At 38.8% G+C, this 576,716-nt stretch overlaps 14 protein-coding genes and 2 long non-coding RNA genes across 34 annotated transcripts; 9 read left to right on the top strand and 7 right to left on the bottom strand.

The window, feature by feature from the left end:
* The first annotated feature begins 19,722 nt into the window (after nucleotides 1-19,722).
* On the top strand, nucleotides 19,723-31,751 carry GPRC6A (G protein-coupled receptor class C group 6 member A). Its single transcript, XM_009681684.2, has 6 exons — nucleotides 19,723-19,916; nucleotides 21,524-21,827; nucleotides 23,695-24,522; nucleotides 27,340-27,552; nucleotides 29,351-29,474; nucleotides 30,631-31,751. The coding sequence occupies exons 1-6, from the start codon at nucleotides 19,723-19,725 to the stop codon at nucleotides 31,749-31,751; spliced, it is 2,784 nt and encodes a 927-aa protein (XP_009679979.2).
* Nucleotides 31,752-37,439: 5,688 nt separating this feature from the next.
* FAM162B (family with sequence similarity 162 member B) lies at nucleotides 37,440-47,448 on the top strand. Its single transcript, XM_068938121.1, has 5 exons — nucleotides 37,440-37,557; nucleotides 37,926-38,037; nucleotides 42,503-42,611; nucleotides 42,859-42,953; nucleotides 47,243-47,448. The coding sequence occupies exons 1-5, from the start codon at nucleotides 37,440-37,442 to the stop codon at nucleotides 47,244-47,246; spliced, it is 438 nt and encodes a 145-aa protein (XP_068794222.1). The 3' UTR covers nucleotides 47,247-47,448.
* On the bottom strand, nucleotides 43,807-66,143 carry KPNA5 (karyopherin subunit alpha 5). Of its 6 annotated transcripts, XM_068938116.1 has the most exons (17): nucleotides 65,837-65,988; nucleotides 65,338-65,565; nucleotides 63,624-63,757; nucleotides 62,349-62,459; nucleotides 61,382-61,409; nucleotides 61,164-61,265; nucleotides 60,982-61,081; nucleotides 59,995-60,089; nucleotides 59,028-59,159; nucleotides 58,057-58,145; nucleotides 56,697-56,796; nucleotides 54,959-55,122; nucleotides 53,701-53,779; nucleotides 52,588-52,713; nucleotides 51,269-51,396; nucleotides 49,468-49,646; nucleotides 43,807-47,424 (listed from the first exon to the last, which is right to left on the bottom strand). In XM_068938116.1, exons 4-17 carry the CDS (start codon nucleotides 62,441-62,443, stop codon nucleotides 47,237-47,239), a joined length of 1,605 nt encoding a protein of 534 aa, XP_068794217.1. In that variant the 5' UTR covers nucleotides 62,444-62,459; nucleotides 63,624-63,757; nucleotides 65,338-65,565; nucleotides 65,837-65,988; the 3' UTR covers nucleotides 43,807-47,236. The 6 variants fall into 6 exon arrangements, with proteins under 6 accessions (XP_068794217.1, XP_068794218.1, XP_068794216.1 ...); XM_068938117.1 differs by lacking the exon at nucleotides 65,338-65,565 and having other exon boundaries at nucleotides 65,837-65,971; XM_068938115.1 differs by lacking the exons at nucleotides 61,382-61,409; nucleotides 62,349-62,459 and having other exon boundaries at nucleotides 65,837-65,981.
* A 38-nt stretch (nucleotides 66,144-66,181) lies between these two features.
* ZUP1 (zinc finger containing ubiquitin peptidase 1) lies at nucleotides 66,182-75,550 on the top strand. The gene is made up of 9 exons (XM_068938120.1): nucleotides 66,182-66,576; nucleotides 68,051-68,161; nucleotides 69,111-69,220; nucleotides 69,992-70,160; nucleotides 71,587-71,775; nucleotides 72,090-72,258; nucleotides 73,005-73,156; nucleotides 73,457-73,677; nucleotides 75,038-75,550. Exons 1-9 carry the CDS (start codon nucleotides 66,270-66,272, stop codon nucleotides 75,083-75,085), a joined length of 1,476 nt encoding a protein of 491 aa, XP_068794221.1. The 5' UTR covers nucleotides 66,182-66,269; the 3' UTR covers nucleotides 75,086-75,550.
* A 4,975-nt stretch (nucleotides 75,551-80,525) lies between these two features.
* Nucleotides 80,526-84,751, top strand: LOC138066735 (uncharacterized). The gene is made up of 2 exons (XR_011140178.1): nucleotides 80,526-80,627; nucleotides 83,886-84,751. It is a non-coding gene; the product is annotated as an uncharacterized lncRNA (long non-coding RNA).
* Nucleotides 84,752-94,879: 10,128 nt separating this feature from the next.
* LOC104148485 (amine sulfotransferase) lies at nucleotides 94,880-108,345 on the top strand. 2 transcript variants are annotated; one of them, XM_009681688.2, is made up of 7 exons: nucleotides 94,880-95,284; nucleotides 98,485-98,658; nucleotides 101,157-101,365; nucleotides 103,460-103,586; nucleotides 104,357-104,451; nucleotides 105,310-105,490; nucleotides 106,517-108,345. In XM_009681688.2, exons 2-7 carry the CDS (start codon nucleotides 98,517-98,519, stop codon nucleotides 106,639-106,641), a joined length of 879 nt encoding a protein of 292 aa, XP_009679983.1. In that variant the 5' UTR covers nucleotides 94,880-95,284; nucleotides 98,485-98,516; the 3' UTR covers nucleotides 106,642-108,345. The 2 variants fall into 2 exon arrangements, with proteins under 2 accessions (XP_009679983.1, XP_068794213.1); XM_068938112.1 differs by lacking the exon at nucleotides 94,880-95,284 and adding an exon at nucleotides 96,324-96,362.
* Nucleotides 108,346-109,678: 1,333 nt separating this feature from the next.
* On the bottom strand, nucleotides 109,679-125,014 carry RWDD1 (RWD domain containing 1). The gene is made up of 7 exons (XM_068938113.1): nucleotides 124,681-125,014; nucleotides 122,545-122,610; nucleotides 120,057-120,187; nucleotides 117,431-117,574; nucleotides 116,246-116,378; nucleotides 114,366-114,428; nucleotides 109,679-112,039 (listed from the first exon to the last, which is right to left on the bottom strand). Exons 1-7 carry the CDS (start codon nucleotides 124,751-124,753, stop codon nucleotides 111,927-111,929), a joined length of 723 nt encoding a protein of 240 aa, XP_068794214.1. The 5' UTR covers nucleotides 124,754-125,014; the 3' UTR covers nucleotides 109,679-111,926.
* Nucleotides 125,015-128,018: 3,004 nt separating this feature from the next.
* CALHM4 (calcium homeostasis modulator family member 4) lies at nucleotides 128,019-129,833 on the bottom strand. Its single transcript, XM_009681716.2, has 2 exons — nucleotides 129,276-129,833; nucleotides 128,019-128,408 (listed from the first exon to the last, which is right to left on the bottom strand). The coding sequence occupies exons 1-2, from the start codon at nucleotides 129,831-129,833 to the stop codon at nucleotides 128,019-128,021; spliced, it is 948 nt and encodes a 315-aa protein (XP_009680011.1).
* A 6,129-nt stretch (nucleotides 129,834-135,962) lies between these two features.
* On the top strand, nucleotides 135,963-163,762 carry TRAPPC3L (trafficking protein particle complex subunit 3L). 3 transcript variants are annotated; one of them, XM_009681694.2, is made up of 7 exons: nucleotides 135,963-136,177; nucleotides 136,540-136,722; nucleotides 140,645-140,692; nucleotides 142,266-142,363; nucleotides 145,983-146,082; nucleotides 161,565-161,750; nucleotides 162,814-163,762. In XM_009681694.2, exons 3-7 carry the CDS (start codon nucleotides 140,690-140,692, stop codon nucleotides 162,931-162,933), a joined length of 507 nt encoding a protein of 168 aa, XP_009679989.1. In that variant the 5' UTR covers nucleotides 135,963-136,177; nucleotides 136,540-136,722; nucleotides 140,645-140,689; the 3' UTR covers nucleotides 162,934-163,762. The 3 variants fall into 3 exon arrangements, with proteins under 3 accessions (XP_009679989.1, XP_009679987.1, XP_009679988.1); XM_009681692.2 differs by lacking the exon at nucleotides 136,540-136,722; XM_009681693.2 differs by lacking the exons at nucleotides 136,540-136,722; nucleotides 140,645-140,692.
* Nucleotides 155,818-161,546, bottom strand: CALHM5 (calcium homeostasis modulator family member 5). 2 transcript variants are annotated; one of them, XM_068938111.1, is made up of 4 exons: nucleotides 161,096-161,546; nucleotides 160,937-160,963; nucleotides 160,543-160,661; nucleotides 155,818-157,699 (listed from the first exon to the last, which is right to left on the bottom strand). In XM_068938111.1, the coding sequence occupies exons 2-4, from the start codon at nucleotides 160,947-160,949 to the stop codon at nucleotides 157,310-157,312; spliced, it is 522 nt and encodes a 173-aa protein (XP_068794212.1). In that variant the 5' UTR covers nucleotides 160,950-160,963; nucleotides 161,096-161,546; the 3' UTR covers nucleotides 155,818-157,309. The 2 variants fall into 2 exon arrangements, with proteins under 2 accessions (XP_068794212.1, XP_009679985.2); XM_009681690.2 differs by having other exon boundaries at nucleotides 160,543-161,546.
* Nucleotides 163,763-170,437: 6,675 nt separating the features above from the next.
* CALHM6 (calcium homeostasis modulator family member 6) lies at nucleotides 170,438-173,596 on the bottom strand. The gene is made up of 2 exons (XM_009681717.2): nucleotides 172,736-173,596; nucleotides 170,438-170,935 (listed from the first exon to the last, which is right to left on the bottom strand). The coding sequence occupies exons 1-2, from the start codon at nucleotides 173,267-173,269 to the stop codon at nucleotides 170,690-170,692; spliced, it is 780 nt and encodes a 259-aa protein (XP_009680012.2). The 5' UTR covers nucleotides 173,270-173,596; the 3' UTR covers nucleotides 170,438-170,689.
* Nucleotides 173,597-192,463: 18,867 nt separating this feature from the next.
* DSE (dermatan sulfate epimerase) lies at nucleotides 192,464-229,145 on the bottom strand. Of its 4 annotated transcripts, none has more exons than XM_068938108.1 (7): nucleotides 229,128-229,145; nucleotides 228,321-228,377; nucleotides 214,412-214,880; nucleotides 203,486-203,739; nucleotides 199,248-199,487; nucleotides 197,488-197,695; nucleotides 192,464-195,529 (listed from the first exon to the last, which is right to left on the bottom strand). In XM_068938108.1, the coding sequence occupies exons 3-7, from the start codon at nucleotides 214,825-214,827 to the stop codon at nucleotides 193,765-193,767; spliced, it is 2,883 nt and encodes a 960-aa protein (XP_068794209.1). In that variant the 5' UTR covers nucleotides 214,828-214,880; nucleotides 228,321-228,377; nucleotides 229,128-229,145; the 3' UTR covers nucleotides 192,464-193,764. The 4 variants fall into 4 exon arrangements, with proteins under 4 accessions (XP_068794209.1, XP_068794211.1, XP_068794208.1 ...); XM_068938110.1 differs by having other exon boundaries at nucleotides 214,416-214,880; XM_068938107.1 differs by lacking the exon at nucleotides 229,128-229,145 and adding an exon at nucleotides 228,878-229,084.
* A 59-nt stretch (nucleotides 229,146-229,204) lies between these two features.
* LOC138066734 (uncharacterized) lies at nucleotides 229,205-257,129 on the top strand. Its single transcript, XR_011140177.1, has 4 exons — nucleotides 229,205-229,539; nucleotides 235,796-235,915; nucleotides 247,755-247,838; nucleotides 256,866-257,129. It is a non-coding gene; the product is annotated as an uncharacterized lncRNA (long non-coding RNA).
* On the bottom strand, nucleotides 240,360-398,421 carry NT5DC1 (5'-nucleotidase domain containing 1). Its single transcript, XM_068938106.1, has 12 exons — nucleotides 398,109-398,421; nucleotides 396,110-396,201; nucleotides 394,317-394,388; nucleotides 393,273-393,379; nucleotides 391,059-391,138; nucleotides 387,325-387,406; nucleotides 297,973-298,147; nucleotides 291,814-291,911; nucleotides 264,013-264,131; nucleotides 262,824-262,982; nucleotides 255,998-256,166; nucleotides 240,360-242,925 (listed from the first exon to the last, which is right to left on the bottom strand). Exons 1-12 carry the CDS (start codon nucleotides 398,199-398,201, stop codon nucleotides 242,807-242,809), a joined length of 1,365 nt encoding a protein of 454 aa, XP_068794207.1. The 5' UTR covers nucleotides 398,202-398,421; the 3' UTR covers nucleotides 240,360-242,806.
* On the top strand, nucleotides 337,607-380,765 carry COL10A1 (collagen type X alpha 1 chain). Of its 7 annotated transcripts, none has more exons than XM_068938103.1 (5): nucleotides 337,607-337,856; nucleotides 365,788-365,872; nucleotides 369,353-369,432; nucleotides 371,734-371,887; nucleotides 378,381-380,765. In XM_068938103.1, the coding sequence occupies exons 4-5, from the start codon at nucleotides 371,749-371,751 to the stop codon at nucleotides 380,273-380,275; spliced, it is 2,034 nt and encodes a 677-aa protein (XP_068794204.1). In that variant the 5' UTR covers nucleotides 337,607-337,856; nucleotides 365,788-365,872; nucleotides 369,353-369,432; nucleotides 371,734-371,748; the 3' UTR covers nucleotides 380,276-380,765. The 7 variants fall into 7 exon arrangements, with proteins under 7 accessions (XP_068794204.1, XP_068794203.1, XP_068794202.1 ...); XM_068938102.1 differs by having other exon boundaries at nucleotides 365,784-365,872; XM_068938101.1 differs by lacking the exon at nucleotides 365,788-365,872.
* Nucleotides 398,422-412,685: 14,264 nt separating the features above from the next.
* On the top strand, nucleotides 412,686-468,771 carry FRK (fyn related Src family tyrosine kinase). The gene is made up of 8 exons (XM_009681699.2): nucleotides 412,686-413,868; nucleotides 434,095-434,216; nucleotides 442,493-442,653; nucleotides 443,287-443,455; nucleotides 455,387-455,545; nucleotides 462,717-462,898; nucleotides 465,091-465,256; nucleotides 467,356-468,771. Exons 1-8 carry the CDS (start codon nucleotides 413,441-413,443, stop codon nucleotides 467,568-467,570), a joined length of 1,602 nt encoding a protein of 533 aa, XP_009679994.2. The 5' UTR covers nucleotides 412,686-413,440; the 3' UTR covers nucleotides 467,571-468,771.
* The last annotated feature ends 107,945 nt before the right edge of the window (nucleotides 468,772-576,716 follow it).

Genomic DNA, 576,716 nt, shown 5'->3' with positions numbered 1-576,716 from the left:
TCACCTCCCTCGACCCGCTGGCCACGCTTTGCCTAATGCACCCCAGGATAAGGGGTTCCCTTGGCCTTCTTGGCCACAAGAGTGCACTGCTGGCTCATGGTCAACCTGTTGTCCACCAGGACTCCCAGGTCTTTCTCCAAAGAGCTGCTTTGCAGCAGGTCAACCCCCAGCCTGTCCTGGTGCCTGGGGTTATTGCACCCCAGGTGCAAGACCCTGCACTTGCCTTTGTTGAACTTCAGGAGGTTCCTCTCCGCCCACCTCTCCAGCCTCTCCAGGTCCCTCTGAATGACAGCACAGCCTTCTGGTGTGTCAGCCACTCCTCCCAGTTTAGTATCATCAGCAAACTTGCTGAGGGTGCACTCTGTCCCTTCCTCCAGGTCATGGATGAATATATTGAACAAGACTGGACCCAGTGCTGACCCCTGGGGGACATCGCTAGCTACAGGCCTCCAAGTAGACTCTGTGCCACTCACCACAACCCTCTGACCTCTGCCATTCAGCCAGTCCTCATTCCACCTCACCATCCACTCATCTAGCCCACACTTCCTGAGTTTACCTATGAGGATGTGATGGGAGACAGTGTCAAAAGCCTTGCTGAAGTCTAGGTAGACAACATCCACTGCTTTGCCCTCATCTACCCAGCCAGTCATTCTGTCAGAGAAGGCTATCAGATTGGTCAAGAGTTAGAGATGAGAAAGAGAAATTAATATCCTAGTTCAACATCTGAGCACCTTCAGCACCCTAAGCCTCCCTGGCCTAGGAGCATCCTAGTTTTTGGTACTAGTGTCAGGAAATGTTCAAATAGTGAATGTTCAATAGCAAATCCCTATGTCTCAGACATTGTTTTGCAGAAACTATTATCCTGAGTAATACAGGGTGTGAGATCTTTGTGTTCCCAGCTACCTGGAAAACTTAAAACATAGCTCTTCTCAGCTATGTCAGTAAATGTTTGAAATGCAGATGAATAATCTGGTTTAGCCTTTGGGAAAATATTTTTTTTCTTTTTACATCACTTGTAATTGGGAGCCTAGGAAATCTTGCTTAGTTTAGATGAGTTTTATAATGATATAATCACAGCAACATTCATCAGATTCTTTTATACAACCTGAATAAAAAACTCAGATACATGTGCTCTGCTGCACAGTAGAATAATTGTCCATAATTTACATGTGAAGTATCTTTTATATCTGCAATCAGGTATTGCAACATTTCGTCTTGCTATAACATTCCTTTTGTTGTTTGCCCACACTGCACATCAAAACAAAAAGTTTTCTGTTTTTTTTATACCAGTGTGACTTGCCAATAGCATGACGGGTTCTGTATGCTGAACTGAAAAATATCTTGAAGATAAAGGAAGCAATAGAAATAGGATTTATTATTGATCTGTTCCTGTGTAACTTCACGGTGTTGACATAAGTGTTGGAAACTGTATCACCTCATATCCTCCCCAAACAAATCAGCTACACAGAGACTGTGATATGGTGTTGATGTCTCGATTATTTGGTATAATCTAACACCTATTTCTCTCCAAATACACTTACAGATCTTTCGATGTACATACCAGTGAGTGTTATGTTAATTACATATTTAAAGGAAAAGATCAGATCCTCAGTGACATAAATTGATGCGACTCATTGCTTTCAATAGGTGTTTGATTTTTTACACTTCTAGAAGTTCTAGCCAGTTATTTAGGTGCAGTTGATCAAGGAGAGTGAGTGCTTAAGGAAGAATTGATCTTTCCACTGGGCTACGTTTGGTTTTTGTTGTTGCTGTTTAGCTTGTAATTTGCAAAGTGAAGACATCTTCAGCATTCATCAGTGGGAGCAGGAGATAGAGTCTCATTATTCTGCTTTGAATCCTACTTTGGCAATATTCTATTGATTAAAATGAACTTGGGGTTAGACTTGAGGAAGCTGAAACTGGCCACATGGCATTCAGGGTATTAGAAAAGCAAATTAGGGAAAGCTGTCTTCATACCCAGGACTTTTTTTCATGATGCCATATCATCCTACTCAAAAAAGGAAATAAAGGAAAAAAGAAACAAAAAGAAGGAAGATAGCAGAAGAGAGTGAGGAAAGAAGGAAGAAAGGAGGGACTTCTGATATGGTGCAGCATGCTGGGAATGAAACCAAGCCATGAAAAGAAAAAAACAGCAATACATAGTAAAGCTGCTGTATTAACTAAGCAGTTGATCTGTGCCAGCAGCCACTGCTACCAGTTCTACAATAGCCACCTGTAGTCATTTTTCAGCTGTCACATAGAAATATGGTTGGGGAAAAGCCACCAGCACAGCATAATCTGTCTGGAAGAGGATATATTCTGGAACTGAATAAAAAAAGTCACAGGCTCCTGGTGGTCAGAGCAAATTAAGTACCTCTTCAACTCACTCTCTGCTGCTTTAAGACATGCCAAGAAGAAAGCAGCAGTTGTTGATACGGGCACAATTACTAGTATTTTGGTAGAGTTGCAACTTCATGAAGATCACAATGAAATAAAGTAGTTTCTCATTAAAAATACTAGTCTTTATCATTCTCTCTGCCTAAATACAGCATGAGTCTAGCTCTTTCCCAAGCTCCATTCCTTTCTGGTTTCCTAAGACACATTACAAGGAACAGCTTTAACTACTCACACTTCAACCCGGATAGGTTTCCCTTTTTTTTTCCATGCCACAGCTCAGTATTTACGTTCTGAGAGTATTTTCCTCACATAAGTTAGAGTGCTAAGCTAAGAACCAATGCACATTTAGCATTCTCACTGTAAATGCCTTTTGAATAGATATAGCCAGAAATTACTTTTTCAATCACACTAATTCCTTTAGAGTAATATCTGCCTATGAATTAAAGGGCAGATAAAGCATTAAAGCATCCTCCATCCAACTTAGATATATTGTTTCCATTCATTATTCAATCATTCCCTTCGTAATAAAGTAACTGTAGTGATGGCTTTAGATTATCACTTCCTATGAGGAAATTTTCCTCACCTTTGCATAGTTGTTATAGCTTTTTCTTGAACCTTTTCCAATATGCTTATACCTCAGCAACTTTTTCTAAATAATCTCTCTAAAGAATTTATTTATTTGTGGTGGCTTGAGTCACTGGCTGTGTGAATGCAGCTAAATGAAACCTTACAGAAAGGAGAAGGAAGGGAAAAGGAAGGTCACCAACATTTTAGCATGTCTCCATAATTACCACAGAGCTGGACACTCGTATCATCCCTTGCCACTTCACAATGTTTGTCTCTGCTCTGGCTCCTCTGAAGCCTGAAGAAAAAAGGAGGTGAGGAGATATGCAAAGTGTGGGCATCTAGCAAGGATAGGGATGACCTTCACTGAGGGGGCCAGGGACTTCTGACCTCTCTTGGGAAGGGAAGCAGCATCCTTCTCGGCCCAGCAGGGCCAGCCCAGCAGCTGCAAGATGGAAGTGCAACCTCTGGTGCCCTGTGCCATCAGCAAGCTCTACAAGCCCTGCTGCTAATAGAGTTGCTGTAGTATCACACACATATGCAAATGTGTAGCCAAAAAAGGAAGCAGATAGCATTCATAATCATGTAATGGCAGTTAGTATGTGCCACCCAAGAGGACAGTGGGGAAAGTCCATGTTGTGCGCTTGTGGGTCTACACATATGTACCACAAGTAGGCAAACTGATTAACAGAAAAGTGCTACCGCCCCATGCCTCACTACTACTGCCCCTACCCTCACTTTTTTTTTTCCAACCTGGTGCTGAAAAGGTCCATAAACCTTAGCCTGCTAGCAATTATGTGAGCAGTATCAGATCTGCAGAAGCAGAGGCTTGTGTAACAGGTTAGTTCACCATGGAAGCTTACGGATCCCTTTGCGAGGAATAAATGTTGGCATCCAGTAGATGGTGATATTTAATAATATATTTCCTGCTCTATCTCTAGCTGACAGAGCCAGATATGTCTGTCTACCTCTTTTTGTACTTGGGTAGTTTACTTATTTCCTCTTCTTACTATCTTTAAATGAAGAACCATTTCGTTTAGTATAGAAGTGGGAACTTCTGTTTTTCTCCCCATTCACGGAACAAACTGCAAAATAAATAACCTGTTATTATGTATTTGTATTGCAGTTACCCCTTCACAGTTCAGATTTCTCCATCCTCTACAAGCGTAGGGAGGTTCTACAGTCTGCAAGTAATCAAGGTAAACTGCAGATGGAGAACTAATAGTCTAATCTTATGTAGCTGTGTAGAAGTAAAAACTGCTTATAATTACCTCTCCAAAGATTTTCTGATAAGATAGTTATTTCAGGTTTACTTATCTTGATTTCTTTTTTCTTTTTTTTTTTTCTTTCTCAGGGGAAAGTATTATTTTTCCTTTGCAAAATTATGAGAAAATGTTTGTGTTCATAGCACAAGTACATGCTCCTACGAGCTTGAAAACTGAACAGCCACTTCACTATTCATATATTTGCACTGTGCTTTGGTGGAGAGCATCTGTGGAAAGAAAAGTGAGGAGGCAGCTGAGTTTTTCACTGGGCAGCTATACAAACATCTTCAGTTTCCCTGAGAATGATCCAAGAATAGAGCTGAGGTGGAGGATATGTTCACCCTTGAAAAAGTGTTTTTGAGAGTTTTTGCAGATACTCCAAACAGCTCTGTTATCAACACTTGTTCTTGTATATTTAGCCTATCTGCAAATAACTGCTAAACAGGTGTTTACAGAAGCAAACCACTGAAATGAGGTGGCTGTTCTTCTCTTTATGTAAAGCCAGGTCCTAAGGGCTCTACCACCAATTGGGTACAGTTCCCGGAGAGCACTGTGTTTGATAGACGAACTCACCACTGCTGAAAACAGAGGCTGTTTTCCCTTTCTATGTCTCTCTGTTCTCTCAGCTCCTAGCCACTTGCTCCTGCTGTTAACCTGGTGCCAGCTTCAGCCTGTGTCAGACACGTCTGTGAGCTTGTTTAACTTGCTAAAATTACAGAAAGCAAACCCAAGAAAATCACTGGACAGTTTTCTGACATTTCAATGAGTTAAATCAGTCAGTGAGTGTGACGAGCGCCAAAGAGAGGGTGGGACAATGCAACTAGAATGGAGGGAAAGGGAAGGAGGCCTGAGTAGGATAGAGGAGGGAGCCTGTGTGTGAGAATGGAGGGAAGCAAGACTTCCTCCCTTTTGCAGCAATAAACTGTCAGATCTGCTTAACTCCTGTGCAACTGTAGACCTTGTAATTGGTGATGTGCATTTGGCAAAAGATGCTTATAAGACTTATGCTGCCTTCTTTGAACAAATGACATCACACAGATACTGTGCAACATGTTACTGTTCTGCAATATGTAACTAACTTCTTTTATCCTAGGACTTGACTTTCTATCTTATCCAGAATATTGCTGATGTTATTCCTCCTAGGCACAAACAGAAACATTCTGGATCAGGAACCTGCTAAGTGGTGTGACTGGCTACATTTAAGTTTAGTGTCCTTTTGCTTTGGATAATTCTGTTAAACAATACATTTGTAACACGAAAAAATATTTTTTCTTTAAATTGGTTAACTAAAGTCTACCCAAAGCCTATTGAATTCAGGGACGGGCTGTGCCTTCTCTTTGAAGTTGGTCAGGCCTTAAATTAATCTAACAACAAGCACCAGTGTGTCTTGCTTGCCTTTTTGCATATTCCCATTGGTAGCATATGCTCAGCATTCCGGTGCAGGGCTTGAGCTTTGAACTTCAGTTTGCTGGAAGGAAGGAGATTCATGTAGTAGCTAGTCTCTGAGTTGTAATAACTCCATCAAGACTTTTCTTAGGTTACAGACCAACTGTTTACTATCGTTTGTCACTGACTGTCACTAACACAATGGTGCTTGCCAGAAGTGGATATACAGTAGCCAGTTATTGCTAAATTCTGGGACAGAAGAGAGAAAATTATCGTATCTTTCTGTATGATAACTTTGGATGATATTTTAAAAAGTGATTATTATATATGTTGTATTCAGCGACAGACAGATAATGTCAGAGCAGTTCAGTGCCTGATCCAAAGGCAATATTATTCGTCCCACTGACCTCAATGGGCCCTTGATGAGGCCCTTATTTGCTAAGTAAATAATAGATAAAAGTTCAGGTCATGTACACAGTCACAGAAGTATTGTGTTCTAAGTGAAATCACAGGTTCTCACTAGGAACAGATTCTGGAATCTGTTCAGGAAGAAAATGGAGTCTGATATCTATATCAAAAAAGAGACTTTGCTTTTTGTCAGAGATCTCTTATTTTCAAATGCACATTGCTTTCAGAGCTTCTAAACATAAATAGAGGGTAAATACAAGATCCTTGGGACACTGGGGAGGGGGAGGTTGACAGCAGGCCGGTCATACCTTAGGGGGAGAGCAGCTTGTAGTTCCTTCTGCATGAAGCCTCACCTGTGGCAGAAGACTGAACTGTCTGAGTTAGTATGGGTGGCTTGATAAAGGGACACTGTCTGTTCAGTAATGGTCAGGTTCCTGGTAGACAGGCCATTAGCCACCTCACTGATGACAGGCAGGTAATCTTGCTTATTTTCTTCATTGTTCAACACACCAGCCGGGAGGTTTAATATCTCCTCAGTCACAGCCAGCCTCAACTAGTCCTTTCCTTTACCTAGAACACCTTCAACACCACCTGTTCAACCTGGGAAATGTTTTGAAAACATAAGAGAGGTCTTTACTGTGTCTCTTATCAACAAAATGAGTGAACAGAACCTTTGTTTAGGATTTAACAGTGCATCCCAATGCAGTTTGAGCTTATGTATGCTTCAGTTAACAACTTTCAGAACTGATACTGTAATTTAAAGTTTTTTTCTATTTCCATTTCAGCATCTACCTCATAACAAAAAAGCACTTGCAGCGATTTGATTGCACCTCAGCTCTTGAATTATTGCAGTGATTTGTAAACTGTTTTAACTCAAGTCTTGAAAGTGCACAAAATTACAATGGATTTGCATATGAGCAATGATTCACCAACCCTTTTATCTATCCATACACTTGCTGACAGTGCTTTGATAGAGATATTTTTGTTGCTTGAGAAAAAAACGATGGGTTATGATGATGGTACTCAGCAAAGGGTGCTAGAACAGACAGGTTTTATTGCTTGCTTTCAGCTTGTCTGATTTGCCCTTGGGAAAGTCACCTGCCCTATCTGTAAAATAAAATTAAATAGTTCCTTGAGTTCAGTTACCTTGTAAATCTTTTGGGGAAAGAATTGCTTCTTATTATGTGTAGTGCCTAGTATGCTATAGCCTTATCTTCAAAATCTCGAACTATTGAAGTATTATCAGTAATAATATATGATGATATCTATGAAAAAGACCATTCCAATTCTTTTGTCCAGGACAAAGAAATCCTTACTTTTTTACAGGCACAGTTTTTCCTGGCTTTTCCATGCAACCCTCATCTTATTCTCCACAATATTCCACAGTAGATTATCCCATAATACTTTTATTCCAACCGTAAGTGGAATCCCATAATTAATTATATTGATCACATAATATTTTTTGATCTGAGGGGGCAAAGTCATAAGACATGGTAAAAAAGACCGGCTTGGTATCTTTGTCTAGCTACATTTTTAATATTTTCATATATATGCACGCAAACTTGGAGAAAGCAAGCATGAATTTATCTGCTCATTTATCTAAATTCTAGTCAAATGCTACTGCCACACTTCATTAAAAACAAGGCACTTGGACATGCACTGTTTACAAACTGGAAAGAACATAAATAAAACAAACTGAATAAAGGCTAGACCTGGTGAGAACAGGAAAACTCTTGTGGGAGTGAAATTCATGATGAGAAACTCTGGGGATGATGTTCCTTCTTCAAAACAGTTTGTGTTGGGCTGATGGGATGAAACAGCTCTGACCCTAAAATTGACCTATGTGTGTATTTAAGAAAGATTTTTTCTTTAGCATTTTATATTCCCCACAACAGGCACATTAGGAGCTACTGAAATAGCAATAACTTCCTCAAATCCTCTGTTAATGTAATCCTAGAAAGGTTATTCAAATAATTACTTTTAAAATTTCCATGGCATAAGTTAGTCTTCAAATAAGGATATTATTTGTAATGTGGGCATAGAGGAAGCTGTGTTTTTATGTGCAAAAGTGGATATCAGAAAGATAGCCAGAAACCACGCCCCTGCACTGATTCCTCTGAAACATAATTTTACAATTAGTGAATGTGAAACTGAGATGTTTTCGTTTTTTCTTTTTACTTATCTCACAGAATCAAATTTTTTTTTTTTAATGAGTACTTATTTAAATAGATCCCCTCGGCTTTAATTTTGAACTTCTCTTTAATTTGTATTTTCCGTTTAATCTGTGGTTACTATTCCAGAAAATATAGAAGAGTGACTCTGAGCCTAGAGAAGCACTAGAGCACTAGGGGCCCCCATGACAACCTCATGGGGCCAGAGTTTAGGATATCCTGTGCAAAAGTGCCATAGAAAAGTTCACTGGTTCTTAGCCTTTGTCATTGTCCAGAGGTGAGCAGGACCAAGATGAGCATTCTAGTGGTGCTATTTTTGTTATCATATTATAGTTGAGATTTTCCGCTGTTGAAAAGAGGAAAGATAGGTGACATAACAACCATTGTCTGGCTCAGAAATACCTAGCGTCATGTTGGCAACTATGAAAAAAGATCAAGGTCAATAATCGTCCACCTCTCCTGGAAAGTGTCACAAAGAAAAAAAATTCATTCTCCTCCTTTCATAGACTGCTGTATTTAAAAGAGTTCTATCAGGGCCAGAACTGTATGTTATTAATAAGTCCATTTCTTTTTTAATACTCTGAGCACTTCCTGTCAGTATTGGTGGGGAAGGAATTTGTTTTGCCTTTAGCGTTGACAGTGGATGAGTCATGTAGGTATCAAAATAAGGGCTGTATAATAATTCCTACTAACAAGTTTCACTTTTGATTAGATGAAGTTTTTTGTTTTGTGTTTCGTTTTTTTGTATGCAAAAGAAACCATAATAGTGCCAATGTAGTCTAGGAACATTTAAATACAAATGAGGTAGTCTTAAATTGGCATTTGAACGAGGCATCTCATTGACGACTGCTCTTAAATACAGTAAAATCTTGCTTGTATTTTAGATTTAAATCAGTCCATCAGTGAACATTGAACGTTGTGATCAAAATGCACGATCTATGGAACAATAGATGATAGGAAGGATAAGGAACTGCTTCATATATATATACCGATGATGTGTCAAGGGTGCTAGATTACAACAGAAAGTAGTACTCATGACAAAATAATTCTGTAATTTTTGTCCTCATTCTCGCTGCTGCTGTAATTGCTGCTTAGAAAAATATAGAAAGTTAGTATTTCTTGCAGACAAGCTATTTCCATTTACAGTTTTTCTTCCATTCTGCCATTAATATTTATATCTTGATAACATAGTGCTTATGCTACAGTGAAGTACATTAAAATGCTCTTTTCAAAGACCTTGATAGTTAAACAGAATGCATTGTATTTTGAATTTGAAGGGATGTCGGTACATTCCTAAATGTGATAGACTCACAGTTAATCTGGAGAAGGTCTCTCATGCTCAATCCTGAAAAGTACTGAGCGGTCTAATGAGGGTAAAATTCCCCTGCAGAATCAAATCCTGAATCACTTTGATGTAACTTGGAATAGAATTCAGTTTTCTGTTTCCTATTATTTCTCACTAATGACATAGGAGAAATAGTAGAGATGAAATCTCTACTAACTGTAGAGATTTGTCTTAAAGCCTCAGTTCTTGGAATGATGTAGTTAGGAATTGCCTTCCATTAACCAAAGATATATTCACAGACCCTAATGACTTAAGTGTCAATGGAAACACTACTCACCATCTTCATCCTCATTATGACTTTGTTATGTGTAGCTCATGATTTTTGAATGCTTGCATTTGGAAATAATTAAATTACTTTTTAAAACAAAACATTATCTCAAGAATCTGGTGCACACATACAGATAATTCAGTTTAGCCAACTTCTTGGACAAATATAAATCAAATTATTTTGCATCCCTATAAACAAGAACAGTTTTTTTATAGTCTTTAGAGAAGGTAATATCCTCATTTCAATGTACTTGAATTGAAGAATTTTAATGTACTTGATGAAGAATTTGGACATTAAAGTCGTTATTAGCCATTGGTTATGAAATCAAAGCTGGCCACACAATGGCCAGCGTTGCCATTGGTTATGAAATCACAGCTCTAGTTTCCTTTAAATCAACAAAATTTTTAAGTTTATATTTCGATTTCCTACGCTACCTCACAAATATGAGTTTTCTTATTACTAGCAACAAAGTTAAAACAGGACTTTCCCAGTGAGTGATGGAAATCTGTGTAAACAAACTGGAGTGTGAAAAGAAGAAAACCATACTGAGTTAAAAATAAGAACAAAACAGATGGAAAAATGCTACATGCAGCAGCCTCAATCTCATGAATTTCTGTTTTTCTCTGCCTATCTGGATTATAAAGTTGTTATAAAAGCCTTGCTGTAGAAGCATGGGAAGTCCTGAGAGTAACTTATAACATACAATTTTTTACTTTTTTTTTCAGACTTTAAAATGGTCCATCTAACAGAAAACACTGCTAAAGGAAGAACTATTTTAAAATGCATATATTTAAACATATCTCTAGGAAAATGCTAACTTTTAAATAAAAAGGTATTGACTTTCTGTAAAATCATGCAACTTCTGGCTTGCAGTGTGAAAATATTCATTTAATGAAAACAAGTCACTGTGGGAATACCTGAAAAATTACAGGAATTGAGTGGCAAAAGATCTGCTACGATAAAGCTATGAAATTCACATAGGTAATTCCTCAAATGCCTTTTTTTTCTTTTTATACTCGGTTGACCCTAGTCAATCCTTGCTGCCTTTTAGTTAGCTGCTGACATAAGTTAATTCATCTTCCAATTAGTGAAGACAATGACAGTTGTTCTACCACCCACGTCTGGAAGGGCTGGATGACTGCAAAGAGTTTTAATACCAAATTAAAGAGATTAATACATTAATCTGTTCTTGTGGTATGTTTTCAAAGATAATTTCTTGTCAGTGAGCCAATATGATCTAAAGCAAAGTCTTGCTTTCTATGTTCTGGTTAGTAATGCAGTATTATCGTGTGTGTGAGCTCTCCTTAAATGACAGTGCAAAATCTGCTGTAGGAAGTGTGTGGGGTGATATGTTATTCTACGAGGATTTAAGAATGGTATTTTTAGCAGAAAACATTCCCAGTGGTTTTAGTTGTGTAACAGTCTTTTTTTTCAGTCTTTAACGCTGACGACTGAAGTCACTCTCCAGAATGACTCCAGTAGATTCGTTGTTTGGGGTTCTTTGCCTTATCTGAAAGGAATTTTTATGAGTGTCACCTGTTCTGGCTGTACTTGCTTTGCAAATGTATGTTTACTTTTATAACATAAGCCGTTAAACCTTGTAAGGTGAGCTCAGATCTTTTAAGATCTGAAAAGAAAAAAAATATTTAAAACAAGTCCCAGAGTAAGGGTAACAACAGCCACCTCGATTCAACTCTCAAAAATCACCAAATAAGTTGAGAGCTGAAGTTCTAGGATCAACAAGTTTGAGACTTAGCTTTTAAAGGCATTTAAGTAACTTAAATGGAATTAACTAGGACATGAAAACCTATTTATCTTTAAGAATTTTGCCCTTTGTTACATAGGATGAAATTCAGCAAGGTCAGGTTTTCCAAAACCGGATGCTGTAGGACGTCATTCTTAGCCTCCCTAGAGCTTAATTTGGGAGCTCAGCCTCCTGTATAAACTGAAGACAATTTATGTTCCCAGAAATGGGATTCCCCGAGACCAGCTGTCTGAGCTAAGAAGTGCCTACAGTAGCTAATAGGAAATACTGAGAAGAGCCTCAAATCTCACTTAGCTCTTCTACAGTTTGGCACCTCTGGTTACCATCCTTGCCCCAAAACACCGCTGGAGGTAGTAATACCTTTCTCTGTGTTCAATAAGTCAGTGTTCAGGGAGAAGATAAACACTTCCATACTTGCTTAGACCTGTGGTTTCAAGACAGTGACTAGAAGAGGACTCTTATGAAATTAGGGCAAAGCAGAAATAATCCTTTCCCTGGTGTGCCATTCTAGATCCAGTCAGTCAGCACATTTAGGAGACTTGGACTCTTATTTTCTCTTCTGTCCAAAGAGATTCAACCACATATTTTCTGGAAGTGCTCTCAGTACTGTATGCTGAGGAAGGGCAGCAAGTAAGTTCTCGTTCTTTCTCATGCTGACGTTTGCACAGAATAATTAAAGGCTTGTTGGGTCAGAGAGAATGCAAGCACTTCCATGATATCTCCTAGTGATGAGGGCATTCCCTTAAAATTAGGGATCACCTGGCCTTTAATCCTTGCTTCCAAAAACTGTCTCTTTCTTCTTGTCTGTTAATCTAACTACTGCTTAATACTATAAATTCTGTTCCAGTTCCAAGGTGACTAAAGCATAATTTTAAAGGAAATTATGTGTTGTGACAAGTACTGTAAGAGTTAAGAAATGACTAAGTACTATTTGCAGAAGTGATTTAGTGAGACTAAGCATAAGGTCACCAAGAGAATTATTTCGATGTGGATAGCTAGCTGTCACTTTAAGAGCTTATTTGCAAAACTAAGACCCTCAAATTCCCTACAGTCAATTCCTCTGGAGAAGTCTAAAAGTTGTACCATATATCTTTTAAAAGTCAAAATCCCTTTGAACCTAATATTCTCTTTTAAGACATGGTTCAGTATTAGTAATGCTGAGAGGTTTAGCATCCGTTTCACACCTACTTGCCATCAATATTTAATTGAGATGATGCCCAGCCTGACTTTCTTACAGATAGGGATTTCCAGAGCGTGCCTAATATAGTAGATACCACAGGCAATACCTCCCTCTCTGAGGGGGGTACCTAACCATCAGGCTAGAAGGGCTCCCTCAGACAAATACTCAGTGACACCCCAATGAGTAAGGGGTACTGGGAATGCAAAGATCTGAGTTCCCAATCTTTATCTAGCAAAGGTTTCACTATACAACAGCAAAAAGTCATGGCCAGTTGGATCCTGGGCCTCCACCCCTGAGGAGAAGGCCCACGCTTCTAGACTAGAGGTTTTATTACCCTCTGAATGGTCTTTTAACTGCAAGCTGGACCAAAATCTTTGGCCTGTTACTAGATGAGTGACATCTTTGTTCACTTTTTTTCCACTTAAAAGCAGAGGAAATGGAACAAAGGAGAGAAATATAACAGTCATTAGAGAAATACATCTTCAGAGAGAAAACATCTTAGTCAGGAGAGAAATAAAGTATCTCAGTCAGTTGGGCCATGCCTGCTACCTTGTCTTTTAGGAAAAACTGGCCTGCATCCTACTCTGCTTTCCATATCCTTGGCAAGGAGCAGCTTGCTAGAATATTTTGAAAGAATAATTCATTTACACATAAACTAATTTTGGGATAACCAAAACTACTTATCCTCAACTTTAGAAAAGTCAAATCCATTTGATTTTTCATTTCAAAGTGATTTTTGTCTTAAGTTTACTCTAAATGTATTAAAGTATTAAAGAGAGAAGATAAAAGAAAACAGCTCTGCTGCTCTGAACTCAAAAAGCTGTAGAAATGAGGTGTATTCTCCCTCCTTGACGCTGATGAACCAGAGTGCTTTTATGTCTTATTGCTCTATGGTAGCATAAACAACAGGGGTGCACTGAATATGAATATCCCTGATTGTATTGACTACAATCCTTTCTGAAAGGAAAGTTACTCTGGAGCTTCCTAGGACTGTCCCAACTGCCAGGACAGGAGAATAAAGGTGCTATCACAGCACTCCTCTACGGAGATTTCTGGCATCTCAGGTTTCTACCAAAAGTGCTCCAATAAGGCACTGAGGGAAATTCAGCTTTCAGAGAACATCAGGCAACACCTTATAATGTTGTGACCTCACAGAGAAAAAAAGGACTTGTTCCCCCTGCAATCATGTGGCTCAGCTGACAGGCTCTAGAGGACAAGCTCAATGACCTTGAAAACAGAGTTAGTTTGTTTCTCAGGAATTAATGTAACTGCTTGATATCGGTCCAAACTCCATTTCACTGTTGATAGTTTTATTATTATTATTATTATTATTATTATTATTAAAGTTTTTTTATAGCAGGCCATGAATCAAAATAGTGGGGCATTTGTCTTTCTGTGTTTTAAATTTTAATATTTAATATTAAGATAAGTAGGGTGCTAGTAAGCAGAAGAATACTTTTTAATATAACTGAAGCATAACTAAAGTAATGCATTACCTGCTTCTTTTTTGCTTCACTGTTTAAATTCCCTAACAGAAACTGAATAATCTAAAATATTTGGCTTAAATTTAACAGTGATATTAGTCTAAAAAATGGCAATCCTAATCAATATTTCCTCCCCTGGGTTTAATTTACTTTGCATAGATGTAGTCAATGATATTGAAAGGAAACAGCCCCATAAACTAGTTACATATTAATCATAAGAGATAATTAAAGTATTGTTTCAAATTTACTGTTTGGTTTAATCTCTGTGGAAAAGCCACACACTGACCCAGGCTCCATATCATGTGTCCTCGCTCCTTGAGTAACTGCATTTCCTTGGCTGCCAAAGGTCTTGTAGCCTTCTGACTCATATGTTGCTAGTTACATATATAACATATGCATATATAGATATACATATGTACATGTTACATATACTGTACAATATGCAGCTACTATTTTAAGATACTAACACCGAGTCCATCCATTAATGTAGCATGTTCAATAAAGCTGTCTAAAATGGAAAAGAAAATGGTTTCACAGTGGGGAATTCTTCCTTGCTGACCTGGAAAGTGTTGGTATACTCACTTTTGATGGCTTCACTGCTGCAAACAAATGCTGCTTCCGATTGCACAGACATTTTGGTGATGATTTTGGAGAACAGTTTTAACTTTCATGTGTGTTTTCCTTGATATTTCTGGGTTTTGGAGTGTTCCCAGACTTTGCTCATAGTCACATAATGAGCTTCACATTTGACTCTCTGCCTTTCTCTTTGGTAAATTAGCCTTCAATCAGCCTTTCAGCCTTAGTTGTGAAGCCTGTGAGCTTCAGTAAGGCCTTGAGGGAACAGCCAGGGTACTTGGGAGCCGTTCAGGAATGCTGCTTACTACCCCAAAAAAAAGACAAACTGAGAGGTGGCTTGCTGGCCTAAGCAATGACATGGATACCATACCATCTTTTCAGGAAGGAGATAGCAGCATTCACAGGCGTTTGTACTAAAAAGCTCCCTAGTGCGTTGCTCAGGCAACCGCAGCGCTTACAGTATAGGTAGTATCAATTAGAGTGCTGTGAAAAGTGTTTTTTTTAATAAATAACTCACACACGGCAAAACATGAAGTCTGATGGGAACACATACTGCTTCTTGAGCTCTGGTGGTGCACTAGAACAGGAGTAAGGCATATTTCTCTTTTGCAGCAATGATTTATACTGGGATGTGGATTAGTTTAGCTGATTTTCTCTTCCCTTGTTTTTATGTTACTTATTACTTGTATCAAAATACCCTATTTAATCTGGGCACTTATCACAATTAAAGGATAGTAGCTATTCTAAAGATTTTATAAGGCAAATAGAAAGGAAGGATTGTCCTCTCTGTTTTGCAGATATAATATGAATCAAAAGAAGATTTAAGTCTAGAGTTTCAAGGCATTTTGGCTCTAATTCTTTTCAGAGAGAGTTGGAACCTTTCAGAAATTTGGCTGTAAATGACTAATTGGGGCTGGGAGGTCATGATAGAGGTCTGTGCAGAAGAAATGCAAGAAGTCAGTGGTAGAACGGGGAAAAAACCCACCCGCCTGGGGTTTTAAAATCATGGCTCTTCTTCCTGTCACTTGTGGCTTAGTTTTTCCACAAAAACAATCCAAGCAGACATGATTCCTCTTAAATTACACAAGCATGACCTTACTTACATATAGCAGGATTTTATTCAAATGTTGCTGGCTTCTCCAAACAGGGCAGGTCTTGCCTGTGTCTGGCAGGTCTTGTCCTGTGTGAAGTGTGGTTATGCAGCTCTTCTGAATAACATACAGAATAGCCAAATTTCTTCCTTCTTTTCCTTCCCTTTTGCATTCGCCTAGAAAAGGATCTAACTCTGTGCTGTATGTTATTTTGTAAACAGTATGATTAAAAGCAGTACAAAACAAAATGTGATGAAAAATGTTTTTCTCCTGTAACAGTTTTTCTCCTGGACAGGCTTCACAGAAGAGATATTTCTGTTAGAATCTAACTCCTTAACTTCCCCATAAAAGACCAAAGCTAGAACAAAAAGCTCAGCCAAATTCTTGATGCCTGTTTCCTGTACAATACAGTCCCCCTTTGTTTGACTGAGCTCCTGCCAGCTGCAAAACTTTCTTCTGCACAAAGGCCAGAAGCTACCCAATTTTAGATGCTGCAAAGACAGGAGAGGCAGATGGTCCATTTACATGTATCCACCATTCTGAGGATGCGCTCAATTAGTTTCATACTCAGGTCCGTCTCGCTTCTCTCACACGTTTTGGGCTGTGGAGCCTTAGAGTAGGTATGGCACTGCTACCAAAAACTGATGGGCTGTGAACTTACAAGAAAGGATCTGCAAGATTAGTGCTGCTTTTGGCAGGGCCATCTTCCAAAGCCCACCTATTCTAGTTATTCTCAAAGCGGAGCTGAAGCCCAGATGGGAGAAGTAATTAGCCATTTTGGTATGGAAGCAGGTAGCTTTGGGGCATACAGATATGCTAACAGAGTACCTCTGTCTCCATACAGATCTTCCAAAGCCTCTCAGAATTCAGCTATGCCTCTCAGAATATCTTTGGGTTTGGTAGGTTTGTTTTCTGCCTTTGCACAGTCCCTTAAACTCCGCTTTGTAGATACAACAATACTTTGAGAGTTTCCCTGAATCTTATGCTTGATTCTACCTCACCTGTGGTTTTAAAGTATGAAGGTATCATCTACTCTTGCCTTTCTCCCAGGAAATAACTCCTGTGCAGGGGACTGTGAATGTGTACTGATGTTACAATAATGCATCATTAAATTTTAAGAAAAGAACATTTCGTACTTTATGCTTATTTTTATTGGTACTTAAATATCAACGAAAAAGAATATTTTTGAACACTTCTAGTTAATTCTGCACTAGACTATGCGGATCTCAGTAATGTTTCTAAGTACTTACCACCACCAGCAATAATTAGTGAGATGTAGATCTTGACAGCAAACAATAATAACAAAAAAAAGCCTCCCTGTGAATATATTTTACACAATAACATAAACACAATGCAGCTGAATTTAAAGCACACCACGTTTCGTGGTGTTTTAATAAATAATGTGAAATTATGCACCAGTTATATGTGATACGTATTTGGTCAACTTCCGCTTTCCAAAGTGACCAAATTAGGATTTTGGTTTCTAGATAAAACCCTTTTCTGTAGACATTAATAGCTTTTCTAGATACTAGCCAGAATAGATTTTCTTACCAGCTTCTAATGACAAACTACAGCAAACTTCCAGCATGGAATTATCAGTACTGTATTTCAATTGATTCCTAATGTGATTAATGTGCACCTAATGTTACATCCTTAAAAGTTACTGCTTCTTGTGGCTTGCTTAAGGAAACAATCAGCTTATACTTTAACCTCATAAGGCATCATTTTGACAGGAGGTGTAGAGGAAGTTACATATAAAAGTGACGGAAAAGGAAACTCCAGAGTAGGTGGAGCCAGGCTTTAGGGCGCCTTGCTTGGACAGAAAGAAATGGGAGCCTGCTTGGAAAGGACTGGCTAAGTCTCAGGAGATATGTGAGAACTGTGATCAAGTTGGGAGTTCCCGACACAGATTCAAAGTTGGTTGTTCCCAATTTCTCCATCCTTCTTCAAGAGTTGATGACTGCACTTTAAGCCAGGAAAACCAGACACGATATGTCACAGGCTATATAAACAGAGAACAGTTTTGCTTTGCACCAGGCAAATGAAGGTGAACCATAATATCACCATATCAAATATTTATGATTAAACAGGATTAAAGGTTGCAATTGCCATGTAAGCATACCTATGCAAAATATTTTGCTAGTACAGCTCATAATTCAGGGTCAGAGTCTGATTACACTTATGCTGGTATAAATCAAGAGGAATATCTTTGAAATAAGTGGAATTTTTCCAAAGCAGTGTAAAAGCAGTATAAATTGGTACCACAATCTGCCAATAAATGCACGTCATTAGATACATTAAAGAAAACGTAGACACCTATTTACTATCTGCCCTTGACTGACAGCAAGGGTATCACATGGCAAGAAAGAAGGCAGATGAAAGACAAACAAGTTGTTATATTATAATAAAAAGGCTGAATGGTAACTTCACTGCGGATTAAAAAGCATATTTGCTATATTTCTGTTGCAAAAGAATACTCTAAGTGTCAAGAGCCTAGTGAGAAAAAAAGCAAAATATATTAATTCAAATCAGTTATATAGTATGTGTCATGTTTATCAGAAAGAATATGTAACATACTTACCATTTTTCTTGTACTGCTTGCAAGAAAATGATGCTTGAGTCAAAACTTTTGCAAGGTAAAACCCAGCCTTCTGGCAGTACAATCAGCTCTATGACTGGCCTCATTTATTTGGCACTTTACTAAGGAAGCAAATTATGAAGAAGCTATTACATGAAAATAGAGAAATAAGTTTGCCAATGTCAAGAAAAAACAGGGATTTTCTGTGTCTCTTATGTCAATTGGTATAGTTTAGTAGCATCAGTTACTTCTGTGTCCTAAAGAGGTGTACTCACTTTGGTGTATATGCTTGGAGTTTATGAAAGCCGAGAATCCAGACTCTGCTTCTCTGGTTTCCTCCGTTCCCTGCTACCATCAGATTTTTATAAATAAGATTCCTGTGAATTTGAGACAAATTATAGTACTGAAAATAGCTGCCCCTTGATTTTTCCAAAGCACAGAATCTGCCGCACATCTGGTGGTGTCCTTGGTCAAAGGGGTAAGAAAGTGTACTCGATCCTTTCAAAAATTAGGATCTGTATTATATTTTCCCACTGTTTTTTGTCTTTTGGATTAGCAGGCTGCAAACAAAGCCTGGCTTGTAGTACAGAACCTGATCCTAAACCCACTGAAATTAGTAAGAGTTGTGGATGCATCAAAACCATGAAGATTAGCTTATCCAAACCTTTTTTACATGAAGATTTAAAAAATTGTAAGAAAAGGATTGAGAGAAATGCAATCTTTTGACAGCTTCTTTTACATCAGAGTCTGATCAAAAGCCTACTGTAGTGAAAGGGTCTCTGATGTTCTTTGGACCATATCCTTACAATATGGTTGTAGTAATATTACTAGCATGTTACATGATCACTTCTCACACTGCACTCAGCTGGAAGGTATTCAAGACAAGCCCAGATTTATACCAAAATATTTGCTGTGTGTTTCGTATAAAGTATGATAATCTTCGAACTCAGCAGAATTGATTTTATGTATGTCCAAAGTTTAATTTTAAATACATTTATCTCTTTCCCACCCTCTTCTCTCTCACATACCCCTACACCCACACATTTTATGTGACAGCGTTGCTTTAGTAGCATCAATGAAATAGCCGAAGCCAGTTGAGCAAATACAAATACCTTATGAGGTGTGACTAACTTCAAGTGCAGCCTTTTTCCTTTGCTGCTGTTTATAGATGACATAACAACAATGTTGGCACTGCGGTGAGCTTAATTGACTTAAAGCTGGTAGAGAGCAAGTGAACTAGAACCATGGCATTAGTTGGCTTTTTGATTCTCTGCCTTGTGATCAGCACTGATATTGCTTACTCTTACCAGAGTAGTGATGACTTTGTGGGCGCCAGCTCTCCAGGAGACATCGTTATTGGAGGCTTATTTGCAGTTCATAGCGAAATGCTGCATCCAGAAGAACATCCTATCAAGCCAGTAATTCAGAATTGTGCTGGGTGAGTAGCACTGTAAACTGCGTATATACCAAAGAAGGGACCGCTGACGCTGGGCATGTACGTTTCATATTAATAGCCACAAAGTCTGTTTCGGTTGCGCCTCTTAGTCCTTAAAAAGATCTTGGACATCAAATAAACTGTGCATAAGATAGCACTCAATGCATGCAGTTGAAAACACTGTGCCTGCCTGAGGAAGGAAATGAGTTTTTGATCCCTATCTTAATCTTCATAAATAATCATATAACCTTGAAGATTTGGGCTGAACAACCCTTTTCATTTAATTTTTATGTAAAGGCTAATTTGTTGCTATTTGTCTGAAGTACTCTGCTGTGCAGTTGTTCATTATTTGTGATGAAGCTGCACCTATGATGATTTGGACACAGACAGAGCTCTACTGCTCTGTTTTACCTAGGCACTTATGACCCTCACTACACAGGGCAAAGCAGTGGAAATCTATGATAGTACCTTGCTGACTAGATTGTAATTGTTACCCGAATAGTAATAGTGGCATTACATTATAGGATAGATTGTACAAACACCTTTCATGTATGCGTTCAGATTTAGCCTATGCATCGGAATATTTATTTTGTTAACTCCAAATCCTACTGTACTTTAAACATTTGTTTTTTGGAAAGAATGCAAAGGAAATGTGGTAAAGAACACTACTTTAACTATTTCTAGTATTTAATTAACATACAAACTCTTTCCTAAACTAGAAATTCCAAATATAGATTGTCTTTACTTTTAACACAAGTATGAATCATAAAGTAGCATTTGAATTTTAGATCCAACTTAATCCTACCAGTGAATTTAACGATCAGTTGGATACGCAGGTGTCCATCTGGATTTATTGCAAAATGATGACAAAATTGGTCATTTTGTAAGCCTTCCAGTATTTTTGTACAAAGTCATAAATTGTCTCAGGTCTATTTAATTTGAAATTTAATTTGACTTGCAAGGCTTGAAAGCTTTAGGGAACCTTACCTGAGAGCTTTGTGGGTGGTATTGCAGATATTTTGTACTACAGTAGTTCTGATAAGGAATATATTATAATATCCACTGAAGATAAGGAGAATAACTCTATTAACTTCATCAGAGTTAGAGAGGATTTTAGGAACCTCCATGGAACCACTAGAAAATCTCAACCTCTGAAGTATTTGCTTCTGTTCAGAAATACTTTGTCCTTTCTTTTCTTTGCTCAATGCCTTTGGTGAAAGTAAATACATCAAATAAAAAATTATTACTGGACCAGGTGGAGTAAATTGGAATAGCCCTACTGATTTTAATAGATACTTCCTGAAGATACAGCTTGCAAATTTTCATTTACCTTGCAGATTTGGATTTTAGTGTCTTTTTTTCTCAGAACAGCAATTTCTATTTAGGTAAATTTAAAATTGTGTGTTAACTTGCTTAATCTCCCATTTGGATGAGAGCAAAATACATGATTTCTAATTTTTAGTACACAAAAACCCAAGTAAATCACACCAAATATATTATCCATCTTTTCTTTTCAGTAGCTGTCAAAATCTAAAGGATATGCTCAAAGCGGACTTTGCCTTGTTTCCAAATATGTTTGTCTAAAATAAAACTTCTGTGTTTCCTCACAGCTTTGAAATTCAAGTTTTTCTTCAGACACTTGCAATGATACATGCTATTGAAATGATCAACAATTCAACATTGTTATCTGGAGTTACTCTGGGCTATGAAATCTATGACACTTGTGCAGAAGTTACAAAAGCCATGGCATCTGCTCTGAGGTTCCTGTCTAAATTCAATTCTTCTGAGGATATCGTAGAATTCAAGTGTAACTATTCAGACTACATACCAAGAGTTAAGGCAGTCATTGGAGCCAGCTATTCTGAGGTGTCAATGGCAGTCTCAAGGCTATTGGCTTTGCAACTAATCCCACAGGTAGGTTTGAGGAAATGATTTCATTTTGAACAGAGGGTCAAATTTATCATGGTTAGAAGAAGATGTGACTCTGATCACAGGGATTGCAAGTCACATGTTTATTACAGGGCAGGATTTGACTCAACCTAGCGACATCAGGAGGGGTGAGATTCAACTCCAAATGGAGTGCTTGGTTCACTTGCCTAAACAAAGGCAGTGAGTGCTCTTTCATATGCCCTACGTACTGCCTCTCTGTGCTATACCAGGATAATGCTGGTCTCTTGTAGGTCCCGTAGCACATTTACTAATCCCGCATGGATGTGTCTGTTACTTTAGAGTGCCTCTGATGCTACACAATGTCTCTGTTCAGGCAGTCAAATTAAAGCCTCCATGTCTAATTTAGCCTGTGGTGATAACTAATTCGTTATATGATAATACTCTATCTCAAGCTGAAGGAAAATTAAAATCTAATTTGGCCAGAAATTTGACAGTTCTCTCCTGCCTGAGAGAGATTAGATTTGGGAGTCCAGGTCTGTTCTAACTATGCACAGTGAAGTGAGGAATATTGCTCTAAAAGACGTTTTTACTCCCGTTATTCTTCATGCAGCTGTAAAAGAGAACGAATACAGATCCGGATCCACACCGTTCCTTCCCGAATATTCTTCCCGGTTTCTGATCTATATCTTAACCCAGGAAATAATACTAATGAGTGCAGTCCCACACTTGGACTTAGGCTGGGGCTTGCCTTGCTGCTGTAGATTGGACAACTCTTGTGGAAGAGCTGGAGTTACAATGGGCCAGGAAGTGCTATTGAGAAGTAAAACTACTTCCACACTGTTTTGTGTTGCACAGCCTGGTGGCAATTTGGCATAAAATTAACTTTACTGTTAAGCAGCAGCATAATAACCAAATATATTCAAAAGACTTAAGATAACTGAATCTGTTATGGTGTCCATCCCCACCATAGGAGCTCTAATAGGTATTAAATTAAAATGATTAAATTAAAATGAACTAAATCAAAAGGCAAAAGATGAGTGAAATCTGCATTGTGACATGGGGATAGAAAAGGTGACCTAGCAGATATTTCTCTTCAATAGCATCTGTAATCTTTTGACAACATCAAGATTTGGTATCCCCTTGAGGTAGGTGCCTCTTGTTTTGGAAAGCTTAGATTTATTGTTCAAGAGCTGCAAAGCAAGAAATATAAATGTAAGGGAAAGAACATAGACACGGATTACAAGCTAACCAGATTTAAATAACACTTTTCCATTTATGTTTTCGTAGCTACATTCACAGAAGAAGATAGCAAATGTTTTATATAAAAGAATTGTTGTAGTATTCTCTAGTATTGGTTCCTGTTTTCTCTGGGAGGTTCTTCCAACAGACTATGATACTTCTGAAATATAGCAATTAAAGTTTGAAGAGAAAATGTATATGTGGATGAACCATACTAGCATACTCAGTGATAGAAAAATACTGCAAAAGTTACCAACGTTTTGAATAATAACTCAAACAATATTTGAATATTTCTAATGATTTGAATATGGTTTTGAATAGCGGGTTGATGGTATCTGAACAGGTTACAACAAAATCTTATACCTGCATAATTGTTATATCCCATTTGAAAGACTGCATACTCAGCCTTCACCAAAGTAACTAGGTGCATGAGGACAAAAATGGTGGTTACCAGGAAGAAGTATTGGCAATATATTTGCATTCTAATAGTTGGGCTGAGAAAACTCACCCATTTGGCTGCACCTGCTTCATGCCCAGTCATGGGAGAAGGTGCCCAGTGTCATGATGAGTGACAGCAAGAGTGACAGCTCGGGTGCTCTCGGTCTCCTTCAGAGCAGATGGCTTCTGTTACTGAATCGTTCTCTCTTCCTAGATCAGTTCTGCATCATCCGCTGAAATCCTCAGTGACAAAATCCGGTTTCCTTCCTTCTTAAGGACTATCCCCAGTGATTTCTATCAGACAAGAGCAATGGCCCACTTGATCTGTGAATGTGGGTGGAATTGGATTGGAGTGATAGCCACTGATGATGACAACGGGCGGTTTGCTCTGGAGAGCTTTGGGGTCCAGGCCATGGTAAACAACGTTTGCATAGCTTTTAAAGAAATGCTTCCTGCCTATCTCTCTGACAACACTTTCAACACCAAAGTTGATCAAGCAATTGAGAAGATTGTCAAGGAAACTAGAGTAAATGTTATTGTTGTCTTTATGAGACAATTCCATGTGCTCAAACTATTTAACAAGGCAATTGAGAGGAATGTAAATAAAATTTGGATCGCAAGTGATAACTGGTCAGCTGCAGTCAAAATTAGTACAATTCCTAATATCAAACAGCTGGGAACTGTTGTGGGGTTTGGATTTAAAAGTGGAAACATATCCACATTTCATGACTTTCTGAGAACCCTTCATGAAAAACCCACTGAAAACAATAAGTTTTTACACGAATATATTACGCTTTTGTCAGTTTGTTCACACCTGGAGTACCATGATTTTCAAATGTGCATTTCAAACCGTTTCCAAGAACAACTGCTGCAAAATGCTGAGAATAAGCATCAGATCTGGAGAGACGATTTTTTGATTGCCAACATTGAATCGGGATTTATTCATAGTACTACGCTTGCAGTCCATGCCATTGCTCATGCCATTAAGGGGCAATGCAAAGACAGAAACTGCAAGGATCCCTCTGCTTTCACTCCCTGGGAGGTATGAAGTTAGTTCTTTCAGGCCTCATTCTCTCTGCATAACTTTCATCTCTTTTTGCCTCTCACCTTGCTGGATTTACTGCCTTGGTCCTGTTATTGAATGACTTTTTTTATTCCTGTTCCTGCCCTTCTTCACCACTGCATAACCCAATTGAAACACCACAAACTATGTGCCAGAGCAGAAGCACCTGACTGCTGCAATATTCAGAACTGGGCTCAGATTTTGTCTCCCCTTTTTTGGCTCGTGTAGACGCAGAGGATCCTGGTGCTAAGACCCAGGTGGGTCTAGTCCTAGAAAGACAATGATTATTGCATTTTACATGCAGACAATTGTCTGATAATGAGTAACTTCACACCCACCATCTCATCCTGCATGGATACAATAGCAATGGCTGTAAACGCATGACGCAGAAGAGATATTTAGCTGCTGGGCTTCATTAGCTATGCTAACGCCTGCTCCCACCACCTTCACAGAGCACAGTAGAGTAGGCACCAGCTTGGACGAAGTCAGTGTACAGTGCTTGTTGGAATATCTTACTAGCTAATCATATGGGATAGAACAAAACTGTATGGTTAATGTATCTTAAGATACTAATCGACTACTGATAGTTGGTCCTGTTGCTACAAACCAGTGTAATAGATAGCAATAAGTGCTCTTGGTAGCTGGGAATGTTAGAGGAGAAGAGAGTTCACCAACATGTTTCAATTTCCTTCTCCTTCCCTAGCTATTGTCTCCATTTTGTCTGAAACCAGGTATCTTCCTCTATAAAGGACATTCACTTGAAAGTGAAATGCAACAGACCATTCTTCTGGAGTATATTTGTCTTGATTTAAACTGAAACTGGTAGGAAAATTAGATACACATCTTTAAGATGGATGAGGTACTTGCCTAAAACACACCTGTAATCAAGCGGTACTGGGTGGGAAAAGATCAAGAAAAATCAGATAAGTAAACCTGACCTGACCTTTTACCCAAGAACCTGCTCAGAAGTATTCACTTTTACACACTTTTACTCAGAGAATTAAACAAAAGTTCATTTAGAAGTCAAACAAACAATGAAGCACTCTGACTTACTCTGACCTTTTATCCTAGGTCAGAGCAGGTTAAACCAAGATAGAGGATTTTGGGAAAAAAAACAGTAACAATCAACCTTTTACATAAATTTGTAAATGCAGATAGGAAAAATTCAGGACTGCTCTACAGGGGGTGCAACTTTACGGAGCTGCATTTGCACCTTGGCTGAATTTAACCCCAAACTACTGAAATTAAGAGGCCTATTAAGAAGCTAAGAACTCATGAAGAAAACTGAAAGAGATAATTAAGCCTCCTTGTGCTATTTGCATTATGCATTTCCTATAAGCTAAACCTAAGCCCTCTAGAAGTAGGCATAAATAAAGTTTAGCTTGAAACTAATCCATATCACACATCTCCATATACTGAGAAATCAGTCGCTGGTGTTACAGCCTTTGCAAATGTATGCATTGACTAAACCATAATGTTGCTAATTATTTCTGTCTGAAGCTCAAGATGTATACTAAAAACTCTATTGCTCCCATATTTTTAGATAAATTGGAAAAGTAGGGTAGAGAAAGATTAAACAACTTGACTGGGGATATAGAATAAGAACTTTCCTGTTCAGTCCCACAAGACTACAGTACATCCATTTTGGATGAAATACCAAATAGAAGCACACTTTGGGTCTTCACAAGCTGGTAGAGACACAGCAAGTGTTATAGGAACTCTCAAAATAATGACACCTCTTCTCAATTATATACGCTAGATGCTTTTAGGGTGATATTCTTGGTAGCATATTTAAATGCTATAACTATCAAACTAGGATCCATGTAATAGTGAGTTTTTCAAATGGAGTAGTTAATTTCAGCCTTTCATCAAAACATTCATTTGTTTCTTGTTAATTAATCCCTATTGCCTAAAACTGTTATGCCTGCAAGGGGATAAAGCCTTTGTTTCAATTAAGAATCAGTGTGACTAATGGTCTTCATCTGATCTCCCCATGAGTTGGGGGTGGGTTATATGTGCCTTAACCTGTCCTCTTCTAGGTTCACATGGAACTTCTTGATCTGGCTGTTTGTGATGAGGGAGAGAGAAGTTTCACCCTATTAAAAAGAACAGAATTGGCTGTAATATTAAACTAGACAGCTGTCTTATTAAAGCATTTTTGGTTTTGATGTTTCTTATGATCTATTAAATACAACCCAGCTGTTTATTGCCATTGTGACATACATTGTTTCATCTGAGTGAATTTTTTCTTTTATTTTTTATTTAGCAATTCTGAGTCTCACCTTGCAATCCACAGTATCGGTTGCAGTAGAGTCATAGCTGAAAATAATGCTAAAGTAGATATTTCCAGATACCTCAGAGGAGCTTGCTCTGGAAGCAAATGTTGCTCAGATCTACTCTGGGCATAGTACAATAACAACAGTAACATCATTCATGGTAATTCTTTACAAGAAGGGGACTTCTGAAAGTCCTACTTAATTTCTGGTAAAAAAAATATTGTCTTTCCCATTATCGTAACAAAATTGCCCAGGCTAGAAAAAAATACTAACGTGAATATTTGTATACATTTCATAGAGTTAAGAAATGATCAACAGGATTGTCTGAATAAAATAATTCTATGTAGGAAGTCAGATTAAACAACTGTAAAGATCTCTTTTAATTTTAAGATTTTTGTACTCCTAAAAAGAACATTTCTCTCTTTCTTAACTTCGTATCATTGTACAGACGTTAGATTATTGATTTTATCACACTGAAATGACATTACTGTATTCCATTGTTTCTTATACCTGTGTTCAGCTTCTTGAAGAACTTAAAAAAGTCACAATCTTTGATGATGACAAAGAAATCAAGTTTGACTCCAAAGGAGATATGAACACTAATTATGATGTACTTCTTTGGAAGGAAATTGATGGCCGCATGGAAATCACCACAATGGCAGAATACGACCCAGAGAAAGGTTATTTTATTTTTGAGGACGAGGAGAAAGAAAAAGAATTTCTAGACTTAAAGGTAACCTTTAATTTGTTGGCATAAAGTATGAAATTTGCATCATATATTTTTTTCTCCGTCTGGGATTTGCAGCTGAAGTCAGCTAGAAATCTTTTATGTACTTTCATGTTCTCCTTTTAGTAACTAACCCTCTCTGGGTATATTCTACTGCCTTTATATATTCAGCAAATGCTTTAATCTCTAAGCAGCCTCAATACTTTCAAATTGAATTGTAGGTCCAGAATGCTCTAAGAGGTTTCCTAAGATGAATAAATCGGAAGCTATGTCTGTCCTAAGGATGCTATTCTAGTATCTTGAAAAGAATTTTTAAAATAGAAAGTGCGTATGTCTAAGCATTGTCTTTCTTATGCAACATGGCCATGTATTTTATACGTGCAGATTCATATCTGGTCACTTTACTGCAAAAAAAAAAAAAAAAAAAAGGGAAGGGGGAGGTATTTGCTACTTATTTACCCCTGTTAGCCTTGCAGTCAGCATAGCTACAAGCGTATGAGGCATGTAGTATCACCTGGAGCCCTAGCACTGGTGTAGACAGGATTCATGGGTCATCCCAGTCAGCTCCAGCAGGATAATCCATCATCTGTGCATGGGTGATGATGCAGGTTCATCCCACAGTTGTGACTGACTGTGGCCCTGTGCTGCCAAGTATTCATCACTAATGGGAAAAGGAAGACTAACTGTTTATTAGATCAGCTGAATGCTAGTCTCAGAGAGTAGACTCAGCTGGTAGAGAAGGCTGAGGACAGGAGCAGACCTGAAATCTTTTCCCTCTTTGTGACTCTGCCCAGCAGGGTGAGGAATTATATCCATCTACTTGTAAGCTACACCCTGGAGAGACCAGAACTAGCCCGTGTCTCTCAGGACTATTTCTACATGTAACAAAAAACATCTTTGGAACAAGGACCTGAACTCAGGTCTTGAGAAAGAGCTCCGATCATTATGTCTCATAACGGTGCTTCATTTTGGATGATGACTTCTGAAATCATATTGGTACAAATATATCCAAAGGAAAGCTGGAAAGTCTCTCATTTACAGAGGCCGGTAGCCTGTCAGTTAAGACAGTCCTCCAGGAGACGCAGCTCAGATTTCCTCTGAGACCTCCACACCTCTCTCCCTGACAAATGCTTTTGCCACTGCGTAAAAAATGGTGGGGAGCTCAGCCTTGCTAGCATGGCAGTTGTTTTGTGACATTACCAGGCAGAGATCCCTCAGGAGATCTGGGCAGAGCAACTGGTTTCCAGATCCTGGCAGGACTCTGATGTGTGCTGCTGCCTGTGAGGAGTTTCAGAACTACAGTGTGAAGCACCTGAAGATCTGAGGTGTCTCCCACAGGGTTAAGAGCAACCAAGCGGGATTTCAAGTTCCCAGCTGTGAAACTGGTCACTTAAATTCCACTCAAGTCCCATATCAGATGCTCTGTGCTTTCTTCGGATCTGATCCTCAGCAGTCTAAGGTCCAGTTTCAAAGCTGAACTGGACACTTAAATCTGGATTTTAAAAGTACAGATAATTCCACTGATCGCCATTCCAGGCCAAAAACTAAAACTGATGGCCGCAAAATTTACAGGTAGATAATTCCCTTTCCTTTCATTTGCTAACTGTGTGGAAAAAAATACAAGAAATGTAGAGCCGACAATGCCTTTTTTCAGCATCGTTTGCAGATTCCCTGAAAACATCTGTAAGTTGCAAAAAGAGAGTGCAAATCATAGAATTAACGGAGGCTTATTTTAAAAGGGATTTGTTCTTAGTAATGTGCTGTGCTTGAGTTGATTTTTTTTTTTGTTCTCTGCACGCTGCAGAAGATTCCATCAACATGTTCCCAGCACTGCAGGCCAGGACAGATGAAAAAGGTTACAGGAAGTCCACACACATGCTGCTATGAGTGTGTTTACTGCCCGGAAAACCATTACAGCAATCAAACAGGTAAAGAATTATGATCCAAATAAAGGTTTATTTAGAGATCAATAGAATTGTTTTGCTTGGGTATAATGTACCTTGGCAACCTTGGGTATAATTTCAGAGTGAGATTGAAATATTTATGTCCGGTTGTCCAAATATGAAGGGGAAGAACAGCATTCAACATATAAAACTTGGTTTAAACGCTTTTTAGAAGACCAAACTTAAAGCAATTAGATTTTCCAGTCGACTAGCGTTATCCTTTGTCTAGAAGAAGAGGCTGTCTGATTTATCCACGAGACTCTCTCTCACTAAAAGAGACACTTGTTTCGTGCCTTGCTGCAATGCACCCAGTTCAGTGGAAGTACAAGGGTTATTTATTTTGCCTGTCATCGTGTTTTTGGTCTTTACTGGGAGTACTATGACATTTGATACGACTATACAGTAATCCTTTTTAGAACCAAATCTGACGGGTATGTTACCACAGGTTCACTTATCATTTTGAATAAGGTTTCTGAAAGGGGAGAGTTAGCTGTGGAAGAGAGAGATATAATTAAGAAATTTGTGGTACAATGTATATCCTGACAGTGAGCAGAAAGAAATTAAATTTTATCTTTTTTATGCAAATACTTGCAAAATTTCTCCATATCAGGGAACAGGAATTTTACAGTAAAATTAGCCTTTGAAAGCATAATCTAGACCAATGTTTATTCTTGCAGTTGTATTTCAAAAGCTGTCTGCAAGGAGAAAGCTATGGTTTGCTATAGCCATAGATGAATGAAAGAAATATAGTTCCAACGATTTCATTTCCAGTCATTATTCAAATTTCAGTTAAGGTTCACCTGTGCAGAGCTTTGACCAAGTTATGTATCTTTTGTCAGAGATGATCAAGACAGTTTTGCGACTCTGGCCATTCTCCCTGGCTCCTCCCTGTCCCTGGAGATGCCCAGTGGCCCCTCGCAGCTGGCAGATTGGTCATCCCCACCACTGTCCACTGCCTCCCCCCATGGCCACTGCAGACCTGCAGCTCCTCCACCTGGACAGCAACAGCAACAGTCAGGAGTGATTAGACATACATATTCTCTTAGCATCCCACATTCTTGCTGTATCTGAAACCTTGATAATCCACTTTGTAGTTTAATTACTTCAATTTTCTAAGTTATCTTCACCTTTCCCTTTTCAGATATGGAATACTGCTTCCAATGTAATAATAAAACTTACTGGGCTCCCGTGAACAGTACTACGTGCTATAGAAAGACAATCCATTTCCTCAACTGGTCTAACTGGTTTGCTATTTTTCTACTCCTCCTCTCTGCTTTTGGGATTGCATTGATTTTGGCAATTAGTGTAATATTTACTAAAAACCTGAATACACCAGTTGTAAAGGCATCTGGTGGTTTAACTGTCTGCTATATTATTCTTCTCAGCCACTTCTTAATATTTTTAAGCACTGCCTTTTTCATAGATGAACCCACAGAATTCAAATGTAAAACTAGGCAAGCTCTGTTTGGCCTAAGTTTCGCACTCTGCATTTCATGTATTTTAACAAAGTCACTAAAAATTTTACTAGCCTTCAGCTTTGATCCCAAGCTACAGAATTTCCTGAAATGTGTATATAAACCTATTCCCATTGTGGTCACCTGCACTGGAATTCAAGTTATCATTTGCGCTTTCTGGCTAATATTTAGGACTCCTTTTGTGAAACAAAATTTCTCATTTCCCAGAGCTATAATTCTAGAATGTAATGAGGGTTCTATTGTGGCTTTTGGGGTTATGTTAGGCTACATAGCTGCTCTTGCTTTCATTTGCTTTATATTTGCCTTTAAAGGCAGGAAGTTACCAGAGAACTACAATGAAGCTAAATTCATAACCTTTGGCATGCTAATTTACTTTATAGCATGGATTGTATTTATCCCTGTCTATGCAACCACATTTGGCAAATACCTTCCAGCAGTTGAAATCATTGTTGTTTTAATATCCAATTACGGAATTCTCTGCTGTACTTTTCTTCCTAAGTGCTATATCATAATTTATAAGCAAGAAACCAATACAAAATCTGCCTTTCTCAAAATGATTTACACATACTCTTCCAAGACTGCAGGCAATGTTGCTGTTAGTCAGATTTCTTTGGATTCAAAGTCTTCCAGCTCCCGAACTGCTGTTTCAGACTCATGTAAATCTGAGAAAACCCCTGCAAATGGAAACTGCCATTTTCAAGCACCTGGGCAGAGACTAATAAAAGGGAAAGTTCTTCCTAAAAACACAGCAAGGACCCTGTCCAGGAAAAGACTGTCCAGCATATGACCGGGTAGCGTTAAAATGCCAGAAGATTAACGAGGCTCTTTAGTGAGCCATTTCTCTTTTTGGTCCCTTTCCTTTTGATTTCCTCAAAGAGAGCAGGCCACATGAAATGCCTTCTCCTGTGATACTTAAATAGTTATTCATTACTAGATTTGAAAGGATTCCCTTGGCCACAGAGTCCAACCGCTGCTCTTGCAGGCACCACGTAGTACAATCCCACTCAGCAGTCCCCTCCACTCTCCATCCCGACACAGGTTGTCTGCTCACATAAACCTACCGGAACCTCTCCCAAAATCTCATGTCTCTGAGTGAGGTTTAGAAGCATTAGAAGAGCTGGCAGCATTCTTCTTACTCTTCACTGATACGGAGGCATGAACTGTTTATACCCGCTTGTTCTTATGTCTCTGGTGTCTGGTTGTTTAAGGAGCTCATCTTGTTACCTGAATACATTTTATCAAGAAAACAGAAGCCTCTCTTAGCTTTCGTTTGCTAAGCTAAACAAGCCCAGTCTTTTAGTCTCCACTTTTAAGACAGGCTTCCCACTCTCCCGATCATCCAAAAGTAAACCTTTTCTGCACCGGGTGCAGGTAAATTCATTCTTTTTCTTTTTTTCAATACATGTGCCCAGAATTGCACACCCTATTCCAAATGAGTGCCACAGCAACATTTAAAGTTCCCTCTATTTACCAGGGTGATAAGGAAAGAAAGAGACAGGTCTATATAAAAATTCAAGGGTTTCTCTGGAGCTCTGTAGTTATACGTATTTTCATTTCTCTTTTTGCCATATTTGGGGGAAGTTGCACCTCACGCACCTCCTCTGATGTGTGAGAAGAGAGGACCCATGTTTGTCCTGAGGTGTCCATTTAGTTCAAGGAAAGAAGCAATCTCTGCCACACTGTGTAATGTAAAAAAACGTTAAACCCTAATGGATTCCTTTCACTAGTAAAAATAAGGTTATCACTGGGATCAGCATGAACACGTGCTGGGAATTTTAGTTTTTTCATACCTGTTTAAAAAAAAAAATCTAATTTTCAACAAGAAAATGACAATGCATCGTTCCAATATACAGCAATCGCACAAGCACTAGCAAATATTAGTTATACCATATGAGTGTGTGTTTGTAGCGCTGTGCATCCCTTATGCAGCACCTTCTGTACCAGAGGCAAAATGTATGTTCCGAGAAGGAGGGGTTCTTCCTTCAGGACAACTATACCACTTCTCATAGTCAATGGCAAAGGCTTTCTTCTATTGCAAAGGCCACAGCTACCCTGGGGGTTCGGTGCCCGCTAGTTGGGCTAGATGACAATATATATTTTTTTTCAAAACCCTAAACAGCAGCACTACACTGCTGGAGCTGTAATATGTAGACCCAGTCCAGCCCTGTGAAAATTACTTTTCTGTCTTCACAAAGCCAATAGCTGGGAACACAGAAACTGTGCTCTGCTGTTTTAATTTCTGTGCCACTTTAATGTGAAATAATACTGATTCCTTAAATTTTGCCTCTGCTTCTGTTTGAATCTGGAATAAATTGATGTCGTGGCAGATAAAAACAAATCAAGTTCAGTAATTGCAACAGTACACAGAAGTATTGTATTATCATTACGTGCAATATCTCTATTTTTCTATCATTTCTATTTATATGTTTCAACCCCTATCTATATGACTTTTCTACTCAAATTTTGGTAAAAATAGCTGTAGATCATATTTCAATGATGGACACAAACAATGAAACTACTTTGACATGTAGACATATATATATATAACATGTATCTGTGAAGGCATGTTGTTAAAGTTATTTAAATGGCAAGGGTACAATTCACATACAGATTTGTGTTTGTGCACCAGATGCTGTTCATGTATCAGTTATTCTCTGTACTGTTCTGAATATGAACTAGTATGTAATCTAAGGTTAAAATTCCTGCAGTTTAGCTACCAATGCAGCAAAAAAGTGTCTCCCAAAAAGAGGAAAACAATGCTTACATTGTACAATGACTTTCAGCACTAGGCTGGTTAGCAAAATTAATTTGACTAGAATGTTGTATCTTATTTGTTGTTTCCAAAATTGTAACCTAGACTGTGTCTTGAACATATAAGGAAGGGGAATGATTAGAGCAATGTTGTTATTTAAAAATGAGTATTTTTTACTTAATTTCCTTATCTCTCCCTATGAAATTTGGTCTGGCCTTGAGTAGCAGCAATACATGTACCTGTGCAGTGTTTCCACCCCGTCTATGTGCTTTTTACAAGGAAATGTCCTTCAGACTGAAAGCCAAGTATGATAGACGGTCATTGACCTATAGGTCAATGAGGAAAGTATCGTGAGGAACAGGAGTGACGACAGCGGTATGAAGGTATATATAAAAGGTGATCTTTGAGGAAAGAAATCACGTATGGCTGAATTTCAAGGGGAATGTGCGCTCTTGAAAGAAAAAACTAAGATGATAAGTTTTGTCCTGATTAATCTAGTTCTGAACGCATCCCATGTCTCATTCCTGCCAGGAACCTCTCCACTATGTGTAAACGTCTCATTCACTTTGGCAGTGCCACTGAGTCCCCTCTGTTAATGACTCCTGTATGCTACGTCTGCCTCTCTAGCTACTTGGGTCTTCTGTATAAAGCAAAGTCAATGGAGTAGCTGAGAGCACATAACACTTTTGGAGAAAGAGGACACTCTACCAAGCTCTAAATGCCTTGCCTGCAAGAAGTCAGTTATGCAGGACATAAGATGGTTGTGATATCCTTTGTAGAGGATATTGAAAGCTGGAAATAGGGGTTCGCAATTATAAAAGGAGTATTTGTATGCCTTCCACTGTCCAGAACAGTAACTATTTCAGAACTATAACTGTTTGTGTTACAAGACATGAAAGGGGCATGAAACAGATTTTCACGTTCAGACTGCAAATCAGGAAATGTCTTTCTGAGTCATATTGAAGTCTCAACATGGCCTTGCACTGGGAGCCACTGCCCTTAGGCCACGCTGTGGAGAGCTGAAGAAGTTACTTCTGCTTTCTAGCTCAGAGCACACTCTGCTTTCTTGCTGTGAAGAGAGCCTAACACTAGTTGTCACAATGTTCACAACGCTATCTCTATCCTCAAATAGAGTCCTATCCACAGAGAAGTCAAGCACGAAAATTCCATTTTTTGAGGTCAGTGGGAGGCTCTTCCAAGTGTAAAGCTATTTAATCTTTTGCAGTTGTGTTTCATTCATTGTAGTAATACCAAATAATTGCAACTGAAGGCAATATCAAACAGTATACAATTATCTCTAGAAAGAATGAAGACTGTGAAGGCCACCAGGGTTTTCAAGTCTTCTCCTCCATGGCATAGTGGTGGTTCCTCAAGATTCAGGCGCTCTAGCTGCTCAGACAATTTTCATCTGCCCATAAGCTTCAGAGCAGTTCTCTATTCTGCAGTTCTTTGGTAAGTGCTGCAGGCTATTTATCTGCAGTCTCAGCTTTTTCCCCACAGTTCTGCTGACAGCAGCTGGAACCTAGGGCAGTCGTGAGCGTTAGTATATCTCACAGATAGTAACATGCTATCAGAGCTATACAATGACTCTACATTTATGGGTTACCAAAATTACTAGCAAATAATGGTAGCATTTGGGATGTGCCACTCTGAGCAGCCCAGCCCGAGGTGTGCAGTCTCTACCTACCCCTTGCAGCTGCGTCTCCAGAGACAAGGAGCGCTGCTTGCATAGTCTCTCTGCTCAAGCAGGAAGAAAGCAAAGGCAGAAGGACTATAAGCAGATCATAACCCCTATTTTATCCTCTGTGTTATTTCTTCTGGTCTTTCTGCCTCTCCTCCAATCTGAAACAGGGCAGAACAGCTCTCTGTGTGTGCAAATAGATGCATGTTCTTTGTGTTTGTTATTTTTAAACAGTCATCAGAAAGCCAGTGTGTGGCTTTTATACAGATTTGAGAGAGAACTGGATTATTCTGTTTAGTCAATGTCTCATTTGCAAAGAGAACTTTTTTTCTGCAATAGAATGTGAGAGGATTTTTTTTTAGTGGCATATGTGAAATGGATTAGAATGGCTTTGATGCTCAATAATAAGGACATTTTGTTCTTTTAATGATTTCAGAATGGAAACTGTACGTATTCATATTGTTTATGAAAACATCAACATGGGGCTTTTTGTTTCTCAGAAAATACTTTATTGAATATCTTTCAAGAATGAAATGCTGTCCAAACAGCATTTAAAAAGACTTATAATATCAAGGAAGCTAACAATCAGTTTAGTGAAAAATTTCTGATTAGCTCCACTCAAGAATTTGCTTTCAGATAGAGTTGTCTACCTCAGGCTCTGCTGCTGAGAATAATGAACTGAACGGTTTGGCTACGAGCATTCAAGATTTCGCCTTCGAGGCTTCATGCTGAGCAATGGACATTAAGTGCTGCCACCTAGTGACCCACTCGTATGAAACAGGGTGTTCTGTTTTCCGCCCAAAGTTCTGATGCTGGTTAAGAGATGTAAATTCATCTGCCGTTTGGTGCCTCAGAAATGCTTCTGTTGAAAAACCGTGTTGCATTATCATTGCTATCATGCCGGCATGGGCTGTCATTTATTAAATATGTATTCTATACAGACTTTTCTATCTTTCTGCTTATGTATTTTTTTTCATTTTTTTGCAAGGATGTCACTTTGTACTGAGGACTTGTCTTTTTTGCTACTAAAGCTATACTCTGTCCAGCACATTAAAAAAAAGGCAAAAAAATATTTTTAATCTGAAATAAACAGAAAAGCATATCATGAGAATTTGTCTGAACCTTCTAGAAGGGGTAAAAGTGATATGCACGAGGTGACGAGAAGTCCACTTTATGCTGAAAAAGGAAATTGAACAACGCCATGTGTTTCTCTGACAAGTTTCGATTTTAATGCCAACGATGTAAGGCTAGAGGTTTAGTATGCGAACCTGTTAGGTAGAGGATGCCAAAAGGATGGCCTCATTCGGGGTCTGGTCTTAAACAGCAGAAATAGCCTCGAGAAAATTACCAAAGACTTATCATCTCGTATAGCGCTCAAAACCGCTAGAGGAGGTCTTTCAGGGAGAGCCAGGTCCCACCCTTGCCGCGCAGGCACCAGGGATCAGCGCCGCCGGGCCGCGGCTGGGGCCGAGCGGGGCCGCTGGCGGCGCTGCCGCTTTAGCAGCTGCCGGCAGGAGGGCCGGGCGGCTGCACCGCCTGGCGACGGCGGCTCGGAGGAGGAGAAGGCGATGTTCAGCTGGCATTGCTGCAGACCTAAGTAATACAAACCCCTCCGCGTCCCCGGGGCCTTTAGATCATCTCCTTCCCTCCACCCCCCCCCCCAAAAAAAAAAAAAAAGTATGTTTTCCTGCTTTGTGCTGAGGGTTTCTGTGAAATCAGACAGAAGCCACGCGTGACGCTAAAAATCTAAAGCAAGCCGCTCCTGCCACCCGTGATGCTGAGGAGGGCACGGGCTTCCCGAACAAACCGGCGAACAACTGCTGTTCCCTGGCTGGAAGTAAGGGCTGGCCGCTACACTTACTTTACCCAAGCACGCGTGCCGTTTGCAGGCGGCCGAAGCGGCTCACCACCCTGGCGGCCCCCACGAGCCCGCCCCAGACCCCCGGGGCCGGGGGGGGGGGGGGCGGGACGGCGGCGGGGGCGGGGCCGCCCGCGCCGAGGGAGCGGCGGCGGCGGCGGGACGGAGCGGTGCTGCCCTGGCCATGCTGCCCGCCCGCCTCCGCCCGGGCCGCCTCCTGGCCGCCGCCGCCCCGCGCCGGCTGCCGGGGCCGCGGGGAGCGGCGGCCGGCGCTGGCGGGGGCCGGGAGGGCGTGAGGCGCGGTAAGGGCGCGGGCAGCCGCTCCCGCCGGCAGCCGTGCCCCCCGGGCGTGCCGCAGCCCCTCGTGGGCTCCCGGCGCCGCGGCCGGCGCGGTTTCGCGTGGAGAGACAAGCGGGGCGGATTGCAGGGCTGGTGGCCGCGGAGGGGGGCGGAGGGGGGACACGGAACGCAGGGGCTGCCGAGATGCTGTGGAGGGACAACTGCATAGGGGAGAGAGAAGAGCTGGAAGCTCACCCCCTTAGCTCGTTGTTCTTCCCGTCACCAGGACGGGCAACAAGAAAGGATTTCCCTTTGCACTGTTACTACCGTCCCTGTGATTCAGTCTTAGTGCACGGTGTGATGGGGTGTTTTTTTTCCTCCGGTCTTTAAGCTGAGCAGGCTCACAAGGTGGCTGCAAGTTACAAGCCTTCAAAGTTCGACAAAAAAATCCTCCTCTGGACTGGACGTTTCAAGACGGAAGATGAGATTCCTCCGAGGATCCCGTAAGTGTGCTGTCATTGCCTAGGAGTAACGGAGCTGAAAAGAAAGAGGTGGCATGTTCCCGGTCTAAAACTTTTCTATCAGTAGTTACAGCACTGGAAACTTTGGGGGTGGCGGGGAAGGGCAGAAGGATTTTCTGCGAAAGACGGTGAGACGCAGTGAACCTTTTTTCTCAGGACAGAGTGCTCCGGGCTTCTTGGTGACTCTTTTTGGCTTTTTGGACAGGGGATCTCTATCGCCTTCATTTTACCTTCAGAGCTCACTTGCCAAGTGAAGCGTAGCTTCAGGAAAGACACACAGAGGTAGAACCAGTAAGAAACACTGCTTTAGTGGCTAAGTAACATGAGATCCAGTTTACCAGTACAATTCCAAAACTTTGATTCAGCTGCCATCTGACGGCAGATGTACTCTCTGTAATGCCTTACTGATTTTGCTCTGAAATTTTTCATTGGCCTGTAATGTCATCCCTGTTTATGCCTGGAACAGTTGCAGTCCTGTCGAGGCTGAGTAGCTCCTTTCCAAGCTCCTGCCAAAGCTGGTGGGAATTCAGCACCTCTGCATACATCCCCAGGAGGGGGCATGCGGGTAGTTGTATTCATATCACAGCTGATCAGAACCCTGTTCTGACAGGGTTGGAGTCCTCGTGAGGTGTAGGTGTGTCTCGTTTTATTTTAAAAGATTGTATGTTGTAATTCTTATAGTTGCGCTTAGTGCTCCCCTAGCTAGGACTCTCTCTGCTTTGTTTGCATTAAGCAGCCACTGAAAAAAAGACAGAAGCAATCCTAAAAGTTGTCTCCTGGACCTAGGACTTAGCTGAGTTTACCAGTAGGCTAGAATACAAAGCTTACTTGTACACGGTCTGTTTTCATCCTTATGAATCCATAGTTCTTTACTATACAGAGTGAACATAGAGTTTTGAAGATGTCCACCCCAAACTTACCTTTAAGCTTGATCGGGGCGTCTTCCTGGGAGATGAAAGCTGAGGCCCAGGAAAGGAAATGAATTGTTAAAAAGTGATTCTTAGACATGCTAGATGCTCTGCTTTTTGGCAGTTACAAGTTATCTGAATAGCTGTCCTGGATTTCCTTTTGAGGTGTATTGCTTAGGGGAGAGAGCCAACAGTATTGCATGTGTCTTTATTTTTCATTACTAGAGTAGAGTTTAAATGTGCTAGTGGAAAAGCTGGTGGATGATGCCATGTCTTATAGAAAAAGAGGTGCTGCTAATCAGCACAGTGGTAGAGCCGGGTCTTTGTGAGAGGCATCAGCTCTGGCTTCTCGTTTTGAAGGGTTCCTGCCTGGCATTACCGTCTCTTCCAAAACACCAGTGCACCCAGCTACTAGGTGCTCATTCATCCTGCTGTGTAACATTCAAAGTCTCCTTGTATTGTGGCTTTGACACCTGCTCTAGGAAACACGGGTACCTTCTGCGGTTTGGCCCCAGCTCTCCTATCGCTTACTCTAGAAGCTTGTTGGCTGAAGTCGTGCTGCCTTCTCCGCTGCTTATTTATCATCAGGTCACACTTTTCAAGATATTTAAGAAGAAGATAAAGTTACTATAAAAATGGAGGAACTTGACACATAATGTGAGTTGCCACTGACTTAAACACAGGCAAAAAGAACCCCCAAAGGAAGAGAGTTTCTAAAAATCTATGTTAATTTGGAAATTTAAATATGTCAGCCCAAAGCAGTTTTCTGGGCTGCGTTTTTTCATGTCTCTCTTTATGACTTGAGGCATCTTGTGCTGGTTGTAGATTAAGAAGAAAAAATGTTCCTTACTGAAGTTCCCAGGGCCCAGCAGTAAGAATTGGGTCCATCTTGGTAGTTAGCCTCAGTTACAGTTATATACCAGCTTAATTATTTTACTTATTGCTGATGTGTAATCAGAGAAGGATGTTATCAGTAAAATATTTTCTGTTTGTAGTGCACATAAACTGTTCTAAAGGAACTGACAGTCACTGAACGATCACAACAAACAAGTTACAAGTTACTATAGGCTAAAGAAGAGTTTGAGGAAAAATAGGAGGTCATGAGAGAAACACCACCCTGCAAAGGCAAATCCAAGGTAAACCAAATAGTTGGCATAGTCTCAGCCTCCCGTTTTTGTTGATCCATTAATTCCACTGCTCCCCTCAACTTGCTGCAAGTTACTCTTCCCCAAGGGAGTTGCCGAACACGTGAAGCCTGTGTATTGCTGCTTGCTGCCTTTTTCTTTGGATGATAGACACAGTGTTCTGTTCTCTCTCTAGGACACTGTACTTTTTATCACCAGAATATGTCCCTCTCTTAGGTGATAAGTTCGGTGCAAGTAGCATATTGAACTTTATCAAGCAACAACACATCCTGTATCTTCTCTGTTATTTTTTATCCCTGTTAGTTTCATAGTTGGGTTTTGAGCTGGGCAGCAGCTTTCTGAAAGCTCCCTTCTCTCTTATTGCATGCTAATCCCACTCTCTTCCCTTAGAGAAAGGTTTAGAGAGGGCTCAGAAGGCCTGAGAGCCTTGACTGAGAGAAAATTGGACTACTGAAATGAGTGAGAGGTGTTTATAAAAATGCAGACCCTTTGCCAGTACATACACACACATGCACACAAATCACTTGTTTCTGTGTGGTAGCTGGCCTGACAAGTGAATATCACCCCTTTTTGCTTTTTGTGTGAGCAAAGTCTTTTTAAAACTGAGGTTCATAAATTGTAATATACCAAAAGAAGCCAAATTTGAAACATTGTAGCTGAACCATGTCATTCCTTTAACTATTAAAATAAAATACTTAGTTGCAAGATCCTGTTATCTGTGACCAAAATCTAGCTGTGGAAGACATTTTGTCCCAAGACACCATTCTGCAGTCCTCATTCAAGCTGTTATTGACTTCAGCAGAGATTTAGCCAGAGTCTTAGCCAGAGTCTTAATTAAGGATCAAGTAACACAGTCTCTAATGTGTGATTAAAGAAGAACATAATAAGGTCTGTTTTTCTTAAAGCAGAAAAGTAAAGGAGAAAGTGAAAATCTGTTTCAGAAGAGTTTCAATTAGTGCATTACAAAATGTAAATTACATTAATAAGCTAGGCTAATAACATTTATATTTTTTCTTTTGTTGCTACAAATGGATTCTGGATAATGGTTTCATGTGCCAGTCTGTTGCATGGTTTGTTTTTGTAATAGATAATGCATTCACCATTGTACCCCACAGAAATGGTAACTTAAACTGTAAGCGCTATCAGTCACCTGCAAGAAGCTTGGTACTGACAACATTCAGTGTGTGCATGTATTTGTGTGTCGGGGTGTGGAAGAGTCTAATAGATGCTTGTAAGGCTTCCCATTTTCTGTAGTAGTAAGCCTTTGAGAAGCATTGCCATCTTCAGACTCTTATTACAGACTTCCTTTGTCAGAACTTTCATTAAAAAATTAAAACATGCTTGGTGTCTCCTACTCTAGTCTTGCTCTTCAAAGGCAAAGCTGCTCTGGGGGAAAGATATCAAATTACAGGTTCTTTGTTCACAAAATAAAAGTATAGGTTCTCTATGTAGTGATCCATTTTAAATATATATAAGCAAAGCATTCCAACATGCTTTACAATTAAAAAAAAAGTGATTGGAAAATAGAGCACAGCCAGCACTGTAGTTAATGCCAGAAATGCAATGAACATTTAAAACAGTATTCCCAGAAAATAATTGAGCTCAAAGTTTGATGGAAATTTTAATGAGCGTTTAAAGGAGAGTTGTACAAATTGAGCTTGCGGAACATAAAGTGCATCTCTTACAGGAACTATAGCCCAATGCAAGGCAAAGTATTCATTACTTTTGCATTTGATTAATATGAAAAATGATCACATAGACCACTCTTATTTAGGTACGGGTTCCTCTAATAGCAAGGAGAAGCCCTCTCTAAATGATCGGGTTGCTGCTTTTCTAAAGGAGAACTAACTAAAAAATCAAAACAAAACACTAGCTCATAGCAGTACAAATTCTTTTATTCACATATTCAAACAAGCAAAATCCCTAATCTGCTGTATAGAGGATACCATCCAAACAGGTTAGAGATGACAATGATTCATTTCAGAAGTTAGTTATGAATTAGTTATGAAAGGAACTTTTATTGCTTTTGGTTAACACCACATATATACCTCCATCTGCTAAAAAGTACAAAAATATTTAAATTTCACTACACCTATATAGAGGTTAAGGTATGATTTCTAGTATACTTACCCCAAAATATTTAAATGCAAGTATTTATTGCATGAGTAAAAAAAGAAAAAAACAGTTTAAATTCATTAAATGGTGCTTTTCCACTGAAAATGGATTTAAGATCAGAAAATGTGAAGTTCTTAGTGGTACAAAAGTAATCATTAGAGCAATCCAAAGATGCTTGTTTTAGGAGCTAATTCTATGTTTATTCTTCAATTGTGATGTTGTGTCTGTGAAAAGATACTTGGCACGGTTTTGTTAACGATTCAGTAACTTCAATTGCAGGCCAGAGATGCTGGACAGGGCAAGAAACAAAGCTCGAGTTAAAGCTTGTTACATAATGATTGGACTTTCAATTGTTGCCTGTTTCGCTGTCATCGCTTCAGCTAAAAAGGTGAGTATATCGCTAGCTAGCTAATATGTAGCATACTTTGTAACTAAAAGTCATGGAATTCTATGAAAAGTCCACTTAGGCAAATTCAAGCAGCAGCAACTTACTGTTGCCGTATGTTTAGGTAATGTATGTTCTTACTATCCCTGAAGTCTGAAGCAGGTATTGGCTGGTTTTGAGATTTGGTAGCTTTCCCTCAGGTGCACGGTTATTTGTACTACCTTCTGAAGCAGATGTTTTATTTTTGCAGGCTGCTGCACGCCATGAGTCCTTAACAAGCTGGAACTTGGCAAAGAAGGCCAAGTGGCGGAAAGAGGCCGCGCTAGCAGCAGAGTCAAAGACAAAGTAACTTTATAAAAAAATTCTGGATCTCTTGGTAGGAGCAAAATGAAAACTGTTACTCTGAACAACTGGTGAATTCCACTACTAAATGGACAGCTCTAATATCGCAGTCACACTGGTGCCAAACAGTGGCAGTAGTTATAAGATTATGCAAAGCGATGTTTAATCATGTAGCACGTGATTAAAATTAGTTAAATGTGTTGCACATGATTAAAACTAGTAATTAATTTCAAGGGAGATGAGATAGTTTCCTGAGAATGCAAGCCATGGGGAGCCATGTTTCTGCTATCTGCCCTAAAACCTTTCTTTCATGCTTGATTTTGAGCTTCGTTTTGCAGATAGAAGTTTCTTATATAAAAACTAGTAAAGTTTCTCAACGAAAGGTTAAATTCCACAAAGACCAAGGAGTACTGAAGCGAGATTACTAAAACTGCAACTATAAGAAAATTTACACATTTCACTTTTGCAGTTCTACACAAAGAATAAGCAGTAAAATGCCAAAATATCTCAAACGTTATCAGGAGAACATTAGGGGAAGTGAGGACAGGGAATTTGTACTGATAATCCTATAAATTTATAATGTCCTTATAAACTTCATGGGAATTTCCAAAGCAGTTGTCAGTCACGGATTTGGAGTTGGGTCTGTGATTATCAATAAAAGTACTTGTTTGGCTAGATATTTGCCAAACTTAAAACCGATTCAAGAAGTTTTCTGTCTGGTGACAGCACAAAGTCTTAAAGTGCACAAGTCAGCCAGTCTGAAATCATCTGTCTCAATGCTGCATTAAAAATGGTATTTTTGTTTTCTAGTTTAAGAAACCACACTTACCAGAACACTTAATAAATACAATAAACATCTGTAAAATAGGTTTTATTGGTTTCTGTATGGTATTTGGAGTTGTAACATTCCATAATATTGCATACTACTCATATGTGTTGTGTTACAGTAATGGGCCTTTGGCCTGGATTTAAAGATGCACTATTATTATCTGAAGTTAATATAGGTATTTCAATTTCACAACATTACATGAAGATATCGTGCTAGAAATAGTTGAAATTTCTCATTCCAGATTTCAGTGAACTCTTGAAGTCAAGAGTTAAAATTTCACATAACAATTGACAGATCTATTACAAAAGACATGAGTCTTGCAATTTAAGAAATTTAAACCAACCGAGAACAAACCATGGAGGAGAGACAATAGTGCATCTTTTCAGAGGAACAGAGAGACCCAACAATAAATATTTTCCAGTTGCAAACTTGTTCTATAGCTAACTTATTTCTGTAGCAATATTATTACTATTTTCTGATTGCTGCTAGCAACAGTGTTTAAAGCAAATACTAGAAAATTAAAAAGCTGTATGAACCAGTCCTCAGACAAAAGTGCAATGATGAAAAAAATTAGATATGATTCAGTGTATCAGAGTAGGGAACTAAAAAAACTTAAGCTTTGCATAGTTGCATAGATTAGCTAGTTAGTATTCACATTTAAGCAGAAAACAAATGGTACCCTTTTAATTAAAGGCAGCCCCGCAAACTGTATTTTAAACAGACTTTGTAACTGATGGGGCACTTCAGTATTCTGTGTTTAAATTAAATGCCAAACTTAAAATCTTTTCTCACCTTCCCCCATCCCCAACTGCTTTCATCCGTTTAGGACACAGCATTATGTTTACTCCACTACCTTCAAATGACTAGACCAGAGCTGATTGTACGTTGTCATCTCTGGTTTTAAACTCTTCATGAAGAGTTTTTAAACAAAAAAAAAAAAAATACTTTTAAACAAATTCTAGGGTAAACCAAGTGCTAAGACTAAATAATGTTTTTCATTAGCTAAAGTCAGTTAGTTTGAGTTCCCTTTTAAACTATTACTTCAAATGTATCAGAGGCATGAAATATAGTTTATCTAAACGCATAAAGTGCGGTCATTAACTGCTCAGACATACAGAGTAATATATCCACAAAACTGAAGACATTCTTTCAAAACAAATATAATACTTTAAATGCCTCCTCTTCTCACCACTTTCAAGTCTTTCAATCAAGATTTTTATAGTATTTTTTTATAGTTTATAAAAGACCATAGTTTATAGTCTTTTAAGCAAGATTTGGCTTAGAGAAGCTTATAAATGCAGTGTTTACAAGGTCCTCCAAATAAAAAGCAGGCACAGATGGTTATGTAATATTATCAAAACAAGTAATGGAATACCCTGTTACCTGAATAGTTTTATTATACTAGAACACTGAAGTTCAGTATTTACTAGCAATTCTGATAGCTTTCCATGATCATTACCCTGTACTTTGAACAGATGGGGGGAGGGGAAGAAGTTAGAATATAAAAACTAAAATTATAGGCGTAAAAAGGGCACAAATACAATCATCTAACATCATATGAAAATTTGGCAGCTGTATTTAGTATTATCCCACTATCTGAAACTGCTGTATGCTGTACAAATCTAGGCTTAAAGTGTCATTTGCTAAAATATCTCATTACTCAGAGTTCATAAAGTAACAGCACTCCTATATACACTTCTTGTAACATACTTCTAACTTCTAGTAAAAAGTTCAAAAGAGGCTTCTTCCCACCTAGTTACATCTTAGTCAAAACTGACCACTAATCTTAAAAAAAATCCACTTCAAGTCCCACATTCAATTACAATATAGTATATATTGCTGTAACAAAGTGAAACATCTTATGAATCTTAACTTGCACATAAAAAAAATTCTAAATATAAAATGGTACTATAAACGATATCACCTTTAACCTGTATTTCTCAGTGCATTAAAGTATTATTTAGTAACAAGCACAGTGCCATGGGAAAAGTAATTTTAAATTTCAATTGCAGCTTTTATAAAGCACAAAATGCTCTCATGTCAAAGACTTCACTTAACCTGGGAGTTTTATGTTAACACATTAAATACAGATAAAACTCATTTAAGTTAACCCAAAGTATTAATTTCTCCAAATGAGACAAACTACTAATATGCTAAAAACACTACTAACACGCAAGTCCAAGCAGAGCATACATTTTTCTGTATTTAAAATGGTTAATGTCAATATTAGAATCCTATTTCTCTTAGTGTTTAACAGCAAACACTGTATATTGTAGAACCTAAATACTCAGAAGACAATAACTTCTAGTTAGTTTGGTGTCCACATACCTAATGCTATTTACAGTACAACAAACTTTTCGTTCAGCTGGAAAGGAGCAATTCTCTACCCATTTTTCACTGCAGCATTTCTATTGTTTTATCAAAGGAAAACAAAGACAGCTAACTTAAAAAAATCAAGCCGTGGTAACGTATTTGGTCAAAAACATAACATCTACTGTCTAAACAGAGCTACTGTTACTAGAAAGGCAAACGCTCCAATTTTTCTCAAACTAAAACAGTGTTACCACATTTTGACAGGAGACAGCTGTAAACCATCTGCCTTGTATTTGCAACTGTGCAAATTGCCATCCCTCTCATTCAAAATCACAGCATTCTTGTGGTAACTACAGCAATTGCTTCCACAGCAAAGTATTATATTTGTGGCTGACTTTTAATGCCGTTTAGCAGCTTTAATTACAGAGCTAGCATCAAATGACCAGCAAGCTCTCTGCTGATTCCAATTTGAAAGCCTCTGAAACAGTCCTCTTCCCATGTACATCAGAAAAAGCTTTTTCATATATTTAATATTATATTAGGTAATTAGCATTATATATGCATGTCTATTATGTCTTTAAATACAATTTATAAATAAATTCCAAAAGTGTGTTAAGTAATGCATAAAAGTTTCACAATTTAAATAAATATTTTTCACATTCCAATTCAGCTTCTCATGCCTTAGTTCTGAAGCAATGTTTTTGCTTCATTTCTAGAGGTAGATTTGATAAGAGACTGGGCAAGTCAAGCCTACTGCCAAAAAGGCAACTGTCAATAACGGTATTGCTGATATGCAGTTTGAGACTACACGAGAAATTCAGAACCTCTACCTAGAGTCCTACTGAGCCTTAGCTTAACAGTTCTTCTTAAATCACATTTAATGCCTTACTGTAGACATGATTACTCACAGTTGTTTTCTGTACAGATGAGATAATGAAAAATGCAAATACAAAACAAAAATGAACAGTTGTATCTAACACAATGTATAAAAGTGCATGAGCTGCTTCTTCATCTATCTCTGAAAAACATATTCAACTTTTTCTCTAGCTTTGGCCATAAAGAAGAGACCTCAAAAAAAAAAAAAAACCACCTACAGGTGTTTACATTTTATGCTTGTCTCCACTTGATTTTTTTTTTTTTTTTTTTACAGCTGAAACCCTTCCATTGGAGCCTCCTGCTGTTGAAACACAAACTGCTGCTGACTTTCATCCACCTGAGGTGCAATACTGGAATCCTCTTCTTCGACACCAAAGTAATGTTCTATGAGTTCAAAAGCCTTTTGGTAAATCTCTTGGTTTTCATGTCTCTGAAGAAATTCAATTTTATCAAGTCCTAAATAAAAAACAAAACTTTTTCAAAATCTAGTTGCTTCTGAAGACTAACAGAATAATGAATTCAAAGAGAAACAGGCTGTAATATGAAAACTTAGTGGTAATTCTTAAATTAAAAAAACAAAACAAACCCCCAAACCATCTGATTTCATTCATTATCACTGATCCTCACAAAAAATGGATTATTCCCCCCATTCTTTCCAGTAATGAATATGTATTTTCTCCCGCACTACTGCTCCTGACTGAGACAACTGCTGCATTTCTTAGTCTATGTATTAGTTATTACTCGGCTACATTTTCTACAGCTTTGCGGTTACAAATGTAATTTTAAGAACTGTATTAAAAGGATATCAATTAAGATAAGAAAACAGCTGTGGTATGTACAAAGAAACACACCATGTCTACAGTGAAAACAAATCTGTTTCGAATCAGGACAGTATAAAACTGTTAGCTAGAGCAGCTTCTAGTATCCTCATTTCTTTTCTTTTGATATAAAAAGTTTAATTTCACTCTTTCAAGTAACATCTCTGAATTCTATCCCCTATTATGGAGTCATCACTGGCTGCAGCCTGGTATCTTTTTTTCAACTCTAGTTGTTTTCAAATTTGAATTCAAAGCTTTCAAATTTAGAGGGCATCATCTATATCTACAAAGGGTGCTCTACTGGCAGAATTGTAAGTGCTTCCTGTCTTCGTTTCCGATCCTAGTTTTGGTAAAGTCAGTTACGTTAACTCAGAACTCCTGTTTAACTATTTACGATAAACCAGCTTTCCCTTAAGTTGGATTAGGAAGAGCTCATATGAAACATTCTGGTCAGTACAGAATCTGAAGTAATGCAGGTGATGTCATCAGCTAGCACAGCTGTTTCCCCAAACTAATTTCTATCCACAGTTTCAGCAGCCCACTGCCAAATCAATCAAACAATCACAATATGAAATGGGAACCTTTGCTGTTTTGTGACAACCTTAATGTTTCTGTAGTGGTGTTAACATCTCTCAGAAGATGTACTTAACCTTCTCAAAAGGACCCTTAACGTTCAACAGTTCAAATTCTGTCCCAGATCTCAAGCCTGTTCACAGTAAGTTACATTAAACTATTAAGTACTTAGTCATCTTCCATGGTAGATTGGAAAGCAGGTTTGCCCATGCACAGAATCATACTTGATTTTAGAAATGTAACTCTTTAATAGGGATTCAGATTTAATGACCGTCTTACAGAAAACTCAGAAGCATTTAATCAGATATAATATAGACAGCCAGAACTGTTACCAGTTCCTGAAAACAAAAGACTTGCCTATTTTTTCTTGTCAGAAACTATGGAAAGATGAGCCTCCATAAACAATGAGAGATTGTTTTAATATTAATTTTTGTCAAATCAAAAACATCATTGGAGAGTTTCACAAATGTAATTTTAATCTTGATACTCTGCCTTTTAAAAGTGGCTTAATTTAAAATGTCTCAAAAGAAGGAGGAGAACAAAATATTTTCAAAAGTAACTACAACTGACGTAATTTCATGATCTGAAGTAGACTCTTGCTATTACCGATATTCACTCCGCTAAGAAATAATCAACTCTGGGAATAAAAAAAGTTCCTGTCCAGCTAGTATTTAAAATAAAGAAGAACTAAGACAGTAAGACAGACTCTGATCTTGCCTCCCTGTCAATAACAACCTGTATCTGATAGGAGTATATAGTAAAATAATAAACATATATTTAAAATTCAATGATAAAATTATGCAAAATATAGCTCCCATAGACTAGCATACCTGTGTATTAAACGTTTCTGAGAATGCTTCTCCAGATGAGTACTTCATAAACTGAACACAGGCAAAAACAAACAAAAAACCCCTCCTGCATTTAACTACTTTTCCCAACATGTTACATTACTCTATTTGCAATGATTAGCGTCCACTTATGTTTGAAGAAAAAATTCTTCTATTAAACTTACCTAAATATCTCATACAAACGGTTGAAAATGGTTTTGCTTTTACAGCTTGAAATAAGCAAGTTTAGGTATGCAGTTTTACAAGTAGTAATTTCTTACCATATGCTTCCTCTATAAGAGCACAATAAGGATTAATGCCCATTCCATTTTGCTTAGACTCTTGCTCTCCAAGACGCAGAATATTTTCAAGTCCATTTAAAGCCACCTGTACTATTTTTGAATCCATCACAGTCAGGAGGTCACAAAGAGGCTTGGTACAACCTAACGCTACCAAATACCTTTATAACAGCAGAAAAACAGAGCAGGGGAAAAAAGGATGATAATTCAGAATGGCACGTCAGAATAAATGGCTATCAGCATTGGTCCTTAATTTTGGTTAAAAAAAGTAGCTGAAATAAAACATTTATAAAACATGCAACGGCATAAAAATAATCTTAGTCTCAAATATAATAAATACTGTAGTTTATCCTAATGAGAAAATCTAATGTGTATATTCCACAAATGTGGAACTTACTAATTAAGAATCTTTTCAACTCCTTTTTACGTACAATTTTCAGATAAGTTTGACTGAGTATAGGAGAAAACGTTAATAATAAGTAGTAAGTTTTTTTTCAGGCACTAAGAATTTTTATAGCAGTAAAAGTATCAAGTAATGTTACAAAGAGATAAGATTGGTCCATACTAACACAGTCCCTATCAACAACCCATCAAGATATTACTTTTATCTACTGTCAAGAGAAGGACTTAAATGTGAACACAACAAAATATGGAGATTCTGAGCATCTTGTTCCTCTTCCCAATTTTGCATAAAATTCTGTGTGGACTTTGGGAACTCAGAACCTCTCTCCCTGTTCCTACCATGCAAGTAACATGGAGATAGTAACGTCTGCCTGCATCAAAGTGCTGTCTGAATGCAGTTAATTAGTGGATGTAAAGCATCCTGCATTTTGAAAGTCGTTTCTCGAGGATACTGAAAAAGCTAAAACTTCATGAAAGAGATAGTACCTATTTTGTGATGGGAAGCTAATGTTTATGGTATTATATGAATGTTCATGCAGGATCTTGGAATAGTAAACATTCATGTTAAATATGCTAAAGTTTTAAGATGTTAAGTTATGCAAGCAATTAAAATAAACTTTCCTTATGTCTCAAGCAATTAAAATAAACTTTCCTTACATCTGATAACATTTAGCAGTGGTAAGAAAACCAGAACGATTTAAGTTTTCAATAATAAAAAAAACATGTACTTGCTGTAACACATCTCACAAATATGCTGAAGGAGTTATTACATCACTTTCAGTTCTGGCTTCTAAATATTATCCCGTCATTTTAAAATCCATTTATCAACTACTGATACAAACTAATGGCATTCAAAGAAACTACAGAGTATTTGATTCTAGTCATTCAAGATGTCCAGTCTTTGCAGTACATAAATAGCTGCTGATAGTGATGTTTTATTAAACTATATTTTGAAATAGTTTGATATCCACTTTAAAACAATACAGCTAGTGCATACATGAAGAAACAGCTAATCTTTGTGAAGTTTCTCTATAAAGGGATACAGTCCCATTTCACAAGTTTTCCTTTTTCAAACACTGAAACTATTCATTAACTATTTAAACTGTGTTTGGCAACGAAACATCAACTCCTAAAGCTTTCACAGAATTAATACCTCTGAAACAAAGTAATTTCTGTCAATTTGTGGTTAATCCTACTGTATATCTTTTACTCATCTTTCTAAATTTCTACATGCTTATCCACTTATATATGAAGTTTCAAGAAATTAGAGTTGTGCTTATGATTTTGTTGCTCAGTTTGTTAGAATTCAATTGCAGGAAGAAAAAATTCCGAGAAAAAAATATTTGGGCAAAGAAAGCAGCAACATGCACAAACTAATTACCTAATCTGTTCAGGGGTTCCTCCTGAAGTTGCATTAGTTATGGCCCATGCTGCTTCTTTTCGGGTGCGAAATTCAGCTTTCTGAAGAATTTCGATCAATATTGGAAAAATATTTGCATCTATAACAGCCTAGAAGAAGAAATCAGGAGGTTCTGTGATAATTAAGAAAGTTAACATACATAGGAAAAGAGCACTGAAACCTTTCACTGTTAAGTTTCAGCTATGCCTGTTGATATCAAAGGATATGATATTTTGTTTCCTATCAAGAAGGCACCAGTAACTAGGAATGTTAAACTGATACTCAGAACTATTCCAACATTGCACCACAAAAGCCTTTTAAAAAGCCTTTTAAAAAAGAAATTTTTTTAAATTTCTTTCTGTGATGGACAGAATAACGCTTGCTGGATGGCTCTGTTTAAAAATCCTATTAGTATGTTAAGATGATGCTACTGGACCTAGAAAACGCACTGAAAAGTCTTGAGATTTCAAACTGGAGGTCAAGTTTCAGAACAAAACTTCACTCTGGCCTTTTTATTCAGGTCTGCAGTTTTTATAGAAAAGATATGTCTGTAATTAGAGACTATATAACAATATATAAAAAGAATTCAAACAAATAAAATTTTCATCTGTGACTCAAGAAGAAAAAAATTCAGGTTGATTAAGAATTCTCATTTTTGTGAAAGTCTGTCTTCTGACAGAACCTTTTCTCAGGTAATAATATTAGACTGCGCACTGGAAAAATAATTAGGATAAAATAATGTCAACAAGACAACTCAGTATTAATGACATCACTCAATTTTCTTAAATAAGTAAAATAGTCAACATTTTCAAATAGGTGGAATTGGTAGAACGGGCCTCTTTGCACTGGACTAGTTTGTACAAGATGCTTCTTTTCAACTTTTAAGACATAAAAATTGCTTATTAACAACACATATACTACAAAGTATAACAAAATTAAAGAGAATATATCATTAGATGATGTGCCACAGGAAAAAAATAGCAACTGTTGATATTAAATCCAGAAAATAATTTAAGTATCCTTTCATTCCTTCTATAAGAATTAACTTTTGAGAGAAACAAATCACCTTCTCTAGTACTAATGACAATAGCTACTTTTTTTTTTTTAAAGAGTAGTTATTTATAAACTTTGTTCAAAATTAAAAAACAATTTAACAGATAAAATTATAAACAGGATTAAAACAAATAATGCAGAGTTAGTACAACATCTACTTATTTCTCCTTGTGATGGAAAATCATGTGAGTTTATAAAAGGAAAATGAAAACAAAACAAGCCCAAATTAGTAATATACAGGCCGTTACCTGAATCTGAGCTCTGTTTCCTGCAGTAATATTAGAAACAGTCCAGCATGCTTCCTTTCGAATAGATTCCTTGGGACTACTAAGCAAGTGCAAGAGACAGGGCAATGCAGAGCAGTTTAGAATCACCTAAAATAATTTGAGAATTGAAAATTTGCTTGTGCAATTTAAAAAAAAAAAAAAAAAGCACTTTACAGATCACCACAAAAGCAGATTTTGCAAAAGCTTTATACTTTACAAAACGTCATAGATAACATCTTACAAATCTTGCAAAACGAAAGTTCTCAGTGCTCCAGTGTTTGAACAGACAATGCAATGATTGAGGGCAGATTCTTTCAAATTAACTTCAGACACGGAGACTAAAGACAGCAAGACTTAATGAGGCTGCTTAACACTACAATACGACATCTTAAATCACTGATTAGGTCCAAAGTTATCTGTTCACATTTTTTTTAAAGGTACAGATGTCTTCTATTTAATTCCTCAGTGAAAACCTCTTTTATGGAGCCCACAATAAAATAAGTAATTAACTGCATTCCTTATTTTCCGCACATATTAGTTCTGTAAGCCTTTTAAACACAATTTTCTTCAAAACAGAACCTGTCTTGGTAGTGCTTCCTGCATTGCTTCAAACTTAATTCCATTGCCCAAAAAAAAAAAAAACTTTGGGATAAATTGCATCAGCAAGACTATCACATACAAACTCATGCATAAACCTAGCACGGGTGTTGCTTACAGAAAGTGAAAACTTGACTGCATTTTCAAGACTTAACAAAAAAAAAAAAAAAGCAATAATAGATAATAGAACCTCCCCTAAGAAATAAAAGTTATTTTCACAATTCATGAAAAGCAACATTCAAAATACCATAGAGAAATGAAGTAATCCCCTAACTTCATACCTTGCTGTAAGAAAAAGTTAATTCTTGCAATAATTTAGTGTTTAAAATAACAGGCTAAACTGACTGTCAGACTGACAGTATAGAAAACAACATAGATTTATACAGAGCTCTTTCAGTAAGGTATATGGACATATATTTTGTTACAATTAATTTTCACAAAATTCTGTATCCCTCTTACCTCCTGCCCATTCATTTTTCTTAAACCAACTAGTCTTACCTGTGTCTGGATATCATCACCAGTAACAATGTTTCCAACCGCTCTTAATGCAGGGGATACCACCTTGTAATCATTATGCCTGGAGATATTACAAATATTAAATCGTTTGATGTTACACTACAGTTTTGCATTTTCAGTGAAGAACGGCTTACTTCAGGTGCTAAGTTTTTATTTACAGAAACCACTGCATTATTTCTTATAAATTCCCCTTATTTAGCCAAATTTGACAACTGTAAACCCATAACAGAATTGCTTATTCAAGGAAAGGGCACCTTTATGGAACAACAAAAATTGCATCGTACAGCAGAAGAGAAATCTGCATAGCAGATGCTATCTACATGTTGAAGACATGAACGCTTCACCCAGCCCAACTACTATTGGATACTAATCTGGAAACTGCATTATTCAATAGACAGAGACAAAAGGTGTGTCATTAGCTGTATACTAAAACTTAGAAGCCCCCTTTTGTAAGGGAACTTCCACACTTGGTAAGTGAATGACCATAGAAACCAACATATGAAGTCCACATTCAACTACTGAACTGGGGGATGAGGTGGTGGGAAAGCTATTCAGTTTTCCTAAAGCATCTAAGAAAGAAAAAGCAATCTCACTCTCTCCTGACAGGTACACAGATGAGCTTTTCACAGGGAGCTATATTCAGCTGTTGATGCTGGGAACTACTATCACTACTTTAGAGCCCCCATATGAACATAGGGATTTAGTCTCCTTTTCTAGGGAGATAACTATAAAGCAAATATTCTTGAATGGTTCCAAATTGGCAGAAGCCGACCTCTGCACTTTCGTTGTCCAACGTTTCCCTATATTTCAACTTCACCTCCTAGAAAATAGCGTTACTAGGAAAAGAATAAAATACAACAATGACATTAACAAATTTAAGCGGAGAAATTAATTTACAATTCAAGCTTGGTCTTCAGCCTTCACCATTTGACTTCTACATGTAGAGGAAATCCTACATCAAATTTTAAAGAATAAAAAGGAGTACTTTGGAGAAAGCTTTTTTCACTGCTAATCTCAGGAAAAATCCCAAAAGCAAAGCGACCTAGCAAGTAATTGAAAAGGTTTCAGACTGAGTTCATGTACATTACTCTCACCAAAGAAAGTTCGGACTTGTGGGGTCTTTTTTCCCCATCTCAGAACAACAAGGGGAGATCTTCTCCTTAAGGAGAACTCAACTCAGTTTGAATTCACTAATATTAACAATACTATAAGACATGTATTTGATGAAGAGAGTACTTACATCAGCAACTCTACCAGTCTTCGACATACTCCAGAATCAATAACAGCTTGGATTTTATCATTGGGTCCATCTGAAAGGTAAGAGAGGGCCCAGCAAGCATCTGCTAATACATCCGGGTCACTGCTAAACAACAGTCTTGATAAAACATTTAAGCAAGGAGCAACCTAGGTGAAAAACAAATATTGCATAAATACTTCCTAGATGTAGATATCTCCTATTGTTCATGTTTCAGACAACATTTTTCAAATGTATAAAGGTGTAAAACTATTTGCTACCAAAGCACATGTGCTCATTAATGAGCCAGAATCTGGGTGGAATCTTTCCTGATTAAACTACATATCCCGTTCAAACCTGTGAATTGCATAAATTTTGATTTACAGCCTATTTGCTTAGAAGTATTATATTAGGTATATAATTGCTCAACTTAAATAAAAAAAACCCTACTTTTACAGGTAACCAGTTGATCAGGAATTACTGACGCATTTTTGGAGTGCCCAGAAAGAAGGGAAATTCACAGTAATCATGCTTTTTGACACTGATGCCACTGTATGAGTATTGGAGATTATCTGTAATAATCAATTTACAAATTCTACAAATTTAATACAAAGACTCTCAGAGTAACTCACAAAAAGGAATTAGCATTTTAATTGAACTAAATCAAACAAGCTACAAGTGATCTCAATAATTCTTCCAGTTGTGGTCTCTAGCCCTCATCTTCTGCAACCTCCACACAAACAGATTGATAGAGCCCACTAAAACAGGTCATTTTAAAAGCACCTTAAAACTGTGCGGTTTCAGTTGGACAGATTAAGAATGTTACGTTCTTTGCAGAATTTGAATCTTTATCGTGTATCTGTTATGCAATTCAGCTTCATTACACGTCTGATTAGTGCAACTGCAAAGGGCAAAAAGTAAACGAGCTATTATCATTAGCTGCCTACACAGCATCCTTTCCAGTGAAGGGAAAATGGTTTAAGCAGCAAAGAGGCTTGTTGCTTTTTTACTGCCAGATTTAAATGCTACTGAAGGGTGTAACTTAGGAACAGAAATTGCAAACAAAATTAATTGATGTCAGAAATTCCCCGTTTGTTTACTTCTCCCAAAGAATTATAAAGTGGCAATGACAGCAGTCACTACTCTACAACTTAAGTTTCAAGATAAATGTACACTCTCTCCAAATTATCTTTATTGTCCTTTTTATCCCAGTCTCTTCTATCAGAACACCTAAGTTTCAGCTCCATCTTTTACTATCATTAGAGTTACCAGGAATTAATTTAATAACGAAAATAAGATGTTACTATTTCTACCAGCCTCTGCAAGTCTTACTGTCTTTATAACTGCGTACTGGAGAGAGAAGAAAGTGATGGGGACAGCATACAGGCAAACTATCGTAGGAATTTTAAGCCAATTTAATTGTATTTGACAGAGGGGAAAATGCAAAGAAAACGTTATTCCTGTAGTGCGAGCTTGCATCGTATTATACGATCACAAATTCACAGAAGAAAAGAAAAACTTCAATCATAACTCACATCTAAAACAAATCTGGAGAAAATACAGCCCCATTGGGTTTGGTGCTCAATATACTACTTGTCCACTATTTCACATCAGTGAAGTGAATAGTGAAGCACTATTTATTGGCAGCTAAGTAATTTAAATCTAAAGTTTGTAACTGTGTTAATTTTGTGTGCCAGTTTCCTTCAATTTTCTGATTTCTCAAGACAAGTATTTTTTATTATACCTTACTGAAGTCTGGAGGTGGATTCTTTCCTCTACAGAGATTTGAGAGAGCCCAGACTGCATTTCTAGTTGTTGTAAGACGATTTGAATTTGTTAACAGCCTGTCAAAGAGAGAGAAAAAACGTTATCAAAGGATAAACAGCCTTTTTCTTGTCTATTGTCATTGAAAAAAAATTCTATTATCGGGTACTAGTTTTAGTTTACTTCTCTTAATAGCACACATGCTGCAAATATTTTCTTAGAATGAAATGAATCTGCATAGGCTATTTTGCATGGACAACTCATTCCCAAATTAAGTATATGCATATAAAGTACATCATTGCTAATATGAAAAAAAAAACATTCAGTTAATCTCTTCTGAGGTTCGTCAGAAGGGGTAAGGAAACAGAACCCTCCTTTCAGTTCGCTTTCATGTTTTCATTAAGAAGATGCAATTTATCAAAATATATCAACCCCCCCCAACAGTATCCATAAAATATTAAATTTAAAAGATCTTAAAAAAACAAAAACAAAAACAAAACAACTTTACTATTTTTGCTTAATGAATGCAAAAGACGCAAAATTTGAAAAATATACATACAAAATACATACCAAAATGGCCAAAAATCTTTAAAGCTTTTAATTCTTAGGAAGGTCACAACATTGCTCTATATTAAATTATTTAAAAGGATTTGTAAAATAGCTTATTATTTTAAGCAACAATAAATTTGAGAAAATTTCTGTTGGATAAATTTTTGCTTGTGATGAAGCTAAATTACATCATACTGCGAGCATAAAGTTCGCATAGTTAAGTGCTATGCTTACTTTATGAATGACACTCCTAGTGAAGAGACATTTTCTGGTGGAAGACACTTAATGTAACAACTACTCCGCCAGCTCATTTCAACAGCCAAACTGACAGCAAGACTGAAACTTGGGGCTACTGGAAAAAGTTGGAGAAGCCAGGGAGGACAACCTGTTGTACAGCCAAGGGGAAATCAGACAAACAAAAGTATGACTTAAATCCTTTCTCTCACATCATATACCTAGAACTCTGACAACGCCCTCCTTGGCTGCGCACCTCAGATATTTCATTTCTGTGAAATAACACTAAAAATAAACTTTTGAAAACATATGAAAGTTTCCAGGGATGGTTTATTTAAAAGCATACCTAAAGCTCAGATAATCTGAAATGTAAGATTCATAGCAGAATAATATTTAAAAAGTTGTATCTGGAGAGCATTTTAAGGACTGATCAAGGAAAAAAAAATACTCTCAACTTAGCAAAAAGCTTGTGTTTATTTGTAAACGACTTCCAAGTTGAAGCTTATAGTTATCTATAGCTCTATACTAAAGTTACGACATTAACTTACAATACTTACTCCAAGAGGGGCGGTAATATTCCACAGTTTAAAACAAAGTCTCTGCATTCTGCATTATCACCAGCAATGTTACCAAGAGCCCACACTGCCTAAAAAAGGAAAGCATCTAAGTGAAATTATACATGCTTATCTATCAACTTCTACAGGTAATCTACATATATTTACAGCAGATATTATGAAGGAGTCAAAAAAAAGTTAGCAATATCATTCTGAACACAAAATTCCAAGACGACTGTGTTGATGTCTATAGTGCATTTGTTGTGCACTTATACAAAGTCAATTACATACATTTGAGGTCATACGTTTAACTAAAGAAAGTCTCCTGTTACGAAAATACGTTGATTCATATGCTTTTCAATAAAAGGTGTACATATTCTTTTCAAAAGCTATATTTGCTCAATAAATGCTGCAATAAAACTGGCTCAATGATGCAAACCATGCAGGAGGAATCAAAGGAATTAAATAAGAAGCTTTCACTACACAAATTCTTAAGCATTTCAAAACCACGGTAAAGCGTAAGCCAGCATACTACAGTATCTCTCCAAAATATTTAAAAGCAATATTCAGGGAAACATTAATGAAAACTGTAAAATAACACAAGGGAAGAACAAAAGGATAAGAGAAATAAAACTACCTACTAACTTTGGGGGGGGGAAAAAAAGTACAGTCATTTTCTGTCTGTTACGGTATTTTACATCCTGTTCACTTGTAAACACCACAATAGAAATGAGGTAGTTTCTCAAATGATTCAATGACATAAAATAAAAAATAGGTTCAAAGAAACCTGAAAGAAACAGATTAAAAAAAGTTATGATAGGGAAAAAACAGCAAAGGTAAAGCTTTAGCTTCCTGGAACCTGAACAATGGGCTAGTAAGCAAACGAGGCTCACAGCTTCTTTAACCAGACAAAGAAAAAAGACACTCACAAATACATTTTTAGTAGTTATAAAATGCCTTAAGAAAACAGTTACCTGCTCCTGTACATCTTCATGTTCTGAACTAAGCAACTTAATAAAGATCGGAACAGCTCCAGTTTCAATTACTACTTTGGTGTGTAAAAAAGTTCCAGATGCTATATTTGTCAAGGCCCAAGCTGCTTCAAACTGCCGAGAAGCAGAAAGAAAATCATTTTAAACTACTCAGTAATAAGGTATAAGCATTAAAAATAAACTATAGCATGAAAGTTGCAGAGGTTTACTTTACATTTTTTTCCTCTTTCCACTAAAAAGTAATCATCATTATTACGGTACTTTCCATATAAGAAAATAATTGTCATTGATAGAATATATCTGTATTTATTAATCACTGTTAGTATCTATATTGTTTTTAGGTTTTAGTTTGCACCACTTTAATTGTAAGCCAGATTTCAAATCTCTTATTAACTGATACAAACCCTTTCTGGTTATTCCATACTAAGCTTAAATTAATTCTTCTAATACGAGTGTAAACAAGGTCCATGTGCCGTTCCACAGGCTACCACAGGTAGTCAGAACTAATTATTCACTTGTTATTAACTTTTCAAAGATTTTTCTAGAAGTGTTTCATACAAAAGAAGGAAAAGATACTGAAAATTGAAAGGCTCATAAAAGATTACAACTGAAAAGAAGCACTACACTATACCCACACTCAAACAGAACAGTTGCTGCTCACACATCAGTGTTGATGCTCTTAATTTATCACTCCGGAAATGCTCCTGAACAAAGACTGCCACATCCAAGTATTTGACAGCTGAATATATATCCAAACAGACTATTATGAAATTCAGAAGAATCACGACAATTTTTGTAGCAATAACCGAAATTTTAGACAACTAAGACTTACAGCTTTGATGACTAAAAAATAATTAAATTTGATTATAAAAAAACATATGATTCCCAATGATGTTTTGAGGGTTTCTAATTCCATTCCAAATGCCAAACCAGTACCAGCCAAACTCACTTGCAGAGTGTAATTTTCATTCCTTTCTAGAAATTTCACAAATCTCTGCACTACTCCTGGTTTTTGGATGACTTCATCTATAGGCGGATTAGGTTCTAGGGGATAAAAAACAAAGATATTTGCATAAGTCTAACAGAAAAGACCAAATAAATTACTTTTTTTGGTATAACACAATATGAATGTATTTCTCATAATTTTTAGCTCTCAATCACTTCAATCTCAAATGAAGGAGTTAAACTTTGACTTTAGAATAGACTGCTGGATCATCTCCATAAACTGCTTTAACTTACTAAAAACTCTGTTGCGTATAATAATGGTTCTATACACCATTATCCACTGGCTTGTTAGTAACTCATTATAAAACACTGCTCCCTGAAATACTAATTCAGGTAAACGGAAGAACAACAATTATGGGATACTAATGTTAAATGACCAGGCATACCTTTGTCCAGTATGGTGCTTGATTAATTTTGGTTCTCTGATACATAATTTTTTTCAGTTCTGTAAACCCTGACATGTTATTGCTGAAGTCTGACTATAATACGTTGCATTGTACGAATATTGGCATTAACGTAAGATTGCATGTCGTACAGTCTCAACCAAAACCAGTTAGAACTGTTCTTTGGCAACTGTATCATTTTTCTCCCCTCAAATACAGAACCGCACTAGGATCAGAAATTCAAACACTGCAACAAGTACCCTAAGTAACGCTAGCGTGCAGTTAGATAGTGCCCTAGATCCTTTAATCAAAATGTCCTCGCTTTTGTTACTTTGTCTGAAAGACTTAACATTAGAATAATGAAGCTTTTTGTATTTCGCCATTATGTCGGAATGGATTTGGCACTGCTTCTACATAAACAAAACCAGAAGCTTCAGCAAACTCTATTTTAACGCAGAACAAAGTTAGACGCTAACTGACTCTATATGACTAAAATTTTTAATATCAACATAAAAGGAACCAAAAAAACCCAGAAAATGTTTATGTACCTTTAGATAGCAATTTTCTGAATTTCTGAGTTGCTGTGAGCTGCTGATCAGGATCATCTGAGAAAATCATCTGCACCATATCTACTGTAATAACTTCTTCCTAAAAATGAAAGAATGATTTCTTATGTCTAATACTAAGCATATGAATAAGTAACATTTTAAAAACACACTAAAATATTTACCTCTGGAATAGGCACAGTAGAGCTGACATCAGGATCCTGAATTGGACTTTCTATCATAGATTCTTCATTTCCCGGAAGAGAAACGTTTCGGCGTTTAAAAAGCTAAACAAAGAAGAAATTCGTGGGAGTTGTCAAAGCTTACCATAGAGCAGGTAGTAATGACGTGTATTTGAAGGAATGCTTTCGCCAACGCCAGCTGAAATGTTTCAGTTACTCACCTTCCTATTCATCCACGCAAATGGAATTCTACATTAAAGTTGAAAGGACATAAAAGAGAAAAACACTACTACATCTGTACCTTGGTAAACAGTACTGCACCACATCAGAGAAAGTACCTGAGCTCTTTAATTAGAAAAGAGCTATGCATTTTTCACATGTAAGAAAAACAAAATACAGATCTTTTTGCTTTTAGTGTTTAAAAATTCAGCAAGTCATAATTCAATGTTTACTTTTTTTTAAAAAAAAAGTAGGTTGTGGAATACTGTTTCTTCCTTACATAGTTCATAAGCTAAAGTCATCAACGCAGAGGCAGCACTCGTTTTTCTGCATACTGCACCTCCCTTTAACATTCAGCACAGGAAGTCTAAGATCTATGCACTTTCTTTACAAGATAATTAAATGGTAACCACATTTAATATACAGTTGCAGAAAAATTAAAACAGAAACATTATTTTAATATAGATGGAGAAAAAACAGCGTAGCTTCAAGGTGAATTTTCTAAAGACGTAACCTGAAACATTCACGATATCCAAAACCACTTTAACATTGGCTTTATGCACTGCCTATACTCTAAACACATACTGTACTGAAAAAATTAATACTACTGAACTGTAGTATTTAATGAGTATGCTTAATAAGTACCTCTTCATTTCCTGGCATACAAACAGAACATTCACATTAGCCTGTTTTGCTTCTAGAAACCAAACCTGTATTTGTATCTTCAATTCAGTACTACACTTACAACTATTATAATTAACCATTCTACGAATACTATGACAATATCTTTAAAAATAAATGTTAAAATCTCAATCTATTCACTGTCTAGGATTTCACCTCTTAAGTATAATAACGAAACAGCCTACTTAATCCTGAAGATTTTGTCTTCAAAGTTGTCTAGACACCTACATTTCTGCTATGGCACATGGCCAAAACTGCTTAAGCAACTCCATATTTACTTCTACCCACATGTCAAAGAGGATCTTAAAACAAAACGCATGCTCTCTCTTGTTCAACGCACAACTCCCAAATTCGGTATAATCCTGGACACAAAACAATTGCATTCAATTCCACTGAAACCTAGAAATGGAAGGAGAGACAATATTGTTCTTTTGTAAGATCAGCCATTCTTTCTAGCACTCAGCAAGAGCGTGGAAGCTCTTGGTTGAAACCTGTTAACTGCTCTGTTTACAAGCACAGTGCATCTACCAGTTCTAACTTTACCTGGCACAAAAGCAATCTTTTTCTTGTATAATTTGTTCCCTCAGTGTGAGAGGAGCTGAAAATACTATTCCAGAAATTAAGAAGAAAGACACCACAAGAATATTCTCAGTCGGACGACACTCAGCATGAGACAAGGACCACCTACTATTCTTATAATTTATCTGAGAATAATTTACTAGAAAAATACACAAACAAACCTTTCAGGAGATACTAACATTCAGGTGAACCCATTCACAAGTAAATGCTCCATTACCTTACTACTTCTTACTCTTACCTCTCTGGCCCAACTAATTTAAATTCATTTTCCAGCATCACTTTCCCAGGAGAAGGGTAAGCATTCCCACCTCAGAGGAGGCTGTAGATCAGTGCCTGGGACACTCTCTAGGTTGTGGGAGACAGGAGTCAGCCACTTGAAACCAAGGAGAATAACAAACCTTTCCTTGCTTTCCTGGAAAAGAATTCTGAAACATTTGGGGAACAGGGACTACTGCCAGCCATAAAATTACACAATACTCTATGTACTCTCATCACTAAAAATTCAATGACAACAACTGAAAATATTATTTAAAATAGTTTAGGGACTGTCATTTGGAAGCCACAGTACTAACCTACTTTATGAAAAGCTCTTGAGCAATTTGAGGCATGGGTTCCAAGACAAAATAACCCTCTCACTTTTAACAGTACAACTTCGGCCCAAACTCTAGAAGAGAATGTTGAAACCTTATCTGAATTAAGCTCCTCCTTTCACCCAGCTCTTATATGTCTGAACTTAGAGTAGAGATTAAACTTAAGATATGGATTTCTCATTGGTATTCCCCAATGACTTAAGAGGGCCTCTGTTCACTTCTTTGTTTTACGATCCTACGGAAAGGTGCCTGGCACTCACCAAGATCGCACAGAAAGCGGATATTTAGCCTGGTTCTCTGGATTCTACTCCACAGGAGCCTGCTCGAATCCCTTCACCGACCTGACTATAACTTCATAAACCCTTAACAGTTAATATCTCATTGAGAGGCTTACCTGCTCTTCCCTTTTTTGTTTCCGAAGCTGGATTCCTTCCTCTTCCCTTCGCCTACGCATTTCTTGGGGATTGAGCGCATTATTCTTGTAGCTTTTCATTCTGAAGTTATCTTTCCCTGGGCTTGCCATGTTGTCTATTAAAAAAAGAAAAATTACCTCAAAAGGCCAAGCCTTAAAGGACAAACCTGCCATCTCTTTTACTGCAAAAATACCCATAGCAGCAAAATGTATTCCTGCAGTTGTAAGCAATGCCTAGTTCATTCAAAAAAATCTTCAAAATAGAAATTAGAGAAAAATCATTGCCTAGATATGCATTTTTAATTGCAGATTAAACTACAGTTCCTCTCAGGGATCAGGCACTTAATTAAATGGCTTAAAGTACTCAAAATTAAGTTGCTTGTCTTACGAGACACAAACACCGAGAACACTACACTGCTAAATTTTGATCTAAAATTTAAGGGAATAATTGTCTGCCACTCTATCAGCAAGTACAGGAATTCACTTCCTCCTCTTCAAAAGGAAGAATTAGGTGTATCAAAATAAAATAAAATAAAATAAAAACAAATCCAAGAAGAAAACTTGCAATAATTATTCCTTCATTTAACATCATACGGTACTGTCTCTTCACTTTTTTAAGATGCCTACCTCAAAAACATAATAAAGGATCTAAAAGTTATCTTACATTTTCTTCTCTCATCTATATATAGAAAAACAAAAACACTGCAGAGAAACCAAATTAAGGGTCAATAGCACCCAGATAGGTCTATCCTTTTCCATTTTAAACTAACAAAGTGATTGACTCATTTTAATTATCAGTTCTTCTGATGTATAATGAAGATTAGTATCTGCCTGTCAACTTTGGCATATTGGTTCTGGAAAGATAAAAGTGACGCAGCACGATTCTGTCACTGAAATGATCAAATGTAACTGACTGACAAAATTTGTTTAACAGCAAGGTGCTTGTTTTTAAAGCTGAAACTGAAGCTTTCATCTGACAAATAATTAATTGTGAAAAATACGATTCAAGACTCTAAGCAAACTGATTTGTCTGGAATTCTTTCACAACAAAAGAACAGCTAAGGCATAAGAATATTTGAACTACAGTTCTTGAGCTGCAGGCCGTTCTCATGCTGAGGCTTTGTTATATCAGTATCGAGGGCTGCTCAGTAACAAACACCAGCCACGAGAGGATATCAGTCCACAGATTTAGGTTAGCACCAACAAGACACTCCGAGGACTGAGCAGCCTGTTCCACCCAAACGCATTAGGCTGGTGAGAGCCCTGGTAAACTACTGCCATCTCTGGACCACGGCTAACTGAGCCACCTTCCGAAGTAATTTTCCTGTAACTGTCTTGTGACTTTCGAGGTACAATTTCACAAGAGCATTTTTTGGACAAGACTGGCTTAACTAGTTCCAGAACACTTCACCTCTCTAGCCATTCATGTCCTGCCAATTCAGTTGTGCCAATAAAACTGTCAGGCCAAGCAATAAACAAACAGAAGTGCTAGGTTAAAAGTAATCCAACAAAATTATACCCTCGTGCCGACAAAGATTTTTCATGGGTGTTATACAGTCGGAAAAACTGGAAGTCCCTATCTGTTCATGCTTCACAACTTTTGCATCTACATTCAAGAAATTTTGAACTTCCCTGCTAAACCGTACTCACTTTAGCACTAAATCCCTCCACCAGCCACACTGTGTATCACACCCACCTGTTGTGCCTAGACTAAGACCTGCCTGAGAAACAGATCTTTTCTCCCTGTCACATCAGGCTCCCCAAGCACCGGGCCGTGCAGGATCGCCGCCGCTTCCCCGTCCCGCAGAGCTGAGGGAGGCTGCACGGGCCGCCAAACGACGAGAGCCGGTGCTCGGCTGTGCCACACCGCCAGTCCCCTCGCCGGCCAGAGAGACAGATCAACGACGCATTTCACCCACGTCCTCTGAAAGGGAGTGGAAAAGGCTCCCTCCCCACCGCCCGGGCAACGGGGCACGGAGACCGGAGGAAGCAGCCCACCGGCGGGGGAGGCGGCAGGGAACAGCACGGCAGGACTCCGCCCCGGCCCTGACCGCGCCGACCGGCGGGGACCGAGTCTCCCGCCCTGCCGCCGCCGCCGGCCGGGCCGGGCCGGCCAGGCAGAGCAGACCGCTCCCCGCCAGCGGCGAACAGCTCCTTCTTCTACCCATCGGCTTTCGGTGCTCCGTCTCTCTTACCCATTGAAGCGGAGACGGAAAGCGCCCACGTCGACCACTGGCGCCGTCCCCCCCGGCGAGATAACCCCTCTCCGCTCCGCTCCTCCTCGCAGCGCAGCACCCAGCGACGACTCGCAGTTCAAGATGGCGGACGCCGCCCCGCCGCGCTCCGCACCGGCTGGTGGGCGGCTCTCCGCTCCCAGCAGGCTCTGCGCGCCGGCGGCAGGCCGGGCCGGGCCGGGAGGGGTAGGGGTGGTGGGTGGAGGAAACGCCTGGGGCAGCCCCAGCGAGAAAATGACACTTCCCAGAATTCACTGGCTGTGGCACTGCGCAGGCGCGTGACGTGGTTCCGCCGGCGGCGGGTTCGGGCAGCCGTGGGGCGGAAGTCGAGAGTGTTTCGATTTCCGCGTTGGGGCGGTTGGCGGCCGTTGGCGGCGGCGGCGGCGCCGCCGCGATGCTGGTGTGCGATATCTGCGGGCAGGCGCTGCCCTCGGAGGCGGCGGTGCGGCGGCACCTGCGGCGCACGCACCTGGAGCGCCTGCCCCGCTGCCCGCTTTGCGGTGCCGCCGCTCCGGGCTACGACGAGCTCCACCGGCACATCGAGGCGGCGCACCCGGAGCCGGGGCCGCCGGGCGCCCGCTGCGCCGAGCCCGCCCCGGAGCCGCCTGAGTGCCCTTTCTGCGGGGAGGCGGCGGCGGGCCGGGAGCTGGAGGCGCACGTGAGGGCGCGGCACGGGCACCTGCTGGGCCTCCCGGGAACAGGTGAGCGGCGGCGGGCGGCCTGCCGCGGCCCCCGGCGGGCCGGGCCGGGCCGTGCGCCCAGCAGGGAGCCTCGGCGTCCTGCTTGGCTCCGTGCTGAGGTTAGCGCTGGTCGCGGCCGCCTCGGTGAGGTGCGGAGGGCAAACGCCGGGGGTGGTGCCGAGAGTCGCGCTTTGGGCGCTGTGGCGGTTTTATTCCCCGTCTAAGGCACTGAGCGCCCTGTTGCGGCTGCAGGGCCTTGGGGGCGCTCCCCAAGGGCCTCTTGCAGAGGAACTGGCTCGAGTACTCCAGGATCGCTCGTGGAGGCAAACAGTGAAGCTGATAGGGAGAGTCTCTTGAAGAGTCTGTTCAGCTCAGTACAGTTGAGGCTGCACCTGGAGTGCTCTGTCTAGTGCTGGGCTCCCTAGTGCAAGAGAGACATGGACCTGCTGGAGCGAGTCCAGTGAAGCGCTACGAAAAAGATTAAGGGACTTGGAGCATCTCTGGTAGGAGGAGAGGCTGAGGGAGCTGGGACTGTTCAGCCTGGAGAAGAGAAGGCTTAGCCGGGGGTAGAATCTCATCAGTGTGTATAAATATTTCATGGGAGCAGTAAAAGTGGAGCCATGCTCTTCTCAGTAGTGCCCAGTGGTAGGCCAACAGGCAATACGGACAAATTGAAATACAGGAAGTTTTATTTACACATAAGTGGGGTTCTTTTGTTGTTTTTGTTTGTGTGGTTGGTTGGGTTTTTTTACATTTTGAGAGTGGTCAAACACTGGAACAGGATGTCCAGAGAGGTTGATGAGGGGGTGTCCTTTGAGATATTCAAAACTTACCTGGACGTGGTCCTGGGCAACCTAACCTGTTCTGCTTGACCATACTATGAGCAGAGGGCTCGTCTAGATCATCTCCAGAGGTTCTGTCCAACCTAAACTATTCTAAGATTCTGTGATACTCTTTAGTAATACTAAAACTACAGACAGACTATTTATTTCAGGAGATGCAGATAAAACAACAAAATAAGAATGAGAAGACGTTTTAACTTTATTTTTGTTGTGTACCAGCTGCTGTATTATCACACAAACATTAAAGAATTATAAGCAAGCATTCCTCCATTAGCAGGACAGATGTTTTTATTAAACATCTAGTATTTCAGACTAAGTGCAAGTATTATCACAGCAAATAGTGATCTGTAGGTTAAAAGGGGAAAAACTTGTTCGGAAAAAGAAAGAAAATCTCTCTTACGATGAACTTGTCAGGTATTTAAATATGAATTCTTAAGTATGAATCCTTAATTATATTTTGCTCTAGGTTAAGAGAGCTGTAGGTGTTTTGTTGTCTCTCCGTGGGGAATTTAATAGTACCAAATTCGTTACTGTGTATTTATGTACATTGTGCATTATGGACTATGTACATCAATGAAGGGGATGATTCTTGCAAAAGAAGAAGAAAAAAGAATTATATCAAGCATGAAATGGCAATTCTTTTTCAAACACAGAAAATGGCGAACAGCTGTATGAATGTCCAATGTGCAGTCTTACCTGTACAGATGTTCAGATTCTCCAAGAACACGTGGATTTACACTTAGAGGAACATAGCTTTTCAGAAGGTATGTGAAAGGATGTAAGCTTGATAGTATTTGAGAGTGTTTTAAACTGTCTGTTGCTGTATAGAATCTTAGGCAAAGGCAAAATTTCAACTAAATATTTCCTTATTTTAAAAGAAAACTGTGCCTCCCTAATGTAATTAACATAGTGAATAGCAAGTCCTATCACATGCTTGAGTGCTCTGTTTAATTGCACATGCTAAAAGAAGTATCTGTCTGTGCAGGTTTATTAAATAAATGTGCTCTATCATGGGCAAAATAAAACTTAGAGGGAAAAATATTTTACAAATTACCATTTTTTTCCCCAGCTCTATAGAAGATTTACATATGTGGAACTTGGATTGGCACACTCTAGCGTAACATGAGTTTAAAAGCAACAGCTTATTAAAATTTCTAATTTTTTTTTCCAATTCTCTTCTCTAAATGGTTGTGCTGATTACCTAGTTATAGAGATAATGAAAAGAATCAAAATAAGTTTGCTTTTCTTAGCAGTTTCCCCCCTATGGGTTTTCTGTCCAGTTCTCCAACCCTAAGCTTGTTTGTGTCACCTCGTCATTATGAGATTGCGAGCTTCTAGGATCATTGCTATCTGTGATACTCAGCAAATTAGGATTTCTTGCTGACAAATCAAGTGAAACATAGTAAACAAAAGGTGTTTTCTTAGTAGTAGAGGTACATGTGTTATTGGCAAAATCACTGTCCTTATAACCCTGCATAATCTTTGTGTAAATCAGAAAGCTGAGTCCTGGTAGACTGAATGTCGTTGGTGTTACCTAGTATTCTTTGCTAATATCTCAATATCGCGTGGGATGCATCTCCTAAAATTAATACATAGGTGTTTTTATGTTTGTCTACTTACAGAAGAATTTTTAAAGATCAAACAAATGGTTATTCAAAGCATTGTTAACCTCCTGAGCAAGTCTTCTCTTTGTAAAATATTATTCCTGGGTAGGTGGAAACTTAAGAGATCTAGAACTTGCTCAGCGGCTCCAGACTGAAGAAGACAAACAGCAAAGGTCAGAAGAAGAGAGGCGAGAGAGAGAAGAATTTAAAAAGCTACAGGTGCAGTAATACTTCTAAATGATACAATTTGGAAGAGTTGTGCAATTAGAGGCTAGGTACCTTGAAACTGTAACGTTTCGTTTCTTGAAAATAACGATAGCTGTGCCGGGTCAGATCTGCACAGCCAGCCAGGCTGTACTGAGACAGTGATGCAGGAGTGCGCTGCAGGCAGATGCAAACCCTCAGCAACCCTGAGCCTGGCACTGGTGCTGAGCATGCGTGCCTTGAGCTGCTTGGCTCTACTGCTATGAGTGATGCTGGCCCAGGAGGAGGCCCGTGCACTGCAGGACTCCATGCATATGCTGTGCTGCCCTGGCGTGTCTCTTGCTCTGCCTTGAGTTGTGTTACTTGAGTCCTTGAGTATCCTGTCTATCCTCTTCCTGGACACCATTGCATATTTTGGTACGTACTTGGCCCCAGATCCTCGCTGCTAGCTCCTGATGTCCCTGTCCCTCCCCCCTAACAGCCCTAATAGCTTCACCACCCTCTCTTGCTACCTCTTGGCCATTGACTGCCTCTGTGCCGATGGCTGTCTGACCAAGAGAGAGCAGAGGGAGGTGTCTGCTCTCCTGGGGATGGCTCTCCTAGACTTATGATCCTGGTCTGCAGTGGAGTTTGGCCTTCAGCATTAAAATCGCATGAATCGGGAGATTTTTATCTCACTGCTTACTATTTTTCCGCACTACTGATTGTGTATGTCTTTTCTAAGTCATTAATGAATGTGTATTTAAAAAAACGTAATCTTAATGATTAACATTCCATCCCTAACAGAGACAATATGGCTTGGATAATTCTGGAGGCTATAAGCAGCAATTGCTAAAGAATATGGAAAGGGAAGTTGACAGAGGAAGGATGCAGCCTTTTGAATATCACAAGAGAAAAGCTGACATGATGGAATCTTTGGCTTTTGGTATAGATGATGGCAAAACAAAGACCTCAGGTAAACTGCTGAAGTTATACAACTAAGAGTGTACTTTTTAGGCCTATGCTGTAGTGACCAAAGCTGTTTTTAATAAAGCGTTTCACTACTTGGATAATTGGACGTTTAATATTGGTTGCATCTTACTTCAACATGTTATTTTCTAGATTGGTAAATGACCTGTCACATCGTAGTCCTAAACTAATAACTAAATATGAGCTTGGTATGTTTCTAATCTTTATTCTAAGCTGAAGACTTTTTTTTTTTCTTTCTTGGAATCAAGTTGCCTCTTTAAGGGATCAGATACGATATGGTTTGCATTTGGTATTACAAGGTTGTTTTACCCGAGGGTATGTTTGTTTACTTCTTAGTATTTTCTGCTTCCTAACCTAGCTAGCTGTTCCCAATTATGGTAACTGAAACAGAAGACAAAAAGTTGATGATAATATCAGTTGAAATTTGACTCAGATTAAGCGCCATGTTCATCCGAATTACTAAGTCCAAGAAAAGACTGCACTAGTCTGGATATCTACTTGTTATATATTCTCTGAAATGTTTTTCAATTTTTCAAAAATATAGTCTCAATGCCCGTTTAAGGCCCGACAGGCTTTTCTGTCTTTTCTTGCCAAGACCACAATTCGGAGGTGTTTCAACTTATGTTGCTAACTCGGGGTTACAAAATATCCATTTGTGTCTTGACAGGTAAACTGAAATTTCTTCTAGAAAATGTATTGTGTGGAGTTAATACATTCAATGTAGTCGTTCTTGATAGCCATTTGGACTTCAGAGAGGAATCTGTAATGGCTAAAAAAAAAAGTGTTTGCCTTGACAAGTAGCTCAGCAATAAAGGGCTGTTGAGCACTTATATGTCCAAATAGGAAAGAAAATTTCCAACCGTTCTTTTATGTAGTAAAGAAGGATTTGTAACATCCCTTCCAGTGTATTTTCTTAAAATATTTATGATAATTCTCAAGTGCTTGGCCACTCCTTTTCTTGCCTTAGTTTCTCCAGGAAAAAAAGATTTGGAGGGGAATATAAGGGTTACATAGTATCCATAAGTATTTCTGTGTGTGTAAGGGATATTGTGTTGGAGGTGAAGGTGAGGTAGGGGCTTTACTGGTGAATAGTACTTTTCTGTTTCATAATAACGTTTCTTGTGCAGATCACATTTTATACATAGTCCAAACTGTTTAATTTTAAATATCCTCTGTGTAGTAGCAGTGGAAAAAGTATTTTGAATTCTTGACACTTCATAGTACATAGATTCATTGAGATAAAGAGCATAAGAAGTGTATTGTCCAGTGTCTTTATGATCCATGTTCTAGATCTAATGTAGGATCACCTAGAAATTTTGACATGAATTGTTTCAAGCTGGGTAAGAATCTATTTCTGAAAAATTCTGTAATTCATTTAATGGGTGTAAACTTTGATTTTGGTCTCCTTTTAGGAGTCATTGAAGCATTGTGCAAGTACTATCAGAGTGAAAACAAAGATGTGAGGCGTGTATGGCTTTCTACAGCAGTAGATCATTTCCACTCGTCTTTGGGTGACAAAGGCTGGGGCTGCGGTTACAGGAACTTCCAAATGCTCCTTTCCTCACTATTGCAGAACAGCTCGTATGATGACTGCTTGAGAGGTATTAATCATAACAACCTATTTGTTATATGTACCTTAGATGACAAACCTTTTAATTGCTATATAAATGAAAAGGCAAAACATCAAGGCTTATTAGATCAATGACAACTATTAAATGCTTGCCAAGCCGTTAGGCCATATTGTGGAAAGAATCTGAGGAGCGAACACTGGCAAGGCATGATGTAGCTGAGGTTTTAGCTTAGGTTTTGGGGTGTATCTGTGATGTCGCTTGCCTCTCTTAAAAGAGGCTGAATAGTCAGAATTAATAGACTGTTTCAGTAACTGTGATCTCAATCCAAAAGTTTTCTGTTTCAGATACTGTGCTAATACCTAGTATACCGAAGATTCAGTCCATGATTGAAGATGCATGGAAAGAAGGCTTTGATCCTCATGGGGCATCTCACTTCAACAACAGATTGCATGGCACCAAGGCGTGGATAGGAGCATGTGAAATTTATTCTCTTCTAACTAATCTCAGGATAAAGTAAGTATCTTCTCTCTTTGTTTTGTTTTCTTTTTTGTTTTTTTTTTTTGCATCAAATATGCATGTACCTTTATAATGTCAGAACCGCATGATGAAAAGCCGACTTAGCCACCTTAGTGCTAAACTTAGCACTATAAACCTTAGTGGCTAAGTTTTATATCCACTTAACCAGCTTGTAAGTGGATATAAGGTCTAGTCAATGTAGCGTAAAGCTGTGTAACTACTTATGCAGATAGTAAATTGAATACTTACTTACAGCATTGAAACTTGCTGAGAAATTGTCTACATATGCATAAAGTTAAACAGTGATTAAAAGTTTGATTTTTCTGAAAGTTTAATTTTAAGAACAATCTGAATTTGAGCTATTTACTTGCATAACCTGAAAGCTGTTAATTGGATTCTGTGATATACGTATATGGCTTATGCAAAGATCAAAATTGCTTTCCTTTTCATGAATTTCATGAGTACTGTTTTGTCACAGAATAAATCTTCCAGTTTTGAACAATAAATATCATGCTGGTTCATAACTATGTTTGTCCTCTAATTCTGTGTTTTAAAAAAAAAGTGTCTACCATCACCTGATCACTGGGACTGCTGTGTTTATAAAACATTCTTGGTAGAGAAGCATGGGGATGGAGAGGAAGAAAAAGGTGGTTTTTTGGTTTGTGTGTGTTTGTGTGTTTGTTTTTAATAGTCTAGCCTGGTTGAAGTTTTACTCTTGAAATTTCATTTTAAATGTTCTGTAGGTGTCGAATCGTTGACTTCCACAAACCAACTGGTCCCATGGGTACACACCCTCGGTTATTAGAATGGATTTTGTGCTACTATTCTACAGATAATGAAGGCAGTGCAAAGGTAGTGCGTACTTCCAGACCACCTATCTACCTGCAACACCAAGGTCAGCATCATCTACACTAGTTTCCTACTGCTTGCTATCTTTCTTTATATGTGTTACAATACTGAGTAGATATAGTTTTTGTTAAATTTGTATTTAGTAAGTAGAGAGCAACATAAAAACAATTATTGGATGGAAAAGCTGGCTGTGATGGGTGTCTGAACTATTTGACATCTCTTTTTTTATGATTACTTGGTTAAATTGCAACTAATATTTTTCTTGATCTAAAAGTAAGTAGCGTATTAAAAGGAAGTGAATTCGATTTATACATTTTAAAATACTGAAAATCTGTTTTGAAATTAGGTCATAGTCGTACTGTTGTTGGAATAGAAGAGAGGAAGAACAAAACATTGTGTTTACTAGTATTTGATCCAGGATGTCCTTCACAAGAAATGCAAAAACTGTTAAAGCAAAGCAGTGATGGTACTAGCCTCAAACCACTACAGAAACCTGTGGGTAGCTTAAAAGAAAAGCAGTACCAAATAGTTGCTGTGGATGGTGTACTCACATTGGAAGAGAAAGCTGTAAGTGTTTAAAAAGACCTGTTTCTGTGTAACAAAATTTAAGAGAATCTGCCTCTCTGCTTTCATACCCAAATGTGTGTATGTGGTTGCCCATTTATTTATTTGGGTGTTCATTCCCCTCCCTCTGTCACCTTCTGTTTATTCTTCATTAATTGAGTGATTACAGGATATCCTTAAGATCAAAAAAGCTTTGCATCTAAATGCATGTCACCTTTAATATTGACAGCTCCAAATCTCTTACGAAGCTTGCAGTGTTTCATATGTGTAAATTAGGCATTTGTTTTCATTTTTCTCACAGTATCTTCTCCAAAATAACTTCTAGTGGCCATTTAAGATACTTACAAAGGATTCATACCATAGTGTAAAATTACTTTCAGAGGTTTTTTTTTTTTGATGCAACTTTGTGAAGCTGTGTGGTGCTTATCAGCATTTGATAGCTGAAGAGGAAAACACACAGATATTGAGGCAACCTGAGGAAAAACTTCTTCACTGTGAGGGTGACAGAGCACTGGCACAGGTTGCCCAGAGAGGTAGTGGAGTCTCCTTCGCTGGAGATATTCAAAACCCGTCTGGATGTGATCCTGGGCAATATGCTCTAGAGGACCCTGCTTGAGCAGGGAGGTGGGACTAGATGATCTCCAGAGGTCCCTTCCAACCTCAACCATTCTGTGAGGCTTCACCATCCAATGTCTCCTCAGCTTGGGCACCAGAACTAGTACCTTCTGGTTTCTAAGAGTACTTAGAACTTCACGTAGTCAAAGCTCCTATCAACTTAAATCTGTGTGTTTGAGCAGCTGGCATTTTTATGAATCCTATCCAGATGATTCACATCATATTTTTAAGGCCTTCGAAGTTCTTTCAGCTGAGTGTGTTAGATATAACTTTCTCTCTTAAGCTTCCTCTTTCCTCCACACACAAATTATGAAGAAACATGCTTTGATTTTGAGGTGTCTCATCACCAGTCTTCAGTATGTTTAAGCTTCCATACAGCTTGCTTTTTTTGTTTAAGTTATGAAGTAACAGGTGACTGTTACCTGCTTGAGTGTATTTTACAGCTCTATGTTGAAAGGATACATTGTCTAAGTGCTTCTTGGCCTCTGAACCTGTCAAAAATAGCAGAAAGACACTATCTCTTCCCTTTACTGGCAAAAGGTTTAAAATTCAGAGCACAGAGAAAGGAAGAGTGGTGATGTTCTTTTTTTTCCCGAATTTAATTGATACTTAAAAATATAATTTATGTGTTTAAAATTTTACTTTGAAAGCTAATAACCCCTCATATAGGTAAACTGATTGAAATGTTTCCCAAATTGATGGCTTAAAATGATACTTGCATGCCACTAAAGCAATTTTTTTGTTTTAGGCTCGCTGCCATGCTTCTCGGGTCTTCACATCAGAAAAGATTCCTTAAAGGATGCCTTTACTACCTCTATCTGGAATTTGCCAGATGCAAAACATTAAACTTCTGGACCATGATTGTAACATAAATATTTTTAGAATTAAACTGATGGGTTTTTTTTAATAAGCATTTGGGACTCGGGAGAAGAGTAAGACTAGAGTAAACCTGTAATTCTGGTATTCAACAAGAAGATAAAACACTTCCCTCCTGCAGAATCTGTAATTCTTCACTATGATCCTTGAACTTAGTTATTATCTTACTAGTACATCTGATAGTATTTTCTTAGTTGTTTAAAGGACAAAGCAACACCCACTTTCCTGTAGCAAACTATGCACTATGGGTAACTTTCAGTAGCAGTGGATAAAGATACTGTGGAACTGAGTTATTGCTATGTCTTCTCAATTTTACCTCTGTAAATATATTTATACCGCCTATGTGCATAATGCTGTATTTCATATAAAGTTTGATCTGAAAATATCTGCTGTGCCTCAGTAACTCATCCTACAACTGTTTTCAAAGTACAAAGACAAGTCAGTGATTTCATATGATACTGTCTGCTCCAGCGGGACTTATTCAATTCCAATTTATTACTGAACTTCTCTTCAATTAGCTGGCTCCTCTAGACACACTACTGGTGAACATGCATGTGTGTGTGCTTATGAGGTGGTTCAGTGTTAGCGTTGTGTGTGAGATGTAAATCATCACTAGAGGTAGGTAATGATTGTTTTAGGTCAGCTGAAACAATGCTTATACTAAAATACCTGTATTCACTAGCCTATCCTGTTATGAGAAGTTTTCTAGTGGACTACCCTTATTTTTCCTCCTATCTGCAAGCACATAGTGGTCTATTTTACAGAATGGTAATCAATTAAACTTTTCCCTTCCTGTTTCTAAAATGGCAAGAACAAGGTCTGTTGCAGCTTAGCTGCTGTAATATCATGCTTTTGTTGTGTCCCATACCTGCATAAATATAAAGACTAGATGGTAGAGACAGGGAGAAAGAGTAGAAAACTAGTAAGAGTAGGAGTCTCTAGCACATGACTGAAGTTACAGCCACCCCCTGTCCCCCCACTGATTTTTTTTTCCTCCTCCAGTCAAGGGTAAGATTGGCTTGAATTGAACCAAATGGGTACTTTGAGCTAGTTTGATTTCTGTTACCAGATCTTGATTGTGCCAGCTGCATGTGCTCACTGGGTGGCAGCACTGTAATACTGCTTATTTGGTCTCTAAACAAGACCCCTACAGCCTCATTCACTTTTGGGGAAGCTATGCCGGTAGGGCGCAGGTATCTTAGGGGCCCATCCTATGGGATGTCTTGAATGCTACAGGATGTCTCAAACGGCTCTAGGTGTGTAAGTTTAGATAACAGAATAGAGCCCCTAGTTAATACAGCCAGAGGGCTCTAAGGCATCTCAGAAGGCTCTCTGAACTGACTATGTTGACCAGAGCCTCTGTCGTATATGTTTAAAGCCATTTAAAAAACAAGTATCGTGTGCATTTGAGGCACCCTATGATGTCCAAGACATGCTGCTCTGACACTGTTTGTGAAAGTCATGCCTCTTGGGCCTGGTAGCTGGAGGCCGGGAGGGGTCTTCTACTATGCTGCAGGTGGCACTATATGCCTTTGTTCAAGCAACAGAATCATTCTGTAATGTCTGTTTACTTTAATGGGAGCTTAAATACCTACCTCTCCTTTAAGCTCCTACCTGTTAACACCTAGATGTAGATGCCTTAATCTCAGAGTTTTTGCCGTTATCCTCCATGTATCATGTTTTCTGTTCTCTGGCAGTAATGGAGCTAGTAATTTTTATAAGCACTGAAACATTTGAATTTGTAATGATATCACAAGCCATGCATAAATGCATGCACTCAAACATGCATAAAACAGTAAAACCTGTAATTACAAAGAAAATTGTTTTTCTTTTGTAGGTGTGTAGTGAACTACAAGCGGCCTGTAAACTGTGAAAGGGTTAAATATTTAGGACGCTGTCTGAAGTGGCTGAGTTTAAGTACAGAATTACTGGGAATTAAGGGACCGTCGGCTGCAATGTTAGCACCTGTCTCTGTGGCACATGCTGTTATACCATGTGAAGCTGAATAGTCCTTCAGTCTCTCACTTCAATCTTTTTTGCACTGTTCCCCCACCTCCCTTTGAACTGGAGCTGAGTCCACCCCTGGCTAAGACAGTGCTAATTCCAGACCAGACAGCATGTATGTGTACCAACATGACACTGTGCCTGGACTAGGAAGCCTTCTAAGAAGCAGGAATTAAAGCGCAGCCACAGTTTTTAACTAATATATTGAGATTGCCTTTGAGACTAAGCTGCTGTTTCAGCAAAATACTGTAATGTGCCAAATTTGAAATATCAATTTCTGTTTGTACTGGCTTGTCTCTGCACTGCATTGCACTGCAAGACACAAACATGCTGTTAGATTCCTCACATTTGCACGCATTGTACACCCCAAATCCAGCAAGTTCAGTTGCGAAGATAAGCACTGAGCCTTTCTGCCTATCTCACACCCTGGTTCCCATGGACCGCACAGAAAAAGAAAACTGCAATTAATAATCAATGGGTGTCACTGCATGGCATCTCTATGGCAGTTAAATGTAGACTCCTGCCTCCATAGGAAGAGGGCATCCTCTTCTGTCCTGTCATACCCTGCCTCACTTACTATCTGCCTTCAACTTTTGCAGCATATGAACCAAAGATGTTACAAGCTCAGTCTGTTTCTCCACATAACCCTCCAGAAAATCCTTTAGACTCTCTTGAGGCTCTTGGGCTTTCGCACACATGAAGGAAAGGTGGCAGCTAGCGGCTCAGGGTACTTTGCTCTCTTTCTGCAAAGATAGCTGGTCTTTGGGAAAACTGCAAAGTGAGGGCCAAATGTCCAGTGGACCTAGCATCCGGTCCCAAGGTCATATGCCACAGAGCCAAGGTGCTGCTGATTCCATGTCTCACCCGCTTTCAGGATGTGGAAAGGAACCCTGTCCCCAAGTATGCAGCAGGATTAAAACTGTTGTGCTAAGCCTGACTGGATTCTGATGCCTCATATCAAAGTTCATTAGTGTTCCCAAATGGCTTTTTTACCCTCTGTTCCAAAAAGTTTTGTGTCTTCAGAGCTTAACAAGAACTCTTTAAGTGTGGCAAGAGCTATGGGATTCAGGTTGTAATTATGGCGTAGCTGGATGTCAGGGCTGTGCCAGGGTCTGTGTTAGGGTGCTTAAATCATAAATTCCCTGGGTGGTCTGGGAGCTCTTTGGCTCGTGTCTGCACGGATGAGACAATGGACTAATAAGAGAGAATTCACTGAACTGAAAACAGTGAACCAGCCTGAGATGGGGCCCTGGGCCTGGGAGAAAGTGCTGGCTAAGCCCCTAGGCACTTGCACAGCAAAACTGCTGACTAATCCGTGCAGGAGCTTTCTAGCTGGGGGTCTTGGTCTGCCCTGACATTTCCCCCAGGCAGCTCCTGCTGTGCCTGCACCAGGGTGTGTGTTTCAGCATGTTGCTTAACGTCCTGGGTGCAGAATCCGGCGTTTCTAGAGACTCACTCATGCGGTTCCTGCTGCAGAACTGGCCAACTATGTCTAGATAAAATACTTTAAAATGGTCAGTAGAAACTGTTCCTGCAGGTGCAGAAATGGTCACTTAGGACAATCTTTTGTACATAGTTAAGGTAGTTAGATGTTTGTATATTGTTTGAGACAATTGACAGCAGTGGATCATGCGTATATGGCAGTGATTATGTAAGACCATGGGACAGCTGGATTATAAGAAGTGAGCAGAACAGTAGCTGGGGGAGGTCTCACCTGATCCAGGTGAAGATGCCTTTGCAATGCCCTTGAAATGGCAATTCCTTGAAAAACAATTCCAGTCATACCCAAAGGCAAGAAACCCCTACCCTGAACCTCAAGCCTCTCCTGTCAAAGGACTTGGGACACTAATGAGCTATCACAGCTTCCCCCCTCTCACACACACAGTTTTTGAGGAAGAGCCCAACACAGTCTTAGAACCCAGGAGGAGGTTGGAAGAGGGAACACAACACCACAGAAAAGCGGTAGCCATTAGGCAGTTATGTATGCAATTTAGTGGTACCTTGCCTGTAACCTCAGTCATTAGCCCTGATTTACCTCTAGCACCAGTGTGCTTTCCAACCTGGAAACAGAGTGCATCTTAGCATCAGTTTTGGCAACAGCTATATTTTTGCTGCATCTTTTAAACTTTCTGAACCTCTTTTCCTTTCGCTCATCTACCTGCTCCTAAACCTACCTTTGTGTCTGTCCTAGTCATATCTACAAGCACCAAATGTGACTTGCTTGGCAGCAGCTAAACTAGAGCAGGAAAGTGGAAAAAGACTGCAGAAAGCCAAGCACAAATCATGATAGCTTCATTTGCTACTGCACGTTTGTCCTGAGAGAGCATGAATGCATTTGTGCTCAAAACTGACTGAAACAACCCTTTAAGGGACCTTGCCTCTTGTTGGCAGATTCTAGTGGGCTCACAGAAACTGGACTTTGTATCTTCTTTGCAAATAATTGCTTCAGAGAAACAACTGGATCCTATCTGCATCAACTCACAAGACCCTGGATATTTGATTAACTACTTGGATGGAGAAATTAACAGTAGTTTGATAAAATTCCAAAAACAACTTTCATCCATTTTTTTTTCTTCACAGCTGACAGGGCAATAGAAGGAGTTTTATAATCAGAAACAAATCACAGAAACTTGTCATTTCTGGGGGATCCTAACTAGTCTTGTTCAGCTGCAAACTGCATTTTCCGAAGAAAGCAGTGAAGATGTGTCTGGAAACCTACCCTACCAGGGCACAAGCAGTGGTGCTGAAGCTGATGCTTCTTTATATGCTGTTAACTAACTGTCAAAAAAGCTTTAGGTGATTATCATGAAAATTACCACTCAGGGCCATTGGGAGCTGCAACTGTTTTACCATGATTTCAAAAATATGTTCATTTCTCCTTGGAAATGCTGTCAACATTTTATGTGAGCCAAAACACTGAGATTTTTAGCTAAAATGCTTCATTTTTATTTGCTCATTTTTATTCAGTTTATCTTACAGATGATTTTTAGATACTTCAAAAATATACTCTAACATTAAAAACTTAGAGAGATTTTAATGTGAAGATTATTCTGAAACAAAATCAAGGTGATTTAATTCTAGTATATGGTCATGCTGCTTAATAGATAGGCATTTTTAGATTAAGCTTTCATGAATGAAGAAGAATGAAAAATGTGGATTGCAGTGAGCTCTAAATTTTTCTCACAGAAGTGATTTTAGCAGACTGTAATTATTCTCCAGGCTTATATGTTAATGCCTTTCATTGCACCCTCCAGCCCTGAAACTAGTGATTTCCTATGTGCAGACAGGAGCTCAGCTGTAGAGGGTACTTTTCTAGCATGCCACTGTTTCTAGCACTGTTTCTCCCCTTCCTGCAGGCAGGGTAGGGGACATGCGGGCGGTGTGAAGTCACGCAGGAGATGTGCACACTGAAGAGAAGTAATAGGTTTTCATTCCATCCCATGGGTCCCTATTGAGAGGTGGGTAAAGAACTCGGTGACATTATTCTCCCGCATTCATTCTCTCTGTTAAAAGACCTATGTTCTTACATGTGGACTTTTGGAAAATGGCAGAAATTAGGATGAGCTGTGTTGGGGAGAGGGGCTTTTCATACTTTTTTTACTTTATCTGCAATAACACCTTTTCTTTGCTCCAGATCTGTAGCAGGTTAATTACCTTTAGTATCAAAGACTTGAAAATATTAGCACAACCTGTTTTCTTTGGCAAAGACTGGTTTGGCACCAAAATATTTTGGCCTTGATTTATAATAAAACTGACACTATTGCAACATACTGTGTTTTCTGGTTACATGTACAATACTAATCTACCTTGTTTTCTTACTTCACCTACTTTGGGCCCATCTACCTTATTTTTTGTTCCAAAGTTTGAAAACCAGGAGACTGAGAACTAGGAAATTGTTTTTATTCAAAGGATTAATAATTAGGCATAATAGACTACTCTACACTACTCTGCCAGAAATAGTATTTAATACATACCTAAAGAAATTAATAATCATGAAAGGTTGATATGAGAAACAAAGAGTTATAGGTTGAGAAGCCAAGAATTCCTGGGCTTTAATACCTTCTCTGACCCAGAGAACTCATTTGAAGATAATCTGTTAAATTAAGACAACCAGGCTATATCTTTCCATGTTGCTTCCTCACATAGATGGTCAGCCTAAAACAGTTTTTTATTGTACAGTCCTAAATCTAAGGCCAATACCTGATCCTCACTTGTCTCTCTTTATTGAAAAATGTCTAAATGATCAGTCTTGTCCTCCCTGATAGGCCTATCTTGTGTTACTCAAAGCGTATGAGCAAGTCTATGTCAGTACAGTGGCCAAGAGTCAGAGCCTTCTGATGTGCAATTGCATATCCATTTCCCTCACGTTTCTGCTTTTAAGCTAGTCTGAAAGTGTTTAAATGTTAACAAGAACTACTTGGAAACCTGCAATGACATACCATGAATAGAACAAAGCAGCTCGTAGTGCAATTGTTCTATCTCTGGAGAGTTTACTTGTACATGAAAATGCAGCTACTAAGAGGTTAGCATAAAGCAAAACAGCATTAATTCCACATACACATAGCTATTCTACAGTTCCCAACCTGTTCACTCTCAGTATAACCCATTTGCAAAGTGGATTAAGTTAACATGGAAACAGTCATTTTTATCAAAAAGGGAGCATGAAAACATGAAACTTATTATGAGTGGTAAATTCAGAGTAGTTAATAGTTATTTCAGAAGAGCTTTTATATGCAGACAACTTTCAGACCACGTTGCATAGCTCACACTGAGTTTTCTATTCAGCCATAGCAACTAATGATCTTTCTTAAAAATGGTAGTCAGATTCTGGAGATTGAAGAATTTTTGGGAAAGGTCTTACTGTGAGGAACCATTTGAGCCCTAATTATATACACATACACACACACAAACACACACACATATATAAAAAACCTAGTATTTGTAATACCACATGTATTCCTAAGTAGCAGCAAATTCTGAAAAGGCTTACATTCCAATTGGGAAGTATTTATACCCTAAAAGCTCTCAGGTTTCATATATCAGCATTTCACTATGCTGTAGTGTCAGCGCAGAATCAGCCTTTGTCTCTGCCTATTCTAGCATCTAAGGTGATAAATTCATCTTCATAAGGAATTTCTGTCTGTTTTAATCATATCCAAATAATGTTTTGAGGTAATATATCTTCCATGAGTGGAAAAAAAAGAGTTTGCAGATATCTGCATCTATAGAAAATTTAAGGATGGCTTAGTCTCCTTTATTCATTTCTCAAAAATCATAATTAGATTCTCAAAGTCATCACATCTAGAGAATTTCCTGAACAGAATTTAGCTAGCAAAAATAAGGTTTTATAGCAAAGATAAGGTCTTATCCACCATCAGTTAAGCAAAGCAGTTATTATTGTGGAAAAGAGTAGGTTTCTGCTAAATAAATGGGAGAGGAAACATACTAAAGCTCTTGCTTGAAGAAGCAACAAAGCATCACCATGTAATCACTTGCTCATCGTATTTCCTTCTTTTTCTTCAGCACATCCATTATTGACAATGAATGCCTGAAATGTGACATTTTGCATATCAAGTTACTAAAATAAATTGTTTTAGATAGAATAAATAACCTCTGTATATACCTGAATTAAAAATCCAAAAGTAAAAATAGGAAAAGATCGATTAAAAACCTCTTTTAACCATTTCTGAGTTCCTTTTCCTTATTTTTATCTCCAGAACACTCTTTGACTTTACCTTTCCTTTCTCTCGCCCCACCTTCTTCAGACAAACACTGTGTTGCAAAACTCAAAGCAGAGAGATGTCTAGAAAAGTTTGCAATGAGCCAGAAAGCTCTTGCCACTGTCTATACTTCCTTCAGCAGATGGAAACAAGGCTTCGTCAAAGAGTAAATTTGAGAATGGATCACTTTTAACCTCTGTAGCCCCTGGAGAATGAAAGCCAACAATTTACGTTAGGTCTTCTCTTACAGCCGCTGCTAATTCTCTTAAAGCCCCTACTAATTTTCATCAAATGCCTCCTTTCAGGAGGAGGAGAAGGAAAAAAAGCTATAAAAGAGCAAGGAAAGAAAAGCTGGGAGAGAATGAGAAAAGGAAAGGATATAAAAGAAAGAAGCAGTGAAAAGTAGATGGGAGGATATGTGTAAATACTTATGTTTTATAATTTTCATATTTATTTTATATGTCTTCTGTGATGAATTCAGCTTTGTGATCTTGCATGAGTGAGGTTTATGCTTCTGTAGAAGCTGAAAGTCCTTTTAGGCAGCACTTCACTGCTACTGTCTTACCTGATTTATTAAGACTTGCTTCCCACTAACAATGCACTAGTTTGTACATTAATACGTTATTTCTATTCCTTTTTTCCCCTGTACTTGTTATGGGAAACTCATAGTTTGATCAAGGTAAAGATTACTGTATACACAGGAATGACTATTTTTCTCTCTTATGGAGAAATTGTTGAGTTTACTGATATTTTTGCAATCAGATGTACCAAAACTACATGAGCAGCTGAGATGTGCTTAAAATTGTGTTGATAGTGGTGCAAGGCAATTTGTGGTCTCAGAGCAAAACAAGCTCATTAGAATGATGTAGGGAAATTAGTCAAACCTGAACAAAACCTCATAGCGGAAGCTGTAACCTACACATAGGTTTAATCATGAAACCTATGTAAGGCCGATCCTGCTTGTCTTGACTCCAATCTCTTTTTTTCTTTATGCAGCTTTCAGATATTGCCTGAGAACTTCAAGCAAAACTCTAAAGAAAGCTGAGTCAGTCTGAGAACATGCTATTGATTTTATTGAAAAACTTTCTTGATATACCTATACATCAGCATTCATTTGATTTCTTTCTTAACCTGATTTTGTTCTAATCCTATGAATAGAGTAACTGACACCACTGCATTCTCTATATTTTACATCTCCAGCTGAATCCTGTCTCCTGGAATCACAACAGCGTCTTGTGCACTGTTGCTTTCACCTTTGGTCAGTAGAGTTGGGTGTATGCATTTGTTTTGCCTGCAGGATTACGTAAGACAGAATGTCTTAAAGTTCACATGGTTTTATTAACGTTTGCTACTGACATTTCTAGATTTCTATGGATTAAGTATAAAAAAATATGAATTTGTACTGAAGAAATACTTAAAAGACCAAATACCTAGCGGAGCTCAATGTGCCAAGAACTGCAGACGCAGAGGATTAAAGGCATTTACAATCAAAGTGTAAGATGAAGAACAATAGATGGACATAGCTATGTCACAGAGAAAATGGAAACAAGGAGACGAGAGTAGTCAGCATTATGGACAATGATCACAACAATGATTGACCATCTATTGGCAAGAGGTTTATAGGTATCATGGCATAGGATTGTCTGAAGAAGGGATTTGAAGAAGATAAATTATTGTTCTTTGTAGATATTTAGAAGGAAGACATTTATATCAACTGATATTTATGTTAATTGATGGCCTCTACATCTAAGGACTCTTTGGAATTTGTTTCTCCCTGGTCTTTTGTAGTGATGACTATTACTTATAAGAACAAAAATTGGAAGGTTGTGGTCTCGGATAACTAAATAAATGATCAGTGATCACCTTGGGAGCTTCTTTTACAAGAACGGAAAGCACAGCGTCTATTCGTTGTGCCTTATTGTCAGTGTCAATTTATATGCATTCTTTTTCATCAGACAAGTATGAGCAGCTTCATTTGCTAATTTCTTGCATGATTTTTATCAAAGGCAAAATAAGGAAAAGTAAAAGTAAGTGTTTTCAGGTGAATCTGCCTTAACTAGGTAAGTTGTTTTTTAGTGTTTTATAAGATAGAATCTTTTCTTCTGACAGGTTATTTATGTCTACAGAAACCCATAGGATATTACAATCTCCTATTTCAATATCTCCAAAATCATAAGTACACCACAGAAATCACAAGACCTGGTTCATCTCATGGAGAAATTTTTAGTTTGGAAATATAGAGTTTCATCTACTACTTAACAAAGTAAAGAATAAAGCAGTAGTAAAGAGTAATTTTTAGTACCTACAGTCCAATATATTGCAAAATAAATTATAGTAAAAATGCAAGGAGAAGAGAGCTATTTCATATGGTTCAGCTACTGTAGACACTGGTTTGCTTTTCTTCATTTCTCTTGGTATACATAATTGCATAGAGTACACAAAAAGAAGTCTGTTGCTGCAGTACATATAAAGTTAAAAATAATCCAGGTAAACAATAAATGTATCTGCTTTACTCAGCAGCTCAAGAGAAGTGCATGGCTTGCTGATTGAAGATATATGGCTTTGAAGTTATGCTTCAAAGTTAGGCAAAAGCATGTTTCAGGAAGTTTCCACTTGTCTTCTGAGTTTGTACTGGGTAATCAGATGAAGCAAAATTGTTGGTATTAAGAATATTTATTTTTTAATCTTTTGTAGAGAAGCTGAGGAGGTGGAAACAAAATAAAATCAAAAACATGGAGCAAAGATGAAGAGGTATTGGAAGGTTAGAATGTGAGAGAAGTCAGGAAGAAGTAAGAAAAAAAAACTTGCAAAGTGACAGTGAGAAATAAATCCATCTTGCCCAAGGGTGTGAAAGAGGGACGGCACTGTGCCTGTTGTTAGAGGCAGGAGAGGGCTTTGTTTTAGATTATCTTTAGGTTAAGATATAATGCCTGATGTGTGATGTAATACATAGAAAAAAAGTCTTATTTTTTCCCGTTGATTTGCAGAATCACAGTGAGATAAGCTGCTAGCTGGCTTCCATCAAACCACTTACAACTTCACATTAGCCCAGTAAAAATATGGGAAACAATTGTACAAACTGCCAGGATAGCTTATCAACATATTTTGTCATCCTCATTCTGCTAACAGTGGTGGGAAGCTCTTGGTCTGATCATTTCAAAGGCTGGTACACACACAAGCATGAATTTGGCATTCTCTTTGTTTCCTAAGGTGAGAGGATTCAGGTGTGGACAGTCGAAATGTTTATAGCAAAGGTGAACATCAACAAACAGCTAAAAACCAGTAACTTTTTCCTTTAAGCTTCTCTGAGATACTTTCTCAGAGGTAAATCCCAGCGCTAAAAGTGAAGAAATCTGTTTCCTCAAATTAGAGAATCCTGTGATTAAAATGTAGAAATTTGTAGTAGAGGTATGAGGATCAGTATGAATGAAGTTATGAATGGCAATAAAGAGACAGTTCTCTTCTGTGCTTAGTGTTTGCCTCCAACCCTCAGCTGCTGAAGAAATGACTGCTCTGGGTGCCAGGGAGCTGTTTTGCTCAATGCCATTCCTGGAGGAGTAGTGTACCCCTCTGGGAGTATAATCCCAGTGATGTGAGACTCTGAACCCCTGAGGGACTGGGCAAATGTTGCTAGTCCCAATCAGGTTGTTATTTCAGCTAAAAGCACTGCGGAAATAGCTATAGCACTGTCAAAACCTGCCTACCGGCTTACTTTTAGGCTAACACAATCCTATACCTTAGCGTAGTCTTCTTGACTGCATGCCTCTTTTCAGTATAAACTTTTTAACTTTCATTTTGCTGGTAATGGCAGCTGTGGAAAATCTTTTGCTGATAGGTAGGACCTCTAAGTATATTACTGTCCTGTTGAAATGAAACTGTGGCTAATAGAAGTACTTTAGTATGAATCTGGGACAAAGTGACCTGAAACTAGGATGATTTCATCGTCTTGCCAAATATAAATATTCTGATAAGGCCTAATATACAGGAGCTAAAAGGAGTTACCGTCTAGGTGGAGGAGCATGCTGTAGAAGCCCTCCTCAAGAGCAGAGAGGGAGCCATCTATTGAGATCTTGTCTCTGCCACCACGGAGAAGAGCACCTGTGAGGTCTCAGACTGCTCATAGCTTATTTTATTTTCCTGTCCTTGTACACAGTATGTGCTCATTAGCAAAGACTTCCGGCATGCTTGCCTCTGTCCCCTTAGTCATCTTCATCCTATAAAACAACTCTTGTAAAAAAGGTTGCAAAATTCCAGCCTCTGACAATGTGATGACTGATTCCTCACCAACAACCAGCTGCGTTTCAGCTGGACAAGCTCTGAAAACAGAAGTCTATGAGACAGGCATTTAGGAATGTAAAAACTATCACCTCAAATCATGCAGACTCCTCTCGCAAATCCGCAGCACTGGGGAGCTGAACTTTTCATAAAAAGCAAAAAACATTTCATTTTTCTCTCCTCCTTAATGAAAATTTTATAAATAATACTGTTTCATTTTTATGTGTTCTCTTACCAATTCATCAGTTTCTATTAGGGAGGAGTCAGATGAGTTATGAAAAAATTAGTTGTCCCCCAATGGCTTTTGAATTCTACATATTCCTGAGGACTAGAATATTTTTTACTCTGTTACTGAGGCTCAACCTTTAGGGCAGTGCTAGGGGGACCATGGTGTAACAGCAGTGTCCTCTAGGTACTCTCCTTCATTCACTTTGACTGTCTCAAGGGCTGCACTGGGCTCTGGCCATCACACCAGCTGGTCCATGGTGGACCACAATATTTTCCAGGCTCTCTTAAATCAAACGGTATTTTCAAATGCCTTAAGCAGAAGATATAACATGTATCTGTGACCCATTCCATGAACACTATGTACAGACAGATATGCCTGCATACAGATAAATCAGGGGAAAGATTCTGTTCTTTGCAACTATTGCCAGACCAAGGAAGCTGGCAATATAATGCTTGTCAAGTAATAGGCAAGTTAATTACAGGTCATAGCTGATCCGAAGTACTATCACAGTTTATCAAAATACAGTGATTTCTTGCTGCACACATGAACTCCCAAGAACTCACCACCTTTAACCTTTAAACATGTACATGAAATTATATAAACAGAAACCACCTGTTAAGGGATGTGTTTATGACATCCTATTGCCCGTAAACCAAAAAAATCATTATAAAATAGTTTCCAGGTACCTTTGTTTTCTTCAAGAGACCATGCAGACTCAGAATGTTTTGAGTTTAACATTTTGTGAAGAGCAGAAGATACGGAAAAAAGAGATAGGAACCTATGGCAGGGCTATACTTTAAATAATATGGACTACATCTGTTGACCATCACCTCACTTGTTTGCTATAGAGCTGTTTTACCAGTTAGCTCCAAATGATCTAAGTAAGAAGAGACTAGAGGTAGGAGAGAATGTTATTTCTGCAGCTTGTTTAGAGATAACACATTACGAGCCCTTGTCCTTAAGTCATATCCCTGATGCAAACTTCTTCTAGCTCACACTCACAAGATTAGAGCTCTGTCTTTGGTGTTGTGTCAGATACAATATAGTTTGTGGCATCCTAGTTCAAATTCCACAGCGAAAGTCTGTGTCGTCTAGAACGGTTTAATGAACTGGAGATTCTATAGGATTTTTCGAAAAAGTTTGAAGATTTTAAAGACCAAAATCATCATGATCCCATCACTTCACTTGGAGAAGAGTAGTTTCAAAATGGACAGACTAAGCGAAGAATGATTTTTCCATTAATTCATTCTAATCCAGACACACTGAGAGTTTCTCTTTCCAAAATACCACCTTTGGCACTTTCCTTGATCAAAGTGACACAGAGAGATAAAATGCCAAAATGTTTTGATAAACCTGGTCTCAAATGGAGTATAATGGGATACTTTTCCCACCCCCATCTGCTGCAGGATCTGAGAGATGAAAAAATGGAAATCTGCAGCTCTGAAGAAAAAAAGCTGAACTGAAGATGAGCTGGAGACTGTGGTGGGAACAGTTTATATTTGAAAATATGAAAAATGATCCCAAAGCAAACTAAAAAGGCTTTGCTAAACAGATTCAAGGAGAATGGTTGTTATTCAACCAGCAGACAAAAGGTCAAACTGGTACGTCAGAAATTGAAATAGGCTAGAGGCAGAAAAACGAGGCTGTGAGAGGCCTTAGAGGCAAGAGCTTATAAATACCTTTAATGTGGAAAAGTGTAATAGGGTTGAGCAAACAATTTAAACAGTGTAAGCCAGCAACACTTTGAATAGTTCTTGAGAAGGTGTAGAATTAGGGATTAGACATAGAAATTTATGAGGACAAAAACAAGATAGAGGTAATGAGATGTTAGGCTGACAATTTTTGCTATGCCTACAGAAAAGCTGTGTTGATTGTATACATGTATAACAGTAATGCAATGTTTTTCATTTCCTGGCAGCCAGAGCTCAAGCAAAGAAATGAAGACAGCTAAGGAAAAGCACTTGAAAGGAACTGAAGACTTTATTCCAATTGGAAGGAAAAAAAAGACATGTTCTTTCTTCCCTGACCTTATCAAGGGTTCTTTGCTTCTGCTAAAAGATGCACAGAAACACAAAAAAGGAGATTAAACGCTTGAATAACTGTGACCCCAGCTGTATTCTATTGTAAGAAAAGGTAAGGAGGTGATTACACAGTGTGTTATGGAATGAGGGGGTCTATACTTAGTTCTGGGCAAATAACACCAAGTAGCTAGATTTTGTCACAAGAGAGAGCTTTAGGCCTAATTCAAAGGTGTTCAGGAGTAATGAACAAGAACTCTGAAGTAAGACCTTCAAATTCTGCTATTCTTTTCCCCACAAACTTAGTCCCGTTTTATACAAGCACTTCTGAAAATGGGTTTTTCTATGTTCCAAAATAGAAATCTATGTTTAGGTATACTGGCGTACCGAAATATCCTTCCTGGAAAGCTATCTAATTTTCATATCATTGGTTTTGTCATATTCCTTAGTCTGGAAATTTTTTTTTTTAATCTTTAATGCTTACAATTTTTAACTCTTGCTTTTCTCTTATCCTAGAGAATTTTAATAATTTAAATTATTGAAAAAAGGTCAATAGTTTTTAAAAAGCTGTTATTCCAGCTGACAGTTATTTTATGAGCATGATGTCCTCAGATCTCCTGCTCAAAATGTAACAAGTGCAGACCCTTACAAAATATTCTTCTCTCAGTTTAGTTGTGACTTTGTTCTCCCCGCAAAGGCAGAACCTGTGAAACATGAGGTGTGAGCACCTCATGTAGCACTAGTCAAATCTTCATGATCACAAAACATTAATTTTGGAACTAAAACAGAAGAAACCCCTGCTAGCCCCCCTTCGCTTACATAGCAGATATTATTCTTTGTTTTTTATATTTTAAGAACGCTGACTTTTACTGACCAGTGGAGTACTGAGGCAGGGGTTTGATCGCCTAGCAAAAAATGAAGCAAAAAATTTTACAAAAATGATCTATCCTAACCTATCTATCTCCTGCTCTGGTTCTCACCGTTCTCTTACCAGGCTGTTACTCAAGATTCCTCCTGTTCCCTGGGAGCCTAACTTTGTAAAATGACTTTCTATCTAAAGATTGAGCAATATGAAGGAGATAGATAGAGCCCAGTTTTCATCCGGACTAGCATGAGCCCAATTTTCAGCTAGACTGGCATGCTTTCCAGTTTTATTGACTCATTGGCCAACGGCATGGAAATTCATATTTACGGACTTGTACCCTCTAGAGGGCATGAGTCGAGTTGCAAGCACTTTCAGCGAGTCCGTGGCCTAGTCACTAAAGTGTACATTTTGTTATACTTTACTTTCCCAGAAGAAAAGTAACAAGCTAAATGCAAATTAAAATGTACAAGTCATACACATAATATTGGAGAATTTAGAATTTGGTTCACCGTTCTGTGTCTTTTGCTGAGGAAAATTAGCCACGTTCCTATACATTCTGCCCTGGCAACATGCCCCTTTCCCATATCACCCCACTGCCAGCATGTTATTTGCACTGTATAGCACATGCATTTTGATTTGTTTGGCTTTGACCCTGTCCCTGTAATTCTTTCCAGAACTTCTCAGGCCTCAGTTTCATGCTGTTTGTTTTTCTGCAGCATAAAATATCGCTTTGGCGTCAAACTCTTCTCTCTTTGCAGCTGCAAATCTTTGGGGAAAAAACATAAACTAATGGCTATCAGAAGGAAAGCTTTTTCTCAAAGGAAGAAAAATGTGAGATAATATCCCCAAATAAACAACTACTTGTTTAAGTGCGTCTGCTGGAATCCTGCTGATGCATTAGTGGGGCTGTACAAATAAAACTGTATGATCACTGCATCTTCCAAAGACAAATCCGTCTTGTAGCACTTTAGAATTGTTGTGGTCACTGTAGTAAACACAGAAAATATGAAAAAAAGAGAGGATTACAGTGGTGACAATCTAAAGCAAATAAATGTCAAATGTCAATATTCATACATTTGGGAGTGGAGCATATAACAAAGATCATCAAGGACTAAAGCCCACATACAACTTTTTCCTCAGAGAGTAATAGAAAACTATTCTATCTATTGTTTCTGCTTACTCTGTCCACATTTTATGGGAAGGTGGAATGAAAGTAAAATATCCTTTTTTAACCATTCAATGATTTGAGTCAGGGATAAGCAAAGAATAAATCTTCATTCTTTTCATTCAATCTTTCTGTACTCCTCTCACATATTTTTCAAAATTACTACTGACTTCAAATCTTTAATAAATCTTTAACCTTCAGAGCAAGGGTAGGAAAACCCTGAGGGAGGTAAATAGTCGTAAAAATCTACAGTTACAAGGTTTTTGACATGATCTGAAAGTACTGTGAGTAGTTACTGTGAGTCCTGGTTACAAGCCCCTGGTTACTCAGGGGAACATGTAGTGTGCACTGCATGTAGCATGTAGTGTATGGCTTGTCCAAGGCAAAAATAGAGCAAAATATATAATGTTGGCAATAATAATATTGGCAACACTTTTGTAAATTAAATCCGCTTACACTATAGCTCCTCAAAGAAGAACTGTAGGGTTGGTTATAGAGCACACTGTTATAATATTGCTAAGTTACTCTGAATAGCAAATGAGATAAAATACTTTGATTTAGTTTTACCCTTAATTCTGTGTAGTAAAATTACCCTTTATAATATAGTTCATACTGTTCAACATGGAAACCTTACTTTTATGTCCGTTTACTCGCAACAAAAACTTGCATGTTCTCTAGTAGTACTAACGAGGGCTGTATTTCAAATACTGCATCTAGGAAAGACAAATCTGGCTGTAAAGTTCTTTTAATTTGGTAAGATAAAGGTAAAGATATAGATAGATTATGAAAACTTGTTTTATTTCAAGGACTAGATAAGACATACAAAGGGTAATCTTCCCAAGTCTCCAAAGTATTCCTGCTCATTTCCAATAGGCAAACTCCTTCTCTCACTTTTTTCCCCTGACAGATGGACAACAGGCAGCCGAAGTGGTTTATCTTGTGGCAATGACATGAATGTAATGCAAGATAAGAACTTTGTAAAATAGAGTTGGATAAAAAACATATATACGTATGACATGCAATCTGCATGTAACCTAAAATCACCCTACCACTTGCTGAATATGGGAGCTCAGACACAAGATATAGATAAAACACATTAAATTGCGAATTACAGGCATGAAAGAAAGAGGGAGAGAGAGAATGCCAGTGACAGAAATAAAGTTAGAATGAGCAGACACAATATTCCTGAGAACATAGACTGATTGCATATAGCCTTTTGCACTGGCTGTGGCCCTTGGAAAGCACTGACTTCTGAGAAGCTTCTCTAGTAACTCAGACATTATATATTTTTGGCTATGCAGTTAGAGTAAATACTAGATGTTACTGGTGTATGATAGTACCTGAGACATGTATAAAAAATAGTGGACTTTGTTGCAAACCCTTTTTCTTTTTTTTTTTCTCAATAGGTGAGGGAACAGTCTGTTATTATGCAGACACCTAAAATGACTGTTGAAGTGGTCTAGCATAGATTGCCTTTTTTGCTATGCCTTGTTGAATGTATCTTGTAACAATATATGGAACTTAGTTTGGGATTCCATGTGCCTAATTTAGGCATATACTTTACACTCTAATGTTACAGTAGAGGTAGGCAGGACACCTGCCTTTGGCTAATATCTGCATAGGGAACTTCAGGGCCTTTTTTTAGCAGCACTAGTTCACTAGCACGGTAGAGGCCTGCAAAAGAAAAGTTAAGATTAGTATGAACAGAAATGTCTGGATGTGAAAGTTCCAGAGGAGACAACCAGAAGGGCTTAAGAACAGCAGATGTTAATGGCACCTAGGGTAGCACATCATCAAAATCACAGCACAACTACCAGAAACTTGTAAAGACACTGAGATTGGGAAAACAAGGCACAGGCAGACTACACTCAGAAAAAAAAAAGATAAAAGGACAGCGCAAAAGTTATGAATCTTGTATTGTAGTCACAGCTTGTTAAAAATTGTAGCAAAAGAAATTCTGACTAGATGTAAGGAAAACATTTTCAAAATGAGTATGATGAAGCCCTGGAACAGGTACTCAGAGAGGCTATGGGATCTCCATCCTTGGAGATTTAAAGAACTCAACTAGATAAGGCCCTGAGCAACCTGATTTAGCTTTGAATTTAGCACTGCTTTGAGCAGGAGATTGGACTAGAGACTTGCAGATGTCCCCTTTGACCTAAATGTTTCTGTTTTTCTAACGACTCACGGAGGTGGGACAGAATGAAGAGACGAACGATCACAATCACTTTCAAATCCTAAGGGCTACAAAAGGCACACACAAAAACCAGCACACGGCTGTCAGCAAAGAAATTCAGGAGATAGGATGAGGATTTAATAGCCAGTGTCTCTCATCCTCTGTGTCACTGCAGGGAATCCTGGCCAAACTATTTGGACACAAGTGCCTTGGCACTTGTGGGTGAGTGGGTTTGGAAGGAAGAAGTGTGAGTAAAATTAGTTTTACCTAAGTCAAGAAAATTTAATTCCTTTCCCCCTCCCATGCAGTCTCACACTGAACTTTGTCTAACAGCAGCTGGAAAGTTGCATTGTAGGTATTTGAATGCCACATTAATTATTAATGTTGTAATGGACTATTGTCCTGAAAAGATAATACAAATGGAAACTATGTTCAATTAACTGCAGATAGACTTTGATGCAGCTTAATACTGACAAGCAGGGGCAAATCCTAACTTTAGGATGCTGCCATTTTACAAGATGGATGTTTTCTCCACTATCTGTCCAAAGGCCAGATAGTGTTACAGGCTATTTCTTTCCACTGTAACATACTGCTTCCTGCTCTAACACCTTTTTGGCTCTCTAGCTAGCTAATGAAGCTGATGTGAGACCATACGTGTTGCTCTTTGGATTCCCCAGAGCAATGCACTCGAGGCTTGAAAATCAGCTTTTAGGATCAACTCTTTCCTTTCATTGTCATACAACATTGAAAATACATATTGAATTACAAAATACAAGAAAGATGAGTAACAGGAGCAAAGACAGAACATCCTTAGTCTTTCACCCTAAGGCTTCCCTCTGTGCTGAAAAAAAAAAAGGAAGAAAAGAAGAAAGGGAAAAAAACCCAGCTCTACTCCTCTTTCTGGCTCATTCACACTCTGTCCCACCTGACTGATCTGTTGTGCAAGTTGGGGGGCTACCTGGGGTATTGATCTAAGTTAAAAAGTAATCCTTCACAAAACATAACACAGAACTGGAGAACAAAATGTTCCTCTCTGTGATGTGATCAGCATGCAGGTATCAGTATGAAATGTCTCAGATATGATTTCATTTCAGTTATTAAAACATTGGACACCCAGAAAACACAGAAAACCTTTGACATGAACACATACACATGGTTAACTGAAATAGCTCCTTTCATACTCCTGACTGAGACTAGATTTGACCAGTCTGATCTACCACTTTGTACTGTGTTCAGGCTATTGTTTGGGACTAGTAAAACATAGATTGGAGGTCAAATCAGTTTGGGCAGAAGTGCAGTAAAAGTTCATCCGTAAAAAATTCTCAGCAAAAAGTAAAGGACTATTCATTTCTGCTCCTCTCCAATATTCCTTGATGATGCTGTTGATAAAAAAGGAGGAACAAAAATTAAAATGAGCATTTAAAAATTCCATAAATCTTTATTTCTGGACGGTTTTCAATTCTTCAAGAATTGTATTAGTTCTCTAATCTCTGCCTGAGTTAAAGATAAACAAGTGTTGAAAGAAAGCCAAACAGCATGGTGTCAGCTGGTACATTTCTTAGTTAAAAAGGAAACGACTGCTCAAACATCTCTGGACTCATTCATATCCACTGAACTGGGAAGTGGTAGTACATATCTCTGGAGGCAGCAAGAGCAGTGTAGAGAGGGTAAGTATGTCTGAAATTATTAGACCTGTAGACCTGTGCATTAAATGATGCTGTACTCTCCTTTTATTAACAAAAGAATAATTATATGTTGATCTCTTCCGTAAAACATTTTGAAATGTTCTACCAGAAAGAGCATCAGAGAACAAGGGGATACAACTGTCCTGGGCTTACAGGCAGACTGAACAGAACAGGGTCTCTCATTGCTGGTATGCAAGTCAGAGCATTAAATGGGCTTTTCTATATGGCTGAGGAATCATAGTTGTGAAACAACTAACTAAGCAGAGCAAAAGTATGTGGTCACTGTGGATTCACGTGGTTACTTGCAGACACAGGGCTTGGAGAAAAAGAGTTTTTGAGATGCACAGCTGGCAGGTAAGAGAATATCTGAACATTCCCCCCTCAATTTCATATACAGTAGTCATGAACAGGCTTTCCAGGCAACTCTGGTAGGCTACTTTTTCATGATTTAGTTTGGGTATATTTTTTCATGTTATGTTGATATGGCTGTAAAAAACAAGCAGTGGAATAACCTTTGTCCCAAAGTGATATAAAAGCTGAATTTTTGGCAGAACAGGCTGAGCTTCCATTAACAAGACGTGCACCGCTCTAGGTGCACTGTTGTTGCAGTTCAGTCCCCCGCCTTCCCCATTCTGCCCTACACACATATATGCGCACACACATACACACCCTCTGCAGCTTCTGGGAGTTCAACTGTTCAACAACTCTTTTATCACAGCTCTGTAAGAAAATGCAGGGATATAAAAAATAATATTTAAAAATAAGTTGTTTTAGCTGGCCATTCCAGTGATCCGCCTGAAGAGCAGGCAGGCAAACAACAGGGGGCTGTGGTGGCAGCGGTGGGCAACTGGAGGTGAGCTGGGAGCACTAGTCCCTTAACCCACACCAGCCACAGCTACCTCCGCTCAGCTAACTGCAGCCCATGCCACCTGCGCTGAGAAAGGCAAGGTAAAATGCAAGCACGGGAATCTCAGAGTCATTCCAGGTAGGAGATATGGCCAACGACATTTCTTTTCCCACAGGATTTTGGCAGTAGAACTGAACTTATGCATCACCTAAAGTAAGGATGTTTTTTGTTGTCTAATGATACTGAATAAGGGTGTTAACAGGAGAAATTAAATTGATCAAACTCATAAAATAGAGGTGTGCGTATGTGTTAAAACTTGGAGGTGCTGCATCTATGAGGAGCTCCTTAGATCAGGGCCTGCTGCAGCCTCAGCCACGGAGCGAGTCTGAGGGATGTCTGTGTGTCCTCCTATGGCCGCAACTCTGCCGGTGGCGGAGGCTCCCTGGTGGCCTGCCCTCAGCTCTGCTGGCTGAACTGCTTGCATGACCCTTTTTAACCTATTTTGGCTTCCGACTGAAGCTGGGCCACCCCTTTCCCCTCCCACATATCCATAGGCTCTGAGTCAGGAGTGCCAAGACGGAGGAAGCCCCAGCTAATGCCCATCAAATCCCACTTCAGTGATAGGAGCCCACAGGTACCCAGTGCAGCCCCAGCCCAGACCTCTGGCTGAGAGAAGGCTGTCACAGCCTGCAGAGGCAGATACAACGTGGTTTGGCTGCAAACTTGCCCCTTCCCCTTTCCTTGGGAAAGCGGGCAGTTGGTTGTGGGGGCTGCGCAGACGTTGCACTGCTTGGGGTAAACATGGGGCTTAAGTTTCATGCTTTTGGGGTGATTTCAGTACTGCCGCAAACCCTGTTAGCAGCTGCCCCCTCCCCACAGAGGGGCAGCTGCAGGATTTCCCCGGGCTGTGGGGCAATGGCCATCGCACCCCTCCTCTTGCCCCACCAACCAGAGCGCCGCATTCTTGCTTGCGTCCCACTGACAAGTCCCACGGCAGCACGCATCCCGCAGAGAGCCTCTGCCTGCACCTATTTCATTGTGCCAATGCTGTCGATGATCCCCAGCTGCATCCAAGCGGGAGGTTACCTGCCTCACACCTGCCAGTTCAAGGACAGCACTGCATTTTAAACAAGAGCATTGCTAGCTCAGCATATTTTGGCTGCACGGGGTAGAGAAACGAGCGTATGTACAAGGTGGGTTCACAGACTAGGAAGGCAAAGGGGAAGCAAAGCATAATCTGGAGAGAAAGAAATGATAACAAACAGATTGAATCAGTGACCTCGTTTCCAAGTACTGCTTGTTTTGGTTAATTCAGAGCACCTGGCTGATATGTCTTGCGTAAGCAGCTGTTTCAACAAATTTGAGCAATGGTGATATCCACACAATGAAGCAATGATCAACACTGCAGTCACAGAGAATATGGAAACCATCATCTGCACTCTGAAATAGGGGAAGGCAGGGGACAGAAACTTGAATAAAATTCCAGATTAAGAAAATCTCTTTTCAAATATACTTCAATCCAAATGAAAAAATACTTGTGATACTCAACTCTTAAAATGAACTTGCTTATGTCTTTCTGCTCAAAGACTGCAGAAGACATACAAACCCAAACCTCTTAAGGTATCATCTGCTCTATTTGTTCTTGCTAAGCTACAACAGCTTCAGTCTCCCTCTTACTTCAGCTGTATCTCCCTAGCAGTTTGCTCTTCCCTATTCATCACAATGATAATGATTAATGACTTTTTCTGGCAAATATGTGGTAACAATGTTAGTACAACACACCAGACAACAGCCTCATAAAACCAGAAGGCATGTTAAAAAAAACAAAAAACAAAACGACCCCCCTCCACATTCCTGCTTATCCATTACAACCTGTCAAAATTATTCTTGCTATGGGAGAAACATCGATAACGAGACAGAGAATAACTGGAGACTAACAATAATAAAATATTTTGAACACAATTTATTACAAAATTCAGAATGAGTGCAGGGTAGTAAGAAAATTTTACAGTCCGTCAGATCCTAAAGCAGTTTTGACAAAGATTTTGACATAGGCTGCTTTCAGTTACAGTAGTTTTTAAATGTACGTAGCATACACTTGTGTATGAGTAAAGGGTCATGCTATATACATCTTTTTTCTCATGAGAAATGTATCCTGAGTGATGTTCTTGTGATTATCTGAAAGCTACATTTCAGTGGATTGTTCTCCTGGAACTTTATTGAAATTCATTTTGCTGAAATTTGCTGGCACTGAATTTTTTACTTGAATTATTCTTTTTTTTTCCTGTGAGATGACAACAAAAGAAAAAGGTATAACTTTGTTTTCTTATTGCAGGTCATCCATTTGTAAGAGACAATAAATTAACAATGGAACCCTCAAAAGAACATGTATTCAACCACAAAGGATTTTATTTTGGTGCAAAAATAACTACACCTGAGTACGTGGATAGCCTGGAAAACTTTGAAATCAGAGACAGTGACATATTTATAGCTACTTATCCAAAATCAGGTAAGAAATAAATTATCTCCAAAGGAAAACAGCAAGCAAACAACCACAGAAGCGTCTAAGGTTGTTAGATACATCCTGCGTTGCCACGGTCTGATCAGCCACACACGGGGCTCCTGCTTGTGTCCAGCTGAACCTACCTTGTCCTTGGATCTCAGTCTTGTAGGTGCCCTCAGAGCAAGCTTACTACACACAAGGAGATCTGACCTCCCTTACCTCAAAAAACACATAGATAGTTCATAGGGCTGGGACACATGAGAGTTGGAGATGGTTGTAGGACATCTGGGGTGATTTGTGGGCTCAGATGGAAGGTGATTTGGGGAGTGTTGCATCCAAACTACAACCACGCAGGAGACCAGACCAAATGTGAGCAAATGATATATATTTCATTTCAACAATACTTACATATGTAGCAATACAGGAAACCTGAGCGATCAATTCTGCATTCCCATTTCCGAAGCAAACGCACCTGAGCAACTAACTGGCTTCACTGTGGTATTACACAAAATTGAAAGATTTTGTTCTGCCTTTACATGCCCGTACTTGTACATTTCAATATAGATTCACCTCATGCTCTAAAATTGGTCTACCCAATTCTCAAGACTCCATTTCTTTCATGATGAGTAACTGATTACTTGCGGTTTATGCTTATACTCTTGAAATCTCTGGTATCAATCTGTGCTTGTACTTTCAAGGCCTCTGCTATCCTCTTGTGTTTGTGCTCTTGGGAAGCTCTGCCAAAATCCTTTGTTTCTTTTCAATGGCCTTGAAGATGTGAGCTTTGGATAACGTAACCAGCGTTTTGCTAGCATACATTCTTGTCCTAGGGTCATTGAATAGCTTGCTGGATTTCAGTATTCACTCAGGTATTCAGTAAAATACTTGAGATGGAAAGGCATTTTGGAGAAAAAAAAGGGAAGAGGAGTCCAGAAAAAGTGGAAGGGAGCCCCAGATATGGTTGTGGTGAAGGTAGACAGGTACAAGAAGCCTGTGAAAGGGCTCGTGTGTGCCAGAGTGAGGGGACAGAGAGCCCAGGGATGCTAGCTCTACATCAGAAAGCGGGGGGGGGAGTGGGTGGGTGAGCTGGCTGAATAATGCACTGGGCGGAAGAGATTTGGAGTGAAGTAAGTGTGGGGAGCTGATGCAAGCATGGCAGGATAGGTTTTGTAAAAGGGTTTTGGATGGAGAAAAGGGAGAGGGAGGACGAGAGGGAATAATTTAAGGGATAAAGACACTAACATACTGGGATGAGCACATCTGTGGAATTTCCTGTTGCAAAGTGATGGGCTACCCCAAGACAAGGAGGAGGCAGAAGATGATTTTGAGGCAGGAATTGCACAGAATATCATCTCTATCCTATTCACACCTTTTCCTTCACCACAATCCTCTTTTTTTCCCCAACAGTTATAAACCGAAAGTACCCTCTAATGCTTCTGTTGAAGCTCTGCCACTGTGCAGAAAAATTCTCCAGGTTGGCTACACCAAGCAGAGCAAGACAGTCAGCATAGCTCTGAAATCACTGGGTAGGGTACTTGGCCATTTATTCCTCCTTTGAATTTTAGGATTATTACTTTATCTCGACTGGTGACTTTAAATCTGCAATGCATGTACAGTCTAATCTCTGAAACTAGTGGCTTCCATCCCACAAGAGGTCTTTAACAATTGGACTTATTTCCGATACCTTCCTTTTTTATGCTTGTTCAGGGTAACCTACCATAATGGTTTGAATTTGCATCGATTTGAATTCTCTCAGGTGTCCATCTTTATTAGCGTATAGTATACAATGGGAAAGGAATCAGCACTACCACACAGTGTGCTTTGGAGAAGGCTAAATGGTTCTTGTACTTATTGCCTAATGGGTCAACTATTCAGGATTTACCTCCCACTATCAACACCTAACACATGAACCCATACTGTCATGATGGTTAGGCACCTACAGTCTCCTGCCTTTTTAGATCATCCTTGTCAGCAGCCGTAGCCCGGGAATCACATTTTCTCTAAGAAATTTCAGGGATCTTCTTGCCCAAAGCATCTGCTTTGTGGGACCCATCTATGCTTTACAAATATGGAGTTACCAGCTGTCGGTTTCATGACAACTCACAACACTGCAGGACTTCTGGAAGCAAAAGTCTTTTCTAGAACCCTTCAGCAGGAGATATTTTTAGATATGTGGCCCACAGAGAGGCAGCAATTCACACTGCTACTAGGGTTGAGGATAGATGTAATTTATCTGGAAGCTGAATATACTGGATGAAGAAACTGAAAGTTTAGTTACTGAAAATCACTTTTCTGCAGTGATAAAATAAAAATATGCTTCACTTCTGCACTCAACAGTGACCAAGACTATGTTTGCTCTCTTTAGTCTGCTAAGTAGTGTTTGTATTCACAAAGTGAAATCAGCTATATCTGTGAAGAGGCTGTATTTATGACAGTATAATATCTTTAAATAAATGAATTAATTAAAAACAAACAAGGTTCAAATAAAAAGGTTTCCTTCTCAGGAACTGTGTGGACTCAGAATATTTTGAGCTTAATATTTCATGAAGGCCACCGTAATGGAACAGAAAATATAGCGCTAATGGACAGAATCCCATGGCTGGAATACAATATAAAAAACATGGATTACTCAGCTCTTCCTTTGCCTCGTCTTTTTGCCACCCACCTGCCTTACAACTTAACTCCAAGAGACCTGAGAAACAAAAGAGCACATGTAAGTGATGTTATTTTTACAACTTACTGAAAAACAGTAATGATAATTTGTCCCACTGAATTGGTCCAAAACCAACCTTTCCCTCTTTAAGTTTCCCTTAAATCTGTATAAATATCATCTGCTTTGCATATTTGGGGAAATTAGGGACCGTCAAGACCCCACTTCTTCTGTTTCTTCTTGTGTTATCTCCTAGCGCTAACACTGTTATGGAGATGGGCTCGTGCAGCAGCACATCTCGGAAGAATCTCCCATGATCAAAGACTTGTACTGATTTCATCCCTGTAAAAATGTTCGATGCCAGTGGAGTTATTAGTTTGAAAATAAAGTCTCTCACACTGATAACATGGGTAACACGGGACTACAGTAGGTAGGGGGTGAATGTGAGAACTGCCTCTGCATGTTCATCAGTGCCAGGGAGTATCTGAATAGGATTTTCCATTGTGAATCATATCATAGCTCAAATCCTGTCTCCCATGGGGGTGGGGGGGGTGGGAGGCGAGAAAGAAAGAAACTCAGAGCCAGATGAGACCAGGCTACTACACCAAGGCGCACTTGCAAAACATGGGCATAAGGGACGCATGAAGATGCATGGTATCTATATATAGATCTAATAACACATGAAGAATTATCTTCACAGCCTCATAGCAAATTCTTACTTTGCTGCCTGGCAAAGTATGCCATAATAAGATACTTCTGTTACTCTTTCTTAAGGCACTCCCAGTGACTTTTGCCCATTCTGTCATTATTTTTGCTGCAGAGCTTCCTGTGGCAGAGTTCTGAGCACAGGAGCTATGGAAACAAGCTCTTAGTGCAGCTGTGATGTTCTTCACACATAAAGGTGTTGTGGAAAACTACAATATTCTCACCATTTGCTTCACAACACAAGTGAAGTTTGGAAGAGAAAGCTCACACAGAAAATAAGGTTTGAAATCCAAAAGGATCTCCAATGAAGAATGAAAACATTGTTCAAACTGCATATACAGCACACATCAGAAAGTACAGAAATTGTTGTGTTTTCAGGAAAATCTTGTTTGTGTGATAGGTCTTTTCCCCTTCTGCTCAAATATGTTGTTCAGGTTGTTCTTATTTATACCAAATTACAGAATAATTGTTCCTGTGATTCAGCTCGTAGCTTTTCAGTTAGGAGTTTGCTGAGTTTCCTTGTAATAACTTTAGAAGTCCCTATTGATGCATATGGAAATAATACCTTGGAAGAAATGATTTTGGTTTTGCTAAAGATAATTAGATTGCTTTCAGTTAAGGAGGAATCTAAAGTAGTAAATTTACTCAGCTTGAAACCCAACCTGAGATCGTGATTTTCCTGTCTCTCCTTGCAAGCATCTGTAACATCATAAGGCACATCATAGTGTGCCAGGCTCTATTTTCTCTCCCTAAACAGACAGTGATAAGAAGCAGAAATGTAGCAGAAGCACGAGGCAGAGCACGAGCTCCTGTCACGAGGCAGGAGACTGCCCATCTAACTGGTGGTACCTCTTCTTTGCCTGAGGCAGCAGCTCTCATGTGGTGAGAAGTCAGTGGAAGCCAGAATAACCCCTGCTCATAACAGATCCTCCTTTTGTGAGGATGGGCCTTCCTCTTACCTGTTGTTCAAACTCCGCCTGCATGCTGCCTCTGGCACCTGCTTCACAGCCTAGTAGTTGAGATCACTGATGAGGCAGCACTGTACAAAAGCTGTAATTTCCAAGAAGTTCTTGTTCATTTTATAGTAACTGTAAGCAAAATTTGAAGATGAATCAACTTACAAGAAAGTCAAAATGATTTTCTAGTGTTGTTCTTGCACGGGTGACTGCCTTGCGCAGAAGAACAATAGCACTGACACCTGTAACACTGATCCCATGAAGATAGTTAGCCATAGGCATTGAAGGACTTCAAAGGGAAATACCACTAACTATAACTATAAACAAAATGATAACGTAACATTATCTGGAATTTACTTAACGTTTGTCTTCTTCAAATTATTTTCACACATTTTATAGTGGGAACTGTAAGGATAGCTACAGAAAACCACCCTGATGGTCAGGGTAATGGAGCCCTTTAATATGTTTGAGACTAGTGTTCTTTTTCTTTTTACAGGTTATTTATGTTACCAGGAACCCTAAAGATGTTTTGGTTTCTTATTTCCACTTTTCCAAAGTCGTGGCCACAATAGAGGAAGTATCAGATTTTAACCTTTTCATGGAGAGATTTTTAGCTGGCAAAGGTAAGATGTTTTTTCTGCTAAAAAACTGAAATCCCATTGCCTTATCTCAGTCTGAATAGAGATTAATTGTATCAATAAATATCAACTACCCAGAATCCTCAGCCATGCTTTAACTTCATTCCAAAGCTGCAGAGGCTGTTTGAGCTTGACACAATTTTCTGTTTGTAAAGCTGGTCTGAAGGGAGTAGTATAGTTAAGGCTTTGCTGCTCCCCAGCAAAGTGCAAGTTGCTTATTTTATCTGAATTAGATACTAACTCAGAATATAACCATTATGACTGAGGATCTCTTTAAAACTTTCCACATTTGGTTAGTTGGGGTGAACCTATGAGGATGGCCATCATACAGAGAAGATAGAGAAGTAGTCTTCTGCTGGAGTTAAGTCCAGATTACCAGAATCTACAAGGGTTTTGCATCATTAGCCTAGAGGATTGTCACCCCAAAACTGTCAGCAAGTATTCCTCAAAATATCAGAAAATATTATCTAAAAAATAACCTTTCCAAAGACCTAAAAGTATATAGCGGATTTTAAGTAACCTCTGCTAAGATTTACATTGTATGGTGTTGCCATTCCTTGTAAAGAGCCCAACTAATTGTGCCTGTGTGAGCACAGCTACCCTCTGAGCCTCAAGGGAAAAAAAGAAAATGGAAAACACTGAATCTTACAGTTCTGTCCTCAAAAGTACTAGAGGTGCCCCCCTCAATTGATAATTTTACTGTTTTTCTGCTGCTAATAGCACTTCTGTCTTTTTTTATTATTTCCCTTGGTAAGTACTTGCCAGTTCCTGGCTGGATCATGTTGCAGGCTGGCACAGCCATGCAGAGGATTTCAATATACTCTTCCTTACCTATGAAGAAATGAAAAAGGTAAGGTCAGTTAATATCTGTTGAGTGCATTTTCAGATTGGCCTCTATGACAACAGTTCATATTGAAAAGTGTTTACTCCCTTGTGGAGTAGATGCAAACGGATGAGATTTCTGAGGAAATAAAGTCATTTGTCTCATTGGTGTGAGGTCTTATCAATTGCTATGAAAGTATTATATAAATCATTTTCCAGTATGACGGAAGTCTACTTCACTGCCATGCCAAAAACCTTTTCTGAAACAATACAGAATAAGATTTTTCACAAGTACCTTCAATAGGAATTTTATGCTAATAAGGATAGAGATATCCTTTCTAGCCACTAAAGGATAGAAATGCTTAAGAGGCAGCTCTAAGGTTACTTCTGGAGCTCTCAAACTTCTTTCTCTTTCCTGCCAGTGACTGACCATGCCTTTCTGTGATTTATCACTTCTCCAAAGTGGCTGCTCTTCTCCCGTCCTGGGCAAAGCCTGGTGATGGCAGTGCAGCCCAGACAGTCTGCACTAGTTGTTCAGACTTTGCAGCCTGGGGTTGCTCACAGGAGAGTCAAGCCCTTTGTTAAGGCAACAGGTCTAACAAAACCCTACAGGTTAAGTCCCTTCCTTTCCAGTTATGGACTCTTCTAGGGGATGCTTCACCAGGGGATCTAACGTAAGATGCACATGGAGTATACGGTATGGAGAGCAGAATGCAAATTTCCCATCTCAGACAGCACTGCCCTTGATTGCTCAAATGATGCAGGACTACTTTCTCACAAAAGTGATTGTTAGTTTTGCACCCAAATTTATATCTTTTACTATTCTTTATTCTACTATTTGGTTCTTTGTACCATCAAGATAGTTTTAAAGTAATATTAATTGCAGGATCTCAGAAGTGCTGTGCTGAAGATCTGCAACTTCCTAGGCAAGACACTGAGTGAAAACGAATTGGAAAGCATTGTGCGACAGGCTACATTTGACAATATGAGAAAAGATCCCAGGGCAAACTATGACAACCTGCCAGAAGACCTCAAAGGGAAAAAGAAAGGTCATTTTCTACGCAAAGGTAAAGTCGAAGCAGTATGATGCAACAAGTATTTAATTCCATATCTTTTGGCTTGAGATTAGCCTAGGGTTTCTGGTCTCAGCTGGAAAGTCCTATTTTCAGAGGAAGAATTCAGGTTAGCGGCAATTAAGTTTATCAGACCAGTTTTCTTGCCAGAGCATCAGCAATTTTATTATATTTTTCTAAGCATAATAAAAGGGCAATGTTTTCCTGATTGCAACACAAATTGTCATAGTCCTGTTATGTAAAGTAAGTGGCCCTAGGGTTGTACAGGTGTAGGGTGTAGTCAGGGGTAATAGGATGCTTTCTTACTGGAGGATTGACATGGTTACGATCAATTGGCTAAATGGCAGATGGCTTTCAATGGAGAGGAGAGCCTCTCCCAAACAGAAAAAGATGCTTGTTTCAGGACCTCTAAGGGAGTTATTGTCCAGGGAGGACAGGAAATTTGATTTCTGCACTGTGAGTATACCAGGAGAAGCTGTTTAAGATTGAAAATAGTGCCAGCTTACAGATTTCCTTCACAGACATACTGGCTTTTACTTTTCAAGGCAAGAGTTGTCTTTACACTGTGAACACAGACCTTCTCAACCAACCGCTCTCAGGGTCCATAAACTTCATCCCCGATTTATGGACGTTGCCAAGATTTTCTGCTGCTCAGTGTAGCGTAAGACCTTCTAGGGATTAAAGAGTGTGCTGTACTGAGAGCAAAACAAAAGGCAATACTTTTAACACTTCCCCAGTTATTATTTGATCACAAAGGAATCAGTAAACACCAGGACAAATGAGTTGAATAACTTTGCAAGGAGGTAGAAGTATAGGTCTATGGTGCATTTTATTCACAACACCTATTTTTGCAAGCTTGCCATCAAAAGACCAGAGCCTCACTCAGTAGACCAGGCATAAGGCAGAGGCTGACTTAAGCAATGAATTGCTTCCCCAAAATAGCAATCACTGTTTGCAGGCAGGCTTTCTCGACAGGTATGCATTCTACTTCTTACCTCCCTTTACTGCATCTTTCCTCAGGCACTATTGGAGACTGGAAAAACATGATGACAGTAGCACAGAGTGAAAGGTTTGACAAAGTTCTGAAAGAGAAAATGAAGAACCTGCCCATCAAATTCATCTGGGATATTAACGATGAAATGTAGGCTGGTTTCCAGTTTTCATCATCCTTTGGTGCTTATAGTGGATGGACATATTTGAAGTTCTGGAAAAACAAAACACATCAGTTTCCAGCTGTGTTACAGAAACAAAAACTATGTCAGCTCATTCACAAAACACTACTTGTCCAAGGAAATAATGCAGTTACATCAGTTTCCTGTTTGCAGTTTTGCAAGCTATTTCTGTTAACTTTCATAGTATACTACAGCTTCTTTCATGCTTGCTTTTACTCTCACTGGCTTTTAATACCACCGGGGCTGTAGATAACCAAGTAAGGATAGATCTTGATATTGAATAGTGCTAAAAACTTTCTGAAACAATTCACTTTTGTGTTTCTTGAGGCTTTCTTTAGTAGAATCTTAAATGTCCAAACTGGAAATCACATGGACCAACTCTGGTATAGTTACGCTTTCATATGATTGCGTTCCTTTTCCCTTGGTGAACCACAAATACTTAACTCTTTGCTGGTAAAGTGGCCTTCACGTTACATTCTCTGATGTTGCCTATTGACAAAACTTCATTGCACTGTCTGTTATGGTTCTTAAGATCATGGCTGACAATCTGCTACTTGAAATTTTGAGGAAAAAAAGAAAAAAAACCATAGCAATAGCAATTTTCAAGTGAAAAAGTCCTCTCCTTTGTCCTCGATTATCTGCCAGACCTATTGATGTAAAAAGCTACCACTTATCCAGACTACTACCTTCCTCATATATGCATTGACTCACAACAATGGCTTGTCGATGATGCAACACTAAGGTAGCTTCTCCTACGGGCTTCCTCTGAGAAAATGAGAACAAAGATGCATGTCGAGATTTTTTCTATCAACAACTCAAAATATGTTTGCAAACAACTCCATTCTTCACATGTATTTGGTCTGTGATATATTCATGTTTCTAGACAGTAACGTTTTTTATGCTGCTTGCAGAGGGAGGTCTAAGTCCTGCATATATATATATAAAAAAAAAAAACAAAACAATGATACCTGTTGAAACTACTCACAAAACAGAACTTTATCCCTCCCCACATACACACTGATAAGTTTGTAAGTCCCTAGCATTTTTGTTCTTCTACTAATCGCCTATCCCTTTCAGCATAGCCTCAGTCCGGAGGGCACAGAAAAAGGCCGTTATTTGCAACAAAATGTTTATTTCCCAACTCTTTTCCCAGACACCAACTACACTCGTGAGGAAAGGCAAGTTTTGAACACTCATCCCTGCTTATAACTATGAGGTCTACACCACCATACTAGGGTGGAATGCTTTCAATTGCTATTGAATCAGTGTCCTAACAACCGAGCCAGAGCAGGACATAATTTCTAAATTCAAAAACATTCCAAACCATCGTTTTGACTTGACAAAAGCATCTAACCTTTGTTTTCCCATGAAATGTTTGAAAAATATAAAATTTCCTTAGAGCTCATACCCTGGCCTAGGATCAGCTATTTCCTCTCATTTTCAATCCAGCTATTTTAGCCTTCTGATACATTTTAGCTGCTTTTTGCTGGACAGAATTACTTCCTGCACAGCATAACGTGTCGTAATGATAGCTGCTTCTATTAGACAAAGCCGACTTTGTATAATTAACCTGTAAGAAGAATACTTTTATGTCACTCAGTAGTATAACCAGATCATCTTTCCTTCTGGAGACTTCACATCTCTGATAAAAACAAAATAAATTACAATACAAACTTGCATGCCCTATGTGATCACTGCGCCCTCAGACACGTGAGTTTGAACTTCCCAAAGGGTACTAGGGATCTTCTCCACATGTACATATTTACACTAGCCACAGAAAATGTAAAGCTAGTTCAAAGTCAGAAGCTTAACGTATACCTTTTGCTGAGCACAAATAGTAGAACCTTGGAGTAGAATAGGAGAACAAGTAGGACCTTGATCTTCATTCTTTTTCCAGTGGCAGACTATCTACAAGTCCCATCATAACAATAAAAAGCCCCAGTAAAACCTCAATATAACCACAATAAAGTAATAAAATTCTCATACTACACACTGTGTACATACTGTACACAGGTACTGTACACAGTACATACTGCGACTGCTACATGACCTCAGTTAACGCTATCAGTAGCAGAAAATTTTACTAGCATTCAGCGCAGAAAGTGAAACCGAGTTCAAGGCAGTAAGTGCAATTACTTCAGGGAACTATATCTGAAAAGAAGTAGTTCTGTCTCTCCTAATCAGAGCCCAGTTGCAAAGTACTGAAGGGAGAATTTTAAAAAGGTACTTCAGCACCTCTTAGATTTTGCAACACAAGGCTCAGAGCAGTCATTTGACAGTTCTTTCCCTCAGGATCTAGTATATCAGTATCTTGGATCCAAGCAGTCTCCCATTTGGTCCAATTTATTTCAGCAACTATGCAGTCTGAAGTACAGCTACCTAGGACACATTGTAGCCTGCTGGTTAAGAGTCTCCTAGGAAAAAGATTGAAGTTGAACATCCCAAAGTTGAATATCCCGAAGGAATTGTAAAGCTTTGGCTCTTGGCCAAAACACTCTAGGCACTGACTTGTTTAAAAAAAAAAAAAAAAAAAGGAGTAGCATTTCGCCAGCAGGTTTTGTTTGTTTCCAAGTAGGTGGGGATGATAATTGCTTTTTTGTACAAAGCCTAGTCCTTGCAACCTGTCAGTTGTGTCCTGAGATAGCATTCCTGCAGCATCCTGATCCGGCAGGCATCATCCTTTGGATCTGACCAACTATTCAAAATGCTCAGCATGATCAAGACTAACGCAGTTTTGGTCATAGGGTAGTGATACCACTCATAATAATCTCCCTAAACACATTACATTTTAAGCTTCCAGTTCACAAGGTTAAAAGAAGGACACAAACAAGGTCGTCAGCACCATGAATCTGAACTACTGAAATTCTGTCAAAGTTATTTCTTAAGTCTAATCCAAAGTGCCTAAGTAAATTTTAAATATTGCACCTAAATTTTTTCCACCAAAAAAATGAACTGCTCTTCTCTCAGTCCTTTTCAGTAAGCCAAAACATGCAATTGGAGCCAAGCCCACTCTCAGTCAAGTGCCCCTTTATTTCACAGCTGGCAATCACTAATGAAATCAAACAAGCCTAAAATTCATAGGGCCATTCAGAAGCTCACCCTCTACATGAAAAAAAAAAAAAAAATCAATAAATGTATTAATCTGACAACAGAATAGAAAACCCCACTAATCTAGAAATACAAAATCATTTTTTTCTATTCAGATGACTTTCTTATAAGTGGCCCACTTTCAAATTTTCCTCAGATTATCACATTTTTTGCAGATTATCACATTTTTTGCAATATTCCTGGATTCAATACATAACGAGAACTAATTCACTGCTTTTACAAAAAAAATGCCAGATTCAAACATACACGGCTGACGATGCTAAACAACCTTAGAAGTTAAAAGTATTTTTGTGCAACTGAATTAAGACTTAGCAGATGAAAATTACAATTCTGTGCCGTATAGCATTTTAAAGCGTACTAGCAATTACAGAGGAAGCTGGAGATAGGCACCCTAAAACTTTCAATCAAACCATATCTTTAGAAAAAGTCAGATTTCATATCACATTAGCTCACAAGCTTTTGAACATATGTAGGTAGCTCTGCTGGCACAGAGATCCTGCTCATTGCTCTGTAAATGTACAGCATTATCATTAAAACCTCAATTCTTGTCTATGGTTCTTAGTAGCCAAAATTAAAAAGATCAAATAGATGAGGGTAGGGACAAAGGGACATGATTAATTTATAAAACTACTTACAGGCTACTTTAACACTTACTTCTTCTGTCTGCTAGAAACTTACGTTTATTCTTCTTCAATACAAAAGAAAAGGTTACTGAAACATATCAGCTGTGATCATTCTAGGTTGACAATTTCCAGAGCCCTATCAGCAGAAAAATCTTACACATCATTAAATTATTTCTGGGATGAAAATCCTCATCTTGAATCCTAAGCAGTTAAGTCAATCATACTAAAGCATTTTAAAATTCAGCACACAGTTTTACTGATGTGTCTGCTGGTTCTCTGTTTGGAGAGCTGTCTTTTGAAACCTTCATCCATATTATCATCCTTCTAGCTGATGTATCACTGTGGTCACAAACACAGCCTGTGTAATCCCCAATGCAGTTCTTGCAAGGCTGTTTTTTTTTTTGGAGGTGGCAAGAGTGGGAGGAGTCCAATATCAAACTTAGCTCCACAAGCAACTCTGGCATGGTTAACAATCCCAAATTGATTTGCACCGTTACTGTATGCCACACTAAGACTTTCACAGGCTGCCAACAGCATGCTTTTAAAACAACTCCCATTACACTCAAGCCTACACGCACTCTATAAATCCTGATACTTTATTCTGAATTTTCACTTTCACTGGCTAATAATATGAATCATGCACTTGCACTGATAGTGTGTTCACATAGTCTGTTCTCAGACAAAGTCTTATTAAAACCAAAAGCAAATTAACTTTTTTAGGGTTTTTGCTTTTTTTCAACTAATTGATGCACAAGTTCAAAAGGAGAAAACAAACAAAAAACCCTTTCTACACAAATCAACCAATCTTTTTAAGAGGACTTCATCTCATTCAGATTTTTTTTTCCCCCTATAAAATTGAACTAGTAATTTTGAAACTATTATCCCTAACATGGCAGAGATTTTACTCTAGTAATAGGCAAATGGTTTCCATTTAATTTAAGAAGGCTCTGCCTTATTAAAAGGTGACTAGTGCTGCCTACTTATAGCTGTTCATGAATCTGACAGGTTGGGGCCTCCCAGAACTGAACATTTCTTGAAGTGTTACAGAATTGCACAGGGGGGGAAAAAAAAAAAACCTGCATATTTTGTGATCCCTTTTATTTACCAAAGCTGCTCATATATATCCTAGGTGAAAGATGCAGAACAGCTGTTTAGTCTTCATACACAGGTGTGTTTAGTGCTTGCTCTAACATCTTTTCATCTTGCTTGCTGTCATGTCTCTTCAAGGGATAGTTTGTGAAGTATGAAGGAAAAAAATAAAAGAGGAAATAGAAGTGCATACTTTCAGACAGATCAACATGTCTCAACTTTTTCATTTGAAATATTAAAGTCAATTTATTTATGATGAAAATCATCAGAAGACCATTCTCCTGGATTTAAAATATTTTGGTTTTTCTTTGCAAAAAAGAAAAAAATAAGAAAACAAACCAACGCACTCTAGGTACAACCCCAGATGCTGTGGCTTTCCTGCCTGCCTCTCTTCCTCATGTATGTCCATACTGATAACATATCTAGTTCAAAAAAAGTCTAATCACTATCTAAATTAACAGGGTTGTAGTCAGGGTCATCCTCTTCATCTTCCAACTCTAAATCATCCATTTCTTGGAATAAAGATTCATCAACCTCCACACTATTTCCAGCTGCAAGGAAAAGAAAATAATTTATTTTCCATACAAGAAGGAGAACAAAGAATCTGAACAAACAACACTGTTTTATATTCATTCTTCAATGCAGAAATCTGTTAACTTATTTGGCTTTTTATATACCCAACAGGCATGGAAGAAGAACAAACATCTCTTTACAGCTGAAGTCAAGCTTCTTCCTCATACCAAAAACCCAGTAAAGAGAAACATGACATAGGACCTCAGAGTCCACTGGAAAAATGAAGTTAACATTTGGAGTTCCCAGAAACAGAAATCCTTTCTCCTACCTATTTCCAAAGTGAGAGCTCAAGGCCTCAAAGCCAGCAGAATAGTTACAACTGCCAATCACAGAAACACTTGTATGGTTTATTAAAAACCTTACACACCATTTATACATATAGGTGTGTGCATATGTCTCTCTCTCCAGCTTTCTAAAGTTAACAGCTTAATGTTTGTTCAAATTTCAAATAACATTATGTAATCTAACATTAACATAAATATTTATATTGTAAGCATTAGATGGTAAGGAAAGCATTCATCATCAACATGATTAAGCATTCAAGGCTCTAACTGCTGGAGCAACAATACTCAAGAACATCTGGCTAGCTCAGAAGAGAACGGCATTAGGCATATGCTATGCTTTTCTTTGTCTTTCAAGCCTTCTCCCCTGCTGCACGCTCAGTCTAAGAGCATTCTAAGTTTCTCCGCTTAACCTCTAATTTCACTTTTTAACCTCTTGCATACATCAAATTCAGCTTGCATTGTTCAGTTCTTAGGAAATAGTTTTCCATACACTCCTCCCTATAATATTAATTTATTTTTGTACACATAATTAGTAAATGTATTCTTAAAGCAATTTTCCCAAAAAAGCTCTGGATACAAAGAGTTATATACATAAATGTATACAAGTGCATGCTAAGGAACACCAAAACAGATAGAATTATGCTTTAAAAAATATTTTCTTCGTAAGCAAATTTGAAGGGCAGACAACTATTGAAGATAGGCAGTAATATTTCAAAGTGTTTTCAGACTTCTATTGAGGCTGAAAGTTTTAGAAGTAAGCTGAAGCTTTGCATGCTTTCACATTTTCTTTGGAAAGAAATGACCATAAAGCAAGGGCAAAACTTCAGGTCTGTTGTTATTACAATTGTACGTGACAATAGCTTCGTCATCTGGCCACTGAAATAAGTGTTTTTGCACTGTTTTTCAAAGAGCCCTTAAAATCATTTCCATCTAAAACATAAAGCCATTATGCCATTTCAACTGTGAAGATTAGTATTACTTATTACACAAAATGGTAACACTAAATCACAGCTACTAATCTGTTACATTTATGCTAGAATGCAAACCAACAAAAAAACAAGAGTTTCATTAGACAGCAACAGGATTAAAGCTAACTCATTAAACCCAAGTCATTACACGAAAAATGCATGCACAAAACTGAAATACAGAGGTCTGTTCCTCCCTTGAAAAAAACTAAAGATTCTGTGAGCAGGCCACCTTCACTTTGAATATTCTGGAGAACGGCAAATTTAAATTATGTTTTGTATGTTTTAATTGTTACACTCAGAGATAATTCTGAGCCCTTCTCTGCACGTGTATTTTGCAGCAGCAGCCGCAGCAGATAAATTGCCTCAACACAAAATCAATCTTTTAAATTAGGATATTAAAGCAGTACAGAAAATGAATTAGGTATGTGATTATGTATAGATTTATTTTTATTCTTCTCTAACAAATTTTCCAAGTTTAACAGCTTTTGGAACAGGCTTGCAACATTTTTAACTGGAACCAGGGCAATTTTCTCACTACGATAACAGTCAGACAAACCTGCACAAAACCACAAAGAAAAGCTGAGTTGCACAGACGTAAACAACATCATAATTTGACCTGTAAGATGTTTATTACTGGTGTTGAAGCTCAGGAAAAAAAAAAAAAAAGTAGAATTTTAAGATCTATGATTGAAATGGGGGGCAAAAAGGATGGCTATTAGAAAAAAACACATATTTTTTTAAAAAATTTCCAATCCAAACACTTGAATAGAAGTAAGAGAAATAATATCAAATAACATATATATTAATATATAATAATACTATCAACTCAAAACTGAAAATAGATATGCTTTCGGATCTTTAAAACACATTTTTAGAGGAAATTTTAACCATTTTTGTTAACTTCCAATACAGTACTACTCCCCAGAAACTTCCAACTTAAAATTGATACTGAGGTAAGATTATAAATCAGAATTGTAATACAGATTTTGCTTGGGAATTTTGACCTATTTTAAACCACTGTCTTTCAACAGTGGAAACAAACATAAATTTACCTTCCTCCAAGAACTGGATGTCAGATGTGTCAAGATTGTGATCCATTTCAAATAGCTGTTTTCCTAGAGATCACAAAATGAAAAACATATTAGCAAGCAAGATTTTGAAATAACTAATATGCCAACATAAGGCAACAACAGTTAATACATGTATTTTAGTTTTTTCAAATCAGCCAAAGTAGTCTCTTTAAAAAAAAACAAAAAAAACCCTGCTCATTTCTCTAATTAAGTTCCTCATTCTCATTTTAGACTGTTTGCCCAGCATTTTTCCATGCCAATAAGCTTCCTTCTCTTATAAGTGAAATGAATCACTGTTTCTTGTGGAGAGTCACTTTAACATTATTAAGGTTTTAATAGCAGGGTGGGAAAGTTTACACTACACTGCCCCACAGCACCTGCTCAGGCCTAATACTCATCCTTTATTCCACAAGAAATGCTCTATGGGAACTGAAAGGGAAGCTAGTTCCCTCCTCCATCATTTCCCCTACATCCTTCTCATTCAAAAAACAAACCATATGTACACACAAGTCACAGGATCCTACATCTGTGTGAGAAAACATCACAAAATATAAAATAAAGCCTTTTTAATTGGGAGGCTGGGGAGGAAACGCTCACAACGTTTTCCAAATAAACTATCTATCCTCCAGAAAAGTAACAGTATGCATCTGCATTGCTTATGCAAGCTCCTGCCAACAAAACTGGTTGGTATTCATAGTAAAACTTACATGAAGTTTCTTATTTTACTGGGGTTGCACACATAACACTTGAGATTAAGCCTATTTTTAGGTTTCCAAAGGAGAGATTCTATAAACTAGACTCTTATAAAGAAAAATAGACACAGCACTCTAACAATAGTTTTAAGAGCATAAAAACTCGAGAAAGCCCGATTTCCATCGGCTCATCTTCGTAGATGCCTGAATGCATTTCCTTCAGAGAAGCATTAAATGTCTCTTCTGCACTGTACAGCTTTTTATGAAACTAGTGGCAACTTACTATCTTTAAGACTTCCATCTCTCTGTCAAATTTGATCCGGCCACAAAACCGGCCACAGATTTCAAAAAACTGTTGGGAGAAGGGAGGAGATAAGATAACAATGATAAAACATGATCATGGAAGTTTGGTTTTCTCCGGTAATCAGGCTAAAAAATGGATCCAAGGTCCCAAGAGCCATAGGTCAAAGCTAAGCTCTGGAGAGTCTTGGGGATACTGTCCAAGATTTATTCTTATACACAGGTTCTCAAAAGAAAAGTCATTTCCCCACATTTTACCCACTGGATAGAGTTTGCTTTCTGCTGGACAGACTCAAATCTGTAGAACATAGCATTCCTGAAACCACCGCAATGATGGCTCCTCTCCAAAAGATCAGAGCAGAGGCTACTGTCCTCACTAGATTTATCATAAGCTTGTCACATACACCAGACAGCCTCTGTGTTGCTTCAGTCCAACAACAATATCCCAAACTTCAACAGCCACTAGAATATTTTGAAGTCACTGTATGATGCAGTGCCCTACTGCCAAAGCAATAAAGGCCAAAGCCTGATGTAGACTCTTTCTGTTGCTTAACAATTACCAACTATTTCTGCCAGGAAAAAGGCAGCAGCAGCAGCAGCTCAAAGTGGTATGCTGTCTGACACAAATCCATAAAAAAAAAAAAAAACTTAACTGCAGTTTAGGAACCTTAATTATTTCAGCAGAAATCTTTAATGTAACTGCTTTGTGCTTAGCCTAACATCTGCACTCAAGACCAGTCTAAGACACGAGGACAACAATCTAATAAATTTATTTACTACTATACTCTTACCATTTGAAAATAAGTTTTAGACTTGTCATTATAGTCTGATAACATTGCAAAAGACTTCAGGAGAAGTTTTAAGTCTTACCACTTAATTTATTTTTGCCCGCTTGTTCTTCTTCTTTCATTTTTTTTCTTTTTATTTCTAGGAGTTCTGCATCAAACTTCGCTTTCCAGTTTAGGAAATTCTCAATTGTAACAGGAGTGCCATGAAAACGTTGCTAAAAAGAATAAAAATCAAGGCTGCACACACACATCAACTGGCAAAGCTACAAGTGAAGATAAGCATTCTCTTCATTAAGTTACAACACTGCAGAAGCACTGCTCGCTGTGAATTACTCTCATAAATTAATCCTAACCACGAGAGAATATACAAAAAGCACAGATGCTTGACTGTTTTTTGTCATGAGGCTAAGGTGGAAATTATTATAGAAAATCCCTGATTACTACCTTTAGACCTCCAGCGCAATTGTCAGTAGCATATTACTAATACAGGTTATCGATAGGTAGGCAGCACTTCTTAGCAGCTCACATGTGTAATCTAGACTGAAATATTTTCTATTAAAGTACTTCAACTTTTCTCTGTTGTTAGCAGAGAAAAGAAAGGTTTGGTTGGGTTGGGTTTTTTACCACTTATTTTTCCGCTTTTTTCAAAAAATCTGAGTATTCCAAGTCCCACCACCCTCTAGCTACTTTTGAGGAAGAAAAATTAAGACTCAGTAGTTATATTTACCACAGTGCATCCCATGGATGGAAAACCACAGTGGCTAGTAGGGAGAGAATACCAGGTCCTGAAGACTGTAGAGGATGGGGCAAGCAGTGAGACCTGCTTCCATCCTATCTAGTCAGCCAACCAAGGAAGAGAGGCTTCCACAGACCAAGAGCAGCCCAGCCCGTGCACAGCGTGGCATATTCTATCCGTTTTTGCTCCCCATGCCTTCTTGGCACTTAAAACAAGCGATAGGCTACAGAAACTCCATTTTCACTGGGGGAATATCTCTGAGCCAGGCTTTCTAAATAATGCTAGGAGTGACTGTGAACATGCAATATATTTCTGAAAAGAGTACTTTAGAAAGTTAAAAAAACACCAAAACAGAAAAAACACAAACAAAAAACACTGAAGTACACTAGAGAATCTTTGAGTTCTCAAGTTCTAATTATACCAACTTTGGGCTAGGTGTTCCTCTCTCAGTGCAACTGAGAAGTGCTTCTGCATCAAACCTGTGCAGTAAAAAAGTGGGAATTTTTTAGTTGAAAATATTATTTTACATACTTTTTCTTCTTCTTCTGCTTCTCTTTCTTTCTGTTTCTTTTCCTCTTCTCTTCGTGTTTTCATTTGATCCACTATTTCATTTAATTTCTCCTGTACTGCTGAGACTAGAGTGAAGATCATTACCATTCCCAAATTTTCTTCTGCCTGCAACATAAAGAAGGCAGCTTCACACAGAGGTAGAACCTCAAGCCTTCAGTAACTGAATGCATCTATCTGTTCGGAAAGCACGATGCTGTGCCAATGTAAATAACACAATTGAAGCACTCTGCACCAGTTTCAAAAGCTCACTCTCAAATCCAAGTCAAAACGAGCCTGAAATGGTTGGGCAGCAAAGCACTAACAATGATCTCTTTCAGATTATCAACATTTTCTAGACTTCAGGAAGGCTTTTTCCATGAAAAAAGTAAAGTCTACAGTAGGATCACAACTCCAAGATCTGAATACCATAGATCTTGGAGACAGTAGGCACTCAGAGCCTCTCTTCTCTTGAATGGCTTACTCCTTAATCCCATACACATGTTCCTTTGAAGTGAGACAGTTTCCCATGGGGGAGGGGGTGGAAATCAGTTGTTAGAAAGAAGGTTATAGGAAGTATTGTAAATTGAAAAGAAGAAACATCTCTGTAGAACAGAATATGTCAATTTTAAGGCAAGGAGGACTTGTACAGAATTCCTGAATTGAAACAGGTGTTTCCTGCTCGTTCCTTCACAGTGCACAGTCACCAGTCCCAATGGCTTAAAGGCCCTATAGTAACATAACTATTTAGGGAAAAAAATGAAGGCTGATGTAGCATTTTTAATTCTATCTGAATAAAATTGAAGTAGCTTATTTCCACAAATATCATAATGCAGTTGAATGAATTTACGTTAAGCTAGAAACGCGAAAGATGGGAAGCCCCAGAACTCTCCCATTTCATTTTTGCATTCACGCACCCTGACTTAGCTCTCTATTTTGCTTATTGCATTAATGTATGCTTCTAAAGAAAATTGGAAGAGCACAAATGTCACTCGGGCAAGAAGGAGAACTCGGGAAACTATAGGCCAGTCAGCCTTACCTTGATCCCCGGGACAGTGATGGAGCAACTAATCCTAGATGTAATTTCCAGACACGTGAAGGACAGGAAGGTGACTGGGAGCCATCATAGATTTACAGTGGGTAAATTATTCTTAACCAACCTGATATCTCATCACAGAAGGCTGACTGCCTTGGTGGAGGACAGTAAAGCAGTGGATGTTGTTTATCTTGACTTTAGTAAGGCTTTTGACACTGTCTCCCATAACATCCTCAAGACAAGCTGATGAAATATGGGCTAGATATGCTCTCAGCAAGGCAGACTGAAAACTGGCTGAACTGCCAGGCTTTTCAATGGTTGTCATCAGCTGCACAAAGTCCAGCTGGAGGCAAGTTGCTAATGGTGTGCCCCAGTGATTGATACTGAGGCCAACACTGTTTAACCTCTTCACTGATGACCTGGACGATCAGACTGAACATACCCTCAGCAAGTTTGTTGATGATACAAAACTGAGACGAGTGGCTGACACACCAGAGGGCTGTGCTGCCATTCAGAGGGACCTGGACAGGCTGGAGAGATGGGCAGAGAAGAACCTCATGAAATTCAGCAAAAGGAAGTGCAAAGTCCTGCACCTGGGGAAGAATAATGCCATGCACCAGTACAGGCTGGGGGGGGCTGACCAGCTGGAGGGCAGCTTTGCAGAGAAGGACCTGGGAGTCCTCGTGGACAAGAAGTTGAGCACGAGCTAGCAACGTGCCCTTATGACAAAAAAGGCCAATAGTACTGCATTAGGAAGAGTGTGGCCAGCAAGTTGAGGGAGGTGATCCTTCCCCTCTACTCAGCCCTGGTGAGGCCACATCTGGAGCACCATGTCCAGTGCTGGGCTCCCCAATAATTAAAAAAAAAAAAAAGAGAGAGAGACATGGATTTACTGGAGACAGTCCAGTGAAGGACTGCAAAGAGGTTTAAGGGACTGAAGCATCTCTCCTATGAGGAGAAGCTGAGAGAGCAGGGACTCTTCAGCCTGGAGAAGAGAAGACTGAGGGGGGATCTGATCAATTACCTGAAGGGAGGGAGGGTATAAAGAGCACGGGGCCAGACTCTTCTCAGTGGTGCTCAGTGACAAGATGAGAGGCAATGAAACACAGTAACACAAGAAAACACTTCTTTACTGTGAGGGTGGTTCAACACTGGTGCAAGTTGCCTAGAGAGGGTGTGGATGCTCCATCCTTGGAGATATTCAAAGCCTAGCTGGACACTGTCCTGGGCAACCTGCTCTAGCTGACCCTGACTGAGCAGGGGGGTTGGACCAGATGACCTCCAGAGGTGCGTTCCAGCCCAATCACCATTCAATTAATTCCATGAAATTATTTCATGATGAAGTATTCATACAGGATATTAACAAAAAAATCCCTGAAGATATAATAATGCACTACTTCTGATAACAACGCCAAAAGCAGATCTGCAATTTGAATGTCTTTTACCAAGCTCAAAAATCATACTAAGTCCCTACAGCAGGGAATATATTTCAAATCAGTAGGACATGTACTTGAGGGATAAATCCTGGACAATGAAGTGATATCAGGAAGAACTGAAATACTTCATTTTCCTTACCTGTTGTTCTAGTAGTTTTATTATGTCCATGACATCATTATCTTCAAGATTCTCCTGGGAGACTATTTCATAAAGTGGAGTTTCATCAGGATATTTTTCTCTATAGGTGAATTTAAGAGTTGTCTGGACAGCTACAGGACAAAAAAAGTCATATTCTTATGATAAACAAACATAGTTAATTATACAATTTTCTGTTGCATCAGTAGCCTAATAACAAACAAAAGATTTTAAAATAAAAAAAAAATCCTATCTTAGGAATAGTCATCTTACAGAGGTTAAAACTACATGAACCTATTTAAACATGATGCAACAGCAGTGAGAAATTAAGACAGTAAAGTTCAACCCTGCATAAACTATTACTAACTATTCGTGTCTGAAAGGACTTTAGAAAGTCTGGAAAACTTTATCTGGTATGGTGGATCTTTGAGCAGTAATCTCTTCTCATCCCTCACCCCAGTTAAAGCTGGAAAAAAAGGGGCAGACTCCTATTAACAAAGAAATCTAGAGAAAACCTCCACATATTAATATTTTAAACTCTGGACACCCAGCTGGAATATGAACCACTGTGTCAAGTACCAGGACTCCGTATACAGCATATGACAAGTACACAGCATCCAGTAAATATTATTAAGTAGAGAGGAGCACTGCCGAAGGACGATACACTCGACATGAAACCACCCAGTGGCTAGGAGAACAGGGAAACAACATCAAAAAGAATTATATTCCATCCCTTCATGTAGCTTGCCTAGAACACCAGGGAGAAAACCTCCTTTAGTTCAAGACTCACAGCTCTGGCTGTCCAGCAGTCTACTCCAAACAGATACCAGCTCTGAGCAGGGCCTGCTCCTTTAAAACTGAAGGAGACAGTAGCAGTTTCTTCCTTTTAACAGTAACTCAGAACAGCAGCTCTCAAACTTACCTGGAGTGAGGCTTGCTTACAACAAGCCCATACAATTACTTGAAACAGGTACAAAGACACCAAATGCTTACAAAGGGACTTGGAACCTATACCTCTTTGTTCAGGAACTGTTCCTTAGGAGCTACGTATTTGCCCGAGAAGTGCGATACACAGATTCAACTCCTCCATACAGCTGCTGTACGTAAGACTGCTAGAAAATCACCTAATGACACGGCTGCAAGCTACTATATGGATGGCGACTACAATTCTTTTTGAAGGTACACTGCAAAGAATTTGAGATTCAGCATATCAGAAAACAGAAGTAGCAAAAGAGAGCACAACCCCACAGACCAGAGCTTAGGTATTTGTGCTGAAGAAGGGACCCACTTCAACATTCTTGCAAAATGAACACAGATAATCAGAACTATCATTTCTGGTGAATGCCTGCTGGATCATGTCCCTCAAAGGGCTTAAGCAGAGATGTAGCTAATTCTTGGCTACTGAACTAGGCTTATGCAGAAACTAGGTACATAGTTATGCAGCTCTATCCCAACTGGGGTAATTCTGGATATATGCACCCACACACATCTCTGAGTGCACAGTGAACTACAAACTTCAGCTGGAAGACGCACATGGAGTTTGGCTACCAGCTGAACTCACTTGTGCAAAGGATTAAAATTCTGAACTCACATGTCTTTCGTCCTGAGAGCTAAAGCATATTTGGACATGCCAGATTGTCAAAAGTATTTCAGGGTACCATATAGCCTTTCTATACTAGAAGGGTACTAGGTGCTGACTGCCCCCATTAGGAACATTATAGGGACACAGTGAATCACAATCAGCCAGTCTGTAAGCAAAAGATATGGTGAACATATGTGACACTTGATAATAAAGTTTAGGAGCTTTCTGTGCATGCAGCACCTTATTTTAAACTAGTTCAGAATCTTTATTTTTATATATTACATAGACTGTCCCCCTTACTGATTATGAGCTTACGGCTACCTTTCTATAAGAGAATAACACCACTTTAGAAAGAATATCCCTATTCCCTTTTCCATACACATCTTTCTAGGGGTATGCCATGCTTTTAAACTTCATTGGAAGAAACTATTCTAGTGAATCAATCATGATGCACTGATAAGCATAGTCTAATGGCCCTAAATAGTTATTTTACCTTTCAGACACTGGTCCACAACACTAACTAAATCAACCACTTAGGGCAACAACTATAGGTTACCCTGAAAAGATCAAGGATAAAACAGAGGCCCACAGTTCTGCAGCCAGTTTGAGCACTGTAGGCAGGTTTCTAACACTACTCCTTGTACTTAAGTGGAAAACATTGAGCCCAAAATCCACACCTCTATAGACAAAAAAAAAAAAAAAGGACTTTATCCAGTCTTTGCAAGACAGCATCAAGATTTCCTACAGAAGCATCAAACATAATAAATGTAAGATATTTCAAGTGTAGGTATATTTCACTAAATAGTGCACAGGTATATGGAGATATATTTTTTAAAAGTGATTATAATTTTGGAAGTTACAACAGAATGGTCTTCCCACCTATATATTTTTAAGTCTTGATCAACTTACTTTCATCATTTTCTCCTGCTTCAGATGTCACAGTGATTGTGAAAGTCGTTGGCTTTTCTGACAATACTGTTAAGAGAAGAAAAAAAAAGGAAAAAGAAAAAAGAGGAGAGAGAGGGAGAGAGATATTCCTTAAATCAGAGAGCCACTTCTTCACTTCATTAAATCTGAATTTCTCTATGACTAATGAGGCAAGGTAGCTTTTTAATACAATGTTAAGGACCTTCCTCCCCCTATTTAATAAATATTTTTCTATTAACAACTATTTTCTGTGCTCTTTGTATAACACCATATAGCATCAACAATAAACAAAAGTTTCTCCATCAAAGGACAAATACAGTGCAAATTTACATACTATTAAATACCATAAATACCATTAAATGTTAGGACACAAAACGTGTGCAGCCCCCCTCTCCAAGATCATTCGCTTGCTTGTGCTAGATAAGATTGATGAATATCCAGCACATTCTTGATCCTAGACTATTTTTAGAGAATGTTTGCTCTATTTCTATATTTAGAACAGCTTAAAATAGAAAGTGCTTCTTAAAACAAAATGCTTTCTTTCAAGCATCTACAATTTAGGTCTGAAAGCAACCTAAAAGAAAAAGGGACTGTAAATAGTCAATATAAAAATTTAATCCATGAGCCACCAGGTTCACCCGGCAAAGCAAAAATCAGGGCTTTTTTTTTTTTTACTATCCAAGTACCACACTAGAATGAAATTGCATGAATGAGGCAGTCAGAAGGAGGACAGGTAAGAATTAATAATTCTGCAGGGCCACCCAAAGGGTAAACCCTATGATCTACAGTTTCACAGGCTAGATAACTGCATCTCACTGCACAATTCTGCACTACAGACCACATCTTTGTATAAGAACTAAAAATTGCGCTCAAAATGTTTATTTGGAATCTAGTATGTATGAATGAACAGTATTAGTAATTAGGGAAGATTTGATTAACATAATATAATAATCTTTTCTCCTCCTTCCCTCTTTGGGCACAAGAGCACTGCATAAATGAACAACAACTCTGAGTAAGCACTGGCATAGAGCTTGTATGAAAGTATATTTCAATCAGTGACTCAGCATCCTCAGCCATCAGCGATCAATTTATACACCTTTAACACAAAGCTGAAGAACCCAGGCAGATCTCTAGGTGATAGCACTGGACAGATGTAGTGGGTAAAGTCTGTGCGATAAAGTTACTGCTAAGTAAGAGATGGTGTGACTTAGTGCAGAGTAGGTACTGTGCAGGCAGAGACAGAAAATGCAAGACAATTTTCTTAATAAACACCCTGGATGCTGAGCACCATAAATCACATCGGAATAGCTAGCATGGCAGATATCCTTACTAGCTTGACGGTATCTAGGCAGAAGAATCTGAAGAGCAAGTACGTCCATCACATGAAAGTTTTAGCAATATAATATTCTACAAGTGGGAAGTAAACCTTGCCTCTGTTCCTCATAGGCCTGTACCAGAATAAGGTAGACACTGACAATACACTTACAGAGAAAACTGCATCTTTCAGTACTCTAAAACATCCCATTGCTTTGTGAGAAGCAGTTACAAGAAAAGAAAACCGATCGAAATGCACGCCAATTCCTGAATTCCAGCTTAAAGACTTTTTTTTTTTTTTGGGGGGGGGGGGGGGCCGTTCTCCAAAGGTTAGCCCCAGCCACCGCTCAAGCGCAGATACAGGAATCCGAGGCAGTGACGGGCTGCTGCGGGTGCACTACAGACTTCAGTGCCGTTTAAACAAGCACCGCCGACACAAGACCTACAAGAAGCTGGTGAAAGCCGCGATCAGTGACAAGCGGAAAGAAAGCGTGAAGCCTGGCCTGCGGAGAAACCACGAAGAACAAAAAAAAAAAGGGAAAAAAAGAAAATAAATGAAGAAGGAGCTCAGCCCGTGCCGCTAGAAGCGAGGCAATGCCCCAGGCAAACCCCAGCAGAGAGAGAGCGGGGGGTGGCCGAGCTCGCCGCGGCGGGGGAGCGCGCCGGCGGCGGGGCCCCGGCCGACCAGCGGTGCCGGCCCGCCGAGCGCGGCCCGCCGCGGGCCCGGGCCCGTGTGGCGGGGCGGGGCGGGGCGGAGCGGAGCCGGCAGCGCCGGGCTACGGGCGGCATCCCGGCGCGGCTCACCCGTGAAGGAGTCCGGGTAGATGGACTCCAGGGCCTCCAGCTCGTTGCGCTGCTCCTCGCTGTAGTCGGTCATCGCCGCCAACGGCCATGGGCCGCGCGCACCGCGCAGCGCCCCCCGCTCCGCCCCTCTCACAACCGGCTCGCCTCCTCCCCCGACTCCCGATCTGCTCGCTCATGCATCGGCTGGGCAGCCCTCGCGCCGTCCTCGCACGCGCGCGCGCCGCCGCCGGTGGACCGCTCCGCGGTGGATGCATTTGGGCTGAGGAGGGGGCGGTCGCGCGGCGATGGGCGGCTTGGCGCGGGCGGCTCCGCCTCGCGGTGGGAGCGCTGCGCCGGAGGCGGGGCGCAGAGAAGCCCCGCCCCCTCCCCTTTCCCCCGCGCAAGCGCTCTCTATGTGAGGGGAGGGCCCTTCCCCCAGCTACGGGGCGCCGCGTAGGTCAGTGCAAAACGCAGGGAAGGCGTGCGTGCCTCGCCTTCTTTCGCCTGCCTCCCTCCTTGGCAGTAGTTGTGCTTTGGATAGATGAAGTGTTCAGTCTCTAACGGCTAGATCCCTCAGGGTCCGTTGGCCCTACCTGTAAAGAGGTGGACCTCAGGGTTACTTTAAAAGAAGCATTTGGGCTGGGATTCAGTCTTCATCATTCTTCCCCTGGACATTTCTAGGGGGGCCAGGCAAACTGAAGGGTAACTGAAACTGTAGATGTAGGAAAAACGTGATAATGCCACGGACATCACTGAATTTCAGGCTGAGATAAGTTCATCTGATGTGGGTGGAGAGTTCAGTCGGAGGAGGCTAGAGTTAGAAAGCACCTGCAGACTTTTCAGGAAGCAGTCAGATTATGCAGACAGCAAAATTATGCTCCTACAGAGCAGGAGGAGTAAAAAATAGCGTTTGGGAGCCCCTGTACTTAGGAGTTACCTACAGGAGAGGATGTAAAACTCCTCTTAACAGGTCAAGCAGCAGCTCACCCCAAGAGATACTTAGTACATGGAGTAATTTTAAGATGCATCACTTTCCCGGGCTTGTGGCCAGCAGTCTTCCCTCAGGCGCACTTCACGAGCCCATATTTTCCAGCAGCCAGTTTTATGGTAGAAATAGAGACAGTCATTTTCACTTCCAGTGAGTGAACTAAAATTATAAATTGATTTTGGGTAAGATGACTCAGGTTTTAGCAAACACAGTTAGACCCTTCAGTACCAACCTCATTGATTTTCTGTATTCACAAGTTCTTTTAAAAGCTGTGGCTTACTTCATACCACTCCATGACATAGTTTGGGAATCAGAGAGGAGTGAAAGAAAAGACATCAAATCATCTATACTCCTATAGCTATATTTAGTAGTATTTTAGATAAACAAGGTAGCCTAACAGGATGACAGTCTATTTGAATATACTTCACAATGACAGATAAAGTTAATACTTCTAATCATAATTTGTGTTTAGAAATTTTTAAATAATCAAATGTAAAAATAAAAAAATACAGGACAAATAGTAATTATGGGAAACAATTGGAAAACATGAGGTTTTAAATGAAGTTAGTTTGACAGGAAGTAAAAGGAACTTGAAGGTTTTCCCCTAACTGCATCATTATGTAGTGGGACTGTAAAAAAAAAAAAAAAAAAAGAGGAAGTGGAAAAATCCCACACAATATAAAGAGAGGAGCTAGCTTTTTGTCATTTGTATCAAGAAGATAGTATAGGCTTTTTAATCAAAACTTTCAGATACAGAAATCAGTTGCATATTTCCCAGATTAAAAATAAGACAGAGCATTATGTGTAAAATGACACAAAGACTGTAAATAAAATTAGAGATTGTATTTACTGGCCTAGAAATATTTGCTTCCTAAGCAATTCACATGAATGTTACAGCTCTACTTAGTGGAAAGTTTAGGATTGAGATGAAATACATACATGGGAATTTAAGTATTTGTTTTATGATGAATCAGGTATCAGTCCAGTCATTCAGCATATGTATATTTTGAGTTTGAAAAGTGCTTGCTTTTGTTTATAAGGTTAAATTTTTTCAAAGCAAGATCAAATATGCTCAGCAAGACCTACATTTTTAACATGCTCCTGCATTCTGTAGTAGCATGTGCTAAATATTTTCCCCACCTGAAAACTCCAGAGTCATTTTTAACTGCAGATATCATACTATAATCTGCCCTACGGATTTGCAGTGTAGGCTGTACATGTAGCAAGTCAATACAGGAAGTGTTAGGGAAAAATGTGTAACATAGCTTTTCATTTTTCCCCCCTTAGAGCTAGAAGCACGTACTAGAGAGTTAATATAAGGGAATATGATGCCATAAGGTAACATTATAAATAGACTGAGTTAGCACAAGAAATTTCATTAAACCATCTTTCACCAAATTCATAGTTTTTAATTGCAGTGATGTTTATGGCACAGTGGTTATGAATAAATTGTAAGTTTTTCACATGCAAGCCAGAATTTACTGCACAGAGTTAAGATTTACTTCCCATTCTGATCTGCTGTTCGTAGAGTAAGCCAGTATATGGACAAGTGGGAGCTGTCAAATTTTGCAATATGTATAAAAGAATAGGAAACTGACCTTATTATTACTTTCAACTAGAAAATACTTAAATTCAGGCTTCTACCTGTTAAGTGTTTCTTCATGCAGCTGTTAAGTTTTGCACCCCTCTGTCCTGTGCATCTCAGTGGGCATTTCATCTCTGCCAAATTGAGATTTCTCTCATCACAATATCCAGACCTGGGCTTTGTTGCAGAAGCTTCCTTATATGTTTCTCCTGTACTTCTGTATCCAGAGATGCAGCTTTTGGTTAGCTCACTGTATTTTACTTACACAATGCAACAAAGTTGCAGAAGGGGGAAAAAATAAGGCTTTTCCACTAGGGGTCACTAAGAAAGTTGAGTGTCTGTTCCTAGCATGTACAGGATGGATCAGACTCACAGCATCTAATCATTCACTGCCTTTAGGAGGCGAGTCAAGATATAGCTAATAATTTTTAAATATTTTTAATGAGAGGAAGGAAGAAACCATTTAGGGAATAACCTTATCTCCTAGAAATAGGGCAACCACTCATCCTTTTTGAGGAGGTATCAGACTTCCTCAAAGCCTTCTGGTTTCTGACACAGCCCATCCCAATTTAGACATAAGACTATCACATCCCACAGGAGTCAGACACAATCAGGAAAGGGGTCTATAACCATGCTAAAACACTTCACTGAGAAGATGTAATTGTTCATGCACTTTAGGTATCAGTGTAATAACGCATCAAAAAGTTCCAGAGCGGCTCAGGGCCAACGTGACAGGAGACACGCTCCTGCTTATGCAAGGTGTTGGTGGGGACTCAGAGCTCTGAGTCAAGTTCTGGTCTCATCAATCTTCATGTATTTTCCATTTACAGAATCCTTGAGTGCCCAGTCGTGGAGGAGGCTGTAGTCATAATGCTCCTCATCCACTAGTTTTAAAAAAGCCAGTCCAGAAATGGCTTGCCACTCTCTAAGGGACGGGATACGGATTTCCTCCACATTTTCACTCCCTGGTGCAAAGCCAAAGAACTTCCTTACGTGCTGCGTGGCATAAAGCCTGGAGTGCTGGTCCATTGCTTCATCAAAGAGCTCCTGCTCATTGTGGACGTACTTGGTCCAGTATCTGAAATGAAGGAAGCTGAGTGGGGAGAAACAGCTTCCCAGACAGTAAGACAGGAAAACAGTGATGGCTACCACAGCAATCAGAAACCAGCCAGCCACCTTCAAAAAAGAGAAGCAAAAATTAAAACAAGACTTTGCTATTAGTGTTCCTTGATGTAGTCCTTTGTACCACAGCACATTTATTGCATCTGAAAATACCTGCTGTGACAACTTTTGGGCATAAGAAGTCCATATGAAAACCTCTGCTTGTCTTTCCTGAGTAAGAAGGTTAACAGGACAGAAGCCTGGAAAGGGTCTATTGTCATCAAATCCAGTCTCTGCCTGCTACTGGTAGCTGTATAAAAAGGTTTCTTTCTCTGAAATTTAAGGAAGTCCTGCCGTATAACTTGTTCAGAATTTTGCCTCCACAACTACTATTAGAAGCCTGTAACAGAGAAGCCATCTAATTTCTAACCCAAATTATCTTACAGCCTATTTATACCCATTTCTCTTTGAAGTGGCTGCTTAACGGTCCCCCTAATACTTAGCCACTAGACAAGCGTTTAAAAATGAGTATCATCCTAAACAGCAAAATTCTGATTTGGTTAATGTGGAGCCTTCAAAATCTGGGACCTTTAATCGCATTTCTTATTCTTGAATCAAGGAACCTCATTCGCCACCTCTCACTAGGTTCTTTACTGTCCATTTGGCTTACTTGCTGGTACTTCTCAAGATACTATGCAACAAAGAACATTTCCTCCAGCAGTAGATAACAAATAGGACAACTACATCTAATAACTTGCATACCTAAAAGCTCGGTTCCACTTGCAGGAACAAACCAGACTTCAAAGACATACAAAGATTTAGCATTCACAGCAGAAGAGACAGATCCCATTTTTTTCCTAATACTGGGTCCATTGAATTAACCCTGATTCTCATTAGATCCTCAGGCAACAGCTTCAAACAGACATAACGTAAGCTACTCACTTGCGACTGGTATCGGAGGAGGAGAATCACTTCATCTCTTGCCTTACTCAGCTCTGGAGGAACTAACTGACGGCAAGGAAACGCAGCCAGTATCTTTCCGTGTTCACTAGCAGTAATGTTAGGACTACCTCCATAATAATACATGGAAACATACTCACTCATAGCACATACATAAAATGAGCCATTTATCAGGGTGACTGCTAGCCACGTTACTGGAGCAACCAGTGCTCTCCCAGTGATGCTACACAAGACAAAGCAGGTCAGTTTGCATTGTAGTAAGTGATTACGCGTACTCTCTTGCTGAAGAGGAGATCTTTTGCCTGTAACTAGTCTCCAAGTCTGATTATTAAGAGCATAACCAACAATTAGAAGAATCAATGCAGGAACTCCTAAGAAAGCCAGCCCATAGATCAGGTTCTGCCCAACATGGCAGGGGCAGCTGAATGTAAAAAAAGAGAAGAGTTGCTGCCCACCAATTGTCAGTATTGCAATTATAGCATTAGCAATAATGACCTCTTTGCCTTTTAGAAAAGTTAGCCACTTTGGAAGGTAAGCCATTTTAGACCTTACTCTTTACCAGAGGCTTTTGCTTCAAGTCAATGCTGGCTTTCAGTTATCTGTAACTAGTATCAATTAATGACAGACCAGACTTGAACCAAACAAACATCAGTAGAATAAAAATAAGAACAAGAACAACAACACCCCTACTAGCCTTTCTCCTTCAGCTAATTCCTACCCCATAACAGCTAGGGGATTGTTTACTAGCTTTAAATCTACTTACAGACATCCAATCATCTCCATCTGTTTTAATTGATTCAATAAATTATCTCAGTGGTTCTGGAACATTTCACTTTTAGGCAATTATGAGCTTTGCCAGCCCCTTGCTAATTACCTGAAACTGACAATAAATTCTCGCTACCTTCTGGAGGACATTCAGTGCTGTCAAACTATTGGCTCCTCTATTAGGGTTAATTGGCCAGCTGTTTTCTAATCAATCATAATTAGCAGAATCATGCTGTGGGACTAGAAGAAAGATTGTAGAATAAAGCAAATGCAAAAAAAAAAAAAAAAAAAAAAAAAAAGACTTTCGGCTGTCCTTTATAAAAAAAGCAACCAAACAAAGCTTTGCCAAGTGGACTGATTGTAAGAAAGAAATCACTAGGATTATTTTAAAATGTCTCAACCTGAAAATAAAAATGGTAAAGACTCCATAAACTGCACAAGGTTTGGAATCCTAATTCTATTCACATTTAACGTCAGTTCTTGTTCTGAGGCAATTTGTGCATCAGATGCTGGAATCCGAGATGCAGTTAGCTGACGGGCCATGAAGTGACAAAGAACGTTGGCTAGGACCTCGGCGATTTACAAGTGGCTGTAAGCTAGCACGTTTAGCTTCCTGACAGCATTGAATGTTGCGCTATGCTGTTTCTTTAGGAAAGATTATCTGGATAGCTTATAACTTGCTCTTCACTTTTTACAGTGTCAAGTGAGCTTTGAACAATAGTAACTGGCATTTATATAGCATGCTTGTAATACAAATGTTTAAGATTTTCTGTGTATCATCAGTCCCATTCTGTGGACAGAGAGACAGATGGAAATGTTTCAGTTAAACTTTTTCAGAACTGTTTTCTGATTATTGGGAAGTATGAGCTGGGCTGTCAGCATCTCTGACAAATCCAGCCTTTATCAGAGGTTAATTTAAAACATTTCACTCCAAATGATTTTCTCCAGGCACGCTCCTCTAAGGTCATGTTATCCAGTGCTTCTGTACATCACACACCCCAGTTAGAGATGTTGCTGAATATGCAAATACTTACAAGTGTCTAAGTTATGAGAAGTCTAACTGACTGCAATATAAACATTTTCACCCAGAACAGTAAAAAAAAAAAAAAAAGCCAGAAGGTCTGTGAGGAAAATTGTCTTTACATTCCCAGCCATCTGTACAGCATGTGTTTTCTTGGTTATATAACATAATAGTGTCTGATTGTACAGCCTCTTCTCTTCTCTTGCAAAAAGAATTGCTTATAATAACTTTTAACAGGAACAAAAGGCAATTTTAGCATCCATAGCATCCACATGGATGGCAGTGACACTGTCATAGCTGTTATACGTGTGTATGACATGTTATACCTATCCTGTCTGTTTACTAGGCAAGGCCCTGTTTCTCCAGTGCCCTGTTTAGGGAGGACACCTGCTTGTCTCATCCTCACCCACAATCTGTGAGCGAGACCCCCAAAACTAACGGGCAGCATTAAGCAAAACTGGAAGTGATGTCGAAACGTGCTCAAATATGCAGCAGCACTTTGCCACTGCTTTTCTGGAATGTGTTGCAATTTCTTGTTTGTTTGGGCAGAGTAGGACCACACAACAAAATCCCACTGCTGCCTGTGTGCTGCCGTGTTGAAGCTTCGTTTTCTTTCAGTAACACAAGATCCTCCCTAACTTTTTAAATGTAGTAGTGGCATTACGTTTTGACAAAATTTACCTCCTTCTAATTAAGTAGATCAAATGCATCTGGCTATTACGGATTTATCTTCGGAATGTGTTTTATAGGAGTCTTCCGTTATACCTCAGTTCTCTTTAAAATCTCCAATTGATTGCCGCTGAGCTGTCTTTGGGTGCCCGCATCTTATTTTGTTTATAGGGTAGGCAGGCTTTCCCAAACATCACTTGTTTACTCGAGAAATACATTAGATGTGAAACTGAGGAGAAGTACAACACTGAAATATTGATAGCTGGGCTAAGGTTGTTGAATGAGGCAATTTATGCAATCAATAGAACAACTTTCCACTGCTGCTTTGTCACTTTTTTGGCATTGCCTTCACACGGTTCTGTAAATAATTCTGCTGGGTCATCCCATTGCGGAATGAAATACAGGGTTGGAGCCGGTTAAGAACTTAGGTGGTACATCAAACTTTTAAATACTTTCAATATTTAAATATTTAAATACTTGCCTTTGCAGGAGAATCCAGAGTCTTGAGTAGACATCTATCCTCTTTATATGATGTCCAGGAAGAGGATTAAATGCAATCCAAAATACCGTAACCTAAGCGGTCAGCCACCTCGTCAAAGAAATGCTTACAGCTGACCTCCAGTGCAAATAGTGACACGTAGAGAATAAGTGACTTTTCTGAATAACTGGACAAGGTTTGTCATCTTCTTTTAAAACATAGTAGACACATTACTGCTTCCTGTCCTTGCATACACAGATATGCAGTTTTTGTTTGCTTGTTTGCTTTTTAAGCAGCTATGGCAGAAGGGAGAAACTGGTTTCAATTCCCCTCTCCACTTAATTTAATGAAAACTCTCACTCATCTCTTTCCTGACTTTTTACTAGTGACGTGGTGTGACTCTGATGGGGAAAAAGCTGTATTCTCCAGCTCTCCTGCCTTAGTTCTGCTGGCTGCACTTAGTTCCCTACACAGAGGCAAAATTGATATTGGTTAGATCAGAAAATGATTAAGATTTTGGTATCTAATTGGCAGGAAAAGGGGAGAGCGTTCCTCTAATTTTCATCTGAAGATTCCTCTGTGTAAAATTTAGAGGAGGAGTCTCTCATGGTCTCTCATGTCCTGCAGAAGTGCTTTCATCACTGAGCTGGCCTTCAAAACGCAGATGTGCTCTGATGCCTCTTCTAGATGCATTTTCAGTTACATTTTGGAGGATGCTAAGCCTTCCTGTGCACATAGGGCATGCTGCAAAACTATTTGCATAATAGACTTCCTGGGGGAGCTCAGGGGAGCAGTGCCCACATCCTCCTCCCACTTGGTTGTAGGTTGGCTTCAGGCTGTCAAGTCATTCTCTTGGTCTCTTTGGCCCGGCTAAGGGAGCAATTCCTACCCCCTAAACCAGGACTAATAGTGATAAGAAAGTCGTCAATAAGCTTCATGTTAAGGGTAAAGTAGGAACCTGTTAATGATTTTTTAACTTACATCTTTTACTTCAGAATTCATCTGTGATTTATAGGAAGGATTTATATAAGGTTTTAGATGCTTTCCATGAATAGCAGAAAGTAGGCACATAAATCCAAAAATACTCTCCTGAGAGCAACAGTATAGCTTTTTTTTTTTTTTTGAAATACAGCCAAAAAGGCAGCCACATTGAGCTCTAATGACTAAGAGCAGTCATTTGGGATGTGGGAGACCCGTATTCAGGTACCTTTTCTTCATGAGTAGCTTAAAACTCCTGTCACTTATGTTCTTATAGTTCAAAATAATTTCATTGTCTATATATAAAATATTTAACTCAAGATCTATAGGGCTGGAGACAAAGAGGAAACATCAGCCTAATCCTGTATTCTACTGATCTGGACACTCACCTTTTGTGGCAAATGCTATATTCTTATTTTAGCTCAAATACCTTTTAATGTATTTGGCACTAAATGCACTAGTGGCCTTTATATTGCGCTGTGCTCTGGAATATTCATGTTTTTGAGAATCCTTAGAAAGTGGAACACTGAAGCAATCATATCCTTAACCCTACAGGTTTCAGCATTCCCATAATAGCCAGTCTCCTATAAGAGGCATAGTGCTGATGCACATTTTATGCATGCTTTTGAACTAAAGACATGTTTTGTGTGTGTTTATTTTCAGTTTTATGGGAAGAGAGAGAACTGCTCTAGTCTAATGCTCAAGCAGACCAACAGTTCTTGGGGCTCAAGGCTAAAATCTTCTTCTGACAAGCACGAGAGAAAGGAAGCAGCAGGGCAGTGCTAGCTTCTTCACTGTACACTATTCAAACTACCTCTAGATTTACTCTGAGAAATCCACATTAAAGTTCGGAAAGACTGCAAAGTCTGTGCCAACCTCTACCCCTTTCCTGGGGCTGCAAGTCAGGTAACAGTTAAAATTATGAAGATGACTTCCTTCTGTTCCTTTAGAAGTGTATCCAATCCACTGTCGAGTTGTTTCCCTCACTGAAGCCATTTAATTCCCGGTTTATTTGGACACACCGTTGGTGTTTCATTTTCTCTAGCACAGGCAAACCTTTCAAAGACATACATAATACATAATATCAAATTTAACACATTTAGAGATGTGAATTTACACACACACACACGCATACATATATGTGCACAAATGCACATATGCACACCTAAGCACATATATATATACACACACATATGCACATAAAACTGGTGTGTTCTTGCCACATATTTTACCTTCTGGTCCACAGTGTTCCTTGATGATTGTCGTATTAATAATGCCGTTTGAAGTCATTCATCCTTATATTCAGAACTGCATAAATAAAATGGTACTCATTTATGGGTAGTCTTAAGTGCTTTGCGATGGTTTCACTGCAGATAAATTATGCTAATGATAATCTTTTAGAGTTTTTTTTTTTAAACATAATGCAGTACACTTTCTTCCAGAATATGAAATATCTCTTGCAGTGAGAGACATATCTGGTGCTTGTGGCTAGTTGCAGACAACCTGAGAAACAAATCCGTCTCAGACTCGATTTAGAAATGCAAGTAATTATCTGGAGAATTTTAATGCCTGACTTTTATAATTTATTTAAATTTAGAGATGGCATGTGCCCACAAAAGTTTCACTTATGGAATGGGGTCAGATTTTACAGGGCCAGAAGAGTGCCTAGAGAAAGATGGCAGACGTTACAGCGTATGGTCATCAATACCAGGTCATTCTGTGTAAAATGCAAGCTGTTAGGATGCCTGTTTTGCACAGCAGGAGCTGAAAATCCTTATATTTCTTCTATTTTTGTTGTCTTATATCGTAACTTTAAACGACTGTTTTTTTGTAAGTAAATTAATCCTCCTTATTCCAGATGAAGGGCATCTACTGTTTTCTCTAGCTATGGAGTAAGATATAGCTGCAATTTTAGCCTAGCACTAAATCTAATAAAGAATTAACATCTAGTAGCAGCATGGCATGCAGATGAGGCCACATTCTTCTACTTCCCCTCCTTGGAGGATGAAAGAGGAATGTATGTGGAGATGCTCCTAAAGGGAATGACAGCTACCTGATTCATTTCTAAATTTACTGGTAACCGTGATCTGAATTTGTAAATCTAAGCTAACAGAATAGGCCAAATTTATGTTAGACAAAGTTGGGAAAAGCAATCTGAACTTTCCTGCAGCAATGTTTACAGGCAGGGGTTATATCGTGTTAACAATGATGTAAGATCTATTAGAGACATCAGTAATGGAAGATGCCATTTGCAAAAGCTGGCAGTGGTAGCAGAAACACAATCTATTCCTTTGGGAATCTGGACACTCTAGATCTTCCTGCCAGCTTTGTGCTCCCAGAAACATGGTGAAAGTAGTGCCCTGTGACCCGTACTGCTCCTGCCTAGCAGCTTCCACTCACCAGCCTAAGTCTGTCACAGCTGGCAGCTCTTTAAAATTGAAATTGGTATATTTTTTAATTACCTGGTTCGTCCATATCTTGTAACTGTATTTTTATTCTTCAGTGAGGTAGCTTTGGTTAACTCTCCAAAAGCCAAAACCTGACTCAACCAATAAAGTGTATTTGTTGTCCCTTGAGGCATAAGACTTGCAAACCTCTTGGGGCTACCTGGTTTGACTTCCCATATCTGTTTGCTGTGTATTTGATGACAATGCATTCCTATGGATGGAGCAGTTATTTCTGTTGTGTTCAGAGGCAAATCTGCTGCCAATCACATTCCTCCCAAAGGGCTTAGTGCACGCAGAGAATAGGAGGAGCATCAGTAGCATTACAGAATGCAGCGAACACATCTCCTGCAAAGGCAGAAGAGAAGAAAGGAGAAAACTTTAGAGAAGGGAAGGAGGAAATACAGTAACTGAGAGAAGAACATGCTGCTTGAGGAAGAAGACATATAAACTGACAGTCAAGTACTCCAAGCGTTACACAAGGAACATGTCACGACCACCAGGAAGAAAGCAAGACAATCACAAAATAGTAAGACTTTTTTATAACCTGCAACTAAAATTGTGTATGGAGTTAGAATCAGCTGTTACTGTATTAATGTGTTTTGTACCGTCATGATTTCAGAATAACTTGAAAGTATAGAAAGGAAACAGGCTTCAGAAAGAAATTCTAGGGATGAATCTGCCAATAAGAGAATGAGGGCAGCTTGTGTGGGTACTGTGAGACCCTCTTATGAGCTGCCAACAAGCTGCCAGCTTTAAAGCTGTGGCATGAAAAAAAGACTGTCCATAGGACTTGGAGTTTGCTTGATTCTGAGCAGTAATACTAAGATTTGCTCTAGGAACCTTGATATCTCTCCAGCTACCTTGACAATGATATGAAATGATTTTCAGGTAGTTCTGCCCTCAGCATGAATCCTGAGGCCAAAACCCTGCTGCTAATTTGGGGAAATGAAGCTGTGCCAGCCACATCTCTATCACATAAGCAGTTACAGGAATAGATGGTTCAGCTGAAGCTGCAGCACACCTGCTACCCACTGCGTGCTTCCTAGATAGCAGACCACATCTTCTTTTGGGGTTTGTGTTGCATGAGCAGAGGTCCTTTTTCATCCTCCTAATATGCACAGTGCACCTTCACAGGATCATAACATCTGGTTTTTAAGGCCCATATCTGATACTTGAGAAACAGTGGTAAACTGTGTCTGTTGTCTTTGACCGTTAATCTCATAGCACAGAATTACATCAAGTAGAAGTTATATAGACCAAAATTTCTTTCTTTTTCTTCACTTCATGTTATTATTCTCCTAAAGTTTCAGTAACTGTTTTAAATACACTGCATGCAAAAATTTCTCAAGAGGACTTCTTTATCTGCATGATGATAAAAAAGTTTCTTTTGTAGCATTAAGGTTACCAATTATTCTCCTTCTTGCTCTTGGCTGTGGTGTCTAACGTATGACAAATTCAGATAGTAAAATTTTATTCAAAGGCCTTTAACCTTTTGTCCTGGATCCTATGACATTTTAATCTTGCAGATGAACATCTTTCCCAAAAAAGAGGGATGATTTATTCTGGTTTGAAACATAAAGTGAGTCACCTCATTTGGAGGTAGTGCCATTTCTTTGCACTTCAGAGTTTATTTCAGTGAGAACTAGATGTCACAGTGGCTTTGGACATTAGCCATTTATTTCTAAAACTAAGTGTTTTAGAAATACATCAACAAACACAACAACAACACAATTTGTCTAGCCTGGACTCTCATGCAGAGGTCCGGATAAGAAAGTCAATGTGATGTAAATCTGTCCACTGGTATAGTTAGTTCAACAAGCAGTAGGATTGGTGAAACCTCTTTTATACTATGGCCTCCATATTCGTGATGAACCAGGTCACAAAGCAGCACAAGGATGAAAGAAGAGGGATGTGGGCTGCTGTAGGAGGCAGCAGTGGAAGTCTCAAGTGACAAAGTGACAAAGTGACACAGGCAGAGGTAGGAAGTGCAGCTTGCTGCCCAGGGCACAAACTTGCTGTGCTCATTACTGGAAGGATGGCACAGGAGAAGGTCAATGCAGTTTGTACCCTCCCAGAAGCAGCCTGTCCCGGGACACCCTGCCAGTCCTCTTTCTGCTCATACTCCCACCTAGCTGCGGTGTTTGCCAAGGGCCGGCTGGGACTGTGAGTTCTCCAGCCCAGGATTTATATACCTGTCAAACACTCTTGTGTCACAACAACTTTTCAGTTCAGGAAGAAAACACACTTTCCGAATATCATATTTTTTTTTCCATGGAACTTCAGTCCACCACCTAGTATATGATCTCTCTCAGTGACACATGCCAGTAAAATAACTAAATATATACACACATAAAAATATTTTGACATAAGACTTCACGTGAGCTCTTTACTGGTCAGTCTTTGTATCCATGCCAGTGATTACATTAGGAACTCGGGGCTCCATCTGTGTGAGAACTCATTGCATGGTCAGACCTTAGATTATACTTAGAATTTGTCCTCAGTATATTGTTCTAAAAGGCTTATGGATTCGTTGCAGCCAGTATTGTGTATTGTTTCTGCTGTAGACCAGACAATCACGTAGAAGACCTGTGTGCTAAAGCAGAGTGTGTAATGGGAAAATATCATTCTTACAGAGAGTTCAGGGTTCATATAAGTTACACATTGCTAATACTAAGTTTCCTCAGCATCTCTATCTAAGAATGAAAACTGTTAACTGTTCAGCAATATTTAACTGCAAGTCCAAAAAGCCAAACTAACACAATACAGAAATAAGGCCACACTGATTTCAAAACAAAACAAAACAATAGTGCTGCACTTTAAAGAGGAAATGGTTGCATCTAAAAGTGTACTTGTGACATGGATATATGTATACTTATGTATAATGAACTGAAGAGAGAGGAAGTTGCTAGTAAGGAACAGAATATAAATAATGTTGAAGAACGATAATGGAAACAAAGTGACAATGTTTTCTGCACGCTCACTTATTGAGCACTTATGGGCATTTTTTTTTTTACTTTATCCTAGTTCTCAGACTCTGAACAGGCTTACGAAAGACACAGGCACAGGGTTTCCAAGACTGGGGTAGTCTGGGCATGCTGAAAAGCAGAGGTCTAAGTGTCTAGAGAGCTTTAGGGTCAAAGATACAAATGCCAGGTAAGTTTATGTGCTTCTGTGGTTATATAGTCATTAAATGACAGAGCAAGTGGGAGAGAGAGAGATATCTCTTGTATTCGGATGGCTCAATTCCACCCAAAATCTTCAGGAACTTAGATTCCTTATTGAAAGCCTTAGAGCTGTCTGGATAGTTAGTGGTGACTTTTGATAGGAGATGGGGCAGTGGAGGAGTTCCAGAAGGTTTTAGGTCAATTAATATTCTGCCAATATCTGAAAAGGGGAAATAGAATGGATGACAAACGTCTCCACTCAAAAAAAATAGAGCAATATAATATAATTTATGTAAATCTGCATGAGTTTATGGGAAAAAGATTTTGTCAAATAAATTGATTTTTTTATTGGATTGCGAGAGTGACTAATAAATATAATTATGTTGATACAGTATGCTTAGGTTTCTCTAAGGCATTTACCTTATTGCAACAATGTATTTTTTGGAGGGCGGAACAATATAGAACCTGTGCAAAATCCATTTACCGCATCAAAATCTTGTTAACTAGAATTTGGCAAAGTCTGCAATATTATTGTAAATAGGAGTTATCACCAAGGAGAGTTTAGGAAACGGTCTTAAACTAGTTAATATTTTTAACTGTGATCTGTTAAAAGGGGAGCGTTCCTTATACTCCAAACCCTTGGTGCAACGGGAACAGGAAGAGGTCTTTCTACTAAGTCCTTCTTTCCTTTCCTGCATGATTTGTTCTATTTCTTTCATTGGTATTTACTATTATTTTTTCCTTAGGCTATAAGCTGAAAAGGACCTCTAGTCTACCCAGCTGCCGCAGGCCAATAGTACTTTCTTGAATTTGTGTCCAAGAAGATTAATGAGAGCTAAAATAGACCCTCTCTTAAGGGCCAGCCACTGCACCTACTAAATATAGTCAATTTTGTGGTGCTGTGGAGGTGATAGAGTAGGATCCTACCCTGGAGCATGAGCAAAAAAATACTTTCCTCTAGCTTGATGCACAGCTAAGGATCGCAGGCTAGCTCTCGTGACAGGATCTGTGCAGAGACTTTGACTCCTTCCATTGCTCTCGATGCTGCAGGGCACCATGCAGCTCTGCTCCCTGGGCAGGCAGCTGTGCTCCTTACCCATCCCCTCAGTCTCACTCACGTAGTGGAGCCATACCAGCCACAACTTCTGCGTTAACCAGCTGAAACATTAGCTTTTAAGAATGGTTAAAAAAGGTCTTAAATGAGCTTCAGCCAGTCTTGTTTAGTTAGTCAGACCAAGTGTGGGATTCATTCCTTTTAATCTTAGCCACTTAAATTATAGGAATCTGCTTTTGATTGCCTATTCCCTCACTATAAGTAAAGAAGGAGGATGCTTCAAGGAGGCACATAAACCAGATGCTGGTTCGATAGGCTCGATTGCCCTCTGCTGCCACTTTCTTTCTTCTTTGTTGATGGACACTGTCTTAGATGGCCATTCTGGACCGAGATGTCTAGCTTTCAGGGGGCAAGTGTTAGAAGATATGGCTTTCCACCTGAATAATAATAGAACTGTGACATGCACATGGAAAACCTAAAGCTAAAGTAAGACAAAACCAGAATATTTCATTCTGATTTCAATTACAGTTTAAGATCTACTGTTTATGATCATTTTGGTGTGGCATCACTAAGAAATCCAAATCATAGGCCAGTGTTGCATTGGACTGGGCTGTGAAACTCATTCCTGCCAATGTGATTTACATTTCTCTTTAAATTGCATTTACATTTCATAGCATCACATTGTCTTTCCTTTTTTTTTGCTATTCATTGAAAGACGCACAAAGAATTGCATGAACCCGTGTGATTTTTCCGTGTACTTCTTTTTATATTGTAGGACTGGCATTTACCTACTGTTTCTTCCTCTGCTTCTGCACATCACATGGTATGCAGCAAATATCTCTGTTATACTTTTGTAGCTAAGAGATTCAAAAGTGAATATTTTCCTTAAACGTGTATATATACATATATATATATGTATACACCCCCCCCCACACACACCCCAGAATCTTTTCCTTAGGGAAAAATCATCTTGTTTTTTAATAGACTCCCCCTAAAGCATTGTATCTGTTATATTATACGAGATCCTAAACATTCGTATAGGCCTGGGCAGTTCTCTGCATTCCTCAGATCTTCTCAGTCACGTCTGTTGAGATTATCCCTCTCTGTGTGAGTCCGTGCCCAGCATCACAGGCAGTAGATAAGGATCTCCCTAGATAGCTGTCACTGTCTCCTGGTAGCTCCACCATTGGCAATCCGGTGATGGAGCAGTTGATATAAATGCTCTCTAGTTAACTTCAGCTGCTAGCAAGGTCCGACAACGTATTGGAAAGAAACTCAGATAATGTTGATGACGCTGTCTGTTCAATCACGTAGGCTAAATGATCAGTCAGCACACGCCTGCTAACTGCACCTGCCTGCAGAGATACTCCACAAGCAGGTGATGGCCATAAGTCTGAGTCAGCAAAAGATGCCTGAGCCTACACTGGAGAAGATGGACTTGTTTGCTAAAGGGAAGGAGAAAAAATGAATCTACACTAAGGATGGGTTGAGGTTATGTTAAGTAATGTTAGTTAATGATGTTTGTTAGTTAATTGTGACCACATTTCCTAATGTAAATAAATCCTCTAAAAGAAACTGGTATTTCCAAATCTAGGTAATCAACTCTTGTCAGGATGCATAAGCATTTACCTTCTGCTGATTGACAGGAAATGACATTGTAAAAGCAGATTACATTAGCAGTAGGACCTACTTTTGCTTACATAGGTGTGGTGGAAATAATGTCACGATGAGACTGTCTAGGCACTTGGAGAGCTAGTATAGATAGTAACACAAGTTACTTGTAAAGATTTGTAAAGAAACAGAAATGTTAATGGGGTTGATCCTTTTCTGCTTTGCTTGTTTTCTTCTTCTTCACACTTGTGCTGAGTGATAGTAATTTTTTTACTGTTATGAACTATTATTTTTTGTATCTGCTTTGTATTTTTGGGGGAAGCAACTGATGATTTAAATCAAATCAAATGTACCTTTTTGAAGCAACTGGAATTTCTCTTCATAAATTGTTGTTCAGCTTGTAAAAAGACCAATAGCTCATTCCCTCAATCATTCTTCCCACAACTGAATGCTTGTCATTGATCTTCAATGGCATTTAATGACATTGATCAATCCAGCATTCATATGTGCTGTTATAGGACTCAAGAATTTATCTGATGAAAGTAGTTGTCCCAGCAAATGGTGTTTCATACAAGCAAAGTCTCCACACAGAGACTCAAGTGATGATGAAATTAGGTTCTGTCAGACTTGAACTGCAGATTTCAGTGATTACCTGTTCATGGATAAAAATTTGCTTTTAATGTAAAGAGTATTTTTATTTGTTTTTAATACAGAAGCAGCTTAAAAGTGTGGTAAGAGTTTGAGCCTCATCTGTTTCATTCTCAATTTCCACCTTTATCTGGCAGAGCAGAGAACTTTTTGTGCTCACATATGGGGCTTTGGTAGCCCAGCTGTGTAAGGACTATGAAAAAGATGAAGATGTCAACAGCTGTTTAGATAAAATGTAAGTACTCCATTTACTCAGCATTAAAATATTCAGCTTCACCCATAATGCTGTTTATCTAACTGCATGTCCCCTTTCAGCTTTATATCTGTTATTTTTTGAGTTCCAGAACTTTGTTTAAGGCTGTACGAAGTATGAGAATAAGATTCAATATTCTGTCAACAGGAGTAACATTTATTTATGCATAAAGAAAATCAACAATTAACTTTTCAGTTCTTTTAAGAAGAGTGTGGGGATTGTTCTAATAGCTGACACTTGTTCCTTGTTAATCCTTTCTTAAGCTAATTAATAATATAAATTTCTAAATTCCATCTCCTTCCTCCATGTATCCTTTTTGAATTTCCATATTAACTCTCCTGTTCTATTTCTTCACCTCCATAGTATTTAAAACTATTCAAACTCTTTTTTTCTCACAGGTGTTTGCTAGCTAACATGCATTTATGTGTCCACTCTCTTTGTGGCCTTCCTTCCCAGTGCTTCCCTCATCTAGCTGCACAGTGTTTTTGTGACTTGGACTGGTAACTGGTGGTCACAATACCAGATTTTAGGGGTTTGGTTTAAATGACTAAGTCAAAGGGCCACCTTTTTTTATAGTCAATAGCCTTCCCTAAGAGCGCAATTCAGGTGTCTAACTTGGGTACTCTGAACTGTCCTATTGCAGTGGCTGTCTTTCTTTCCCCCTGGATTAGGGGCAGCCTGGCATCTCGGCTTTAAAAATAGCATACAGAAGTGAGTGAAATGGCAGGAATGATCAGTTAAGAATTGATTTTTATACAGATAATCTCTTTGGAAATGGACGATCCTAGGTGTATAGGATCACGTGATTGCTCTGCAGAGAAGGACCTGGGAGTCCTGGTGGACAACAAGTTAAGCATGAGCCAGCAATGTGCCCTTGTGGCCAAGAAGACCAATGGGATCCTGGGGTGAATTAGGCAGAGTGTTGCCAACAGGTCGAGGAAGGTGATCCTGCCCCTCTACTCAGCCTGGAGGAGGCCTCACATGACACTACTAGAAAGAGTCCAGCGGAGGGCTACCAAGATGAGGAGGGGACTGCAGCATCTCTCCTCTGAAGAAAGGCTGACAGAGCTGGGCCTCTTGAGCCTGGAGAAGACAAGACTGAGGGGGGATCTCATCAATGTCTACAAGTATCTGAAGGGAGGGTGTCGAGAGGGTGGGGCCAGACTCTTCTCCGTGGTGCCCAGTGACAGGACAAGAGGCAATGGGCACAAACTGAACCACAGGCAGTTCCATCTGAACCTGAGGAAAAATTTCTTTCCTGTGAGGGTGACAGAGCACTGGCGGAGGTTGCCCAGAGAGGTAGTGGAGTCTCCTTTGCTGGAGATATGCAAAACCCACCTGGACATCATCCTGTGCAATGTGCTCTAGGTGACCCTGCTTGAGCAGGGAGGTTGGACTAGATGATCTCCAGAGGTCCCTTCCAACCTCAACCATTCTGTGATGCTGTGATTCTGACTGAGATTCCTAGGCATTACCACTATAAAAATAATAACGTAAAAAATCAGACAGTAGCCAATTTTGAACTGGTTGTCAAGAGGATACATTGAGATCCTTATTAGAAGAACTCATACTTTCAGGAAAAACAGACATACCAAGTGATGTGCAACAATCACACTGAACAGAGTAGATACTTCACTGTCAGACTGAAAGTTTGCAAACAAGCTATAGTTCAATACCTATTGATAGAAGTGAGAAAAAAATCCTTAATTTGGAAAAAAAAGTGATTTATTCACAAAATGAAAATTATCACCATCCCTCTGGCAGTTATTTAATATTAATCCCTCATTTAGCTCTGATAAAAATGATACATATCAGGAAAAAAAAGTGTTTATTTCTAATGCTATGGCAGAAATTAGGAAAAAGCAGTTTGGGGAGGTGTGGAGACATATTTTATGCCTTGTATTGTTATTATTACAGCTGTTTCTGTAATAGTTTAAATTTTTTATTTTTTTTTCTCTCTTGATAAAGAGGAAGATGTGATGAAGTAATAATAAGTTTTATTCATGTACTATGACTTCAGCCTGACTTCTGTGAAGATGAAAACAGCTGAGCTTAGGGAATTGACTCTGTAGATCAGTCCTGAGGCAGATGGGAACAGTACTCCAAGCTCTCTTAATATTTATATGTATGTATATAATCTGTAGTCAGAAGGGGTGTTTTTTCACTGTACGGTTGCCAGATAGCTGCTTGTCAGTCTATTATTCATTTGGCTTTGCAGATCTGAGGCATAAAATTTTAAAAGGATCTAAATACTGTCTTGTACATCTATAATGCATACCTTGCTAACTGCTCATGACAAATTTACTAACATTATTGGTATTGATATTTAGGCAATAAATAAATATTTCATAGTTTTCTGGTGCATTACATACTGTTATTTTGAACCTTACTCTGCCAGAAACACTTTTTATCTTGTCATCACTTTAGACATCAGATCACTTTTTGGCTTCTTGTCAACAGATGTGAAACAAAATCAGTGAGAAACTTCCACTGACTATAGCCTGCTTTACGGAGCATGTAAGACCTCTGACAATCAGTCAGAGGTTAAGAATATCCACTTAAATGGAAATAAAAAATTCCATAAAAGTATTCTGAATTGGTTCAGATTTTTTCATTACATTTGTGTCAATCTCATAAACTCTTCCCTTTTCAAAAAATGCTTGCCATAATATAAATAAGCATTTCTATTGTATACACTAGGTATTTACTGACCTATGTTAATGTATGAGAGCTAGAAATGAGTATTTGTTGTATGAAAAATCTCATTAACTTTCATCTTTTATATTCCCCTTTCATTTCTCAGAAATTGTAGTGTTTTAAAAGAAAAATGCAAACTGTATATTAACTAGCAACCTTTGGATTCTTTCTGCAATTAGCAGGTGAAGGGAGAGGCCAAGTTAGAGAGAAAGAAGACAAAAAAGGAAATGTGGAGGAAGAGCAAAAAAAAAAAAAAAAAGGTGAAGAGATAAGAGGATAAGAGGATAAAGTGAAAGGGATCAGCTGTGAGTCCATTTCCTACAGGTTTGCCTGACACTAGAACTCTGCAGTGAGGATGCTGAGGATTAGATAAACTCCATACCAACCCCAGAGATGAATGCTGTGACTTGAAGGGGCAGTTGTTTTGGGTTTTTTTTGGCTGATTAGAGACAGCATAAGATGAACTCTGGGAATACCATAGGATTGGAGAAAATCCTATGCTAAGTTTTTTAGTAATAAGACAGTATGAATCAGAATGAATTCATTTATACATTATTTATGTATTAAATACACATATAATAAACAAAATAGCTAATATTTATATATCTCTATATAGATATATGTATGTATAAAGTATATATAATCAACACTCATATCATGCCTGCCAAGTAGGAAGATTTTGAAGGAATACAGTTTCTTATATGACTAAGTGAAGAGCAGGCCTCCTATGCTGAAAAATGTGGTAGAAACAAGAATCAGGTCCAGCAAGATCTAATGTCCTCAAAACCATTCACTCAGGAACATGCAGCTGTTTTGTGAGAAAGCACAAGAGACAGATTAGGGAGAGAGCAGGTGGGAAGAAATACTCCATTCTGAATGTTAACTTTCTTTGTTTTCCCCTTAGGGGGTATGGCATTGGCATAAGGCTGATTGAAGATTTTTTAGCTCGCTCAGCTGTGAAAAAATGCCGCAGTTATTCTGAAACTGCAGACGTGATTGCACAGGTAAGTGAGATTTGTATTCTCTAGAGATTGGTCACCTTCAGTGGTCTCAGCTTCTCCCTCTTTCTTTTATCAGTTGGCTCCAGAATTGTGTTACCTACATCTTCTGCTATATTGTAATTGTCTATCAAAAATGACTGTTTTCCACAATCAGACACGTGCTTCCACTGTGTTAAATATGGCCTTTTTTCTCATCTATAGCTTTACATTGCCTAGCAGCACACAGAGGTATGACTACAGAGAGGAGATGTCAGTTTCTGCCTCCTTCTGCCAGTATTCTGCATAATGGGTAAATACCAGATTGGAAAGGAAAATATTCAACAAAGCACAAAAAATATGGTGTTTACCGAGTCAAGAATTTTGCAGATGGTCTTATTAAGCCCACAATGGTGAGTTTACCACAAAGGGTCACCAGAATCACAGGCTTTGTTCACATATGTATTAGTTTTACAAAAGAGTTGAGGACAGAAAACTCAAAGTGGAGTATAGCCTATGAGGGGCTGCCAGACTCTGACCTAACCTGATCTTAATGTCAGTTGCTAGCCTGATCTTAAGATTCTTCTATGGAGGAGAATCCACAGTCTTTCCTAGTAGCCTGTTAGGTGTTCTACCATTAGAAGAGTAAGAAAGTTTCTTTTTGCTTGCTGCAGATTAAGTTGTTTTCTTCTACTCCAGCTAGAGGATTTGAGCCAGTAATGTGCCCAAGGCCAAGGGTATCCTGGGGTGCATTAGGCGGAGTGTTACCAACAGGTCGAGGGAGGTGATCCTGCCCCTCTACTCAGCCCTGGGGAGGCCACATCTGGAGTCCTGTGTCCAATTGTGGGCTCCCCAGTACAAGAGAGACATGGCACTACTAGAGAGAGTCCAGCGGAGGGCTACCAAGATGATTAGAGGGGACTGCAGCATCTCTCCTCTGAAGAAAGGCTGACAGAGCTGGGCCTCTTGAGCCTGGAGAAGAGAAGACTGAGGGGGGATCTCATCAATGTCTACAAGTATCTGAAGGGAGGGTGTTGAGAGGGTGGGGCCAGACTCTTCTCCGTGGTGCCCAGTGACAGGACAAGAGGCAATGGGCACAAACTGAACCACAGGCAGTTCCATCTGAACCTGAGGAAAAATTTCTTTCCTGTGAGGGTGACAGAGCACTGGCGGAGGTTGCCCAGAGAGGTAGTGGAGTCTCCTTTGCTGGAGATATGCAAAACCCACCTGGACATCATCCTGTGCAATGTGCTCTAGGTGACCCTGCTTGAGCAGGGAGGTTGGACTAGATGATCTCCAGAGATCCTTTCCAACCTCAACCATTCTGTGATTCTGTGATTTGGGAAACAATAAAAATGATCCACTTTTAACAAACTTCAGAGCATATACTCCCTTGATTTTTCTCTTCTAGGAACGTAAGCCTTAACGGTCTATTGCAGTCTTAAATTTTGACATTCTTATTCCTGCCCTCTGAACTCTCTGCAGAATTAAAAAAAAAATTAAAAATGGTAATGATAGGAAGAAGCTGCAGGATTTTATGTGGAAGCAAGACTTCATGGAAGAAGAGAGGAACTGTAAGAAAAGAGAGAGCAAAATTATCTTTACTATCCACAAATTAAAATGATAAAATCAATGTGGGTACTTCCCTCCCATCTTTGATGTAAAATTCCCTTGCACTGAGCAGTCTTTTGCACTACTATCAGACAATAAAGATCTGAGAGGAAGCTCAGTGGCAATATGGAGGCTTTTAAAAATATATTTTTGCCCCTAGGCCAAACCAGATCTCCCAGGGAAGTTGCTAAAGAAGTCCACAGGGTGTCCAGCCCCTTTAGACTGCTGCTCCACTATAAATGTGGTGGCATATCAGAGCTATTCAGTTAGCTTAGACTTTCTAATATCCAGTCAGACCACTGGGAATGATCCCTTTTGTCCTTAAGGATCTTCAGCTGGTAAGTGTTGTCAGCTATGCTCGGCCTTTCCTGATGATAAAAATTAACCATATTTTAGGAGAAAGAACTGCTTACTAAGTGGTCATTTGCTGTAAGTGGAGATCTGGGCATCAGTTCTTAATTAATTGAACTGAGATTCATTTCCATTTGCTTATTTTGGGGGCCAAAGCATGCCTGGCATGCTTTTTGATTGCTTAGAATTACCAGTAGCAGCAGCTAAATGTGAACATTATGTTTAAACATTGACTACTGAACTGAGAAACACCGGGTTTTCTATACAGTGAACTAAGATAGTGGGGTATACCAGTAGCACAGGATTATCCCAGTCCAAAGTGCGCAGAGATGTTACCAGGTGATATGTGATCCTGCTGGCAATAACCATATCAGAAATACCTAAATTGCATCTGACTGAAATGGAAGAACAGAAAAATACTTGTCATAGAGGAACTGATGGCTGTCGTAGAAATAAAGCTATCTGCTATTGCTAATAAGGCTGTAAAGTAAATCACTGCACATGCACAAGTGCAAAACATGCATGTATACCGTGATCTGCCAAAGTTTCAAAGCAGAGAAGGTGACATTACTAAATGCCAATCAGAACCTGTTACTTCATGAAAGAGTGAAAACTAAATTATTCCTGAAATAAAGCATCTCAAATCAGCTTCTGAATCTGAGTAATGTACCTCAGAATCAGGTTGATATGTAACAAGGCTCCTAAGGAGGCTGAGACAGGGTAGAGGATCCATTTGCGATTCTGAGGGCAGCTGAATGGAGAACATAAGACAAGCAGCATTTCAATTGCTGTATTAAAATAGATTGTGTCATTTAAAAAATGAAACTAGGCACCAAAATCATATTTTTATTCATTTTTTATTCATCTTTTCCAGGCGGTATATGTTCTTTGTTTTCTCTGGATTTTCATATGCAAGTCCTTTATCTAGTTTGCTGGGTCTTGAACTGCATCCTCACAGTTTCTTTATTTACCAATTCTGTAGTACAGTTCAGGTCATTCTTCAGTACTGTAGATTCGGCAACAGAATTCAGTGAGAAATTATCCATGGAAGCAAGGAAAAACGCACTGTTTCCCTTTTGCTAAAGTTTATACTCCAAAAGACACTTGTTAAGAGAAGTAATATTAGTTGGAAAGACTGGAACAAGCTTCAAAGCATGCAGTCTCTTGAAAAGACTATTTTTAGCAAACTCAGGAATTCTGTAGTAGGAGTGTAACCTTTTTGGGGCAAAATATGACACGCAAAGCATTTATAAATATCTTTGACAAAACAATTTTGAAGTAGTCTTCAAACATATTTTTTAGAGACAAATACCAAAAAAAGAATACATAAAATGACCCAGCAAGTAACTGCAAATATGCTGTTCAAGTTGTTGGATCAAAATTACACAACTTTTTGGATGAACTGTTTAACTGCTCACTAGTAGGGTTATCAGCAAGCAGAAAATGTTTAAATATTAACTCTTCTTAGGTACGAATCTGTTAAAGGGTGAATGTGTGGAGTAAAACCAGTAAAAAGGTTAAAGTAATTAAAGCAGTTAAGCAGTTAAAGTAGTTAAAGTTAAGCATCCTATAAATGTAGCTGTTGTCCTGCAGTCCTTTAGAAAGCAAAGAAGACTTTTGTAAGGTCAGGCTGTGGGTGCTCACTGCAGAACATTTACATTTAAAGGGGAAAATATAAAGTAAAGGAAAAAACATAAAATGAGGAATAGAAAACTGGCCTGTCATTTTAATAAAATAAGTATGAGGAGAATGGTGAACCTAAAGCAGTCGCTTTCTATGACTGAAGATTAAACATTTCAGCCAGTGAATCAGACTGCAGAGCCTGGGATTTACAGCTAATTTATACTGGAGAATGGCCAATGTAGTCTGATGATTAGCCGAAGCGAGTGAGTCCCTGTGGTGCTCACCGACTCCTCATGTTGTTGGTACTGGGACTTTGCAAGGTTGCAACTGGAATGTAATAAAAACAGACAAAACAAGCCCCATTAAAACTAGGTTTTCTACTCACTGGCAAGTTAGGACAAGAAAATGGAAAGCTCCTGAGGGATGATACTGAGAACAAAGCTCAGCTGCAGAAGTTACATCCAAGACTGGATTCAGAATTTAGTCTGAGGATAAATAAGGATTACTTTTGTAATGAGGGTGATAACTTTGCTAAAACATCCTAAAAAAACCCTAAAAAATCACGTTTATACTTCAGCCACTGCTTGCAAAACTTCTGCATGGTGGATCTCAACAAAAAACTTATCATCTTCTAGTTTTTTATCAAACTCTAGAGCTATCTCATCTACTGTAGCAGAATGCCACCATGCCGCAGGAGATATTTCTGTGTGCCTCAGGTGGGAGCAGGCCAGCTAGACCCCCCTGGTCCCCTGTGAGCTAGTGCTGGCTCACATGCCCCATTGCTGTATTAATACAGTGCTGAGCCTCAGGAAAAATGCCTTGTGCAAAAGCAGTAGCTGGAGAGACGGGCTTTCCTGGGGGAGTGCAGTGCTCCTTGAGTGCAGCAAGGTTGTACATGCCAAGATTGGAGCTCAGGCACACAGCACTCTCTGGAGCTGTTTGTAAAGAGTACTACCCCAGCTGGGCTGGTCCAGCCACCTTGTCCCCAGAGTTGTAGGAGAAGAGATGTGACTCCCCCTCTCAGTGGCAATCCTTCCACACTAGGTCCCTATATTGGCATATGGCCGGTTTGAAAATCCGACAAAAGCTGACAGAATTTAAAAGCTGGTAAATACTGATTTTCACACCTCAGCAGGGAGAAGGAAATGCATATGGCAGGTTCCTATGCTGAGCACTAGACAGTAAATTGAAAAATGAAATGCTGCACTGTGAGGAGTAAAGCTTATAAGTCCATAGAATCAGCAATGCACAGGAAAGCGCTTGAAGCATCTTACTCTTCCCAAATGCTAGCAAAAACATTATTTTTGTTTTGGCTGTCTGCTTTTCCCCTCTGGGCACATTAATTTTAGTACTTGATTAATCTTCTTGTTATGTCATCTAAACTATTACTTCATTTTTTTTAGTAACATGTATTATGACTTAATTTGCCACATTACTTATGCGTACAATGTTTGGAGTTGTAAGGAAAAGTCCATGGCAGTATGTACAGGGACTGATTAGTTAGTGGCTTCCTGACTATCTCAATCATTCTAGACTGTATGTGAGCACCATCGAAAAGTTAATGAGTTTTAGTCTTACTTCTTAAGAAAGATGGTCTGCTGGGTGAGGCTTGACAAAGGGCAAGTGGTACATTTTTAATTCCTAACTGTGCATGGATTTCTTGTTTGACATTAAGCAAGACCTAATCCCATAGAACTGCAGTTATAATTTCTGAAAGAAAGATAGTAACGTTTTTTTGCTTCATATGGGTGTCATTTTGAAGGTAAGCCTGTAAAAGTGTCTAAATAGACATTCTTTTTTTTTTCCATTTCCATTTCCATATGGATAGAAATGAGACAGAGAGATTTATGGATGCACTTTTCAAGCCTGTTCGTTCATTTTACTTCTCTCTCTTTTGCAGTCACAAAGAAAGACCAAAAGACCTTTGTTTTACCCTCAGAGAAGTTGTGTGTGGCAGTTTTACAGAGTTTTGGGTTAAAAATAGTTAGTTTCTGATCTCTACTCATTAAATAACTTACTTCTGTAATTGCTTAAGTTACTTATTCCTCTGAGGCTTTTCTTTTTCAATTTTCACTTTATTGCTTTGCAATTTTGTCTTAATTTAGTCCTCCAAGGCACTGCAAACAAGCCACTGGTTTTGCATAGTTTCCATGCAAGTTTGCTTTTACACCGGAAATTTGAACAATAGAATTTGGAAAGAGTTGTAATGGAAAGCACAGCTGAAACTCAATTGAAAGCATATGAGGGGCAGTTAGCATGTTTAACTAGTTATTGCTCTTGTAAAAAAGACTTGGAGTTTGACAGAGCAGTGCTTGTACGGTAGAAGAGTGTTTAAACGAGAAAACTGGGTTCTGATTGAGGAGAAGAAAAGAATAACATGAGGGACAGAACATATAGTAGAATTCAGCAAGAGTTTCCGATTTATTTATGCTTTTATATCTTTAGTGGATATCAGAGTTAATGCAAAATCTAAATTTTCCAAGAGAAAACTTTGATTCTGCTGATCTTTTTTCCTGTCACTTTGTTTCAGTAGTGTCAACAATAAACCCCATGTCTTTCTGAGCTTCCACAGTAGCAGGGAAACTTCAGTTTAGGGGCAACACTGATAAAAACCAGCTTTAGTGATAGCTGCTTGAAGGAAGGACAGAGTCAAACTTGCCAAAATCTGATTCTAGTTGAAAATGTAGGGTTAAACTAGGGTTTACTTTTGTCTGTTTTTACAGAAGTTTTCCTGGAGCTGCCTGTCAATTGTATTAAATCACAAGCATTTTGGAAAGAAAACCCAGCTAGAATAACAAGGCCCTGCAAAGGAGGGCCCATGATGGACTTAGATTCCTGCCAGGCAGACATTGCTGCATGTAATATTTAGCAGCTGCCCTTCAAGGTAGACCAGGGAGAGAAGGGGTGCAGAAGAAACACCTGCTGGGCAGGGTCACACCTGCAGCCTGCTGGGCAGAAACATGGCCTCTGCGTCATGTCACGGGGCTCGTGGGCGCAGTGCTGCTCTGTCTGGAGGACCTGTCGATGCGCCCAGCAGCTCCTGCTGGCCTCTAAGAATGACTCAGGGTAAGGGGGGAGATGAGATATTGCCCTTACATGATAATGGAGAATGCTGGGCTGACAAACACTGCTGTTTCACATGTTTCTGACTGCTCAGGTGTGGCACATGGAGCTTTCTCCTGCGGTAGAAGAGGCTGCCAAAAGCCCGAGGTCCAATTCCTCTGCCCTCCCCCCTCACAAATGCTTTCACCTCTGTGTCCCAACTGTTGCAGCACGGTGGAGACAAGACTCAGACATGCAGATCTTCCTTGTCCTCATCCCTAAATCAACCCACTTGCTTCCCGCCTTCCTTGATCATGCCGTTAGTGTGCTGGATGTCCTTCCTTTTGTGTCTGCTGCTAATCCTTCACTTATTTGTGCTATCAGTGTGGCAGGAAGGGGAACAAGCAGCTCTGGGAGGTGGAGAGGAACCCTGGCAGTGGGAAGAGGAAGATCCTGTTAGGTGCTGTTTCCTCTTCCCTAGGAAGGAGCTGAGATGGGACTGGGCAGTAAGTGTTGGGGCATCTATCAGGAAGAAAGAGAAAAGCAGACAAGTGAGGAAGGGATATTTATCCTGGAGCTTAAATAGTTGTTGTAGTAGGAGAGAGGAGCGTTTGGGCTGCAGAGCAGTGGCTATGGCTTTTCTTGCAGCAGTCTTGAGGTAGAAACCTGTATCTGATCCTGCTTTGGAAGAATTGAACCTGGTTTGTTCTTTTCTTTTAAACTGTACATGATAAAGATCTTCATCTTCTGTCGATTCTTAACAGGTCTCATCTGAATGGCTGAGGCTGCCGGGGCCAGCTTGGAGCCTGTTTCTGTGTTTTGGCCAGTTGTCCCAAAATATAAAGTATAGGTACAGCCCTTGGAGCTTGGCAGAACCCAGAGCTTCTTCCTTCATAAAATGGCTATTTTTGCTTGTCATTCACAGTACAAGATCTGCACCACAAACCACACGAGAGAACTCCCATTGCCTGCTTGGATGTCAGAGAGCTGCAGAGACACACTAGTAAGCAAGTGAGGCACTATGGCAGTAGCATTACCACCTCCCCAGCCCTGCAGATAGCAGATCCATGTGGTAAGCTACTGATAGGCACTTTCCCCTGTAATAGGGATTGACTCAGGTGTTGCAATTTATTCTTTTAGTAGACATTCTGGCAGGTAAAAGACTGACTGTATGAATGTCAGGAGAAACGTACAAATGTCTTGGACCCTGAAGACCAGGGAAAAAGTCTGGAGAAAAGAAGACCTTCTCTTGTTCGAGGAAGATCAGGTTAGGGATCATCTAGGCAAACATGACACCCACAAGTCCATGGGCCCTGATGGGATGCATCCACGAGTGCTGAGGGAGCTGGCAGATGTCGTTGCTAGGCCACTCTCTGTCGTCTTTGAAAGCACTTGGAGATCAGGAGAGGTGTCTGAGGACTGCAAGAAAGCCAATGTCACCCCAGTCTTCAAAAAGGGTAAGAAGGAGGAGTCGGGGAACTACAGGCCTGTCAGTCTCACCTCCATCCCTGGAGAGCTGATGGAACAGCTCCTCCGGGAGGTCCTCACTAAGCATGTGGAGGACAAGAAGGTGATCAGGAGTAGTCAGCATGGATTCACCAAAGGTAAATCATGCTTAACCAACCTGATAGCTTTCTATGATGGATTGACTCGTTGGGTAGATGAGGGGAGAGCAGTGGATGTTGTCTACCTGGACTTCAGCAAGGCTTTTGACACTATTTCCTATCACATAGGCAATGCCTCATAGGCAAGCTCAGGAAGTGTGGGCTGGATGAGTGGACAGTGAGGTGGATTGAGGACTGGCTGAATGGCAGAGGTCAGAGGGTTGTGGCGAGTGGCAAAGAGTCTACTTGGAGGCCTGTAGCTAGCGATGTCCCCCAGGGGTCAGCACTGGGTCCAGTACTGTTTAACTTATTCATCCATGACCTGGAGGAAGGGACAGAGTGCACCCTCAGCAAGTTTGCTGATGATCCTAAACTGGGGGGAGAGGCTAACACACCAGAAGGCTGTGCTGTCATTCAGAGGGACCTGGACAGGCTGGAGAGCTGGGGAGAGAGGAACCTCCTGAAGTTCAACACAGGCAAGTGCAAGGTCCTGCACCTGTGGAGGAATAACCTCAGGCACCAGTATAGGCTGGGGCTGACCTGCTGGAAAGCAGCTCTTTGGAGAAGGACCTGGGAGCTGTGGTGGACAACAAGTTAAGCATGCGCCAGTGATGTGCCCTTGTGGCCAAGAGGGCCAATGGAATCCAGGGCTGCATTAGGAAGGACATTGCCAGCAGGTCGAGGGAGGTGATCCCTCCCCTCTGCTCAGCCCTAGTGAGGTCACACCTGGAATCAGGACTCCGGTTCTAGGCTTCCCAATACAAGAGAAACGTGGAGCTCCTGGAGCGAGTGCGGTGAAGGGCTATGAAGATGATGAGGGGACTGGAGCATCTCTCCTATGAAGAAAATCTGAGAGGGCTGAGCCTGTTCAGCCTGGAGAAGAGAAGACTGAGAGGGGATCTTACCAATGTGTATAAGTGTCCGAAGGGTGGATGTCAGAGGATGGGGCCAGACTCTTCTCCGTGGTGCCCAGTGACAAGATGAAACATAGGAAGCTCTGTGTGAACCTGAGGAAAAACTTTCCTGTGAGGGTGACTGAGCACTGGCACAGGTTGCCCAGAGAGGTTGTGTAGTCTCCATCGTTGGAGATATTCCAAAGCTATCTGCACATCATCCTGCGCAATGTGCTCTAGAGGACCCTGCTTGAGCAGGAGGGTCTTCTTGAGAAGACCCATGATATAAATGACTTTTTTGCAGAGCATCCTTCCAATGGATTACATAATCCATTGTGTAAGCAGGGCTTCCAAACGCTCTGGCCGTTTGCTATCATGAATACTTAGCAAAGTGAAATCATCTTATTATCTGACCACCTGCAGGTCTGACTTATTGATGTCAGACATGCCTGCTGTTGTGACTTTCATTTTGACAACGTTGCCTCTGTGCTTTCGTCTGCAGCACGTAAATTTGGGCATAAAATGATAACGCATTCTAAGTGTGCTGCAAAATGGGGCAGCTGATGTAAAATATACTACTATAACTTTGCCTAAAGACCACTTGTTCTTCAAAATACAGAGTGAAAATTCTAAGCACGTAATGGAATTAGTTCTTGTATTTTATTAAAAAGGAGTAATGGACTGTAAATGCAGACAAATTTTTCCTTCTACTGAGCACAATGAGTATGAGCCCTGAAAACAGAACAGTGGGGTGGATTGCATTAGTTTGTTGACAAGAATCTGATCTGAGCTATGTAGAAATGTGATTCTTTTCAGGCTCAAGGAGACGGGAGGTAAAATGCAGCATAAAAACCTGCCGATCACCCCTGGGAAAGAAGCTTGGCAGAAACTTTCTTCCCCGTTTTCCCCATTAATACAATGTTTGCAAATATTCTGGACACCCCGTATGAAAGCCACGTTGTGAATTCCAAGCACATGAGGTAAAACGCAGAGCTCAAGGATAAAACGCATTTATCAGAAATTCTGATTCTGCAGTCATCTCACCTGCCTTGCCTGCTAATTCCCTTTGCCCAGACACATTCTAACTTTCCAAAGATATTAAGAAAAATAAAATCAGCCTGCTGCAAAAATATTTTCTTTGTTGTCTTAAAATGTGGAATTTCCTTCCAGCCTCTCTGTCTTAGGTTGGCTGCAGGCCCAGTACAAACAGTATTCTGCAGTTCTACAGGCTGCACCCGGTGTCCAAAATCCACCAAAAATCAGATCTTTATTCCAATGCAAAGGGAAGTTTCCCAGATACTGAGTGGTAGAAGCTAATACCAACTAGTCTGGGGAGGCAAAATATCAATGATACATTTTCATTATTGCAATAAAGCATTAACAACTACTCTGATTATGTTTTAAAATAACTTTTTTTTCTTACAAAAACACCGAACTGTGAAACTATTTGGGACTCTCAAGTTCTTTATACCCTATAAGACTGTCAGATTTGCCCACTTCAAGAACCTCACTGTCAATAGATGTGACTGTCCCACGTCCCTTGTGAATGTCTCAGAGACTAGAAGGTCAGGGCTGACTGATGTGACTATCCACAGCATTATCGGTGCATCAGGAAACTGAAAGCACACAGTTACTTTGAGGGATCGCGGTGCCTCAGATCAGAGGTGTGCCTTGAGAAAAGACCTGAAAGCAAAACCTTTACCTCCTGTGGACTGTCAAAAAGCCACATATCTCTTCTATTATTATATATATGAATTTTTAAATGGTATTACTTTATGATAGTCTCTTGATTTATATAGGATGGGCATGCTATATGTTTTACATATGAAGTAGTTAAATCTATTTTTCAGAAGTCGTTGTTCAGTCCTTTTTTTCTGTCAATGCTGTCCTTTTTGGATCAGTTCTTGATCCAGAGCCAGTGCTTGCAAAGCATGAGATTTTGGTGACATTGAGGACTAAACCATTCTCACTGATGCAGAGAAATAATTTCATTCCATCTTTTTGGAGCAAGCATGTAATTGGAATGGAAAGTGAACAAGAAGAAAGGCCGTTGTGAACCAGAGAGACTAAAACATATAGCAATAGGCTATACTAGCAAGTTATTATAAAAAGGCTGAAAATCGATGCAATTTATGGTATTTCCCTTCTGTCTACAAAGTCCAGCACTGTCTCTCTTTCCTCACCGATTTCTTTCTGGCCTTTCTCAACTAGCCTATGAATTGTGCTATAATGTTGTTCACCACTGTTGAAAGAGTAGAGCTGAGAAGCATCTTCCCATGCCTGAAAAGCTGGCAGGGGAACAGCTTCTGGTTCCGTGTTCTCAAAAAAGCTCTTCAGGTTTCGTTCACTCAGCTTGGTGGCATACAGCTGGAAAATCTGCTCCAGCTGCTCCTTCTCCTTCTCCACGTACGTTCTCCAGAACTTTAGCTGGAGGTGGCTGACTTTCGACTGGCAGCTGGCACAGCACGTAGTTAGCAGGGACAGAAGAGCAGTGGTAACTATCACACACCAGCTTAAAATCTGGGAAAACAAAAGAAACAGTCCCAAGTGAAAACTCCACTTAAATCAAGACTGTCTGACAGAGTGACCAGTCTTTGTACGGAGGGCCTGCCGCTCTTCTCTGGGCCCTACTGCAGGTGCCTCTTCCTGTTTTCATTTAGTATTAATGCATAAATATTAATGGGGCTTGCACATCTGGACCAAAGAGGGAATGGAAAAAGTCCGTATCAAGACTTCTCAATATTGCTCATTTTGATACCTTTTTCCAAGGAAAGGGAAACCCAATTCTTTTTTTACAGTGGAAAGTAAAACTCTCAGGAAAAGTTGGCTTATATTAGAGGCTGTCTGCACACAAAGGGACAGACAGCCGCAGTTTTAAATGCCCTGTTTTATAACAAAGGGAACTTGGATGACGAAAGTTGAAGAGATTCGACCGGTACGAAGTCAATAGCAGATGCAGGAGCTGAACAGATCATCTCAAATTAGACCTCAACTACAAGACTATGTATAATTTCTCACATGAAAAACCTAAGAAAAGTCTAAATGATCCATCAAAAAATAAAATGATTGAGCAGTGTTATACAGAAAACAAAGTGGACTTGAGAGCAGGAGTATGTCTCAATAATTTAGAGAGGATAATTGATGACAATTTATTGCAAAAATATAACGAGCTGATATGTAGCGCATCTGAATTCCTCAATTCCTCCCCTTCCAGAAAGGGAAAAGTGTGTAGATGGGAGAATAAGCTGTCCTAACTACTGAAAGGAAAATATTTTTGATTTCTTGAAATCATTAAATAATATTAACCAACCAACCAACCAAGATTAAAACACAAAAATCAGAATCATGACAGATCAGAAAACGACAAAAAGGTAAGTAACTTTTGGCCTAGGTCAATCTATATTTTAATTTTTGACCAGTTTGAGATGTGCTGTTTTCTGAGTTCTTTTTGATTAAAAAAATGAAGCTATTTTAGTATTAATTAGCTAACAAGAATATAAATGATAGTTTTAAACTAAAAAAGCTTCCCCTCACTCTTTTCCCAGGAAATTCACTGAATTCTAAACTATCCCCATTAAATTTTTTTACTTTGATGAATCAGCCTTTTGAGGTAGAAAATAAATTTTATGTCAAAACCCAAATCATCCTCTTTTCCAGGCCTGTTAGTATGCTGGGAGGAGAGGGTAAAAGAAAGAAGAAATAATGTGTATATTGAAAAGTTTCTGTTGGCATTCCAGTAGAGCCTAGTTCATTTGCACAGTGATTAAGAACAGTTGCAGTGGTTTCAGGCAGTGATTTCTTTTCCTGAGATACATTTTTTTCTGCATCCCTCAATTATTTTGTAGCAACTTGAGAGTTGGACAAAACTTTTGTTAGGAACATTTTAAAGGCAAAAAGCTGCTTCCATGTTTAGAGCCATGGCTCAGGCTGTGGAAAAATTCGACTGAAATTCCCACTGCGGGATGTTTTCCTGTAAGGAGAGCAGAGAAGCGAACACAGTTTTTTCATGCTTAGTGGCACTGGCCTAGCCAATAGGTTCATCCATCTACTCCAGTGCAATGTACCACATCTTCAGAGAGAGATTTTTTTAATTTTTTTTTTCAAACAGTGTAAGAAATCTCAGTGTGGAACACATTTTTTTAGCATCCTATATGAATCCTAATTGATTTCCAATGCACTATTTTAATGGTGATGATATGGAGAACTGGAACCTGCCTCATGTGAACTCCTCTGATTTAAAAACAGCAACAGCAACAGCAACAGCAACAGCAACAAAGCAATTAAAATCTATTTTTATCTGAGAGAAATACAGAAAGTTTCGTCAGGGAGATCTGTGAAATAGAGAGGCTTGATGAACAATTATGCTTAGGGACTGATATGGAAGAACAGCTTCACATTCTTTATTTTCCAGTCATTTTTGTGCTAGCTGATCATATTTATGGATATGTGAGATACTGTCCTTTTCAGCACCATTTGACTTTCTTTCAGCTTTGAGAATGGATCTATATATTCTCATGCTATCAGCTGAGTCATTTGTCTTTCACTGTTTCCTATACATACAATTTAAAGTCTTAAGAACTATTTATTATTTGCTTTTGAAAACACCTAATTAAATCTGCCTGCATTCCAGCCGTTGCAGCATTGTGCTATTTGCACGAGGACTTGAAAACAAAACTGTCTCCTAGGCTGGAAACAGTACCTGATGGACACAATTGTCTGACAAAATCTTTTCATCATTTCTGCAGTATTTCTTTTCCTTTTTTCATTTGTTTTGATGGTTCTGTCTCTGAATTTTCTTACATTACAAGGCAATGAATAAAACCATAACAAAACAATATAGGAAAATGTAATATGGTCTCAGCTTTGCATCCTCTGCTTATTTTATTTTAGTGGTTCTTCTTTTTTCCAGGCAGGAGGAAAACATTTCACAAAGTAGTGAAATGAGCAAGTTCATAATGTGGGATTAGAGGAATGCAAATATAAACAAGTTATACAAGCAGTGTATCACAAAGCTTATTTTCTAGCATTTTCCCATTGTCAGTGACCCAAGACTTCATTCCAGCATCCAAGATAGTATAAAATAGGAGAGTTTGGTATGGACTTTTTAAAAATAGAACAGATCGCTTTAATAGGGTGCCGTGTCTTGGTTCAGCTTCCTCAGATAATCCGATACTGTTTTTCTCTTTAGATTTCTCTCCATTCATTAAGGAAGAAGCTTTAGGTTTTGGTAGCCTTAGTGATCCTGACTTCCGTGGGACTCCCTAGGGCTAGGGAGCTACTTTAGCATCTGCCATTGGGATTTTTCACAGATCAGTCAAAGCAGTAGTTCAAACCATATAATGATCTTAAGTTATTTTTCTTACCTGGGACTGTGCTTGAAGAGTTAATTTGAGTTCCTCACTCTCTGGAAAGGACATGGTACTTTTGCCACAGGCTACCTTGTGTAGCTCTTCAAAGCACTTGTCAGATTTGCTGTGACAAACTGCATGTAAGTAGGCAGGATTTTTCAAACCACTCATGGCACATTCGTAGAAAGTCCCGTTGAGCAAAGCCACAGAGAGCCACATTACTGGGGCTACCAGAGCATTTAAAGTGATACGTCCAAAGACATAAAAGAAATGGCAGATGTTCCCCTTTGGGAATATTTTTCTGGGATTCACCCAGCAGCCTGTAAAGAGTTTCCACGTCTTGCTATTCAAGAAGTATCCAATAACTAGCAAAACAAAAGCTGGGGCGAAGAGAAATACCAAACCATACCTGAAGTTTTCATTGCTGCAGGGACATCTGAAAGCAACAAGAGAAAATACACGTTCACCTCCCACTGTTAGTAGAGCCATAAAACTGTAACCAATAGCAGTTTTCCGGTTCATAAAGAATTTCAGAATTGTCTGGAAACCATCCATGTCTGATACTCACTAAAGAAATAAAAACCAAGACACTTTTGTCTGTGTTGTAGCAGTCGGTAGTTGTGGGTTAAGGGAGAGCGCTTCAGCTAGTCTCCTCCTAGCCTGTCTGGTTTCGTGCTGTCTAGCTAGAGTAATGATGTCACCGTCTGCATAAATAAACTCACGTGGGACCCTTTCACTAGCAAAGCAGATGCTATGCATTTACAGCAAAAATTAATCAGTAGTGTAAGAAACACAGACCATACCCTATGGGCAAATAAATTTGCCATCTCAGCAATCTTATTCTTATTTTTTAACTGTAGTTGCAGATCAGAGTAGAAGCACACATTCACCAGTTACATGAGTTCTTGATCTGTGACTTATCAAAGTCTTCTGCCATATAGTTACGGACCTGATATGGATGCTAATAGTCCTGGGGGAGTGTAACTTTAATGAAAGAACACAACAGGTTCAAGTGGAAGAGTATCATCCTTTTGCAGGTTGCTTTCAAGATGTACCTTGGTGTCACCCCTAGCGTGAGCTGCAGCAGTGCCGCGGGAAATGAGTTCTCCTTAATCCTGGACAAGAACCCATTAGTGGACTTTGTGGAGGAGCTCCCTGCAGGTCGAGCATCACTTTGCTATTGTAACCTCCTCTGCGGAGTGATTCGAGGCGCCTTGGAGATGGTAAGGAAATACACGTCTGTTTTCTCCTCTCTTTGTTAATATACAGAGAAACAGGAATGCAAAACCCCTTGCTGAGATAAAAGAAGGAAACTTAGTAGTGTTTAATCTCTCTCTCAGATTAAATGTCTACATCTAAATAAAAGAGGGACAAACTGATCAAGGATCCTAAAGTAAAGTAAAGAAGCACAAGCTGGCTCACATCTGCCCTGTTTCAGCTTGGGTCCTTCAGCTGCTGATTCATGTTCAAGTGCTTGGTGGAATGGGTCAAAACAGGGACGTGCAAAGCCAGAGGTCCTATGCTGGGCTTCCCTGCTGCTCTCTGACCCTAATTCATTTAGCAGCATAGTTGTACCCAAAATAGCCATCCCTGTTTCTTTCCAAATATATGAAGATAAACAATATTCTCAAGTTACAGCAACATAATTGCAAGATCTCATGAAAAAGAAAATTAAAGAAGAATAAAATGTGAATGAGTATAATTTTAAAATCAAAGCGTCAGAAGTGTATCAGAAGGTATTCTATATTTTATTCTTAAATGGAAGGCTTTTACAAAAGGGTACATGACGTTCATCATTTGAAAGTGACTGTGTTACAGAGTCTGTGCCATTTTCTGAAAGATAACATTTGTTATTTCATTATGTTTTTGCCAGTGAAAATCTAATTAGTTATATTTGCTATGTTTCAGAATAAATTAAAGCTATGTAAGTATTATTTATGTAAATCAACTGAAAAATTATAGTAGCTTGTGTAAGACATTAACAAATAATAAGCATCAATATATGACCATAGGAAATGCTGTGATCACAGAATCATCAACTACATGATTTCAGTTCTCAGAACAAAGCAAAGCACTACATTGAAGTATATTGTGCAATTTCTGTCATGTACATAAACTTCCTTTTTATTATTTTGATTTGAAAAAGCATGATAAACAATAGAAATCTGTTTCTTGTGAATCCTGAGAAAGAGGGTCCCCCTGTGGTAAGAGAGAGAAAAAAACTAGTTATACTATAGGAAGGGAAGAAATGTATTTACTTACCTGATCTGTCTTGATTCTTTCTAGATTCACTTAGCAGCAGAAGTTACCTTCCTCCAAGACAAGCTGAAGGGTGATGCTGTGACTGAAATAGGAATTGTATTTTTAAAGAAGGCTGAAGACAAAAAGCAGAAAAGAAATAAATGAAAGAAACATCGGGAGGAACACTTACCAAGGAGTATTTTGCTCCTTTTGTTTCTGAAGAAGATATACAGGGCAGGAATTAATTGGCTGTAATCATTCATAAATTTGAAAGGTGAAGAGAGTCAGAAAGCCAGCACAAGGTGGGGGGAAAAATCTTCATTATCATGATACAGATATCACTATAAAAGATCAAAACGGCTTCATCCTTTTACTTTCCTCTCACATAACCATGCTTTTGAGCTCAATGAAAGTTTTATCTCAGTTTCTCTCTGCATGTTGGATCCAAAATATCACACGTACCTTTTTCAGCTGAATGTGACTGTCTTCCCATTTTGTCTACTGGTAAAGTTTCAAAGCTTTGTTGTTAAGAGATGCATTTTTCCCTGGCTGTTTGTGATTAGGAATAGTAAATTCACTCCCTATGACTACTGCATGCGGTTTCGTACTGTGAAGGATCTATTTTGAGATGTCATGATTTATTATTCATTGCCCTTTACACTGAACATCCTCTTCCCTTTGATACCGGAGATGAAATTTAACTGATGGCAGGAAATGGTTTGTTATGGGCCTTTCTGGCCCAAATGCAGTTTGGCTGAAATGCCTTGTTCAGCATTATACACATGGCAGGCCCTGGTGCTCTGATGGCCACAGCAATATTTGTGTCGCTTCAAACCTAAGCTTTTTTGCAATTCTCACCTCCATGTTATCTTCAAGAGCATTGATGTCATGACCAAACTGACCAATGCCTGGCGTAATTAATGTGTAGTTACTGCAGATCTGTACTTCACCTAAGAAAACTGAAATAAAAATTCGGAGATTGCTATACCACCAATCTGTGGGTAATTGTGTGTTTCTACCTGACCTCTGTAATCAGCAGTTCAGTATCTCACACTCGATAGTGGACTTTTGTTCTCACAACCTGACTGAGATGTAGAGAAATACCAGCGTCATAGAGACCTGAGTTAAAGAAAAAGATTTAATATTTTCCACAGTGTAACACAAGAAATCTTGGTAGGGGTGGGATGAAAATCCAGGTCCCAAGTCCTAGCACAGTAACCTTCCAGAAAACCAGCTCAACTTTTTCATTCTCAGAGAGCCAAAATGCTCTTTTCAAATTAAAATACAAATTCTTGATTCAGTTCAAACCCAAATTTAACTTTGATTTTATTACTGTGGTTTGTAAGTTCCTCTCCTGCTTTTTCCTCAGCCTGTTTCATTCTTAATCCTGCTAAGCCAGGAGCAGCTTTTACCTTGGGGCAGCAAGGTCCATTTCCACCGGAACTTTATAATCCTCACTATGGTCTTTCTTTCTTTGTTTGTCTTAATAGTGAAATACAGTGGTGTCATAGTGTAATGGAGATTTAAGAGAACAATTTTTTGCAGAACAATAACTAAGTTATTCATTACCTCGTCCTTTTTGGGCTCAGCCCAACTTGCTGTTACAAGTTAAAATGACAAGTTACAGCATGTAACAACCTGTTACAACATGGAGCAAGTTTTCCTAAATATTTCTTATTATCACGGCTTAAACACCTTAGGGAGCTGGCCTGCTTTCATGTGCCTGTGCAGGAGCCCTCAATGGGGTTTTTTTGTGATTATGTCCAAGCTTAGAGATGGGTAAGTGGCACTTTTATCTGGCCGTGAAAAGGTCCTTTACAAGGTAATGACCACTTTTATTTTTTCCAGTATATAACGACTGAATACTCTCCTATTATTACCTTGAGAGCGAATAACCTAATACCATTTCTTGTTTTGTACGATACTATTCTCTCAAACCTCTGTTGTGTTAGACATGCACATGCATACATGTGTGTGCCCATGCACACCTGCTGTAACGTTTTCTACAGAGGTCTCCACCAGCTAAAAAGCATTAGCATCACCACAGTGCCGTGCTACATGTAGGTTGACTCCCGTGTGTTCACAGCCTATTAAACAGGTTCTACCTGCAAACATTACATACCCAAGGCAGGGGTGCATATTGCTAAATTTTTAAAGAGAGGACCGTTAGCCACATTCTGGAGCCTTTGCAGTCTTGCCACCGGCTTTGACGTGGCCGAGGCTTCTCCTTCCTATATTTCAATGTAAAACATTGGCAGCTATGCTCAGTGTAGAATATCAAAGCTGTTTCTTTCGGTTCCAGATTTTCAGATTAAACAGCATGGTAAAATCTTTACTTCTACTTAGATATGGCAAATTTTGAAGGATATGCTTCCACTGTATAAATGAACAAAAAGCAGGAATGCCTGGACCACTCAGGCCAGCATAGATCTGAGATTAAGCCAAGAAGCAGCATAAGGTTACTGGATGATACTGAGTGCTGCTTTGTACTCATGTCGCATTTGTGCATCTAATCTTGCCACACCAGAGCTCCATGGCTCAGCACTGCCTTCCTTTGTGCTGGACAGACGTGCTCGATGCGCTTCTGTTCTTGTTTATTTTTACTATTTTTTTTTAATTTTCATCTGACACAGGATCAGCTTGTCCATTGTATGTGAAAGTAGTACACAAATGATATGTAACATGTCACCAGAACGATGTTACCCACCCATTAAAGTCCACATTTGAGAAAGGACAGCATTCATCTCTGTGTAGAAAGTCACTTCAAAGTCTCTCTTCTTCATTTATCTACGGTGGAATTTTAAAAGGCAGAGACTCTCACACACTCGAGAACATATTTCACAAGTAATATATGCATATTTACAATACAGAATAATTGTATGTAGCCCTTTTTTGTGCACACCTGCTGTAATAATTAATAATCATTATGTAGCAGTGTGATCATTATATGTAGTAGTAATTAAGTTCACCATTGTCTTCTTGTACCTGACCGCAGAGATGTTAATTTTTCTACTGATGTCAGCCATGCACAAGCTCATGGCTACTCTAGCAACAGCTTTTAGACTTCTTTCACACATATGGAGAAGGACCAAAGGTCACTACTAAGTACAGCAACACAATCAACGGTGTGATGCCCTCCTGTCCCTTCCAGAGAGGGAAATAGGATCAAATTATATATTTTCTGTGGCTACTTCCTGGGGCAGGGCAAAACATGAACAGAACATGATTTATGCAAAACCCAACAACAGGCTGAGCACTTACTCTCAGTAAGTAAATATTAAAAAAAAAAAAAAAAAGTGAAATTGCAGGAGAGGAGTGTCCTGTGGAAAGCTACTCAGTTTGTTTCTGTGAGCCAATGTATCCTATGGAGCTGTGTCTGGACTTCAGGTCATGCTATGGATGTCTACCAAGAGAAGAAGAAGTTAGACTAGACTTTATCAGAGAAATGACAATAAATGTTAGAAAAAATAATGATACAAACTAGATTAATTAATTATATTAGCTAACCTATACATATCTAGTTTTCTGCTTGGTTTACTCGGTGGCATATTCCTAGAAGTCTATTTCACATTCCTTCTTCTCTTCAGCGTAGACCCTTCAGACCTGTTTTTAAAGGTGGCTAATAGAGTAAGGGACCAAAAGAAGCAGCAGAGCAGTTTGAAGGGTGCTGAAGGTTCTATTCAAAATTTCTTCCATTATAAATGCAATCCCATAGAGAACGTATGAGAGTTACATAATGGCGCAGAAAAATCAAACATGACTGCCTACAAAAATAATAAACATAGCTGTTCTTATCCTCATATGCAGATAGGCATGCATATTCATATAACTCACTCAAAAGTCTTCTTAAGGTAATATGATCTTATCAGTCTCAAAGATGATGTATTAGCTCTGGTGATTTTTTTTTAATAAGTTATAGCACATTCATGTAACATGACTTGGAGCAGATTCACAAAGGGCCACATCATTAGGGAGGAGAAGCTATCTAAGAAGCCAAAGCCATACAAAAAATGGCAGCTTTTCCTTCCATGAAGAGATTCCTGGGGTTTGCGTTGCAACCTATGAAGACCTTTTCTCTACTTTCATACAGTGCACAGCCAGAGGAAGCTCATAGCACCAAACATGGGACAGGAAGGTGCATCTGCCCACATGAGAAGAAGATTTCATTTCTGCAAGGTTATTTAAAAACAGAACGGGAAAAATAACCTGCCAGTGATGTCACACTCTAACTAGTCACAAGCTTTTGGAAGAGCCTGTGCTTGGACTGATGAACTTCCCAGAAGAAAAGAAAGTGATATCTCCTCGACAAGGCTATATCCCCATGCTCCTTAACACTGTGATCCAGCAGAGAGCTTCCTTAACAAAAATTATTCATATCACTGATCAGAGAGAACCAACTGAAATGAACAGTCATTCACAAAACATTGCTCCCTGAGTGAAGACGTTTGGAGCAGCTGCCTTGCTCCCCAGTGAACAAATAGCCCAACAGCTAGGCAATCCTATTCAGTAGGCATTTTCTTATGCATTCACAACCACTCAGAAATAAAGAAGTGTGGAGAGAAAGCCTGATATAAAACTGTTTTTTTATTCCCCACTTTAGATGCAAAATAATGTATCCTCACTCATGTTCTTCACAGTCTGCAAGGGCTAAAATGAGGGGGAAAAGTCAAATGGGTTATAGACATAAGATATTTTCTTTATGTATGTGTTACCAATATTTCTTCTCATTGTTACTGCCTTAGGAGATATCAGATAATTTGATAACGTTTTGAATGACTTACTTTACAGCAAAACAGCTGGAATTATTATGGAATTATTTTCCCATTGGGCCATTTTGTTCACAATCTGATTAAAAAATTTAATGCAATTTGATTCTTTTATTTATTTTCATATGGACACTGACATATGGTTTGCTAGAAATAGATTTATAGTGTGCTATATGTATTATCTGAAGCGACCAAGAGCATTTGAATGTGTAGATGGGTGGAATGAAAGGTAAATCCAAAAGAAAAAGAACAGGGAAAGGTAATTACAAAGAATATGAAAAAATATTTTGATATCTAAAAGTCATCAGCTGGTATCACATGTCAGAGACCTTTAGGTCACCTGAAGATCTGGTCTCTGGAGGGGAGGAGGGACAATTAAAATTATTCTCTTATGGAAGAGTGCAAAAAGACCATGTGTTTTTTTTTGTGTGTTTACTGTTATTATATTGTTCAGTTTCACAAAGAGAGCAGAACAGAAACCTCTAGCAAAATACTTTTTTCTTTACTTTTTAAATTCAAAACCAAACCCAATATACTGAGATTGTATAAACACCACTAATGAGATACTAGACTGTGATTACATTCTTCATGAGATCTTTTCTTTTATTATGACCAAATAGCATGTGGTTTTCTTAGTAAGTATTTCCATAGCCCTTCCTCCACCTGTTGGCAGCTGAGGACAGGGCTGGAGCCCTGTTGTGTAGGTGTTTTAATTATGGACTCCAGAGCAGCACAAGTCTTTTCTAGTCAAATTATTAATTACCCATTACTAATGATTTTTCTCCTTTCACGAGAAGTCATTTTATCTGTGAAAAATAGACTGCTATCATTGCCAGTAAGTTCTGAATTATGCACTGTGGCACCTTCTGAAGTGCCAGGCCTGTGTCTTCCCTGGAAAGGCAAGGCAGCTTCAGTAATGGCATCCTGGTGGTTGCAGCTCCGAGTAGGAGGTGGCAAAAGCCCTCCCAGGCAGAGCTGAGTAATGTGAATTCTGAAGGTGCTTGAACTGTAGCTTCTTACAAGGGAATGAAATAAGGCATAGTTTGTTCAGTGGTGCTTTCAGTGTCTCCAGAGCGATCTTGTTGTACTTCTAAGGTAAGGTCTGGCCCCACTGAGTCGAGGAACGTTTTGCTATTGATTCCAGTGGGGCCAGGACATTGTTTTTGTCCAACGTACAACATTCTGTAGCAGATTTAATTTTTTCTACAGGTCAACGAGCAAATGAACTCTTCAATACGAGAGGTAAAATGGAACATTTCCAATTGAACAGTGCTTCCTGGAGACAGAAATAACAAATTGCGTGCTTGTTACTCTATTAACCTCTAGCTTCTGGGAAGAAAAAGAACATCGAGCAAGGCAGTGACCCCATGATGAAATGAACGCTTTTGTTTTTTGGGTTTTTTTTTTATTCTTTTCTACAAAGAATATTAAACATGTTTTTTTCTGTATATGCTATAGTTTCAGTTTATAGTAAGAATAAAGTCTCCAAGTTAGTTATATCCAGCTCGTTAAAATAGGGTCTTCTCTTGCTTCCTCCTTGAAAAATGACTGTAACAAATACCTTAATGGTATTCCCTCTATCTGTCTGAAGAGTTTTCAAGGTAGAGTTTGCTGTTTTAAAGGAAAAGATTTTATGGGAAAAGAAAGAAGAATGGAAGGACAACCCTGACAAAACAAGCTATGACTCATCTCTCTCTAAAATGCTCTCTAAAAAAGCTTTTCAAAAAGGAAGTGAAATTTTTCATTCTTCACTCAAATTAATATCTTTGGTTATTAAAATTAGATGTTCTGTGGCAGGAGATGTCCACTCCTTCTTCAGTTTCTATTATTTATTAATATGACTTGCTGATATTTAATGTCCTTAAATGTGTACTTGTGCTGGAAATACTTGTTAACAGAAGCCTTGCTACACTGCCATCTTTTTTCGTGAGCCTAACCCCTCAAGACATGTTAACCTGGGCTGCAGCTCCATTTCGGAGCAAGTTAAATACTTTATTTGGCAGAGAAATCCAAGTGTAACTTAGAGATTGATTCCAGGGCCGGAATACTACGTGTAATATGGATTAGGTATTAAAAAGATTTTGTTAGGTAAAATAGAAAATAATATAGATTAGACACTGGAACTTTAATGTTGGTTTACTTTTCCCTGAATGTAGCATTCAAACGCCTACCTTTTTCCTTTGAAGAGCTTTAGGGTTACAGGAAATGAGTAGTAGAGCTAGATCAGAAGACCTGTTGCAAAAGGAGAATTTACCACAAAATAAGTTTTTAGTTTCACTGTTATTATTATAATCTGCTGAATATAAAGGAGTAAAATGGCTGGAATCTTTTTGCTTATCTATTCCAGTTGATAAGCTGCCAAAGTAATTCTCACTATTTCCAATGAATGGCCTTTTTTTTTTTTTTTTTTTAGTGTACAGGCAGCTCCAAAATGTGAATTGTTTTCCAGATTTGAAAAGATGCAGTCCTTTCCTTGAAAAACTAATTGGTAAAAAGTAAATATTTTAGTCTAGAACTTGCTCTAAGCTCCACTGAAAAATATGTTTTCAAGTCAAGATATATGTTAAGTCATTGCTAATAAACTAAGCTGAATTCTGATCAAAATCTCCTTTCCGTTTTATCTCATTGATATCACCAGATATGAAACTATGGGTTTGTCACACCAGCTGCCAAATGCCTCTAAGGTGTTTGGTAATAATTTGAATAGTATATGCTGGCGTCTTTGCTGTGAATGTTTATTATTTTATGTACACGTCTCTTTCTTAATGAACAACATTATATGAAAACTCCCATTGTGAACCATATATTTATTTAAAGGCATTTAAGCAAAGAAGTAATAAAATGTATTTAAAAACAAATCTACTGAGCTTTATAATTATCAGCTTTTACACGCAATTTGTATTAATTTCAATAAGAGCACAGAATAAGACCCTGTTTATACTACTAAGGTTACAAGATTGCCAATGTTACAAGGGATTTGTTTTGTTAGAATCATCCATCATTCACTCACATTTGCTTCATCCACAAATCCCAAGCCGGGGGGTTCTGATCTCCTAGACTGAATCTGACACTGCCACCTCTGTGTTAGCATACTTGTGTATCATGCTGTAATACTGCTCTTCAGCATTGAAGGTATACAAGGACAAAATCTTCTTTCAGTCTGCATTGCTGGGAGTCTGAAACGGTGTTGGGTCAATGGCTTCAAAAAAGCAATTCACATCTCTTTCTGCCAGCTTAGTTGCATGCTCTTTGGCCTTGGTCTCAAAAAACTCCTGTTCCTTTCTCAAGTAAATTTTCCAGAACTTCAACTGAAGAAAGCTAACTGGGGAGTAACAGCGGCTGAGACATGTTGAAATCAGTGCCAGAGTCACGATGAAGGCTATCAGAATCCATCCTATCAGCTTGGAAAACAGATAGATGGGTTAATGGTGTTTTTACATGTACAAATATTGAATCAGAGAGGAAAACTGCAAGCAAACACCCCTTGGGAAGCCTATAAATCTGCTCCCTGTGCAAGGAGGAGATCCCATACGAACAACCTGAGTCAGTCTTATAGAGCTTCAGTGCCCCTGAGCTGCTGTTTTTGGGTTGAGGATGAACCCTGCTAGGTGAAGTAAATTTTTTTCCTCAGTTATATCCAGGTTCCTCAACTTTAAAAGCTTGGCACCGAACAGCAGTATCTGCAATTCTGGTAATATTTACTGTACATACAACACAGAACAATTTTGCTCGCATTAGGTATTGCAAGTAAGGCTTCCTGCTTGTTGTGATTTATCTGCTCTTGCAAAGTAACTGCTTCCTCAGATGTCTGAGCCGGGAAGAAATAAGCAGTTACCATGTCACACAGGAAAAGGTGTGTCCTGTATGTTTCATAGGAAGGACATGGATTTGACTGTGGAATATAGGAATTCCTGTTTTGTATAAGACTTAACATCCCCCCGCATTTGATGATAAATCTCAGAGGCCCAACCTAAACTGGGTGTCTTAGTGACAGCGGTCAGCTGAACTAAGCAGAAAGCTCTGAGGAGAGAAGGTCTAACAGTGTCCCCATTCACCTCAGGCTGATATTTCTTCCCACGCAAAAAACAGTGAGTGCTAAAGAAAAATGAGTTTGCATCCACCTGTTTCTTAATTTTGTTTGAAGTAGATCAGATATTTAAAATAATAGATTGTAATAACAATGATCTAAGACTCTTTTTTTCAGTTTTTCTGTGATTAGTTTGCTTCCTTAGGTTTCGTTGAAATATCAGTAACAGTCAGATTTCCTTGATTTCACTTTTTCATCCTCTCTTGATTCAATGAGACAGAGTTTTCCTCCTTTCGGGTTTTCCTTGGAGGAGCAGCATGATAAATATTTCAAAAAAATTAAACACTTTTCTCATAAGTATTTGTACTAAATAGGGACTTATAAAAACCCAGGTAATTACAATCTTTTATAAACCTAACTCCCCTAGTCAGCCTGAGAAAAAGATATTTTCCTGAGAAAAAGGGATGAAAAACCGCATTCTCGACTGCAGTTAAGAAGAAAAACAAACCTAGAAACAAAACTGGAGCACTGGAAATTTTTCTCAGGTTTCATTTTGCTCCATAAAGAAGAAAAAAGCCCATAGGTAACATTTTTTAATCATATACTTTGTCTTCAGCACGAGAAGAAAATTTTAACAAAGTAAGGTATTTTTAACTATTCTCTTGGAAATATAAGTGTGAAATTAATAGTAGGTTCAAGCTTTGAGATTCATAGTCAAATAAGCAATCCTTCCTTGTTTCGCTTGGCAAGTCTCTGCTGCAGAGACATCAGCTTCCTCTCAGTTCCTGACCGCAGTGTCCTCTCAGCTAATGAATACTCACATGTGTCTTAGCTATTTAGAGGAGTTAGAATGCAAAAAAAGAGAAGAATTTCTACCATGTCGAATTTTACTGAGCAGAAAATTTGCAGTGGAAAGGCCCAGTATCTAGGTAAGTTCTCTGTCCAGCTTTGAAAGAGGGTTTGTAAAGGGAAGTGTCAAGCTACTGCCATGTAGCCATACAAAAAGGAAGCTCATGCAAACAGCAACTTACTACATTTCTGCTGAGGACTTTTGGCTAATTATTTTTTGCTAATCGTGTAGCGTGATAGGGAAGGATTCTTTACAATCACCATCATGCATTAAGCAGAAAAGGTTAATGCCCATAGGGTGCTCAAAAAACCAGTGAGGTACTACCTGGGATTGGCTCCGAAGACTCAGGAGTTCACCTGGTATCTTCTCAGATAACTTCTCATCACAGGGTATTTGGACCAGCAACTTAGAGCACTGTTCTCCTTTATCTTTGCACATGAGTTTCCTCACTAGGCTGTTCCCAGTTGCTGCGCACTCGTAGAAGCTGGCACTGAGCAGAGCCACTGCAATCCAGGTGAGGTGGGCCACCAAGGCACTCATTGCCACCGGCCCCAGCACTAGGACGCAGCGGGTGCAGTTTCCCTTGAGGTTACAGCTACAGTAGTTATCCTGAGGACAGCAGCCTGTAAGCAGGCGCCACGTCCTGGTGTTCATCATGAAGCCAAGCAGAAAGAGGATGAAGGCAGGCACCACGACGAAGACAGAGCCATACAAGGCGTTCCAGGAATTGCAAGGACATTTGAACACCGCAGCTGAGAAGATGTGCTCGCTGGCAGCTGGCAGCAGAGACACAACACTGTAACCCAGAACAGTCTGGTGATGGACACAAAAATCCATCACAGTGCGTAATTTCTTCATTTTCTGCCAGAGTCCTTCCTTTACTTTGAAGAGTATGAATCTCAGTCTCAGAAAGAGAAAAGAGAAAGAGGAATGTCCTCAAGCTCCTGCAGCTTACAGCCCAAGGATCTTTCATTTTCTGTTGATGATGCCAGCCCAGTGGAGCATATGATTTGCTGTGTGGAAACACTCATTTAGAGGAAACAGAAGACTAGGAAGTCACTCCACAGTCTGAAGGTCATACGGAAAACACTGTGGAAACCCACCTCAGTAAAGGGCATCACAACAGCAGAACATCTGCTTTTGTTTCTTTAGAAATAGTTTATATTTGCACATACACACCTGCAATGTAGCTAGCAATGGCTTAAACCTCGTAATCTTTTCAGTGAAGCTTATGCATGAGGCATCAAATTCATAAAATGAGAGCAAATAACCTAGAATTTTGTACAGTTCTTCATACTCTCTTATTATTAGCAATACAATATGGCTTGTTCTTTCATGGAAGAAAATTCAGCTATAACTGCATTAATTAATCAAATCAATCCTTTTAAAGTGATTAAAGATATTATAGCTATTATACACAAATTAGCTAGTGTCCAGCACAGATGGCAATGACCCAGAATTACTTAGCAAGTAGTTTCAACTGCAACTCTAGCTACAAGAGTGCCCTATGTCAATAATTAATGAACCCTCCTCCTTAGCAAGTAGTGACAGCATGGTGGCCTGAAAACCTCCCCTGAATCAGCAGAAACCCAAGATTTTACCACCCAATTTACCTCCCTCTCACATGAGCTGGGAGCTCTTCAGCCTCTGCATCAATGACATGGTTTTTCATACAACTCACTCAGATTTTGAATTCTGTAATTTATACTGCACTAATTCTTCTCGGGCACTATCGTGGCATTGAGTTTAACCCCAGACCCAGGGGTGTGCATTCAGAGGCTCACTGCAGGCTCAGACGCACACTGCCTCCAGCAGGCACAGCCTAGTCTTGATAGTGGCAATTTCAGAGTGAGACATGACACCAACAGTATTGCTCCATGCTGTACCCTGGGGTGCAGGAAAGAAGCGTGGTAAAAACACGATAGTTCAATGGCTTATCTAAATTCTAGTGAAAACTTAAATTATTTCAAAATAATTTTGAGAGTTATTTAAAGCTTCCAGTGTCTTCTATTCTTCAGTGTGAGAACTGGTCCTCAGAAACAAAATGAAAGGGTAGCACAAGGGCTGTAACTCTTCCTGCAACATTTCTGTGACCGAAAATATAGAATACCAATTTCCAGATCATGTTTAAAAGGAGGAAAAGAATAATTGCAATATAAAATAATGCATATCCACTCGTGATAGGTTTTAATGAACCCTATGTAGTGTGGGTACCCTCTTTAGCGTTTTCCTTTTCAACTCTTGAGTGAGAGCTGCCACGATGACAGACAAAATTCACTTTTCATATGGATATGGATTACTGACCCATATACAGTCATCCACGTAAGCTATTACCTGTAACCCTTTGCTTCCACATAGGAGAAAACATATCTGTGCAATTTTCAAGAGGTACCAGAGACTTATTTTCCTGAGAGCAGTGTGATTTTCCTGAGTGTAGTATGTCAGCTCCTCTGTGCGTTGCGGTGAGGCACTACTAACTACGCACTACCCTTTTCATCTGACAACCGAAACTCCTGTTAGGGATATGTTCCATAAAATGTCTGAAAGAGTTCCTAGAACTAACAGATAACTGATTGATTATGGAATTTATTTGGAAGAGGTTATTTTGTTTGTCTCTGTTTCTGCATCACTTACTTGCACAGCAACATTTCAATAGCTAAGGTGGTTGTCAACCAGGGCTATATGGGTAGTGAGGCAGACAAAATCAGTACATCTATGAGACAAGGTAGTGCAATTTAGCACTTTGGTAGAGTGGTCTCTCACTAACATCTTAGCACCCTCAGCATACACAAAAGTTTCCAAAAGTTGGCATGAATGAAATGTGGATGAAGAACTTGCCAACCAATCTGTTTCTGTTCCAAATCAAAAGATACTGCAGGGCAGATCCCAGATAACCACACAGTGCTAAAAAGTATGTGTTACTAATCTCATGTCATCATGATGGACAGGTTCTCTGAGGCTCTTCCATGTTTCGAGTTTATCTCTCACAACTCTTTAACATGAGTTAAGAATTATACAAACATATATGCACACACACACACACAAACACACACATATATATAGTGTTGAGGTTCCCCACATATATTTTCTGAAGACTCAAAAATCTTCTGTGAGCAAAAAATCATATGAAACTCTGAGCTAACTGAATTGCTTTCAGTCTATGGATGCTCACCAACAGTACACCTGTGTCTCCATGGACAATCTCTGCTACATAAATGCCCAAAATGCTGAGAAAAGAATTAGATCGCAGAAGAAGTTGTCTTAAACTCAGAGAGTTTGAGATGAGAAAGAGCTTTGACAGCTGAGAGATAAAAGTTTTGAATGTGTTTCTGCTAGTGTTCAGCCTCTAACAGCGCATCTGAGAGACTAGGACGGTGCTAAATGTCAGTCAGCCCTCATCCTTTTGATTTAAGTATGGTGAAAGACGTTTAAACAAAGATCTGACTTTACAGAAGTGGTATTAAATAAAGGGATAAGCAGAAGCCTAGGGATAATGAAGAACTGCCTCGATGTGACCTACAAGTACAACAGAAGTGCAAGAAAGACGATGAAGAGGATGCTTGCTGGACACAGTTGAACTGTGGCCTGTTTTTGAATAAAAGAGTGATTCTATATTTTCACACATATTCAGAAAATGTAAAGCAGATAAACTTAAGAATTTTTTTTCTAAAACGTTAGCTGGAATATGACTGTGATGTGATTGTGAATATTTGCAAATACACAGCCCTGACATTTTATACAGGAAAAAAAATATAGATGTATAATAGCCTGCAGGTGTAAACCTGAAGTATCCTTCGTATCTTTGTTTCAGGGGAAGTGGTCTGTCCATCGATGCTTTGCACACAACCAGATGAGCAGCTTTTTGGGAAGCTGACTAGATGGCGCCTGTGCACCATGGTATGCAGTTGCTGAGTTGGGTTACGTGCAGGACTTGCAAAAAATGTGCAATGTTCAGCAGTGACCTGGCTGTTATAAAGGCAGAGTGATTCTTAAATGTACCGCTAATTGAAAGACTGGCTTTCAATTAGTCTGGAGGACTTTGGTCTGGAGGAAAAGTTGCTTTGTTATTGTGCATACAAGAGCATAAATATTGTTTGAGTATTAAGGAAAAGACCAAAAAAGACATGAAAACTGCAGGAGTGAATCATAACAAAATTCTATTCAGTATGATAACCTCTTACTGAGAATGGCCAAAGCAGATACCCAGGGAAGAGTATAAGGACGGGGAAAGCAAGCCGTGACACTTTTCCAGAATGCACTCACACCCCAATCTGTGGCTCAGGGATTTCTGGGGAAGTGTCTTTGCATCTAATAGCTTTGATATATTTCATCTGTAAATTTGTCCAGTCACATTTTTAACTTATGCCAACTTTTTACCTTGTAAAACATTGTGCAGCAGGTATGTTTAAGCACCCATTGGGAAGAATCAGCTTCAGTCAAATCCACCGCTACCCCGTCAGATGCTCTCAAGGTCTTGCAAGGAAAGTGAGAAAATAGTTGAACCCTACATATTCTGTCTACGCTACTTGTGATTTTTTTACACCTTTTTCATATCCTACTCTTTTTCAGGCTGAGGAGTCCCTAGTATAATCAGTTGTTCATTGTCTGGTGCCTCTTTTTTATCATATTGCCCTCTGAATCACTCTCTAGGGCTCCTATATAGTTCCTTTTGACATGAGGGCAAACAGAGGGTATACCAGATTTGCAGTCCCTTGAAGGTGCAACTGAATCATAGTTTTCTACAATGGCATATTGACATCATTATGGTTTCTATTTCCTTGTAATAATTTCTTATATTTGAACAGTTTTTTGACCATGCGTGAAGCACTGAGCTGACATTTCAGAGCTGTGTGTTATAACTAAAACATCAGTCCTGACGGGTAGCAGTCAGCTCAGAGCCCATCATTTTATACATGAAGGTTGGATTGAGTTTCACTGTGAATATCACTTTATCTACACTGAATTTCACCTGCCATTCTACCGCCTGGCCATTCAGCCTTGTGAAGAGTATCTGCAGTTCTTCAAAGCAGAGCTGTGTGTTTAACTATCTAGAATAACTTCACACTCTCAGTAATTTTTGTTGCTTGACTTTTAGCCACTTTTCAGATCACTTAAGAGACTGTTAAATAGTATTGTTCACAGTGTATGTGTACCATTTATTCCTATTGTTTCCAAACTTATAACCACACAAGGACCTTTGCTCTCACCCCAGAGCTGCTTAATCTTCTTAATTTTTCTCACCTTCTGTGGGGCACCTTGCCAAGTATGTTTTAGAAATCTAAGTAAAATCAAGTGAGATCCATCCACCTGCTCATTGAGCATTTCATATCATGCTTATATACGCCTATATTAATTTCATTCTTTATTGTGGTACAAACATCAGAAGAAGTTGCCTGTAACCTTCTCTAGAAGCTTTAAAAAAGCTGTTGTATCATATGAGTCATTTCTGAGTTCTGCGGTAAAAGGACAGTTTTAAGAAAGAAATTACACCATTGTGTCAGTAATTAAAGTATTAAACATAACAAGTAATACTGCAATTAGAAAGTAGTCACTCAAGTGTACATATATTTTTATATATATATTTCAATACCCATTGCTTCTTTTCCTATTTCAGATAACTGCAATCAACTGGATAGATTTTTTTCCCTATACAATGGTTATTTTCATTTCATCTTAGAACTACACACTTTCAACAATGCTAATAAAACTTTTACTCTAAAAAACTGGACATGGGACAGCAGTATTTTATTTTACATAACAATATGGTTGCTATGAGAAATATTCATTTTCTATTGCAAATTCAAACTTCTGGGAAAAAAAAAATTGATTCTTATGATTTTTCTAAACATCCTACAAGAGAAGAAAGATGAAAAACTTTTAAAGTTTCGAAAAGGGTGATTGAAGAGAAATTCTCCTCTTCCTTTTTTCTTTAGTTTCAATAGTCTTCAAATTTAACATAAAGATCTCCTATATAAATTACGAAAAATACTGACTGTCCCTTCAGGGGGCTAACATAAATAGCAAAAAATTCACCTCTTATAATTTCTCATAGACAATTCCCTAAAATAGAGGGGAAGTTGACTCATAGGACAATCCCCTCACAAATGAACCCGGACCCTGTACGTACCCTGGAATGATTGCACAAAGGGGACAGAAGTGAAAACAATTTCCTGGCTTCGGGTAAATCAGAGTGCTTGGTTATGTTTTTCCACTCAGTGTTCCTATTTTTTCTTTAGACACCGACATTCAGTGTTGCTGGTTCTCTCCTCACAGTTCGAATAGCCCTATAGTACAAAGCACTTTTTTCTAAGCCTTCCTATAGCCTTGTCACCATGTCAATTGGCAAATCAGACGGAGGTTGGATTTATCCCAGGGACCGGCAGCAAAGAGCTGCAAGAGGAGATCGGTCGCACTTTGTTCGCTACCATACTTGCCTGGAAGGGTTCCTGCAGACTTTAAGAGACCCATGCACTGATTTAGAGCAAGAAGGAGACATTGCTGCAGAGGTATCTCATCATGGTGACCCCTGTCACCACGAGCTATGCCTGAGATCCACTGATTTAACAAGTGGCCCAAAGGGGCAGGAGAAGCCCTCTGGAGCAGAAGACATCAATGCAGGGGAGCGATTACAGCTGAGGAACCCTGCTCCTACTCTTTCTGGGTCTAACTTTAGCAGCGTTTTATTTATCTGCAATAAAATATGATTTCAAGAATAAAATTCCTAGGAAAGGGGAAGGGAGCTCTGTGTGAAAAAGGATTAACCCTCCCCTCCAAGCAAATCATGTTTCCAGTAAAAGGGAGGGAGAGGAGAGACCACCCTGGCTGGAAAGAGGGGGAATGACTGTGCCAGGAGTCAAGTGAGGAAGCGGCGCAGGACCTATGAGCCAGACCCAGCATGGGGCTGGATCAGCCGTGCCTGAAGGCAGCCCCCGGACACCTGTGGGGTTGGACTGGGACCCACCATGGCGGGGCCAGAGGGAAAGCGGAACAGCATGTACACATCCGTGCATTGTTCTAGCAGGGCAGCTATTTTTGCTAAACTAACACTTCTCCCTCACAACTGCTGTAAAGCACTAACTGGAAAGTTTTCAGAAAAAAAAGTTTTCTGCTAAAGAACACGGAATGCTGATTTAATGGTTGTGGTTGCATTGATTTGCATTAAATTTCCTGCCTTCCAGAGGAGATAAAAACGATGCCCAAATGAACAAGATGGACATTTTTACAACAGAATGACTATTTTTGTTATTTGAAACATCTTTTCATTTTGAAATATGTTTTGTTAAAATACAGAGGTCAGTCAAAAACTAATTGACTTATTTAGTATTTTATCAAGTTTCCCTTTAATGTTTTAATTTTCATCCTTTCATTTCCTACTGAATGAATTTCAAACATTTGCTAGGCAGAAAAAGCTGTAGTGTAACTAACTCTGTAGTTACATCAAACGCATAATACTGGTCTTGCATGCAGTGCGTGGTGGGGGTAATTTGCCAGTAGGTATTGAGTAAATCTTTTCTATTCAGATAAGTAAGTGCTTGTAATAGGTTCTTTAACTTTTACCAGGACTTTGCTATTGCTTCTAGTCTGTGTCCAGAAAAGCAGAAGACTACTTGTTTTTGTTTTTGTGTAAGTAGCTCTCTTTCTAGTTACTCTGACCAAGGCCCATCCTGTCCCAAATTCCTGTCATTAGTCATATCAGGCTCAACTTCCTCTTCATACTATTAATCTGAAATGCGCACAGCCAGAGATACAATGAAGTCGAGCGACTTTGCACTGCTAATGGATTTTATTCTTGTAACAACTGGACTTGCTTCTTCAGCTGAAAGGGTTGTATGTTATTCTCAGTGCCCAGTTAAGAAAGACATGCGGGAAAGTCTTCTCATTCTGGGAAAATCCTTGTAATTCTTTTTGTCTCATTCTAGGTGAAATTAAAGCTTAACTAGAAGCTTAGCTAGTGGGCTCTTCTCTGCAAACAGATCTGCACCTACCTTCCAGGTGGACTCACCTCCCCTGGAGGCCCATTACCTCAGTTTGCGAAACTGAGGAAGTTATTCTGACTTTACGATTGAACCAGCCTTCTTACATGTTTATAAAGTGTCATGCAGCTCAGTGGCACCACATAAATTATTAATAATACTAGTACTCAGCAGAGCTGCAGTCTGAGAAGCAGCACTGTGACCATGCATGTACAGCTTGCAAACATTCGTGTACATTATTCTAGCATTTTAGGGCATTACATTTATTAGCAGTTTTTGGCTGGAAAAAAATTTTAGTGAGCAGGAAGTGGGTCCACAAAGGCAAGTGTAGCTCTGAGGGAGGCGCTGAAGGGTGAACTCTGCTAAGGAGTCACACAAGCAGTTGCAGTTGCTTTCTCTTTCTACCACTTACTGTTGCTCTTTTAGCACTATAGGTCCCCAGATTCTCATTTCTGGACAGTGGGGCTCCTATAACTGAGTCCAATTGGCCTACAGTGACCTGCAGTGTGAGGGGTACTGTTCAACCTACAAAATGTATGTGTCATAAGTAAGTCTGTACAATTCTCTAAGCAATAGCTGTGATCTGTAGATTAAGTGAAAAATATTTGCTGTGCTTATGAAAAAATATGTGATATTTTTGTTAAACTAGAAAGGTAGAAATTATCAGGTCTTATAAAGAATTTAAGCAGCCCTAATGAGGCTGATTATAGAGTTAATTCATTTGTGATCAGGCAATCACCCCTGGGTAGTCAGCTAATTAATTCTAAGAAAATAGACCTCCACCTTTTTACCTTACTATGGAAAATGAGATTTTGAAAATGTAAGCATATTAAATCCGGAACATTTCTATAGTCTCATTATATACATCTTTACTCCTTGTGGCTTTGCTTTCTTCAAGTTATGTCATCACATCTTGATATCCTGGTATTGCTGAATAGCTGAGCTTTGATTCTGTTCCAGTCCTCTGTGTGTGTGTGTGTGTGTGTGTGTGTGTGCGCGTGTGCGTGTGTGCGCGTGTGCGCATGTGCATGCGTGTGCGTGTGTGACCTAATGCTGGCTGTTTGATTACATGCTATGACAATATGCTCAGTACCTTTTCAGTCAGTTAAAATTCTTAACTCTTTTTAAAAAACTTGATTAACTAATTCTGCAGGTCATGGAAATATGCCTCTTTCCTCCAGTTGCAGGTTTCCCACTGGGCTCATTTGCTGCCCAAAACTTTGTTACTTAAAGAAATTTTCTCTTGCAGTCAGGCAGTGCAAGAGCTGAGACCCTATCTCTTTCAAAGCTTCCCACATGTACTATCTTAGTTATGCCAATAACTAGTTATGCCAGACTTCTCTGGGTGAAATCAGATGAGAAGGTATGAATGAAAAAAGAAATCTAATGAATCCCCCCTGGTTTAGAGCACAATCTATATCTCAATTTTTTTCAATTTTTAGTATTCAATTCAAAACTAAAAATTAATAATTGCATTACTTCTGTCTCTCTGCACAGGCCTAAACTTCAGGCACCATCTACAAGGGGAAGTTTGTGGTTCTGTGTTACCTGAAAGACTTTCCAAAATTTCTTGTGGCCCTACACAGCTGGTACACAGACTAACGGAGATAGCATGTGAAGTTGTCTGCAGTAATGTATTTGTTTAGGCTTACTGAGTGCAGAGATTGGGGACCACTGGAACAAGGGCTTTGAACATTTTCTTCTGCTTATAGAAAGGACAGCAGCGACTATCCTCTTTGGGTGGACTTAGGTCTCAACAGATCTTCAACCAAAATGTAGCAACTTTTTAGATAGCTGACTAGCTTTGCTCTCTGAGCAAAAATAGCCCAGTTTTATCATACGACATCAGAAAGCAATCTGAGTTCAAACATTTCAACTTTTTTGACCGTTGGTAAAAAGTAACAGTTCTTGAATGCAAGCAGCAGCACAGAGCCAAAGGGGGTGGGGGGAGGGAGGGGAAGAAAAGAAAAAAAAAAGAAAAAAAAAAAGCAATGGAAGGAGTCAGATATCTTTTCCTGTGATTATGCTGCTTCACCCTAAAGGTATCTCCATTCCAAGCAGTCTTACAGACCGGTGGTGCAGAAGCTGCTAGATGACTTCATAAAGCTACATCCCAGCAATAGCAGAGTCTCTGGAAATTTCTAATATCCTCTGGTGTGAACATGCTGCACAGACCTGAAAGCATACTAGTTTGGAATGACGTGCAGAAGTATGAGGCTGTGGATTAACTGTGAGAGAATTATTTTTAGCTTAATGTTGATCATTATTAGCTTAATGTCACATAGTTACTTTTTTGGCTGAAGAGGTAGGTTTCCACTCATCTGAAATACACTATGTATTTTACCTTCTTTTTCAGTTTGTGAGAGCCTCAAATATCAATCATAAAGCAGAAAACAAATATTTGATAGACTCAGCTGGTCTTTCAAATATAGAGGAGCACTACCACCTCCAGAACTGTAAATAGGGCACATGATTTTAACAGTCATTTCTTCCTGACGAGTTTAGAAGATTTGTAAACCATTTATCCATATGGAAGAAACTGCTGAAAAATATTACATAGACTTTTGTCAATGAAAATAAATTAATAGAAACAGCTGCTACTTCCAGAGTAAACCCAGGAAGAAGAAAACTTCACCAAGAAGCTATGTTTTGTCAGAATAAATGATGGGTGGTTAAGACATCACCACAGATTTTTTTCAGCTCCTCTCTCACCATATCGGCCTACCTGAAGATATACTTTTTGATTAACTCATTTCTCTGGACAGAATGTACATCCATCTTGTTCTTCTTTCAGCCATGATGACCATGAGGGAGGTCTATGATGGGTCTCAGATTCCTGTAACTGAATTTTGTTCTTACAAAATTTTGAAGTTTCTGGCTTCTAGTCTTTAGCCTCACTTGCTGGTACAACTTCTCTAGTCAATCCCATTCCTCACCTGCAAAAAATCCAAACTATCCCAGCTTCCCACATATGTACCAGCTATGTCAAACTCTGTAGTGGCTTTGTGTGGCTTATATTAAAGGCTGAACTCTAGTGCACTCGATAGCATTTGTGTGGGCGCTCTCAGTACTTCCCTGTTACAACCAGCTGGTCCTGCTGTTAGGCTGTCGTGTCATTTGGGAGAATCTAAGACATTGTAACTGGGAGAGAAATTTTTTCTTTAGATAGGAAAATATGATTAGAAAGGAAAGAATGATAGCTGGGATATGAGGGGAAGGCATTCCTAGTTGCCTGCATTTTATGTTAGCAGTAACTTTCCAAAGCTCCCGGTCTGCCCTCATTCATTTCTGAAATGCTCACATCATCATCACTGTCATTTTATTTGAAAGGTATTTGCAATTTTCAGCATTTTATATCGTTACTGAACTTCTTACATACCTTACATAAAGTCACAGTCATTTAAGTGCCCTCCTTAGGTCTCAGGTCTCTGCTTCGTTTTCCTGTTGCTAGCAGTCTCTGGTTAAGTCCATGAGGGGAACCTTCATGAGGAACACGAGACCTGTATTTTACCAGAGTTTACAACTTACTGCTACTGTCATAGCCAGACCCCTATGCAGGTTGTTGGAAGAGTATTCTACAGAACCTTGGGGCCTCTGAAGCAGTGTAAGATACATGACATTTATGTCTAATCCGTTGCTTACTGTTAAGTTCACCATTCAATGTGGAGAAGGGTTCCCACTGTTGCCAACGGGTCAGCCATGGTCAACGTAAATTACCTCATCAACTTTATAAATGAAGGAATACACTTACTTTATTCTACCAAGGTAAGGATTAGACCATGTTACAAAAGATAAGCACAAGATAAGTGAATGTGGTTCTAGACTGTAATTACCAGTTAAGATCTTCTATAACTACTTTAGCATCTTAGCTATTTTGTGAAGCTGTTTAGCCTTCCATAGCATGTTCTGCACAGTTCAGCTCCTAATCTTAAAGCTAGACACTGTCCTTCAGGCAAAGAAAGAGATGCACATGCTGAGCACCTTCTCCCTCTTGCCATGGACTGAATCCAGAAAGAGATGCACATGCTGAGCACCTTCTCCCTCTTGCCATGGACTGAATCCACCCTATTCTCTAACTTACTCTCACAGCAATGTGGCAATTTAGGAAAGCTTCCTCACCGTGTCCTCCTTGAGGTTTCTTCATTGATGTTTGCTTTGGGCAGATCTGTTTGCCACACCTTTCCTGGTATTTCTAGCTTTCTGTGAAACTAATGATTTTATACTCATGATTTTAGAATCATTCCATCTGCTAATTTTCTATCAAGATTTCCTTCAAACAGATAGTGGGCTTTAGAAGGGGACCTTTAAGCTCAGTTATTCACTGCTATCCATGCTGCTTGTTTTAACGGAATCCCTTTTGGGAACGCCTCACGCCAAATCACTCAGCAAGCTAGCACTGAAGTGAGGAATAAAGCCCAGATCCCATCTGAGACTTCCCTAAAGGGGTTTCCAGCACTCCAGATCACAGTGAACGGGGTGAGCTCATGCTGCACGTAATTAGACTGAGTCTGTAATATTTAGAGAGAAATTACTTACTGGTGAAAAAATGTATGTCAGTGATCTGGGAAAAGTCCTAAACACGCATATCCTTTTGCCATGGATTAAGATTAATAATGAAGATCAACATGCAGGCAAAAGGATAAAAAGATTAAATCTGTAACAATTATATTATCCGTAGCATATGGTTAAATCCATCATCTGTGCTAGTCAAACCATTCAGATCCATTTTCTGGGAGAGGTGGAGAATCTCATTAAGATCAGTGTCTCATCAGCAGCAAGCTGCTATGAATTAGCTATGAAAGAACTTAATTCTTTCAGACTCAGCTCTTCTTTCACTGAGAGCCTATGGCCTCATTCCCACCAACTTCAGAAAGAATAGGCATAGCCTGCCTCCATAAAGCCAATGACCTGGAGATTAAAGATTAAAGTGAGAAGCTGCTTGCTTTCTAATGGTTTTTAAGCCAGAGTGCTGCTGTGAATAAGCAAGTAATCCTGAAATGGTTATCCCCTCACCTCTTTTTAAACACCAGATGTTCTGTATTTAAACCTTTTAAGACTGTAGTATCCTTTCAAAGCAGCTGAGATCAACTAATTTGCTGGCCTGGTGAATGAATTACATAAGCCACAGGGAGGGCAGAGGGTAAAATTCAGTGCATTTATTCACAATTCAATGGTTGTGCTCAAATACTGGGGTGTTTTTCTAGCTCCAGTCCTTAATGATCTCAACCTTCATCTAATGGGACTAGCACCTAAATGGCCAACAGGTATTGCAGTTCAGCCTACTGCTGAGCTAAGAGACTTCCAGGAAAGGGAATACTTTGTTTTACTTTCTTCATCCTGGCTCACAGAGTGATTTTATATGCTTTTAAGTACTGCAGTAATTTATTCAAGACCACAGTTTAGTCTCCTACTAACAACTCCCAAGGAAGAGCCAAAACTGTCCTCTCTAAATTCACAACTCCTTCTTGTGGTTAGAGTTATCTTGTTTAGAATAGAGTCAACACAGATGCATTTGGCTTGCAGACCAAATAATGCAAAAAGTTAGGGCAAAAAAATAGAATACTCTTGGTCTCAAAAGACCACTGGGTAACATAACGGTAGAAGTTTCCTCTGAAGCTTATATATCTTCTTGTTTGGGATATTCCAGCAGCCAGTAACTCATGTACTAAAAAGCTGGAGGCTTTACATGTAGCTGGTCCTCTGATAAGGATTGCTTAAATTACTTGGCCCTCACTTGAACAGTATTTTTCAAAGTAAGCAGCAAGAAGTGCTTGGTGAGTATTATGAATTCAAGCTACTTCCAAGAATAATGTCCCCCCAAAGACTATTCCAGCTAAGAGAACGAGACTGCATATTCATAAAACATTATATTGCTCTAAATATACAGCCTCATTTTAGACTATGCATATACAGACTATAATATGTTCTTTTTACATGAAATTGAAAAAAAATTTATTTAAAAAAGGAAAGAATAATCTGAAGAAAAAGGAGAAATATAGGCTCATAAAAGTTATATTTTAGTGCCTTCAGAACAAATTCTGATCCAACTAGTGAACGACAGCTTCTTTAATATTTGTTTTAGTATCAATGGGCACCTAATGTAAGAAGGAAATAGGGTAAAATCCTGGCCTTTTTGACATCAATAGCAAAGCCTCTCCTTGCCTTCACAGTCCCTGCAGAGGAGAGCTTATCGGTGCTGTGCTGCATGCAACACAGGCCAAAGATGACGACAATCATGAGGGAATTCATGTTCAAGAAAATGTAGTGCTCTAAAAGTTTTGCACTTTTCCCTTCTGGGAAGAAGCTGATGGCAAAGGGCGTTTTTACGCTAGAGTACAAGAGTATGTTTAACACTAAAGTATTCCTGCCTGTTTAATACCCTGAGAGAAGGCTCTGAAACACCTACAGAGCGGAATGGCTTCCATAAGGAGGCAGGCGGAAATACGACAGGATTTCCTTGCTTGACATGAACTTTTGTTTAAATGCAGACTATCTGGCCCCTCCCTTTTTTCAGTTTGTTTATCACTTGCTCCTTTTTGCTTCCTTAAGGTGCAAAGATCATAAAGTAGCAGGGACATAATGATTTTTTGTAACTTCCCTTTTTTTCCCCTCCTAACTGCAACAAACGTGGTTTGCTACCACATAATCTGGTTTTATTGCTTCAGATTTGACTCCCTACAGGAACTGCAAAAATGAAGAGATCAGTACAATGTGGGAGTGATGAATCAGTCATCAAAAGCATCCATCCTTTGATAGGACAGAGAGCTCAGGGAAGGGAGTGAAGTGGTAAGAGTTAAAAAAAAAAAAAAGCAACAATTTGTGTTGATCCTTTGAAACCTCCTCAGCAGAGAAAACCCTCATTTCCCTCTGTCTTTTAATATGGTATTTCTCTGAGCACTTGAAACAAAGTACCACTGCTCACAGTGGCTTTTTTAGCCAGTAAGGCAACTCAGCTGAGAACATTTTTGCATCCGTCAGAGGGGTCCGGCTTCTGCCACATGCCTTTGAGGAGGATAAATGTAGGGAAGCATTAGGCTTTTAAATGAAGGGTGTCATGGCATCTTCTCAAGGGAAGCTCTACATGAAAGGGGGAGAAATTAGTTCTCCACAGCTAGCTATCTGGATTTCACAGTATGAGTCTGGAGGACACGGCTCAACAGATGCCTGGAGTAGCATGGTGTTGGGGGCCAGGGGAGGCTGTTTTTCCTCTCTTTGTCCCGGGGTCAATTAGAAGTAAAACCACTGAAATCACTGGTGGTTTGGGACACAAGTCAAAGGAAAAAGAGGCAGCCATATTGTGCTAAGTATCTAATTCTACAAAGCATTTCAGATGCCAGGCAGTTTTTCTCCGCGTTTGTAAACTTCTGGGAAACCATCGTAAGTACTCTGTGTGCTGTTTTCTTTTATTAGCCTGAGGACTCTGACAGGATATGCAGCATTTGCCAGAAATGCAACAAGTGCATTTAGCTGAAGAAATGGCCAGATAGATACACTGTGATAAGAAGGCAAACAGGATAACAAGGTTAGGAGCTTCTTTACTCGTAGAAGCACATGCTCAGGCCACAGCTCATTGCCTATAGTAGGTATATGTATGAGGAAAAAGGAAACTTAAACAACATTCTCAGCTTTTCTGTTGCAATGATGTGATACACTGCCTGCCATGAAGGACATACGGACTGGATTCTGTCCTGTCAAATGACTGAGTTTGATATATATTTGTAATAGGCTTGACACATGTCAAAGGTGTCATGTGCACACACACACACCACCACAACAATTCATGAAAACCCTGTCTGACCGATGTCTTATCCGAGGCTCTCTCAGACACAGACACTGAGCAGGCTACCAACCAGATGAATGGCAGTGACAACCACCTCATTCCTCATAGCTGTCTTTCCCAGGGACCCCACAATACTCTTCCTTTATGTGACTGGTGAATATATGCACCCAGATGGACTGGGCCATATGTTAGGCTGCCCTGAACGAGATATCAAACTGAAAAGCTCTCAAGTCCTGTCTCACTTTATACCTGCAAGTTAAAGCTTACCTCCAAGCAGATGAGAAGAACACAGTTTTCACAGTACCTCCAAGGCCCATAGGGCCTGTTATGATACTATAGTTTGTCTTCTAGTACAAAGAGGATGATATTTTTTCCATCGTAACTTTGGTGGCATTGCAGGCACTCTTATGGAGAGCATGGGTATGCAAAGGCACCCCAATAGTGTCTCTCTTCCTATCCTTTTCTGCCTTTTGGAAGCTTGAGTGAGAACAAGTCAGTGGAAATTAACTGCATGATGCCATTGCCACAAAAATGTCACTGTCAGAAAGCCTGGATGATTACCACTGTTTTCTTGCTACTTTTATTAATGCAAATTAAAGCAGAGAGGATATAACCTCATATATATGGATTCATGTGCTCCTTATCATTGTCAGTGCAATAGCGTTTAGTTTCATTGAAAATTTAAGATGAAACTGAATTCTTCTCAAGTTATTAGCTTTCCTGTTGACTTAAACAGTTGTAGCCACACTGCAGTCCAGCAAGACACAGAGGCAAGCACAAAGGCAATTTAGTTATCTAAAGGACAAGGCCACCACTATTAAGTCACCGCTAATACGGACATACACTGGTTATTACCAGGAGAAAAGCTGACACTGGCTTTGAGAAAGGCTCAGAAAGATAGCCTCAGGTCACTTTTATGTTTCAGAGAATTTTTTAGGGTTTACTTAACATATTGCTCTCCTGCCTGCCTTTGCAGTAGTGACGTCTAGCAGACAGCAGCTCAGTTTCTTGCTTGAAAGGGTCCTGGACTCTTTCTTTGAAGTGCTTTGACATTATTTGTTTCAAGGGTGAACTCATTTGAAAAATAGGCTATGCCCTGATGACAGTACGGACATATTCAGCACTTGATTGTATAGGCCTCGCTACTCCCCCTAGAGAGAGCCAACTCTTAAGAAAGGACAGAAAACAAAATCTCGGCTTCATTAGCTGAATCTGATTTACCAGCTTAAGTTACCCTTCTCAATTCTGATAGCACAGCCAGGGCAGAGGGGCTAAAGTTAGGCAGAAATATATTTGAATCCAACTAAGCCTTTTGCAGACCTAATCAATGTGAATGCAATGTCCTGGTGCAAAAATACAGTTATGTTCCAAATACTATATACTTTCAAACACAAAGAGAAAGCTTTTCATCAGTGGAAAATACGTAGGCCCACAGAAGGATTTGATACATTTCAGACTTACAGTCCTTCGGAATAAGCTTTGATCTTACAAGTTTTAAGAAATGAGGTAGTGCTCCACTCCCTTTGCCTCCTTTAGTTGCAGAATGATGTATATAACATAGACGAATCACCCACATACCCATCCAATTTTTAGATGGACTCAAAAACCTCTTAAAAATCTAAGAACCAGATGCTGCTCTCAGACATGCATACAACTACCAGTGAACTGAATTCCCATTGACTTTTCTCTGAAGTCTTTGAACTCATTTTACACTAAATTAGACTGCAGTCCTGAATCAAAACATGCATGACTGATCATCAAGTACAGAGAAGAAGTTGAATGAAGTCAGCAGGGTCTCATATGAAACAGGAACCCATGCACGCACACCATACACATACAGAGGCACATGCCAGCCTCATTTTAGTAGTGATTTCATTTTAAAAGGAAGCGAAAAATAACTATGCTACTTCATACCATATAATGACTTTTTAAAAGTTGTTCAGTACACCCAGACTAGGTGGAACTAGTGCTAAGTGGCTCTGCCATGGAGTTAGATCTCATTGTGATTGCTTCTCTCTTGTATTTGAGCCAAATAGCACAAAGACACCTCTCCTATGGCAGCAAGCTGTTAAAGCATGCTAACCCTCTCCAGCACTCATACCAGCCCCTATGGCTGCCTGGGCTGTTTCTGTTTAACTGAGTTTTCTTACTGCTTTTCTTAGTAAAGCACTGGCACCTCAAGTTTTTTCCGTTTTTCAGATAATGTCATCATCTGAGGGCTTGAATCATTTCTTCCTGTGTAGCTTATGACACTTCTACCGACCACGATGAGCTGCTGGTTGCTGATTGCATGGAAACATCAGTTCTTCCGTTTTGTTCAAATTCCATTAAAAGAAATGATGATTTTCACTTAGGAATGAGAGGAAGAAGAAGGGAGGAGAAGAACGGAAGCAAAGAAGAATGGAAATAAAACTTGTAGAACCATTAGAGAGGGATTTTTAAAGGTCTGGAAAAGGAAGAAACAAGCAAATACGTGAGAGATGCTCTTTCATGTCTGAAACATATGCAAGACAACTATGGCTTAATGATCAGTTTAAGCAAAGCTTATCTGTCATACCTGAATACAAATTACAGCTGTGTAAGTGGAGTTCAGAGTAGCCAGCATTCCATGATAGCCATCTGCAGATAACCGATAAATCATTCACAGAAAGACGCAAACCAAGCATAAGCTAGAAAAAAGTCTTAGATTCCCACTTTATGCAGGAATGGATCTGGTCTCCTATTCAGGAGGAAGGACTGGCACATTTCATCTCCCATTATTCCATCATCACATCTGCATTCCTCATTCGCATGCTAGTCTTCTTTAAAAACTGCTTTACAACCTGACCTTTCTGCCAGATGAACGGGCTCTCAGCATGGGCATGAGCACCTCTTTCCCTTTGCATTATTAGAACAGCGCAGAGAAGGGTAGTGTAAATGAGAGTTAATCTGCATGACCGTATCTTACTTTCTAATCTCCGTAACTGAGGTTTCAGCTGACAGATAAGTGACACAAACTATCTGGTTGACTGAGACATATAAATGGACACAGAAGCTTTTACTAATTCCTTGCTAGAATTTCGATGGTACACTACACAGCAGACCAAGAAATGCAGGTATTTCTTGAAAGCTTTCTGGACTACAGGTTGGCTTTCTAGAGCTGACTGTTCAACAAAGCAATAGCAAACTGACACAGGGCAAATGTGCATGGGCATGAAGTAAAGCAGAAGATTTGCACCAACCCCTCTGCCGGCGTTGGCTGCATAAAGGTTCAGAGCCACCAGAGCTCTTTGTTTTCCTTAAGGTTATATGTCCCCAAAGAGGACATGGAAATGAAAGACAGAAGACAGTTGGTGCACAATTTATAAATGTTTTTCTGTCCAGATTTGACTGACACATGCACAGCTTATTTGCTTATAAGGCATAATGAGTCCCTGAATTTCCCTGAGGAAACGCAATGGCACTTGCTGCCTGTGGAGGGATCTACCAGCCAGCCCAACTAAACTGCAGCAACAGTACCTGTAGCTTCTGTAGCTTAATTTCACAGTGTTTCACAGCCATTCATAGTATCGCCTAGAAGTAAAAAATTAACATTACCTTTGAAACTGAACATAACCCAACAGCTATTTTTGCATACCTTCATGTCATCACTGTGCAGAAACAGGCATCATAGGCAGAAAGAAGGAAATTTCTAATGATAGCCAGCCTATCACAATCTAGTCAAAACTTCAGCAGGCAATACTATACCTATGGAATTATACTGGAGGACATTCTCCTTTGCAACCCATTAAGTCCTAGGCTCATCTTATGCAACTGGGTGCTTTGCAAGAGGTGAATAATCATGCTACATGCCTTTTACAGTTAGCAGAGACAGGTCTATCTTCAAAGTGTTAGAGATGGATTGACTAGTTGTCGAGGCTCTTGTCTTACTTTCTCCATTGACTGCACAGGAAGTAGAAATTAAGCGAGCTCCCAAATCTGTGCTCAGATAAATGTATCAAATGTCGCTGGATAAATAGAGCAGATTGTAGCAGGGCTTCTATATGTGAACACAGTGCTCAGAACTGGTTTAATATCTAGAACCTAGGGAGCATATTCTTGTATATTCACTGAAGAGTTTTAGACAATGAAAAGTTACATCACATTTCACCACATATACTCCCAGAAGGCTTAACAATAGCAAAGCAGATAACCACAGATATCTAAATGTAAGGTAAGGCAGAGGAAAAAAAGTTTTATGGTTTGAACAAAGTGGTAATGCACATCATTATTTTAATTACTGGGAAAAATACTTCAATCAAAGAAAGATGTCAGCAGAGACAATATTTATAATGTTTTTATTTAGCAAATGTACTGAAAGAATTGTTTTCTTTTTCTGTAAAGATATACAGATATGCACCAATTCCAGTGAGCTTCCATTTTCTCAAATAGCTATGATTTAAAAAAAAAATCGTTTAATGAATTGAAGGGGATATATGTGGAGATGTCAAACTTATTTTTGCCAAAAACCACATGATTCCATTTACCACCAATCCCCAAATAATTGACCCATGGGCCACCAACAGCTTATAGAACACTTGCTGGTGCTTTATAGAGAACAAACTGTACACACAGTTTTAACAGTCCTCTGTTTACAGCCATGTGAAAAGAAAAATACTAAATACTTCCTTAATGCCTGTTTTTCCATATTGACAATTGCTGAGGTTACCACAGGATTGCTTTGTTTTTTTTTTTTTTTGTCTTTTCACAATCGCATATGGAAAGGCAGTGACCTAGGACATTGTTTCCCTACTAAGATGTGCTCCAAAGTAAGAAGAGAATCTCTGTGAAGCCTTAATTTGTAAAGCCAAGAACAGACCGTACAGCATTCATTCTTCTACAGTCTACACTTGGCTGAAAGATTTTTTTTGTTTTCTTTTGGTTTTTTTTGTTTTTTTGTTTTTTCCTGAGAATTGTATTCCCTTATACTTCAAGTTAGCTCCTTATTTGCCTCCTGCTACTGTCTACTGAGTTGTGCCGTTCACTTGGTAAGTACTGACATGATTGCCATTTCCTACCATGCCAGATTGTAAAGCATGGAAGAAATGACGTGATATAAGGATCTGAAATAATTATACAGGAGTGTCCCACATTAAAATATTCTTTGGTTTGGCAGAGAGAAATGAAATCTACTGCTAAGGTCTGCCTTGCACATTTGTGTTTGAATGTCCTCGTCTTAAGAGAACATCCATAGCAGCCTGAAATGAAAACTCACTGATGCAAACCCAATTCTGTATAAAAAACCAAAGCCCTTAGAAACACATCTCTTAAAAAAAGGCTTATCTCATCAAAAAAAATTAATTACAACTTTACACTACTGAACTCTGATGAACAAAGCATAATGTTCCCTCAGATGTGAGGCCCAACTCAAAATACAAAGAGGAGTACTTATTAAGCACTTAGTTTTCTGAGAAATTCATTGCTTTTCCTATTCCTCCATCCCTTCTGGTCTGAAATCAATCTTTCCCCAGCTGTTTATTGGAATGTTTCAGAAAAAGAACATAAACTTTGGCCCTATTAGGGTTAATGCTTTTGCATAGACATATATGACCATAAACTGGTCGACTAGTAGAGGTCTTCTGCTAACATTGTGACTGGGAACAGGAAGAATACAGCCACAATAATATACAGCTGTCTACTAAAAGTATTGCATACAGACATCTTTGGCCATGCAGTCTCTTGGCCTTCTGAAAATAGGTGAGCTGCATTGCCAACATGACAAAAAAAATAGCAATGTTGAGAATTAGAAAGAGGCGGGTATAAGAAGCCGATATTGATGGCGCACTGCTTCGAGCAGTTGTCACCATCTGTGCCAGCCCTGATCGGCCTTTGATTGAAACACCAGTTTTGTGCTTCACATAAGTAATATCTGCAAAATCCAAAAGATCTTTCATTTCCTCTTCTTCATCTACAGGCAACTCTTTTTGTGCTTGAGTCTGTGCCTTTTGTCGCACTTTTCTTTCATTTACCTCAATCTGTGCAAAAATGTCAGGAACAGCATCAACAAATTTGTAGCCTTTGGCTACCTTTCTATTTTTCTTTGCTCGGCCATGCTGCTGCTGCTGCTGCCTCTGTGAGATTGCAAATATTCTGTCAATGGCCTCCTCTGTCTGTCTCTTATCTGAAAATCTCAGCAGGCGCTCAGCAGTCTTCCTAAAGCTAGCTGTGTTTCGTACACGAGACAATATCTGCTTCTCAAGCTGCTGGAAAACAGGCTTAAAATGCTGAAGGTTCCTCTCCACGATCCCTACGTAATCTTTCACTTCTGGCACTGCAGAGGTCCTAATGGCAGAGGCTCGGTCAAAGACAATTTTCTGACGGTCTGCAACAACCTGTACAAAGGCAGAACGGGGCCCATCCTCAACGGTCCATAGGTAAACTGCATAGGCGTGCTCACCAGTGGTAACGAAAACATCCAGTTGCCGAGGATCCCCACGGACGGTGAAGCTCTGCACGTCGATGGAAGGCCCAATGAAAAGGTAAATGACTCTCGTGACCGGGTGCCGCAAGAGGGTAGTCACATTCACATAGTTCGTTCCATTGTAAGGGTAGCCTCGGGGATACATCCTTGAGGCAATGGTAGCTTTCTCGCTGTGGCCAGTGTCATCCATCCAGTACATCTTATATATCCCATCACGGTGCCTAATAAAGGCCCCATGGACCTCATCAACAACCGTCTCTTCAAAAGGCACATCCACATTGTGGAAGAAACTAGTCGCTGCCTCCAGGGGGCTGTCATCTTCCAGATGGATTTGGTCTACCAGCAACAGAAGCTGGGGATGGAGAAGCACAAGGTTTCTTTGCAATTTTCTCAGCTTCAGTTTTGGATTGTAAGCACCCACTCCTTCGCCCCTGATAAAAACCACCCCACTTCTCTCCATGGCCGCAACCACTCGTCCCTGGCAGTCACCAGCCAAGTCATGTTTATATTTCAGCCACTTTGAGGAACAGTCCTCTGTAATCTGCCCTTCCCATGGGGAGAAGCAGCTCTTGGACACAGCAGGGGAAAACATCAGCACATTGTTAAAAAAAGTATATTTTGGCCCATACAGAGCTTCTGTTATGAAAGGTACGCCATTGGGAGCAAAAGTAAAGGAGTTTTGGTCGGGGTGTTCATGGCCAGCATTAAAGTTCCTCCATCCCTTGATCCACTCTTTGTACTTGTTCTTATGAACAATATCATATATTGCACGTCCTCCCAGCTTTCCTGACTTGAAGGAAAGGAAAGGCCTGTTGATTTCAGCTGGCAAAGCACTCCCGTAGGTTACCACTCCCCAGTCCTCAAAATAATGCAGCTTTGGAACCCCATAATCTGGTGGAGGTACAGAGTGCAAACTTGCATCATACCTGCCAAGAAGATAAGGAAAATAACTTTAAAATCAATGGATTGATTCCATTATCAGCACCTGTACAAAACTCAAAATATGATTCAATATTTGCATTAAGGAACAAATAACAGTATAAAGCCCACACGTATGTTTATTAACTGAACTAATCATATAGTTGTAAGGATACTTGGCATACTAATGCCCATAAAAAATGTCTACAGGCATGCTTTTTACAGAATAACAGCTGAAAACATCTGGAGACCTAAAATAAGTCTACCACTAATTTCTGTGAAACAAACCATGCTTTGGAATATTTCATAAAGGTGATGACTGTAATATAAATCTTTAAAAAAAGCGTGTTAGCACCAGGCTTTAGATGAAATTTTTCATCTAGATATCAACCCTTGCAGCCATTTACTGACTACTTAACCAAGAGAAGCAAACAGCATATCTGGAAGTTTCCCAAAAACCGATGACTATAGGAAGTCTGTAGTCTCAGAAGAGGATTAGGAATTAGCTAAAAGTTAATGAAAAGATACTTTAAAGGATAAATCTTTATAAATTATAACACTTAGCATATGTTATTTTCCTCCTCCAACTAGGCTGAAGAAAAATTTGTATGGCTTTCTTATATAAATTGTAAGGTGTAAGACATTTGGTTTAAAAAGAAGTCTTAAATAATGAAAAGGTTAAGATACTTACAATTTTTGTTTCTTGTGATTTATAAGAGTTAAAACAAAAACAACAACAACAACAAAAACAAGCAAAACAAGCCCTCCCCACCCTCTGGCATCATTTTTAAGCAGCCAAAATAAACAAAACCATCATTAAGCTTAATAATATTTCTGCCACATAGCTCCTCATCAGAATTATTCTCTACAGGTAACCAGGAGCCTCAGCCAGGCCCTAAGCAAAGAAAGCTCGTGTCCTGCATACAGTTTCAGGTAATTTTGACCAATGCTGGAAGCTTGCTCTGTGGCCAGCGGTCCTTGATGGAGAACCCCCTTAAAAGCCGACTCCAATGCAAGTCCCTGTGGCCCACAGAAAAGGCAGTTGTTCAGAGCTTTTCTTTCGACTCCTGTACTCTTAAAAATATTCTTCCCCTTTGGCATCAAGAAAAACTTCTAAGCATATATTTCCAAGATTGCCAGGAAGACACTAAGAGAAGAAAATGAGGGAATGGGGTCTACAGAAGAAAGATTCTGTAACTTGTAGATAACAAGCTGAAGCTTGCTATCTGAAGCTGAAGCTTGGAGTCCAGTAAATATATATTTTTAATGTGCATATCATGCATATAAATGTTATATATTCAATAATATTTTTCTCATGAGAGAGAAATGGAACCACACTGACTCCTTGGAAATGTATGTGCTGACTGAGGGAATTTATGTGTTTATTTAAAGCCTCTGATCTTCTCATTTCTCATCTTCAGTAGACTGACTAATCATATGAGTTAGTTAGGAGAAGTGTAAGTTGCATGGAAAAACTGGATCTAGTTATCTACCAGCAATTTTATTCTAAATGTAATGGCAAACTAGTGTGTGTACGCTCAGCTAAAAATAAGCTCACCTTTTACATTATCTCACAGCATTTAAAAGAAAACTATACTTTAAGTATCTCCCTAATTAATTATTAAAGAACGCAAAAAAATTAAAACAGATTTTGTTTAAGAAGATATGCAGGGAAACTTCTCATCCTTTTGAAACTGCTTATATTCTATAAAAGCAATACACATAACAGAACAAAAACGTAAAAAACATGCAGGACAAGACCAGGGTAGAGTCCACAGCAACACACTGGTATATCTATGCAACGTGAACAAATTCTTAGGCTACCTGAGCCTCAAGGCTCTCTGGGTAGCAAACGACCAGCACAATCTCTGTTTCTACAGTTCAGTACAAATCTAAAGATAATGGCTTATCATTAATAGCAAGCAGCTGTCATGTTTCTTTTAAGCCCGCTCATTCCGTTTCATACCAGAGAAATTCAGTGTGGAGAGTGCACCACCTCTGCCCTTTGGATGGGGTCCCCGGGCCTTCCACCACGCGGTGCCGCCTGATCTGCTCTGCCAGCCAATTCCCGCTGCCGTTGCGCATGACGAATTTGTCAAGAAACACCAACTGGCTCTCTGGCCCGTAGAACCAGTTGTAGTTTGAATCTGCGATGGCCACAGTTCGCTGAAATCCTTAGGAGAAAGTTAAAAGAAATGTAAGGAAGAACAAAATACATGTACAAAGATGTGGTTGTAGAGCATGACCATGAAGCCAAGCAGTACAAACAGACACAAACAGAAGTAGCCTTTTAAGACATTTATAGGTCTACTCTTAAATGAGCCATAAATAGCTTACACAGGAGCTATTTCTCTCTGCTGTCACTAACTTGAATACTCCCCTTTCTTCTTTGGCTATGGGCTACAGAGAGATAACATGCTACAAAAACGTAAAAAGAAATGTCCCATCCAATTCCTTTCGTCACTCAAATCTGGTAAAGATAACTTCCTCTTTACAGCTCTTACTTTTCCTACATCAATCTAAACTCCTAAAGCACCAACACAGAGGTTTCCTCAAGGAAAAAAAAAAAAAACCGGCTTCATCTTTGAAGCATGTTCGTGTTTTACATGTTTGCTCTTTCCCAGCAGATGCCTGAGGTATCACACGAATTCAGTGCAACTCCTTACATGTCTGTCCTGGCATGTCAAAGCTGCGCTCATTGCCCTTTAGATACATGACAAGATCCTATTTTGTACAAATCACTGGCCATAAACTGAGTTCCCTGCCTGAAACACTCTGCTTATACTGAAGTGTGGTTATTAACACCCACTAAAGTTATCATTTTATCTTTTTAACTAGGAGTTTTAAAAATATAAGTTCCAATAAATTGACCTTCAAATCATCAATATAAAGCCATTATGCAAAATTTGCAAGGTTACCCTGAAGCTAAATTTTTTCTGAAAGCTAGAAGAGGTTGGCTATATTTATTAGCTTGTAATTGTTTTCATATTTGTACTTCTCTATCTTTCAGCAACAACTAGAACTTCATATCAGAGATGCTGAAATACTCTGAGAGACATTGGAGAGATCCAGCATGAGAACAGAAGCATTAAAAAGCTTGCAAAACAGGCCCATTAGCAATGCCTGATATTTTTGTTTCATTCCCATATTAACAAAAGAAAACAGTTCATGTATCCTTGGGTTGTACTGAGAAACCTACCAGTTGAGTCAATTACACTTTCCATATGAAAAATATTTTAATAAAATTGTTATAAATATTAATTTCAGTGCTTTGTGGAAAGCTGTTGATCATGTAAAACTTTCCTATACTTTAGGGATACTTTTATACTAGCTTCCTCATTCGCTTTTCCTTTCACCAAATATTTTTCCTGTGATGATTTTTGGCAAAGGAAAAAAAAATCAGTAAGAACCTTAAAGAATATTTTTCAACTAGAAAACCTCAGGAATACATCTGTTTCAAACTCTGAAAAATGAAATCAAATTTTGAAGCATGATTTTTTCTCGCAAACAATATTCCCATATTTTGACTGATTCTAAAAGCCAGAGCTTATGTAACAACGATGTTTACTAAAGAGTGATAAACAAGGATACCATTGTTCTGACGGATGATGAAGGCACAGGAAAATGTAAGTAAAAGATTATTGGAAAATGACCTACTTTCAAGTATGCAATTTACTGCTGCTTTAGAAATTATAAGATATATCTTCATTGATCCAAATGACCTACCTGGCAGGACTGTCCTGTACATAAATGCAAAGTGCTGCTTGAGCCAGGGGTGGCCAAAGTGATTGATATCAAAGTGCCTTTGGACAAGAAACATGTACTGAAACAGAGATCTGGTTGTGTAGCTGCCATAAGCCACCCCTTCATAGAGAGAGCCATCCGTAACCTCCTGCAGCAGGACTATGGCCTTCTCCATGATTGCCAGCACTTGCTTGGTCCACAAATATGCTTCCTGAAGGTAGCCTGAAAGAAAAAGATGATGACAAATCACCATCTCAGAGCGCAACAGAGTACAGGTTATGTTATCCGCACTCCTATGGTGAGATCCTTTACAGTCAGGAATCCACAAGGGTGGCTGCTGGAGCTCTAAAATACAGCAACCTCTGCAGCGACCCGGCAGGTCTAGAGTGACTATAAAACAGTATATTTAAAAACAGTAAAGCGAGGTTAACTGAGTGAATGAAATCTATCAAGCACCTTTTGTTGATAATGTGGGCTTGTGCCTTCTGTTTTAAAAGGAAAGTTTCCTTAACGCATTCAGAACGCGCAAAAAGGGAAGAGCTGCCCCGGGACTATTTATTGCATTTCAAATTAAAGCAGTATGATTTACTGTACATTTGTTAATTTACAGTCCCCACTAGAGGGCTCCAATAATGCAAATATTTTAATCAGTCATTTTTCACCAGCATGATTACCTATGTTGTAAAGAGATTCTCAGTTTAAAAATACAGAGGGTCACATCTGAACTGCAGCTAACTGATATTCTACTAAGACATGCTCTGCTCTAAGGCATGCTCCATCCTACTCGCATGTTCAATGTGTTGTACAATCGAAAGGGTTATCTACAATAGGAATTACTTTGGAAAATCTTTGCAAGGTTAACTCCCTGTCCAGATTCAGGAGTAGAAATGATTAGTTTAAAATTAGTCTTCCAACTAGATTAAGTTTAAACCTCCACATAATCAAGACTTAAGTACTTACATTTCTTCTACAGAAAAGACGTTCAGAGATTTCATTATTTTGGTTAGTCCTGCACAACTCAAGAACTGGGAAGAGGCTGCCAGAAGCCCTTCTCAGGGCATGCCTACCTTCACCAAATAACAAGCACAAGCACTAGAATATGAGCAGTGTACTTATGTATTGCAGAGGGACAGGTGCTTTGAAGGAAGCACATGGATCCACTGCGGCTAATTCTCGAAATATAAAGGTTACATGCCTTTTTCTTAAATTTCTGTTGGTTTTACTGTCAAGAGAGGTGGGACTAAACAGAGAACAACTAACGCATTTTTTCATGTCTAGCTAGTGTCCACACAATTCAAAGTGTCTGGCACAGATTTAACCACCTTCATTTCCACCACCTACCAGAGCTCAGCCTTACAGCAGCTAGCTTACATTACATCCCATTACTTGGCAAATCAGTGCCTGCTGAATGAAGTGCATATGCCAGACTCGGAGAACATTCAAACCTGCTGCTATGAATGTTTCATTTTACTGCCACAATTACTGTATTTATGCTCAGTAGAGTGACGAGCAGTTCAGACTTCTGCTAGTCAAGGCTGCCAAATCATGCTCAGTTAAAGGAGAGAAAAAATTGCAAAGCCCAAGTTAAACAGATTTTAACATGGTACTTTTACCCATTGGCTGAAGAGAGCTATGATCGGGAAGGCTTGAGCAACAGGAGCTAGTAGCACTACTTATATCGAGTTACAGCTATCTTAACATTACCTCACTTCACTGACGGAGCTGGGCACCGCGGGACTCCTTCTGAATACGAGCCCAGATAATCTACCTCCATTTTCCACTGTGACTTAAAAATCACAGCAGGTACTTTTGGCTGTTATCTTCCTACCGTTTTCAAATTTACCTGTATTCTCATGATTCAGCATTGTGCATTTACTATTTTGAAGCATATGATAATTTTAGTTTATATCTACGATATAATAATCCTATACCTACAGTACATTAAAAGGATAATAATACTTTAGAATAAAAAAGAGACTCAGTACTCTGTCAGATAACACAGAAGTCACAAGAAAACAAAATTAATCCAAGTACTCCTATAATTAGCAGTATATACAACAAATTAGGCCTTAGTCAAGTTTCTTTTTCAAATATATGAGCTTTTATTTTAACTGAAAAGACTTTAACATATGTGGGTACTTAGAATTCACTTAAATTAGGTTTATTTCTCAGCACTATGACAAACTTTATAAGCATCTTTAAACATACTATTTAATCTTCAATGGTCCATAAAAAGCTGAATACAATGCTTACAATTATTTGTTGAAATTTAAAACTTTGAGAGAAAGGGATTCACTGTTTGCAATTGCTATGCATATGATACAGGTTAATATGATTATAAATATGTATCTCCGTGTATCCCTCCCTCTGCTCCCTCCCTGCCTTTCTTCTCTCCAAGAAAAGGCCTTTTATCTTGGAATGAGAATGTTTAAGAAACCAATTTTTATTTTATTTTATTTTGATTTTATTAATATTATTTTATTTTTAATTATCAACTGAAATACTTCATTTGAAATTCTATTTTTTAAAAATAAAATTGAAAACAACTGGATTTTCAGTTAGAAATGTATAATCTGGAAGTTGGAACCTATTTCCATTTAAAATATCAGCATTAATTAAAAATTGCTCAAGTGTTGCTGAATTTGCATTTCTGCAAAAAAACCAAGTTTGATAAAAGTAATATTACTCTGCTTTATTTGTGATGTTACCACTGTTTTGCACACAGTGTACTTATCATCTATACACTAATGCTAAGCAGAGTGATCTCTCAAACTGCCAGCTTTCTGCACAAACAGAGGAGCGGGGAAGGATGGAATTATGAGGAATTTAGGAAAATCCACGGAATAAACTCGATCTTAAATCTGCAGTTTGTGAAGGGCAAGATGGGAGGAAAGGGGATAATTTCCATATACACTCTTACTGCTATTCAGTGTAGGTACATTAGCAAATATGTTTGCTATGAAAAACACGTAACAAAAAGGTGGCCCCCAAACACAGTAGGTGCCACAGTTTTTGGTACAAATTCCTCAGTCATCTGAGGAACGATGTGCTCATCCAACGATGTGCATATATGCCTTTGCTTAGCAGAGCTGAACAGCTTGGTAATGCCATCAGGCTTCAGAAACTAAATTTTCCTTCATTTGCAGGAAACAAGTAGCTCCATTGGGCATCGTGTTTTCAAAAGACTTCTAGCACATAACAGCAGGGTACGGTCTGTATTAAATAATCACTGGATAAAATAGTGCTGCATTCTTAAAAGTAGGAACTGGCTCCATGGCTTCCCCCCCTCAACCAAGTTTAGAGTCAGGATTTCTTATCTGCTCTTTCTCTCTGACTCTTTGAGTCTTGCATTTTCTTTCACACGGCAGAGCAGCAAAACAGGAGGAGAGGCACAGTCCCTGGGCAGAACAGCCGAAAGCATTTGGTGAGGGTATTCATCTGGGAAATGGGAAAGATGGCTTAAGTCTCCCATGCAAAGAACAAGGTTGTACCTGGCACAGACACCTCTTGGATGAAGGCTCTGAGGAGCAATAGTTCAAAGGGAGAAAGGTAAAGCCCTGCTCATCTCTCTGAAAAAAGAGACACCTGAAAGGAAGGGTCCTGAGCGGTGGCTCTGGATCGGATAAAGTTACATCTTTGCAGCCGTACCAGGAGAAACAGGACAGAAGTCTTGAACCTAACTGCAGGTTATCCTGTTGTCTCGCCCCCAGCCCAGTGTGCGGGGTGTTTCTGATTGCTAGCTTTCTCCATGCGTTGTGTAAGGAGACTAAGCGTATCACTCTGAGGGAGCAAAGGTGGTGGAATGAGCACTTTATTGAGTTTGCTCTGGAAGAGCTGTATGTAAATCTGAACTGACTACATTATACACAAGGGAATTTTTAACACTTACAAAAAGCGAGTTAAGAATTCCAGAATCAATTAGATAGCTAACTTTGTATACACACATACATATGCATACATACTGTACCTTGTGTGACTGTCCACAGACTTTTATTCTGTTCAGTAGACCATATTTTTCTAAGCAGCACAGAGCAAACCCAATACAGCCACGCTCACAGAAGCGCACAAAGCAGCATACCTTAACGGCTGCACGAGATGCTGCGTGCTTAATGCGGAAAACTCAGAAAAAAACCATTTGTATCAGTTCCTGAACTTTATTGCATAAATGGCTGATTCAGTCGATACACCTTAAAAAAACGTTCCTATGGTTTAGCACCTACCTTGATTCATCAGAACCAGGCTCCCAGCCAGCAGCGCCACACAGTTGGTCGGCTGGTGGTTATGGAGGTACTGGAAACCCCATCCACGTCTGTACGATGTTTCGTACATATATCCTGAGGCATTGGCAATCACCTCAAGAAATCTCTCCTGTTGAGTCTTGCTGAGATAGCTGTACAAGAAGTCATAAGCAGTGGCAAAACCGACTAAGGAGTGAGCAAGAGGGACCTCATCCCACGGGGCGTCCTTCACTAGCCTGTCAATAAAGAAAGATGCCAATTAATGGAGTTCTCCCCCTTCTTTCTCTCTCTCTCTGTTACCACACTATGAAGTGCATGTGACTTAATGCCTTTGAGGTTAAGCAACTTATCCTGAATTTTAACACAGTAGTGATCTACTTAGGTCTCTCAGACTATTTTTTTCTTTCCTAAGTATGGAGATTTTTAACTGTCAAAGCTCATTAACTTCATTAGATAAATTAAGTCTTCAAGTATTAAAACAGTGTTTGCGATATTCTAGGTTTTGCTGTGACAGATATGAAAAAAATGGGATCCATTTATGTGAAACAAGATTCACAACATTTTTGTGAGAAAGTAATATCCCATAATTTATGCTCCTTCAAAAATTTATAGCAATCTTCTATTTTTTTCTAAAGGTGCTTCTTTAAAGCAATTTTAATAAAATAATTCACAATGATGTTTCTTAATTTCACAAATGCATCCAAGGGTAGAAGTAGAAATGAGAAAAATGTGAACTAGGGTTCAAATTAACGTACTTAATACATGAAAAATAAAAAGAGGTAACAGGCCACTACTCAACATTATCTTCTAGGAACTACATGCTTCTATCAGATGATTACAATGAGCTTAGCAAAATAGTGAATTTGTAACAAGAAAATTCGTACTGTGTGGGGGAAGTAGCACAGAACAAATATTTCTCCTTAAACCAAGAGAATATTGAGTATCAAAGCCTTTAGTTTTGCGCTACTGAGAGTATTCAGGCCATTGTTCTATAAAACAGAAAGTATGAAGGAATATATACTGAAAAAAAATCTCAGTTTGATAGAATAAACACCTGTGTTTTCACAGTTGGTCTCTTCATTCATTTACTTTGCCATACATTTTTGTTACAGAAATGAATTTTAAATTGTTGAGATGAGATAGTGACCTACTGCAATCAGCGGAAATTGTGTTGTGCCCCTGAAGACGTGCACCTTCCAATCTCCACTATTCTGTGAGTCTATGAACATGATTTCATCTTAAGTTTGTATAAGCAACAGAGTGAACAAACAGATGAGAAAAAATTACCCGAAAAGTAAGATTAAAAGAAGATCCTGTTTCTGCTGCGGGAGCACTTACTTGCATTCAAAAGATGTCAATGAATCACTTACTTAGAAACTATGAATATCAGCTTATATGAATATCAGCTTATGCAACTCTGATATAAGAGTGAGAAAAATGACTTTTAATTTTTATGTCAGTATATCTAAAATCATTGCAAGAACTCAAATAAACTTAGCAAAGTCACATCAGTATGTAAGGAAAGTCTCCACACCCTTTCCGATTAGCTAAATTTCCAACACTTGGAAGCATTCACCTTCTTTCAGCTTGAATTCAGCCTTCTGCTGAATGAAGTTAGGCATTCCTTTTCAAAGTTAATGACAACTTTTTCTCATCAATTTTAACCTAAATACATGAATGCATTTAGCACTTACTTGAGCAACAGGAGCTGACCTTTTGTTGAACTAGGGTTTTTACTGGACTAGATTATTTTCTTTGCACCATTTTCTTTGTTTCTTGGTCAACGGGCAGACACTGACAGGAAAAGGTTGTGAAGGATATGAGGATAGACAGTTAAAAGTGTGCTAAACAAATAACTGTCAAAGCTTTGGGGGGAAAAAAATCTAGAAATTTATTACTGATCCCCAAATTCACATCATATTCTCTGTGGTTTCCGTCATGAACATTTCTCTCTCATTTTATTCCCATCCAACCTTTAAACTCATCAGTGAAGGCTTCTGGACAGGTGCAGTAAAAATTCTTATTCATAATTTGGGTTAATTCTTGTGGGGAAAAAAATACAGGCCTTTAAGCCAAACATTTATGTGCTTTACCTAGAAGTTCATTATTTCCATTCAATAATGGCAAACATTTCCAGATAAATTAGAAGAAAATCTAACTAAATTAGGCAAGCAGCTCTTCCTATTCTCCACGTATCACCAAGCCACAAAAATTGAAAAACTGATTTAACTGGTTATTTGTCAATCTGAGTTCATTCTCTGTAACTCTATTTCTGCTTTTTCATCTTTGATTATCATTAAAAATGCTCTTAACACATTATTAGTCAAAATATACATAAAAATAAAATTGTATTCTACTGTGTTATATGGAAAACCCTGGCATTTTCATCACTGTCAGCAATCCCTTGAAACATGAACATACCTTTGAACAACTATATCATGAACTCTAATTTCAAAAGTATTTTTTATTTTACTTGTCACTGAACTTTTGCACACACAAAAATCAAATTCAGCTCAAATGCGTACAGGAAACATCACTTTAAAGGCCTTAGTCCGGAACAGTTAAAACGTACTTGAGGCCAAGTTATACATTAAGAAAAAAGAGAACAATGAAAGAATTTGAGTTAAATTAAAACACTTAATTCAGAGCTAAGTATCCTTATAACGACATAACTAATTGCTAACTGGAATGCATTAAAAATTATTTAATGATCTTTACCTTGCTTCAGCTTAAATGGGATATGACAATGGATTGATTTTGTTGTAAATTCCTTGTTAAGATATACACTAAGTTTATGTTTGGTTTTGTATGAAATTCTGCAAAAAACTTGACAGTAAAAGATATTACATTAATCTCTGTGGCTACCATTTCTAATACATTCCTCTACACAGGAAGTGCTAAACTGATCACTTATGACTCCACTTAAATTCACTTTTTCAGGAAAAAATAACTTCAGTATAAAAGAACTTACTCTTCCTAGGCCTACATGTTGTCATAGCTACCTGCCCCAGGTTACACAGGGTAATTTTTTAATTATTTCCCTCAAATTACAACTACAGAAAGTCTTACATATGGTTTCACAGAGAAGATGCACACAAATACAAAAAATTAAAGATGAGGATTTAAAGAACCTCAGGCTTATAAGCATACAGAAAACCTAGCCAACATCTGTACTTAAAATGAAGCTCCTTTGTAAGTAAAAACTCTTTAATGGCTAAAAATTAATGTCAGTTAAATAAATAAATAATGAATTAATTAATATAATTTCGATTGAACTAGGCAATGTATAGCAAACAGTGTGTAAAATGAGCCACAAGAAGAATGATCAAGTGGCAACCATTAAATGCTTTTTTGCATCAAAACTACGCTCTCATTTTTCAAATGGATTGCCGGGGTCAGCTTTGGTAAACAGCCCGGCTGATAAACCATGGCAATGCACGGTACCACAGGCCTGCACTGAACGTGCTCTGCGGAGGAACAGTCTTCAGGGCTATCTATTGACTACGTTGCACTGAAATATTAAAGATTAACTGTATAAATACACACAGAATAAGATAAGTAAAAATATGCCAATGATTTGCACTGGATAACAGAAATTTTCATTTCAAGAGTAAAACTGAACATCAGATACTATGAATCTCAACTTAGCGATTATCTGGGTTTGAAGAATGCAAGTACCAAGTTTTATCTCAATGCTGCATTAGCCTCTTTTGTCTTTTAAAGATGTTACAGAAAAGAATCCAAGATGTTACAGAAAAGAATCCAAAGTAAATAAAAATATCTATAACAGGTTTAGTACAGATCAGCTATTTAGTCACAAGCATAAACAATTTCAGCAAATTTTAGCAACTATTGCAAAAATACTAAAAGATAGTTTTAAAATAACAAGAAAATCATACATGCATCCCTACAGATGGTGACCCCCCAAAAAATTCTTACACTTTATATATCTGTAGGTGTATTTAGAAAAGGTGCCTATCTGGAAACTTGAGAAGGTTTGTGAGAGACCTAGAAGTAGTGAGCGGTTCTGCTGCCTAATGATCGAACTCCAGAAACATCTCAAACTGTGTATGTTGGTTGGCATGAAGAACTGCTGTCTGGACAAATGCTGCGAATAGCGGTGGACAAATACATGCCTGAGAGCTTCTTTAAGTTCTTTTTATCTTTGCTGTAGAAAATATTTTTTGCTACTTTATTTTAAACATTGAGAGTTTGATATAAATCTTCCATGAAGAAACTGTGAAGAAATAAAACTTTATGAGCAACATGGTTTTCCTACATGTTTTGAGAATATTAGCACAGTGATAGATGGTCTCTGCTTTAGATTTACCACGTTCTAGTAAATGATGAATCTGAAGGGGGAATACTTTGGGACTCAGTTCTTCAGTCATCAATATCTGATATAAAAAAGTGTCATCAATGTATAGCATTGTCCAAAATTAAGTGTGCACATACCACTTTAACTTAGTAGGATTGCATGCTTTGAATAAGTATATAAATTGTATACAAGTTAAGATAGGAAGTAAAGATCAATATACCATCCTCCTGAAACAGCAAAATATACATATATTTTACACACACACACACACACACACACACACGTATAAATGTGGTGAGGTCACTTCAGTGTCTTTCTTCGGAACATTACTAATGCTGACAATGTCTCTTCTTCCGGTAGAAACTGTTTATATATCGTTTATGTAACTGCTATATGTATTTCCCTTATTTCTCTCTACTAAGAACTACTTTCTTTCTGAGACCAAAATACAAAAGTAATAGAATTTCTTTAAGCTATATTAGCAAGGAGGGGAAAACAATCACTATCTATCTGCCCCGTTCAAGGCAGGATTTAAATCAAAGTCTCCCACATAAGTGAATTCCTTGCTCATAGCCTGTGGGACATTTAGAATTGCCCCTTCTTCACTGAAGCAAACAGGATGCTAATAGTCTAACCTGAGAAACAGAATAACCCCCTGCACAGCCTGATATCTGGTTTTCAGAGTCTATGTCAATAAGTACTATGTCATCACTGACTGTAAAATGAAACATTAAGCATATCCTGACACACGTATTACACGTGTAATCCACATCCCGAAGCTTAATGCGCCGAACTTTCCCGTGACAAATAACGTAATGCAGAATAACCTGGGGGTTGAGGGCAGATTAAGCTAGTGATAGAAGGGAGCATTCAGTCCTGAAAATCTCACTCTCATGAGGTGGTGGCAAAATAAATGAATCAGGGCTCTATTCTGAAGGTGAAAATTAGTTAAAGAACATACTTTTAGTGCATTTCATTACTATGCAGCTTCCTCGTGGAAACTAGCTAATAGCATGGTTGAGCCCAACGCATGTAAAAAGTCAAATGTGGATGCAAATGTGGCAAGCAATTGGGACAACTCCTGATTCTGAATTCAGCTGCATAATTGTATGGACTTACCACTGACCACGGCAATGCCCCGGCACCCCAGAAACACTATTGCTATCACACACTCCTGGGGCAGCAGAGAGAGCTTTAAAACTCCCATCAGTCAAAGGAGAGAAATGCTCTTCTGTGTCCAGAAGGGGTATACACACCAAGAGAGAGTATACACATCAGTGGGAGTGAGACCACGAGATTTAAACTAGAATTGATTTCCAGTATTTTCCTTATGAAGCCTCCAAAACAAAATACTGTCATGCGCTCAAATGAGATGCTTTGCTCACTAATGAACAATATCTTGCAATTTTTGTTTTGGAGAGAAAATAGAAAAATCCTTGAAGCATTCTGTTTGATCCAAAACAATCTCTCAGCTTTCACCTTGCCAACATTTTCTTGGTCGATTGACAAAAAAAAAAAAAACCCTCTTGTCTGCATAACCTAAGTGTTCAGTCATTTGCAACAACCGCTACAAAAATTAAAAAAAATAAAAAAGTCCTTGAAAAAACAATGATTTATATTTCCGGGTGTCTGAGGTTAAACATAACAACTTTGCTCCTGTCCCTTTACCAGTTATGTTTCAGCAACAGTCACCCAGACATGCTCTTGATGTTCATTTCAGCTCAGTTCACAAGAAGATGGGGAAAGCAGTGTTTAAATGTAAAGGGCTACCTTCATATTGGGGGAAAAAAAATCCAACATTTTTTCAGAAGGTTTAAGAGCCTATTATAAAACTAGGGCTGTACGGTTTAGGTGGAGGGCAACAACTAAAACGTTACTCTTTTTTCGGAAACTTTCAGTTACTCCCTATCCTGCCTTTCTCTCTTTTTCTCCATAGGCATATATTCATCATTCTACTCCTTCTAAAACTTCTTTCATATCCTTTTCTCTCATTTTTCTCTTTGATCACAAGAGCAGTCCTTTTCAAACTGGGCTTCTACTTAGTATCATCATGCTCCTTCTATGTTGCAACATTTAAAAAGCAAGGACCAAACTTGTTTCAGCAGTTTGCTATATAAAGTAGATGGAAATTTATTTTATATTATTACTTCAACTGACTACCTAGTTTTGATAGCCAATGTTTATACCAGGCATGCCACAAAGTGAGCTCCCTGTATTTACCACAAAACTTCAGTACCAACTTACCTTCTAAAGAATTAATCTGGAACTATATATCAAAAAAGAAAATATAAAAGAAACTCTTCAAACTTCAGCCAGCCATTTTAATTTCAAACAGTCGTGCACAATTTCTATTTTTAAACACTACATATGAAAAAGATAAAGATAACATGAGGATTTGATATTTCAGTTACTAGCATAATATATATTCCAGATACCAAATTCAATTCAACCTCCTACCGTTCCTTTTCTTTTTCTTCTTCCCCTTAGGAAGACTATCTCAGCATCCTCCAAGCTTCTTTTACGCTAGTTTCTATGGCACACTCTTCTAAAGCCCTACCACGTATTCCTTGCACGTGACTCATCGGTGACTATTGCGAGTCAAACAGATGTTCTAAATTTGTGGTATAAGCATAGAGACTTGCTCTATTTCAGCTTGGCGCATATGAATTTACTTTATTCATACTTTTATCTACACATTTAATTATTTATATTTATGTATTTATCCATCATAACTGTATACTTTTCAGCACTGAGCGCTCTCTGGACACGAACAGCAACACTCCTGTAGTCTGCTCCAATACTTTCAGTAAAGAAGAACTAGCAGAAGGCTATAGGATTGCTGGTTAAGAATAAATACCAGAAGGTCACAGATTTGCTATGCCAAAGACTTGGTTTAGTTTCTACTTAGTCATTGCTGTTTTTTGGGAATGTTTGCACATGCTTGACAGCAATTATCTCCCCTTCGAAACTCATGAAATAAGGCTTCCTGTCCAATCCTACCCCTCACTGTACAGTAGTAAAGTACTTGTGTTTAAAAATGTCACATGCACCACATGTAACTGCAGCAACAACAACAAAGCGCTGACATCTCGCGCCGCTGTTTGGCACTTCTGAATGGGGCAGTCTCTCCAACTGTAAAAAGCGTGCAGAATTTGTGAACTTCTAAGGTATTTGCTTATAAGACAGGCTTAGTAAAGAAAAAAGTGCCTCGTTTCTTGGTCCAAAACACAAAATCTGACTAGATTATTATTTCTACATGACGTGTGACTCTAATTACATCACTTCACTCCATTCTGGAACAGGCTTAGACGGCATATGGAAAGAATCACTAGTTCAGATCCCCTCGGCCAAAAACGCACTTTTGGTAGGGAGTGCTCTAGAGGCAAGTGATAGATAAAATGCCAGACAACTAAGCTACATCCTCTGTTTTCTGTAAAATAAAATAGTGTGCCTTAAAGAGAGGATGAACTTTCCCAAAGATTTTAGAAAGCTTTTAGGTATTGAATCCCAGGAAAACCAAGCAAATTATGTAACACTGGCCTTTAATTTTTACAGACAGAAATAGTAAAGGTCCATCTATTTCTACTGGAATATTAATGCATTACGTTTCCCTGCTCTTGCTAGTCTCCGAAGCATTATCTGTTCCCATATTATTTTTAATGATTGTTATACTTAGCTATTAGCCATTGACCGTCTGTTTATTTTAAAATATAAACCTACTCCAGGAAATAGCAATTACTGACGCTCTGTTATGAGTAACATGTCTCTCAACATTGGTTGTTATGACAAACAGCTCAATTTCTGCCAACCTACACGAATGGGAACTGAATTAAGGGTTTACTTTATCATGCAACAGAAAATTACTGTTGTAATTGATGAGAGAAGACATAAGTGTTTAATTACATACCATTTCCCTACATGTATCAGTTACCACCAGACTTTACCATAATTATACCCTGATATACTGTACCATATCTGGGCTATAGGAGACTCTCGTCAACATAAGGATAAAATTTAAAGGGCTAGTCTCTTGACATTCTGGGACAAAACCCAGTGACATTTGAGACTGGATTTATTTTATCTAACTACTGCACACTCTACCAAAATATACTTTTGCTTTGTGGTAAGGCTTAAATTTTATTTAAGATCTTTAGAAATATTAGTGCAAACTCATCCAACTGTGTATTTTTAAAATTCAAGAGTTATTTTAGAATCAATACCATTTCAGTAGTAAAAAGAAATCCAGATTATACTACTGAAAGAATCAAGCTGCCAAAAACGAATCCATATGAGATAGCCAGATTTAACTTTTCAACTTTTGGTATGGAACCCTTAGTGATAAAAAGGTATTTTAAGGGTAATTACAGGGCAGAGTAGGCACCTACATGACCCAGGTTTCGGGAAAAGAAAAGTTCCTCCAGATTAGGCATCTTACTGATGCCTTTCTGAACAAGCCCTCTTCACTGACGACATAGGGAGCCTAGGCAGACTGCTCTCCTAGCATTTGGTGCTCTAAATTTTGGTAGCATCAATAACACTCCTTTCTTCTTCCCTCCTCATCAGAACATATTTATGCTCAATTATTTAATCAGAATAACATTATTAATTACTGACAATATTTCCCCAAGTCCGAGGCAAAATAAATACGATTATATATACTGAAGAGCATTTTTTCTATAATTCCATTACTGTGATGCTACAAGAATCGTTCATGTACAGTCTCATACCATGGTTATCTCCATAAGATCTAAATGCCTGCCAGTAGTGATTAGGCAACGTCTCGTATTTGCCATATTTGTTCTCCTAGTCTTATTATAGGTGGAGAAATGTGTGCAGTAACATGTTTTGTTGATACTTTTTAGTTGACTTTCTTAAAAACACATTCATGTAATCATGTTGTCCGTTCTGTCTGTCCACTCCTTTCACTTCTGAACCTGTTGACCTATTTTAGCAAAGCCGGACAGAACAGTACATGCCTAAGAGATGTCACATTGTTACAACTTTCCAGAAAACTACTGTTGGACAAGGGAAAGGGACATATATTACTGCCATCAGTGATGCAAAAGCTATCGTGTAAACTCCACATTTACAGCATTTTCAGTCATAAGCTTCCTGGGGAAAAAACAGAAGTGGAAACTAAGTCCATGATTCTGTTGCAGCATTTAAAAAGCTGGCTGCTATGTGTCCTTGGGGGCTACACAAAGGGCTGCCTACCCCAGCAATATTCCCTATGTTTCTAATTCTGTCCCTCCACGCTTCCCCTCCTAGGCTCACTATACCCTCTTTTCCTGTAAAGCAGAGAACCTCAGTTAAAGCTTGATTGTTAGCTGAATGACACGGCTACCCCAAGAGGGACAGATGGAAACAGGACGGTTTATCTTTGATTGAAGTAACACAAGATACTTGTGTTAGAAGAACAGTATTTCTTTAAGGGTAAAGATTAGCAAAGCCAAGCGGAAATAGGATATCTGCTCTGTTCTGATTGGCATCTAGTTAGCTGGGACAAAGGCGGGCATTATGCTGAGGAACCGAGGCACCAAAATTATTCCAGGACAGGAATCTCAGGAGATACAGAAATGGAATGAGGTCATTGTAACAATGAGTGAGACACAGCAAAGTGAGAAAGACAGATATAAATGAGCAGTTCCACTACTCACAAAATTACTTGCTTATTTTTCTTATTCTATTAAAACAGAGACAGACAGTCATATAAACTGTGTTTACACTACACAAAGCAAGGTTAAAAAAAAGTGTGAACAGTGAAAGTAGGGAGGAAGCTGTTGAGTTTTGAGGCTGTCTGTAGGTGCTGTCGGAGGTGGTTACATGTCCTGAGATCCACCTCTGTAAAGCTTTGTCCCTGTGCCAGAAGAAAGATTGTCGTATAGACTGCTTCCCAGGACATCAGGTGAAATGAAGGTAAGACCAAGGCTTTGCATTGCTAGGCTTCCACGGCAGATTTTGAAAATAAACACTATCCTGTCATGTTACTATTTTTATTCCAGACTCCCATGTGTCTGCTCTTCTATGGTATGCAAGCAACATAAATGCAGTGCATCCCTTCTTTCTCCCACTACCTCTTTCGTTCTAGTTCCTACATTTCTTTGTCATTTAGCTTTTAAATACTTGGTGTAGGGGGGCCCCAAAACAGCTGATGCCTTTTAAATCATGCCCATCAAGAGGATATGGATCCCAAGTCACGCTAACTCAATCCAGAGTATTTGTGATGACTATCCATGGTTGGACACCATTTATTGGACATATTAGCTGGCCCTTTCCCCAGAGAAGGCAATAGCTGTATGTGCAATAAATACTGCTTGAACAGCTAAATACTTCCTCCTGTGCTGGATTGCAACCTGATTCAAACTTCTATTGAGCTGCTGCCACTACTGAGCCATAGGACAACAGCTGTTGTGGAGGGGAGCAATTTCCCCATTGCAGCCACTAATCCCACTAGATTAGCCACTCAGCTAATTATGTAGAATAAAATAGCTATAGGCTAATATATTTAAGCATTTCAATCATCCAGTCAATTTCAAGCAGCGTTTATATAGTAAGAATAGCAACTTAAAAAAAAAAAGACAAAAATCTACCAACTAGGCTGAGCTGCCATCCTCTCCATGTAATCCTTGGCCATGTTGATGGCTTCGATATTTTCTGGGTAGAGCACACAGAACATCGCCAGGGCCCCGAGATTGTTGCCGTAAATTTCATTCCACCGAGCGCTGAACTCCTTGGGGTCCCAGGGAGGAAGGTACTCCAGAGGGTTCGACACCATGGTCTGCACCGCCTCAGTCAGATGAGCTGCAATGTGCTGATGGGTGGTGGCTGCCTTGAGACGCAGACCCTCCACATCCCCTTTGGAGAAGTAGAGCATAGGGTAGCTGTCGTAGTTGGCATTGACAAAAGGAATCATAGCAGATGGGTCTTCCCTGGTGCTGTAGGCAAAGGCGACGCAAATCACATGTATGAAAAACACACTCGGGGCTCCCCGGGTGTGAGTCCTCATTGTGGCATCAGATCTCCAAGTCTCAGTGGGAGCCAAACCATCTTTGAAATATCCTAGGGCAGACAGAGAGAGAGAGTTAGAAGAAGAATTTCTGAGGAAACATTCATAAATAGGGATGCTTTAAAGGAAACAAAACTCCACACAGACTTAAAGAACCCTATATACACATATATACATATAGACACACACACATATATATGTGGCTTTCAAATAATTTTTGTGACTCCTTCAGATAAAATCCCTACTAAGTAACTGATTCTAAAGAAAAACCTATATGCTTTGAAGAAAGTCCCTCCCTCCCCCATCTTTTCTCCAGTAGCTCATACGAGGGGAATGAGCATACAGATAGGTTTTGTAGTCGGGACTCACTGATTTAAAATAATTGCAACTGTGCTTAATATGAAACATTGCTGACTGTACTGCCAAATGGAGAAGGGCAGGACGGAAAGAGGAAGGAGGGAGAGCCACAGAGATTGTGTTAGCGGCAGCCAAGCCTGCGTGCTGCATTGGCTGATGTTAACAGCTGGAGAGTAAAGGATGAGGAATGCTGGAGGTTTGCGCTGGGGTCATTTTATACTGCGCTCGAGGCCTCTGGTTCTGACACGTCCTCAGTTAAAAAAAAAAAAAAAAAAGAAAGGACGAAAAAGATGACAGAAAGAAAAAAGAGAAAAAAGAAAGCAGTACAATTCTAGAAAAACAGTTGAAATGTCTGGCCTTTAAGATGTTTAGGTTTTTTATACTGCTTTTATTTTTCTAAAGGGCCTTCTATTTTGCATGTGGAGATTTACTGCCAGCTACCAAGAAGGCTGAATGTTAAATTAAAGTGCATATTTTCCTATATACATGATTTCTCAAAATGTGCTCAAATGGCAGATCTATGCAGAGGTTAAATGTAAGTATTTAAACATAGTAAGTCACTGTAAAAACTACCAACTATCTAGCCTAAAGCCTCAGATAAAACATGGCCAGGATCCCCCTGAGGAAAGCCAGCAAATTCCTAGAATTCTTCAGAGGGGAAAGGTTACAGAAAACAGACCCAAGAGAGACAGTTTTATGTAAATAATGAACAGTAGTTTTCAATTATTAAAAAGAGAAATAGACAGAAGGAAAGGAAACCTCAAAACAAATATGAAATGTTTTTTTTCCAAGGAAAACCTGTTTCATAGGAGTCAGAAATAAAACCTGTAAGGAGCTAAAGTACAAAGCAACCTTTTACTTCTCCCCACAGCTCCCTGCATATAGATGCCAACATTTTCTAACAGAAACCTAGGCTGCTAAAACTTAATTTAGAGACCCACATCCTGATTCAGCAATGATGTCGTTAATACGCACACACACAATGAGACCACCTTGCTGGCCTAGGTCCCTCAGCTACCACCGGCGACAGAGAACCTCTGGTCATTTGTATTCAGGTAGTCTAGAAATTAATTTAGGAGCAAGTAATTTTGGCCATTGAAGCATATCTTTTCTTGTGCATTCGTGCTTAGGCTAAAAATAATACTGCACCCTAAAATGGCTTGCATATATATATTACAGTGGACAGCAGAACTGCTTTAACATACAGTAATGGAAGAGGACATTTTCTTAGTATTCTAATGCATTTTGCAGATAAGTTTTGCCCTTTTTAGGATGTAAACCAATCATTATAGGACACATTACACAGATCACCAAGTGCTTTATTTGGTAATACTTTTACTAGATCTACATATTCTCTCACCACATACACAGAAACATGCATTGCAGTTTACCCAGGCATAGCCAGGTCTACTCGTATTCCCATCTATAAAAAATGAAACCATACAACAGCATATCTTGAAAGAAAGCAGGTAAAAACCAGCCAAACCAGTATATCATGTTTTTTACTACAAAAAGTTGTTCTTAATCCTTTAAAACCAGGGGGAGAGATACAAAGCTTTTTCTTAAAAACTTTCTGAAAAATAGACTAAAAATCCCAGTATTTTTTTTCCTTCAATCATGGTCATACACTGCAAGAATTTCCTGGACTACAAAAGAAGAAAAAATCCCAGATACTGGTAAGTGACTTCATGTATTCTTTTCATTGGTTTGATTTGTGTGAGGACATCAGCACATCAATGAGTATTTTGCACATGTGTAAATTTAGGGATAGTTTTAAGTGCTCCCTAGATTAGGGTCCTTCTGACCAGAGGTTATGGAACATGGCAGTGTGGTTTCCTAGACCTCCCTCTCTGTAAAGCTAGATACATGATCCCAGCAGTGCATCATCACCAAACACCTCTAGTGTTATCTGAAATTCACAGTTCATACTTTCAAAATTCAATAACCCACCTATTTTTTTTCCTGTTATGCATGTGCGCATTTAATAGAGAAGCCAAACCCTTCTTTACTTTGTACATTAGAAGTAACCACTATACTATATTGTTTAGCATAACTGGAAAACTGATAGTCTTTCAGCATATTCAGAATCAAGGTCTGGAAGAAAGTCAACAGAAAGAGACAAAAACAGGACTACAAAGTCACTCTTATTTATTCTTGGTTAAATGACACCATTCCTACAATACGAAGACAATAGCCCATGGCAGCAATGTGGCCTGCGAGCCCTCTTCTATGACTACGCGGGGCTCAGCCTTGCATGACTGATGGATGGGAGGAGATAGCTATCAAGTAGTCCACCTTTGATCCCATGCCTCCTCTGTGGAGGCACACCACAACCATGTTGAAAGAAGCACCAAAGGGGAGCGCTAGGGTGGCATGACTATAGCTCAGACCATACTACCTTCAGTGAAGAGATGTTCTGTGTTTTTTCATGTGGTATCCTTAAATGCACAACCAGCCAAAATTAAAAAAGTAAAGCTCTACGAATAATAAAAATGTGGATTTGCAATAATAAAGGTGTGATTAAATTTACAACAGTTAACAAGCAGGATGTTGATGTGATTAAATCACCCAGATGGTGAGGAAATACAAATTACATGGTTCTGAATGCAGCCATGACAAACCACCTTCACAGTGATTTAGAATAGCAGACCTGCCTTGAATCACAAACACAAGTACTTCACTGACTAGGACCAGACTTTACCACATACTTCACTGATTTACTGTCCAAGTTTACTTGTACAAGCCTGCCCATAGGCTAATGGGTATAATCATTCTTTCTCACTTCAGTAGCTGTCTAGAAACTAAACTGATTAATAAGGATATATATAAATATGTAAGTAAGATATATAGAAACCTACTTCAACATTTTCACATGGAAGAGGCTGCAGAAGGGCAAAGACCCAAAGCACCTTGGACAAGAGAATATGACCAGAAACGGTAACATTTACTACTAGTGACTATTTACAACTCATTACAATGGTATAAATGCACCAGCCCCACTTCCCAAAACAATCTTGGAACAGAATGTATGCGCTTTATATGTTGAACAACTCCATACTTTTGACATTTCCTTAGTTAACTTTTTTGCATATGGAAAACTAAAGAAATAGATAGTATTATTTTGAAACATACATATGAAATATGATTATCTTCATAGTTTAGGTGAAGCCAAATATATATAGATAACGGGCCACATGAGCCCCAACTCCCCAGCAGTTGGGAGTGAACTTGCTACAAGTTTGTTTGATGCATAGGACTGGAAACGACAGGAGCTTGGGCTTTCAGATCACTTACATTCCACAGTACATTTTTTTTTAAGTTAAAAGAATCTCTTACTTTCCTATTACACTACATCATTACCAACTCAGCCTTTTCTGGAAATGAGAGGTTTTTTTAATTCAGTTTGGAAATCACAACTGATATACTATCAAAAATAAAAAGGAGGCTGAAGGATACTTGTCCACGGAAAAAAATGTTAATACGCCATACCAAATCAAAGGGCTGGCAGCCAGCTCTAGAGTGAAAGAGCATTTGCCATGATTTTCACTCCATTACCAGCAGAAACAAACAGTAAAGAATATCATTTATTCTAGGAAAAGGAACATGCGAACCTTAACTATTTCAGTTCTCCATGTCTGCATCAGTGAATGGGCGTTCAACTGCGGCCAAAAAGTATGGTAAGACTGACGGCACTAGCTGAGCTAAACATTGGTACAGATAAACTAAGTTCACCTAATAAAGCTGATTTATTTGACGCACTATTTAAAGCAAAGCAGGGGCATGTTTACTCCAGTCATTTGTGCAACAAAGACAACTCCAGCAATGAGAACACAGAACTTCAAGAAGGTCAATAGTCTCCTGGGGTGCATTAGGAAGAGTGTTGCCAGCAGGTCCAGGGAGGTGATCCTCCCCCTCTACTCAGCCCGGAGGAGGCCACATCTCGAGTACTGCGGGTACAGTTCTGGGCTCCCCAGTACAAGAGAGACATGACACTACTGGAGAGAGTCCAGCGGAGGGCTACCAAGATGAGGAGGGGACTGGAGCATCTCTCCTCTGAAGAAAGGCTGACAGAGCTGGGCCTGTTCAGCCTGGAGAAGAGAAAACTGAGGGGGGATCTCATCAATGTCTACAAGTATCTGAAGGGAGGGTGTCGAGAGGGTGGGGCCAGACTCTTCTCTGTGGTGCCCAGTGACAGGACAAGAGGCAACGGGCACAAACTGAAACACAGGAAGTTCCATCTGAACCTGAGGAAAAACTTCTTTGCTGTGAGGGTGACAGAGCACTGGCAGAGGTTGCCCAGAGAGGTAGCGGAGTCTCCTTCCCTGGAGATAGTCAAAACCCAGCTGGACACGATCCTGGGTAACGTGCTCTTCTAGGTGTCCCTACTTGAGCAGGGCGGTTGGACTGGATGATCTCCAGAGGTCCCTTCCAACCTCAACCATTCTGTGATTCTGTAACACAGGAGTGGGAGAGGCAGTGCAGGGGAGTGAGGACAGGACAGCACTGTTAGGGCCAGCACAACTATCCTTAAAGCAGTCTGATCTTCTAGTGGGTCATGAAAAAAATAAAAACATTTAGATGATTGCAGCTTACCACAATATCAGTTCTGAAGAGCCACCATATTTTGAAGGTGAAAATATGCTTTACTGGACTTGCGTGGAAATTTTGCTGGGACTTCACTTGTAGCACTTCCCCAAAAGTGGAAATCACTGGTGTCTCTGCCAGCCCCTCCAAGACTAACCCATGACTCATCTCTGATGTGGATATCTGATAAACATTTATAGTAAGCAGTGGAAAAGGGGTGGGATTTGGGTATTTTGGGATTTGCCACAGAGTACTTGGGTTTCCAGATGAAGGGACTTCCCAGAGAGCAGGCGGTGACACCCTGCAAGCGGGTCCTGCCTGCAGAGTCCTGGCAGAAGCGGCTGTTTGGAGCGCGCTTGGCCTTGAGGTGATGAGCACTGCTCTACCTTGGCACGTGGATGCCAGCATCCAAACGGGGCCTCCTGCCCAGGAGGGGGGCCTGGGCTTCAGGCAGATGAAGTGAGAACTGGGCTTCCCCTTCCAACACTGTCTTCTCCTTCCTGATAGCTTAAGAAATGCTGCACAAACTCCTGGCATCTCACCTATTAACATGCCAGCTTTTCTCTGCGCTCCCCTCCGAAGCACCAGCTCCCTCCACAGAGGGCATGAGGAACCCTGACGCTCAGCTCTAGTACCCAAACTCCATGCTGGAGGCCAGAGACTTTTAAATAAATCGCTGCAGTAGATCTGTAGGTCTTACAGAAGGTATAACATTTCTTAATGAATTTCCTCTCATAAGAAAAAAAAGACATCTTTCATTTAGTCTAAAATTCAAAATTTCTCTTTAAAGAAAGATCTACACATTTTACAGAACAATAACTTCTGATGGGCCGCTCGTACTTTCTAGAAAGCCTACAGTTCACATTGTCACTCCTTGACTTACTTCCACAACTGTTTCAATAAGAGTTTTGTTCAAATTTTTAATGAAAAATCTGTTCCACCTTGGTGAGACAAAGCAAATCATCAGGTTCAGCCGGCAAACTTTGCCTCAGGAAGTGATCCCTGAAGTTCAAGGACTCCGCTTTCATCATCTTTGGGTAACTGCTTGATAAATTATTCATAGCGAAAGCACACTTTTTATACTCAATTGCCTGTAGTACTTAGTCTGTTCTTAATTTCAGGTTGAATTACACCGTTACTATACTTTTGTCACAACTTAAAACTGCATGGTAAGATCACCTTGTTAAGCCATTCAAAAGTACTAAAAATACAACAATCCATTGTAGCACCCACTGCTAACCAGGTAAGAAGAAAGGGTCAGCGACCAGTAACAGCTGTTGCTGTACCAATGCCATGAAACATATAGGTAATGTTGCAATGAAATATGCACGGTATCTTCTTGCATTAAACCTGGACGTGTAAGGATCTTTTTGCACTGCTGCTGACAGCCACCAAAACATAACTGCTTGCTACAAGGAGCGCTAGGCTAGATCAGAAATGGAGCAGAGGAAGCTTCAGTAAAACAATATTGTGTGTACTTTGCCCAAATACCCCAAAACACTAGCAAATATTTTACATCATTGCAATTTAATTTGTTGCTGATAACAGGAATAGCACCTATAAATCTGTTGGAAATGGTGGTGTTTTATTTCCATGATGCTTATATCAACTGGAGAATTGTTTGCGGGCCCTCCCTATTGTCCAGCAATTTCAATTTTACCACTCATTTAAATATTTCACAAACAAAGATTTAAAAATAGGAGAGCAACCAATTCATCTAACGGAATCCAATGACATTTAAGAGCTAAACAATGCAGGGTAAGTCCATGAAAACACACAGAGGCAAAGGGGTCAAGAGAGATTAACTGCCAGATTCAGCTCCTACTGACTCACAGGAATATATCTGAGAGTAAAATTAGGCAGGAGGCAGAAAGGGACCAAGAAAAGTATAAACTTATATTTGTATTGTAATAATTACAGTAAATCTACTGACCAAATTCCCAAGCTGTATAGTTCACACATCATCAGTTAGTACCACTCAGTCCCTTTCAAAACTGCAGGGCCGGACACCAGTACAGCAAATTCTCACATCCCAAGACAACAGGAGTCAGAAATCCTTCTTCAACCACCCTTTTGGTGAGTCAGATAAAACAGGAGCCACCTGTCTCTCCAAGAAGGGATATATTATGCCATGAAAGATGTAAAATCACTGCTTACAAATTTGAAAAATACCTATTATGACCTTAACCACCAGGGGACATGCTTTGCTTCTTCCTCTCATTTTTACACTCTAAGAAATACGCTACACCACCACTACATAATGTCAAAAGCATTTAAAAGCTTAAAATACTGAAACCTCAGAATTATGCAATAAGGAAAGTATAGCCCAGGTACACAGGCGTTGGCATTGCACTTGTTCTGAAATGATCTGAAATACCTTAAAAGGAACTTTGTATCAATTTATATGTCTGAACATATTGCTGTGTTGTGCTATGAAAATAATGAAGGCAATGAGGAACAACTAGCTCCTATACTAATTAATCAGTGTATGACATCATGTCAGCGGTCAAAATTAAACTTCTGTGCAGTCACGTGAGAATCTCATCCTGTGAGAGTTACAGTCATTCTGGAATATGCTACAGAAAGGACAGTAACACAACATATTTTTAGAAATTTACAGTAGGCATGCGTAAGGCATCTGCTATCAGAGTATAAAAGTTTCTTCTGGTTATTCCTTCCACTTAAAATCTTACTTGTATATTTTTCCACCATGTAGATAAATGAACAAGGAATGCACACACACACACACACTGAATGCATAACCTTTTCTCTGCCTCAGGCAAAAACAAAATTTAAATTATGGGCATGCCTGAATCACATTTAACATGTAATTTTATTCTATTTTAAATTTATTTTATCATATAAATGCTTCCTCAATAATTTTTGGTAGCACTAACATTACTATTCCTAACCCTTACTAAGATCTTTTATTTTATATCCCACTGTACTGAACGAATAAGAAAGTCCTTTTCATATATAGAATCCTAAAGGCACTCATTCCCAACTAGTACAGACATGCCTATTAAGGCATCCCCATTTAATGAATGAAAGTTCAGTCCTTTTTACTATCGAAAATGCAAAACTACAAACCACTGCATAAAGATCATCTTTAGAGCATTAGCATTTTTTATTTTATCCTAAATGGAAATAAATTTTTAGAAGGCCATTTAGATAATTAGCATATAGTTACTCTTTGCAAAAATGTTTTCACTGATGCTAGCATTAAAGTTTGAAAAATTTCATATAGGTTAAAAGTACATACTAACTAAGTTTGTTCACTCCATTAATGCCCCAGAAGTCAATCTTCATCCATATTGTAACAGAAAGTAGGACACTGTTTGGTGCTGGGACTGTTATTGTGATAGATGCTGCAGAAACACAGAGCAAAAGTGCCTATAAACATCTTGGTGGTCAAATAGTATTAATTTGGCATCTGCTTAAAAGTACATTCTTCTGACCCATGCAAGTGGACTCATAAGACAGGTATATTTGCATTTGGAGGATCAAAAACCATGCATAGGGTTTCATGTGAAAACAGCCTACAACCCAAAAGTAAAACACGGTTTCACAACAGGAAGTTAGCAAAGGAAGAGATTATTTGAGGTTACCACCAGTGTGATCTATGCATAGATCGAGTAGTAGAACTGCCAGTCCACAGGAAAAGCTGCAAAACATTCAAAGTGTGACTGTAACACCCAGGAGACTCAAAAAAAGGACAGAAAAGACAGATATCTAAGTGAGTAAAACAATTTTACTGTTGTCAAAATAAAATTCCTTCTTTGACTTAATCCAGTCCACTCAGAGACGTTGCACACAATGGAGCTGCCCTCACTTTTTTTTTTCCTTTTTCTGGGGACTGCTTACAGCATCAGAAACGTCTGATACAGAGCCCAGTGTTTTGAATTGTAACTTTAATTTCAGTCCTCTTTTCCAACTAATATTTCTTCATTAGCCTTGATCTTTACTCTTTCCAAATACCTGTAAATGTTTCAAGTTCCCTGGCCTGTTGTTCACTTTGACTATGTGTAATTAATAGCTTTAATTTGTCCTGCTTATTGTTTTAATTGTTCTTCATGTAATTGCCTCCAATATGTCAGAAGTGAATAAAATCTTCCAGCTGGAGTTATACAGAACAGTTTTCTCTATATGTGTATCTACACCTACCTACAGACGAGCAATTCAAGATATAAAATAAATATTTTTATTTTTACTTGTAAAGCGTTCCACAGAAGGTCATATTAATAGAAGAGAACTCTAAAACATGTCACATCCTTCAGTTGCTATGGGATCAAAGTGCATTTTAATTATATTCCCATATCCTGTTAATGACTCAGTCTTGCACACAGAACTATGTTAAAAATATAGCCATTGTTTCTCGCTGTTAAAGTACTGTGACAGCGTGTAGGAGCACCAGCAAGGTCCAAAGACACCTATGCCAGTCAATTTACAAATGTAGTTAGAAGGCTGCAATCTAAACTGAAAGCAATACTTGCTTTTATATTATATAGATATAATCTTAAGATATATGAATGTGTATGACCCCAAATGTATATTTTCTCAGAAGAATCATCGCTTTATTTGCTCCCAGATAAATGCCTCTGTGTTCCTAAACTGAAATTGCACCACTCTTACCTGGTTGCCCCATTTCACTCCAAATCAATATGCTGTTCCTACATGTTCATTATTGGTACAACTCGGTTGTTACCTCTGCTATTTTAATCTGTCATCTCATTACCTTTAGTTTCTATATCTAGATATAGTATAGAGTTTATATATCTATCTATATATGTACTCAGATGCATCTAATTTTTTTTTCAGACTACACACTCAGACAGAAAATAACATATATTGTCATGTAGTTCCTTTCGGGTTAGTACTGTCTTCACTGCTGCCCAGAATAGCCTTGATGAGAGTGCCAATTGCATTTTCATGGAAAGAAGTCTGAAATGCAGGTAGAGTTAAAAGGTTATGTTATTTATGTAAAATATAACCATTCAATTGGCATGATCAATTTGCTTCAGTAGGCTTCAACGTATCCATTAAATTGTAAGTTAATTTAGAAATTTAGAATTTTATCACCTTATTTCTGATCTTGAGTTGTGCAGGCACGGCTCTCAGAGAAGCATTAGAGCCTGACGTTTACCTAGCTCCAAAATTATATATAATTTTAGCCAAAATGGGATGTAACACTTCGCTATTAGAAGAATCTGATTCAATAGCTTTAAAAGGACATGACATCCACTCTAACAGTTTAAAACAACTTTTAAAATACTTTGATAACTCTAAGCAGCCATTTTATTAGAAAATTTAAGATGGTATAAAAGGTGTCTATCAAACGCTCTGCATATTTACTATAAACCAGGACAACGGTAGTGAAAGGACTTTAACCTTAATATTATGTTTATCTGGTACTGAAATACAATACCTACCTGAGTAAAGTGACAAGAATCTCTACAACTCCTTGTCTGCTCTAAATAATGCTACTGTTGATTCTTACTGTAGACACTATGAGTCTACAGAAGAAAAAAAAGATCAGTCAAATAAAGGCAATTTCAAGTTGTATACATGACATCCTCATTATGCCTGGGGATTTAATATCTGACTATGTCACAGCAGCAGGTGAACATGTGATGTCAGCAAACTATTTCCAGTGCTCTGTATTTCACGTGGTTCCCAGTATCACCAGACCCCTTAGGTCAGGTCTATATTGCTAACACTTTGCCTCTGCTAAACTTCTACTGACAAAGCATTTTTGGGAAAAGGATACAGTTACATCAGCAAAATTTCAACTTTCCTAGCAGGTTTTTATTCCCCCCAATGCTTCTCTGTTCCCATCCTGAGCAAATAACCAAGTCCAGCAAAAGTGCAGTATGCAAGGGTTTGGGGTTTTTGTGAATGCAGTAGTGTTACTATCTCACCATATCCTGATTGTGCTTAGCTGTGCCAATAGAAACATATAAAGTGGGCCCTGCATGAAAATATTTTGAATCTGTGGAGTGAATGAATTGTAGTCATTACATAAGATGAGCAGAAATTTGACTCTTGATCTTGGTCTTGATCCTGCTTAGGAGGAAGCAGAGTTCTGCCTTTCACACAGCTGGGATTTCATCCCTGAATTGTGTTCCATGCTTTGGTACAAACAAATATTACCCACCTAAAAAGAAGTCGTGGAAGGAAGAGCTTTAGACCAAATATTAACCTTATTTATAAAACATGGCTACTGTCTTGAACAGAAACTGGTATCATGTTTTAACAGCTTTAGGAGACTGCACTACTATACCTAAGCTCTTTATCTTAAACTCAGATGAATGGAGACAGCAAAAACGTGTAAAAAATCAGGATAAACTTGCTGCTGAGATATCGTATTTACTAATTAAATACTATTTGGCAAGCAAAAGTCATATTTGCTTTCAGTCTCTAGACACCTGGATTACCAATTCTAAACCATGAAACAATGGTAAAGGAGAAATGTACCTTATTTTTTAAAATCTCTTAAGAAAAAAAAAAGAGGAAGAAGTGGTTTATTTCTTGCAAAATGTCCAGGAACAATAGCAGTAGTAACTAAGTTTCTTTCTGCTCATTGCTAGAATATGCTGTGGCTGCCAGATGTGCAAGTTTCCACACACAGTCCTAGGAATGTGACTCAATTTTGACTAAAAGCAATCATTTCTGTGAGAAGGGACACTTCAGTTTTACAGCCTCTTTTAACCCTATTTCTCACTACCCAGACTGCCGGATACTAACAGACATGACCATTTCTCCATTAGCAAGTAAGGTAATTGTGCTAACCCAAAAGCTGTCTGGTGAGGGAAATGACTTTCTATCACCATTGGGCTAGGCTGAATTCTCAGTTTTGCCAAAGGTGTATGTGCTCCCTCTTCCTGTACCCAAGGAAGAGAAATAGAAAACATAGGCAGTGTTTGACAAACCTTTAAAAGAAGATGTCAAACCAAAGATGTCAGTCTAAAACTAGCTTTCAACAACACCTTTTTATTATAGCTAGATGCAAACTATGAAATCACATCTAGCTTCTATCCAGGTAATGAAACACATTTTCCTCTCCATTGCGGTAAAGATATTGACTATCTATCTAGTTAGAGCAAATTTACTAATTATATCTCATATAAACTCTGATGAAAACTGACCTCCCTTGGGTAACATAAATCTATCAACGTTTACCATAAAGAATTGATTTGTTCAGTTTATATATTTCTTCATTTGCAGCAGGCATTTTCTATGACTGAAGAAGAGGTTTTAGAAGAGATTTTCCATGAATGTGCAGTGAAAAAACAGGACCATGTCTGTGAAGTCAGTACCCACAGCACAGGATACGAAACTGTTCATAAAATGTTCTCATGTCTTGAATTAAATAACAGCACTCAGCTTTTCATGGAAATACAGAATTATTCCAAGTATCACAATACTTCAGACAAAGTCATCAATAAAGGTAGAAGAAATTATTAGTGACGAAACTCTTATTTTGCACAACAAGAAAAGGAAATGACATTTTGTTAAAGTACTAGCAGTTCTCTCCCACTAAATAGCCTGTGAGCAGTCTGCTCTGGTTTTGCTTAGTAGAGAAGTTTACAAACAGCCAAGGAAATCCCAAACCAAAACTGGTACTTTGTTGACTCCCACTACAAACTTTAGATAATTTAGATCACACAAGAAACATGTAAGCAATGACACACAGTAAGAGAATTCATAGCTGAAATAACATTTACCGCTTCTGTAGAACTGCGCATCTCCAAGTAGTTGTGAAATAAATAAATTAATTAAACCTCTCAACACCTCTGTAAAGCTAGTGAGTACATTTATCTGTTTTATGAGGAAGGAAACAGAGACATGGTGAGGTGGAGTGACTTGCCCAAGGCTACCCAGCAAGAGTCTTTCAGAGTAATAAACAGAATCTGAATTATTGATCCCCACTGATGCCCTCCATCTGCATTGTTCCTTTTTATGAACTATTGCACTGAATTATAAAAATTGTTGACATGATAAACATAATGTGGTAATATTTAGCTGAGAATTTCTTTGTCTGTGTTTAGACTGTATTAAGACTTTAATGTCATTTAAATCATAATTGATCTTCCTAGGGTGATCAAAAATCTCCAACTAGTTGAGCAATAACTCATGTATTTCATTCACAACTGTAACTATTTCTTATATTTTCACTGCTTAGGTCCAGAAAAAAAAAAAAGCTATTCCAGCTTGAAAATGTAGGAAAATATCACCTGGCCATGTATTTTTTCAAGAGGGAATGTCTGTGATAGAAAAGCAAAGAGAACGGCTACTTTGATTAATATCAAGCTGGATTTGAAGAATCTGTGCGAGATGCACTGAACGACTATGCACTGGTTTCATGCAATACTAGCTAAGGAAGTTGCAACTTGAGGATGAGGAAATTGTACTTAATAAGTTAATAACCGTGGTTCCAGGTCATTTAGACTTTACCAACAAAAAAGAAAATTGGCAGGAAGTTGCAATGGGTAAATCACTCTCTTCCTGTCCCTCGGCTCCTCCAGGTGCAAAATAAGGATGCTCTCACTCACCTTTCACACATGCATGTTTGGGAGGCGACGCTTGGAGGCTCTTGCATTCACGGTGCTCTGGAAGAGCAGAAAGTTGTTATAAGCAGAAAACGCTACCGGCGGGCACGTCCCCTGCATGCATCTACCCAGGCATTTCTCTGCAGGGCGCGCTCCCGTGCGGTGCTGAACGCCTCCGCAAAGGTGCTGGTTCCCAAACGGCGGCGCCTTGACAGCAGCGAGCCCCCGCCACCGCGCTGCGGCGGGCTAGGCGCGCACGCCACTCCTCGCCGAAGGCAAAGTCAGCAAAAGTTGGGTTTCTAGCAGAGTTCCCCCGGCGGGATATGCCCCCTGCGGCCCCCGCGGGCAGCCGCCGCCGCCCAGGCAGCCCCGGCCGCGGCGCCGGGCTCTTCCCAGGGGCGCCGGCCCCCGGCAGGGGCCTCCCGCCGGCAGCACCCGGCCCCGCCGCCGCCGCCGCCGCCGCCCGGCCCGGCCCGGCCGAGCGGAGCGGAGCGGAGCGGAGCGGAGCGGGGGCAGCGCTGCCCCGCGCGGCCCGGCGCGGCCGCCGCTCCCGCACTCACCTCCCGCCGCCCCGCCTGCGATCGGCGCGGCGCGGCGCGGCCAGGCTCCGCTGCCCGGCGCGGCTCGGCGCGGCCCCGCCGCTCCGCCGCCAGAAGGTTTCTCCTGCGAAGCCCCAGGGGACAGCGCGGGGCGGGGGGGTGGTTTTCAACTCAGGAAGAAAGTGGCTCCCCCACCCCCCCTTGCCCCCCCAACGCCCGCACCCCTCCTGCTCCACCTCCCTCCTCCCCGCCCTCCTCCCTCCGTCCTTACCTCTCCCGATCCTCCTCCTCCTCCTCCTCCTCCTCCTCCTCCTCCTCCCCCAGCCCCGCTCCAGCCGGCCCCGCCGGCCCCTCACGCCATGGCGGCGGCAGCGGGCAGCGCCGCGGGCCGGGGGCGCTCGGCGGCGGCGGGGATCCGGGCCGGGGATCTGGGACGGGGACGGGGATCCGGGACTGGGATCCCGCGCTGCCCGCGGCAGCTCAGAGCGAGGCACGTAGCCTGCGCAGCCCGCGCCGCCCGGGGCTTCTTTCTGATTCCCAATTTATCCATCTGCGCTTTTAAATATAGCCTGGCTGTTTATCTAAATTGCTCCCCGTGCAAAACACAAAATCGTGAAACACTGTGGTCATTCAAGCCAGGTCATCCGGACATCTGTTGCAGCCATTCCATTGAAGCCTCTCAGGTAAGTACTATAAAAGAGGACAAAACAAGCAATATTGTGAGAACGGTTGTCTTTACTTTCGTAATCTGCATAACCAGGACAAAGTATGAAATGAAGATTCTCCAGTGTTCGCTGGCACCCACGAGCTGAACAAGTTTTCAGACTACTCTCCTGGGACCAAAAAAAAATAAATTTACGTGTGACGGGATGGTATCTGATTGCCTGAAGTTTACATTGCCCGAAGATTATTCTTCATTTTAGTAATTTGTTTAGTGATATTACTGAATCTGCTACTGGGCTATTTAACAGTGCTCAGTGTTCCCTAATTAATAGTCGCTCTTAAAAGGTAAAAGCTACGTTTTCTGAGGATGGTTTTAAACAGGCTCTTTACAGCTTGCAGCATGACTTCCTGCTGTGCTATCAAGATTAATAAGCCTTTAGAAACCAAGCAAATTTATACATCCCCCTTCACTCCTTCACTTCTGTTGCAATTTGCAGCAGTGTCTATTGACAGTTTTGGCATAATGAACAGGGAGCCACATGCGGTTGCTGCATACTCGAGGAGTAAAGCCAGAGCCTGGAATGAAGCCGTGCTTTTTGCCAGTAATGACATGCCTAAAAGCGCTAAGTGCTCCAGCTTCGGTCATGCAAACACTAGATTAATCATTAGAAGAAATGTTTCTAAACACCTATTTAAGTGATATTATGTTACACTGCGCTGATATTGCAGTTGCAGAATATTAACGTTGTGGCACACGATGTGCCTGAGAAGAGCGACAGGCAGCTGGTGAACCACCAGTTGGACCAGACGTGGTTAAAAGTGCAGATCTACTGGAATTTCCAAAAATATCAGGATGCCTAAAGTGTTGAGGACGGAGAGGTCTCAGCATCTCCCTCCTGTCTGCATCGTTAGGTATTTAAAGGCTTTAGTTATCTGATGCTAAATAAAATGGAATTAGACCTTGCAGTTCTGAAGAGCATAAAGCCAGAATGACTTTTAAATCTGGACCTTAGTCTCTGCCGGTATCTGCATTTAAGAGAAGCTGCACTGTGCTGCACTGTCAAGATGGGCAAAGCACACTGTGCTCCCTCACAGCCTGTGCACTCGTGTTTTTTCATTCTCATTGAGGACGAGCTGGGATGTGCTTGGGTCTTGCTCTGATACGGACTTAGGGTGGGGTGGAGATACACAGCCAGACTGGAGAGCTTAGAAGCCTTTCTGCCTCAGTCCCTTGTATGTAAAATGGGGTTCACTTTACTTCCCAAATACTCGCAGGGTGGTTGTCAAGCTAAATAAATGCAATAAAATTTATGAGAGGATTCAGAGGTGCCTCAGAGAGGTAAAATCTTTCCTTTCTAGATTCAGAAATAGCACTAATAATTTTCTTTTTACATCCTGCAAGCACTGTTTACTTCAACATCCTCCGTAAAATCAACAATTAGTGATGCTAGCATCCCTACAGAAGTCTTGAGTTTTCCATTCATTTATGTATATACAGAAAAGTTTACATATAAAACTCTTTCCACCCTAAGCAAGCAAGGCCTCAGCTGGACTCTTGCATCCATTTTCAGCCACCACACCTAAGATGTGGACCAGTTGGAGAGGGAAGAGAAGTGGGAAAGACCACGGGTCTAGGAAGCAACATTTATAGGGCAAGACTGAAAAAAAATAGCTTAAGGATGAGAAGACTGGAGGAAGATATGCTAACAGCCTTCACGTACATAAAGACTGCTGAAAAGAAGACAATAATCTCTTCTCCACATCCACCGAGAATAATATATTATTGCAGTAAGGGAAATTTAAGCTAGATAAGGGAAAACTGTGACTGTAAGGGTAAATAAAGCTTGAACTAGCAGTAGTGAATGGCATCTGTATCCCTGGGGGCTTTTTAAAAACAAGTTAGACAAATATTTGACAGGAACAGTTCAGGTCTAGAAAGCCTATCTGACTGATCTTGCCTTAGGGCATGAGGTGTGGACCAGATGACCTGTCAAGATTCTTTCCAGTCTTGTTGCTATGATTATGTTCAAAATGTTACTTGCATGCACAACAGGCAAGATCGTGGCTCCTCTCTGATCTTATGCCCTTCTGCTCTTTAGGAACGGGAATAACCTCCCTTGCTAAGGTTGAGCTTATCTGTGGGATATGCCAGTCTTGCTGTGTGCCAGGGAATTTGTTCCTGCTTGCAGCTCCTGACATCTGGAGCAAACTTTTTGGATGGCATCCATCACACATTTTTCCTTAAACATGGAACATGTCACACATTTTGTCCTATAAATTGCAAATATCTGCATGTAGTTGCATTAGACTCCTCTTTTAACTACCAGAGGAAAATAAGTACTTTTAGGACACAATTTATTTGACCTGTTTCAGACATGTCCTTTAGGATGTGACAAGTCATGCCCCCAAGCTACATATTCTTTCCACCCACCATAAAGTTGGTTTAAGTTACTGACTCAGCAACTCGCCATCATAAGCTTTCCACTCTCTTTGTGTTTCTCTGTTCCTGCGGTCTCTCACTCCCCTTGAGCTCCCATGTATCAGAACCTGCTGCCGCCCCATTTTATTTTTCCCTTTCTTTTCTATTGGAAAGGTGCTACTGAGCTTAATAAATTTTGTAGCTATCAATCATTTCTATAAACTACATCATGCAGCACTGAAGTGTATAGCAAACTGACCTTTCAGGTGGCACTACTCCAGGATGAATTTTGGTGAGGAGCTAAATTTACCTTTTGGAGCTAAAGAACATTCACTTGGCTAGTTGTGCAGAGTATGCTTCATGGAAAATGTTCGAAAACTGTTCTGGTCAGAAACTATTCTACTTGTATGTCACATGTTCTGTATTTATTTTTCCTTGGCCTTTATGACAAGCAACATGAACAGGAACATGAAATGTCTGGTGTCATTGTGATTGAGCCAAATGAATGGGAGGAGGTGTTGCTCTTTTCCAGCAGTGGCATTTTTTTCAAGTCACACGCATAGAACTAACTGCTTTAGACACAGAAATATATAATCTATGTCTTTAAATTGTCAGCCTCATCAGAAGCTTTGTGGGTAGCCAGCTCCTGGTCATCTTGACAACATCTATCTCTTTTCCCCCTCTCATATTCAAGTAATGTTTGAGAAGTGAAAACTTCCAAGATGGTTTTGTGGATGTTTGGCTTTGAGCTCAAAGAGAGGAAGGGGAAGGTGCTGGATGCAGAAAAGGGAAATTCCCTTTATTTTACTACTGTGTTGACCGGCTGGCTCAGGAGGATGTGAAGAGGGAGCAAGCCCCCCATTCCTGTGCTCAGGTGGAGAGAAAGAAAGACAGCAAGGCAACATGACGACAGTGATGTAGGGCTTGCCGACAGTGGTGTAGGGCTCATCTTTTCCAAAGGAGACAAGAAAGGTCTGCCGACTCTTCATATGCACTCTCTGATTCTCAATTAGTTGTGAAAATGTGCACATTTTTCCCTTTTGTTTTTTTATGGCTGAGGATATTTGCCTGAAGAGGGAAGCTTGCAGTCTGTTTCCCACACACAACCTTGGCCTTTCCTGCTTTCCTGGCTGCCCAGCCTATGCAATGGAATTTTTTTCTGCTTTTATTTTTCTGTGGGTTTTTCTCAGGTACCTCGCTACCACTGAAGTCGTATTCTCTACACGATCTGCTCAGTCTCTAGTTTTAACGCTAGAGGCGCTTCTGCTTTTATCATGAAGTTCCAAAACTCTTCAAAGGAAAAGATAGAAAAGCCTCCAGCTTCTTTCACTAAACCTCCAAAAACAGTTGTTTTCCTTAGGACTGTAACACTTGTGTTCCCTTTGTCTTTCATGTCCAGCTATGATGATATCTGATTATGTCTTAGCATTGTGGGCTGAAATCTTTTGGACATGAGCGTTGGGCCGGTCTCTTCTTGTAGCACAATTGCAAATCTGGGTGTTTGTGTAATGCTAACCCTGCCCTGCTTGTTCTGGGCTGCTCTCCCCAGCTTCTCCCTCTGGATTGTGTTAGTGTCACATAAAGGCAGCTCCAGTTTTCAAAACTTGTCTTAATTCCAGCCTCATCTGGTGGAATTTTGGCCTTCTCCTCTTTTCCAGGGAGGGTGTGGACCAGACAGTGTCCTAACTTCTTGTTACTACTACGTCCTCAAAGTTTATGAGCATATTGCATGATTCATGCCATTTACTACTCAGGGATTTTGGGCCCTGGCTCGCTCTGCCAGCAGTGGGCAGAAATAGCCACAATTCCAAAATTAGGTATCTTTAGGGAGTGGCCTGAAATTAACCCTGAGTTAATTAACCCTAAGAAAGAGTTGGAAATTGGGGAATCTTTTGTGGTGCAAAGCAGTTTCCTTCACAAGAGAAAAACTAGCCTGCTGTTTCCTCTGGGTATACCAGGTGCCAGGTATATCCATGGGACTGGAAGAAGGCTTGATTGCAACAGATGTTCCTTCATCCCTCTGTCCTCCGTTACACGTGTGCACACTGGGAAATGCTGTTCTTTCCCTGCAAATGTAGTCTTTTACTCCTCTACATTGTGACAGCCAAAGTAGCAGTAGAGTAGCTGGAAGGGGAAAACACTAGATGTGTTTCCTAAACAGCTCTTCTTCATATGTAAATGGAACATCTTTCTCTGCTTTACATTTCCTTTCTTTCCCTCTTCCTTGCACTCACCATGTGTTTAGCCTGGTTTAGCCTGAGGCCATCAGACAGAGAGTCAGATGAGAAAAAAATGCCTGCAGATTTCTAAGTGAATGGGAAACTGCAGCATCAGTAACCTCAGCAAGGAGAAGTAAAACATCTGTGAGAGAAGACAAATTCATAGTCTTGACTATCTCCGGAGAAGATCAACCATAAAGCAGGTACATAGGTGCTCACTGACCTAGACCCAATAAAAAATTGCATATATCATCTGTTCGGTGCCTACCAACAGCAGAATCTACAATGAAATCTGTGAGGACAATGTAATTTTTATTACTTTTTCATTGCTGTACGGCTGCATTTAGGTTTACCTCTTTCTAGCAGCTGTCACATCAGCTGCTCCTTCCTTAGTATTTCCCCTTTCTTTTCTCTTATAACTGTCCTCTAACATATGACAACAGGTTCGGAGTGGGGGGGAAATGTGGCTTTTCATTCAGCTCAGTTTGTTGTTACTTTGTTCTCAAATGTGTGACCTTTTTCAACATAACAACATTTTTCCCTCCTGTATTTCTGTGTTGTTATAAACTGAGTGGGATCCCCTGGGGAGTACAAGCCATTAATACTCACAGAAACCTTCTAAAGACAGACTTAGTAAGTGCTCCCTTAGAGCTGTGACACTCTCTCCCCTGAATGCCAGACACGTTGTGATAACATTTTCCTTTTGGAACACACCATTTTCAATGAATGAAATTTTTAAGACTGGAGTCCACCTATTTTATGGGATCACTTGGTATACAGAAAGCTAAGCAGACAACTAAACAACTGCTGGAGTTCATGGAAACATTCAAAAGATGCTTTCTAAGCCCCCCACTCCCTATATTCTTGTGCTTCATACTTCTATATATTTCTCTTCATCTTCCTCACATTAGAGATGTAGAAATGAAAAAAAACACCCTGTGTCCTAGAGACTGTATTTTAATAGAGACTGTATTTTAACCTGTTTCTGACTCTCCACCTGTCTTTATAATTATCTAACTATGATTTATTGCACCCCAGTTACAGCCAGCACTCAAAGGTGTGATATTAAATCAAACAGAAGCACAGTCATTAGAGATTTATTTCCCTTTAAAGCTGGTAAGATAACACTTACATATGCAGCATTACAGGATTCCAGAGTGATCAGTTCTGTATTCTTGACTATGAAGCCATGGTGCCCACCAACTTGTTGCTTTTGTTGCGGTCATATATACTCCCTAAAGATGGCTCCACCTCTGCCCTTAGTTATGGGGGCCTCATTAGATTGTTGCACAATTTGGCATCTGGTTATTGTGTGTATTGTTCTGGGTCTTGTGGTGCCATCCAGTAGCTTTCAAGGCCACTGTTATCTCATACTTTTAGGGATCCCTGCGACCTCCTTGTAATTATTCACCATTACAAACAGTCATACTCTTGGGTCACTGAGAGTTCACCCTGCATGACAATGGTTTTTACATATGTACTTATATATTTATATGTGTGCATGTGCGTGTGTGTGTGCGTGTGTGTGTGTGTGTACACACACACAATACATTTACTTTTAATAATATCTATGCAATTATGATGATATTAATGATAGCTATCAAATCTCTCTTTTTTAATTCATATATTTCTTTTCAGGTTATAATACTTTTTCTGCTAATTTTGTGCATTGATTAATATCAGTAAAAAAAGTTATCTTCAAACCCTATGAAATAACAGGAGAAACGTTAGGGAGAAGAGAAAAACCCTACACAATTGGTAAGTTTCATTAATTATTTTTAATTGTAATATATGTAAAAAATCCCTTCACTGATACCCTCTAGCCAGTTACTGCCCTGTTGAACTATTAATGTTAGTCATGCTGACCTTCAGCTGTATCCTCCTCAAGGATCTGTACTCCATTTTCCATTACCTGTCTATGAACGAGCTAGAGATTTTTCCTGCTTACCACCTAAGAGTAATTAGTTTATTCAACTGACCAAAAAAAAAAAAAGCCCATCCTCCTATGAAATGCAGGTCATTCCCTTAGCCTCTTAAGCTCTTAGGTGATAGGATCCTTGTCATTAATGGCTGTCTGTTTATGTGTATATATGTATGGGCATATATGCTCACATATATGCGCACCTTTGAGGGAAAAAGCAGGGATAAAAGTTCACTGTTGCTATCTATTTCCAACATTGTGGCAGCTGCTTCAACAGCAGCCCCCAGGAGACGTTTTTTGAGTGTTCTGACAGTGTAAGATAGAGAATTTCTTATTTCTCAATTCATGACACATATTTCTTTTCACAAAATTCAAAATGGCATCTTCTTTCTCTGGATTAACATAGTTTGCAGACTGCTCAGCACCTAGGAACACCCGTTTAAATTCTTAGCATGGGCCTGAGGTCCCAGGAAGACGGTGTAGCAAAACACCCTGCAATTCTCAGGTATAATCTGAGGAGAAGGCAAGAAGGAGTTATTACATTCACAAATAATTTTATTCCTCAGAGAGGGTGAGTGGAGGCTTTAAAAGCTGATTTTTTAGTGTAAATTTCTTAGGCACATGGACCCTGAGTTCTCAGAGTTGCATTAGTTTTGTGGCAGTATAACCCCTATTGAACCCCTCATGGACTTGTCTTCCTAAAAGTTCCCCCCCAAAATACCACTCACATACACTTTGGAAAAGAATGGCTTTTCTTATCTTCTTCTCCTGTATGCAGAGTGTAAGATATTTTACCACTGTTTTCTTTGCTCTTAAAAGGAAAGTAAGTTATTCAGCTTTTAAGAGAAGATCCAACTGAGGAGTCTATACACCACTCAACATTTAGTTCTCCACCAAAATAACTTTCTGACTGACAGAATCTGTTTTGACTAGACCATCTGATCCACTGCAGATGTTAGACAGGGTGTTACACCATTTGTGCTGCTGCTACCCTGCTGTGTGTTGCGCCTTTTCCTTTGCTTTGCGCAAGGGGCTGTAAGCCATACCACACTTTTGAAGTGGCTGTGATGGTTTCTCACCCCAGGGCAGGTATTTAAAAGTCGTTATAACTGAGAGACAACCACGAACGCGCTCTGGCAGCTTGAGTGGGAAGCAAGAGGGATCTTTAGCACAGCTCTGACAAAATTAGTTTAGCTACAGCGTGGGCAGAAAGTTAGATGCAACGCTTCAGATGTTAGCCCATTTGTGAACCATGACATCTGGTCAGCTTCAAAACCTCTATGGTCTTGCAATGCATGTCAGAAAAATGCTATGGGTACCCACCTTATCCCGAAAAGATTTCCTTAGATCTTAGTCTTATATTCAAGAAAATGATCAGTCATGCTGGCCCCAATGCTTTCCTTAGTCCCTTGACCTCTACAGAGAAATCCCCAATCTTCCCTGTAAAGATATTTGCAAATTTTTCAAGCTGAAAATCCCCTAGTCTGTCTAACTTCCAGAATTCCATCTTATTTTGGCCCTAATCCATGCTCTGTTTTTAAGTAAGCATTTCTACTTCTAATGGCTATGGAAAAGCAAGATTTGTTTCATGCACGAAAAGCATTCAGAATAAAACCTCAATTTTTTACTTTTTTTTTCCCTCTCTTGTGACTCATTGTGGGGGAGGTTGATGTTCCACTTACTCATAATTGCAAAAAACAAAATTACAGGCAACTGGACTGATAATGGGATTGAGCCTTTCCCCTGGGTTTTCTAGATCAGCTAAGTGCCGCTGAAAGGGATGGCTGTTTTGTGGTTCTTGGCAATAGATGTTTGTGGCTTCCCCGATATATCTGGCCCTCTCTGCAGAGATAAGGTCCACGTAGCTTAACTGAGTGCTTCCTCTCCTAAATCTGATTCTATACTTCAGAAGAATCTGCCTCCAAGTATATGTACAGCAAGAGGAATATTTTGTTTTAAAAGTCATTCACTTAAAAATACCAAGTGAAAACAGCTATTTTAATTTTACAGAAAAATTTGTCCTGCTCCTTCCAGGAGCCATCTTTCCCAAGCTGTATTCCCTTGCCAAGGAAGTCCAAGACATCTTGTATATAAGTTCCCTAGGGAAGCAACATCTTCATATCAGATCCTTAGCTGTCATGTGGTACTATGTGAAACCTTTACCTCTTTGCACAGAAGTGACTTCTTTATTTCTAAATTATATTTTCTCTACAACATTGAACAGCTGTAAAACATTGACCTTGTATACAAAAGTGTATTTTACACTTGCTGCATTTTTATCCTCTGTGATGACACAAGAACGTGTTTTAACCTGGCTGTGGCCAAATCTGATCCAGGCCGTGCTGGGACCACAGACTTGGGGCTAGCACAGGATTCACGTTTCCTTTCTCTTTAGTAAAGGCAAGTCTTGTGTACTGGATGCAGTAGATGATTCCCTGCTTCTTATTTTACAAAATAACTAATCTCCAACTTGCCAATGATGTATGTCACATTTCCTCAGTTTCTAAAATATCAGTCGAAAAGATCGTTAAAAAGCCTACAACCTGTACAACAGCTGGCAAAAACATAACTTACAAGGGCATTGCAAGCGGTGCTCATACTGTTTCCAACCGTTGCAGTCAACTGCTGTGATAACAAATCACTCTAGGCAACATTGGCAGTGCTAAAGGCTATTTATTTGATCTCAGATAGATAATATTTAGAGCATTAAGAGCCATTGAAGGGCAAGGGTTAGATCAGTGGTTATGCACAAATTCTCTTAAGTCCTAAGGCACTAGATGGCCAGCCCAGTAACCTCACGGAGGGTCCTGGCACCCTTTGGCATCCCAAAAGACTTGCCCATCACTTATCCATATAAGAAACCCCCTTTTTGTCTTATGCCACTGCGTATGCTTGGTCCCTAGGTAGATTAGGTCAGTCACACCATGCTGGACAACAGCTAGTTGCTACTTATGCTGGTTTAAATCAGCTTTTGGATTGGTGGCTGCTCGTGCCTATCTTCACCACAGTTATCTTAGCTTACTAAAGTTAACTATTAAGTTATGGAATCACAGAATTACAGAACGGCCAAGGTTGGAAGGGACCTCTGGAGATCATCCAGTCCAACCGCCCTGCTCAAGCAGGGTCCTCTAGAGCACATTGCATAGGATCGCGTCCAGGCAGGTTTTGAATATCTCCAGGGAAGGAGACTCCGCTACCTCTCTGGGCAACCTCTGCCAGGGCTCTGTCTCCCTCACAGCAAAGAAGTTTTTCCTCAGGTTCAGGTGGAGCTGCCTGTGTTTCAGGTCAGTTTGTGCCCGTTGCCTCTTGTCCTGTCACTGGGCACCACAGAGAAGAGTCTGGCCCCACCCTCTCGACACCCTCCCTTCAGATACTTGTAGACATTGATGAGATCGCCTCTCAGTCATCTCTTCTCCAGGCTGAACAGGCCCAGCTCTCTCAGCCTTTCTTCAGAGGAGAGATGCTCCAGTCCCCTCCTCATCTTGGTAGCCCTCCGCTGGACTCTCTCCAGTAGTGTCATGTCTCTCTTGGACTGGGGAGCCCAGAACTGTACCCGCAGTACTCGAGATGTGGCCTCCTCCGGGCTGAGTAGAGGGGGAGGATCACCTCCCTGGACCTGCTGGCAACACTCTTCCTAATGCACCCCAGCAGACCATTGGCCTTCTTGAAGTTCAGATGCTGCCTTTTATGGTAATTTAATTTTTTCTCTCATCTAAAGGAGTAAAGGAGTTTCACAATACTGTGAAACTCTGCAACTCCTCGCCCAGTTCCAGGACTGGGCTGTGCCTGCGGGGCAACTGCACAGCTCACACCTGTACCTGAGCTTTTGGCTTTCCTAGAAATTGCCTTAGAAATCCTTTCAGAGATGCTGCCTTATCACATATGTTGACCTCCGGACAACGGGGGGATTCAAATGAGCTAAAGAGCTCCCAGTAGCCTCAGAAAGCCGTGTGTGCCCTGTATCTACCACGGATAACCTATCTGCATTTGTTTATTTATGCTTTTACTCACTGGGGATTAGGAAGCCTTTAGCTTGCAGAAACAAGTCCTGTTCAGGAAGCAGTTATGAGTAAGCTCTGCTTAGCATCAAAGCTGACTTTTCTATAGGTATAAAAGGTAGGCGGTTCTGGTTGGATTACACATCTGTTCATTCTGAGTGGCTCAAGTTTTGCTTTCTTCGATGCTGTAGCCTTAACCTGTCCTTGCACTGATTTGTTGTGATTTAATCTTCCTTTTTTCTTTTTGCTACTTGGCTATAAAGTAATGGAACTTCCAAGAACATTTTTTTCAGAAATAAATTCTCTTTATTTTAAAATTCAACAGATATGTTTCATACTAGAATAGATGCCAAAAGAGACTTGGTATTATTTTCTTCTTTTAAGTAAAGCTATGATTTTCAGGGCTATATAGCCAGATACAATGTTTTTAACGAATCATTACAACTTGCCACACTTACGTCTCCCTGCCGACACCCAAAATGCGTTTTGCAGACACTTTAGTGATCTTTCTGTCGATAGACTCTCACAACAGATTCCAAGAAATTTGACAGATTTTCAAGAATTCAAAAAACAAAAAAAAATAAAGAAGAAGAGAATCCTTACTATATCATGTTCAATATGGCCAGCTTTCTACCAGTTCTCTGTCATGTGCCTTTCTTCTCCCTGGTATCCATGCCACCTACCACCTCCATTTCCATTTCCAGCAGCTCTCCAGTCACCAGAGCACCAGCTGCCCTCCTAAAGTCTCTCCACTGTCAAACTCTGCTTTTGCAGCCACAAATTCAACCTTAAATGGCAGTCAGGCCTCTCACCATCACTACTGCTGAACACATATGAACTTTTCAATCTGGTGGTTGAATCAAAAAATACTCAGACAACAACTCTTTTTGAAAATATCAGAAAAAAAATGTTTAAGTTTATGAAACCCTTTCTTTCTACCTGAAATAAACTTTCTATTTCGTTGTGAGGATCTTTCAGCCACCTGCAGAAACTTTATTTTTTTTCTTTTAATTTATGTTTTATCCTTTTAGCTAAAGATAAAAGTTAAAACTAAAAGTCAAGTTTGAAAATGCAAAACTGAAATATTTCAGTTTTTTCCAACCTTATTCTCTTCTCTGCCCTTCAAACTTAGGGAGGCAGTACTGATCTCGCAGGAATTCTGTTTTTTAGCAAATGCTTCAAGTAATTTTCCTAACTCTTCCTATAACCACAGACTGTAGTGATATATGAAATCATGATTACAGTGTGATTTTATTTTTAACTTCTTTCTCTGCTACTGTGTGATCCTTCTGGCAGCAAGTGCAAACGGCTAGTGACACCCTTCAGCAGAGACAAGTACTACCCTCACATTTAATCAAGTCCATATACGTATCTCTTCTGGTAAGCTTCTCATGTTAAGAGTGTCTTTAAAATCTATCACTGTATTAAATAAATACTGCTTCTCCACTGGAACTTCAAGAACCAAGGACTTTCTTTAGAGGATTTTCCGTCTTTATTCTTAATATGAATTTTTCTTTAAAACAAGAATTGAGAGAAGAATGTTTCTGTGTATTGTTCCCTTAACTTTGAAGGAAATTTATCACCAATTCTGCCGTTCTAGTGTGCCTAGACAAAACTGATAACTGAGTGAATATCTTAGACATTTTTTGAATCAGCTACCCTGAGTTAGTTACCTAAGGTTCCCTATGCAAAGCTCTGGAGAATCAGGTCTTTAGACTGAATCCATAGAAAACAGAATATGAATTTCCTTAACTTAGCCAGTAAGAAAAAAAGTAAAAACAGTTTATGTCTTGAATCTTGCTCCTCTTCTGGGCTTAGGTTGTACTTAGCAATGATGGATGTATATAGCTTGGTGCTATATCCTTCCAACCCTTAAAAGGATTTGCCAGGGAGGTAGAAAATGTGGATCTGAATCCCCTTGAGCTGTAGAGGACACTGTACACAGGTTTCCCTTGTCCTGTAAAAGAGCTCTGACTCTTGAGGTATTGAAGACTATGAGAGGAAAGACATGTAGGGAACCTTGCTGTAATAGTGGTTAGGCACATTCAGGAATAGGAAGCATTCAACAAAGGTTTTGAGGACTCTAATTCTGCATTAGCTGCCTAAATTCCACTCAAGTCTCTTTTTGAATACGAAGCATCTTTTTGTTACCAAAAGATCAGTTCGGGTCACAGTCTTTCTGTATCTCCAAGAACAGTTATTGTACTTCTCTTCTTTGTTTAGATACGGGGAGAATAACTTCCTTAGAGCTTGCAAAACACCCAACTACTACGATCACCTGGGCTGTCCAAGATAACTCTTAATGGGATGTGGCTCAGGGTCTAGTTTCAGGTCTTTCCCAGGGCTTACAGTAGCAGCAGGATCACCTTAAATAGAGAGAATGTCCTTGAAAAGCATAAATTTAAGTGTAACTTGGGATGAGGTATTATTAGTACACTTGTCTTACAGCATTTAGGCAGTGCATGGAAAAGCCAATAACACTTTGTAACAGGTAGTGGTGGTGAAAAGATTTACAGAGAAGTATGTGTTGCTCACCTGTTCCAGCTGGACTACAGAAACAAGTGAAACACAAAGCTACACAGGAGGCTGCTTTTAAACTATCATTCTATTTTATGAAGCATCACATTCTATGTTATGAAGCATCACACAGCATTTCCACCAACTAACATTAGTTAAGTAGTTAAGTAGTTAAGTAAGGACCACAAGGTTGCTTAAGGAAAGGCAGACAACCTATTTCACAGACACTGACTCCTCAGCAGGCAGCAGTACTCTTGGAGGGCTTGGGTAGTAACCAGCAGTTGCTGAGTTATTTGAGGAAAATCGTGTAAATCTGTAATCCAGTGGTAAATCTGAAAAACAGAAACACAGCACATCTGATTAGCAACACAGCCCCTATCACATAAAAGATAAGTCTGTGATGAATAGAGGTACTTCTTAAGCCCTTGAGCTGGTTGCTCACTAGTATTAGAACTCAATCAGATTGCATGTTTACATATTTAGCCATCGCAGGGATTAAACTCAATTGTAGTGAAGGATATTCAGTTCCTTGATTGCTGCAATAATGCCAGTCATAGAAAATTATTAAATTAATAATTAAAAATTAAATAAAAATATTCATTAAACCTACATAGCATTTTCCTATTAGGAACAGTTTCAAGTTCATTCTTTAAGTTTTCACCCTTCTCTTTTATCTCAACAATTTACTCATAAAAGGGATACTTTTAAAACATAGAATTCTTTTTCTTTATTTTATTTTTCCCCCCCTATGGCTATTGTAGCCAGATTCCCAAAAGGCACCTGCTCTTAGACTTTCTGGCAGTTCAGGGTTAACAACGTCATCTTGTATCAGGCATTCTTAGAAATCTGCACTTGTGCCTTGGCTTACTCATCACTTTCAGTCTGTAAAGAACACTGAATACATTAAAATAGTTCTGAACACTCAAAGCTTTCTTTTATGTAGCCTTTTTTAAAAAAGCCAGCAGTGATCCACTCCCCTTATGGTCAGAAAATTTTTACTTCCCATACTTCCTTTTTACTCAAAGTTCAAGAAATCACATTAAAATAAATAAAGAAATAAACTGTTTATTCGAGAAACAAATACTCTTTCAATAAATGACAAACCAAATAAAAAGGATAGCTCCTTCTTAACTTGTCTATTTAAAAAAAAACAAACAAAATGTAAAAAACTATTACTCAGCTCATCTGAACAGTAAGTTACCAGAATGACAACTTTACTCTTTTTAATTTGGAATAAGCTTTGGGTGATGGTATCCTGTTACTACATACTACAAGGTTTTTTGCACTCAGCTGCCTTTGTGAAACCCCAAGTCACATTCTCAGCAATTTCAGCACAAGCAACAGGAAATTCAGCTCTATCTCACAAGCAATTCATATGCAGGCACCAGGATAACATCCAGACCTGCAGCTTTGAGACCATATTAAACACAGCTAAAGAAAACAAATTAGTATTTAGATCCTGTTGAAAAATTAGATACAGGCTGGAACAAAGCAAGAATGGGAGGAGACAGGATTACAAGTGAATTACACATTGATTGCTTTATTAAGTGGGTTACTTCAGGTTGTGAAAGAAGCACATTTTCTCATTTTGTCTGAGCCAACAAAATCTCTAGAGCCTTTTCTGAGCACAGCAAAGAACAGGCAGATATTTTTCTAGTTTACTGAGGGCCCAATGAAATCACTGCCTGCTGAGTCTATTTATAGAGACAACTCTATTTAAAATAAAGGTTTCCAAAATAGCAAATCAAAACAATTAAGCAACATATGTGAGTATCATTATAAGCTGTAAAAAATTAAATGCTATACAGTTGCTTTTATATAAAAAATTTTGATAGCTTTTAATTCTAGCACTCCAGAGTCTCCCAAGCGTAGTTTTACCAAAGAGCAGCATAAATGGGGCAGACTTGCTAAGAGTCGCTTATGTCAAAAAAAAGAAATAGTTGGACCAAAATAGTAATTTTGTTGATATTTCATGGTAAACTAGCTTTAAACAATCAAGTGAAACACCAAAGCCACATATACAATGCACATGACTCCAACAGGGAATAATCACCTTTTTTTTAACATGTTCAGAAAACAGTCTATCTACTTAACTATGGCTTTGTTCTGAGCAAACTGACTTTGGAAGATTACCTGGGATAGAAGGTATGTATATTTAAAAGTGTTCTGTAAGGCATAACTGAAAGTCACAAGAGACCTGAAGCGCATATTATTCCTCACCCATTAAGCATTACAAGCATAGGAAAAATCTTCCTGCATTTCCAGATTTTTTTTCATCAATTATTTTATTTGCTGCATCTGATGCAACTGATTTGTCCAGGGTATGTAATTTTTATACTATTGCTTTATTTCATGGATATATTTATGAGAAAGCTTTGGACAGATCCAGAAAAACATACTTGGAATGCTAGTGGCTGTAAATAAAAACACACTGAGGAAGAAGGGTAAGTAGAGAGGGAAAGAGAAATGAAGATTTTTATTGGGGAAATGTAACATTTATGAAAATACAGAAATCCAGAGAATATCATAGATGAAGTCTGTTGTAAGTTCTTTTAGATTAAGTTCTTTGAAATCTTTGCAACTTCAGATAAACTGCAGTTGCCCTGGATTGCAAAAGTGTCAGGTGAATTGTGCACCAAAGCTCGATCCAGCCTCTGTTGATGTAAATGATAACGATCTCCCCATTTCCAGCAATACTGACTCATTAACAAAGAACAATGACAAAGGTCTTGAACATGCCTCCCGGACACAGCAGCAATTCATTTTGTATCTCTTATTATCTCATATCATCCCTTATGACACAGAGAAGAAAAAAGCAGTTCAGTTTTGCTCAACTGAAGTGGCTGTACACCCCACAACCTGTTGCAAAAGGATGCAAAAAGAAGATACAGTATATGATACCAGAGCAAGTTGCAGCTTAGGAAAAAAAAATGTTGCTTATTGATTGGTTTCCTAATGTTTTTACCAGTAAATTTCTTCCAGCTCTGCGTCTGTGCATGCTCACAACTGCAGCTGCCTGAGCAGACCCTTGCATCTTGGTACCCCTTTCTCATCTAAACCTGATGGAAGGTCGGTCCTAAATTAGGCAGGGGGTATATATGCCTGCCTAATATATATATATTTCAGAGATATAATCTGATAGCAAGGCTCTAATCAGGCCTAAGCTACACTGATAATGAACTCGGTACAAAACTCATCAGATAAAAACCGAAATAACTAAATCACTTAAGCTGGAAGAATGAACTGTCTGGCTCTACTCTCCATTAAGGATTAAAATCCTGGAAATTTTCTATCATACTTAGGTAATTCCACTAAGACCTGTTTTGTTCCTAAGACAAACAGGATATTCACTCCCTGTATAATTTATCATTTCCTCCTGCCTCCTTACGTTTATTGGTAGATATAATCTAGCTGCAAAAGATGACAACAGGCTAGAAGGAAAGGAGAAAAGACACAGTGAAGGCCACAGATAATGAAGGGAAACCTCTAGCCTGATGGGCCCCTTGCTCTGTCTGAGCATGGTTACACTGCCCCATCAGTGGCCAACACAGAGATATTTTCACCGCTTCAGACCTATGGAAAATTAACTGAGTTCTGGATTTCAGTTACACGCTTCTCCCTTCCATTCCTATATGGAAAACTTAAAGGTATTGACATACTACCTATTGTGAGATAGGCAAGTCTAGGTCCTACACAGAAATGACCCAATGAGGAATCTCTTTTTTAGAGCCAGATTCCTAAAAGTCAGAAATGGAGATCTAAAGGACTATGTTACTTTTTAGATCAAGCAAAATTTTTGTCATTAGATATTTCTTCCTGAATTTCTGTTCTGCTTCTTTCATTGTTCACATACCAGAGCCTGAGTGCAAGTGACTGATGAAAAGGTTTCCTTCGCAATGACCCTTCAGACAGAGTTATTAGCATTTCCCAGTGGTTTGGGCACCATTCATGGATTATATGCATAGACTGACCACAGGAGCTCACTGAGGGCTTCCTGTGCTGCCCTACACCATTTGCAGGACTTCAACAGCCCTGATGTTAATAAAACAGCACTGAAAACTTCTAACAGGAACCACTGTGAGGCTAATTCCAGTTATTAAGCTGCTGTCTTCCAGGAATTAAGATGTAGTTATTAAGTGTTGTTAATTACAACACTGTGCTCTGACGGTTATGCGTACTTACATCCATACATGCATTTAGGTGATACTGACGGATTTCCTAGTTATTTAACTGGAAATGCCTCTATGTCTGTCTGCTGTTCATTTATTGTAAGGCAGCTAAATGAAAGCCACAAGCTTTTTTATTGGAAGTAAAAATTAGAGTTCCAGCCACAAACGGAGGAAGAGAAAACGTAATATTCCAGATGAGTGATCAGGAAAATATTTGAGTAACTGAATGGAAGACAATTATAATCTAATCCAGACAGAGGCCTGCTTGATAAACTCAAACCTCAAGTCTAATCCTTTTTTGAGATTTCCTTGAACAAACCAATGCATTAGGAAAATATAATCTTAACTAAGCTTTTTACATAGAAGACCTTTTTCTAATTAAAAGCACACGCCAAGACAAAAACAGATTTCTCATAAAACACACAGAAGAAATGTCATGAATCATTTTGCAATATTGAGCAACAAAAGCAAAGCCAGCATTTTTTAATCATGACACAACAGCAGCATCCCCTTGACGAGTGAGAAGTACTACAAAAAGCAGAACTTCCCTCCCTTTTCTGAGGTCAGCACCATGCCAGTCAGCAGGGCTGGAACCAAAATGCAAAAACCTTGTAGGAAACAGGAGGATTGTATTCTTAACAGAATCCAGATATACTTGCCTGATTATTACCAAAGAAATTGCAGAGAGAGAAAAGCTAAAACCTCTTTAGTGATACCCAAGTTTTAAACTTAAAAATGATTAAATTGCATAATTGTGACAAATCTCAAAAAACACACACAGAGCTTTATCACATGGCTCAGCATCCAGGTGGTGTAACTATAGGGGCAGACTGTCAGCCGGCATTAATTCTCTTGCTTCTGGAGGAATTCCAGTTATTTATACTAGCCTAGAAGCTTTGCCATAAGACTTTGCTTATATTTCATAGTTGCTGTTGAAGAATGAGGAAAATATTGATTTCTTAATAACCGTTAAACAAATAATTTCTTAACAGTGGAGCAGGCATAACTGCTGCAGGAGAGCTCACTAGTTTGGCTTTGCTGTAAAGGGATCTACTCTGAGACTTACCAATCTACAGGTAAACTACAATATGTGTTGCTGTCTTTCTGAAATACAAAATGTTTTTCTCTGCTGACCTATTTTGATTGCATAACAATTAAAACAGTGCTTGTAGCAAGAGCGCAGAATGTGAGGGAGCGTTTTTGTGGCAAAAAGAAAAAAAAAAGAAAACAAGGTCACGGTTGGGTTTATCTGATATCGATTATTTTTAGCAAAATTTCTAAGGCTGATTTTTCCTAAACAGGAGGTCAGATGTTTGCTGTATCAAAATAAAGCTCCTGAAATGCTGAAGTTAGCAAGAGTAAAGCATTTCTTCCATCTATTATGCAAAAAGTCATTGCTGCTGCCCACACACTGTGACTGGAAAATGAAAGAAAGGCGGGCGAGGGAGAGGACCTGAGCGGTGCGGTGCAGGGCGAGGGAGGGAAGGGAACCATGGAGCAAGCGGGAGAGTCTCCGGTACAGGCATGCAGCATTGAATGCGGTCGATAAAACTTCCTAGTTCGGAGGTGGCTGTCACTTGGGCAGTGCTGTGTTTGTCAGTGCGGTTTATTCCTGGGTGTCCAGGAATCGAAACTAAAACTAGCCTCAGTGAAAGTGCAGATTTGCTGCTTTAATTGCATCTTTGCCAGCACGGGTCTATTGGTCAGAGAACGAGCCCGCTGCTGTACCAGTAGACATGTGTACCATGGGCTTGACCTAAAGAAGAGCTTCACCGTCTCCAGGAGTTTTTATCAGTTACTGTTCTGTTGCACCTAACATGAGAAACGGGGAAACTGGAGAGAACCCGAGCAGCAAGCTGCTGGGAGACATGGAGCTGAGAACTCACTGTCAGGGTTTTAGAGGTGGGTGAGTACCCAGGGGATGGGAAGAGCATCCCACCTCGATGGGTGAGATTGCTCATGACGTGCAGTTTCACTGCAACTATCTTGGGAGAAACAACTTGCGTTGACAACAACATGACTTAAGGTCCGACCAGCAGCTAAGGGACCACTGAGCCCTGCTTGAACACAACAGCTGTGCACATGGCACACACTAAACAAATATCTGAGTCTGATAAAGTCTGCAGTGAAGAAAAGCCTTAGAAATTCCTCTGGTGTTTTATTTTTGTTTGAGAAAACTCATTATTTAAATGAGAAGGCAATAGTGTTCTCTCATTCTCGATTTATTTTAAATGGTCCTTTTTGGGAGATCCTTTCAGGGAACAGCCTTGTGTCATTCTAAGCTCGATCTGGAACGGATCAAAAGAAAACCTTAGACTATAGCTTTCTTAAATGAAAATATTAAAACTTGACTTAATCTAAAAACAAAAAAAAATTGTAAGAGAATGCCAAGACCCCACAAGTAGGTGCTATTCTTTCAGGGACCTGCTAATTAAGTACTGTTTGAATGACTCAGCCTGGCTGTAAGGGAGGTGGGAATTGTTTTGGGAGTAAATTAAAAAAGCCAGCCTAAAAACAATCAATTGTTTGAGACTACAGGCATTACTGATTGAGAAAAAGAAATAAGGTGCCTTTTTAATCTGTGAAGGCATGAGAGTTATACTGCAATAAAAATATAGTGAAGATTTTGCTTACGTTTTGCTTTCATATGGGGTTTCACTATTTATGGGGTAAATTCAACAAGATCAACATTACTCTCCAAACTTGGGTTAACCTAGTCAAGTTCCCCTCTCTTGCAAAAATAAATATTTTCTTTCTCTTTTCCTGTTTTTTCATTAGAATGGGTGACACTGCCTACTTTAGGTAAAAAATCCACACACACACGCACACACTGAGCTTTTTAAGCAGTGAAGACAAAGCCTATGTTGTTTTCTTGTGTGTTATCATCTTAATCCAGAGGGAATATTTTAGGCACCAACCCAGAGTACATAAATGTTTCCAGCAATGTTTTTGTATGTATGAGATTGAGGGGTAAGTAAAATTCCAATCTGGTCAAAAAATATTTCCAATAATTGGTGACTTAGACAGTCTACCTATCTTCACTGTTTTTTTCCACATTCACACTTTGTATTGCCACCAGTGTTTTTAAAGAAGCAGTTTAAAACCACCTCATAACTCTGGGTCTAGTCAAAACCCAATTATAGCTTTAATTACAGCCTGAAAATGAAATTATGCTGCCTGAGTTGAAGGATAACTTTAAAGTAGAAATGACGGAATGGTTCCCCTTTTCTTAATGAGTTGCTCATGAGCTCTCCCTTTAATCTTTTAGAGGTGGCTGTGCTTTGACATCTCACAGAGCAGAATAAAGATTGCAGGAACATTTCTGTCGGTTATTGGCTAGGAAGTAATCTTTTGGGTTATGCATGATTTGACAAGGCCTTCAGGGGCACAAGTCAATATACCTACATGGAGGAGCAAGGAAAGGCTGAACAAATTGTAATGCACTGAAAAAACATCTTTTCTGTGTTCAAAATTACTACCAAATAACCAAATCCTTTGGGAAAGTTGGGGTCTCAAACCCTTTGGAAATACTGTATCCTGAAGAATTTTTACAAGCTAGTTCTAATTCACTGAAAAAATAATTTGTTATGGCCAAAATGTAGTTTATTGTCAGTTTCAGTCATATTTTGCAGGTGAAAAAAATAAATGCATCATATTGGACTGTCATGTTGGGTATGTTTTTCTCTTAAATTAAAAACTCTGAAGTTAGTTTCCTGAACAGATGAATCAGATTTACATTATCTGATGCTTTTCAATTTACACACAAGCTCAGAACAAGATACTGGTAATATATTCATAACTCCGGTCTTTTCTGTAGTAAATTATCTTTGCTACCAGTTTTTACTTGTGTCAAAACCTCAGAATCAGAAACCCTCAAAATGATTCTGTCATAAGCATATATATATACACACCAATTTTTTTAAAATGCATTTCTTGCATTTAAAAAATTATTATAAAAATGATCTCTTAGGACTTTTAATGACAGTTACTATTTATTGCAGCTGAGCACAAAAGGAAGTTTAATTACCAAACATTTTGTTAAATTTAGTCTCTAGCTGGTATTGTATAGTACATTCTTACACTGAAATTGGTGGGTAAAAGCACAGTTGAAAGGGAAGGCATTATATATCAAAGGTTACAGCTAATTAACAAGTAATTTATAATACAGATACCTCTATAGGTATAAGTACATTATATGCCCATTATTGTATTATTTGAACAAGTAAGAGCATATAATTACTCCAGAGCATAATAACTCCAGTTACATGAAAGACTAATTTAATTTTAATAGGAACTGGATTTGACTTTAATTGATGCATTTTCAATGAAAAAACATAGAACAATTGTATTCTAATATAGTTTTTTTTTGTTTTACTTCAGCAATAATTACAAATGATAACATTCACAATATACAAGCAAGTACCTAGCTACATGCTTGGCTACATTAATGACTTCCAAAGCACCAGCAGATTCTTCAAGGACATTCAGCTTTAAAATATTTGTTGAAGGAGTGTGGGGTTTGCAATTTTAAGGCAATCTGTGACAGGTAGACCTGTATATCTGTGCCAGATTTACTGTCCCAGGCACAGCTGCCTTGTGTTTTCTATTGTGCAGATAATTTGCAACTCTAAGCAGAAACACGAACAACTTTGTCATGGTTCGCTTGCAATTTTATCATTATATTTATATTGCAAGCAGACTGACTTCTCGAACTCCTGCAGAAGGATGCAGGGTATAGATCTGTAGACCTCTTTAAAGAGATAGCTTTGACAAATTTTAACTAAGATTTTTCTTTTGTACTAGCTAATTGAAATAACAACAGGGTACGAAGAAAAACTTATGGATTCATGTGGGCAAAGCATCATGAGATTTCATATAGCTTGCTAGTTTAAAGAAAATGCATTATCCTCATGTGTGACATAGGCTTGCTTATCAAATCTCCAAAATGTGGAATAAAGATTGCATTCATAAAACAGTTAGATTTACACTCATTCTTCTTTGAAATGCAACTGTTTTGAGCTCCTACATTGCTCAATCTCCTGCTCTTGCTTGCAGTCATTTTTAATTTTATGGCAAACCTTACCACTCAGAAGTTATGTGACAAGTTCAGGAGATTAGATTAAATATTATAAAATTTTAAATATCTATCTTGAGTTCTCTTTACTGGAATTTAGGGCCCACTTTTTCAACTTTTTCTTTGCAACAAAAAACGATACAACTTACTAAAATCCCCCCATAAAATCTAAAACTACACAGTTCCTAATCATGGAACTGTTGAAGCGGGACTTTAGTAAAAACACCATCCAACACCAAAAGTTTGAAATATGCCTATCATTGCTGAGATCTTAAATTGTTAATCAAATTGCAATCTGAAATGGCATCATTGGCTAGTGATTTTAGTGACCTTTTCTACAAAAACATGTTTAGAAAATAAAATATTTATTCTTTGTAAATCAGAGATCTTCTGCAATCATTGCTGGAATATCTACATGATGCAGGACATATCCTTATTTACATGGGCATCTGGAAATTTGATCAAAATGCAGCAGAATAACAATAACATGCTACTTGAAGGTAAACTTCAGATAATGAAGGTTGATAGATAAAAGTACCTGGCTCTATTTCGCTCAAACCAAGCTTTCTAAAGTTGCGCAGGATATATTACATATTGTGATTTATGCATAATGTCATTTTTCAGACAACCTCCCCCTATCTTTTAATTTCCATGTGTGAGCTAGGATGGAAAGTTCCCACAGTAATGGATCCTGGTCTTGAAAATCTGGCCTATAATATCTTTGCACTTTCAAAAGGTCAGACACTGTGATGGAGCTGTAAATGAGAAGCGATTCAATAGCAGAAAAGTGAAGGAGTAGATGGACTTGTGAATGAGGCATTAAGAATAGGCGTAGGAGTGCTGGCTTCTTTTATTTTACTAACTGCTTACTGTCAATATAATTATGAGTTCCTCAGCTTTCAGATACTTAAGAAAAATTTCCCCGCTTACTAAAGTGGGTAATAGCTCATAAAAGACCTATGAAATGTTTAGAAAACTTCCATTCCTCTTACCATTACAGAAATATAGCCATAATGTTTCTCTTTGGTTAAACTTTCTTAATGTTATCTTAATGTCAAGGTGATAATATCTTCAATGAAGAGTTTTGCTTGGCTTCTGTCTGATTTCCCCTCCAAACCAAGGAAGGATACAGAACATATGACGGAAAATCCTTTCTGTCCTTTGGGCAATTTTAGCAGTAACCAAAATGTCCTTTGTTTCATGCTTAAGGAAAACGCCTATCTCTCTTCAGGGACTGTCAGAAGAACTTAGATGACAAGCTGTGACCTAGTAATGTACAATCCCACTAATATTTTGCCTGTTAGAGACCAGATGAGAATTCAGAATTTCTGATATATCTTTGAATGCAAACCACTTTTGAGTCAGATACTAAATTTTCAGCTATAGATGAGGACAAAAGTATAAAAGAACAACTACTTAAATTTAGCACAGAAAGCTAAAGAACAATGAATTGGACTATTTTTTCATCAAGCTGTCATTTTAGTTACTACAGTAACAATTTTTGTGCATGCTCAGTTACTTTATACGTTGAATGGCCAAAAACTGTGGCAGCAGCACTCTCTGCGAAACCCTTTTCCTAGAATATTTTTGATAAATACCAGATTATTCCCTTTTCTTTTATGCATAAATTCTTTAGGTGAAACTACTAAAAGGCATTGGCAGCAAACTCACAATACTTTGATGAAAAAAAAAGGAGAACTGTCAAAGCTTTTTTATCCCAACTTCTCAAAGCAGAGCTACAACTTTTTTTTTAAAACGTTGTATATATTTTCTATATTAAAAAAAAAAAAAGGAAACAAGCCCTGAAGGGTTTTATTAACCAAAACAAAATTCTGGTAATACTTTCAAAGGAGTTCTCATATGAATTTTGATGAAAACTCAGTAATTTTTGTAAAACACTAGTATTTATTTTGTTAAAAAGTCTTTTTCAATGAAAAGAATGTTTCGGGAAATAAATGAAGCCATTCTTGATGTGGAGGTATATATTACATCCAAAAAACACGAATCAAGTGTATTTTAATATAATAATGACTGTTTGGCTTTATCGAAATATTTTTGCAGATTATAATCTGTTAGGATATTTATTTCTATGTGGCACTTACTATTGCTCACAGAGACATACAAAGGCCAGTTCAGCTATTGCTAATAGTGAAGCAATGCTCAATCCAGAACTCAAGGTGCAAAACACCTTCAGGGAACATGGTAGATGCTCATTTGGCCAGGTCACATTAAGCTGTGTGTTGCTGTGGCCACACTGCTAGCAAAGCCCAAGCTGGTAGATGAACGCTTGGCCTGCACAGTCACCAGACCAGCACTGTGGTTGCACATTTGGACTTGGACCTTCTTGAGGAAGGGCGTATGTTTTTGCAAATTGACAGAGGGAAGTCCTCTGCTGGCAATTAAAATACGTGAGTAAAAAAGAAAAGCCAGAGTGCGTCGGGCTCACAGAGCCGGCTTGAATCTCTTGTAGCTAGTTATTCCAAAATAAATGCAGCTAGGCTCTAATTTACAACTGTAGCCAAAAACTTCCGGGCTTGGCAAAGCAGGGACTCGCACAGCTTGCTGTAACAGGAGTTAGACAAGGTATTCAAGAGGAGTCAGGAATTCCTCAACATCCATAATAATGAACATCTGCTCTTCAGCACAAACAAACAAGAAATACCTCTCTCTGTAAGAAACCATAGGTCTCACACATTCAGCTTTGAGTTTCTTTCCAGACACACAGCTGCAAGTTAGAAATGCTGGTTTTGAACTATCCCTTAGCTCTGGGATACAATTTACGAAGACACCAGTCACTGCCCGAGCATGGGTCGGATGCAGTGGAGGGAAGGCGATTCCCCACGACAGAGTATTCCTCCTGATGGAGCTGGACATTGCAGAGGCTCCACAGCTGAGAATAAAATCAGAGGGAACAGACAGCTGTATTGCTCCCACACTTCACCACGTAATTTGCAGCTGTGTGGCTTTATTAAGTCTCACCCCTTCATCACCCCTTCATCTGTCGCTGGAAACTTTTCTTGAAACCTTTGCAGTTTAAAGCCTTTGCTAACCATACAAACTGAGCTGTGCTTTGGAGGAGCTGGTTGGAAGGCAGATTTTCACAGAATAAGGCTGCCCAATGTATTTCCCTTAGGCAAATATAATCTTAAAGAAAACTCCACAATGACTCAGGAAAAAGTATTAAAGAGAGTTTTACAGAAGTTCTCTCTGCCCTGGCAATTTTCCTTGTTATATTTGAGCCTTTAGGCTGAAATACACACTGCAACACAGTAGATGTTAGAAGTGTAAACAAACTCTGGCACTGTATGAGCTTATTTGCTTTGAGATATTCTTACAACGTAGAAAAATTTGTAGAATATGGTTGAAAAGACCAGGTCTATTCTAATTTTGTCATTCACTGACTCCACAATGTTATCACCTTTTGTAAGAGTGAGAGATAATTGCCTGTGTTCTGGCAGTGGAATAGAAATAGCTGTTTTACAAATCTGAAATGTTCTTTCAGAACAAGTTTTTATTCATTGGCTTTATGCATGAGGTAGGCTCCATCTGAAGAGAGGGCTAGTAAATTAAATATTTATTCTTCATGCTGCTAAGCACATCATTCATGTAATAATTTGTTTATTCCTTTAGGCCTGGTATATCAATAATATAGAGCAAGGAAAATGATGAATTGATAATAGAGGACCTTCACCACCACTTCATAATCAGCTGATATGTATTGCAGTTACAAAGCTACTGTAGTATTACTGCTGCAATTATCACTACAAAATAATGCATGGTTAATCCAGGGTAAAACAGTTAAAAAAAAATCAGCAGATCAATCATAATTGTATCCTTGTCACAGTCTTGATGGAAGAGGGTAGAAAGTCTAAAGTTACTTCTCAAAACAAAGTGATTTTTAGGGCTGCTTTGGAAAAAAGGCTTGTATGGTCTTTTGGCAGATAACAAGAAGATTTTAGGCTCCAGTTCTGTAGTGACAGACAGCAGTTACAAGCATAAACATCAAAGTAATGACTAGTTGTGTATTGTTGAGTGATATCAGGAGAGTATTTCTGAATGCACATTGGACACACATAATCTCAAAAACAGATCTACAGATTGCTATGAATACTACATGAATACTACATGTTCATTAGGAGGAAAAAAAAAAAACTTCCTTACCTGCTATTGCTTCAAGACTAGGGATTGCAATAGTGCTGTAAGTGCTAATGCATTTACAGGACCATGTGCTAAGTAAAGTTTCTTCAGCATTTCCCAAGCCTGGCAAGCTGTCCGTGAAGAAAGAGCCCCACTGTTTAGATACAGAGTAAGGAGCTTCAGGGGAATGTCCCTGAAATAAAAAAAAACCATAAATATGTAAGCTTACAAAAAATTATATATATATATATATATATATATATATATATATATATCTTCCTTCTCTATCTAACCACAAATATTAGCTTAAGAAACTCAATATTGATTCTCTGATTTTCTAGAAAAATTGTATTTTGTCTCAGGAGCAATGTGGCTTAAAAATATAATAGAAGAAAACAATAAAAATCTTCCTCTGATAAGCCCCCAACTCCTATTTGTGCAATTTAATTCCTTAGGATATAAAAAGTTGACCTTAAATATTTTTCCCTTAAAAATCTTTTCTCTTCCTTTTTTTTTTTTTTTAATTTTAGATAGCATGAATAGGTTGCTGCCCTTCTGTACTGGAGAAGCTGAGTAGCCATGACACAGACCATAAGCCTACGAGTAGTCCTTTGAATTAGAAAGGGGTCTACCATACACTGAATGACAGAGGGAGTAACGGCAAATAATATATTATTTTAAATGTATTGTTATATCTGTTTCTGAGCTGTTGAATAAGTGAGGATGAAGTCACAGCATCCATTGAGAGTCATGCAGTTGGCTAGCAAATTATGAAAATTCTGTATTTTTCATGTGTATTTTTAGATAACAATATGTAGACTCATTATATTTTAAAGAAAGTAATAATGCAGCATTGGGAAAATTGATTTTTTTTTTTTTTTTTTTTTTGCAGTTCATCTTGAAACCAGCTACATATTGCCATCGGCAGCCAGAAGAAACTCCAGAAACCTCTACAGAAAGATTAAAAAACAAACTGCACTATAGAAAATCTGTTAAAGTCATCTGTGTGCAAAGTATATTTTCAGACCAGCAAAGCGCAGAACAACAGATATCCTAGCCTGTGCCTCCAGATTCTTGAACTTTTGTACTTCATTTTTCATTTAACCTCTATTATAATAATTTTGAGAACGTACTGAAATAATTCTTGTTTATGACAGATATCCTTGGTCTTGATGGCAACAAAGCTCCAAAAATCCAGCAGAACAAAAACAAATCACACAGAATTTGTTTAGTGATTCTGAGTAACAATTTTTATTCCGAGTATAGTTGTTTTTTGCAGAGAAAGAATCGATTCGGGCAAATGCAGATATTGGTTTCTGTCTACTGCTGAAAATAGGTTAGAAAAAAAACATATCTTTAGTTTCAGAACAGCAGTTAACTTATGGGCTGGGTTCTTCATTTTTTTCCACCCACAAGGATAGTACCTACATTTGTTTTGCCAAATCTTACCTTTCCCTGCAAATCCCTGGACTTCACATCAGTTCTAATTCAATGGCAACACTATGCTGAATTAAAATCTGTTTGCCAGCTGGATGACACATGCAGAAATCTCATAAGACAATACTAACTGTTCAGATTATTAAATACGCCCCCCTTCCCAGTACTGGCTCACACACGCATTTGCAGATATGACAAGCCCTTGTTTATTGATAAGAGAAAACATCTGAGGCTTCTGTCTTTTGAAATATTTATGATTGGTTCAACAGGCAATTACAATTGCGGTTTCAGGGAATTAACTGATTTTTTCAGAGGTCTGATGGTTAGAGTGGCAATTTCTTCCTTGTCCTCATAAGGAGGAGGAAGATAAAATTATAAATTACAGCCCATGTCCTTAATACAACCAAACACTGTTAAATATCAAAATTGTCATCAAGGTACTTGGCATAGAATTTTTATTTTTTTGCTACTGGCTTATCTCCCCATGCCAAGGGTGGTTTAATAGCTCGGCTACATCTAGAGCTCAAATATGAAAAGAGCTGTCAAAGCTTTGCCAAATAAATGATCCCTAGAAAATATCTGATATCATTCCCTCTATCATTCTGCTGCTTCCCAAAGACTTCCACATCTCACATGAAGCGTACATAGCCCGCAGTCAAGGCTAGACCATGTACCACAAAGTCTGCAAAATCAGACGGCAGTTCCTTGGCAAAATCACTGTTCTTCACACACCTGGAGACGCGCATGTAACTGTGGAGCTGAGGAGCTCTGGACTTGCAGACCCTAAATGCGGGTTTGCTCTTGCTGCAGGACAATAAATCCTGGGAAGTGCTGAGCCATCCCTCTTGCATATACAAAAGCCCCTAAACAAACACTTGCTTTTGCTCTCAGGCATGTCAGTCAAACTGTAACAGGAGGTTAGGTGTTGATTGTGTTAATTTGGGCTACAAAGCCTCAAAGACTGTGTCTAGACTTTAGAGAAATAATGATGGTACTACTGTTCCCCAAATCCCAAGCTTTCCACTAAATTAAACCACCTGGAATACTTAATATTGCCTTTACTTTATTAAATGCAGACAACTAGGGCCCGTTAACAGACCAGACAGAATCTGTTAATAGGACCCTTGGGTAACACTGACTTGTCTGCTTACAAATGACCAGTTTAAAACTGAAATAGGCTGCGCTCTGATATTTTTGTCCATTTGGTACGGACGTGAAAGGAAAAGAACATAAATGAGACAGGAGTGAAAAATGCAGCTGAAAAGCCTTGCGCATGCAGTATGTTCACTGCATATATTTACTGTATTTGTTTTAAAGGCATTTAAATGGTGATTTGCCATCAATGCCATCGTCTTTGTACGAAGCGCAGGGCACTAGGGTTGCTATGATGTGTACCGCATACTGTATCCTGCATTCAGTATCATAGATGGTACTGATGGCCATGTGCTTTGTGCCTGGTTCCTAAAACCACCACCGACTCTTAGTGCCAGAAAAAAGAACTATCAGGAGTATAGTTGTGCCTGTATAACAGCAAGTATTTGAGGTGTTTCTGCCAGCACAACTTTGCTGGTAAGAGACTGTGACAAACAGATGTACCTGTCTAACACAGCTATGTTAGGCTGTGCAAGTGGACACATCTGCCACTTGTCTACCTTCTCCACAGAACCCGCTCCCCACAAGTTGTGGGTAAAAATAAAATATTGCACCTATGATCATTATAACGAAATTTACACATGGATCACTATAAACAGCCTTCCTTTAAAAAAGATAGTCATCAAATCCAATTATAAACTAATGAAATGCATTTCACTTAAGGATATTGCTTTAAGGATATTGCTTATCTTATCAGGTTTCACAACACCCCATCAGGTTGTTCCTGAAAGTACTATTAGATTTGTGTTAAAGATAAACAGGAATGGAGAGATAAACAGAGCCAAAAGACACAGAGTAATTAGCCCTTGTCTAAGGTCACTCAGAGGGAGCCCTGGAAATAAAAGGGGCTCAAGGGACTTCCTCCACAAAGCAGTCACAAGACAGTACCGTAAAATGAATTTTTCCTTCTAACTGAAAAAAATAGCATCTATATTTGCTAATAATTTCTAAGTTTTCTACTCCATTCATTCCCATAGCTCAAGTTTTTTACATATGGACTAGCCCCTCTGCAATAATTTCCCTCAGAATCCTGGGATGAATTCCAACTTTTCTCAGAGTTTTCATTGATGAAATTGATCACATACTTAGTGAGCAGAGGGGAAAAAAACAAAGCATCCAGTGAAGCAAACAAGCCCCCAGATCTGGGGGGAATCTAGTTTCAACGCAATGCTATTTTTTCCCCCCTGCATGCTGCAGTACTCTTTAACAGCTGAGTAACTGCATGAATGCTTTTGGTCTGCTATTCTCTTGCTCATTTGGTTATGACTCACACACCTGAAAGAACTGCAGTTGTTACCATAATTTCACAGTTATGTCTATCTACCTGTCTATCTCTCCATCATGTGTATCGTGTCCTCAATTGAAGGGGAAAAGACAAAAAAGCCTACTAATGAAAATTCTCTGCTGGCGAGAGTCCAGCGGAGGGCTACCAAGATGATTAGAGGGCTGGAGCATCTCTCCTCTGAAGAAAGGCTGACAGAGCTGGGCCTGTTCAGCCTGGAGAAGACAAGACTGAGGGGGGATCTCACCAGTGTGTACAAGTATCTGAAGGGAGGGTGCCCAGAGGATGGGGCTGGACTCTTCTCTGTGGTGCCAGCGACAGGACAAGAGGCAACGGGCAGAAACTGAAACACAGGCAGTTCCATCTGAACCTGAGGAAAACCTTCTTTCCTTACCAAGGCATGAGAGGGCTAATTAATAATACTAAATCTCATTTGTTAGTGCCTGTTTTTCAAAAAAACTGACTTTGTACATGCCTTTGAATTGGCTTTTCTCCCCTTTTAACCAAAGGGCTAATGGGAGAAGCTGATTAGGGGAATAAAACTAAAACTTTCGTAGTCTTGTAAAGGCAATCTCTTTGAACTAGTCCTGTTGAGTCAGTGGTGTCCAGTCAACTGCAGAGATATGGATGTGACCTGTTGTTCAGACTCCAGTGAGCAGCATGGTAATGAAATAACACCACTGACCTACTATGGCCCCTTGGTTCGGATTCCTTTAATCAACACAATTCATTTCTCCCGTGCTTACTTGCTGTCACTGGCAGCGGATGTAAACTGAGCAGAGGTTTTTTGTGGCGGAGATGGTGTCTTACTGAGCTACTGCAATCTGTTACCATGAACACTATAGGTTTAGTGAAATGTCAAATGCCTGTCTAAAAGTCTCAGTTTCCCACTTGATAACTACAGTGACAGAGAGGATGGATTTTGTGAGGAGACAACCAAAGGTATGCCAGCAAGATAAAAAAAAACATCATCATCAACTGCTTAGAAATACATCAATTCAATAACTTTTCCTTTATGCTCTCAGGAAAAGAAACACATGCTGGCTTCTTGTTTAAAAATATATGCTTCAAAAGCGTAAAAGCTTTAAAATGCTTAAGAAAACATACTTGAAAAAAAAGAAACAAAACCTCAGAGAGATGTAAGTTCTAAATACTAATGCAGCAGAGTTTCTAGTCAGGGAAAGGCTAAATTTATGGAGAAGAATGAGTTATTTTAACAGTATTAATTAATTTAATCCAAAATTTTCAACCTATGTAGCACTATTCCTCATCTTTCCTTTCTTTTTCTTTTTTTTTTAAACTGGGAAATATATTTTTCTTATCAGGAGACTGAGTTGGTTTTCCTCATTTTTGTTTTTCTACAACCCAGGAAAAAGCCCAGATTTTAATTATTATTTTTCATTATTTCAGTGGGTGAAATGTCCTTGCTTGACCTTACTTTACAAATCAGGATAGTGGCAAAAGATATTATATATTTCTTTAAAAAAAGAAAAAAACACAAAGAAATGGATGTCTTTTCTATATTGTTTTAGTCACATTAAAGGCTTCCTTTTCTCCATAAAAAGGAGCTTTTAATATGCTTCTTAGATTAAAAAAAGCACCCTGTAACAAATCTTCATAACAGTAAGTTATATTTTTAATGCCTCAAAATATTTATTTAAAAAGAAACAAAATAAGTGCTCTTCAAAGCAAAATGTATAAAGTATATGTCTATATCTGTATCTATCTGCAATCAGAATATTACCTATGTATTCGATAACATAACAAAAGAGTAAACACTACAAAATAAGAGGTTTTTTTATTTCTTAAGCAAAAGATATTATATTAAAAATAACTTTTCCTGAGAAAAGGAAATCATCTCTCAAAAATATATAATTCCCTGTTTACTGTAGTGTCCGTACTATAAGCAGTGTTACATTTGAACCCATTCTGAACTGTTAGAGAAGGAGTTTTAGTGCAAAATGCTTTTAAATTGGAGTAAAAGTATATATATATTTTCTTAAAAATAAATAATATTCATATGCATTTATATCAAGAAATAGAAATGGGTTCAATTTCATACTTTGTGAGATGGAAATACTTTGAGGCCTTACCTTTTCTGTTAAATGGTTTCCTCAACAAGTGTTGGGGACTCGCTGTAATTCTAAGTGCCACTCAAGCCTTTGCTTCTCATTGTCTACATATTATAAGAGACTAAACATTTTGTTTAGCTTTAAAAGGAGGATACGGAAAGTTATAAGAATAGTAGGACTCAGATTTCTTATTCTTTGTTATGGGGAGCAGATTAACAGAGGATCCTTGCTGAAGCTGCATTATAGTTCCTAAATACTAAATGCTGGAGGTACGAATCAACCCCAAGTGTAATTCTCTACCTTGGTCTTAAGCAGCAGAGAAAAGAATCAACCATAATACAAATTTTACCTTCCACAGGAGAATTAGGGTGGCAGAAGTGCTAGAACTGATCAAAGGCCTTGCTTCTCAACTACAGTCAACCTAAAAATTAAATTATTTATCTGAAGTAACTCTCAGTAGCCTGCAGTTGACCTGTCTTAGAAGCAGTGCTTCTGGTAAACAGGGACATATGAATTGTGAAGAGTTCAGGTGATGGACTTGTGACAAGGACCATTAGAGCTTCAGCTTGTAGGATGCAAGGCAGGTTCTGGTTACTGCAAAGGAGAAGACTATATTTTTTGGTTAAGAGGAGACACAGCTTCCCCTTTTTTTGTGGTCCACAATTGGGTTTGCTTAGGGTAATGAAGACCACGTGTCACTAGTGCCAAAAACCAAACTCTTACAACGTCAAGCTGGAGAGTGATGGCACCATCTCGGTGTGGCTGTGAGGACATGCATGCCTGGGAGAGATCCCAGCACTGCCAACAGGCTTGTTAGACAAGCAGGTTTCTTCTCAGTGCAGGTGGCGCTAGGCTTTTCTGTAACTTACTTTCTTCTATTCCAGGAAACAGCTGCTAGGAACCTTACCTCATATTTTCCTTTCTTCTCCAAGGGCTCAGACTCAGTCTCTGCAGGCACCACAACTTTGTCCCCTAGAAGCTCCTCTAAGATGAAGACAGTTTCCCAGTTGCTATAGTGACGAGCTGGGAAAATATCCGAGTGCATGCTGTCACCAAAATAAACAACCTACGAGGGAAGTAGTAAATTAAAGTTCTTTGTATATGAGAAAAATGAGCAAACTGCATTTCAAAGATAGAGAAAAAGAGCTTTCGAACAACCTAATAAAAATTCTTTCATGTTTACAGCTGGCCACAACACACATACATCTTATAAATGTCATAGTCTTATTTTTTCTTTTTTATTTTCCAACTAACTCCCTTCTAGCTTCCCCATAAATAAACAGCTAGCCCCACATACCTTCCTTATTTGACCTTCCAGTGACATTATAAAGGAATATCAGGTTGGGACGGACACACGAGATAGCACTGAGATTTTTGACTGCCTGAAATAGCCAGTAGAAAAGTTTAACAAGAAAATACACTAAATAAATGGAATGCATTTTGGACAGCTTTGGAAAAAAAGGAGAACACAGAGCCTCTCTTGGTGATTCAGAACGATTTTGTACCCAAGTGGTAGTTTACCTACTAGGGAAAATATGCTGCCATAGTCTTCACTGGCATTTTCACCCAGCCTGTTCTGTAAATGGGGAGATACAATAATCCTAATTTTCACTTATGACACCTTTTCATCCATCTATTTCCTCCAGGAAATTGTAATAGATTAACACTCGGTTAACTGGGAGATGAAGGAGCCACAGGCAGCTTTAGCCTTAGTATATTCCAGTGCAGCTTTTTTTCACAAATTATTTAAAGCAGCAGAAACTACATCCCCCGCCATCCTTGTAGCACACGGATTGTGCACTGGCCTATTTGCTAAGAAGTAAATAGAAAATATTATGCACTGGGAAAGATGTGGAGTAAGCTAAGAAAGAAGTCTCTCACCTTGCGCAGTGACTGACCATATATATAAATATTAGCTATGAGGCAGAATGAAGTATCACCTCGGAAGTGCAATGACTTTGCTCAGTCCAACGGCAGGTGTATGCAGAATAAAACTCCTAACTGATCACATTATTAACCTTAATGCAAGCTGATCGGGTGAATTTTAGACTGAAACACGGTGTTTTCAGGAAAAACTACCTGCATTTATAACATACCTTGGGGTCCAACTTGCCGGTCATCTTCTTCAGTAGTTCATAAAGATGGATAGCATTACCTTGGGAATACCAGCCAGGCTTATCTAGGGATAACAGAGCTTCCTGCTCTTCATCGTTCTCTGAAATCAGCAAGCAGAATTGCCCACTGTTAATGATAGCAGCACATACTCGTGTATTTGTGAGACATGTGAGGAGTGGCATGTGTACAGCTTGGAGAATATGGTCTATTTTGACACTAAAAAGGTTCCAATGTCTGGCAAGGGGTTCAGGTCCAGGTAGTGACTGCAGGTTCAGTCAAAGCGTTTGGTAGCTGAGGACTGCTCATGTACAAAGAGTGGCAGGTAATACGTGACCTTGTGTATTATTGTGTTCAGGAAGCAGGAAATAAATAGAAATAATGATAGGGAAACATGTGGGAGAAAAGAAGCACCTGAGTCTTTTCTGCAGGACCTATAGAAGAGCTAGGGAATGAATGTCATAGGCTTCCCCTCCCAGATATTGTACCAGTGAAGGTAGAAAACCACACAGACAAGAATGATGGAGGAGCTGCTACAGATCTAAGGCAAAACCATGAGATTTGACACACCATAAGCAACAGCATGTACTTTTCCCCACAGACAAATTAACTGCTACTTTTAACAACGACATAAATAGAACAGCACAGGTTGAGGTAGTTCTCATGACATCAGCCAGCCTTAGATCAGCACAAGCAACAAGTAGTTCTGGTTATCATCCGGTTTTGGGGAAATGACAAGTAGACGTTTTTACATGCTGATGGTGTAAACTCTGTCAATACCCACATCGGCAGCTGCCAGCTAATCAGAAAAATTAGTAGAAAATGAAACTCCATCGTCACCAGCTGACTGCACCATAAGCTTAGTTTCTAGCTGGTTTTGAGGCATCTGCATCTGTCCTGTTTATGTAACTTTACTGTTCATTCAGGTCCATGTGCTATTGCCAGGTGAACTCATTTTAGCTTACTGATGGAGCCAAAATACTAGCCCTAGTGAAATGATAAGCTTGATTTTTCTCAGAGATATTAATACTAATAGCTTCTCTATCAAAGCAGTCAAACAAAGGGGTGATTTTGTTATTTGATCTCAATGAATATGTTATTCGATCTCCTTTTTTCACTCCTGGTGAAAAAAGGAGTACAAGCCTGTGCAGTACTTTGATCTGACTTAAGTAGAGCATCAGGATTCCAATCTTTCTCCTGCTTTATACAACTCTTCAAAGTACTTAAAATGTGTTAGGAGGAAGACTGAGACAAAGTGAGCAAACTTCACTTGGTTAGAGATTGCTGAAAACTGAAATGTATATTCTGGAAGAGTAGAGAAATTACAAGACGGCTTTATGTTTAAGAGCACTTAAGATGTACATAGTACAACAAACTGTTCCTTGAAGGAAGGAAAAAACAAAACAAAACAAAAAAGAAGGAAAGAGTTATGTGGAGAGAGGCAGCAAATATCTTTAATATTATGGATCTAAGAGTTTGAATAAACGCACGATTTATTCTCAGACAAAACAATTCTATATTAAGGGTGTTTTATAAACTAGGAAAAAACAAGGAAATTCAAAGTTGATACTAGCAGCTCATGTGGAACTTATGTGGAAATATCTTTCCCTTTGTTCTCCCGCAGCAACCTAATAATAATAATAATAAATATGGTAACATGTATTTAAAAAAAGTCTCCCTCATTTTACATTTCCTGGCTTTTAAAATACTTTTGACCAAACAACTTTTGATCAAACAAAAGCTTTCAAATTTTGCGGGGTATTTTTAGACATATTTGTGAGGCTGGCTGAACAAGTAGACCCAATCTTCAAACAACAATGAGATATAAAAAAAGCATTTATCAAAACAAAACTCTTTTGAGCTGTTATCAAAAGAGTTTCTTGAAATTTGTAAAGGCACACACAACTACCATGATCCATGAGCTATGATCTGCCCATTCAGTCACTGAAGAAAAATGGAGCTAGTACTAGAGGAGTTTTCAGAATAACGACATTAATATTGCAGCTATGAACGCTATGTATTACAGCAGCACCAGGAGGTTCCAGCAAAGAGCAGGACCCCGCTTTATTACCTCTACAAAAAGGCATAAAGGCAGTCCTGACCGGAAAAAAATTACTCTAATTACAAGGTAAAAGATCTCGCACTCTGTGAGATCCATTATTCTTACCTCTAGTAGTAAGATTCATCTCACTTAACTTGATGCATCTGAAAGAGAGGCTCCTAATTTATAGTTAGAAACTCAATTACTTGGCTAGGCTCCCTTTGTAGGCAACTGAGAGAGCAAGAAGCACTTTCTACAGGTGCCAGCTCTGGCCATTGACTGTAGAAGGAAAGTGTTTGATTAAACTAGGATCTTCACAGTTAAGAAAGTGAAATTAGGGGAAATTTCAAGTCTCGGTTTCCTCCTGTACACACAGAAGCATCAAACAGCATCCAGATGTCTCATTCATTATGGGAACACCTCAATTTTGGAAGAAGCTCCAGAAATCTGAAGAGTTAGGAAAGGTTATGATATTTCAGTCGTAGGGTTACAGGACTAGTGGATCTGAACTGGCAAACCTTGCTTCCCGAACAATCTCATACGGCCACTTGCGCTCAGACAGCTAGTTTAAATATGTGGGTGATTGTGTTGATTTTACTGCTATAATCTAAAATGGGAGGAAATTTACACTTTAATGGTGTTTCAGTCTCAGCAGGTTATTAATGAGAAGGGTTTCAAAGCAAGCTAAATTTTTCTTGTGGCAAAATATGCTCAAGAAGATTACTCTTAAGCACCGGCTGTAAGGCTTGTTGCAGCAGTTTTGCCATGTAAAAATGTATACGTAACAGCTCAAAACACTTTAATCTATCTATTGCCTGCAAAAGTGCTGCAAAATGTGATTTTGATAATTCCTAATGTTCCCAGTGTAACTTGCCAACACTCAATCAGACAAGAGGAAAACTGCAGCTGACCTTCCTTCCATTTTGCCATTATTGATTCTTAAAAGTTCATTCAAAGGTCAGAAATGCTATAAATATTACCCCAACAGGAAGAAACGCATACATAGGTGGGGACGCTAATGCTTGGGGTCATATAAGTTGGGAGAAAAGGGAGACGTCCTGACAGTTTCAAACAGACTGGATAACCAAAAAGAATTTCTCAGATGATTGAGATTGAGTGACTTCCTTGCTTCAGAAGTCTAATATATCACTGCAACCTGGACTCCTGGCTGCAGGCTGAAAACATGCCGCAGCAAGAAATGTAAAAGCATCAAGCAAGTAAAACTAAAATAATTAAAATCAGAAAATGATTCTATTAACACACTCACCAAAACCACAACAGTAATTCAGAGCAATTTTCCTTAGGGGAAGTTACCGTTCCTTTCTGAAAACAACAAGAAACTCTTCACTCATGCTGGGGCAATACTAATATCGCTGGAATGGCAATTTGCATGTTGCTTTGTTTAACAACTAGGGAAACGTATCCTGATTCAGAAAGGTACTCTGATCACCAAAAGCAGAAACAGTTTCTAAAATAGACCATTTCACTAACAAGACTCAGTGTCCTTTTTCTTGAAGTATCTTAAAATGTCGGTTGCAGATTTATAACACGGGGTGAACAACATCTGGCTTCATTCTAAGAGAATATGCAAAAAGTAATCAGTGAAGCTTATTCCCATATAAATGACAACTGATGATAATTTACTTTGGCGCAGAATTGCTCTTTGCGACAGACTGCACACACTCGCTTACTGCAGTATGCTTAGCTATCTGTTTATTGGTTATACCCACCCAGACGGAAATTCAAATACAGGAGGTCTTAAGGTTATGTCCACACTGAACGTTAAGCCCAGGATTTGAAGACAGAGCTCTGTCCTTAACCTGATTGATGTTTACCTTGTTTAAACCCAGCCCAGGGGACAGGCCAGCTCTGACCTTTTCTATCGGGACACCGAAGTGAATTCATTTTTCGACTGCTATTCTTCTACAGTCAGTCGCACCTACACTGAGGCTAATTTTCATCAGGTCACTTATAAGGCAGACTGCCCCTTGTATTGTTCTTTAAGTTAGGTGACCATTAAGTGGCTATTACATACAGATGTGAGGATCTGCAGCTGGTTCACCAGAAAGCCCAAGGACCGCTCCGACTGGGCAGACACTGAGGGAAGAGAGAAATTCCAAGTGCCAGCTGGTCATGCCAGCCTAAGTTGTGCTATCTTCTATGCAATATGTGTATAGTTCTCTAGTAACTCATACTTCTGCCTTCATACCTTTCTTCTGATAACTTTTTACAGACTACTCGAAATTTCTGTACAGATCTAGGTAGGCAGGCTATTGGGGTACTGATTTTCTCGATTTCTTTGGGCTTTACGGTAGAATAAAAACATCAACAGACTTTGTCAGTAGTTGTATACATACCTGTTCCTGTTTTCCTAATGATGGTCAGCTCTTACAGGCTTCACTATGCGTGTGTGCTTACCACAAACGTGAATACGTGTTTAGCACATTGAAGCCCTGGTTTAGACCTCAACGGGCTCTTGTAAACAAATACTAGGATTCACAACTATCACACTGATATGCCTTTCTGCCATTCAAAATAATGTCATTTCAGACCCTGAGTGCATTGATATAAAAGCTTGGTTGTACTCTGGCTTGCAAGCACGGACAGCATTTCCAGTTCACTTAAGAAACACACACTCTCCTTTTTGGCAATGTGTCAGGGCAGGAAACTGCATCTTTTAATGGTGGGAACTGCGAAAGGGAACTGCATAAGCAAAAGTGTTCCAGTGGCTTCTTCCACTTGTAAAGGTGATGGGAGGGGATGACAAAAACCTTAGGATTCCTCTATGGACCATGCCCTTCCTGAAGAAAATAAGTACTTAGAAGCTTGCTGGGGGTAAAACTTCACAGCTTAGAGGCTTTAGCACCCCAAATCTCTACCTATAAAGAAACCACCTTTCTCAACTGACTGTTAATTGGCAGCATGATTGCTGCAATGCCCTGTTGTCACTTCCTGGTCCTGTAACATGTGGCTGAAAATGAATGGCTAAGAAACTAAGAAAGCTCAGCATGGAACTGAGCCAGAAAAAGGGGGATGCATCAGCGTTGCTGGAGCTTCTTCCTGCCAGGGGCAGTGGAGGTGCCTTAAGGGAAGAAGAAGAGCACTTGAGCGTAGATGGGGACGTGACCCCGCTCTGGACCAGGCAGGTGACCACTCCACTATCATATAGCATTAGTTTTCACTGAAACTGGACCCTCCCCATCTGATAACATCACCCTTAAAAGTCATAAGCCTTATTGCAATTTGTAATGTGATACCCTGGGCTTGAAATAGCACTCCAGCAGTCCTCACCAAGGCAGCATTGCTGAAATCCTAGTGGGGCTAGCTCCTTCCCTGTGCTCGGATGGAGGCAACATCACTCCTGCGTGCACCTCTGCTGTGAGGAAGCCAGGGCACTGGCCTGTGCTGATGCAGAGGCTATTTGCTGTACCCATGGTGGTCCAGGGGCACAGGCAGGCCATAGCAGCAGCTGGTGAACACCTGAACGATCCTCCACTGATCAGGCGCAACCATTATGTAGAACTTGATTCTTGAAGTATACCTCTGACAAGTAGGATTATATACTTTAAAACTCATTTCCCCCTTACTGTAGCTACTGAGATGAAATACAGACGAAAAAAAAAAAAAACCCAGCCATCGATTACACCGAAAAACACTTCTTTAAACATATAGGATTTCTAAAATTTCCCTCCTCCCTGCTTCATTGGGAGATCAAGTGATTACTGAAACCTTAGAATTACCCGAACTTTCTCAGAGGCAGCACAAGGGAGGCCTAACTGCTAGTAAGGATTCAGGCAGGTTTTATTGTGTGTTTTCACATCCCTGAATTACATTTGTGCCCTGGAAACAGCTGCGAAATCTGTCTGCCTTACACATGCACCAATGCTTGCTAGTTTCATATCTGATTGGATGAGTGCAGGGAAGTGATAAGGAACAAATTATTCCCGTAGCATGATGAACTGAAATAAAAGGTTCAAAAGTGGCCAGTGATTTTGGCTGTCTCCATTTTTGGTTGCCTAATCTGATTTTTCAGAAAGTGCTGTGTCTGAAGATCAGCTCCCCTCCTGCCCTTGCTGTCTTTCTGCCTTCTTTACATTGGCTTATATCTGAAGAAACAAAGAGTGAATTAATCTGAATAGAAACTCACCTTTGAAAAATTGAGAGATGAGTTTTAACTTTACATAGGCAGTGATCCACTTTTCTTATGCTTAGCTACTCCACCATATATGTGCTCATTCATATGGAGAACTAAAAAGCAGTATCTCTAAAAGCTGATAGTGTTCCAAAAGAATGAAAAATAAATATAAATAAAAATATAAATAAATATGGGTATAAATAAAGGTATAAATAAAATAAAAGTATATCACCCTGTGAAAAATTTCATAATAATTCATAAGTACTACTTATCAAATTACCAACACTTTCTTTTCTCATGATGGACATTTTTTGAAAATGATTCATCTGCAAGTTCCTTTTGAATGTATTTCACACAGATTTGGTGAAATCTTCTGCAATTTCATTTAGTTGTATTTATAACTCTCCAGAACTTCTGTTTTGAAGAGTAAGAGGAACATTAAATATAGAATTTCATTTTTTTCCCTACAGTTATTTGGTAAATTGTTTTAAAAGTTGGGACCTCTGTAGACATACAAAATGGCAAGATGAGAAAAAAACTCCCTCTCCCAAACAGTTTTACTTTGGACCTTACGACTTTCATAAGAAGGCTTCAGAGCCTCGTAAATGAGGAGCTACCAAAATCCAGACATTATGTCCCCAAATGATCCTATCTTTATTAATATTGTATTCACCCTTGAGGTCCCTATTTAATTACAGAGAGATTGACTTTTCCTGAAAGCAGTTCAAATTCAACTAAGCCAGGCCAGGTGTGCTAACTGGGGTGAGGAATGACATAATCATTTCAAAAATACATATTTCAGCTCAAACAACTTTCTACAACCTTTCCTATTAGGAAATTATACTTCACCGTTGTAAAAAATTAGACATCTCCAGTGTCTAATTTCTTTTATCGTAGTACTGGCTGTCTGTGTTATAATCGGCATGAATTGAACCAGTTCTTAAGAAACAGGGGTTTAACCAATTAAGCTCCTTTTCCACAATGTCTGAATTTAGAAAGAAAAGCCCCAGCTGTGGAGAATTTGTAAACTGAAAAGATGAACTGCTCTGACTTTTATCTGGGCAGAAATATGGATGACCACCGGAAAGACATTACAAAATCGTACAAAGCTCATGACTCTGTAAGAAGTCCAAAGGATCTCTTGGGCTCTGTGCAGCTGGTAAGAGGCTTTTCTTGATTAGTTTTCCAAAGCCCTTTATTTTTGAATCTGTGGTGGTGTAACCCAGAGTGATTTAACATGAGCAGTGATGCGAGACTATTTTGTCCTTTTTCGGACAGTGGCTAGAAGTGCTCAGCGGTATGGCTATGTAGAAGAGCCCATTCCTCGCAGGCAGACATTGTGGCTGTTAAGCATGGTGGCTATACCGGCCGAGAACACTAGGCTGTGGATAAGCATTAGAGAAGGAGCTCAGCTGTTAGGGTAAGACTACCAAATGAGCATTGCTTGAAGCTAGCAGGAAAAGCGGTGAGCTGGAGGGAAGCACAGAAGATGGGGCCACCAGTAAGACATGCTGACCTAAGCTGCCACTTCAGAAAAATGTCTCAATTAATTGTAATTATTAAAATAAATTCAGGATACACAAAGCAGCTTCCTTGCATCTCTGCAGACTTTAATCTTGATTTATCTAAGACTCCAGAACAATTTCTACTGAAGCAAGGCATACTGGAATTTGCTCTCGGACCACACTCTTGCATACTGAAAAACTACACTGCAGTGTGGTGAGCAAAAACTTCCTGCCATTCGTTTACTTTGGCCTCAGACATTAAAACAATAGTTCTTTAATCCTCAGTTAAGTAAAGATCAAGAGAAGATTTATTTCCATTTCTTAATACTAAAGGTAGAAAATGTATTATGTAAGCTGGAATAGACAATTTGACTCTGAGCAACCATATCTGCATAAGGTAATATGGACTCTGCTGCAAGGGGCCTTTGATATTTATTTCTTCAGTTCCCTGAAATGTATTCTTTTAAAGAACAGTTCAATTGCAAAATAGATATGAGCACACATAGCTATGACACATACTCTGCTTGGAATACAAATTAGACACTTTCACTAACTTTTATATGAAAACTATTTATACAGCAAACTTTGCTTATGATTTAGAAGAAAAACTCCACTCTTTTTTCTTAACTGATTACACTACCTAAAACCCTTAATTTAATTTTATTAATTAATTCTGTCTGAAGCTGCAGCTCTTCAAATATCTGGTGCCTTTGGCAGGAAAAAAATTCCAGTTTTACATCAACCACTAAAGACTAGCTTAAGATTCCAAACTGCACAGGAAAAAAATAGGAAAAAAAATACCCCTCCCTCCATCTTTAAGAAAGCAAAACAGTTTTCTTAATTTGTTCAGAAATGGTAAAAGATGTCTGGCAGGGTTTATTCAAGTAAGTTACCTTATAACCGTGGTAAACGTTAAATAGACAACACACATCTTGAACACTTAGCATCAGCCAGATGATTTGATGCTGATGTTATATGTACGTGTGTGTAAAAAAAGTAGAGCAGATGGGATACACACTATCACCTTCTTTAGTATGGAATATTGGCGTATATTCCAAGTATCTAGGGAAAAACTTGAAGGAAGAACTGCAGACAAGTAATGTTCCTCTACAGTTTATTCTAGCATGGAACATAAATCACCCATGCAAACTGGGAAACATAGAAGGAGGTGTATAACTCAGACACAGAAAGGGAACATAAACTCACCGTCGCATAGGTTCTCCAGGCAGTAGTTTTTTGTTGCCTGTGTCAGGGGAGTACACTATTTGTTCACCTAGAAAAAGTCTCAGCTGCACTTGTTTGCTTTTCATGTTTGTAAGCATTTCCTGCTTGCTAATTTTATGTGTTTTTAAAGACTACTTTTTTTCATGTCTAAAGCAAAAAGTACTTCCCTTGCTTCAGGCGGGAAGGAATGGGGCAAGGGAAGAAATAATAGGGAGGAAGAAATCATTACCTATATCTGAAATAACTACTTATATGCAATACTAGAGACCTGGATATGAATGCAGAATCAAACAGAAGACAGTTTAGCAAAGGGAAATGTTATGTTATGTAATAGTTCATGTAAAAAGTAACTTAGCAGAAAGAATAAGACTGTTTTGCCTTCTTCATTAGGAAATACAGTATAATGTTACTTGAGCATCCAACATTTCTCAGCATAAAATTCATTTCAAGAGAACAGAGTACTTTGCTCTTCTTCACTTTGTACACATTAAGAATAATTTAACACTCTAAAAATGTGACTCATCAACATCTTAAAGTTTCATTTTCCTACTGTTTTTCTGCCAACTGGTATTGCTTATATTACCTCAATTTTTATGTTGAGCTACTTATCTAGAAGTTATAAACTGTATATGAAATGCAAAATAATTGATGAATCTTTAAAATTAGTATAAATTTTATTAAAATATTTCAAATAATTAATTTCAACTACTACATATACCTTTTATTAAAAACAACAAAAAAAAGAAATTTGCATATTGATTTGGTAATTAAAAAAAAATCTAAATAGCCTTCTGCCAGTTAATGATTTTACAAGCATACAAGAGCTGCAGATAGTGGTTATTAAAAACTTGCTGTCTGGTAACAGGCTTGCTCAGACTGTCCCTCTGAGTCATGACAGTTTACTTAACATAGTGCTGCCGCGGAGCCTGGCAAGTTCAGCAAGCACAGCGAGAACGTTCCTGGGGCCGGCTAGTGGAACCTGGGAATCTCTCTCCTTCTGTGTGGAGAGCTAGGGGTTCAACATAGTGTCACCTGTTTTGCTATTAGCACAAACTAGGTTTGGAACTGACTTTTAAAGAACTTATCTCTGTCCCTCTTATTAAAAAAAAAAAACTCTAAAAAGGAAAGTTCTCGAAAGAAAGAGAACTTTAAATAGCTTGGCTTATTCCCTCAGCGCTGCACAGGTATCCTGCTACTGATAAGTTGAGAAACAAACTCATTACAAATATTTCCAAGCAAAATTGGATGCTTTAGAACTATTTATTTTTTATGGAAGCAAAAACTTAACCTCTGGAGCTGCTGAAAGAGGGGTTCTCGCTCCTGTTGATCCATGACTTCTTCTTACCACATCATGCTAGAGAAGCAACACATGCACACTTAAAAATCACACCAACATTAAAACCTTTTGAATATGGCTGTGTCAGGGAAGAGATTACATTTGTTATTAATTTTAATTGCCTTATATATTGTACTAAATTGTGAATATTCTTAAATATTATTAATAATATTCAGCACTGCAAAGAAGAGTAAAAGAAAAAATCTTTAATTTCAAATTGAAATACAGCAGCATAAAATGGTTAGGGACTCTCTTCTATTATAGAACGTAGAAACTGCTGCTAATAGTTTAAAATCATAAATGTAGCAGAATATCAAACATACCAGAAAAGCACAAAATATCAAAACAATCACACTGGGTGGTCTTGCTCAGTAGCAAACAGATACTTTTTCTGCTATGTTGTCTGCCTTAAATTGTGTTTCCTTTATTTTAGGAAAATGTTCCGGAGGCACCAAAATACAGTCTAGCACCTAACACTGATTTGAGCCTCATAGAATCTCTCCTCGGAGACTTACCTTTGTACATGTTCATATCCTGTCAGTGAATCCCAACTGAGGTTTTGAAACTTTACTGGAATAAGGAGGACCATTAGAGCCTTTTAATATATTCTGTACTTTATTCTATACTATTTCTGTCACTTCCAGGGCAAAAAATGGCTTCTTTAAAAATCTGTTTTTGTGCTGTGAACCCTTGCCATGATAAATGCACACATTAGGTTCCATCACACAAAGCTTCTACCAGCCTCTATTTCCTTAGGTGAAAGCGCTAAAGGAAATTATTTCAAAGTTATGGGAGGTGTGCTGGTGAGTAATTAGGTGACACTACGCCAAGCTGCTCCTAAACAGGAGGAAAGGGAGAAAGTAAACTACCAAACCTCTCCTGACCTCTTCGGAGTGCTGGAACTGAGGGCCAGCTGCCAGGCAGGATGGTCCCACCACAGCTGGCTACTTGTGGGTGCTGTGTCATCCTGAGAGGTGCGGGGCTGTGGTGCCCTCAGGGTGTCCTCAGGGAGAGTGCTCAGGCAGCAGAAGGGGCACCTGAGAGAGGGGAGCCGTTGTTTGGGGAAAGGATACTAAAACTGCTAGCATTTGGGCTGGCTTTGCAGGGAGGACGACTGCACCAGTGGTTTGGTCTGGGTTAGTCTGGTTTGTGGGACAGCAGACTGGCAGTTCTGCCACAGATTTCCTATGCGGTAAATGAGTCTTGGCATTTCATATGGAAATGGAAGTGCTAGGGCTCCCATATATCAAAGGTACCATAAGGGTAAATACAGCATGCAACAGTGGCAACAAGAACTATTTAAGTAGTTTAGTTTAGGAGGACAAAGTGAGATGAAGATGAGGGAGGCAGAACTGGAGTAGGCTCTGGATAAGAGAACAAGTAACTGGAATTTGATGTTGCTCAGGCCATGAGTACTGAGATAACAGACAGTGGGAAAATTTCTCCTTCAGAGCAGAGAAATTAAGAAACATTTTCATGTTCTTTCTACTGCTCCAAGTCTCTTTTGACACTTAGCAGCTATTGGCTATGCAGGGTGCGCATTTCAAGTTCTCTGTCGAGAATTATGACCTGCAGCAGAAAGGGGGGAGAAGGGAAAGAAAAGGCAGGTGTGTGTGACAAAGGATAGAAACTTGATGATAAATTCAATCTTGAGGTCTAGGGACACTTTTGTGGCCCTGTGGATAAAAGTCAATGGATGAAATCAAAGAGGGGCAAAGAATGTGACAAGGTTCAGGCAATTGGCAGAGATTTCAGACATACTCTTTAAGGCCTGCCAGGCCGGGTGTATATCTGAGATGCTAGGGAATGGAAATCAGAAACAATAAGAAATTCTGTGCCTAAACTCTGTACTTAATCTGTTGAGGTACTGTACAACTTCATATTTAATAACCTGAATAAAAATTTTTACAAAATTAATGTTCTAAGAAAGAGGAAAAGTTTTTGTGTGTCAAATGATCACTGTAAATCTCAGAACAATGTAACCAGGCTGGAGCTGGGAAGAAAGACTGGAAACAATTCCTTTCTGGAAAAGTAACTTTAGTTACTCTCTGCTGAGAAGATCAATAGGAAAGATTTGTAGTAATGATTTTTTTTCAAAGAAATAAAAGGGAAATGATCCCCATGACACTTCCTATAATATACTTTTCCAGTGCAGCTTGTCTGTGCACTTTGTTTGGTTTGCAAAACCACTTACCACCTCTGTGAAAATGAGATTTACCTTGTTTCTCAGAATCAAGAATATTGTGCAAGACCTCCATATGCAGGAATTTCACAGATAAAATCTCTTGCTACTATTATTCCAGAAAAAATAATAATCTTGGAATGTTCAGCATTAGTCTGGCAGTATCACAGAGACACCTGGGATCTGTGGACGGTAATAATATATAAATTCTTTTCACAACAGATAAGAATCAGTTTAGAATGAATGCGTTTACTAATGAAAAGAAAAAGTCCTGGGGTCGCTAACTCTACCTAGCAAAGCACGCAACATACATATTTAAGACATCTGGAGTCCTAATCAAACAACAAAGAAGGGGTGAATAACAAAGAGAGAGAGGAAGAACACAGTACATCACCTTTACCTTCTCCCAAGTTTTCAGTCTGTAAGAAGTAATTGCCTTCTGAACATCAGCTGCAGAGGACTTGTTACTGATCTAAACGATCGCTCGTGTCCCAGGATCACTTGTCAGCTAAGAAATGCCAACGTTTCATGTTCTCTGGCCACTGATTCTCGCAGAACCAGCTGGCTGTCTACCCACCTAAGATTTCCCCCATGCAAGATAAATCTGCGCTGGCTATTTGTTATAGCTCTCCTATGCCACTTAACGCATTGTAGACTCTTCTGAGTGCCTCAGAAACATTAAGGTTTTGGTATTTAGAAACTGGGAAACCGAGCTAGAGATTCAGTGACTCATCAAAGTGAGCCAGATCTCAGCCCTGGCTTTCATCATGATTCTTAATTGTATTCTCAGCTCATTTCTAGGCTTCCTAACCAGCTCCTTTCACTACTTTCTTTCAGTAGCAGATCTGATGCCTGCAGTAGAAAAAACAATATGTGCTTTCTGTGAAAAATAGTTCTACAAACTAACCTTAATAAAAGCTTGACATTTTGGAAGAACACACAACAGAATTTTAAAGCTTTTTAATTAAAACCAGCACATACAGATTCATGGAAACTATGCTGAAAGGAAGCTTTCTGCAGTGGTTGCCAGCCCTGAATCTGCCAGGAATGTACCCTCTATTTTTGTTCTACTACAAACTGCCTTAATCCCAATTTCCAAGCAAATTAAAAATCAAAATGCAAGATAACTTTTTACTGGGTTCTCTGTCTAAGCATCTACTTTTTTTTGAATCCGACAGAAGAAAACAATTACACCGCCAAGGAAAATAAATTAAACATCTCCAAACTTCTATGAGATCTATGTGACACCAAAGAAAGACTTTTCCCTGCAAAGTCATAGTGTTATCACTTCCTTCCCCCATCCCACACCATGATGTAGGCAATCTTTCTTTCTTCCAGAAATACCCTGTGGAATTTGACAGCTGTTTAAAGACTATAAGGCAAAGTTTAAACTAAAGGTTCACCAACATAATTCACACAGGGTTGCACTGAGTCTCAGTGCAGTGGTAAATTTTGTGAACTTGTATTGAAGCATCCCATGGGCAGCCAGTCCTTGACTTCTGCAGGCACAGGAATAGACCTGCACAGATCGCAGCTTTCCAGTCAGCATGCAGGCCGCTTCAGTTTGGTTGCTTAAATACTGGTGTCTTTCAGTTGCTTATATAGTGGTGTCTAGCAATATTTGAGATGCTCTGTGGCACCCCAATTGGCTTTCGGTTGCCCATTGAGAGGGCATGGGTCTCCCCTAGATCCTTTTCACATGGCCGCGTGTGGTTGGGTTTCCTGGGGCACAGTTTAGCAGAGTAAGGGAACGGAATTGTGCACCACAGCTGGGGATCAGCTCCAGATGCGGAAGCATAATGTAAAGGGTCTATGATAAGACACACAGCCACAGTAGATGGCAGTGTAAAGTCAATGGAGTCAACGTATTCAGCAGAGTAATAGTGCAGACACTTCCATTTGGTTCTCCACTGACTTTGTTGGCTAACTCTTCATTGATTATAATGGGAGTCAACTGAGTAATATCTAAAAATGATGGCTATCAGTGGTTTCTATACACCATACTATGCCTAGTATTTATTTATTTATTTCCAAAATAGAACTTTGTGATTTATGATGGATGGCATCACGTTTCTGATGTCACTACTAGTCAATCTTTGCCTAAGTGAGAGGCCAGGAACAGAATGGCCAAAATTAGCATCCGAACTCTATCCATCTCTCTGATATAGATTTGGCAAAGAAGCCATATTTTGAAACTAAGATAACAAGGGCATAACATCCTACTTGTAAGCATCATTAAAGTCTGGTAATGATCTGCAGGAGTTAACAAGCTTCCCAGTGGGACTTTTTTATTCCATAGACAAAATAAGATGTATTTGTTTAAGCGTCTTATATGAAAAATACACAATCTTGATCAAATGGAAATATGCATTCACTTAATGTCAAAATAGCTGCTGGCTTACACACGGTTTGTTTCGCTACTCTTCCTTTCAGTTGTACAAGATCTTCAGTCCTACAGTTTAGCTTTTACTTCCCTTCCTACTCTTGCATAGAGGGTGCTAGGATAGGTGCTGGGAAATAAAAATGAAGGTGAAAATAAATATTTCATCTAACTAGAGGGAATATTAAAAAAAACCCTGCTTAGTCTATTCTAGAATTGCTATGCTGGATATTGAACTACCTATTTAAATAATTGCTACACATTCTTCAGGTATTATGTTATCCTAGCCTGGGCTCCAGTGTATCAGATGTCAGGGAACCACAAACGACTTGGTCATTAAGACTACATCTTAATGCTCTCTTCAGTAAATTAGATAAAATGACCTTATATCTTCCTCACACATAATACTATAGTCAATCCTTTTAAACTTTCAGTATTTCTATGGAAGGGTAAATATGAGAACTGAAGGTATCTCTTTGGAAATGGTCCTACTGATGCTGCACAGAAAGTTAGTGCTGCAAGTCCCGCTTATACATGCAAGATTTGCATTTGCTTTTGCCTTCTGCAGAGTATTGGGTCTTCACATTCAGTGAGATAACTCACATAAATCCCAAATCTTTTTCAGCATCACATGTTGTTAGAGTATTATCAACTGTAAATGTGATCTGTGTTCACTGCTGACTGCTTTGCTTTTAGATGTTGCATTTGGCTATGCTTTCTCGGAGAATATGAAGGAAAAAATAGTAAATGATCTCTTTTTAATAACCTTTCCATGTGTTACAGGAGAATTCCCTTATTCCAGAGGAGTCTGTTTGCTAAATATAGTTTTGTCTGGGAACATGAGTTGGTCATTTTAGGTGTTTTGGCTTTGGTTTTGAAAATAACGACTAGTACATGGAACATAATACAAATCTGGTGGGGATTCGCTGTAGAGAAAGGATAAGGTTGTCAGGCCCATAGTAGCCCATACTGCCGGAAAAACATGTTATGCTTTTTGATTAACTGGTTTACTAAATGTGCGAGCTATCCTGCCTGATATCTCTGATGAGTCAGGTACAGTCCAGATCAGACTGTATCATGGCTCCATTCTCTGCTAATATCCTGGAGAATGGAGATACTTAAAGAAAAAATACAATAGCAACACTGAGAAGCGATCACAAAACTACAGTTGAGGATTTTCTATATATCCTGACTTGCAATAAGCACACTGTGAATGTGTTTAAATAGAATTATATAGAGCTATTATATTTAACTCTAAAGCTTATATAGCTACTGTCTATTGTTGCTATAACAACTGTTATTTTCAAATGGTGATGCTGCCTCTTCAGTAACCACATTTAAAGCATCATCATGAGTGAAAGATTTTGCAGCCTATGGCACAGAATGTTCTTTGACAGAAGCTTCTTTGAAGTACACACGGCTGGAAGACTGAAAGTAATTAACCAAATTAAAGGGGTTTTTAACACGGTTCTCTACGAAGAAAGTTTTTTCCATTAAAATTAGGCATATACATGACTTGCTAACCACATGACTTGCTAACCAATAACCAATTTACAAAATCATTGGTATAGAACTGTCTTCCAAAATGTTATGCTAGACTATTGCTTTCAAATTAATTTGGTCTGAATAATTCCAGTGTAGAACAAGTCAAGTTAGTAGGTCTAGTCATTTAAACTTATAAAGGGTATATCACTGAACCATAAAAAATAAAACCAACAGAATTAATTGCAATCATGTTTTCTTAATTTTCCCATGATGGATCTTTGGAAAAAGCTAAAAGGATCCTCCACTCTTGTGGAGTCCTTTGGCAAGTACAGTTTACAGATCTTCACTGCTTCTGGATTAGGACACTGGAGAGCTTAGTTAAATATGTAGATCTGCCAGAGGTACGAATATGGGTAAGTAAGTGATTCAATCTGTGCTTCAGTTTGCTGGCTCTAAGAAGAAAAGACAATACTTTTGTTTTTCTACCATTTGTTCATCTGATCTGCCTGTGGACTCCTTGAAGACAGAGAAATGACTCTTATCAGGTGTTTACACAATACCTTAAACAATTGGGCTTTGATTTTTATCTGTTCCTTGAATATAACACAGTATAATGAATAAATAGGATTTTACAGTTAGTTAGTTACGACTGCAGCTCCTTTTGAAAATGAAAATACGCTTTCGGTAGACAAGAAATCCGTTTTTGGATCACTTGGCAATTATGCTAAACATATTTTCCAGTTTTAACAAAAGGAATATTGTTTATAACTAGCTTTTGAAAGCAGCAGCTTTAGTTTTCCTTGAAATAGCTTTCTGCGATATTCTTATCATCAGTTTAGTGCCAAACACAGTATTTAATATCAAAGGTAATCAGCTGAAGCAACCTCTGCCATCTTTATGCAGGAACATTTTGCAGTTTTTCACTGTTTTGATTTTTGGATGAATAACTTCTTATTCCTTTTATCTTCTAAGGTACTTCTTTGAATACTATGCAAACATATAAAGAACTTGGCTTGACACATTTACTTTAATTTTTTTCTTTTAAAGAAGGGTAAGCATTGGAGAATGAATCCATAGTTCAGTATTCATCTTGATACTCAGAAACAAACAGATGCCATATTTCAAAGGCTTTATTTTTATTTTTTTAATAAACAAGGAGTTGTTTAGGAACAATGATGGAAAAAATGAGGTCTAGTTTCCTATAAAGTTGTGTCTTGCAATTGAATTTACTGAATGTCTAATAAGATGCAAAGTCTCACAGATGCTTTTCCTGTGGCTGGATCTTTTATAACCAGAGTCTCCTGTGTGGATCCTCTGGTAGCTAATAAGGAGTAAGTTTATGCTACAGCCTTTTTCTGAACCGGGACTGACAGATTCCTTTTTACTTTTGCAGAATCTGTAATCACAGAATCACAGAATCACAGAATCGTTTAGGTGGGAAGGGACCTCTGGAGATCATCTAGTCCAACCTCCCTGCTCAAGCAGGGTCACCTAGAGCATATTGCCCAGGATCACATCCAGACGGGTTTTGAATATCTCCAGCGAAGGAGACTCCACTACCTCTCTGGGCAACCTATTCCAATGCTCAGTCACCCTCACAAAAAAGAAGTTTTTCCTCAGGTTCAGATGGAACTTCCTGTGGTTCAGTTTGTGCCCGTTGCCTCTTGTCCTGTCGCTGGGCACCACGGAGAAGAGGCTGGCCTCATCCTCTTGACACTCCCCCTTCAGATACTTGTACACGTTGATGAGATCCCCTCTCAGTCTTCTCTTCTCCAGGCTCAACAGGCCCAGCTCTGTCAGCCTTTCTTCAGAGGAGAGATGCTCCAGCCCTCTAATCATCTTTGTAGCCCTCCACTGGACTCTCTGCAGTAGCGCCATGTCTCTCTTGTACTGGGGAGCCCAGAATTGGATACAGTACTCCAGGTGAGGCCTCCTCTGGGCTGAGCAGAGGGGCAGGATCACCTCCCCGGACCTGCTGGCAACACTCTGCCTAATGCACCCCAGGAGACCATTGCCCTTCTTGGCCACAAGGGCCTCATGCTCAACTTGTTGTCCACCAGCACTCCCAGGTCCTTCTCTCCAGAGCTGCTTTCCAGCAGGTCAACCCCCAGCCTGTACTGGTGCATGGGATTATTTCTCCCTAGGTGCAGGGCTCTGCACTTGCCTTTGTTGAACTTCAGGAGGTTCCTCTCCGCCCAGCTCTCCAGCCTGTCCAGCTCCCTCTGAATGGCAGCTCAGTCTTCTGGTGTGCTAGCCTCTCCCCCCAGTACTAGGCCATGCTCAAATTTGGTTGAAACAGGCTTACAAATAGAGTTTAGCAGTAGTGGATGGCCAGAAATTCCTACTCATACATACCGTGAGCATAAACTGCATTGTCTTGGGAAAGCAGACTAAATGTTGAAGAATTAGCCCGTGTCCTGGCACCTTGTTTGGCTAATATGGCTGAGGAATTAGCCAAAGGAGCTTAAGAAGCAGCATCCAACCCAATCTCCATAGCCTGGTTCAACCTTATGACCATGTACTGCCCACCTAGAAGGGCAGATCAGCTGAAATCTCAGAGCTCGGCACATGCTCCCGCCATCAAGTTTACAGTAAATTGCCTTATTCATGCCAGCACTATGCCCTCCTGATAGAAACAGAAACAGAACTTGACTGCTCAAACCTTTAACTTCTCATTTGCTGAGTTCCATTTTTCCCTCGTTAAGAAAAATGACATGTGGGCATGCGTGAAGTGCCCAAGTGAGAGCAATCATCTGTGAGAATATACGGAAATGATGCAATAAGAAGCTGGCCTTCCAACACCTCTGAAGCAACTGTCAGTGAAGCCCACTCCAAGAAAAACCCTCCATTCCTTTCCTTTGGAGAAAGGAATGAATGGCCTCTCTGCTCAGATTGCCAAAAGGGATGTAGTGTAACGGAAAGCTTGGTTTGCTTTGCTTGCCTATCACACAGTCTACTACAGTTAGTGGCAACATACAGAAATTAGAGCAGTCTAACTATGGTATAAGTGGTTTACTTATGTATGTTTACTATGTTTACTATCAGTGCAGAGTGGTCCCTTGCACCATTTTACAGTATGGTTCTAACGATATACTTTCAATTAGTAAAATGAATTTACTCCCTCAAGAATCTTTTTTCCAACTCTCCTCCTTCTGCTTTCCCAATGTCTACCTAATTTAGTATCTCTGCAACGGAACCAAAACATTCAAAATATATTTATTTTGTTTTTATAAGGTAACGACCATCAAATAAGGTAGCCAAGGGCTATGAAAACCATCAGAACCCATGAAGCTTTATGCCAAGGAACAAAGACTTTTTGGTATCATCTATTAAAAAGATATTGTGTCTATCTGTGTCTTTAGCAACCCATTCTGCAAAAGGATGCAAGAATGTGTTGGCCCTAATTAATTTTACTTTGCATGTGTTTTTGATGCCTTCACATAGGCCACTGTACCGAATATGTAAAAAATAAAATCCATACTATCATCTAAGGCTATGTTTGGCAGACATGAAATAAACTTTAACTGTTAGAAAAGAGATCCTTTAACCACAGCTTCCCACCTTACCTATCCCATGGCTTAATTACAAACATGTTGACTCATAGAAGGAAATGATCAGCTCCCTATTTTCAAACAATTGCCAATCTGTTGATTCCAAAAGTTCTAAGGTAGTTCTAGCAAACTTAAAAAAGATTAATTGGTAAAGCCCTTTGATTAGTAGGTAACATAGACTGATGCTTTTAATGTTTGTCTGCAGCATATAAATAATACTGGGAAACCAGAAGTCCTTGAGACGGCTGTTTACACTGCCAGAAAAACTTTGCTGAGCAGCTGATATCTGTGCAAATGCAGTAATCTGAGTGGAATAGTTTTAGATTAAGATCATTTAAACAAAGGATGGGAGGTGAAAGACTCGGCCAAGGAGCCTGATGCTGTGGGTTTTGGAAATACTCTCTGAACTTCTTGGGGGAACGATAAAAAACTGTATGAAACAACCTCTATTTTATGAGATTAAATTTGTCTGCGTGTGTGTCTCACTGTCAGCCCTACTGGCCTACCCTGGCCTGGTTTTCAGAATGTGGAATCAGGCATTGACCATGCTGCCAAAAGGGTGTCAGCTGAAGGAGTCACCTTCATAGGGCACTTCTACAGTCTTTTGGAGTTTTCATAATAAACACTGAAAACAGTCAGGATCTATTACTGAATATTAGGATCTCTCTGTATAAAGGCTTTGTTACCCGTACCAACTATTTGCTCAGAAAGATTTCCTCTTTTCCCCCAAATGATGGATGAAATGAGAATCCCTATTAGAGACAAGAGTAGGGAATTATTTCTTATTGGTAACTTGGGCACAAAATTAGATACTTTATCCCTTAAAACAGTGGCTCCTCTGGTTAGAATCTATTAGATTAGAATCTATTCCTAATATCAGAGAATTAGGAGATCCTAGATCTTAATATATTACGAGGTACAAAAAGATTGAGTTTTGAAAACTAGAGTACAGAGTTTTTAGTTCCTTTTCTAAATATTCAGAAAATATATGAAAAACGGTGGTAATACACTGTATAGAATTGCTAATCAAGATTTCCATGACAGAAACGGATTGCTTTCAGACTACCGTGTGATGTTATAACAATACAAAGCCACCTATTTTAGAAGACCTATGTAAAACATTTATGGACTTTTCTCCTCCTGGATAAGCAGTCCTCAACCAGTATAAACTTTGCATGCTACTCTGTTGTGAGCTTTCAGCAAATATGCATTATTATGCAGCCTTGGATTATATAATATTTCCAGATAAGCTTAGGCTCTCTCTCCAGAAAAATGGCAAAAAGCACAACTGCATTAAATAAAAGTGGTATGCAAGTGGTAGCTTGCATTGAAAAGTGGTAACTGCATTAAATAAAAGAATAACACAAGACACTGCAGGAGGGGATTACACAGGTTTGTTCTGCTGGTGGTGTTCCTATTCTGTTTGTCTCTTCTGAGGAGTGGGAAAACAGGCCTTTCCTGGACTTTCTTTTCTGATGGCTTCCTGAGTCCAGAGATCCTTCCTGGATGGGCAGCGCTGCATACCATGCTGCTGACTTACAGCAAGCTGGGAAGCACCAAGCTGGGCAGTACACTGTTACATTCCCTTTAAGCTATCTCTGCTTGACATATTAGACCTATTTCCAAAATCATCCTTAAGATAATGACAGAAATGCAAATGTAAAGACTCGAAATTCAGAAAACCCCATCAAAGGGTGAAATCCCTCTCCTCTGAGTGTCTACATATTACGCTGTGCTCTTACTCTGCCTCCTCCCATGCTTTTCACTCTTCCCATGACCTGGCCACTCCAGTGCCCTCATTGATTCATCTGTGTCACACGCACATGCTTTATGCACCTCTGCACTTCTGTGAGGGAATTTGCTTCTTCCCTGCCTCCACCACTGTTTATGGAGGGAAGAGCGGGCATCCAAGCTTCAGTGCTCCATGAAAAAGACGCACAAGGGACCTGTGTTAAACCATTGAAGAACATATCCTATTTAATCCCAGCAACGACTTGAAGCTGAAGGATTTCAGTATAGACAAAATCTTTGGAAAATATGACAGAATCCCTTAAGTCTTTGCAGACCAAGGACCATAACCCATATATTTGGGTAAGTATTCACAGGTGCAGCAAAAGACCAGATCCCTATCGGGAGAGTGAGCTCTCTGCCAAGTATCAAGTCTCTGCGTGAAAACACTAATAGTTGTGCTGTTGTATTCGTGATGAGCTAAGGATTAAATCTAAAAGTAATTTTAAATTTGAATTTGAATCTACCTTTAAATAATAAGATCTAAATATCTAAAGCAAGACAAGATTGGAAAAGAGAGGTAATTGGAACAAATAATAGTGACAGACTAAACACGTGACTGTTTTCCTGACTTTTAACCTCTCAGGCTGATGTGGAAAAAAAAAAGAAAAAAGATTTTGTTTTCAAGGCAGTCTTCAATATAGAGGTAGTAACTGAGATGCCTACAACATACCAAATATAGTAACTATATTGTAGACTCAATTTGAAGTGTTTTGATTGAAAGAGTTCTAGAAATGGCTTTTATGCTTTTCATACAAGCAAATACTGCAAGACTATTTAAATGACCATATTATAGTGCCTATAGCAGCACAATATCATCTGTTTCAGAATTTCTACATTTTTAATAGAAATTTTAGTTTTACTTAATGCATTTAAAATATTTACTGGGTAAAATTTTGTTATTTTTCTCCCTGTAAAGACTAAAGTCTTAATTAACACAAGTCAAAATGTAAAAAGAATGACATAAAAAGAAGCTAAAAGACTTACACATTTAACTTAACGGGAGAATGATGCCACTCCCTTTCAGATCCCACTCTGTGGGCCTAAAAGCCCTTCAAATGTAAATGCATAAAAATAGCTATATAGCATCAGCCCTGATCTCCACCCAGTTCTGAATTCCATCTTTGGAAATAATCAAGCCCAGATGTCTCACAAAAAAACGTAAACGGCAGACATAGGATCATCATCTTATGAAATCTTGAGGCCCTATTAATTAAAGACTTTCTTAAGTCATTTTTATACCCTCCTCTTCTTTTTTCTTTTCAGTTTATAGAATTTTCCTGTATTTTTTAAAAGACTAGAGAAGAATAATTGAAGAAGGAAAAAAAAAGCTGTAGTGAGCTGTTAAAAATGGCAGCTACCAAAGATCCATAAAAATTTGGAGGATTCAAAGAGATTCCTAAGCTGGAGGTTACATCATGTAGCAGAGGCCTCATTCAAGTTCGGGACAGAAAATAAAGTGTAGGAATAAGGCAGACAGCTAGGAAGTGCAATTGAAAGTGGGCTTTGAAAACCTGAGAATCTCTATAGTAAAAGTTGAGCAGGTCTGCTTATCTAGATGTTTAATAAAGGCACATAATCTTACAGAAACATCACATCCACTGTCACTTCATATAAAGGATCTTTTTGTCCTGTGCATACATATACACATACATATGAAGATATATCAGCACTTACACCCTTAAATATGCCTTGTACATTCACATACTGAACACTTATGAGTAACACAATTTCAGTTTATTAGAAAACCATACCAAAATATACAGTAACTACTCCTCAACTGCTAATGAAAGATAAAAATCTTTTTTAGGACCAAATGAGAATTCCCTGTACATATAAACTTATAGAAGGCTTTCAGGGAAGTTAGAGTTATCTTTAGCATTTTCATTTTACTTTATTTTCTAAAGAATGTACTTGACAATGACTAGAGCTGGCAGTCAGGCTAGTAATCTGACCTACATTAATAAGTGATGTGATAAAGGGAAAGCTCTGTTAAAGGTAATAGAAATCTTGGCATACCACAGATTATGAGATGAGTCAGAACTGTATTTGCTCTTCTGTATTTCCTCAAGTCCTACATGAAATTACATAGTATTTTAAGCTGGCTATAGTTGTTGAAAGGAAAGACAGCAAACCCTACATTCTCAGTATAGGATTTACACAAACATTTTGGACAAGATCCTTAGCCTGAACACCTAAAAGTAAAAGTATCCTTCTGAATAACAAGCACATGAGATAAATTATGGGCTACTTTTATTATGGGAGTGAAGTGATTTTCGCATAGCACTGTTCTCATAAAATACATACTTTGCTTTGCTATATAAGCTACGCCTAACTATATAAAAACTATTTTGCCAGGCGAAAACATACGTAGCTGCTCTAAAACTCAGAAAGAGATGTATAAGCTATTTCTCCATTTAGCATTATGATACCTTCAAAGACTATTATGCCAAATAAAAAAACTAATTATTGTGCTTTTTAGTGCTTCAGTTTAACAAAAAGCAGTCTCACGAATCTTGTGAGACTTCAAATAATGTTTTGGTTCCTTTGAGTAATGCATGTCTTGAAATTCAAATGAAGCAGTGATGCATTTTTAATTGCACAACTAAAATCATTTTTCATGGTTATAAATGAATTAGTTCTAAAATTGCTTGTCTAATGCAAAAAGCATTTATGCAGAACAGTTACATGATATCACATTTCTGCAGACAATGACTTCTTTGTCATGTTGTCCTGTTTCTTGTCCTCCTTCAAATGTTTACTGAACACAGTGGCCTTTTTGAAATTATTTACTGAAAAGAAGTTATCCTTCTCTTTAGTAAACTTCAAAGCCTTTCCTTTAGTACATTTTCAGCAAAAAATTATGTTTATATATAAATAAAATTTAGCTCCAATAGACAATGCAACACTTGCGGTATTTGAAGTTAAGAACATACTCCGTATTTTGTGCCTGAAGTCCATTTATAACACAATCCCACTGAAAAAGAAATGAAAACCTACTAGATATATTATTAGAATTATTTTTTAATTCAGCCCTACTGATGGATGGAAGAATGTTGCTGAAACTCGGCCCTGGAGAAATGGATTGGATTCGTAAGCAGTCACTTAAGTTATCAAGTACTAGGGAACACTTTTCCAGTGGTACATCTATTTTTTTTTGCAGAAAATTCCATTTGCAAGAAAATGTCAATAGGCAAGTGTCCTGTGAAAAAAGTCTAGAAATGTCACAATTTTTCTGACCAGATCAAACTTCTCACTTCTTCAAGTTCAACTTCAGAATCAACTTTGAGACTTCCTGACAATGTACAAAGTTGCTGGAAAACTCGAAACACAAAATGTGTTCAGAGTTAGTCCAATGATCTTTAATAAAAAAGTGGATAGGATTCAGAGAGGCTTGCCTAGTTTTACAGAGGGTAGCTAAGGAACCTCGCCAGCAAATTGATGGCACTGTCAACAGCTCTCAGCACATCAGGACTGCTTTTTGTTCATGCTTCTGGTTGTAGACCTGATGCCCGTAGTTCATACTGGGACTTGGAGACTATATTTGGGTGGGGGAGAACTGTGCCTTATTCTGTGCCCAGAGTCAGCCTCACACAGGACTAATCATTGAGTGAAACAGGTAATGGATAGTCAATTTACTATTGAATGAACAGGCCTGCCTGCTCATGCTTCCTTCGCCTAGAAAACAAGGGTGCCCTGGATGCACGCCTCCTTCTGAGGAACACCCTCAGCATAGACATAGCACTTCAGGATAGGCAATGATTGTTTCACCCAACCGCTGCAGACATCAGGGAACACACTTCCTTTCTGAAATGGTGCGTGGTGGCATTTCTAATATATATTTTTCAAGGTAGTTTTCCACTTTGCAGAATTTTTCTGAAAGCTTTGTTTCAAATCAGAACCTCTTAATGTTCTGAAAATAGCCAGTGTGTTTCAGACGCTCCTCTCTCTCCAAGTACTGGATATATTTTATCACGGAAACAAAATTTCATTACTTTTTCTTTGAAATAGGAAAAAAATATACATGTACATCAGAGTAAATACTTTCTTAAAGCACTAGTGGATCCAAGAGTAAACATTTGTTACAGTAATTTAGAAAAATAAGCTCCTGTAATTGAAATAAAGTTTGTTCCATGAACAAATTTGTTCTGTAAAATGAACCTTTGATACAATAAAAGATACTTTATAAACTTGTATTATTTTACAATTTGTATTTTGTATTGTATATACTTTCTCATATAATTGTTTCTATCTTGATGGTAAACACTTCACATACTCTTAAACTAGCTATTCATTACTTCAAGGCATGTCTCCAAAAACCTGTCCTATATGTATAACCATTTGCCTTGAATGTTCTGGCTGGTCTTACAGAAGATATTTTATCATAAATTGCATATAAATTTGTTTAAAAAAATCCATTCACAGTTTTGTAGTTTGAGCAAATTAGCTACTTGCTTATTACTCTAATTATGTTTGTATGTCTCACTTGCTTAGGTAGTAAGGTCTCCTTACTACTACTACTTTTTCTGCATTAATAACGTATTCATATAATGAGTGACCAACTCTCACTTGAACATCTTTGCAATGCTAAAATATAAACAGAAAAAAAATCCAGTAAGTGCGTAAGAAGACTCCAGGGAATACTGTTCCTGTCCGAATGCATAAGAAAGAAACAGCTTTATGAACGTTGATAGTTCTGAAATAGTTTCTTGTGGTTCTCAGCTGTGATGAATTTCAAGTATCTAATAATGTGATGCCACACATTAGTCCTTGGTGAAGGCAGTAATTTGAAGTCTTTTCCATCTGCTCTGCATTTGTTTGCAGAAAAAAGACTTGTAGAAATTTCTTGGAGCTTTTTGGCCCTTTATTAAATTTACTGAAATTGAGCAAAAGGATCAAAAGTTGCTAGCTGGTTCACTGACAGAGAGATACAGCAGGATTTCCTTAGGAAGTGAGGCTAATCAGATTGTTTAAAAATATCTGAAGTGAATTATGTTTTATTTTCAATATCCATTTTATATATTATATATATATATATATATATATATATATATATAACTAAAATGCTTACAGAACTGAGATTGTAGCACCTTCTATGGTTTTGCTTTTTTCTTTTCATTTTATATAACTAGATTCAATTTCCCTTCTAAGCTATTTTTCCTCAGATTGTTAACTTGGCAATTTCCTATTTGAACTAATCATTTAAAAATTACATTTAAAGACTTTTCATATTTATTTTTCCTCTATAAATATTTAAAACATTAAAATACAATTTCAATATATATTTCCACTGGTCGTTTTAGCTTTACTTCAAAAGTTCCAAAGGCACAATTTCTTTTGGGCCAGAACAGCTGACTTTCCTGTCATAAAAGGCTAAAATGTATGCTCAATATACGCTGACTTACACTATTTTGGACGTAAGATTAATTTTCAGGATAGAAATTAATCATAAAGGATATTTACCAAAATATGGAAAAATTTTCTGGCTTCATCCATATTTCTATTGTTATTTCTGGTTTAACAAATACTGCTCTTGTAAACCTCTTTTGTTACTACCTTAATTACCTAATGGACAACATTGCCAAATGTTTCAGATTGTTTTAATTAAATTAAGTGAGTAGAGGGGCACTTCCTTTTAGCCTACACTGTCATTATTTAGCCAAAACATACACATTTAATAATGCCAGATTTCCATCATAAATCATTTCCTCCAGCTTTGCAATTGTATTTGTGTCATTCTTTGAATTTCCTTCAAAATTTTAAAATATACCTGGTATATTTTTTCCCAGAACTAAATTCAGTTTTCTGAGTATGACCTTGTCCGTAAAATAAAGAACAAGATTTTTACTCTTTCATTAATGATGCAACATCTGAGCCCTAAGTAATACCATTTTTATTTATTGTCTCAGCTCTCCCTTTTATTATTCTCTATATTGCAATTCTTATTTTCTCAGAGTTCCTCAATCTTAAGAAATTTCATAGTAACATCTCTGGAAACTCAGTCCTGTGTAGAATCTACTGTTTTTCCCACTGCTAGATTATCAAAATATACTAACCTGGCTATTACTCTGATCCTCTCCCATCCTGCTTTTTTTTTTTTTTTTTTTTTTTTAAGCTAGAGGAGAGAAGATGAAAAGGCGATTATGACTACAACTTACCAAGAGTTCGGAAAGGTCTTTGGTTTGGTGTATGGGAGAAGAAACCAGGTTTCAAAGCGTTTGTGATCACAATGTCAAAGAAGTCTTCAAAATCATGCCTAGAAAGCAAAGGAAATTAAATTCGCCAAGCTAATTAATTAACACTTAAGATCACATAAATGACAAAGTAACAAAACACTTTTTTAAGGCAGTTTTTGTCACTTTTTGTCCTGATATGTTTGTTCAGTGTCACTAGTGCTGTTCTTTTACTGAGGTTGTAATAAATGAAAAGATACTTGGATTGACAGCCCAATGTACTGTACCCTTGAGAATCACTCATTATTTTTAAAAATATGGTCTTTAGCCCAGGGAGTTTTTAAATCTCAGGATAAGATATAACGTGATATATTTTAATGTCGGGAGACAGCATACGAGTAAACAGATGGGGAAGTACCTGGAACAGAAAACATACTGATCAGTAAAAACACACTGGTATTGAGTGGTTTATTCTGAAGGCAAATTCTTCTCAAATTTCTGTGCTCAGGCTAGTAAGAAAGGCCTACATTAGGGGTTTTCCTTTACAGAGTAAGAATACAGGAGCTCAAAAGATTTACTTACAAAGGTAATTTCTTAGACATTTCTTCTTCTAAATCTAGATTTAGGGGCTCCATATACCCAGAAATGCTCTTATTACACCATTCAAGCCTTTATTTATTTGCAGTAGAGTGGATTCCAGTCTTCTAACCACTCATTTCTGACTGTGGTAGAGAATTGCAGATATGCAATTTTTAAATCACAAGGCAATTATCTGTAGTGGAAACGGCATCTAAGCTGAAACTTTCCCATCTCTCTTCTGTAGACCTCTGAACTAACAAGACTGTAACAACCAGGGCTAATTCTCGCAGGACCTGGCTGGAATGGTGTACTGGACCCTGTACAATCTGGTCCTGGCCCCTCAGTCTAGCACTTTCCCCCATGCCTCACTATCTCCACTATAGCTTCTACCTTTCACCCCAGGAATAATCCAGGCCTCCTTTTTTATTCTTGTTACTAGAAACTTCTTCCAGGTGAAATTACAAAGATTAACATTTCTGGAAGTGGCTGATACAGTCCTGATGCACTTATGGACAAGCTAATCCTGACTTTCTTCCCTTTTGAGCAGAAAGCTCATAAAGGCTCCACATCCCAGCTACAGTGATGGCTTCAGCTACAGGTCTGCGATCACTCACATCCTGCAGCGAAGAGGGGACAAACTATCTCTTTTTCAGCCTGTTATCTCCTCCTTCCCTTGCTCTTGGAAGCTAATAGGAGGAAGCGCATGCTCCCTTAGTTCCTTGCCAGAGAAATTCACCTCTGATCTAAAAGTTTTATCCTGGATGTAGAAACGTCAAAATAACTGAACAGGTCATACACAGGGGAATAGTAAACCTGGTATCTGAATCTGTTATCAAAATCCCTGAAATGTTATTGCTTATTCAGTATTTATGAGCTGATTACATAACAGCATTTAAAGGGAAACAGGCCGAAGAAGAAACAAAATCAAGCAGTTCAGCCACCTAAACTAAGTATCTAAAACACAGACAACAACAGTACTTGTTTTCCTTAAGAATCTTATTTAGAGACAATAGAACAAATCTTTACCTGTTTTCTAATCTAGAAACAATATATGTATTGTAAAATTCTACTAACTTCTGGGGTAGGATCTAATGGAAGACTATGACATAAAAGCAGGTTCCTATCCGGCTGGCATCTCTATTGTATGTGTGTACAGGCCTAATGGGTGTATAATGACCCACTGTAGTCAACAGAGATCTAATTAAAACAGTCAGTGAAGTCTAAAGGGTATACCCGAAAGCTGAAGTGACGTTTTGTTAGCTGAACTCTTTCTTCAGATTCTGCGGACTGTACTCACCAAGTCCCCACTGATTACAGGGAGGTTAGACATACAGCTCACAAATAGACACCTATGAGTAGGAATCTTAATCTGCTAGCTGAATCCCACCATTAAATTCAGATATTTCAAGGTCATTAGGTTCATGAAAATACAGATTTGTATCTGAACTGTGGTAATTCTATTAATTTAAATGGGATTGAACATTTAAGCAAGGCATACGAGTGGAACTCATGTTACTTAAACTTAGGTATTTAAAAAATAGAGACATGTATGTAAGACTGCAAGTCTGTAAAGCCAGTAGGAAAAATAAGCAGCCCTGGGAGACATACATGCTACCTTTCCTAGCACGAGATGAGTTATTTCTGGAAGGGCCATTTATTCCTACTCTAGCAAGGGTCTTTACTTTGAGGAATCTATTTGACCTCACTTAATACAAAAACCTGCTGGGAAGTATAGCAAGAAATAATAACAACAATGCTTTCTTACAAATTTTAAAAGTTACTACAATTTAAAATTAGCTAAAAATTTCTTAAAGAGTGATTATTATTTATTAATGGAAAATATAAACATTCCACATATGTGAAGTGTTTTATTTTAGTAGAAATGTTTAATTGCTTGTGTGACTGTATTGCCTGTTACACCTGAAAAACAATGGATAACCTAGCACGGAACGAGGTAGTCATGCATAGCAAGTCCAGGATGGTTAAAGGCACTAAAATACTATCAACAGTTGAAAAATTTCATTTGAAGAAAACTACCTCAATGTGTCATATTCAAATAATCTATACTTTTCCATTAAACTGAGATAGCTTGACTAAACAAGTGAATGCTCTCCCTGTGAGTTTGTCTTCAATCTTTTAATTTGCTCTCTCAATTATATTCCAGCTTTAAAAATAAATGGTTTTACATTTCCTTTCTATAATGAAATTTTAACATTGCTTATTTTGCTCCACTTGTGGCTATCTGTAAAGCTCTACCTTTTTAATATAACCAACAGCAGACATTACAATGGCACATGTTTTTTAAAAAAAAATCCTCTATCTGGAAGGCTCTGTTGGCTAGAAAGTTGTTTTCTTCACTTAAAGGAAAGAATAGTGGTAGAAGTATTAATATAAAACAAAATAAACTTCAAGTGAGATCAAAATAACTGTCTAATACAGGACATGTTTATTGGATGGCAATCAAATGGCCTAAAGGCTTCCCATGAGCTTACCTTAAACAAAAGGAAACTATCCTGAGATCAAAATCACTCACTGTGCAATAAACGATCTTATTTTGCATATATCCAATTGTTATCAAAGTCACATTTCACCCTAGAGGAAATATTTGCATAGAGAGTTCACCTCTCTAAGGCATTTTCTTACAAAATGCCCATTGATCTATCCTTAAGCTGAGCAAACAGATGTGCCTCTTATATGCTTGGATGGCAGATATCAATAGAGATATGTTTTCATATTAATATATTGTGCAAACAGTGTTTCAACAGGTAAATTAAGCTTGAACTTTCAAAAAAGAGCCAACACTTTAGTAGCACAACAAAGACTCAGGGAAATAATGATCAGTACTTTGTGTACAAAAGTTAAAACAGAATGAATGTAGTCTTTCAGAAAGATTTGGTTAATGGGAACAAGAACTTTGTGCTGATTTATCATAGAAGAAACAGTTTTTTATGTGAAGAGAGATGTCACCTATAGCCTTTTTTGAGTCAAGCTCAATTTCTTGTACAATTCTCATTTTATGAGAATATATACTTGATGTTACATTACTGTGTGACATTACACATGACAAAATTGGTTCCAGTTACTGCTTGTGCTTGGCGGTTTGTGGTTACAGTAAATGGATGAGACAGAGAGTAGGATATATCTCGCATAACTTTATCCACCCGAAAGCTGCATGCTGAATCACAGTTCATGATCCACACCGCATATATAGCCCATGAGGAAACATGCAAACTCTTAGACGGCACTTCATCTCACTTATTTCAGACACTATTTTATGATGTAGAATGAATTGACAGGGATGATGCCCATCTTTTCTCTCTGCTGACCATTGAGGGAATCAAAATGATCATCTTAGACAAATTACTAGCTTTTTAACAGCTAACATTCATGAACAGGTGAAATGACACTCAATTTTAGTGACTATATGATCATAAAGTTGTCTTTAGATGTGCTCCTGCCAACACTTACCCATTCAATTAACTTGTCACACATTTTCACTGTCGGTAAGCCTGAACAGTCACACTAGGATAATGCTACCTGTGTGACTGAACTCATACCTGCTTTAATAGGTTTACAAGCCTTTATACACTGATCCCAGCAATGTGTGTGTAGTTTGGCTCAGAAATGCTTGTTATTTTAGTTAAAAACAAGATTTGCTCTGACGCTTCTCTCCTTACAAAAATGGCTCTCAATTAAGGATAACCTGGTTAGATGACAGCAACTAGGATACTTTGCTCTTTAAAGAGAAAATAATGTGTTTAGGTATGCATTTCTCATTACTGATTTTATATGGCCAGTAGTTTCTCTATCCAAAGAGGAACTTTCTCCACAAAGTGCAAAAAAGTTAATAGTTCCAAGATAAAGATATGAAGAGGCTAAAATTTCACACACATCTCTGCTCTTCATCTTTATACTTGGTTTTGTTGGATGTAACATCTGTATACTATGTACAGTTCTGAACTTTTAAATATCATGTTGATTAATTGGAAAGAAGTTGGGAAAGAAATATAATAAAGAAGTACACAGCAGTTATTCATAAGGGTTGATATCAAGAATGAAATTCAGTTAGCCCAGACAAATTAAAATTAAAGGAACAGATGATGACTATATTTCAGTAGTGCAAAAAGCAGTACAGGAATGTAGAGTCATATTAAATTATGCAGGAGATATGGAACAAACGAGAGCAATAAAAAGTTTAGAATTATTTTCAAGAAGAAAATTACTTTACAATAATGTCTAATAGATAGTGGAATACTCATTCCTCGAGATGTCTTGGAAGCCATATTGCATGAGTCACTGAAAAATATGATTGTAATAAACACTGTAGAATGTCCCATATTAATAAGGAAAGAGACAAAATAATCCACTCTCTTTTTGTCTTTTGAAAGAGAACCCTCTCTGCTACCTTTCTTACTGACTTCCAGCATGATCGCTACAGATGCCTTTAACTGTTGGAACATTATCCACAAAAGAAACCCCAAATTTTTATACAATAATTTTACACCCAGTTTCATTCATAACAGCTATACACATCTATAAAAGGAAAAAAAAAACCACAGCCATATCAGGACACTGATCAGGAGAATTGCCTTTTGCATGGAGGTAGATTTCCAACTCAAACAAGCAAGTATAAGGCAGTGAGAACTGGCACTGCTGATGCTCTGGTTCCAGGTAGTCAAGAGAGTACAAAAGGAAGGTGATACTGGCTGGATTGTTTTTGGAGGGTAGCTCCGTTTCACACTTGACTTGTAGTTTTCTTATTGCGTTGCTGTATTCACTCTGCTGTTCCCTTACAAACCTACAGACAGCCAAGGTTAGCTCATATTGCACTACTTTGTTTCTTCAGTTCATTTAATGACTAAAGTCAGTCTCACGATGTCACTCACCTGGCTATTTGCATCAGTGATTAATTCATCTCTAGGGGTATCAGTGATGGCTCTGCTGCATTTCACTGAATTTGACCCGACCAGTCACATTCTTAAAATTACAGTTGAAAAATAGCTGTTGTCATGAGCAGCTGCAAGTCTCAGCCAATTGCTAAGTGCAAGGAACTACCTGTTTTATCTTTTCTGCTGCAATCTGTAAATGCACATTTCTCACGCACAACCTTCTCTTAGAAGCTATGCATTAGGAAGATGTATTCATGAACTTTTTTGTGTAGATTTACTGAAAGGAAATGAACTACTACTACTTATGCTCATGAATGGAGAAGCACAGAAAGGAAGTGACCTGAACAGGATACTGCAGCAAAATCTTATGATAAAATCAGGATTCAGATAATGTCCTCAATTAGTTGTTGGACCTGTCACCTTCAGTCCCACCATGATGCTCTTAAAACATAGGATACAACTGTGCCGTGGGTCAACTGTAGTTCCCAGCTCCCAGTGGACTACTTTGTCTTGAGTACCCTGTTGCACCCTAATCAGAGGCAGTGCCACCAGAAACCTCAGATCCAAATAAGTTATGACACATAAGGAAGATGAAATCAATTTCCCTACAGTGTAGGCTTATCTCTAAATGCTCAAGTTGCTGGCAGATATTACTTGAAATGGACATTGCACTTACCCAAGAATATGTTCACACAGGAGCCTGCAATAGTCACTGTGAGAACTGGTAATTAATAGCAGAATCTTCCCAGCATTCTTCAGTTGTTTTAGCCACTTTTTTACAGACTCGGGACATCTTTGTAAATATTTATCTGGGTCATTTTTCACTCCTGGGAAATATGTCCCACAGTTTTCTAAAAAATTAAGACATAAATATGTATTACCCAGTCCTACTCACAGACCATATAATCCATACAACAAATATTCTTTTATGTGCAAACCATAAAATTCAAAAAAGGCAATGTTTAAAAATTTAAGTGGGTTGTAACTCTATGCAAAGTAAAACAATCAAATTAAAAAAGGAATAAACTGCAGCAGGAATAAGTTTTTAAAGATATTTCTCTTTTATTACGGAATTTTCATAGTTATTTTACTTGATACTCTTTCACTCATTGAAGTGAATCATATATAAATTATAGGTTATAGTCTTACACAGCAGCTGATGACTTTCTGTTACCTTTGCTCAATTTTTGGATACTTAGTTTGTGATTTTAGAACAAGTTTAATGTTCAGAAAATCCTAAGGACCTGAAATTCCCAAGAATGTCTCTTCAGTTTCTTCTGACACTTTAGGTTAGTGTTATCTGATCTATAATATTATTTTAAATATTTTGCAGCTTCCACAACTGGCATTTTATCTGTGAAATGCTGATAAAACAGCACAGCAAAGTCTCAAGGCTACTCGGAATACTAGGAACAGATGCAATACAAAAGATTTCAAATTGCAACATCAATAATGCTTTTTTATTGAACACAGCAGCAACAGAATTTTGCAAATATACTTAGAATATAACCTTGTAAGAAGTGTATAACACTTAATTGGCAAGAGAAGTCAACAATTTATTAATGTCACCAATAAGTAAAAATTTACCTTGGTATAACCCAAAGCTGCTTTATCAAGACGTCAAATTAACATTAAACATTACCTTTTTTTCATCATTCCTATGGCTTAAGACTACATATTTCCTCTATGCTCAAAGAGTTTATTAACAAAAAAAGTAAAGCTAGTTAAAAGTCTAAGAAATATAATAACTGCAGAGACAGAAATGATACTAAGTATTTGACTCTCACTCTTAATATGTTATAGCAGAATGAACAACACCAAGAGAAGATCATTTTTCTTCCAGCATTTTTTCTATATGCAACTGTCTGTGGTCAACTTTGCTGAATGATTTAATAAATCCCAGACATTACTTAACCTTCTGGTATGTGAGTAATGCTATTCTCTAGTTTGAAAAAATAAGATTTAAATCACTTGAACTTTAACTATGCAATGAAAGAGAGAACATGTATGTTTGAAACAGTACTATAAAAGTAAGACCGAAAAATGCCAGTGTTAATACTGTTTCATAACAGTTACACATTCAAACATCTACAGATAACAAGAAAAAAAATCCCTCCAAAAGACGTTTCTAATTTGTTGTTAGCACAGCAGCTAGACAGGAGACAGAATATCTTATTCTGCACTGTGACACCATGGAGATTCTTCTCCAAAAGTTTCAGAGTGGACGATTATATACGAGGAAAGCTTCTCAAAGAAAATCTCTTAACTTAAACCCGGTAACTATTTCAGTTCTTTATACATAGTATTTAGGTCAGGAAGTGTAACAGCCTTTAGCAGGGGAAGAAGAGTATGTTCCTAAAGCCAGCGTCACGGGATGCCACGACATTTGTCTTGAGAGCTAGCCAAGACCAATGATTTTTTGATTAAACAAAGCACATTTACCAAAGAATGTTTCCTGTAGTGTTTTTCCTTCCTTTTCTTTTGTATGAACATTGTTTGGGATAAGCAACATGAAGTATGTTTTTCAGGAGTATCATTGGTAATTATATTTCATATGCAATGCTATGACAGATTTTTTTCCTGTTTTCTTTGCTTGGAAAACTCACATCATTGCACAAGAACAAATGGGGACAGAAAGCACTGGTTTGGCACCAATTTTCACAGGTTCAAACAATTGCAAGAGAGATGGCAAGTTTCTTTGATATATACAGTGGTTTATTGCTCTTTTTAGCCCTCAGGTTGAAAGATCTGTTTTATATGAACTTTACTGTTTTTCTTTCCTTATCCCACCCATCCTCAGTGGACCTTTCTTTGATGTGTAACTTATTTAAAGACTATGAGTAAATTTAAACAACATGGTCTTTCTTCATATTCTGTGACGTATTTGCTGTGTGATTTGCTCTATTATACCTAGTCACTCAGTTGCATCTGAACTAAAAAGGTCAACAACTCTGGACTCAGCATACCAGCTGAAATGGAGGCTTATTTTAGCTTTCTATGAGACCCTTAAGCCCAACTGTTAATTGCAGACAGGCAATGAATCAATTCTTGACACTGGGATTTGAAGTTTGCCTCTGGGCTGTTTGCCATATCAGTCACAAATACCTTGGAAGAACTCTCATTAAACATGTTGTACTGTAATTAGGCCGGCACAGCTCAGGAAGGCAGAGTTTAACTTAATTCTTTACATACTATCACTTCTGCCGAAGAAAGTCTGGTCAAATATATTATATACACATACCTGGAAAGGAATTTAATCACTAAAGCTTGTAAGATTTTACTACAATCCAAATAAAATAAAAGCTGAAAATTTTGCTCGTTATCCCAGGCCAAGAGCCAGTTTCAGGGGCAGAAGAGCCAGAGGAACCTTGTAGGCAAAAAGAGTTTGTGAGAGTTTTAACGTGTTATGGAGCAATATCACCATGTTAAGCTTTCATAATCAAATGGAATGATTTGAAAGTGAGAAATAAAAGCATTTATTCCAAGGGTATATGTTACTGCCATGGTGTGTTTTGTTTTTCTAAAGTAGGAAAACTGTAAAAATAATAAGAACACTTTTTTGAGCAAAGAGTCTGCGAACAATCAGAAAAGAATGAATTTTACTGAATCAAATGAAGGAAAGGAGAATATGAGCTAATGCTAATGAGAGTGATGATCTGCAATTGTTACATTGCTCTGTTCTTGAAAAGCAACTGAAGTAAATCTTCAAATAAGCAACATTCTAGAGAAATAACCAATGCCTCTATCCTGCAGTAATTTCCTGATTGCTCATATGGACTATCTAAGTTTCAAAATATTCCTAAAAATACTTGTAAAAATGAGTATGCATTAGAGAAGCTCTGCTGGTCCTCAAAATCACGATATCAAAATGGGGGATTTATGGTAAACAAGTTAAGCCTGAGCCAGCAATGTGCCCTTGTGGCCAAGAAGGCCAATGGTCTCCTGGGGTGCATTAGGAAGAGTGTTGCCAGCAGGTCCAGGGAGGTGATCCTGCCCCTCTACTCAGCCCAGAGGAGGCCACATCTCGAGTACTGCGGGTACAGTTCTGGGCTCCCCAGTACAAGAGAGACATGGCACTCCTGGAGAGAGTCCAGCGGAGGGCTACCAAGATGATCAGAGGGCTGGAGCACCTCTCCTATGAAGAAAGATTGCAAGAGCTGGACCTGTTCAGCCTGGAGAAGAGAAGATTGAGAGGGGATCTCATCAATGTTTACAAGTATCTGAAGGGGGGGTGTTGGGAGGATGGGGCCAGTCTCTTCTCCGTGGTGCCCAGCGACAGGACAAGAGGCAACGGGCAGAAACTGAACCACAGGAAGTTCCATCTGAACCTGAGGAAAAACTTCTTTTTTGTGAGGGTGACAGAGCATTGGAATAGGTTGCCCAGAGAGGTGGTGGAGTCTCCTTCGCTGGAGGTATTCAAAACCCGTCTGGATGTGATCCTGGGCAATATGCCCTACAGGACCCTGCTTGAGCAGGGAGGTTAGACTAGATGATCTCCAGAGGTCCCTTCCAACCTAAACCATTCTGTGATTCTGTGATGGTGACCACCAGTCTACAACTGACAGCTACCTGTATACATCCTAAAACAAAATCTATCCATTTTTATCTCTATGTTTTATGAACATCACTAAAAATACTGCCATATTGATATTGACATGTAGTAATGCATACTCATAAATCAATGAAAGTAAAATAGCAATAATGAAACAAATGTCCCAACTTTCACCTCAAATGTTTATCACTTTCAGACAGCTGCATGCATTCCAAAACCTACACTAACTTCTCTGGTTTTCCAGTGGTGTGAACATTTTCTCAAAATGTTATGTATGAAAATACTTTATAACAAAAATGGAAACAAGGACACCAAAATAAACAATACAATAATCAACATTTTAATGATCTGTGATTGTAAGAGAAAGCTTAATTCAGTAAAGAGGACCAGGAAAACAAAAGCTTAAACATTTTATGCATGACTCTGTGATCCATTAAATGCCCGTGTGGAACAAATGTAGTTTTTCAATTTCCGTTCCTTTTTCTAAACAACTTCTCGTTTATCTGAATTCTCTGAAATATAGCCTATGCTAATCGACTGGCAATTAGCCTCTGCAGGGATTTGTAATCATCCTCCAGATACATTTTTAAAAATATGAATTGCTTTTGCAGTCCATTAAGTACCCTTCCAGAAAATATATTTATTTTTTAATCGAATGATGGCGATATAAACAATTAAAATGAGTTATCCAGAACTGCCACATGTTAAAACCCTGCCAGGAAATTGCTTGGGAAGCTCTTGTGAGATCTAATTCATGCTGCATTTTCAAAGCCGTATGAAGTCCTGTATGTATACTATTAAAGTACTGTTAGAAATTTCTTTAGTGTCTAGTTTGTTTTTTGTTTGTTTGTTTGTTTAATCTGACATGGTCAATTCATTAAGATGTTATTTGCATCTTCATGCTTTATATCTTATTGGCTTGTAATACAGCTGTGATAGTGTGATGGGGATTATATACAGCTAGAAACAGGTAATGCCTAGACAATAATCAAGGAACAACTCAGAATGAATTAAGCTGTTGTGGGCAGGGGAAAGAGCAGAAGCAGAAGATTTGGGAAAACAAGGCTGAGATCTGATGCTGCAGATTGGTGAGCAAGGGAAGTATGGGACATGCCTTTCATGGAAATTAGATAATATATGCCATGGATATATCAATTATACAGGAAGAGAAGTCCAATATGGAGATGCTCTTAAATAAACTGAGCTATTTGCAGGTAGGTGTCTGTCTAATTATTGGTCTCTATAATGCATGTTTGCTTTTATTTCCAAGGCACCAAGCATTTATATGGATGCTACTGCATAACAGTAGTAATAAATATGCTCCCAAATTCTGCTGATTAAACTTAGGAAGAGGCTGTATGACAGTTGCCATGACTGGTAGGACTCTTCCAGCATAGACAGTAATCCAGTTAATCATCCAACCTCCCTTTTCTAATCCAGTCACAAAATTACTCTCTAATAATCATGTATACATTACTCTATAGTAACTAAGTATACTTAAGTAACTATGCATACAGTTTGGTGTTCCAAAATAACACTTCTATTTAGGGAAGAAAAATAACTGTTGATTCCTCTTGTGGTCGTTTTGGCAGTGTCAGCTTACACCCCACTAGCTCCAGTCTCCCTTGGACTCATTGTCTGTAAATCTGGACTGCAGGGACACTGCATTTTTCATGTCTTAGCTATTATTTGGATTTTTTTAAAAAAGATAAATGTTCAAGAGGTGTGTTTCTGGTAAGATATAAGTCCAAAACTAGAATACAGAAGTGTACTGTATGTTTCAGTATCATCACTGCTTCTTAAGGGGTGGCTACTTTATTCAATTAAAAGGAATTTATCAATTATTTATATGACTTAGCTAAGCAGGGAGGTATGAGGCTAAAAGACTCACTAGAACTCAGCCAAGAAAAATAAACTTTCAGCTGCCAATTTGTAGCTTGTATTTAGTGGCTTTAATAACTAACCATCTCTTACAATGAAAGTACTTCTTGGGAGTGTGATGTTTCTCTCCATAAACTCAAAGGCAATTTGATAACTCAGCTATCAAGATCCCCAGCCAGATTCTCTGCAACTCTGAAGTGACTAAGAAGATATACCTTTTTCCTAATATTTGTCTGAATTCAGGATTGTAGGTGCCAATTGTTTATTTGACAAAGAGAGTAAGAGCTGAAATAAAGTCTTACTTTAAATAATGATGCTGCTAACTATATTCAACTCATTATATATTACTTTCAGCTGTAGTCTCACAGCATTTCAGGCTTTTAGCATGAACAGACAGAAACTTGACATTTACCATGGTTTTTGGCTTCTTCTCCTGTCTAACTAAGCCTATCCAGCAACTAACACAAGCGTTGGACAAAAACACAAGAGAAATACCCTGTTTCCAGAAGAATTTGCAAAAGAATTTACATTTTATCTAATGAAAGCAATTAGAGGAGAAAGAGGGTGATAGTTAAAATCACATTAGACAGATCCTCTTTCATTTCCTTTCATTTAAGCTAAAACGGGTATTCTAGGAGGAGCAGGAGAAGAGAAATGAGAAACAGAGGGAAGGAAATGATAGTATAAAGCAAGATAAGAAAGTAGAGTGAAGTGTGAAGCAGGGATGACTAGGCAAAATATGGTTACATTCTGGAGGCCTGGGTTCAGACAGATATCAGGAACAGGGAATGGCAGGAAGAGATAAATCCTGTCTCTCTTTCCTCCAGGAGATAAAGATGTTTAAAAGGAGAACAAAAAGATGAGAGTGCAAGAAGATAAGAATATGTGAAGGTCATGAAGATATGAATGTCATAAGAGTAAAAAAAAAAAAAAGAGATGTGACAAATAGAAAAATATTATGTGTTTTTGTGTTCCCTGCAGTTGTCTCAATTCCTTATGTTAGACTGTGCAATTTCTTAACAGATCAATGGGTTAAGGATGCTGTCCCAGTTCAGACAGGAAGAATACTGGCTATTTTCACCTCATAGTTTACCAGGAGCAGATATGAAAAGAGGTTACGGAGTCTGGAGAAAATGGAGGTGTCAGTATTAGGACACCAATCTTTCTTTTGTACCTGAGAATAAGAGAGGAGGAGCTTTTCTAGGAGGACAGAAGGGGAAAAAAAGCAGTATGGGTGGGCTGGCAAGTAGAGACCAGGAATTAAAAATAACATCTAGGTAAGCTGGTCCCCATCCTGAGACTGAGCATGGCAGTACAACGAACCTATGCTTGTTGAAGCAAAGGATTAGCTTCTGTACTTGGGTATGTGGGTGGCTGCCTAGAAAAGCTTTCTCTTTCTCTTTCTCTTGCAGGTAGAGCTGGAACAGAAAGAGAAAGAAAATAACAGAAGAGAGGAGCTAGGAATGAAAAAATAAAAGAAAAATAGACCAATGTTAAGAAGAATAAGACCTATTTTATTAATAAAATATATCTGTTGATAATGAACAGCATGTATCAATATGTCAAATCAAACTGAACAAAAAGCTTTTCCTCTGCTGTTCACAGAAAGCTAAAGATTTGTATGACCACAAAGTAAGCTCTTTGTACATAACACTTCAGTTTTGAACAAATCGCGTACTACCAATGGGAGTACAGGATCCTTTGATCCTCCAATTTGCCTCTTTTACCTCTATATTTATTAAAGTAGATGTTTACAGCTTACGTAACATTAATCTTTCCAATATTTTTAGCAACAGGCATCTCTGGTCAGGCACAAGTACATCTTATTTTCTAAAATAGTAGACTATTTTCCAGTAGCGACAACTTTGCATTCACCTGGATTAATTTCAAGGGGTAACTACAAGGTAAGGATCCACGGCTGGCTAGGGAATACATAACTACTTGGATTAATAGTGCTTGCAGGGCTATCTAAATATTTAATAGACTAGAACAAAACATTTCAGTAGAATATACACAAAACATCATCTCTTTTAAACCATTTTGTGGTTCACTTCCTCTTCTACTCATTTTCTACTCGTGACCTACGAAAAACTTACTGCAAGAATTGAAATGTTTTGGCAGCTAAAGATAGGTCTCTTATAGGAACTTAAAGCAGTTCCTAGGTTATCTGGAAGCCGAACAACTAGAAATTCTTCGAAGGAAGCCAGCAGCAGCAGTTGTTACTTCTTGTCTGATAATTAGACAGGAATCAGAGTGTTCCCTCCCACCCTCACATTTCTAAGGTAAGATTCCAGTGATAAAGACTGTCAAAACCAGCATATAACCTTTACCTACACATAAATGGAAGTCATAGTTTCCAGGTGGTGTCAGATTAGATGCTATTGTTGCTCTGTCATCTTTTAGCTGAAACTCCCCTGTTATCTGCAGTTCACAGCAGATCAAAGAGCACCAATGATAGATGGCACATAGTCTTAAGACTGTAGGTTTAGGGGCTGGCTGTAACCAGTCAGCTTCAAGACTGAATTTTGCTTTAAAACATTACTTGTTAGCCACTTTTCCCCACAAACTACCCTCTCTGCTACTCTTTTCCTATCTCAAAGAACATCCCTGTTGCATTTCTCCTGCCTCCATCTTCATACTCTTGCTTCCTAATCCTGTCTCCTCATCTCCCAAGTAATCTTCCGCACTCAGCTGAGCACCATGAGTTGCTAGGATCTGGGCCATGCTAGAAGAAAGGGCTGCTCTGAGCTAACTGCAGTGAGCAGGCCCAGTTGCCTGTGTAGTTGCCTCAGGGAGCCAGTACGCAGTGACCCGACTGAAGAATTGTCAAGGCTCCTAGGGAGTGCAGTGACACAGTCAAATATTTGGGTTTTTTTTGCATCTAGGGTTATTCTTGTTTCTGGTTGAGGACTACAGATGCTGGAAGAGAAAGCCAGGCTATTTTCCTATGTTAGTAGGTTGTATTATAGTTCCCAAATAGCTGAAATCACTTGTATTTTGCTGGTCTACGGCTACTGCTCCTACTGCCTGGTTTAGCTACTTTCCACAATACTGGGTGCAAATAAAAATCCCAAGGAAATAGGTCAGAGCTCAAGGGAAACTCCTTGCAGCTCTGAAGGCAATAGCTACTTTGAGGCACTTGTTACAGTAAACATGGAGTCATAGTTCTCCCAAATATTTGTATTGGAAGTAGTAGTGCTATACAGCCTTTTATCTGTGTGTATACATATATACAAACATATACACACATATGTATATGTATGCATGTTATAAAGAAAATATGTACTTTTTCTTAAAAGAAAGAATAATCTTTTTCTGTCTCCCAAGGACTTCACACTAACAACAAGTGGTTACAGCCTCAGGGTCTACAAATGCAGACTGTCCAGATGTTTGCAGATGGACTGAGTGTTGTATGTAAACTCAAGTTTTGCTTGTTACCTAAAATATTTGAATATATGCCATATTCAAACTTCAACAACAACATGATGGGCAGCAGGAAGCTGCAATCAACAAGCACTACAAGAATGTCACAGAGGGAAGAAATAAGGAGACAAAAAAGAGGCATTTGTAACCTTATTGGAAAACTAAATATGAGACAATACAGAAGATTTTGATGAGAAGGGAGATTAGCAACACGCTGCTCACCTTTCATTTCTATGATTAAACTGTAAATTAGAAAATTCAAGTTATGACTCTTGTATGCTTTCTGTGTTCTCATGATTTGTCTAACTTACAAATATAGCTTAATAATATTAACTTCTAAATGGAAATGCGCCCTCTTTTTCTGTTAAGTTTATCATTATATTTTGCTAAATATAACGAAAGTCTAACTCTTCTTGCCTGGGTTCTCACACAAGATATCCTGTCAACATAGCTCTCCTCTCAAATTACACACACACATTTTGTGGGTCTGACTCATAGTGCTTCACAAAACTAGCTCCTGGATGAGACTTTGACTGTATATTTCTGGTCCCCAGATATTAAAGAAATATTAAAATGAACCAAGAAGGGCTACTGGGATGAAACCCTCTGAGCTTAAATTATAAGAGGAGAGTCGGGTTAAATTTAGACATCACTGTGAGATGAGATATAAAGACAATCATCTATCTCTAACAAGCCAGCACAGTTGTAGGAAACAAAAACTACATATATGCAGATTTGGTTGCCATATAAATAGTTCAGCCATATGTTACTGGAAAGAGGGAGACCAACTTCCCTGACTGGAAACTCATCCTGGCATGCTTTTTTTTTTTTTTTTTCCTCCTACGTACAATGTGCAGTGAGTGCCATCTAGTGAGCAGAGGACAACATTCACCAGGAAAACCAGAAGAAGGTTAGTCCTAGCAAAAGTTTTTCACCTGTTATCCACATAGCCCTTAAGACCACAAAAGACAGCTATGAAAAGAAGGACTGCTATCAGGAGGATTATATTTGCTAGACATAGACCAATACATTCACTGTGAAACAACGCAGGATCCCTGTTATCAAGAATGATCAAAACCTGGATGTTGTTAGAACAAATTCCTACTATTTCCTGGACTGTTCACTTATTCTGTGGCTTGCTACAATAGCTGTATTTATCAGCATCTATGAGGCTGAGAAGTTCTTGTGAAATCTGCTGGAAATCTTCGATAAATCTTTTAAGACAGAACAGAACCAAAACTACCAGACCCACAGAAATTATTCAAAATTCCACCTGTTAAGTTGTGCTAATTTGCCCAATAAGTGCAACTGTTGAACCAAGCTAAATAAGTCTTTCATTTTAGGGATTTACATTCTTAATTCTTCTGTCCTACCAGCTGGGGTTTTGTGTCCCATTCTCACTCACAGATCAAGAAAGGCACAGATTAATTGGAAGGAGCTGGCAGAACAGGAATGACCAGAAATCTGGGTGTGCAGGGGGAAAAACTCAATGATCTTAAGAATAAAAATGAGAAAGAAATAATAATAGTCTTCAAATGTGTAAAAAGTTCCTGCTTAGAAGGAAAAAAAAAGGAGGAATAATTTGTCCTTCAAGCCCATGTCAACAGGGCAAGAAGCTATGAGTTTACGTTTCTGCAAGCCAGACTAGATGAGACATGACAAGATGCTAATCATAAGGGTATTGACGCACTGGAAAAACTGCCTAGGAGCCTGTATGATTTCCAAAAATGAAGTTCTTTCTTTAAAAAGAGGTTAGACAATTATGTGTTAGGAATGGCACAGGTAACCTATCTCTTTGGTAGTGGAGGTATTAAAGCAAGACATCACTTATAGTTCCTTAAAATACTATGATTACATATTATAGATGATTGTGTACTCCCATCTTCACTCATCGCTTTAATGATAACCCTGGTGTTCATATCTAGCCACCTTAGTTCTGGATCATGATGCCTATGATTACTGCCAGAAACAACATTTTCTTGTAGGCAGGTAAGAGAAATGAAACCAGCAAGGAGCAGCAATGCAGCTTTCGACTTCTTGCTATTAATAACATGGTTTTCTATAAACTGAACAATACACAAACTGGCATTCACCTTGGCAACTTTATCAAAACAAAAGAGAGAAACACAAACTATTGACTTCATGCTACCTTTCATTACAGGTTATCAACCTTCCCATTTGTGCTAGCTAACCTATCAGAGGAGGGCTGTGAGAGCTTGGAGCACAAACAACTGTATGTTATTTTTATTATAGTACTATCAGCTTGAGAACAAAGAAAAAAGTTTATTTTCTAGAAATTTCACAAGATGTATATCTCTATTAAGAAGTGATAAAAAATGCAAAAATAAAGTAACTGACTTTGTGCAAAACCTATGAATTGAATTTACCACTTTTATAAGGAGAATGTAAAAGAAGAAATTATCTAAAATTATATCTAATGCACTGTTGGGAAGGTCTTTCATTGTCAGTCTGTCTATCAGAAATGTGTAGTTCAGAGGTCAGGGAAGTCTATATTTAAAAGTTATGAAGAAAAACTTTCCAAAGGCTCTATCTGTGATTCAGCATTCTTTCCTCTCATGTTTTGAATCTTCATCTGTTTTAACATTATCCAAACAAAGACAAACAGCTGCAAAGTAAACTCATAAATATCATTTAATATAAAATAGATCCCAAGTGAACAGCGGCTAACCCAAATTAATTCCAGGACTAAGCAGAAAGAAGTAAAAGGGTTTCTGTAAGCAGAATAGTCTGAGAAACAATTTTTTTAGCTCCTGAATTCCATTAGGACTCCAAATTTTTCCTTGTTCTGCATCACCAGGAAAGAGAAGCCCTTAAAAAAAGAAAAGAAAATGTGTTGCAGAAAAACTTATGCCACTGACTGCAAGAGTCTATTCAGAAGTCATAGTCAGAATTGCAAAGCAAGGCTGGGCCCAACTGGTACAAAAACAGCTAGTAAAAGACATAGTGCAGCTTGAAAACCCTGTGATACTACGAATTCACCACTGGAAACTATCCATCCTCCTTTGCTGAAAACTTATTTCAAAATCTTAGGAAATTCTGGCCTGAATGTAACTAACGTGAGTTGCTCTGAAAACTCATAATTTTTGGCCTACTGTTTATGTCAGCATCCTGGCATAAGCCATGGAATACATACAGTTTAATGCCATCATTGCTTATTCCCATCACTCATAGCATATAAGAATTAAGGTCTCTCATATACCAAAGACGCTGGTGCTTTTGCCAGTAGTATGTCTTCTGTAATGACATAATTCAATATAAAGCGTATCCCTTGGTACTTTCTTGAACATAGCTGACTTAATACTGCTAGAAGATATTTTACAGACCGGCAGAAGCAAGCCCTCTGAAAGATTTGTTCATATCCCCTTGACAAAATTTCCACTGACTCCAATGGGATAAAAACCTTACTTCAAGGATTTTATCCTCCTAGAAATTGCGAGAGATAGAATATCAGTTACTGAAATTTTACACTATCAAAAGACAGAGGCTAATTTGGCTTCTGCTGCTGGCCCCTCCTTTTAATTTCTAAGAGTGTGTTGAGATAATTGCAAGTGATTGAATAAGAATATCTAAGAAGTACCATCTGTCAGCTGAGGCATTGTAACTGCACACCTGCTTTTTTTTCCTCCCTTTTTTAGGCTAACATTTTATTTCGCAGTGGGGACAGGTTAAACAGGCACACATAATCAGTCACTCCGTCTCACCTAACAGGCAGTACCTTTTTAAGATACTCTGACTCAGCCATTTGCAAGCACAAGAGCATGCCCCTTGTAAAATGCTAATCTAGCAACACCTATTGCAGTGCTCATCTGGGAAGCTTAAACACTTTCCTTCCAACTTCCTTCCAGAAAATGGATATGGAGATGATTGCAGGAGTCCAAGGCTGGGAAAAGTACTCTAAGCACAGAGAACTAAAACAAACAGGTTACAGTATTTCCCCATAGTGCAATAAGAAAGTTGTCCGAGTGACTTACAATGCTAGACATGCCAGAAGAATTTCAATTGGTATATACAAAGTTTGTCTACACAATGGGTGTCTTATATGCTACCTAGTCCACATTATTTGAGTTATGAGCCCTAGTCTAAATTGTAACACAGCAGAATTCCATCATTCCAACTTCACAACTGAAAAATTAGCTTATTAAAAGTTTTCTACTCTTAGAGTTTTTTCTTTTCAAAATCATGCTGTAATACGAAATATCAAGTTCTTAGGGAGTAGGTGAAAAGTGAAGGAGTATAACATGTCTTACACTGGTAAGGTGAAAAAGGAGTACTTTTTATTGAAACTGTTTCTAATCTGACAATCATGTTATAACCTATTTTAACAATAATACAAAGCTGAAGAGAAATTTCAAGTTGGTTGCTCAACAATAATGCTTTTAATAAGGACATCTTTCTGGATCTCCAGAGAGCAACTAAAGTATAAAAGATCTACTAAAACCACTACTAGAGATATATTTTAGATAATTCTGAAACACATTCTGAGGGCACTTGTAATATTTCTGTCATTATTTTTGATCTGCCTTTCCCAGGCATCTGCGAACCTCCTGATTTTTCAAGAATTGTACACCACTTACATTGCTATCCATACCACCTGCTCATGATAGCCTGGTCCTGATCCTCCTAGGAGTAAAAGGGTTTTGCAATATCGATTTTACTGGGAGCAGGATTAAACCATTGGCTGGAATACCTCATGTCAGATGTATTCAGAAAGTTGCTCTCTCTTCATAATTTGGTATTCTTAAATATAATTCCAGTCAGTACTGATGATAATTTCTATTCTTGAAACCTGTTTTCTAGAAGTATTCTGTGAATAATTTAAATTAGGAGAACGTGCTTACATGTCATTTTTCATTCTAGCTTGACGGATACAAATGGCTTTGATTAGAAGAAAAAAAGATATGTATTTACACCAGGTTTCCAGACTGACTATATATATATATTTATATATATGTATTTAATTCTGTAAACAGAAGGCTTGGAAACTCCTAATGCATGTAAGGATTATTTATATGAAAGATGAGATTGACTTCTAGACGGATTCAGAGCAATATGGGGAGGTATGTGTAGTGCTCATCGTATTCACATCCATGACATTTGGGTGTCCCTGTGAAAATGTTAACTGAACAAGCTGATAATATCACTTAATCTTGTAAATAATAAATTGCCTCATTACTTTGAAGTAATTAAATGATAAGTCTGCATGCAGGTTGCTCTCCACGAGCTTTTTGCCAAGCACTGGCATTAGAGGAACACCAGAGGGAGCAAGTTTCACAGCGGAGAGAGTGCTTTTCGTGAAAAGCCTCCAGGCTACTAGTAGCATGTTATCCTCTTCAGCAAGATGCAAAGAATTTAGAGCCAGATTACCTGGAAAAGGCTAAGGATACTTCAGTGAAGCAAAGCTCTTCGGTCTGTGGGGAACTGTGTTAACAAGGAGCCATGAAATAGCAAAAAAAGAGTTAGAACATGCTTCAGTCCAGGGTGCAGGTTTTTTCACAGAGAATTTAATTTTTTTCTGTTACAGACCATGGGAAGGAAAAACAATAGCCTTGCCATCTTCACCTAAAATAGATTATTTTGGTACAGACAGGTTTTTAAAAATCAGCTCATATTTCCCCTAAAAGAAGGAAAAAAGCCAGAGAAATGATCCAGGCAAAGCCAAATCAATCAATATAATGAACTGAATTAATTTTATTCAGGCACTAAAACTAGACAAGAAGAACAAAACAACAACAACAAAAAATCAGTTGTCTCTCTGAGGATTCAAGTTTGAAAAAGCTAAATCAGAATGAGAAATGACCTTACTGCTAAATCCTACCCAGGAACTGAAACACTTCAGCAGCTTTTAAAGATCAGCCAAGTGACTATGTATGCCTGCATCTTTAACACTGTTTAAGATTTAGCAAAGATAAATCTGTGTATTTCATTACCTTAGGCCCAGATTGTGCCAGAAGGCATTGCCACCCACGACACGCTGAGGTCCAGGGATTATCATCATGACTGCTGTCCTGCTGCGAATGGTGACCTGCTTCAGAGTGATCCAAAGATCTCTAAAGTCGGGGACAGCTTTTCCACTACCATTAGCACAATTTCTCTTTACGGAGAATTTTTCAACTTTCTGAACTGTTCAAACCATTGACGGTGATCTGTTTTTGTTTAAAATCTTGTCATTTTCATTTTAATTTGATCTATTCCACTGAAACTTATTACAGATTCTAAACGACAAGCTCTCTCCCCCAAACCATAATCACTGAATTCTATTCCACATTAATCGAAAATGATGTGCTAGGATTTGTTCTATTTTCATTAAAACTAATTTATGGGCACTAAGTAACAAGTTTTTTACATAATATAGAAAATAATCTTAGTTTACTGTGACTAGGTGGCCAAAAGTTCTTTGCTAGACTGCAGTATTCAGAGTGGAGAAATGAGTGCAATTGTGCCTACATGGAAAAGACTTGCTTAATTGACTGTATCATAAAGGTGCCTGAAAAGTAGAACTTGATAATATTTTCTATGATTTCTCTTGTATTTTAGTGTTATTCCTCTTAGAATTGCTGACATACTGTGAAAATCTTTTGGAAGTGTCTACATAGCTCCTGTAAAGAAACTCTCCCTTGGCAGCAGATAGCAGGGAAACATGGAACATTTATTATGGTACTGAGAATATGGCAATGAAAGGTGGATGATGTTCAGGAAGCCACCTGCTTTTTAGGACATAACCTGCACCTTTGAAGGCAATCTAGTACTGGGATCAGTCCTAAAACACTACCTCTGTCAGGAGGACAACTGTTCACAAAGGTTTTGAGCATACTGTTTTCCAAACCATTACTTCTCTTGACAACTTAAGAGTGTTTAATTTAGTGAGAGTAGAGTCATTCCACCCACTGAATCAGGTTCATTATCTAACATATACTACTTTTTTGAGTATCTACATCTCACTGGGATTAAGATTTAGGCTTACAGTACACTATGTTTTTTGTTGTTCTTTGTTTTTAAATTGAAATGATACTGTGTACTCATCTCCTACCAAGTTTATCTTCATCCAATTAATTAAAGATGTCATACATTATCATTTGTACTTGGAGTATTCCAGTTTGCTAGACAAAACCGAATTGATAGAACTCCACCATGGCCTCCAAAATCTCCTACTTTGCAGATGTTATCATTTACGAAAATGCAGCAGAGCCACTAGGACGTAGCCTTTCCCCTCTTAAGAATTTCACTGGAGTAGTGGGAACTACTTAACTGTAACTATCTATTCAGTCCAATCCATTTACAGCGTAAGGACCAAAATTGTCTTCCTAGAAGAATGTATGTGACTACTTTTATGCGTGCTCAGCCATCAGCACTTACCAAGTCCAACACACAGTAAATTTTCACCTAAAACATAAGTTTGAACCAATACATACTTTCAAATGACATCCAATACTGTGGATTACTGAAATTATATAATTTTATAAAAAGCTAAATAATAAATTATAAGAAACCAATTCTTTCACAAAGTGCAGCAGATTGTGGCATCTTTATCGACCACAAATTTGTTAAATTCCTCATACCTGTAGTACAAAACTTTAGGTCTAGCTGTTAGCCTAACCTGATAACTTACAGAAGAAGTAGCCGAAAAAGAGTAAATAAATCTAATGCTCCATGCTCAACAGTTAAAAGCTTCCATATTAGTAAAGTATTTTGTAGCTAAGTGTCAAAAGTCAACCCTTATAGACGTAGCAGCTTTGTGACTTTAGGGGAAGACAAGGTAGGTTTGTTAAACTAATCTTTCCACTGTTGACCACTGTTACCTCCAAATACTTAAAGAAAGATTATCTGTCTGAGTTTTGTCAAATTAGAAGTAAAATCTTTATTAATTTGTCATTTTTAAGTGAACCAAAAATGTTTGAAGAAAATTCACTCTGGTGCTTTTGCTCTCTCTCAGGACAGAGAGATCGAAGTGTACACCATCTTACTCCTCCACGCTCTATCATGTGAATGGTGCTGCTAACATCCATGGGCAATAACTCCATATAAACAGTACGTAGAGGAATGGATGTTCCTAAAAGGAAATCAATTCATAGTGCTTTGGGTATCCAGGAATCTGCTTCCAAACTAAGAACAACCAGTTTCAGGAAAGAGGGAGGAGAAGAGCAGGAAGTTCTAGGTCCAAGCCTGGAAAGAAGAAGGGAAAAGGGAAAAAGAGCTACCTCTTTAGTGAGTAGTGTTTCTGGTGAGGGAGCAGCAACAATAAAAGAAAGGGGAATTCATGGCATACTTTTTGCAGCTGATCTAACTGGTATCAGAGTAACAAAAAAAGGCTCATATTACATTCACTCTATGAGCACATGGAAGAAAGGTACTAATCATCACAGGGATTTTATCATCATATTTAGGGCAAGATGCGAAGAACTGCGGGAAAGGAGCAAGCGCAAAGAATGACTGAAAGTACTCTGCAAGCACTGCAGCTGTATTTGAATCAGCTAAAAATCTGTCAAATATAAATATAAATAAATATATACACATACACATACATATTTACATTTATATAATAATTCCTTATTGTCCCTACCCACCTTTAGGTAGAACGAAGGAGATTTCTAATGCCTAAAACCAAAGTATTTTCCTATTTCCAAAGTACAGGCTGAAAAAAAGAAACTAGCACGCTCTCTGACAACGTAACAAGAACTGGGGAGCAAACACAGTCCTGTGACTGGGCAGTATAGAAGATGAAACATACATGAAAAAAGTCACACTCTGTCTGCCAAGCTTGCTAAGGAAACTTGCCTTCTGTGATAAAGATCTTTAGCAGCTAATTGCCAGGTGTGTGTGGCACAATTTTTAATCTGTTAACCAAAATGATAAATACACTCCGCATGGCAGCATCATTTCTCCGCTCAGGCTACATAACTGCTGAGTTGCTTCACTGCCCACCTGTCTGTTTATAAGATAGGGAGACCCTGAAATGAGATTTTATGGAACACAGAGTGAACACAAATCACGATTTCTTGGACTCTTTCCACAAACTACATCCTTCTACCTCCTTCAGTGGTACCCATCGAAGGCCTGCTGTTGAGATCATATTATGCTGTGACAGGTATTTTTGTACAGAGATGGTTTTATGACTTTTTTGAAGTGCTGAGTTTTACTTCACAGCATGCAAAACATGGTATACAGCTCTTGTCACCCAGCAACTACAACGTTTCAGCTCCCATGAATGGCACGGTAATCTCTGATTCTGAACTTATCTTTCCACCTAATCTATCAAGCTCGTGCATTTCGAGGAATTCAGTGAGGTTATGTATGTGAGTTTACAGGGATCTATTTGTATGAGAAGTCACCTAACCAGTTCTCTTTTTCTTTGGATTGTTGATGTCTACCTTGTCTCACTGCTCAAAGAGTTTTTCTCAAAGTTTGCTCAAAGAGCTGATACCATAGCAATCTGCTGTGAAGAGGGCTGCAGTTGAGATCTGTTAGCCGGTGAGCCCGTTCTCAGTGCCCTATTCCAAAGAAAGGCTGTTCATACCGTGACAGCAGCTTCTGGGTAGCATAATCTTGCAATAAGGCTTTTCTTTACACATGGAAGTATTCTGTTTTTTTTCCCCTCCACTCAGAGAAATGATGTAAGGTTCACAAATAGTATAAATTCTGATAAAGATCAGAATTGGTAGACAGGTTTGTGGATGAACAGTGGACTGGACAGTATATTTAAGAGAAAGAAGTATAAGCCTGATTTCATAAACTCCACAAGGCTTTTTTCCTCCTCGTGGTAAGGAAGGAGGTCACTGTAATTAGGGAGTTTGTACTTCACCTGACCTTACTGGATAAACTTATTAGATGTCAGATCACTTCACTTGCCCTTTTTAAACTCTAAGAAACAGACTGTCTGGCACCTACACGTGCTATTGAGATCCAGCAGTACTGTCACTGGCTCCTTACTTGAAACAATTCTTTCCAACAGTTTCACATACCACATAGGTCTAGCAGTTCAACTGTCCAACTCCCAGAGACCACTAAATTTTTGGCAGTCCCACAGGTCTAAGATCTTTCCTGTTTGGTTTTGTTCAAAACTCTATAAGGCAAATAGTTGGTGCAAAGACATTGGAGACTTAAAGGATTCTCAGCAGTTCCAGCAGACAATCTCCCCCAGGTTTCTGTTTCTCTCGCTCTTCATTCAGTCAGCCGGCCGTTATCTTTCAGCAGTCTGGAAGTTACTTTCCCTCTGAAATGCACATTAATGCCATATATTGGCTTTCATAATGGAAAGAAGATGCATGCCATATCCCCAGTGACTGCACATATTTCACTTTGTTTCCAAATTTACCAGCAGGACAGTTCAAGTCAACTTAGAAGACTGATGTAAGTTATCAGAGTGATATTTGTGCCTGAAATTACTGGTCTGACTTTCTGGCAGATTTTTTTGATGCTTATAATTCTCCAAAAATAGCACATGATCCTTATCATTTTTTTGTTTTTATTTTTGTCAGAAAAGACCAATATTTAGCAGATACTTGTCTGTTTTTAAACACAAAATAATAAAAAGAATCTTTCAGCTCCTTTAAGCTGCGCAGATAACCTGAGTTCCTTTTCTTCTCCTATTTGTTTCTAAGGCTTCTAAATTTATTTTTTAAAAAAAGTTGATCTCTTTACCTTAAAGTTTAATAGCAGTAATAAAGTAGCTGGCAGATGTGCAAAGGGCTATAGAGATCACTGTCTCAGAGGCAGATCGCGTATCACATCAATATTCCTTGTTTCGTTTTTGACCTCATTAAAGGTAGTATGTCCAAATTAAAAGATTTTTTTATATGTTTGATCATAAAAAATCACTTCACATTTACATTTAACTAGCTAAATCTCTCATTTGGGAACATTTCTTTTTCTTAACATATAAAGAAGTTGACCTATTCTCAAGTTATATAAATGCAAAAAGAAAAGTGTGCATTAAAAGTATATTTGATATAAAAATAAATGTAAACAGCATATATATATACATATATACATATAGGGTGGGAGGCATTCATATTGTCTAACTTTTCCAGCCAGTTTTACTAATTTATTAACAAAGACATCTAGGCTGATCCGGGTGGTGATTTAGAACAAGAGTTTCATAGGTGCTACCTCCGTAGAGTGAACATCACAGTAAGAATATTAGAATGCTAACTGCTAATGTTTTACAGACAACACATTGCTTCTGTTCAGGCTAAATAATTAGCAAACTGAAGACTACTGAATAAATAAATAAAAAAAAAAGGATTCAAAAGAAAAAAGAAAAAAAGACTTTTTAAGTTACTTCATCCATCCCAAGAACTCCTGAAACAATTCACTTGCAAGACTTACCTAAGGAGAGCAGAAAAAAATTCCAGTTCATGAGGTAAAGAATAAGTTGTTGGTGATCAAACAGACCTTTCATTATTAGAATGTGGGCTCTTGTAAGTTTTTTTCTTGAACAGTTTTCTTTTTCAGAACTGGGAAGTATTGGTTTCCTTCTCTCCCCTGCTAATGACTAAGATGCAGTGACTATGTTAAGCTGGTCAGAGGAAGGGAGGCAAGAAGAACGTGTGGTGTCTCCCACAGAGATTCTTTTCTCTGGACAATTTAAATGTGGCATGAAAGTAAGTCCTGTCCAGGTCAGCTTTAATAGGAAGGAGGATTCTATAGCCAGGCATTGTGGTTACCCCTCAAGACTTCATTTACATATCTTGGGAGCACAAATATACAATTCCATTAACAGTTTGCTTTATTTTAGCTTTCAAAGCCAAAGCCCTGGTGTGCTTTGTGATGTAAAGTAGCAGCCAGGACATTGAGAATATTATTTTTTATTAATGAAATCTACACCTGCAAAAATGTGGAATATTGTTTGAGCCTCAAATAAGAGCTAAATACCTCTACTTCTTCTTGATTCTTTTTGTCTTTTTTGGTGCTGGGAAATCTAGACTTAAAGCAACAGTGTGTCTTTCTTTTTTTTTTTTTTAATTGCTATAAAAATGTCGTTTCTTCATTCCTGTCTGGAACTAGAACAATACTCATTTTTCCCCTCAGCCTTAAAAAATTGCAGAGTTACAACATAAGCATATACTTTTATCTCCTTAATACCTTCACCAGGTTGTCTCTCTTTTCTTTTACTACTCTCTATTTTCTTTTTTCTACTCAGAATAGGCCAGTAAATTCACAAGAGTATAATAGGATAAGGCCTGTTTCAGACATTCTTGTCAGATGTGTGCTCTAGTAGATCATCCATTTTTGCACTAGGTCAGGTGTGGGCATGATCATATTACTCTCCAGTTTCGCAGTGCACCCTATGAGCTCTTTATGCTGGCTTTATGGCCTTTTGCTCGTTTTATGCCAAATGCAGATCAAATATCTGATCCTCTATAAAGTTTGAGTGGCAGAGACCTCGAAGAAAGCCTGCTGGGACAAAGTTAACCTGCCAATATTTTTGGAAAGAAATCTTATCAGCAAAGTGAATTTACACTACATCAGTACTTTATGTCATGTGGTGTTTTGGATCAGGCATTAAGAGCATTAAGCTAGCTTCACTTCATTACTGAATTTAAGAGTTCACATATTCAGGTCACATATTCAAAAGAAAGTTTGCAGACATTCATATTTAGACATTTTCCAAATGCACCCTTTAACCATTGTCCACGTTTACATCACTTTTAGAACAGCTACAAGGATTTGTACTTTCTGAAAACTGTTTCTGTACAAGTTTTGATTGTTTGAGCTTCCATATTCATTAAAATACCGTGTTTTCCTTTGTTACGGGATGCAAGCAGAAAGCCTGACAAGGTCCTGAAAACTAGAGGAGATCACAGAGAAGGGCAGACCTAGGAACTTTTGCCTGTCCCTCAGTTCTTCCTGTGTAGACTTCCATTGCCTTCAGCACAGTATGAAAAAGAGTCAGAATGCAGTCAGAGTCCTCTATGCAGTTACTGCCAACACCAACGGGTCACTTCTGCGACCAGTCTTAAACAAGAGGTCTTCAAGGAGAGGCACATACAATCCCACTTGCATGACACTATGTGCTTGGTTTCCAAAATAGTGAGAATGTGAAGTTTCTCTCTGGGATATGGAAATTTCCCAGCATGGTGAGAAGAGAATAGTGCTTCATCATGAATGGCTGTTTTGGTAAAAATTTAGCCTAGAATAAGAAGAGTCATTAAGGTGGGAATCACCCCACCTAAGTTCCGAGGTCTACAATCTCTAAATCTGTGCAGGATGGCAAGGCTTCTTTTAGAGTCAATGGAGAAAAATGGGTGTTTCTAGTGCGCTGTTCCTCCCATCCCAGTGTACACAGATGTCTAAAATAGATCATGTGAGTCACACACTAAAAAGGCCTGTTTCTTTCCTTTGCTTAAAAAAGAAATCTAGACAACAGATGCCTAATTGTACACGTCCAATGTTCAGCCACATGAAATCCAGTCTGTCTGGACAGATGAGATTTGCTAAGCTGAGCCAATTAAACACGAACATCTCTAAAACAGGAGAGAGCAAACAACAGTTAGACAAATGAACTGGATGAATGAATACCAAATGACTAAAGGCACATGCTGTCTGAACAGGAATGATCTTCTTTTCCATCTTTTTTCTCCTCTCTTTCGTCAAAGATTAATTTTGACTATTCATGTACCGCCCCTGCCCCGCCCTGAGTTTGAACTGTCTTCTCCAAACACACAGAATTTGGGGAAAATGGGAGGTCTTAGCTTGAAATCTACATAGTATTTGACATGATGCCAGTTGAATTATACAGGCAGTGGCTGGGGCAAGGACGAGAAAGAAGCTTTTAAATTAACCTTTATGCTAAGCAAACATATGAGGTTTTGTTCCTTTTATTAGCATTCACTTCTCCCTTAAAACTTTGCAACTATGCTCTTTATTGCAAATTCTCCAACTAATTATTTGTATCTGATTTCAGGTTAGGCTAACCTGAATGAAAAAAAAAAAAATCAGTATTATTAGCTGATCCCACTCCTAAACATAACGATACTACGTAGCACCTAGAAGCTACCAGGTGTATTCCAAAGGGTATCCGACGGGCAAGAGCAGGTGTCTGCGCTTCATCCCAGGTTCAGCTTTAAGAGGTACCATGAGGCTTTTTGAAGAAGGGTCTTCCATTGACCTCCAATTGTCACAAAAAAGCCTTTTGCACAAGATAAATAGTATAGAGTATTCCCAACAGGGCACATAATATTCTCCTCTCATCTTTGCAAAGGAGAACATTGGTTTATTAGCATATTGCATTTTATTAGCAACTTTCCAAAACCTCACTGACTAAACATTTGAATAAACTAGCTAAATAATCTTCTCCCTCTCCACTTAACACACAACCCTCCCTCCCTCCCCCAAATTTTAGCAAGGTGTCACTGATTGAGAGGTGTTTTGATTGCATAAGAAAATATACGGTAGTTATATTCTTTATAACTCTGTTGCCTGTTTATTGAATTAGCCCGTGAGGATCAGAGTCCAATTAGTTCCGAGAAAAAATGAAGGAGCAAATAAAACATTTGTCATCCAAAATGGCTATTATCAGCTGATTTTTCTACTTTCTTGTAAAGCGAATAGGTCTAAAAGGTGGCCTTCCCAAGCACTTCTAAATCTAGAGAGCAAAAGGCCCCATACTTTCAGGGATAACCACATATGCTGCATGGGATACGGCTACAGGCAATTGCTCTAGTTTCTCTCTATATCCTTCTGGAGAACTTACATCACAACAATTCTGCAATTGTTACGGAGCTATGTAATGCCACTGCAATATTTTGTTACATTTCCTTTGCTGGAAGTCTATTACTTTTTTATGACTCAAAATGGTGTGCTTACATATCAGTTAAAATGTTTTGTAAAAGACTATCTAAACAACAAAATGGCCACTGAAAACAAGCTTTGATTAACCAGAAAGTCCTTAAAAAGTACACAATTAATATAAGCTTAATTCTACTAATTAACAGGTATAGCTTTTATTTATTAACTGCTAAAAGTAAATTTTCAGCACAGAAGACATACTTTCAAGCACCTTTTCAAGAGCACCCTTAAAATGTATTTCAAATATTAGTCCTCTAAGAAAAAGATAGCTAAAGAGACAAACATATTCATGGAGAATACTTGAATTTCTTCATATCAGATGTTCATATATTATTTGGAACTTGTATTCCAAGGAAGGTGAAAACTTTTTATACAGTCTTCAGTTCCAAATAGACAAATAACACTATCTTAAAAAGCAGGGAGTCTAAAAGAAATTGGAAAAGAAAGAATAGCCGCAATGGCAAAACGAATTACTCCTTGGGGAGAAAAAAAAAAGACATTCAAACAAATGTCAAAAAGTTAATTAGTGAAAAAAACCCTCTAGAAAAAAAGTAGAAATACCATTCAGTCAAATTAAAGGATAATCAATATGTGATCACCAAAACAAATGAACATCTTGAGTGAAGACAATAATGTTGAACACAGAGATAGGAACATGCACATAATCATAGTCAAGGCAGAAGCAAAACCTAAGCAGCTTAATGAACTTGAGTCTGCTCATAAGTTCGTTTTCATCTCAGAACTCTTAAAAATGGCCATACGATAACAGATCCAGTAAAAGGATTTTTAACAATTCTGTTACTTTCGCAGAGTTATGAGTTTTGCTCAGATAATTACAAAATTTGTGCCCACATCAGAGAACAAAAAGTAACCCCAGACTCTTTATTCGTTCACACCTCAGGCACCATGCTAAGCTTAGGATAAAATTTGAAGGAAAGAATAATCAATGCATGGCAGTAAATGGACAACAGAATAAAATGTAACATGGCTTTAGTAAAGGTAGGTCATGTTAGACTAACCCGATTTTTTCTCTGATAGGATGCCTGATTTTCCAGACAAAAGAACTGCACAGGGAGATTAGATTTTATCTGAACTTCAGTAGAACATTTGATAAGGTGTCACAATGGAAATTATTAGGTAAACTGGAAAAAAAGACTAGAAAAAGAATATCAAGGTGCTGACTAAAGTGACTGTTGCAGAGGAAATGCCAATGAACTGCCCTGAAAGGAGAACCTCTGGGCTGAAAACAGATTGCTTTAATAGTTTTCCTCATGGATTAGTCTTGGCATTCATCTTATTTACTATTTTACTTTGTGATTTCACCCCTAAAATAGGAATGCATGCAAGAAGTTGGAAAATGACACGCTGTGCCAGTGTAAAAGGGGAAGAACATCTTGTGAAAGGAAAAACACTACTGGAGTAATAAAGATGGGATGAAACATAGTAGTACAAAGTACAGGGTCCTGCAGTTAAGATGGGATTTATCTCACCCAATTCATCAAAAACTGAGCATCTTCACAGATCTCAGAGCTCTTTCTACAGTCAACAGAGAGATGTGAGCAAGTTCACTGGTAAACTGGTAAATTTATGCCATCTAATTCAGACAGCCATGTTTGAATGGGATGAGCTGCCCTTTGGAGATGCTTCCCTCTTTCCCTACTCATTCATGATGGACATCTGGTAGACTAGCTCAGACAGATTCCTAACGTTTAGACTTCTAAACTGATGAGAAAATTCTCCACAATGACTGTTAAAATTTTCATTATAAAAGCTCATTGGCTGAAAATGAGAAAGGAGGAAAAAATATCTTATTTTGTATGACCCATAACTGAAAAATTTGAGTATCTTCTTATGCTATATTACACAAGGTAAATTCAATTGAAACAGCAAAGAGTTAATTATAATTGCACGGGGCACTAGTGAGATCTCTTATGTGTAAATACCTGCCAGCCTGTATTCTGTAAGACTCTTTCAAGAAGTAGCCTGTCTCAAAAAGATAATGGCAAGAGCATAGCTGGTTAGCCGTGGGAAAGAAACACAGAAGGAACTATGTGAGTGTTTAAATAAATAACGTGGTTAAAACCCTCTGAGGGAGAAGGGCTATTTAATCTTAAAAAAAAAAAAAAAATCAAAAAACTACACAAGAACAGCAGGCTGCAAACTTGCACTGAATAGATTTAGGCTGGACATTTTTTTAATCATTACAGTGAGTTACTAGGATTGCCTTCCAGAAGAGATATTGAAGGCAAGAAACCTCATTGGTTTTAAAAGTGAGTATGACAGTTTTACGAAATAGATTATACGATGCAGGGCCTGTAAAGAAGAGGCTGTAGTCAGTGAGCTAGGAGGACCTTGCCAGTTTTATGTTCACTTGAAAGAGGACTCAAGAACCTAAATTCCTAACTGTAATTTGGAAATGGACTGAAATGCCTTGGAAAATCTTTATGTTAAATGAAAAAAAAAAAAACCTCCTAAGCACTTCAAATATTTTCCCAGTGTACCTCAGTATATTTATACAGATTTTCAGACGGAAATAACAGATTTGTTAATTCTGATGACAGAAACAGAATCAAATGTCTGAATTCAGAGTTACTGCTTTTTCTTTTTGGAGCATGTTAATCAAATCAAATTTTTTTTTTCTTCAGAGAGAAACAAAGAAAGAGTGATTTGAGTAACTATCCAGTTTAAAATAGATAGCTCTTCATTTGAAATATGATCAAATGTATTATTTCTTTACATTTTTGGCATATAGCCATTACTGAACAAATTACATTACCAGTAAAATGATGAATATCATAATTAAAATAAATACTGGAACATAAACTTCTTCTTGTTTTAGTAACTGTCTTTTTATAATTAAATATGAAATGGAGGCTTTTAAATCCATCCTGGGATAAATCCACTTCATTGCTGATGTCCTAATCTAAACTTGAAAGAGAAGTTGGAGAGTTTCAGCCAAAAATAAAATTTACAAAGCCCACAACATAGCCACCAGATGGTTATGTAGCATGTCTAGTTTAAATCAGCTCATTATAAATAAAGAGTTAACCACTCTGAATAATCAGATTTTATTTCTTCCCCACGGACTTTAACTCTCACTTGGTCATTTTGCCATATGCCAATCATAATTATAGAAGTACCAAATAGCTAAGATTGAATCCACGTTTCACTTATAAATGCATCTTCTCAATCCCCTCTCAATACCCCTTTATCTTGGGTATATCACATGCTGAAAGAACAGCTAGTGATAAAAACTTGGATTTGTAAATTAAGTGTATGATAAAAGCAAAATCGTTAACAAAAAACTTTATTCTCAGCCTTATATTAGATTACCTCACCCAAGAAAATGGAGGCAGATAATTAAGAAGATATAGAGAATATTTTGCTCTTGACATATGACCTTTTCTTTCATTCATCTTTAAAAAGACCTCTGAAGCAAACACCAATTATCTTCAGTTTATAAAGGAAATTGAAACGGAAAAAAAGAAAAGTTTAAGTGGCTTATCCAAAGCTATACAATAAGCCTGCTGCAAGACCAAAAGTACAGCTAAGTCTTTTGGTTTTTCTGTGCTATGTTTTAACAAAAAGAGGAAAAAAGACCAGAGAGCTCATGAATATCAGTTACCTTATTTACAAGGATCTTATCTGCTTAAATTAGAAACCGTAAGTTCAGGTTACTGACTTAACAACTGTTATATGCAATTGAGAGATGTGAAGTTTTTAAAAGTCATCAAGTAGTTTTTGTTACCTAATTTTCAGGAAAAGAAACATGAAATGGTTTTCCAGGTCCTTATGCAGTTCTACAAAACTCAGCCTTAAGGCACGCATCCCATTTTCAAAATGAGTATGAAAATTTATTTTGATTTCTTTTGACTATGCTTATTTTCTGAAAGATTGGCATCAACAAACTGTAAGAAACATTTCTAAGATTATGTACACACACATCTTAAAATCAATTATTTTAGCCATACTCTTCCACAAACTGTTTCCACTTGGTCATTAAAAAAAAAAACGACCAAACAAAAAACCCCCTTAAACTCCAGTCCTTTTTTTTAATTAGGCATCTAGCTTGCACTCTGCTTAGATACACTAATTCAATGTTGTCAGTGATATATGGCAGCTGTAGGCACATTGCCAATAAGCTCTAAATATAGTCTGAAATATTGCTTTTATGCAAGAAAGCTTTTTGCATGCTCAGAGCATTTTGGTCATGTATCCCTCACATCTTTGTCCCAACCCTGCTCCCTACATATGGCAGAATTTTGCTTATGTAACAAAAATAACTGCAACTAACTCACACAGCAGCTCCAACTTTTGCATTTCCGTGCTTTCCCATCTCTCTGGAACCATTTTCTACTTACACTGCTAGTGTAGGTAAAATACTAGTACTGCAATGCTGGTCATTCCAAATACACAAAATCCTGTGGGAATTCATTTGATGTCTCCTTGCCTAGTGTAAGCTCTGCAAACCATTTGACCATATTTGATTTTTTGCGGTAGTTTTCACAGCAGTAGCACCGGTCAGTCTGCTGGAAGCAGAACAACGTGGAAGAGAAGGAAAAACGGAACGGATGACCATACAGATCCTTGATCTATTTTATGGAATATTGGCACTTTAAACTTGATGCACCTGTATGGAAACCATGGTGAGCAATGTACTTTCACATATAGAAACTTATTTCTAATACATTTTCTCATCATTATCAAGATAAACTGATAACACTTCAGTTTCAATAGCTGAACTATTCAACCATTTCATCAGAAGATCTATTACGCATGGCTTTGTCTGGTGATCCTATGGGCTTGTGTTGCATAGGCTAACTCCAAATTTTACCTGACGCTTCCTCCATGGAAACTTGTACTGTTTCTCTCCCATATGGATTTTTCTAGAATTTCTTGAACTTGCATAAGGGGCAGCAACCAGCTCTCTTACCTTCATAGGGTTACCAATTCTAATAAAGCTTCTTAGGTATTTAATTACATTTGAGCTTGTTAAACTACTTTGAAATTGCCCCAGGGGCTTTACGTCATCCAGTGACGTAGATACAAGTCATCCTTTCATGTTCGCATTCCATGCGTATTTTCCTAGGAAGTCAAGCTAAACATTTAAATATAAGAGAAGAGACCTCAACCAGAAGCATCTGAGATTGCTTTGCCAGTATGAAAAGGCACTCAAGAAAAGGATCAATGTAATAACAAATTGTGGCTAAATGGCAAAATTCTATAGAAAGATGACATCTGCATACAATGATACAGAACAGTAAACATCGCAAAGCAGGGCGTAATAGCTGGCAGAAGATTCCCTCAAAAAAAGAGACTGCACTTACAAAGATCAATACCTACTAATTTAATGAACAGTAAGCTGTCTTTCCGCATTACACATTCTCTTGCCAGCTATACTTACTAAAACTGATATCATATACATACATGTGTAATGACTGAATTCAGTGTGAACTTGAGCTCTTCCTTCACATATAGTTCATACTTCCTCAGGGTCATTATTTTATGTGGAAAACATTAGCATATTATATTGTGGGCAATCTTTCCCAAAACAGACATAAAGATCTATTTAGACAGTTAGTCCTCACTATTGGGTCTTGATATATAACTCGATATATTAGCTATTTAGTAAATGTATCTTGAATGGATAAGATATTTTAAAATAGAGCACATGTAAAACCGTGCCAGAGGTAATGCTGTACGTGGAAGATTGTGCTTGTAACATGTTCAGTTAATACAGTTTTATCATTAATATTTGAAGTAAAGCTACAAACTCTCTAGGAGAGCAGAAAATCTATGCAAGTGTTGCTGTCTTCATATTGTATATACATTCAGAAAAAAAGTTTCCATGTTTATTTTTAATATACACAAAAATAAGCAACTGACTATATATGAACTATGTATGTCATTACTATCTTCCTCTTGCTCTCTCTTTTCTAATTATTTTTGAAATACTTCGATACTTTGTGGTGACTTAACAAAGAGAACAAGAGGAAGCCTTAGCTTTAAATCTCTTTACTATTGAGAAATTCAGTTTCAAAGCTTTAAGTGCTTTTATTTCTTCTTGTTCCTCTTTCTGTGTACTTCTATGGACATTCTCACTGACATTTCTAGGTTTCTTATGAATGTTAACACATTTTCCAAACATGCTGAGGACTGTGTATGGAAAGCTGGTTGGTAAGAAGCTCCTGGACGCTCAGGCTAGAAATATTTGTTGTCATGGTTAGAAGATGAATGGCAGCTTGATCCACAGAAAAGCAAAGATCCTTCTCCTGAGAGGAGCTAGCTCTTTTGTAAGTTTGCCTGTTCCTCTGTTAAAGACTCATCAGACTTAGAAGTCCCAGCTCAGTGTTTTCATTAACCAACTGCTATGCAGACGACAGTACGAAACACCATTTTATATTTATGGGACTAAAGTCCAGAGATCAGCTGATTTGCATAACGTCAAAGAAAATCTGTGGCAGAACTAGGAGCTGGGCCCTGCTTTTAATTTTAGGTAAGTGATGAGATTTCCCTGATTTCAAAGCCTGATGGCAGGCATGCCTTCCTGTTCCAAAGCTCTAGCGTCAAATGAATTTTCTTCACACTGGGAATATGTCACCTGGCACACAAAGTAGCTCCTTTTAATTATAAAGCTTTTCTAAAGTTTTAAATATGGTTTTACTTTTTTTTTTTTACTTTTTACTTTTTTTTTACTGTTTTTTCCCCCAACAGCAGCAGCAGCAGCTGTGATCATGAAATAAACTCTAGCTCTTTAACAACATCAGGACAAGCTACTAAGGTATGTTTGGCAGGTATTCATTAATGGACAAAAAGATTAATAGGTGAAAAGTTTTCCATGTTAGTACTATAGTTTTCAATTAGAAAGATATTTTAAGGAAAGCAGACAGTTGGAAACATTTTGCATTATCACACAACTCTTAATAAATTTACCAGTGTTTTTAATTCTGCCATTTCCCGGCTGAAAGTGCTGAAAAAAAACATTGGCACAAAGCTAAGAGTGCATTTCTCTTATTTTGCTTAATTCATACAAGCCCTGCTGTCTCAGTATCTATTCTTTTATTCCTAAATGCAACACTCACCTCCGTTAGCTCTACTTATCTTTTCAGAATTAGTTTGCATTTTTATATGGCACAAGCAGCAGCTTTAGCCTGGGATCAGGCTAAATCATTTTAAGAAGATCTAAGATTGTTTAAGGACTTACATAACTGTGGATTACCTCAAAGATTTTTGTAAAGTAGAATTTCTTCTGCATTTGGTGTTTGGTGTTTGTTTGAAGATAGATAGCTGTATATGAAGAAAATGAGAACATAGATAAAGGAGAACTCTACCTGATGGATGAATGGGATTGTAACCTTCGAGTGTTCATATGAAAGAAGAGGCAGTTAAGCATAAGAAAGTCAAGCTGAGGGCAAAATTGCAGCCAACGGCTTATAAGAGGCCACAGGAACTATTACAGTGCAGTTTACATTAAAAATATGCTTACACCATACCACTTTTTGGAGAGTCAAAGTGATGTTGCTCACTTTCAGGTCAGAAACTAAATATGTATAGTCTTTGGGAAAGTTCAAGTTTTGGCATCATAGAGAAAGTTAAAAACAAACAAACAAAAAAAACCCCTAGACCAGAACTGTTAAGAAACATCCCAACCCTTCCCATTTGCATTTTTCCGATGGGTGACTTGCAATATGAAAAATATCTACAGCTAGGCAACGTTAATGGTCCAGCATAAACCAAACAAGAGGAAGGAAGGAAAAGATCCAGTAGCAAAAATAGAAGTTTCTGCATATCCAACTAAATTTTAAGCCTCATTTTAAATGATTTGACACAAAACAGGAAGAAAAAGTATGCAATAGTAAATCACTATTTTATAACATAAGAAAACATAAGCATTGTGAATTTGAATAAACGAATATTAAGATATAGAGAGGCTTAAATAGACATATTACATGTATTCTTTTAATTGGCTGAGTTCAGAAACAAAGACAAATCAAATTTAGTTACAAATGACCATCTCAATTAAGGATCAATCTTCCTTAGCAAAACAGGGAAAAATTCCTTTCAGAGTTAGCTTTTTCATTTTGAACTGGAGTTTCTTGCTTTCTGACTTAAACAGTGACTGAAGAAAACTGTTAGTTAAATCACTTCGATTTAAATCAAAATATCCCAATCTATATTACTATATGCAAATCCAGACAAGACATAATGTGTTTTATAACCTTGCAGGTGACACTTTTTCTTGTTTGATATTTCCTATATCCTTATGGAATGTTGTCTATATTATCTCACATATATATGTAAAAATAAACCTGTTCATCAACTACTAGTAAGCAAAGCAGTAGGCTTTCAAGAACACTGAAACACAAGCAAACGCCTCAACCGGAAAAAAAAAATCCTGAATACTAGATTTGGGTGACTAACATGCTGATTAGACTTTTAAGTTAACTTAACTAAAAGTGTTTCAAATGAAAAACAGCAAATACTTTTCTTCTGAAGTCACATACTACAGTATTAATGAGAAAATAAACAGTAAATCCTATGAATTGTATGTATAGCAGTCTAGTTCTATTTCTTAACCTTAATATCAATAATCTGAAATTTCATAGAAATCAAACACTCAGATATGGCCATGTTAAAACCAATTATCTTGACTTAAGTCTCTCTGAAAAAAAACAATAGCAGTACAAGGCAGAAACTAACACAAAAGAGGAGAGCAGGAGACCAGATGGGCTTTTCCACATATGTATTTTGTAAACCATTCTCTGTATTCTTAACCTTTTAGATACTTCAGTTACGGGGACCATAAAAGCTCCTACATAAAAAACAGGAAAGACAGCATTCCCTCCTGGTTCAGACTGAGTAGTATCTAACCGAAATTGCTATCCTTAATCTATCACCTGCTTATGCCCACCGTAGAGGAAGACCGCGATGGGCTCCTTTCCCAGTGTGCCTATGCTGCAGGTCACGTCAGGGCCTAGTGGTCAAGGAGACCTGTCTTAGAAACGATTAACCAGCTTATGGTTGCATCTCTGGAGGAATCACATGCAGCTCTGGTGTCAAAACTAAACATGGCTAGTGTAAGGGACATAGGGGAGTTGCAGAGTCTAAATCCCTGCTATGGAAGAAAGTAAACCAATAAGGTTGCTGAACTTGACACTGGAGGGTAACCCAGGTCCATTATAAACAGACTGAAGAATTATCGTTATCTGCAAGCTATGAACTTCTCTAGACATTCTCTATGATAAGTAGATTACAGGATCAGAAAGCTTGGCCACCTTGGCCACCTCCCACCCCCCCACCCAATATCAAAAGCTCTGCTCCTTGTTGGACTGCTTGTTTTCCGCTCTCTGCATAACTTCTCTTCTGAGGGAATCTCAGGAAGAAATTAGGAGATCTTATTTTTAGCTTAACTTGTGCATTTGGCCGATCACTGAAGGCCTACACTGAGTTTTGGCTTTCATTTTTTTGCAGCATAGGCAAAAGCATTTGCCAACTTACTTTCTTCTTCACAGTGTAATTTGGTCTCTAATAAAACTAACGCTACTCTTATAAAACTAATACTAGAATTTAACAAAAAGTTGACTCTGACACGACAACAGACATTTGGTTTCCACATTAATAGTTCACATTCAACAGTTTCTGGAGGCTTAGAACAATGTGCATTTACCTGACTATAACCAAAGGTATAAGAAAGAGCTTCTGCAGTTCTGCTGTTGTGGAAAAAGATGAAAAATAAAGCATATGCATGAATGTCGGTCATAATAATTCAAGTGGACTTTTAATATGCAGAAATAGGAACACCAGTGTCTTCTGGCATTAGCTCTGCGCCATCAGCAATGCACCTACTGAAAAATGGAAACTCTCTCACCAAGACACTTTGATGACAATGAAAGGAAAATGTACGTCTATCACACTGTAAAGTTAACACTTCCAATAATAACATGAAATAAGAATAACTGATGTCAAGTGAGTTAGTGAAAAGTGAGCGTTATCAGATGATATCTGTTTCAGTCGGTGCCAAATAGATGAATTCAAATAAGAAATGTGGATTCTCAGATTTTAGTTCGCTACCAATGTCTTAAATCATCCAGTTTATATCAGATTATGGTATACCACTTTTATTCTTTGCTTAAATTATCTTTTGATTTTCAAGTGTTAAAAAAAAAATCACAAATTATCTTTAAATTATACCTTTCAAAATCCATATATAACTATTTTTTAAAATCAGAAGATAAACATCAGATGCTTTTCTAAATGAAAAATAGAGGTCATGCGCTATGACATACTGAATCTGTGAGGAACTTCAGTTCCTCTCTTTATTTCCTATTTTTTGATTCTCTTAATTTTCATAATATTTATTGTCAGTCTGGGATAGAATGATTTCAAAGTAAAAACTGAAATATTACCGTAGGTTCTACTTTCCAAGTAGAAATGTATTCAAAGCTTTCTTAAGCACATCTTAAGGTAAGCACAGAGTGATCTCTCCTAGCCAAAGATGAAAACTAAATGATGAAGGAGAAATTGTATTTATTAATATTTCCCAAAATAATATGTTTTGGATGAAATAAATACATTTACCATTATAATTAACCAAGATGGAAAAGAAGTAAATATAGGAACTCATATTCAGATAAAATGGAAGAAACTCCTTGCAGATGCAACGCTTGCCTCTATTTAAAATAAAATAAGTCTTCTACAACAGTAGTACCTAAACCCATTTTTATTTTGGAGGAATGTACCACAGACATTATCTGCTTGTTTTCCTTGACCACTTTCATTTAACAGCTCTTTTTCTACCTCCAGAAGCAGTGCAAAAAGCTTCCCAGAAAACAAGCTAAGAGCTGGGGACCATTAAACACAAAACAATATTTTTAAACAAAATAAGATATTCAAGGATCACTTCACTGTCTTCATCAGAATCACAGACTTAATGGTTGAAGGAAGCTACAGCTCTACAACTACACCTCATTTCCAGTTAAGCATCTGTTCTCAGGTTCTTCCTCCTTAGCAACTACAGTCCCCCGAATTATGTTTATTTGTTTATTTATTTGTTTGTTCATTCCACTAGAGTCGAATCAGATACTGTGCACTCATGTTTAGTTGGAAAAACACTTTAAATATCTTCTTATTGTCTAAGCTTGGAATACAGTCACGTGTAATTTAAAGCCATTAAAAAAGAATAATAAGTAATGTAATGTGTAACAAAATATTTCACTCGAAAGGCAACTGAAGCATTTTATATTGATTTATGTGTGGAAATTTGGATTGTGCATTCCTGTCTAGAAATATAAATTACAAAAGTCAAGTTTAAATATGATATAGAAAAATGTACCAATGTCCTAACAAATGTAAATGAAAATTTCACTTTGAACAGAAAGTTCATTTTCCAAAGCATACCACTAAAGGAAAATGTGTAGTTAAAGGTTAAGTAAAGCATGGACTGAGAAAAACAAGAAATACGTGATAAGAGCTTTCATGTCGACATCATTTGATCGAAGATAAATAAATGCCTGTTAATTTTTTTATATAATTATGTCAGCTAAAATATAGTTTGTTTTACGCAGGATATACTGCAATGAAGTCATCTTGTTTCAGTCACTTTGGATGTCGACACTATGCAACGACAAGTAGTTAACAACCCCAGTCCGACTTAAATTCAGAACAAGATTTTAAACAGGACTGAAAATAACTGTCCTTTAGAGATATCCTCACTGTGAAAAAAGCATGAAAAGAGTGTTTTTATAGGTAAAGCAGACCAGTGTACCTACGGCTAGGGTAACTAATTCCAGAATCTCAGACTGAGTGACTGCTAAACATCAACCATTCAGTCAGCATTTTCCATGCTCGATGGTTACTTTGTGATCAATCTCTTTACCTTTTTAAAATTTTATTTTTAGAGAGTTTCAAGAGAATGGTTTAAAAAGACGTTGTTTTACTCACACATAGTAATAATAATAATAAATAATAATAAAAAAAATCTAAGAACTACACCAGTGAGAACCTCCAGCTTTTTATGCTATAGTATATGTACTTTAAATTTATGTTATGAAGCAGGCTGTACCCTGGTCTTAAAGTGTTCCTTTTTTACATTTCAGTGAAAATCTAAAATACACACTTCTGAAATTTGCATTATGGATTAAGGCAGTTAAATTCTCCAAAGATTCCATCTTCACTATGCATTTTCAATTCCCACATAGCATTTTTGTGCCAGCTGGATTACATAATTCATTATTCCTACAACGAAACTCAACATACTGTTCCAAGTTTCTGAGCAAAACTCAGCCTGCAATTCCTTCCCCCAGCTGAGAAGCAGCATCACACCACATCCAAAGCTGAGAGCGATGAGATACTCAGTTCTCAGTGACTTTAATAATCTGGAGAGGAACAAAACAGTCTGCCTGGAAATGATAAATCTGGAAGAGCACTGAGGTGAAAATTTGCAAAGAAACAGACTTGAAATGGGAAAGTATGAATGGAGAGGGAAAGAAGGAAGGACCTACTGCAAAAGAACTGATGATATATTTTTCAAGATTCATAATTAGCAGCATCAATAGGAAGATGAGGATGAATCCCTTCCTCATCCCAACGATGTTAACTACGCATAGTGACACCGCTCCCATATCAAAGGCCAAGTACAAGTGCATTTAACTCAAAAAAAAAAAAAAATCAGAGCTAGCAAAGACTGGATTCAGGCCCACGTGGAGAACAGAAACTACTTTATGGACACTGATAGCTGACCTTCCTGCCCTTCTCAACGCTCCTGCAGCACTTAACACTCCTGGCTATAGATACCATAGTCCTAAACTGAAAGGGATACATTAAGGAAGGTCTCTCAGGGCACATCCAATAAATACAGAGCAGATCCAACAACTATAGGAGGGGAAATGTCACTTTCACCATAAGACCTTTCTTTTGTGAAATACCATAAAAATCAAGTCATGTATCCACTGTGTGAAACAAACAGCTGATACTGAAGCACCAGAAATATGTTATATTCCTTGCAATTCCTACTTGTGAGGTGCACAGAGCAGGCACTTTTTTGAACATTCAGTTCAAAAGTTTCATTTTATCCTCATATTACAATGCCAGGCTCACCACCCTGTTTCTCTATGCCTTTCACACACTGGCATATGCTTTGCACACAAATCTATTAATGTTCCCTTTCTTCTAACTGTCAGCATTACCACCCCCAAGGCATCTGAGAGTTTTACAGATATTCATGAATGTTCGCTAGATGCCCAAGAGATAACGAGATTTTTTTTATCCCCATCTCACAAGAATATCCAGTTCACAGAGGCAGAGAGACTCTGTGGCATAAATACACACTAAATCCGGATGTATCTTTCCTTAATTTTTTTCTCTGCTTTTGAACTTATGTATGAACAGAAATCCCATTGACTTGTAATGTGCTGTGTTCAGCCCTTCTACATGTCAGGCCCTAAGTGTCCCAAGGCTGATAGAAGGTACAGTACAAAATCAATGATCGCCTGCAAAGATAACTTTTCCAATTTTTTGCAATTGCTCAGGCAATTTGGACCTGGATCCTGCACACTGACGTCTGTAGGAGCTCTGCCACCAACTTCAATGACATCTGAAGCCTTTCTCAGCTTTGTAAAGGAACCACATGGCAGAAACCAACCTTAATACTCCAGTTCTGCTTTAACAAGCTTATGAGTGTTCTTTTTCTCCCTAATTTCCCTGCCTCGTTTACTGCATATCCTACACGTTCTGCAAAGTCAAGCAGTGACAGCCATCATCCTATGTGCAAATGGATCCCGTACAAATTCCTTCCCCCAGCAAATAAGCATTATTTTCCCCATGTGTATACGTGGTGGAAGTGAAGTAAAATTGAGCAGGCACAGAATTCTAGCATTCCTCAGTCAGTGCTGGGTTTGAAACTTTTTAACTTTTTTTTTCTTCTTCTCCATTGCACGTTTATTTACATTTCTTTCCTGATGAGCAGAAATGATCTTTTATCTGGCAGGGTGGGTGACAGCCTGGTGCTTCTAAATCTAGGGAAGTTTTGCAGTTCAGCGAAAAGCTTGTCCCTCTTGAAGACACTGCCAAAAATACCATAGACATGAATGAAGTCACTGCCTCCAGAGAAGCAACACTGCAACCGTGGCATTCCCACTCAGATTCTTCTATGACACTAAAATACAATTTTCAGTTAAATGATTTTCAAAATGGAATAGGTGGAGAGGGAAAGTTTAGACTCATTTATTGAATTGCATTTTGAATAACTTACTATCAACCCAGAAACGTGCTGGGGTTCAGCTCTAGAGAGACATATATTAAATAGAGATAAATCAGGCAGATAGATAGATAAACAGTTTTCAAAAAATGCATTCCAGGTAGCAGGAACCAAAACTTCTGGATAATTTAGTCTCACAAGATTTTTGCTACATGTGGAAAGAATGAGAAATGATAAGTATTTCTCATATCATTTAACATCAAATTCAAGACCAAGAAGCAAGTTAAATTTTGATATCTAAATTCTGAGATATTCTACATGAAATTTTGAAACGTTTTAAAATATCTCTGAAAGTAAGCTGTAGAGAACCATATAATTAGAGTTGTCTGTATAAATTAATAGAATTATATAATTTTTCTGATATTTCATTTTTAAATAGCACAATAATGTAACTGTAATGGTGGCTAAGAAGCACTTTTAGGCTGTAGCTACCAGTCTTATATCGCAGAAATTTGAAAATGAAGCAGTGATTGCAAAAAAGACTAATCTACCTCAACCCATGGATTATATGATACTTCACACCCTGGGCTGCCATTTACAAGATTCAGTCTTCTAATCTTGTTTCTTTCTTCTGGGGCCAGGACAGATACTGAAAATACTCCAAAAGCATAGTCTTCTTCCTTTTATAACAAAGAACTGCTTGTGCTGAATATAACTATTAGCATATAGGATATATTATGTCAACAAGATTTAAAAAAAAGAAAAAGAAGTATGGATTTAATGAAGCACATCATAGTTGTCTTTGATGCAAGTCTGGTATAGGACTATCATAGTCATGAAACCAGTATTTACAAGATGAAATATTCAAATCATCCAAATCTGACGCTTGAATTAATAGATTCAGAGGTGGTAATGGAAAGGAGAAAGGAAGAAAAGATCTTGATTTGAGATTATTTCTTTGGGTTCCAGCCTAAACACTAATACTTTGGACTTACTTATCATTCCTTAATAGAAAAAAACATTTCGTAGATATTATATCTGATTGATACAAGTGTAAGGCAATCGTAGTAGAAAAATGGATAACGGACATGAAAGCACTTGTAAAATTTCCACAGAGGCTTACTACCCCTTTCTGAAATCTGAGTTTTGTTACTAGAATGTGAATAGAGTTACAAATACGGAAATGCTATAATTACGGGATTTTTTTCTCCTAACAAACAATTGTTTTTTATTACAAAACATAAAAACATTTGTTTTCTGCTCCCCAGGAAGCCAATCTCATTAGAGAGACACACCAAATAAATTTTATGTTCCTCTTTAATGCAGATAAATAAGAACCCAGGGAGTTAAATAAGTAAGAATCCCCAGTCCCCTTCCACCTCTCATATAGAACCATTTTCTGCTGGGAAACAAAAAATTATTCTATTCCTGGAACTGAATCAGAAGGCAGACCCGTCATTCAGTAGCCAGCGTATGATTCAGCTTAGCTTTCGCAAAAGTTAAAAAGTCCAAAAGCCACCAAAAAAAGGGTTCTTGCATTAGAGGGCTGCCTCCTTTTAACTCTTCTGAAATGCCTACCGAGCACTTCTGTGAAGCATGCCTGCTGCAAGAGGAGCACCTCTGAGTTAAGAAAGCAGGGACTTTCGCTGACAGCTGGCAAGCAGACACTCCCTCTATTGAGGGGCGGCTTTCATTCAACTCTAAGGTAGGACAAGCATGAATTCCTATAGTTGCACATTGAAAAGGTACTAAATCCATGATTAAAATACGTAACAGTTACACCTCCCACCATATTTTTTAAGAAGAAAACAATTGTAAATAGTGTTTTCTTAAAAAAACCCTATTCATTATATACAACAAGATGCTTCACAACTATGCTAATTTCTGCTTGTACTTTATGATTACACAAGTAAGCATTGAATAAAAAGTAATAAACATTATTGCAAGTAGGAAAAAGACATTCCATTCAAGTCTTGGAAAATGATACAAAATGTTGAAATAGCACTAAGTATTCCACTCATGTTAAATACAGTGTTTGAATTGCAAAATGATTTAGCTGTGCCTTCAAATGCTTTTAATATTCCTTCACATATGTACACAGTCAGAAAACTATTTCTGCTCTAATTCACTCATGTTTCCATGGGGATACATTGTAAACAGGGGGGTTCATCCCTTTATTAAGCCAACTGAAAGAAGTGCTACTGGTCTCCCAAATTAATCATATGTCAGATTTTTAATAGCCTGATCCTTTAACAAACTACTAACAATGACTATTTCCCATGTATTCAAAAGACTTCTGTTTAAAATTTTCCAGAGCAGCCTAGAAACACTTGCAATAGCAGTTTACAAAACTACCTGAGGTTAATAAAAGTTTGAGTTGCAGAAAAGAGCTTTAAAACGTAGTTGAAAACAAATACTTCACTGTCTGTAATGGATTTTGATGAGTACTCTCTTTTTTTTTCAATGCTCTGGAAATGCTGCTACTTAAAAAAGTATAAAAACAAGGCTACAATAGTGACTGTCTCCTTTTGGAAGCAACTTATCACTGACAGCATTAAATGTGAGGCTGAGTTTTAGCCTCTTTGCTGCATTACAAATAGTCTTTATTGCATTTTTTTTTTTTTTTACTTTAAACATGTTTTGAATTGATACCTGGCATCCAAGTTTCTTTTTTGCTACCTTCCAACATTTCCTCTAGCTTTAGACTGAAAATGGCCAGAAAAGGGGGCGGGGGAGGACCTTTTTGTGTTTCGTATGTTTTTCACAGTCTACCAAAACCCAGTAACTTTTAATGAATATATTTTGCTTGAATATAATCCTTCTTTGAACTCCAGGCTCCTCAGCAACCAATTGTGTTATTTGTCTTATTTAAGAAGCTGTGGAGATTTGAAAGCTAGCGTGTGAATGGATAAAATAAGCTTTTCAGATGACCCTCATCATGCCAGCTGCTACCAGCACCCCTCTGTGGACAAAATTAGATGAAGTTCGGACATTTTCAGAGTAATTATTCCAACAGAGTGAAAGATCATGTAATCAGAGAGTTTCCATGTTATACGTCACTGCAGGAGGGCCCAAGTTTGGCTTTAGAAGGCAACGCTGACAACTTGCACGCAACACCAAGACCAGATGTCATTGGCATTTAATAGGTCAGATTTCAGTTCCCCTGCTTGTAGAATTCCCCTGCAAATGGAAACCAGCATGGTTCCCGTGCCTCATTGTACACCTCATGTTAGAAAGTGCAAGTATGGGCTCAACTTTGCCCATACACACTTCTTTCATCCTGTGAAATTAAACAATGCATGGTGATAACTTGGAAGAACTTATTAGTGTGCTTAACATTAACGAGAACACTTCACACCTCATCATTTTGTGGACTATTATATTATTTTTATCATTTTACATTCTCTTTTACAGTGTGTTATATCTCTAGTGCATTTGCTTAAAAACATCTGAACCAGCTCTTTTATAGTTTTAGTTTTAAGAGGTTCTAAGATGTATCCAAGCTTAGGGTGGTAACTCTAACACATTAGGAGAGATTTAAATAAACATGCCCCAAAATGAAACGAGTCCTTAAAGATGCTTTTTGGTACAGTTTAAAGAAAGCATAAAAAACGGTTACAGCTACAACTCTCAATTACAGTTCACAGCCTTCCTCTATAAGGAGAGCGGGGAAACAGAGAACTGAGGATAGAACAGGAACACTATTTTTGGTTATTAACTTTGCTCAAGGAAAATCAGAATCTTAAAGTTGTTTGGCATTTGCTGTAAGAAAGTGCTTCCCTAAAGTTTGAAACATAGAGTTTTTAAGACAAAAGAGGAGGCATGGGAAAGGCCTTTTGCCTGGGAGCGGGGGGATGCCCTCTGGCAATTGTAGCCTCTCCTGACTCAGGGTCCATTTTCCCTCACAATCTCCGACTGTTCGAGTCTTTCTGTCCCAAACCGTCTCCCATAAAGCCCCTTGCCTTAACTCTTTTGTTGCAGTCTCACCCTTTCCTATCCTACATTGCCAATGCTTTGCCTCCCAGAGTCCCCCTCTCCTGACCTCTGGTCATATCACCCACCGCCTTTTCAACCCAAAGTCCATTTTCCTTTTCTGCAATCTGCCCCAAAGACCTCTTAATTTTCCCCTCTACTTTAAATTCCTTTCAATTCTCCTTACCCTCAAATTCTCTCCCCCTGAAGCTGGTGCCACCCAAGAACCGCCTCCAAATTACTTCATCCTGAGCCCCTCCTTCCAACTCCCTGCTGCACCTGAAATCTGCTCATATCCAAACCTATCTTCCCTCAGTTTAGCCCTGTAGGTCCTGACACTGAACTTACTGTGCCCACTCTCACAAAAGTGAGGCTGTACGTGCCCAAAATGTGCCAACATGTTCAGAGCAGATTAACTGTGCATGGGTTAGACATGTGCCCATATTACTATCTGGCTTTCCTGCACAGAAATACGCCAGTCCAACTCCCACCAGCATCACACCTTCCCTCAAATGACAGTTGTTATATTTCTGTCCCAAACACCTCCATCTTCCCAAAATACTCAGTGCTCATAGCTGATCAGCCACTCCACTTTTGCCCATCCAGACATTGATGCTGCCTCTTTCGCTCCAGCTGATACCCCATGGTTGATACCCCATGGCCACTCAGGCTGGCTAAGCCTATGCCTGCCCTGCAGAAAAGAGGCCCCAACTCCTGCTCCCACAAAGATTTTGAACCTCCAGGTGCATGGGCTGCACTACCAGTAATCTGCCTGATAGAATTATGAAGGCTCAAGGAAGAAGAAAGCATCAAGGAAAAAACATTCATTGAACTCCTGAATTTTTTAATAGTGATTGAAGTATTATGCAAATAGATTGTAACGGTATAACTCCCTGCCTCTTAACCATTCGCACACTTCAATACTGGAGAGCTACAAGGGACTGCCAGTTCAGTGCTACTTCAGCACGTACTTACTTTTGAAAATGAAAATCCTATCTATGTATGACTTCTGATGATATGGTCTCAAACAAGGAAGACAACACAACTGTCTAATAGAGAAATGTATCAATACCCAAGCAAACCAAATGGATGCATTTTCAATGAAGCCTCAATATTTTATGTGTTTCCACTTCCTTTTAACAAAATAAAAACAGGGAGGACACTTGCAGAACGTGATCAGCACTTTCCAAGTAAGGTATATATATATGTTCAAGTTCCTCACTAACTCACAGCTCGAGACTGAATCTTAGTGTTTGTGTGGATTTTTTTAAGAAAAATCTAATTAATAGTGTTTTATTCCAGGCATTTTTAATTAGATTGATAATACAAGCTCTGCAGTGGTTCAACACCTCTTGAATAGGTCTGCCCAAAAGGTGGATGCTGCACCCCAACACTGCTTTAGAGACTTCTGGAGTGTGAGGTGGAGCATGTCTCTTGAAGGTAATCATCACCTGTAAAGATCTGCTTACGGAGCATGAGTAATGAGACATGCCCCAGGCTCTCCCACTTCCGTCACATGCATCTGCAGCTTGGTGGCAGAATCTCTCTCCTCTTCCTTAGAAGCTGGTCAGTGCGATGCACAAACTTTGACTGACTGTACTTGGGAGTTTGCTGCCAAGGACTCAGGAGACACACTGCTAGCGCATAAGAGCCAAGCAACATACTTCTTTTTAAGATCCCATTCCCCAGGAATCCCTTCTGAGAAACACCTCCCTCTTTGGGCTTGGTCCGAAGGCCACCGCATTACAATCCTGCCTTTTACGCAGATGGTCCCACTCACCAGGACAGAAGAATTTGCAAGACTTGCCCACTGAGCAGGGGACCCATGGGAGAGCTCATCCTCACACACCTTACCAACAGGTGGAAGACTAAAATCTAAAATAGATAGACAGGGATCATTGCAAAGAAAATGCCCTTCAAACTTATGCCTAAACTGTACTGCAGTCCAGCAACATTAAGATTAATTAAAAAGCTAGTATTCTTTTTAAACGTATTTTAGCATACAAAACAGCCAAACCTTCTTTGAAACGTAACAACATATTTTTTATTCATATAGAAGAGCTAAATGGCCTGTTTTGAAGGGCAGAACCCCCTTCCTTCACTTTAAAAGGGGCATGCCAGGAATTCCTTTCTAATACAGGATGCAGCCTTCCTTAAATTCAGAGACTTAAGGCTTTGTGGTTGGTAAAATAGTTTAGCGTGGCTTGCCATGCAAGTTGGTAAGTCTGCCTTTTACAAGCAGCTCAGGGAAAGAAAAGTATACATTTTAATAATCTCGTCTTAAATTATTTTGTGGTGTAAATCAAAGGAGAATATCCCTACTATTATAAGGTGGAAGGAGAAAGAAACGTAGCAGAAAACCTCATTTCTCCCAAGCACAAGTGCTGCTAATTGAGCTTTATTTTCCCATTATAGTCCCATCACTTTTTGAGATTCAGCATATCTTACCTCTGTAGCCTAAAAGATCTCCAAAGCACGTATCAGTTAAATATTAAGATTCATTCAGTTTTATTTCACTGTGACTTATTTACTGTGTACTAGCACTCAAGCTATTACTGAAGCATATAATTAACATACTGAAGATATTCATTGAAACAGACTGACAGACTAAAATTTACCTTGTATGCATCTGCATTTAAGAATGACCAAGCTAGCATCACTGCATCAAACATTGTTATACTGTTCGGCTTTGAATACCTTTTCACATAACAGAATTTTTATTACGGAGACTTGCTGTTTGCTGTCAATATATTTTCTACAGTTTGCAGAACATTTTGTTATGTTTTGGTACTCCCCCCTCTACTTCTAAGGCTAGTAAACTGAAGAGTGTCATTGTCTGCTCTCCAGCCCTGAGGCCAACAGGCACAGTTTGGCCGTATTCACACTAATAAACTACTGGAAAACAAAACAAAGCTCCCTCCAAATCGCTTAGTGGGAATATTTCCAAGCCTGGCTAATGCCTAAAGTGTGTGTAAGGATTTTCTGGGAGTGTGATAGCCAATTTGGGCCAAAAGAATGACAAGGAGAATTGTAGCAACTTACAGTACGGACAATGGACGTCCAGGACCTGTGCCTGGGCACTGCCATGGTTTAATTTACTAGTATAGACATAGCATAAGTTTACCAAACCTATGACATTTCAAAAGGCTGCCAGTAGATATGCAGATGACTTACAGTGTAAAGAGATTAGCCAGATCAAACTAACATAGCTGCTTCACTGAAAGCAGTGAAACTCTCATTACAGCTCATGCAAATACTCTATGCTGGATTCCCTAACCTGGTAGTGGAATCTTGCACTAGAGACATTCTGAACTTAAACTGAATATAAGAAGTCAGAGGAAATCAGACACTACAGAGAATTTTATTCTTGGCCCCTACGGTGTCATAATTGCTTTTCAGCTTCTCTTCAAGCTCAGTGATTTTCTGCAAATGTATAGGAGATTACAGATCACTAGTCATTCCTTCATTATTATCATTTTCCAGTGGCCTCAGCCTGATCTTTCAGTTATAAATCACTTATCAATGCCCTATGTGTGATTCCTCATAAGCCAGGATATTATTTATTACCTAACACATCAGTAGTTCCAAGTGCTGAATTCTCATTTTTAATACTTTCCAAGAAATAGCATTAGAGCTACTTATTTTTGTATGAAGTCATTTTCTGGGTCAAGTTCAAAGCATAAATGCATATTATAATTCTGCCCTAAAATTGTTAAATATTTGATTAATTTGTTTTACTTTGCCAAATTTAAATTAGATTAAGAATGCAACTGGCTGTTAAATATCTGGGGGGAAATAAAAGGTTTAGTTGCTTACTAAACCAATTTAGATGACTAATTTGGATTAACTGCTTATCATTAATTTTTTATCAACTTCTAATACTCTGGAAGCACTCATTCCCTTTATCTTCCGCTTAGCTTAAAATCAAATTCTCCAAAATTTCATTTTCATTTGAAAAGGTCTACTCTCTGCTGTTCATTCACTGTACAATTCTGGGAAAGACTGCATACCTACCTTTTATAAATACTATTCTTCTTGAGTGACAAAACGTCATTTTATTGGGTGTGTTGACTGTGGGTGTGTGTGAAGTTAAAATACTAAAAAAGAATAAGATCACAACCTAAAACATTTTTTACCGAGAGCAAAAGTAATTGAAAATAGGCAGCAGCAACTCATAGTTACAATTCCACATGCATTTACCTGCCACAGACTGGGTTGCGCCGCTGGACCACACCAGCCAAGATACTGCCCTCCAGTCTCTTACACAGGAGAGCGGAAGGTGGTGTCATGGGAGATGCATTTGGACAAGAGCACCATGGGGGCCACTCACAGAATAGACCAGCAACAGTGATCATATCAATTTTTACTTTACATTACAGAAAAAAGTAAAATAGTGATCGGAGTTCTGAACATTACATACATTTAAATTATTTCATGAAGAAAATCTTGTAGGTTGTGGCAGTGATATATGTTGAACTTGAACGAAAAATAAATCTATTGAAATTAACGACTTTTGAATATGAAGTCGAGGAACAAGAAATTAGCTAAATCATACTAAGGCTACCTTTTAGCTCAGCATTTATCTTTCTCTAACGCTTAATACTTGCTCCAAGTGGAAAATATGGAGCAGAGAAACCACTACTAATTACTGGCTCACAGGAAAACATTATCAAAAAAATCCAGACCAGGTAATTCTATTCAGCAATTTACATAAAGGAAAAAAAAAAGTAAAATCCTATTAGGAGAAATGTCTACTTTTTAAATCAAGAATGTCTGTCTTTTGCAAAGACAAACTTTAGATCTTTATTAAAAGATCCATTAGGACAGAATCCGCCTAAGTCTCAGGATAAAATGAACTAGTAGTTTTGGGGGATAATGTTTCACAAGTTTCACTCCTCATAGCTCCCTACCCCAACATCAAAAAAGATAGGAATCCTTTGATAATATAGATTGCTTTTCCTGGTAATGTAATCGTGGCAAAGAAATGAAGAGAAAGAGATCATTCACTTTGTATCATGTAAACAACAGAATACGCAATGGAGACCAGAACTGCATGTACCAGTCAACTCCACAGTAGACAGAACCAAAATGAGCCTGACACAACTCATCTGTATTTCAGACAATCGCTGAGGGTTTACGATGAAGCATAGTATGCCATGGTTGCAATGCTGTATATATACTATATGCAGAAAAAGCCTGATACTATCAGATCAAAGAATTCTCTGTGAGAATGTCAGGAAGAAAGATTGTTAAAAAATAAACTGGTTTTTATATTTGTCCATGAGACATGCAATGCTAAGCTTCACATCCCTTAAAATGAACTGAAATGTATTTAGGCATTAGCTGGAGCAGCATTCTCTGGTCACTCTTAGGATGACCCACCAGAGGGGTGGTGATAAAGAACATTATAATCCCAATTAGACCATACTGCAGATGACAGTGTATGTGCCAATATAATACATAGTAACTGGCAGATGCTGTTGCATTGGAATCTAGATGAATTACAGTGATAGTTTACTCTGTTTATGCAATGAACCATAAGAATGATACGCTATGTTATGAAACAGAGGAAGTCCACACTATCAAGGCTGTCTAAGCTAATATCGACATTACATAAGTAAGACTATCAAATCCTTACTATTGTATTAGCTACACTGCTGGTATCCAAGTATCATGGTTTCCAAGGTATCCAAGTATCAAAGTACCAAGGTTTCTTTCCTGTAAAGGAAAATATACAATACTTTTTCTAAAATTAATCAATTAACTTCTTTTTCTTTTTCTGGTAGAAAAATTTTAAGTGTTTCCATTTTCAAACTCTGAGATATATGAAAAGGGTTCAGAGGAGACAAATTTTTCAATACTTTGTGCAGAAACAGTAAATCTTTTCCAATTTTTCCATTTTTTAAAATTTAATTTTGTTTATGTTTTAACTGGAATATTTAATATTATCTTTATAGTACTAGACATTTATTTAGACATTTAATATCTAAATAGTATCTAATAGTACCTAAATAGTATCTGAAAGCATCTATAGTTACATATTTAATATCTAAATATTACCTTTATTACTTCATAAAAGAAAACCAAGACATAAGATGGTAAGAAAGAAATTGGATTTAGATGAGGAAAGAAAAAGGAGACAACATGATAGGTGTTCTTAGTTACAGAAGTATTGTCAAAATCAAGTATTCAAAAACTGTGGTTGAAATCCCAAGAAACATGAAATTAAAACCAAATTAAGCAGCCTTTTGATTGTTTCATCTTTCAAGATAATTATTCTCTATGCCGACCCTGTTCCTACTCTTCCCCGAGCATCTGCTTAGGACTATTGTTGAAGTCAGCATACTGGCCTGCAGGGACATCTGTTTGACAATCATTACGCTCCTCTAACAGTTCTTTGTAGAATCGTCTACACTCAGCATTTGGTTTTAAATATGGATTTAAACATGTTGTTTGTGCTTCAGTACACAGATGTTGACCTTCTCCTGTTTCTGGGGATATGCAGAGCTGCCATGCTGTCCTTTTTGAACAACGGGAACGCATTCCACTTTCCGTTCCACCTCCTTTTGGATTTCTCCCTCCTTTTCCTCTTGCATACTTTCCTGCTTCCATATGCATCTTTCTTCTACTCCTCTTAGCTGTTGCCAGTATCTAATTCTTTTCTTTCTGTCATATCCATGGTCTGTTTTTTATACTCTCTCCTCCTGTGATGTTTATTGTATGACAAACATTTCTGTAAGGTGACCTCATACCATTTCCCTTGGAATAGCAGAGTCCATCTTTGTCAAAGACGGGAATGGAAAATGGTAACAATTTTACAATAGAGCAACTATCATGAGTTTAAAGCAGGAATTAGACATTAATGAGAATGAGCCACTTTTATACAAAGGGAAGCTGTGGTTTCATCCACAGTCTATGCAGATTGCTCTTCATTGGTTCTGAAAAGCTCATTTGACTAAGATACAGCACTCCTTAACATGTACAGAGTTTGTCACTTCCGCAGTCCGTAGTGCGGGATAATTTTGCAGCCCGTCCTTCTCCCCCGCCTCGGCAGGAGCTGCACACAAGAGGAGCCTGGCCAGCTCCAGATCCTGCAGTCCTGCACTTCTGCAGATGAGGGCTGTGCATTAGATTTGTTCTGTGGCAGCTCTATGCGGTCATGGATGTAATGGGGGAAAGAGGAGCTGGACTGGCCAAGAGCTGGGCTCCTTCCCCCAATATACATTTCTCTCTAGTGGTATATTTTCCAATATGAATCAGTTTGAACTTACTGGCTTTCACAGATCTGAACCCAAACCGGTTTGATTGCCTGCAGAATATCGCATTTTAACTGGAGATGCCCCAGACCACTAAGCAATCCAAAAGGATTTCAAAGATGCAGAGTGCACCTTTTAAAATTATAAGAGTTAAACTGCAATATAACTCATTTTCAGGACCTCCATTTACTTCTAGAGAATCCCATAAGGGAACAAATGGCTCTGAAACCCATGCAAGACTCAGGTTTAAATACGATAACACCGTGTCAGCTAAACCATACTAACTACCTGTTGTGCTCATGGCTGGAGCCAAATACTGGAATCAAAAGCATGGGTCATGAAACATGATGAGTGATTTATGGACTTAGTCCTCCTCCCTCCCTACTCCTATCCAATGCTGACGGAACTTCTCTGGGATGCCCTTTAATTTTCTAAAATAGGAGAAAACTAAACCAGCGAAAGAAAGTTGGTTAGTTTTAGCTATCTTGGTTAAAGTCAGTAGCAGAAGAACCTGAGAATCGCCACACATGGCATCAGGCAGGAGGAGGGAGGGGAAAAGGACCAGGAGGAGAACACAGGGTGGGGAGAAACTCTAGCTTAGCCCAGAATGAGAAAGCCTATATTTAATTACTCACATAATTTCACATTTACCACAGGTCACTAAGAACAGACTCACACACTGCTGTGTTGATGCAAGGTAACTCCTAATACAATGGTAACCTGACTACATGACAGGTCCCAGAGTTAAAAGCACAGAAATAGTGACACGACAGTCAGCATAATTCTTTCAACACTATCCATATGCTGGTGGCTAATCCTTCTGTCTCTGTGTTCCTGTGAATTAATAGATAGCACCACATATTGCTTATAAAATGTGAGCCTCTAGGTATCTTCCCCTGGAAACACACATAAACAATTCCAGTGTTTATGATACTTTGGGAGGAAAAAAAAAAGAAAAAGAAAATGATTACTGAGTAATAAAGAAGCACCTATCTTGCATAATGTAGGGGATACAACTTAGGAGTTATAAAACATGCTATTGATAAGATGTTGTGTAACACATGTGTGAAATCATTTAAAGCAGTTGCTTAAAAATAAGAGACAGATGTTACATTTGGAATAAAGATCGTTTCCTCTTGGCATTTTACATGTTAAGATTGACTTCTGCAAAAATGCTTCTCAGTGTTACAGCTTTTTTAGGTTTACTTCAATCATTTGTTAGGCCAAAGATTATCTCGAAAGTAACTGTTTTAGGAAGTAGTATTATATTACAAAGAAAAAGAGCTAGAACACTTATAGAATATGGAAAATAACCTGTAAATACCATAAAAGCTGAAAATATTATGAGTGTTTCCTTCGGCTTATCAGTTTTTCTTATCAAAAGAAAATAATTTCATGAAAATAATTACACTGCCTCAACGTAAGCTCAGAGGCCACTTTTACCATCATTATATCTCAGTCCAACTAGTCTTACTCAAAGAAATAGGAAGTACTGGGAAATAAAATGACAAGAATCTGATCCTCCAATAGTTAAGGGGTAAATTCTCTAAAATACAGTCTCTCCTATTGCATGCAGATGTTGTTTTCTGTGCTAGTTTGCATTCTTAAACTCTTGTGGTAAAATACATATGAAATTATAGGCCAAGTTATTAAGGATTACAAGGTAATCATATCTGTGGAAATTACTCAGAGACATCTTTACTTTTAAGTAGAAATATAAGAATAGTTTTTGCCCTCAGGTGTGTGTCCATTCTTGTTCTTTAAGAGTACCTTTTCCCTTTAAGAGAGGTATTTCTAGTCTGGATGTAGGAAGTAGAAATATAAGAATAGTTTTTGCCCTCAGGTGTGTGTCCATTCTTGTTCTTTAAGAGTACCTTTTCCCTTTAAGAGAGGTATTTCTAGTCTGGATGTAGGGAAAAAAACTTAACTTGTTTGCGACAAACAGGTCTTTTCTGCTCATTCGTCTTACTATAGTGAAAAGACATGATGCAAAGAAACAGGAGGAGTAATTTTTATTTGTTGAATATAAAAATATAAACGCTCCTGGAAAAAGCTGAAGCTGCTTGATAGGCTGCCTGGTATGTGCTGTGATGAGCTAAACAATTCTTTTAGACTAGGGAGCTCTCACTCCACTACATACCTTTGTACAGCTCCTCTTGTCCTACAGAAATAAGTAATTAACCATAAGGTTGTTCAAAAAGTTATACAGAGAAGTTTTTTTGTTATGACAAAATAGTTTAAAATAAAATTGTGTACAAGTTATTAACATTCATAACCACATTGCTCTTCCAGTTCTCGAAATTACATACATCTGAATTAATCCCTTTTCATTAAAAGATAATTTATCTTATCCATTACACATCAACCTCTGACAATGGAAAACAATAGATAATAACAGACTTCTCATATTTAAAACAATGATATGAGTGCTCCCTAAACAATTCCAAAATGGCACTATTTTCATCTAGTTCTATGTAGCCAAATAGTTTAAAAGAGATACATCTTGTTTCTCTGTTATCCTTAAGCACACATGTACAGATAATGTAATAGATTACGTACATAATTGCATGCCACTATACAGAATCAATATTATATGTATGAAACGAGAGAAATAAATGCAGAATTTTTTTAAAGTCTATAATAAAATATGTTGTGGACAATGAAAAATTATAATCGGAACAAAGTTAGAAAAATCAAGAAAAGAAGACTGAAGAATGGTAGAAGGTGCGTAAGAGTGACAAAGATGTGGACTGGAAGTAAAAACAGAAAGACTAAATTGGGCCATTCAGTTTTAAATCGGTATATGCTTTATTCCTTATACAAGGTATTTCACAGAGAGCACATATTTCTATATTTTATTATATATTTCTATATTTTAAGAAATTTAAGAGGAAACTCAAAATGCAATGAAAAAATGTCATTTAATGCACTAAGCTTTACAATTAAAAGCATATACAGAGACAGCTATTCACAAATCAGTTGACCTGCCATACCTTGTGGACTTAAGCCCTCAGGAAACAAAAGAAAAACAAGACAATGCAATGAACAATTGCATTCCAGCTTCAGAAACAGCAGTATCCTTCCACGCTAAACTCAAGCCATTATTATTAATTTAAACCATTTTCTCCATCCCCAGTGGTAATATGAATTTCACTATTTTTCTTTCACTAACTGAAAAATAAACAAAATATGTCTAAAGAAGAGGGTAAGATCACATAATTCTACATTTAATAGGTGACAATATATTTTGTGTAAGTCTACAAAAAAATTGACAGCCATCCACTAATGATATCTTGTGTTCTCAGCTAGGAAAAAAATAATCTTTTTAAACTATCGCAGAAAGCAGTTCCATATTTTAATACTTTGAGTCAAAATAAGTAAGTAGCACTGTTTTTCCCTCTCCACTTTACAACATTTTAATAGACATTTCAACTAACTTGGCAGCATCCACCTATCATACCAGGCCTGTTTAAAATTCCTGCAGCCAAAGTAAACATGTTGTGTTTCATGAGCAAAGGCCAGTTTAGAAGGAGAAATTTACCAGTTGACCATATATAACTAAGTTAGAATAGTTATATTAGTAAAGGGAAAATATTTGTAAATCTTCTGCCATCTTTTCCAGGTTGAAGGTTGCCCTCCTTTCTATATATATATATATATGTATATATATATGTATGTATGTATGTATGTCACAAATATATACATCTATGCACACAGAAACACGCATACATATAACTTTCAATTTGCTTTTAGGAGGAGAAAATAAGGAACATTTGAAATATGGAATGAAACCCAACCACAGATTTCCTGGCCTTTCGCAATAATATTCGGAAGAAAAAGGGTTTCAGGGAGAAAGACATTATAAAGTTTTCCCAGCAAAACACTTTTGAATGAAAAACACTTTTTTTTGCAGAAACACAGGCTTTTAAACATTATTCAGATTTCTTTCCTTGAGGCTGGGAAGCACAGGAAATGTAATTGTAACTGCTGAGAAATATAACACCATTTTCCAATAGCTCACTTCATCAGGCATGTCATTTTTATGTCCCTTGACATAACAACAACAATTACATTTTGCAAACAACTGCTTTTACTGTTCTTTAAGGGCATAACACCTAATTTGTAACATTGTGTTACTAGCACTGTACATGAATATTGTACACTTCCCTTATGCTGTTCTAGAAACTTTAATTATTCCATAATGGCCTGAAAATTATACATGGATGCACTGGAAATGAATCAGGAAAAAGGTTACCTACCAGAAAAAATAGTCAATGCAGTGACTGAACTATTAAGTTTATTAAGTTGTAGCATGAATAATTTGTACAATGATTTGGACCACTGCCCACTGCCTGCTGCTTTTTTTTTTTTTTTTTAAAACAATGCCTACTTTGGGCATGATCCACTGAATTAAGTTAGACTAGTATAAGAAACCTAGTTGCAGCCAACCTTGCAAGTATCAAAGCTGTGATTGCTCCTCGAACATGACACGTTGTCTGTTCTTCCACTTCTTTATTGATGTCTACCTATTTATCTAACTGGAATAGCTGGAAGAAAGAAAAAAAAATAAAGCTTCCAGGACCGATTAGCTTGGAATTTGTTTATTTTCATCACATTCACTTTGAGGCCCAAAGTTTTGTCTCCTACAATTATGTCAGCTGGTGTAATAGCAGATACTAGTCCTAACCCATTTAAGTTCTACTACTAGCTTAAGTCATCCCCACAATATTGGTTCTATCAGTACAGCATCAAACATTTTTAAAAGAGAAATTAAACTGTCCTCTGTGCTTGGCCTTCTTTACAGAGGGAAAAAATTACGTTCTCTGAATCAGTAACTAAAAGCCTGAGTCAACTTTTAAGCTAAAGAAGGCTCTTAATCTATTATCTGAATTAGCCTTTTTAGGAGACAGAGACTAATGCTACCTAACGTTAGCTACATAACTATTTCACTATTCTCATTGTCCAGTGTGTAGAGCAGGGCTTTTGATATAATTATATTTCCAAAATATGAACATCAACTAAATTATTTAAAATGAGGAAAAACAACAGCTCTAGAGTTTTTCTTGGGGGTGGTTTGTTGTTTTTGTTTTTCCTTAAGTTATGAAGGTTACGAGAAAGTCTCTGTTCATACAAAGGCAGTGTCCACTTTCCATACAAAATAAGACCTTTCATTCACAAGGACTCTTGTCCTCTTTTCAGTCTTTACTGTTTGTAAAAACTGCAGTAACTTGGATTTCTCAGAAATAGTATTTCATATATAAGTTAACTACAACAGATGTTCTTTCCTAAAAGGAAAATATCTGCTTTTCCAGTGGGTGTGGAAATATTTATCTTTTACTCTCTTTAAAATCACTCAATCATCAAGTGAAGTTCTAAGAACACAGTGTAATAGAAACCAAAGGTGTCCCCTATGGATTCACTGCTGCATAGCATACTGCTTAATATGTTATGCGTGTTTGTGACAAAAGTTAACATTTGCCACACACAGACTACCATATTTCTCAATTTACAGTTAAGAAGCTGTTCTGCTCAAAATCATTTAAGTACACACAATAGGATTTCCAGCCTCCTCGCTCATCCAAATCCAAAGCTGCTTTCCACTATGCATCCAAACTGCTGTGAGGACAAGGTTCCTGCCAATTTTCAATGCTGTGTTCTCTGGCATTTTGATGCAAATAGTTTGCTGCAAAAGAAAAAGTTCCTTTCCCTTTCCAAAAATATTCTTTTTCCACTCTTTGCATATTCTATAATGACACAACTATTTTTTTGCTGTAATTTGATAATTTAATTTTAGGTCAACAGAACTGGCAGTTCTATAAAATTCGTTAAACGCAGTGAAATGTCTCCACAGGCAGGTGCAATCAGACCGCTTACACCCTGGGCTGGCTGAATACAAAGCAGTTGCAGTCTGGAAGCAGGTTAGCTGCATTTGTATGGTTATCCCCTTGCTAATAGGATGGTCACGTACCTTCCAGTCAAAGCCAGTTTCACATCCAGCCACTGTCTGCAGAAGCAGAAGATCTTGCCTAGTGACAACAGTGTGGATGTGCCCAATGCGCTGCAAGGCCCAAATACAAAAAAGCAGGATTTGGTAGGTGTGGATGGCCAGAGGCATGAAATACAGCCTGAGGAGCTCACTTCTGTAAAGCTGCAATTGCCAGAGAAGAAAGTAACAACCCAACAGGGAAGCACAACTAATCTAATGGAGTCAACTAGAAATTACCACTGGAAGATGTGATATAGTACCTGTGGAGAGTTAATACTGACAGTAAGAGGAAAAGTACAACCTGCTCCCTCAGTCACAAATAGTACCAGTGTCCCAAATTTACTTGTGTGCATTCTGCAAGTCACAGTAGGGGTTTTATATCCACTCTTCTAGCTGAAAAAGGAGCTGTTTTGGTGGCTGTCAGAAGAACTTGCCAGACGCAAGTTCAGTCAAGCTTTTGTCAATAGAAACACTGTGAAATACTTCATGTAGGTCATAGAGGCTTTGGGCCTGCCAGTCTTGACAGTATTCCTTTGTTGACTCATATTTGCTACCACAGCTTTATTTCTACCTTAGCCTTTACCTTTTAAATTCATTTTTTTCAGCTTGAAAGATACACTTCAGTCTATTTTAGCAAGTTATTCTAATAGGAAACCTTTGAAAAGGGCAGGACTTTTGTCAATAAGGACAAAGTCAGGATCCAACAGGCTCTGCTTTCAAATGCAGGGGCTCAGTCTAGACATTTTCTCCAGTGGACAGTACAGTGTGTCATTCTACTTCCTGTCAATTGTAAAGGAGATGAGTTTTAGTGTACAGAGTCTTAAATAATTTTGAAACTATTTGTTATTTCTCTTTTGGGAACATCCCTGTTCTGAAACATAATGAATGAGTCAACTGAACTCCATACTTAAAAGCATTAATGAGTAATTCTCAAAAGATAATTACATTGTTTAAAACATTTTTTACTTTGTTTTCTAATGTTAGACCAAACATATAATTAAGGAAGATGTCCTGACAGAGAAAATAGATTTTTCAGAACAGTTGTGGCTTCTTATGCAGCTGTGGTGAGTGTCAGAGATCATCTGCTTGCTTTAGAAAGAAAAAAAAAGAAAATATTTGAAAAAGTAAAATTTTTGATGCATCTAAGGGTAAAGTCTCAAAAATAGCACAAAGACCTCCTCTTTCCCTCAGAAAAGAATCTTCTGCCTTCTTTACATTTGCAGACAAAATTTTTTAATATGATTTTTTAATATAATCTCAGAGATGTCCAATACTAGGTATATTCAGTCATTTAGAAGCATAACAGAACACCTAACGTAACACGTATTTCATGCATAAGCAGGTTGTTACTTGGCTTGATGAAGGAAACGCAAAAACTTTCCAGTGAGAAGAGAAGGATTTTTAAGTGGCAGAAAACAAAGGGGACAATTTTTTGAGAAAAAAAAAGCATTTAAGAAAGGATATTAGTTTAGGAAAAGGCAAAGCGATGACTCAAAACTGAAAGCAGGCTGGATGAAGGTAGCAGTTCAAGAGGAAAGGAAAGGAACAGGGGAAAGAGTGGAAGAGAAGATGGGCATGAGAAATACCAATGTAGGGTGGCACAGGAGGACAGACTCGAAAAGAATACCTTCATTACTTCATTCCAAATGCTAAACCATGCGATATTTAATTTGGAAATTAATATAAGAGTTTAGGCCTCAAGCTTTGAAAAGGCTATTTTCAATCCAATAGTGAAGTGCGTGAAGTTCTGAAGCTGTAGGCAAAAAATAAGGAAATGAAACCATAAATGACACTGTGCAAGAAAACAGCTGACAATACCTAGCAGTGATTAGTTTCTCTGTCTTTTTCTCTAACTGACAGTGATGGGGCAAGAGAGATGAAATACAGTTATTCCAACACAGGCCCTCAAACCAGGTTCAATGAGGTCAACTTTATCTGACTTCATCAGTTATCACCAGGAAGCTTGAATGCAATTTTATGTTTTAATTCAAGAGCTTGTTTCATTCTGTAATTCTGTTACTTCAGACGGCCAATGGTAATACCTTGCATTACTACACTTTATTTTTGATGCCACAGAAAGACAAATTCTAATGCAAAAAGTTAAGTTTTAGATTTTTTATAGTGATAATTAACATTTTTCAGATAGATTATCTTTTCTATCTTTTAAAAAAGGTTTAAAAAAGAAAGGATTTCCTGGTGAAAGGTGAAATTGATGAAAGAGATTACACTCACTGCGTTTTTTTAAAATGCTTTTTTTCCCCTGCGTGGGAGGTTGTATAAACTTAGATCCTGCCGGCACACTTAACTTTCTTGTGAGGGAGAAGCCATAGTGTACGGAGTTCACCATCTTCTGAGGTCTTGTTAAGCTCTGCACTCCACTAGTGATAATTTCCAGCAGCAGAGAAAGACATATGCACCAGTTTTGTATAGCTTTGCAGCTCTGTTCATCACGCATATGGGGCATAGCTGGTTACAAACCAAGCCAAGCAGCTATGTCTACCAGGTGGGTGAATAACTTGAGAAAAAAGCTGGGTACTGCATTACACATGAGTAAGCTGCCTATTCCTGTGCCTGTTCCTGATAGGGGACCACTACCTGACAAGTCTGACAACGTTATATCAAATCTTTGGGGTGTAAATGAGAAAAGTCTGATTTTTCCTATTTTTTTGGTTACAGTCATTGTTTTGAATACATGATCCAATTAATGTTTTAAATGCATCAAACAAAATGTAATTTTGGTGATGATATTAGTCCTTTCACTCTATTTTGGCAATTTAAATAGCAAGCTGGACAATGAATTCATAACGATTATCATGTAGTTGATGTCCTATGTAAGATGCATTCTGTGCTTATTCAGTGTGTACACAGGGAGGATTGTCAGGGAAGGTTGTTCAGTAACCAAGTTCCCATGCAGAGCACCCTAACAGAAATGTGATTGTTATATATGATAGTATATATATGGACGGTCGGAAATGGTCTACAGATAATGTGTCCAGGTTTATGCGCTTTCCCCAAATAAATCTGCTCTTGATGCCATCAACAGAATGGTGGACCACTAAGTGCATCACTGGGCATATCTACTTGGCATTTCTTGTGTTCTTACCCACTACAGAGGCTTCACTTTAGGCCACTCCAACAAAAAGCTAGTTACTTTCAGAGGACAAACAATTTAATCAATTGATCGTCCATACAGATGAGGACCAAAAAATGTCAGAAGATGTGCTCCAACATCACTCCCTCCTCTGCACACTGCATGCTTTATGGTTCCTACCATTACTTTTGTCTTGTTTGTTGAAAGAAAAGAGATAGGAATGATGTCAAGAGAGTCTCATAACACAAGTCTCTGTGGAGATGTATATGAAAAAGATCTTAATTGTTCTTTGGTTCTCTACTGCTTCCCACAGTGATGCAGAATGATTTTGAAACAGGTGATGATAGCATAACCTTCTAAACTAAGATTTGAAGAGGCCGCTGATGATATGTTACAGATGCTTAGCTTCTGCCAAATCAAATTAAGGCAATATAGGTTTGCAAAATTAAGTATTCCTTGCATACTAAAACTGCATTGCTTGATCCTGTAATACAGAATTCAACTTTAAAAGGAAAGAAAGAAAACTCTTGCCAAACATGCAAAAGATGTGATGACATATCATCTAGAGGGAGCTCCCCTCTGTTGTATGAAGGAGGAACTCTCATGAGGATCAACAGCCCTTTGTGAGGCAACCAGAGCAACCCACATGTAAATATAGGCTCAGATGGTATGTCCTTAAAGGATATGTTCTCATTTAAAATTTGGGCTTCGGGCAGAAACAGAAGCTACTGGGCAAGCTTCTTTGGCTTGCGTTATGAGAGTCGGAATGGATTGTTGTAACGATCCAGTCTGGCCTTAACTGCTGAGAATATTTAAAATTATGTGTCGCTTTAGGGAGAATAAGCTGGAGACATATGTCAAGACACTAGAGAATTAACTGGAAACCTGGTAGTAATTTCTCAAATAGCAAGAAGGCTCTTCATTCCCACTGAGTTTAAATCTAGTTGAAGAAAACAAGTGATGATAGAGCAACCGCAAGAAGAAACTTGAAATGAGTGGCATATTGTAAAACACCTGTAGTTTTTTTCCTTCTGGAGGAAGCTCCTGTCAAATTCAAGGATATAAACAGAAGAAAAATATCTCAAATTGCAAAGATGCCCTGACAAGGCAGACAGCATTCGTGGGCTGTCATCATAGCAGAACCTTTTCATTACAAGCCTGAGTCACTCTGCAACTTCTTGGAGCTAAGAGCCAAGAAGCAGGTTTTCATTTTTTTGTATATGTACAAGCAAACAGAGTGAGAAATGTAAAACTTGATTTTTATCCAGTATGGCTTGCGCTCACACTCAGATGACCTTCAGTTCTGCTGAATGGGCAAGATTCTACTTAAGACCAGCCAGACTGAAAATTCTGTTCTTAGACAGCATGAGAGGAAATTATGGTAATAAATAGAACTAGAAAACATAAAGTTTTCCCTTAAATTAGATAATGATTCCTTCTGAATCTCAGGATTGTTGGGTTTTGTTTCAGATTGCAGTTTTGTAGGAACACTTTATAAAGTGAGTCAATAGACAGCCCGATGTCTTCTGTGGTTTAATGCTAAAATATTGACTTTTGTGTATAGTGTTTCAGAAGGAAGGCTTAGATGGACTAGAACGTGACCTAACCTCTGCACTAGTTAAATTATTCTGTTTAAACCCTATGTCAATAGGGTAAGACAATTTGCAGTAAGAACAGCTTACACTACAGCAGTCTCTTGCTATCTAAAGATAGAGGCTGGCCAATTTCAAAACTATACTTTCCCTGATTAGGCATGAAAAGACTCACCATACTCAAGCAGTTCTTGCTTGATAATGCATGAGTAGCAAGAACTGATATAAAGAACGGCAATAAATTCTTTCATCCACGGCATGCTGAATGGCATAGATCAAGCACAGTAAAAAGTATAAAGAAGCAACAGACATATGGAGAAGCAGAGAACAGAGCTAAAGGTGTGGAAGATGGAAAGAAAGGTATAGAAAGAATCAGTGAAAGAGACTGACAAACATTCATTTCTAAAATTTATTGCTTACATGTTTTATGCATGAAATGCCTAGCACTAATCCTTCTAATTAGACGATAACTTTCCTCTCCATCTACGCCCACTTCCACCAGCCCATAAAGTCTTCAGGAAAAGAAACCTAGCAGCTCTAAAGAGACTGAAACCACATTTTTGAAGCGCTGTTGGAAATAGGATACTATGAAAAGAAAACATATTTCCTTTTTCGTTTCCTTACAGTTTGTCATTTTACCTTTTGCAAATTTTGGAAAACAACATTCAAGAACAGACAGGAGTACAGTAGAGGAATGGCAAAGGGGAGGTATTCTTAAAATGTATTATTCTTTTTTGATATTAGTCGTGTTTCACTAAGAAAAGCGAAAAACAAAACAAACTAACCACACAAAACCTCTTGTTACTGTAAAGTATATCAGAGTCTTCAAAACTAATAGATGAAAAATGAGCATGGATCATAGATATGATAGCACATAACTTTAAATGCGTTTTAAATGCTACTTCTGTATAACAGAACGGTCCTGAAATAAGGTCTTACACTTCACAGCCAGTGAAGTGACATTTGTATTCATGTGTCATTTCCCTTGACATTTGCTCCTTCTTGACTGGGCAGTGTAAGGAAAATACATCAGCATTTCCTGCGTGATGGGTGCTATATGGCAGTCCAGGACTTCCCAGATGACCATCTCACAGAGTAAGCCTGAGGTCCCCAGGAGAGGATCTATCATTTACTAACAAAATGATTACATAGCTTACACACTAAATAAAACCTTCCCAAAACATTCAGGTTTACTGCACACGAACACTGTGACTTCCCAGTAGGTAGGCAGCATGTTAAGAACTCAGGAGAAAGACTTCTTCAACTTGTGCTTCTTCAATGGCTTTGAACAAACAGTCCAAAGTAGTTTTCCATCACAAGAGATAGTAGTGATCACTACAGATGTAAGTGATCTTACCAGAGAAGGAGAGTTTAAAAAGATTAAGCTGCTAACTTGCTCCTTACCATTTCCTGTTCTTGAAGCTGTAGAAGTCAACTCTCAACTAAACTAGATCTTCAGAATTTTTCTCTCTCTGACCTTTTTGGAATTTTCATTCCCGAAAAAACAAGATTTTGAGTTTCCATTTAGCCCTATGTGGCAAATTCATAGATAATATTATTGCCACAACTTTTAACCAAATTCTTTAGAAACTACAAATTGCCTTCTTAGAGAAGATGAATCTTTACTGTGAGGTCTTCTCTCCACTTCTAAAAAATGATTCAGTATAAATGTAAAAATTCTAAAGCAGTTCCGGAAAGAACATGCTAGAAATATGTCCATCACACCCATTAAGTTTGCAAAACAGATGTTCCTATCTATGTCTATGCAATCTCAAAGTTTTTCTTTAGTTAGCATTTTTGGTTCCCAGAAATTGGAAAAGATATTACAACTATCCTATACTAATAGTTCTTTAGGTTGTCCTGAGACTGTTTCACAGGTCAAAGAAACTCAGCTCAGGATCATGCCAGCCTGCTAGCTCTCAATTTTCTAGTAATGTTGACACTCACTGCATGATTGGCCTAAATACAATTTCCGTTAAAGTACCGGCAAACTATTGGTATACAAACAGAAAAAAAAGCTATTCTAAATGGCATTAGTGTGTTCAGAGATAAAGTACTGCATAAAGGCCTTGAAGAGAAAAATCTGCCAGAAACTTAGCAGGGTTCACATCAAATATCCTGCGGACATCAGCACAGCCCAAGATGAAATCCAGCTCTGAAACCCAGTACAATTAATGCACACAGGACATACCAGAAAAGCTCTAGATTTAGACAGGTATAAAAAGGAACCAAGAGAAGAACATGCTACTAATGTTAATTTTACTTTTACTTGCTAATACTTAGGTAAGAAAACACATCCCACCGTCCTTTACAGAGGAGGTCTATATTCTGAAACAATAAGCTCTCTCTGAATGACCTAACATGCAGTCTTGATGACCTAATATTTCAAGGCATGAACTGACAAACAATGTTATGTTTAGGTTCTGAAAAAAGGAGGGTGTTTAAAGATACTCAGCTTTATATAAAAATATTTTAACATGGTAAATAAAACGGTTTCAATCTTGAAGCCAAACAGCAAATCTCATTCCTGTAACTTCTACTGAATTTGCAGTTGGAAATATATCTTCTGCACATAAAGAGCCTTTTTGACTCTACTGCATTCAAATCCAAAGCTTAAGTTCATTTTTCAATTATCCAAAAAGATTGAAGGAGAAGTACCACAAAGCAAAAATACACAAGCATACTCTACTTTGTATATTTACCTTTTTAAAAAGTTAACATACAGAATCACATTGTAAATACAAAGACAGAATTCTGCTTTGTTTCTAGCGCAGAACTGGATAACCAGAGAAGACACTCCAAGTAACGCTGAGTTGACTCTGCCAGATTTAATGGTAAATAATGTGATGGAACTAGTGTAAATAAAATGTATCAAGTGAGATGTAGATACCACTTCAAGTAACAACATTAATTTTAGCCCCAGTTTCCCAAATTTTCCTCTTCGTTTCTCCAATCCTTCAACTATTGAAAAAAAATTTACAGTAATAGGGTATGCTGTCTCAGAACCCTCAGGGTTTCTATACATCTTCCTTCATTTACTACTTGTTTACAGCCCCTCCTGGTATCACATGCTATTTCTTCCTCTTAAGATGTGGAGTGATACAAGTTCTCAAACCGGAACATACTATTTGTAGGTGGACAAATTCTTTCACTATTTGAATGCTCTGGAATATACTCTAGGGAAGACACTCATTGAAGTCACATCCCTCTTCATTTCTTCCTGAGATGAATCTATAAAGAACTCCAAGATATTTGGAGTTAGCTCCACTAAAAGAGGGATCTGCAGAGCACCATCCGAGATTTGCTTGCTCTTTACTATAGATCTTGATCCACTCTCATTTCCCTACGTTTCAGTGCTATAGCTTGCAATTATTAGTTATATTACCCAGCTAGGTAAAGTACATTAAAAAAATCCATTTTTAGCTCTAATCAGGAGTAAAGAACCGATTTGATTTGTATAATAGACTTCCTTTTTCAAGGTATTCTAAGGTTGATTTCAAGAGCTGCAGGGAACTAGCACTGCTACTATGCTTTACACTGCTATAAGAGTATAATATATAGCAAAATGAGTATACCTACAAATATCACTAAATTGCAATCATGGCATAAACAATCTCAGACTAGTTGTAGACACAGACTGCTCATAAGCATTCTTCCCACAGCAGCTTGGAGCGCAGTGCAGGCTAAGCATAAAGCATTTACCCTGCCTTTCTCTTTCGTTTTGTAGCAGCCTAGAGCTCAACACAGGTTGCAGCCAGACTGCTATGCAGAGTAAAGCTAGTTCAGCTTTTCAACACTAAGGTCCAACAGCCTGCACATAGACAAAAAGCCTGAGATTCAGGCCCAGATTAAGAGGACTACATGTCAGGTGATTTAAATAACAGCTCAGCTGCAACCAAACAATATTTGTTTCTCTTGAATATCTGTGTAACAAAGGTTTATGTTCACCTAGTAGACTGAACTACTTACAACTCTTTCTCATTTTATGAGAGTTTGATCAGGAAGCAGCTGCAATGATGACTAGGTAAAAACAAAATACACTGCAACTCCTGATGTTCCTTCCCCTTCTTATATATTTTACTACTAAAAAAAAAAACCCAAACTAAAAATCAGAGGTTATACACTTATTTTTTGAGAGAGATGTGGGATGTGGCATGAGATATCACAGACTTCAGACACCATAACCCGGACTATACGTGACACAGATAAATGACTCCTTCCCTTCCCCTGTGTCCAGTTTCCTATCTTATACGACCCTGTTTCTCACTCCCATTTCAAGGTCCTAACTCTTTATCCTGGTTATCATAGGTCAGTGGAAAACTTCTTCCACTTCATCATGTCAGATTATCCTCCTTGAAAGCTGGTATCAATCTTCTGCGGTAGCACACGGCCTTGGCAGCCGCTGCTGACAGCATAGCAGCCTCCTCCTTGCCTCCTGTTTAACAACAGGAGGCCCAGAAATGTTATCTTCATCTATGTCCCTGGCTAAGCTACCACCAAGGAGAAACTGTTTGGAGAACAAAAACTGAATATCTGTTGCAGACCACACAGAAGGAAATGGCTCATTGGTTAATGAATCTATTCTGGGACCTGAGAATTGTGGATTCACTTCCCTATGTCTCAACCTCTGTGATCTTGCGTAAACCCGTCGGAGCTTAAACACATTCAGACTACAGCACATGAACGACATAAAATCGAAGCAGCCTTTACCTTTCCACAGATCTATTCCTTAACTGTGACAATTAAAAAGTCAAAGGTACAATCAAGTTACCGTGAATATCCAAAAAGGTTTAAGGACTTCAGTGGATCTTACGTACCTAAATAGAGGAGTGCCATACGCAAAATCTCAAAGGACTTCACATCTGCCAGTGAAGTCATACGCTACTTCTGCATGCAGCAGAAATACATCACTCTTAAGCTCTTATCTGTTAACTCCGCGGAGATCCTTGCTCACCTGCCAATTATTAGATGACATCCAACATCGCCTCTAGCAAGAGTTCAATTTTTATTTATTTTTCACCATCTACCACAGCAACAACAGTGTCAGTAAGCGTCACTGTTGGAAGCAAGCTGGCAGATTGGTGAGGTTATGTATCATTAGTTTAAGAGTCCATACTTTCCCCTGGAATCTGGATCAATTTCTCTATCATCAGTTTGGGAAATATTTACCTGTTCCACATAAAAAGAAAAAAAAAAGAATATTTAATGATTATCTTTCAATCCTCAAATCTTTTAATGCAAGAGCATTTTCGTTAAAGTACTTTAAAAAATTCATCTTTCCCGTTCATGTTATTTTTTGCCTATGAAATGCAAGAGACATTGAAGGTTGTGCATTGGAGTCAGGTAACATGACATGTGTTACCTGTAAGACTTTGTAGCCTTTATGCATGTTGCATAATAATAAAAGCAGCCTCTTCACCAGCACTTTTCCTTATTACAAATGGGTAGTTCTGACTCTCTCCTTTATTACAAGGTAATGCCTGTAACAGTCCAGTCTCAGCTGAATGAAATTAAAAACTGTCCTATTAATAATCATAATGAACGCCATTAGGCTCCATCCACTCAAGCATATTTTGCATAAGTAAAACAATATACCAGGTTTGTGTGTAACCACTAACTGAACTTTCCTACATTTCAATTTAAATAAATGATGAGGAAATAGCAATATTTAACATAACTGACATTGTTAAAAAAAACAACAACTTATTTTTAAAGTGAAGTCAGGCAACTTTTATTTGTTCTGGCTGTAAAAGTCTGGATTTTTTTCCCACCTTTGGCACCTGTTTTTAAACATGAAGGTTTAAAAACAACTCTGTGCCAACTGTCCAAACCGCAGCAGGTAGTAAGGTCAATGAATGGGACTATTCAGCAGGCTGGCTACTTGCTCCAGTGGGTAGACATAAAAAAGCAGCTCAGTTATACCTATTTTTTGCCAACTATTTGGAAGATTCCCCTAATTATGGGATACCTGAGGAATTTGCTTGAACTTTTTCACCTTTGAGAAAGTAGGGGTGGTTCTCACCCCTCTTTTAGCTTGGCTTCTTACTTTATTCACTGTGTTCCAGGGGAGTCTGAGAGAAACCTCAAGTCTAGCAGGCACGGAGGTGGAATAAGATAATAGACAGTCTGGTAAAAATCAGAGAAAAACAGAGCATGAAACAAGCAAAATATGAGAATTCAACCCTTCCCCTCCACCAAGGAAAACACATTACTTCTTTGCATTTTTACGTTTTTATGTGAATGCTGTTTTTGCTCTTATGAATCAGGTTTGGTAACAGTGGGGTGAAAAATTAGACTAGAAGATTAGGAACTTTAGAAAATTAATAAGAAAGAAAGAACACTTAGGGTAATTTTTCAAGACTAATTACATATTTCAGGGGCTTTGAATCATTTGACACATCCTGTGAAATGACCTAGACTTACGGAAAAGAAATCTCGCTTCCTCCAACACTCCCAGGAAAGTTTGATGCCATTTTAGTCAAAATCAAATTCTTACTGATTCAGCTTGCAGAAAAGCTTCATAAACTGTTGTATTGACATAGCTGACAGTGCAGTCAACAGCAGGGAGAAGGCTGAAAATTAGCATCTCTAGGCAGAAGCAGTGGGAAAACCCCTTTATCTGGCCATGTTAAGCAGCTTCATAAATAGTTATCTAAGACCCTCTCATCAGAAACCTGAGTCAAATTTTCATATTTGCTTAAGTGATATAGAGCTCAGGCCCTTTTGAAAATTTGATCTTTTCCCAGCTTGTGAACAAGGTTAACTGGATTGTCCTTTCCACTGCTCCCCTCCATCAGAAAGATGCAAATCTTGCCAGTACCTGCATGATTCGACTTTAAAACAGATTTATTGACAAGTCAGAACGTTACATCTACATTTAAAAATTTTCAGCATATAATTATTATATTAGTATTACGTATTATATTATATTAGCAAAAGAAAGGATGAGTATTAACAATTATGAAAACACAGCTAGTGCTCTAGTTGAGCAGCTTGTTGTTTCCAGTTATCTTGGAAAGTGAATAGTTTTCATCTAAAGCCAGATCTAATGAGTTTCAAATTAACACATTCATTTGATCAGCATTTGTTTCTGTTACATTCAAAGATAGGGGAAGATGAAATAAAAACTAAGGTCAGGCCAGTAGCATACCCAAGGAACTGGAAAACGTCTTTCTTAATACTAGTACTTCTGTTTGATATGTTTGATTGTAGTATTATAAATTCTCTGAAATGAGGGAAGATTATCTTATTTGTACAATCACAAAAAATGGAGCCACAAACAATGTAGTGTTGTTAAAAAGCATTCACTAATAATACTATCTTAATCTGAGGATGATAATATCTGAAATTCATGCCAGTCTCAGAGCCTTGTCTATAGCATATGTGGAACGCACAATTTCCTCATGTTTCAGCATCATTATTCAGTGCCTCTGCAAGTTAGCTCAGTCAAAATACAACTGTAATTATTTAACTGGGTCTCATCTGTTTAAATATACTGCCATACTAAATACAGCTGTTGTGATCAACAGTTACCTGAGCTCAACGAACAAACCGGCTTAGGGAGTTTTGCAGCGCCAGAATAAATACAGACCATCTTTCCGTAACTACTTGAAAGTAGGACATTTATTTAACCACAACTACAAGTGCTAGAAGCATAAGGGCTTTGTATCTATAAAAAGATTAACACGGAAAGGTAGCGGTAAAACACAGTTTCTCTTGTTTTGTTTGTCTTAAGACAGAATTGTATCTCAAAGTATGAATATGGATGGGACAACACTACTCTGCAAATTACCTTAACTGAGCACCTACTAATTACAAAAGAAGGTATGCATTCTAAAACGGAAATCGTATTTATTTTGCAATTAGCAAGGTAAACAATTGCCTCACCAAGGTGGTTTCTAGCTCTATGCAGTCCAAGCGGCCAGTGTTAGAACATATAATATCCCTCATGCAAATACAAAGTAGCTGTAATTAAAAAAAAATAAAAAAAGCTTCAAGGATCGTCCTCCTTCCTGTTCCTTTGGGTATATTTGACAGTGAGCAGTAAGAAATTGCAAAAAACTTTTAAGTTAGTTTTCACCATTAAAAGGTACAATGGAACACTTTGTTCTTCTGCACTTGCATTTAGAGCTTACCTGGACATTATCACAGGCGTGTGCAGACACTGTTCAGCGTTTTGTGATGGAGAGGGACAACTGTAATCCATAGAGCTGAGATGATTTAACAGTATCCAGAATGCCATAACATGCACCATAAACTAAGAAACCCAGTTACTCCTTGAACTTCTTGGCAGGCTTTCAACTTCCTCTTGGAAATTCCTGAGAGCCTCCCCTATAGGACTCCAAATTAGAGACTGGAGAACTGCTTCACCAGTGGTGATGCTGCAGCCTGTTAGGGTCCATCTCAAAATGGTAGCTACCACAAGTTTTAGGTAAAATACTTTACAAAGGAACACTTATCACAGACTAGGGTTGAGTCCTCTAAGTTTACCTCAGGCAGATAACAAAACTGGAACTAAATTACAACACTGCAAAGCAGTAGCTATAGATAACTGAGCCACAATAACCAAAATGTCCGTGTTTTCTTAACAGCAGTGAGATTTTATGTCACCAATGAAAAGTTACTCTGAATTTTTTAGACTATTTTTCAAAAGGAAAAACAGGACAAATCTCCCATCAGTGCTTTTTCCCCCCTTTCTTCAAAGCTGAGATTATACCAACAAAAGGAATACAAAAATAACCAACAGATTCCTTAGGTATCACATTTTAACATTAAAAAAACCCATGAACTACACAAATGTAAATTTCACAAGTAAGACTAAAAGCTAAGTATTAAAAAAAGACAAATTCAGAATCAAGGCTGTGAACTATTACCTTCAAAGATCTCACTTTTCTTTGGATAAACTACTTTAAGTCAGAACAATAATTGTAAGCATAGTCACACTGAAATTCCTAGGTTCTAGTATCAGAAACATATTTAGCCAGTTTTCATTTACTGCAAGGATCTATCATACACTTTGTCTGACACGTTAAACCTAGAGTTTTGCTTTTGGGGTAGGGAGGGGAGGGAGTAGTTGATTGCTTTACTACAGTTTACTTTTTATGATCTCTGGTGCAAGGGTGAATGTGGAGTACATGCCTCTTTTACTTAGCTGCCAACAGCAGTTAGGAAGAATTCTTGATAACCTTAAAGGATAATGATGAAAGTCAGTTTCTATTTCCTAAAGCATGGTGTCTTTTCCCTGCTACTTATATATGTGTTTTCGCTGACTTGGTGAGAGTAAGACACTGAAAAATTAGGGGCTTTGGAAAGCATGTGCATTTAATGATGAACAAACAACATTCAGTCAGCAAATAGGATGAAACAGTAGAGAGTGCTTCAAACGGCATTAAAGAATCTGTGATTTCACTATCATCTACTTCATATGGTCCAGAGAAGTTCTATTTTAAGTTTTTTTATTGCAGTAAGTTTAGGACTTAAGCTATTAAATTGCTATTTTGAAGGAATACTACTGTGGCTATTTTTACATGGAATGAGGAAACCACTGATAACTGAAAGGAAGTTCTGGAATGGTAAAACGGAGCATCCTATCGCACCATTATCCTTGACTACTACTGTTCTAGGGCAGGGGATGGAGGGAGTGAAGACATATACATTTGAAAGTAAAGACAAATTTCTAAATAAATAGCTACAAAATAAAAGTATCCAAGCGTTTATAGTTTGAAAGCAGGTAGGCAGATAACCTTTGTATTTAAAAATGTGCTGTTACTGTAAAGAGGCATACCCAAGCATGCCGACTGCATATATTTTGGCATGTGCAAATATATATGGAAGCCTACCCTTCATACGCGTGCTTAGAGCTAAATGCATGTTAATGCGTGCTTAGATGGTAAACACATCTCTTCCAATAGAAAATATGCACAGAAACAGGGAAAACGTGAACGATGCAAACTCCAATTTCAGCTCAATTTCCTGTAACCACAAAAAACAAAACCTCAGACCAAAGAAGTAGCATAAGACAGCACAACAGGGTGGAGCTCAGGTTAAACATGAGGTCAACAGTTTTTTCTGTATATACCTCTTGACCCCACAATCATCCCTATTTACACATAGGTACATAGAGATTATTCACCTTCCTGCCCATAAGGAGACAAGGTAGGAAGTGAGGCTGCTGGACAAACAAAAGTGTACATTATTAGTGCTTTTGTAGCATAAGTGTGTCTGCTTTGGGGGTATTTATGAATTAGGCTAGAAATTATCATGAAACTGTGTGTGCACAGAACTGTTGTCTGATGTTCCTTTCTTAGCCAAATACTGTCAAATTAGCAACAACCACACTACCCACTAAGGGCCGTATATTTAAATGTTTTTAAATTAAAAGCTATTTTTGATTTTATGTGAGCCAAAAAAAGGGGACTGGAGTTGATTTTCTTCAAGGAGGAAATAAGTTCTATGCCCATACATTCATTCCCTCTGCCAGAAGTGGATGACCGGATTCTCATTTAAATTTATAGAGACTAACTTTTAAATGAAGCAGTTTGAAAAGTTACACAAACAACTTCAGGACAAAGATTCCTTCTTCAAAAGATTAAAAGGAACTGAGCGCACATACAGGGAATAGAAATGTCATCTCAGACATGCAAACGTTCTCTGAAAACAACTGACTAGATTATATTGGGCACGCAAGCTTAATGGGGTAGCAGGCTTAAGTCAGAAGACCTCTGCAGAGGAAAGGGTTTATTTACAAAAATGGAACATAATGCTGTTTAGAGGATGGCTAGGAAGAAGAATAGAAGAAAAGAACTCTTCGACAATACATTAAATAATTTATTGCAGCAGTCGTTTTTTAAATCGCAACATTAATACAGCTCTCTAGCAGGCAAATGTATTAGCACAATTGCAAGCAGAATAGACTTGATGGTCCATTGGTCTCCTTCAGTACAGTAACTTGTGTTCTAGGATATTTGCCATAACACATAAAAGCCAAAAAAAGTTGTCATTTGAAGAGTGTGGAATTAAACAAAGACACAAAGCAGTGAAATTCAGCCCGTGTTAACCTGGCATCCCACGGGATAGCTGCACAGTTCAGGGCCACTGGCTCAGTCTTTTGGTTGAAAAGGTAACGAGTGTCCCTTATGTACCTACCATGCATGAGAACCCGCAGTAACACAGGCTATTTATTGGTATTCCTATGCTATAATATCCTAGTATCCTGGCTTGATTACAACTTTTCTATAACTGGTATTAAGATATGGGTGCACATATGTTCTTCTACATAGAAATTTCCTTGTCCTTCACCAACAGGCTCCCCAGACAAGTTCCACAAACGGAATAAATTAACCTGAAAAATAAATACAACCTTACATGCTCACTTCATCAAGACAGTAAGTTGTAGCACATGCCCAGCTTCTTTTAGTAACACCGTAGATATCATTTATCTTTGTTTTTCCACTAATCTTCGCTGCAAGGGGAATAAATAATTTCAAGCATGTTCAAAAATCTAACTCTCACAAGACTAAATACCATATAACAATGCCACCCTCCCCCAAAAGGCTGTAACTGGCAAAGGAGTTTTAACTGACAGATAATTTATATACATGTACTTTTGCTGAAAATGTCCGATAAAAGCAAGACATGCACCATATATTTAGTTCTATATAGTTCTATATGTCCATATATTTAGTTATACGTTTTATTCATCCCAAATGAGAATGGTTTGTTTCTTCTCTGTTATTTCTGCTCTTTAATGAAGTTTGAGAGTGACAAACAACTCAGGGATGGAAAGTTATTGCCTATTTCGTATTGAACGCCAATAAAAATGATGATGAAACACTGCAACACTCCCTCATTTACTCAGAGAAGAAGTCACAATGTGTGGATACAGTCTATTAAACAAGATTAGCTTAACAAGCTTTCATAATGCCTAAAACCAATCTATAATCTAAAGAAGAAAAAAAAGGAGATTTAACAAGAGATAAGATGTGATCAAGTCTCATTCAGCATCAGCAGTAGTTCAAAGTTACTAAACTGCAACCATTTAATAGGAACAACATGCAGCTAGCAAGAATGCAACACTAGCAAAATTTGGCTGAAACCCCCTCCTCCCCCCTAAAAACTACTGAATGCAGAAAAGCTCAAAAAAACCTCAACCTCAAACGTCAGCCTGCATAACACTTGCATATTATATTTTGTAAGTAGTATGGACTTCAATGCATTTGTTACAACTGAATACAAAAAAATAAAGTTCTCATTATGGAATGAAAGCTTACATTTCAAGAATTTGTAATACAGAAGCCTTACATGCAGAATACATCAAATAGGTGGTGTTATACCTCCAGCATCAATGCAGCAGAAGTCTACAAATATAATCCGAAAACAACATCCTACTAAAACAACTGGCTAAAAGTAATCTTCAGCTATGCACACTTCTTGCTAATCAATATCTTAACTAATTGTAAGCCCTCTATTCTCATCCCAGTGAAGTGAACAATTACTCACATACGCAGTCTCTGTAGACTTTAGTGCGGTTACTCACCAAAGCTAAAAGGCTGTAATTCGTTCCTTAAAAAAATATAAAGAGAAATCCAAATGAAGCACTTAAAATTATCAGCCTTACTTACAAGATCATGATTTTTTCCAACATTACCTTTCTCAGTTCTAAAAACACAGGGAATGCAAAAATTTAAGAAAATACAGACTGTGAGCAATAAGATTTCACCAAAGACACAAGAAATCCAAGGTGGGGGGGGGAAGGATCTAGAATGCCTGCCCAAAATAGCTTCACCCACCCCCAAAAAACACACATACATGCACACATAATTACTGCTTACTGATTTTTGGGGAGGAGCTTATGCCCAGCAGTCACCCAAAATCATATAAATACTCAGGGGTGACACTTGAAATCATCAGCTTCTGCTCACTCACCTGTGGCAGAAGAACTCCTCAACAGAGGAGGATTCACTGCTCTCCAACGCCGCATTGGAACTCCACAACAGCCTGGTATGCTATGATTTCATTTCATTTCATTTTGAAGCTAACTTCTCCAGGATACATGTTTCCTGGTTCAGGAGGAGGGGGTCGATATTTACAGGCCAGTGACAGCATCCTTGCTGCCACCAGGCTATTTGAGGGACTACAGGTAAAACCCTGGTTTCAAGCAAGGCAGTGTGAGATTCTTGCCATTGATGCTGAAGCAGACAGGACTTCATGCTTCACTTGCTATAGCATTAGACAGAACCAGTAAGGTCATAGAAGAGTATCTATGTATTTCTGTGGAAAACCTATCTTCATTCCAGGAGTTTTGAAATAGGCTGAACTTAGTTTTGAAGCCCTAGTATAACTAGCAAAATAGTCACTGCTTCTGAAGATAGTGATTTTAACTGGCACCTATTTAAAATTATTTATTTTCTTAAGAGGAAATAATTACTGGAAGAGTAACAGAGAGACTCTTGCCTTCAGTGTATCTATAGAAGAGCTCTCTACCATCCGAAACCCTTGGTCAACAACACTGATTCCCTTTCTCTTAGAGTATTTTTCACAGCTGGGTGAGGAGGTGCCAGAGGAATTAAGCATAAAATAATACAAAGCTGTTAATAGCTTAACAAAACCCATTTATGCATTCACAGAAAACTGAATTGATCAACTTTCCTCTAAAACAAACTTTTTCCCCCCCCTTTCTAACACAGAACGGATTTGGAAACATGCATTTACAAATATCCTTACTGCTGCTGTTTTGTCTGAACATTGTCCATGGTAGTGATGGATACTTTTCTGAGCGATACCAGAAACAATCCAGCATTAAAGGGCCACATTTCCTACCATTCAATGTAAAAAGTCAAGGTAAGTTTGCTATTTTTTTTAGTAACAAATTAACATAAGTATCAATATGTATATCAATATGTGGACAAAAGCTTTCTGTTTATACTATTGGTATTCAACTTTCATTCAGAGTTTAGGTTTATTAAAGTAATATCATCAGTGCAGAAAGGTCTCGGAGTGATTCTGGCATTTGCCTGCTGTTGACAACATCTTGTTGCCTGCTGTTGACAACATCTTGTTTAAAGTATCAAAAGGCAAAATGTTTGAAGTATCAAAAGGCAAAATAATGTGATATGAGTTCACAAAAATATGACAGAAACCGCTATATCTTTTTACACAAGTGACTTCAGTTTATACCTTAGGTATCGACTAATCTCATAGTAATACAACAATTCTATCTTTACTATGAAAAGTTCTCTTGATGTCAAAAATCAATCTTATGATAGACTGTATAGACAATATATAATTGTACATGCTATAGGCAGAATGAAGATATCAGAAAGTACCTGTATCCTCACTGTCTCTACAAGTCATCTGTGAGGCTACACTTAACTTTATAAGAAAGCTCTGCTATTTTTTAATAGCTAGTGCTCACTCATGCCAAAGCCTTTTTAAACCTTGAAAATCAAAACTTCTAACTTACTAGGTCCTGTTATACTTGATGAATTGTCCCCCTAAAGGATGATCAGTAGCCTCTGTTCAAAGTCGTTTCCACTAAAATTGAGAGTACTAAAGCTTCTCTATTAACATCCCCCACTTCCCCCCAAGAATAGCATTCTTTTCTTCTGGACTTCATGAGGTTATTCAGAATAGTTTTCACTTTTTCTCATTGTACATTTTCACTGTATCTCATTTACATTTAGTTACAGTAAATATACCCGGGCAGGAATGAGGAAACTGAGTGAAGGACTCAGAAATAGGATTTGCAAATTTGCTTCTCCTTTCTTATCAGAAGAAAGATGTTTTAGACTATGTCTACATGACAAAACAGCAGCACAGTAAAGCAGATCTGGAGAGCAACACAGTTGCTGCTCAGGGCATAGCATCCACATCATATACATTTAGAGGGTTTCACTTCAGATGAGCTCTAGTCTGGTCCTATGGACCAAATGCTCCTAAGCGTCAGACGTGAAACTGAAAGAGCAGTCCTAATTTCCCCGCAAAGGACACCAGCTCACATGTTCTAAGAATGCTCTGCGGTGGGGACTAATGCACAGTAAGAAGAATGACTGGGATTTTTTTTTCCAAAAACCACCAAAATACTATTACTGCTTCATCCCTTGCCTTCAGCCCAGGGACTTGCTGGCATCCTACCAGCTGCGGCACTCTTAGATTGAGCACAAGCAAGTTTAGGTATGTGCATGTAAACAGCTACTCTGAGCATTTGCTAGCTGGAACCTCCACTAGATTAGAGTTGCATTTCCTCCTTCTCCACTTTAAGTTTTCATGGTGCTTTTCCTTGACTTTAGTCAGTATTACTTGTATATGTATGCATATATATATATATATATATAAAAATTTTTTTCAAGTAAGGGAAATACACTGATTACTTATTCCTCCTCTACAAACTTCCCTCATGGTGTTTTTTTTTTCCCCTCCAAACAAAACATCTGGAAAGGGGAAAAAACAGCAGCAAATTAGAAAAAAGGGATGAAGAAGGTAGACAGGAAATGGGATGAAAGGAAAAGAGAAATGAGTTATCCTGAACTAAGTTTTCACTTTAAATAGTTAAGTAACAGAATCTAATGTGTGTATAACTTCGTATCTAGAATGACTACATAAACCTATGAAAAATTTAAAATGCTGTCCACTTCAGGAAAGGGAACAAAGGCTATATAGTAGACTGCCAAAGGAATAACCTACAGTTTTACAGAATATGGGGTTCGGTCCTTCGTAATTTGCTCACGAAATCTTCATTTTGGGAACAAGCCTCACAATGGAGGACCGGAAACCTATTACTACTCTTCATGCTGAAAAACAAGCATCCTATAGAGCTTTCTAGAGGAGGTTTAAGGAGCAAAGTATGCTACAGATCATTGTTTCTAACCTGAGATGCTCCCAGAAGAACAAACAGGAGACTACAGAACCAATTTCATCCCTTTTAATTATATGAATATCTAGTGAGTCTTTAGACAAGTGAGTAGCTCCAGTAGCATATTGCAAACTTTCCATCGCTGCTCACTTTTCATATCTTTTTTTTTTTTAAATCTTACTTTGTAGATACTTACTAGCAAATTCTCTTCATGTTTTACATAGCTTTGCCAGAAAGCTCTTTGGAGCTAGGCTTCAATTTAGGCCAAAACTGATGACCTATGACAACATGCATAGGTCGGTCATACAACAGCATCTGATAGAAAACCTAGGACAAAAAATTGTACGTTCATTTCTGCAGGAGGCAGGTACACGTTCTAGTGGATCTGCCACAACATCAGAGTAAAGCTGCCTTTGCAGTTCTCTAAGAGATGTTTCTCTGCTGGGCACAAGCAACTTCAGTGTCCAGAATCAGTCTAGAAGCAGGTCCAGTGTATGTGTGAGGGATGCTGTGCAACAAAAGTAGCTACAGAAAAACCAATCTCTACTACCAATCTCTACCAATCTCAACAAAACTCATACGAATGACAAATCTACCACTTTGTTTTATGAAACACAGCAAGCTGAGGTGAAGGATTAATTTACAGAACTTAAAATATCTTCAATTTAATTGCTTTTCCCTCTTCTATGCTACCTGAAAGTATTTACTACCTGAAAGAACGTACCATGAAGGTAGAACTACTATTTAGTACTTTTAATTTACATTCTTTAACTTTATATTAAAAAAAAATAGACAAATTGCAAAGGTAGGGTTCTTCAAAACTTGATAAAATGCAAGCTCTGTTAAAGAAATTCTTGTATAGGTACCTACCAAACTAATAAAGCCAAATAATGTTTTTCCTTAATTTTAGTTTAGTGGCAACTACCAATGTTGTGTGCAATTCCAGAAAGCGTTTCTGCTGGCAATTAAGATACGTTAAATAAAGCTTAATTTAATTTGATGAAATTGTTTAACAGTATTAAAAATATTCTTAACAGCTCTCCAGTCAGAATATATTTTCCTTTTCTATGTGTACTTAGGGTTATCATTTTGTAAATATACCAGGACATTATTTGTAATCTATTAGTGCATTGCATTGAAGTCTTTGTGAAAGTCCTAGCTGAGAATAATCATGGATTTAAGTCTAACTATTCAGCAATACTTAAACAAAATAATAAGCCTGCACTGCAGGTTATGCTAAAGTCTTCATACTTAATTCAATACATAAACACAGTTTGACTGCGCTCAGAATACATAAACCAATTTCCTATCAAGACGCACGCCAAGAAATACAGAAGAGTAGCCAACCACTACTTCAATTTTCCTGGTAAAAATCCTACTTCATTAATGTGCCCAGCTGTCCTTCACTAAGAGGACTTACTAGCGTCTCTAGACTACAGAGATGTCTTTAGTACAACTATTAATCATTTTAATCTCTATGATAATAGGAGATAAAGATTTTAGTATCTTATGCAAAAGGCAGTATCCACCACAGTAGATGCAACTTTCTATCAGTCCTAGGTTCATAAAATGAGGTAAAAAGCAATAAGAAGAAACACTCTGAAGTCTAATGTAATTTGTGCCCCCTCCTCTTAAAAAAAAAGATAAAAGGGAGAATTGGGTCCAATGTAATAACTGCATGTTACTTAAGCACAGCTGAATAAAATGAATGTTGCCTCACAGCAGAAATTAAATTCACTCTTGCTCCTAAAGGGCAAAATACATTTCCCTTAGTAGGCCTGAACATAGTTCTTTGAGTTGTAGTTATGAAAAAGCAGACCTGGCTGGGGTCATTGTTGTCTTCTGCCGAAGTGCCCACATAAATGCTTAGTTTTAGATTCCACTAAAATGAAAAGTGAAATTCATGTAAAAGTCTATTCATATTTTCCCCCAAACACTATACAATTGGAACAGCATTAGCCCAGGAACCTGTTTAGCTATTTGTATAGAGGCTTTAATCTGACCTGCCCATGTTCTCGTAACTCTCCTGTGAAAAGACGGTTTCTGAAGTCACTAGAATCTTGTCTCAGCATTAGAACCTATGGAATAAATTCAAGGAGCGCACTGATTCCTTCATTTCAGTAAGCTGTTTTCACTGATGGCAGTTCTGTCATCTGTGGTGAAAAGAAATTGTAAAAAGCTAAAAGAACATTAACACACCACTTCCACAGCAGGCTGTGTTAATTCTAGTGGGCTTAAGCCTTTCCCAACTTCATATGATGTTCTTAAAATTTGCTTTCTCTGGTATCACCTATATTACAAAAAACACAAACTTTCAATTGCATCCTACTGAATCGCAGATTTCGGCAGTAAAAAATCCAAGAATGAGCTAGACAGCAAAGACTACATGAGACTCATCACTTACTCACAGTTTTCACAATTTCTCTTTCAGAAGAGAAAGAAGGATATTTGCATTTTCAGTTTGCTGATGAAGGACAGGCATTGTTTTCTTCCTGTCTCCAGGATTTTATGAGCTATCCTCCTTTTCACTTGCTTAATGGATGATTAGATAGCAAGGTGTGCAAACTGAAGTGATATGCTTTTATGCATCAGCAAAAAAGCAAATGTACTCTCTACACTTAGTAGATAAGAAAAATTTTCCTGGTAATATAGGAAGAAAGCAACCTTGCAGATATCAAATCAAAATCAAATGCACATACATACAGCTCTTCTCTATACTATTTTTGAAAATTTGATATGCACAAGAATAGTTTTCTTCTTACTGTTTCATCGCATTTGTTGGTTTATCAAGACTAGGCAAAAATTGGAAAAAGCAATTTATTATCTCAGCGACAGCAGTTTGTGCACACGCTTTCCTTCATACTCTGCTCTCTTTGCAAGAGACCGAAAGGCAAACTCTTGCTGATCAGTTGTTGATCAACTAACAGTCTTTTCTAAGCATTATCAAGTAGAATATATCAACACTATAAAAATCAAAATCCAGATGCTTCCTATATCCTTCAGTCTCTTTTTAGTATTGCATACCTTCTGAAATGGATATTTACCATAACTACAGTAGTTTGTGCTATAATGGTACCAGTTGCCGCATTTTCACTGCGTTTTACTACTCCCCCAATATCCCTTTTAATCTGCTCTGTAATATCCTACAAATCAACATCCTAATTCCAACAGGAAGCTGTAAATTCCCTCAAAGTTCTCAGAAAGCTGAGCAACGACCTCACTTTTTTTTTTTTTTTTAAATTCCTGTATTTGTGACAGCTGGTTAAGTGGCTCCATCTGCTGTTTTGATAACCAAGATGACAAAGTATCACCTCTCTTCTCCCCATCCCCCCCCCCCCCCCCAAAAAAAACCCCTAACCTGCTGGAATTCCAGCTGCAGCAAGGTGCATTATCAGTTAAGAACTTGCCACTGTGAGAAGAGAAATTATTACTACAAATTGCATGCTTTAAGATACCACTTGGAAATATTGTTTTATGTGTTTAACAAAAGAGAGAGCCATGGCCTACCTCTGGAGAAGGGAAAACAGGCCAGAAGTCTCACCAGTAAAATGTGGCAACAAGTAGTTTTAGAAGGGAATCCACATCTGCACATGAAGTTGCTTTTGGGTTTTTTTATTTTTGTTTTTTTCAATATCAGGATCATCATCACAACTACTAAATTCAAGACCTTTTTTGCCAATATAGCACGACAAAACACTTAAAAAATTAACAAACAAACAAAAAAGATTTTCCAAAGATTTAGCATAGCAATAATGTTACATATAGCTGAGAAGACCATCTGTTATTTGGGCAACCCATGAGCCTACGGCATTCTCAGGTTTATATCCCACATCAGCTTCATTTATGAAGCAAACCACTATAAACTGTAATGAAGGTAAAGAAGCAGTATTTTAACTCAAAAATATTAATAATTTTTGGGAAAAAAACAGCACAATGCTCCTCTTGCTATTTGGAAAAGTATTCTGTGAAAAAAAGAGTTAGCAAAGAAGTTTGTAAAGAGCAAAATCAGCAATTAGAAAAATTCTCCTCTACTCCGGTTGTGACACACTCCATCTGCATATCCTCTGCGCATCAGGCAGCAAGATTCAGCTAACGGAAAATATTCCTCATTTTACCTCATCACTGCTAAATCTATTACCTATTTTATTTCTTCCTTAAGAGTTTGCATCTATTTGCACAATATCCTTCAAGATCTCTGATGCCACTAAATGTTTTCAGTCCAAAAACATTTCTAGAGACCTTATTGCTTGTCACTCCCATGGCACAACTCTAGCACATTTGATTCTGTTACTTAATCATGTCACAACTTTGAGTTACTTTTTTTTGTTCTGAACTTGAGATTGGGTCCTTAGTACCTGATTGCAATATTAGAAACTCGACTTCTGTGAGGGTCAAGTTAACCCTTCACATGTTACCAGCATGCTACAGGTCTGCAAGTCTTGTATAGCTGTCCTGATTGATCTGTTTTCCTCTCTCTCACAGGTGTGCCGATAAGGGGAGAACAAGGACCCCCTGGTCCCCCAGGCCCTATCGGACCGAGAGGACAACCAGGTCCTGCAGGAAAACCAGGGTTTGGAAGTCCAGGTCCCCAGGGTCCCCCTGGTCCCCCAGGACCTCCCGGATTCTCTGCTGTTGGAAAGCCTGGCATGCCAGGTTTACCAGGAAAGCCAGGCGATCGAGGATTAAATGGTGAGAAAGGAGATGCTGGACCTGTTGGGCTCCCAGGAGCAAGAGGGCCACAAGGACCCCCTGGCATTCCTGGCCCTGCAGGACTATCTGTTCCTGGCAAGCCTGGACCACAAGGCCCTCCAGGAGCTCAAGGGCCAAGGGGTCTCCCTGGTGAGAAGGGAGAACCAGGTATTCCTGGTATAAATGGACAAAAGGGAGAAAATGGATTTGGAGTTCCAGGCCAACCAGGTAGCAGGGGGCTTCCAGGCCCACAAGGACCCCGAGGCCTCCCTGGTCCTGCTGGGATAGGGAAGCCTGGTGAAAACGGCCTTCCAGGTCAGCCAGGTATGAAAGGTGACAGAGGTTTACCAGGTGCACCCGGAGCAGCTGGTATCCCAGGTCCCCAGGGTCCCCCAGGAGAACCCGGAGAACCAGGTGTTGGCAAGCCTGGACCAATTGGACCACCCGGAGCAGCAGGCATCCCTGGAGCCAAAGGACACCCTGGACCAGCAGGCTTGCCTGGATCCCCAGGTCTGCCAGGATTTGGAAAGCCCGGATTGCCAGGGATGAAAGGACATAGAGGGCCTGAAGGTCTTCCTGGCATTCCAGGACCAAAAGGAGACCAAGGCCCAGCTGGTGCGCCAGGTGAACCAGGGCCTGCTGGACCACCAGGCAACATGGGCCCTCAAGGACTCAAAGGCTTACCTGGTGAAAATGGCCTACCTGGACCCAAAGGCGACATTGGCCCTGTAGGCCCTGCAGGATTCCCTGGAGCGAAAGGTGAAAGAGGCCTACCAGGATTAGATGGAAAACCAGGATATCCAGGTGAACAGGGTCTTGCTGGTCCTAAGGGACACCCAGGTTTTCCAGGACCGAAAGGTGACACTGGCCATGCTGGATTACCTGGCTTGCCTGGTCCAATTGGCCCACAAGGAATTAAGGGTGTGCCAGGAATCAATGGTGAACCAGGCCCCAGAGGACCTTCAGGAATACCTGGGATCAGAGGCCCCATTGGGCCCCCTGGCATACCAGGAGCCCCTGGTGCGAAAGGTGAGCCAGGAGCACCAGGACTGCCAGGTCCAGCAGGTATCTCTACAAAAGGCTTAAGCGGACCCATGGGACCACCCGGACCCCCTGGCCCTAAGGGCAACAATGGAGAGCCTGGCTTGCCAGGCCCACCAGGTCCTCCTGGTCCCCCTGGCCAAGCTGTAATCCCACAGATGCCAGAAAGCTATGTTAAAGCAGGTGAGTCTCGAGACCTATCAGGAATGTCTTTTATGAAAGCAGGAGTAAACCAAGCCCTTACAGGGATGCCAGTATCTGCTTTCAGCGTCATCCTCTCAAAAGCCTACCCAGGGGCAACAGTCCCTATTAAATTTGATAAAATCTTGTACAATAGGCAGCAACATTATGACCCCAGAACAGGAATCTTTACCTGCAGAATCCCTGGACTTTACTATTTCTCCTACCATGTACATGCAAAAGGAACAAATGTTTGGGTTGCACTCTACAAAAATGGTTCCCCACTCATGTATACTTATGATGAGTATAAGAAAGGATACCTTGACCAGGCTTCTGGTAGTGCTGTCATCGATCTCATGGAGAATGATCAAGTATGGCTCCAGCTGCCCAATTCAGAATCTAATGGTCTCTATTCTTCTGACTATGTCCACTCCTCTTTCTCAGGTTTCTTATTTGCTCAAATCTAACAGTGTCTCACTTAGGCAGACCTGACACTCCCTCCTTCAGACCATTTTAATTGGGTTCTGACTTGATATGTTATCAGTAGGTCATGCAACTTCAATTTTGCAACAGAAAAGAGAGAGAGAGTGAGAGGGTAGAAGAAATTGGTCCAAACCTAATAAAATAATATTGTATGTTTTTAGAAGATTGTCATAGAAATTTATTTCTGAACACTTTGTTTCAAACCATGATCAATTGTCCAACTGAATGCAACATTAAAAGTTTATGAATTAATATGATGCACGTGTCTTTGTTTTTTTTTAAGGAGAATCAGTACTTCTGTAATTTCTCAGAACATGCAAAGTAGCCATTCCACGACTCAAGATCATACTTCACTATACCTGAGTTAACAGAAGGTATTATTCAAAGTAAATAGTCTCAGACATAGTGTGCTCATCGCAACAGTTACAGAATATACTTCAGGAACATTAGTCCGCTGTCAGCTTCATCTTTAAGCTATGAAACAGGAGTTAAGAAAACACAACTCTAATATAGCACATATTACATCACAGCTTTAATTTAGTTCAGCTTTTCTTATTAAAGAAAATCTGCCTTAGTAAATTCAGGAATTATTGCCTATTTCTGAAGAGCTAAGAATTTCGCTACAGGAAAAAGCAATCAGATTTGAAGCCTAGAAATCCACTCAACTACTTTTTTTAAGGCACATTTTGTAACATTCTCGCAACACATTCAGTTCAGTATTTTAAGCTCCTAATTAATATTCCATAAAACTACAATATTCAGAGTACAGTAAAATACACCTATCACTAAATCTAGAAGAGTATATCTTCACAAATATTCAGACATTCATATTTAAAGATATTTAGAATAGCTTCACTACCTCAAAATTAACAGTTCTTATGTTGTTTTTCCTTGAACAGTTCATTCCTTCCAAAAACACCTGTCTTAATTATGCAAGAAAAACTAGGAACATATTTTACTCAAATAATAAATTCATCTGATGGTAACAGTAATTAGTCAGGACACAATCATATCCAGCACACATTCATAAACATTAGATATTACATTAATCTATATGACACTATGTAAACTTAATGATATAAAGTGATCTAGCTCGCTACAGTGAGTACTTATAAACTTTCTAACTGTGACAGTTTGATTACACATTTCTTCAGATGACAGTTACCATTCATGCTCCGCATTAGAAATACATACTTCAAAAGCTTATCAACTCTAAAACTATTATTCAGCTTCTTTTTTTAACAGAAGATTTTAATCTCTTGAATTAAAAGTACATAAGCTTATGTTTAAAAGTGCTTTGATGTCACCATTTCTTCATGAAAGCAAAACCTGAGACTTATTATGTTGTGCACATTTGAAACGTGAAGTTTCCTAAGCACTTGATAAAATGTTGTTATGAATAAAAACAGGGCACCTTTAAGTTGATCCACCATTAGTGAGACTATATGTACAGTTTCAGAAACTGTAATGAACTGTAATGAAGAAAGTAACTTTGCACAATTGTTTTTGCTCTCTTTACTAACTGTTGCTGGGTAAGGACATCTGCAGCTTAGGCTATACTTTGCTAAAGTAATAAATACCCAAGGAGAGAGTAACATTAGATCTGCCTTTCCGGGTAGACCGAGACAGGTGAAACTGGTAACACTGTTACAAACATTGCATTACAAATGTTTGTACAGAAATAATACTGTGGACAGTACCACAAGTTACAAGTAGTAATTCTGTGATACTTCTTTTTGTCAAGCCAAAATACAGCTCAAGGCGCTTCAATCTGAAATGTCAGTCTTCACTTTTCCACTTTCTTAGTTTAAATGAAAACTTAATTACAGGTCTGCTAAGAATTCTCTCTTTTTTTGTACTAAAAAACTTTTTCCTATGCAGTCTCTTGCATAAGATCATTAATTCATCTTTCCAGTATTTAAACATAGCATGTGCTGCTGCCAATACATTCAACTAATTTGGCACTTTTGTTTTGGAAACAAATAGTGGTTGGGTAATGGAGATGGAAAAAACTGTTCAGCAGTTGTACAGTTTTGGTTAATTGCAATATATATGAAATGCAGGCCAAAGCACATGTTTAACATTGCCTGAGATACTCGATGCTCAGCAGTACATTACTGTCCTGGGATTCTAATTAACTAATCTTCACCCTGTATTCTTGAAAGTACAGTTCACTCATACTCATCTTGCATCCACTTTAAATGGAACTAGGCTTTGTCCTTTTATATCTTTGCTTCTCCAATGAACATACAGGACCTCAGATAAGTCTACAACTTAGTACATGAGGTCTGCCTTTCGGATGACTTTTCCTAAGTATCCAGACATTAAGAAAGCAACCTAAAACACTGAAGACTTAGAGATTACACAACAAATTGTGATACAAACAGAGTTTATACCCTGATTTTAGTTTTTGATTCGTGACCTAGAAAGAACCTTGAGAGGGGTTTTTAAAACTCTTAATCATTATGAAGAAATATAAACTACATTATACTTATGAGAAAGTGTGTTCTTCAAAGAAGAAGTCAATCCTATCTACATGCAGCTGAAGGGAGAAGGAAAGACTACTGGAAAATAAATACGTAACCACTGAATGCTGTGCTTTGGCAAAGGTAGATGCAGCCAGGCAACAATATGGATGATCATCCTATGGCTCAGACAGAAGGGTCAAAAATCACAGCGCTCCTCAACCTATCTCCCTGGGAGACTGGGGATTTCTGACGCACTTTTAAAGAGAGTTCTTTGTGTTTGTCTTACAGGCTTGTTTTTGTTTCTATTTTCTAAATATCTTGCCCACATGAAAATTAGCAAGCTGTCTAAAGATAAAGCTCTTCCAAAAACCTCACAGTTTTCAGGATGATGGCATTAGACAAAAAAAATATCCTATATGAGATTAAAATCAAAACATGAATGCCTGTAAGAGTAGAAAAACTCATTTCCAACAGCTGCAAAAATATTTTTGAATTTCAATAGTTCTCAAATGGTTACCAAATGTATGAAGTACCCAAATAATCCCTTCTATTTTTAGCTGAAAAGCCCAGGGAAAAAGTTTAACAAATTTATTTGTTCTTATCTTTGTTGCCATTTTCAGCATTAAGGCAATTCTCTCTTTTCTCTGAACTCTAGCTATTCCTTCTTCTATTTCTACCTATTTTCTACCTAATATTCCTAATACTTCATAGCGTTTTTAAAGAATTCTTTCCTTTTGGCCAGAAAAGAATCTTCGCTTTTTTGTTTGTTGTATTTAAAGTTGCATATAAAATATAAAGATATCACAGACATCTAGAGAAATTATCTTCTGCCAAGACAAATGGGCAATACCATAAACTTGTGATTACACAGCGTGTATGTGTGTGTGTGCGTGTGTGTGAGAGAGAGAGAGAGGGAAGAGAGGGAGAGAGGTAGTGCTTAGGGAGAGGATCAAGTAGTTTAGAAAGATCTGAAGTCTTCCCCCCCAAATCACACTTCACATGTATAAGCATGGCACTTCAGAATACTGACCAATTACATCAGAAATAGAAAGATTAAAAGCCAATTATTAAAAAAAAGGGTATTATATTCTTTCTCTGTGTGTGGGGTTTTTTTTTTTTTGAAGATACTCAGCGAGAAATTTCTCAGATGCGCTCTTGAAACCTGACAGCATATCCCATCAAGTCTTCTTATGGGCAGTTTATGAAGACTCTTCATTTCCAGCACAAAATATAACCACGAGTCAACTGAAAATATTATAAATGTATAATTTTAACTATACTAACCACAGTGGCTGTAGTTACCAGAAGTGTCAGGGAAATGATAGGGAAAGACAACCATGCAAGTGAGGGAGAAACAAGCTTTTAAGAGACATTCTATAAAATTCTGTTTTAAGAAGTTTTAATTCTGAAATGTTTTGATGTGGAAATGCTTCTAGAGTACTTCAAGCCCTCATTAGTCCTCTTAAGATCAATTTTCACTCCCATAATGTATTGTGGGCAGAGTCGTAAGTGTACAGGGTAAATCATATTGCCACATGGCATTTCCTTTAAAATTGCTCTTTGTTAATTTATACAGTGGGAAATAGAACATACCCTAAATGAAACAGATATGAAGCAATGTTAATCACCTTAAAGCAGCAAAATATCCCAATCTTAAGTGAAACCTAAGTTTTACAAAAAGGATTCTCAAGACATTGCTAACTGCAATTGATATAAAAGTTGAGCGCCTACTCTAGCATGTACTGCTAGGTAAGAAATGACCATTCTGAAAATGAGAATGGCTGTGCTCATTACTATTTTGTCACTGTGCTTCTACTATTTCGGCACCATGCTTTTCTAATAGTATTTTTAATAGATTCCCCCCAATTTTGGGGGGGTCCTCCTTCATAACAGTGAATTTGAATAAAATTCAAATTTATGTTCTTTGTATCTTATGTTCTTTCTGCAAGCCTCATTTCTTCACTTCCTTACAAGTAAAAGAGGGAGTTAATACCCTGCATTAAGCTGAGAGTTAAGATGATCACGGCTATCTGAAAGAGCTATCCAAAAAAAAAAAAAAAGGGCAATTATCTAAGGCAATTACCATGGCTAAGACAATGAAAAGCAAAATCCACCAGACACCTGACTAACGATCAAAGAAATCATGTGAAAAAAAGAAGGGACATAGAGAAACAAGGGCATACTGACAACAAACCAGAGACAGAGTGACTTGCAAACACTTTACGGATTTCAGAAAATAAAACTGCCAGTCGTTCTGCTCCATCACTGACAATGGCACTACTAAGACAGCATTTTGACTTAGGAACTTTATGTCTCCTCAACTGACCACTTAATAAGTTTGCTTTACAAAATTTACCTTGACTACCTGTAAATGCGCACTGTTTTTCTCTAATGGGTTAAACCCTCTGCAAGGCATTGAGGGTATGCAGTTAAGTCAAGAGGCTGTGGTTTGCAAGCCCAACCTCTGGGCTGAGAAAGACCATGGGACTTCCTAGTATGTAGAAATTGGGCTACAGCCAGCTTTAAAAGTTTCCACAGGAAGTTATGTCAAGCTTGCAGCCAAAGGGTAAAAACAAAAACAAAAATAAAAACAAACCTCTTTGGCATAAACCTGTGGCAGAAAACCAATATCACTATTTCCATTCCATAGAGGAGAACCTAAAGCAAAAAAAGATACTCCATAGGAATATCACAGGTAAATGATACAGGAAGAAATAATCTCCAGTTCTTCTAAACCTGGTCAGTGCATTATCCACGGGACAAGGTTATTAAACGAAAATAAGGCCACTATGAGGCCTTTCAAAATGATGCAAGACAGACCTTAGCATATTTATACATTAAAACTTTTAAGCACCATGTACAATCTGCATTGTTTTACAACTTGCTGTTTTACAAAATTTATCCAAAATAGCTCACGCCTATCAGTTACTATGTTATCCTAAAGTTTATAACTGACGTGTGTGCACTTCATGGCTTTTGTAACACAGAGGTGTATTAAAATTAAGGTGCAGGTGCATTAAAGTAAGTACCAATTCTGAGAGGAATTAGAAAGGATTAAGTCATACTGCCCATCCGCTTATATGCAGGTTCCATACTTACATACAGAAATATGTACAACAGGCAGGAATATACATATGTATATAATACATACACACACACATATATAAATATAGGCATGTAATTACTTATATGCTTTTTGAGACCAAACTTCAGCTTCTTTTTAATTCCTTTCCAAAGAACACTGTTTGCAATTATTCTATTTATTAAACTCTGCATCATCTACACCTTTTAAAAGCAAACACCTGTCATGATTTGAAAAAGAATTAATGTGAATTCTGAAGAAATATGGTTACAGTTCATTACAATTGATTTCTTTAACATTAGCCAAAAACATAGCATGCTTTTATCTTATGAATGAGTAAGTTGAGCTCATGGAGGAGGTATTCTTAACTACCACACATACTCTCACCTTTGATGGAGACATAACAACAACAACAAACAAAAACACTTGAGAAGTATATAGCTATCTTTGACAATATGCATTCTAACATCAATATTCTAATATTTTAATTTTGTTTGGAGCCCTTCTGAGACAATTTTGTCAGTTACATTTGAAAAAATACACTAAATCTCATTGCATATTTCAACATATACTACATCTCTGGTGAACAGAAGACAAGTTTTAATAAGATCTAAACTATACCTGTGTCTAATGATTGTTGTATCAGCAGAGGTAATTCTACCAGAAAACACTGGCAGCAAAAATGATACAGAATTCTGAATCATACTGCATATAATCTTTTTACAAAGAATTCATAGCTAAAATAATTTCATTTAATTGTGTGCACATGCAAGATCTTTAATGTTTATTCTCAACTTATATCATTTTATATACTTAATGGAAACTCAGGAGTTTAGTTTGTGAAAGGAGGAACACCATTTCTAGCTGAAGGGATCCAAGCTGTTCTCCAATTCTAATATATACTAAAGTTTTTGGTGGAGGAAGGCTATTATCTTTAAAAAAAATCTTCTGTAATTTCTGGTAAATTTAACAGAATTTCAAGATAGCTTGAAAAATTAGGAAATAGGAAAGTCTTCTCACCATTGTCTCAAATGACTACATAAGGAGTTCTGTTCAAAACTAGAGCGCTAAAGAAATTCACCAAATAGTAGTTACTTAAGGGTTTTTCAATGCATTTTAATTTTATTTGTGAGCATAAGAACATAAGGAACAACAGAGTTTAAATACAGTTCAAGGATGTTCACACTACAGTACAGTTTGGGAAGGAAACTATTTTTCCCTTTGAATTCAATGAGACAGCATATCACAAGTGTTTTTTATGGATATCAAAACAATTCCAGATAAACTAGATATATATACTAACAGTAAAGATTTTCTATTTTAGCATAAACATGTGTACTATAAAATTATTTATAAGCTTGAAAAGTAAAAACTGTGTTGAGTAAAATACAGGATACTTACAGAGGCACTCATCTCTGCTCAGGCAAGCATATGCAATATTTTAAGCTATTATAACCAGTTTTCAGTGAACCCACTTACTTACCTTTAAAAGCTGACATTTTATAATTATGCTGGATCGCAGCCACCATGTCCTTCCAAAAGTCATATTTTTTCTGCCCATCATGCTATAAGAGTCAATGGAACCTAGTCATTACATCAGGTATCAGTTATTTTGAGCTTACATATTGAGACAATGATAGGAATGCCATAAATAAATAAGAGGATTTTTAAAAGGAGTAAAACAGTCTTAGGTAGCGGGATTCAGGAGATCAAGATTCAGCACCTAGCTTGACTGGGAACTATGGGTAACCACAGACAAGTTACCTTCCTTCTTCAGGAGAAGAAGATGTAGGGAAGGGGGAGGGAAGGTAAAGGAGAAAGGATGAATATTTGTGAGGGACTCGAAAACACTACAGCAAAGAAGAGCATTAAGTGGAACAGCAACTTATTCAACGAGCCATCCCACTGACATCTGGGAAAAAGAAGTTCCTCGTGGGGCAGATTCTGTACTTAATTAGCAGATTGACATCATCTAAAGTCTGGCACTCATATCACCTTCCATCCTTTGAATTGGTAAAAACATTCACTAGAATTTAGTGGTCATGTCCTTCTGCCAGTAACTCCACCCCAAACACGATATAAAATATGCAGCCAGAAGCCAGGCTGAGCAGCACTGTGCTGCATTGTACTTTGAAGACTGCCAAACCCTAGTTCTGGCAAAACGACAACGAAAAACAATCTGCGCTTACGAACAGTCTCTCGCCATTCCTAGAAAGCCGTCCGAGGAACAGAGTGCAGAAATGCTCCACTTAACCTCAACTGCCCTTTCAGGATCTCATGAAGGGAGAGAAAAAGCTTCTAAACTAGCTGAGTCCCAGAGCACTCTCAAGCACTAGAAACTTTAAGAGCATTGAATTAAGCATAGATGCAATAAGGCAACCAGACCACACTACAGAGTAGTCGGTTAATTATGGAGCTCCTAAGAGGTGCTCAAAGTTTCAAAGTAAAGAGCAGCAGTTAGCAGGTAGTACAGCCTGAAACCTTTAAGTCTGTACACTGTGGAAATTATTTTTGCAGTGTTGTTACAGGCTTTCCACACCTACATTAGCAGAAATTTTGATGCAATTGTTGACTGATTTCATGTCATTGTCCTCTGTGATCTGAACCTCTCAGCCCACTTTTGCACTGATACATGAAAAATGCCTCACTTTTTATGCAGAAGGTGCTTTCAAGAGCTGGAAATGTTCAAAAACTGAAGTAAACTTAATGCCTCCAACAAAAAGCACAGACTTTATATGTGCTGAAGTAAATTGCCATTGGGTCTTCTGGACGAACAGTTTGCCTTTGATTTGACAACGAGCAAGTTCCATTATCAAGACCTTAGGTGCATAATTGACCAGCCCTATGGTTAATCCACAGGCTCTATAGGTTAAGAGCAGGAAAGACACAATGTTCCAGCTTTTAAATTAATTGTTATCAATTTCCACAGCAAACCATGGCAAAAATACATTAAGGGCCTAATACAGAAAACAGGCTCTGTTATCTGTCAAATTTCAGTTAGCTGCTAGCCAAGTTCATTACTTGAAATTTTGTTTAAGATGTCAAGGAACTCCTACCTGTCTGGTGGTGACAGCACTAGGCTACCACTTTGAACAGACAGATTGAACTGTCAGCTCCCCTTATATTCCATGTGATTGACTTTTTCTTTTTTTTTTTTAAGCAGTGAAATGAACTAACAGTTCCTCAAGAGTGTCCTTCTGTGGATAAATGGTTACTAGTTTAAATACGGGTACTCTTCCTTCAAAATAAAGTTCACCTCAGAGAAGACCAAAATGATTGTCAGACTTGTTCCCTGCAAACCCACAGCTGTTGCACTAAGATACACAAGAACAAAGACCAATACCCAGCAAGCAGAGAGAGAACTGTGCGCAGGCCCATTCAACCCACCAATCTGGCAGTGCTTATGAAATACGATTTCATTAGCTGAAGTATCAGACAGAGAAGGATTCTGCACAGAGCTTCAATGCAAAGGTCCAAGTCACTGAGAAGCTCCTCTGCTTTGTCTAAAAACATGCAGGAGTTCTGGAGAGGCCAGGAGCAGCTTCATCTGTAGCAGCGCAGAGTGGTTCAGGATCCCACATCTAAGCCCATTCTGAACCCAAAACCTAGAAGTTCTGTCTATTTCCAGTAAGAGACTTTCCCAATCTTAAATTTTTTTCTGGAAAGGCAATGAAAAATAGCCTTTACTAAAAAGGCTCCTGTAGCAGGAAGCAGAAGCCTCCATTTTATTGTAAAAATATGGAACAAAATGTGACGGTCTCTACCATCTCAGGAAAATAGCTTAAGAATTGCAGCATGTGTCCATGGCATGAGTGCTGGAGAGGTTTAAGTCCACCATCTCCTATCTTGTGTCCTGAAACATCTGACTGACAGTAACATCCCTAGGAATTACTGTAGTCCTCTTATTGAAATTGGACCAATATGCAGTAAAATATTCCAGAACTGCTAGCCAATAAAGAAGATGCATGGCTCACTTCTAGTAGCTCTTTGGGGAAACAAGACACGAGTTTAATTCTCTAAGGCTGAAGACAGGGTCAGCGTTCTAACTTGTGAACTAGTAACTGGATGTGCATACATATTACACACATGCTGTGACACCACCCTTCTCTCAACAAATAGGTCACTTGCCCTGAGACTAAATTAAATATAAAATAAAATAATACAATACAAATGTCACCTCTGAGAGAGGGTTCTAAGCTGCAGACTGTAGGGGAAAGAGATTAATCAGGCACCAAAATCCCATTAAGAGTCTTATGACACACCTGCCTTCAGTGTCTCCCTATAAGCTAGCTCTAGGTAACTAACTCTTTATGTAGCACATGGACTTAAGCAGCAACCTACTCAGCATGCTATTTTAGAGTAGAGCACCAAGCAGCCAACACCAAAAGGGAAGGTGGACACCTCTCTCACAGCTTTGTATTCCACTTTGCAGGCAAAGTTTAGGATCTGCAGTTTTTAACAGTGTATCTTCGGTATCTTTAGCCAGAAGATAACAGCTGAAATTCTATCGCAGCAAAGATATTTACTCTACGGGAAGAAGCCTCTCTTTCTCCAAGCTGCCCACAAGTTCAGATTAAGATAAGGGCTCCTATAACACAACTGAAACTAAGAACATTAAACTTCACCAGTAGAATTTAGGACATACTATCGGTCTATAAAGCACTGAATAAAGTTCAAGCAATTGTATTTTTTTTTGTCTTGAGAATTTAACTTGTTGCACAGCAGAGAGAAATAAAACAAAAAAAAATCAGGTACTCCAGAGGTATATTTACATCAGATCAATATATTTAAAAGAAAAAATACAAGTTTAAAGAGGAGAGAATTAAGCTTTCAACTCATTTAACAGCCCTGAGAGTCAGCAAACCATACTATCCAGAAGAATTATATTAGATATAATTCAAGTATCATCAAGTATAATCCAGGGAGATTTTAAGAACAATATTCTGCATATCAAATAGTAAACCTGAGGAAAAGGTGTTTGCCTATTCTTATGCTAGTTATTTGTGCCCTCTGGTGGAAGTAAACATATTTCGACCTCGCCATGTATCTCATAATTAGCTTGGGAGACGACTTTAATACACTACGAATCCAGAATGTAAAGTTTCAAACCAGAAAAAAGCAACAAACCTTAACTTTGTTGAATACAGGGTTTGCACGCATTTAATAATGAGGGAAAAAGATAACAAAATATTTCATTTAAAATAATCTAGTTCTTACCTGATCTAAGCTGTCCACAACCCTTGCACAAAGGAGGGCTCCTGGTAGGTCAAAATAATTATCATACAAATAGTATTTAGCTGAAAAAAAACCCAAGAAAAGTAAATCAAAACCCAAAAAAACTACTTCCTTTAATTCATACCGTATGGTTTAATCACACACACAAAAAACTTCTACTGTTAATATAAGCTCCTATTTGGATTTTACTGATAATAAACATTGTTTGCTTCCTTATCTAATGATAAATTTACAAGTCTTCATTCCCACTTCTGAGTCTTACTCCACTAATAATTGAAAGTTGTTAATCTATAGATTAACAAGGCAGTGAGATTTTAAAAGTAAATATTATGGTCCCAGAAGTAGGGGGTGGAAGAGACAGAGGAGAATCATGAGTCTTTTAAAAAAGAGTCAGGGCAGCATCATACAACCCTTCAAAAATTTTTCCTAGCAGTGGATTGCCATGGGCAAAAAAGTCTTGACTCAGAGAATTTCTCTTAATTTAATTTACTGCCAATTAACACAAACTTTTAATGACTGATTCAGATATTGAGGAACAAAGAAGACATAAGCAATGTCCCTTGGGGTGTCCTTGCCCTGGTGTGCTTCCTCCACAGCTACTGTCCCTCAGAGTGCCTCTGCCCCGTGTGGCTGCAGTCCCTCAGAGGTATCTCCTCCAGCATGGGACACTTCTTTCCATTGCACATCTCCAGCTGTGTCCCCAACAATGTCCACTTCCAATGCACCTCCTCCGCTTTGTTTCTCCAAAGAGGTCTCTTCATACTTTCTCCTTACATGCCCCCCTTTGTGTCTTGCCTTGTGACTGTTCGTGCATGTCCTTGCATATCCAGCCCTCAGCAGCCACTGCCCTTTCTTAAACCTGCCCAAGCAGAGGTGCCACATATTCCCCTGATGGGCGGCAGTTTTGGCAGGTGGTCAGTTGTTTGCATACATTTCAGAGCTGGCTGGAACCAGCTGTGACTGGCACAGTGCGGTTCACGACCTCCCAGCACCCTGCCACCGAAACCCTGCCATTTACGCCCAATACCGGCCCCACAGAGCTCAAGAACTTCCCATAGAAATGTTTGGACAGGCCTTAGCATGTGCGTGCAAGGAACAAGGCTTCGTGGAAACAGTGCTGCACCACTGGAAAGCAGGCCCACCTTATGATGCAAGCCTCCAAAATAGCTCATGATCAGGATACAAACTTCCCTCCCAGGCTGAGGCCATGTTCAACAGCTATTTCCTAGGGGTGAAATGACTCAAGAGCGTTTTTTTTTTTTTTTTTTTTAATTCATGGGGCTGTACTGTCCCTTATGTATGTTAAAGAACTGCTCAGCAAAACAAGGATTAATATTCACAAATTCATGGGGCTGTACTGTCCCTTATGTATGTTAAAGAACTGCTCAGCAAAACAAGGATTAATATTCACAAGAGAGGCCAAGTGCACTTCTCAAAGAATAAGAAAAGTTTAATTTTGTCATATAGTAGATGCACCTCTCTCATCTGCTCAGTTGCAAAAGATTACCTGTACTTCAGAATAAGCATCACAAACAAGTTATGATAGCAAAATCTTAAGGAAAACATCCCCGCTAGAGAGGACAATACAACTTAGCTGAGCTCTTTGTCTTTTTATGTCTTTTTTTACGTCTTTTTTTACTTGCAATGGCCAAGACCAAAGCGGAGACAAAGCCTAAGTGGCTAGCAAGGATGCAGACCGAATCACAGAGCCTTCACAAAGTAGCTTCATCTTGAAACAAAGAAACCTTCATCACAGAAGGAGTGTAGGTTTGTCTCCGTATCTGCTCTGTCCTTTGCACTTGGCACTTAAGCCTCCAATATCAGCAGTGATCGTAATGAGTCAATAATTAACAAAAATTTGTGATTTGCCCAACAGGTGTCCTAAGTGTGGCAATCTCAATCTACTTCAACAAGGAACACTGTGCCCATTTCCATAACTAAAATAGACCTATATTATCACCTCATTATATGTGAGATGTTATTTGTCTCATCAGTGGTGATCTAAATTTAAGTTGACCTCCAGTATTAGAAGTTAAAAACACAAAAACAAGCCCCCTCAAAAAACTACCTATTCCAGTAATTCTCCGCTCAAATATTTTCAAAATATTTGAAGTATTTGTAGTAAGAATTAATACTAGGAAGTGCTGAAATAGCCAGAGCAATTTCAAAGAACACAGCATACTAAAATGCAACTACCTGAGCAGGAAAGCATTCCACTGACTGCACTAAAATGCTTCCATTCCCTCCTTCCGTAAGTCTCCAGGATCTCTTCAGATGTCATGCTCTTTGTACCATGGCTTGCCCTGTTTGATGCATTAAGTTATTAAAAAAAAAAAAGTTAACAAAGCCAAACTACTTCTAGTGCACAGTACTGTATTGCACTTGAATACTGAAGTAGGTGCCTGTGAGCTAATCTTCACTTCAGAAGTAATTCTAGTTACAACGGAGAAGTTTTCTAGGACCTAAGCTTTTATCAAATGCATTACAATCCTCCATAAATTAAAAGCACTACTACACTGAGGTTAGATTGCTTTGGGGCATGGCTACTGTGCTTCACCCGCTGACACAATCACTCTGCGTTGTTCGAATATTCTCAGTTGTGTGAGAACCTTAAACTTGAACTATTAACAAACACTGCACTATAAAACATAGCGCAAAGAGCCTATATGACATTCTAAAGTCTCATAACACTCACAGAGTGCGAGGCAGAACTATGAAAAAAAGCTTCTGTCAATAGCATTAGCATTAGTTACTAGCACTGACTCTAAGTCAGTGAGGTTGGTGAGGTTGCTCACAATTCCAAAAAAAAAAATATTCTGGACCGTTGCGGAATCGGACAAAGAGTACATTGGTAGCCATTAAGAAAGTGAATTTAGTTTCAAGATCAGTATGCAGGCAGATTCTTAGACAGAACAATATGTACTAAATGCATACTGAGTCACAACATAACTAATATATAGCCTGATGAAAAAGCACAGTACAAAATCCATTAAATGCTTATTAAAAATAAGATATTCCTCCCCGGCAGCTAACACAGAAATGTTATGAAAAGATCGCTTAAGGAACATTAAAAGAAAATGAGCACCAGGTTGCCAAAGAGTACTTAAACTTTTGCGTTTAATAAAACACTAATTTCAGCATATATTCATTTAAATTTTTAATAAACCTGAGAGATGGCTTTCAGAAAGAGTATAAAATGTTGGCATTTGTTTAGCAATAAAAGCATATTGTCAATATTACCTCAACACTGTTCCATCTTCTGCAAGTTTCAGGAAGTTTCCATCTTCAAAGTCAAACACCAAGCCTTTACAACTGCACAGAATTTTATTTAAAGGAAGAAACAAGCAATGAATGCTTTTAGAAGAATGCTTCATTATATACTAGAATAATGAGATGCAGTTACAGGAGCTATACAATGATGATACACAAAAGCAGCAAAATCACAATTGTTCAAACACTTCCATGTTTGAACAATGCTGTATATAGGCAAGCACATTTTATTACAATGAAGACAGGATTTCACTTACATAGCAAATTCTTACTAAATAAGTCCTGTCCAAATGTTCAGTGAGTTCAGTGTGACTAATCATACAGATAAGGTTGGAGGATGAAGGTCCAAACATATCCAGCTAAGAAATGTGATATTTAAGCCACTTCTACTATTAACACAAAATATTTTTTCTCCTTTAACAACTCTTGTACTCTATTATTAGACTGATAACATCGGTCATTAATGGACAGAGGGGCAGAGCATCAATCCAAATGAGGTGACTGAATGCCTAAGGAGCACGTGAAGCACAAGTGTTGCCGTACTAGACAGCACGAATAAGACCAAGAGTGCACAAGGTACTGCGGATGTACTACTGAGTACCTAACTCCACTAGGAAATTTGTATCTTACATCTGTCAGATATAATTGAATCTATGTTAGTTTATGTTGTTTAAAAAATGCATTTAGTGTTCAATATTTAGAACAATAATGATAATAAAGACTGAAAAAGTAATGCCACCCTCATTCTCTGTCACAAGATACCCAAAAGAAAGTTGGTATGCCATAGAGGCAGCAAGCAGACCCGAGCCTTTCATGGATGAAGCTGATGAGAAGCCTGGGAGAGTAGCACAGACGCAGAGCTGCCAGCACTGCAGGCCTGCATGTCCGTGCTAATAAACCTCTAGATCCAACAAAGGACTGAGGTCTGGATATCTAGATCCTAATAGTGGATTTTATGCCTCAGAAGTCTCAAAATATGAGGAACACAGATACACTCCTTTTCACATGAAAGAGGAAATTAGACCTGGCTGGAAACCATCAAATATTGAATTGTGAAAACAACTGACCATTTTTTTTTCCTGCACATAATGCATTCATTAGTTCAGAAACATGTGTTTCTGCTAAAAATGATAGTGACAACCAGGCCTTCAAGCCCTCACCTCCTCCCCAGGCCTAGACAATAGCCTAGTAAGGTTGGAATATCAGAAACCCACATACAAACTCCTGCTCAGACATCACTCAGCTCAGACCAGGAACTTGCATTTCAGTTTTCTGCATTAGAGCTTTGTGCCTAAAGTGCCATTCATGGGCTACTTCCTGGCACATCACCGCTTCTCAGTTCCTCAGAAGACTGTTGGGAATATTCTGCCTTACACAAACAAAAACGCATCTGTCAAGAGAAAAATGAGATATGACTAACTTCTGAGAGTCACTGGTTTTACCAATTGAATTGAAGGTAGAAGACATAGGAGATATATAAAATGGTAGATTAAGTCGGACTACAGAACTTGTATCTAGACAGCTGGAAGCAGAAGACAGAGCAAACTTGGATACTCAGTTCTGTCTTGCAAATAGCCAAGTTAGAACTAGCTCATGACAAACACTTGCTCCAACAAGTATTTAATGCTGTAATTTAGGAATTATTGGGCCTGGCAACCATAACAATGACGATCTGAAGCTAAATAAGCTATTTTCCAGGCTTTGTAAAAATCAGAAGATAAAGGAAGCTTGAAGATAGGTTTTGTTATTTTCAACGTACTCACCAGAAGTCTAAGCTCTCTGGAGTTATATTCAGCAACTCTTTGTCATAACCCTTCTCCGTTACCAGATACTGAGCAAAACTATCATATATTAGCTGCAAATGAGAAAATGCATACATTAATATATTGACTGAATGAGATCAAAGGTACTGCTTCCCTGGGAAGTGGAAACATTATATGAGTTTTAGAGCCTCTTAAGAGAAACCAGATCAGGGAGTTAGGGGGCCTGTCTCTTTGCTTACTCCCAATGCAAACTATCTCAGTGTCTGACATTGTTTCTGTCATAGGGGGAAAACAGCTCAGGATGCTCACACAATAGTTCTGGTGCAATTTTTCTAGTGCAACCAAGTTTGCAGCCTCCTACCTTATGCCCCAGTTTTTCAAGACTGTTGGGATACTAAAATAGTAATAAGTACCGAAGACTAGTGGCTACTAGTCCCTTCTTCGTTTTTTTCCATGTCACAGGTACCATGAAGCAACAAGTGGTTTCTGAACCAATAAAAAACTACACTTAGGGGACATTTTAAAAATAACTTAAAGAACATACTTTGAAGGAAACGGACAACTTTTGAATAAACTGTAGTTATTTTTAAGCTCAGAAACAACTCTGCTAAAGCCTGGTACAACAGCTGAGGGGAACTAGGCAGATGCTGCCAGGTCCTTAAGTAACAGAAAAATCATAGCTAAATAGCAATTGTCCCCTTTTTCTCATGGTTCTTTCATTAAAGCTGTTCCCTGGCCTTTTTATTACAAAAGCTGCTCTTAGAATGAATAATGAATTATGTCTGAGAAAGAGCAACGTGAAGGCCAACACAGAAGCAAGCAGTAAGAATGTCAGTATTTTAAAGTTTTTATTTCCAATGGATAAGAAGGCATTCAATGCACATATGTCAGTCTGTCTCCGTGTACTGTGAGAAGATGGAGAGTGCATTAAATTTAGTATTTTTTCTTTTAAACTTTCAGTTACAAGTCATCTAACGTTTACCTTCATCAGACAAAAATAATCAAGGCAAATGTGCCTGTGTAAAGATGTGATGAGTGGGATAATAGAAGCAACACGCAAAGTAAGTCCAGACTTACATAGTTTCCAGTAGGAACATAAGAGCATGTATATTGGAGCAGAGTATATTCCTATGATTGATCTGTCTTTTGTAAGAAAGTTGCCTCTCCACAGGAACTCAGAAACTGCTACATGAAGCAATGCAGTTTTCCAAAACAGGATGCACTGAATCCTACAGCATCCCTACTGTAGAAGTGGGATACTTCAGAAACATGTTTCTGAGCAAAATTCTGCAGTATCTTGTGGTTAATGGATGAGATTTTAATCACGTACAGTGCAAAATGTGCTGCAGGGGAACGGAGGGAAATAAAAGGGAGGGGGGGTGACACCAAGCACATGCAAAGCCCTGACATAACAAAGAACTAGGAATCAATGAAAAATTTTCAAAAAGTTTACAACGTGCCAGTCTGAAAAAAAAGTTTCAAGGACGGGAACGGGCTGCACATGCCAATGGTTCCTCTCCGCAAGGAAGGGCAACAATGCTAATTCTGAGATGCTGCCTGCCTTTAAGCTCGACGTTTGACTTTAAGCACCGGAAAGTCAGAAAATGGTCGCCTCTCGAAAGCGCTGCGCGCTTACAACGCTGCTTGCGGCGCCTCTAAACCTGGCTGGGGGACTCGACCTTCCTCTCAGTGCCGCTGCAGCTGGGAAAAGTCTCCAGAAGCACCACGTTCAAGGAAGAAGACATGGCTGTCCCCTAGGCCGAGCGGCCTGCTGAGAAAGCGGTCCGAGAGAGAGGCGGTTTTATTATTATTATTATTATTACTTTTATTATCATGCTTCTGCATGGGTATTTACGCCAGCAGGCGCCGGGCTCGGACCCAATGCCGCCGCAGCGCGGCCGCCGCGGCTCAGCGCGCCTTCCCCGCGCCCTCTCCGCGCCGCAGCGCCGCCCGCCCCGCCGCCGCGGCAGACGGCGGCCCGCCGGGCGGCCCCACTCACCCGGGCGCTCTGCGGGAGGTGGTAGCGGCAGAGCGTGAGGTCCAGGTCGAAGCCCATCACCTCGCAGTCGGCCAGGGAGAAGTGCTGGGGCATCGCGGAGCGGGCGCGGGCGCGGCCTCGGCCCCGCCGCCGCGGAGAGGCGGGCAGCGGGAGCAGCAAGCGGCGGCGGCGGGCGAGGAGGAGGAGCAGGAGCAGGAGGAAGAGGGGATGGAGCCGCTTCCTGCGGCGCGGCCGGAGCCCGCGGCCCCGCGCTGTCCCCGCCCCGGCGCGGCGCGGCCGCCCTCACCTGCGCGCTGCGCGCTGAGCCCGGGACGCGGCGGCCCGCGGCGCCCCCGGAAGGGCTGGTGGCCACCAAGTCCCGCCGCCGTGCGACCGGCAGATGTAGGGGTATTAAGCGCTCGGGTTTCAAAAACCTCGTTCCCGCCGGCTTGGGAACAAGCTGCACGCGTTAAAACCGAGGGCTTTCTGGCCTGGTGATGTGCCTGTGGAGGCCGGTCCTCGCCTCGTTTAATGAGGGGTGCAAGGATGTTGCTCACAAACGCCAGGGCTGTAGAGGGGTGAGACCCGAGGAGCAGGACACAGAAGGGAGAACAGAAAGGAGCTGGTCTTGCTTAGTGTGAGGACAAACAGCCGGTGCCATACTGTAAGGGCCTACAGGAAGATAGTCTTCTTATGTAAGTACGCAAGCGCTCACTTCAACATCCAAATCCCTACAGGGCATGCACAAGACTATGCACTAAGTATTTAGTTGTGAAAATGCAAAAACCTGGGGGTAAACTACCTTTTAACTACCTTCTAATTTCCTGACAACTGGCCCGGAAGAAAGAATAACAAAAAGAACAGTATAGACAAACATGAAACACGTAAAAGTCAATTACCTCTTCACTATTTGTTTTTTGTGGGTCTTTTTGACCTCCAGATAACATAATTAAATGGACGTTTTGATAAACATCTTCCCAACAATTATTACTGTAGCACAGTTATGTAAGTGCTGTGTGAAAGCATATAAGTAACATAAGAACATAACAAAGTCACATATTTGGAAAAAAAAAGGAAAAAGAAGAGTTACATGGACTGTTCTCTACCGTTGAACTGGAGTAGAGTATCTAACTGAGGCCTAACTCAGGATTCTTAAATATCTGAGCTGGACAGCACTGTTCACCAGTCCTCATTCCTCATTCCTCTTTGTAGTTCTTTTGCTCTCCTTAGAACAATGATGTCAATACAACTTTGTCAATACAATGATGTCAATACAACTCACAAAAGAGGAAAAATTCGAGTTCAGTTAATTTGTATATAGATCTCTCTTCCTTTCTCTCTCTCTTAATTTCAGTATAGCTGTAAATAGAAGAATACAAAAAGGAAAAAATATTTGCACTGGCAGCAATTGTTATGAAACGTTTAATTCAAGGCAGGTTTTCCAGAGCCGCCTTCCAGAATATAGCTGTTAAGTGTTGTGCTTTGCAGGTAGGTAAGCCGAAGTGCATAACCATAGCAGCAGTGCACAGAGATTTGAAAATAAAAGACCAACATTATATTTTGATTATAATTTTTGCAGGGTGATGCAATGGTAATGATAATTTTGTATTCCAGAACCAAAGACTTTCAGAAATAAATTCAAATAGTTGCATGCGATACAACATATGCGTATACCAAAATGCAATTTGATGAGCTCAGGCAGACAAAGCAGTGAGAAATTTAAGTAGCGTGACCTGCCACATAGGTATAAAAATTCAACAAAGAAGTTCACCCTCAGATTAGAAAATGGACTTGACAGGAAAATACATGGAAATTTGGAATAAAAGTCAGTAATGCTAGCAGTGGGACAAGATAAGCACTTAAGGTGTCAGAGGAGGAAAGAAGTGGGTTGCATAATTCTACCTAACCCACTGTATACCAGCTTTTATCAAAAGATCTCTGTATCTTCCACAGACATTAATATACTTTCTAACTTTATGTAAATATTCCCCAAACTGACGAGTGTGAAAACTGAGCACGCAGAAGGAGAGAGATTCACCCAGCATCACACACACAGCAGTGATCACAAATACCAAGATGAGGCAGAAGGCTGGGACAAGACAGTCTCTCTTCCCGAAGCCGCTTGCTTTAGGAAACACAGAGCAAGTTCCTGCCCCACTGAAGTCAATTTCTGTTGATTTCAGAAGGTCCAAGAGTTCCTCCACAGTGCTTGTTTCCCACTGTCCTCACATTAACTTAATGTTTGTCCATCTTGAAGATTGCATCAATATGGGAACTCTCTTATTCCAGAATGATTTTTTATTCCAAAAGGCCTAATGCTGCTTCTAAAATTATACTTAGATTATAGCATTTTAAATTCAACACTTAGCTTGCTATACTTGTAAAAATATCTTACATGAAAGCACACCATGAAACAGACTTTACCCACTGCAGTAATGAAACAGTTGGATAGAAATCAAAAACCAACAGCCACAATTTTTGTATTCATTGTCAACTAAATGTAATTCTTGAGCATCCACAGAACTTGTGCGTACTGCACAAGTGTTTTAGCAGTAATGACAAGCTATCTTAGACTATGTAACACAAAAGTACTAATCATATTTAATCTTAAATAACTTTGTGTGGCAATACCAGTGGGGAGAGACAGAGAGTTAAATTTCAGGTATATGAAACTAGACATTAAATTAGAACAACAACAACAAAAAATAAGGGAAAATCTCAATGAAGGGAATGAGTTTTCAGTTCAGAGAGAAGAAGAGAGAATATCACCTCCATCTTCAGTATTCACAGCACCAGCCTGATAACAGGAAATTCTCAACGCAGTCTAGTCTTAACTGACAACCCACAAAGTTTTGTCTGATCTTAAAGGCTTTGCTTTGTCTCACAGTTTCTTCCTTTCAGATGAGTTCTTTAAACACACTGACAGCTCGCTCCAGGATCTTATTCAGAAAGGTGCTGCATTTTACTGAAATCCTCCATAACAATTACGCTAACTTAATGTATTAACAGCATCTTTTCAGATTATTTTTTCAGTTCTGTGTTTAAAGTTTGATCATACAGTGAGCTGCTCAGTCTACCTTTTTGAGGTTGAGCTCTCGTGCTATCAGGTCCTAAGTGAAAATATTTTAGGTTTCTCACTTTGCAATCAATTTATGCTTCAGAGTAATTATTCTCGTATTCTAAATATGTGGTAGTAATCCACTGGTAAAACTCGTAAAGACTATCCTAACACTGAAAATTTTTAACCTGCCATGCTAACAGAGGCATAACTGCTTACGGTATGGCCTACTTTCCAAAAAAAAAAAAAAAAAAAAAAAAGGAAACCCTTCTTTCCCTCTCCTCTGCAGTGAGTTTTCTGTACCAACGCATTTCCAAGTTAGGCTGTACGCTTTATGCTCTCAGCCCTTTGGTGTCTGAAAAAAAGAGATCGATGCTTCTGACTTAATGCAGCTATTTTTTAGTTACTTCTTTCCTGGAGGACTGCACTGGTGCCCCGAACTGCAGGAGCCATGGCCCAGGTGAGGACAGGGGCTGCCCGCCAGGGCAGGGGCACCACGACTGACCGTGGCAGAGGCAGGGCAGGGTCCTCGCCGGGGTGGGCGCAGTGAGTGGGGCTGGGCCAGCCACTTCAGCCTGCGATGAAGGGCAGCCCTGAGCGACGAGGCTGCCGGCAGCTCTCTCTCCCACGGCTGCTGCCCAGCAGCCCGACCCGGGGCAGCTGCACTGCAGCGGAGCTGGCCCTGGGCATGGGCCGCCAGACCCCCGGGAAGGGCAACGGGCAGCAGGCGCTGCCTGCGCTCAGGGCCGTCACTTTTAGTGACCCGCAGGAAACGCGTGGGCAGCTTGAGATGTTATGCGTGAAAAGCTTTTATAAAAATGCAAAGTGGTATTTGTGTTTTCTTTCTCGTTGTATCTCATCCTTACTTTCAGCATAGAAGCGGCTCCTACCACTTTGTAGTTGTAGAGCGCACAGACCATACTAGTGTACTACAAAGTACAAAAGAAACTTAACAGTCTAGTAACCTACTTAGAGGCAGTAAAACCGTGTCAAAATACCTAAAATAAATCTCGACAATCACGTAGTTTTAGGCCTCTAAACAAGACAGATCCTCTAGAACTTTGTTCTCTTCGCCCCTAGGGGGCAGCATTACAAAATAATGAAACATCCCGACAAGATTAAATGATTGTCACATTAATCTGTTTTACTCTCCTCAAACTTCATTTTCTTTTCCTAGAGCTGTGTAAGTATACTTTACAAGTGTCTTGTTTTCTAGCTGTGCAGTTGCAGCTATATGCCAATTTAGACGAAGGTTATCAGAGTTTAACAGAAAAAGAAAAGCACCCCTCATATTTGCTATTGAAGAGTATGCAAGTGATGTGTGAAAACAGAACAAAAATTTGAACAAACATGAAGTATTTTAATTCCAGACAAGTAACACCTTTTTGTGTGAAAGTAATTTCAGAACATTCTAGCTTTTTGGCTGCTGCTTAAAATAAATGAAAATACTTTTGCAGCAGAATAAGTCAAACCAAAGAGATTTCATTTTACTTTATTTTTTATTTCAGCTCCATGGTAAAAGCTGGAGTGCAAGTTCTGCACTTGATTTAGCTTTTAATCCATGAAACTGTTCAATACACAGGTAGAAGAGTGCCTTGGTCCAGTGTCCCCATCCCGCGCTAACGGTGGCCTCGGTACTCTAGCATCCCTATCAGCACTGAAGCATGCCTGACTCTCTCCATGCTCTTCACAGCACAAATCCCCATTTGAGGGCTATGACTTTAATCCTGGACTGGCAAAAGGACTGAGCCCACTTCTCAGGCTCATCCAGCTGGTCCAGCTGAAGGAGTTCTCCATTCACATCTCCTGAGCCCTCCCTTCATCCTCCTCCAGTTCCCCAGTTCTTCAGGGATAGCCCCCAGACCAGCATTGCTGTTGCTCTAACTGCAGTCCCCCCTCAGGTAGACCCCACATATTAGTCCCTTCCCTGCTGCCTTAGCACACAACCATCCCTAACAGTTCCTGAAAAGCCATAATGCAGCCCCCATCCTGCAGGCAGTTCCTGAAGATGTTGCACCACTCTTCTGCTTCCTCTCTTACATGTGGATCAATAATCAGATTCAAATAGGATATAGCTGCTCTGTCATAAGGATACTGTATCTATTTAACTTAAATAGATAGAATACAGGCCTAGGGAACCTAAAGCTAGCATTCAAATGCTAAAGGAATAAGGCCCTAATCCTGTAATTGCAGCTGCAAAGACAAATCTCAGTGATGTGGAGTTTTACTAAAGGCAGTGGTAGTCACGCAGGTACAATACATGTTTCTGAAATTTTTCCTGAATTGATACTTTCAGTGAGATTCTTCACATGCTTGAAGTTAAACAAGATTGCAGGATTTGGTTCTGTATTTGTAAGATTAGGACACTTAGAAGGAAATTCTTTTTTTTTTTTTTGCTTAGAAACCGTTGTAAGAATAGTCTGAGAATGTACAGAAACAGGTCTGTGTTTTTTTATTACAAGTGGTGTAGTGCAGAGTGACACTTTAGAAGAATCACATCTAACAACACTAATTCATTTCAAGGATGTCCTGGTTCTGTACTTGTCTGAATGAGAGCTGTCAATAATACATTTTCTTTGAAAAACAATCATGAGCACTTACTTTTTCTTTAGTAGACTTCTAAGTGTTCAACCAAATACTACATAATTTTCAAGGCACTCCTTTGTAATACAGGGGGTGCCTTGTTTATGTTGTACTAGCTAAAGAAACCTAGGGAACACTGGCTGTTGATGAGGGTATAAGATTTGACTGAATTCCAGTGATTTCAGAAGCTTTACTGTTTATTGGGTTGCTTAGTAACCTTTCTATATGGCACAAAATACATACACATTAGCTTTTCCAGTAGAACCACACACACAGAATTTGTACCAGCCTTTTGGGAGCGGGGCGTCTGATTACTTCTGGCATCTCAGTACTATACTGGTTATATTCTCTGTCTCACTAGCATAAAATTGAGAGTCATGTTTCTAAAGAGACAAGATTTCCAAACCTAAAACTATGGGTTCATTAAAAGGTTAAACAGACAATAATCCACCAGGTGCTCAGAATCTTTCCATATGCCCTGGGGACCTTCAAAAGCCTGCTTGTGGTCCATATCGCCTCTCTCAGATCTTGTAATCTAACTCAGACTGTTCCCACGCAACATAAAAGAAGGAAATGAAAATCAATGATTTTGGCAGAATGATTAATAGTCAAGACTGATTGCTAGACCCTTAGTGAGTATATATTTTAAAACCTTGAATAGTTGTCCAAAGGTACTTACAAAGATTTTTCTTTTTGAGCTCCTACTACATTTATTCAAAAGAAATTGTACTGGAAATATGGGCTTTATAGGAAGCTATACTTCCAAAGTAGACCTGTATGTATTTTATGATGAGACAACTATGCAGCTTCTACACTCCATAGGACATTACCTTGTTTCTTTTTTTTTCTTTTTTTTGGAGAATGCTATTATTTTATTTTTCCTATTTTATGCAAAAAAAAAAAAAAACAGAGTCAGGGATCCTAAGTTCTCACTTCCCATATCCCATTCATTCATGGTGTATTCACGTGCAAATAATGCAATCACTTATGGCTTCAGATTCTTCATGAGTAAAACTGGAATAAGTCTAGTTCAGATATTTTGAGGATTGTTCAGTTTTTCGAGTACATTACTGGCATGCATTTCAAGCCTGACACTTTTGCTAGCGATTGCATAAAAGACAAATTTGATGTATTTCAATACACAGTCCACACAAAAGAACAGAGCTATTGAGCAGTCAGTGGGAAATGGCACAACTATAAAACTACAGAATTAAAGATAATGGGACTAGAAAAGATCTAAAGACAGTCATCTTCTTGCCGTGGGGCAGGATCAATCAGACTTCAAACATCCCCAACAGTCGATTGTCTAACCCATTCTTAAAAAGGAACTAAGAGCCACGGAGGCAATTTCTTCTAGTGTTTAACAATCCTTACATAGAGAATACTTCTGGGTTTTCCTTTTTTTTTCTTTTTCTCTCAGTGTCAAAGCTAAGTCTCCGTTGCTATAATGCATCTTTCTGCTTACATCTCAGCCTATCCCAAGCAGATATGACAATGATATCATTGTGTATCAACCTTTTATCTATTTGAAGGCTGTTATTGTATGTTTTTCCGTAGTCTCTTTTTGTCTTCTTTAACTTCTTTAAGGTTCTTCCTTAAAGGCTGAGGTTTCTGAGACCCCTTTCATTCTCAAACAAAATGACATTCATTCACCACTAATTCATTGCCAGATTGGTCCATATCTTTTTCTGGAATACAGGATCAAAAGCTGGACGCATTGCTCCAGTTTAGGGCTTGCTAGGGCTTAGCACAGAAGCAATGAGGCCAATTAACGTAACATAGCAATCTCTGCTTTCGAAGTAATACAAAAGTTACTTAATTCATTACAATAATCAACACATGTTAAGGTTTTCAAGATGAAAATCTATCCTATCACCGTAATGAGTACCGAGATCAAACTTTTCTTAACAATAAGATAATCTTTCTTGAGGAGTCATTGATCTTCTATTTAAGAAATATTTTCTCTTATATTTGTTCATTGCTCAGTGTACTGGACCCTGAAAGCGATGTTCATTGGAAGTACAACAGTAAAATGCTAACAATGATACTCATAAATCTTATACACGAAAGCTTATTTTGTGTGTAATTCATATTTGATATTTACTGTTTTGCTTTTGTCTATGGAAGGTATCTAGTTAGGATCTGAGTAAAGGATACACAAATTAAGTTAGGTTTTGATAACAAAGAGATGAATCTAGAAGAATACATTCTAAAACTCTAAGTCTCAAGAATATTCTATTATTTTGATGTGACTTTTTAAAGATTGTTACGCTGTTTTTTCCTAAGTCTGTCAAGAAGGTCAGCATTTTCTCATCTATTTTTAGAAAAACACTATATTCACATTTACTTATTTGTTGTTGTGTTATGCCTCATGCCATTCTCAGAGAAGAGGTTATTCAGATAGGTGTTCAAAGCAGTAGAAACAAAGACAGAGGAATATGACTTTGGAAAATCTTTGTTAGAGAAAGATAGTAATTTTTTTTTTTTCTACAGCAATGGAAATCGGTGCCGGAAGTGATCAGTAAAAGTGAGTATCACTACAGATACTTCCTCTATATAGGAATATATATCTTACTGCATACTTGTGTAAGATAGAATATAGCAGAAAGAAAGGAAGAAGGAGGAAAAAATATAGAAAGTATGCAGGGAGGGTGAGAAGAATACAAAAACAAAAGGAAAGGAAGAGGAATAAGAATATATATTTTTTAGGACAAATAGCATTCAGCATTTCTGAAACTTGGTATTTTGAATAAGCAGGAAAGGGAGGTCAATTGATGCTGAAACATAGTAAGGAAGTGAAGCGATGTAGTCTCAGTAAAGATCATTCTAAACATAAGTCAAAAACTCCTAATACAGAAATAATTGATGATATATGAACTAAGGGTAAGGATAAAATCCTGCTCTTACTTAAACCAATGAGAACATTATCATTGACTTCAAAGTAAGAAAAATTTGGCCCTTGCATTTGAAAATGAAACTAATTTTAAGACTTCTTATATTGGATCAAATATAGAATTTAGTCACTTAAATATTGGTATTCATTTATCCTCAGATTGAATATATGCTTCTGAAGATGGTAGTTAAGAGGGTGTTTTTAAATCAGTTGTGCCTTTGGCCATAACTACACTATGGTGTTTAAGACTGTTTCCCAAAACTAATGTGGCCAGGTGGCTTCCCAACACTGCTTATAAACAAACCCCAGGATTAAAACTTCCTTTTCTGCATGCACTCTGCTTTTCGTATGAAAAAGGTATAGCTGAACATCCTGAATGGTTGCTAAGGTCACTTTAACCTAGTGCCAGCATATAGAGGCTAGATGGACAGTGCGCCAGGTTGATTCTGGCAAACAATAGGAGCTAAGTGTAGACCTAAATCTTCTCCTGTAGGGAGATTTTAGCTGTGTAAAATCCTAGTGTATGCATAGTTTGCAGTAGTGTGGAGAGTTTTGTATAAGTACCATTTGCCCAGCAGGAAAAATAAGATTAGTATCTGGTATTTTCCTATTAATTTTTGAGCTTTCAATCATAGAATGTAATTTGCGGATTTGTTCCTTTATATGGTATAGCAACATATTTGTTCCTTTATATGGTATACCAATATATGGCATAGCAATATATTATAATTGTAGTTTTTAGCTCCTTGGAAGATGCTGTCTTTCCTACATATGGAGGTCAGGACAGGGTGCAAATTTTTTTTGTGGAAAAAATCATTATTTTATCCACAAGTGAAATAATGAGTACAGCGCTTTGCTTCATTCCTTTCCATCCATCCCTCTATCAGTCTTCCATTGGACTCTTTGCCTTGATGTTTCTCCTTCCAGTTTCTGAAGATAAAGATGCTAAAGTCATAAGCATCTGATAAGATATGATAACGATGCTCATAAGTCATCCATGGCATAGTGCGCAGAAGTTGATAGAGTTATGTGAGAAATGAATTTGTCCCATCATGAAGTCTTCACAAAAAGATACACTTTTTAAGTTAAAAAAAAAAATCTCTATAACAGGATCAGTTTCAGAAGAGATTTGCTTGGAAGAATGGCAGACTCATGTTCACTGAGAATTCTTTGATCATCCACTTGCCATATTCTTCCTACCCAGAGACAGATTTGATTACAAGTATTTTTCATGCCTTAGAAAATTACAGAATGATTTTATACAGAATGGCTGCTTCATAGAAAGCAAATTAACTTACAGTTTTTAACACTATGGGCTGTATATCAATTAGAATAATGAACAATAAAATGAAAAATAGTGGCTCAGATCAGGTCCCATTGAAGATAATGGCAAAACTCATTAAATTTAGGAAGAATGAGATCTGATTGTTTGCACAAACAGAAAGTCACATACACTAGTTCACTCCTTGACAGAATCTAATTCCTCTGTGTTCATTTGTTGTGAGACGTAGCCTGTATTAGGCCCCAATTCAGCAAATAAATAAGCAATCCACATCACTAAAGCACTTGAAAATGTACTTTTAAAGCTGTCTAGAGCAGAGATGGATTACTGGATCAGCTTTATAAAAATAAATAGCCAGATTTTTCTCATTACAAATGCACACAATTTAAAGTGGAAAATACAGGATCAAATATAACCCTATGTCTTTGTAGATTTATGGTTTAAGATCACACACAAAAGGGGAATACGATTAATCAATAAGGATAAACAATTTCATCAAGAGTAAAATTACATAAATAATTTATTTTCATTGAAAAGAACGGCAATTTGCAAATTACAGAAACAAAATGGAAGGGCTGATTAAAAGGATTATAAAAAAGCTACAAAGTGGTGGTAATGTGTTTCTTTCTAACGTGCAAATGAAAAGAAATATTGCTGGAAAGACAGCTGTAATAAAAAAAAATCACTATGCTTCATTTTTATTTGTTACTTTAACAACCAACACAACTTTAAACTGTTTAATCACTTGAATTATTTACCACACACAGATTCATAGCATTATATATTTTCTTTTCTTCTTTTTTCTTTAAAGATCATATTATTGGAATATTTTATTTACCTAGAACCTTTAACTTGCTTGATCACAATGCATTAAGGAGTTAGTTTCTAAGAGAGGTATATTATTTCCAAATATGTAAATTGCCCGATGTATTATTGGCAACATTTTAACTATTGGTTAGAAGAAGATTATACAATACCAAAAATGATGCTGTGGACAGCAGTTTCATACATTATTTAATGATAGTTCTTGTATTTTATATTTTCTTAATTCCTTAGTTTTCAACAGAGAAGGGTTTTTTTTTTGTTTACAAAATTTAAAACAATTATAGAGGAAAATGTTTGTTTCTGTTGCAATCTTATCTTATTAATAAGATAAAGCGCTTTCTTTTTCAGTTTCCAGTTTGGACTGGCTCATATTTCTTAACCAAACTGCTGGTTGATATTGCTTTGGAATATTCATTTTCCCCAACAGAGAATACAGTTCTGACTGTAATTCTTCTCTGCATGGCATAGGGGACTTGTTTGGAACATCATGTATCATCAGTACTAAAGCCCGATACTCAGTGATGTTCAGTCCCTGCTTCTGAAATATAGAGCTGAATTTTTATGAAATGAAGGAGGAAATGTTCATTTTTTCTAAAACTCTAAGTTATTGCATAATTATAGCAATGGTTCTATAAATATTACAAACAATACAATAAATATAGGAAATATCTACAATGAAAACTAATAAAAAACAGTTTCGAAAGCATGGAATACAAATACAAATTCTATCAAAACAACACTTTTGAAATGTTATGTATTAATATGATTTAGTCTGTTACTTCTGTTCATGTGGAGCAGTAGCTCATTCCAAGAGCAGTTCAGCTAATATCAGTGTTTCAGATTAGGTTTGTACGAGTCTTATTAAACCATAACATAACAACACATTATTCTTCTGTCCATTCAGGCAACTGAGAGAAATATGTTTCACCACCATATTTAAACATGATTGTTTTGTAGTATAAACCAGGCCTAAAGCGAATTTGATTTAATGAATTTAGTGGCATGCAAAGTAAATCCTTTATGACAGAAGGATCGCAAGTCTAATGCAATGTTTGCAAGACTAATTTATTTATGGGCTTTGTACGTACCATACAGAACATAAAAAGTAACTTCAGGTATGTGTCATCTTTGAACCAACAGTATCAATGTGGATTTTTTTCATTATGGTATAAGGAAATCTACTTCAATAGCAATGGGGAATTACACATTTTGAAGGGGAAATGGACTATTTGATTGAGTAGGTTCTTTTCCTTTTCTAAAATCTAAGTTTATAGGATCCTGTCAGACACAGATGGAAAATGATCCATCTTTGTTTTAAGGTGTTGCATATTTCAAGAAATTACTTCCAATATTTATGATTTCTTTAATATTAATATAAGGACCAGAATGCTAAATTTCAGGATCCATACTGTAAATGTGCCATTCTGTCCATGATAAAATCATCCTTCTCTCTAGCCATTGTCAGTTGTAAAAATGAGGTGAGACTCTGCTGTCCTTCTCAAAGCATTTACGCTAATAAAATTCATCAATATACCTAATTAAGTCTTTCACAGCCACTATACAGACAGTAGCTTATTTATAGGGACGATTTCTGATTTGACATTCAGCCTCCAAAATAAATGAAATAAAGAAACAGAAGGCCAGTGAGTAATACTGATCTGCTTGGTCTCCTTTTTCAGAAAGAAAATATTCTAGGATACCAGGGGGGGAAAAAAACCCACCTACCCACCCACCCCCCGCCCACCCCCCTCCCCCCCCCCACAAAGTTGTTGCAAAGATTATCCTATCAAATGATATGCAATACCAGCACACAAGACTTGGTCAATAGTTTGTATTCAAAAGCTGCTAAATATACAAGATTATCCTAGTTTGTTCAAAACTATGAGCAGCATGTAAATGAAGATAATAGGATTTTTGTTTTCAGCAGAAACAGTGAAAACATTTTTATTATGTGTTCATTTTGGTCTCACCTGTGATAAAATTTTGTGGTCTCTAAAACATAAGGACTAGTGCTTTATTTTCAGAAATGCGGAGAATTCTTAATAAAATCACTAGGATGGGCAAAAACATTTGCAAAGACAATGATCCAGTGTGACTACCACAGTTTAGCTGGAATGAGACGAACCACATTTCCAGCCCACACAGGCCCTGGAATTTGCAGAGCATTTCTCAGCAGACCTATTACCCATCTGCTTCAGAAACTGTCTCCTTTGCATAATCTTTCCTTTCTCTCTCTCTTTTTTTCTAATTTCTTGAATCTGATTAACGAATCTCATGGCTATTTATTGAAGTCTGCTTGCTTCATAAATAGAACTGATCCTAAAGGGTTGATTTGGAAGGAAATAATCTAGTGTGCAGTTATTGACCGCTTTCAGAAAAAGTCTTTCTCATCTTGTAAAGCCAAGCAGGGGCATAAATTGGGAGAGAAGATGAATTTAATGCCTGGGATTGTCTGAGCTAAGATATTCACATACAGAAATGTTTGCAAGCTCAAGCCACAATTTCACTACAGTTATATAAATATTTATCTGAGTGGTCTCAGTGTATTCAATGGGATTTCCAATGTGTGTATTGGTACTGGAGGGCAAAGATAGGTCTTAATCTTGGAAAGAGCTTGTGCATGAGTTTGATTCTGTACTAGGTAAGTAGCTTCATTGTCATGATGGAACTATTTTGTGCTGTAAATGCGCATGCAAATCTTTGCCAGCTTAATGCCTAAGTTATGGGAAACATGGAACACTTTACAGGAAAAGCCTATCAAATCCACACATCTGAAAACTGAGAAAACAGAGATTATGTAATAAATCTTTTCTAATGTTTCCTGATCTCAGTAAATTTAGATAATTCTTGAAACAAGACTAATTAAAATAATTTCCCATTCAAAATAAGACTTTTCAGTCTTTGGATACTGTCCAACACACTTATGAAAGCAAATATCTATTGGCTGTCCATATTCTTGTTAATGTGGTTAAGAGCTATGTGACGATTCACAAGCTGAATATGATTTTTGTAACATGCTATTTTTGGTTGGGCCCAAAGGATTCATTACAGATTATGGGGTTTAGTAATCAGCTGGTGTGCGTGGTATTTTCCCATTTATTCAGTTTCCATCGCATCATTGCGGAAGAGGAGCAAGGGACCCAGTTGCCCATCCCTCTTTGGTGGAGATGCCTCAGGTAGTAATACGCAGACAGCAAAAGCTTCTTTCAGATATCCAGCAGCCACAAGTCCATCACAAGGCTGCTCGTGCCACCAGTCTCCACTCACTCAAAGGACTGACTGAGAGACATGGTGAAAACAGCAGTGGCCTCAGTTTCCTTGTTCCTTCCAGTAAAGTACAGCAATAGCAGTCAGCAACTGCAAATGGAGCAAAAAGGAGACATGAAAATGATTAAGGAGTTATTGCTAGTTATTGCTGATAAGAAAATTGATGAAGCTGCTTTTCTTTATCTCCAGGAAGTGCCATTTCTTTGCGTGGGTTGTGTTTGCCCTATTTTGCCTCTTACCGAAATGTCACCGTGGGGCACAGGCAAGCTACCTCTTCTGCTTCTTGCTCAAAACATTACATGTTCCCCGCACTGTGGTGATTTGCAGCTGTGATAAAGCTTGGCTAACACTGCTGGGATGCAGGAGATGGCTCTCCAGGCTGCTTTGCCTTGGCAGCATCCAGACGCCCATTCCGGGTGTGTCTACCAGTTTATAGGTGCTTTAGAAACGGACCCATACAGGCTAGCTTAGTTTCCATTGGTTTACTTGCTGACTGGAAGACCACCATCTTTTTTTATGTGTGGTTGGTAAAGTTAGCTAACCCTTTAAAGCAATTCTTTGGCTAGTGACTTTGCTCTTTTAAAATGCAGAATAAGGAATGAATTAAAATCTATTACTGTTTTACTGTAAGTCCCATATATTTATTTTTCCTCATACAAAGTGCCAAACCCAGCTCATTTGGAAAAAAAAAAGAAAAGAAAAGAAAAGAAAAGAAAATAGCCAGAGGACTGTTTCAAAGCCCTGACCTTCAGCAGGAGGAAATGCCTGTGTGTAAAGCAGGCACAGAAACAGCAGGTGTGCTCCAGGTGAGGGCGCCTCCCAGCCTCAGGCATGCAAAGGATTCCCACCGAGAAGAAAAACCGAAGCAAACCAGGAAACAAAAAGAAATATTCAGCCTGTCCACGTCGGAGACTGCTAAAGAAACAATCAGGTCAGCTTGGTTAATCATTACTGAGACAGACTGTACAGAAGTTCACAGCTGATCACACAGAAGAAACCTGTTTGCCATAAGAAAACTCCCCTCACAAGCAGTAAGAAATGAGAAGCCTCCCACATCAGATCTTCTGAATTTGTTTTTTGCTGTAGGAGAAAAGGACCCATGCTCTCCTATTGTTCCAAGACTTCAGCCCAAACACAGTTCTTTTGTTGCTTTCCTGTTCAGAAGAGGAAGTGAGAAATTTCCCTCCACATGTGCTCCAGCGCTTGGACGCTCAGGTTTCACTCCTGAATCAGGAGCCGCCTGTAATGAGCTCCCGGTGGGGCTTGGAGAGAAGGTTCAGCTGGGGCAAGAGTTGTTTCATTTTGTGCCAAAGGAGGAGGAGAGGAAGAAACGCTGCAAAGAACTGAAATGTTGATGGTGCAAAAAGTTGTCTAAGAGTATTGCAGTTCGGAAAGTAAAAGAGAAGAAGAAAACAGAGGAAGGTACAAAGAAATAGAGCAGCAGGATGGGAAACTTTTGTCAGAGGCATTGCATCTGTTTGCAGCCCTGTATCCCTTGCGTATTCTCACGGGGAGAAAATGATCGGAATGAGGTTGGCCAGGTCTTCGCCAACCCTGCTGTCACAGGAGATGCCTTCCAAACAGGGCAGAAAGACAGATACAGTGAAATAAGAGGTAAACCTTTGCCTTCGCTGCCTGGGGAGCATCTGGTGAATACTCGCAGATTTGTGGCACTCTTTGACTATGAGGCTCGGACTGAAGAGGACTTGAGCTTCCAAGCTGGCGACAAGCTTGAAGTGCTGGATGCTTCCCACGAGGGCTGGTGGTATGCTAGGCTCCTCCTGCCGAGGGGGTCAGTCTGTCCCGGCCGCAAGCTCCAGGGCTACATCCCTGCCAACTACATAGCTGCTGACCAGACCATTGAAGCTGAACTGTAAGTAACCTGTGTAACATACACTGCAATCTCTTTTCTGTTAGTTTAAACTGGTTTGGAGCAGACTTTTATGGCTTTTTATTTGCTGAGTAGGACCCTGCCACACTCAGCCTCCTTGCGTGTGTGAGGAGAAGACGCCACGGTCTCAAAAAGATCAATTATAAGGGGTAAAGTGTTCAGGTTTTGGTTTAAATTATTTCCCTCTCTGATATGCCCTAATTGCCTGCTCAAGAAGCATCTGGGAATCAGGCTGGTTACCACTGTGAGAGCTCACTGTTGCTATTGGTATGAGAGTAAGTGTGTGTTAGATGCTTTTCAGAAAGTAAAAAGAAATAACCCCTGCCCTAAACAGCCTTTAGTCTAACTACGTGCCATGTTAGCAATTAGTCAGAGTTTCAGGAAGCTACCTTTATACCTTTAGATTCCTGTTACAAGTGAGTCTCTAAAAGATAACTTACTTTCTCATGGTTCCCACTGAACCATTTCTTATCTGTAAGCAAATCCCTGCTCCCAGAACAAAGTTAACCGGAGTAAGTACTGCAAAGGAAAAAGAAAGTGGATATAGCAAAGGAATGCAAATTAGATTTGTTTAAGTTTCACAGAGCTTAATTACACAGCCCATATTTGTCTGACCCTTGAAAACACATTTGATCATATTTAACATTCAGAACTGGACCAGAAATGACATATAATAAGTTACTTAGCTCTCTAGTGAGGATGAGTGGTGATGAATCAGTCTGGGATGCAGTTATTTTTGTGTGTTGCAATCAGGGGCAGCACTTACTAAAACAGCACTGACTGCAATTCCAGAAATATGTGCATGCAAATTATCAATATGGAAAGAGACAACAGAAATAGCATTCTTAGCTTGCAGAAATCATTTTGACTAGAAACTGTGTATATCTCTTTACTCATCATGTCCAAAGATTTTCTTTAAACCTGAGAGGAATGACATTGCAGTTTTTCAGTTAAAGCTCCTTTGGACCTGAAACATCACCTCTGATCTGATCCGTGCACTGTATTTTCTAGGGCTAGGATAATTGGCTTAGATATGATTATGCCAGTCCTTTATCAACTGTAAGATTTGTTCAGGAGGCATCTTAGGGCAATTGTAACCTGAAAACCTTAATTTCCAGAAACTGACCAGCCATTTCTTTTTCTGTGTTCAGGCAGACAATGTTTTCAATGATCGTGTTCAGAAGAATTCTTCCAATTGCAGAAATTAATCTGCAAGGAAGGTGGTCTTCCGAACCACTGGAGAAGTGGTGGTAGGCTATAATTCAACTCAGCTTGACCTTCAGACTCTTTCAAGAACCTAGTTTTCTCAACAAGTCATCTACAATTTCTACTTGCTGTTAATACTGTGAAAGTAACTTTGTTCAGTTATACAGCAAAGTCTCAAGTATCAGCTCTTAAGATCCTTCTTATCTTTCTAGATCTCCAGCATCAGATATGGAGTTAACTTTGCCAAAGTGCATTGCCGAATAATGATTTTTTTGCTTTTTATAGAAAAAAAAAATCTTTATATACTTCTCCTCCTTTTTTAGTAAAGATTAAATTTTGATAACAGATTTTTGTTTATAGATTCTTTTTTTTAGAACAGTTGAGAAGAAGTGTGAAGCTTGCACAGCACTCGAAGTCATTTCTTCAAAAGTTTGTCAGTGCTTTAGTGTAATACCAAAACTAATCTGGCTAAATATGTAGTCTTTTCTCAGGTATTCAGATTTCCTGCTAGGTCAGTTGGCCTTAGTGACCTTCAGTAAAAATAAGTACACAAGACTTTCTTGCATCAGGCCCGCAGATATCCTTTCGTATAATCATAGACTAACTTAGGTGGAAAGGACCTCTGAAGGTCACTCGCACCAACCCCTCAACTCAAAATGTGGCCAACGTAAAGTTAGACCAGCTTGCTTAGGGCTGTGTCCACTTGACCTTTTCGCCCTTATGGTGAGGAATTTTCTCCGTATTCCAAGTGGAATTTTCCTTGCTATAATTTCCTCTAAAACTTCACCCTCACCTATGCTCCACCTTTCATATGTCTGTTATTCTAGTGAAGAAAATTAGATGAAACAATAAGATCTGCAGTAATGGCAGTGTTTTAAAGAGCTAAATCTTGTTTTCTTTAAAGTAAACCTTTTCATTTTGATTTTAATTAGCTCTCCTTTGGTGTTGGCCAGTTGCTCAGGGTCATGACAGATTTTTCTGGAAATAAGAAAAGATTTTATTGCATCCTTCCATCTTTTATACCAGTTCTTTAGTCGCATCAGAGAACTGAAAAAGAATGAGAGTCTTGTAATCTCTATAGCATATTCACCTACCAGAACACATATATGTCGTATATATGTTGCGTGTTGTTTATGCTTTGCAATTTTTGCCAGGTAGAGCTGACCAACAGTGTTTGGGCTAGCTGAGAGCACGTTCCATAGCACTAGCTAGCTGCTGTATGGCTGCAGAGATGATGGGAATTTGAACTTGTTTCTAGACTATGTCTCCATCTTACTGGATCCAGGTTAGCTGGTTCAGGGAAGCTAACTTGTTGATCATCTATGAATATGCCTTGGTCACTGTGTGGTGCACATGGAGGAATTTATGAAATTAGTGATTTTCCATTTTTTTGCGTGTCAACTTTGTACATTAGTATTTGTAAGTGAGTTAGGCAACATGAACAGAGAATAACAGAAGCATTGATTTGGTGTCGTCCCCTCTTTGCATTGGTGCTACAGAAGTCTCTAGAGTTCAAGCAGGGCCATTCTTTAAAAAAAGAAGGAAAAAAAAGGAAAATATTTATCCTGTTATCTCTTTGCTCACAGCTCAATGTTAAAGTATGAAATTTACTCCTATCAATCTGACTTGCACATTGGCAGTTATACGGGCGAAAGTAGCCTTTGAGCTCTCTCAGATGTGCTGAGATACCCTTATATGTTCCTGATATGCACATAGGTAATCCTGCACACAGATGTGGAAAGTGTATTTTTTATTTTATTTATTATATCTTTTTAAATAATCTCATATTTATGTATTAAGGTCAGCAAGTGAATCTCACTTGAAGCAAAAGGTTCTTTCAAAATGCAACTCCTATTAACACTTCTGCTCTTTGGTTCATGGTATTAGTCTTAGGAAGCTTGGGAAGAAAACCAAACTGTATGGTTTGCAATCTTCTTTAGCAGCTGACTTTAGCATGATTGTGCGTGTATATATATATATATATATATATACACACATATATACATATACACACACATATATATATTTGTATACACACACACACACACACACACACACACACAAACTATAGAAATCTATATTAACTTTAGAAAACATTGCAATTCATATGCATGCATGGATAGGCTGTAAGTTCACTTACGTAAAGGGACCGGAAGGGCATGAAATAAATTCTTTAAGTCATGGGAACGATGCAGAGATGACAGGCTCAGTATTTCAGTTTAGCGAACATATTCTTGAAAGCTGCATTCAAAACTGTCAAAGTTCTTTTGCTAAACATTTCAGATTGTCTTGTAGACTTTAAGATTATTAACAGCACATTATAGCTGGTCCTTCTTAATCAAAATTTTGACAGGATCTATATTGTAGACCTGACTACGGGTTGGTAAGTCCATGTGGTTCTGTATTTTCCTTTCTGACAGAAGATAATGCTGGAAAATTGCTTCCTCTCCCGTCCAAGTGCCTCAGCAGCCAATTTTGTCTTCTCTCTGAAGTGTCTGTAAATTCTTTCAGGGAGAACGGTTTTTGAACTTTTTGTCAGTAAGGAAAGTTCTTCAGTAAGAAACTTTGCAATCTTATCTCCTTTGAGATAACAGTTTTTGTTCTTGGAAGTTACCGTGCTTTGACTCCATCCTGTATGACTGAGGTAGTGCTGGCAAGCTGGAACAATAACTGGAGGAAAGAAAATAAAGGATGTCTAATATCTCCGCTTTGTAGGGGAAGAAAATGTCATTTGTAACAAAGGGAATTTTCATGTATTTTGGCTATCAGAATGTTCAAGGAGAACTGATAAAGAATGAGATTTCTTTACTGCATTTCTTTCAGACTATTTCTGCCAATTATTCATAGCAATTGTAAGTAGAGATGTACATATTGTAGTTTGCTAATAACTTCATTTATGACAAACTTATGCCAAAAGTCAAACACTTATTAGTTTTGCGTGATATCTCATTAAAAAAGTATTTCTCCTGCTTTCTTCTTTTGCCTTGAGTAATCCCTTTCAATGAGAATTGCTCCAGTGAAATCAATATCACTTTAGGTGAATAGGGGAAGGGAAAAAGGGATAACTCAGTGTTTGGATGCTGCCTGCCACAGCGTTGCAGTCTAAATATGTGCTGCATAAGATTAAACAGATCCAAGAAATGCCCACCTTCTACCACAAAGGGTATTTTGGACAGACTTAGGAAACAAGGCCCTTCATTTTTATATTTACCAATAAAGCATCTTCCCATTACTGATCTTCTGTAGCATCTGCAGTACTCCTTATGCTAACAACATGCTGCATGGTTGAGGGGTTGCACAGGGATTGTACCAGCTTTATCTGGAGACAGGTGTGTTCTGGCTGTACCTGGACTATTTGGGACAAGTTGGCCAGTGAGCAGAAAGCATTTGTCTAGCAAACCGTAGTTGCAGATGATGTACATGCACAGTGAACTTTCACTTCCTAAGGAATTACACCAGTAACTACAAAAATACTATTTTACTTTATTTTACTTGCCTGCATGAAAGCAGAGGTAGCCTATGCTAATGATAGATTAGCTGCTATAAAAACACTTAGCACTTCACTTCTCTGTGCATCATAGGTAGTAGTCAAAGTCACAATCCAGAAAGACATTTTTCATATCCACGCAAGTCTGACTGAGGTTATGTATGCTGCATCTGATGACTTGGGAATGCTCCTCTTTCTGGGTTTAGAAATGTATCATTTGGTAAAAAGGAAGATAAAAACACAAATGGATATACGGTCACATGTTTTAAGTTGAATTCCAGCAAAAGATGATCAGAAAGAGCAATCATCTGATTAACACCAAAATCTGAATTAAAATATATGAATTTCTTTGGCAAGGAACGTGTCCTTACTTTCTCTGGGATCTTTCTGTGCCTGCTGAAAAGCTCACTGTAAACAGGAACCATAGTAACACACTCACCTGTCCTTATTTTATTACTGCCAGTTGTTTTAACTAAACAAGAAAGCTACTTAGTGCAAATTATTATGGACAACAAATACAGCCCAGCTGTACAGTTGATTTTAATGAATGCCTCCCCCGCTAAAAAAGGAAAAAGAAACAAAGGAGAAAAAACTCAGTTGGTGTGACATGAATTCTGTTTTGTAGAGGAAGGGTAGAGTATATTTATTGGGGCTCTCTGTGGCCATCCTGATGGACTCGCTGGCTGTTTATTGAAAGTGAACTGCATAGCGTGTGTTCATCTCAACATTACTGATGCAGGAGTGCTGTGATGAGAGAAGTAAAGCCACACAAATTCCTAGTGGATTAGGTCAAAGAAGATCACTGCAATTACTTTTGACTATTACCAGTTTCAGAAACATTCCTTATTTCGGAGATATTCCTTATGTGGGTATTTCCCAGCTGGTGAAAACCGAGGCCCAGATCTAATCAAGGAAACCTCACCAGTCAATTCCACAATGAGCTTTTTATGCACCTCTTGTAAGTTATTTTTGTCAATATCCCTAATTCTTTCACCTTCTGTGACCTGAGTCCTCTTTAACTGTTGCATTGACCGAATCTGAGTTAGTATATGTGAGCAATGAAGTGTCCGCTGTGCTGACCTCTTTCAGACTTTTTGCAAAACTCATGGCTTATGAGTTTTCTTTGGTTCACGTGAGTCATTTTTCAAAGCCGTGTTTAGAACCGCAATGGCTAGGGGCTCTTGTTAAAATGAAAGCTTAGATTTTGCAGAACACTTGAGAAATCTGATTGCAATCTGTGGCGGTTTGACTGTGTTCCCTCCCCTACTGTTGCTCTAGCAATTCCTTTCTATATTACAGTACAGACTCTGGAGGACGCCATCGGAAGCAGCAGTAACGTAACCCTTGTACCAAAACAAACTTTTACAAACTGCTCCTATGTAACAGGATTGCTTTGTATTTCTCAGATTACTGGAACCTTTTACATTAGTTATCAAAACTATTCTCTTAAAGTTTTTTTGTAGAAAAGGATTCTTTATCTCTGAAATATATATTTATTATAAATCATTGAAATGGCTGTATAGGAACTCTATATAAAGTTCAAAGTCTTTTGTTTCAATGCATATACTTTTATGGATGTACTTTAGTTTATACTGACATAAATACGCCGAAAGTCTGAAGTACTGATACTTTTAAGACCATGCAAAAAAGCTCTGTGACAAGATGTGTATTGCAAAGCCAGAAGATCATGCTTTTGCTGTATTTTAACTTTGTGTACATGCCATCTGAAGCACCCAAAGACTGGAACTACCATGCATTTCCAAGGAAAGGAATGCCTTTCTTGAATTGAAATGACTGAATACTAGAAAAAGTGCCTGAATTTATTCTCTTAACATTTTAGTCTCATCTAAACATTCCAGTACTGTCTTTAAGCTTATCTCAAACTTTATTTCCTCTCTGCTCATTTCTTAAATGTGTAAAAATACACTGACTAAACATAAAAGAAGACGTTTTACAGAGCTCTGTAAAATGTCAGTGTCTGTCAAGTGCCAGTGGTGTTTACACATCCATGTGTATAACTATGTCTAGAAAATGGGTTTCTCTGCTCAGGAAAGTGGAAGAAATTCTGGCATTGCAGATGAATGGTTCACGCAAACTTATCTAATTTAGGTCACCTATTTTTTGGCAATGACTTTTTAAAAATATTTCTAAACATTGTTTATGCAAACTTTGGAAAATGAAGAAATGCCTTCCTACTTCATCTACAGTTGAAATTAGTGTGTACATTGCACATTATAATTAGTTTATACTAGTTTCCATTACTACATTATAAAGGCTATATTGACAATGAATCGTGTGAAGACAAGAAGCAATATAGTTAAAAACTGCAAGCACGGGTGGGTGATTTTTCCTGTGGCACTATGAAATCCACGTGGCCTGTAGAGCACCTTTTAGAAAAACAATGACATAGTCTGGTCAGAAAAACTTAGTTGTTCTGTTTGATGTTTTTTCTTCAGCCTCAGTAGGAATAGCATTGTGTGTGTTAGCCCAGATTAGTCTGTTCTGAGCAATGGCATTGGTAAAAATGTGCACCAGATACTATATAATAGTTACTGTTGCCTCAGTAGTTGTCTTTGATGGCTGTACGGCACAGTACAGAGTTGTGCAGAGCCGAGTGATCTCTTAACAAATTTAGCAGAAAAAATAGTAACCAATAGTTCAGCGAGGCTAAGAAGTCCTAACGCTGTGCTGATTTTAAACAAACTAGGTCAAGTATCTCTTGTGAAGAAATATTTTGTGACATGTAAAAGCACAGTTGGTTACAGAAGAGTTTGGGGCTCTTTTATGTGGGGAGATACCTATACTGAAAAGATATAAGTCATAAAAATATAAGAAATATGCTGCTAGGGCAAATCGATGGCCTCTCTAGCCCAGTTATTCTGTTTCAGAAAAGATCTTATGAAAAGTGCACAAGCCTATCTACTTTCTTTGAACTATTCTTTTGTGCTTCACCAGAGGCTGGAATTGTATTAGCTGTGTGAGAGGGTACATCACTGCCATGTCTAATTATGGACCTGTTGTCAAGTCTATTTAACAAAAGTGTAGGTGTTGAAACTGCAAAATTGTTTATTCCTGGTTTTTGGAAGAGAAAAAGCTATTGGGGAGGGGGGGGAAACAAACAACAGCAACAAAAAATCCAACCAACCAACTAAAAAACCTTTTTGTGAAAGTTCTAAATTCCTAAACAATTGTTTCATTTTTTTTTTCTGGAATGATGTTTGTCCAATCCTTACTCAAAATAAATAAGCACAAAGAGAAATAGTAACACTTACCTTATAGATCCCTGTGAAATTCACCTGCCTATTCATTTGTAGGCCACACTTGTCTTCCCTCATCTACCTTAATATATTATGAGTTAATCAATACATCTGCAACACAGATTATTTTATTGTGAGATGTGTAGTAGTCAATTGATTTTGTCTCCTACTGAAGGAGCAAAGGTAAGACTTAAGTATATCCTGTTATTATCTTATAGACATAATGTGGATGCCTTTTGCAAACATTATTAATAATGAGGCAATCTTCCAGTAGACCAGTTTAACTAACACAAAATTTACCTATACTTTAACTTTAAAACAGAGTAGTAGAAAAAGAATTATTAATCATAATTTAAATGTTTTCCTGAAACAAAAAAGGTTCTATTCCTCTTCAGATCATGCAAGCAAAGTCAGTATAGCAAAGAAGGAATATAATTTCCTAGGTAATATAAAAAAGACAAAATATTTTTACATACTTTCTACTATATGTAGGTGGAAAAAATGATTTTTCAGTCATTATTTAATAGCATTGTATGGAACATGTTATTTGAGGGCCCTTCTTGCATTAAAACCTAAGAAATAGTGATTAAGCTACTTAGTTAAGAAGCTTATTTTTTATGGGTGTTTTCTTAAACGCTAGTATTCAAGCTTCATCCTAATAACTGCATAAGAAAACCATAAAAGACACAGGAAATTAGAAAGGAAAACTACATCTTTACGTTTTTAATTCTCCATACACACTTAGAATTTGTCTGGAAATAGTTTTTCAAAAGATAAAAACAAATATTGATCACCTATGTGTTCAATCAGGTAGAAAACTAAAGATCAGGTAGAAATACATACTGTTTATGCATGCTGATACCCTAATCCTAATCAATGAAAACTAGATAAACAGAGTAGTGAATTAAATATCAAGGGAAGGTTCCACAAAGGATTGCACTAATTGACTTGTTCGTTACTCCTATGTAGACTACTCAGTCACTGAGATCTCTCTGACATGTTGGATTTGTCTGCAATAATGTTGGTAAACATTTTCCCTTAGTTTTCTCTCAGTAAAGCAGCTAAATTGTTAGCAGCTAAAAGTTAAAATGTTTGAAAAATCACCCAGAAGTTTACTTTGATGCTGAGATACTTTTCTGAGGTGACATTTGTAGTTAGTTGGTAGTATCAGTTACCGCCATTAACAATGTTATGAACTTTTACAGAGCAGACCATTGTATGTGGGTCTTGGGCTGATACGTATATGGACTTGACACTGATATGGAGTTGGATGTGGTCTAGCTTTACTTCTAGAAGTTAAAAGCGTGTTTGTTCTGACATCCTTCCCATTAGTCATCTTTGAAAGATTGCCCTAAAAACTAGGAGAGCTATTAGGTTAAGAAATTTGTCACTATATTAAAGAACCATTATGTTCTTTGGCTTGGGATCACCTTGAGTTTTCAGACTGTACAATTCCTTTCTGATACCCCTTGGAGACTGAGTGACCTAGTTGTTCTCCAGTGACAGGAAAACTGAGAGTGGGTGCAAGTCTGCTCAGACTGCTGGTAACAGGTTAAGGAAATAGGTACGTGTGTGTGTGCAAGAGAGCTTGCACAGAAATGGATGGAAAGACCTGTTCTGCCACTGGTGTCCTGTACAGCTAAGTGGGACTTCTTGTTTCCAAGGGCTTTTGCCTTACCTCTGCGCTGAGGTGAATTTCCCTGTGAGAGAAGAAAAGTAATTTTTCAAGAAAATCGTTTGAGTGCTTTTGGAAGCTGTAATGGCTTAAGTGAATGTATAATTGAACATTTTCTTGTCCTTTTGAATTTTACTTAATGTTAAATCAATTGATGTCATTAGTGTTCTCTGTACCGTGTTAACATTAAGGCCACCTCAAGGTTTCAACTTTGCTCCTCAATTGCTATGAATAGCAGAGTTATTGGTACTTTTAAAATATAATAGTATATCAGTATTCGTGTATGTGTTAACAAATGCGTACAGATACTAGCATTGATGCATGGTTTTTACAGGTCTGCTTGGAAGACTCCATGAAGAAGAAACTGGGCCTGAGGAGCACATTTTCAGTCTTTTAAAAAGACACTATTACATGGCTATGTTTCGTACAAAATGCCCAAAGCAGTGCCCATTACAGCCGACGGCGGCCTTTCATTGACTCCAAAGACAAGTTGTTTTAGAACAGGTTTTAAATGCAATGAAGTTCCTATCCAAGCACAAAATTACTACTGGGAGCAAACTGTAATGCAATAATTGACTTTTGGTCTCTTAAACTGGAGAAATACCAGTGAATTACATAACTAAAACACAACAAAAAATGAGGTGATATCATTTTCACCTGTCATTTATTTTCTTTTATGGGAGAACTTCAGAGCAGATTAAATAATACCATATGCAGATGACCAATACTCTGATGAATGAATGGAAGTGTTGAAATTACTTAGTTGTGAATGGAGCTCACAGGATGAGATTAATTATAGAGATTTACTCATATTAATTCTACCAGGCTGTGGTTTGGTTGCTGTTTTATTATTATTAGTCTTTTGTTCCTATTGTGCTATGAAATTAGGGTCAGGTGAGCTATGCTATTTTACATAGCCTCTGGATTTGGCCCTGTAATACTAATCCTCCAAGAGCGATAGCCACCTTTAAGTCATTACAAAGTGCAAGAGTAGCCAAAGCTGCAATGTTTTGTTGTCCTGAAGAATCCACCTCACAGTCACAATGTTTAGTTTTGCAGTAGCAGCACATTCCCCCAAGTAGCAGCTTTCTCAAATGCCTGGAGAAATCTCTGGGAAAAAAGGGTCAGGGTTGTGGGTATGGGGCAGGTGAGCGTTTCAGTGAGTGTTTAAGAAGCTTGAAGGGACTCAGGGATCCAGACAGGGAGAGAGGTCCCTCAGAAGGGCTCCTCACCCTTCTGAGTCAGTCTGAGTTGGAGGGATGTCAGCTGAGCTCATCATTCACCCAAGCATGTCGCGGAGAAGTGCCTAGTCCAGGCCCTGACAGGCAGATGGTTATTGCCTACAGCCCATGCGTGCAGTGCACAAAGGTATAGAAAGACACAGGGCTCAACTTAAGCGTGCTGAAATTGTCTCCAAATTCAATAGGTCCTTGTTGGTGTCTGCAAAGTAATGCAGTGTCGCTTTGTGAAGCAGGAGCAAAGACCGATGCTGCACATAAGCAGTGAGTCATGGCAAGGGATGAGGAGGAAGCTGCAGTGAAAAGCTGCAGACTGCAGCAAGAATGACACTTGCAGGTATCTGTTTAAAGTATTTGCTACCGAGCAGCTGACTGAGTGACTGGGATCCATTGACTTCTGAAACTCAGAAAAATCTGGAGCACAGGCCAGACCAATCAAGTTTTAATTAAATTTTTGTTCACTTTTCATTCTGCTGCCCTAAGAAACTGCCTTTATCATAATGCAGCTTCCGCATGTGAAACACAAACACTGTGTTCCAGGTTCTGTTTCGATTTGTTCCCTATAGCAGTCCCAGAGCAAATTCAATTCCATCTAATTATCTTTGCAGCATAATCAGTGTTTATTATCACATAGTGAAAATTTAACATAACGTTATGGATAACCCCCTTATAAACAGAATCACATGACAATGCAATTATCACCTAGTGAAGTACTTACTAAGAAGGTTTATATCTCCAATGTGTCATAATTTTTTTGTAGACTAATGTCCATCTAATCTTCATATTTATTTTTACAAGAAAATAAATTTGTTCCAGGCTATAGCAGGAAATGCCACCTCTGTGGTGAGCCCTGAATTTTACCAGCCTCACTCAGTGTTGAACATTACTTTATCCAAACAATCCCACACAGTTTATTACAACAGAAGTCCCTAAAGCTCTGACAGGCCCTTTTTTTAGGGCACAGCTTATTATTTCCAACAAAAACAGCAAAGTAACACAAAATAAAGCCATTTCTTAGACTAAAACAGTGTCCTTTTTGGCACATCTGCTCTCTTCGCAGGAACCAATCTGCTCCTGCAGTTTGTTCTGATGGGCTCCCTCAAGCATTTGTTGGGCCCGTTTTGGGACTCGGATGCGACCAAGGTCAGTCTGCTTGGGCAAGCAGGCATTCCACAAGTTCACTACAGTTGCACTGTGGTGGTTGTGCTCATGTAGGGAAAGCTAATATTCAATGTTAAGAGTCAAATTTTCAGTGAGTAGTAATGTAAGGGTGATAAATGTAAGCACAATGTAAGGGTGATAAATCTGGGCCGTGAGTCTAGAAGCATAAAACTTTTTTTCTGGCAATAGCATGCAATTCACTTATCCTGCCAAGAAGTAGTGGTAGTTAGGGTTCTCCCTCTATTTCGTGGTGGCTTCACATACTTTCTGTCCCAAAGGGATTACCTGTGTTATAACAATGTCATGTTCTACAAATTACTGGTACATAAGCGTCTATGCATGACACATACTCCAGCAGAATAGTAACTGTCCTATGTTAGATAAATAGGTTAATATTGCCTCATTTTGGCTAAAGGTACCTACGTGGATGAATGGATCATTTGTGTCATAGTGCTCACTATAATATTATATAATACTACTAATAATATAATGTTGGTGACCCAATAAAGATAGGAAGAGAGGAGAGGAAAAATGAATTCAGGGTAAAGAAGAAGCATCAATGTTTCTCATTTTGTTCGCTTAGTTTTGTTTTTGCCAAAAAGAAAAAAAATCATTGATTTCAGTTTTGTATCGAATCATAATCTTTAACATGGCCTGAAGCACAATGTAGGGTATTATTTAGTTGTATCTTGTCCCCAGGCAACTTAATCCTTCCCGAACAAAACTCAAAGAATAAAAAAGCTTATTTTTTCATGGCAACTCCATTTAAAAATGGAAATAAAAAGCAGCTTTAAAATAGAAAATTATTCAAATTGAGTACCTTCACAGTTAAGCTATAATATTTTGCTTAGAAAATGTATGGAAAAGTAAAACTTCCTTTTTTTCCTTTTTTTCCCCCCCTTACTTCTTTGACCTTTCAATTCCTCTTATATTCTAGCATCCTACAAAGAAAGCTCTCTCAGTTCTACCATAAATTTAGTATTTATGGAAGAATGTGAAGCAGTCAGCTATAATTTTCTGACAAGTAATTAGCAAAAAGGTATCCAAAAACCAAGAGCAAAATATGATTTATTATTTTCCAAAACTATATATTTCTCATTGTAATGGTTATTTAAAGAAAAAAAACACAGCTGGTCTCAAAATATTAAAAGTACAAGTGGGACCTATACTGTGGTGCCTCAGATTACTTGGACACGCACAGGCAGAGTTCACTTATATAACATAAAATAATGCTGCTCTGCAGGTTTTGATAGAACTCTACCACTTAGATCATGTAGAATTGAGTTTTCAGAACTATTTCAGAGCTATTCATGTGTTATACTATGTTTTCCTGAATGGAAAGAAAAATAAACTTATTCCACCCACTGTTATTGTGAAATGTGAAATGACTCAGAAGCTTTAGGGTCCACACTTAGTGTAGATATTACTCATTTAGATTTAAGTTATTCAGCAACAAGGATCTGAGCAATAGGCCTGACTCAGATCTTTATGTATGAAGGGCATTCATTGTGGCTGGATAAGGTTAAATGTGCTGCCCAGCATAGTTGTCCCTGAAAACCTGATTTTCTGGTTGCACTTGGACCAAACTAGTTTCTGATTTGGGGAAATAAGTAACCAGAATGGATGTGTATGACTATATATGTACATTTTAAATGAATACTTTTTCAAGTATTGTCCAAGTTAGATACTTTCTGTAATATTTTAATTGATTTACCTAAGTAGATAAAAAAGGTTCTTAATGTCTACACATTTTATTAAAGCCTTAGCTTGAGGCTAATTTGATAAGTAAGGTTTAGGTCAGTATACTTAAGTCACCTCTAGTCAATAAGTATGTAGTGATGATGAATGATAAAGTAAGTATTCTCTAGGCAAGTACAAACATGCATGGTGGGATAAAATTAAGAAAGAGAAAGAGCGAAGAGCTGTAGAAAGCAATTATGTAATAAAGGTTGATCTGTGAAATTGTTTCCCCAAGCAATAATGAAATTCCTGCCAAGGACGCATCCCCTGCAGAAGCAGGATAACTCTGGAAACCATAGTTTCCTGAGCAGGTGCCGCGGCTGAGGCAGCCACAGGTTACACACTTGGGCATTGGGGATGTCATCAGATGAAGTCCTCTGTTTTGTCTTGCCTTTATTTTCTCTTGAGTACTGTCTGTTAGTGTTGACCTCTCTCTCACTCCTTCCCCTTGACCATATTCTGCAGTCCTTTCTTCCTCTTTTGACTTTTCACTATCCTGCTCCCTCCCTCTCCCCTGCAGTGTCCTGTGCATTCTGTTATCAACAGTTATAAATTCCTTCTTCTTAAATTTTCCCAAGCATCCTTGCATCTCTGATAATAAGCAACAGTGAGGGATAGACAGAGTTAGAAACAGTCCCCAGCAAGCCTGTAGAAGGAAGCAAGGAAGAAGGATTCTGTGTCCAAAGTAGCAGAAACCCAATCTTTGATTTTCTAGCCGCTGCGCAGTGAAAGTTTGCAAGCCTTAGAGTAATCTTGGCTTTTTCAGTGAGTAGTTTCTTGTGCCACAACTACTAAAGCTTGTGCTTTTGCACATGGTCAGAAAGGAGATCTTTTGCAAGTTCAGTAGGCATGATCTAGCTTGACAACATAATATTTCTATTTTTGCCAGCTCCATCATCAGATTCGCTGTAGACCATACAGGGAAAAATGAAGCAGCCAGTGCTCATCTCCCACGCTTTTCTTCATGCATGCAGTTCATCATTTGTAAAGCACATGTGTTTCTTAACTATGTTAAGTCTGGAGGGCTTTAATCTTTGCAGTGATATTTCCTAATTTCTTGAAATGTCATCTCTCAGAGAAACTGTATTACTTCATTAGTCTTATAACTGGGGCATCTTACAATTAAGACAGTGCAATATTTTCTATCACAAGGGCTTGTTTAGTTACTTATATTTTTTCCAGGCTTCACTTGATTTGATGTAAGTTTTCCATGGCTGATACCAGGCACAGGCTGCCTCTTTCCCTCCCTGAAAACAAAAAATGTGGCTCGGAACAATATGGGAAATCCTTTATGCGTGTACTTTGGAGGAAGGGTTTGATATTTGGAAGGAGAGTTTGCTATCTTGAAGGTGTGTGCTTTTTTGCTATCTAAAGAAATTTCTGTTCAAACTAACCAAGCCTTTGAAAATAAAATTTCACTTTATACGTAGTAATCTAACAGATATGTTAGTGTTTGATGGCGACATTTTATAGATATTCTAGATATTCTGGCTAGATTTTTCCTCTTCCTGCTTGCTGCAAAATTCTGGTGCCAGGCGATGGAAACCCAGCAAGTGCTTGGGACCTTCCTCTCCCTGCAGAAGGGACGGACAAGCTGCTGCAGCCCTTAATAATTGTATGCCCGTGCTTCTGCAGGAATGTTTACCCATAGCAGCACACTGCAAACCTGGCAGTTTGGATTTAAGGCTGGCTCAGCAGCACTCTTTGTCCTGCTCAGGTAACAGTAGTAAAGAGTGGCCCACAAGCCTGTTCAGGTTTTTATGAGTAAGGGCAGTGATTACGGGGTGGTCATATGGTTAAAGTAGTTAAATAACACTGTGGAGGATCTCACTGTCTCTTCCTCTTTCTCTGTATCTTCCCCTTCCCATGCATCCATCCCTGTCTTCTGCCAAACAGTTCCTGAAGTTAGAAGATGTTACTCTCTGAGTAAACAAAGTACTGTTCAAAGCTAAATTCCCTAAAAGGTAGACAGACACTAAGCAATTCAAACTGGAGATTCAAAATTAGTAGAAAATGCTAATAATATCCTGGTGTCTTTGTCCCTTTCTGCAAAGTTTCTTCTCTGTAAAAAATATTTTACAAGAGGAGTGCCATGAAAAGAAGTTAATGAATGTCTGTAAAGCACTCAGATATTAGTGATGAGCAGTATAACAGAGGCTGCTAGGAAATTAACCATTCATATAATTTTATAACTTGTATTGAGAGCAAACACTAAACAATGCATAATAAATGAACGCTATGATCTATACAATGGCAAAACAAAATACAGGGTAACTATTCAGTGAGCAGCATTCATTTTAACACATTACAAGGAAGAAGTGGATGTGGCCATGTAATTAAAGATGATATCATATTGGATTTTCCTGAAAATGGCTGAGTGGATGCTGTCAAAGCAATTTTAATACTAGTATCTCCTAACTTTTGAGTTCTTGACTTTGCACCAACAACTTTCGAAGAATGTATATTCTGAGATGTTTAAAATGTAAAAATTCTAAAATATAAAATCCACAGGTGTTCTCAGCCTTTTTTTCTTCTCCCCACCCCCAATCCTATTGTAATTAGCACAGTTTATACATATAGCTATACCTTACTGCTGACTCAGGCCCCAGTATTGTCTTTCATTTGGGTACTCACAACATTCAGATTATGCCGCAGACCTCAGCTTTTAGCCTCATCGTACCTCCGATGTCCTGCACGTTGAATGAAAAATTGAAATAAACCCTCCCTCTCTCAGCCAGAGCTAGTTCCCAGCTCCCAGCTAAGGCAAACTCAGTCACTTCAAATATGATGTTGTGCAATTAACTCTGGCTTTGCTCCTGTGCACATAAAATCTAGTTAAGGTAGAAGATAGAAGAGGGAAGCTGTGCTCTCGTAAGCCCTAATGAAAATAGATGACATAGTCTGAACTTTCAGTGTTTTCAGTGCTTACTTTCTGCGCGGATAACAAAAGAGCAGTGAGGGATCTGATGAAGCTTCCAAGAAAGCCTGATAGCTTTATATTCAGAGCTGGCATTTGCCTTGGCGATGGGGATCTTGTCCACATCCCAAAGGGGACTGCATGCAAAGTTGTGAATTATGAACTTAGAGTTCCTTCTGGAGTGGGGCTATCTACAGTAAAGGGGCTACCAAAGGAGGGGATAGGCTGCCAGAAGATTTCTCCAGTAGCAAACTTTTCTTATGGACCATGCTTGGGAGTCCTTGGCTAAGGTTCCCCCAAGGTGAAAGCAAGATTAAGGTATAAAAAAAGTCCAGTCCTGTAGATCGTGTTGGAGTGGGGTATTAAGGGGGGCTAACCAAAGAAGGTTGAGGCTGCAGAAATATTTGTCCCCTGAGGGTCCCTCTCCAGTGTCGTGGCCGATGCTAGTGTTAGGGTTAGGAGAACGACAAAGCCTAGAGCTCCACTGTGAGGGGGGAAAGAAAGCCTGCAGAAGGCATGCCTCGAGAAGTATTTCATGAAGCCAATGCCTAGGTCTTCCTTGGCTGAGGCTCAGGCCAGACCTAGTTATCCCACACCTGAGGTTATGTTTACAAGTCAGTTTAGGATTAGCGGGGAGGCAGTTACAGGCTCCTAAGAGGTTGCCTCCCATACAGCTAGGCTCAATAATCCATCTTTCATATATTATCATTTTTCTTTCTCAGAGAAAGAAATCATCATTGTTTTTCTTTCCCAGAGATCATTATCTTCCTTTCCCAAAGAATTTTCCCTTCAAGAGCATCTACCAGAATTCAGGTTGACGAGGGAATATCCCTTCCTTTTCTGGAAGGAAAGATTATAGGATAAGGCCACAGGTCTCAGTGATACTGACACAGTCAGGGAACATCATATGGCAAAGGCTCCTATGATCTGTGTATCTACCAATTGAAGATCCTGGTGGTCAAAAACCTAACAGTGGAATTGACTAGCAGTAGAGAAGTGAACAGATGGGATCACTACACTCTGAATGACCACAAGAAACCCCACTGGTGTGATAATATTGAGCATCATCTGCACCACGTAAGGGTTGTGTTTGTTATAGAGCTACATGAAGATCATCATTTTTTTCTCTAAAAATCCTCCTATTTATAGTGACCAAAGGTGGCCTGGAAGTAGCTTGGAATTTTTAATGAAGTTATTCCTGGGAGCTATGAAGGATGGTGGAAATGAATATTTATAGAGATTCAGCCAAAAACAATCCCCAAAAGATTAGGTCTGGCACCCTGCAGTGAAAGTGAGAAAGAGCAGCATGCTAGACGCAGTGTTGGCTGAGATATTAGATAACATGTTCCTGGGTCTCACTGACAGAAGAACACTATTGTTGTGCTCTTGCTAATCAAACAGATCCTACTAGAAGTGGAAACTTATGTCCAAGTCTGAATGCACCCATTAACGCCATACTTGGTAATCTGTTGATACACGTATATCCTGTTTCAGATCATGGTCCAAAGCAATCTGGCTGCAGGCTGAAGTTCAGGGTGAAACTGTGTATGAATCGCTGATTCGACATTCTCAGGAGTTGTCTAGTGCCACTAAAGAACACTGAAGTAACTAGAAAGTGTTGATTAAGTAATGTAAGAGTGTAATGGATAGTTCTTGATGTGTTATTTATGTTTATTTCCAAGTGTTTTATGGCCATACAAAAACTATATAAGCGATTATCCTGAACATAAAGCTCAGCCTTGTTAGCGTTGCATTGCAAGTTATTTTGACTGCAGAGTCAAATGAAATCCTCTTGAAAGGATACTATCCTCTTAACCTGTGGAGAAAGGAGATAAGGAATTAAACACTTCTTATACACTCTTATTAGATATTCTAGTTGAGTTGACTATTATTAAATGAATACTTGTAGTTCAAACAGAAAAATATCAGTTCAAATTCTTTAAAGCCATGTAGTTTATTGGTTATCAGATGTTATTCTCAGAGCTAGCACATTTAGAAATTTCGGAAAGCTTCTAATTTATTTTTTAAGGCTGACAAACCTTTGAGATTTGGATAGAGAGTTTAGCTTGTGCCCTGTCTTCTCATTTGTTTGATTAAAACTTCAGTAAAGGATTTGCGCAGGTATTGATTAGCTTGTTTTCTTCAGTCTAATTAATGAAATATTATAAGTTTAACTAAGAACCATTCTTACTGAAACATTCCACCTCGTGTCTTTCTGGTCAGATTCCTCTCCTTGCCAAATATGTATCAAGGCCTACTTACATTTTATCCAAATCATCTTAATGTCAGAGGTTTGGAATGCAGTCCAGAATATCTGGATTTCATTTTCTATTGCTTACAAAGTATATTTAGTGTAGGTTAGCTCCATCTGTATCTGCCTTTGTTTATTTCCTCTGTATTCATACAGAAAACACTACTCATTCCTAATGCTTGCTCACGCAAGCAGGATATTATTTTAAACTTTTCACCCAGCATTCTAATTTATTTCCTTCATTCCTCTTGAAGCCTTACAGATAGATAGTAAAGTAATTTGTTCATGCCTCCTTCTGTGCTTTTCACTAGTAAAAGACAAATAAAATAGTAGCTGAATAGGCAACTTATGTGTTGTGTGATACATTGATCTATCTTAAAAGTTTGCACATTAGGTTTATCTGTAATTAATTTAAGAGGACTTCTCCTGTGAGTAGATGGCGCATTTCTGATAACTGTTTACCACCATTTACTTCAGATAAGCTAATCTTGGAAAGGACATTGTAACTTTGCTCGACGGAAGTTGAATGCCATCCCAGCTGGAAATGCTGAATCACCTCATTCTTATTTCAGTTTAATTTACACTGAACGCAAAGCAGCAGAAGTGCTAAACCGTACCCTCAGATGAACAAGCTAAAACTATTGCTTTAACGGTGTTTGTAAATTAGAGACGTTAGTAATAGAGGGCAAATTATGCAATTGTTTTAAAAGGAGTAGATTTTCACAGAACGTAGATGTGCAGGTGTTTCCAGTGACTTGAGACAAGTATTGTTGTTGCTCATCTAACAGCAGCGTAGCTGAAAAATTGCTAATGAGGCATTTGAAATAACGTGAAAATGGAATGGGGAAGATTCTAGTTTGACTCACCTCTTGAAACATTAGTTCATTACTATTATTTTGGATATCTTTGACTTTTAAGATGCCCGAGTGTCAGTACATACCTATACCTCTGTGTAGTTCAAGTGGGACTGGGCATCATTTTTTGTGACAGGAGCACTCGCAAAATTTTCTTGGTGAATTTTTTGGGGGACGCCATTCAGGCACTCTTGAACTCTAGTTCTCTTGAGACCAATAGACCTTTCCATCTGCAGTGGAATCAGGATTTCACCCAAATGTGCAGGCAATATATTCTAACAATAAATTTGTTGTGTAGTTCTAATTAACATGCCACATGCTATCTTTTTGTAAATTTGCAGCATGTTTATAAAAACTATATTATCTTTCTGATATGTTTTACTGACTGGTAAAATTAACGATTTTTATTTTTATTTTTTCAGATGGTTTTTTGGCCCAATCAAGCGAGCAGATGCAGAAAGACAACTATCTTATCCTGGAAACCAGGCAGGAGCCTTCCTAATCAGAGAAAGCGAAAGTCTAAAAGGAGAATTTTCACTTTCAGGTATAGTCCAGTTTTTTTATCTTAATCAATGTTTTAAAAGTTTCTCAGGTAGTTTGTATTTTTTCATTTTTGAGAGTGATAAACTGTGGACATGAAAGTGAAATTAAAATTCATAATAATCTTTCTTTCCTAGGAGATATAAAAAGACAAGTTGGCAAGAGCCATTTGGGTCTTTACTAACTTTTATGTTATAGCCTGTGTTTATTAATATGCTGAAAATACAAATTAACTTTTTTGTCCTTATTACTTTCAGTGTTCTAGCTGCCTTGAAATAGGAACTATTTTCATAATTAAAATATCAGAAATACATTACAGCTATACATTATTGTCCTAATCGGTACATGTAATTGAAGTTAAACTCATGTTGGCAGACCTCTGCAGTTCAAGAAAATGAAATTTCTGCTAGAATACACCCTTAGGTTTATACTTATTTCTTTCCAGGGACAAAATGATAGGAAGATTTGCAGAGCTGTACTTCAGAAAGTGTTGTATTTAATTGAAAAAATAGTTGTAAACATCAATAAAAAGTTAGATTTATAATGATAATGATTTTTTGAAATGTAGTTAAAGTTGTCCATTTGAATCCGAAAGACTATCAAATGAGAATACTACTATTTTACTTACTGGCTTACATGTATGCACCATCTTTTATATGTCAATAGATATTTGCCCCAGTCGATAGTGAACTTTATCATTATTCTTTGGTGGTTTCCCCTGGACATCTTTTAACCAAATCTATAATACAGGTATGAGTTAAGAGTATGTTGTCCCTGGGAGAACAGGAGAATACCTGGCAAAATACATCAAGAAGTCTTTAGATAACCTTGCTTACAAACTTCTTAAGGCATAGAATGAGGAAAGCTGTACGTCCCTAATTCTGTAAGGCAGTAAAGAATCTTGATGATTATGAATAAACTGTAAGCTGTCATATGTAGAATTATGCCAGTGAAGTGAGTAGTGTCTTGTGCATCAACAGATTCTTTCACATTGACTCCTGTTCTGCCTGGATGATGTGTCACTCATCTTCTAAGCATAACAGAGAAATGTGTCAAGCAGATTAATGAACATTTGACACATTCCTGGTTTCTCTTTCTGAAACATAAGGAAAGGGTATATACCAGAACTGTCTTGTGGTAATAGGGGAGGGTTGTTTTTTATTGCCAAGACAAATATGCGTTGCCTGTGTAGTGAAATGCAATGACGTTTATAAAATAAATATGATGTTTTTAGTTATGGTAGGGTTCATTCCACGGTCGTTGCCTTCCCTTAAGGAAGTTCACTCTTGCTAAGAAGGGCTGATATGAACATTAAGCATCAGCAAGGAGTCAGATGACTACTAAACTGTGACAGAACTGACCAGCTGTATGTGTACCTTTTTATCTGAAGAATGTATTAAAGCTGCAAACCCTTCAAAATGCTTTCCCTCTATCCACCAGCTTATGCCTGCCTTACATGGCTTCAGCTTCGTTCAGCTGTTCTTCATCAGTGAGCTGATTTTATCCAAGGGCTGGGCTAGGCTGATAACAGTGTGATGGTATGCAGGGAAGGATAGATTTGCCTGTATTATCTGCTTAATGCTGGCACTTGAATACATGCTACCTTACTAAAAGTCAATGAAAAAGCTTGTGCTTGTGCATCTGTGGGTAGAAATGCAATTTCCTTTTATTATTCTTAACTGCAGCCTTCTACAGAAGATTCAAAGTCTTAATTCTTTACCCTACATCTTGACTACCTCTCCAAGATGAAGGCAGCGATACCTTACTAACAATATCAAATACTATAGAGAAATATCCGAGAGAATGAAAGTAGATCTTAGTCCAGCATTTGTGACAGGATGAGATCATCCTTAAATGCCACTGTTTAATTTTTTCCTTCCAGATCCTGGATAGAAACCATAATCTATCTGATTTAGTATATTAGCTTCAGTTAAATAAGCTTGTAATAGTCCCAGGTTTCCAGATAAGCTTATTTGAGAACAGAAGTTTTGATGCTTGCTGATAACAAGCAAAGTATGAAATTATCTCTGTGGATTTCTTCTGTGCTGGTTGACATAGCTTTGTCTGATGAAGCGAAGAGTAGATTGGTTCTCAGTAATGCATTTTAACAAGGAAATTACACCAAGATTTCCCAAATCTTCTTTTCAGAATGATATCGGAGAACAGCATATAAGCTGAGAAAGAGTCCAGCTACAGGAGCCAGCCCTTCTTCGTGCGTGAACAAGGGTTGCCCTTTATGCGTGTGTGCAGAGGTTCTGTGCCATCTCAGATTTTTAAGCATTTGTGCTCTTTTAGGCAAAGAAAGAGAATAAGTTCTGAAACAGTCTATAGACAGAGGGAGTTAATGAAATGATTCACCACTGCTGCTATAACTTTTAGCAGCTTCCCAGTAACTTAGCTTTGGCACTCCACTCCATCCTAAAGAGGCTAAATATTATTTGCTACTTACTGACCAGGCTTAACCGAAAGATGTCTCCTTGTGTTGTGCAGGCTGTTTGCTTCCAACCTAATGGTATACATAATGGTCCAGACATTGTGTGTCCATAATCTCTTTATTTAGGTCTACTTTTGGGAGATTGAGCACCTGCTAAAGTAAATGAAGAAGTACATTGTACTGTGAGAAGAATTAATTGGAAGGAAGGTTGTTTAGTCCACCAGATGCTAGGAAAAAGGTAGTTTTTCTGGATCTGTCTTGTTCCATCAGAAGTTATGGGATGTTCAAAGCTGAGGCAGCAAAGCAGTGTTTTTTCTTGAGGAATAGTGATTCAGTGCTTTTCCTTTTAAGAAGTCTTGGGTAGCTTCTGTCTTGGCAGTAGATGATGTGCTAATGGGGCAGAAGTCACAATCTCATCTTTCAGAACATATCTTTAATTTCAGTTTCCAGTTTTTTAAGTGCAGGAAGTAGCCACAGGCCACAAAACACCCACTCTGTGCAGGACTGATTGATTGGGTTTGCTCTACCTGCTATGCTATTTTGGTTTTACTCCAGCATATATGATGATAAGGGCTAGAAGAGTGGCAACCTAGCTTTCAGAATTAAGGTCTTTCTAAAAGTACTGCAAGTCTCTGTCCAGCCTAACATTTAAATACTATCAAATTAAAAAGGGAAAAAAATTAAAAAAGAAAGATTTTTGCCCAAATATGCGTGAACGGATTTTTATGACTTTCATGCTTGAGATCATACACATATGGGCAAAGTGTAAGAGACTTAATGAGAGAGAGACAAATGTATCTCTTTAGGGGTAGGGGAAAAAGGAAAGAAACTTCCTTTCGTTAAAAGGACAATTTTAGTTTCTAACTTGCCATGATGTAAATGATTTAGAGGATAAATCACTATTTAAATTACAAACAAAAAGTTATATTCAGAAAGGTTCTTCTCAACTGTAAATGGTTAAATGGAAAGCACATAAAACTTTAGATAGGCCTTTGAGATGTGTTGCTATCATTTTAAAGTGTTTGACATTTTTAAAATAGGTTTTCCCATTTTAAAAATGCACATGTTGCAGAAGGATTTTAATGTTGATGACTCCAGCATCTGGTGTAAAATGTATTAAATTTTAAACATGTTGGTGCCATCTTAGACATTGCCTCTTTTTAATTAAAAGCCATAATTTAGATATGCTCCGCTTAATTGAGTGTCACTGCCAATGATAGCAGGAGGTGCTCAGCTTCCCCCCACCCCCGAATAATGGTATCTAAAAGACTGATTGCATTAAATGGCAATGTGAATGGTTTGTGGTTTTTCTCTCCCCCCCCCCCCCCCCGGAAAAGGTAATGTGGTTTCCTCTAGGCCAGATTGGCATTAGGCATAGGAAAAAGTAGGTAATCATTTAAGGCAGCAGACCGATAGGAGTGGCAAAATTATGGTCATAGCAAGAGAATGACCGAGCAAGAGCAGCCACTGCACCTGGTCTGTGCTAGTGAGAGTGATTTAATGAGCTGCCTTCCTCCCAGCTCTGCCTGGGGCATGGGGACTAAGTACAGCTCCTGGCTTGATGAATGGTTGGCCATGGTCCTGTTGTTAAAATGCCCGTTCCTACTTCTGGCTCATCCTTACACGAGGAAGAAAATATATAAGTACTGAGGCACTCGAGGGCTGGAGAGGAAGTAAAGAGAGGAGGGCTTGGGGGCTGGTTCTGCTCCCTCTTTCCCTTCATGCTGACAGCCCTACACTGTCTGTGCTGGTGGAGGACTGTAGGTGGGAGAGATGTTGAGGATGTTGGCAGTAATGATGCTTTCGTTTGCCTCAGTGATTCATTTGATGAGGAAGTTGCTGTGCTGATGCTACTGTAAAATTGAATGTTGCTGCCCTGGGAAAGGAGCAGTAAAATATTTTGTTCTCGTCGTTACGGTGACAAAATCTTCTTTTGCTTGGCCCAGCCTTAAAAAGGTGGGAAGCAAGGAGAGGAGAATGTGTCTGTTAAATCAAACCCATGAAGAAATCTAGTGGGCAGCTGCATTTGCTTTGGGAATGGCAAGTCAAGGAGAAAACCACTGCAGTCTTCAAACTCTCTTCCTGTCGAGTTGTGTGAAGCTGTAGTTATGATCCTGTCCCTTTTAACTGCCTACTTTGGGTGTAGGGATGACTGGAAGGATCGAGGTGGGTTGTAGCAAGCTCTTCCCAGAGTGAGACTCTGTGTGTGGGAGGAGGAGTTGTACTATGCTCCAGCTCTACATGTGTGCGGTGCAGGACTCAACTCTTCTCATTGCAAGGTGGTACAAACAAAACAAAACAAAACCCCCCGAACCAACAGTGCCTTATCAAACACTGAATTAATCCTCCCCTAAACTGTGTATAATAGGTAAAAGCTAAATCTGTGCAGAAATCTTCTACAGGTTCTCCACACACATTCCAGCTTCCTCCAGAAGAAATAAAAAAACTATAAAAGTATCATTATCTTAGAGGAATAAGAAGCCAGTGAAAGTATTATGCAGTAGCTAAAACATCATTTTCCCCCACAAACCTAGCAAATGTTCTACCTAGTCAGATGTAAATACTACAGAGAGACTACTGTTTTTCATTTATTATTTCCTTGCTCAAGTCACACTGCTGGGCTGTGATAAGGAGATTAGATCAACTGGTCTGCAAACACTGTTTCATTCCAATTTGATTTGAAAAGCAGAGTTTAGTGAGTCATGGCTTGATGCAAAATTGCAAAATTCAACCGGAATATCAGCAAAATACCATGAACCAGAATAAAGCTTTTGGTAGCTGCAAATCATAGTATAAACTGGAACCTCTCCAGAACATTGAGCTAACCATTACTCAGAAAACATAAGGTCTGGAGTCTGCGCTGATGTCTGTCATCCAACCTATGTACCACCAACCATAGGGTTTCATATAAAGTTCATTTAAGAAATTAGAGCACACCTTTCAAACCTACTCTTACATATAGATTAGCTACTTCACAAAAAATAATTATAATACTGCTAATAAATAAAGCAGATACTCAAGCCACTATCACTTGTGATACATACATGAGAAAGGATTAACGCAGTCATCCTGCTGGCCTTTTATTCAGTGAATCATAAATAACAATTCATTTGGCCAAATGCACTTTACTTTGAACTTTGGAAAAGCCAATGAATTTTCATTATATGTTGTTACTGAATTACTCTTTCAGTCATTTTCCATCAGCCTTGTTTCCAAATCATGCATCACAATCATTTACATGCTTTTTATAATTGAAAAATATTAATAATGCGTTAAATTGAGAGGAAATGGCTTTTGAAAAGTGTTCTTTTTGTGCTCTGAAGTTATAGTTACAAATATGCTTGTTTGGTTCTCATGCAGAATTGTCTGTTGGCAACTCAGCTCCCTAAAAATATTACCTGTGGCAGTATAAAAATTCCCTCAGGTTTTCAGCAGCCCCTATATGCCCTCTGGTGGTCGGGGATGACAATCGCACAGTACAGTAGAAAAACATTTGATCAGACATCATAGTGCTTAAGGAAGGAAGGTTTTTATTTGAGTTTAATCAGGTAAATGGTGAGAGAGAGTGTACTGTATATGTAACTAATAATTTTCTAGCTGTGAATTCTTCTGTTAGTATGATGCCTAAATTGATTGCCCATTTACTTTCTAAATTCACTCAAGCCCAGGGATATATGTTCCTGAATTTTTAGAATGAGTTGTAAGTTGAACTCACATTCGGTGTATGCAGAATGCAAAGTGAAGCGCTACAACATCAAGGATATTTCAGCAGGGGTAATTCCAGGGGAGAACAATAATACATTTGCCAATAATTACATTTTCAAATGTGAGTAACAGACTGAGGCTGCTAGTAGGACTGAAACACATTGATATTAAATTAATTATGTAGCCAAGAGAGTCCACTAATAAGCGTGACTAAATTAAATAAGATTGCTGGAATTTCAATAACTAAAAGGTATACTGGAGGTAAACAGCAGAAGGACATTCCCCTATGCCTCCCTTTTGCTCTTCAGGCTTTAGTGCTGTGTGAGAGCCCTGAGAAGGAGACCAAACCAGTGATCTCCTAAATAAATGGGTGGGGAAGGAGGCCCCTGATCCACTGGGAAGGTGCAGTGGTGGGTGACCAGGACCAGGATGGTAACTGGAACTTCCTCTTCCCCTTCACAGTTCTCTTTCCACTCATGGTGGAAAACCAGTATGTCATTTCGTAAAATGGAGGGGTGAGATAAAACGCTGAGTTTTCCCCCCTGTCTTTTACCCATTGCCACTACCTTCTTTTTCAAAGTAATCTTTCACATTGGCACGCTCCACTGTTTCTGCTCCTGGCTGTTTCCCGAATTCACCACTAGATTATTCCCATTCTCCTTTTTGGCTTGATTCTCTCTCTCTCAGACCCTCAGTATCATCTGGCAGTGTGCCTGTGTCCCTTTACATTGCTCCAACACCAACTCTAACAAGTGGGGAAAAAAACTCAAGCCAACCTGTCCATACTTGCAAATACTGTTTCTCACTTAATCTCATTCCAGCTTGGTACCATTCCTTGAGCTCTGAGCATTTTGCACCTGAAATTCCCAGGATCAGAAAACCTCCTTCCATGGATGCACATACCTTCTTATTGAAGAAAATTTCTCCTACTACTTAAACCTCTTCCTTTTTAAGTACAGCTCTATACAGTCAGGGTTCCTCATTAGCAGCTAGGTTTGTTTTAGAATACTGTTAATATTACAGCTAACAGCTGTGGTATTGATAAGAATTAAACCAGTTAGCCTTCAGGATGTAACATAAGCTCTCCACTGCCCATTGGAAATGGACAGTGGTGGTCTCCGTAATGGAGTGTCACACTAAATATCGCCCCCCATGTGAGGCTAGATTTCTTTCCAGCTTTTTAGAACAACTTTCCCTGTTGCCTACTCCTCAGATATCATAGCCATTGCTACTTGCTTTGTAGAAGAGCTTTCTAAGCGATATATGACAGACCAGTCAGAAATGTCAATTGTCCCTAATATAATGGACTAGGTGAGTGACAGTGCATTTTTCTCCATCTCTGCTGTGCTGCTAATCCTCCCACTCACTAGCGCCGGCAAACAGAGGGCCAGCCTATTTTCTAACAATGCCAAAGAGTGCTCTGAAGGTCACAGGCAAGAGCTCTTTGGGTGTCTTGAAATGCCCCTAAATAATCTACAAGAGGCAAGGAGAGAAATATGTTGTTGATTAAGAAAGAATAGATAGGAGTAAAAAGCATTTGGATGGAAAGAGTCATAAGCTACTCAGAATAGAGCATTACTGGCTTGATTTTAACATATTCCAGGCACTCACAAAACTCGAAATCTATGGAAGATGTGAGTGCTCTTCAGAAGATCATGGCCATATGGTGTGTATATTTGTTTGCTCCAAACTGCCTGCCAGCCTAGAAGCTGCTATTTGGGATGTTAATGCTGAAAAATGAAATATTTAAAACTGATGAAATGATTCCTTTGAATTAGATGCTTCTGGCTGGTTTTAGCATCCTGAAAGATGGAATATATGAGCTGCCCAAGTACAGTACTTTCATGTACTTTTGCATCTAGTCTTACCGTGCAAGAGTCTCCAGACCTGAACAGTTAAAGACTAGTAAACTAGATCTGCTGAACTATCTAAAAAGTGGGCTTTGGTTTGAAAGAGATTGAGTGTAGTTTCTATCTTTGAAGCTAAACTGATTTAGTTTATCTTTACAATTTATTTTTAAGGTCCTTACAATCACACTTAGGAACGGAATATCCCTTAAGCTGTTTTGAAACTGCTGACAATAAAGTATACTGTATTACTGCTATAATACCCAGAAACTTAATATATTTTAATCATTTTAGTTTTTGATGGTGAATCTGTGAAGCACTACAGGATCAGAAAGCTGGATGAAGGTTTTTTCTTAAACCGACTGAGAACTTTTGCAACTCTGAATGAGTTTGTTGACTATTACAGTAAAAACAATGATGGCCTCTGCATAACACTTGGGAAGCCATGTCTAAAGGTAAGAGTGGATGCTACATCGTAGAACATACTTTTATAAGCTAATTCTTTCGCTGTCTCTCTGAAGGTGTTAGCCCCATAACTGTTTCCACCATTTCAAAATGATGATTACCTCGTTATTTTCCGGAAGTCCTGGATAGCATTACAGCTTCATTCTTGAAGCTGACACATTGCTAATAAAATACCGTGCCATTTTGAACAAATCATCATGTGACTGGAGGAGAAAATATGCCAGATAATGATTTATGAATACCTTTTTGTAAATGGATATGGAGATGAAATCACCAACTTCATAACTCTAGCCGTCTATAAGTAATTACTGAGACAAAACCACTAGGTTCAGGAAAGCAATACATCATTGTTCGGAAGAGCTTGCTAGAGGGATGGTTTCTAATTATTATTTTTTAATGGCAGGATATTTTCTTTAGAGTTAAATAATAATTTAGCAACAAAAAGTACCCAAGATATGGGATGTACTTTATGTACCCAGCACACTTTATCATATGTCTGTGCTCTAAAGAAACATTATTCATTTCAGTTGCAACTGTATGTAACAAAGTTAACAATGACTTGTATAAGTTGTTGAAAAGTATTAGCAATCTAAATTACTGTATTATTTCTTCTCTTAAACCAGGTACAAACTCCTACTACTTTTGATTTGTCTTATAAAACTGTGGATCAGTGGGAGATAGACCGAAGCTCTCTGAAATTGTTGAAAAAATTAGGATCTGGTCAGTTTGGTGAGGTATGGGAAGGACTGTGGAATAATACCACCCCTGTGGCGATCAAAACATTAAAACCAGGTATGTGAATTACACTTAAATGTAATAAATTCAAAAGTTGGCAATCCCCTCCTTTATTTTTTAAATTATACTGAAAATATAGCCTATCCCTAAAAGCAATCGTTCTTAAAATACACACACTTTAAAAAGGAGTCTGGCAAAGCTCAAGATCCTGAAATACTTTGGTATTTTGAATTACAGTTTTATACAATTCTGTTTCTCTATCAGCTGAATACATTCTTGTCTGATAGTTAATACGTAAAAACACAACTCCCGCAAATCCATCCCTTTTGTATAATATTGCTTGTGTGGAAGTGAATGACTGCATTTCATTTGTAGCTGAAATAATAATATTAATGTTGTGGTATTTAAGAAGCACTTTCATCTTAATAATGATTAAATATTTGTTTTTGATATGCAGCATTTATTCCCAATATTTGCATATAGTATAGGCTTATGACTGATGCGGCTTTTAAAAATTTTTCGTGTTTATTGTTGATTAACTTAATGTAATCTGTTCATTTTAAAACAAAAACATCTGCCAGCAGATGGCAAGAATCTCATAGATAGGAAGGGTAGCCTGGATGAAATACACATTTTTAAAATGAGAAAACATTATAACGTGTTGTGGTTAATTGAAAAAGCTTGTGTTGGGCATTAATGATTATGTTTCAGGAATCAAAACAGATTCAGATCTTCAGTTCAGCAGAACACCTAACTATGCTTGAGTCCTCTTTGAACGCTCTCCTGAACAGGGAGGAATTTATGCAGGCATTTTAGAGCTATCTTGTATGAGGATACTGTATGCATTTTGGGACCTGCAAATTCAAAGCAGATAGGAAACATTCCCTTGGCAGTACAAACCTATTCCTTTTTGTCTTATCCACTATGGCTATGGGGTACACACTATTCTCTTCCTCTTTACAAACTAGAAAACTATTATCATATTCCTTTTCAATCTTCTCTTCTTTACCTATCTAAAGTGTGTTAGAAGTCGCATCGTTTTCAGAATACATTCTCTGAGCTGTTTCTAGGTGGTAACCATTCTTTTTTTCCAAATGTGACCATAAAAGGAAGCAACTTCACCAGTGTCCAGCTGCAGCTTCACCAAGCCTGAGTAAAAGGGAATAGCTTCATTTCTTATAGGCTTCTGTTTAAACAGCCCAATATGCTGCTTGCCTTTCTTTTCCATAAGACAAGGATCTAGTTTGTCCATCTGAGTTTACTTTCTTCTAATGATTTAATGCAACATCTGAATAAGTCTGTTTTATTGAAAGACACTGAAGCATTCTTCCTAAACTATGAAATCTCTTAAAAATATAATTAAAACAGGAAGTTGAATGAAAGTAGAATCAAGATTAAGCTATCTTAAGTTTTTGTGTCATTAATTTTTCTTTTAACAGTTGTCTTTTTCTTTCCTCTTTAAGAAAGAATGTGATAACTAGCACTCTAAAAAGATTTATTTCTCATCAAACAAAATAACTTAATTTTGCACACATTGCAACACATAGATTTCTACCTGTTTTCTTCAGGGGGAAAGTGGAGCTGGCATTTATCTGGTATTGCATATTCAGAATGGAAAGCTATCTTAGTCATTTTTTATCTCCCTCTTTTAATAACTTTTCTCAAAACTCTGCTTCAGCTTCCCCTTCTGCATAAGACTTGCAGTTGATGATCAGGTTCAGTGCCCTCCAAGGTGAGCAGGAGCTGGGCATGACTTCAAGTGAACCAGCTGAGCCAATGGACCCTATACCATACAGGAACACCCAGAACAAGCGATAAGTGATTGCTGTGGGTGACTCCCTTTTGCAGGGGACAGAGGCACCTGTCTGCCAGCCTGGCACCTTCTCTAGAGAGGTTTACTGCCTGCTGGGGGCTCGGATCCAAGATGTCAAGAAAGATTGCTGAGGCTTGTGCACACATCTGACTATTACCCCCTGCTGCTCTTCAACGTGGGTACCAATGATACTGCCAAGGGCAACTTGGAAAGTACCAAATAGGATTACAGAGACCTGGGATGGTCGTCAGGTGTGTGGGGGCCCAGGTCGTTTTCTCCTTGATCCTGCCAGTGAGAGGGAAGCATGGGAGGAGAAGTAGATGGATTCTCCAAGTAAACAACTGGCTGCTCTGCTGGTGTTGGCAACAGGGTTTTGGTTTCTCGGACCATGGGACCATGTTTGAAGACTGGCAACAGATAGGGAGAGATGAGATCCACCTTACTAGATGGGACACATGCATCTTTGCCAACAGGCTGGCCAACCTTATAAGAAGGACTTCAAACTAGGAAAGATGAGGGAAGGGGAGAATTATAGAGACCATGCAGTCAGCAAAATAAGGCTCAAGTGGGGATACCTCCAGTAATGGCATGCAGCTAAGGAAGTACCTATGAGACAAGACTATAGGGAAACCTCTTGCACCCCTTCTGGGAAATCAGCATGCTTGGATACCTCTCTGAAGTGTCTGTACACAAATGCACAGGGCATAAGAAGAGTATGTGGTCACAGAGCTATGATCTCATTGCAATTACAGAGATATGGTGGGATAGCTTGCATCACTGTAATGCTACCATGAATGGCTACATGCTCTTTATGAAGGACAGGCCAGGAAGGTGAAGAGGGGGAGCCACCCTTTACATGAGAGAGAAACTGGAATGTATTGTGCTCTGCCTAGGGGTGGACGATGAATGGGTTGAGAGCTTATGGGTAAGGATTAAAGGGCACACTAACATGGGTGACAGCATTGTGGGTGTTTGCTACAGGCCGCCTGATCAGGAAGAGGAAGTAGATGAGGCCTTTTACAGACAGCTGGAAGTAGCCTCCCAATCACAGGCCCTGGTTCTCCTGGGGGACTTTAACCATCCTGACATTTGCTGGCAAGACAGCACAGCTAGGCACAAGCAATCCAGGAGGTTCCTGCAGAGCACTGATGATAACTCTTGACACAAGTGATAGAGGAGCCAATGAGGAGAGGTGCATTGCTGGCCCTTGTACTAACAAACAAGGAAGGTCTGGTTGGAGATGTGAAGGCTGGGGGCAGCCTTGGCTGCAGTGACCATGAGGTGGTGGAGTTCAGGATCCTGTGAGGAGGGAACAGGAAAAATTAGGATCACAACCCTGGACTTCAGAAGAGCTAACTTTGGCTTCTTCATGGACCTTCTTAGAAGAATCCCATGGGATAGGGTCCTAGAAGGAAGAGAGATCTAAGAGAGCTGGTTAATATTCAAGTATCACCTCCTCTAGGCTCAAGAATGGTGATCCCTAAGAGCGAGGAGTCAAGCAAAGTGGGCAGGAAACATGCATGGAAGAACAATGGGCTTCTGGCCAAACTCAAACAGAAGAAGGAAGTGTACAGGAAGTGGAAGGAGGGACAGGCCACTTGGGATAAATATAGGAATATTGTCCTAGCATGCAAGGATGGTACTAAGAAGGTCAAGGCTTTTGATTCTGTAAGGCTTTTGACGCTGTCTCATCCTCATAGGAAGCTCAGAAAGCGTGGGCTGGATGAGTGGACAGAGTGAGGTGGATTGAGAACTGGCTAGATGGCAGAGCTCAGAGGGTTGTGATCAGTGGCACAAAGTCTAGCTGGAGGCCTGTAGCTAGCAGTGTCCCCCAGGGGTCAATACTGGGTCCAGTACTGTTTAACTTATTCATCAGTGACCTGGATGAAGGGACAGAGCGCACCCTCAGCAAGTTTGACAATGATACAAAACTGGGAGGAGCAGCTGATCCACCAGAGGGCTGTGCTGCCATTCAGAGGAACCTGGACAGGCTGGAGAGCTGGGCCGAGAGGAACCTCCTGAAGTCCAACACAGGCAAGTGCAGGGCCCTGCACCTGGGGAGGAATGACTTCATGCAGCAGTACAGTACTGTCTGGGGGTTGACCTGCTGCAAAGCAGCTCTGCGGAGAAGGACCTGAGGGTCAAGTTAAGCCTGAGCCAGCAATATGGGCTTGTGGCCAAGAAGGCCAATGGTATCCTGGGTTACACTAGGCAGAGTGTTGCCAGCAGGTTGAGGGAGGTGATCCTGCCCCTCTCCTCAGCCTTGGTGAGGCCTCACCTAGAGTACTGTGTCCAGGCCTGGGCTCCCCAGTACAAGAGAGACATGGAGCTCAAAGATGATGAAGAGACTGGAGCATCTCTCCTCTGAAGAAAGGCTGAGAGAGCTGGCCCTCTTCAGCCTGGAGAAGAGAAGACTGAGGGGGGATCTGATCACCCCTGAAGGATAGGTATCCAAAGGATGGGGCCAGACTCTTCTCCGTGGTACCCAGCGATAGGACAAGAGGCAACAGGCACAAAGGAAGAACTTCTTTTCTGTGAGGGAGACTGAGCACTGAAACAGGTTGCCCAGAGAGGTTGTGGATTCTCCATCCTTGGAGATACTCAAAATCCATCTGGACACAATCCTGGGCAATGTGTTCTAGGCAACCCTGCTTGAGCAGGGGGGTTGGACTAGATGATTTCCAGAGGTCCCTTCCAACCTCAACCGTTCTGTGATTCTGTGATAATGAGGACAGTATATATTATCAGTTTTCCAAGAAGCAGTCTTCTATTTTTATAATGGACTCAAGCAGAACTGAAAAGACTACCCAGTGATACATGAAACCCACATGGAATAAGAAGGCTGAGTTTCAGCTGCAATTTGCCTCCTTGTTTTTCTTTTTGATGTTGTCCAGCTAACTTACTGCTAATACTCCACCTCAAGAAAAGAAAAAGTGTTAGTGAAATCCAATTTTATATCTGAAACAGATCTTAATGTGTTTAAAGCCAAACTGATCTGCAGTTTTCTTTCACTGTTGTTCAATTCATTATCCTTTCAATGGCTTGCTGATAAAGCACAGAGAGAGCATAATACTTCTAGTCCAATGTAAACAGGAAAAGAAGAAAGTGTTTTTCAGTTTCTACATTAATAAGTTGTTCTAAGGATGCACTCGTAGTAAACTATAAAATGATAAAAATGATCACACAAACTTCAGTAGGTTTTTAAGCTAAAAATGAAAATTTTACACTGGAATAAACAATCATGGATAATATTTGCAGCAAACTTGTTGCTGCCACATGCGGACTAGCACACTACAGAGGTAGAAGCCCCTTCTACTGTGATACTCTGTCAGTGTACTTTGGCTGGGGAAAAGGAGTGGATTAATATCTTTTCTGTTTCTGTTTTGTTCACTCTAGTCTGCCTTCTGTTGAGGTCAACATTAGTAGTCTCATTGATTTCATAGCGGGTTGTACTGAATTACAGCATACACAAGCTTCACCTAGATGTGACGTCTGGGTAGCTGGGAGGCTGTGATTGTATACTGTGATGAGGATGCAGAGCAATGCACTTAGTGTTGCTCAAGTGCAAGCTTCAATCCTCAAAGACATGTTAATAAATTATATAGGTATTACTGATTCTCTTATCAGCATACTTGTGTGAAATATTTAACTGCTTTACAGAAATAGATCAGTTTCAAGGGACAGTATTTAACCTTGCAGCATACTTTTCTAGGGAATTATTCTTTTCCATACAATGATTTTCTCCACTTGGAGTACCTTATTTTAATCAATTAACCCCTTTGGCTCTCCAAAGCTGGCTTTCATCATTACTTATGAGGAATAGCATTTCAACAACTAAAGAAAAAAAATCAAATCCCCTCACCCTAATCTGAGAAATAAATGCTTAGCTTAGTACAAATAAAATTAAAACAAAGGTTAAGTCTGGTGTTCTATTTGTCTCAATACAAAGGTGATAAGTGAATGGAAAGTGTAGTAGCTCATGAGTAATCAAGAAATACATCATATTACATGCTGACTTCAATCTGACTTCAATCGTCAGATTGAAGCTCCCAATATTCATATAGCCAATATCTCAGGCTTCAAATATGACACACTATAAAACTCTCCTTTCCCGCTACTTGACTCACTGATCTAAATCAAGTTGCCTTCAAATTGGGTTGGGGGTTACTTTAAAGCAAAATCTTTTTGCTGAATTGTTTTATTGTGTAGATCGACAGGAAACTGGAAGATAGTGTGAGCAGAATGAGTGACGTGGCAAATATAGGGAATGGAGATAGACTGACTTCTTTGAAAAAGACTTTATAACTAGAGACGTTCTGACATGGAACCATGCTGTCATTTCTAACAGGAGTAGATTAATCACATGAAATAATCACATATCAAACAATCTAGTGGAGCATAAGGCAAATCAGCACTTCATAGATTCCTCGCACTGCAGCCCAGGAAGGATTTCTGCTAGTATAGATATTTTCATGTTCATTTTTCAGTGCCTCTCTGTCCTAGATCATGTATATTCTGAATACTTTGCTGTTATACGCTATTATACTTCACCCTTGCCCTGTAAAAAAAAAAAAATTAGATTTTATCAAAACACAACTTATGCTTAACTAGAAAGTAACTAGAAATTTTCTTGTCCTGAGGTGGAGTTGTCTCTGCTCTCTTTGACAGCTTGTTTCAATAGTGAATCACCTATGCCTATGAGAACGTAGGCCTAATTTCTCATCTGGATTTATCTGACATCTGCCCTTTAATTCTTATTGTGTCTTCTTGTATTAAATTAAAAGCTTCTGGTATGCAGAATTTTTGCTTTCCCTCTTGAAGGTATTTATAAAATGAGTTAAATCAATTTTCAGTTGTTTTTAGAAAGGCTAAATATATTTGCTTGGTTTATGGTAGTCTCTTAATTTCTAAAGTTTTTTCTAGACCTCCTCTAATTTCTAGCTATTAGTGTTAAAAGGCCTAGAATGGACTGTGCTTATGTAGATGACTTCCAACCCATAGGAAAACACCTCCTAGAATTCTGATGAGGTGGCAATGATGGACTTTTTTCTGAGGCAATTCTCATTTGATGAAAATGCGTAATTTCTGGCTTATGAGTAACTATGATATTCAGAAATCTGTTTCCTTTCCAATCTGAGGCAAGAGAGAGTTTTTCAGATATTGCACACAAACTGAAAATTTCACAAGTATTTCCTTCCAGAAATGTTGATGCCTAGCATACTAGATACATTTTTTTTTGTTTTTGGTCCTCTAAATCTTAGCTATATCAGACTTTCTTTATAATCGGTGGAAAGAAACAGGTACTTGCATGTCAGATAAATCAGAGTCTAGGTTAGAAATTTGCATTACGGTGAGAGAATAACATGCCATTAATGCATGTTTCTTTCCTTTGATTGTAAAGTCTGGACAGCTAACTCAGACCTAGGTGTCTGGATAATTGCCTACAGCTGATGAAACGAATTCAGCTACCAGCAGTGTTTTCTAATACCATAGAATTCACATCAGTGACAAAACTGAGAAAAATGTCAAGTTGCTGGAGCCTCTGAGATCTTAATCTGGGTGACCTGAAAGCCCTCTGACCCAGAACTGCAGATGGACTGGGACTTCTGAGGAGGTCATGGAAAGTGACTCTCCTCTATTGAACCATGTGAGGTGTTGTTCTCCCTCCTGCATTTATGATTATGGAGTATCTAGGTTAACTGCTTTCCAGGTTTGGGTCCACTGGCTTTGGAAGACGGGACTCCAAACACAGCCCTCCAGGACCACAGGGGAGATTTTGTAAGACGGAGAGGTCAACCTGAGATTTTTTCATGTTTAATGAACAAGCAGTTTTGAATGATTTCCTGTTTTTGTTATAAGTTTATTTCCGTCTCTAGAGAAAATATTTGACACTCTCCTAATGAAGGCCTCAGAAATATTGATCTAGAATCTTTTTTTTTTCTCTGACTCTTTGAAGAATTTTTTCAGAGCCAGTGGTAGATTATGGAGCGCTTCAGAATGTCAGAATGATTAGTCTGTAATCTTCATATTTAGACAAGATTTCCATTAACCTTGCAGGAAGAATCACAAGATTTGTAATTAGACTAGGAACTTTTAATTAAACTAATGCCAAGTCTTGTAAAATAGCTTTAATATCTTTTATTAATACATCAATATTTAGAACTTTTTGTTATCCTAAACATCATTTGTTAGTGTGAGACAGGCTCTCATTATGGTAAAAATCATAAGTATTGATCTGTTAATTAGTACCAGCCCTGCTATGTCACCTCTTCACTTTATGTTTTGTTCAGAAGTTGCACTGCAGCACTCTGTCCCTTGGGGTACACTCCGTTGTGGAGGATAGGGGTAGTGTTCATGTCCTTCCATCTCTTCCTCCTCTTTGTTTCTCTTTAGGCTTCTCTGGTATTCCCACCTCCACCTGTTCTCCGTCATTTTTAGGCAATATCAGCCATGGTGGCTGCTTATACCCTTTCTGTGACTACCATAAATGGCCAAGGATTTAAGTTTCCACCTTCTTTGATCTTCTGGTTGATTTTTCAGTCATACGCTGGTCCTTGCTATGTCCAAACTAGGATGTAGTTCAGTTAAAATGTCAAAGGTGCAGCAGGAGGATTTTTTGGAAGGGACTCCTATTGACAAAAGTCAAAAGCACTTTTCAGAATCAATTTCTAGGTGTGTGGGGAGAAGCTGAAGAGCTTATACTTTATCTATTTGGTGCTCCTGTCAATGGGGTGCCCATGATGGATTTCCTTCTCTACCAGCCCTCTGATTATGCAGACTTCTTTTAATGCTCCCCTATATCCTGTCCCAAAATAGTCTTTGCATGAAAAATAATAATCCTTCAGAGGAGAATCCCATGGGAACATTTTAAGATACCTATAAAACTCCTTGTCTTATGCAGTCATCCTGCATAATGTCAAAGCAACAGAATCTGCATAACTTTATAGGAGTGTGACTGAAAACACAATTACTTTAGATTTCAGGTGAAAAGTTTTAACTGTGCAGGTTTGTCCTGTATCCTCTGCACTGTGAAGAACACATTTCCCATAGGGAATATGAAAGTGCACAGTCATGAACCATCTTACGTCAAAGAATTTTATTACATGAGCCAATGGCAGCCTTGTTTAAGCTTTTGGCAGTGAGTTGCTCTAAAGTTTTGGCAGCTCATTGAAGACACCACAGCTGGAAATTACAGTTTCTTGGAAGAACATTAGTATTTCCAAGCTACAGTGACTAAAATGACTGGCTTGTAAGTCAGAAGGCCCAGAACTGTAGATCTTGTTGAAACAATCTGTTGATCACTGTGACTATAAACAAAAAGCAGTAGAGACATGATGCCTTCATTCAGATGATTGTCTTATTTGTTTATTGGCATTTCTGCTTTGGAAAAATCTGTGATGTTTTACCAAGGTGAAAGCATAGTGATGGATGTGTGAATGAAAAAAAACAAAACACAAGAATGTCTTTCCCTTAAGGAACATATTTTATGACTTTTGAGTTATTGATCCACAGTTATCAGAGAGGTATAGGGATCAGCAGGTAGGAAAATGGTCTAGAAGCCAGAAATTGCTATTTTTGTTCTTGACTCTGCACAACCCTGTCTTGCTGTAGGTCCCTGAGCATGTCATTTCACAGTTTTGTTTTTATTTCTTCATTGAGACATTGGGGTTTTTTTTTCTATTTAAGCGGAAATTGTTGCAACAGGGGTTTGCACTTTGTCCTGTGCTGAGTGTGATGGATTCTCTAGGAACTATTGTCTAGGCTGTCTTGCTTCTTCAACTGTTAGCACATAAAGTAGACATCTATCATCACCAGTTAATCCTCTCTGAGAAAGTTCCTTCAGCCTATTCAGTTTGACAGATGTATTTGTCATTATTATATAGTAAGGCGTCTCCCAAGTTTATCTCTTTTGCATGGAAACTGCCAAAGCAGTTTTTGTTTAGGAGACAGTACCCCCCAAATAAACTTTGGCTTGGCACAGTTATCAGACGTTTTAATGATACTTTCAGTTCTTGAATATTTCATCTCTTTGGTGCATATGCAGCATAAATAGCTTTGCACTCAGGAAATCCTCAGAATTTGCCTGAACAAAAAAATTATTTTATTGCATGGTTCAGTGCTTAACACTAACTTGTAGGTTAACTTGTGTGTGATGAGAAAACTACTTGACTGTTGGCAGATATCTGACTAATTCTTCTATTAATATAAACAGTTTATACTCTAATGGTCTCTTGTATTGCTAAGAACTTGCAGTTTTTAATGTTATTCCTTTATTACACACAGATTAACTAAGAATTTCCCTGTACATAAGTTCAATGTCCTCTCTATATAAGCTCATTGTGCCTAGACTTATTCAGGAGACAAGATTACTTTGAAGTTGTTTTGAAGGCTTATCAAAAGTTGCAAACAGACTGTCCTCCAGAGTGGCTTATCAAATATTTAAAGAGCACTTAGGCCAGTGGAAACTAGATAGAAATAATTAAACTTTCTCTCTAAGTCATTTCCAAATTATTGCTGTTTCTCTTACAATCTGAAGCTTCCTCAATTCTTCTAGAAAAAATCTTCAGAAAGAAAGTAATTAATACTGATATGCCTGCTTTAAGTAGGCTTACATTAGAGGTGATTTCTGGAAAAAAAATGGGAAAGGGGGCCACTTATTGACACATATCAACATTATTTTTTTCTTAAATAGGACTTTAGCATTTACAAACATGTTTCTCATTTGCTGTCCCCCTCAGAAAAAATCAAAACTGTGTTTTCTTCAGCTACTGATCAATTTACTCTCAAACTGGTGTCTTGCAGATGCTTGTTATAATAAAGGTTTATATTCACTAGTAAATTTTTAACCACATGGTTTCTACCTATAATAATTGCTATTTTTACTATGTTTGCCACTTATTGCTGAAAATTTCTACTTCATTGAAAACACATATATTTAAATACAAACTAAAAAGAGAAATTAGTTGAAATGCCACATGGCATATGTTTTATGTATTTCATTTATATAAACTGTTTCTAATTAATTTGTAGCAATCAATTAGATTTTGTTTGTTTGTCTTTAGAAGACAGATTTTACTTTGCTTATCTGATTGCTAAAACACACAAAACTGATAAGACCTTTTTTAAATGTAAATACAAGTACTCTTTCAAGTAAGTAAAACAGAAACTTATACTTTAAGGAATACTAGAAATACTGGTCTTTGTCACTGATTTATTACTATTATTAATTACTTTGCAGGGTAAAGAGGGATTCACTGTTATTCGGTTAGAAGAAATACTTCCTTCTTTATGACTTTTTTAGCAGATGTCATAAATTAAAGGAAAAAAAGTTTGGTTTCAAGTTGGAAGAAGTTTATAGAATAATTAAACTGACAGATTCCTTGTAGGCAAACTTTGATGATGAAAACAAGTCAGATTATCAACTTTTAAATGATGTGAAGAAATACTGCATAATTTATGATTTTAATTATGTTTGTCGAACCTCTAATGATATCTGATTGCTCTTGGATCATCCATAGAGAAAACTTTTCTTCTTTATTTGTGCATTTTTTTCAAATCGATCCACCTATTCAGGATATATGAGTTCTAATCCTACCTTTGCCACTGACTTTAGCTCCCTGTGCCACTTCTATATAGAGTTATATATTATATAATATTTATTTATGTTTATATATATAAAAATGCTCACACGTGCTCTTTGTATGCTAAAGTGATTTCAGTGCTTTCAGGCTTTGATTGTTGAAGCTGAAAAAAATAATGCCACAATTTTTTATTTCAGTACTAATTTTATGTTAGAAATTTTGTATCCATTATCTAGACATTCTTACCTCAGTTTCTGGGCATTCTGTTAATCGGGAGTAACATAATTTTTTGCATAAATTTTATGAGCTAACATTCTAGCCTCATTTTCTTCAACCTTGGGAAAATCATTTTTAACCTTTACATACCTGGTGGCTGGACCACATATGCTTTCTATGCCTATGCAATTGTCATGTTTCACTCGTTAGTTTTTGTTCAGCTGCACTGTCTGTTTTCTCTGGGAACTGTGAAGATTTGAGATGCTGATGTACTGGCACAGACAAAAAGCACTCTCAGTTATTCCCTTAAGACTACCAAGCAGGTAGGAAAGCCTTTAATAGCTTTAGCTTATCTTTTGTTATATGTTGTTGTTTCAGGTTCAATGGATCCAAAGGACTTTCTGAGGGAAGCACAGATAATGAAGAACTTGAGACATCCAAAGCTAATACAGCTTTATGCTGTTTGCACTTTAGAGGATCCAATTTATATTATTACTGAGCTGATGAGATATGGAAGTCTTCTAGAATACCTTCAAAGTAAGCAAACAACTATAAACTCATTCCAAGCTTTCAGTTTACTAAATGAACTAGCATAAAAGATAGAAGGACAACACTTTGGTTTAATATAGAAGTGGCAGTATTTGTTGGGGTTGGGGACGGGAAAAAGAAAAAGGTTTATGAATTCTTGTCATACCAAATTATTTTAGAACGTGTAGGAGAGAGTCGATTTCACAGTTTGATTCTTGCGTCGTAATGACCCACATTTTTCTACCCAGTTCTATTAATAGATTGGAACTTACATGCACAGAATAAAAAGATAAGCATACAGAAGGGAAGAAGGCATGGAAGGACTTTTGGTGTATGTTTGTCCCTTGCCTATCACATCAGGGCTCTTATCTCAGCAGGACTCCACAGTACGTTTCTGAAGGCAAATAACAGTTAAAAATGAAGTTGTACAGCCTGGAACAGTCTAGCATAGTGATAGCACTTTAAGTTCATCTCAGCTATTGAGAAAATCCTGATCCTAGTGCTGTTCTGCATTTTCAGTTTAGCAAATGCCTCTGAAATCCTAAGTGTCTTTAAAGCTGTAATGATCTTTTGAAGATGAAACGTTCACTCCAGTTGCCTTGGCAACTTAGGGGCTTAGGGGTCTCCAACCCCTAAGGCAAAGCCCTGTGAAATATCATAGACAGTATCTACCTTAACACACACCTTCTCCCATCCCCTCTGTGGAACCATTTCTTAAGGGAAATGTCCATTAGAGGGATAGCCCCGTTAGGAAGTACGGAGACAGGGGATGCAAGGAACTTGGCCAGATCGTCTGAAGTTTTGTAGGCATTTAGTTGCCAGAGGCAGTGAGGCACTTATTTCTTTTAACTTCTGATCTTTGGGGCCTTTGTGTGTTGAGTGCTGCTTGTCTGATTGAAAGAGCCCAGCACATCAAGAAAAAGATTGCCATTCCTGAAAACATTTATTGTATGGGAGAAAAAGCTCTGAGAAAGCCAGGATGAATCACAGTTATTGCAGAACTGAAAACTGGCCTGTGCTCTCGCACCGAGTCTGACATGTCCAGGACGCCTCAGTGTTGCGGCTTATGTGTAGATCAGTTGCCAGCATATGCGGTGCAGCTGCCCTTGCTGTAGGCAGGGTGTGTATGCAGACTGATCTGTGCCAAGGCACTGATTCCTATAGACCTGTGTCAGAATGACTGTGAAAAGTGAGTTTCTAGGCAACCATCAACACAAGAGTAAAAATGGCTAATAGAAAGCAGCCTAGTGGTATGCCTGATGATCTGCGCACGAGAGGATAAACAGAACTGAGAGGTGGAGGCGTTCTGATGGGAATCGGTAGGAGAAAAGTCATTGTTGTCGATTAGAGTAATAAGGAAACAGATCTGAAGCTCACGTAGAGTTCTGCGTCTGGATATGATCTGCGCTCGCTGGAGGGCAGTGCACAGTTCCTGATAAGCGTTCTTGAAATTCAGCCACCTCAAAGACCAGGAAAACATTTCCACAAGGCTGCTAATTCTGTTTGCACTATGAGTGAATATGGCAAATTGGAAAAGAAGGAAAGTCTGGAGATCATTTTTTGGTCGAATTTCTCCTTCTAAAAGTACATGGTATATTTTACTGGCTTAAAAAACAAACAAGCCAAAAAAAGAAAGCAAAAAACAATCCTATAAGGTAATGTTTTGTTCATGATGACTATCATACTCCACCATAAAGACAGCTATGTAATAACAATGGGCATGTGATTCCCCTGTGCACTCTGTGAATTTGCTCTTGGATACCTCCTGATGAACACACCTATGCAAAGTTGTTGAGGTGCCACCAATATGGGAGAAATGTAACTGAAAACTTTCTTCATTGTTGGATATGAATGAAATTGTTATAAATGTATGAATATTTTTATCAATTCTGATAGACCTGAGGCTTGTTCTAGCAGGGACACAGTCTTGAAATGTGGTGAATTATTACCAAGGCAATATTCTCAACAGGGGAAAGCGTTGTTTAATTTCTTTTTTTTTTGTTTTTTGTCAGGTGTCTGTCAGTGAGAATGTTTTCCTGTCTTTCCTAAATGAGATATTGTGATTGATTGATTAGAACAAGGTGCAAACCCTGAGCCTTCTCTAACATTTTCTGTAATAAGTTTTTCATGTAAGGGAGATGATTTTTTCAAAAAATGTTAATAAATAAGGACATGGAGATGCTACACTTTCTTTTATGATAAAGAACAAGCCATGGGAAGCTTTTATAGATTCATCAGTATTGTCTGGTTTTGAGTGTGGAAGTTATATTAACTTTGCCATTTTGCTGTACTTTTTCTTCCCAAGAACACTTTGAAACAAACTAACACACATAATATATCCAGATGAATGCAGATGCAAACCCTTCTTCCCTGCTCTGAACAAGCTAGATGAGAACTAGCTCGACTCTGGAAATGTCTGTAGCTGTACGACTGCAGTGCTGGGCTTGAAATTGTGTAGTTTGGGTGGCCAAACATCCTGGGATGTCAGAGGTGTATTCAGGAATCTTTATATGAGAACAATACATGATTTGCGCTTTCACCCATGCTTTCCTCCTTTATCCTGTCACACAGCTTGTACCTCCTGATCTGCCTGCGCTCTTCCCTGGAGTTTTCCGTTCTTTGGCCCTAGAATGGCAGCGGCTCAGAACCAGGCCAGGCGGAGCAAAAGAAATACTCTAAGAGCGAGGGCTGCTGTGGCTTCTTCCTTGCTCCCTCAACCCACACGCCAAACGCAGCAGTTCAGCCTGATCTGGGATCCCAAACAGGCCCCATCCAAATAAACAGTCTTTCAGTTGCAGCTTCAGCTATAGAGGTGGATCTCTTCCCGGTTGTTTAACACAGTGCCTCTCTGTGTCCTGGGGGAAAAAAAAAAGATGTGAGGAATCACAGAATCACAGAATCGTTTAGGTTGGAAGGGACCTCTGGAGATCATCTCGTCCAACCTCCCTGCTCAACCAGGGTCACCTAGAGCATATTGCCCAGGATCACATCCAGACGGCTTTTGAATATCTCCAGCGAAGGAGACTCCACTACCTCTGTGGGCAACCTGTTCCAATGCTCTGTCACCCTCACAGTGAAGAAGTTTTTCCTCAGGTTCAGATGGAACTTCCTGTGGTTCAGTTTGTGCCCGTTGCCTCTTGTCCTGTTGCTGGGCACCACGGAGAAGAGGCTGGCCTCATCCTCTTGACACTCCCCCTTCAGATACTTGTACACGTTGATGAGATCCCCTCTCAATCTTCTCTTCTCCAGGCTGAACAGGTCCAGCTCTTGCGGTCTTTCTTCCTAGGAGAGGTGCTCCAGCCCTCTAATCATCTTGGCAGCCCTCCGCTGGACTCTCTCCAGGAGTGCCATGTCTCTCTTGTACTGGGGAGCCCAGAACTGGAAACAGTCCTCCAGGTGAGGCCTCCGCAGGGCTGAGGAGAGGGGCAGGATCACCTCCCTGGACCTGCTGGCAACACTGTTCCTTGTGTAACCCAGGATACCCTTGGCCTTCTTGGCCACAAGGGCACACTGCTGCCTCATGCTCAACTTGTTGTCCACCAGCACTCCCAGGGCCTTCTCTGCAGAGCTACTTTCCAGCAGGTCAACCCCCAGCCTGTCCTGGTGCATGGGATTATTCCTGCCTAGGTGCAGGACCTTGCACTTGCCTGTGTTGAACTTCAGGAGGTTCCTCTCCGCCCAGCTCTCCAGCCTGTCCAGGTCCCTCTGAAGGGCAGCACAGTCTTCTGGTGTGTCAGCCTCTCCCCACAGTTTAGTCTCATCAGCAAACTTGCTGAGGGTGCACTCTGTCCCTTCCTCCAGGTCAGTGATGAATACATTGAACAAGACTGGAACCAGGACTGACCCCTGGGGGACACCACTAGCCACAGGCCTCCAACTTGACTCTGCGCCATCCACCACAACCCTCTGAGCTCGGCCATCCAGCCAGTTCTCAAGCCACCTCACCGTCCACTCATCCAGCCCACGCTTCCTGAGTTTACCTAGGAGGATGTGATGGGAGACGGTGTCAAAAGCCTTGCTGAAGTCCAGGGAGACAACATCCACTGCTCTGCCCTCATCTACCCAGCCAGTCCTTCCATCACAGAAGGCTGTCAGATTGGTCAAGCATGATTTCCCTTTGGTGAATCCATGCTGACTACTCCTGATCACCTTCTTGTCCTCCACATGCTTAGTGATGACCTCCAGGAGGAGCTGTTCCATCAGCTCTCCAGGGACGGAGGTGAGGCTGACAGGCCTGTAGTTCCCTGGCTCCTCCTTCTTGCCCTTTTGGAAGACTGGGGTGACACTGGCTTTCTTCCAGTCCTCGGGCACCTCTCCTGATCTCCAGGACCTTCCCAAGATGATGGAGAGTGGCCTGGCTATAACATCTGCCGACTCCCTCAGCACTCGTGGGTGCATCCCATCGGGGCCCATGGATTTGTGGATGTCAAGTTTGGACAAAAGATCTCTAACCTGATCCTCCTCAACCAAGGGAGAGTCTTCCTTTCTCCAGCCTTCCTCTCTTGTCTCCAAGGTCTGGAATTCCTGAGGACTGGCCTTAGCAGTGAAGACGGAAGCAAAGGCAGCATTCAATAACTCTGCCTTCTCTGTATCCTTCGTCACCAGGGCACCCGCCCTATTCAGCAGCAGGCCCACGTTTTCCCTCGTCTTCCTTTTGCTCTTGATGTATTTGAAGAAGGCCTTCTTGTTGTCCTTGACATCCCTTGCCAGATTTAATTCCAACTGGGCCTTAGCCTTCCTTGTCGCATCCCTGCACGCTCTGACAACGTCCCTGTATTCCTCGCAAGTGGCCTGTCCCCCTTTCCACATTCTGTGTACTTCCTTCTTCTGTTGGAGTTTTGCCAGGAGTTCCTTGCTCATCCATGCAGGTCTCCTGCCCGCTTTGCTGGACTTCTTCCTCAGAGGGATGCACTGCTCTTGAGCCTGGAGGAGGTGATGCTTGAATATTAACCAGCTTTCTTGGACCCCTCTTCCTTCTAGGGCCCTACCCCATGAGATTCCCCTAAGTAGGTCCCTGAAGAGGCCAAAGTTAGCTCTCCTGAAGTCCAGGGTTGCAATCCCTGGAAGGGATCCCTGGAATCCTCCCTGGAACCCTCCCTGGAACCCTCCCTGGAACCCAAGGAAGGGTTTAGGAGCTCTCACTCCTGCTCTGGACTCAAACAGCTTATGAAACACGAGGCTTATCAGTCGGCCTTTGGCCATGCTAATGGTATCTTTTATCTCTTGGGTTCCTGTATGGAGCAAGCGTGTGTCAGGTCAGCACAGCAGAGAGCAGGCTTGAGCAGAGCCAGAGGTTGGATGACCCTATGCCTGAGTCTGTCTGCACCTTGTCTGCTGTCACTAAGTAGTTCAGTTTGTGTGGATGAAGGAGCAACGTGAAAGGGCACATGGTGGGAAGGTTTTAATTCTGAGTTACATAAGCTAGTTTCCAAAACCCGTATACCCTTGTAGACACTATACATCTTTAGTTACTTTCTGATTAAATGCAACATATGCTTCATTTGTGGATTTATATCCTTGTCCAGCAATCTAAATAGTAAATATCTGCGACTTACCAGAACTGCCAGACTTCAAAGTGCTATATTATTCTGTGGCCTGATGATGGCTTTTCTTGATGGTTAAGCCATGGGTTGTCACAAAGCCTGATTTTTCTCTTTTAAAGGTCAAGACTGCTATTAAGCATATGTATGGGAGAGGAAAAGAATTTCTGACTCAATAATAGAAGTAAATAATCTCAGTGCTGGATTATCATGACAATGAGTTTAACCTTGAAAAGGAAGTAGGACAATACGTACACAGGACAAATTTAATAATCTAAAACTCATTTCTTTTACCTATTCATCTCAGAACATTCAGATGAGCAGGAAATTCGAAGCCTGGAGACTGCAGAATAGATTAGTAAACAATAGAATTTCACACTCTTCATAAGGAGTGATTGCAAAGTTAGGTCAGATAAAATGCCAGAACTGAAGAAGGCTATGCAAAACAATGCTAACAATGCTAAATCAATTCAAAATAAGCAGCAGAAAACTGCCAGCTACAAATGATTTATTTCTTTAACCCAAGGACACTAAGGAGCAGTCATCACTGTCAGTGAGAAAGGAGAACTGCCAATGAATACAGCAGCAAGCACTCAGCTTTTTGGTATCGGGAAGATTTTGAAATAGAAAGTCACAGCTGTTTTGAATATTAGATGCTACATGGTAGGCACTTACGCTTCAGTGCTGCAAGCTCTGGGTTTGGATGACAGGTGCCTGAATATAGCACTGATTTGGCTTACCTAGATTACTTAGGGGTATGAATTCTTTTCTCTGCTATGATGAGTTCAGCTGTCCCCAAAATGCCACAAAGGCCCTGAATTTGAATTCTAATGTGTTATACCTCAGTGACATTTTTTGGTACCTGTCTTACTATTTATGGCTACAGTTTTTCGTGGCCGTAAGGGTCTTTTCTTCATTTGTGGAGGCAACGTATTCTGCTCAAAGTTGTTATTGCTTTGTCTGAACAGCCTGTCTCTTATTACCAAGTCTCTATTTCTAGGACTTACTGATCTTATAGTGGTGTGAATGGCATGAACATTGCTTCAGAAAGTTCTACAAAAGAAGCAGACAGCTTGAAAGCAACTGAAGGAGTCTTAGTATTGAGTAGCAGCAACAGAGATAGCAGCATGAAGCAGTCAAGTGGACTTGAAAGTGAAAATGAGAGTTACACTTGACAGCAAATGGTGTATTTCCTAGTAAGAATCATTGGAGAATGGGGAGCAGGGCTCATTTTGTGCTTTTCTCTCTTCAGTCAGCTTTGGCTGTACCCAGTGAGTACTGATATTAACTCTTAATCACATTTTGGAACAGGTTGTGCACTTATTAGAAAGGCAAAAACCTGCCTTGCTGTTAGTAGATAAATGTCATTGTCTTTGGAATGTTTCAACAGCTCCTTCAGCTACTGTATTTATTATCTACCCTTTAATACAAGATGACAGAGGCACTGTTACTCCATTGTAATGAAACTAGCTGCATAACTTTGTGTAGTATCATTTACTTAACTGCTAGTATTTGGGCTCTTTTTATTTCATTGCTTTGTCTTCTCAACTATGCTGGCTATTTGGACTAGTCAATTGGCATGTTATTTATAGCTGAATGCCATTAATGTTATGTTATCCTTGTCTTGTTCTTTTAAACAGAGGATGCGGGCTCCCAAATCCATCTGTCACATCAAGTAGACATGGCTGCTCAGGTGGCCTCAGGGATGGCTTACCTGGAAACCCGGAACTATATTCATCGGGATTTGGCAGCCAGGAATGTCCTTGTTGGTGAACACAGTATTTGCAAAGTGGCAGATTTTGGACTTGCAAGAGTTTTTAAGGTGGGTTGTGAGAAGATGAATTGGCGATTGGAACGCCTCTACTTCAGCTCTGAGGGAAAAACAGAAAAGATCAACTAAAGTATAAACTGCAACCCCTGAATTGCTGGGGGTGAGAAAAAGGCATGTCCGGTGGAAAAAAAGGTGCTCCCATAGGTAACAACCTTGTATCCTCTGGTTTCATTACTGCAAGTTTAGAAGCTGGCCTGTGCCTTTGCTCCAGCTAGTCCAGAGCCTGCTAGGTTGTCCACTCAAGCACCGAGGAAGGAGCCTGGAAGGACCCTTTGCTGCACAACCTTTTTCCACAATGCCAGTGTCTGGCACATGGAGAGAGATGGCAGGAATTATGGCAAGGGTTATATTCCTGAGCTTTTAAAGGAAGACATATAAGAATCTATTGATGGCGATTCCTTCCTTTATCCCTCCCGCACTTCCTCTGTGCTGCCTGGTAATGCAGGTTGCCATCATAAAAATCTTATTCCTCTGCACAGCTAGCAGCAGAGTTCATAAGGTGAGCTCTCAGACATTTAAATCTGATGCAGTTTCAAGTTCTTTGTCATTGCACTTTTTTTTTCTTTTTCTTTAGCCTTTGAGGATGTGGACTACCAAGTAATGATGACTGAGATAGCTGTGGTTTAGAAATGAGATTTCCTACTTCTTAGAAGGATTTGATCAGAGTTGGAAAGATTTAGCTTACCGTATTTTATAGATTTCAACATGTAATCCATAACTTGTGAGGTCTTATTGTTTTTATTGATTTATATTCTTGCACCAAGAGAGAAAAACTGAGAAAAAAGCCCTTCTAGTTTTTTTTTTTTTTTCCATTCAAGAATCAGAAATTGAGGTTCATAACAGACTTAGATTTATTAGATATTGAAATATAAAATAATGGCTTGACAGTGGCATCAGGGGACTTTGAAGGTGCTTTTTGCATAATTTTTGTTCTTATATTTATGCATAAAGATGAGATTGCATGGTTTTAAATATGAAAAATATATATTTTAAATGAACTGGGCTTACAATGCTTGAACCTCACTAGAGAGGTTAGTAACTTACAGTTGTTGACAGTTCTTGTTAAAATTGAACTTTTCTAAAATACTCTGTCATGGAGTAGTCTTGGTAGACTTCCTTAGGAATGTTATGGTTCCTAAGTGTAAGTATTAATGTGATCACATACAAAGATCTCAAAGTATTGATTAGAGAAACACGGAACATCAATTCACATCATTCCTTGTTCTCAGAGAGGAGTATTATGGTCAAGACGCCAACTGTATCAGTAAGTAGGTACAAGACACTAACAGTCACAATCTTGCCAAAAGCATAGGATAGTGCATTATAGCTAGGAATGAGTATATTCTATATTTAAAACAAAACAAAACAAAAAAAAACCCCTGTACATATTTGTCTAAAGTTACATGTGCAAATCCTGGCCAAGGCTTGGATGTGGATGGTGTATACTAAGCAACATTTAGGAGTCAGAGAAATAATAAATGTTCCCAAAGTTTAGATGTCTGTGCTCTAAAGCTTTAAGGACATGAATCTATGGGTAAAAAAAATTAACTCAAATTGCAAGTAAATAATTTTCCTTTTTCTATATGTTCGCCATCTTCACTTTGCATGAATTAATTGGAGCCACTGTAAGCTAATATGTTAATTTAAATCATTTGGAGTTTGTTCTCTGGTCCTGAAACTTGCTTAAGTGATTATTATAAAGTCAATGGCCCTTCAGCACTGCAATAAATCACAAAACAAAGGTTCTGAAATTCATTAGCTCTTTCTCTTGCATTCTCCATTTATTGAAGACCAGACATGAAGCCATTTGGTCTCTAGTGTCAGCAGGATGCTTACGCTGCCACTTCTGGCAGACTTTTGAAATCTTGCATGCAAGATTCAGAATTCACAGTAGCAGGTCATAATTAATCACAAGCCATTCCAACACTGCCTGCTCACTTGAAAAGATAAATGCTTTAGCGAAGTGTCATATGAACAGCAGTGTTTCTCAACTATAAACTCCAATTTGACAAAAGACATCATTAAGCGCATGCTTTAATACCCTTAAATGCAAGTGCTTGACTGAAAAAAGGGTAAATTTAAGCACATGTTTAGCTTAATGGGGGGGGAGGGGAGGGGATGACACTTAAGTGTTTTGCTGAACAAGATCCTAAGTCAGGCTTACTTTGCTTTGTCCATGACAGGTAGAAAATGAAAATATATATGAAACTAAGCACGAAACAAAACTCCCAGTGAAATGGACAGCCCCAGAGGCAATCCGCTTGAATAAATTCAGCGTTAAGTCAGATGTGTGGTCGTTTGGAGTACTTCTATTTGAAATTATGACTTATGGGAAGATGCCCTATGCTGGTAAGTGTTTATAGCTAAAGAATGGTTTCTAATGACTTTTCCCTTTAAAGGAGATATAAAAAAGTGGAATGTTGAACTACAGTCAAAGGGTTAAACCGGTAAATAGAGAATGAAGGGTGTCCAAATGAGGCCCACTGAGTAGGTCAGACCTTCTGACTGCCCCAGGCCCCCGGAAGCTTTCCAAAGCCTGTGATTACCAGCCATTCAAGTTTTGTCTAGCTGGAATCAAACCTGCATTTCACAGGCACCTAAGCCAACTGGCTGTATCCCTCAGGCACCAGATCAAAGATGCCAACTGCTGGAATGTGGAGGAGAGGAAGGTTTTTCTCACCTTGGGGTTTTTCTTTTTGTTTGTTTGTTTTCAAGTGGGAGGTTGGGTTTTTTGTTTGTTTGTTTGTTTTGTCTTTTTTGTTTTAGGTATCATATGGAAGGACAGAATATAATGTATGGACTGCTGTACAGGCTTTTTAGGAAGAAGCTGTCTAAAAATGAAGCAGGGTTATTTTCTCCCCTTCCCTCGTATTTGACTATTGCAGTGAAGACCCTTCATAAAGAAAAAGATCACCAGAATTAGGCGTAAAATTTCATTAACCTCAAAAAAGTAGATTTAATAGTATGAGAGCAGCTATAGTATTCATAGCACTCTGAAAAATGTTCAAGGAACCGTAGCTCCAATAACACAAGATATCAATGAAATGATTGACTGGGACTCATTTTGTGCTAGTGAGGAGGACCCAGGGGAAAGAGTGACACAAAGAAAGTTATGCTGCATCCATTTAGGCCTGAAGGCTGGCACATTCAGCATAAGCTACATTTCACGTGCCCCAAACTGGCGTTTTCTGTAAAAGGAAAAATTGATTTTTTTTAATTCCCACCCTCACCTCCTGTGAAAACATTTAGAAGAAATAAATAAAAGCCAAAAATCTTCGACACTTTCTTATATAAACTTATATATGCGTGCGTGTGTGTATGTGTATATACTCTCGTATATAGACAGATAAGCTTTTCAGATATGAATTATATGTAAAACCATGGTTCTCTATGCTGTTGGTAATATGCTCAGCTTTATACTTGTAAAGGCACAGTTTACCTATAACTTTACAGTAGCAAATGTCCTTGTGCCAAGATTGTTTGGCTTTTTGACTTTCAGGAGTCTGTTATCAGTAATTAGGTAAGAGAAGAAGTTATGTTGAATTAGTTGAAAGTTCAAGCTCTGGTAGCATTTGGGGTTGGAATGCTGGTCTTAGGTGTTTTCCATCAATCATCTAAACAGAGCCTCATTTATTGTTGTATTAATTTCCAAAAATACACAGTGGCAGTGAAAACAAAACAAAGCAAAAATTCTGTAAGGATGTGTCAAGAAGAGTATAATCTGACAAGGCCTCAGCTGGAGCAAAATTTGCAGTTTGGGCGATGTGGTTCAGAGTTCAGTGGAAACATCATTCAGACATCGAAGAAAAAGAAGGAAAGATTATGTGATGTAAAACTTAGTTTACAGAATAGAAAATTGAAAGAAAACATGACAATAATCTTAGTATATAAAAGGTGCAGCAAAAACAAGGGAATAGTGTCTTCTCCGTGGCTGATGGCAAAAGGATACAAAGTTATGGGATAACTGCACCAAAGAAAACTTAGGGCTGTTGGTAGGGAAAACTTTTTAAGTATGCGGAAAAATCAGCAGTGGAACAGATTGTCTTGAGAGAATTTAGAGTCACTGGGAATAGAGGGCCTAAGGAGCAGATTAAGTGAAACAGATGTCATAATAATTTAGGTAAAGCCTGAGTGATGGAAGAAAAGCCTCTTACTGAGACAAACCCTTTTGAAAGGCCTCTCTAGTGACTTAGAGTCTGCGGTGAAGGGTGAAGGGACTGGAAAGTGCTGGAGGTGCTGCTTTTTAACAGCTGGTTTGGGAACTTCCAGTGATTTCTGTGGCCATTTTCCATTGAATTGTTCTCAGCTCTGCCCGTATGTGTGTATGCCTTAGAGGTAGGGAGTTTATCATCTCATCTTCACCAGAGACAAGGACATGCAATCTTGCAAGTGCCTAAGTAGACCCTAAATATTCTGATCAATTCCTTCTGTCTTAAAAATGATTGCAGGTATGACAGGACAGCAAGTGCTCCAGATGCTGGATAAGGGATACAGACTTCCTCAGCCAGACAACTGCCCAAAGCCGCTGTATGATATCATGCTGCAGTGCTGGAAGGCGAATGCCAAAGAACGACCCACATTTGAAACCTTGCAATGGCAGCTGGAAGACTATTTTGAAGTGGATGATTTATCCTATTCAGATACACATACTATTTTAAAATGAACCCTGAGGCAGGGCCTGAGCAAAAAAATAATGATCACTTCAATGAACATGACTAGGAGGGTCACTGTGAAATCAATGTAACCTCAAATGTAGAATGAGAGGTTATTAGATGAAACTAAGGAATTTGGTACATTTTCACGCCTGTGTCAGTACTTAAGGACAGTTCAAATTTTTGCTGCTGGTAAGTATTTTGCAAGATAGCATCAGGAGGCTGGAGGGGTGGGGGCTTCTAAAATATAAACTCTCTTCTATTTATTTTTTGAATAACAAATCACAAGAATGAACAAATGAAATAAATATTGTTCAATAAGCATGGTAACATTTCATAATTTCTGTATTAGACTAATTATTTTTTGTTTCTTAGACTTTTAATTCTTATCAGTTGGTTATTAAGAAGGAATTTAATTGCTCTGTGCACAGCAGGATCTGCACTTTGAGACATTTCTTATCATAAAAAAAAAAAAAATCCTGTGACTGTGATGATGGCAAAACCCAGCTTTGCTTAGACCTGCAATACATGTGCCTTGCTATGTAAGAAAATAAGACTTTGTTGTAAAAAAGGAAATTTTTTGTTCTGTGGTTGCAAATAATTTTTTTTATTATTAGTTTGACTACTGTGTCTCTCTTACAAGAATGAATGCAAATATTATATTCTTAATGTCAAATATCAAATAGCATTATGGAACTGATGAGTTCCACTGAATGAGTCCACTGAATTATAAGGGTTTGTTTTCTCACTGAGTTGAGAAATGTTGGGGGAAAAAATATTTTTTGACTGAAATCAAGACTGCCTTCACAATTTGGAGTGAACTTCCTCCCACCCAGCTGCCCAAATTGCTGACCTTCTCCAACACGAGGCCTAGAGCAGGTCTAGGTATTTTGCAGAACTAGCAATTCACACTTCTATCTTCTCCAGATGTAATTTTAATACAGTAGATTATGTTCCAGGTTATTCTGTTTCATGGGGAAATGGAGCCTAGGTGCTTCTGCTTCTATCTATACAGTTACAGATTTTAGAAGTTTCTTCCAGTTCTTCAAATTCATTACAATATCATTTCTTGTAAAATTTGAAATCATTATGACAGTTAATGTTCTCAGTTGTGAGGTTTGGAGAACGAAGTTTCATTTATTTACTTACAAATTAGCAGTTAATTATTTAACAATGTAATCCAGGAATAAAGAGTTGTATTGTGTTAACGTAGTGTGAGCTATGATTTTTTTCTAATATTAGTAATATGTGGTGTCTGCACGTATGGTCTAAAAAAGGTATAAGTAAATGAAAAGATTCATTACTTTAAAGGCGAGGTGGCTTTTATTACTTCTGTTTTACATTATTTCCTTTTCTTCTTTTTATACTTCAAATCCATTCATCTCAGTACCTTGCTTTTAATTTTTAATTTCCTTTTTCCCTCCTCTACTTTCGGAAGGCAGCTCACCTTCCCCCCCACACCCCATACACAGCTCTTATGTACTATCTGTTCAGAACACCATGCCTTATTTATTTTCTCCTCTTTCTATCTTACTATCCCTATATTCTCTGTAGTGTTTTAATTCTGTTCACCTTCATTTTCTGTGCAATGTTTCTCCCTATTAGCACTTTCTATGCTAATTACATTTGTAAAGCATAATACAGCAATAATTAATTAGCTGTCATAACAACCATGCGGTTTTGGAAAGTCACCATCCGCTCTGAAAAAAGAGGTTAAATACTTTGGCCAAACCCATCCTCATAAGAATTGGCTTTGAACAAACTTGGCTTGGAATGAACTTTGCTCCCAACCAAAGTCTCGTGCTGTAATGCTGTCTCTGTTTGTTTTGAGGCTCATGCTAACTACTGGCTCATGGCCCCAACACAATGTTATTTATGATTATCAAGCCTCCATCAATCCGTGTGTCTCTGTTCTGGCTAGGAGCTATGTTAGCACCATTACAACATGAGGTTAGCAAGTTCCACAGAATAGTTTTATGTAACAAGAATAGGAATGTTGTTATTTCTCAGAAAAGTCTCTGCATTGAACTTTCAATCTGGATGTTCAGGCATTATTTCCAAGATGATTTTTCAGACTGAAAGCATTAAGAATGTTGTAAACAAAAGTTGAATTTGCTCAATTTAAATAAGAATAAAATGCTAATAAAATAAGTAAAAGCTTAAAAAGCACAGAGGTATGCAATTCAGAGGAGTCTGTATCCTTTTATTTCAAAGATGAGTTGCCACAAAAAACAAATCTACATCAGGGAAATAGCAAAGTAATCGGAATTCCAAATTATACCAAATGGTCCAAACTGCTCTGTGCTGGTCTCTGCCTTTGGGTGAAATTAAATGGGATCCTGTAGTACTCTTAAATGCCTCCACTGAAGTGGCACCAATAGTTTTGAAGAAAATGCATCTGTATAGGAAACATCTTCCTAAACCAACATATAGGGAATAGAAAAGCTATTTATCCTGCTCGGGTTGGATGGCTTGTCTCCTTAATTTCTCCTGTAGTCAAGAGAGAGAGATAGAAGCTCCTTTAGATGGTGAATTAGTGTACCAAAATTACGTTTCCTCTCTTAATCCCCCCAGTGGGCCTCTTTCTGTTTGCTAAGTGTAAAGGTAGCCAAGAGAGACAAACCTTTTAGTTGAGAGGGTGTGAATAATCCACCTATTCTAAACTCAAATTAGCTGCCTCAAGCGCCTTCTACCAAGCGTGGCTTTAAGATCTGCCTCCACGTCGCTGAAAATAGCAGAGGCTGCAGGCGAGCAGCTTCCCCGCAGGGCCGTGTGAGAAGTAGGTGCTGGCATCTGCCAGGCTGCAGGTGACGGGGCCTGGCATGCTGGGCTGCTGCTGGCAGCCCAAGTGCCCTGCTGCTGCATCATGCCATTTTTCCACTTGTGCTTTTTCTCCGTGCGCTTGTGCAGATGCAGCCGGTTAATGGACCACAGACCTGCCAGCTGCCTCGTGTACCTGCTGGCCCAGAATAGGGGACAAGCAGCAGTGCTGCGTGACAGCGTCATGCAGATTCACTTTGGTGGCCCTCATTCTCAGCACCACATACACAGAATCACACACAATGGTTTAGGTTGGAAGGGACCTCTAGAGATCGTCTAGTCTAACCTCCCGGCTCAAGCAGGGTCCTCTAGGGCATATTTCCCAGGATCGCGTCCCGGCAGGTTTTGGATATCTCCAGCGAAGGAGATCTCCAGTGAAGGAAATATCAAATCAATTAGCTTATTTTGTCTTGATCTTTAAGGCAACATCCTCCCTAAGGCATCTTGGAGCACCATGACCAAAAGATCTCCTCAGCCACAGCAGCTAGCAGCTGGGACATCTTGGTTTCTGATCCTGTCCGCTCTGTCCTCTCTGTGTTGAAGGCACACGTTTGGCCTCCCTAAGGCAATGCAGTGCTGTTCGCTGGAGAGGGTAAAGGGGTGCAGTCAGCCCTCATCTTCCAAGCCTTATTGCCGTTTCCAACCCCTTGATGTGTGCCCTGTGACCAGCACAGCCTCTTTTCTTAGCAGAAGCTGAAAGCAATGGAAGTCAGGAAATCAGGTGGGTGGTGGGGCAGGATGTTCGTTTTCTCTTGCATGGAGCTGCTGGGGGAAAGGCCTGGCAGAGTCCCTTTGCCACTATCAACAGGCTAGCTGAGGCCAGGTTTGAAACCACAGATGTTGTTACGAGAGCCAGTGGTTACTCTTTCTGGCATAAATCTATGCACTTGCTTCCTGCAAGTGCAGAGTACTTCCTTCCACCTATGCAGTTGCTTCCTGCAAGGGCAAAGTGCCCCTTGCTTCCACACTGCACCTGTCCCTAAAGCCAGTCCTTGTTATACCCGTAAAATGATGCCACTCTAACTGAGCTCTGATTTTGGATCTCTTTTTCCTTGGGCTTATCTCCCCTGACAAAGGAGAGAAAAGTCAGCAATGAAATGGAATCAGCAAAACAATGGAAATAAAGAGTAATGTGGAAAATTAAATATTTGTTCTTGGTTCTTTCCTTCTCTACCTATTTGCAGTCAAAAGGATCCATTACTGGGAAAGCCTGGAGGAAAAAGGCAACAAAGGGTGATAAACCTTGACAGAATTCAATTTGCTTACAGGCAATGCAACAAGTAAAACTATACCTTTCCAAGTCCAATCCATTTAATAATTTTATTTATACGACAGACAACAATTATTGTCAGAAGCCTTTGCTATGACTTGATTTAAACTAAACAGCAAGGTTATCATTTCCAGTTATAGTGCACAATAAGATGGGTTTAACTTATCTCATTCTATTCTTGAGGCCTTTTATGTTCAAGGTTCTGCGAGAGCTATCTATTGCACTTGTTTTTACCTGATGGATCATGGAAGGAAAATAATGGATTCGGTTATGAGAAACTATAATAGATTTTTTTGAACTGACATAAATTTCTATGTTTAGATGCAATAAAAGGATGAGGAAGAGATAAGTTGAATTTTTCTACAATAGACCAGCTCTTGTAAAATTCACTTCACATAAATTGTACTGAGACATCTTTTATGTAATGTTTTATTTGTGTAATTCGTGTATTCTTTGAGAACTAAACTACTTTATGTGGTCCTACAAAAGATAATTTTGACATAGTTTAAAAATGACCAACCAGAACGGAAGAATCTAAAATTTTTTTAAACTGTCCATTCTTCAAAAAGTTGTGCAGCAATGCAATTTTATTTCAAACTGCAAACATTAGGGGGTACCTAGACTTTATTTTTGATTCCTATAGGAGAACCTTTGCTCAGATTATCTGCATTCAAGAACGTATGTAAGCAGACTAAAGACATGATAGGGCAATAAGGAATCCTCCATCACTGGTACCATTTTATTCCTTTTTTTCCCCATTGTATCACATACTTGCTCTCTGAATGACCTGAATACAAGCAGCAGCTTTCTCTGCATGGACTTACAACTTACACCTTGCAAGGAAATGCACCAATGGAGTGCATTATTTCACTGTGGCTCAGACTCAACAAACTGTCAGTGCTTATGCCTGGAGCACATGATTCATCCAAGTGATTTGCTTCGTATGCTTTTCTACATGGTTATATTATTTCGCTCATTTAAAACATGCTGAAGCCTCACGTCCACTATGTGTCCCCCATGGTCACTGTGAGTCACTGGTTAGCTGTTTGTTATGTATGGGTCATGGAGCAGATAAAAATGCTGCATGTATGAGTTGTGCCACTGTGCTCAAAGAGCTCCAGATGTGTGCCACACCTAAGTGCAAAGCTGTGTGGCTGCCATTCTGCCTGGTGAGCATCTGTGCCAGATGTGTTCTCCAGTGTGCGACTGACTCCCGACTCATTCCCCTGCTGGAAAAGTTTGCTAGGAAAAATGCTGAACTGGGGTCTACGAAACAGAATTCCATTCCACCCACACTTACCATTAGTAGGTTCGTGTAATTTCTTTTTCAGTGTGAGGCTTCTCAGGAATGACAAATACAAAATGAAAAAAGTCAATATGAGAAATGACATGTATAAGCAAGCTGGAGAAATCAGTGAAAAGTACTGTGGCATTTTAATCTCAACAGCTACAGTGTAATGAAGAATCCAAACCTCCCTTGTTTAGGCATAGAGAAAATTAAAATATACATTTGAAACAGTCGGTCTTCTAGAAATGAATCTTAGCTAATCCCTGGATCTAAACATCACAAGGTGTGAAGAACTGGACAGAAATTGTACCTTTGCTCCCATCACTCGTCTCAGCAAAATAAATTCTATTAAAATTAGGCAGATATAAGAGAAGAGAGGTTTACAACAACTTACTCCGCCCTTACCTCCCCCCTGTATGGTTCTTTATCAGTACCATACAGAAGGATTAGAACTCCCACAGCTTAAAAAGACTTTTTAATTGCACCAACAGATGAAGAAAGATTTTTTGAATTCTTTTTTCAAGTGAAAAAACAATTAAGATTATTCTATGATTATGTCTTTAAGATTATTCCTAAAACTACCCTTCAAAAAGAAAAGTGAAATGTAGGAACAGTTTATCACACTCTTACAATTGTTCACATCTTTGTAAAATTTAAGCGAAAAACATTTTAGAGGGAACAGCTGCTACTGAATTTATAAACAGCACTCTTTGGATAAGCTGATTGTACTATTTACACTATTAATGAAAATAAAAACATATTGCACTGCATTCTTTCCTGTAATTTCTTTGGTATGAATATCTAAATATCCTGATTGTATTTCTATCTTATAATATATTGTATAATTCAAATATGTAAATGTAGTAACATCAAAGCAAAATTTTATTTTTATTTTCATTTTCTGTCTCTCTGTGTAGTTGGATAGTTATATCTGTCTGCTTAGCATCATACCTAAACCTATTTTTGTCATTGGTCATGTCTGTTATTTTGCATTGTTTTCACGTTGCTGGGTTTTTTTCTTTTCCTATCCTTTTTTTAAATTCTACTCATATGTTCTGACTTTTTATGCGATTGAGGCCTCCTATTTCTGAAATGCCACAAACGCACAATGGCGCTCACACCCAAAAAGGACAATATTCTTGCTCTGGAAATTTTGCAGTGAAAGGGTCTGTTTTGGCAAGCATTTATACCTCATTTGGCTTCTTTCTCACAATTTTTGAAAGCTTTTACAAGATTTTGGATTGGAGTAAGAGAAAGCCCATCCCAACTCCTGTTGACTCCCTATGTTAGCAGTAGTAGTTTAAGGACTCATATAAGTTAAGATAGTTTCTCAAGAGAGTGTAACTAAAGGAGAGGGGGAGGGGACTAGAGAATTCATGACAGAAAATCAGCTTCTTTGTGTTTATTTATGTTTTGAGGACTGTACTGGCTTTTAATTTTACTCTTTTCACAAGGTTATTCACTTTTTTTGACCTTGCAAGAAAACCTAGCCCTAACCAGAGCCATTGTGAATGCCTAGAACATTCTAGATAATTTGAATTTAGTTCCACAGAATCACAGAATCACAGAATGGTTGAGGTTGGAAGGGACCTCTGGAGATCATCTAGTCCAACCCCCCAGCTCAAGCAGGGTCCTCTAGAGCATAGTGCCCAGGATTGTGTCCAGGCAGGTTTTGAATATCTCCAGCGAAGGAGACTCCACTACCTCTATGGGCAACCTGTGCCAGTGCTCTGTCACCCTCACAGTGAAGAAGTTTTTCCTCAGCTTCAGATGGAACTTCCTGTGGTTCAGTTTGTGCCCGTTGCCTCTTGTCCTGTTGCTGGGCACCACAGAGAAGAGGCTGGCCTCATCCTCTTGACACTCCCCCTTCAGATACTTGTACACGTTGATGAGATCCCCTCTCAATCTTCTCTTCTACAGGCTGAACAGGCCCAGCTCTTGCAGTCTTTCTTCCTAGGAGAGGTGCTCCAGCCCTCTAATCATCTTGGTAGCCCTCCGCTGGACTCTCTCCAGGAGTGCCATGTCTCTCTTGTACTGGGGAGCCCAGAACTGGACACAGGACTCCAGGTGAGGCCTCCGCAGGGCTGAGGAGAGGGGCAGGATCACCTCCCTCGACCTGCTGGCAACACTCTGCCTAATGCACCCCAGGATACCCTTGGCCTTCTTGGCCACAAGGGCACACTGCTGCCTCATGCTCAACTTGTTGTCCACCAGCACTCCCAGGGCCTTCTCTGCAAAGCTACTTTCCAGCAGGTCAACCCCCAGCCTGTACTGGTGCATGGGATTATTCCTGCCTAGGTGCAGGACCTTGCACTTGCCTGTGTTGAACTTCAGGAGGTTCCTCTCCGCCCAGCTCTCCAGCCTGTCCAGGTCTCTCTGAAGGGCAGCACAGTCTTCTGGTGTGTTAGCCTCTCCCCACAGTTTAGTCTCATCAGCAAACTTGCTGAGGGTGCACTCTGTCCCTTCCTCCAGGTCAGTGATGAATACATTGAACAAGACTGGACCCAGGACTGACCCCTGGGGGACACCACTAGCCACAGGCCTCCAACTTGACTCTGCGCCATCCACCACAACTCTCTGAGCTCGGCCATCCAGCCAGTTCTCAAGCCACCTCGCCGTCCACTCATCCAGCCCACGCTTCCTGAGTTTACCTAGGAGGATGTGATGGGAGACGGTGTCAAAAGCCTTGCTGAAGTCCAGGGAGACAACCTCCACTGCTCTGCCCTCATCTACCCAGCCAGTCATTCCATCACAGAAGGCTATCAGACTGGTCAAGCATGATTTGCCTTTGGTGAATCCATGCTGACTACTCCTGATCACCTTCTTGTCCTCCACATGCTTAGTGGGGACCTCCAGGAGGAGCTGTTCCATCAGCTCTCCAGGGATGGAGGTGAGGCTGACAGGCCTGTAGTTCCCTGGCTCCTCCTTCTTGCCCTTTTGGAAGACTGGGGTGACACTGGCTTTCTTCCAGTCCTCGGGCACCTCTCCTGATCTCCAGGACCTTCCCAAGATGATGGAGAGTGGCCTGGCTATAACATCTGCCGACTCCCTCAGCACTCGTGGGTGCATCCCATCAGGGCCCATGGATTTGTGGATGTCAAGTTTGGACAAAAGATCTCTAACCTGATCCTCCTCAACCAAGGGAGAGTCTTCCTTTCTCCAGCCTTCCTCTCTTGTCTCCAAGGTCTGGAATTCCTGAGGACTGGCCTTAGCAGTGAAGACGGAAGCAAAGGCAGCATTCAATAACTCTGCCTTCTCTGTATCCTTCGTCACCAGGGCACCCGCCCTATTCAGCAGCAGGCCCACGTTTTCCCTCGTCTTCCTTTTGCTCTTGATGTATTTGAAGAAGGCCTTCTTGTTGTCCTTGACATCCCTTGCCAGATTTAATTCCAAATGGGCCTTAGCCTTCCTTGTCGCATCCCTGCATACTCTGACAGTGTCCCTGTATTCCTCCCAAGTGGCCTGTCCCCTTTTCCACATTCTGTGTACTTCCTTCTTCTGTTGGAGTTTTGCCAGGAGTTCCTTGCTCATCCAGGCAGGTCTCCTGCCCGCTTTGCTGGACTTCTTCCTCAGAGGGATGCACTGATCTTGAGCCTGGAGGAGGTGATGCTTGAATATTAACCAGCTCTCCTGGACCCCCTCTTCCTTCTAGGGCCCTACCCCATGACATTCCCCTAAGTAGGTCCCTGAAGAGGCCAAAGTTAGCTCTCCTGGAGTCCAGGGTTGCAATCCTACTCATTGCCCTGCTCCCTCCTCACAGGATCCTGAACTCCACCATCTCACGGTCACTGCAGCCAAGGCTGCCCCCAGCCTTCACATCTCCAACCAGACCTCCTTTGTTTGTTAGTACAGGGTCTAGCATTGCACCTCTCCTTGTTGGCGTCTCCACCACCTGGGTCAAGAAATTATCATCAGTGCTCTGCAGGAACCTCCTGGACTCTTTGTGCCTAGCTGTGCTGTCTTGCCAGCAGATGTCAGGGTGGTGGAAGTCTCCCATGAGAACCAGGGCCTGTGATCGTGAGGCTACTTCCAGCTGTCTGTAGAAGGCCTCATTGACTTCCTCTTCCTGATCAAGTGGCCTGTAGCAAACCACCACAACAGTGCCACCCGTGTTAGCCTGCCCTTTAATTCTTACCCATAAGCTCTCCACTTGCTCTTCATCCACCACTAGGCAGAGCTCCATACATTCTGGTTGCTCCCTCCCATAAAGAGCAACTCCACCACCTCACCTTCCTGGCCTGTTTTTCCTAAAAAGTACATAGCCATCCATGACAGCATTCCAGTCATGTGAGCTATCCCACCATGTCTCTGTAACTGCAACGAGATCATGGCCTTGTGACTGCACACAGATCTCTAACTCTTCCTGCTTACTCCCCATGCTGCATGCACTGGTATACAGGCATTTCAGAGAGCCAGTCAAGCATGCACGCTTCCCAGGAGAGGTGCAAGAGGATCCTCCATAGCCATGTTCCATGCTGTCTCCCCTGGCTGTATGCACCTGCTGGAGGCATCCTGACTTGATTGATTTTTTACTGACTCCTCTGCCACTATACCACTCCCCTTCCCCCATCTTGCCTAGTTTAAAGCCCTCCTTACCAGGCTGGCCAACCTGTCGGCAAAGACATGTGTGCCTCTCTTGCTAAGGTGGATCCCATCTCTCCACATCAGCTGGTGATCTTCAAACAGGGTCCCATGGTCATAGAAACCAAAGCCCTGCTGCCAACACCAGTGGTGCAGCCAGTTGTTAACTTGGAAAATCTGTCTACTCCTCCTCCCATCTGTTCCCCTCACTGGCAGGATTAAGGAGAAAACGACCTGGGCTCCCCGACCCTGAACCACCATTCCCAGAGCTCTGAAGTCCCGTTTGATGGTTTCGTGTCGTTAGCACCCACATGGAAGATCAGCGGAGGGTAGTAGTCCGATGCATGGACAAGCCTTGGCAGTCTTTCCATGAGACCTCTTATTCGAGGCCCTGGCAGGCAGCAAACCTCTCTAAACAAGAGGTCAGATCAGCAGACAGGTGCCTCTGTCCCCTGCAGCAGGGAGTCAGCCACAACAATCACTCAGTGCATCTTCCAGGTGTTCCCGCATGGTGCGGGGTCTGTCAGGCCAATCACTTCCCTTGAAGCATGCCCAGCTCCTCCTCAGCCTGGAGGGCACTAAACCTGTTCCTCAAAGGCAAGTTTTAGGGAGGAGCAAGAGCCTTTCTCCTTCTATGAGATGTGACCAGTTTCCAGCCTTCTTCAACAGTGTTATGATGTACTGTTTCACACAGTACAGAGCTCTCTGGCAACAGAGTGTTGCCAGCAGGTCGAGGGAGGTGATCCTGCCCCTCTACTCAGCCCTGGGGAGGCCTCACCTGGAGTCCTGTGTCCAGTTCTGGGCTCCCCAGTACAAGAGAGACATGGCACTACTGGAGAGAGTCCAGTGGAGGGCTGCCAAGATGACTAGGGGACTGGAGCATCAAAGGCTGAGGGAGCTGGGCCTGTTCAGCCTGTAGAAGAGAAGATTGAGAGGGGATCTCATCAACGTGTACAAGTATCTGAAGGGGGAGTGTCAAGAGGATGAGGCCAGCCTCTTCTCCGTGGTGCCCAGCAACAGGACAAGAGGCAACGGGCAGAAACTGAACCACAGGAAGTTCCATCTGAACCTGAGGAAAAACTTCTTCACTGTGAGGGTGACAGAGCATTGGAATAGGTTGCCCAGAGAGGTAGTGGAGTCTCCTTCGCTGGAGATATTCAAAACCCGTCTGGATGTGATCCTGGGCAATATGCTCTAGGTGACCCTGGTTGAGCAGGGAGGTTGGACGAGATGATCTCCAGAGGTCCCTTCCAACCTAAACGATTCTGTGATTCTGTGATTCTGTAACTCCACTGCAGCGTGGGGTGGGGACTCCTGGAGCTGCAAGGTCTCTGAGAATACCCTGTCAATCTCCTGCTCATCTTCTCAGCCTACTGACTTCCTCCCACAGCTCCTTTACCTGGCGATACAACTGGTCAACCACAGCACACCTCATGCAGGAGAGCTGACTGTCAGCCCAGGCCTCACGGAGAGGCCCCAGGCACTCCCTGCAGCCTGACACCTGCAGAGCTGCATCTGCTGTCAGAGGGTCTGTTGGGGTTGAAGCTTCAGATACAGGTGATGCAGCAACTAGGGTAATTTTTAGCAGGTCAAACTGAATGAATTAGACAAAAGTCAGAAGCATTCCTATGCTAAACTCATTTCCCAGCATGCTTGCAGTCCTGTAACTTCCTGGCAGGTAGAAGGCCAGATTGCCATGTAGGGTCATTGCTAGGATGAAGCAGATTCAGGGTGATCTAATAGCACTCTCCATCCTGGCACCACATTGACGCATGATTGTATGACTTCATATCTGACTGCTGAAAGCACTTACCCCCTTCACTTTGGGAGCATGCAATGTAGCTATATTTTTGTTTTAATCAACTGCAACATTAATAAAGAAAGTGTATTTGCTAATCCTTACCTCATACAGTGATAAAAGATTTCACTATACTTGTGGTTCCTGGAGGTCTTGTAAGTGCATGTCACATCGTCTTATAGGTCCCAAAGCTCTAAAATCATTTTGTGCAGTTTTCCTTATTCACCCTTGAGATGTGGCTCCAGTAATGAATTATAATATGAAAACTTTCTTAAGGGCAGAGATAAAATGCCCAAAGTATTAGGGAATAACCATAATTTCATTCTTTCATCTTTTGTACAGCTAAAATATGAGTTATAATGAGATACTATGCAAGATTTATTTATAATGGATTTTGGAACTTTATTGCAGGAAACATACTTAATGTTATAAATTGTTTATTACATTGGCCCTTCTTTAATCTGATCTGTGGAATAACTGTATTTTCAACATTGAATTCTTAATGTACTTTACAGCAATATAATTTAAATACAGTGCAAGTGTCAAATATTGATTTAGAGTTAATTTATGACTGATATCTAAGTCATAATGACACTGTTTCTTGAGGCTGAAAACAGCCGACCTCTTACTTTATTATCTTTTATATTTTATGAGTAAAATTAAACTTCTGTCCTTCTAAAATTAAAGTTTACAGTTGTTCACTCTCAATATGAATATATTTCTGTGGCTATGAAGGCAATCAAGAAACTTTCTAGTACTTCAAAGAGACTTTTTAAATTAGGAAATAGCAATTGTCTGTATGGTTGTTCAATTGCTACAGCAAAGGTGTGACTTCAGTCTTTGTGAATCAGACAGAATAAGCTTTACATTACTAACTAGCTCACATATCACTATCATGTAGTTGCAGGAAGCTGGCATTCACTACCAGTCTCATGGGTAATCTGAGAAACTGAAGAAATATGTCAAGACACTAGCCTGTGTAACTACAGGTTTTGTAATGTTTTGGCTCCGCTGTTAGCAACATCTGCACTAGCTGGTAAAGGTAAGTCAAGTAGGCTTGCATAAGTTTCGACAACTGCAGCGAAAATATATCCCCTATTCTTTAGAGAAATTGGTTAGGCCTAGGTGAAATTACCTTGTCGTCCACGTTTGGCATTTTGGTCTCAAAATAGAAAGATGAAAGTAACAGTCTACTAAATAGCCTCTGACAGGTATTTTGCACTAGTTTTTAAAATGACACTGTTTCTCACCCTTCCTATGTAGCATAGAGTTCAGTGCATTGCGAGTACTCAGCTGAGAAGCTTTAATCCCATATTACTGCAGATAGACCATTCCTGGGTTCTATTCATAGATTAGGAATGGTCTGTGCAAGCTGCCATTGATTTGCAGTGTAAAACATACGAAATAATTTATCTGCCTTGAATGAATGAAGTTGAAGGAAAAAGACAGATAGAGAAAAAGATAGAATACATATGTAACTAAAATGTTTGCTCTGGTCTAAAAACAAGCACTGGAGTTATGAATGTATGTACCCTGAGTAGACTGGGTCATCTAGGTGTGCTCAGGACAATGAGATTGAGTGTCCTTATGACACCATGCAAGTTCACCAGTATTTAGATATCATTTGTTGACCTTGACTAGGGAAAAATAATTCAAAGAAACGCAGCCAAGCTCTTTTTCAAAGACACACATTTCTCTGGCTGCTTGACTGCATTTTCTTATATCACATAGAAGATGCTAGTATCGTTACAAACTTTACAAAAGGCTGTTTTAAAGTTCAGATGGTGAATGAGGTCAGCAAGACTAAGGTGCACTGGTTTCTGCAGCATAGGAGCAATGTGCTCTAGCTGGCGTTATAAATAGCCACCCTTGACTCTCCAATTTGAGCAAATAGGTTCAGTAGCTGTGCCCGATCAGGAGAGCCTTCAGCACACGAGCAGAGCTGGGACTCAGACCCACATCTCCAGGCACCTAATGGATTACCTTAACCACTTTGTTTTTAATGTGACAAATAGAAAGCCATGAAATAATATAGTTTAAGTTTCACACATGTGTTTAGAAAATGTGCCTGAGAATCAGAGAAGCTCATTCTTCCACAATAATCACAAACCCGTTACGCAAAGATCCGGTGGCTCTTGTACATATGCACATGGCAGCTATGAACTGAGGTATACGCATTGGGGTTTGTACGCCAGAGGTTTCAAGGGAAAAGGCAGGGGCAAGCACCAGCACTTGTCTAGAGAGCACCCTCAGCTCATGCATGGCAACAGGTACCAGCACCTGCTGGGTGGCAGGTCTTGGCTGCATTCAAGGAGCAGCCCTATCTCCCTGCCTGGCCAAGGGAGGTGTTTGTTTTTAGGAAGGTTTTGTAGGTGGTGGAAGGTGCAGTTGCCTGGTGGGTGACCACTGCCAGTGCATTTCCTGCCTGAGACCCTTTCCGCTGCCCCATTTTTATACTTGTATGTTTTACCTTAAGGAAGGGAGACTCCAGAAGTCCTGCAACTTTGGCAGTTTATATTTAATAATTTTTTTCAAACTTGCTTCAGCAAAGGCGCAAGTGGTTTATGTGATTGGAGACACTGTGAGACTATAGGTATAGTGCCCACATGATCAAACTCCCTTTTTACCCTCTATTTCACTAAAACAATTTTCAGCTATGATGCTAAGCACAATAGCCACAAGCAGGTGTTTGCTCAACCTGCTTTTACCTGCTGTGATCCTTGCAGCTGTTGTTGGAAAGCCCTGCTAGTCTTCAACTTGAACTCAACTTTTAACATTTCTAAGGAAACAATTTCCCCTCCAGTCTTTCCAGACAAAAGGGGTTGGAAAAAAACACTGGATGCAGAGGCAAATGACTTGCTAGCATTTGCTCTTTTGATTCCTCCTCCTTCCCCTTTGTGGAAGCTTACTAGAGTCCAGAAAAAAAGTAGAGCAGAAACACTCTGGTATAAATTATTCAGGAATGCTGCCGTTTCTAGAAGAAGCCAGGAGGAGTCTGTCTATAAAACATTAACACGACATTTTTGTATTGTGACAGGTGGGTTGGGAGAAGAAAGCCTAAAAATGAGCAGAACACTATTTTCTGAGAATAGGGAAATTTGTTCAGCTATAAACAATCCTGCTCTGTCACTAATGTGCACGCAGGCTTCCAGGGATTATGTGTTTGGGAAAAAAGGGGATTGTAGCGGAGGAAGGGCTACTGAAATTTTAGAGAGTCTTGTCAATAGATTACAAAAGATTTGTTCAGTGTCTCTACGAAAAATCAGAAAGATGGTCAAAGTCAGTCTGACTGTTTTTTTTTTTTTTTGCTGTTCCACTCATTTTTTTAGAATTATGAGTGATCCACATGTCCTACTTAAAAAATTGAAAAGCGTTTTTGCTTCTAATTGACAGTATAGAATCTTATTCCAGTAGTGATCTGCCCAGTTTCTCTGGGGACTCCTACATGTAAAAGATGCAAAGAAGGTATAACATTTTTTTTTTGTTGAACTTCAGTAGACAGTACAAGCGTGCCAAATTCCCTCATCTGATGAAGCATTTTTTCAACTGGGAAGCCCTACAGCAATGTCAGACAACCAGCAATGTCGAATAGACTGAAGACATATTTCCAGGTGAATAAAATATCTCCCAGGACTAGAGATGGTGAAGAATGTCTTATGCTGAGTGGAGGAACAATGTGGAATGTATGAATTTTTCACTTTATTTTTTGGCTTTATACCTTCAGTTCAATTTTTTAAATCTTTGACTCCTATGATTTAGCCCTATGGCCTTTCTCTTTTTCTCCGTAGGTGATTCAAGTTTACTTATTCTAAGGCAGAGTTTTCTAGCAAAAGCGAGATCTGCTACCTCTATGGAAGCTGGGGATAAAAGTAATGCTCACAAAAGGCTAGCCTACAGAAGTAGATTTCCTTCTTCTCTTTTTATTTCTATATATAATTTGTATATAGCACTATTCTACTTCCCACTTGAATTTATTTCTTTTCTACTTTTTTTTTCCCCTTTCTGGCTGATTTATCTGCTACTCCCTGTCTTGCTCCGTATGATTTTCTTTCCGCTCATTCATTGTTCCATTTTCTCCATATATACAACGCCAACAACCTGTGAGTCATTTTTTAACGAATGAATGTCAGGCCACGTTTGAAATGATGCAAAGTGACCCTGCCCACTTTTGTCCAGGAAGTATAGGAAAGTCTTAGAATTTGAGCTGATGAGAAGATTATCTGTTTATGATAAAGTTTTGCCCCTCTGATAAACAAAACTCCACTGCATAGTTAGCAAAGGGTAAGAACCTGAATTGTATCTTTGATAGAATCTTCATTGGATAGAGGCCTCTAAAATAGAAACACCATGTGTGGTGCAGAACTGTTTCATCTCCCTCTTGTTATTGAATATGTGACAGAAATGCCAGGGTTAACCCCTTTGGGGAATCTCCAAAAAGGAGACTTCTGACTTCCAGGCCTGCTCACAGAATGAAGACGCAGCTGTGGGACACTGACACGTCAATTCCTGAGAATGGCAGTCAGGTACCCCCCGTTAGATCAAATCCTCATCCCTGTGTGGCAATGACAAAGTCAAGGTCCCACTGAGGCAGGCCCTGATCTCCTGTAAAAGACAACATTCTTGCTGCATACCAGCGGGGTTATTAATTCAAAGGAAATGAATGGCTATATCTGCTGGCCCTTGCAATTCTAAGCAATGATGTTAGAAGCGTCCTCTGGTGCTTATTGCTTGTTTTTGTAGCAGATTAGAAGATATTATTCAGACTACTTATTTGTTTTCCTCATAGCTTTGTTTCCTTCATATCCTCTTAGGTATTGGCTTCCACAGCCATCCACACACGCTGGTGATGGCTGAATGCACTGCTCAGCAGGTCACACTGGTGTGATGTAGCATTTGCTGCACAGCTTCGTGCCAAAACTCTGTTGCCCGAGTACTCCAACTGTTCACTCTCAATTTTTGTCTTGGCTCAAGGAACAGCCACCTCCTGCCACGTCTGCTACTTACCAAGCAGAAACTGGATTCTCACCATTATCACAGTTCACCAGCCAACTCCTACCACTACTACCACCTGCAGAATGGGCATGAGCAATCACATTTATTCAGTGTGCTTGCTTTCCACATGTTAACCCAGACGTGCTTTTGGCTTGCCAATCACTTCTCCTGTGCCATTGGAAAATACACGTAATGCTCCTCTGTTTTTTTGGATGCAGGAAAGATTGACTAGATCTCACCTGTAAACCACATGCTTTTATTGAGATGGCAGAAGGCTTTATTCTCTGAATTAAAAACACCATGTCACAGTGCTGAGACAAATGCCTCTTTGTACACGAAGTTTGGCCTGATGCTTGTCCGCAGTGGCCTGAGTAGCCACGTGACAAATCTGTGAGAGGCTTCAGACTTTTCCTTCCCCATGGACTTGATGCAAAGGAAAATGCAGCTCTTACATGCTGAGTCTTTACCATGAATGAGCCAGGCACATCAGCACGTGCATCTTCACTCCCAGCTGCTGGTTGATTGATGGGAACTGAATTGGTGATAACTCTGGAGGGACATGTTTGCCCTGTCTTCCATCTGGAGCTGCTGTGTTACGACTCACAAAGATGACTATTGAACAGGCTGAGCTGGCATCCCTTCTCCAGCAAGTCAGACTGGAGGCAGGGGAAATAAGCAAGTTATCCAGCGGTGTTTGGAATGAGTGGAGTTTGATGTATCTAATGCTGATAGTTTTCATAAAAACATAAAGTGCTAGGAAATTGTGGAGACTAAAGATAAAATAGAGTGTCTCTCTGTCTTTAAGACAGGGGCAACTGCAGATGGCATCTTCTGCTCCTCAAAACTTGCTTCCTTAGGGCCGTATTCTGTCCTCAGATCTGCTGCATATATCACTGTAAAATGCTCTAATTTAGCATGTAAGGGGGTGCCAGCTGCTAGAATTTAAATTACAGCCAGAGACTATCTTGCCTTGGCGTGGAGAGCTCACATCCCCCAAGCTCAATGTCTTTCTGTGCCTGTGATTTGCTGTAAGGTCCTGAACTAAACAGGCAATTGCAGCACAAAGTTTAAGACAAATGGAGATGTGTTACTATCTGAACATGAAGTTCTTTAAACAACTTTTATTAACGCTAATTTTTAGGAAGCTGTCAGGTTATGTGGTTTTGTACACCTCCTATAGATAAATCTGAAATCCAAAACCTAATTGCAGCTCTCAGAGGCATTATAAAGATTGTGATACTCCCTCGGTGACTCAATATCTATAAATCAATGGAATGACTACAGTGAGATATAAAGTAGTGTTTCTTCATCTGTAGCAGGTGTAATATTAATAAATTACTGCATTTTTTGCAGCCCAGGAAAAACAAATGAATTGCAAGAGAATTCAGGAGAAAAGAAACTACAGACGCAAGTTGTACTAAACGGTACAACAAGAAGGGATATCGCATGCCAAGTAGCACAACTGAGGGGTGGTATCTGGGCAAATATGCGCACTGTTGTGTTGGACAAACTATTTTGAAAGAGTAAGTTGGTTTCTATAGTTTTCTACCTGTATTGAGATGAAAAAGTATGTAATATTCTAGAAAGCTGTTAGGAAAAAGCCTAGGAATAAGTTACCAAGGGCATGGCACCTGTATACTTAAAACATGCTGAAACTGATCTGTATACAGAACTTCTACTGCTGTTTTAGGTAGAAAAATGGAGAAAAGATCTTTTAACTTTATTCAGAGAGACAAATCCCCACTGGCAGATCTCTGAGAATGCAAGTTCAGACTATGATATCTATTCAGTTACTCCAGTTCTGAGCAAAGTATGTAGCTATATATTATTAAAAGAAAGAAAGGAAAAGCCTAGTTTTGATTATTTTTGCCAAATATTTTTTTTGTATTTTTAGGATTTTTTATAGTTTGTAGCCTAGGAATAAATGGATGAAAGAATAGCAATTTTCACAAGGTTCTCTATTTGTTATATAAATCTCTTTTTTAAATGATTATATTTACTATTCAATAGATACTTACTATTCAATAGATACTTTCTATTAATTATTTTATATTCATATAGAACTAGGAAAGTCATTTTCCTTTTTAAATTTGCCATAAACCTGTCATTATTTTTCTTTTTAATTCAATCTTTCATTTCAAACTCTCATTTTACTATTAGATTTTTCCTCCTTTCCCCTGTAATTTAAAATATGATTTAAAAATGTAATTGCATGTAATTATTTAGTTCAGAAAATTGTATGTGAGTCCACTCTTTTTGTATCTAATTTTCTTCATAACATTTTGCATGAGTTACCTTTTTATGCAAAAGGTGTCTTCCTGAAAAATGACTTGCATTATGAATAATTTTCATTTCATTCCACAGAATAGCCATTAAAAATAAGCATAAATGAAAGGCCACATACTGGAGGCAAAGAAAGTGCTTAATTGAATGTTCTTCTATTCTGAAGGTTTGTAATCTTTGGTATCTGTCCAGAAGTCCCACCTTTAAGCTCTTTTGCATTCAAAGATGAGTGCCTAGCACACAGAGAAGAAACATGCTGAGAGAAATGATTGTGGCTCATTTCTCGTCTCTCTAGTGCTGTTGGAATTCCTCAACAGGCTGTGCAGTATTCTGTCCTTCATGGTGCCCTTCAGTAAACATAAATGACATTTGCTCATCTATGGTAGAAACAAGTTTGCTGAGTGGGTTGCAGATAAACCTGTGGAGTTCAGTTAGGTTTCTCCAGTTGAAAATGATCTCAAGTGACTTCCTTTTTTTATCTGCAGATACTGCATTGGCAAATCTGTAAAGCCAATAGTATTTTAAATAGAATTACCCACTGTTAACCTTTACAGACATTTTCTGTGTAAGCTGAAGAAGCGGCCTGTGCAGTTTTGTAACAAATATGTTGGGGTAAAGACTAGAAGAAGACTTAACAGCACCTTTCATTATAGTCCTTCCCTTTGACTCCAAATGGTTAAGAGAGAAAAGCCATATCCAGAGAAAAGATTATCTGTGCAAACTAATTTTTATCCTCCTTGAGCAGAAGAGAAAGTATAAGAAGCTGTTTCTACCTAAAAGTTAGGTAACAGAGCTGTTCAAAATTTCTTGGGCCAAAAATATTTTTGAGAAAATATGATATTATGAATAAAGACACCAGAAAACATCAGTTTTCATTTTTTTTCCATTAAGCAAATCAGAGCAATTTTTAAAATGCCCATCCAAATACAAATATTTTGTTTTGAAATGTGAGTATGACTTGTGAAATAGGGAGATTAAATCCTTTTCTCATGTTAAAATGTGTTCTTTCAATAGAAATAACAGTATCTTTCACTTATTTTTATGCTAATTATTTTGGAATTTGCTATCGAGCAAAGGAGGTACTTCTACATTTCATTGTAACTACAGATCAACTAGAAAAATCTTAAAATTTCTTATAGAGGGAGAGTGCCATTTTCCTTTAAATAGCTTTATTCACACAGCTGGTTTCTAAGAGATATTCTGACCCCTCAAGAGGAATGAGAACAGTGAGGAGAATATTCAGATATTTAAAAATCACTTTTTCATATTATTGCAATCCTAACACTTTTTGATACTACTGTCAAATGAATTGTCTCTAGTCTATATAACCTCTGAACTACCAAATGTGGTAAGACAATAAATAGCTTCTAGGTGGAATTTTAATTTATCTAGTGTGTCAAAAGTGATCTTATTAGAATTAGGGTTATAATTAGAATTAGGATTAGAGTTAAAGGGTAACTATGTGGAAAACTATGCTACAGTTTAGAATTAAAAATTGCTAAACAGAACTGGATAGCTATTTTGAGAATATAGCAATAATGATGGATAAATTCCAGAATAATTTACAGTAACAACCTGTTGAAGTTTTCATTGAAATAAAAAAGTGTAGTTTCATTTATCTGAAAAAAATAAGAAAAATATTGCAATCAATGTCAAAATGTGCACCACAGAAAAATGAAAACGATCATTTTTTGACAGAAAATTTGAAATGTACTAACTTTTTACCATAATTTCCTTTTCTTTTTAATCACACTTATATGAAGTCAACACAGATTTACAACATATTTTGCTCAAAGTGAATTTATGTTTTCTTCCTTACATTTCAGCTACCAAGTGTTTACGAGCAAGCTAAGATATTGTTTGGGCTCAATTACATTTCTAGGTGGCCATCCAGTTTGGAAGGAGAATTTGCTGCTTTTAAGTCATTTGTAGTTGTACTTTCAGTATATCAAGATAGCAACTAAAATCAGTTTGCCCAGCCTCTGCAACTATGTTAGCAGCAAAGCACCGATAGTAGAGAAGTTGGTACCTATTTAGCTGTTTAGTTTTGAAGTAGTATGGGAACAGAACTCTTTCAAGTAGCTTTATAAGGATATAGAGATGCACCTACAGTGAGTCGAAGGGTTTTACTACTAAATATAGATCAAAGAGCATATGGAAAGTAAGATAAAATTTGTGGATAGGGATGATTTTTTTAATATATTAGCTAATATCAAAATAGACACAGTTTGGAGTTAGAGATCATGCAATGGATTGTAAAAGGGCTTCTGTGCCTTTCTCTACTTTTTTTCCAGCTGTAGCAATTCTAATTACTTCATCAATAAGCCTTTATCTGCCTTTACCCAAACACTGTTTGTTCCAAAGTGGTCGAAGCTCTAAACAACACCAAACAACCTCAAATCTTTTGAGATATGACATTATTGTTGCATTTATATTGCTTGTCATATCCAGACCCTAAACCTGGGCTTAAGTATTAGATAGGTTCTCATTAATTTGTTTGAAACCTGCCCTAGGCTTTCTAACCCTTTGGCACCTTTTGGATCAGACAAAGCGAGTTCAGGCTTAGCCAGCAGCTGCTGTTCAGTTGACCTTGAGCCCATAGTGAAAGTGAACTTTCCTGTCAGCTGCAAGTTGCAACCATGTAGTCAAGCTACGCTTTCCCATCTAGGCTGCATACCTAACAACCATTGCAATCCAGTAGTTCAAGTATGGGGTGCAAATTCTGGCTTAAGGCATAGAATATGCATAGTTTTGCCAAATCAGCTTTTCCTGCCAAGGACAAGGTACGTAACAGACTGTGGTAAAGAGAGAAGAGATGTAAGAGGGTCTCTCCCCTATACCTCAAAGGGCCTAACTCAATATCCAGTTTGAAAGCGGTGGTAATCTTTCTACTGTCTTTGATGTATATTGGAAATTGTCCAAATATCCTTAAAATCGGTAGGACAATTCTCACTATCTTCTTTGGAAACTATCCTTTAATACATCTTTGATAGTCGAGCTCAAAGCTGTTCTTTATGGAAGGTGTTTAAACTCTTGTGGATTATTCTACAGTTACTGCACACCTATCATTCCTAGGTGAACTAATTTGGCCTGGACTTAGTATTTAATAGTTACAAAATCCATAACAGGCAAAAGAATAAATCTTGAGCTCCCAATGCATACATTTAGATAACATTCGCCATTTCATTTTTGTGATAAGCAGGCTATGATATTCATGTTCTGTAACTGCTTGGTTAGCCCCTTACTGTTTTTAATGCTTTAATGACCTTTTACGTATGGATGTTAAGTGCTGCACATCTCCAGAAACGTCTAATGGGAACCAGGGTTCCTAAGCACAGACACAATGAAGGGCTCTCAGAGGAATGCATTGTGAAAATGGAGTGTGGTTTATTGTTTGCACGCCTAGATAAAATGTGGCTGTTTTCCTGCTTCACCCTGTTGTATCTTTTCCCTTAGTGGGAGAGTTCTGAATTTTATTTCTACTGTGAGCACAGACAAAAACTATTTTACAGTAATAATAGTAATGACAACAACAACAACGTGTTTGGCATAAGTTTCAATATTATTTAGCAAGTCTTCAAAAAGGTAACTGGAAACAAAGAAACATGGGGCTGGTCTCATTACTTGCTCTAGTGAAGTCAGGGTGATACATTCCAAAGCGGGTATGTCTTTGGTATATAATTGGCTCATTATGACACATCAGGAAGGAAGGATGCTTCTCCTCTGTTACACTCTAGACAGTATTCCCTTAAAAAGTGTCTCTAATGGCTCAATATACATTTTTAATGCTATGCAAAAAGGAAGAATTGCACCCAGTTACCAAAGGCAAGGATAAATCACAGTAAAGTCTATTCGCAATCAAACAGCATTAAGAGGCTTAAACACATATTATTCATCAAGATGCAGTGAATTGTAAGTACTTATTACCTATAATTTCAACTGCAAGGTGAGAAGGTGAAAGGGTTCATGTAAAAGTCCAGACTCATGAAAGATCAGAACTTTTGACCTATTCACTAAAGCTTTTGTGCACAGTGAACTCAGTAAAGACTTTATCCTACTGTCTTAAATCAGGATATTATTATTGTTGCTGGATGAAACCTAGGTCAGAAACACTTTCTGACAGGATATTAGGATGTTTCTTATTTTTCATAGCTACCCTTCCTTCAGTCCTAAGAGTAACTGAAACTCAGGCAATCAGGTCATCTAACTGAGATGAAGAAGATTCAATTTTCTTCAAAAAGGCAGAATGGGAGATTTCAGTCTTCTACGTTCATGAGGAAAGTGCCTTAGTACACTTGACTGCCCTGTGCTGGATTTTCATTCCCTTCTTCCCTCTCCTCACTCTGGTTTTGGCTAGAATTACATTGTGAAGAAACCTATCCTATGAAGAACTAAATTAAAGGTGATGATATATTTCTATGAGAAGTTTTGGTTTTCAAGGTAGATATTTTCCAATTAAAAAAAAAAAAAGGGAAATTTCCTATCTACTGTAGTGGGCTTTTCTACTCAGTCTTGCTTCCATCTGGATCAGACCTCGCCAGGGTGTCTCTCAGCCCCATGTAATTTCTTTTGTTCCTTGCATACTAATCCATTTCCTCAGACTACTGCAACTTTTTTCTGGAGTTCTTCCAATAGGTGCATTGACTAGACGAAAATCAGCCAACCTTCTCTTAAAGTTTTAGCATAACTGGCCTCTCCAGTGATACATAAGTTATGAGCAATCTAACCTTTATCTTTACTTACAAATGACACTCTTGCCCTGCAATGGAAATTCAATGTTTAGATAACATATCTCCTGTTGGCAAAAGAGAGAGATTCTGGAGTATCATACCTCTCATATTCAGCCAGTTCTAGATTTTGGATGCTAGCTTACACTGTCTGAAATAAGAAAATAAGTTTACTGTGTGCCAATCATAGAAACTGGATTGTCAGAAGCAGGAATACATTTTACTGGAATACTAATGGATTCTATTACAGTTATATAAAATTTCTATAAAGTAAAATTCTATTGTGCCTATTTACGTATTCTCTTGCACTTATGTTAAGGAATGACAAACTAATTACTGGCATTAAAATCAGTTAGTGCTCCAATTACTACATATTCTAAAGTGCATACTTTGATTTCCATGTGTAGATCACAAGATACCTGTAGGAATAATGCTTGGCTGAAGGCCAGGTAAGAGACTCTACCTCCTCATTCTCCCATTCTTGCTGAACTTCATTGTGTTACTCAGTGAATGTATAATTAGGAGGCTCTGTTGGAAAGGGATAAAAATGATGCTACACTGCCATTAACATTTATAAATTGCTTTTCAATCCAGCCTTTTCTTTGCTGTGCTTGTGGTATGCTGAAAGGAGGCCTGCTAAAAAAACAAAAAAAAGCAAAACAATAACAACAAAAACCAACACTTACCTGGTGCAGAAATACAGCGATGCAGAAACAAAACTTTGAGGGCTGGTGCCAAAATCTGTGAGTGATCATTTTTAATATTTTCATTGGAAATTTATGTGTTATAATTGGAGTGGAAATGTTCGGTGGGGAAAGTTAACTTGTTAAGAAATGGATGTAGTGAATATTCTGTTTTGGTATCTTTCTGGCTGAAACCAAACCAGACATCTCTAGGAAAGGAAGGAAAATGGTATTCCCCCTGGTCGCGGCAATAATAATAACAATAATTATTATGTCATGGGGAATATCATGACTTGAGATTATGTATTTTCCCTCATTTAAGTACTGTAAAGATCCTCATGATGAGTAAAGCTCATGATAACTGCAGTGCAAATGAAGAAACGGAAGCACAACAGAGTGAGTGAATTAGTAAAGATCACCCAATATTTTTCTGGTAGAACTGCCAGTTAAATCCCTCTGTGGGTATATACTCTAAATTTTACAGTAGATTTCAACTCCTCTATCTTTAGATGACTATAGTCTCAGCCTCTGCACTTGTGCTAGTCATCTCAGCTCCTTCTATAGCTAACGGAGAGAAATGGGAAGGAACATTTAGAGTGCACTTTTTATGATGTTATTTAGTTAGCTGCCTCAGAACAAGAAGGATCATGCCTTAAAAATTCTTTCCTTCCTATGACTACAAAGAGAGCCTAGAGTGACTAACTTGGATGTACACATCTACATTTATTCAGACGAGTCCCACATTTAATTAATTGCAGCTGTGCATTAATTACTAAATGTGATGCCTGTAGGATGTTATGTTAACCATGTTATGTCAGGAAGAAATGGCAGCTAATGTACCTTCTGAATAACATTTCCTAAGCACCGTAATTGCCCCTTGTACCCTCTCTTGCATCAAAATGCATAATACTGAAAAATGTCTTACAAAAAGAATCACTGATTCTATTTTTCTCACGTACAAACCCACAAGAAATGTTGATTAATTAATATTGATTAATGAGTATGCAATATTCTAATAATACTCTCTATTATATAAATTATTCACATTTTATTATTTATTATTATTTAGATTTTTAAGAATATTAATTATTCAGATTCTTTATTGAGGAGCATTGTGACAGTGCATGTAGTGATTTCTTTCCAAAGCTTCCAAATCTTTATCATGACTTGCATGAATATACTTCCAGGCTCCATTCTCATGTAATAAATTGCTAAGTGTAGACAAACTGAGGCAGAAAATTATGTGACTTGCACAAAATCATGGCAAACTAATGGAAGAGAAGAACTAGAATCGGGTTTTTTGCTGAGCTTTAGCTAGCAGCCACTTTTCAATCTCTTAATAACAATCACTATTATTCTATAATACTGGGAAGTCAAAAAAATTCTGGTTCAGCTTTGACAGGATGAAACAAAGCAAGCAAAAAGATATTCCGTTTACTCTGTTTGATTTCCTTATCATAAAGGACAGGTGTGCCTTTTCATTCACAGACCAGGCAGTGCAAGCGTAGTCATCAGAGCCATTGCACAGTCTTTTGTAACTCAAACTGTTTTAAAACAGACGTGTTTTCATTTTTTAACTTAGAAACGAGAAATCTCTGGAATGTTTTCCCCCATGCAATGCTGTCTGGAGGACGCAAGATGGAGCCAGCAAGTTCACAAACATTAGTTTCTTTCTGTACAGGATCTGCAGCGGGGACCAGACAAGGCGTGCTGGCTTCCTTGAAATGTGTGCCGGGGCAGAGGTGGAAAAGTGCTTTGTCACTAGTGGCCATGAGTGAATCTCCACAAGCTCACACAGCAAACAGAAGCAACTCACACATGAGGAGTATTAGGCAGAGTCCAATGTTTCAGGACATCTCTTAGCAGAGATGCGTATTGTGAAAAGGTAAGATTTCCCCCCTCAGCCCTTCCTCTCTTCCTCAGTTCTTTTCACCTGGTGGAGCTTCAATGAGGCAGGATTTGAGCCTGTGTCCTCAAAGTATAGACTTTTCTCATGCATGTATTTTGAAATTCTGATATTTTTTCTGCATAAGGTCTTAATGGGGAGAAGCTGAAGAAGGTATAATGATTGTAGGTATATTCAGGGTTGTCAAGGAAGGAAGGAAACAAAAAATAGAGATTGTTCCTTTATAGGCCTGGAATAGTAAGAACGTCCTGGAGAAGCTGAGAAACTTTTCTCTTTTGGCTCTTGAGCTTCTTTAGATAATTACAGCTACTTGAAAGGCAGAGGCAGAAGCAAACCGGCTGAGGACTGAAATAAGTCTTTAACATTTGCTTCTACTCTCCTCATGCATTTAGGTAAACTATCAGTTTACACAACCGGTAGAAAATTGGTTAAGCTCTGCTGCATTTCTATGGGTCACTTTTTCTCAATTTTTCAGGCATTCAGATATGACTTTCCCTTTCAAGTTCATACCGCAGTGAATCCATAACAGCATTCCATTTTTGCCATGAACTGACAAAAAGAATATTTCTTATATAATTACATAAAAAATGCTCTTTGCTGAGCTATGCAGTAAAACTCCTGCTCTGCCTTTCTCTGCCCCCTCCAGTCCCAAAAGTAACTGGTCTGTCTGAAAGTAGATGGGACATCACAGTCAGCAATATTTTCCAGAGAACATTTCTGAGTTGGTAGAAGTAGTAAAGAGTTGGCATAATATATCTTTTTCCACCTATAATTTTTGGAATTGCATGATCTCTCTGAAGAGGTTTGTGTTTTTAATTTGAATCTTGATCGGACAAGTAGCACTACAGTCTTAAAAGTGATTCCTAAAATATTTGCCTATATTTGGGGTCTGCCTGGGTATATTCAGAGTGACTTCTGAATTTCCACAGTAACAAACATTTCCTTTTTTTTTTTTTTTTATAATATCTTTGCAAGTGCAAGACGCTTCAGGGACGGTGAACTGGTTTAGTTTATTTCTTTTGCCCCATTAGCCCCCAAATAGGGGCAAACCTTATTCTAACCAGTAAGAAAAATTTGGTTGAGTCCCACAGCCGTCGTTTAAAGTGGATTATCCATAGCACATAGAATCAGAAGGTTCAAAACCCTTTTGAATGAATTAGGAAAACAGTGGCTCTCTCTCGTTTATAATCTTCAGGACTATATATTAGGAACAAAAAATTAAAGCTTAGATAAAGCTATGGGTTAAGTGCCAAAGATATGCAAATAGTAGAACGTCTTCTGGGCAGCAGGTCAGACTGTCCTATTGTAACCATTCCTTCTACCTTAAAAGCTGTGAAAAGAAGAAAAAGCAGAAAAAAGAGACACTTGGAAGCCTATTTTTTCTAATTTAAAAGTGCTGAAAAAAATCACTAGCCTATATTCAGAGGAACAGAAGAGATGCTGAAATATTGGAAGGCAGTGCATTAATAGCAAAAATTGCCAAGGAAAATCTGCCGTGACAGCAGTGTGAGAATGACTTGAGAGACAGCAAGGAGGCCACTGCTAGCGGCACAAAGAATAAGGCAAAAGATAATCCCTAGTACACCCAGAAACTCAGTTCAAAACTAGGTAGAAAGATTCTGCTGGTGTTTGGAAATAAATGTGTAGCCTTTGGCAATTTAAGCCTTTTTCTGTGGCTGCAACAGCGACCCTTCATAGGTTGAATACACAAATAGTGTTTCAAGGGAAGATAGCAAAAGAATGCACTCATATATACAAACAGTGCTGAGGTATTTGCAGTGAGGGACATTCTTAAATAAGAATCAAGAATCACATGAAAAGTGCAAGTTTTTAAAATAACACAGAAATAAGTTTTGCTTATGAGATGATTTCTCCCACAGTTCTGATCCCTTGCTGTTCAGCCTGGGAAACCTATAAGCATATTGCCTTCTACCCTATGCACTTTCTTTCAGAACCTGGGAACTGCAAAGAGGTGCTACATAAACTGAATCTAGAGCTGGGGATCTGGCTAAAGATAAATCAGCTAGAATATATCTGCATCCCTTAGTGATGCTCCATGCAGAGCTGGTGTTGCATATGCTCACTCTGAACTGAAAGCTGTGTAAGCACAGGGCTGAACCTGAGTAAATGTTCACCACTTTCAGGATCTCAGCTAATACCTCTGCTAGCATGGCACTCTGCACTGCTCTCTTGACAGATCCACACCATTAGAGCTAGCTGAGGGACCAGGAGAAAGATGTTGTTTCTGCGGTATCCACTCTGGCTTTAATTGCTGGAGGTTAGAGTGATATTGTAAGTTACTTAGGTCAACACAGGGAGACTGATAGGAGTTATTAAAGGTATCTTAAGATATGTACAGCTGTGTTATAACTGAGATGAAAAGCTAGCAATAAAATGAACAATAGCAAAATGTTAGAGCAAGGGGATCAGTCTTTGCAGACTACTCCAATAAATGACATTTGTGAAGAAGAGATTTCATGAAAGCCCTTGAAAGACCATTCAACCTTCCCCCCCAAAAAACCTCCACAGTGGCCTGGATAACAGAAGTGGGACTATACTATTGGGGTTTATTTCTGAGATCAGTGATGTGAACAGAATAGTTTTCCTGAGCCCTCATTTTAAAGTAAAAAGGAATTATTTCATCAGTTGGAAGTGCAGCAAAATTAAGATCAGGAGAAAATGTAGACGAAAAGGTAGTTATGTGTAGTTTCTGTCTAACAGCATGAAAATTCAGCTGATAAGTTCATAAATTCTAGTATCGAAAGAAAGGAGTGATTGAGGTGTGACATTGGTACTTCAAGATTTAGCACTGCACTGTTGAGCACATATGTTTAACAAGTTTTTTTAATTTCCTTGCTCTTACAGTATGACACAGACTCAGATTATGAGACATCATATATTCCTATCACATAGCGAGCATCAGAATTTCTATGTCTATTGTGCCAAGAAGAAATTCACCCTGGTGAAATTCATCACCAGGGTCAGCAGACAAATGATGTGCTCTCTGAAATAGGTTTGAAGAGTGTTATAAGGAAACTAGTCCTTTCACATGAAGTAGAGTACCAAAGCAGATCAGAGTATACTATCAGCATACTACTGCTTGTATCCTATTTGGGGCAAAATAAAATAATATATTTTTATGTATGTTCCTTTGTTTAAACTTCAGCTCATACTGAGATTGATTTGGCATTCTTGAGTGTATTTTACTGTTCAAACACAGCAGGATCAGATCCAGTGGTAAGTACTACTTGAAGATGCTGAAGTCTAGATGCTCAAAGGTATTTATCCACTTATTTCATACCAAAAAGTATGAGAATCTTCTTTGTCAAAGACCTTGAGCTTCAAAATCAAAGAGCTATAGCTTTACAGATCTCAGAGAATTTTGTATATTCTGTAATCATAGTAATTATTCACTGTGACTATGAATTCAGTGAGAGAGATCTGAGGAGAGAGCAAAAAAATAGGGAAACCATGGCTGATGCAGAAAGATAGAAATATCTGCGATGGTTTAGTCAAGAGAGAAGAAGACTGAGCACGAGTTGCAGTTTTAAAATATGTAAATGATATCTATGACAAGGAAGGTGAAAATCTCTTTTCCTTGACATGTGTGTGTAGGATAAGCAGAGTTTCATTACAGCAGGGAAGGTTTAGAACAAACTTATAGAAAAAATGGTGCATGGTAAAGGATAGAAAGCACAGGAACAGATTACTGGGCAATTGAGGAGTTCACTTTGCTAGATGTTTTTGAAAACGGGCTGGACAGGCTTTTGTGAGGAATGACATTGATACAGTTGATCTCAGCTTTGGGGTGGCGGTAAATGATACAACCTTTGGATATTGCTTTCTAATCTTATTGTCTATAATTACAATGATTTATGAAGCAGAGAGCAGACCAGGTCCCACATTTGTGCCAATTAACATAGCTAAGAAGTTGGCTTATTGTATACCTAATTTTTTACTGACCATTAATTTGTAGTTAATTATCTTACTGTTCTAATATGTTAGATTGATTTGCTACATAGCATCCACCTGTGGTCTGTCTATCCACTCTGAACAGCATTAGTGGTGTGCTTGCAATCTCCTTCCTACTTATTTTCATTATACTTCAACATGATGTAGAAGTTGTCCAGCTGGACTTAACTTTAGTCTTTGCATGTGTGTCTTCTAAAAAGAATTTGATTTACATAAGTTCAGCAGTTATTCTGTTATACTCTTTAAGAAAGGAAGTATATAATTGCTGTTTTGCATTTCTTTACCGTAATTAACTTCTCTAAAAGAAGATTATATTAAAAATAATGGATTTTTTTTTTCAAGCTCTTTGCAACCAGATTAACCCCTTTTGGTGTAATGACAAAAATATTGTTGAAATAGCAGAATCTTTCATGTCTAACGTGTCTTTTTGACACATAGTATAGCTCTGTCATATTCTATAAAGCTTCTGAATGCGAGCTGCATCCCATGTTTTACACTGCTGAGGAGCATTGAAATGGTAGTTTTGTCTGGAGATTTACATTAGAATTGGTTCTTTTGAGGTTGCTACCACATCACTGTTCTGCAAAGATATAAGGAAGATTACTGCATAATTTGCAGTATCCTTAAAGCATAAGTCTCAGCAGATACAGTACTGTCAATGAGTGATAAAATCCCAGCAGAGGCTGGTGTAGATGGAAGAACTGGAAGAATTGAGATCGGGCCCCAGTAGGAATGAAAGTTAATAGTTCAGCTCAAATTGAGGTGGGTTTGAAGGATCCCTCGTCCTTTTATTGACTGCAGGTTTTATTCTAGTTTGGTACACCAATCCAATGCTCCAGAGTACCCTACATAATATTATAGTAGTATAATTCTCCAGACCTATGTTTCTGCTGATAAGGTTTTTGTCAGGGAATTTTGAACAGAGCACTGAGAACTTTCTTTATCTTTTCTAACTATGTACCTGAAAGTTAGAGACTTTTCCAAGTTAGGTGCCAGGATGAGTAACCCAGAGGCTGATGTTTTCTGCCTGAACACTGATTACTGAGCGAGCCTGGACACCTAACTTAGATTTGTCTTGTAACCTAAAGTCACCTAAAGTTGCATGGGATAAATCTAGGGATCAGGACAGTAACAGATAACGATAACCTTGGCCAGATGTCATTGTCCCCACATCCCACACTACAGTGCATAAGAGGAAACTTTTAGTTGTGCCTCAGCTGTTCAAAATGCTCTTGAAGTGGAAAGCACAATTTTTTTTACCCTATATTATTTCTTTGGATACTGTTATATTGTTTGCAGGTGTTTTTATTTTTATTATTATTATTATTTTCTTCACATAGGCACACCTTACATTGATAGGGCTGCACCAGATAACAGCAGAATTACCTCTGGACTAGGGACCAATGTTGAAAGAAGTTAAAAAAGACTGAAGAACACATTCAGCTAGCTCAGTGATGGACACCTTCAATGAGGAGAGTGTATAAAAGGCAAAGAGTACGGGGAAGACAAAAGGGAACAATTTTTGGTTCCCACATAAGAGTGGAAGAGGATGAATATTTGCTACCTCTTGACCTATGAGATAACAGTGTATGGCATTACTAGACCCTGTCCAATATCTCCTGAGAAGCAGGGCTGTCCCATTCTGCAGCTGAAGGGAAAGCCTGGAAGGCCCCATAACAAAGCACAGCACTGAGGCACTGCCTAGGTGAGAGCAGGCAAAGGAGGGGACAGAAATGTGACAAAATCCATAGGATCATGCCTCACCCCGAATCCACCCAAACGTCCTCCTGTGGCTAATTTGGGTTCACTCTATCAAAATAAGGTGATCTATTTGAACATAATCTCCAGGTGTGCACTCAAATTAATCTCAGTAGGCAAAAAGAAAGTGCAGCTTTTTTTTTTCTCAATAGAACAAAAATTCATATAAGAAATAGGCTGAAAATAGGAGTTCAAGGCCTATTCTTTAAAAGCATTTTTATATGAGGACAACATGTTTGATTTATCTTGGCAATAGGCAAATGTTTTCTTAGCCAGTACAATAGTAATTTGGTTTTACAGTGGATAACTTATGTCTTAAATCAATTCCTGTGAAAGCACTCAGAAATGACAATCTCCCAACAGCACCCTAAGATGTACCTGGCTGCAGTTTCTTGTGGGAATGGATGGTAGGGTTCACATGTTAGAAAACATGGAAGAAGGATATTGCATAGGACAGGAGCACTTGATTCTAGGGCAGGGGAGTGCAAAGGAAGCAGTATATGGAATTCTCTAGGCAGGCATTGGGAATGCCACAGTCATTTTATGTGCTATGGTGAGATAGCACAGTGGCAAAGAGATGACAGAAGAAGTAGTTACTATGTGGAAGGTCTGACCAGGCATGTGTTTTCTCCCTTACATAAGAAGAGAATCATGCAATAATAGAGTGAGGTTGGAAGGGACCTCTGAAGATCATTTAAGCCAACCCCACTCCTCAAGCAGGGTCACCTAGAGCACGTTGCCCAGGATTGTGTCCAGATGGATTTTGAATATCTCCAAGGATGGAGAATCCACAACACCTCTGGGCAACCTGTGCCAGTGCTCTGTCACCCTCACAGCAAAGAAGTTTTTCCTCAGGTTCAGATGGAACTGCCTGTGGTTCAGTTTGTGCCTGCTGCTTCTCTATCGCTGGGCACCACGGAGAAGAGTCTGGCCCCATCCTCCCGACACCCTCCCTTTAGACACTTACACACAGTGGTCAGATTCAGTCTTCTCCAGGCTGAAGAGGGCCAGCTCTCTCATCCTTTCCTCATAGGAGAGATGCTCCAGTCCCCTAGTCATCTTTGTAGCCCTCCGCTGGACTCTCTCCAGGAGTGCCATGTCTCTCTTGGGACTGGGGAGCCCAGAACTGGACACAGGACTCCAGGTGAGGCCTCCCCAGGGCTGAGGAGAGGGGCAGGATCACCTCCCTCGACCTGCTGGCAACACTGTTCCTTGTGTAACCCAGGATACCCTTGGCCTTCTTGGCCACAAGGGCACACTGCTGGCTCAGGCTTAACCTGTTGTCCACCAGGACACCCAGGTCCTTCTCCGCAGAGCTGCTTTGCAGCAGGTCAGCCCCCAGCCTGTCCTGGTGCATGGGGTTATTGCTCCCCAGGTGCAGGACCCTGCACTTGCCTGTGTTGGACTTCAGGAGGTTCCTCTCCGCCCAACTCTCCAGCCTGTCCAGGTCCCTCTGGATGGCAGCGCAGCCTTCTGGTGTGTCAGCCACTCCCCCCAGTTTAGGATCATAAGCAAACTTGCTGAGGGTGCGCTCTGTCCCATCCTCCAGGTCATGGATGAATACATTGAACAAGACTGGACCCAGGACTGACCCCTGGGGGACACCACTAGCCACAGGCCTCCAGCTAGACTTTGTGCCACTGACCACAACCCTCTGAGCTCGGCCATCCAGCCAGTTCTCAAGCCACCTGACCGTCCACTCATCTAGCCCACACTTCCTGAGCTTACCTAGGAGGATGTGATGGGAGACAGTGTCAAAAGCCTTGCTGAAGCCCAGGGAGACAACATCCACTGCTCTCCCCTCATCTACCCAGACAGTTAGAGAGACAGCTTCAATCATGGTAGGCAAAACTATGTCTCAGAAAGACGCTGAAAGGTGGAGGTAGAATGCAAAGAAGCAACACCTTTCCTTGTACAACCATTCTTAGATCCCTGAATATTTTTTGTGCATTTGAATGGTATACTGTGGTTGGAAGTATTTTCTTTGTGAGTGCAGGAGAAGGAAATTAAGGCCAACAATAGCTATCCACTCTTCTGCAGCTGCTCAGTATATGATAGTTTCCACTGCCCGGTAGGGCTGACATTGGTTGATCTTGAAGTTTATGCTGATGGGCATTGAGCTATCCAAAGGTAATAAGTTGACTGAATTTGCTCTTTTCAGTGAAATTCAGGATGATCAAGAACTGTGCCTTCACAGAAGTCTCTTAACTGGAAGATATTGACTGTATACATCAAACTAATAAGGTGTAAGTAGTCCCAGGATGAAGCATGCAGTCTTCCTCACATTATCAATATCCATGCAGTGTGATGCAACTGTAGTACAGGAAAAGATATACGAGAACTCTGGAACATGAGGGTGTTGTGCACTTGGCCACTAAGGCTAGTCTAATCATTCATAAAATAACATGTAATGTGTTTATTCAGAGTGAGAACGCAGTGGATATATCATTTACAACTTTGGACTCTCTCCAGCAGATACTGTATCAGAATACTTTAGCATTACTCTGGTACAGTTGACTTTCCTCCTTGAGGGTTGTGCTGATGTTTAGGATGTCACAGACGACAAACAAAAGAAGTAGACCAAGCAGCGGATGGCCTCGTACACCCTATAGCCATGGACTTGCTAATGCAGCTGTAGCATCACAGGTTCTGTTCACATCTGCCAAGGCCATCTTCCAAAAGTTGGTGCCTACTCACTTCTGAAGGTTCAGACCTAGAAATAGGACTTTTGTGATCAATGCCCCCTTGTTTTACAAGGCTGTAAAATTCGCTTTGTGTGTTGGGTACTCATAGCCCGCTGCAGCTGTGAGCCTGGAGTTGTCATAATACAATAGGCCCAGGCATCTTGTGATTGCCTGCAACTGTGCCGTTTTGCAGGAATGCAGGCTACTGTGCTTAAGGGATGAAGTGATCAGAAAACTACATGGCTATCTGCACAGTGCCACAGGGTTATGTGGGAGCTAGCCTCTTGCTATTTCTCTGTTGGCACTCTTCTTCCGTCTCATATCTTTCACCTGTGTTGCAAATACTGCCATGCTAAGCCTGATGATGTAGCAGCATCAAGGGTGGACAATGGGAAGCTGTGCCCTCCTTATATAATGAAGGATGTTAAAAGCTGCAGCATAGTATTCTTCAGCCCAGAACTATTCCAAGAACTTAAATATTAGATATTGTCTATCATGCACCTAGGCTTATGGCACTAGTGTTATCCTCAGTATATCTCATGTGTCTATGCAAATCCTGTAATGGTGGTATCCTAGAACTGCGATGTGAATGCAGACAACTGCCCCAGACTGAGTCTCCATCATGTTGCTCCATCTCTCAGGAGTGGCCTAAAAGAGCAAAAGGGGTGTGTCCATATATGCTCTAACTTATCAGAATGTGTGCATATTTTAATTTCACCTTAGAAAAGAATGTGTTCAATTCCCATCAGCTTCAAAAGAATTAGGTAGGCATTTAACACTTAATAGAATTAAGACCTTTCCTACCACATCTAAAATGTGAGTTTGAAAGAGATTTTCCGAAGATTACCCTTGGCTCAGTGTTATTGCCCTTCCCATATTTCTCATCTGTTTTTATTGCTCCATTGGATTTCTTTTTTGAGCATGAGTGAGGATATTTTAACTATGCCTTTATTATGTTTAGTCACATTTTAATTAGTACATAAGCACTTGCTTAAAGGTGTCTTATTAGAAACAAAAAATAGGTATTCTACTGTAGTTTTGATTTTTATGTATATCATCCATGCTTATATTATAGAGTTAATATATTTTATTGCAAATATTGCTCATCTATTCTTCTGAAAAATTAAAGATCAGATAATAGTATAAGGCTGATTTGTTATTTTTCTTAATTCTTATTTTTGCATATAGTGATCACTTAACACTTTACCAGTATACTTGTTTTCTATATTGAATGCACGGAGCCTCAGAGTCACAAAATCACAGAATTACAGAATAGTTGGGGTTGGGAGGGACCTTTGGAGGTCATCTGGTATAAACCACCCCCCCCCCCCCAGCTCAAGCAGGGTCACCTAGTGCACGTTGCCCAGGACCATGCCCAGTTGGGTTTTGAATATCTCCAAGGATGGAGACTCTACAACCTGTCTGAGCGAACTGTTCCTACCTGTTCAACCACCCTCACATCCTAAGATGGGAATGAATCCCATCTTAGTTCGATACTGGCATTGGTCAAAGGAATGATGCAGTATTTGTTGTCTAAATATCAAGTTTTATTTGACAGAGAGAATGTGTTGTTTTTTATTTCAATTGTTGTGGAAAATCTATCACTGTAGCGATGCAAACAAAAAAAAAAGTTGATATTCACATCAACTATACAAGATCATCAGACTCATTTCTTACTTGTGTGTAAGAGTAGGCTGCTGTCAGTAAAACCAATGCAATACCAGTGAACCTGTGCTATTATTAAAAAAGATCAATAATTTAATTTGTCTTTTTCTCTGGAGACAGTATTGATTGTATTATGTTCTCTTGATGTAAACAAAAGAAAAGAGTCACTATTAGCGTAATCCTTACCTAAACTTGATATTTTTAATTATAGTGATTGCCTGTGTTTTGAGGATATTTAGTAGGAGCTGCAGTTCGTGACACCAGGACTTTTCAGTGTCTTAGGCATCTCTGAAAATGTGTTGTGTAAATATCAGTGATGAAAGCTTAACCAATGCCATGCAATAAACCTCATAGTTCTGTTGTAAGAAAAAAGGAAGTTTGCGTTGCTAGACTTTAAGCACCTGGACTGCTGGGATTGAGAAATATGATTAAAAAAAAAAATCTGTTGCTTGGTAAACAAGCTACTCATTATATGTAAGTTGCTTCAAAGGAAGCTGTACTCAGCTGTCCCTGGGCTGGGAAAAGGATACTTGAAGTTTGGGCGCAATACATTCTTGGTTTAGCCACTGGTGAGCAACCACTGAAGCAAACTCTGCTGTGGGATCCTCTGGCAGAGATCACTGACTTCACGTACGATTTTCAGGCTCTGCACATAAAGGGAGATTCAGTCTACCTCCTTCAACTGACTAGGCTCCAATCTGTAGTCAATGAAGAGAGACAGGAAACCCCAACAGGTGTTTCATTACCTGCTGGTAGTATCGCAGATCAATATAATTCCTGACCTCCTTCAGTTTTTTTTTTTTTTCCTTTCCCTTCCCTGTAAAGAACCTAAACTAGCCTACATTTTACATGATGGAGTAAGATGATATTCTGTCAAAGAACGGTTTTATAGAACACAAAGCAAAAGTCTCACATCATTTTCTGATAGTGACCAAAAATGGTTGTCAATGGAAGAGAATAAGAACAAAGCTTTATGTAACGTGATACTTCTGTGTTATATTCTCCTGAAATCAAGCAATCTTGTGGTTCAGAAAGCTCCCAAACCAGATCTCTCTGTGTTTAAAGGTTCTGCTTAAGTGGACTCGTGCCATGGGCTGGTCAACAGGATCTGGAAGTGGGACAAAATTCTAATTTTGCACAAGTTTTCAGAAGAGGTCCTTGAAAGAAGTCTATGGAGTTGCTCATTATTGCAAAGTTGGTCAGTAGCAGAACGAGGGCCACATGCCAGATGTATGCACCAAATCACAATATCATTCAATGAAGTAGAATATAATCATTAAAAGGAAAAGTAGAATCCAGTTCTTAACAATACAAAGCACTGCATAGCATCTAGGATTCTGAAAAGAAGCTATGAATATTATCTATCTATCTATCTGTCTATCTCTTTCAATTTTAAAATCAAGTGTAAATTTAAATGCTTGGTGTCATCAGTGTTTTGTTTTAAACACCTTTGTAGTTATCTCTATCCCAAAACAGTAGAAGCTTCCTGACACTCTCTTGTATGTTTGCAAGTGGTGCACAAAGACCAAAGCTCACCATAAATTTAGAAATATAATGATAGTAATGTAAACTAAAATATTTTGCTGCTTTATTGGTATTAGAAGCTACTATCAGTTTCAAACACAACTAAAAAAACCCACCATATAAAGCATGCTGCTTTGGTTGCCATGCTTTAAACTACCTTTTTTTTTTCTCCTTAGCTACTAAGAGTTTAGTATTTCATCTTACTGTGCCCATTGCTTACCATAAGTATGGGCAAGGCAGCTGACCTTACTAGGAGATTTCTTTAATGTTTTGATTCATCAGACTATTTCAGTGATTAAATATATTTTTAATTATTACTACACAAAAAAATTTCATGGTAAAGGCCACTTTACCTCTGGCTCTGAATTCTGCCTCTTTTAATATTTTTCATATTTGTTCCAAAAATACAGGTATAGAAATATAGCTTTTTTCCACTCTAGATTCACTAAACCATTAAAAAATTTCTGCATTCAACTGCAATCTCTTAATGGTATCAAATGATTTATAGTTTTTATATAGCTGTGGCTCAACATGCTGTTCTTATTGCCCAATACAGTAAACAGTGTAGTCTGGCAAGCACAGAAGCTGAAAGATCAGAGAGAAAAATGAGAATTATTAGAAAGAGAGAATCTTCAACTCTAATAGGTGACTCTTTAGGCGGCATCAGGAGAGCAAAGCAGCTGTATGATGAACTCATTTAGATCCTTGCCTTCAGACAGGGAGATGTATGGATTTTATCTGGGAACACATCAGCTATCTCTGCTGCAGAGATCTGGATCTGATGGAGAGAGAGCCACCAGCAACATAGTCCCTCTGCTAATCAGCCTGGTAGCCACATTTTCTAAAGGACTCTTCATCACTGCATTTACAAATTGTCTGAGGCACCTAACACTCGGGCTACAGCATCAGGGATCTGTGCCATGAACCGACTCTGAGCACTGCACAGTGAACAGCTGGGCATTTCCGCAACCAGGCAGGGCCTGCCAAAATCTCAGCTGTGAGAGCGGTGCTCAGTGTCTGACGAGCAAGGTTACAATGCTTCTGAATCCCCATACCAGTAAAGAGAGAATTTCAAATATGCTAGGTCATTTCCAAAAAAAAAATCAAGAACTAAAGATTATCTTCTGCGCAGCCACCTAACGTGCTGCCATACTCACAATATTATTGTTATTTTAATAATCATAAATTGAGCTAAGAGTAAGCATGCAATACCGATTTGCTCAGTGTGAATAATGTCCTGTCCCTTGAGAATAATATTGCCATCACTTATGATTGTCTTTCGCTTCTTTCTGTCTCTTAGCTACACACTTGATTGTCATTCATTGGCCTAATTTAGGTTGGCATTTCCCTGCAGCAAGTATCTTGCCTTTTTATTTACCTGGGAAGTGTCACACACAGCAGTGATACTATACACATGACAAATAATGGCGCAACTTTAAGGATAAGATGATGCAGCTCTTTTCATAACAAGACAATGATGTTTCATTTATGATCTCTCATCACTGTGATCATACTAATATGATTTTTGTTGCGTTAAATTCGATCTGACTTGTGGATGACTGACAGGACCCAGAGCCTTTGTGAAGGAAAGTCATTGCAACTTCTCAGAGTTGCCTACAGGCTAGATTTCAGCTCTGAAAGCATTGGTGGATCTGGCAGTAGCATTTTCCTTTGCACAGATTCTCAAGTGTATGATTTACTGCTTATCCTGAAATCTAAATTATGAAATAATATTCTGCATATTTTTGGAAATCAAAAATATTTATTTTTTAATCTAGATTTTTTAAAAAAGAATTTTGAAAATGAAGGATCTTGATCTTTATTTGTGAAGAAGAGAAACTTCTTCAGGAAGAGGCCATTCTTAATAAAATCATTATTTCTCTTGTAGCGTTAATCATTCTTTTTTCAGTACTTACCAGACTAATCCAGTCATTGAGAAATAAATAAAGGTACAGTGAATAAGCTGTGACCAAGGATGATCTTGTCTGAGCTATATGGAGCTTAGTATGATATTAGATACTGTGGCAAGTTAATAAAAATTAGGAATTTCACTTAGGAATTAATTCACTTAGGAATTTTTCTGGTTTTGATACCATAGTATACTTCCTTACAGCTCAATGTATGTTCCATACTGTGTTACATTAGAAGTCGAGGATCAGATAGGAGGAAAAAAAGAAGATCTGTATTTCTGCATTTTTAAAAGATTTGTTACTCCCATCGCTGAGAAATTTCAAACTTTCCACTCTCCCCTGGCCAGATATGTTTCGTCTGTGCTGACCTCCACATGCAGAGAACTGTCAAATACATGACTATTGTCCAAGGCCGCAGTGAGAGCAACATGGGCCGTCTTGCTTTTTCTGAGGAAGCCCGTGCGCATACGGGAGCACAGCTGACTCCACGCTCTCCCTTTGTGAGGGAAGATGCAATGGCTCTCTGTACCAGCGAGGAAAGATGGTCCAGCACAACAGCAGCTGCCTGCTTCCTCAGTGTGCTCAGGAACAAGCACTTTAAGGCAGGTGGGAGCACTTGGCAACTTCTCTGAGGCAGGAAAGTGCAGTACAAGGCTGGATGCTGGCCGGCTGGTATTGGGCAAAGGGACTGTGTAGCCCATATGACTGTGAAGATAAGTACCATCCTAAGTGTTACTGATGATAAAACCATTGCACTACAGCCTTTTTAGCCTTTGGGATAGGCTAAAAACGTTCAGGCTGTCCTTGTGACAGTGACAGTGGCACAGGTGCCTTAACTCTGTTTTTGAAATGGTTACCATATAGCTTGGCTACACTGCATAAAAGCACGCTATATCCTGTGCTGTTGCCACATATAAACTATTTAGAGTATTTAAAAGGTTGCCTGTAAATGTTTAATGTACTTTTGAGTCTTTTTCTTCAAAAAATGTCCTCTATATTTCTCATAGTTAAATTTAGTTCATTGACTTCTTTCTCTCAAGGGTAATCTCTAACAGCTGGTCACCTAGGCAGAATGAAAAAAAAAAAAGAAGGGAAGAACAAGAAAGGGTGAGAATAATGCTACTTATAGGTAGTTTTCTTCAATAATTGATTATTTGCTGTAGTTTCTGCAGATGTGTTGGTTATTTTACCAGCATGGTGTGTCTGTTGCCATAATAAAGTAATTGAGTGTTTGGATGGCAATGGCCCATGGCTGTGTGTAATATGGCAACTTTCACCGTCTGGTCTGTCTGCAGTTTTGACAATGCTCTCATGGGAATTTTGAGGCTGTTCAAACTCCTTTCATCTGTGACCCTCTTTATAGATTTTTGGCATGTGTGATACTTGCCCCAGGGGAGACAGTTCACTTCAGAAGCTTGTCCTGTAGGTAAAAGCAATAGGCCATCCATTACCCTCTTCCTCCCACTCTCAGGTTAATGACTATATTAAATATTAAACGGGGTTCCATCTCCAGAGTGCCTGTATAAGTGATTTTACATTATCTCATTCAGCCCTTCTGATTCCTTATAAAGTGTGTTGCTTCTTTCTAGCATAACTCGGAGAAAATCATGATTGACTTGACAACCATTAACACAACGTTTAATGTTAACCTTTCTCATCAGTGAGTGAAGATGATGGTGAAAATGGAAGGAGGAAAAAAAAAGGATATGATATGATGTTGATTTTCTGCATTTAATATTTTATTTCATACACAGCCTCTGCAAGTTAACACCTAGTAGATATGTGTGGCAGGCTTGCTGGAAGGTTTACTGAGAAATAAAAGGAAGCTTTTGTACAACTAGGGGTTAAATTCAAAAACAAGGGATCACGTTTAACAAGGGACATACTCCCCCTTATCACCCGTACTGTTCCTCTAAATCACCAATGCATTTATTTTTCATTGTGTTTTTTGTTGTTTGCTGCTCTGGTGTCGTATCTGAACTGAGACAACTCTGGGCTATGACATCCCCAGAATGCCCTCTGTTGCATTTGTCAGAGGTAAAGATAAAACGAGGTTGTAGCAAGGAGAGTCAAGTGCAAAAAAGATATAGGGATATCTTGAAAATATACTGCACAGTTTAAAAACCCACGATACTAAGAAAAATATGTGATAAGAAGTAGTCTCACAGTGCCAGAAAATACAAAATGATATAAAAATGACAGAGAGAGATATTGGGAATGAGTATGACGGTGCAAGGCACAAAGAGAATGGAAAAATGATCTTGAGGATTTGTGGTATATCCCTCACGTCTAGCAAGTGTAAGCTTCACTAGCAGGTGAAGAGAGTGAGAAAGACAAGTGTAGGCAGAAAGAAGACAATGATGTTATAAATATACTTAGCAGTATTTATAGCTTTAAAAATAGAGTTTTGAGGAAGGACTCAAATGCTTGGTTCAGGCCTGACTAAATGATCTTTCTTCTTTTCTTTACAAAATGGAAGAACTAGCATGAAGAAACGCTGATAGCACGAAGAAACATGAGAGGGCTGAAGAGGTGAAAATACACACCTTGATCTGGAGATTTGGCTAGGCTGTTCTACAAGGCATTTTGATACCCTGGGACAAGTTACCAGTTTGGTGCCTGCCTTCATCCCTCATTTCCACTGGTGAGTGTTATCTCACCAGCTGAAGCCAGCTCTAGGGTAGTGAAAGCAGAAGGCTGTAGCCACACTCTGAGGTCTTCTGTGGCTGGGATCCCACCTTGCTCAGTTGGCACATGCTTTATATTTCACTCTTACTACAACTTTGTCTCTGCTTATGGTATGACATGAAAAGGGTCATGGCATGTTTATTCTAACTGGGCTTTCCTTAGTCAAATACTAATAACTGGCTAGTTTGGTCCAGAATGCAAATGAGAACAGTCTCAAGGTGTTGAACATTTTGTGCTGCTAGGCTCTGCAAATACCAGGAAAAGCTGCAGCAAGATGTAGTCCAGTTTCCAGGTGAAGGGCCTCATCTCCTTCCAGCTTGCAAACCAGGATTCACCTTGGACCAGGCTGGGAATCAACAAATTCAGTTGCACTGAAGTACTACTATATGGGAATACTGGTTTGGCTATCAACTTTTTTTTTTTCTGTCCAGCTTGTGATACAAGGACCACAGGTGCTGCTCTGAAAGATGTCCTCTTCTAAAGAATTCATTGAAGACAGTAAAAAACAACGAGCCTATTGTCAGTAGTTGTAAGTTCACTACAAAGGACCTCCACTACCAATAGAAATATTTTATGGGGGTAGCCTAACTGAAGATGATGACTTCAGTGGGGTTATTCTTGATTTATTATGTTAGCAAGTGGTCACTAAAAATAAGAGTTGGAGCATATGCTCTGCTTACCAGAAGCCAGTCAGCCACATAACCAGTCAGATAGTTGTTAAAGGTTTGAGAGCTTTTCATCTTAATCCCTGACAGAAGCCAGAATCCTGCTCCTCTTTCTGCAGGCATGAGAAGCTAAAGCATCGCTCTGCTCTCTTCATCTCTCTTCCCTTCTTCTGTCACTGTTTAAATAAGTGCAGCGAGCAGAGCTCTGATGCGCAGACCCAGCTTGCACAGTTGCAACCCTGACGAAGGACCCAAGATTGAAAAAGACCCTGACCTGACAGAGCAGAAAAAAGGCTTCAGTCAGATAGCTGCAAGGGATCCAGCATGAAATGTGCTTTGATTTCATCACTCCACTCTGCTGCTGCCCACCTCTTCCCAGTGCTGCCCTCCTCAGAGGCAACAGGTTACCCTGGAGCTGAACGAGCCTGCGATCTCCATGCCGCTCCCGGTGCTTCGCTGTCGGCTGGAGCCTGCAGGTCAGGAGAGAGGTGCGCTGATGGGGCTGCTGAACAGAAGACTCCGTGATGCAGGTTCACTGCTTTAAGCCTAATAAACCAGTCACTGCAGGGGAAACTTCATTTTCAGCTTCCTTCCAGCTTTCACCATTTAATTGTAGTTAAGTCTAAATGTGTCACATACAGTTTTTATTTGTAATCTAGGATCGAATTTCTGTGAGCTTAATGTAATCATTTTTTTCCCCCACTCTTTCATCTCACCTCTAGTTCGGTGTACCCGCTATTGTATCTGTAGTCAATCATCCTTACCAAACCAGCCTGCTAAATTATCCTCTGAATGTCAGAAGAAAACAATCTGAAATGATGATTTAAAGGAATGATGCTTGTTTCGGCCAGGTAAAACACATAAAACCCAAGGAGGCATTTTCATCCTTTATTTACCTTCACTTCAAATGCATTCTTCTTTGACACCCCCTTTGTCATTACTGTCAGTCTTCACCCACAAATCACTGGCAATTAACACTGAGGTAAAGTGTTGAGATAACACTTAGCCAAGTCCTGGTCATTATTTTTTGGTTGATTCATAGGAAATTTCAAACAGCTGACCACATGGACGAGAAGATCAGAAGTCAATGGCCAAAAAAAAAATCCAAAGATAATGAACATCAAGTATTTGGTAATACCTTGTAAATAGGGCTATTTGTTCTATAGAAAAACCAGACAGATTTGCTCAGTATTTATCTTCATTTCTTCCATAACTGGAACAGACTGTGAAAATTACAAAGGACACACACTGTCTGTATAAATTTAAAAAGCCATTTTTTGCTTTAAAATCCAAAGATAAGTAAATCAGACCAGATTTAATTAGTATTTATACACACCAATACTAACAATAAGTAAAGCATCAGCAGGGGGAGTACAACAATTACTGCACCCAGTCTGATTGGGTTTTTTGGATGAATTAAAAAAAAGTCAAATTTAACCAACTGTTTGCAGAAGGAATTTTTCTTTATTTTCATAAACATGTTTATTTGAATGAAATTAATCCCAGCTGGCAGTATGGCAGGGTAAGGGTTGTTTTCCTCCTATTAATCTGTGTATATTGTTGGGGAATATCCGATGATATTAACAGCCTGTCTGCTTGGTTTAATGATCATCAAAGTGTGATAACGGATGACAGATTAATACTACTTTTACTTATATAAAGTAGCAGTTGTCCACAGGCTTTCTAGTATGAATTTCCATCCAGTTATTCAGAGAGATCAGGAGAAAGAGCTGATTTGCCTCCTTCCTCTTTTCCTCTGAAGAGGTTATTAGCAAAAGAGTAGTGGACAGCTGGATATGACCTACATCTGATCTTTGCTGCTGAGAGTCCGTACAAGATACAGACAGTGTACATGCAAATCTCTCATAGCCGAGAAGGTGAAAAGTAGGAAACTTCAAACAGCTTAATTCTATTGCCCCCTGCATCTCAACTACTTTGACTAGACAGCTGTTGTTCAGTTTGTCCTTCAAAGCCTGTGACTGATGAGAGACACTGGACATATTTTGTGAGACTCTGACAACCTGATGCCCGTTCCTGAGTTTATAACACTGGGTACTATAGTGATGGATAGCAGATTTGCGACTCTAAGCACCAATGTGATTTGGGCTTTCATTCTGAGAAGTCTTTATGGAAACTGCTGACAGTGACTATTAGAGACAGAGCTTTCAACAGAAACTTTATCACTGCCTTGTTTTTTTTTTTTTCCAAGCACTTTTTGTTTGATTTTAATTAGGATATTTATTTCAAGTTTTTTCTGTAGTTTTTTTGCATGTGGTAAGTTTAAAAGAGACAGCTTAAGTGGATACAGAACTAATAAAACACTTATTGACACCAAAATGTTGTTTTATCTTTACATAAAAGGTTGATTCATAGGAGTGATCTGTTCCTAGACTTCATGCGTAGTCTGGGATCTAAGACATCCCTGAAATGAATCTCACGACTGGCAGTCTGGGAACAAAAGGATCTTTTCTGCATCGTTCCTTAAGCAAACTCTGATGGCTAACCCATAGGTTAATTTTAGTATCAGTGGAGACTTTCTTCATTTTTGATGTCAGTAAGAGTTAAAAAAGAGCGGTGAAACATATGCCCATGACGTTATTTATTTTAGAAATGAAGCAGACAACTTAATAATCAGCAGGATCTCAGAAATCTGCATTTGTATAGAAAGGCTCTCAGTTTATGTATTGGGCAAAAATGTCAGAGGTCTGCAGGGTGCCCTGTGTGGAGGAGGCCATGAACTGCCCCTTGGTGGTCACAGCTGAGTCCAGCTGGCTCAGATGCCAGGGTCAGCACCCGACTGGGCCCCAAACCATAAGGGGCTGTGGCCGTGGAGAATCCCATGCAGGAGCAGTGGCACTAAGAAGCCCAGAGGAGCAGAAGAAACACAGTAAGAAGTGAAGAGTGGCAAAAAGAAACCGTTATGCACACGATTCCCAAAGCCATGTGCTGCCTGTCGCCTCTTTGAAGGAGTTGGGAGGGGACTGACTGTAACTCATGGCAAAAACAAGGGAAACTGATACTGGGAAAGGGGAAGAAGAGGTGTTTGGCCTAAGTCTGAGGAGGGGAGAGCAAGAGTGTTTCCCTAAGTGTTTGTTTAATTATTTTTTCTTTTTTTTTTTTTTTCAATCCTAGAACCAGTGATTAGACATTTGTGTTAATTGGTAATTGATTAAATTAAGTAAAAAATCCCTAAGATGAGACTGTTTTGCCCACAACAGTTTGTAGGACTTTGGAACATCTATGTGTGATAGTTGCCTTCCTGGGTGATAGTATGGGACTGAACCAAAGTACAAATAATGCTGCTAATTATAGCAAATTGTATACTTTTGCATCCGATTTATCCAACAGTGAACTTTTCTGGCGGAATGTAAGCATCCTCCTGGAAAAGTTCCTCAGGTGACAAGCGGAACTGTAGTCAAAACATTAGAGAAATTTTCTTGAAAAAGTGAGAGAAAACTACAGGAAAACAAAAACTTCTTTGGAAGGGCACTGAATCATATATAATAGGGAGACACTCTGGCTCTGCGAGTCAAGTAAGTAACTTTTTCGGGTTCATGCCTTGGGCAAGAAACCATCTGCGGTTCTGAAGTATGGCACCACAGTCTTTCTTTTGGGTCTACTGAATGGCCTCCTGAACCAAATGTACAAGCTGTTACCTAACCACTAAAGCTTTGTAGCAGGAGCAGCAAATTTCGAGGTGTAGCACATACTCAAGAATGTATCATACTTGTGACAGGTGAATTCAATCTAATATGGATGAATGATAGCAGATCAAAAGTGAGTCCGTTCAGCCTGAGGGGAATAGAAAGAATTTGGTGAGAGAAGTTGAAAGAGACTGATAAAAAACATATGAATGTTTCTTTACTGAAAACATCAAAAGAAAGAATATTCTAAGTTAAATTGATAGAGTATATGTAAACAGAGTAAACAGCAAGGAGTGAAAAAAACCCAAACCCGGAGGAATAGGTGTGTCGTGATGGAGAGACACAGAGAGAATGAACATCTTGAGGAACTGAGCAAGGACCTGAAGTATAATAAATGGCATGCTATTCAGAAGTGCTGAAATGTGAGGGTTTAGCCTCTCTGAAAATCGTGTCAAAGACTTCTGCTCAAGGGAGTTTTCTGTTATGTAAGAATATCCAGCAAGCTAAAGAAAGAGAAGGGAATTGAAATACATGAAAAGAAGTTTTCCAACATTCAACACGTTCAACACTATTGAACCAAAATAGAGCAAAGTATGGTAATAAAAGAGAAGAGATGACAGTCACTGTATAAAAGAAAAACAAATAAGTAGCTGGGAAGAACTATTGCTGTTGAACCCAAGTAAAGCAAAGATGAAAAGGTGCTTTGAACTTTATGGAACCTATTTTTCTTTCAGAAGCTTGATTCTCTTCTGTGCAAAACTGCACGACTGTGACATCACCAGAAAGAACTCTGTTTGCAGTGCAGAATTCTTCTGTTTGGAAAGCAGCTAGAATAATCATACCTCTCTGCTTTTTTTTTTTTTTTTTTTTTTAAAGTGAAAACCATACCTTTCAGTTCAATCATTCTCAGTTTCTCTCTTTCTTCTAAACATTTCTTTTCCATTCTGCTCAGGATGTTGAGATGTGAGGTCTGTTGCCGGAATTGATTCCTGGAGGCAGGGAAACAAGGTACTGGTGTCAGGATGCGTTCAAGGAGAACTGCAAACAGAGATGAGGGAGTTCTGATGATTGATTATTAATACGATTACTATCTCTGAATTGTTTGTAGGACTGAGCAGTTCATTAACACAAACTGCATGACAATGAGGAGATAACTAGTTAATCTGTCAGTGTTAGTGAATGACCCTCTATTCTGGTTCTCACCCTGAGCGCCACTCAGAGCTCACAGTTTACCATCCTTCTGCCTGAGTTGTTGACATGAGGTCTCTCTTGGGGTAGTAGTAAAAGGAAAAACAAAAAGATTGTTAACTGGGCAGTGTCTTTCTGACTTCTGAGCGACAAGGCACTACTAAGCTGCACTCTCTGTTACAAATCTCTTCTGTCAGTAGCATGTAGAGAACGGCAGTGAGGATTACTTCGTGGAATGGGGAGCAAGGAGAATACTGAAACCACAGAAAATAAAACAAATATGAGCATAACTATTTTTACTGAAGAAATTAACCAATGGACATGAAGTATTATGTAAAATTTAACTGTATATTTTTCTTATATAAAATGCTTTCATTGTTGTTCCATCATTGTAACACTAGCTTATATGTTTCTTCTCTCACCTATATAAAAAAGAAAATCTCAGATTCTAAGCTTCAACTCCATGTTTTAGACATGCACTACTGGAACAGAGGGAACAACCATGATGGAATGGAGAAGTGTTATTCTCCTTGAGGAGCAGGTCAGCAAGGAAAATACCACTTACATTACCAGTGTGTCACGTGTCTTTCTTTTTGTGCCTCAGCCCCATATTTCTACGTGTCTGCAACAACCTGTGAAGAAACAGAAGTTACATTTCTTTTTTTTTTTAATAGGTATGCATATAAGAAAAAACTGAAAATGTGTACCTGAGATAACCACTGGTGAGCTCAAGCTTATGAGATTTGTTGCGCTGATATTCCCCAAAATGGGATTCACCAATATGAGATGGGAATGTGCCTGGTCTACTCAATAAGATATGCCAAAGACTTCTTTTTGGGGTCTCTTTTCTTCTGGTAACTTTAGACATTTATTTTCTTATAAAGTTAGCTGCTCAAGAGAAGTTCTGCCCTTCTCATTGAAAACTGGAGCACCCCTACTGTAGGAGTTTAGAAGCTAGGACAAATGCCCGTGAAATGAGTGACCTGTTTACAACATCTCCGTGTACCTATTTTGGAGCAGGGACTGAATCTCCCCCATGAGGTCTCAAATTATTGTGTCTATTCAGGAAAATGGCCAGTATGTAACTTAGCCACGTTCAGGTTCTCTGTTTCATGTCTCCCTCTAGATTCATCTTTTGGACTTATGCCCTTACTTAGACAGGTACCTGTACCTGTCTAACTCTCATCGCTATCTTATTATTTTAGCTTTTACCCCTTGAAAGTACTAGGGACCTGACTCGGTGCCCCTCTTTGCCTCCTAAGGAGATACTTATCTATAAGAGCAGAAATTTAGACTTCTCCAACAGGTGTGCAGGTTTTATAATATTAAGGAAGCTGAATGTAAAAAAATAGAAAAGTTGTAACCTCTTGATATAGAGTGCACAGCAGCATACAGGGATTTGAGCAAAGGTTGTAACTGTGGCAGAGCAGGTTAAGCAAGAATGTGAACTGGGTGAAGGAGCGAGGTAAAATGTCTGAGTTTAGTGTGTTGTGTTGGAAACTTTGTTTTTATTCTCTGCTCTGTTTTGCTTTGTTTTGTTATCTAACACTCTGCTTCCTCTCAGTAATTTTATCTGTAAAATATACTGTCTTGCTTCCCTTAAAACTGTAGTTATATGCCCTTGATTAATAAGGGTTGCGCAGGACATAAAAGTAGAACAGTCAGTAAAGCAGTTTTGATTGAAATCCTGTGCATTTCTTCTACCTACAACTCTGGTTTATGAGTACCTCTTTTTCTAGTATTGACAGTTTTCTTGTGTGTCCTTTATTACGATATATGGTTGTATATCCTTTAGAAGGCGCAGCTGCTCAGCAATGGATAGGTCTGAAAGTGGTCGCTGCTGAAAGCAATCTTACTTTCTTTTGCAAACAGTTTGGTTCAGTCTTCTCTTTATCATAAAGGGGTAGGAGAGGAGCGAAAAGATGTAGCTTGTGTTTCCCCAGTCCCATGTCCTCTCTGATGTCCAAATTACCTGAATTCAACAGGAATTTCAGAACAGATCCTAGGCCACCCTACCTGGTAAGTTACATTCACACATGCTCATGTGACTATTCCAGTAGGGGCAGAAAAGAAGTCTATATGATACAAGTGTTAAGCCAGATAACTTTTCTTCTGCCCATGAGAAAGAATTCATTTTCTCAGCAATTTTATAGTCTTTCCCTACCCTTTACCACCCAGATTTTTTGGAATAGCAGGCATAACCCAAGACTGAGGAGCCCAGTGTTTCTGGATTTCACAGTGGGGACCGTGATGATCTGATCTGAAGTAAAAGGACAGAGAATGGTGTTTGCTTCATGGCAAGCACAGGACATTTTCTATGGCTGGGAGAAGATATTAGGCTTCTGAAGAAAAGAACTTGTTCTACTTTCTTTTTGCTGAGAGATTTTTTCCCTTTTCTATAGATCTAACCTTTTGTACTGTTTGTGAATTAACATCAAAGCCAAACAATCAGTTGAAAGACTTGATGTATTAGAGGAACAATATGAAGCTTGCACTTCCTTCCAATTATTATACTCACCGTGAAGAATCTGCACTACCTGCTTTAAATCTTTCCTGAACTGGGTCACATGGGGAAACTGATTGATAAGGTGTTGGAGAATTTAACTTTATGGCTGAGCACCAGACCTCTATCAACTGTGGGAAGGGAGGTGTGCCACAAATAGAGCTGTCACTGCCACAACCCCACTATTAAATCTTTAAAACTAGCAAATTTACAGCCTGGAGGAAGGGGCATGGGATGATCCGCATATATAGATTGAATATGGAAGGAGAATAATTTGAAACTGCAGTAAGCTGTTGGCAGGAAATTTGAACTCTAGTGAACAAACCCATCTGAACTCAATTGGGAAATGTGTGTGGTTGTGCTGCCTTTCATCAGCTTGTGACAGGCTGAAAAGCAAGCTAAATCTTCTAGAACAGAAGCATTAAATTCAGTCTTTTTATTCAGAGCATGAAACTATGGGAACAAAAGGAACAGATGTGAACTGTTTCTTTTGTGCCAAAATAAGAAAAAAAGAAAAAAAGTTTAAAAAAAAAAAACTATAGAGAAGAAAGATACATGCACACGCAAAGTAGTAGAGAGCAGAGGATTGCTTTCATTTACATTTCATGCCCTTATACACTGGCAAGTGGAGCAGGAACATCTGATGCTCCATTAAGGAAAACTGGAGCTTTGAGGTGTCATGAACCTGTAACCTGCTTTGAAGAAACCCCTTAAATCTGCTGTACCCCAGAAGGCTAAAGCAATGGCACAGGTACAACTAAGAGGTACTGTGATTATCGAGAGGAGTCACGAGCCCAGAATAAGTGTGAAGGCATTCATTTTTTGGAACAAGGCTATCGCATGGGTGTGTGCAGCCAACACAATTCAGCTGAACCAGCATAAATAGAAAAGCCATGTTTCAAACGTCTAGTCAAGGAAAAAATAGGTGATTCTGCAGATTCTGGTAATAAATAGAATATAAGAGAATATAATAAACAAGCTAACAGTTTCATAATAGCACTTTATAATATAGCCTGTCCCGTGCATTTTACTTTTTTCAGTATCATTGACTGTATTGAAAATTTAGGAAAATTAGCTATATGAAAGTTAGCATGAATCATCATACACCTTCTCCAAAGCATGTGCATCATGGCTATTACATCATTGCATTCACAGAATAAATATAGGCTTTTCCTGGATGGAAACTATATATGAGGTCTTTAGGAGTGCTTTCTCTGCAAACTCGAACAGATACTATGGATGGAAAAGATTATGCGAGACACAGAAGGAATCAAAACAACTCACCACCTACACAATTAAGGAATCTAATCTATAAAATATATGTGGATTATACCTGAGGGAAATGGCATCTGATCAGCATCCCAGATCTTCTAATTTCCTCTACCTGTCACCAGCTCTGTACAGCTCTGTAGGTAGCATGCTATGACTCTCCGGTTCCTCATTCTATCTTTAAGACCTTTGGACCCCTTTATAGGTCTGATCCAGGTACCAGTGGGAATTGAATTAGGCCTTATACATCAGGTAAATCAGTGGGGAAATGCTTAAGAGTGTTAAGTACTCCATCAACCATGTGCTACATTAATTTGGGCTCAGGCACACCCTTCATTGGCATGGGGAAGCAGTGCAGCCATAGCACATGATGATCCACAGCTGGCATTGTTGCAGCTGGATAAACCCTCCTGGTAAAGCTGTACTTTTCTTAAACTCAGGTTTATTGAAGTGAAAGAGAAGCCATAGTATATTTAGAAGGGGCTGAGCAATGTAAACAACAGATTAACTGATTGATTTATTTTTCATTGTGTTTCACTGTAGAATTCATTTATTCTCTGAGGGTTGGAGGAGAGTTAGAGAAAGAGATACTTGCTTATCGAGTGTTTGTTTCTGTGAGTAAATATCTGTGTATTATAGCTACTGTTCAATTGCACGTAGTTGCACCTATGAAACATGCACCTATTAACACAGGTATTGAAAAGATAAACAAAGTTTGTATGTATATATATTAATCCAGAATTAGATTTACACTGTAATTAACATCACAGTTTAATAGCCGAGACCTAAGGGCAGCACTGTGTAGGAAAATTGGCAAGCATAAAGCTAAAGATAGAGGATATTTGCCCAGCTGCTGTCAGCTCAAAGTCTGTTGTTGAACTTATTTGTCCAGCTATTGTTTGCTGTATCTCACTGTGTCCAAAGAAGCAGAGATTTCAGGCACCACTGCAACAAAAGAAGCCAATAGCAAGAGTGAAACTGCACAAATTGATCCTCAAACTAAATGTACCACAAAGCAGCAGCAGTACTTGAACTGAAGCATCTCAGGACATTTGAATAGATATTTTGAGATCATTGCTCATGCTTCAGATGTAAATACCTAATTTTTTTGCCTCATATTTGACATCTGAAGAAATTATTAGATATGCGATAGTAGAATTTGACGATTGAGTAAAAGAAATCCAAATCTGAATTCCTGCAGGATCCTGGCGATCCTGCAGCATCGCCATTGGCACGCCTAACAAGAACTGTAGACTACACTTCTAATATAAAAGAGAATATGTATGTATTAAATCTATTCTCTCTGGGTTTCTGTAAAGCACTTGATATGATGCCCCACAGGAAGCTATCAGTTAAAAGGGGAAGATGGTGATTTGTGTACAAATTGTCAGATGTGTACAAAGCAAGCTGAGATGTCCAGTTGGTTATGTTGAAAAGAGAACTCGCTGGCTGGATAGATTTCAAGAATTCTTCAATACTATCTTGCATAATATTTCTATTAAAGGTTGTGGCATGCAAGTAGGTGTGTACTAAGGAAAATTGCCATCAACATATGGATGGGAGGCTGGCATTTATTTTTTTAATGCTGAAGATAGAATCTATGATTTTCATTTTATCCCTCTAGGGTACATAGGGCCCCAGAGAAGGTTTTTTCCTTTTCCTTTTCCTTTTCCTTTTTTTTTTTTTTTTGGACATAAATAAATTGGGAGACAAAATGATTGAGCTTGAGTGCTGTTCTGGTGAACTGCTGCTACCTAAACAATAAATTCTTACCATAATGTTCCATTTCTTAATTGATAGCTCTAATTCAACTTCTTTGTGGACTCATTATTTAAAGTAACATATGGACTCTTTTTTTGGTTAGATTTTTATTGTGATGGTACATTTAACTAATGGTGCAGTATGAGGGAACTCTTACTGGAAGTAGAAAATGAGAGTTACTTGAATACCAAATTAATTCATCATCCTCTGTGCTAATAAAATAATGAAAAAATTCTTGCAAATGAATTCATAATGGGACCACTTAATGTGCAACTTTTTCATCCTTAATTGTCTTTAGGAGGTGAGAGAAGTGTTGCAGATCAAAGTAATATTGGAAATACTACGATGTCAGTAGTAGAGAGCAGGCTTTCAGTAGTGTAATGTCTATCTATCCTAGATGGAATGTATGCATGTGTATGTATAGGCACATATTTATACACCTACATGCACAAACGTGTACTGTTTTACAAATATCTCTAGAAACATGTATACATATAGCTAAACACAAACACACACATGCACAGGGCTATGAGCTTGATTCTAGACTAGTGTAAGCCAGCCACAACACCGTTTTGAGAAATTGCTCTCGGCTGAGGGTCTGGCTTTACAGGAAATTTTAGCAATTCATCAGAGCTGTATGAAGGACACACCATGCAGGGTGCGCTCTCATGGTCTGACACATGCTGACCTAAGTCTCTGTCCATATGTAAAGGGGAATTTCTACCTCACTTGCCTCTGCCACATGCTCCCACCATTCCCCCTGTGTTCACACTTTGTCATGGTGTGGTGCAGATCCTTTTTCTGCTCTGAAAACGGCAACCAAAAAGTTCTTTCAGTTGGTCTGGAGAATTGGCTGAACGCATTCCAAAGCTATACGTGCTAGAGCCAGCCCAAGAGAGGGAGTGGAAACCTATAGCTGAGGGTGGACAAATGAGCAAAATCATCTCTCAACTCCACAACTCACAGTTAGATCAGCTAAAGTTGAATAAAACCTTAATGAGTAAAGTATGGGTGGGACACTTGTACATCCCACACCACTGAAGTGTGGGGATTTCCTTTTAAGACTCTCTACCCTTATTGTCAACTGTTTTCAATGTTTTTCACCTGCCCCTTTTTGCATCATTTATAACTTAATGAACCAAATCACAATTATCTCTTTTCCTTAAAACTCACGTCTTCCATACTACTTTCCCAAAAAGGTAAGAAAAGAGAATCCTTTAGCATTCTTAGCTCTGCTAATTCAGTGATACGAAATCATTTACCTGAACCTCACTGAAAATGAGTCTGATCTCAAGCCAATATAAATGTAAATACACTCTGATATAAGGGATGTCAGAATCGTTTCCCTTACTGCTCATTTGTTTAGGTCTCCCTAAAATTTGGCTATAGGGAAAAAAAAGAAGCCACAAGAAAGCTATTTTCAGCTGGCTTTTATTTACATACTGTATTTTTTCCTTACCTTCTCCCAGAAGGTCAATTTCTGCTCAAATTTTTTTTTTTTCCAAAAAAGAACAGGGCTTGGGACTTTCAGCTGTTTTGAAATTTGTACACCAAGCAATTCTCACCCAAGAGAAAGAAGGATGTGACCTTTACTTCATTCCATTCTCTACTCAGGTATTGGGTTTCCATGAAAAACTTCACTTAATGGACTGGACCCAAATCTACTTTGATTCCATGCCCCAAGTGAATCCAAACCTCAGAACACTACCTGTTTTGTTTATTTCCTTAATGTTATTTGGTATTAAATTAATATCAGAAAGTACACGTAAATGAGATTAAATATCTGTCCTCTGCGATTATTTCTGTTTCGTGAAAAGCCCAGTCGAATGTGTGGGAGTGTGAGTACATACCCTGTCCTTCTAGATAATTATAATTCATTCTGAGCCAGACAGTATGTAAAAGTGAGCTAGTCTTCATCCCTTTTACAGGTCCCTGACCACCAACTTGTCTTTTTCTAATGGACTTCTGCAGTGCATTGCCAGAAATCTTGTGACTTGTGTCAGAGTCATGTTGATGACTTGCTTTCGTACTGGCCTTGTCACGTGAAGGTCATTAGCCGGTGTGCTGCAGAATGACTGTAGTTTTTAAGAGTCATTTTCCAGGATACTTTCAAATACTGAATTGCATCCGGTCATGTTTGGCACATTTAATTCTGGTGTTGTTTTTTCTGTAGGGAAGGTCTGTGGGACTCAAGTTCTTTTTGTCTTCTACTATTGACTTCCAAGGGAAGAGGATTAAGGATGATGTTGCCTATCTTCCTATCTTTTTGCTCAGAAAAGGGGTAGTCTTAGCTTCTTTCTTTGATAAGAGGAATGAAGAGTGGAACAAATTCTGAACTTCTTAGGAGCAGTAGCAGAAAAGTGTTTCTCAGATGTAAGAAGGGCTGCTTGAGAAGGACAATTTTTGTGGTTAAAATACTGACCTGAAATCAAAAAGACCAAAGTGTCAAAAGATTGGCCATATTGTCTCAAAACTGTAAGACGATCTAGCTTTGAATCCTCTCTCCAAATGTGACCCCTGACACCTAAGGAAGAGTATATAAGCATGTAAAGACACTTGCCCGGAGAAGTTTCCCAGGTTCCAGCACTTTTTGATTTGTGGACTGTTTATTTTACAGATGTATCACATCTGTGTGACGCTGAACAGCCACTTGAACTCGTTGCCCCTCGTCTTTCCTACACTGTACGTTTAGATTGTAAATAATACCCTGTCAGAGCTCAGTGAGGACCAGAGACCCTATAAGGGAGTGAGAGGACGGAGATGAGCATGGTAAAAAGGTCAGCAGGGCCAGTGCTGGCTGCCTGGACCTGTCCCCCCACCCCGAGGGCGCAGACCCCAGGGGGCAGCTGGGGCAGCCCTAGCCTTGGGTGGTGTCAGGCAGTGCCGTGGGTGGGGGTCGGGGCTGGGGGGTGCCGTGTGCAGGCAGCAGCTGGGCAGTGGTGGGGCTGGTCAGGGGGAGCCAGGGGTGGTGGGAGCCGGGTTGTGGGGAGGACAGGGACAGGATGCACAAGCAATGCCAATTCCACAATGAGGGTAAGGTTTGCAAAGTGTTTAGTGATGTCTCCGTTCTGCTTTTTTGCAGATGACTGTTGATTTCAATGAGAGCAGAGTCAGATTAAAGTGCAACATGGAAAATTCAGTCCTAAATGTTTTGAGAATGTTTTGATTTCTCAGTTTGTTCCCCTGTATACTGATATTGTTTTAGTTTTTATGTCCACGACTTTCTGAAAGAAAATAAATCTACCTCTTTTTAGTCTTTAGTCACTCATCTCTGAATTTTTTGTTAGTTGTAGCACTAGGTGAATATAAGTGTGGAAAATTCTCTTTCTGACTTTCTTTTTCTAATAGAAGTAAGATGTTCTTTCTTTTCTCTCTGGAAGCATAAAAAAGGCTTTATTTCAATGAATTTCATTGTTCTAAAGAGTTAATTCTGAAGAATTATGGAATCTGCGATCCATCTTTAGTTTTTTTTGGAAGATAAGGTCAATTTTTTTTTCAGAATATGTATTTGAGAAAAGAATGGATACTATATATGAGGGTTATGACATCTAGAACTGCTAGTTAAAACTTAAAATGAAATTAAGAGATTCTGAATACAATGAAGCTCTGAAATCCAGCCCATGGAAAATGCAAAAGATAGGATTTCTGAGGGCTTCTATTTATTCATCTATTTATTGGGTAGTTCTCACCAAGAAAAATGTCTTATTTTCATGTTTCTTATCATCTTCAACATTTATTTGAATATCTGAAATGTAGATCACAAAATTCAATATTCACTGAGGTCAGCAAAAGGACTACTTTTAGTATTGATATGATCCTTTATTAGTTTTGAATTTATCTGGGATAGACTGCAGTGCATGCAAAGGAATGGTATACATCCAAAAGGAGAAATTTTCGGGTGTGAAGATGGGAACTGTAGAGTTGGAGAGACATGCGCTCTGGCCCTGAAGACTGATGGCACCTTGTGACAGCCTTTGGAGCAAGGGTGCTTTTGTGCCAGGATGTTACTTTGAAATGTCAGACTCAGAGGAGTAACTTCTACTGCAATACCAGAAAATTCTGACTGGCCTTTTTAATAGCATTTTATCCTTGTAGTTGTACTTCTGGATTTTTTTAAGCCACATAATAATGCTGCCAAATGATCATTAGTGCTGAGCAAGCCTAATCACCATTTAAATGGAAACAAGTAGTGTGAGTAAACGAGGGATATGAAGTTCATTATTTCACTTTGCAAATCAGTAACTCTGGGGAAATTTCCATTTTAATATGCTGTTTGCTTTAACATAATGACTAAAAGGTTAAGATCACATATATCCTGTGGATAATGTAAACAAGCATTTCTTTCGGCGTCTTTTATTATCAGAATAGGAGCTCATACTGTACAGTTCATTTCTTTCTTTACTTGCTTGCATGCTTACTTTGCCAACCACTTTGCTGTTCATCAACTTACTCTGCTTACATCTACTGTCTATATTCTTAACTCCTACTGAAAATATTTGGTAATGATGGTGATGTGTGCTAATATACTCTTTTCAAAGCAAAGCAAAGAGGTGGCAGTATATAACCTCACCCTTTAGCCCTGAATTTTATAGAAACCTATATTTTCTCTGGCCATGTGTTATTTATTACAGTATTATGTTTACATCAAAAGTCCAGTGATCATGCTCAGGTACTAGGAAATAAATCAGCCCCTGAATTTCAGAGGTGCTTTATGCATTGTGCAAGATTCCTTTCTACCTTAGCAGTATGATGCATTATCTTGCCTATGGCTATTGCAATAACGTTAAAGTCTTTACAAAAAGCATATGCTGGAGCTTTACAGTTCTAAAGCAGCATCTATGCTTTTTATTTTCATACTGTTTTCCCCTTGTCTGTTACTGCTGCAGGGTAGAATTACAGTAGCTTAGCATTACTGGGAGGAATGGGTACTGTACCTGTTCAGAAAAAAATCTCCCAGAGTTGAAAATAGATAAATAAAAAAAGCAAAAAGGTGATCTGGAGTAGTGGTAGATCGATTTAGCAAAGGGACTGCTATCAAAGATTTTTACTTGTCTTCATGGTCTTCGTTGGGGAGAAAGACTGGCATACTTGGGCCCTGCCAGAGTGTCAGGCTGCACTGTACACGTGTTAGTGCCCGATTTGTGAACTGCTTGCCACACAGATGAATGTTCGTCACAGTCTCTAGGAGAGAGATATCACAGCCTGGTGAAGGCCTGCTTATCATTCATGTGGTCACTTCCATTACCCCTACTCAGACTGTGCTGACCTGTTATTAGTGCCTCTAATTTGATTTCCCCCACCAGTGTCATGGGTTATTTCTTCCATTACCTGAGAGATTTAATTTACAGGGTAAACTCCGTCACTTGAAAGAAAGAATTTTTTTATGACATGAGGAATAAGTTCTTTTTGAAGATTATCATGATGCTGGCTATTTATCTTGGTCATCTCTAAGGCATGCATGCACTTTAAATGTCACTGAATGACAATGCATTCCTATATTGGTGCTATTTTCAACCAACATGAAGTATTGTATGTTTCTCATTTCACCCATGTCACAAAGTATAAAACTCATTCCACGCACAATATTGCGAAAGACCAGTTACACTTTTTTTACAGCTATGAATAAGTCTGCGCTGAGCTGATGCTGGACTTACTTTGAAAAGACTAACGCATAGATATGACACTGATTATAAAAGCCAGACAAATAGCCTGTATTCTAGTTTTCTGAAATTTTATTCAAGCCAGATATTGAAAAATGGGAATTAAGCAATCCTAACAATCTGAATACTAATTTCTTGTCATGAATGTTGTAATGCGTCCTTGCTAGAATAAAAAATCATGTGGTCACTAACTGATTTCTCAGTGTGCTCAAATTCAAATACACATTATTCCTGAAAAGCAGCAAATCTTGTTTGCTTATTGAAAAACACTTGCCTTCCTTATGTAGTAATAAATGTAAGTATCAAAGGCTATCGTTATTTTCTATGTCAGTGAAATATTTCCAACAGTTTGCCAGAGGCGCATTTTCCTCTATGCCTAGAACATTCTCTGGGAAACCATTTGCCAGCCATTTAGTCTTGCTTTTTCAAAAATGCTGCCTACATTCATTTCTGCAGTATCAGGGGTTTTCTCTCCCTTTATAGTCTCCAACCTGAGGGTGCAACCAAAGGTCCATGAAAACATAACTACGCCACTAAAAGGAGCTGGTGGGGCTTTTCTCATCCAAACGTAACCGGAGAGGGAAAGAATAAGGGGGAAAGGCTGTCTGGTAACTCTCTCAAGGGCCACTTGGCTCTGGAGTCAACAGAGGAGACCGCAGCAGTAGGAAAAAGCACCTGTGAATAATTTGACTTCCAAGGAGAAGGGACAGCGTTGGTAGGTATATGTGATGTTAGAAAGAAGTTTGTGACAGATCATTTGGAAGTAGGCCGTAGTTTCAGCTGAATCAGCCCAAACTCCCCTAGCACGGTGGAACTGTCAGTAAAGAGTGAATTAAATGGCCTTGTACTAGACGCCTTCCCTCACTCTCTGCCACTCCGTCTCACATCAGTTTTCATATAATAGAGGAGCGGACGCTGCAGTGAGGAAGTCTAGGTGTTCTCATGGATACAATAAAGGACATTTTATAGACATTATCATCCAGTAAAGCATTCACATATATTCATATGCATATATATGTATATAAACGTATGTATGTAATTGTATATAATTGTGCATGGTATGTGTATGTGTGTGCATGTGCAAGTGTGTGTTGTGTTTGTGTGTTTTAAAGGAAGTAAATGGTTATTAATTTTTCAGATTCTGACAGGCAATAAACATACACAGAGTTTATCTCAGCTGTGAAGAGTTCACTGGGAATATTTGTTATTCAGACTGTTTTGACTAGCAAGGTAGGTCATGTTGCTATTTCTATTCACGTGAAAGTCATGTTTCCTGTGTGAAGACTTGTGATTATTAATTTATAATTTACTTTCTGCAACTGCTCTGCATTATTCAGTTAGCTATAAAGTTGTCGTAAGAAGATTTAACTTGAAAGCTTTAAAAAGAGTTTTAGATTCTGACTCCCTCCTACCGTGCTCCTTGTGTTAGTCCTACCTCTTCAAATTTGGTTCAGCCTAAAAGAGGTGCAAATGTTGATTAAATCAGTAGAAAATGCAGCACAGTCTTTATACCAAATGTTTTAGCTATTAGTGAGCCTTGCTTAGCTCTCAGTAAGACCGTCTTCTGTCTGTGTTGTCATACACTTGTCATACTTGAAGAGGGGCATTTCAGCAAGGAACATGCCATAGGACAAGATTAAATTCTAATGAAATAAAAATTCAAATTTTTAGGCAAATGTATGTGTTTGTATAAAGGTATACAAGAAATAAAATAGTAAATATCTAGAGACAGATTTTTCTGTGTCAGAGATCTGTGCAGAGAAATGCAAGTGAAGGCTCCAGAAAGGTATTTTTTATTTAGGATCAGGTTCTGCTGCTGCTTGCTTTGAGGCATGTAAACCACTGGAGAGTAGGCAGAAAGGAAAGTAATAAACTCTCCATGCTCTAGGAGTCCTCCCTTACCTTGACATGGAGCATACAGCATTTGTGGAGTCAAAAATGAAGCGCCGAGTCCTGAAGGGACTTCTGGCTATTGAAAGGTTTAAAGGAGACAAGTCCAATAAGAGAACCTGGTCCATGAGGCATAATATATGCTCAGCTATCTTTACAATATTTTTCAAACTCTTCTAGCAGTACCTACAGGAATTTAATTAGCAAAATGCACTAAATGCATACTGTCTTTAATATGTAATCCCATTACTGAAATGTCTAGTCAAATACTTCTGTAAATAGTTCTGTTTTGAAGTTGAGCTGCAAGTAATTTTGCACAATGAAATAGGTGCTATTCTTTCTCACTGCTACAATTCAGAGTGAGATATTTCTTGTTGATAGTTTTTCTCCTTTCAGCTGCCTCTGAGAAAAGGTCCTTGTTGAGGGGAAGTCATTGCAAAAATGATACACATAAGATAAAAGCCAAACTAGCAAGAGTAACAGTTCCTTTGCAGAGTGTGCAGCATTTGAGCATCCAGTTAAATGTTTCAGAGGTAGCCCGTGCCCCAGATTCAAAACATTAGTGAGAGCTTTTCTTCCAGGTCCTGCTGACAGAGCAGCCTGGAGGAGTGCTGACTGCAACAAGCCTCTGAGCCTCAGGCGGGGCTGAAGCTCGCTTGACAAGATTCGCTTGCTAAACCCAATGTGCGTGATAAGACCCTGTCACAGTAGAGTGCAACAATAATGCAGAGTGGTAGAGAAATAGAAAAGGCAGCTGAGACACTATATTTACAAGTCAGTAACCCACTGACTTGTGTCAGTGTAATTATTTAAAAAGCCTATGTATTTGGACGAAATAGAGGTGTGTGTGCGTGTTCGTGTGTGTGCGCGCGTACGTGCTTTAAAGAGTAGATTTCTGAACTTCCTGACTTAACAGTATCTATTAAACAGAAGTTGAGTTTTATCATCAAAAAGGCCATAGGAAGAAGGAAATAAGTTATTTTATGGTATGAACAAGGCTTACAGAGCTAACTGGGTCTATTGATCAAGATCTCAGAGGAGTTTGCAACCACATACATGTATCTTGTAGTATTGCTCACGTGTGTATCTTCTAGTATTGGCACAAAATACCCCAAACAAACAACAACTAAACCTAAACTTTTATTAAGAAATGCAGACTAGTTTCAAATAAATATGTATTAAATTGCACGATTATATGAATTTCTAATGCCAGATGAGACACAGTCGTGTTTGGAGGCTTTCAAGCTTTCCACATTTGCATATTTAAAATTACCATAGGTTAGTTTGTAGGTTTTTGGACGTATCACTCTTGGAGTCCCGTCTACGTGGGTTCTTGGTAACAACATTCGATATTCCTGCCAGAAACATTTTGTTTCTGAAAGGAGGGCCAAGGGAGAGGGTGGGCTTGGCTTCAGCTGTCAGTAGGGGCCCAGCATCAAATGCCAGGAGCCTGGGGAAATGGGCTGAGTAGGAGGTTAGATATGAAATGCTGTGGAGCAGTACCTGAACAAAATAACAGTAGGAGGAAGTGCAATTCCTATATTAATACGCTGGAGCGCTGAGGGATTTTGGGAGTAGATGTGGAAGCAGATGATATAGGTCACTCGTTGGGATTCATAGGACTTTTCAGGTGGGCTAGGGACGACTAATCTGACTGGACAAAACAGGAGATTCGAGGAAGGAGAAAAGGGAGTCTGGAGCTCCCAGTTTCAGGTTAGGGATGTTAGAGAGAATTGCCCTGCTCTCACGTGTCCTCTTTGCTGTTTAGAAATGTGATGGCCCAACAAGGACTGAAAATTAGAGGCTGCATGAAATTCACCAGTGCCAACAGTGAGTTGGATGGAAGAGTTTGTAACAAAGAGAAAAGTGCTTGGCAGATAAACTCCTGGGCTGTTGTGGGGAAACAATACCAAACAAGGAAAAATCTTCCGTTGAGTTTTGAGGCAAAAACTGGAAAGCATGACACACAAACACTAGATTCAAGGGAAAAAAAAAAACCCTCTAAGATAAGGCTGATTCAGCATCTGAATATCTTGGTCCCAGCTGCGGTGATGCTTGTGGACTGTATGGGCCGCTGGATGTCAGATAAAGGAGTCTCTGAGGATAGAGACGGAGCAACATAATTTGTTTTAGTTGCAGCTCGCTATTTTTTTCTATAATAAATGCCTGCTAAGAAAGAGTGACATAATGAAAACACATTTTTACACAAAGAGGAAAACAACCTACGTAAAAAGATGTAGACACTAATGGTAATGTCATCATTTTTTTAAATGAATGTGAAGAGCACTTTAGTTTGTGTGTTTAATGCTATCTTTTCTCCTGGCATTGAATTCAGAGGACTCTGCTAAAAGGACAGCAAACAGAAAATGAAATGGTAGTGAGATAAAAAACAAGGTACACAATTTGGAGACAGATAATGGCAGCTAAACCACTAACTTGGAAAATGCTGTTTTACAGGTGCAGGGCAGAGTTACACATTTACTTAGACAAGGCTGAAAACACAGAGATAAAAAAGACCAAGCCTTGTTTCAGAAAGTCCCCGGGAGAGGGAAAGACAGCAACGGAGTAACTAATAGGAGCAGCTGGAGGGGAGTATTTGGAAAAAAATAGCAATGCAGTTTGCTTCCCCCAGCCAAAAGATGGGATGCAAGTGGGCTGAATACGACTTACTGAGCATGCAAGAAAAGAGTGAATTTTAGGCAAAGGAAAATATGCAAATAGGCTATATTTTACCCTATGGTTGCCCATGGTTGCTACACACTTTCAGTTAAATTAATATAATATATAATTATGTGTTAATATCGTATACAATTAATAGTGGTTGATTTTGGTCATTTTCAATCAGCTGCTGGCCACAGTGGCAAGGGAGGGTTCAGTTAGATTATGAAGCGCGGTTAGATTATGAAGGGAGCTGCCCACCTGGTGATCTAGTCCTTAAGTGCCTGATCTGTGACGTTCATCTTTAAAAGAAGTGCTGAAAATTAGGTTTCTTGCCTGAGTGGACTGAAAGGTATTGAACAACCTTCGTCACCCATAAGTCTGAGAGAAGGTCTCTGGCACTCTGTTAGCCCACCGCCTACAGCTGGTCCATAGTTACTCTTCCGGCACCATAATCAATAAAGATTTTCTTTACTCCTACTGGCAGAAGAGAACTGGGAATGCCCTGGGAATAGTGTCAGGCGTGTTTGTCAATATCCCACCATAAGGAGATAGGAGTCTCCCTTCTAATCTTCTTCTACTGATACCTAATCCAAAAACGTTACGTAGTTTGATCTCAAACATTAACAGAGAACTATCAGACTTTGATGGTTTGTGGAATCTTTATCTTTTTTAGACTCTATCTGCTCAGATTTTAGATATGCTTATGGAACAGAAACCTTGTTGTTCCCATAAAAGTCATTGACCTTCTCTTAGTGGTGATGATAAAGTGCCTGAATTTGTTTTGGTCTAATGTTACTCATGGATTCCGCCAGCCAAATATGAATTTTTTTATATACATACACTTATACATTTCTTTAACAGGGAGATTTGAGGTTGCTACACAGTGTCTGTATCAGTTTGTCTTCCTGGGGCAGTGTGAGAGTGGTATATTATGCCACAGTAATTCCTGTGGGATAAGGCAATCCAGAGAAACTAGGATTAATCTTGCTTTGATACTAGAAACAGGACAAAACAATAATTGGCACCTGTAACTAGAAAATGTGCTTGCCAAGTGTGACACAACGAAAAATTGGGTGTTGTTAGATCACAGGCTTTCTGGCTCTGCAGGTAACAGCTACGGCCAATTTTATCTGTTACGTTTGTTTACAAGAGGTTGACGTTCCCTCTTATACTTGAGCCTTACTACTGTTATTTGTGCATTTCATCATTAAGTTATTCTAATGCTTTCTCTAGGGAGCTGCATATTGAGTCTATTTCAGAAGAAACCTTATAACCTTTGCAACTACTATTTTATGGTATTAGCTCATCTATAATCTACAAGAGTATTTAGATGTAACCTGTGCCTGTTGCCCTTTTGGAAAGCAGTTCGCTCTTAAATCAGATATGTTAACTTTCTGTGGATGTCGTATTTGGGGATATGACAATGAGCTGGATTGGGATTGCTCTTCTTATTAATGCTGATTTGTTAATCTGGATAGTGGTGAAGTTTATCATTGTATGACTGAGGATAAATGAAAGAGGAAACAAAGCATATTAATTTTAATATCATAAGTGCCTGTCATACAAACAAGCTGCCATACTATGAGTGAAATATATATGGACAAAGTTTCAGTGAAACCTTTTTTGTTATTTTATACAGCTTGATTTCCCCCATCTACTTTAATGGTCATCTATGTAACATCACCCAAATAATCAAGACAAGACCTACTTATGTGCTTAATCTCAAATATACATAATATTAGATATCAAATATGTACATATATATACGATTTAGATTCCATCACAAAACTTCAGCACATTTTTAAATTTGCAGACTGAGGACAGTCTCACTGGCTTCCAAGTGGGTACCTACAGAGGCCAAAATTAGGTATGTGCTTCAATCCTTAGACCTTCTTATACTTTCTGTTGAATAATCTAGTAATAGATTCTCAGACAGAAGCTTAGGATACAGCACTGAACTACGACAACACTCAGCTCTTTCAATTTGGCAAGTTTTATTTAATCTCATGAAAAGGAGCAATTTCAGGTTGTAAATGTAATGCAACCAGGAATTATTGAATAGAGAAGCCATTATTATTAAGCTTACAAACTGTAAAGGAAACTATAAGTATAAGGAAATTTTGAGGCCAACTTTTTAATTTTCTTGACAACTGATTTGGTTTTGCCCTATGAGCACAAGGCTGAGAGCTACCGATCTAAATTGTCAGGGAGCAGCAAGAGTGGGTAAGAAGGCCAGCAGGGCAGTGGCCTCACTGATGCAAGTGAAGTCCCACGATGCCTGATTGGGACAGGGCTGGAGACAGTGACTAGGGTCAGCCCAGAACCCACATTACCAGGGAAGTCCGTAGGGACAAGCAGGTCTGAGGTCTAGTCGGGAGGTTAGGTCAGTAGGTCAGGTCAAAGGGACCTGGCCAGGCGCTGGTGTTCCTACAGTGCAGCTCAGGCAGGGAGCAAGGGTGAGGGCTGGAGCTGAAGTGCAGCCTCGAGCAACGGGGAGGCTCCATGTGAAGTAGTATATCCCCTAAAAGAAATTTCTCAATATTTAAATGCTTCTAAGGTAAGTTAATGTCTGGGTCAAATATCTGTGAAAAGTTTGTCAACTTCCCAATGGTTCTATATTATTTCCGTGTTCAGTTTACAGTCATGTCGAAATGCTTTTGCTACATGTGACCTGTATTTGGGCATGGACAGAACGTTTTGAGTTGGCCCATAAAGACCATAGGAAGGACAGAAGAAAGAAACGTCACATTAGTCCTTATCCACTCAAGTAACAAGAATCTTTCAGAGATACTGGCACAGCAATTGGATCCTGATTGACCTACCGCTCCAACCTAATTCATCTCAAATATTTCCCAGAAAGAGAAAAGGAAAGCAGCAGAAGTACTTGACACAATTGCTTACACTTCCAGTTCTTCATCAGCTAACAAATGCAGAATTCTGGGAAGAGCTGTGATCTGTGATGCAAAATGTGCTTCAAGTCTAGGAAGGCTGAAACTTTCAGTCCATTCTTCATGGAGTAGTGCTTCCTGTCTCATGGTCTCTTCATGCCCCCTGTACTAGTGTTACTACTCAGAAGACTCTTTAAAGAAAATATATGATTTCATTTTGTCTGTTAAAGTTTAATCTTAAAGTTTAATTTTAAACATGAGCTTTACAGCAAGTTGGTCTTCCATAGCCCTGATGATGCAGTTTGTGCCACATGTCAGGAGTCATGAAGCTTTACAGTGGGACCAAGGCGATGTGATATCATTAGTTTGTGGTGAGGTTGCCAATATATAACATCCTGCCAAGTACTTGAAGCTAATAGGCAAAATTTAAAACCAATCAAAAATGTTGGTTCCTCATGCTGTGGGCAGCTGATTTCTACAACATGACGGTGTGGATGCTAAAGTTACGTGAGTTAATAGCAGGCTGTGCAGGTTCACGGAGAGCTACACTGAGGCTACTGAAACCACTGCTGACTCGAACTGTCCAATGTTGGAGTTTAGGATAATAAATGCAGGAGATATCATAAGGTTGTTCTTATGCTATTCTCTAGACAATTGTTTCCAGTGATTGCTGATGAAAGATCCTGATCTTGAGAAGCCTTTAGTCTGACGTTATGGAGATATACAATATTTATGTTCATGAGGAAAACTCTGGAAACTGAGTTTTTAAGGCATGTACTTTTCCAGGTTGAATAATAAATTCTCCTATTTGATTTCCGATGTGCTTATTCAGACAGAATTTACATAGAATATGCAATTATTTCCTTTAAAAAAAGAGGAATTTGGAGAGAAAGTATTTTTGAAAGTCTCCTTTTTTTCTCCTATAAATTGCATGGTCTACAAATATGTGGTCATATAAGTGAGTCTATGTTTATGTTACCTTTTCTTCTTATGGTTGGACTAGGTAGGATACATGGTTAGGCTTAATGCTTAGAAAAAGGGGAGAACATTAGTGTATTGAGAATCCCTCTATTTAAATGCTGTTTAGAGCAATCCTGAAACAGTTTTTGGTGGAAGGAGGAAACTAAAATGACTCCATTTCCTTCCAGTGCAATGATAAGTTACTATTTTCCCTGTAGTAAAATGCTTTCTTTGCAAGCAGCTAGAGTGGAATTTTTCTGGATAAAGAGATTTTTTTTCTACATTCTTTTTACTGCTGAAAGCATATTCCTATTTGGTCTTTCTAATTTCGCAATAGACGAAAGTAAATCCATTAGGTAGGTTGCCCTTAAAATGTAGGAAAATAGTTTAATTCCTTGCTATGGAAGTTTCCAGTTTCACAAGCATTTTTTCTTCAGTTTAACTCATGTTTGATCACAAATTCAATATTGCAAGTAGGCACTCAGTAATGTAGCTTACATACTGCGTAATGATTTTCATTTCAATTCACATTGACTTCATATCCACAGTGATAGTCTTTATTTTAGTATTTTAGAAAAATCATTGGATTTATTTGTATAATAGTGAAATTATGGTATATTTGAACTTGATATTCAAATGCTGTATACTTGGTATACAGCATTTGTCCTTCTGGTGACCCTTTCTTTTTTTTGATTGCAGTTGTGACAGCTGCTTTTGCTTCAGGCCACTCAGAGACTTTACACTATTAACAGTGGTGACATTTTTCTTTCTTGAATTGTTCCAGGGAAAAAGCTGATGAGAAAGTGTGAATTTCCCTTTGTTTCTCTGTGTATCTCAAAGGTTTATTGTTAGTGACATGGTCAAAACAAAAAAATTAGCATTCATCCCTAATTTTTTCACAGGCATATCTGCCATGGCACAGATATTTCAATGGGTTATGAAAAGCTGGACAATAGGTGTCAACACATGTGGAAATAACTAACAATAAATAGTCACCAATAGTAAATAGAATCCCTGTGTTAAGGTACTGACCTAGATCCATAGCCCAAAGAAATCAGTTATACTATTTTTATTGATTTCAAGGGACTCAGAGTCTGGTTCGTAGGGTATGATTAAAGAAGCCTAAAGGAGTTTGTTAGGTAGTGGTCTCACTGCAATCTTAGGATATTTCAGAAAAAAAAGTCTTAAAAATTATTTACCCATTACACACAATCAGACATGATAGTTGCATCAGTGGCTTAAATTACATTTCATGAGATATCTTCACTGCACAGAGAACTTTACATTTCTTTTCTTTTCTTTTCTTTTTTTTTGAAAACACTGTCAGTTCTTTTTTTCTTCAAGTATTCTCTTTTATTATGCTGGACAGGTCAACAGTACTGGAGTTGCTCTAAGTCATAATGTTTGTCTGTGCCGTATTTAGTTACATCAAATGTGTCATAAAACTTTTTGTAGTTGTTGGAAGGTAAGAAAATAATTGCCCACTGAAAGTTTAGTATACTCTGGAGGTAAGAATCCAAAATTTAAGATTTTTATTTTATGCTAGTGAATTCAGAAACATTTTACTCATGTGAATTAGAGAATCCACTGATCATTCAAACAAAGAAACAAACAAGCTTTCTTTTTCGTTCAGTTAACGAATACTTAAATCAACACATATAACGCAGAACTAATTAATGTTTACTGGTCTGATAGTATGGGGCAAAATCTTATCTTAATGTACGTCTGTTGAGATCAGTGCCACGAAAACATTATATAATTGTGTATTTAATACTATTTTCTTAAAATAAACATGTATACTTTTTTATCTTCTATATGTATGCATATGCATATAAAAGTATACACACATAGCCATATATATATATAATATATGAAAAAATATATATATATTATTTTATATTTATCTGTATTATTAATAGGTGTCCTAGCAAAACTACTGTTGCTGAATGATTTTGAATTTTTTTACTGTAGTGACTCTTGCACTGAAATTAAGTTGCTCAAAATTTCTTTATGGAAAATAGCATAGAGAGAGGGTGTCTAGTCCAGTGCTTATATCATTAATCTGTCTCCAAAGAGAGCTGGATATGACTCTTTACCGCACCACAGGTATGCTATTTGACCCTTGGCAAACTGTTCTGCCTTTGTATCTCGGTTCTTCAAGCTGCCAAATGATAGAGGATGAGTGCTTATCTCCTGAGAGGGATCAAGGAAGGTAAAAAATAGGAGATATGAGGAAGATTTTGGGGATAAATAGTTAGACACGAGAATAAGGGATTATGTAAGTACTCAAGAAAAAGTAGATAACCCATATTATGTTTGTGCATGGGCTGTTATTTCTGCAGACTGATGCTCCACTGTTGTTTTCCTTGTACTGGCAGTTACGTTAGTGTAATTTGCAAATAAAACGCAGCCACTCCATTCACGCTGGACTACACCGGACAGACTAAGCCACTAGTAACATTGGGTTGAGAGTTAAAAAAAACCCAGATATTCATTCTTAACCTGCTTTAGATATTATGGCCAGCAAGAATTCAAGGTTAACCTCGTGAAGGATTTTGGCTTTTTCTTTCCTATACCAATGCTACTTTCAATTGCCTTCCTAATATTTGATTTGAGTGAGATGATACCCTGTTGATGAATCACTCATCATTTCTGGGTTAAACCGGCATGTCTAGATATATTAAACCGAGTTTGATGGCCTTGTTAAGCAATCCTAAGGATAGAAAAAGTATGCTGCATATAGGTGACTGGCAGGAGGTTTATCACCAGATTAAAGTTACTTTAATATGGACACCATTGAGAAGCAATGATCATCTATCATAACCTACTAAGAAAGGGGCAGGCGATGGTGTTTTAAATGAACCTTCTTGTGACAATAAAGGTAGTTACTTCAATATCATGTTATGATATACTGAAGTAGTATATCACTAGTTAATATATGTATAACCCATTATATCTTTCGCTATGTATTTCAGGTAATGCTTGCCTCTGCACTGAAGGAATCTTCAACTCTGTTGTGAACTCATGATCAGAAAGCCTCCATAATGTCAGAGAATGTAGCCAGTTACCTAACATGATGGAACAATGTTTTATTTGCATCAATAGTATTAAAATTCTATTCCCAAAGAAAAGTTCCTAAATCTATATTTAAGCACTTAAGTAAATATAGCTTTATTGTCAGAGATTCTAGTAACTGTTTCTATGCCACAGAACTGTACCGGCCACCTGCATGGAATAGCAAGTTATTCTTATTAAAGTGCTTAATTAGACAAAGACAGGAAAAAAAAAACAAACAAAAGATAATAAACAACTTCAGAAATTTTGTTTTTGATGACTTCTGTGTCTGGCTTCTCTCTCTAGATATAATCTCTATCTAATAGATATTTTCCTATGCATCCTCATAATACTCATTCACATAATTATTTCTTTCCATCAGAATCTACAAAGTAGTAAATATGTTTCTTTTGAAGGAAAGGGAATTTGTTCATTCTAATGCCTGGAATTTCTTTTTAAAAGTAAACTACTTTTTCTAAGGCAGTTATGTCATAAAGAAACATTAAGAGTACAATAACAGGAATACCATTTATAGCAAGAAGGAAAAACTTTCTGAACTTAAGTAGACCTCAAATTAAAGATGAATAACTTAAAAAGGAAATTATTTAATTTATCTGTGTCACCCTTGTCTTTCTCTCTAGAAGAACTGGCTTTACCTCAGAGCAATCATTAAACTAGTAGGTTAATACCAAGAAAACTGGCGAGTTCTTACAACATAGAAAAAGGTAAGAATGATTAGGTTACTAGGTTCTTGGGTATTAAAGAGATGAATAGGCTTTTTAATGGCTATATAAATTAATTTGCATGAATGATACCTGGAATCTGGAGAAGAATTAAAAGCTCTCAATGCCAGCATTAGTGATCTGTATTCTCTTAAGTGACCATACATTGAAAAAAAAGGGAAACTCTTTTGATGCAAATGTTACCTTTACTGAAATTCCCAAGTTCAGAGAAAGTCTAATCAAGGTGCTGGCCAAGGCCACGCTGTTACTGATTTTCAAAAAGGTCTCATCATTCTTTGAGTGCTGACAGGATGATTAAGCAAGGTTGTTTTAAAACAAATAGTCATTCTCTTGTTTTTGTACTTGATTCTGGCACCACTGTGATTGCCAATTATGAAGAGTGCGTTGCATCTTATTTGCAGTCTTGAAAACATGTAACAGTTTCAACATTATAGCATTTAGCTGTTCCCAGATTATCCAGATTTTACTAAACAACTTCAGTTTGTACTCAAAGCTTACCATGTGTTTTTGTCACGGTAAGGCACCTATTTCATCAGTTCACTCATAGAGACTATTGACACCTTTGGAATTTCAAGGATCTCTTTGTACTTTCAGTCATCTAGCAAAATGCTATGATAATATTGTGGTCCACATGTGGTCTTATTCTTCATCATCTCCACTTGTGAGAAGAACAGAGACAACTTGAAGATTGTATCATTTTAAGACTGGAGTCCCTGGCCCCCCTTTTTGAGAAGAGGTTCATAGTTCATACTCACTGAACAATGGTGACAGTGAGTTGCTGGACAGACCCGGTTAAGATGTGCCGCACAGATGGTCTACCCATGCGCAGTAAGAGAAGGACCGGAACTACTGTGCAGATGCAAAGTAGGTCAACACTGAACACATGCTAACTCTAATAGGCAAATCATATAGAACAGAGGAAGAGCTCTTAAGTATGTGCAGTTGGGAATGGGGGCAAAAATGAAGGAAAAATATCCCACATGAATTAATTCTTTGCAATAACATTTTTCTCCATCTTTACTTCTACCTGTTAAATGGGTTTCACTTGTGCAGCTATACTACAGCCAAATAATTTACAATATGACTTTACTTGTCTTTCCTGCTTTCTTGATCACCGGCCACTGGACTATAAGAGAAATTTCTGTGTAGAATTAGAGCAATGCTGAGATTCAGAAGGGTTCGTTGTGATTTTAGCAGGACTCGTATGTAGAGAAACCTTCACTATTGCTTTTTCCTATGATTTGCTGTTCACATGCAGGGAAGCATTCCACTGAAGCTGGAAATTGTAAATAAGATAACATGACAGCACTAGTTCCCCCTTGTGGATTTTCTCGTACTATGGAATATCTCCAAGCTTGGTTAGGCTTTCCTGAGGAAGGCTGGGTGGCAGCAAACTGTCTTAAAACCTGGTATAAACTTTAAGAACATCATTCCGAAGCAGCGTTTTGCAACTGCAAATACATGATTCCTTTTAAGCTAGGTTTTGAAAATGATTTTAAGAAGAACTAGCCTTCAACCTAGTCTCACAGGAGGACTTAAAAGTTTGAGCCCTTGAGTCCTGAGTTAGCACAGTTCTCCAAGAAAGTGTAAGGTGGGAAGGGCGAATTGCTAAATGAGAGTCACAACAGTCAGCACTCTGAATGGATGAGATGTGTAACCTGGCCCAACAGAGAATGGGTGGAGGGGAGCATTTGGAGATTTAGAGGTATGAGTTTTCTCACCTAATGCCTAATGTTTAGGAGACAGGTCTAGTTTTTCAGACTACAGTCCATGGAGGAAGAAAATAAGCTGCACAAGCAGGTTTGTCTCGGCTGAAATTTAATGTTTAGACTCTTCAAGATGCTTGACTGAGCAATTACTCCCAGAATCCACATGTGAATCTCCACATGAATGTCCAGATTGAGTTACTGTACCAATTTGATTATTTCTGTAGCTTTCAGTTGAACAAATGCATTGAAGGACCTGAACCATACCTCACTGGAGTCAAAAGAAGAAGTCAGAGTATACATGCCCAGGTATAAGGTTATGCAGGACAAAACTGGGATTATTTAGTGAGGCAAGGGTCTCATTGAGGGAACACAGCAGACCTTAGTTGGAAATAGGACTGAACCAAAGGTGAATAAAGATGTCAGCAGTTATCTCATTAATAGTAATAGTATTCAGACTGGTGTGAGGTACTGTTTAGGCAATCATTTTTTCTGAATTTTATGGAGAGGTCAGATTTCCAGCACATGTATCAGCTAAGATATAAAATTTCATAGTAGATCTTGAGAACTACAGGCTAAAATTGCAATAAGTAATACAAAGCTTTACAACCACAACCACTAATTTACTTCGTGGGCTCTTGTGTGTATCATAGGATACATTTCTATGTCAGAAGACCAAGAAAATAGCCTTTTTTGCCACTTTCTGCCAATCTCCCTTTTTGTGTATGTGTGTTTTGGCAAAGGATGTATTAATAGAATTTAAATACAATCAACACATAAATTGAGGTAACAGAGCCATAAAAGGCCCACTCACAATGCATTGATATCTAACTAGTATCATATAAGGGTCAGGCAAACTGGGTGGCTTTTACGGAGCTCGTTATTTAATCTTAGTATTAAAAGAGAACCTAGCAGAGAAAACCTTAATCAGTATTTGTTATTAAAAGAGAACATCGTTCATAACCTGATTATAATTGTAGGATTTTTAAGTCCTTTTCCAGAAATTAGCTTCTTTCACAGTAGGTGTAACGCAAGAGGTTTTATACAAAGCATATCTTAGATTGTTTGTAAATCAGTTATTAAATATATTATATGAATTTTTAATCTATAGTGATATTTAAAAATGTTTCCTGATTGATAAAATATTAAGTTCTTCCCAAACGATAGTTTAAAAAAGTAAGAGAAACAACAAAATAAAAGTCAAAATTAAATCATAAATGGCTCATTCTCAGATTCCATCCCTCTGACACATAAGATTTTAGCGAAAAAATAGAGCATATAGCCATCCTCACCATGCTTATATATGTAAAGACTCCTTTAATATGCATTCATAATATTACAAATTAAGCTTACATGAAGGGAGTTAGAGCATCATATTAGCTCAGATATAAGTCTCTCTTTTGAGTAGAATGGCCCTGAATCTGAGTGCTCTGAATACTATTTTTAGCAAACTGGATCCTAATAGCTCCCTCGATGCCATTAATATCTACCTTTTCCAAGATCATGCTATTTCAAAGTTATTTAGTTCATGGATTATACATCCACTGGAGTGAAACATTTCTACTGATGTATTATGGCCATACATTTATCATGATTCTGCCAAGCAGAATACAGTGCTGAGTTCACACTGAATCAGAGTAATTACAAAAGAAAGAAGTTTCTTTGCAAAATCAGTTGAAAATAATTAATGATATGATGAAAGATGTAATAGTTTCAGATTTTTTAGCAGTAGTTTTTTTCCATGAACTACTTTACTTTCAGCAGCAACTTTAACTTAACCTGTTTTACTTCCTATTACAAAGCACTCAGCAAGTTTACACTGCTAAGAGTGAGGCCAGTGCTTGTATTTTAGGGAAGGATGTAATAATACCCAGGTGACAGAAAAGTAGATGTAAATACTGCTCTATCTTGATAGCTTTCAATTGTCCCAGCACAATTTAAAAACAAAGCTGTTAGGAATTTCAGAATATTGAAAGCTAGACTTTGACTGAGATGATCTACTCACGAAGGGGAGGAGAAGAGGAAAATGGTTCCTCCGCATGACTCTGCACTGGTAACAGAGAGTGTGATTCCAGGCTTGTAGGAATCATAATGCTACATGTATGCTATTCACCTGGAAAATGAGTAGGTAAAGAATACGTCGAAATGAAAGCACATAACGTACATTCCTGTTCAGAGGTGATGAGTTAATGGACTGAAAGTGAATATTAAGCTATTACTAGTGCAGGCCACAGGAAATCATTTCTTTCCTGAAAAAGAGGAAGAAGCAAAGGGTACCTCAGAGGTGGCAGCTCAGACTACTCTTGGTATGTTGCTGGGCTGATACAGTTAAGCAAGTATTTCCCCTTCTTCCTTCCCCAGTTGTTTGCTGTGCTTAAAGACGTAGTCTGCAAGTCCATTGCCAGTACTTTGTGTCCCTGATTGCTTTTTCTTTCCTACCTTGGTGGTTCTGGAGGGATATCCGATCAAGTTATAGTTCTTGAAAGTACTCTGTCACCCCCTCCTATTTTTCACTCCACATCAAGCATGCTTTTTTTCCTAAAACACGTACATACATACAAAGGCATACGCACACAGAGATACAGACTCTCCAAGAGAAACATGCTCCTGAATAAAAGTCTGAAGTAAATTCTATATCTCACTAGTATTGTAAAAGGACGCTTTCTCATGGCCTGCTTTGTGCAAGTGCCACAGTTTCAAAAATTACTAAGTAATATCTTGCCTGGATTGTGAAATTAGAATTCTAAGGTCTGTAATAACCTTGAGCTTTAAGAAACTGGAAATTTTTACTTGGAAGTTTTAGATTATGTGATTAAAGGCTCAGCCTCATAAACACAGAGACACAGAGGCGCAGCGCCAAGCAAGGGAGCACCGATGACCCGTCAGAGAAATGAGGCCCTGCCAAGCCCCCCGCTGAGGCTCCCTCTCTGTGGAGCACCTCTTGGTTGGAGCCACTGCCTGAGGGGATGGGGCTCATAACAGGATGCAGAGGAGCAGCTTTTTGGGGTTTGCACAAGACATATTATGGGATGTTTATGGGAAGAACAAAAGGCAAAGCAAGTGATGGATCTAGCTGATCTGAGGAGGAACAAGCATGGGAAAACTGAGAGATAAGAGGATAAAAGAAGCCAGGCACCTGTAAACAGGTTACTGGTCTGTTTCCTTGTCTGTGCGTGTCCTGCACCTCATCACCACAGTCTGTCCTGTTTTTTTGTACAACTCCATTTCTAGCTATGTTCCAGGGTGAGGGGCTGCTCTATCTGTGTGCCCATTGTGTGCACAGAGGTTTCTGGATCAGCCACTGGAGAGGGACCATGAGTCATAGGGGCCCCATGCACCAGGGTGCCAGCAATTGGAGATAGGAGAGGGTGTGCATGGTGTGTGGGTGCATGTGTCAGTGTGCGATTGCTAACAGACACCAACCCAGACTGGCTAGCGAGTAGGCTGAGATGCTTGGGAGCCAGTTGCTGGGGCTGCTGTAAGTTTGGGTTGGATGCTGGAGAGACTACAGGAGTTTTGGAGGCTGGCTACTGGAGGGACTGGGAAGGCCAAGACAGCTACTGGTGATACCATGCGGTTGGGAGGTTGGCTACTGCTCGGGTCATAAACACAGACCAGCTGCCGGAGCAGGGAGCACCCTGTTAGCATGAGCATGAGGCAACTGGGAGACCAGGAGGGTCCAGGGACCAGCTGCTGGTTGACTGCCCAACTTGCAGAGGGAACAGGGTGTGTGTGTGTGTATGTGTGTAGGTCTGAATATCAGCAGCTGGCACGTGGCTCTCACAGGCCAACAACTGGGAAGACAAGGAGGTCCAGGGGCATCTACAGGGTAAACTGCGTGTCCAAGACAGCTACTGGCAGGACTATATGTATACATACATATGTTTATACTTTCCAAAAAGGGACTTTCATCTTGATCAGCCAGAGAGGGGGACAGGATGAGGCTGTTAATACTGTTTGTGTCTGCGTTAAGTGCTATGTTTTCTGTATGTGTTAATCCATGTGGTGCGCCGTTGTGTACAGGTATAAATATACTGTGTGAATGTGCGCATGTGTGCCTCCTGGGAATACATGTTCAGCCTTGTTACTGGCTGGACCTGGGCTCATGGAGCTGTGTCAGCCTCGCTTCTACCAGGTGACCAGATTCAGCAATTCCTAAAAAAAAATAGAATTTGAAGAGCGTAGTTCTTCTCCTCTGTTCTAACTGAACACAACGAATCAGGAGAATGTTAAGCTTTCACACTTTTTTTGGGGGGTGATTTTTAGACTTAGCAATGCTAGCATCAAGACAACAGATAAATGGTGCTTGTTGACGTTACACTGACTTCCTCAGTGAAACTATAAAATATCCTGGTGAGAGTTTAGAACTTTTAAAACATAATCACATCATCCTACCATGACTCTACCTGCAAACGAATAAACATGAAGAAATATGACACACTAGAAAGAACTACTGCTTCTTAGTTTTATAGATTTGATACCAATTGTAAAGCTCTATAATTAATAATACATCTAAAAATTACAAATATTCCACAAGAACTGACAAGAGTTACAGTTCCAGACATCCACTGTAATTCTGAAGTCTTTAAAATCATGCCCTGAGATCCCAAGGCAATCTGAAAGCCTCAGGATCTTTCTGCAACTGTTACCCTGTCGGAGAAGCAAGAAATTATCATAGGTACAAGGTAAGATAATATATCGTATGCATGTGTAATGTATGTAATAATTTTTAAACTTAATAGCATTATCCATTTGCAAGCTGAACAGCAAGTTCAGAAGGTTTTGACTTACAGTATTAACAATGTGGAGTATGGTTTACGCTTCCTCTGTTTTGTGGCAATAGCTATAATAGCTATAACCATGTGTTCTGTTCAAGAAAAAGTAAACAAATGTAGCAGTTCAGCAAAAAAAAAAAAAGGGAAGGAAAGATAATGGCTAAGCGAGATTATTTTTTAAAGTGCTTACAAAGTCAATATTGAAATGTAGTAAGTGATGGAGGAATATAATGAAGTTAAAAAAAACCTGAGAATCTACAGCCTTCTATTGCTATGTCATGAAATATTAATAGAAACTTCTGTGGAGAGAGAAGAATGATGACTGTTGTTTTAAATTGAAGCAGAGAGTAAAAATTAAGCCTTTGTCAAACTCGCTTAACATTAAAATGAAATTCCTTTAAACTTGAAAAGCGGCGGTTAAGAGGAATCCTAAAAGTCTGCAGTGTCATGCAAGGATATTATTAGAAGCCATCTCACGGGGTTGCCCAATGCGGCATTAATGACTATGATGGAGCTGAACTTGGTCTTCAGAATTTCTGACAAGTCTGAATCAGAAATGCTAGTCACTACTGATGAAGTTGCATTACACAGGAGGACTGAGTGACACCGCTTGTACATAGCTGTAATCTGTTGTTGCTGAAGAACTGGAATATAAAGGCGACTGTAATCCTCTCCAGATAACTATGCTAATTTTCTTAGGCTCTGTAAAATACCAGCCTGTTTTTAAATCCACTAGCATTATTCAAAATCTAAATAAAATGAAAAATTAAAAATTAATAATGATGATCATTATATTTTACTTATAATAATACTGTTCTTAATGAATGATCTTATATTCAACAGCAGCTTCTTCACTGACAAATTCAAAACTATCTCCCCAGCCAGACCCCACTGTGAAAGCTCCTTCACAGAATAACAGAATGATTGAGGTTGGAAGGGACCTCTGGACATCATTTAATCCAACCCCACTCCTCAAGCAGGGTTACCTAGAGCACGTTGCACAGGATTGTGTCCAGATGAATTTTGAGTATTTCCAAGGATGGAGAATCTGCAACCTCTCTGAGCAACCTGTGCCAGTGCTCTGTCACCCTCACAGCAAAGAAGTTTTTCCTCAGGTTCAGATGGAATTGCCTGTGGTTCAGTTTGTGCCTGTTGCCTCTTGTCCTGTCGCTGGGCACCACGGAGAAGAGACTGGCCCCATCCTCCCAACACCCTCCCTTCAGATACTTGTAAACATTGATGAGATCGCCTCTCAGTCTTCTCTTCTCCAGGCTGAGCAGGCCCAGCTCCCTCAGCCTTTCCTCATAGGAGAGATGCTCCAGTCCCCTAGTCATCTTTGTAGCCCTCCGCTGGACTCTCTCCAGGAGTGCCATGTCTCTCTTGGGACTGGGGAGCCCAGAACTGGACACAGGACTCCAGGTGAGGCCTCCCCAGGGCTGAGGAGAGGGGCAGGATCACCTCCCTGGACCTGCTGGCAACACTCTGCCTAATGCACCCCAGGATACCCTTGGCCTTCTTGGCCACAAGGGCACACTGCTGGCTCAGGCTTAACCTGTTGTCCACCAGGACACCCAGGTCCTTCTCCGCAGAGCTGCTTTGCAGCAGGTCAGCCCCCAGCCTGTCCTGGTGCATGGGGTTATTGCTCCCCAGGTGCAGGACCCTGCACTTGCCTTTGTTGAACTTCAGGAGGTTCCTCTCCGCCCAGCTCTCCAGCCTGTCCAGGTCCCTCTGAATGGCAGCACAGCCTTCTGGTGTGTCAGCCACTCCCTCCAGTTTAGGATCATCAGCAAACTTGCTGAGGATGCATTCTGTCCTTTCCTCCAGGTCACTGATGAATACATTGAACAAGACTGGACCCAGGACTGACCCCTGGGGGACATCGCTAGCTACAGGCCTCCAACTAGACTTTGTGCCACTGACCACAACTCTCTGAGCTCGGCCATCCAGCCAGTTCTCAAGCCACCTGACCGTCCACTCATCTAGCCCACGCTTCCTGAGCTTACCTAGGAGGATGTGATGGGAGACAGTGTCAAAAGCCTTGCTGAAGTCCAGGGAGACAACATCCACTGCTCTGCCCTCATCTTCCCATCAGAGAAGGCTGTCAGATTCGTCAAGCATGATTTGCCTTTGGTGAATCCATGCTGACTACTCCTGATCACCTTCTTGTCCTCCACATGCTTAGTGATGACTTCCAGGAGGAGCTGTTCCATCAGCTCTCCAGGGACGGAGGTGAGGCTGACAGGCCTGTAGTTCCCTGGCTCCTCCTTCTTGCCCTTTTGGAAGACTGGGGTGACACTGGCTTTCTTCCAGTCCTCGGGCACCTCTCCTGATCTCCAGGACCTTCCCAAGATGATGGAGAGTGGCCGCGCAGTGATGTCCACCATTCCCCTAGGACTCGTGGGTGCATCCCATCAAGGCCTATGGACTTAAAGGCCTCCAACTTCACTCAGTGATGTGTGCCTGGCCTTGCTGTGTGGTTTCTGACATCCAAGTTTGTCATTGTAAGCAGAGTGACTGCAAAGGAGCTGGGAGTGGGAAAGGCCCTGAGCAGGAGCCATGTCTATGCCTCTGAATGTGGTGATTACAGGGATAACTGGTCCCAATGGTCGAATACCGAAGCCTGATACAGGGCTGTATCGCACTCTCCTAACCTCTGCAAAGAGAAGACCCGGGATGAGCGGCTCTGCTCGGTTTTTTACCTCTCCTTCCCCTGGGAGGATTTACTCATAAATCACCCTGGGGATGAGGAGCTTAGGGTATTATTTGTGAAAGCCGCAAATTCCACTGGAAGGCTATGGCTCCTTGATTGGGAGACAGCATATTAGAGAATTTCAAAGTTTAGAATCCAATCTAATCAAATTTGCAGCATGGCAGAGACTGTGCCATGGCAGAAATAAAGAAAACACTCTATTTAAAGGATCACTCATTTTTTAAATCCCTATCTGGACATACATGCCTTTGATTTGTAACTGACTTTTTTTTTTTTCTCCCTACAGCCCTTTTTTACCCTTTGCTCTTGCCCTGTTACTACCGTTTGAGACTTTCCAGGTAACATTTACATCACTTGGTTTTCTGGCCAGAAACTATGTCTACTTTATATGCTTACATATAAAGCTCAGTGCACTTCTTAAAATTGATAAAGAAAATTTCATATAATATCATAAATTTTAATAAATTTGTTTTAAAATGAATAGAATGCAAGAATTTAATAAGTGAATTTGTTATACACAGTATATAACATATCATTTCAGCGTTTGCCTTTGACCAGTTATTAGGTTCAAGCCATATGAGCCAAGCTACCACAGGATATCTTTATATTTTGATGGGAGTCCCTTCAAGATATGAGAGCTCCTTAGGATCTCTTCCATGAGAAAGACATGCCTCAGTGGTAGTCATAGGCCCTGAAAGCTTGATCCATGGATTAGTTGCCCGAATAACTGAAGGTAACTAGAGACTGGACCAAGTCCATGCAGAAGTGAACTCACAAGGCAGTGATAATGGCAAGGCTTTCTTTTTCATATCCTTCTGCTCTGCGATCAACTTTGTGGCTTATATCTGAATTCTTCAGTCTTAAAAAACTCCAGCTTTATCTCAGAGTGGCTAAAAATCATCAGTCTTTACTTCTTCATTTACTCACAAAAATCTTTCAGCATTAAAATTAAAATGTTTATGGTGTTGTTTGTCAGTTCTTGAAGAGAGAAATTGAATAAGAGTGAAAAGATTTAGCAGTTGATCTCTATTATAATATTAACGATGTCGAGCATTTATTTTTACCAGACCAGTGGGGAAACCACAGAGATTTCTATTTTTAACTGTCTGGATGTAGCATTTATTAAAAGATGTATTTAAAGTCCTCCGTGGGACAGTCAATCCCTCTGTTCAATTTTACGATTAGGATTTGCAATTATAAGGATTTTACCACATGAAAGGGGTTTCACTTAATTGAATAGTTATTTGTTGCAGAGGGTTAGTCTCACTCTTCAGCTGATAAAGGACCACCAACCAACTCTCTGCACCATCTGCATTCTCATGTTCTGTGCCTGTGTTTCTCTCAAATGTAAATGAGTAACATTGATATAGAAAAGAGCATAGAGTTTTAAAAGAAAGACTATTGAATGCAAGAATTTTAATTTTGGGCAGTATATTTCGTGAAAGATGCACACTACTTACCATATGTATTATTTACTCTCTCTTAAAAATCCATTTTTGTAAAATGTTTAGATGCGCCTTTTGCTCCAGTGTTCTCCTGGCCTTAGTCCAGAGCTTGATCTGAGATCCTTTTCCCATTCGTATCGAATATTAGACATGTTGAATCTAATTTTATTCAGCAAGTAAAACTTTTACTGAGCTCTGCAGAGGGAGAAACTACTGCCTGGACCATGAAGGTGGAAATGAACTGCGAATTTTTAGTTTATTCCTCACTGTTTCATTTGTTCTCCTCTTTTCCTTACCAAATACTCATGTGTAAATGGGAAAGCATTGTGGAAATTGTACAATAAGCTTGGCTCAGGTAGTGCCTATGCTTTTAAATGTAACATTTCGTATTAAGTGTGTTAAAATGCTGCACAAAAAAAGGCTGTGCATATATTAAGTAGGTGGATGGTACAATATGAGAGGATTTGGAGGCAAAAACATTGTTACTGAGAATCTGACATCCATGTTATATGCATTTTTGGGGGCTTTACTTCAGATTTTCTCTAGCCTTAGTCTATGCTAAATGCTCATTTTTAAATGAACTCCTGGTGGTCATCTTCCAGGTTAGTTTCATCCAAAAAGAAAGCAGTCTGCAATGAGATAATTAGAAAATTTTCCACAAAAGGTCAATCCTTGATCTAAGCTGTAACAGTAGGGCAGATGTACCTGTAAGAATTCTGCTAGCATCACAGCTATATTAGCTTGCTGTAGAGAAAAGCCTAAAGCGTTATGAAGTCTGTAAACTTCTATTTCATAAAAAATAATCTAAAATATATGAGACCAGGTCTTTGACCCCTTTATTTTACTGAATAAAAAAAGGTCAGCTAGATCAGCTAGGAAACACCCTTTGGAAGGATACATAACTTGTAAGGAATAGTTCTGATGATTTCCCTTAGCATATGGATGGAGTAGTATACCTGAACTAGTTATTACAGAAAATGGATGGAATGGATGGAAAATGATGGAATCCCATCAGAGAAACATGCGATAAGGAAGAGTAATCAACCAAAGTCATTTAGAAAAAACAAATGAGTCCATTCTTGATCTTCATTTAACAAGAAAGGGATTGTTTTGCAGCAGCAATTTAGTGTGGTAGTTTTTTGGAGAAACGAACACAAATTACTGCAGAACATAATTCCAAAAGAGAAAACACGTGATAGGACAAAATTATGCAGCATAAGATGGCAAGTGATGCATGAATCACAGAAAGGGAGAGGGAGCCAAGGTAATGAACTGCTCTGGAAGAATTTCAAAAAGAATAGGTCAGAAGACAGTATTCTCTTCAAAGACTGCTACAGGAGGCTGTTTAAGAAGTAATAGGATTTCCATACTTCTTAAGAGGGGAGAGAGAAAGTGGAGGGGGAAGTGTTTCATGCTTGCTGTGCTAGTAAATTCCTTTCTGAAACAAGACAGAGTGGAGTAATTTTCCCCCTGTAGACTTTACGTTGACCAAGATTTTATATCTCTCTCTATATTGGTTCAAAAATAAGTTGTCTGTAGGGCTTTCATGAAATCCCTTCTTCCGCATGGTTTCCAGGGGAAAGAGAAACGAAGAAAAAATTTAAGTGATTTTTCCCCTTTGTTCTAGGTGTTAAGTCACTGCATGATAACTTCCATTCTTTCAAGCAGTGGAAACAACTGGGACTAAAGTGGAGAATGGGAGTGAAATAAGGGGCTAGACTGACTGCCTGCCTGTTTTCCTTCAACAAGAAACTCTAATATCCCAGTTGGATCATGAATCACATCAGTTAAATACTTGCCAAGCAGTATTTAGCTCACATAATTGTGCTTTGGTGTTACTTTTTTGTGCTTCTTTACAAGATTTACACATTTTAGTCACTTCTTTCGAAGCTTCATAGCTAAAATGTGTAATTTCTTAAGGTTAAGTTGGGTGAGTGCCTAGAGTATGAAGGCTGGCAGAATCTTAGATTTTAGAGTAGCCCTCTGAGACACAGCAGTCATGTGAGATAGATAGTTTTCCTTTTCTATGATACGCTATTTGGAAAGAAACATTTTTCATATTTCTTTTCCAAAAAAAAAAAAAAAAAGGAAACAATTTTCAGCTATTCCTAAGCAGTTCTTTTAGACTATTGACAGACACTTTACTTCACCCTTTTCTCTTGCTGCCAGACATTCTGGGCATTGGTGGTGTAAATAGAGGTTTCTTAATTTCAGCAATTTTGTCATTTTCTCAGGGAAGAGGGAGCTTTGCTTACTTTATGCCTGCTCCTCTCATACAGCAACAGAGGCTGTGGAAACTGTATGCCACCCCGCAGATGAGTTGAGCAGGAGAATGTTTACAGCATGCTGCTGTTGTTCCACAGTTTGAGTAAGGCAAAAGGCATGGATGAGGTGAGAAGCACCCTCAAAAATGAGGTTTGATAATCCTGTAGCATCCAGGTAGCAGCTGCTGGGAGACCAAATGTTTTTAGAAGATAAAGTCATTGCACGGGGAGGGCCAGCTACTGTAACTGTGCAGCAACAAATCATCTATGGCCTCACTCAGTTTACTCACCTGTTGTCACAGAGTAATCACACCATTTTGGAGGGTATTTAGTGTCCTCAGTAGCTTCTGACTTACTTTGGAATCGCATCTATTTCAGTACTGGTTAATGCAGAAAATATCTTGGTCAGGTTTGATCTGCCAAGTTCTGCAGCTGACAGTTCCAGAAAACAATGCGATTCTGCAGAGCATTGTTGAAGTGGCTATTGTCTGAGAAGGACTGATAAGAAAAGCACAGTGGATGTAAGAAGGGACTACATATCATAGACGTACAAATAATAAACCGCTATACTGAACAGTCAGCTCACAAAGAGCTTAATATTCCTAGTTTACACAGTGAGAGTAAAATCAATGAAATATTAGGTGCTTGAAATATGATCTTATATTTTCTTCTTTACAATATATTTGACACAAATTTAACAGTAGGTGAAATGGGTTAACATGACTACTTCTTAGGATGGGAGATAAAACACGCTACAAGAAAAAAATGCAATAGAGTGAAACAAAACCTATACAGAAGTTTTGATTGATAAGGGAATAGCCAAGTGTTGATGGTGAATGAGAGGGGTGATAGGAGAGAGAAAAGAGTATAATAAAAAAAGCATAAATATGGAAGTCAGACTCTTATTTGTCATCACACCTGTCATTACTTTAGTTTTGTCCTGTTTGCTCTACCTTGTCAGTCTTACAGATATAACTGTAACGACTGCATTAGACTTTCTTTGGAATCTCTCCCTGCCTGCACTGCCAACACTCCTTGTGTGAAGTCACATCAGGGTCCAAAAGTCAGCCACATATCACAGGGATGACAGGGTGCAGCACTTCTACTAGAAATAATTATAGAAATAGAATATAGAATATAGAAATAATTATACATAGAAGCAACATTCTGAAATGTTATATGCATTTCCGCAACATAACTCTTCATATCACAAATATATTTCCATATTGTCCATTTCAATATAGAAAAATACTAAAGGCTAGAGCGCAGTGTAATTCCACTGCATAATTGTGAGGAAAATGTGCGGTGCATAATATGTAAAATTATGAACAACGATTTCAGCAGTTCTGTAGTTGTTAGCATACTATTAGCAACTATTTCAAAAATTATTTCAAAAAAAGCATTTGAAGTCCAAAGAAAAATAAGCTGAGATTTTCACAGAACTGTGTGTACAAATTACTCCGTTCATTTACAAGAAATTACACTCACCGTATAAATTACCAAGTACATCTTGTACATCTTTTTACTTTTCTTCCATTTGGCTACTGCTGTTCTCCTATTTCTGATGGGTTACCTTTTTCAATTTTCACACTTGCTTGACCTTTTAGACATTGCTTAAAGAGTTGTGAAATCATATCATTTTATCCCAAAAGAGGATTGAATTTCATATTCCTTATGTGAGTGGTTTACATTTAACAGGCCCACAAATGCCTTTATCATCTGAAAATGCAAGAAAAATGAAACTGAACAATTCAAAGTGCACCTGCAGTACAGACTACTTCCCTTTAAAACGATATCTCAAGTCAGCATTGCTACTATAGCAATGGCCTTTCTTCCAGTGAGAAGGCATTATGAGAAAAATTGCTCAGCAGCAAAGGTGCCGGGTGATGGGTGTGATAAATTCAGCTCTGCATTAGTTAAATAGAGATTATATTTAAAACCGTATTTATAGACATTTTAAAGTCAGTATACTGCACGCTGTTGTTGCCTACCCATTTCCACTGTTCATTTCCATTGTATGATAAAGAGGTTTAAGTAGACTACTTTAATAACTTCAGGATGTACGTTACAGTAAAGTCCAAATGTCTCTGCCAGGTTCAGAGCCTTATTACATTCAGGAAAAGAAGGCCTGAGAAGCATAAAAGTACAAAGGTGCCTAAATCCCCTTGTTTTCTGCATTCTTTGGTTCTTTATTAGTATATTACTGACAGAAGAGACATGGATTCATCCTGTTCTGGCTGCCTGATGCTTTCTGCTTTTCAGTGTAAAAATCCATGCTTAGCAGATTTTAACTTTGCTAAACTTAGACTGAAATCTGTGTTGAAATCTTTGATGTTTAGTGTCTGTTCAGAACAGAGCTTTTTGGAAGCAGTTACACAAAACTCATGCTTTTTTTTTTTGGTATGATTAGGAAAGGATATGTTACTTTACTCATTAAGTCTTTCTTAATCCTATTTCACTGAAAATCTTTAACGCCTCTAACAGCTTGAAATTTGGCAGCGGAAATTGGATGCCTTGGGCTCTTGAATGGGATTTCTGCTGACTTGGTGAAAATGTGCCAGTATTTGACTAAGTTATAAACTACTAAAGCGAGACTTCTTAGAGCTTGTTGAATGAGTTATTTAGAGATGCCATCTGCACAACCCCCCCCCCCCCCCCCCCCATCTTTCCACAGCTTCTTTCCAAAGGACAGACTCAGTGCCTGTGCGTAGGTGCCATCCTCCTCCCAGCGGTCAGCTGCCATGTCTGACCATGACTGAAGGGGTTCTCACTGCTGGCATCTACCCGCGTGCCAGAAACAGGGAATGAGGACCTCACCATGTCAGTATCCTCACCTGTCCTGCAAGCTGAGTGAGGCTGAAATCGTGCAAAACTTTTACCTTTAAATTATAAAGCTAAAAGTTTGTATCACAAAACTATGATTTGAATAGGGCAGATTGCAGCCTTACTTCTTCAGTTTACTAATTTTTTAAACCTTGTTTATGATGCTTTTACCTATATTAATTTTGATGCAAGGTACCTGGCCCTGTATATGAGTTAGACTTATGCTCAGATAGACCCTCACTGGCATCAGAGAGACTATAATCAGACCTATAACCAGTCTATATCAAACAGATTATTGTGGGATTTATGTCATATTTAAATAAAATACAATAACATTGCTCTGACAGACTTCAGAAATGTTAAAAGCAGGACAAAGTATGAGTCATAAGGCCAAAAGCCATATAAGCTAAATGAGGGCTTTTCTTTAGACATTGTTAATCTTCTCAGTATTTCTGTATCTATTTTACACCTTTGTATTAGTTGTCAATAAGTACACCTAAGTCTGTCTAGTTCTGGCGAAAAAGTCTAAATCGGGAAGATTTTTATACTCCCCTTATTTTCCTGTCTGTTATATCTTACTTCTGTATTTCACAGGAAAGAAGTCAGAGATGAAATAGGGAACATAAGTTGCTTAAAAGGCTAAGTGGCTCCAAGAATTCACTTTAGGGAGATGGCCCTTTCTAATGGCTGTAGCAAAGGGCGGTCAGTTCAGCAGCAGAGCAGTGCTCATATCACGAGACAGGGAGCGCACAAAGCACAAGCCAGGCAGGAGGTAACCTGCAGAGCAAACTTTTCCTCTGTTACATCTGTAAATATGTTCCCAAAGAAATATTCCAGCTGTCCCTAAATGTTTTTTGATGGGGACTTTGGCCCTAAAGCCGGCCTATAAATCAGTTATACTGGGTCATCCTTCTAACATTGGCCGGAGGTGGATGTGTAAGGAAACGATATAACAATAGGGCAACTGCAAATGGATACATTCCTTAATACGTCTGCCAATGTCAAGAAATCTAAAGTTTAAGGATTTCCTCAATGACCTATTACAGCTGTGCCAATATGTTTATCAGCCTTTGATAAACCTTTTTTTCTAATAATTTATTCGTTCACTTTTGAATGCACTTATGTGTTGTTATCCACAACAATTTGTGTCTGTGAATTCATTATTTTAAAATCAAGCACTATTCGTTCAGGCTGATCTTTCACAAATGTACAGTAGTAATGGAGTAATAGTTTTTTGTCACAGATATCACATAAAAAAGCAATACAAAGGTTCTGCTTTCTTGAATTGCAGCTGAATTCTTCAGTGACCTAAAGTTTCGATAATAAAATCTTTTTACTGGGATAATTCCCTAGTAAGTATTGATATGACTTTGCAGGGCATGTCTACTCAATGTGGACACTGGAGATTGTGCAAATATGTTTGAGCATGCAGCCACCAGCATTTACTTTGGAGTAGAAAGGGTGTGTAGCCTGCTCAGTGTGGTATGAAACTTATTGTAGCCTATGCTGTCTTTCTTTTCCATTCTACTTCTCCATTCTGTTTTTCCAAATTTTCCCTCAATATCATCTAGAAAGTCCTGTAGTTGTGTTGCCCTAACCAGCACCGACCAGCTCATCTTACCGGGTAAGCCACCCTGACATCTCCATCCTGTGTCTGCAATGACCTCTTCCCCTGCAATGGGCAGCCAACTCATTCCCATTGCATATAGCAGAACTGAAAGGACTCCCACTCCTACTACCTCTCACCATGTCTATAGCTGATGAGGAGTACTTATGTGATAGGAAAGAGACTTATCTCTTTTCTTTTCTTTTCTTCTCTTCTCTTTTCTCTTTTCTTTTCTTTTCTTTTCTTTTCTTTTCTTTTCTTTTCTTTTCTTTTCTTTTCTTTTCTTTTCTTTTCAATATGGATTTTCTAATACATAGCAACTCTTCTGGATATATGAGCCAATGATTTATTTGAAATCAGATTGCTTCAGTCTCTCCCAAGTATGTAAAACATTTGCATATCACATGTCAATAATTTTCACATATAGATATGCCCATTGCTTTCAAATAATTTTCACATAATTATTTTGTAAGGTAAGAACTGGAAATTAAAGAAATTACTGAAAATTCCAGGAAGTATCATTGTCATCCTGGAGCACAACCTGCAACTCTTTCTCCTCTCTGCATGAAATGGAAGGAGATAAGACAAGCTCTTCTCAGTAGAAAACTCTTAAAAGCATTATGTCTACCACAGAGCAGAAAATCAGTCTTGGCTCTCAAGTGCTTTTCATAAATGAGCTTCACATGAGGCTACACATTCCAGAAGAAAACTTATGAATACATTTAATAGGTACACACACACACACACACACACACACACACACACATATATATACACATATGAACTTTGACCCCAGACTTATTCCATTAAAAAGAGTTGTCAGTGCAAATCTGTGGCTCAAGCAGAGGCCTCAAATTGCTTATTTCATTTCTTAAGAAGGATGCAATAAAAACAAAGTTCTAATCGCCAAAGTAAGGACATAATTTTTACAGTAGCACACTATAGCTTGGTGAAGTCAGCTGCTAAATACATAGCTTTTTAAAATTTTTATTGCAGTAGCAACAGCTCCATGCATAATGGTGGTTCACACTTGAATAGGCAATAATTGCAGATAATGGGTCTGTCAGCATGAGTGGATTAGGGGTCTCTGCAGTGGTTCCATCATCACAGAGAAAATACTAATTTAAAATCCTGTTTCCTTTCCTTTGACCTTATGCTTCATTACTTTAATGGCATTAAGAGTTAATTTCTGGCAGAGATATAATTTATTTATTTATTATGTTATTTTGCTTGGTATATAATACTGCATTTTTCATTGAGGAGTTTTATGCCTGTAATGGCATTTGGCATTTTATAGTTCAATGCTAGAAAAGGTGACTGTCTTTTACTGATTTGAGGACTGCTAGTGAGCGGATGGTGGAAGACCTAGGTAATCACTTGAAATGGAAAGGGACTACAAAACTGGGGTCAAATCGGCCTCTGCAGGAAGTCAAAGGGGAGAGATTCCTCCTGTCACCTCTTCATACAGTCTGTTTTTTAACAGAAACACATTTTGATATGAGCTGTTCTAAGGACCATTCTATGATCAATTATTATACTATTTATAAATATAGTATATATTTATGTGCAATGAGATGGTCATTGCAACTGTGTGGAATGAGATATTTCAATTACAATCTCTTGTTAAATATATATGTATATATAAATTGCCAAGCATGTTTGCAGTTTAATATATTATTGCCATTTGGAATCTCTTTTGGAAAGAGACTAGAGGATTAAAATCTATTAATAGGAGCAGGATATTCCACAACACATCTTGTTGGTCTATAGTCTCTAGAGAGGACAGTAGAAAGAAAAGTTCTCAGGAAAAGTACTCAAGAAAGGTTTTTGGATCTCTGCTAAGAAAAAACATGTAGTAATTCATGCTTTGCCTCAGCTGTTATTATCTATGTTGACTTCCCTGCAAAGCTGTGTGACTGAGTACCACATACATGCACGCACACACAAGCACACACACAGATATACACAAAAATCAAGGTGCGAATATAGCAAGTAGTCACACTCCAGTGTCCTGATTTCATGGGCAAAATTCTATCTTCACTTAATATTCATGTCTTTTCAATGATTGCAATGAAGTTATACAGATGAAACAAATCAAAATCTGGCCTGATAATTTGACAAGAAAATTTAACACTTTTCTTCTGCAGCTTTTGCATTGTTTGGTCTTATCAGAAGGAGATCGGGCCCATCCAGTCTAGTACAGTGCAAGATGGGAACTGAACTGAACTGAACCAGGTAGCTGATACAATATTGTGTTTTTTACTTTAATCAGAACTGACCCTGGATCAGAGGCAACTAACGGGCGCAGCAGTTTGTGCGGCAAGGCACACAGAAAGGGGCCAGAAACTCGGCAGACGGCAGATACATGGACTCTGCAATGGTGGTGATACCCTGCAGGGTGCAATCCCCAAGCACCATCTGGAGCAACTGTCTGTGTAATGTCAGAGGCCTTAAGCCAGACGAAGCTCCCAAGGGAGGACATAGCTCTGTGAGTTTGGGGCTGCAAAGGTGCCTGCAGCCTCTAACTGAAGCTGGGGCAGTGGGAGATGGGCTACTTGCCTGCAAGAGGTGTGCACTGATAGGGAATCAGTGTCACCACATAAAGAAGCTGTGGTCAGAAGACTGTACAGTACCAGAGAAGAGCAAAAAGGAGACTGATTGAATCTTCTGCAAGAGCCTGAAGCTACAAGGGCCTAAACCACCAACTCTAGTAGAAGATGGGCAGGCAGAGCCTGTGCTTACTGGGATGGAAAATGGAGATCCCCATGATGGTGATGGCTGGAAGTTTCTAGCTTCTGCCACCAGGAGGACACTTCTTGCTCCACCTGCAGATTTACCACAGTGGGTGAGGGGCTAGGAGCTCTCATCAATGAAGTGTACAAGCTGGCTGAGCCTAAGCCATGCACCAGGAGGAAGCTGCCAATAATAGCAATGCATAGCTACCTGTTGTGGGGGAGGGAGATCCCCATCTGCTAATCTGCTCTCTATGGAGGTTTGCTGCTTGCCAGGGACTCAGATCTGGGACTTTATGGAAAGACTACCAAGGCTTGTCCAGCCCTTGAGCTATAGCACTCTTCCACGTGGGCACCGACAATATTACCAGGGGAGACTTGTAGCGTATTAAGAGTGACTATGTGGTTCTGGGTAAAGGCCAAAAGCATGGAGGCCTAGGTGGTTTTCTTCTCGATTCTACTGGTGAGGGGGAAGGGCTCAAGGAGGAGTGGGCAGGTCCTGAAGGTCAAAAACTGACAACAGGAATTTGGTTTTCTGTGACAACGGGAACCTTTTGGAGGATTGAGGACTTCTAGGAAGAGATGAGATGAGATCAATCTGAAAAATGGGATAGAAGCATCTTTGCCAACAGGCTGACCAACCTGGTGAGGAGAGCAGTAAATTAGGAGGATGGAGGTAACAACCAACAATTAGGTAAGGAAGTGGTGGACCGAGCTGGCCAGTAAAGTGTGCAGGTAGATGTGGACAGGAGAAACCTTGCAATCAACAAAATAGGGCTGAAAGGGGTCCACCTCAAGCATAAGTGTAAGTGCATGTCCTTTAGGTCTACAGGACAGCATCATGGAGAAAGCTCTCATAACATTTCTGGGAAATAAGTATGACTGGGTGCTTCTGAAGTGCCTGTACACTAGTACATGCAGCTGGAGAACAAACAGGAGGAATTAGAGGTCTGTGTGCAGTTACAAGGCTACCATCTCATCAGGATCACAGAGATGTGGAGGGTCAGCTCACAAGATTGGAATAGCTCGACGGATGGATACAGGCTCTTTAGGAGGCAGAGACTGGGATGACATGGAGGGGCAGTTACTCTTTACATGAGAGAGCAGCAGGAATGTGTGGAGCTCTGTCTGGTGACAGATGATGAGCCAGATGAGAGTGTTTGGGCCAGGATTAGATGGCAGACTAGTTTGGGTGATGTTGTGATGGTTATCTTCTGCAGAATATCTCATCAGAAAGAAGTAGTAGATGTAGCCTTCTTCAGACAACTGGAAGAAGCCTTACTTTCACAGTTCCCAGTCCACACGAGGGACTTCAAACACCCCAACATCTGCTGAAAGGACAACTCAGCAGAGCACAAACCATCCAGGAGGTTTCTAGATTGCATTGATGACAACTTCCTGGCACAGGTGGTTGAGTAGCCAATGAGGGGATATGCTCTGCTGGACCTCATACTGGTAGCCTAGAAAAACTGCTCAGAGATATGAAGCTCCTGATTAAACTCAGACATAAAAAGAAACAGTACAAGAGGTGGAAGCAGATCCAGGAGGATTACAGAGACACTGTTCAAGTGTGCAGAGGTGGGATTAGGAAAGCCAAAGCGCATCTGAAGTTGAATCTGGAATTGAGGGGGGGGGGAAACGTGAAAATTGTTAAGAAAGCCTTGGTACATCAGCAGGTATAGGTATATCAGCAGCAAAAGGAAGCTGGTGAAAATGTGATTCCAGTGCTGAAGGGACTGGGACCCTGTTAACAAAGGACACAGAAAAAGCTAAGGTACTTGATGCCTTCTTTGCCTCAGTCTTTACTGGTAAGACTGACCTTCAGGAATCCAGGGCCCCTGAGGCCAGAGGGAAAGTCTGGAGTAAGGAAGACTTAAGTTGGTGGAGAGGATCAGGTTAAGGAAAATATAAACATATGCCTGCAAAAATTAGAAACTAAAAATTTTTCTAGTTATTTATCGAAAAAAGACAAAACAAAATTAGACTGTTATCACATCAATTAATGCCTGACATCCATGAGCATCCTTGATCCTCTTTAGACTCTGAATTTCTATCAAGATTTCAGCTGCAACTAACACAGGCAAAATAAACATCTACTAAAGGCATCACAATCGCACTAAATTTTGCTAAAATGACAGCCCAGTTTTCTTAGTAAGAACAATTTACTTAAAATAGTAATTGCAAGCATCAGATTCCTTCATCCTCTTTTCTGAGTTCTTACTGATCTGAATGAAAAATAGGAAGTTCTACCTGAAAATATTTTTGTTCCATGTATGCTTCTTAATCTTAGGTATCAATTCCTACCATTGGAAAGGGCCAAGTTAAGAAAAAGAAAAGAATATTGAAAATGTAAATGAAAATGGAAATGCTTCAGTTACATGGCAAAAGTGATGTCTAAGAACGTATTGCAAATGTTAAATTTGAATGTGAAAAACTGTATGATGAATTAGAGATTTAAATTTGTTGAAATCACCACGAAGAAAGCAATATATCGATAAGGTAAATCCTCAAGCGGTATTGCATCAACACTTCATTTGTTTTTAAGTGTCAGTGTCTGAGTATGAAAATGATCTAACAACTGGAAATGTCATTAATGTTTCAGGCCTCAACTGTGTCAGCTGATAAAAGTGACTACTGAAAGGACATATTTGGGTTTCAGATATATCATGACAAGGGTCCAACAGTGAATGTTACAGGATGTAATCTCAGCTAACTCGAATAATTTATTCATAAAAATGTTTCTGATGTAGAGTATCTTCAGGAAAACTCATAGGAGTGTGAAATTAATAAATGAATATGTGAAAAAAGCTCTTTCAAATTTCAATTCTGATCTTCAAATTTAGATCCCCAAACATAAAATATATTTCTGTTTTAGGAGGACTTTGCCCTGAATCTGAACTAAAATGTACTGAATGAAACAAAATCCAAACAGAATCAAAATAAATATGTTAACTCCCTACTTGCAATATAAAACAATGAGCAATAATAAGTAAAGAAAAAATCCTAAAAAAATGCACATTGAAAATTTTATTGTGCATTTTAGTGGCTGATATGCATTTAAAGTTATTATGTAGGGAATTCAGTTGAAAGAAATATGGCTCTTAATGCATTCCTGACTACAGCCAGTAGTTGTCCCTCGCTCTTACATGCCCTACCCAAACAAAGGACTGCTCCCTGACTCACTCTTCTTACTTTACCGGTAGAAAGGAACAGAGAGAGAAAAACAACAGAGAGGAAAGGCAGCAGAAAAGAACTGCAGATATTAAAGAAGCCATGCCAGAGTAGAAAAATTGAATCAAATTTCCAGTCAACGAAATGAAATGGAAAAGAAATGTAAGAAAAAGTGCACAACCACAGGGTGAAATTGCGCTGCCCTTAGTGAAGTCAACCAAAGCTTCTTCTGAGAACATGATGAATGATTAAGAACTGCGGGAATCAGTCCACAGATTGTAAGAACAGTTGAAACAAAGCTCATGTAGAGGAAAGAAAGAAAAAACTCAAGGAGATTGAAAAAGGCCTGGGGGGAACTTGAAGAAAGATACATCTAGAGAGAAAATCAGCTAAAGACAAAAATAGAAGGAGACAGGCCAGATTCTCAGTAGAGGTTGACAATTTAACCCATCTTATGCCCTGTTACTGTCAGATGTATTTGTAGAATAATGGTAAATAAATGACAGAATCATGATGAATCGTAAAACATTAAATTTAGCATAAGTAGCAAGGCAAAATCTATACAATTGATTTGAAGTATTATTTCATGCCACATTTTATTAGCAGAATTACTTTTAGTTGCTGATATTAAAAAATATCAGATTGGTATTTTTATTTTTTTTCTGAATATTAACTAAAAGATTTACTGTAAAAGTGTCATAAAAATGAATGGAATATTCTTTTTTTAATTTACTACTAATTTACAGTTATGATTTCAGTTTTCTTTACCTGGAATTTCTATCAGTGACTTTTTTCACATTAGGCCTTTTACTATGTAATAATTCGATAATGTCCCATACGGTAGCGTTCTTTCCGTATATACCAATGTATTTTTCATTTGTTAGGATTAGATAGCTATATAAAGTATAACTCAGTGATGTAAACCGGTGTGATTCTACTGAAGTTGATAGATCCACATGAATAATCCATTTTACAACTATCAGTCCAAAGATGATGTGTAGTACTGGATATTTGGTTTATTTTTGCAGTCTATTTCTATGTTTCCTGGAGGCAATACCATATAATAAAAACATTACAGAATAGTAAGAGTAAAAATCTATTACATTAAATGAGCATATATATATCATAAGATTTAAATGGATTATGAAAAAACAAGAATTAAAAACTATTTTAAATATCGTTACAGACAGGTTCAAACAGCCATCTAGAATCTTAGACCTTTTTTTTAGCTGATTAAGTTACACAACATGGACATGACTCCAAATCTGAGACTGGATCTGAAGTTCATTGAAATCAATAACAAAACTATCATCCAATCATTCAGATGCCTTGCATTAAGCATTTTTGCCCAGATATTAATTACTTGTTACTTTTAGAATCCTAGAGCCTCTGAAAGTCACTTCACTCATCTGGACAGGAATAAATATGGATTATCGTGTCTAAATTCAAGCCTTCAGACATGGCAAAGCTGCTACCACTTACTGTGTCAAAGATCCACTGCAGCTCATCTCTACCTCCTATTAAGTATTTTAAGCTTTTGCCAACAGCTTTGAACTGAATCCAGGAACTTAAGATACCAGAAGCAACTGAACTAATTTTTATTTTAGACAGAATTTTTATTTTAAACAGAATTAATTTATCAGTTACCATAAATTATCAATAAGTAACTTATGTTCACGAAGAAATACTGCATGTTTTCAGTGTGTGCCCATGTGTGTGTGGGGGGGTTATTCATGGAAAGGCTACTACATGATAAATGTTGTGTTAGAGTAGTAGTTTGCTTGTTAGGTTGACATGCATGTGACGGTACTGAGGTTTCAATTATCTACTTGCATCAATCAATCTTTTAGTTTCCAACACTGTTGCCTGCAGTAATGTCACAGCTTTTCTGTCAGACAGGAGAACTTTGCAGGAAATGTTATTCATTACAGCTGCAAATCTGTCACTGTGCCTGGCATGCCTTGTTAATGACAACATTTATTTCAAAGAGCCGTGTTTCGCTTTGTTGCTGGAGAGTTGACTCTGTGATCGTAAAATATAATGAAATGCCAAGAAGATGAAGTGAATGAAGTTTGCCAAAAATACAGCTAAAGTGATTCAGATCTACTGAAAAAAAACCACACACACACAAATACTCTCTTTATATTTTGTGAGAACATTTAATCACTTACAAGGAGCATGAACATGAGCAGAGGAAAAAATCTCGGTTAGAATATAGTACGTAGAGCAGCACGCACAAACAATAAGTGAGAGTTTCATTTGGCTTCCTCAATCCACAACATCAGAAAGAAAAAGACTTTTCCATCGGTCTCTTAAGTCAAATAAACATCCAGCACTTGTACCACTAATATTTAGATGGCATCTTTCATTTTCCCCCTTTGTAGTTTCACACACAGCTGATGGTTTTCTGGAGGAGCTGTCAGAACAGGAGCAGGGAAGAGAGAGGCAGGATTTCAGGCACAGGTTTTCCCTGTGGGAGCACAAAGCATGCCTGTCGCACACTGCCAAGGAGTCAGCTTTCATGGAGTGGGAAAAGCGTTTAGGTTATGACACGATATTTTTGCCCACCACACTCTTGCTACTGCTGTGAGATTGCTGCTGTTACCAGAAGTGCTGGCTCAGTTATTTCTGCTGCACACAGCAAGCACTGTAGTGACTGCTCCGTAGGTACATGCTTAGACTGAAAACATCACAGGTGAGCATTCATTTTCCTCATAAAATGCTGCTGCCTCTGGCTGTGAGGCAAATAAATCACCACCAGTAATTATAGTCTGATTCTTCTGTGAGCATCAAGGCAAACCCAATCAAGGCAGGTAGCACTGCGCAGGAGCTGGCACAGTGTCACCTTCTGCGGCCACAGAACAACGGTCAGGTCAGATGCCAAGAAACGCCGATACCGCTCTTCATTGACTGCCGCACTTCCCGGCTGTTTCTTTTCTTCTCTAGTGGAAATGGTCTTTCCTTCCAGATGGCAGGTTCCTATACTGGAACTGAAACTCTTGTCCATGTTTTGGGACCTCCCATTTCTGTAGGTATTCAAAATGGCAGCCATCCCTCTCTCCCTAACCAGGAGGCAGAACTGAGGTCCTCGTATCCTATTATTTTTCTTTAAAAGCTCAGTTAGCCTTGCACACCATTAAGTTCTGTACCTGAAATATTGTTTGTGGTCAAAATCAAACCAACCACTTGCGATCTGAAGAACAATTTCGTAACTCAGGTCACTGAAGTGCATTTCTACTCTGAAGCACTTTTTAGTATCACCATCACTTCAGCCCCTCAAATGATTTCTATTTCTTTTCTGAGAAGAAGCTCTGCAAATCCAAACTGAAATTGAAATGGTATACTGGGCTCTCCCTTTTTCAGGATTTGGATCCACACTCCTAGAAATAACACCTTTATGTGGGAAAGTGACATTTTCATTTATTTATTTACTTATTTTAATATAGCCCCACTTTATAGTTAAATTTCTATCAAGAGTGAGTATGAATGCTTCAAAACAAACACCTGCACAAACATTAGTGAATTTCCCATATTTGCAAATATACAATGGATGAATATAGATATAATGTCTGGACAGGCTAGCGCAGTACCATTTACACTGATTATGGATGCAAACAGAGGCCTAAAGTTGCGTGTGAATTTCAAGTATCTTTTTGAAAGTTTAAAGTATCCTCTCTGGCTCCCTTTCAGGCTCTTTCAGAAGAATATTATGTTATCTCTGCTAGAAATTCAATGGGACACACACAAAAAAAGAAGTCTAATTAGGAAAGCCTATATTTCTATTTGAACCAGATGGAAAATGCAGATATTAACTATTCATATTTTGTGTTTCAGAACCAAACTGATAAGAGACTTATGATTTGAATTGAATGAGGAAGGAAAATCTATCAGCAAACTGATATTTACATAAGCTGTATGCATGTCCTATGGCTATTCTAAGGCCTGCTACTCCTGCTATTCTTCACGCTACTCTATTTATCATATCGCTGTTGTAATAAGTGGAAGGTAGTAGATTTCATTTTCCAGGATATAGCAACATATTCAAGTGATCTTAAAGTAAGCGTCACACTTAAACATTAAGCATATGGTGATGTTTATTGAGCTTATTATTTTGAAGTTTTGTGTGCTCATTTGTTGCATATTCCCAAATTAGGAGTGAAAAATACACCATACAATACATGAAAAGTGAAACAATGCCCATACATTTTACTCAAAGAAATCAGGAGCAAAATTTTAGCTATATATTTTTAGCAGTAGGTTTTGAAATTTTTCTCAGCATTGTTATGTTTCTGAACTTCAATGAGAAGCAAACGATCCAAGCAGTATGATATAGAACAGTTGGCCAAATCTGTAGGTATGAGTAACTGCTAGAGGTTTTGCTTCTGATTCTTTGTCATGGCCAGTAAAACGAGCCATTTGACTTTAGAAATAAACTTTGTATTAGATTACTTTAGATTGGACTCATTCTATTCCCTGTGCAAAGCTGTTAGGGGGAGAGCAATCAATAAAATATAACTTGAATTTATGCTAGGCTTTGCCCTGTGCCATTGCAGAAAAGTGTAAGGGCATCATAGATAATAAATTTAATAAATAGACAAGTACAGGAAATATGGAAGCTTTTCTGTTCTCTGTACACAGAATGGAATTCCTTAAATAGTCCATACATATGATAAGAGAATCAAGTGCAACCAAAACAAGGAAAATTACTATTAATTAACTAATTGCTTAATTCCTTTTCTCTCCAGGATACCTCAAAGGTATTTAACATATGGTATTATTTATCTGCCCATCATCTTCTGAGACTGCTGAGTTGTGTGAGCATTCCTTGTTAAATAAATAAGTATGTATCTTTTAAAACCGGACAAGCTGCATAATTGTTTCTTGCTAGTTTCCTTAGGAGATAAACATGAACTCACTTTGTCTAGACAAGCTGATTGTAATCCATCAAGCAATGATTAAAGAGTAATACTCTTCATTATACAGACAGAATGTTAAAGACACTCTGGAATTGCAATTAGAATTCTTGAAATAAAAATCATAAAGGGCGCAATTTTCTACATCGTTTCGTGGAAATCAGAGTTTTGTAGGAAGACTTTGGAGAGAGATGAACCGTAGACTGCACAGTTGTGTTCTGTGTCAGAATTCATCAAACACACAACCTAAAATTAATTAATGCAATTAACAAACTAATGCAGTTAACATATTGCCCCTCCCAAAAATTTCTATGGCCTATACCTAAAGAAATAATAAGTAGAATGCTAATCAAGATATATAGAAAAGTTTATGTGAATGAGGAGGCAAAATATGCCCGTCTTCCCGTAGAAGAAACAGAAAATGCTTTTAGGTGTGATATTGACTTGAAGTGTTTTACATTTACATAAGGACATAGGGTTGATTTTGTAGACTTTATGTCAAAAGCACTCTTTATCATTTTTCTTAACTATTTAAAGGTCAAATACAGGTCACACTATATAGTACTTAGTCTTAAATGAGAAATCTTGCAATCAAGATGACTAAAATGTTTAGCAGACCTGCTGGAAACATTGGAACTGATTTTTACCTCACCTATCCTTCTGATTCCCTTGGAAAATTTGATTTGATATACAGTTGTTTACGGGGTTGTGCACAGATGTTGCACAATCCTTATATTTCAATGCCACTATTGCTTCATACTCCCTCTGAGAAAAACTCTTTATCATAAAGGTTCTGAGTGGCAACGATTGGTGACCCTAAGTCAAATCACTCTCAAGCCATTGACAAAGTCCCGTGCTTAAGGCTTTTGTCATGAATGTATGGAAAAGGAACATCTTGCACAGTAGAGTTGCGTATTTAAATGATTAACAAATATTCCACAATAATTCAGGTATCACTGAGTTATATGGACTTTACTTTAGGAAATGTGGAGAAGAAATATGTGAGCAATAATGGAGTTGTTAAATAGGTCCTCCAGTCCTCTAATTTTATTGTCTGTCTATAGACTACGTTGCTGTCTAGCCACCATGGAGTACAAAGACAGACCATGAGCATGCCCAGCACCTTGAGAAATGCATGTTCTTTTGCCGGTTTCAGATTTTGTTTCCTTATGTTCAGAACAGCCAAACTATTTCAGCATATTGACTGCCTGCTCTTCTATTTCCTCCTAGAGTTCTTGTAATACATGCCATTTCCTATAGAATGGACAGGAATAATCCCTCTTTGGGTTTTTCAAATGCACTTCTTAACAAGCTAGCATTCTGTGCCCTTTAGTAAATTGTCCATTTCTCTAGGAAATTTATTACAAATTGATTTCACATCTTGTGGCTCAGTTTGCCCCCTTGCTCCATGTTCATGCTGAATCCCTGCTCAAATGAGCTCTCATTTGTTACGGAAAAATGCTAAAGGCATTCTGATAACTCCTCAGACTACTTTGACACCTACTGCAGTATGATGTACTTTGCTAGCCCCTATGACATCTTTGTAGACTGCTTTTTTCTTAACTTTCTTCAGAAAAAAGAGATCCGTTCTTGGAGGGTCCTTTCATTTTGCAGATCTATGAACCAACAGGGACTAATTTTCCAGAAACTAAAAAATAGGCTAGCAAGTCACCTTTACTCTTGACTTGCAGTGCTGGCAGCCTAAGCTTCATTTCCTTTCATGTAATGTGTTAAAATGCATATCAAGAAATTTTAACTTGTGTTTCTGTCTGTGATCGCAAAGAGCATGTTTAGCAAGCTGAGAAATATTTTTCCCCTTTCCAATATAAATACACATGACTAAATAATCAACTGGCTTGCTACCGATTTTTCTCAAATTCAGATAATTCTTGTGTTTCTTCTTTCTAGAGAATGCATCAAAATGACAATTCTTTTTCCAATTATTCTATTTCTAGTGTGAGCAATTGTGTTTTTTAGCATGTTAGACCAAGAAAGGTCATCTTCACAGGTGATATTTTTCTTCCTCTCCAGTCTGCATGGAGAGCATGAACATGAAAGTATGGTCAATTTTCCACAGAGAGGGAGTGGGTTATTGTGGATAACTGAAAGTCCAGATAAAATGGAAATGAAAGGACATGCAAGGGAACATAGCACGCTGTTTAAATAGTGGCTTGGTCTACTTGGACTTATTATTTCTACGAACCCAAACAGGGTCTAGAGAAACATTCGTGTCTACCTCCGCTGTAGATGTTTTGCCCTTAAACTAACAAACAGAGACATCTCTCCAGGCTCCTGCGAAGTGATGCGTCTTGCTCACTTCCTTGCTACTGTTTGTCATGTATTTTATTGTTCCTAAAGTGATGATCATCCTCCTTCTCCATATTATTTTTATAGTCCATCAGAGTCCTCAAATTATCTTCTTTCAGGAAGCTGCCCACCTTGCAAATACAGCCCGCATCATCCTTCTAGCTCAATTACATACTCCTCTAAAGAGAAAATATTGCAATGCACTAACATTCAGAGCCTTCAGAAGTTAACTGTTCAACATAACTGAATCCTTGCTCACTTCTAGTCCTCCTTCTAGCCTACAATTAACCTCCCAGAGTTTTGCTCTAAAGAGCCTGAACAAGCATAAGGTCTTCAGGTGGCACCGTCAGTGGAGACATCCTCAAAACTGTGACCAAAGACAGGGATACCACTTTTATGCTACCTATCCAGACTTCTGTACAGGCTGATCAGCTGGACAATGTTTCCAAGGTCACATAGAACCGCATCACATTATTGCTTACAGATTTTTATGCATAAATATATTATGCAACACATTATACTATGCATCATGGATTTAGCTTGTTATTGGCCACCTTAATCTAGACTAGTAAATATAATATCATAGTTGCTATGATCTTTTGGTCTGTATACCACATATTTCTATTCCTGAATCTACTATCTTCATTATTTTGTGAAGCACTTCCAGTACAGAGGAAAGTCTCAGAAACAAGAAAATATGAGAGCTAAATTAGAATTGCTCAAGCTGAAAACTATAGCTGTTGCTTGTAAATGGAGAGCTTATTAAGAATTCTCATTACAAAAATGAGATCTAAATAGCCCTAGAATTAGCCATTCAAAGCACAAGAAATGCTGTATAGATCATAGGAGTGCAAAGTGCTTTTTCCAGATGGTCAGATCATATCTTCACTCTCTAGAAAAAATGACTTACTAGTACATAATGTTGTTGATTATAAGAAACAATCTTAGGTCTAGTGGGGTTAGTAATACCCTAAAACTGCTTATGCATAAGAATGCTGCTAGAATCACATGAACATTACCAAAAGTGCAAGGCAATGAGTGATCAATATGAAAGAAGCCATTTTCCTGAGTTGTTTTATAGGGTAATAGATTTTAATGGCAAACCATTAAGTCCCTTGAGCATGGTTTTATTAATATCAGCCAGATCACTGCAGTTTCTTGAATTAATCTCTCTCTGAAATGCTTCATGTATTTAATAAAATATAGTCTGAATTTTAAAATAGTTATTCATTAACAGGTTTCTCCTTTTACCCCATTCTTCCAAAGCTGGTAAATTGTTTACTGTTTTTAAAAAAGTCTCTTAATTCAAGTCTGGATTTGTCTTGCTTCAATTTACATTCATGAAATCTTTATATATCAGGTATGGTAAGCAGAAGAGAAAGTAGGCGGTGAATTATTATCATTATTATTATTATTATCATTACTATTATCATTATTATTTCCGTGTGTATATGGAATGCCAGAAAATTAGCTATTAACTTTGTGTTTGAAAAATGAGACAATCATGACTAGTTTAGAGTTATTCTTATGATTTTTATCTAAAACTCTTTCCTGAATATGAGGATATGTCTTTAGTTGTGGACACCAAATCTAAAGGCAGTTCAGCTGCAGAACACAAACCACAATGTCAGAAGTGGAAGCAGTATAATCTCCTTATTCTAATTTATAACTCTATTTATATGTCAATGTATTGCATTAATCTTTCAAATTTTACTTCGGGAGCTTTTTGTCAAATGATGAGAAACCTTGAAATTTCCCAGCCATTGCTTTTCAGAAACCTATAATTAAACTTAGCAATCTTAGTCCTAAATGTATGACTCTACATTTGGTTATGTTGACACATATACTTAGTAAGAAATTCATCAAGAAATTCGGGAGCAGGTCTTCATTATTTACTGTCATAACTGTTATTGTTTGCAAACTTGACCAGAAACAGTTGTATGGTTTCTCTCAGATCACAAAAAATAGCATGACTAAGAACTAATCTTTCCTTAAAAATTATAAACTTTCTTTCCTTTATGTTTATATTTAGAGATGAGCTAGCCTGTTCTTAATACATTTACCTTTTAATATATGCCTCATTAATTTTATATTATATTAATTTTGGGTAACAAGGAAAATTATATGATTGCTGTGGCATATTATAACAAAACTAGTGCTTTTATCAGCCACTTCTAAAATATAAAAAAAACCCTCACATTATATTATTTTGACAAGATCTGATTGATATGAATTAAATTATCCTACTTTTATTTTTTAATTAATTGAGTTTCATATCAGTTGCTCCATCCTCCTGCCTATAGCTGATGCTACAATGACAGGATTCTAATTACTGGAGTCACTATGTAGCCTTTTAAAATATTGGAACAAAATTAGCTTCCTTACACGTCTCTGGAATTTCATCAATATTCCAAGATTTATTGTGAGTTAACATTAGCTTCCAGCCATCTCCTCTTTCAGCTCTTTAAAACTCTTGGTTGCAAAAGTTTAAGTTCAGTAATTACTGTTTAGGGGGGTGGGGTGGAGGGTACAGCTGCTCTAGGAGTTCTTAAACTTTCCAGGCATTCTTGTATTTCAAAAATCCTATGCATTAGTTTCCATTGGGGCTTTATTTTTAGAACTATTTCCATAGTACTGGAGGTTAGCAAATGATTTCCTAATAAATTAGCCTTGCCTTTTAATTTCCAATTTTCTCCTTAATTTAGAATTTCTACTTAATTTAGTGCAGCTCTTACCCATAAATCAGGGTGTTGGTGCATAATTTAGCTCTAATGTACCACATTGTTCACAGGGCCTTGACTGCTATAAAGAGTGCCCCTACCGAGTGAATAGTAATAAGCTTACGAACTAAGGCTGTGAGTGTTGCGAGGTCTGCTCGACAGACTTACCAACTGTGCTAGGCAGTTTGGTGTAGCTCTCCTTCCATTTGATTCATTTTCCACATAGCTGAAAAATAACCTGAACTTCAAAGCCTGTTAATCATTCCCCGTTATAAGCTCTTGGGCTGTTTTAATATGTCCATACATAAAAAAATATTTAAAAAGATTTGCAAAGATACATCAGGGAAGATGACTGACTTGCTCAAAGTGATCTACACCGGCATTAAAATCTTCAGTAGAACTTCACTGAGGATTGTAATGTTGGCTGAAAAGGTTTTCAGCATTTCCTTTTAAGAATTTATAAAGAGAAACAATCAGAAAATAAGAGTTTTTTTTACTTTAAGTAGAAGATAATCATAACAAATGTGTTCTATAAAATTATACTGGGGAATAAAACAGTATGAAAGGAATTAATAGCACTTTTTTGGTTAGGACAGAAATGTTAAGATTTCAATTTTCATTCTATGCATCCGTTACATATGCTGATGTTAATTTACCTGTTAAAATTGAATTTATGATTTTCCTTTTTAATTTAGACAATATGGAATGTTTTCAACATAAATGTATAACATGTCAAATTTTGCTGGCACATGGAATATTTCCCCCATTCAATACAGAATAGCTTTGGTTAATAAGGTTAATTACTGTAGTTGTGGTCATTATCGAATAACACTATGGCCTTAATAATCAGGTTTTAAATTCCTCTCTGCTATAGTTAAAGAAAACTTTCATTTTCACTGACAGTATTTTCGGAGATGTTGTAGATGCAAAATAAAACAATGGAAAATGCCAACTGATATACTTATCTTTAGATTATGTATGTGCAAATACTGAAATTTCTATTGTGTATGACATATGCCATTACTGATTCCATTTTCAATAATAGCACTTTATCTTTTGAGGCCGGCATATAGCAGCAGGGCTCATCGATTCAAAGGAAAGATTGTCTAACAAAGATCTATTTGTTTCTGCTATGGCTCAGAGGACGCCTTCCCTGTGACACGTCCAATTGCCATTGTATTTGATGATCTTTCAGGATCCGCTTACAGAGCACCTGATGCTGTCACTACAAAATACATATGCTTTCCCTCGTTCATCACATCAAATAGGAAGGGTAACAAAAAAAAAAAAAAGAAACAGGGCTGCAAAAGTCCTAGTGTTACTCTACACTCAATGCAATGAAGTGTCTCTAAGAGCAAATGGCCATTCTTGCTAATATCTCTGTTATAGTAGAAGAGGCTTACCTTAATTCTAACTTTCCCCTGGCCAGTTCGGCCCACTAAAAAATATAAGTGTAAAGCTTCAATTTAGAGAATGTCTGTCCCTATAGAGAATGTTGCAAATTTCTCTCCTAGCTGATTGAAACAATATTCATTTCCTTAAATGTGTTTTTCTCCAGTGGATATGAAACATTTATGATTTTCCTGGGACAGAATATGTTTTTGGTACAGGTATAAATAGTATATCAGGTGTTTTCAATGTATGAACTGAATTTTCTTCAAGATACAATAGACATTAAGAAGACATTAATTTTTCATAAGTACTGGGTAATGGTGAGAGCAAAAGTGACAAAACCTGACATTAAACATTTTGTTGGTGAGTAAGGAGAAATATTCCCATGCAATATACTGGGAGGTGAGAGATGCATGGACAAGAGCGTAAAAGCATACACAAGCATAGGCTTTATTTTCCTGTTCCTATTTAAGACCACAATACTCTATCCAGTTAATAAATGAGGCCTTGTTTTGAAAAGACTTTTTTCTCAGAACAAGGTGTATTTCTCTCTATAGGAAGTGGGCATCCAAGACTTAGCGCTAAGCTTAGGACTAATGGCTCCCAAGAAACATTAAATGCCCTAAGAATTTGTGCATTGCCCCTGAAAAGAACATAACAGTTGTCACCCTCAGCACAAAGATAGACCTCAGCTTTCATTCCCTAGAGATGTCTTAGGAGGACAAAATTGCTATACTTTGATGGAGCTGCCTGGCAGTATACTCCCTTTGGCCAGCTACGAACAAAAGATCAAGGGCTAGATCCCAAACAAAGCACACCAGATATGATGGAAAGACTCCCCAGGGGCTTTAGATCAAGCCTTTCCTCTCCAGAATGACATGTAGGCTCCATTCAGCAGCACTAAATGCAATTTGAAAAAGAAAATAATTGTATGTCTGTTTCCATCAGGTAAGGACCACATTCCGACAGTGCCTTGACCTCGACAGCTTCAATGTTGCCAAATGGCGCTTTACTGATATGACAGATTCCCCTTGACTTGGGTTAGGCATATGTGAGTGAAGCAGTAAGGCATGATTAGTAGCACTACAGGAAAATATCTATTCTTGACTGCTGTTCTAGGGTTTTTTTTTCTTTCTCTCTTTTTTTTTTTTCTGAAATAGAAAAATAACTTAGCTGCTGTGTTGATCTGGTCATTTAATACATGAAAAGGAAAAAATAGGAATTTTCCTTGGTCTATTCTATTTAGATGTGCAGAACTAAAGAAACACCGTTAAAGCTGAGACAGCTGGAATCCTGTTATTTCTTTGAACTTGTGAAAGACAATTTTCTTCCAAGCCTTTAAATTAAATATTGTATTTTCTCAAATTGTCAGAAGAGAAAAGGAACGGGGTATCATTCATTGTGAAGTTGTCAATGTGCTTGTTTTCCTCATTTTCATTTTTTCTCATTATAGCCACTACATTCACAAAGTATAATATTCTTTTTCTTGACAAGTGCTGAGGGAACTATTTAACTGCATAACAGATTTTGAGAAAAACTGAACATTTCAGGATTTTTCATCCTATTTGAACTTTTAAGCATTCATTTTTGTCTCACAGGTACAGTTGTTTAACATAAAGGTAAGCCATTTTAAGGACTAATTTTCTAGAGAGAGTTGATTTCCTTAAAGTAGTACGTTGCAGTCAATTTGATTGTATTTATTCGTCTAATAGTTACACTTCTTATTGTACTTTTCATGCATGAATGTAAAATCTATTTTGAAGAAAAATGATCTCAAGGTTATTTTGACAGAAGACAGCTGAAAACAGTGTAGGCAAATTTAATGATGTACTTTATTGGTGATGAAGCAGTTTCTTAAGTAACAAGTAATTCCAGCATTTCAGTGCTTTGTACTTAATTCTGTTAGAAATAAAAGGTTGGTATAATTAATGAACAATGAAGATAAACACCTGAGGCAGAAAAATATGCTTTGATAACTTGTATAGTTGCAGTGGTAAAAGGTAATGTAATATAAGAAGAAAAATAAATTCTCATCCAAGCACAAGGCAGAATTATCCATTCTTGAGTCGTCTAACTCCCAGTAAAAGATTGGCAGAGAAATTATGGAGTGCTGTTTATGGGTAAGTGCATTATGTAAGCAGAGAAGGTGGAATATAAATAAGCATAAGGAATTTTTCTGCAAGTACTTCTAAAACATATCCTAGTACAGTTACAATCTTTTGAAAGAAAGAATGAACTCCCACTCCACTTTTTGAAAAAAAACCTTTAGACCTTTAGAGCCTACCTTCACAGGAGAGTTTAAAGTTACAACCCCTAAGTAGAAGGAGGTATCTCCCTATAGGAGGTATGTCAGGCGAGCCTTGGAGAGGGACGAGCTTTAAGATATGCTGTTGGTGTTAGCATTTGCAGTTGTCTGGCATACACCCTTCCTGGCTACCGTACTGGCTGTTTTGCGTCTCATTCTGAGGTACCTAAATTTCTCAAATCTAGGAAATGCAGAAAAGATAAAGGTACTTCCTTCAGCATGGTGGTAAATTCCACTCCATGACCAAGTCAGAGAAAGGTAAGTCTAGCAATGCTCATCAAAGTAGTTACCAAGTCTTTTTGGCTGTTGAAACTGGGACACCCAAGAGAACTTGGAAACTGTCAAGCCCAGTACAACCCAGCCTCATCCCAAACCCATATTACAGCAAGACTCAAACACTCTGGTCCCTCTTAGAGTCCCTTTGGAGTGGAAATCTGGGCAAGTACAGTTTCCTCTATGATCTTGGGCAAGTAAATTGCTTCTGCTCACCTCTGTTCCTCAGAGTGGGCACAGGAAATATTTCACATGCAGAAAACTGATCACAGTTCTTCCAGACATTATTTTTATGGAAATTTTTTGGGGTCTGAATAAGATAACTCTTGCATGTATACCCTATTTTGCTGCATTTCTTTCTTTTACTTTCTTATATGTTCCAATTGAATAGAAAGAGATGGAATTTCAGCCAGACCCTTAATTCCTGTGGATGGGATAGCATAAAAAGATAAATAGGTTTGAGGGGGCACAAAACAAAGACATGATTAACACTGTGACACAGTGTGGCAGATACAGACTTTCTTAACAAAGTTAAAAGCTTATTATTTGAGTAGTCTTTTTTTTTAATTTAATTTGGCAA

This window comes from Struthio camelus, chromosome 3, assembly GCF_040807025.1.
Source record: "Struthio camelus isolate bStrCam1 chromosome 3, bStrCam1.hap1, whole genome shotgun sequence".
Lineage (NCBI taxonomy): Eukaryota > Metazoa > Chordata > Aves > Struthioniformes > Struthionidae > Struthio > Struthio camelus.
The sequence above is the reverse complement of the archived record's forward strand: the minus strand, read 5'-3'. Positions and strand labels throughout refer to the sequence as shown.

What these genes read in the sequence shown, in the direction of transcription:
- CALHM5 (XM_009681690.2), bottom strand. Translation starts at nt 161,082, where the DNA reads ATGGATGGTTTCCAGACAATTCTGAAATTCTTTATGAACCGGAAAACT. An exon ending in CTCTTCAAGCACAGTCCCAG is followed by an intron (nt 157,700 to 160,542) that starts GTAAGAAAAATA and finishes TTGTTTTCCCAG; the next exon opens with ATTTTAAGCTGGTGTGTGAT.
- FRK (XM_009681699.2), top strand. Translation starts at nt 413,441, where the DNA reads ATGGGAAACTTTTGTCAGAGGCATTGCATCTGTTTGCAGCCCTGTATC. An exon ending in CAGACCATTGAAGCTGAACT is followed by an intron (nt 413,869 to 434,094) that starts GTAAGTAACCTG and finishes TTATTTTTTCAG; the next exon opens with ATGGTTTTTTGGCCCAATCA. An exon ending in GATCAAAACATTAAAACCAG is followed by an intron (nt 443,456 to 455,386) that starts GTATGTGAATTA and finishes TTGTTGTTTCAG; the next exon opens with GTTCAATGGATCCAAAGGAC.
- LOC104148485 (XM_009681688.2), top strand. Translation starts at nt 98,517, where the DNA reads ATGGAACCCTCAAAAGAACATGTATTCAACCACAAAGGATTTTATTTT. An exon ending in AGCTACTTATCCAAAATCAG is followed by an intron (nt 98,659 to 101,156) that starts GTAAGAAATAAA and finishes TTTCCTTCTCAG; the next exon opens with GAACTGTGTGGACTCAGAAT. An exon ending in TGAGAAACAAAAGAGCACAT is followed by an intron (nt 101,366 to 103,459) that starts GTAAGTGATGTT and finishes TTCTTTTTACAG; the next exon opens with GTTATTTATGTTACCAGGAA.
- CALHM4 (XM_009681716.2), bottom strand. Translation starts at nt 129,833, where the DNA reads ATGGCTTACCTTCCAAAGTGGCTAACTTTTCTAAAAGGCAAAGAGGTC. An exon ending in TCCTCCGATACCAGTCGCAA is followed by an intron (nt 128,409 to 129,275) that starts GTGAGTAGCTTA and finishes TCTTTTTTGAAG; the next exon opens with GTGGCTGGCTGGTTTCTGAT.
- ZUP1 (XM_068938120.1), top strand. Translation starts at nt 66,270, where the DNA reads ATGCTGGTGTGCGATATCTGCGGGCAGGCGCTGCCCTCGGAGGCGGCG. An exon ending in GCTGGGCCTCCCGGGAACAG is followed by an intron (nt 66,577 to 68,050) that starts GTGAGCGGCGGC and finishes TTTCAAACACAG; the next exon opens with AAAATGGCGAACAGCTGTAT. An exon ending in TCACATTGGAAGAGAAAGCT is followed by an intron (nt 73,678 to 75,037) that starts GTAAGTGTTTAA and finishes TTTTTGTTTTAG; the next exon opens with GCTCGCTGCCATGCTTCTCG.
- KPNA5 (XM_068938114.1), bottom strand. An exon ending in GTGATGATATCCAGACACAG is followed by an intron (nt 52,714 to 53,700) that starts GTAAGACTAGTT and finishes AAATTATTTTAG; the next exon opens with GTGATTCTAAACTGCTCTGC. An exon ending in TCTTATAGAGGAAGCATATG is followed by an intron (nt 47,425 to 49,467) that starts GTAAGAAATTAC and finishes TTTTTTATTTAG; the next exon opens with GACTTGATAAAATTGAATTT.
- NT5DC1 (XM_068938106.1), bottom strand. Translation starts at nt 398,201, where the DNA reads ATGCCCCAGCACTTCTCCCTGGCCGACTGCGAGGTGATGGGCTTCGAC. An exon ending in TTGTGGACAGCTTAGATCAG is followed by an intron (nt 387,407 to 391,058) that starts GTAAGAACTAGA and finishes TGACTCTTATAG; the next exon opens with CATGATGGGCAGAAAAAATA. An exon ending in AAGACCTTTCCGAACTCTTG is followed by an intron (nt 264,132 to 291,813) that starts GTAAGTTGTAGT and finishes TGCTGATTTCAG; the next exon opens with AGAACGATGAAGAGCAGGAA.
- CALHM6 (XM_009681717.2), bottom strand. Translation starts at nt 173,269, where the DNA reads ATGAAGAAATTACGCACTGTGATGGATTTTTGTGTCCATCACCAGACT. An exon ending in GTCTTCGGAGCCAATCCCAG is followed by an intron (nt 170,936 to 172,735) that starts GTAGTACCTCAC and finishes CTGTTTTCCAAG; the next exon opens with CTGATAGGATGGATTCTGAT.
- GPRC6A (XM_009681684.2), top strand. Translation starts at nt 19,723, where the DNA reads ATGGCATTAGTTGGCTTTTTGATTCTCTGCCTTGTGATCAGCACTGAT. An exon ending in CTTTGCAACTAATCCCACAG is followed by an intron (nt 21,828 to 23,694) that starts GTAGGTTTGAGG and finishes CTCTCTTCCTAG; the next exon opens with ATCAGTTCTGCATCATCCGC. An exon ending in CCATTACAGCAATCAAACAG is followed by an intron (nt 29,475 to 30,630) that starts GTAAAGAATTAT and finishes TTCCCTTTTCAG; the next exon opens with ATATGGAATACTGCTTCCAA.
- RWDD1 (XM_068938113.1), bottom strand. Translation starts at nt 124,753, where the DNA reads ATGACCGACTACAGCGAGGAGCAGCGCAACGAGCTGGAGGCCCTGGAG. An exon ending in CTACCCGGACTCCTTCACGG is followed by an intron (nt 122,611 to 124,680) that starts GTGAGCCGCGCC and finishes TTCTCTTAACAG; the next exon opens with TATTGTCAGAAAAGCCAACG. An exon ending in CATCCAGTTCTTGGAGGAAG is followed by an intron (nt 112,040 to 114,365) that starts GTAAATTTATGT and finishes TTTTCCTTGCAG; the next exon opens with CTGGAAATAGTGTGGAGGTT.
- COL10A1 (XM_009681697.2), top strand. Translation starts at nt 371,662, where the DNA reads ATGCATTCACAGAAAACTGAATTGATCAACTTTCCTCTAAAACAAACT. An exon ending in ATTCAATGTAAAAAGTCAAG is followed by an intron (nt 371,888 to 378,380) that starts GTAAGTTTGCTA and finishes TCTCTCTCACAG; the next exon opens with GTGTGCCGATAAGGGGAGAA.
- FAM162B (XM_068938121.1), top strand. Translation starts at nt 37,440, where the DNA reads ATGCTGCCCGCCCGCCTCCGCCCGGGCCGCCTCCTGGCCGCCGCCGCC. An exon ending in CCGGGAGGGCGTGAGGCGCG is followed by an intron (nt 37,558 to 37,925) that starts GTAAGGGCGCGG and finishes CCGGTCTTTAAG; the next exon opens with CTGAGCAGGCTCACAAGGTG. An exon ending in TCATCGCTTCAGCTAAAAAG is followed by an intron (nt 42,612 to 42,858) that starts GTGAGTATATCG and finishes TTATTTTTGCAG; the next exon opens with GCTGCTGCACGCCATGAGTC.
- DSE (XM_068938108.1), bottom strand. Translation starts at nt 214,827, where the DNA reads ATGAGGACTCACACCCGGGGAGCCCCGAGTGTGTTTTTCATACATGTG. An exon ending in ATGGCAGCTCAGCCTAGTTG is followed by an intron (nt 203,740 to 214,411) that starts GTAGATTTTTGT and finishes CTTTATTGACAG; the next exon opens with GCTAGTGAAGGACGCCCCGT. An exon ending in CCTGGTTCTGATGAATCAAG is followed by an intron (nt 199,488 to 203,485) that starts GTAGGTGCTAAA and finishes TTTTTCTTTCAG; the next exon opens with GCTACCTTCAGGAAGCATAT.
- TRAPPC3L (XM_009681692.2), top strand. Translation starts at nt 136,136, where the DNA reads ATGTCACGACCACCAGGAAGAAAGCAAGACAATCACAAAATA. An exon ending in AACAGCTGTTTAGATAAAAT is followed by an intron (nt 142,364 to 145,982) that starts GTAAGTACTCCA and finishes TTTTCCCCTTAG; the next exon opens with GGGGTATGGCATTGGCATAA. An exon ending in CTGCAGACGTGATTGCACAG is followed by an intron (nt 146,083 to 161,564) that starts GTAAGTGAGATT and finishes ATCCTTTTGCAG; the next exon opens with GTTGCTTTCAAGATGTACCT.